The sequence below is a fragment of the Cyrtonyx montezumae genome, unplaced genomic scaffold (genome assembly GCF_038088225.1).
Source record: "Cyrtonyx montezumae isolate F1298 unplaced genomic scaffold, pur_monq_1.0 scaffold_0, whole genome shotgun sequence".
Classification (NCBI taxonomy): domain Eukaryota; kingdom Metazoa; phylum Chordata; class Aves; order Galliformes; family Odontophoridae; genus Cyrtonyx; species Cyrtonyx montezumae.
The window spans coordinates 6,594,568-7,171,283 of NW_027071824.1; the positions used below are offsets into that span (position 1 = coordinate 6,594,568).

General features: G+C 38.5%; 2 protein-coding genes and 1 long non-coding RNA gene across 13 annotated transcripts in view; 2 read left to right on the forward strand and 1 right to left on the reverse strand.

Moving 5' to 3' along the window:
* Positions 1-64,187: 64,187 nt before the first annotated feature.
* Positions 64,188-440,354, forward strand: ESRRG (estrogen related receptor gamma). Of its 11 annotated transcripts, none has more exons than XM_065744802.1 (8): positions 64,188-64,207; positions 223,353-223,506; positions 323,303-323,718; positions 336,120-336,236; positions 392,019-392,129; positions 396,529-396,690; positions 427,311-427,580; positions 436,867-440,354. In XM_065744802.1, the coding sequence occupies exons 3-8, from the start codon at positions 323,316-323,318 to the stop codon at positions 437,109-437,111; spliced, it is 1,308 nt and encodes a 435-aa protein (XP_065600874.1). In that variant the 5' UTR covers positions 64,188-64,207; positions 223,353-223,506; positions 323,303-323,315; the 3' UTR covers positions 437,112-440,354. The 11 variants fall into 11 exon arrangements, with proteins under 11 accessions (XP_065600874.1, XP_065600541.1, XP_065600792.1 ...); XM_065744720.1 differs by lacking the exon at positions 64,188-64,207 and adding an exon at positions 64,646-65,086; XM_065745111.1 differs by lacking the exon at positions 64,188-64,207 and adding an exon at positions 65,053-65,086 and having other exon boundaries at positions 223,353-223,411.
* Positions 82,060-83,790, reverse strand: LOC136054333 (uncharacterized). Its single transcript, XR_010622731.1, has 2 exons — positions 83,733-83,790; positions 82,060-82,172 (listed from the first exon to the last, which is right to left on the reverse strand). It is a non-coding gene; the product is annotated as an uncharacterized LOC136054333 (long non-coding RNA).
* Positions 440,355-462,922: 22,568 nt separating the features above from the next.
* Positions 462,923-576,716, forward strand: part of USH2A (usherin) — a 354,043-nt gene continuing 240,249 nt past the window's right edge. The window contains exons 1-20 of the mRNA XM_065744176.1: positions 462,923-463,407; positions 468,201-468,366; positions 492,893-493,028; positions 494,014-494,077; positions 496,584-496,878; positions 497,856-498,040; positions 501,099-501,320; positions 502,570-502,663; positions 508,564-508,759; positions 509,523-509,653; positions 520,133-520,328; positions 523,629-524,270; positions 530,513-530,696; positions 535,768-535,931; positions 539,202-539,360; positions 542,295-542,789; positions 544,753-545,025; positions 546,508-546,665; positions 547,625-547,769; positions 556,890-557,120. Of these exons, the coding sequence (XP_065600248.1) occupies positions 462,923-463,407; positions 468,201-468,366; positions 492,893-493,028; positions 494,014-494,077; positions 496,584-496,878; positions 497,856-498,040; positions 501,099-501,320; positions 502,570-502,663; positions 508,564-508,759; positions 509,523-509,653; positions 520,133-520,328; positions 523,629-524,270; positions 530,513-530,696; positions 535,768-535,931; positions 539,202-539,360; positions 542,295-542,789; positions 544,753-545,025; positions 546,508-546,665; positions 547,625-547,769; positions 556,890-557,120 (4,621 nt within the window). The remainder of the gene's footprint in view (positions 463,408-468,200; positions 468,367-492,892; positions 493,029-494,013; positions 494,078-496,583; positions 496,879-497,855; positions 498,041-501,098; positions 501,321-502,569; positions 502,664-508,563; positions 508,760-509,522; positions 509,654-520,132; positions 520,329-523,628; positions 524,271-530,512; positions 530,697-535,767; positions 535,932-539,201; positions 539,361-542,294; positions 542,790-544,752; positions 545,026-546,507; positions 546,666-547,624; positions 547,770-556,889; positions 557,121-576,716) is intronic.

The window sequence follows — 576,716 nt, forward strand, 5'->3', positions numbered from 1 at the left end:
TAAATACAAAAAATCTCTCAAACAGGTAGGTCACTTTTCATTCTGTCTTACACCATAAGCATATTTGAAATGAATAATCATTAAAATACTGTATCTCCTCTGTCAGAATAACTCAATTGTTTAATTCACTAATGTATCCACTTGATGTCACTGTCACTGCCCAGTAGAAACATAAATGTCAAAGGGCTTTCTGGTCATAAATACTTTGCACCAATAAGTGACTGAGCAGCACTGTCAGTTGCCTTTTGGACAATTCATGGTACCTTTATCCCTGTGATGGTCCATTTTGTTGAGGTGGACACTTCTGCTTCCTTGAGCTCTTTATTTATGTTTTGCATTTCCCCAAGAGACAGTTTTCAAGGCTGTATTTTCCTGCATAAAAACACTTTAACCTTCTGTGTATTTTCTCATTAATAGAGAAAAAAAAAAGCTTGTTGCATTTTTTATTACTCATTTATTCTTAAGGATCATGAGAATTTTTAAGAAGTCAGTGAAGGGCATTTCTTTTTTGAAATAGTACATTATCCCTTGGTACTCTTCTTATTTATTAGATGTATTAATTTGGGATGAAACATCTGCATTCTGCATTTCCCTTTTGTTCCTCTTGGAATGAGGAACTGGAATGCCTCTTTCTCCTCCCACCCTCTCCCAATGTCTTGTTCAAATCTTCATGAAAGAAAGACATGTTACTCATCAATTCCCCCTACATTAATTATTTTTCATCCTTCTTTCCTAGGCACAGAGGATTCATCGTGTGACTGAGAGTTACTTAACTACTTTAAGCTGGGATTTAGGCAATTGTCCACAGTGAAACACTGCTATTTTACTTCAACTGCTCCTTGCCAAAGCCCACTGGCCTGGATCAAGTGCCTTGGGGACAGCTGTATCCTGCTTTAACAGGCCTTGATCCTTTCGCTGTTATTTTCTTGCTGTCTGGATAATAAAAATTTTCTGTCAGTCTACAGCTCTCTCTTCTGTGCCAGAGTAAAAATCTGATCGGACAGAGCAGTGCAATATTGCTCTCTGTGCTCCTTGCTCTGAGTGTCAGTGTCTTAGCAGTGCTCCTGCCTCTTTTCTCATGCCACTTTTCTGGAGCTCTTCGAAGGGTTGGAAGCTGAAAAACTGGCATGTGGAACTGCATATTTATGCACTAGACTTCATTATTTGTGTGTGCGTAAGTATTATTGTGGGAGCTGGAAAAGAAGATTGTAAGGGTTTCATGGAAATATGCACCAAAAGCCAAATCCTCATTAAAAATTGCCTTAGAGTTCAGGCCAGGAGAGAATTGCAGGCACAAAGATTATTTGTGTACACTGCACTTTCAGAAGGTTACTGTGATTCATGTTCCTTTCTACAACATCTCAGACGGTCAAGCTTTGTTCTAAGAGGAATAGCCAACATTTTCCTCTATGGAGCTACAGCAGCTTTATACAGCCCCAGAAGACCAGAGTGACCTTAAAACTGGTGCAGCAGGGAACAAGAGGATTATGTTAGTCTGAGAGATAACTTAAAGATGGCATTCTCAAAATCGTTGCCTTCTGTTGCTGTCAAGATAGGATGCATGGCTATGGTGCCGCTTGCCCCACTTCATTCCTAGCTCTTGTACTCCTGCCCTCTGGGCTGTTGGTAGCCAGTGCTATTTAGAGCTGTCCTTATGCTTGGACTGCAGAGGTCCTGTCTGGCATGCAGCCATCCCCAGGCTCTGAAGATATCAGAGGCCAATATTTCTGCCCTGACCTGTGAGCTGAGGCCACAGCAAACGACAAAAATCAAAGGTTTTGTCTTTTTCCTTTTTCAAGTTTTGGGATTGAATTCCTTCCAGTGCGAGGGTTCCCTTCAGTGTAATCCTAGGAGCCATTCTGAAGGCATTATATTCCCTCCTCTTGATAACAGTAATTACTGAGTTGTGCTAAACTGTAATTTTGGAATAGGCCATTATTGGATGTTTGTAGCACTGCACTACTATTCCCAAAATTTTCTTTTCAATGCATGTAATATGAATAACAGAAGGAGTTACATGAATGGGGCTCAAATCCAGTATGCTTAGGTGAATGTTGATTTTTTTCTCCCCTATAAAACCTTAATTCTTTATGAGGTTCTTGTGGACCTATTAGCATCCATTTGTACTAAGCAAGCAGCACAAGGAAGCTGGATCCATGGAGGGTGTCTGATTCCTTGCCATAAAAAAAGGAAGCAGATGTACCACTGTCCTCATAGCAATCTGCCTTACTATCGTATCAACTAGCAGCAGCTGCAAAGATGGAAATTTTCCATGTTTCAGTCTATTCCTCAATGAAGTGTGAACTTGCACACCCTGCTAAAGCGATTAAAATGTTGCTAAAGATAAGCATTGTTTTTCTCTGTTACAAAAACAAAAAGCTTTTAGTAGATATAAATATTCTGAACAAGAGTAACAAAAATTTACATCATTTGGCATTTTAAATGCAGTAAGAAATTCAAAGAATTAAGATGTCAGTGTTAGAATGTACTGTCCTCTGTGTTTCACATTTTTAGTGAATGTTTTGTGATCCTTACAACACTTATATGGATATATGTGTAGTTTCATTCTCTTCACAGGCATATATTGCACATCCAGATGGACGTGTACAGAATTGTTTGTAGGACAGAGGTTAAAATAGGAGGTTAAATCTGACACTAGGAAAAGCTGGTAAAGGGCATTGCAGGGAAGGACAGGGGAATGAATCAGGTTAACATTTTTATTCACGTCAGTTGTGAAATTGCAGGAAAATGAAACTCCCTAACATGGAATAAATTAAAGGCCAGTTGGATGCAAAATTCTGTAAAAGATGTTACATGTAGTTCATGCACTACAGTTTCACCGTGACCTGGTTCATCAAGCTTGGCAATGTAAACAATTTGACTTAAAAATCCAGACCTTCCTATGGCAAAACTGAATTTTTCAGGGATAATGCTAGGTTATCTAGATAATTCTAGGATAATAGAAAGGTTTTCAAAGGCCTGGTCAAAGAAGTGCATCTTACAATGTTTTCTGAATGTTGTTGAATGTATCGGTACATTTTTTTTTGTTGAATTACAGAGTATCTTAGTCTACCCCAAGGTCTCCCTGTGGCAATGTAACTCCCAGCTTAATCTTTAAGGGAAAAGGAGTTTAAAATATTACAAGAAAAGAGGGTTTTATACATATTTGGATAGAAATGATTAAACTGGATTTAACTTATTTGAAATACACGTCTTCCCTGCTGACCTCAACAGAGTAAATGGCAGCTTGTAAAAGCTGGCCACACAGATGGAATATATCCTTCTTCATCTCTTTAACTGAAAGCAAGCCACTATACCATGAATAACACTTTGGTATTTTCATCTGGTCTTGTCTCTTGGAAGTTTTACTCCAGGCTTCCTTAAACCTGTGTAATTGCCAGTGTTTTAGGTGGCCTCCAGTTCACCCACAGAGGATTGCCTTTACAATCAGGTGTTTACAATTAGGAAGGACACTGATAAAGTTACATTTCAAAATGCGAGGGGGACAATAGCTATCAGAATTTTGTTTTGTTTTCTCTCTATGCTTTTGTGCAAGAGTTGAGCTGGGAGTACATGTAAACATGCTTTTGAGGAAGAGATCAGACCTCTCTCTCAACATGTACAGTAACACAATGGCCCATGTTTTGTCAATGAATTTCTAAGAGCAGCTGCTAGGCCTCTATCAGCTCTGACAGGGGAGGATTCCTCCATTACCAGGCTGTGCTGCACAAAACTCAGCTCCTGAAAACACAGCTAACAAACATAACTCACGCCTTACCTCCTGCAGAATGCTTAATATGAAGTACAGTGTGTTGTATGGGAATGAAGTAATTTATTTACCCCCCACCTGAAGCAAGGAGCTATTTCTCAGGGGACACCTGCCTGACAGGCTGCGCTCTCCTGGGTTACAGTATAACCTCTTGGCTACTCCAGGAGGGACCCAGTGACTTAACCAACCAACGCACAGCTGAGCAGCACTTACAAGCCCTACCTCACACAGTGCTGCCCTCCTACAGGGAGGCTTTTCTGGCCTGTCTTTTTGGGACCGGCTCTTCACATTCAGTGGAGCCAAGCAGATGCACCTTCAGCCCGCTCTTTTCAGAACACCTGCTGCAGTTTCTGGTGGTCCAGCTGGTGCACATTCCTCTACTTTCACCCGGGTCTCCTCTCCTCGTCCCTGAGATGATGACATGTTCTCATAGGGGGGCTCAGGTCTGTGGCTAATGAAGCAAATTGCTCTTGGAACCATTTCACGAATATTTTCAGTCTTTTTGCTTCTCGTCTTGGAAACAAACCCTGATTTTTAGTATCACGAAACTATGGAGTTTATGAACTAAGGACAACTCCAGTGTGTCAAAGATCACTGCACTATTACTGTATGTCACTGTAAGCTTTTTCTAAATCCCCACAGCTCCCCAGAGTCCCCTAGTTCATTTTAAACTCCTTCTTTTATCTCAGTGCCCTTAACAGAGCACACAAGCAGCGCTTAAGCCTTTTCCAAGTTAATTCCTTTCCCCCTCCAGTTCTCAGCAAACAGGTGTAGAGACCTCCCACATGCAGCCGTTATCCCCTAACAACCAGCACAATTCCACAGCAGGCCTCAGCGGGTGCCCTCCAAGCCTGGGCCGAGCATTACATTACTCTCTGCCCATACAGTAAATGCAAACTCCATCTGCAGCGTTAGCACACAGTGTTTAGTCTATAGTGTTTATGTTAGCTGATTGGTCTGGCTGTCAGGTGGCTGTAAATCAGTGTAAATTAGGCTAATGAACTCACCTGAGATTCTTCAATGCTGATGGAAGTTTTCACATGCCTATCTCAAAATTTGCTTTTCTTTATCCTGCTCAGGTGATGCCCATTAAAGGTGCCCTTCTGGCAACCAGGGTAGAACTGCCTCACTGTAGGTAGGCAAGTTTCTAACCAAAGCACTCCTTTAGTCTTCTCAGAGTGAGCTGTCCTACCGAAGGTAACACACTGTGTACAGGCCTTCTGAAGAGAGCTGTGGCAAGCCTTCATTTTGACCAGGCTATAAGGGTAAGTGGAATTACTAGAGAAATTCTTTTTTTTTTTTTTTATCTTGCATTTAAATCTTTTTCTGAAAGCCTGCTCCTCTTGCTCCCATGGTTGTGGGTGAAACACGATCCCCTTTGGGATGTGGCTGTTTTGCTTTGTTTTTCATATAGAAAATCTAAGGCTAGAAAGCTTTCTGTTCGTTTCTAAATTGCTGGCTGGTGCATTACTCTGGAAGTGTAGTTTTCTGCTGGACTTTCTGTTGAAGTACAAGCTCTGAATATTTCTCCTTAGTTCGTGAAGATGTTAAGTTAGATGCTATGAAGAAATAGTTTCCTCAGAGGACAGTGAGGCCCTGGCATTGCTGCTCAGAGGAGCTGTGGGTGCCCTATTCATGGAGGTGATGAAGGCCCAAGTTAGAAGGGCCTGAGCTGTGTGGGGTGGGGGCAGCAGCCCTATTTAAGGCAGGGAATTGGAGCAGGGTATTTTTTAAGGTCTCAGTTCTAACTCAAGCTGTTCTATGACTTGTGTCTGAGTAGCAGGATCACTGGAGAACTCCTGGAAGATATTACTAGCAATTACAAAAACTGATTTTATGTAAGGTATTCAAAAGCAAGGATTTATTTAAGCATTAGCTTCCAGGTTTCAGGTTAATTCTGAGTTCTCTTACTGACTTTGTTTCTTGGCTGTGTTGATAAGCTCTGAGTTTCCTATTTTGTATTTAATTGCTGCTTTGGCATGTTTAACCTCTAACATAAATCACTTATTGTACTTTGAAAGTCATATAACGTGTTTAATGCTCACAATGTTAAAAATACACATCTGTTTTGATGTTAGGTGCATCATGCCAGTAAATAGTATCATTTATCTTGATATTTTTCACTTCATGTATAAACGAGTAATGAGTTTGCATTCATGAAGGCATTTCTAAGCAGTGTGGTTGGTTTGGTTTGTTTGTTCATTTGTTTTTCCTCATTTTCTTAAAGCTCACTGAAAGTTTCTAGATGATATTTTTTTCCTGAAATCACTGAGGTTGGTCAGCTTTTGCTGACTATTTTGCCTATCTGCCTTTCCAACGTTATGTCGTCACTTTAACTATACTTAGCCTGCACTTCATAATTTTCTTCTAGCACAGAAGTCTGTGTAGTTTGTGGCAGCTCATCGTTAGGCAGTGTTTGTCACCAACTGAAATTAGCTGGTCCCTGGCCTGTCTGGGCCCAGAGTTGCCATTTGTGTCATTCTGTCTGGAGAAGAGAAGGTGAAGCAGGGCAGGATGGGGGTAGCTATCTTGCTTTCCATATCTTTGCTGATGCTAGTTCAGCATGGGAAAGAAATACAACAATCTAGTTGTTGGGTTAAGTACTAAAGCTGCAATTTTTATTGAAATACAATAATTCAGGCTTCAGTGGTGCCTGGCAGATAATACACCCTTTGGTAGTAAGTGTTCATAAAGCTGGAGGCCACCACATGCCCTGGACTGCAGAACAGTGTGACCCTCAACAACCCTTCCCCCTGCTGCCCTTCTGTCTCTCAAACTACAATATTCTTGTCAAGACATTTAACAAGAATCATGTTTCCTTGTGGTAAGTCATACCCGTACGCTGTTTTACATTCTTATATCTCCTTTCTTTGTAGGGATATAGACCTGAAAGAAATCTCTTGGCTTTTGAAGCAATGCCTGTGCATGAAGCATGTGCTTATTTCATATTTTCTGTTTAAAAATACTATAAACTCTCACTCTGAGGTGTAAAGAAAATTGGGTCACTTGCCATGCTAGTGGAAGATAGCTCAGATGTTCAAGTCTCAGAAACCTAGTTTCAGCTTCCAGAAAAAAAAATATATTTTTGGCTCCAGCATCTATTCCTTAGTATGTCAACACTGTCCCTTCAGCTTAAGTAACTTTTCCCTGGTGTCTGTTAACAGTGATGTGTTAGGAAATGTCAGCAATTTAGACTCTCATTCTCTTCCTGCTAGACATATTAATAACTCCCTTTTCCACTATGTGTCCCTTTCACATAAAACTGCATAAGAGGTGGGATCATACCTCACCTAGCCTATTGTCACCACATCACACTAATTTCTGGCTCCTACAATATCGAGAAGGGAGTTACTTTGGGTCTTAATTTACTTCTGATGGATAAATTCCCTGATAGTGAGAATCTTCATCCCAGTTTCAAAGGCAACAATGAATACCTCTCCCAGCACAAGTAGTCTTCTCAGATCACAAATCAGACGATGCTAAAGGCATCGTTTGATGTTAGTACCAACCCAGCCATTACTATATGCTTCCTAAGTTTGGATTTTATAAATAGATTTGCATCTGTAATGGTCACTAAATTAAGATAGTTAAAAGCATCACTTTGGATGGGAAGGGAGAATAGTAAAAGGATGTTCCATGCCTCTATTCATTTGGCTCCTGCTATCTTGTAATTAGCTCAGAATATGGTGACTCCTGAAAAAAGTCTTCTGTCTTGTATTATTTAATTTTTATATGTAGATGTGTGTGCTTATGTAAATACATTTTTTTAAAATCCTACGTTTAAAGGAGCTTAGAAATGATCTTCTGAGCATCAGTACATTACTGCCTGTAGTTCATGACTTCTAAGAACTGAGTGAGGAAAATGCAATTGTTTGTCAGAGATCAATATGCATGCACTGGCAGAAGACTGTCCATTACATCAAACGTTAGCCAACTTCAAATCTGCTCCTGCTTTCTCTGTATCTTCAGATGGTACTGTGTGAAAATAATCATTGCCCAGAAAAAACAGAGGTGCTGCTATGGGATGAACAGGCAGCTTATGCTGTACTTGTGTCATTACAGCCATATAATTAATTTTTTGTTTAGTATCAGAATATTAGAAAAGATGTACTAATCAAGCAGCACAGAGTATCCTTAAAATAATTAAATGCCAGGCATCTTTTTCTTGTTATGTCTTAAGGGCTGTTGCACTTCCATGGGTTTCTGTTTCCAGGTTTACAAGTGCTTGCATCTCAGACTGACTTAATTTAGGGGAATGTAAACTGTCCTAATACAGTGGCTATGAAAACTGACCAAAGAGATGAGTTCAGAGAATCTTGTCCGTACAGTGTACATGAATACATGCAATAAAACAACAGTTCTCTGGCACTACTTTCTCTCTTCTAGTGGAGGGAGGCCCATCAAGTGGGAGCAGAAGAAAGGTGTATCTGACTGGGACTAGCAGCAGGTGGTGGTGCGAGTTCAGGTGTGATCCTTGGTAATAGGCCAGAGGATGGTAAGGCAGTTTTGTTGTGCAGCTGTTTTCCCTCTTTCTAAGCTGTTCTAGGACATATTTAATAGTACCTCTCCATAATGTCAGTGAAGTTGAGCTCTGCTCTTGAGACCAGCAATGTATGTGCAAATTGATCGTACTCAGTGCAGAGCAGTGGTAAAGTCCACAGGCCTCAGTCTGGCTCTGTGGCATCAGTTTCAGGACCAGATACTGGAAAATATTTGTTTTACATCTTCGATGTGATTTCAAGCTGGCAAGTGGAGCAAAATAAATGAATTTATGACCTTACAGTGTATAAATATTCGGAAGTTGCTGTTCTGTCTTTCCCTGAAATCCTGTCCCTGCCTCAATCAAAAAACATATCTACATCCTTGCATCAAACTAGGCAGGCCTAAAGGTCAAAAGTGTATGCTGTTTTCAGCCGTGATGCAGCATACCCTGCAACAGTGCTTCTTCAAGAAACATGGTGTTGTGAATCCTGCCACTGTACATATGGACACTAATACAGATTTGCCTTACTCTTTCATTCTTTGTTAATGGCTAGTGACTTCTTTCTCCATTGTATAAAAATCTTCTTGACTAAATTCCTTGAGCTATGAAGCAGTTTAATTCTTTTTTTTCACCTATATCCTGATGGACAGCAAAATCCTGGGTGTGACAAATGGCACCTGACATCCAGGAAGGAATATATCCTTAAGAATAAATCCATATCTTCAAACTCTGTCTAATTTTATAGGACAGCCTTTCATTCTAGATCCATATCTACAGCAGTTTCACAAGGACCAGATCTTATTTTTCAGTTTCTGTGAATTATAAGCATTACAAAAGTTCAGTTACAAAACTAAGTTTCTATTTACTTCAGAAACCTGGCTGAAGTTCCTTGTCATTCCTCCGTGTGTTGTATTTAGTCTCAGAATGCAAAATGTAACTTGGAAGTATAGCTATCCACAATCTGAGCTAGGGAGTGGAAGACAGAGAAGTGGATCATCAAGAGGGATACTTGATACATAGCCCAAGAGATTTATCTTTTAGTCAGAGCAAGATGAACTCTCTTGGAGTAGAAAAAAAGCTACAAAAGAGAGCTAGGCATTACAGTCTTTGGGTGTTACTTTGTCTGTTTTATCAGTAGATCTGTTGAAGTATTGAGCCTTAAGCAGTACTTACTGAAGAGGGAAACCAACATTACCTATTTCAAACTTTTAAAGGAAATAGAAATATGTCTTTCCATAATTTATTATAAATGGTCAAAAATTTTGTCTGGGAATGCATAGTGTGTTTACAAATAAGCATCCAAACAAACTCCATGTTTTAAAATCTCTCATTAGAGTTGTGTCAACAGCTATAATATCAATATGTTTCCTTTGCTGCAACTATAAAACATTATTTTTAAACTGTTCTGAATGCTTCATTCTCTTCTGTCTCTACGTGAAAGTCTGGAGTTTTGCAGCCATAGGCAGTTTTGTGTTCTTTCATCTCTCTTTACAATCTGGGTGATCTCCAGATTGGTTTTGTGATTTGTCGTCATTTAAAGCATTTCAAAGCCATTCGTGGTATTGAAATATAGGATATAGATAATAGGTGGATCGGTTTTCCCCATTAACAGATGAGACAGAGAAAATGCCACAGTTTTCCTGTAGAAGTACATAAGCTACTGTATTGTTGCCTCTAGGTTGCTCTGTGTCTTTTTCACATTCAAATTTGTTTACCTTCAGTTAGCATTAAGTTTCTGAGTACGGTTTTAAAAGACAACTTAGGGGGCAAGAAGTGTGAGTGATGCACGAGCCATACATGCACTGCTCTGAAAAACCTGTCAGCGGTTTGCAAACATGAATACAACAGGATGGATGTCTGAGAGGTGGGTCAGAAGTTAACAGGATTTTGCCCTACTATGGAAAGTTAAGCTGCCGATCGGAAAGTGTTTATGTGATATCAGAGTTTGAGTGACAACTGTCAATAGGTGTTGGATGGAGGTGAGGTCAGTATGGATTTTTTTTCTCGAAGGCTGTCTGCTGGTATTGCCTGTCATGAGATAGCTGTCATTTTCAAATCACTCCATACATTCAGCAAATGTAATGCATCAGCATGCTGGCAGAAACACTGAGGCAGCAACTGTTATGAATTCTTATTTTTTTTGGAGACGGTGGTGTTCTTCCAAGTGTGGTGGATGCAAATTTTCTGCCCTTGTAAAATATTTTGGAGCCCTATAGATTAAGGAAAAGCATAAATCTTGATATTTTGTTAAGATTTGTGTGTGTTAGAAATTTATGGTATGAAGATCAGTTCTTTTAAGACTTTAATTAAGTACCCCAATGTATTTTATGTTTCTTTTAATGGACAGAAAATGACTTTTGCTCAAACGGACTTCATAGTACAGTGTTATGCATTTTTCATCTTATGTGGGGGAAAAATCAATTATTTTAAGAGTTCTGTTCTTCTGGCAGTTCATTTAAGTGAATTCTTGCTCTGTTAAATGATCATCAGTATTTTCTTTCTACACAGCAACTCTTGTAAAAGTATTGTAATGAACACAAAGCAATGTGATTTGCCATCACATAGAGAACATTAGTCTTTCTTATGCCTTCTATAGTCTCGTGAACTTCTCAGTCTCAGGCATGGTACTTTAATTTCTATTTCGTTAAATTTTAGGGAGAAATGAAATAAGATTCAATAATAGGGAAATACAGATTTGAAAATGTTTTATTTATTGCCGCTAAGAGGTTGTCATTCTGATTAGCCCGATTCTAGCAAGTCCAATAGAATAAATAACATTACTTCAGTGTGACCCCAGAATCAGATCCACAATAGTTACAACGCTCTGCGTAGATTTTTGTTGAAGATAATGTCCACGTGTGTGTAATATGTCTTCATTGAAAAGTTGCATGTGACTTTGTTGATACTGAGTTATGTTTTGACAGGCGTATGAGTAAAAGATAGATTTGACCTTTTATCTAAGATTGTGAATTTTATCTTCCAAAGCTGTAGAAAGAAGTAAGACCTTTCTCCTTATCTCAAACTCCAGATTTTTCCAGGTCTCTGTCTCAAAGAGTTGGTTTCACCAAATCGTGTTTCTTGACATTCTCATTGAGGCAAGACTCTGCAACTTAGAGGGGGAACAAGTTCCTAGAACAATTGCATGCTCTTCCAACTGTCTTCGCAAGAAGAAAATGAAAAGTGTAATTGCTAAGAATGACAAGTTCAATAGGTTCTGCCATTGATTTTGGACAAAGTTTTTAGTGAAATATTCTTTCAATCTGGAAAATAATAATAAAACATCTCAATTGCAACTACACCAAATTTATCACTCCATTAACCACACCTGTTTTGTTCTCCAAGTTTCTATTTGTAGTAATAGAAATATCAAAAGTCATTTTAATAGAAGTTAGCCTATTTAAAACTCTGTCAATCAATTTTCTCACACATTAAAATCAGTTGAACACATGTATTTGTAATATAAATTTCTTCTGGGGTCATGTTTCCAGAATTTAATATGAGTAAACATGAACTACTAGAAGTGTCATATATACAATAACAATCTTTTTAGATTAAAAGTACTATTTTACATGCTGAAGTTTTTTTTTTTTTACTAAAAAAATGTGGAACTCTGATACAGGTATGCTGTAGATCCCTTTGGTTTTAAGCTCCAGTGTTGACACTGGAGCAGCTCAGGATGAGGTACATGTCCGAGGGTGCAGGATCAAGAGCTCTGACAATTTATGGAGAGATGGGGTCAGAGATTCCTGTCCTGGTGATTCATGCCCTCTCTGTCCTGGCAGCTGGCTGGGTGGCATGCCTAGAGCCCAGGGCCTGGTACCTCCTTTTAAATCATTATTGATTTCAGTTTACACAAATATCCCTGGCTGTGAACTGCAGCAGCTGAGGGCTCTGATTCACGATCTCTGTCAGACTCAAAAGTGGTGGCTGAAGCACTTTCTGAGCACAACAGCCTCTTCAGCAACTGCATCCAATTCCACACAAGTTGGGAATTGAATCCTTTTGGATGTTCTTCTGTCCATTTGTGAATAGTTATTCTGCTTGGTTCTCATATGCTTGATTGAGAATAGAGTAAAACAGAAAAAGCACAAGTCAAGAAGCTGCTCAGAAAAGAGGATTCTGAGAGAACCAGAAGCCTGGCATTCTGAGGGCTATTTCATTTTAGGGAAATGACACAAGGGGAAACAAAATAGAATAATAATAATAATAAAACTATTAATTAACGAAAAGGCATGTATTCAAATGTATGTGATCAAATCAAGAAATAGTAATTAAAAATTGTAAGTACTGTAAACACTAGAAATGTTTTTGATGAAAGATCTTTTACTTCATAGTGAAATTTGCAGGAGAAAATAATTTTTTCATGGAAAGATTAGAAATTTCCCACTGATAGTAGAAGTTCTTCCCGCAGTCAAGATGATTTTTCTTTCAATGGAAAAAGTTTAACTAATTTTTTAAAAATAAGCATTCACTTCTCACTAGGGATAGTGTTTAAGGGGGCAGAGAATGCGTGAGGGGTAAGTTACACATGCAGAAATGTCTGCCTTTGAGATTAATAAGTCAAGAGCCCATCAGAAAAGCAGTTGTTACTGTAACCTGTCTGTAAACCCACATGGAGATAAAATAAGTAAATGGTAGTGACCCGCTGAGCTATTTTGATTTATCTGCAGATTAGGTAGTAAATGGGCTCTTACATTTTGTACAAAGGTTCTGACATCTTCTATGCTGAACCGGGGTTTCAATAGGGATTTTGATTTGTTATTCCTCCTTGAAGATACCCCTTGCTTCCAGCTGCCCAGAATACTTGTGTCTTCCAAACCAGATTTGTGCAAAGAAAAATTAGAGCCTTTTATCTTCCTTGCAAGAAAAGACATCTTGCTGTGTTCTCCCACTCCCTGTCTGTGTTGAAGTGCCATATTTCAGTGTCAGGGTAGACAACTCTCATTAACAGCTAAACCAAAAACACTATTGAAGTTATTTCTCTAATATTTGGCCACAAAAGGCTAATTTGCAACCTGGCAAATCACTTTTAGTATTGCCCCTGTAATGACCAGTGCATGTGAGCAGAAACTAAATTGAATTATACCTCACGCTTCCATTTAATCCTTGGCTCTGAGGGGAAAAATCTTGTCTTCAGTGAGCTGCTCCATTCCCATCATGCCTGGTCAGGTCCTCCTATCAATATGCAGAGGGTTGCAAATGCAGACTTTTCCCACTTCTACTTTTCTCTGCCTCTTTCTCCCCACCCTGAGACCACCTGGAGACAGTCCAAAGGAGAACAGTAAGACTGGCAAAAGGATTCAAAATCCAGGGTCTAAATGAAAAAGGGCAAAAGAGTTGGGTCGTTCAGTGTGGCCAAGAAAGTAAGGAGTGAAAGAACAAGAGCAGGGCATGGGAGCAATTCTCAAGTCTCTAAAAGCTTGCAGTAGAGCATTTCACCTGTAAATTGTTTGCATTTTCTTATATCTATGACAGGTTAAAGGACATGGTGGTTTAGCTGCAATAAAGATCTGAATAAAGCTACCTAATTGCAAAGATATTTGGGCAGTTGGGTAGACAGGCTGGAGAATCTGTGGAGACTCTATCATTGAATGCTGTTTGTCAAGAAGTTAGGTGTGCATCCATTGGCAAGAGGGGATGGGCAAGATGATTTTTCAAGAAGATCCTGACCTATAGCTGAACAGTATTAGAGATAGGGTTGTGAAAGGAGTGTGACAGGGCCACTCAGAGTAAGATGCAAACAGGTTGTATAGAGATGAGTATTGCTGACAAGTCATCTGTGCTGTATGTAAAAATATGTATATTAGTTTGGTGTTATTAATCTTTACAGTCACGTTTGTCTTAGTACCTGCAAGTCACCCATCATTAGGGAAGGAAGATGTAATTCCTTTTATTCTTGTAATACAATTATTGGGTGTAAAAATTGCAGCACGCACCTGCCACATTTTGAACCTATTACTGAAGTTCATTTGGAGGTATCCCTGATCCCCAGTATCTTGACTTGCCTTTTGTTTAGGGGTTCAATACAAAGTGCTGTTTTTGATGTACAAAGCTCTTTGTGGATTGGATCCTGTGTATCTCTGGAATTACCTGTCCTCTGTGTTTTTCTTCAAGAGTTTAAATTACCTAGAAATTTTAAAGTGTCTTAAACCTTATACTCTAGAACAAGGCACTGATGTTTGCTTACATTTGGCTGTTTCATGCCTTTTCTCAGTATATGTTGCCCAAATGGATACTTAGTCATGTCTTGCGTTTTTGTTGTTGTTTTGCAGCACATAAGAGGTGTATAGAAAGAGCTCTGATTTCTTTTTATGTGACTGACTTAAAGACTGCCTTCATAGTGTTTTAATTTACACAATTGTGTTGGTTAGTCTTTTGCATTTTGCTGTAAACACATTCAAAAATATTTTATGTGACTCATTAAGTAGTTACAAGCAAACAATCTAATCAAGTAAATACAAGCCATCATGTTCTTAGTAGCAGTCCACTTGCTCGCAGTGTTTGTTAGTTTTGGAACCTCTTTTTAGCATCACCTTAAATCTTTAATTGACCTTATAGAAAGATCTTGTATTTGTGGGGTGTTTGATTGGCTTTGACAGCAATAGGGTTATGATACATTGGGAAGCCAATCAGTAGCATATGTATGTTTGTTAGACTTTGTAGCTACCACAGTTGCTGAAGTGAACCAATTAACTTCTGGCTGAAAGTTGTGAGGTGCGTGTACATTGTAGAAGGTGGCTGAGATGGTCTGCTTCCATCAAGGGACTCTTGCAAGAACCCACGATAAGGACAATCTGCACAGCATGAGGATTATGGCTTTCCAAGAGCTGATTTCCAATTCCTATTCTAGCCCTGGGCTTTGAACAGGGAAGGTCCTTCACAACAATGCATTTTCATTATGGAAATAGTACAAGATCTGCTGATTAGCCTCCTTTCTTGGTGTGTTTCTCTACTGATGGTGCACCTATCTTCTCTTAAGGTACAATACAGCCTTTCAGGTTCTTGCTGCAGCCACACTGTTTCCTGGAGCTGCTCTAGTGAACCAGCCATTGGTTTTGCTGTCTGTTTTACAGTTTCACGTACTGGTCTGCAGAGCCTGTGGCTGGATGAGAGAAGGGGAAAGACATTAAAACAAATATCGGAAAGTCTTAAGTACCGGATCTGAAGTTGAAAAAGATTTGCTCAACTGTCCCATTTTTTTCCCCCTTTTGGAAAAGAGGGAAGTACAGACTTAAGCTAAACTCATATGCCCTAGACTGTTAGTGTTTTATAAATTATTTTAATATCGGTATAGTACGTTCTGTCCATGGGAAAACCTAGGGATCCTCACAGAATAACAGGGGCCAGAAAGGATCTCTGGAAATCATCTAATCTAACAATTCTCATTGACTTCTTATTTGGAGTAACACATTGTTAAGAAGAAAACTGAGATCTTTGCAATTGCATTGTCATTCTTTTGTTTCAAGATATACTTACTTGAATAAAAACAGAAAAAATATTTAGACTTTCAGAATTTTCTTGAATATTCCTATTGACAAAATATTTGCACATCTGCATGACTTGCTAATACTTATTCTTTTCATCTTTGTTCTTTTTGTTTTGGTGTTCTCTTGAATTGCATGTTTCTCAAGCTGCAAATTTTATCAAACTCATACAGTTAAAGATCAGGGAAAAAAAAGAGCATGAAAAAGTGAAGGGGGGTGGAGGGGAACAATTCTTTCCTGTCTCTACAGCTGGCAAGGACCCCTGAACAGCAGGACCAAGCTGTTCTGCTCTGTGTGGGAGGAATAACTTGATAGCTGGTTCAGATTCAGCAAGGCAATCCAAGCAGTGCCCCCCAAACTGCTTTGATGTAATAGCTCTTCATTACCTGAAAAAAAGCTAGCAATCTTATGCATTGACTCCTTGTACATGTTAATCAGGCTATTCACTGAAGTTGCCAGAGAGAGCTGAGGAAGACTGGCAGAGACACTTGTGCTACCGTTGCTCTTGCTGCCTCCCATGTGTCTGGAAATGGTCCAAATACATGCAAGAAACATCTGACCTCAAGATATCAATGAGCACTTCAAAGTGCCGATCTGTTCATTCATTTTGACTGTCATCATGGCCAAGGCATTGAGAAGATGACAAACCTGATCAAGACCATGCTGTGTATGTTCTCTGAGGTAAGGCAAATGAGAGAGCTGTATAATCATGCTGACAACACTGATAAACCCTGCTTCTCCCCTGTTAACAGTATTGTGACTGAATAATGGAATTCATATCAAATTTATGCTCCCTTTAGACATTTGGAATTGGAATGAAGGTGCTACTTAGCACTTAAATGCAGCCAATTTCTGTTTTTTCAAACAGATAATTCAAATAAAATGGGGCCAATTGACATTTAAATAAATAAAATCCTATTCTATGTTACAAGTGTTCTGCTCGAAGTAGAAAAGCCCAGGCAAACTCCACAGTTTTATAAGACTTTTAAGTCAAACCAAGAAAATACAGATTAGAAAAAGCTGAGCATCTTGGTGATGGTTGAAGATGCAGACAGAAATGAAACTGTTCTTGCCTTGGCTCTAAGCCATCAGTTTCTCAGCAGTTCCACAAAATGTTTGAAGAGATTACAAAGTGAAAACTCAAGTGTTAAGGGGAACTAGGGTCATAACCTCAACTTCGCATCTTCTACTGGCTGTTCTTGCTGTGATTTAGCATCTTATGGATAGTGTTTCTGAGCTTTTCCCACTGCGTTGGGTGAAAGAAGGCAACTTCTTATTCAAGTGTTGTTAAGTTTGCTGCTACTAGGAAAGTAATTAAGTAGGTGATATGAGTATTACTCAAGGCCAGAACCCTTGACAGGGTAAATCAGCTCCCTGTATTTCAATGACTAATACCATTGATTATCACCAGCTGAGAAGTGGGCTCCGAAGAGTACAAAACAATAGTGGGCTAGAATGAGCAATCTATTTTCATATATCCAGCATGATTATGCCTTTTCAAAGGTATAGCCAGGCAGAGTTACACTCAATTATCTCTAGTTCGTTTTCTTTGGAAAAGAAAATAATAAATGTTTATGTCCATACGTCTTCATACTTATTTGTATCAGTGTTAGCTTAAAAACAACAGATACTCTGGAAATGGAAATGCCATCCGCTTTATTTTGCAATGCAAACTTCTGTACTTATACACTATATTCTTCATTTAATTACTATCACGTGCTTGTTTTTTTTTTTTAAAGGAAGAAAACTCAGCTTTATTTACACTATTTTGTGCTTCTCACACCAATTTTTTTAAGTTACACCTGCAGATTTTTATCTGCTTTCCCTCAGCACAAAAGCCTCGGGATCAGCACTTTTCCGTTCTCCCATGAAAAGTGATGAGGTCTTGCAATGGCTTAAGTCATACGATCTGTCTCATCATCGCCTTAACCAGACACCAGGAGCAACAGCACAAAGCAAGTGCTGTCTTGGCAGCACTTTGCTGAGGTCTCCATGCAGATGCTCTGCGTATTTCACAGTAGAATTAGTAACAGTAATCATTGTTGAAGACTGAAAATGTCCCTGCTTTGGACTGCTCCTGGCAGCGAACGATGACAGATCTGTTCCCTTCACTCGACACTGTGAGATGTCCACGCACTGCAAAGCTCCGTGGTTCTGAGGCACTAAATCACATCATGGGAACAAGCAAAACTTGGCTGTAGTACCTGAGGCTTTCCTTGCCTGACATACTATGCTGTCAGGCTTTATGAGGTGCACTAGATCTCCACGTCTGGACTCTGCTGCACACCCTGTACTTTCTCTCTCCCTCTCACTTTTTTTTTTTTAATTTGTCAGATGAAGTTCTTTCTATTCAGGGTACATGTATTCCTGATTTGTACATAGTGAATTTAGTAGGAGCTTGCTTTAAGAGTGTCTTGAATAGATAAGCAGTCTTTCCAAACTGTTCTTAGATGAATTTTAAGCAGTGACACTGATGTGTATTTCTTCAAATAAATTTGAAATGCTTTCTTTTACTCAAAACGAAAATTGGCTCAGTGACTGTTCATAACTCATACTAATGTTCCTAAAAGTACAGCTGTTAGGGTATGGTTAGATATGTTGCAAATAGCAAGTTCACTTAAAATTTCTTAGCCTCAGCTTGGGAAGAGGAAAGTCAGATCCTATTTCTTTTATAGTATCCAAAGATATTTCTAAAAGCTTTTTTCTTTTCTTTACAGGATACAGTTAAAATGTACAGTTGATTTTTAAAGCAATATCATCTTGTCAAAACTACCTGAAATCTAAAGCTGTCAGTTATTTGCCATACGTGCACATGGCTCAGAGCACTATTAATTTATTAAAATGGCTTACAATAATAGTTTTGTTGTCAAAAGAGCAGTATTTAGAAAATGAAGCCCAGGATCTTCCAGCGTCAGTAACAGCTTTTGCATGTGTTCTAAATAATTATGTATTGTAGATGACTTACTAGTTTTATGACAGGACCTTAAAAGACAGTGTGTGTCTTCTTGTTCCTTATAGCAGTTCTGCTGCTTCCATTTGCAGAAGTTAATGTGAAATGAAAAGGAAAACCCTATGGCCTCAGAAATTTTAAAGTTTTTCAGCATTTTATTAATTAAATAAACCAATCTGAATAATGATCTTATTAAATGTGTCTTCAGAGACTTGAAGTTTCTAAAACTGAAATTATATAGAAGACTACTAGCATGGGGGGTATGACTTGCACTCTTACCCAGTGAAGTCAGCTGAAGGAAACAAATGTATGTGTGAGTCAGCTCTTGGGGCAGAGTAGTTGATTTCCTTTATCTTCTAATTTTTTTTGCTGTCACACTGAAGCTAACCAAGTGCAGAATGCAAGTTTAACTTATTTTGAAGGTAACGTGCATAAAGAAAATAGGCTAACATTAATACTTCCCTAATAATGAAAGTCAAATGTACAGTAATCTCTTCAGTAGTGATTACACAAATTAGAAGGAGAAGTTGAGATTCCTGCCTCTGTTTTAAAAGACCTTGATCTGATAAAACTTCATGGAGGGAAAAAAGTAATTGCATGCTTGTTGGCACTGAGCTGAACAAATATCATCCATTTTTCAGCCCAGATACCAGCTCAAGTTTTTGTGCCTGCCTCATGAGTTCATTATGTCTGTCCTCTATTGGGATCCTTCAGCTTTTCTCTTCGTGTTCATTTATGAAAGCCTGATGACTGCTAAAATATAATGTTTAGTTTTGTTTCCTTGGACAAGGCTAAAGCGGAGGTGTAATTTCCAGGTACTTTTCGGCTTTTAATTTTTCTCTTTTTTGTAATTTCTTTAGGGCAACTAGCAAGATTTTTTTTTTCTATAAAATGCTAATGTTAGACAAAATTATAATGTAGGAGAGCTTAGAAAATTAAATAATATATTTCATTTACTAAATGCCTGTAAATTTCCACCTCTTATAGACTTAACTGGATTCTCAGCTTTGTTAAAGAGGGAAAAATATCTTGAAATAACATGTGCTTCATGATAGTCATTCTTTTCTCCTTTAATTGAATTTTAACCTTTTGTTGTTGAGCACAGTAAGCTGCGCTCTGCAGCCAGAAGTTCTTACAAAGCCTTGCCAGGAAGGCCAGAAGATTTAGACAGCACATAGGCTACCCTCTCTTTGGCCATCGTTCCTCCTTTGATTAGATCAAAGTCCTCCATGTTTCTGTTTCTTTGCACATCTGTTGATAATGTAGGTATTCTTACAAACCTTGAAAAAAGTAGTAATCTCCACTTCCATATTTTTTTAAGAAATCCTCCTTTTCTTTTGTATGTTGTATTTTGCTGGTGTTGCTGTTTGCTTCGTTGTTTTTTAACAAACCCTGGAAGAAATAGGCCATAAAATACCTGTGCAGCAGAAAAGATCAGGAGTTTTTTAAATCAAAATATTTTGGGCAACACACAGGATGTCTTTGCTCTCTGTAGTTGGCAACACTCTTAAGAATTCATTTTAAAATCCCTTTACAATCATCAAGTGAAATTCAGTACTGTCTTTTGCAGGTGAAGCTGCATGCCTCTCCTTGGTTTCTGCATTGGGTATGAGTGGAGAGACTTGCTTTCTCTACTGCAGTCTCCCCTATGTTCAACTTTTGAGCTGAACAATAGGGTCCAAGGTGCTTTCCACAGCATCATATTGGTTGATGTTTGTGTCTGGATTGCATTGTCAAAGGGGAATGTTGGTGAACTGAGAGGAAGTAAATGAAAGGGAAATTAATTTTCTTGGTGATAGAAAGGCATTTCTATACAATTTGAACATTTATGATGCTTACTGAACACTTCTTTACTTGTGCATCTATCTCTATGTGTGCCTCTTACCACAAGATTGAATTGTTTTGAAGACAACCATATCTGTTAAATGTTTTTCAACTATGTAGGTTTTCTTTTTCAGGGGGAAAGCAAGTTCAATTGTTTTTTTATCTTCTTTGGTGACACTTTTTTAATAGAAGTCACGTTCCCACTCAGTGTTGCAGATCATCAGCTTGTCTACTGACATGCTTGTCTGCTGATCTTAGGAAACTTCAGAATGGCTTTTTCTGGCTTCTAGATTGTAAGGCCAGCTGAAGTATAGTAGAGTTGAGCAGCTCTAGGGATTCCTGTTTTATGTATGTGTTTCCTTTGCAGGGTAAGGAGAGATTGAAAATACAAGCTCAGACTGAATCAATTAAATTCGGTTTTGTATATTCACACCAATTCAAATTCATGTCACCTCTTTTGATCAGGTAGCTCAAACCATCTCAGCAATTTTAAATTATCTGCTATTTCCTCTGAAATCCAACCAGTCCTAGGACCAAGTCTCCTGAGGACTGTCACTGAGATTTTCACAGCATCAAAGGCTGGGTGAGATTGGCAGGGACTTCTAGAGGCTGTTTTGTCCAACTCCCTGCTTAAACAGGGCCACCCAGAGCAGGTTCACTGGGCAGCTTTTGAAGAGCTCCAAGGAGGAGACTTCAGAGCCTCTCTGGGCAACCTGTGCCCGTGCTCCATCACAGTAATGGAGTTCATTTCCTGATGTTCAGAGAGAGCCTCTTGAGTTTCAGTTTGTGCTCACTGACTCTTCAACTGTCATTGGGCACCAGTGAGAAGAGCCTGGCTCCATCATTTCCGTACATTGTCACTGTTACTGTCTGGTGAGGCATTATTGTTGCCTGTTTCTGAGTGTTGTTTACTAATGCAGGTGCCTATGTGCTTCCACTGGAAAGCCCATGTTGTAGAAAATAATTGATCTATTTTGCCTGCAAATAACTCCATAAGATTATTTTATCCTGAGAGACTTTTTGCGTAGCTTATCTTTCTGACTTTTTACTGTGTTAAGTTCTAGGATAAAGCAGAAACGTTTAGAAGTGTCAGCACTGGCGCTTACAAATTCATTCACTAGTTCTAGTTAATTGGTGATCAATTAACTGAAAGCAAGGCAATCTATTATATAAATGCATGAGGTCAACCACTACTATAAGTTTTCGAAATTTTTATGAACTCTTTGACTTCAGCAAAGAACTAAGTTAGAACTTTGAAGTATCAATGAGCTTTTTCAGCCAAAGCTCATTTGTAACTTACCTTTGAAATTTCCAGTCCTTGTCTTAATCAAATATTATAGAAAATGGCTGAAATAATGTTCCTTATCATTGAGAAACATCTTTGAATTTTTAAGAAAACTGCCATTTGGAAAATACTGTGATGAAATAGACAGGTTAATCTGGATATCTATTCTATATCTCATTTATATAAAGTTTTAAAACCTTGATCCTTAAAAGAATCTGATTTTAACTCCATGTATGTAGCAGTCATGTGTTTGTAACTAAAATAATGCTCACTGGATGAGCAGTACATATTCATGTTTGGTATGACTAAAAACTATTAATCATACCAAACATGTTTAATATTTAAAAACATACTAACTTGGTATGATTTAAAAACTATTGCAATCATAAAGATTCAAAAACAAAAGTGGGCTTCCAAGGTCTACCTTTTAGTCACCAGTTTTGATCCTCACAGACATTTCTTCCCTTACTCCCATCCCATTTCAATACTAAAAGCCAGACTCTACTGTCCTAGCATGGATTTCTTAGTGGTTTCCAGCAGCACCTCAGCAGTGGAGGGTAGTATTGTATCTCATTTTACAGAAGATGAAAAGTGTGGGAAAGCAAGGTCATCTATTAGGCAAGGGACAAAGATAAACTTTGCTATATATTCCAAGAAATAGTGCAGCCGTGCATTTCTTAGAAGTCAAAATGTTGGCTTTTCTTTTGTAAAATTTAATTCAATTGTGGAGATAATTGTCACCCCTTCTTTCCTTTCTAATAGCAGAATGTAACCATTGCTTGATTCTTTCTCTCTGTTCTTTCTAAAGAATTTTTTCTTAACCATGGAGACGTAGTTTAGAAAAGGAGGAAAAATCCTGTACTTTTAGATTGTTGCCAAACATACACAATGTAGTGCATGGTTCACTTGCTGTGTATCATTGAAAATACAGGGGACTTCACAGCAGAAGTGTATGTTTTAGATTTGCACATATTTGTGAGAATGTTAATATTGCATTGTGGGAATAGTGCTGAGTTCCCTGTTATCATGCAAGCAATTGCTAACTGTAGACCTCTGACTTTGTAATTTGTTCTTTATGGACTAGCCTGCAGCCAATAAGCAAAATCGATAGTCTTTGCTGAAAAGTAAGCAAGTGCCAGTGTGTTATGTGACAGGTGAAGATACATGTGCTTACCAGGGGTCAGGGGGCCACATCAAATTTCTCTCTGACTTCTTTTCAAAAAGCTAAATCCATTTAGGGAGCATTCGTCAATGGAAAATGTTGCAGTGGGGAATTAGACAGGCTCCTGCTCTTCTTTTCTCATTTAACGATGTTTGTTTTCAACAGTCTGTTCAATAATGTCACTGAGAAGAAATTATGTGAGAAGAATAAAGTGCTTATAGTCTATTTATTTATTCATTCATTTCTGTAGAATAACACTAGCTGTTGCATTCTCATGTTTATTAATGCTATTGTAGTAGTCCAAATATTTGTTTGTTCGCCTTTTCCTTTGGAAAAAAAAAAGGGTGGGACAGTGGCGTGGAGCAGATTACCTATGATTTAAGAATAAGGTGAAGTCTGTACAACTCCTAGCAGTCCTCTATAGTCTATAAGCTATTATTTACTTGAGTAGGATCTAGATACATGCCACAATTTTAGTACTGCACAAAGAATGGGAAGTCTTTTGTTTTACAAGCAGAGTGACCAAGCTTGAGGCCATGCAGAAGCCTGCTAGAAAATGTAAGACAAGCAAGCTGAGAGGGGATTCTTCTAGCCTGTGATAAAGCATGCTGTTTATGTGGATGCTACTGGTCTAATTCTCTCTCCTGTGTATCAAGTACCGAAGATATTTCAGTGGTCTGGTTAGCTGTGAAAACTGTTCATACCAACCATAGCCTCTCAACATATTGGGCAATAATGAAAGGCAGAAAGGGAAAGAGAATAATCCAACAGAGGAGATTTCTCTCTGATTCTGAAGTAGCTTAGGCTCATACACTGCCACAAAAAAAAAAAAAAATCTTCAGTATTTAGAAATTAAAGTTAAATCGTCTTTAATATTTTAGTGCTTAACTTAGTCCTTCTGAAAACTTTACCAAGTCCAATAGAAAAAAATAACAGGAAGCCTTAATGCCCTTGTTTGATTTATTATTATTATTATTATTATTTTTATTGAATGTAGATGCTTCATTTACTAGCCTGGACTGTTGCCATCATACTATCATATACACATGTGCACTCACGGTCAGGAAAAACAAGCAGTTACCATGCAGGTTCAATCAGATTAAAGGCTCCCTGTGTGAGAGCAGAATATCAAAAAACTGTATTGGTGCATAGGATTTTTCATCTTGTCTGCTTTTTAACATGCATAGTAAATGTCTCATTTTTTTTTCTAACCAGCGTTTGCCTTCTCAAAAGCAATTTTTTTTCACTGCCAACTGCAGAAATTATTACCTTACTTTCTCTCAGTTGAGCACTGCATTTGGTGAGTCTGAATAATTCTTGATGCTTCCAGAAAGCTATAGTTGAAGCTCTTCAGTCTGGTTCCCAGCATACTCCATGCCTGCTCTTCTTACACTGAGTTTTAGGATTTATAGGCCACTTCTGATGTCTTGTTATATCTACTGAATGTCTATGTTAGGCGTGTTTGGTGAGACAAGATTACTAAGGTGAATCACAGAACTTTTCAGCCCCCAACAACAGAAATAAAAAGAGCTCCTTTTCATCATCTTCAAAGGAAATGTATTCTATCTTAGACTTTAGCCACAAAATATTTAAATAACACATTTCAGATATAAATCCTGTGGACTCTGCAAACTTCTGTACCACTGAATTCAATAACTGCAGGGACATCTGTTCTATGCTCTTCTAAGTGTGTTGAGAGAGTCTTTTCTTGATGTAAAATGCCCAGGCAGATGCTTGAAGTTCTTGTGGGGGCAGGGGAAAGCAAATGGCTGTGTTTGGATTTTGGGGCTGATTATCTCTCAGGAAATGTCTCTGACCAGACTATGGACAACAAGAAATTGTCTTTCCATGTAAGGGGTTGTAAAGATACAATTCTGAAGGAATTTTATAGCTTGAGAAATGAGAAGATAAACAGAAGGCTCATCCAACCTTCCATCCTTCTCTTTCCTCCGTGGGGTATCACGGTTGCTGTTGTATAGTGACAGGATGAGATAAAACTGAAATGACTTCAGAGATCACCTGAGCTCCAAGCTGCAGAGGGTTGAGGTTAAGCTTGAGGTTTGCCTGCTCAGCTCCTTTTTTTTATTGAGTCTTAAACCTTTCCCACACTAAATAAACACACTTTTATAGGCTTTTTCTTCACTAATGGAAAGTTTTGTAACCTTATATGAAAAGCTGCTGTTGCTGATTCAGATTGAATGCTCCTTCATTGCTACAAGTCCCCCTGTCCATATGGTCCTGAGGGAAATAATGCTGTGGGCTGGTGCTTGGCCAGCCCCAGTAGCCCAACTTCGGGGCTTGAGGTCTGATATATTTTGAACTTTGTATCCTGGAGCTGATTTGGGTCCCTCAAAGATATCTATTAATCTTACAGTTTAATGCGTGTTGTTGAAGTACTAAGAACCTAGGTGCTGTGCCTATGCAGACAAGTGATGGTGTGATAATAATATGATGGGGCACATACACGCTATCTTTAATTTAGCTACACAGGTAACAGCAAAAATGCAGCAGGCACAGATCCTTTGTGGGCCAGCAACTGCAGCACCGTGCCAGGTGCCCAGAGGGTTTGTATGGTTCGTGCTCAGATCCGTGCTGCCACTTCTTCGCAGCTCTCATAGCTGCTTTGCTACCAAGCCATCATTTGTCTGGGTAGATGTAACATTCAGAATTAAGCAGGAAAAAGACTAGTTTAATCAGAAGTCTCTTTCTTTTAACTCTCATAGAACCCTACCATTTATTATCTTGTCTTATTCTTGCTTTTATGGTTGCAAGAATCTCATCAAAAGAAATTACCAGCAGAATTACTCTGGTGCTTGTCTCTTTCTATTTCATCAACAGCACACAGCATATACCATTTACAACAACAGCTCTTATCGCTTTTGTGATGCCAGTGCTACACATTTGGTATGACACATGCAAAGAGAGAGCAATGGAAGATGCAAGCAGCTCATGTTCTATTTGATAACGAAAGTCTGAACATGCATCCTTCTTGGCAGTGGTCTCCAAAACTGCAATTTGTTGAGATTTGAATTTTGAGGTCTATCCAGATCATGTCATACAAATACATAGTTATTTATTTATTTATTTATGCCATGCTCAGCTCATCAGCTGAAAGATATTCTTTATTCAGTGTCTTCATTCTGGATACACTACAATCAAAGTGTTCCTCTATGGTTCTATTTATTTATTCTAGCTTTGTTATCACTTTTCTTGGTGCATTACTGTGCAAAATGGCATCTGTTATTGTAGAGGGTGGCCTGTATGTGTCTGCATGATCAGCTACAGGAAGAAGCATCTTACTTTTGAGGTAATTCTTATTCTGGCATGAAATCAAGTGAACTCTTTGCCCAGACAGCACCCATCTAGAAATCAGCACTGTGTGAATGCAAAATCATCTGCCATATCCTTAGCTAGTGCTTTCCTTATTTTATGAAGCTTGTTTGCTCTCAAACCAGTTTAAAGTGTAATTAATATTTTTATCTTTGTTTACTGAACTACAGTTATACCGTGTATTTACCACATTTCACTTGCCACTGTTTTTTCTGTATTTAAATACATACTGTAAGGATTACCCATCTCATATATATGTGCTTGCAGCTAATGGGATTGTGTTACTAAAAAGAAAATGTAATTAGTATCTATTTACAGCCTAGAGAGGAACAGAGGTAAATCTTAGAGTTCACAGAACTGACTCTCACCCAAACCATTGAGTAAACTCTTATGGGAGATTCATTGATTTGAAATAGTTCTGTGATCAGTGCTTATCCACTCTGTAAGATGATTCTCACTGACCTTAGTGGATTTTGGAAAAGACTCTTGGAATGGTGGAAGGGAAACTGGTGTCAGATCAGTGATAACTAAAATTTCACTGAACCTAGTATAATCATTTCTTGAGAACTTTGTTAAAGGTCTGATGATCGTAAATGACATCCATTCAATTAATTTTGATTTTTCAATTTTTGAGTAATATTGTAATGATTAATTATCTGAAATTTATCCTAGAACAAGTTCTGAAGTTAATAACTTTATGTATATATAGAACAACATTTTTAATCAGGTGAACATATTTTTGCAAGCAGGCCTTTGATCTGCAGTTTTTTTTTTTACTGGCAGTTCATTACAGATGCTTTGTACTCAAAACTTCTTTGTGATGGGAGACCTAAATCAAGTGATATTTAATTCTGAATTAATAGTTACAAATATTCATATCAAAATCACTACTTTAAAATATTCTTATTTCTATCAGGGAATATATATATATATATATATATAACACAAGCTTGCTTTGCTTCAAAGTAGCTATTTAAGAATGCTTTCTACTAGAAGATGAATTTGTTACAATAGTCTGGGGGAAAAAAAAGGGCAACAACAACAAAACCCTATATAATCAGAATACGACTTCAGTGGATTGACTTCAGAAAAAGTAAAATAAAGTGAACTCATGCATAGGTTGTCTGTACATAAATGACTGCCAATTAGATTAAAATTAGCTGTAAAATTGTTTGTAATTCCTCCAGTAGATTTCCAATGTGAAAAGGAATGAAACAACCTCTAGGAAAGCCAAGTCACCCAGAGAGAAGTACTGTGCCTGGCCAGTCCTTTGAAGAAGTTCTATGTTAAAGCACAAAGCAGACTCAGGCTTGTTTTCTGGCTGAGAATTGTACAGAGCAGTAATGTTCATTTCATGTTCTATCTCTAAGCAGGCTGAAAAAAAGGTATCATTCTTAGTCAGCTGTGATCCAAATAAATATTCATAACAATGGCACATGCATTGCTAATTGAACAGTTTTTGTTAATATTACACTAGATATTCATGGACATGTGCCTTTTTCTATAATGAAAATACTGCCTAAGGCTAGCTTTGTTTTTCTTGTCAAGAACAATTTATGTGCTTTCATTTAAATGAATATAAACTTCTATTCTCATGACAAAATAATTCACTACTAATTTGGATAAAGAATTTCTTTATTCCCGTTGTGGTATATTTTACTGGAAAAGAAAACCCTAAACGTATCTCAGTAATTTTCTGTATTCGTTCTGTCTAATTACTGTAATAAACTGGCATGAATATATAAGGATTTCAGTGTTTACTTACTAAATAAATATGGGGAACAGGGACATAAGATATTTTATTTGAATTTAATCTGAAAAGAATTTTTTAAGAAACTAATGATTCTTTCATGGATGTTTTAAGTTCTCTCCATCCCTCTGTCCCAGTTTAGAAATATACATTAAAAACCACTCTACATCACTTTTTTTCATTCCCTTCACTTATTTTCATTCCTGTTCCATTATCTGTAGCTGTAATTCTTATCCTCAACAGTGTTTCAAAAGATGAAGAGAGTGTGGTAAAGGCAGATCTCACAAATGTTACGTGGATGGTAATCTCAGTCCTTTCTCCCTTTTGAGAAAGGGCTTGGATTCTTTCCCTCCCTTTATCAGGCAGGCAGGTATATATCCTTTTTTTTTTCTTACAGGTTTCTTGTTTTCTCATTTTATTAACTATTTACACATTCTTCTCATTTAAATTTCAGTGATGCTACTTAAAGTGACAAATGGTGCTAAGCACTGATTTAACTAATGAAATAATTCAGTACAGATGGCAAATTAAGGTTATCTAGTAAATAGAATGTAACTCTTTCCATTAGAATTGTGAACCTCAGGCTACTCTGCTGCCTATAATACTGAGGACATGGCTACATTAAGATTCTTTCACTAAGTGCCTAAATTACAGTTCTTGGCAATGCTTTTTTTAATCAAGTGCTGATGCACATCACACAGCTCAAGAATCTAGAAGATGTAAAGGTGGGTGTAGAAAAAGCAGGCAAACATTAGCTGAAGATGATGGATCCAAGACTATACATACAGTAGGTGTGCTTCCCAGTAGGGAAGCTCTTGACTTTTAAAATGACTTCTAAGTGTTGTAAATTAGTACTTTAAAAGTATCATGTATTTGGATTTCAGGAATGATAAGACTTCCATCTTCATGCAGTATTCTTTCAGTTAATTCTAATGCAAAGCATTAAAACATAAAATATTCAGAGCTGCTGTGACTCTTCAGTAGGTTCTCTTCTAGATTTTGAAGCCTTTTCCTATTCGTGAGAGCCTAGTTAATTGTGAAACCTGTTCAGTCACAAACATCTCTTCCAAGCCAGGAAGATGACATTTTCTTTGTGATGCAGAGCCTTACCTCACGCTGGATTTGAGATCGTGTCACATAGTAAACAAGCTGCCTTCATTCTTCAGCTACTGACATCATTAAGGCCATTCAGACGTTAATTAATTTAGAAAGCTAGGAAGAGGGAGGTTTTCCCATTAGGAAGAGGCAATCTAATGTGATTGGTATGGCCCATGGCTTGTGTTGCCTTTAAGTTCAGAGAAGCTATTTCCAGTTAAGTATCCCCTGTATCCTGGCAACCTGTACAGTCCTCGTACTTCTAAGAGTATGGGGAACGTGTGTATGATACTGAGTTTGAGAGAAGAAAAATGACTAGACCAAACAGGGATGTGACATCTCTGGGCTGTGTGGACTCCTGGACTTCCAAACAAATAGACTGATATGCTCATGGCCTATTATTTCTATTATGAAAACACAGAAAACAAATTTAGATGCATGAAAACCTGATCTGAAAGGGGCTACTAGTGGAATAATATCCTTAGAGAGAAAATCACAAGGCTGGCATCAAATTAATTTGAAAAAGAGTACTTATCTTTTTATGCAGCTTAGAGCTTGTGTTTATAGTATGACCTTGATCACTGTCATTGCCACAGACTTCTAAAATAGTGAAAATTTTGGTAATCCTTAAAGTCTGCTGTGTGTTCATAGATGCCTCTTGGCAGGGAGGGTAGAACACAAACAAAACTTAAAACACTGTAAGGTTTGGGTTTCCTTTTGTTTTCTTCCTGTTTCTATTTTTACAAGAAGTGCAGCAGAACTTCCCCAGAAACTTCCAGAATTAGAAGGTTCTCTGAATGCTGCTAATTTGCAAAATAAGAAGAGAAAAAAAATAAGTGTGGTCCACAATGAATTGTGATTCACTCATTGTCACATTTCTGTTCATTTTGCATTCCTTCTGTGTTACTGATAATACACTGGTTTTAAAACAACTCTAATACTGAGAATGATTTCTGGCTTGCTGTGTTATGGATGACCTCACATCCCTTTTTGCATGCTTTTTTCCAGTGTTTCCTGTCCTACTCATCTGATCTTGTTTGACTTTTCTCTCAGAACAGTATATTCCTTCCAGTTTTCATCCTTCCAGAGTTCATCCTTTTATCATGCCTCAGTCCATAGCTGGACAGATCACTTTCCTCTAGAAGAAGGGAACCCACGTAGGCTGGGGATGTGCGTGAAAGCTTTTAGAGCATTCCCAGCACCTCTGTCTGCAGAAGTGAGCTCCAGGCTGGTCTGAGAGCAGGGCCCTTCCCTTCACCAGCATTTCTTTCTCAAATACTTCTCCACCCAACAGAGAGATGAGAACAGATGCAGACTATTATGGTGGTATGTAACAATGCCACCTGGTGATTCTCCTATCACTGATGAGGATTTTAAGATGTTCTTGGCCAAACTCAACTCCCTTCACATCAGCAGGAGTTTACTTGTAGTGGAAAAAGTTTTTGGGCTGATGCAGGAGGATCCTGAAAATAATGGCTTGCTTCTTTTCCATTTATTGTCATCATCCTTTCTCCAACTCTTGCTCGGTCTTGGTTTTTGCATCTTTTGGCATCCAGTCTAGCAAGTGGTATAATTGCACCAGACTAATTGTATTCAGATGGGCAGCCATGCAAACAAATAGCAAATGGGACTTTCTGATTCAGGTTCTCCAAGGCCTTGAGGATCTCCATGAATGGAGAATGCTTTGTAAACAAAGCAGGGTACTGAAGCAATGACTCTGAAATCTTTTAGAGTCAAATTTTATGGCATTGCTGTGCTTTGTGTTGAGACAGGTAGACCTGTGAACATTCCACAAGTATTGTTATGTTTTCAAACTAATGAAGTGCTATTAGCAAAATAAAGTGAGTAGGCTGCCCAAATCAGTGCTTATATTCAAGTTCAAGTTTCTGAAATTGTCCAGGCTCTCTAAAATTACTAAAAATTTTGCCATATATAGTTCATAAAAACATATTTTTTAGCTTATTATAGAAGAATTAGCTTATTATAAAAAGAAGTCTGTCATAAGATTTTTCTACATCTTATCTGCCTGTGAAAATTGTTCCTGTAAAAGCTATTTAAATAACTGTTTAGATTGTAACTGTGTGTTTGGCAGAGAAACATTTTATTGTCAGCAAGCAAAAAGCTATTTTTATGTAACATATCATAAAAATATTGTGCTTTTTACTATTGTACTGCAAATGCAGGAAAGTACAATTCATTGTTCAACATTAAAAGCTGAATCACACTGCTCCCTTCTTTGCTAAAAGAGCTGTTGTCATCAATTGTTAACTTTACATAGAACTGAGAAATGAATTTGATTCTTTCTATTGCTGCTGTCTTTCTCATAGTCAGGCATATTGGGAAGTGACAGATCTTGAAATTAATTGTTTTTCTTTTCATTACAATGAATTGGTTTAGGTTTAGTTGTTGGGTGTTTCCTTTTGGTAACAAGTGGTAGATCCCTGACAGTCCTGTCACTAGACATGCTAGATTGGAAGTAGGAATCTTATTTAAATATATTCTTGTTGTGATTTTAATATTCAAAGGTTCCAGGAACTTTTTTTTTATTTAATTGGAGAGGAAAGTAATATTAATGAGTATAGAGACCCTGTCTGGAAAACCATTTGGATCTACCTCTGCTGCTGGCTCCTTGTTGTTACAGATCTGCTTTCCAGTCTGATAAATGGGAATAAGAAGGCCAACCTCCTTTATCAACATGCACTGAGCCTTGCTGATGAGAATGGTATATCTTTTGCCTCAGATAATTTAGCAAAGAAGTATTGGAGAACAGCATGCATATTCTCTGTTCTGCCAGGCTGCTGATCATAATTGCAAGTGACAAAGAGAAGAGGAGCTGAGTGTCTCTCCTGCCTGTGTGACTCCTGGCCCACCTACTTGTGGAGAGGGCTTTTCTAGAGATCTGTTTGCTTACATTTGCTTATGTCTTTAGGAAAAAGAAAATTTGTTTCCTTTTTCTTAAGAGAAAGTAGTGAAAACTCAGTGTTTTCTATGTTTATTGAATCCTACTCCAAACAAATTAATTGCCTGAGTCCAATTCATCACCTCAGAGTGCATTAAAAGTGCTATACTATCACATCATTTAATGATGTCTTTATGGTCACAATAAGATATTTATAATGAGAGACTTAAACTTTCATGTTTCTTAATTAAGGAGATTTTCTAAACTAGTTGTAACCTGCATTGGCCTTATGATGCCTCCTAGAATAACAATGATCTACCAGTTAATATGTAAGGCCTCACGACTGATTGTTGCTCCTCTTCTTCTGCATATTAAGTAGTGTTCATTAATTAATATTCTGCTTGCTTGCTTCTTGCACACAGGACATCATCTTTGCACTGGGTTCCCAGTAGACAAAAGAATAATTGTAGTTTAAATGAAAAGCTTTAGAGATCCCTTTGAGTGGGTTGTTAGGATTATAAACATGAAAAAGAGTTCAGGAGCTAGAGAAATTTAGGATTTTCTTTACTGGAAAAAGAAAAAAAACAAAAAAGTGACTAACTGTTTTGGTTTGGAATGCTGAAATACCTATTATCCCTGCAAATGCCTTAAATGTATTCTCCAGGGGCTTATCTGGTCCAAAATACCTGAAAATGTAGATTTCAACCCATTTAGTTAATCCCCCCTTTTTTTCTTTCTTTCTTTCTTTCTTTTTTTTTCCGTCCAGAAAAAAATACCATAATTCCAGGACTGGTTTTGAAATAAATCTTTTTATTTGCCACTTAGCTATTTTGCAGTTACACCTAAAAGCTAGTTTATCTACTCTCCTTTTTGCACAGATGAGATCAAAGTTTCCAAATCTGTTTCTTGATGAGACAAATAAGGCAGTGCTGTACACAATCACTTTTGCATCTTTCAGCTAATCACTTTGCCAAGGTGCACTATCAGATGATAAAAGCAGTTTAGTTTGATAACTCCACAGAAATTCTGAAGAACAACAATGTATCAGCTCATCCAGTGACAGCCTTTCTGACAATTAATTGCAAATGAGTCTTATTTTGTAAACAGTGATTCTTCAGCCATTTTCTTTATTGAATGTGTTAATTGCTACAGAAATGATGTTATTAACATGCACCAGTGCTGAAAGCAAAGGATGCAAGCACATTTGTCCTGCATTCAGGCATTCTTCAGCTACTACAGAATTTACAATCGCATCTCTATGTTTGACTCTGTCCCAATTTGCAGTCTTATAAAAGCAAATGAAATTACATGCTTTAAAAGATTTACCCTAACATAAACTAAAAGTTTAGAGATTGTGCAGTCACCTGCTAAGCAGGTTTACTCGGCTACTATTTTCCTTACTTTTGAAGTAGCTCACTGGACAGGGATTTTTTTTATTTTATTTTCCCTTTTTTGCCCTTTTTTTTTTTCTTAAACAATGAGTCTCCCTTTGGGACATGTCACCTGAAGCTTGTGTTTGTCATGCTCCTGGTGCAGGGAAAAATACACACTGAATTCAATCTTTAAATTAAGCTGTAACCAAGCTTGTATATTCATTAGAGGAGAAAAATTCTCTTCTGAGAAGTTCAAATTGTTTATTGATTTTCATTTCTGTGTTCAAGTGAAGCTTGAGTAAGTCTGTCTCACTGCAGTCCCTCTGGGGCAACTCTGCCAACAAGTGCATCACATTTCAACGCAAGTGAGCAGTTAGGAACAAAAATCTGAGAATTTCTTTAAAACTATATTAATAAATAGTTAGAGGGTGGGATTTCCAGTTCAATATGTTTGATTCTTTTGCAAAAAGAATAATAGTCTTGAATTGCAGGCTATAAATGACAATCCTCTTGAAAGGCCTTCAAGTAAAATCAGTAAGTGGAAAGTGCAATTATTGGTACACTGCTTGTGAAGTTGGAAGACAGGGCAAATAGAGAGAGGAGGAAGGAAGCTGCCATGCTTATCTTAAAATTTTGTGTTGATCTAATTATGCAATTCCTTACAGCTTAGACTATCCTGTGAGTCTGTCAACAAGGAGAAAAAAGCACAGTTGAAATTACTGACACTTCACATCTCTCATTTTGATATTTTTTTAACGTAGCAGCTAACAGGCAACTTATGAAAACACACAACTGATAACAACTTCATGAGAAATCTAGAGTCTGTCTTGACAGGAGACTGAATTACTAAACCTTAGTTTTCCTGATAGCACTGTTTCTTGCTAACAATTTAAATGGCTCAACTTACTTTATACCAGGCCATGTGATATTTATCTTCAGTTTCCCAAGGTTAATTTTGATTAAGAAACCTAATTAAATGAATTTGAATTGATTAAACAGGTAGTCACACTTTAACCAGGATGGAATTTTTTACCCCTTTACTTTTCAAGTTCCCATGTAGGTTGGGAAGAGATTTTTAAAAATAAAACATGTTTGTACATTCTGGTCTTGTTAATGGTTAGGAACAGTTTGTGTCAGCAGTGTTAGATAAGACATTGAAAGATAATTTCAACTTTTTATGAACAGGAAAGAAGCTTTTAATGCTGAGCAAAGAAACATGTTAATTCAAATATATAGAGGATTCTAGTGCTTGATTTGAATAGTCAAAGGCAAAAGAAAAAGCTAAAAATGATGGAATTTCCCTTTTGAGTAAGGTTCGGGGGTATAAGTGGGCATTTATTTTGCCAGTCCCACAGACAGCAGAGGAGCTTTGGGGCAGGGAAGACAAAGAAAATAGTAAGAAAAAAAATCGGTTTTATCAGAAAATATGCTCAGAGCAGCTTCACTTCTATTAAACTTTACTTGGTCATTTTGTGGCTGATTCCACAAGCTCTGCCATGCTGGATCCCTTTGCTGTTGTTCTGTGCAGCATGCATTAGCTCAGGTACCTCCCCTTTGTCTGAATGACGCCTTATCACTGCCTCCCTCCACAAGCACTCATCAAACACAGTGTTGTGCGCTGCTTCCATCTGTGTATTCTTATGGATCCTTCAGTCCGTCTCCCATTCACTCATTTTTTTTAAATAAGTTTTCTAATCCTCTGCCTTTGGGTTGTATAATCCTCAACTCGAGCTGATGTTCCCATGGCTAAACATGCCTTTTCTTCCTTCTCCCACCTTCCATTGTAGGCTGTGAAGCAGTTCTTAGGTAACACAATATATATTTTTAATATATATATAAATAGATGGGTTGACATAGAGCAAATTATGGTACAATATTATAAAATATGGGCTGTGTGAAGATTTTCATTATTTCAGATTATTCTGTGCTTTTTTTCTTATGAGATATTCAAAGAATGGGAAATTTTGAAACAGTCATTTCAAATGGCTGTTGGTTACATCAGAACTGTTATTTCTTTCTAAAAGCAAGATTTATTAAGTAGAAATTAAAATAAGATACTAAGGCTTCCTCTGAAGATTACATTTCTTCTCCTTTTCTTAAGGAGAGAACTTTGAAAATGGATGAGTGATGACTTTTCTTTGCCAAATAATTTTAAATGCCACGTGATGACTTTACATACAATTAAAACTCTGTGTGGTTACTAAATTGTAAAGCTACAACTGAAGGAGAAAGAGGGATGTTCATTCCCTCCTCAAACATTTGGGAACTCCAAATGTTTTCCAAGTAAAATGTTAGCCGTTGTGTTTGCAAAACTGTTCAAATGTTTGAACTGACTGGGGTTTGTTCTGACTGTAGCGTCTCACTTTCCAGTTTAAAACAAACAGTATTTTACTGGAAATTTTCCAAAGTAGCCCTGCTCAGCGTAACAGCAACAGTTTAATCAAAGAGATCGGCAAATCCAGAAGTGAAGGAAAGATAGAACTGAAATGAGGTTTTGTGCATGTCCTTTATCTAGAAGGCCAAATAAAAGGTGTCACTGGGAATCCATTGATTGCTTAATCTCACTGGTTATGATTTATGTGATACTGTATTTCTCTGCTCCTTCACAAGAGCCAATTGTCTGACCCTTGATGTTTCTCACTTATTCTAGATCATTCAACTTTGTTTTTGGATGTCTTTGTTGTTCAGATGTAAATGCTGACATTTACATTTTAAAGAACCTTACGTGAACAAAGACTCCAGTAACTCTGCTGCTTGTATGCAGCTTTCAGGTGGATTTCGAAAATGTCTACAATCACACAGTATTACAAAGTACTACTTCACCAGACCTGATCTCTCCTACAGATATAAAATTCCACATAAATTTTGAAAGAATTATGAGTTACAGGAAAGGATGGTTTGGATTGTAATGATGAATATTGGATTTAAATGATAAATATATATAAATATATATTAGCAATGCCTTCCTTAATTTTTCTCATGGATCAGCATGTTACGTGGCTTTTGGGGCTCTCTTAATTTCCAACAGTGTTAGTATGCCAAACAATTGTAGAACAAGGTAGAACTTCTTGAAATGGTAGGGTGATTCATTTAGCAGATGACCTTTCTAATCCTATGTAGGAGGTAGTGTATCCTTCCACTCCTTGGAAGAAATTATTCTGCCATGTTAGTTTGAATCAAAGTTGAGTTGCTTTTCTTTAAATAAAAATGTAGACTAGTGGATTATTTTCTTTTCCCTGAACTTTCAAGAAGAAAAGTGCTATCTCCATCAGTTTCCAGAGATGGCCTAGCTCCCACCAATCCTTAATGCTGTGAGGTGGACCTTGGTGAAAGCATTGCTATTCTCCCTAATCTTTGATTCTTCCCTTAGCAGTCATTTTCTGCCATTAACTGGACACTACCAAACTCACCGAAAGCCCTACAGCATCTGGTCCACAGGCCAGATGCCATGGATGCTAATTTATGTTGGAGTGAGCCCCAAATCCAATTATTACTGCTTAAGGGACAGATTTTTATATATTTTTCCCATCCTCCAATGCTACTTTTCCCTAATGCTCTGCTTTTTGACCACATTAGAGTAAACTTCTCTCAGTAACCAAGTGTAACAATACACAAGGCTTCACCCCAGTGCATCAATCAAATAGATGTATGACAAGTGACCAAGAACATTTTGGTCTTCTGATGAAATCTTTATTAAAAAATGTGTAGATTCCTATCATGTTATTTTAGTTTAAGACAACAAAAGGATGGATTTGGTTTACTTAGCGTAACAATGTTTGAGTTTTCATCTTGAAAGGAAACTCTTAAGGAAGTGTTTTCTCCAGGAAAGTCTTTCAGAAGAGCTGATTTGAAAGGCAGAGGGCAGATCAGGGAAGGAGAAGGAGTCTATTGAAAGACCTTCTCTGTGTTTCAGGAAATGGATTGCAGAATCTGTTTCAAACCATATCCATTGACTCCTCTTTCATCAGCTATCAGTCCTTTCATGAATATATATATTTATGAGTGCATCGAGGGAGAGGGAGTAATTTTTCCCCCCCAGGAGATTTAATTTCTTCTCTAGAATGTCTGTTTCTATCAGTTATTGTCAGCTGCCATAAGAAGGTCTCGAGCTTATCTTTACTCATCCTCCTTTTCAGCCTTGAATGTGTACGTGATGGTGACAGTATCAAAGCGTGATTTTTCTTTTCCTTTGGTGCAAAGAACTGCCCAATTCCCCATCCAGCGTCTGGTGTGTGAGGGCTTACTTGTCACTGAGCTGGTTTGTGAAAAATACAAATCAGTTTTCATGAGAGTCTGCCAGCCAAAAATTAGTTCAATCATACACTGAAACTTCTTGGGCCCAATTCTTGCTGTTTCCTGATTTACATCCTGAGAGGTGATAAAAATCAGGATGCCAGTGTGTAATGTGTTTAATACTAGGGGATATACCAGGGTGCTATTCCATTAATCAAAATTCTTCCTGGCAACTGTCTCAGAAGGAACTAAATTTAAAAATAAAAATAAAAAAGCATTTTGGAATCCAGCTCACCTTAGATTAGATGAAACAGGCAAGGACATAAATTTTAAGCTTCTGTTTCCCAAGGAAACTTATTTAGTTACTTCGTATCAGAGGCTTCTAATGATTCTGGATGTGTTTTTCACTTTTTCAATCAGTTCACACATTACAATTTCTATTAGTACAAAGATCTGCCATATGTTTTTACAGTGAGCATGTTAATCTGAACACTGACCTTCACAGTGTTGTCACTGGCTACACTCAAAGCTGACTTTGTAGGAAGCGTTTTCATCGGTGGTGTCAAAAACCTTCAATAATTAAAGTTACTATCACATATGTACATTTTTTTTTCTTTTCTTGTAATAAAAGAAGTCTCCTCTAGAGCAAACAAAGAGAGAAAAAATTAATTGATCTGACACTTGAGCTGAGAAGACATACTTTAAGGAATACTACTTAAAGAAAAAGGAAGTTACGAGTCTCAAATAATTAAATGAGAATTCGACCAAGAAAATGAAGGAGTTTTCTTTCAATATGCTATTTCATGTAGACTAGCGGAGTCTTTCCATACATCTAATATTGCTAAGCTTTATTTCTGAACTTTAGAGAAAGAAGGATAAGGCTCAGAGTAACATTTTCTGGGAAGGGGGTAATAAAAATATGTAATTTTATTTACAATGTGTGTGGTATAAAAGCATTTGTTTTCACTTCATGATGCTCCTTTGTCCTTTTTCTGTGAATTTTCACTAGCCTCTTCTCTGAAGGTAAACAGTACATTACCTAAGGAAAATGTAGAATACAAGGAAATTTATTCCAATAAAATAATAAACACTTAAGAAAATGAAGCTCAAAGTGAAGGTCTATAAGTAATATTTAAAAACACCTGCTTTGGCAGTGGATTGTTAATGAAAATGTTACTGTTACTTTTTAAGATTATTAATCTTTTTAAATTTTTTTAATCATTAACTGATGGTAATTCTCTTTTTCAAAACGAAGAACCTATGATTGAGGATTTGATAACATGTTCTCTGTGTACTAGTACCGTTGTGCTATCATTCTTATGTAGAAGATATATTCCCATTTCATCTACTTGAAGTCCTTTACATCTAGCTATCGGTGATATGTATTCCAAGGCCCTGAAAAGTTTTTCTACTTTTTCTTTTGGTTAGGCTTTCAATTTTTGAGTACTATAATCTCTTTTTGAACAAGTGAGGTTTCTTATCAATAGGAATCCAAAAACTCAGGTCTTCAGTGCAATATTTATAATCTTCTGTCTTCATCTTTGCACAGAAATTCATTTGTAAGGCATGAGGAATTCATAGCTGTATACTATAATGGTGGATGTAATCTTTGATAACATAAATAAATAAAACAAGACAGACATATGAAATGAGATCACTCCTGTGGTTTGTGGTGTTCCCATAGGAGGAATGGAGGAGAAGACAAACATTTCTAGGAAGGGAAGATTTCCACTACTTCTCTCCCTGTAATGGCCACAATGAATATAAGTGTTGGAGAAAAATAAATGTGAGAAGACATGGACACCTGTTGGTAAAGAAAAGCCTGTTCATGCTTAGTATGTTGGATAAATTGTTCAAGGACTGCTCATCAATGTTAAAAAATATCACCCCTGTAATTCTGCCAAGGACAACAAGACCGATTGTAGTTGACTGAATCAGTACTGGTCATTCAAGTTAAATTGTCATAAGGGGAGCTATAATTTATACACAAGTTTTTCTAACTGGAATATTCTAACAGAATATTTTTAAGCATTAGGCCAGGTTCTTGGACAATATAAATTGGTACAGCTAATTAAAGCTGGTGACTCTGTGCCAGATTTTCTAATCTGTGTCTTTTGTCTATTAGCCTACTTGCACGAGTTGCTCACTTATAATTTTACCTGAGATTTTCTGTGCTTCTATCTGCCAATCTGTCTGCAGTCATGGTAGACATTTATTTAATTTTGAATAAGAAGGAATTTTTAAACAGTACTAATCTAAACTTAGATGTAAAGCTGAAATGTGTAAGGGATCACCAGGCACAAGACAGAGTCTCATAGCCTGTGCAGGATTTATTGTGATTAGATGAGCTTTATTACAGTCACCGTTGTTATCAGGAATTGTATTGCAGGTCAGGAACTAATTTGGAAAGGAGATTGGTCATATGGATAGAAACATAATAAACAGGGCAAGCTGAAATAAATAAATAAATAAATGAAAAATGTGAATAATCTAATGACAAAGTTTCTTGTGCCAGCTCACCAGTTTGTATGACTGAGGGAAATAGGAAAGAAGAAAAAAAAAAAAAAGAAAAAGAAAGAGGAGTTGTTAAAATAAATGCTCTCAGAGGAGCAGAAATTGAGGTTGTCTGGAATGACGCCGTGCCAAGAGCCACTGTCCCATACTTGTATATTCACAAGGAGAGCAGTGTCCAGTAACTAGGAAGCAGTGGGTCTCAGTTACAAAGCCTGCCTGTGGGAGCGTAGATGCAGCTTTGCTTTTGCCTCCTCTACTGGGAGGCTGTCTCTGACAGCCTGGCCCTGGATGGAGCTGGTTCTGAAAGCCTCCAGGTGAAGGCAGCAGCACTAAGGTCTCTCTGCTGCTTCCCTTCACTGACTGGATGCAGCAGCAATATCATGAATTGTTTACACTGTCACAGCAGTTGTAGTTTAAGTGATCTGGACTGCAAAAAAACCACTTCTGCCTCACTTAAGCCTATCCAGCTGTTCTTCGTGCTCATGCTGCAAACTAAATCAACAAACTAAGGTACGATTAAAAAAAAAATCTCTTACATTCACTGTCTCCCCAGGCAGTGTTGAGTGGGCTCAAAGAAGATGGCAATAACCTACACAGGTCGAGAGTAAGTGAGGCAAAAGGAATAAAAGATCTCTATCACTGGAGGACATAGATCCTGGATTCAGAGTTAGGAGTCCATGGTCTGGACTGGTTTGCAGAGGCTTGTATGCATCTCAAGAAGTTAAGAGGATGTTGAATGTCTTCTGGAAACTTAAAGAAAGTGACTGAGGGATAATGAGCAATCAGAGAAGAAGTAGAATGAAAAAAAAAAAATCCAGTGATTTCTTTTCACCGGGAAGGATTCATTACATTTCTACTCACCCACCTTTTAGACAAATGCCTATACCAGTTGCTTATAAACATTAATAATTTTCCTGGTGTCCAGCTAGTGGTTCCTGCAACTGAACCAAAGCCTAACAAGTACCTGCTGCCTGCAGCTACACTAGAACAGGAAAAGTAAGGGAGGCTCTGTTACAGATGGGAGAGATGCAAGGAACTAATCAAGACAAGAGCTGTAATATCTTTCTCCTTCTGTTTCTGAAGGTTATAGGTGGAAATTGACAGCACTTTGCCTCATGCTCCTTCTGCTGACCCTTTTTAACTTATGTCCTTTTCTTTTCTAAAAAAAGAAAGGAGCATTTCTGTTCTCTTAATCATCGATTCCTTTTCTCTAATAGAAAACTGTTACTACATAAAAGAACAATTCCACACAGAAACTGGGGAGACACAGTTTACTCCCCATACTTTTCCAGTCAAATGAATGTGAGTGCATCAATTTATCTAGTCAGCCAAACACTGAAAGTTTCCACAACCTATATAACTGTTAGTAATGACAAAAAGGTTTCACATTATCTACCTCATCCACATTTCCTCAGAGATCAATATAGCTGAGCACATCTTCTGCATAGTTCCATGAGGAAACAAATATAAAACTTAGTGGCCTGAAATGTATTTACAAGCCAGTTTTAAATGGAAAACAAGAGAAAAAAATAAAAATGAATATCAATACGATGCTAGAATTACATTATTTGGAACAAGGATGAATGAGATAGCACAAAGTCAAAAGGATTTACTCAGCAACTTTCCAGAGGTGATAAATGATCTTTGTTAAAACATGGTCGGCACAATGCATTTTACTAACATGTGAAGTATTTCAACTTGGTAATTTGGTAATATCACAATGTTGAAATTCCTCAAATAGCTTTGCAGTGAGAAGAGGGTATGCTGTGATACCTCATACGGAGTTCACTTTGTTAAGCTAAGTTCAAGGCTCTTGAAGAGTCCTAGTTGGCAGGCTTGAGCCTTTAGTGGTTTGCAGTAAGCACAGTAGAATTCCTACCAATATCCTGCAAGGTGGTCTGGTGGATGTTTAGGCCTGGAACTTCTGCAACCTCTACTTAAAAATCCTGTTGGACATCTCACAGTATTATTTCTCAAGGAGGAACAGATCTCAAAAATATGAATAGATTTGGAGTTCTCAGGTGTCATTCATAGAAATTCCTTTCTTCAGAACTTTCCAAAGTAGTCAAGCTGTTCGATAGAGAAAAATCTTTCAGAGATTAAATATAATTCTAAGAAACAAGACTAAAAGCCATCCCTTGAAGAGATTCCATTTTCTAATGAGTTCAGGGGTTTGTTATTCTTCTTTTCCACCTGGTCAACTGTAAATATTGGCATTCCTACACAGCACAAAAAAAGTTACAATAATCAAAATAGTAAAACAACTTAAGTTTACAGCCCTTAAATCTCTACTGCTTCAAATTACCCCCTCCTCCCTTTTGAACAAGGATCCATAGTAGTACCTTTTCATTGGAGCATCAAAGAGGGAATGAACAACTCTGAAGCCACACAGGGCTAGACTCTCACAGTGTGTTTCATTAAAACCTCGTTCATATGTCAAATTCACATTAGGGCAAAAGAAGACTTGGAGTTTCTCCAAGATATTTGAAGGATGTTCAGGACTTCTCTTTTTCCATCCCCTAGGTACCTAGCTTTGCTTTTTGTTCCAGTCAATGTCCTAAGATTTTGTATGTTATATATAAAAGAAAAGGAAATCATACCAAGTTTATTTAATATGTTGAACTTGCAGCTACCAGTAGAAGATATAAAATGAATATAAGAGTGCTTTATAGCCTCTGAAATAAATGAATGACTTGGCATAACAGGTGCAGGAACATGGATCTTTTAGAAGTCTATGTGTCATTCTTTAATCTATAAAATGTGTGGCCTCTTCATATTTATGGATGCCCTACAGTTTATGATAACGGAGCAATGAGTTGGAAGAGTGAAAGATTGTCCATTAAGAGGAGAAAGCCATTTTTTAGCTATAATGTCTTTGTCTTCATGTCACAGCATAAAAATAACCAATAATGTGATTTGTGTTTATCAAACTGAATGCGTGGACTTCAAAATATATGCCAGAAATAAACTAAGAAAAGAAAAGAAAAGAAGATTTATTTGTGTCTTAGGAAGTGAGCTTCAATAAAGCTAAAGTGATGTGTTGGACCCATTTCTGCCCCTTTCTATGTTTTATTTTGATTTTTACAGTTTGAATGTTTCTTAACTCCAGGGATGATCCCGTTCTAGACTGTAAACAGTGGAGCAAAAACTGACTTCTTATCTTATTTGTACAACATCCATCACTACTGTAATAAAAATATTTAGTAATTGCAGCATATGTTCTCAGGAACACTCAAGCAGTATAGAACTTTTTAATAAAGAGCAAAATATTAACTGTGCAACTTTTTAATGAACTTTGACTTGTAAAAGGAAAACCCTTTAGGAAAAGTGCATGTTGATTGAATTCTTGTTTGTAGAAAATGTTCAAAACATTTTATAGCTGCCAGATACCGTGTTTTTGGAATAGCTTTGTAGGAAGTGAGAATTCATAGTTAATAACTGAAATGGAAAGAAAAAGTTAAAAATATTTTGAATTATCAGATGAAACTGTGTCAGTAGAATAACATATTTTGGAGAGAGATAAAGGATGTCAGTTCAAGATACTGTTCTTACTTTTTAACTTTTCCATCACAGATCCAAAGGAGAATAGTGTTAAAAAATTCATTTTGCAAAAGAAAATAATTTCTTCCTAAAGGAAATGTATGCAGCACAAAGAACTGCAGTAAATGAAACCTCAGTTGAAGCGAGCAGGCAGTATATTAATTTTTACAAAGCCATCTTTTGATTCTTAATTTTAGGGAAATGTGCTATTAAGTTTAGTTAAAAGGGAGAGAGGTATCCAAGACCTGGGATATCTTTAATTCAGCTTTCTGAAGATGATTTTAGAAAGCTAGTAAGTAGAAAGCTATTTTACAGGATTTGCTAGAGGGGTATGTACCTCTACAGAGATATTCGTTTGGGTCATTTGGATTTCTCTTTTCCCTGGAAGCACCTAGTCAAAACTGTCTGTATGCAACAGAAAGATAAAAATTTCAATTAGGTCGAGTGCTGTCATAAGCAGACTACATGAGAAGGCTTGAGATAATATGCATTACATATTGATGTCCATCAGCCCTGAGAACATAGCCATGTTTTATTCCATGCCCCTTTTGTAGGTTTGGCAGCAGTGGCACCCAATAAAGGCCTAATCATATTAATTTATGCCCTTATCAATTATGCATTCAGATTCCCCCGATAGCTTGTCAGTTTTTATTCACTATTTTCTGAAAAATACGCCTACTACAGTTAGTGAGCAAATAGGAGGACTGTCAGAAACTGAGATTTGAAGAATATTACTTAAAAGGGGTGGGTTTCTTCAATTTATAAATCTTGTATTATATGTCATGCATTTGTTAGTTTTAAAAGAGGTGACAGTGCAGGGACAGATGTCACATTAAAGAGTTTCTGAAGACAAGGGGAGAAGTCTCCTTAAGAAAGCTCTGTGATTTATTCAACTTTCTTGAAAGCAAAGTGTTCTATGGTCTGCAGATGTAGGAAAAATGTATTAGCTTTGTTAGTTTAATATGAATTTCATTTTGTGTCTCTAAAGTGAGGTGTATCAATGAAGTAGATGATGTACGTATTTTCAGTTTGAAAACTGATCTCTGCTGAGGGAAACTTCTACATCCAGTTACATGTTAGTGTCTCAAACTGCATTTTAGAGTCAGTGCCCATCTTATAAGTTCATAAGTTCATAAGTTCATAAGGTTGGAAAGGACCTATAAGATCATCTAGTCCAACCATCCTCCTATCACTATCTCTACCCAACTACTAAATTAAGTCCTTTAGCACCTCATCTAAACGCTTCTTGAACAGCGCTAGGGATGGTGCCTCAACCACCTCCCTAGGCAGGCCATTCCAGTGCCTGACCACTCTTTCAGAAAAGAAATGCTTCCTGAGGTCTAATCTAAATCTTCCCTGGCGCAACTTGTGGCCATTCCCTCTTGTCCTGTCATTACTTATCAGGGAGAAGAGGCCTACCCCCTCCTCACCACAACCCCCCTTCAGGAAGTGGTAGAGTGCAATAAGGTCTCCTCTGAGCCTCCTCTTCTCCAGACTAAACAATCCCAGCTCCCTCAGCCGCTCCTCATAAGACTTGTGCTCCAGGCCCCTCACCAGTTTTGTTGCCCTTCTCTGAACACGCTCCAGGGCCTCAATGTCCTTCTTGTAGTGAGGGGCCCAAAACTGAACACAGTACTCGAGGTGCGGCCGTACCAGAGCTGAGTACAGGGGGATGATCACCTCCCTGCTCCTGCTGGCTACACTATTTCTAATACAGGCCAGGATGCTGTTGGCCTTCTTAGCCACCTGGGCACACTGCCGGCTCATGTTGAGCCGAGCATCAACCAACACCCCCAGGTCCTTTTCCTCTCTACATTCTTCAAGCCATTCTGCCCCAAGCCTATAGCATTGCATGGGGTTATTGTGGCCAAAGTGCAGGACCCGGCACTTGGTCTTATTGAACCTCATCCCATTTTGCTCAGCCCAGCTGTTCAGCCTATCCAAATCCCTCTGAAGGGCCTCCCTACCCTCAGGCAGTTTGACACATCCTCCCAGCTTTGTGTCATCTGCAAACTTACTGAGGGTACACTCAATTCCCTCGTCTAGGTCATCAATAAAGATATTAAACAAGATGGGCCCCAAAACTGACCCTTGGGGGACACCACTCGTTACAGGACGCCAGCTGGACTTAACTCCATTAACCACTACCCTCTGGGCACGGCCCTCCAGCCAGTTCTCCACCCAGAGAAGAGTGAACCTGTCCACACCACGGGCTGCCAGTTTCCTTAGGAGAATACTGTGGGAGACCGTGTCAAAGGCCTTGCTGAAGTCCAGGTAGACTACATCAACAGCCTTTCCCTCATCTACCTGTCTGGTCACCCAGTCATAGAAGGAGATGAGGTTGGACAAGCACGACCTGCCCCTGGTGAACCCGTGCTGGCTGGGTCTGATCCCTTTATTGCCATGCACGTGTCGTGTGATCTCCCTCAATAACATCTGTTCCATAACTTTCCCTGATACCGAGGTCAGGCTGACAGGCCTGTAGTTCCCCGGGTCTTCCTTACGGCCTTTCTTGAAGATGGGAGTCACATCGGCAAGCCTCCAATCTTGTGGGACCTCTCCAGATAACCAGGAATGCTGATAGATGGCAGAAAGTGGCTCGGCAATCACCTCTGCTAGCTCCCTCAGCACCCTTGGGTGGATCCCATCTGGCCCCATGGACTTGTGGGAGTTCAGATGGAGGAGAAGATCTCTGACCGTCTCTGCTTGAATCACAGGGGGTGCATTATGCACCCCGTCCCAGACTTCCAGGTCAGGGCAAGTACCATTTGGATAACTGTCCTGTTTATTAAAGACAGATGTGAAGAAGGCATTGAGAACCTCAGCCTTTTCCTTATCATCTGTGGTTATATTGCCTGCCTCGTTGAGTAAAGGAGGGAAATTTTCCTTAGTTTTTCTCCTGCTGTTAATATATTTGTAAAAGGGTTTCCTGTTCTCCTTTACAGCAGTAGCCAGCCTAATTTCAAGCTGGGCTTTAGCATTTCTAATTTTCTGCCTGCAGATCTTGGCCAGTTCTCTGTAGTCACCCCAAGTAGCCTGACCCATCTTCCAGAGGACATAGACTCTCCTTTTCTCTCGGAGTCTCAACAAAAGATCCCGGTTCATCCACACTGGTCTTTTGCTCCTCCGGCTTGACTTACAGGACTCCGGGACTGCCTGCTCCTGTGCCTTTAAGATTTCCATCTTGAAGAGCATCCAGGCTTCCTGGACCCCTTTACCCTTCAGGAGCAAGTCCCAAGGGACCCTTGCAACAAGTGTCCTGAACAGGTCAAAGTCTGCCCTCTGGAAGTCCAAGGTAATAGTTTTGCTAGTCACCCTCTTGACGGCACCCAGAATAGCAAACTCCACCATTTCATGGTCACTCTGGCCAAGACAATCTCCAACCTTCACATCCCCTACTAGTCCTTCCCTGTTAGTGAAAAGTAGGTCAAGCAAGGCATCTCCCCTGGTAGGCTCTTGCACCAGCTGAGTCAGGAAGCAATCATCCACACATTCTAGAAATCTCAAGGACTGCTTCCTCTGCGCAGTATTGTATTTCCAGCATATATCAGGGAAGTTGAAGTCCCCCATGAGAACGAGAGGTCATCTTTAAGGTCATCTTTAAGCAGTAAATATAAGAGGTATAAAGATGCAGTGTGAAGTACAGGAACTGCCCCATTCAGTATCATCTACTAAGGAATAGCCTGTAGTAGTAGTTTAAAAAGTATTTTTAAGTAGATTTATGAGGTGTGGCAAGTCCAGAGTGCCTGATTTAGTGCACATAGTGCACTATTTGAGTGCCCTGTTGAAGACTGAAACTTCACCCAAGTTTCCCAGATCTCTCCACTAACAACACTTAGGTTCACATCTCTAAGCAGTCTCAGGAGTAAAAATCAGAGTTCCGTTCTGTGAAACTAACCTGAGCTGGGCTGGGTACCAGACAGACCCTCAGTCCCTCCCTGTTCCCACAGTAAAAAGTCAAAAGGACTGTGGTTTATCTCCAGTAGCAGGAGGCCCACTCCAAATCACAACTTGCTCAGCCTGTTTTCTCATGTTTACTGAAATACCAAAACAGTAACATCTAGTGAAAAAAATCGATCTTGGCACTAACTGTCCCAAATCTCACCTATTGATATTGTGAAGTTTACTGCTGTTGTTTTACTCCTTCCCTGCCATTGGCCACTTCTGAAGAGAAGTCTCTTCTTCTGTCCTTCCTCACTCCAACATCCACTACAGCTTCTTTTCTTCCTCACTCAGCTAACGCTTTTCCCTCCTATTTTCACAGCAGTTAACATGATTTCACATCCTTTTATACCACTCTCTGTGCTGTCAGGCTACCTCTCACTATTCTTTTAAGGTCCTAAGTGCAAAACATCTTAGTGAAGACAAAAAAGTAAGTAAATTTCAGAAGTGCTAATGCTGTGGTATTGTCTGTTAGCTGCGTGCTGGAGATGCCTCTCTCTGGCTTAGCCCAGAAATGCACTCCTTCTGGTACAAATAGGATTTAAGAACAGTGGTGATGGGCCCAGGCTCTTGAGGCAGACGTCTGTGGCCCCTCAGTTCTGTCTGTGTTCTGAGGCTTGTGACTTCTTTCAGATAGCATTACTTGAATGCAGATAACATGCTAAGGGATCTCTATCCAGGGCCATCTCTTTTAGTAGGATTTCCAACCAACATGGCACTGCACTTGCACTTCTACCCTGCTGAAAAGTCCCACAGGATAAGAGCGATCCTTTTTGTATGAAGCAGTCCTGTGATCCATGCAGAGCACCTTTCAGAGTTATAGAGAAACCATCTCCCCTTTGCGACATAAGAGGAAGCTTCTACTTCATGAGAGGTATCTCTTTCAGTACCTTTATTTTCATACTGTGTAGGCAGTAGAAACAAACTGGTCTCATCATGGCAAAATCCTCTCTAGCTTCAATAAACGTGGATAAATGAGGCCTATGTTTGTTTTATTCACCCACCTCTCAGTTTGTGTTGCATTTCAGTTCAGCCCAACCACTTAAAAACTAATGAAGACTGAACTTTTGCCTATTAAACAAACTTGTTCTTCCTCTCTTATAAATTCATCCACCCTTGCAAAGTACTTCATCTTTACAGTGGGCTGTGCCTTCCCTTACCTCTGTCTCTTTGAAGATTTTGCTCTTTGTTCAGTTAAGTTCTCAGTTCCAGGAACATGTACCACATTACCTAAATCATCCCAGTGTTTATCTTAACTTGACGTTGTTAATGAGGCATAGCTATGTTACAGCATTTAAAATCTTTGTAGTAACTTAAACATATTGTATCTTAAAATACCCCCTTTAGGCATAAAAGTATTATCCAGATCACATAAATGGAGAAGTAAAAACAGACGTTTCGGGATTTGCCTAAGGCCATGCAATATGTCAGTGTCAGAGCCAAGAGTCAAACCCACCTATTTGTGGTGAGTCATCCCATGCTGGCATGGTTTTGTGTGTTCCTACTAAGGAAAACAGCCATTCATTGAATGCAGTACTCATTTCAGTCATTTCATAAACTGGCTCTAGCAATTGTCTTCCCTTTAATAATGACTTTCTCAGAAATGCTTTTGCTTACCTAACTTCATATACTTCCTACATATATGCACTGAGTAGCATACAATTAACAGCAGTAGAGTGGACTGTGTTCCTAATGTGCTAGGAGGATTTCCTGTGCCTCCCCTTGAAATTAAGTATCTGGAAAGCCATTTACCTTCTGAGGTTGAAGAGTAGTAATTCAGGCTCCATTGTTTTCCTGTCTCTATTTTTAAGGGTTCAGTAAGGCTTTTGTGCAAAGAGGTGTGTAGTTGGGTATGCATGTGAAAGGGAGAGCAATGTACAGGCAGGGAATGTGTTTGAGAGCACTTATGCTGGGAGTAGATAATCCAAAAAGTGATGAAATAGTAAAGTGACAAGACCTGGCCTGAACATCTAGAACTTTGATGGTGTTTGGCAGGGAAAATTAGACCAATTAAAGGGTGCCTCTGGGAAGCTTTACCTTACATGACCAGAACTTCTGTGCAACATCTTGGTGCACTTGGCACTTATACAAGGATAATGTTCATGTGAATATGAATGGTTTTGCCAGTGTGTTAGTCATCATCTGCAGGATTTTAGCCTGCACTTGGTTCTGATGCTCATCTGTATCGCTTTTTGTTCTACACTAGCAAGTTTCTCTTTATATTATGCTAGCTGTTTTCATTTTAGTGTACATCGAGCTTATTTGTTTCCCTTTACCACAATCTGAGGATTACAGAGTAGTACCTGCAAAAGAAAACAAAAGGCGTACATCTTTTAAATGCTATAGTCAAAGGCACAGGAAAACACTACATGATTGAACTAAGATATTTGTTCCTTCTACCTTGAAAAATTGTAAATAAATCTAGACAGCATCAGAAAAGGGCCCAGAAGGAGCAGAAATGTTGTCAGATATTGCACCAATGAATCTGCATGGAAAATGCAGCTGATAATGCTGTACTTGGAAGACAAAGACAAAACATGATTCTTGAGTGGGAAAAAGAGGTGTAGAGAGCTGTTTCAGCAACTTCTTGTTACTGTGAGCAGTGCTTTGCAGAAGAGAATGGAGCTCATTGGCAAGTCACCTGAAGAAATGTGACCTGAAAAGGCAAAGTAGTGCTGCCTGTGTATGTGGTTTTAGGGAAAGTAGAGACCAAAAGTACTACTTTTCAGATGTCTCATCACCTAAAAGGGTTCAGACGTGTGAGACATTGGTAAGATCAGAGATACTGATATATGATACTGCAGTGAGTAATCATTTTGGCCTATTTTAAGTTCATACCTTAAGGGAAAGAGTTTTCAGGTGGATTTGGAGGCTAGGAGCTCCAGGTTGGAAGCAGACTTCATCTTTGTGTGTGTACTTTCTCACGTGCTGCAGTCAGCTCTTTTTCCAAAGGACTCGTTTTAGGATATCATGTGAGCATCCGACAGACAGAATCATCAAAACATTTTCCACTGAATACTTTGCTATTGCAAAACAGTATTTTGTACAAATACTGATGAAAAGCTCTATTTCTTCTACACTTCCTATCCTTTTGAAAAATAAGTTAAAAAAGGAAATGTGAGTTCCTATACACAGGTTTTGTCTAACTGGCAGGAACACACAAAGGTACTGTCATGTTCTATTATTGCCTTAGCTGTTAATTTTATATAGTTGTTTTAGAGGCCTTCTTTCCAAATCTGAATTACTGTTAAGGAATGTTCATAGTAACAATTCGTAGATGGAAAAAAGGAGTAAATGAGAAGTTTGAGTAAAGTTAGTTGTTATTAGAGTCTGAAAAGTCTAAATACTTTCAAAAATATATGTGAATAAGAAATAATAGATAGGAATATACAAGTATTTGAAAGTTTGATTTCCTAAATGTTTCAACATAATAATGTAGTGTCAAGGTGACAAAATCACATTGTATTAGAGGAACTCATAGTTGATATTTCTTAAAACTCAGCCCAAAATGTGCTTGAGCAGTGAGATTGTTTCAAATATGAAATAATTTATTTTTAAAAATTGGAGAAACTGTCAGGATTTCAACACCTTATGAAAGGACTGCTAGAATGAAGTATGTTAAAGATGGTGTATGTAGTATTTCTCATCTTCACACTGACCTTGTTTCTGTGTTCAGAAACCATACAGAGAGTTGTCGAGTTGGTCAATAAACTAATCCAGGCATCAATAAAGCACACCTGCTTGTTTATTAATATGTGATTAAAAATGTATATGATAAAAAGATATTGACTGAGCAGAGTTTGGGTGACAAGAACAATTATAGCTTCAAGCCTAATCACTACATGAGCTGTTTAACCCAGTGAAAGTCAATAGCCTATTTCTGAACAATTACACTTTTTGTTTTAAATAAAGTGTTTGGATTTTGCTAGTGCTCTCATTTTCTCTTCATGATTTAGATGTGTACACAGAATCAGAAAGAAAAAATAACACATAATAAATCACCTAATAAAATTCAGCTCTATGGTTCTGGCATGATAAAGTTGTAAATAAGCAGCAAATTGGATGTTTTAATTATAAATTGTTATGCCCAAATAAATTAAAATTGGTACAAGAACATCCCTTTTTTTTCAATTGTATTATTAGTTGCACAGATCTTTATCATATTTCTACAATAACTGTTCTAATTTACTTATTTATCTTTCCTTGTGCTGTTCTTTTAAGCTAAAGTCGTCATTTTATTGCATTCAGTCTAAATGCTCCATCTTTATTTCATTAAAACAGTTTCATAAAACTAATAAGAAATTACAATTGGAACCCATTTCATTCTTCCTTGAGAGATTCTTAACTTTAGCAAACTTTTCATACAACTCAATGTGCTTTCACTTCAAAGTAATATTCCTTACATCCTGATAACAGGATGGAGAAGTTTGAACTGGGTGTGTCCTTAAGCATCAGTAAGTTCCAGTACAGGGGCTGTTCTGTGGGAACTGGGAGCCAGTGACTGATCAGACATTCCTGAGTAATAGCACAGATCACTGCCTTGTGTCCACAATGTCAAAAATTAACCATGGGCCCAAGGCAAGCAGCACTGAGTGTCCAGGCTATCCACAAACAGAACTTAGAGCGTTTTTAGTACTGGTTTATCATGTCAATAGTCAAGATCCAGTTAAATCAGTGGTAATCCCAGAAGAGTTTTTCATGTTGTAAATCTTCAAGTGTGAGACCAGAAAGCTTCTTATCTGTTCCATAAGTATCATGTTCATCCAACAATAATAATGACTAACATTTCTATAGATGCTTCTCCTACCTGCTGATCATGTCATCTCAATTTATTTGCTGAATAAAATGACAAAGACTTTAGAAACAAAAGCCAATGTAGTTGTATAATCTATTCTTCTAAAATGTACTTGGTTTAAGTGAATGTAAAATTTAGCTTATCAGTTTGGTGTTTAATGTGGAAAAAACAATTAATAGAAAGAGAAACCTGCCATTGTGCTCACACAGCCCTATACGTCTAGGCTTCTTTGAAATCAGTGCAGATATTATAAACTCACTTTTCTGAGTAACTTCATATCAATTTATCAGTCCTGTTCCAACATTAAATAAAGGCCAATCAGCTTTTCCCCTAACTGAATCAAGGGACACTGTTTGATTCTTAGAAACAAAAGTAAGTCCTCCAGGAGGTCTTCATTTCCACTTGATTATGGTGTAGTTCCAACATTTTTCCTGGATATATCAGATTCTGGCCAGTCCAGGTAGTGTACACTGTGTAGGTGGACCATTTGTGTGATCCTTTTGTGAAGGGGGAAAAGTTCTTGTGTCTTATGAAACAGACAGCTTTGGTTTATTTTGGATGTTGATATCTAAAGCCTTGAGCACATTAATCCAGAATGAAATTGTTCCTATGATAATAAATAAATAGGACAGCACTCTCAGGAGTATGGTTCGAATTTTGGGTGATCCTGCGTGGAGAAAGGACTTGGACTAGATGACCCTTGTGGGTACTTTCCAATTCAGGATATTGTATGATTCTATGAAAATGAATAAATGAATTCTTTAAATGGATGGCACAGTCAGTGCTTCAGAGGTATGAGTGAGGATTCAGCAGCTTTGAGAAATGAGACTGTTCAAGATGGCAAGTCAGGTTATCTAAGATAAATGTCTTCCTCCAAGTTCCCTTCAAGAGAAGACAACTCTGTAGGAGAGGAGCTGAGGGAAGCCCTGGCAGCCTGACCACCTGCACAGCTTAAAGGCCATAACGTCTTTGCAAAAGGAAGCAAGCACCCTACAAAATATCTGAATCTCTTTTCATCTGTGGCACTATATGTCTGAGCAATTGCCAATAGATTCTAATCTGAAGAAAAAGCAGGCTTTGATATCCACCTGTACTGAGATAAGTAAGAGTTTCTTAATCAAAGGTGGGGAAGACGCAAATATGCAGACAAAGAAGAATAATTCCTGAAAAAAGACAGCTTACATTGCACTTTCAGATTAATAGACATTGCTCTCCCACCATAACGAAGAATTACCAAACAGTAAAAAAGTGGCTCTGGGGTAAATTTACTGGGCTAAAAATCTATTTTTCTGAGTTTAAATTTACTTGTCTTCTTAGCTTCAAACTGACTCTGAATGCAGAATTGCTAATAATATGCTTTCTTCCAGTCTATTATTTGATTCACTCACATGCTTAAAAAAATATTAGTGCATTTAAAAACGTTGCTACATTTATGAATCTAGATAAATATATATACTACAGATCTTTACTCTTCCACTAAAAAAAAAGGACTTTATTTTAGCTTTTGTTTTAATATTCTTCCTCACTTTTTTTACATTATGATGCTAGCATTAACTCTACAGTTCTCTGTATTTAGGCAAAGTTCACCTGCATTTTAATGAATCAAGTACCAGAGGAGTGTTAAAGTGAGGCATATTGAAATAAATGTGTAGCTATTAAGAACAGAAGTAATTTTCAGTTTCCAATAACAGTAACAAAATCATTAAAATGGGATTGTGTTGAAGATTTGTATGATGGCTTGGGAAGTCATTTCTATTTTTATTATTCTTGGCATCATTATTTATGAGAATGTCTCACTTTCAGCCTCATCCAACTCCATACAGTTCTACATACTTTATCTTCATCATCATCACCTCCAGAAGATGGAGGCTTGTTGAGATTCCTGTGCTCTGTTGTCCTGGCGTATATATGCCATAGGACAGAACATCAGTATGTCTATCATGCTGAAAGCATTCAGTGACTCCTTCTACAGTAGCTTCCATTTGACAGTAAGCATTCAAATATATGAGATTTCCACTTTTTTATTATTGTTGTCAGAACATCTTATCATGGATATTTATTTTAAATACATTTTTATTATTTGGAAGGAGAGCTAAACCTAGAGTCACATATTTTAGCTGCAGGATCTCAAGCAATTGCCTCTTCCCTGCTGAAGTGTCAAAACTAAGCCTGTATACTTTCTGTATTCACACAAACGTGGAGTTACTATGCATGACAAAAAAAATAATAATCCAAAAACTGAAAAATTCCCACATTGTGAAAGTAGTTTAAACACTGCAGGTCTTCCTGACAGTTTGAACACAGTGAGAGACAGACACACTGCTTTAAGGAAGGTTGCTTCTTGATTGTGAAAGTTGGACTAGGTGCCTAACTTCCATTCCTGCCTTGGCAAGCCTTCCCATAAGTGAACTACTGAGGCCACACAGCAAGTCCAGACTATCTTAATCATCTTAAATTTACTTCCTCAGACAGCTCTGCCTTTCACCTTTTCTCTTGTGGTGATACGGGTGAGCGAGTGGGGAGTTTTGTAATGCCGAGTGTGACAAAGATGGACCGGCCACTGCTGGTAGGAAGAGTCATCCTCATAGCCAGAAAATTAGAGTCATCTTTTATTTTACTCCACTCTCTAAATTTATGCTAGGAGGGTCCAAGGCAATTATATCATCAGTGTATTTATGAATAAAACCTTTGCCTTTGCACATATACCTATGAAATATTGCATTGCTATTGCAATGAGCATTAACCTTATACTCAAATGATTTATCATGACCCCTACTGTTGTTTTGGAGGCTTCCAAGATACATGGAGATACGGTCAGATTACTGTACCTCAAAGTGAGTATATAGTTTCACATAGTGATCTATCCACTCATCACTGAGATATAGTCACCTCAGAGGTGAGATGGTATGGGATTATAATCACAAGCAAGAGTAGACCTTTACTGAGATAAATAATAGATCTTTTGACTTGGACAGACAGACAGAGAAAAAAAGCAAAAAAAAAAAAAAAAGCTTGTTTTTCTTTTTCTTTAATTATTATTGGCCACAGTGAAGGAACTTTATTTGTGTGAAATGTCTAATAATATAGGGTATATAAGCACAGAAGTAAATATACTGTTTTCTGTTAACGTGACGTTCGTACTGTGTTTTGAATTTGTTGGTTGTATTTTTATTAGTGTTATTCAATGGGGATGCAGATAACACCTTGAGTTTCTGTCTGTGACACACAAACACTTGCTGTTATTTGGGTCAAAACCAGTTTCTCAGCAGCAGATGGCCATCCTTGTGTTGCATAACTGAGACTGCACTAGTTGTTCTGTCTTGTACGCTGGTATAAAAATGATGGACTTTGGAGTGTATATTGCTTTGTCACTAAGGCCAAGTACAGCATCTAATAGAGATGTTAAAAAAGATAGAGCCTCTGTTATCTAGCTGTTTGTTTTTGTTTTTTGTCCTTGGATTTGAAATCAGCTGTCGCATTTATGCACTAGGTACTTCACATATTTGAGGTCTCTAGAAAGCATTAAGCAATTTACTCTATAACATTTCAATCGAGTCTGTGATTTGCTAGAAAAGCAGTGAGTTAGGTAGTGGTGGTAAAAGCAGTGTTGAAGAGATCCTTGCTCAGTGGAAATGGCAATTTGTTATGAGTTACTACTCAAAGTAATGGTGACTGCTGATTGCATCAGGGCTCACGAAGCTATCTTTATTCTCTGCTCTTGCACAGTCTCTGCATTACTGAAAACTGGATCCATTTGCTCCTTTTATATTTGCATTTATTTATCCCATTTGTCCAAATTATTACAGGTACAATTTTACAATGCCATCATGATTATTTCTGGGCATAAAAACGCATGCTGAACTACAGCTTTATTCTAAATGAGGATCTGCTGTGAAGCAAAGTAGGAGTCGCAAATTATTTTCTCACTTACTGTCTTGGATCAGTGGATGAATTTTAATCCATGGCTAAGCAGACAGTTAATTTGGCTGTTTCAGTGACTGCAGGGACTGCTTGACTCTAGGCCAAAGATCCTCAGTCTGAGGTCAGGACCACATGCCTGGTGATTGTGCTTCCTATCTTTATAACTATAAAGGAGAGTGATTCTGGAACTTCTGTGTAAAGCAGGAAACAGAACTTTAAATGTTGAAGTCCTTTTTTTGCCCATTGCTTGTGCAAATCCAGCTCATTGTAGAGTAGTCTGGGTTGTTAATGGTTCTTCCATCCACTTGAAAACTTCTGAGGACTTTACTCCAGTTCCCTATGGATAGCTGCCAGTGCTGAAATAAATAATATATAAGCAATTAAAAACCAAGCAATTAAATATGTGCCTTCTGAGCAAAAAAGACAGAAGTTGCTTGGACTCTCCAGTCAACCTCTTACAATTATGTTTAGCTTGGGTAAGACAGAATTGGTAAACTGATCAGTAAATGAGCTGAAATACTGTCTAAATATTATCAACCTGCTACCACTCAGAAGTGCTCAACTCTCAAAAAAGTAAAAAAAACCAACACTTGTTAGAATGAATGAGATCTCACTAACATCCCTGAATTTGTGATGTTCTTCCACTAACATGAAGAATATTTCAGTTTTGGTTGTTTTATTTGTCTTTGAATCATAAGAAGCATAGTGGCCTCTACTAAGATTTATAATTATTTTACTTTATTAACTCTGTTGATGCTTATCAGTAACAAGTCATAGTGTTGTCTTATTTTTATGTCTTATGTTTTTCTTCAATCCCATGCATTCATGACAACTCAAGCTACAAGTGATGTAAAGTTTAAGACTCTAATTGGGGATTTTGAAGGTTTTGAGGTTGTTTGTATTCAGTTCTAAACAGCAGAAATCACCACAGAATTCACTTCAACCTGAAAAAGAGCAGATTGAATGGGGAGGCCTCATGGTGGCCTACAGCTCCTAACAGGGGGCGGAGAGAGAGTGCTGAGCTCTGCACTCTGGTGACAGGGCCCAAGGGAACAGATAGAGCTGTGTTGGGAAGGGTCAGGTGGGGGTTAGGGAAAGGTTCTACCCCAGAGTGCAGTGGGCATGGCCTCGAGCTGATGGAGTTCAAGATATAAGGGTTGGATTTTGGGTGGTGCCATGTGGAGCCACAGGTTGAACGCAATGATCCTTGTGGGTCCTTTCCAATTCAGGATATTCTGTGATTCTATGGAATGAAAAATCAATGAATGAATGTAAAAACCTGTACTTTAATGGAAAAATAGAACAGCAGTAAATTAGGTAGAAGATAAATCTTACTTAGTCATATAGTATTTTACACGTACACATAAATTAAAAGCAAATTACAGATTCTATAAACACTTAAAACCAGCAGGAAGCAGTAGAAAGTGACAGAATGAGAGCTGATCACACCACTCAGTAACAACCCTTGCAGAGATATGTTATCAGGCAGCCCTTAATGGCACTATCACATACCTGGAGATGATCAAGAATTTTCTGGGATATACATTTTCCCACAAAAATTAAACTATGTTATAGAAAAAATCTTTGTTCGGAACAAACTACGAGGATGTAAAAAAATGCAAAGAAGAGATTTTGCAGTAATTAAAAGGCAAGTTGATAGGCTGAATGACCAAAACTGAAGTTTTTCATGTTCTTAGACATCACGGGCTTGTTCCTCTCTTTTTTTCTTCCTCTCATGCTCCTCTCCTTTTCAAAAATAACTTTAAAAAAACCCCTTTGTTCCATCTATTTATGTGCAACCTATAAAAATATTATTTCAGGGGGCAGGATCTTTTCTGCTTGACATTTTGTGCGCACCCCTTTGTCAATTAGTCTAGGACACGGAATAAGTCTTTCTACAGGAGTTAGTTTCTGTAGTTGAGTTTATCTGTGTGGGACTCTGTAGGTTTTATTTGGGGCACACAGATCCCAATTTGAACCCAACACTGTTATTTTTCTGCTGTTCCTCTCCCAGTCACAGTATGTATAGTGTCTGGGTGTTTGGCAAACATCCTTTACAACAAAAATTGAAGTAATGAGACAGTCCTATCCTTGTTACTAAATCTGTGCTCCAACCACACGGGAATAAAGTCGGAAGTGCCCACTAATTTCGAGTATCCAATTAGAGATGCTGATTACCTGCTTTTTCAGCCTGCTTGACATCCTTTGGCACTGTCAAAGTACAGTCCCATGGATTTTGTCCTAGGAATTTGCTTCAGCAAATTCAATTCCAGAATTTCATGGTGGGCTCTCATAACACAACGATCTCAGCTAATTATTACATCTTGTGGTGACTTTCTCCACATTATAGAAGCTTTGGGGTGAAAGGGGAATGGATTTGGATTCTACAAGCAAAATTCAGCTGTCACATTGCCACAAGGCCCTGCTTTCTTTTCTTGTAATTGTCTGCCTTGTCTATGAACAGTACCCAGTTCTGTGATAAATTGGAAATACAGTGAATAAAAATGACGAACTTGTGCCCTGCCCACAGAGGAATCCTACCTTGCAGGGCCTCATTTGTGTTTCAGGAAATTGGTGGAATGAACTCTGTGTGGTCGTATATGTCTAAATAGGGAGGCAGAACTGAGAAACTCTGACACCCTCGGGGTAGTCATTGCCCTAACACCTGAGTACCTGATGTTACAGCTAGTGCCGAGTGTGTACTATGTTCCCTTAGCTTGATGTCACACACACACACACAAAAATAATTTTAAAATGTTCCGAATCTCATCAAAAATACTTATCTTGAAGGTCATTAGATTCTTTATTTTCTAACATCAGAAAACAAATTATATTCATAATTAAAAAAAAAAACAAGCATTAATGCTAAATAGAGAAGCTGAACTACATAAGTTAACAATACAGAAATAAAACGCTTTGACTCACACAGCTTTTACTGTGTTTCACATGAAATTCAGCCCAGCTAATCTGGTCATTCTGCAATTATGTATCCTTGCTCTTGGCTGACAGTATTAGACAGTTTTGTTATCCTTGCCCTGCCAGCTCCTTTTCTCCCCTCTAGTCTCCTCTGCTGAGCACTTTCTCTTTGCTTTTTCCACACCACCTCTGTGTCTCCTTACCTAATCAGTTCCAGGCTCCTGCTCCAAAAGCCAGTCCCAGTTCTTCTCTCTGGACTGCTTGGCTGCCTCTGTTGCCTTCTCTGTCACAGGGTGGAATTTTGTCCCTGTCGTATTCGCGCAGAGACCTTTCTTCTTGATACAACCTTCAAATCATTTGGAGCTTAGAAGAGATAGGATTCCTACCTCTCAGATCCTGTGCCAAGGCTCTGGCTCACTGGGAAAATTTGGAGGTGGGGATTAAAGTGGAAATCTAGCTTTACCACAGTATCCTTAAGCTTCAGTTCTCAGTCAAGACCAGTCTTTAATGATCTTTTTTTTTTTCATATTAGAATAAAAGAAATCATTACTGAGAGTGTGCTCATTCAAGAAAGAAAATAATCTAATACTTACAAGTGAGCCAGATTTGTGTAAATTTTCAGAGAAAGAAAAGGCAGATTTTAAATGAAAGAGGTCACATTTTGAGTCCGTGCTTCAAAGCCTGAGGGCAGCAGAGCATTTCAAAGGAAAAAGTTTCCATTTTTTTAGTATGAGCAAAACTGTTTATTTTTCCATAACCTTGTTCTTGGAAATGGACAAATTGTTTTGGCAGGTATTTTCAAAATAATCATCCTGGTACAGACAGTCAGCATATCAGTTTTCAGCTGAAGTGATGATGTTTTTTCTAAAGCTACATGCAACAGAAAACATGGTCTGTGCTGGGAAGTGTTAGCCAAGCACAACACAGGAATGGCAGCGCATCCACCTCAGAACATTGTCACTGACTGTGTCCTCAGAAGGTTTCTGATTTTTTTTTTTCAGACAGCAATTGCCTCATGGAAAAGTAGTAGGGTCAGAGGCTGTTACTTGTCTGTTTTACAGACAGAGAAACTAAAATCGGAAGAAAGGAAATAAAACAAAAAACAAAAAAAACAGGGATAGAATCCCAATCCTCATGTGATACTGTGTCCCACATTCTGGCACCCACTGCTGTCACTTCTGCAGAGGGCTCCTGGTTCTTCACTCATTGCTCTGGGGCATTTCTGGTGGTCTTTCCATGTCAGAATGAGAACATCACTTCAGTGTTCTCTGACTGAAGGCTATGACTGGAAGTCTGCGGGCTTTGGGTGAGAGCACCATGAGTGTGATGAGACCCGTGTGCAAGAGATGAGTTCAGCTAAGAGCAGGACAACCTCACACACTCAGCCCTGCAGCATGCATGAGTGCACCTGTACAGGACAAAATGAAAGTACTCATGTACTGAAATGATGTTGGGGGGAGGGGGTGACCTACAGGGCAAGGACTTGTGGCAAGAGGTCAGAGGTGTGATGCAGTGGTGGGACATTACTGAGGCAGAGAAGCTCAACCGCACACTGGGGGTTGTGTGCTCCAGGAGATGCTGCGGGCCTGGGAGAGAGAAGCTGCAGAGAAGTGTGTGCCACTGTTTGACTTGCTCCAGAGAGGCAGAAATGTGGTTAAGTTTAAGCAGCAAAGGGATGAGATAGCCCCATGCAGACTGAGAGCCTATGCTAAAATGCACCCTGAGAGCAATAACAGATTCTGTAGCTTAAGCTGCAGCCTTCTTCAGAAAGAGGAGGAAAAAAAAAAAGCCAAATCAAACTGCTGACTCCTTTATTCTTATCAAAACACCACAGCATACATCTTTAAAGCCTGGAGTAAATCACACACAGGGCCAGCTGGAACTGGCCGGCTCCTGACCCTCCCTTGATATCAGGTGTGTGCCGCACTTCTCTGGCAGATTAATTTATGACCTCATGTAACTCAGAGCACCTAAAACTTTCAACACGGCTTCTAGGACAAGGCTGAAGGTTTGCTTTGGATAGCATTGCCCCTGGGAAGAGTTGGAGGACTCTTGGCAGAGATCCTCCCCAGCCAATGGCAGTGACTTGGTTTCCTGCATATCTTTTCTTTCTAATCTCCTCCATGATGTTTACATAGAGCAAAAATCAGAGGTACAGTCACAACCTGGCTGTGTGCATCTGAGAGTCAATCAGTTCCCTTTGGTTCTTAGGTTTTTCTCTTTAGTGGGTCCCAGAGGTGGCCCCAGAGCAGCTTTCCAGCCAAAGGTGGGGAAGGTCCCAGTGAGCATAGAAGGAGAGCAGCTGGGCTGGGGGCTGACAGCAACTCAGTGTAGAGCACGCGATCAATGTGATCTATTGCAAAAGCAAGCCTTGGCGTTTCAGCAGAGGGGAAAGAGATTTAGAAAGAAGCTCTTTAATTATTACCTGTTGAGGAGTTACACTTTAACTCCACAGTAACATTCTCTGGTCTGTCTGCTTGAAGTCTGGGGGGGGGGGGGGGTGTCATGCGCCTAACCTGCTGAAATCTGCACTGGAATACAAGGCAAAAAAAAAAAAAAATTGGGAAAAAAAAAAAAAAGGAATACAAATACAGATATAAAGGATTAGCGAGATAGAATAGAGAGGGAAGAAGCTGTGTTTCAGGCTGCTGACTTCTCTTTGAGCTTCACCCGGGGGGTTGGAGGTTGGCTTTAGAGCCACAGCACACGCGTGGGGCCACTCTCAGCCCCAAGCACAGTGCGTGGTGTGAAACCTACCCCTGAGCACCCAAATGTCTGCACTCCACTGAGCAGCTCTGGGCTCTTTGGGCACTGCCATGCATCCGTTTCAGAGTCAACGTCCCCTCAGAACAAGGCAGGGGGGAGGGGGGAAAGGCTGGGGCAGGCAATCAAGCTGATCCCACAGCACATGAAAAGCTCTTGGTGTATATATAGAATTTTTTTCCAGGGAGTTTGCTTCTCTAGCAGGTCAATGTGTTAATTAAAAGTCGGTCCGGGTTGGTCACCTGCAGTCCCAGATGTTCCATCAACACATAAGGAAAATCTGTATTTTTTTCCTTTCTCTTTTTGAAGGTATCAGAATGCACAAACTCTGTAGAAAGCCCTTTTACTCCTTACTGTTAACTAGCAGCTATACAGCAGAATCATTAGAGATATAATCAAATGTGGTTCTCTTTTTGAAGCGTCCTGCAAAATAGCCCCCAAATGTGATGCAGTAATTTGATTTTTTTTTCCTTTGGCACTACAGGTGCTGGCGGTGCCTTCCCCCCATTTCCCACCCCATGTATATTAAACAGCGAGAGAACATCGCTCCATTGTCGGCGATGACCCGAGACTTTGCTGGAATATCTCGTTCCTCGGTGCAAAATTGCAAAGTGGGTCTCCCTCTAAAATTCGCTATATTGGTTTTTATAATTACCTCGTGGTCCAAACTTTTGCACAGCCTGCTTAAAAAATGAATAAATAAATAAATAAATAAAATAAAAAGAAAGAAAGAAGACGGAAAGAGCCGCGTGCCATCCCCAGGATTCACCCTTTCCTCGGGAGCACCCACCGCAAAGCACTGGGGCCCCTCGCAGCTCTCCCACTGCAGCGCGGTGCTGTTCAGAGAGGGATTTTTCTTTATTATTTCTTTCTTTCCTCCTTTGTAGCATACAAAAGGTGAATAATGAAATCTCCTCGCTAATAGTTTATGAGCCATGAGATTGGAAACGTGTACGGACAGAGCGGGGCGCCGGGCAGAGGGGAGTGCGGGGTATTAGGGCTCGGGCTGCGGCAGCCCCCGGGACCGGCAGCGGGCAGAGCTGGACCGGGCCGGGCCGTCCGTGGCACCGCCCCGCGGCCGCAGAGAGAGAGGTTCATGCCACGTCCCGGAGCTGCGGGAGGCACACGGCTGTGCTCCGCGGAACAGGACAGCAGGTCAGCCCGGGCAGGGAAGAAAACCTCGGTGCCGAGCTTGGATCTCTATCTCCTGACGCGCAAACCCTCCGCAGGCAGGGAGCAAGCGGTCAGCGGGAGGAGAGATGCAAAACTGCCGATACTCTCCTGTGGGAGAGGGCTGATCGCAGCCTGCCCCGAGGGACCCTGTCCGGAGGGTGCCCCGCGCCGCTGCCCTCGGCTGGGCGGGGGGGAACTATTCCCACCCTACAAGGCCGGCTCAAGGGAACCCCAGGCGAAGCGCCTTCGGGGTATAGCCCAAAGCTGCGGGCGCTTTGCCCCTTTCCCTCCCTCCTAAAGTCCCCCTCAAATAATTCCAGTCTGGTTTAGTATTTCCTATTCCCTCTCTCGCTTTCCAAGTCAGGAAAGCCGCCTGTTCGCCTCCTTCGTGTCCATCGGAGATAGTTTGGAGCCCCCTCTTAGCCCGCCAAAAAATAAAATTAAAAAAATTAAAAATAAAAAAATCACCCTCAAACGTGCCATATTTACAATTCAGAGTTAAAAGTCGGCGTTAATCCGGGTCAGTTCCTGCCTCCGAGTTGAAGGAGGGAGGGTGTAACGTATGGGCTGTGTGTGTAAGTGGTGGTGGGGGGGGTGGGGGGGGAAAAAAAAGCAGAACCCCAAATAAACAAACAAACAAAAATCTCGCATACGATCGCAGTGAACTCGAATTCCTCTCTGCACACCCACAACTTTCGCTCTGGCCGCTGCCTGGGGGGGTTTAATCTCGCAAAGAGAAAGGGGGGCTCCCTGCGCAAAATTACGCCTTCTCCTCTCATTTGTTCGCTGATTCCATCAAAAAGTTCGCTATTTATAGGCTACACACCCGAACGTAGAGCGATACAAACCCTCCCGCGTTGTTCCCCTTGCAGAGCGGCCGGTCCTGGAGCATCTGCTCGGGGTTGTGCGTGCGCGAGAGGCAGCGGAGAGCGCTCCATCAGAACGGGCCGAGAGGAGCTCCAGCTGCGAGCCTCATTAATTGCCGCGAGCCGCTCCGCACAGCCATGTGAGTACCGCGCAGCCAGCACCTTTCGCACAGATGGGCAGCGATCACGCACAGACACTTTCTGTCTTTTTTTTTTCTTCCTCCCTCCCCTTCCTTATTTTTTTTTTATTCCCGTCTTGTCTCCCTCCCACCTTTTTTTTTTTTTTTCCTTTTTTTTTCTTTTCCTTCTTAGTTGGAGTTCGCGCGGCTCATTCCTCCCTGCGAGGAGGAATAGATCGTGGGCGAGCACGGGGGCGAAATGCGCTCGGGCAGAGGGAGGAAGGAAGGAGCGGAGGAGGAGGAGGGGGTTGAGGCGGTCGCGCTGTCCCTCGAGCCCGAGCCGGCGGGGGAGCTGGGGACGGGGAGAAAGCGCGGCTCAGTGCCCTCCCTCCTCCTTTCCGGAGCGCTCAGCTCAACCCCCCAGACAATTCCCGTGGTATCCGAGCGGGTAACGATCTGTATTCATCAAAACCCATCTGGGGGAATTAAAAGAGAGGGAAAAAAAAAAAAAAGAGAGAGAGCGGGCTTGAAGGGCGCGGGGGCGATGGCTGCGCGCTATCTGCGCGTCTCGAGCGAGCGCTGCGCGGAAAGGGGAGAGGCTCCTTCCCCTCTCCATGCGCTCACCCCACGAGCAGCGCCCGGTCGGTTCGAGTGGGGACCAAACCCCCGCGCCCTATAAGAAGGGACGGCAGCTCTTAGAGCGGCTGTGCGTGGGGAGGCGCGGTGTTGCCGGCTCCCTCGCAGGGCTCCAATAGCACGCCGTTGGGTTAGCGTAGCATTAAATTAACAGGGCCGGGGTTGTCCGGGGCATTATACAGCGTGCCCGGGCTGTAACCTCCGCTCATTCATACACAAAGAAGAGGGAGAGACGGAGTTGCTCCTGAGAATCCAAAGAGCGCGGTGAGTGTCGGTGTTTGCTCCTCTCCCTCACGTGCCTGGGAACAAAGTTCAAGGCGGCCGGTGTGGTCTGGGTGTAGGAACACGGAGCCGGCCGCTCGCCCCAAAGTCTGCGGAGGGACCGTGCGAGCAGCTCCCGCACGGCGCGGCGGGGAGACCGCGCTGCCGCCGGGAGAACGGAGCACAGGGAACGTGCCTCCGCTCCGGGGCTATTTATAGGTGGCGGTAAAGGCTCCTTTTCAAGAAGGAGCCGTGTAAAGAAGCGTCAGGAAACGGCTGAGGGATTGATCCGAGGGGCCGGGCTGGACAAGCACAGCCACGGCTGCAGGGAGAGAAGAGGATCCGCGCTCCGCTGAGCCCGGGTTTGCTCACAGTTCAGCTCCCGAGCGCAGGTACAGCGCGCAGGAGCGTCTTTTCCCTTTTCTTTCAGCCACGCACGTAATACAGCGCACCCGCAGGGCTGAAAGTGGGCCAGGGCTACACGGTAGGTATCAGATCACACAAAGCAGAGGAAAGAAATCCAGTTAAAAAAACATCAGTTGAAATCAGAGGAAGAGCTTGATTTTTATTATTGTTATTATTTCTCTTTTAAACAAAGGTGCACGTTAGAACAAGCTAGGAGTACTTTGTACCTGACAGTAGCCCCCACGCCCATTGGAAATAAGGCAAGGAGCTCGCTCTTCCTTTGCATCTTTTAAACCATGCGTTAATTAAAATTGCTAAAATAGGACACCCCGGTGGAAGAGGTTTTCAAGTACCCACCTACATCTCTGCTGCGAGCATAACTGCTAAATTGCTTGAAACACCAAAATCCGCCCCACCCCCAGCTTGTTTTGGCACTTACTCACCCTTTCCCCCCGAAATTCGAGTTCCTTTCAAGAAGCGATTGCATTAAAGGGAAAAGAGAAACCCCAAACCCCCGGCAGCGATGCGATGAATGGGCTCGGCGAGCCCGGCGCTGCCCTGCGCATCGGGAAAAGGGTTGGACAGAGCGTCCTGAAAACTAATTCCTTTTTTTTTCCTTTCTTTTCATTTTTCTTTTTTTGAAGTCCCAAACTGGGTGTATCCCAACCCTTCCCTCTTTAATTTATTTGATTAAATCATAACAAAGACTCGTCAGCTTCTCGCGTTTCCTCACATGCAGCCGTACGCAAAACTTTTCACATGAAAGCGAAGTAATTGGCTGCAGCTCACTGAGGGCACGGGCAGCCACGAGTCCTGCTCCCGGTCCCCGAGCAGATTTCACGCGAAAGCGTCACAGCTGCACCTCGTGCTTCCAAGTGGTGACCCTCAGGCTTTCAGCTCGGGCTCTTTACCCATCCCACGCATCGCTTTTCTCTCCCGGTGAGGTCAGGAGAGGGGCACGGTGGCTTTTCCCCTGCGGGTCGTGAGGGCTCCGAGAGAGCCCACCCGCTTTCACGCGCTGTTATCCACATCCGTGACGGTTTTGTTCTGCTTTTTCTTGATTAAGGAGTAGATTAATTTCTCCTTCAGGAAAGAGGCTCCGTTAGTTCACCTCTAGCTTACACGGAAAACAACCTCCTAAAGTATTTGGAAACGTTTTCCCGAAAAGGTCGGCAGCTCCCGTCCTATCCTGCAGCCAGGCACTGCCAGACCAAGCCGTGCCGTGCCGTGCCGTGCCGTGCCGTGCCCCGCCACCTGGTTGAAGTCGCTTTACACCAGCAGTGTGGCACCTGCAGCGAGCAGGTCACGGTGGGGGGGTGGGAAGAAAGAGGAGAAAAAAAAAAAAAAAGATTAAAACATTGGTGAAAGCACTGGGACCTCGTACTCGTAGCAACAGGTAACAGGACACCTGCCGCTTTCAAGGGGTTTTAAGCAGGGTAGCCGTTTCGCGGGGGGGATCGCTCTCGGTATAGGTGTGTGAGGAGAGAGGGACAGCCAAAAAACAGCGCTTGACGACGCTTCAGCGAGAGTTTAAAGCAGCGCTGAGGCGGGCGGGACACCTGCAGCGGAGCAATGAGTACGTTTTTCCTTGTCTTCCCGAATGGTTCTCCCCTGGTGGGGTCCCACGGTGCTCCGAGAGTCGGCGCTGGGGCCTCTAGCGTTTTAGAGGTGCCGGGACAGCTCTGGCCGAGTTATTTACCGAGGGCACCGCTTGTCGGGCCCGAAGCAGGTCCCAAGCCAGCCCACGCATGCTGCGGAGGGGGGGGGGGTCGCACCCTGGTCTTGGGCCCCACGGCGTGTGCTCCGGGCTGGAGGCGGGTGGGGAGGGGTCAACCCGAGCCCTCCATTCCCCTCCTGGCTGTGCTCTTTGTTCTTTGACCCTTTGTTCTCCCGTTCCTCGGCTTTGTACGAAGTTTCTGGGAGGGCGGGAGGCGGGGGTGAAAGTTACTGAAAGCCCCGGAATTAAATTGTCGGAGCCCCGAGAGCAGGCTGGTCTTCCTCCCGGCGCTCCGCGCCCGTCCCCGAGACACGTCACTTCGTATCACTCGCGGGATCGGCGTGCGGCGCTGGGAGCGGGCCGCGCCGGCAGCGATGCAGGGGCGGGAGGAGTCGCGGAGGCTCCATGGGGTGCGGCGCCCCGCTCTGGGTCGGGCATCCCCTTCGGCGCCGCGGGTAGCTGCGCCCTGCGCCGGCCGCCTGTCCGCGCTGCCCTTTCTGGCGCGAAAAGGCAAAGAGAGTCGGTAGTCGCGCTGTAATGAGATGAGGCGGGAGGTCACAGGGATGAAGGTTTTCTGAATGCTGGATTTTACGGGACGTGTATTCGTTTCTTTGAGATGCACAGAGCCGAGAGGCATTCGGCCTAATAGTCGTGTTTTTGGCGTTCTTCTTATTCGCTTGACGGGACTGTGGAAAAATGTTGTCACAAGTTAAGCAAGTTGGCACTTAGCTTCAGAGCAGAGGAAATACCCTCGCAGTGCAGCATAAAGGACAGCCCTAGCGTTGTCACAGGGAAATCCTATGGTATCATTCGGAGCTGGCAATAAGAGGAAGAGGAGCAACTCTTAATTTGATACAGAACGGTGTATATTACCCCATATTTACCAATAACAATGAAATGATAGAGAACTACACTTATTTTCCCTTTAGTTAAGAAATCACCCATAACTTTGAAGTATGAACTACCCACCCCTTGCCTCTGTTATGTGAAAGCAGCAAAACACTTTATTTGAGTGCATTTGGTTTTAGACAAGCAGATATGAAATTAAGTTTTCATATGGTGCACTGGATTAGGTCACAACAGGTTGCTGACAGAGCCAGGCTTGTGTCCTGAACTCTGTGGCAAACTTCTCTAATAGTGCTGCTGTGCTCCTGTTTCTGTAGACAGTGACATAATGGATGAACTTAAAACTCTGGAACTCATTGAAAGATGCTTGAATGTAATTCTCATATTTTCTTTTGTAACCAAGTGATGCCAGTAAATGTTTATACCAGCATAATGCAAAGTTACTATCTTTTATATATGGAGAGATCCAGCAAAACCTTATGTTTAAAAGAGAGCACTCCCGTAATACTCCTGTATCGAATAAAAAGGCCACAACTGTTTATGATAATGAGCCAAATTTCCAAAATTTATATAGATTTTTTGTAACAGCAGACAAAACATGTTGAGAAATGAGGTGAGAAAAGGTTAAGTAGACTAAATAAATATTTTAGATCTGAATTTTCTAATGTGCATATGCTAGTAGGGATCATACCGTCCTTCTGACAGATGTTAAACCTCAGAATCAATTCTTTAATGAAATGGCCATTTGTCTGAGGTAGTGTGCGGACTTTTCTGGCATTGTTTTTTTTCCTGATGCTAAGGGGATATGGTTCCAGCAAAACATCTGACAACCTTGCACCTGGGAAATCTGGATATAGGTATTTCAAGCTGGAAACTTGAATCCAGAAACTGTCCTTGAAAACTTTGACCTTTCTCATTTCAGGCCGTGGTTCACAGTTGAATATAACAATCAGTCACTAGCAAAGTAGAAAAGATGCAAGCATCATATCAGATGCTTTGATGATAGCTCAATTTTCTAGCTGAGTGTGTCTTCACACAGAAGTCAGCTAGTTTATTGCTCAAATCCAGAGGCTGTCCACATTACTCATTATTCTGTTTATATCCCAATGCTCATAATGTGTTGTTGCAATATCCAGGTAAAGCGTTCAGTGCCATTTACAACAAGGAATCTGCCTTGAGCAATACCATAATCACTAATAGCTAACATTACTGAAAGGATCAGTTTCTGGAAACGAACACGAGTTGACAAAGGTACATCTGTAATTTTGTTCAAAACTAAGCAAAACTAGATATCTAAGGGAGAGAATACAAATTTGGTTGGAAGAACTGGATCTTACAGGATGCTGTGTTTAAACAATAGCAGTTGCTTCTGCCTTTAGTAATGGGGATGATTAGGGGGCCACCGCTGTTCCTGGACTGTTGTTTGAATGAAGGGGTTCTGCAGTGTGAGGAAAAAGGAATTTCTGACTCAGAAGAATCTACTGAAGCAATGGTGGTTGCATTTATTTTGTGTTGATTATCTTTCCCTTTTTTGTTTAACATTTTTTACTGATATACCTATATTTTAATAGATGCAGAATTTGTATCTATTGAAAAAACAGCAACACTCTGCTGAACCTCTTGGAAACTCTGCCATTGAATATAACTTCCCAAACATCATGCTGGATTTCAGAAGACAAATCTAAATATGTAAAGATATTTCAGGATTTTGTTTGTCTTGCTTTTTTTAGAGCAGGAGACAAAGCTACTGAGTTGTGGTTGTTCAGTACACTTCTGAGTTATTTAAAAGAGATGTCAGACTAGACCTTTTGCCTCAGAATTTTTATCACCTTTGTCTGTCAATAAATACTTGAGACAAATGAGGGAGAAAGTACATTGCTTTCCTTTTTACTTTACTTGCACCTGTTACTGTGTATGATATCAGAACGGCACTGAGGAAACAGCATATGGCAGAAAACAAGAATAAGGAGGAAGTGTAAAATAAACACTCTTTTAAAACAGTTACTTCTAGGTGTGGGTGTGAATGTATACTGATTTATTTAAACAATTCTTAAATGAAAGTGCCTTAAGTTGACAAGAATGGTAAAACAGCATGTCACAGGCATTTAGCAAATGATGGCTTGCTAACTTTTTCAAAACGCATAGCAGAAGTCTCCTTGACATCCCTGCAGAAAATTAGTTCTTAACAGTAAGGAAGGGAGAGCATTTAATTATATGAGTTATTGTTAAGAGTGGAAGTCTGCAACTTTAGTATTTTCTACTCTTTCATTAGTTTATCTCTGCTCTGCCTTTGCAAAACTAAGGAGATTTTTTTGTTTGTTTTTTGTTTTTTTTTCCTTTCAAATGGACGTGGTTTTTTTTTGTGTGTTATTTTTTTAAACTATTTGTATAATGATAGAGGCTACAGAATAATGCAGATCTCAAATATTCATCCATTACAAGGGCCTTCAGCAGCACTTACTGCATGTGTAAAATTACCAATAGGCATGGTAAATAAGAATATATATTGCCTAAGATTCAATACCCGTATAATTACTAATTCATAACATATACTTTCTACTGTTATTTCATATATGCATAGAGATGGGGCTCTTTTTATCATGCAGGTGTAGGAGAATGCTTAGCAGTTCAACTGAATCTAGTAAGTACGTTTGTGATAAATGCTGGTGATAATGATGTATTTCTAAGAACTTAGTGTTTCAAAATGTGTCTGATTTTTAATGATTAGAGTAGGAATAATAAAATTAGAAATGATTTGCCTATATTTATATTTTAAAAAATGTCATTTGAAGACAAAAAAAAAGTATTTTATTAGTGAATTGTGACCTTAAGATGTAGCATGGGAATAGCAAACACAAAATCCTTCCCTCAAAACACTTGCAAGAATAGCGCATTATTGCTTGTGCATATTTTTTCTGCCTGAACATCAGTAATATGCAAATAATGGCTTTGTCTTTGAGTTCAGAGGGGGGAAAAGATAACTCAATGTAAGTTCACTTTAAGCAACTGATTAAGGCTAAAAGCTAATTTCTGTTTCCACTGCATTTAATATGAAAACTCTCGTGATTTTGAATAGCTTCCTCTTACTATTTGGCCTGCAGAAATGCTCAGAATTCCTAGCCAGAAATATGTAAAAGTAACACCATCTTTATGTAGAAATCTATAGTTACAGGCCTTATTTTTTCACAAATTTCTATTTAATGCCTTTATGTTTCACATCTTGTTAGAAACTTTCCTTCACCCCTTGTCCTCCTTTCTCCTTGCCACAGAAATCACTATCATGTTCACAAGTGTGATATTTGGTGTTTGGTGCTTAATTGTTTGAAGACTATGTACAAGTAGAGGATGACAATAATTTCTTTATTATTATTTTAATTTACATCAAATGCAACGCATTATATTGGTGCCTTATGGGGAAGTTGCCAGTGAAATGTCACAACATTTAACTCCTATTTATGATGACTGATAAAATGGGGAATTTATACATTTTCTTTCAGTTAGACGAATGTGCAAATAGAGGAAAACAAAACTGAACTGGGTTAATTCCTTGCATTTACTTATCAGTCTGTGTTTCCTGAACAAGGTGATTATTTAGAACTTTTAACTTTTGCATTTTTTGTATCCAAGAAAAGAGTGAGGCATCTAAACTTTGCTTAAAATTTAATAGAAAAAAATATATAAATCGCCACACAAGGAATGAAGATAATGAAGAATTCTGAATTATAAATTAGGAAAACTCGTTTCTATATCATGTTTGGAATAATTTCCTTTTTAATACTGTTCTATTCATCTTGTCAATTTAAAAAATGCTGAAAGTGGTATGTATTTTAGTAGGATTTAGCTTGATGTTTGTAAGATACCTGGAGCTCTGCATGTGATGTCTTTTCATCGGTAGAGAGTGTTAATAATTAGTAGGAGGATAAAATATTTTACGTACAGCAAAAGATAGTGTAAACCAGTGTTGTTCACCACTGACATACGGAAACAAAAATATTTTGCAGTTGCACATGTATGTACGGTATTGCTTCTGGTGGTGTATTCAGGGGAAAATTGAAGCAAATGGAACTTACGTTCCTAAATTGGGTGATATTCAACTCAGAAGGCAAATCATTTTTTGTTGTATTTTTGTTGTTGTTGTTTGTTTGTTTGTTTGTTTGTCTTTGTTTTTGTATTCCTAACCTGAAATAACATCTATCTAAAGGAATAAATGGCATAGGTATGTCTCACAGCTAGGGAAATAATTAGTCAGGGTGACAACCTTGCTTGAGGGAAGTGCCACGTAAGAGAGGGACTCTTTAGGTCCTAATTTGTTTGTCTTGGTAGAATAAAGTGATTATCAAAATGGTAGCATCCCTCCTTTCCCAAATACAGCTTGGTTCTGCAAGGAAGGATCACCAACCATATTCCTGTGTGAGTGACAGTGACTGTAGTAAAATGCTGACTGAATTATTTCTCAGCTCATTCATCCGTTCTCTAGCAAATAAATTGTCCTCAATTAATTAGAATTCTGTTTGAGAAAAACATACAATAGATAAAATCTTTAAATCTTGTTTTTTGTTGTTTTTATTTTTGTTTAAAACACTGAGCTTTGTGTTCTGCACTCTATTGCAACTATGCTCAATTCTTATGAATGGCTTATTTTGACATCATAGTTTAGAATATTTTGATGAAACAAACATAGAAAACTTGTGAGTGATTATAAAATTGACATTTAAAGAGTAAATTTCTTCTGTATTTTCACGGATGTGAACTGAGGGACAGTGGGAGAAGAGCCCAAAGAAGATCCCAAAGATATGTGTGAGACTGATATGAGACTACAAAGCAGGTGATATAAAACTGCTTCGTATATACAGTCCCATCAAACACATACATCTTATGATGCCTTCACAACCTACTAAAACCTGGTTCCAACTGTTTCCTGAAGAATTTTGTGACCCTCCTTCACTTAGCAGCAACATTCTGTTCATTAAATATCTATTAAGCTTGTATCTGTACGCGAGTGAGAAGACCCTCTTTTGTACTCTACCACTTCCTGAAGGGGGGTTGTGGTGAGGAGGGGGTGGGCCTCTTCTCCCTGATAAATAATGACAGGACGAGAGGGAATGGCCACAAGTTGCGCCGGGGAAGATTTAGATTAGACCTGAGGAAACATTTTTTCTCTGAAAGAGTGGTCAGGCACTGGAATGGCCTGCCTAGGGAGGTGGTTGAGGCACCATCCCTAGCGCTGTTCAAGAAGCGTTTAGATGAGGTGCTAAGGGATTTGATTTAGTAGTGGGTAGGGATAGTGATAGGAAGATGGTTGGACTAGATGATCTTGTAGGTCCTTTCCAACCTTATGAACCTATGAACCTATGACCCTGTTGTCTTTCCAGTACCCATATAATTCTTTGAATGCTATCTCTTTTATTTGTGTGCATAGAAGCAGACATACTTACAATCATTTGGAATTGCTCCAGCATAGCAATTTGTTGTGCTGAGGCCATGAGGAGAAACAACAATATCTGATGTTGTCCATTGTACTGCTGAGAGAGAAATAACTGAAATATAATTGATGAATAGTGTAGGGTCACCTTCATTGAGCTTGAACCTCAACAGTTGTCTCAAGAAGCAATGTGTACAGGTGGAATAGGAGAAACAACCTGCTTCTAGATGCTGCTCTGGGAGGTGTATAGAGATGGTAAATCAGAAAAGTGATATCCTACCAGCACAGGTAGGAACGTAGAGCAATGGTTGTCTAACTATAGGAAATTAGTAGAGTAGTAAACACCAATCCCTGAAAAAGAGTCATTGTTCTTACAGAAGACGCTTCAGAAGGACTTGGACTGGCTGTTCACGAGATAGTGGCTCTATTTTTTAGCAGGGTTCTGGTAGCAAAGCATTATGGTGCAGTCTCTGTAGTAGAAAAATTAATGTAATAAGATGTACTATAGTACATAATCATGTGGTGCCAAAAGAAAAGAAAAAAGCCATACAAAAATTATAAAATGGCTGAATAGAAAAAATGAAGTGCAGAACTCTCAGTACAGAGAGTCACTGAGAAAAAGCTGGTTTGATATCACTAATATCAGGCTTCCTGAGGTTTCTTCTAAATTGTAATGAGAAGATGTTTCAGGCCAGGGGAGCTTCACAAGCATGCCCAATAATGATTTTTTATGCAATCTTTGTGCTGTGCTGGGTACGTGGGCACTAACAGACCCCATACAGCACTAAAAATGCTGAAAGTTTGTTCACTTTGCTTCACCAAAGAGGTGCACTCAGCTCTCATCCATGTAAGGCAAGTGGTGATACAGAGGTGTGTGCAAGGGAGACAGTTCCCAAAGTGGGTTGCTCTGTACTTTACCTTGCATAAGCCAGTCCCAAAGCTTGTGCCTTTCCTAGTGCTAGGCAGTGCCAGGTGGGTGCATCTAACCTTTAGACTTGTGTTTCTTTCCTCTTTTGTGTGGCTAGAGCTGTAACCTGAGCAGAGGGGTGAATGGGAAGGATTGACCTCTTTTCCGGCCTGTTGGAGGCTCTGATCATCTAGCCCAAATGTGAAAAGAGTCCTCTTGTTTTGGTAGAAGTGGTTGCAGTTCTGCCACCTAACTGCAGAGCATCTTAAATGGCTGGTGCTATTTTGAAATTTTTTATTTTATTTTATTTTATTGTTTTTTATTCAATTATCTGCAAGGAGGTATCTGAAAAAACAAAGAGTTAAATAAACCCTGTTGGTTTTCATATATTTTAGAGACTTTAAGCAGTACATGTTGTCATAAATACAAGGTTTCTAAAGCTTTATAAACTTTGTAAGTTATTAATGAACTATGTTTCAGTAATGCAATGTAGTGTCATAGCTAAAAGGAAATAAACAGCTTATCTTCTTGGCAGAATTATCATCAGCCTGGGTGGAGGAAAACCCTCTGTAGCTGCCTTTGTTACCATCACTGCTGGGCTTTCTCCCCAGGATATCCCGTTGTTTGCTGCATTCCCTCGGCAAGGTTTTTCATAGGGCTTTTGGATGCAGGAACTTCATCTGGTTAAATGCTTTGTACAGCACCTAACAAAATTAGCTTCTTACCCTACTATGCTATAAGTACCTAATGAGAACAGGGCTCTGGTAGCATTAATCTGGTGCACTCATCCGCAACTCTGTAGGAATTGTTGTGTGTTGGCAGTGGGGTAGCTCAGTTGGACTCTCTCACTGTGCCTTTTGTGGCATGACCTGATGGTTTTGGACTTATTTCTGCAAAACTTGGGCAGCTGTGATTCCTGCTTACATCAACAGGAGGGGAGAGCACGTGGCTCCTGGCAGTAATTTCTGCACTGCCCAGAAATTAGCTTCAAGAACCTCCAAATTCTCATTAAAATTTGATTGTTTCCCTTCACATGTACACATCCGCCCATGGAAAATCACCTATTGTGTCGCTTCTGCCCCTCTCCCTGGAGTGTTACCAGGAGGTTAGCTATGACGAGGATGGGAAGGTTGCAGCCCTAATGGGGTCCAAAAGGACAGGGGCAAGAAAATGAGCTCACCTTCCTGTCCTGCAGTTAAGTAGTAATCTCTGTGGCTCGGATGTTGAAATATCCAGTGACATGGGTGTAGGCTTTCATTGCTAACGTCTACATGTTGGTTCTGCTTCTCTGCTTCTGTCTTGGCTACCAGGCAAATATTGATTATGTTTTAATTTATTACTTTGTTGCTTTATGATATGGCCACTCTTTCATGAGGAAAATCGCAACTTCTCCGTCCCCTCCTTTTTATTTATTTTATTTTATTTTATTTTATTTTATTTTATTTTATTTTATTTTATTTTATTTTATTTTATTTTATTTTATTTTATTTTATTTTATTTTATTTTATTTTATTTTATTTTATTTTATTTTATTTTATTTATTATTTTTACTTTTATTTTTTATTTTAAGTTGCAGACTGGGACCGTATCTGGTGTAAACTGGTATGCCTCCACTGATTTCACTAGAGCTCCACCAGCTTTCTCTGGCTGCATGCTTGGTTTGTAGTGTGGCTCTGATCAGCCAATTGCTTCAGCGTAAGTCGGTATTTATGTATAGTCAGTAGCAGAATTTAAGGTTCTGACTGGGGTTAGGCAGTTAAGTGTAAATAAGTGTATTAGTTTGGAGAATATGATCTTTTCCCACTTTTCTCACTTTTTTCTATCATAAGCAACTTAATATAAACCGATGTTGTCTCCTTCCCACTAGCTTCTATACTGGCTGCTAGAGGTCTACAGGTGTTAAAAAAAAAAGAAAGAAAGAAAAAAAAGGACGGATTCAGTATCAGCACATTTCACTTATGTCCCTAGAAATGAGCATCTTTAATGTTCCAAATGAGCTAAATTACAGGGGAACACTTCCAGCTAGCATTCCAGGGCTGTGAGGGCATACCAGGAGCCTGTGGTCTGACAGGCTTTATAACACTGAACCATGCTGAGAAAGGCCTCCCTGTGCATTACATATACTATTTTCTACCCATATCATTGGATGTGAGGCTTTCTGTGTGTGTGGAAAGTACTTCAGCATTCTGAAGAGGCAGAAAACTTGCTGAACTTTTAAGGCTAGGTTCTGAAAGTGGGCTGCTAGCAGGGTGTAAATGGAGCTGGGGTCCTTTAGATGAAAGTTATTAAAGATACAGTACTGACTTATTCATCTTTCAACTTAACATACCAGGTGACTCCCATATACGAAGCCCTATAATCTCAGGGAAGATTTAGTTCATACAGTGTTGAGTTTCCATAATGAAGTGTCACAGATGCTTTCTTCTCAGCTGCAGAGGTATCAGTCCCTCTTCCTTCATATAAAAAACAGCAGTTAGAAAAATCATATTCAGGGATGAAGGGTTTCATGATTCCTCCTCTTCTAGACTGTAAACTGTTCCATGCGTAGGCATCTTCTGCCCTGCTTTTCAAAACGTTGCCATTAGCTTTTAAGCTTATTCAGGCCAAAGCAAAGGAGCGGCAGAAAGCACGACTGCAGCCTCCTGTAAGAACACTGTATTACATGGGGTAATTCCAGGTCCCTGGCTTCCAGTCCTTCTGTAGCACTCATAGGTTAAGAATAAAATACGTTAATGGGCTTTTGAGAATTCCTGAGGAATGTCCTGGATCATAGATAGAGCCTATCTGCCATTAAACATAATACCTTCTTGGCAGCCATTCCTCCTCTGCAGCCTTTGCCTTCAAGATCTGTTCAGGAGAGGCATTTTAGAAATCCTGTAATGAGCCCTCGTATACAGAGGGATCAGGCTCATTGCAGATGGTTCCACCCTACACTTAGTATCTTGTATGTACTTTGCACATGCCACATGTGGAAAGGCTCAAACTCCATTTTCACTTTAAATAACTGTGTTAGCAATTACACAGTGTTTGTGCTTTCACAAAATGCAGTTTGTCACTGGTGTTTAAAAGAGCAGAAATGAGACATGGTTCTGGCCTTGGTTCACGTGGAGTCAGTTTGTCTGTCAAGAGCATCAGGGGAGGTGCCCCTGAGCATCGTAGAATTTGTCTGCTGTACATATATGTAGTATCAGTACTTGCAGATGGCACCTGGGCAGCTTTTATCTACATCAAGCAAGCCAAAGTCTGGCTTTTTTGCTACCTTCTTTACACAGTTAGTTCAAATTCCTTCAGTACTTTGCCAAGTCTTGTTAGAAGCCAGGCTGCAGAAATCAGGTGATCTTTTTTATTCTGCGAGGACTTGGATCTGACATTAATTGGGTGGGGACCTCACCCTTGATTCTGATCTCTGATAAATTCACTTTTCAATATTGCATTATTGCTAGTGTGTGAACTAAATGTCTATACTGATACTTATGTTAGGCCAAATGCAAGTTTTTTTTTTTTATTTTCTGATTTATAAGTATGTTATGTACAACAGACATGAGTAACCCATGTGGGATATCTTTCACACAGAGTAAAACCAATGTAAATTCACATGACTCAGGGATTTGTTTCAATGCTTGTGTATAAACTCTCATTAGAAATGATTATGCTTGAAGATCAAAAGAAAAGTACACTCACTTGTATTAATGTTTAATGCATAATTCACATTGTTAGAACAAAAAACAAAACAGTCAGTGGTTGTTACAACAAATATTAAACATCACTGCTACTAACCAGTTCCCAGAGAGGATCCTTCATTTTTCTGCACTGGCCATGTGCTGAGGTTTCCTCGTTTCTGTTGTGTTGTTGTCTCCAAGACCTCCACATTTCACAGCTCCTCGCTGGATCAGCAGTCCCCTGTCCTAGCAGGGGCAGGGCAGATCCAGGGCACCTTCTCACTGAAGGTTGCTCCTGTTTCAGAAAGCTCCTAGTGGCAGCAGTGTAAAGCAATCTAATCCAGCTGTCGACATGATAATGATTTTAGACACACTCCTGCATGGTCCCCAAGCCCTCATTGCATTCAGTCTCAGTCTACTTTTTGCCTTACTATCAAGACTAGGCCCATGACCAGTGTTACACCACAACAGGATTCAAGAGCTTGTTTATTTGTTTGTTTGTTTTTTTATCACATTTATCTGTGCTTTTATCTTTTTCATTCAATGCTTGCTTTCTTATCAAAAAGCTCTGTACTCAAATAAGTAGGCTTAGCATGAAGGAGACCTACGTGAAATCCATTCCCTGTATCCTTCAGCCAAGAACCAGCGCAGCAGAGTAAGGCGATGCTCATAATCACAACTGGAGCTTAAGAATGAGAACTGCATTTGCAGCATGGTTATTTGCCTGATACATGGGATAGCAGGGTGACTTCATCTGCACATAGGAAGATCCTTGGGTACCTCTGCCTTTCACAAAAAGCAGGGTTTTTTTTTCTACATATCGTCATAGCTTTATTATCTTTTCCCATGTCAATGTTTAAAGGTTGAGCAACTTGTACCATCTAGCTTTTATATTTACTTTTATCTTCAAAACTTGTCTTTTTTACTACCTGAGCTTATATCTAGGGATATTTATATTTCCTTTTTTCAGTTTAAAGTTTAGGAGTCTTAATTCAGGTCAGATCCACATCTCTTTACAGGGAGCTGTGTGGCACAGAATGAGACAGAATGATGTATGAAGAACTTTCTTCTTGGCACAAAGCTGCAAAACAAACAAACAACTAAATAATGAGAAAGGATTTCTTTTGTTTATTTCAATAACTTTCCTATAAAGCAGTACTGATACAATACAGTTGATTCTGAGCCCTCCTGCGCCCATTCAGAGCAGAGTAACTGCCTGAGACTGCAGTAGAACTTTCCTGATTCAGTTCTCTGTGAGCAATTGAAGAGCTAGCTCCCGGTTCCTAAGGTATCTCCTGGAAGCCCCATTGCCATCCTGCATGGGAGGTTCCTCATGCAGGAGCTAGTGCTGTTGAATTATAACGGGTGCTTCATGCAGATACTTTCATGCTTTGAGCATTATGTAGTCAAAGGACAAGCAGATCATGGATGTTCAAGAGGACATAAACCTTTGGGTTTTGTTTTTCATTTGTTAACAACCTACTCAAAATATTTACAATCTAGAACCTGTTATTTTCTGCAGTAAAGAGGCAAATGTCTGCTTCAACACAGCCGAGAATGTACTCAGAGTATATGTTGTATAAATTGTTTGTTTATCTTGAGTGCACATGGAAGCACTGTCCTTGAATTGATCATAAGCACATGGCTGTGGTACAGTTTCTGCTAAGAAAGAAAAACCTGTAATGAATTAAATATGCCTCACAAGAAAAGAAGTAGGTCAAATGTTGGGCTAAATTAACCTTACGTTATACAGAAAGACTATGTACAGTATGTTGTTTTCAGGTGTGCGATTTTGGACTTGTCTACACGCAAAATTATTCCAAAACACTTATTACTATACTGCAGTAATTACTCTTAACCAAAACCATATGTAGACAAATATTGTGCCAGCATAAGAGTTCACTTTTTTTGAAAGTGGATTAAGTGAAACCAGGAAAAAGCACTGTCATTCCAGAATGAATGAGCCACCTGGGCATGGTTCTGTTTTACATCCATCCCCTACCTCATTCCAGAACAATTTTCCTATGTTCAGAGGCTCTTTAGATATATCTACATAGCAAATGAACATGTGATTATAGGCATACCAGCCTTTCCTTTACTCTCGCTGGTGTGAGTAACAGCAGTAATGAAAGATGGTGGCAGAGACCTCAGCGCAGCCCATTAGCTGGAGCCTGCATGCAGGTTCTGGTCTGCAACACATCTCATCATGCCCTTGCTGCAGACATAGCTCACATCCCCATGCTAATGCTGGGGTGGGAATGTCTCCCTGCACCTCCAGTGCATACGTGCACCAAACGCGTATGTGATAGAACTGTGCAGCTGAACTAAGAAGAAAAGTGGGCATTGAACTTCAGAGGTTAATCACACGAAGGAGACACATGGCTCATACATCTTTAATATACACACCTTTGACAACCAAATGAAGTGTCGGCTCTGCATAGGCCAAATTAAATATGCTGTAGACAAGCACAGCTCTGTTGATTTCACTAGGGCTGAATTTGGCTCCATAGGCAAGTTCATGCTTATTTGACTAATATTTGTTTTGTTGCCTATCTGCTCACTTCTTTTAATGAAGTTAATGCATTTTAATATTCCTTTCAATGCATTCCAAAACCAGCAATTTGATTAACTAATTCCCTTTTAAAAGCATAACAATCACAACCAAAAATCTCCCTCTTAGGAGAGGTATGGAACAGCTGTGCAGTGCATCCTGGGTAGCTATGACTTACATCTTTTTAAAGAAACTCCCCACATCAATGAGAAGTGCCTCACTTAAAAATAAATAAAAATACAGACAACAATCAAGCTGCAAAAAGCACTTTTTAAGTCTACCAAAAACGTTGTATTGGTAACATACCCTGTGCTCTCCAGAGCTCTGTTGAGACAATATACTTAATACAAGTAAAAATTCAGTATAAATGCCACTCAGAACAATTCTGAAACAGAAACACTATGCAAATTTGTCTTCATAGAGAAGACAGAAAGCACCTCAAGTAGCTTGTGTTAAATAAAAAGTATACTTTTTCAATTTCATTCTCCTCAAAACGGTGCTTGGACTTCAATGTATTCTGAGGACATTTCCCCCAGTTAAAGGGCAAAGACTTTTTCCACTTAAAATCAGGGACTGTCCCAGAGTACCGAATATGGCAGCAGCAAAAGTACATGCTAGATTCTCCCTGGCTTCATCTTCTTAAAAAACTGGAAGAGCAAAACATGATTAGTAACAATATTGAGCAAAGGCAATCTTCTTTTTTGTAGTATTTAAATGAGGAAAATGAGAGCATTAATGCTAATAATGAAGCTGCAACAATAATTTAATTTCAGTCCTGTGTGCTTCTCTGTGAACTCCGTCGCACTAGCTACATGTGCATGGAGAGCTGTTGTCAGAATAGGCAGTAGAAAATGCAGTGTGGGATGGAGTCACTTGACATTGAGCCTTACTGAGTACTTTGGTTGGTGTGTAGGTGCTGCAGTGAGTTGGCAGTTTGGGATTTTAAAAGTGTATGCAAGCAACGACCTATCTCTGGCAGAAAGGCCACAGCAGTCTGTGCCACCATGGATACCTGAAAGCAAGGCCTACCACTAAAAATAATTTTGTGCAGGGGGAAGTGCACAGAACTAAAAGGTCCCTGCCCTCATGAATACTTAGATGGACGTGGGTTAGAATGGTGTTGATGGGCTGATGGTTAGTCTAGGTGATCTTACTGGTCTTCTTCAATCTCAAAGATTCTATAATCTCCCATTTAGGGGGAAGCCAAGCCCTACCCCCGCTCACAACAGAACCCAGGCGCACAGGTTGACCTGATTGCAGCAGTCCTTGTCAACACGAGCCGGTCACCCACCACCCATCCTGACCCAGCACCATGCCACCCACCACACAACGGCCTGGTGGTCCAGGAGCAGCCCAGATGTACCCCTGCAGGGTCATGGCAGGGCCCAGCAGCGTGCGTGCCGCGCTGTCCCATCCATCGCATCCGGGTGGCACCCCCTCCCCACCCCCACGCCCGTTTCCGTGGTTGGTTTTTGTTTTTTTTTTTTTTTCCTTTTTTTTTTTTCCCTTTTTGGCTGTGCTTTCCTCCTCCAGGTGGGACCCGGCGGTGACCAGCGCGGCTCGCCCGGCGCCCAGCGTCAACCTGAAGGTAAAATGAAAGACAAAAAGATGAACGCATGCCTGCTACCCCGCGCCCGCCACCATCGCGGCCGGCAGCCCCCGCCGCGCGCCGGATTTCCTGTTTCGGCTTTTATTCCCCCCCCCCTCCCCCCCTTCGTTTCGCTTAAAAAAAAGAAAAAAAAAAAAAAGCATGCATTGAAACGCTCACGTACCCGGTACCGAGCCCGGGGAAAAAAATATAATAAAATCAAATACACAACCCGGCCGCTTCCCCCTACCGCTGCCAAGTTATCATTGAGAAAACAGACAGGCGGCGTGACGTCCCGGGTCAGGCCGAGTGCGGACCGGCGCTACCAAGGCGGCAGGGAGGCCCGGGGCCGCCGCCGGGGCCGGGGCCGCGGGGTCGGAGCCGCCGCCGCCCTCCTTCCGCCCTCCCCGCGCCCGCCGGGGCCGCGCCCGCCGCCGCCGCCGCCCCCCGCGCCCCCCGCCCCGCGGCAGCGGCGCCGCTCGGCCAGCGCCCGCCGGCGGCTCCCCCCTCTCCGGCGGAGGTCGGGGGAGCCCGGGGAAAGGAGGCGTGCGTAAAGATTTTGCAATGTCCCTGCATGGTGTTGTAGACTTTCCTAGCAAAGAAACCGGCTTCGGCTTCTTTAAAATCCCCGACGACTCACCTGACTAGCCGGCCTGCGGCTCCGCGCTGACCAGGTAACGCGGGGCCCCCTCTCCACCCGCTGACATTGCGGCGGGGCGGGGGCGAGCCGCGGCCAACCCCCCCCTCCTCCGCCCCCAGCCCCGCACACTCACCCGCCGTCCCCCCCGGTCACTGGTGATTAGGGAGGGGGGTCGGGGGGGGGCGATTTTTTTTTCTCTTTCCGCTATTCCCGCAGTTCTGCCCTCCCCCCCTCCCCGCTCCTTCACGGGGTCAGGAGTGCCGGGGAAGTGACGGAGGCGCAGCGAGAGTTCGGGGTCCCGGGGTGGCCGCGACTTTATCGCTGGGGGTCCTTCCCTTCAAAAAAGCTCCGTCCCAAAGCCGGGCTGGAGCCGCCGGGCCTGGCCGGACCCCGCCGGGCTGTGGAGGGACACAAGGGCACACGTGCGGGGACAGAGCTGGGGGGGGAGGGACGCTGCTGCGTGCCCCGGGCCTGGGGCTGCGTTGTGAGGTGGGGGGGGAGAAGCGGTGCGGGGCAGCGCTCGGGGCGCCCGTGGAGTTCACGCGCTTGGGGCTGCGCGTGGGAGGCGGCTGCGATGGGGGAGGAGGTGGGAAGGAGCCGAGTGCGAGTGAAGGTGAATGGCACAGAGCGGGCGGCCCGGCCCCCCGCACCTCTCTGCTGCTCGGGGTGACCCCACGCCTCAAAGCGCCGTTGTTTGTGGCCGCGGGGTGGGAGTGGGGGTGGGTGAGAACCCTTACGCCCTTTGCCTGAAAGCCCCGAAGTTTTAAGCATGTAGCAGCAGCCTTGTCTGAGATACAAAGTGTAAAACTTATCTGATACATGTTTCCCACTGTTCTCGAGCACAGAATGTTCCCGTGCCGCACACGTTGCATGCGGCCGCGGTGAGGACGGGGGCACTTTGCGGTATAACCTACATTAGCTTATAGATGGTGCGCTGAGCGTGTGCCAAGGCTGAGCGTGGCAAAGTGCCCCGTAGAGCCGTGTCCCTGCTGCTGGGGAGCACCGAGGTGGCCCTTGGGCTGGGGGGGCCCTGCAGGCTGTCCATGCTCCTCTCCTGGACCTTCCAGTTACGGTGTGCCAGGGACAGGAAAGAGCAAACATGGCATTCAGCATGCTCATTATCAAAATAAGGCAAACAAATCGATTGCATTAATGGTACTGCAGTTATCCCATAATGTGCGTGTTCCCCCCCCCCCCCCAACACACACACAGAAATTAAAAGGTTACCTCTGGAGTGCCGTGTCCCTATCTCAAACCCAACACCACTTATTACTGCAACGGTATTTCAATATTAAGTGATCTTGGAGATGATTTCATCTTTCATTTTGAATCCTGAATTTGAATCAGCATTAGAATGTCAGGGCTGCGAGATAAGGTGGGACGAACTAAGTAGACAGCTGAAGGGCTGCACTGAAGGTGCTGCAGGAAGGAGATCTCGGGCTGTTCACAGTAACCTTGTTTACAGGGACGATTCAATTGCAACCTGAATTTCAGCACGAGGCTGCCTGGACTAATGCCTGTGCACTTGAAGCTGATCACGAGTGTCTCATGCACTCTAAACCTTTGCTCTCCCCGCGCTGAGTACTCGCAATAACTTTTCTGGAAGGTTATTATGATTTTTCCAATATGAAAATTAAGACGTTTTCCTAAAAAGAACACCGCTCTTTGAACCGTGCATGTTAGTAACAAAGTATTCACGAGGTCTGATTTTTTTCATAGTTTATGTTTTCCTCTCTGTTGTGTCAGGATCAGTAGTTACACTGCACCTTTTAACATTACGTCCATGGCTTTGATTAATTACGTTTAAGTCTCGGAGGTTTTGAATGTATTTTACAGCCCGTGAAGCCGGATCGAGTCAGAGTGTGAAAAGATGCACATCGTATCGAGGAACAGCCCCATAGTGGTCTGCTCCGTTTTTGTTTTCTTTTCTTAAAGCTGTTCCAGGAAAATCACGTGCATGGAGAGAGTGGGTGCTAAATGCCAGCAGCCGCATTAATGAAGAAAAAATGCTGTTGAAATACTTTGGAATAATAAATAGGATATGTAATGGTCAACCACAAGATAAAAATTTTACACAGTGTTTTTATGGCTCTAAATTGGCTGCGTTGTAAACCAAGCTTACTACTCTATTAAGTCATCATACTTTTCAATTATTTAAGATTTCTAGCCAAGCTATCTAATATCGTCTTCATTGTGCGTATCAGAAAATTATATATACGGCTGTAATTCCTTGTTAGCCTGTGAAGGCTGTGTTGCAGATGGGGGTTTAATTTTGGCTTATCAGGACAAATATTACAAAGCACGCACACAGCAAAATGATATGGAAATAGTCCCAGTCCTGCAGAATGGGGATAGTTACAGCACTGGAATGCACCTAATACAATTTGAGATCCACTCGCTAAGAAACCTTGACAGTATCTGCCTTCCAGGTACTGTGCATTTGGAAATACTATATCTCCATTTAAATGCAGATCTTCAGTTTTCTCCAGGGGGCAGTTGGCGAATCTTTCGATTGAACCACCAGTACTAGAAAAACTAACTGCAGATTTACTCATGAACAAGAGACCCTTTCAAATCTGCCTGTTTGAAATAATGGCTTTAAAATTTCCTAGTATTGCAGTTTTAGACTGATTTTTAAATGCCTTTTCAGAAGTTGCACAAAAGGAATGTTGTCTTTACTCCAAGTAGTTCAATGCTTGCACACTTATTTAGCAATCTTAAGAGAGATAACATTACAAGCCAGTTCTTTGTTTGTTTGTTTTTTATCATTATTATTTTATTTATTTATTTATTTATTTAGCATTGGCATTGTGTATGCTTGTGAGTTTTGTCGAATGGACAGAGCAAGTCTTACTTTGATTTTGACCTAGATTCCTCTGGATTCTTCCTATACAGCCAGTACCTGCTTATTTCCCGCTGTGAAAATAGGAGAACAACTGTTGATGCTATCTAGCTGGGGCTGTGTGGGCACATCCAGTAAACTCCCCTCCTCCTTGAAGACCTCATTACTAATGGGTATGGTAGTGCTATATTTAAGGGGGTGCATGCGAGTATTTTGTCTCATGAATTTTCAATCTTTGAGAGCTCAATTCAAAGAAAGAGAAAAAAAGGGGTATAGTAAGTGAATTTATTTCTCTTTCTGTATTGGACATGTGCATTTTGCACTCTTGCACTGGCGATCAGGGCCATGCTCTAGTTAAAACAAGTCTCAAATCCATCTTATCCCATGCCTGCTTGAAACTGGGTGCCAGTATGAGTCAGCCCTGCTTGGAGGGGCATGTCTCACCCAGCCTAGCTCCCAAGCTGTCTGCCAGGCATTCAGCTTGCGGTGCAATCTAGTCCTGGGATGTAAGGAGTGGGAGCTGCCTCTTGGGACGAAGGTAGCATGGGGACCTGGTGCAGGAAGGCAAAACGTCCTGACATTTTCCAAGCCAGACACTCCTGTCTGCTCAGAAGGGGAAACCACCCTGTCATGGGAAGGATGCTGCCCTCGCCCCTATACTGGGTTGTGGAGGTGACACCCCTATCGTACTCACCTGTTAATGGCCTATAGGCCATTGTCTCCAATACTCAGGGGAAATGCACAGTTCAGCCTCTTCATGGAGTTCAGGCAGGTCTGGAGAGTCAAATCTTATGTGCAGCAGCATTGATGGCAGAGGTGCTATTCAGCTTTGTTGCTGTTGCTAGAGGACCTTGTGGAACTGTGTTTCTAGTGCAGCTACAGTGGGGTGGACTTCTCAAAGGAATGCTCTGCATCCTGAGGTTGAACGTCAGCTTACGGCCTGTTCCATTCTGTTGAAATCAACTGGATTTCCTCATGCAAGTGCTTCACACATGTGTGCCTGTGCTGGTGTGCTGATTGGTGGGGATATTCCTTTGCTGAAAACCTTGTCCTGAGTCAAGTCTGGGCATGCATGCTCCTGTATGTACATGTGCAAGCTGAGCAGGGCCCATCCTTTATAGCATGATTTCTGCCTTTAATATCTGAATAGGATCTCGTATTGTAACTCAGCCATTAGGGGGAAGGGAAATGGAACTTTTCTCAAACAGTTTTTCTGTTGGGGAATCTAGTGGCAGTTGCTTTGAAGCATGTGTAATTGATTATCATACATTTATTTTAAAAAGGAGACATAACAAGGAATCTAACATGATGTTTTGGAATATATCTTCTCCCCACAATGTTCTTGAGGGAAATGTAAGGTTGCAGACATCATTTCATGCCCTGTATGTTTTTGAACATAAATCAAAGAAATTGTTGGAGAGTTATAGATGTTCATAGCAACTGTAGCTATAATAAACACATACAGTATATATTTTCCAAGCTATTTTGTATGGGTGAAAAGCTGAAGCTGGCGTTTTGTACGAACAATTCAACTTAATCACTGAAAATTTATTTCCTAGTTAGCGTGGATTACCAGCCTAGCATGAAGTCGTACACCTTGGCTTAAGTGCATCCATAAGGGAAGCCTTGGCTAAAATTGGGAAAGGATTTAAATTGGATCTAGACACCTTGAATGAATTATTTTAAATGTCACATTTATTGTGATGCCTCCGTGGCAATATTTACATCTATGTTATTTTGTATATTGGCTTCGAAATATACTGATTACTTTAGGGAGCAAATAAAAGACAAGAATGTGATGGAAAACAAACCAGTGAAGAGGAACTTTAATTGTACACATGGTCACATTTTGTGTTATGGTAAATAGAACAGGAGGGAGAAACCTGACTGATTGAGTGGTGCAGAGCTGCAAGTGAGAACAACACCAAGTTTAAGCATGCATGTTTCTTGATGATTGTTTGATTATGCTTGAAATTCTTAGTAGATGGAAAAGGACAAAACACTGTAATGGAAGAATTTCCATGAGAAGAGTGAGTAGACTTGATGAGTGAGGATGTGGAAGGTTTCTTTCATGCTGACAAGGATCCAAATGCATTAATATGCTGAAAAGCAAATACAGTAGTCATAGTTAATGTGTATATGGACAGACTGGAAATAGGGCACATTCAGAATGCATGCAGAAGTTTGTCAGGTCTGGAGGATCTGAGTTTGGGACCTCATATTCAAGAATAATTCTGAATTTAACAAAGACAAAACAAAACAAAGAGGAAGTTTGCTACCGAAAATCTGGGGAGTACCTAAAAGGTCTGACTTGTAATGTTGTCATGGTGTTTCTATTGGTATTCTGTTTTATTGCGGTTACTTTCCGTATTTCTTCTTTCAATACAATACCCAGGCATCCCTTTGTAAAAGAGAAAGCTGATTTCTAATTACTTGACTCCTGGAAAGGAGGCTTTAAAATACACAAAAAACATCACAAAGGTCACACTAAAACTGAGAATTCACACCATTTTAATTGTTTGTAGTGTCAGTCTTAAATGACTGGATGTTGGTGATATCTTTGAATTGTAAGACCCGCATGAATTAAGTGAGATAGCTGATGGACAAAGAGTTGGCATTACATGGCCCTCCTTTGGCACCAGCACCATTTTGGTTGTCAGAGGCAGTGAGGTTAGTTGCCCAGTGCCTGGACATGGGTGTAGGGAGAATGGTGTCATACACTTTCTGTCACTGGGTAGGCTCAGGACTGGCTTCCCTTCATTTTTCTCCTAACTCTTGTTCCTGTCCCTCAAAAGCTCAATGGGAAAATCAGAAAGGAACAAATAAGGGAAGACAGAATGTGCCAGGTTGAGGGATAGTTGGTGAAGCTGGAAGAAGATGGATTTTACAGTTCATCCTGTGTTGGGATCAGTATACTTGTACAAAAAAAAAAAAAAAAGAGATGAACGAGCAGAGCCCCAGATACATAGTTACATGTCTGTGAGGGATGTGACACAATCATGTAGGAGATGGAAAAAAACAATGGAGTCTGTTCCTGGATGGGCATTCTCCAGCCCTGACAAGTTCTAGGGTGAGCAGGGGGTGAAACTGCTGACTATGGTTGGGTTACTGTTCTCCTTCAGAATTTGGAAGATTCAGATCACCCGTGTAGATGTGAGCTCTTGAGGAGGTAACTTCAATCACTGACATTCCTGTTTCCACTGGGGTGAATGTCTTGAGTTTCAGTTCCACCTGCCAAAAAGAGCTGAATTTCTAACAGAAAAAAAAAAAAAAAAAAGCAATACCAAACATTTTTTGCTGAATTACGGACAAATGAGACCAGGTGGACAAAGGTTGGGAGCAAAGTGTGCAGAGCCTGGGCAGCAGGTTGGGTATTGGAGCACAGAGAGCAGGTTGTCCAAGGTCATTGCAGCTCTTATGGCACAGCTCAGAGCTGCACTCCGAAACTCAGGTTTTAGTCCATTACCTCCCCAACATGCAATCCTTGTCTCACAGCTTGAGCAGTGGAGGCAGGGAAACCTTGCTTTTGTAACATGCATTAAGTTTAATGGTGCTAGTTTCAGGACATAAAGGTGAGGTGTTGTGTTCCTGGTTATACAGCCAGGCCAGGATGGCAGTTCCTTTCCTTGCCCCGTCTCTCGGGGGAGAAGATTTATGTTTCTTCTTGCTGCTTTTTAATTCAAAGGGTGTGAACCACGAGTATCTCTGAGAATTGTGCCACCAACCCTCATGCTTGTTTGTGCTTGTGAGTGTGCGCACGTGTGCAACATGCGTGCTCAGATGCTGTGCGTGCACAGGATCTCAATTATTTTCCTGTTTGAATCATTGAGCATGCTGTCCTGATGTACTGTCAGTTTTGCTTTCTGCCCTTTGGAATAAAGTTCAAAATGTTAAAGAAATAACACACAATATATTAGGAGCTAGGATAGTCATAGTGCTCAAGGGGAAAGGAGTGTGGTGAATAATCTGTTTTATGAATGCCTAAAATAAAACCTCAGCAACTCCTAACCCAACTCTATAGTGGTGTGCTTGTAAAAGATGCTCTTCTAAACACTGTTGTGAGGTTTGGTTGTTACCCTGTGTGAAGTGGTACTCCCCTCCACCCCTCCCAGAAAGCAGTATGCAGGGTCTTGGTCATGCCCTGGACGTGGGTGATGGTTGTTACTTCTGAGCATTACTCTGGGCTAAGTGCTGAGGCAACTATATTGAAATTAATCTGTGTTAATTCTTTAAGATCAAACGTTGCTGCCAAGTTTAGGGGTCGAAACAGCTCTAGCATGTTTATATATTGTTTTTCTGGTTTCGTCAATTCATGTAGGCAGCAATAAGAGGTACAGGAGTGGATCTGGGTCCAGCCTGTTTTCCATGGTGCTTGCGCCCTGCTGCAAGCTGGGGTGGTGCTTGAGGGTGATTGGAGTCACAGCACTGGAGTCCCACACTTCAACAAAATGGGGGTGCTGAGCTCCACAGATGTGATCTAGTGCCAACTTGGATACTAAGTGAAAGAACTGGCCTCCTCCCACTCCCCAAATCTGTTGGTTTGTATTTCATATGAGAAGAAAACGGCTGGGGTGTGTGTGGCTGATGCAGGGCAGGTTCAGTTTATATTTAGGATGAGCAGGATGCCCATTGCACTTACTGAACAATTTTGAGGCATAAAATGCTTTTGGGTGCAGCTTGCAGTTCCTCATCTGCAAATACCACGATCAAGGTAAAACAAAATGTCTCGTGGTGAATTATGCAGTTTGTAGTCCTGACAGACTAAAACATCCTTTTACAGTGAGTGAGACTTCTGCTTGTATTGTGATGAGCATGGTTTTCTGATAGCTTTAATGGTGGTAATATGGTAAATGTGGGTTTCTGAAGTCCTGCAGGACATGCAGCAAGCCCCAGTGATTCAGACTGGGTGAAGTTGTCAAAGGTTGCTCTGCTCTCCAGAGCCTGGCAATAGCTCCACTGAAATGTGATGCCATTGGTTTTCAGCAAAGGTTTCTTTCTGCAGGGCTGCAAACAGAGATCAGCTGCTACTGTGTATACACAACTAGGGAGCAAATCAACCAGCACATTTAAGGAGCCTTTTTAACCCTGAGACTTTCCAAGATTTCTTCTTCACACAGGAAGTTTCCTTTATATTGTCAGATTTAGCACTTTGTTCATGTAATGAGATCAGAGCTAGGATCACTGCTGCACAGTAGAAAGACTTCCTTAAGACATTTGTCCTTGAAACTGCACCAAACTCTTGGAAGAACCCAGAACCTGTAAGTATGTATGCTATAGGCAACAATAGCACAGAGCAACGCTGCAATCAACCATTATACAATATCCGATTAGCAGTGCAGGAGGGGTTGTTTTCAGATGTTATGTTACGTTCATTTTCAGTTTGTTCTAAGGAAACAAATCAATTCGGGTTTCTGATACAGTGACTTTGCAGTAGATGAGCTAGTAATGTGTTTGATTTAACTATTCGTTGTTCTCGTGGGACAATGATTGTAGATATCATCCTGTAGAGAACTTTTCTTCTGTTTTTAGGCATTTTAAATGATTTTTGGTAGCCATTGTGCAGATAAGTTTTTCTTTGCTTTTTGATTTTGGCAACCCCACCCTATGACAAACTATAAATAACAGGGCAAAGGGAATTAGCGCGAATTGTTCTTAGGTAGCCATAAAATATATTTGTTTTTGCGGCTTAATTTACTTGTTACTAACATTCCAGTGTTTGAGGGTATTTTTTGTCTTAATTGAATTCTACTCGGAGCTGTCTGTTCTGTGTTTTACTGTCTTGTATGTGTCTGTTTAAGTTACTTTGCTGGGACTGCAGTCTGGTTAAACCTGTATTTAAGCACCATTTGTATTCTGAGCACATTTCTGGTAAAATAAGTGTTTGAGATTTTTTTTTAAAGCCTCTAAACAGTATAGTTTTATTAGCAGTGAGAGCCAGAGAAGGCACAACATGGACGAATGTCAGATGTAGACCACAGAACCAAGTCCTCTGTGCACTAAGTCAGAGCCAAACCTGTCCGCTTTTGTGACTACAACTAATAAAAGCCCAGAGCTCCCTTTTGATAAATTTTTAATATGCAACAATCCTTATGTTTATAAGATTAATTTCTCCCAGGTTAGCCTGATTGATGGCTGGATTGTGGTTTCTTAAGAGCTTTCTCCATGAAACCCCCCAGAAGAGCTGCATTCCATTTAACTAGTGAATGTAAAAACTGGTAACCATGGATTCAGCCACCACTAACTGTCGAGAGCAATGACTTGTTGTAAACAATACAAATGAGCCAGGATAGCAGAAGCAACCAGACATGAAATGATTTTAATAGAAATTACGGTAAAGGTCATGTGATACTGTATCGGCTTGAATTCAGCGTTAAAGGGAAAGTATTTCACATTTGCAGGTTTGATTTAAATTGTACATCTCCAGGAGCTTCACGTTTGGGTGAGACCCGCAGAAGGGAAAATGAAGCAGTGTTTGGAAATGCCTTTGCTTAATTGCACATTATGGCTTAGACCCCAATCCTGAAAATGTATAAGTAACTCTAATCAGTGAGATTATTCACGTACTTAAAATTAGGTAGTTGTATAAGTGTAGGATCAAGGCCTTTCTAGGTAAGTTAGCGAGGAAAAAAATTTAAATTCTAAGGAAATAATAACCTGTCACTAATGATAAATCATGGAAATGTGAGTTTTAGTACTGGTGTGCGGTTCAGTTGGAAATTGTTTGCTTGTTTGGATAACAGGAAAACAAGTTATATTTATCCCATCGTTTTTAAATATTATGACTTTCATTTCTCATATCCACCATTCCTCAAATCCTCTTCCTAATTTATAGCCTCTCTCCTTTGGATAACTGGTACACCAGGGTGTCAGCTATTATAATACAGCATGATGATAGGCACATGCAGATCGCATGAGCAGTCGTGTGTCCTATCTCAAGAATTTCCATCCCTACAAAATCTTTGCTGACTCCCAGCTGTCACATGGCTGTCACTCACAAATTCTAACCATAACCAAATCCTTTTCCACGTGCGTGCGCTAACCAAACCTTGCTACGTTCCTGTGTGCGCAAGCACAAATGGCCCTGCTTTGCGCGCTTTCTCTGTGTAAATTGGGCTCTCCCCCAGGCCTGCTGCATTCCACTAATATTTCTCCATTAATTTGTTCTTGGGCACTGCTTCCTTGTCATGCCGCTGCTGACCACACGTCCTTTGTAAGAAGGAACCTGGAGTAATAATAGCAGTTGGTCAGAAATGCAAACAAAAATAACTTTGTGCTTTATGTAATATAACAGCTCAAATCAGTACCAATCTAAACTACAACTTCCACCCTAAACATCTCAAAAATTGGAACACTGAGTGTTCTGTACACCAAGTTGTCACCTTGCAGCATACCGACTTAACTCCTTTGAGTACTGAGTTTCCTTAACACTTACATCATTTGGAAAAACCAGGAGTAGTTCCAGTCTAGGTCTGGATTATTTCTATCTTTCTAGTGTTGCAGATATAGATATAGATATGTTGCCTTACTCATTATGCCTCATTATGGCTTACATGTTTTTCAATCAGAAGTATTTTGAATAATTTCCCATCAATCTATTACAGATAACTGATCTCTGTCAAGCACAGGTTGCAATTGAAGATGTCTAGGTAGATACAGGACAAGTCTTGCTTTCCCTGTTCTTCTGAGCTGACTTGTCAACCTGTGTGGGTTTGCTTGTGTGAGTCAGGAAGATAAGATTTAACTTATACATAAATACATAGAGAGGATATTCCAGGATATTCAGATTTCAATATGAAAAGATAGTGAAGTATTCAGGAAGGAAGGAGCGTGAGCGTGTAGGGCTTCCATTGACTTACATAGCATGGGACAATCGGTGGCTTTCCTTCACTCAAAATGTCTGCTCACACTTAACTGATAATACTGACTGTTCTGGTGCAGGTAAGTGAGAAATAAATCAGTAGTTTGTGTCTGGTGGACTACTAGCTATCAAGAACTGGACTGAAACTACTTAATTTCATGGAGCTTAGCAAACTGTTTGGTCACTGAATGTCAGAACATTGTTCTTTAAATTATTAACTCTGTGAGAGCAGTATTGTGTTTGATAAATTTCCACTCCTTTCTAGTTTATTTCTTAGCTGATGTGTGCAAGTGAAGCTTTTTGAGAACTCAGTCTTATGAGGATTTCCGAATGTGCTTCTTCCAGTGGGTTATCGAAGACCCATGGCTTACAGGCTATAAATTTCTCCAGGTCAGCAAACTTGTTGTGGGGTCAGCAGACAGGACTGTGGTCAGAATTGGCTGGATTAACTTTCCATTAGCTTTCTGTGACTAGAAGGTCTTTCATTATTCTGTATTATTCCTTTGTACAAAATAAGGTCATTCTCCATTTTAGTTTTATTAGAACCAGACTGCCACTGACCACCAGCTTTTGCATGCATAGACTCTCTTCTTTCTGGCAAAGTTTTAGGCTCAGATCCACAAAAGGATTAGGTGCCTTAAATGGGACTTAAGTGGGATTTAGGCATTGAAAGCCCAAACCGAGATCCTCAATATTCCCACTGACCTGCCATTTAACCTTAGAAGTTGCCTAACCTATGTGAATGCCTATATTTTCAATATCCAGCTTTCCCAGATGGCCAAAGATCTGCTTTGGATGTTCTCAAGCATTTTCATCCTGACAAGGTTGAGCCTTTCTGCTTCCATCTTTTCCCCCATGTCCTGGCAGACTTCAGAAAAAAAACCAAGCTGCTCTTGCAGGACGGTGCCTCTCTGTGTGTGATGTATCTCACCTTCTTCAGTTGCGTCCTTGAAGGAAAGGACTCTTCATGAAGTTTCTGCCTGGAACAACCTGGGAATCTTGAAAAAGATGTCAAAACTGAGAAATCTGAATATTACTGTGTAGGGCCCAAAGGTCCCAGAGTAGAAGTGAGACTTCAGATGCAGCACAGCCTTTATTGTAACCTCCTGTCAGTCTTGGACTGTTTGCTGCTAGGCGATGACCTCTCGTGAATTTTCCAGCGTAAAACGCTGGAGCAGCTAACAGGGATGAGGACTCCATTACATTATTAAACATCTAAAAATTGGGTACTAGGTTGTGAAATTATCACACCTGGGTGAATCCAGGCTTGCTGTTTTGTAACAACAGTTCTATAGGGAAGAACTTTTTAACTCTTTTCTGCAAGGAATCGTATAGAATCCTACCTGTCTCTGTGACTTATGGCAAACGTTCCATTTTTTGTGAGCCAGACTTGTTGGGGTGTTCCATGTGCACACCCAGAAATAATAATCACTTTTTGAATTTCTTGAGTTGTGAGTGATAGTTGCCTCACTTTGTGGAGCTGAAAGTAAATAGTGTTGTGTTAGCAGCTGAGTAAGTGTTCCTGTGCCATCACTTATTTCTCAGCTGTACTCGTGACATTTTGTGTGTTCTTAGCCATGTCTGCTGTTTGTTTAAATCCTGCTCAGTTCCTTGATGTATCAGTTTTCTGTAGACTTTTGTTCGAGTAGTCCCAAATGCTATCCTATTTCAAATAGATGAAACCTTATCAGCAAATAGTCTTTAATCAATAACCTTAACTCTTTCCCTTAACTCCACATAGGCTTATTTTGACCTTTTATTTTTAAAACTTTTTTTTTTTTTTTTGAGGGGGGCATACATAGGAAATATGTTAGAATTTCTATTGAATCATCCCTTCTTTTTTAGCCAGGAATTGTACAGATGCACATTTTTCTTCACATTGATACGTAAGTCTTTTTTTTAATCCACCAAAGCCCCAGAATTTTCCTCAGGGAAGTTCCTAGTTTTCTAATTTGTCAAAGGTGGTTGGACTGTATGCAACCTTAGTGTTATTTATTGCTGCTTTTAATTAATGTATGTGTGCAATCCTCTAAACAACTGTATAGAACCAAAAACATTTTTGTAGAGGTATAGCCTAGAAATAATACAAGTGCTCAATTAGGTGTACTCTAAAAATTTGAAAACTGAGATCATAAGAAATCTATCTATAGTGAACAAAATTAACATCTAATAATGATTGCTATGTGTATTGTACAAGAACAAATTGTGCTTATATTTGGGTAGGTAACATTTTTAGGACTTTCCGAGATCTTGACATCTTAATAGTTAAGAATCTTATCGGTGTACTTTTAAAATTGATACAGAGAGGTCTGTTATTTTAATAGAGAGTACTAACTTTGTGTTTCCAGTATAGCATGCTTGAATTGTGACATATTTATCTTTGTATTTTAATGCGTACAAACATTAGCTCCTGGGCACATCTTTCATAATTTCACTTGTACTTTTGAATTATTTGTCATACAATCACACTGTGGCATTTCAAGGACAGACTGATCAAGTTTGTCAGGGACAGTCCTGTGAGTGTTCCTTTTTTGCTTTTTTACCTCTTCTACTGCGGAAGATCTGCTCCTGAACTTCTCTGAAGATACCAACCTGCTACACAGAGTGACAATTAGATATGGCACAGTAAGGTGACAGAAAGAAACATACTGCTGTCTGATTGCAGGAAGGAGGTAGCATTGTGTTAAATCATAGTACATAGTGAATGTGTGGCTACTGTATGTGACCAGTTTTAGGTATAGGAAGTTCAGCAAATATTATGTCTTCGTGGTTGCCAGATCACTTGCATGCTTGCTAAATCCTATACACAGCACTTCCGTTTGCTGGGTTACTCATTGAGCTTTTAATAGTCAGCTTATTTTAGTTAAGGTTCAGTTTAGTAACTCTTGCAATTAGTGGAAAATATTGCCCATGTTCATTTGGTAAACCATATTACATATGGTATACATATGCACAGTACATGCAGAGGTGAAAGATAACAGATCGATTCTTAAGGATCCCACAGTCACTGGCTTTTAAGGATAAATTACAGAACCTTTTAATTATTTGAGGTAATCTGGCAGAAAATTGAATTTTGGGATTGTGTGAGAGAGGAAGTTTGGTCTCCCTTGCTCACTGAAACTTTTTAATCCTAAAAGCAGCTTCTAGGTTCCCCAATGACCAGTCAGTGTATTTCATGCTGGTGCAGGAAAAATGATGTTTCTAAAATGGGCTTAGACCCAGTGTAAATGCAAGAAGTCTTATTTTTCAAGGCAAGCTTCTCAGCAAGAAGCCTTATTTTGAAAACAGGGTTCTCAGCCTTGTAATGCTTGTTTGCTTTGTCTCTGTGGAAGCAGCAGAAATGTAGGAGGTAAGTCTGTTGTTTGTCTCTTTTGAGAGATTTTTTATGATTTTTGCATTCTGGGTACAGATAAAGAACTTGTGGTACAGGTGATTTTTTTTTGCTGTCATATAAAACACATGCAGTAGCTTAGACTTCAGCCATCCAGACAGTACTTCAAAAAGTACTAGTGACTATATCCATAACTAAGAATTTACTTGAAAATAGAGGCAGAGCTACAATGTGGCAGCAACCAAATGCATCAAGGGGATTTTTTTTTCTTTGCAGATTAAGTTGGTTAAAACATATCTAGCAGATATTGCTGGAAAATGAGGGCCTTTGTCTTCCCACAGAATGGGTACTACAAGGATGATTAGAGTGGTGTCTTTGCCATGTGGTCATGGCTGAACTAGGATTTTTCAGATTCACAGATGTTCCAAATGCAGTTCTCCCTGACAAAATAATCAGGAGTACACACAATGCAGTTTTTATCAACATTTTAGCTCTTGCTCAGAAGTAAGTATCACTTACTTCTGTGTGGAGTGAAATTCAGGAGCTCATGTCTCCCAGTGCAGCAAGCCCAAGATCTGCTCCATTGGGCTGATCCACTGCAGCACATCAGTGTTTTGAGACTCACTTGTCAGAACTCTACATCTAACTCTAGTTAGAAATACGTGACTGTAATGAAAGGTAATAGTATTTTTTTCTTAGTTACGTAGTGTGGAGAAGGTAAGGCTGGCAATAGGCTCCTGTCAAGTTGTGTGAAGAACAGGAAGCTGAGAGCTCTGGTTTGTAGGAGGATGTACTTAAGTGAGGATCTTTGCATATGAAATCATTCTGCAGCTGTATGGAAAAGCATACTGGATAAAATCTTGGCTTCGCTGAGATCAATGGGAATCTGTCTTGATATCTTTGTATATTCTGTATGCTCCTGTGGTGCTCTTCTTGCTGGTGACAGAAACCCCAGTACAGACTCCAGCAGAATCCTCACCATAGTGTTAGGTTTGATCTTTACAGGAAGAGTACTGATGCTAGTAATATAAGAGAATAAAAAAAATTCTGCCAAAGACAGGAGATTTAAAGCTCTCTATTTTATATTTTGACACTGTTATTTTGAGTGATATCAGCACAGAAACTGAAATGTTTGTGGGGCTTTTTGCCAAGCAGGTTAAAAATAATTGTGTGGAGTTTTGTTGTTTTTTTATTGTTATTATTTTTATTTTTCTCAGTGATAGGATACTGAGAATCAAGGCTATAGGCACTAATTGAAAGGGAGACCTCAAAAGAGGAAAAGCAGTTATTTACAGAGCTGTTTGTAAAATATTTGAACTCCTTAATAGAAAGGAGCTGTAAGAAATTTCAGGCAGTTATTATTCTGTAACAAAAATCTGTATTTGGGCTTCTGGTAGTCTTCTTTATTTATAACAAAACCTTTGAATATCATTCCAAGTTGTTCAGCTATCATAAGTGATGTGATAATGAGGACAGAGTATAGGTCATGAATCTGCAAGTACGTGTGAGGAGATTGGTGAGCTTAACCTACCAGGTGAAAGAAAGGTTAGTATAGCAACTGCACGAACACTTCAAAGCATGCAGCTAGTTTACTGCACTAACTTAATTATCCCTGCTATAGATATGTTTGGCAAACATATCTATAACCCAGATACTATTACTTCGCTGTGGGAAATAGCAGAAGGCTTCTGCTCGGTTGCCGGTTGACGGAAACCTTCCTTCTCCTTCCTTGAATTACTTTTTTCAAGGACTTTCCCTGTCTCTATGCCCATTTGATGAATAGAAACCTTTCTCCTTAACAGTAGAAAATATCACAAGCAAGAGAATGGTGCAACCCAATGGGATAGGTGCAAAATGATGAAGTAAGTCTGTTAAGGTCTTCGTCCTATTTTAATCAAATACTGCCTGAGCCAACCAAAAATAAAATTTTATCACTCACGCTGAATCACCCATATTATGGTGTCAGCGCCGTGTCTCAGCATACAGCTTGCATCCCCTGTGTAATACTACAGGGTGTTTTTGAGCTACCCATCACGTGGAAAAACACAAGATGATGCCCAGTTCTTTGGCACTAAAATATGACCCGCTGCTGGCAAACTGTGGACTTTAATAGCAAAGACAGTGGGGAACTCTTCAGCTTTTTTGTCCTTCTGCTCCTGAGAAGTCTGTTACATAGTGAAGTACAGTTCTAAAATGTGGTCATTTTTAATACCTCTCCCTTGAGTCTTGCTGACAGATTGGGAGTGTGGAGGACGGGAGGAGGCAAAGCAGACGAGCTGAAATCAGGATGTATACATACATCAAAGTAGAGCAAAACAAAAATAAACAAACTCATGTGAACACAGAAGGGGTCTGTTTTAGGGCCATTCATAACTCCTGCTTTTGACGGCCTGTGGTGAATATCACTAGCTAAAATAGATGCTATTTATGTCTTTTTGAACTGAATTTACACAAACTAACTCATTAGCTAGCAGCTCTAACGGGTTAGAACACACAATAAATTTTGTTCTTCCTTTTTTTCCCTGAACAATATTATTACTGTAGCAAACCTTAAAAAATATAAATAGCTTTGACATGCATTCTTTTTCATACACGGTTTATTTCTGTTAGTTTTCATGTTTGGAAGCCCACAGGCACTGATGCATGCTGAATATCACTTGTTCAACAATGCTTTAAAAATCAGAAATGTAGTCCCAAGTCTCATGCTTTATAGGTATAAATGTGGAATTTATCTGCTCTCTTTGAGGAGTTACTGTGCATTTCCTCTCTCTGAGCGTGGATCAAAACTTGTTTGACTGAGTAGTTTTCTGATTTGAGAACGTGGGTGAATGTTATGATGTTTTATTGGCATGCATTGCACTCAGTACTGATTTTTGACAGTTCGTAGTGAAAGTAAAACTTTGAACTTTCTATATTTTTTTTGTTCCATTTTGGTCATTTGAATTTTGTAAGAAAACTCTGCTTCTGTGATGATTTCTTCAAGCTTCTATCTTTTTGGGGAAAGAATGCTACTGACTTTTACCTGTTTCTAACACACTCTTTATAGTTTTCTGTTTACTTCCTATAAGATAACACAGTCACTTTCATTTTGTGTTGATGATTGGCAAATCTTTTTATTCCTTTATATGTGGAAGAGAATAAAAGCTTTGAGGAGAGGCATTTCCAGTTTGATTATTGTCTGTTTTTTTTTTACTGTAGCAGAAAGAGGATCACATCTTATGAGAGGCATTACTTGTAGGAATAAATGGAGCAACATAGCTGCATTGCAAGCTATTATTTTTGATGAGAGTTATTAAATCAAGTTATTTAAAAGTATTAAGTGCACAGAAAGTTAAGGAAAAACTATTCCTTTGCATCTTTCTGTGGCAACTGCAGGAAAAGCCAGTGTGTACCTGAAGGTAGAGAAGTAGTCAAATGGAAAGAGCAAGTGCTTGAGAGTCAGGAGCAATGGGCTGCTTTCTTACCCTATCTGCACACCTCTGTAAAATATTTTGAGATTTCTGGATGAAAAACATTACAAAAAAGCTAAGTGTTTCTTAAGCCTATTTGGTTAGACTTAGTTAGGGTTTTAGTCTGCATTAATTTTTGGTTTGTGAATTACATGAGTAGAGTGTGAAGCAGCTAGGAGAGCCTTTTGTTCTTGCACACTGGCTCTTTCTTTTGGCCTCAGTTTTTCTGGCTTAATCACATGCTCTTGAGCAGTTAGGCACGCAGCAGCTATTTGTGCCATAAGGAGATGATTAAATAGCAAGGATATTGAGGCATGAACAAATGGTATTACGGGCACCTCTGGAAGAATATTGACCCTCTCAGAATGAAAGCATGGGGAGAGAATGGTTACATGCTCTCTCATGGCTCTTCATGGAACCGGTACTTCTTCAGTGTCCCACAACATGCTTCTCGTCCCTTCTGGTGAAAGACTACTTGTATTCTCTCCAGACAGTGACAGGAGACAATTAGTCTAGCAGCTTCAGAGCCCCATCCATGGGAGATGGGAACCTATTGCTTTTTTAGTGTATGTGCTGCTTAAAACTATAGATGTCCAAACTATCACCATTGCAGAAGGATCTCTGGTTGTGCAATGTAGAGGCTGCCTCAGACCCCTTTTCTGTGCTGGCTGTCTGTAGAAAACATATATGGCAGTTCAGGCAGCACATGCTGCCCAGGTGCTTGTTTTACCCTCTCCCCTGGGCTTTAGGTGGCAAGCTGGGTTTCTCTGTACTGGTACAAAATGGCTTGCTTAGCCTAAGAAATGCACAGTGTGGCTGGGGACGCTGTGCTTTAAAAAAAAAAAGTCTGTAACTGCAAGTGAAGAGTTCTAAAAACAGATTGCTAATCTGGAAAAATTGTGTGTATTGTGTTAGAGGAAGTCTCTGAGCCACAAATAGATGGAAGTTAGGAAGACTGGTGTGGGGAATTGTCACTATACGCCTGCCCCGTGATCTTCATCGAGTGTCTGCTGTTTGCTGCTATCCCAAACCATCCAGGAAGCATAAATGGACCTTCAGTGGTCCAGCAGAACACAGATGACCCTGAGTATGTAGGTGTGTGTGTGTGTGTGTGTGCATTTGTCTTCAGCTGAGCAGACTTTGGAATCTATACAGAATGTACAATAGTGGGGACATTAACTACTCGTCTTCATGATCTCTTTTCTGACAGCTTCTGTTAGAGGTAGTGTTTTGTAGCTGTGTATGTGAATGCTGTTGATTGCTTCATGTTTGAGATTCAAGCAAATTCAGCATGCTCATTTATCTTTTGTCGCTTTTTCTCTATCTTCTGGGAGGAGAACCTGAACTCTTGTAATTCTGCCCCTCTGTTTCTGATTGGGTTTATGTTTGCCCAACTGCCATATTTTCTAATATCATTATTACTGTTTAATTCACTTGTTGACTAGTCCACAGATGTAAGAGTAAGACTAAACCTGATGATAGTTAGATAGTCTCCTGTAGCACCAACAATTGAGACTGTATGCTTGCACTGCTAAATGCTAAAGGTGAAACTTAAGTGTGGAACGTGAATGTGCCCCCTTAGAGAATGGCAGGATTTTATGTTATCCTGCAACAGAGTGAATTCACCTGCTCATTTTAAGGAATCATTCCACCTCTGAATCCTAGAAGCTTCTCCAAAATGCTATTTAGTTAATTTGTAAACAGAATTGTCTCCAAAATATCTTTGTCTAGAGTTTCCACAATGTCTATAAATGCTTGATGCATGATGGATATTTTTTATCAAGCACCTGCTTTCTTTGCCTAGCTCAGTTATGCAGCAAGGTTGTTTTTACAGTACTAAGAAGTGAGCAATATATTCCATATGCCACCAAGCTTTGTAAAGAATCCTGCTGATGACAATTTCACAGCTGCTGAGAAATAGGCCAAATCTTCCCCATAAAAAGACAGTAAGGAGAAGAATATCTGTTCCATTGGGACTGGCCATGAATCCTCCTCGGCTTCTTCCCTCTTGAATGAAAATTCTCACACTTCCAAAGTATTTAACAACAGATGGTGGCAGAAACCAATTTCCATTGCAAACCCATTTGGTCAGGAAGTATCAAAAAATATTTTGGAATTGTGAAAATGAATTCTTGGCAGCTGGGATATCAATGAGAATGAGACACAAAGCAAGTGCTGAATAAACTCAAGAGCCTGTTTGGGCCTGAAAATAATGGCTATGGATAAACATTCTAGAAGTTAAAACCTTAATGTATGTAGAGGCTAGACTTCAGAAGTGCTATAAGTATTATGGTGGTTATAAAAACCAATCTCTTAATTTCTGTACACTGATTGCTTGACCAACAACCAAGAAAGCAGCCTTCAAAATATGCAGAATGACCTCCAGCTGAGACAAAGCTTAATATAGCTCCTACTGGCTTAGTCAGGTGGAACCTTTTCTTTTGGCTCAGACGATTTGCTGCCCACAGACCATGAAAGTCCCAGGGCTCTGGTAACACACAGGGACACAAAATTACTGCAGAAACAGCCCAGGCCACTCTTCGGATTGGTTTCAGCTAGTGAGTTTTGTGTGTCTGCAAGTTTCGGGACACAGCAGGTTCCTCTCTCTGGTGATGACTGTGGCTGACCAAATGTGTCCCTTTGGAGAGTGCTCTGAAAATATAATGTGCTTCCTTCAAGATGTTTACCATAGATGAATCGGTCTGTGCCATAACTCTCTGAAATAAACAGCAACATGTTTTTCCCTCCAGCATTTCCATTGCAAGTCTTAGCTGCTCATGTAGCTCCGTATGTTGAAAATGGTTTGATAGGACTTCCCATAGATGTGGGACATAAACGGCACTCACTGAGCTATCTTGTTTTATGTATTCTGTTAGAAATGTATACCAAATTATACGGTAATGTCATGTCACCAGAAACACAGAGCAGATGGAAGTATCTTTCCACATATTGACTCATGTTACTCTGATGAAAGGAATTTGTTTCTCCCCTTCTGTCAAGCCTGCTAGCCTCTGGCAAAGGATGCAACCCTCAGCGAGAAGAACTTTACCAATAATGTTCAAGTGACCATCTGATTTAAATATATTAACACTGGCTGGTATAGTTAGTCTGCATCCACAACAGTTTGGAGGAGCTGATCCTATCTGTTGTGTTTGTGTAACAGGACTAAAAACAAGGAGCACTGTTCCAGGCTGAGCAATTAATCCCTAAGGAAGTCAGAACTCGGCTTCTGTAAGGAAACCACACCAGTTTTCCAGGACCCCGTATCTGTTTGTTTGGGAAAGTCTTGGGCCCTTTGGAAACTAATTACAAAGAAAAAGAAAAAGCAACTGCCAGGTGGCTGCGTTTTCTATATCTTTTTTATACAAAAGTGCCACCCCATAACTTAGGTTCTAAGTTCCATATTTTAACTATCAAAACCATGGTTTGCAAGCTGATAGTGAAATCCCGACTAAGACAATGTCTAGATTTGCTGTGAGCAACTAAAGAGCAGCTTCCCTTTGTGTTTCTGTTTGTTGTGTATGGCATTTGCCTTGATGAGAGTGCAGTTCTCTGATTGAAAGCATGTGAAACAGAACTCAAAAGGGAGACAGGGTAATCAGTAACTGACTCACCTTCTGGATGTGACAAGTAATGAACCAGTTTAAACTTGCCTGGAGCTTTCTTTGGGACAATACCCACAGGGGAAACCCTCATACGCTCAAGTGAAGCGTTATCAAATGGGCCCTCTATTTTCCCCAAATGCGAGCTCTTTTCTGCCTTGTCTCTAACCACCTGAGGACATGTAACTGCTGATCTCAGCATCCTAGCCAACGTTTGCATCTCGGGGCTTGAGTACAAGATACTCAAATCCCCAACACAGCCTTTTTTACGAAAATTACATATGCTTTTTGTTTGTTTCTTTTTCCTACTTGCCTGCTCCCACAACCCGGGAAACATTTCATCTGCCCTCACTGGGATTTTCACGTTTGCAAACCTCTTTAACCAGCATTTGGCTCTTTTCACTTTCTTACTTTGATTTGGATGAGTGCCTGAAGCACCTGCTAATGGCCTGAAGCGTTAGAGCCGAAATTTGCAGTTCGTGTACCACACACTCAGACTGTTAGCACCTGCCTTCTGGAGCACCTGCTATGCTATGTGGGCATGAGTTTGTGCTTCACAAAACCCCTCTCTTTGGTCTTGTCCTGCTGTCCCCCATTCTCTGTCCATGCCATACCCCGGTCTTCAGCTTTTCCTCAGCCTTCAAGGTAGTGTCAATATTGGTGGAGTTGTTGTAATGCTTCAATGAAGTGCACCTAGGTTTCCCTGGGTACAAAGGAACCAGGCATGAAGCAAAGGTAAAACAGTCATTCTAGTGATCCTAAGTATTATATCATTTCAGAATGGGCTTTATTGTTCTTTTTTTTAAATTGTTTTACTGGAAAATATTGAACTTCAGATGCTGGTTGAAATGAGTGTGTAGGGCAGTGACAGTCAGAAGCAAAACTCAAATGGAAATTCAGTATTTAGGAAGTGTGGGAAACAGCCTTTGTACTTTACAGAGGACCATAAGAAGCCTGAAAGTCCTGAGAATGTTTTGTCCTTTCTGCTGCTGCACTTTGAGGGCACTTTACACACCTTTTCAAAAGGATACTTCCGATGCATAAATACAGGGAAGGCTGTTAGAATTAGCTCTATACGCTGAATTTCTTGAGAAAATCTTACTCCCTGGCAAGGGAAAACGCTTACTGAAGATCAAAGTACAGGATATTAGAAGCAATGTCTTCCAAAAGGCCTTTTATTTTTATTTTGCCTTCAGAAGAATTAGTTTTTCCCAGAGTTTTGGTTATCTGTACTGAGGTTATGATTTTGATTGACCTTCTTTTTCCAAAAAGGTGCCTGTTTTCTGCATTAGAATGGCACTACTAACAGTTGTAAAAGAAGTCTAAGTAGTGGCTAGGTATTTGCTCCTAGATTACCTGCAGTCTCTTTTTGAGAAGGATCATCTTCCTCTCCACCATGTTGTGCGCTTGATCCTGTCCTCCATCTCCTTTCCACACTAGCACCATGCGTGGCTTCCCACAGGAAGCTGCTAAGAGTCTCCCTGTGTCCTTGTGTTGCAAACTTGTGCTCCTCTCCAGCAGTGGCATCTGCTCCTGCAGAACTGGGCAAGGGAAGGACTGATCTTTCCTCCTGGCTTTCATCGCGTTGCCTCAAAATAACTCTAATTAATTTTGTGGAAAGGAGAGTTTACTTTGCTCCCATGATGGGATTGCTCTTTGTGCAGATCTCTTGCATGCTATATTTAGGTGTGTTTTTGGAACGCCATGTGATCCGAATCAGATAACTTCTGAACTACTAATCGTGTCTTTGACACTGACTCCCTCCATGGCTTTGGGGCATTTTATGGTTTTCTTATATCCGCCATGAAAACAGAAGTGCTCACCTACCTTGTAAAAGCTGTTGCCAGTGATAACAGATACCTAAGACACTGTTTTAAATTAAAATTGTTTTATTATTTCTATTATAATTGTATTGTTACTGTTTCTTAAATGTTTAATATTAGAAAATTATTTTCTGCTATCCTAGTTTTTTTTAATGGATCTCTGTTTCACTATTTCAGAACAAACAAACAGGACATTCTTCTGTTTGTAGATGGAGATAGAGCAGAAAAGGAAGGAAAAAGCCACCCTTATTTCCAACCCCACACAATCTTTCTTCCTTTTTTTTTTCAGTTGGCTGATGCAAGTAGATTAAAAGTTTATACCTATGACCTGAAATGTTTCCCTTCGTGTTTGCTGTGTCCCTTTTCCTAATAGGGCAAGTTAGTTACCTGCTAGGTTGTTTTTTTTTTTGTTTTTTTTTCATGATTCTTTGAGTTATACAGCCAGACTTGTAACCTGTCATCATCCCTTGTTCAAGGCCACTCAAGGCCACATGAGTCAGGGCAGCATTGGCTCCACATCCAGCCTGTCATGCGCTGTAGGACATTGTCTCTTTGTTGCTCGTGTCCATAGTTGCCACTTCCTGTCTTGGTTACTTCTTCAGGGAGCTTAGTACTGGCATTTCTTTAGGCTTCACCTTTTTTGTTCTGAACTCCTTAAAGCCTTTTGATAGGCAATTGGATCAGAACGTCTTTTTAGTCTTCAGTAGTTGTGCTGGAGTTTGGTTTGACCATTTGGTCAGTCAGTTAAAGAGAGGGAGAAATTGTGGGGACACCTCTCGTCCTTAAGGAAGCAGAGGACAAAGAAAAATAGAATCTTTCATTATTGCAAAGCAAATTTATGAAGTCTAATTATGAATACTAGCATTTCTTCTTTCTTTTTTTTTTTTCCAAAGAAACTCTCCTTCAAAATGAAATCCTTTGTCCAAGTGCTTATTCTTTCACTACTAGTAATAAAAAGCAAAATAATGCATACAATAAAAATCAGCTTTGAGGAAAAAGCAGATAATGAAATACAAGCCAAAAGAGTCTGCAATATGTGTCTGTCAGAGAAAAAAAAACATTCTTATATTTGAATCTCTGAAATGTAACTGCAGCAGGCTAGTTGGGGAAAATTTGTTTGAAGATGTATTACGTTCCACGATCAAATGGAAAAAATGGCACCTGTCATCATATTTAGAAAACAGCTGGGTAACATGGCGAAGTGCCACAGTCTCTTTTCACATGGCCTTTATGCTGAAACCATCCAAGCTCCATTCTCAGCAACTGGAGAAACCCTGTGCCTTTAAATGGTTACAGAAACATCTACTTAGGGGCCAGCTCTTATTGCAGCAAAGCCTGCTTCTGATGCTTCTAATTAGCAGTTAATGGATTATACTTTACTTTTATAACCCAACCAGCAGGCACTCTTCTGTAGTATTTTTCAGCTATTTTTGGTAGAAGACACATGCGTTTGTGCTGCTCTTAGTGCTGTCATTTTATACAAACAGAAATATTAGAAATAAATCTCTATCTGAGACTATTTTTGCATTCAAATGTTTAAGTCCAGTTAAGCATTTCCTAAATGTATTTTATCTAATGTCTTTAAAAAAAAACCACTATACCAGTAATGTTCTAATTCTCATATCTGATCTAGGCTTGGATGCCGAGTCTCCTAAACAGGTCCATATTGTTAATTAAAATATGCATATGTCCCATGAAAAACCTAGGTTTTTAAAATTTGCAAGCATTTTTTCATTTATGAAAAAAAATATATTCATCCCGCTGAACAAGGTATGCTTTGCGAGTTAGGGGGTTTGTGAGAAATGGTGATTTTTATATGTACTTTGAATTAAAATAGCATCAAGATCGCTAGTATTGAAGATTTGCTGTGGTGTATGCGTGTGTGCATACGTATATGCATCTACAAAGTATATATAGTATATATGCATCAGTATGCATACAAACCTGTGCGTGTCCACAGATAATTGTGTTTAATATGAAAGATTCTCATATTTCACTCTCAGGGAATTAATTCTGGTGCCAGTTCGAGCAGGACAACGTGCCTGTCACCCTGCTCTCCTGACTGGGGGACTTCCAGCAGAGCAAGGCCTACCACGGCTTAGGCTGGGACAGGAGGGGGAGCTCTCACTGCACCAGCCATGGAAGGGGAGGACTAGCCACCAAAGGCGGGGAAAATGAGAGACCACCCGCTGCTCTCAGAAGCAGGGGAGATGTACCCTCACCCTGTGCCACCTGCTCTGGTCTCTTCACCAAAATGGAGAACCGAGCTTCTTCATCACTTAAGCCAAAAACAAGCAAACAAAACAAAAACAAGTGTACATGGTGGGGAGGTGTTTCAAGTGGTAGTTGATTCCAGGTTATAGCCCCAGCTTAAAGCAGGGGAAGTGCAAATTGCAAAGTTCCCCGTGTAAAAGCATACCTGTATTCTCATTCTGATGCAGCTAACTGCAAGCTGAGGGCTAACCAGTAAGGTCATGCTATAGGTAACAAACCTTCAGTTTGAAGTTGAGATGCAAAATGCTCTCCAGAAAAAAATATGAAAACCGGAATTATTATTATTTTTTTTTAAGGAGGAGTTGGATTGCGGTATTCTGTGAAATAAGTCTTTCAGTGAAATGGGATGGAATGATGGCAGCTTACTTTCCGTCCCAGCTTTAGAGGGGAATTGGCTTGGCCTCTTTGGGGAGGAGGCCAGAGGCAGGTCTGCTGGGCAGTCCCACCTGGCTGCTAGGGCAGCTCCTCACTGCTGGATTCTGTTCAAGCTTGAAGCAACGCTGCAGATAAGCGTCACTGAAATTATTTCATTTTTACCTGTACTGACATCCTCTGATGTGCTGTTATTTTTCCTGTAAGAAAAATGGGAGCATGAGGGGATTGCAATATTAACATTTTTTTGTTTTTGTTTTCTTCCAAAGCTTCTGCAGAGGTGAAGTCCATCTTTTCATGTGGTCAACATCATCTTAGTGCATAACAAGCTTAATCTGGGGTGTAAAAGGACTGCACAGTTAGCCTTTCTCTGACCTCTCCCTGACATGTTGGTCAAAGTACGTTGTTGCCTAGAGCTGCATTTCTGACCTTTGCACCAGTAGGGGAGGAAGCAAGGCTGTGACACCACCAGTTCATTGCTAGCGTCCCGAGATCTGCATCAGCCAGACCTCCAAAGCCTTTTTGGCCTCCTCAGTTTCATCCCTTGGCTGTTTGTGTCAAGGAGGTGTAAGCCAAGCTTTGCAGTAAGTGAGGTTATCAGAGAGGACTTCCACCAGAAAATGGCATCTCCTTCAAGCAGAATTGCCTGCTTGGAGTTACCCAAAAGTTAGTGAGGGAAGTTCCCCAGAAAAGCTGAACTTTGATGTTGGCAGTCAAGGCATATTCCAAATTCTTGAGAACAATTTTTTTCTTTGTAATTATATGAAGTGCAGGAGATCTGTGACTAGCGTATTTTTAGGCTGCACATTCCAATACTCACCATCGTGATATGACAGCAATTAGAATTCTAATTCTTATCTTTTTTTTTTTTTTTAAAGAAGAAGTGTACAGTAACTCACAGCAGAAAGTTTGATGAAGAGTAGTGTGCCTCTGCACAGAAATTCTGCTCTTGCATCTAAACTGAACATCACTCATTGCTCTCAGTTGGATGAACCCTTTTTGGAAGTTCTTTTTTTAAAGCTAGCGGATTGGACTTCTAATTTTAACTCTTACGGTTTATAATTAGAAACATTTCCAAACTTGTTTACAAACACCTGCACTTGACAGTGTGTGTCTGCAATTTTAGAAGGACTCATTTGTCACTTCCAGTGGGGGTTGAGAGGGCATCTGAGTTCTTTGTGTTTGTACAGTTACTTTCAGGACACTAGAACAAAAGTGCTTTTTAAGATAAGATCACACGTTTATGTTTCGTGAGAGAGGTGCATGCATCTGATCAGAAAGTAGGTCTTAATGACTAGTTGTGGATTATTTCAAAGTTGAGTGGATTGTTGGTTAGTGATCATTTGGAACACAACTGGTATGAAACTGTCATGCAAAAGAGAAATTCCAGTAACTAATGTTAGCAGTTTGGTCTCTGTGTTGAAGAAGGTGGTGCACAGGTTTTCTGCATGTCTCTCCTTAAGGACATTTCTTTCCAGCTGTCCTTCAGAGTTTTTCAGAGATAAAAATAACTTCAGAATTCATCTCTGAGTTGTTTTTTTTTTTAATTATTACTATAATTTGTTGGTTGCTTTTAATATAAAATCAGAAATAAATTGCTGTAGAAGCAACGAAGCATTAGAACATGCTTCCCATTGAGCCTGAATAAGGTTCATGTTAATAGAAGTCTAGAGTCATCTTCTTTGCAGTGGAGTGAATTCTCTGTTATTCAATTGCCATATATGCAATTAGCCTTAAATCCAATAGGTTGTCAAAACATTTTATTAAAAATTTTGTGACTCTTTGTTATGCTCTTTACACCTAATTTTAGTTGCATCATGTAGGTTAACAAAGTTGATTATCAGATTTGAGAATAGTGGGAAAGCTTATCCTGGCTACAATTTCATGTAGCATGAGAGGGTGGCAGGAAGAATCCTGTAAAAGTGCTTCAAGGGTATGGCTGTGCTAGTGGTAGGCCAAGCAGACTTGAGCAGTAGTGGCATAAGGTGTCCTATTGATTGCTTTTTGCTCTTGTTGTTACTAATTAGTAGGAAAAACTCCAGTTAATTAGACCAGCCTGTTTGGCAGTTGTGTCCTCTACTGGGGACCATGGTCAACCTTTAGAGAAACTCCAGATAAGAGAGAGCAAAAGGAGGCCACAAAGCAAAATGATTTTCCTAGTCTCTGCTCTTTTGTCTTCTTGAAAGCACAGATCTGGATTCTGATGAGGAATCCATGCTAATGTCAAAAGATCATGCCCTCAAGGGTGCTTATTCTCTATGCCTTTTGCTGAGAGCTGATATAAGTGGAATTAGGCACCAAAATACCTTCGTAGGCATGGTCTTTGAAGTTAAACCTGAGGCCTGCAGCAAGATTTTGTGCTTGACCCCTCTGCAGAGCATGCAACTCAGCGTGGGTCCATTCTAAATTGCTTACAAGTAAATAAACAGACAATTAAAGTAAGATTTTGAATTCAAACAGCATTGTTTTTTAATGAGTATGAATGCAATCAGTAAATCACTGCGGTCTTGTTAGGTGTATCTGTATTTGAAAATTGCTTCAAACAGGATTTAGAAGAAGCAGTGCTGTCAGCGTCCCAGCCTATAGGAGTTAGAAACACCTGACACTTGAGAAATTGCTAATGATTCAAATATGACCATAGAAATTAAAATCAATTAGAATTTAATACCGCTCCTCACCTAACTAGAAACTTACACTTTATTGTGAATTCTGTCTGGAGATAGCACTTTCCAAACTGATGTGCTGAGGGCAATGTCACTTCATGCCAATGTTATCAGTTTTCCCTCTATTTTTGTTTGTTTGTGTCAGCTCTGTGCCCACTTCCCTAAGTGCTAATATGTAGAAATGTTTCCAAAAGGTTAGAGGAGGCTCAAAAGCAAGAACCATGCAAGTGTGGAAAGATCCACCTATCCAGCAAAGCCTTGAAAATATGCAGAAAACTTCTTTGATGTCCAAAGTCTCGTCTGACTGTGAAGTTACTGACAAGCATTCTCAAATTGACGTGATAAGAAAGGCAGACCTCTGTGGAGTGCTTGTGCAGCTATCTGATCTCTGCAAGCCTGGCCGAGTCATTGGTGTGAGCCACCGGGTGAGCTGGAGCATGTAGTGTCTGTGTAAAGGATCAGCTCCCAGGATAACCTTCCTGGCTCCTGTATGGAGCCAGCCCAGAATCAGCTTTCTTTTGGTGTAGTTGGTGCGTGTCTTCCATAGAAAGTGGTAATTGAGATAAATGGAGGAGCTGTGGAAAGAAGGAAAAATGGCCTATAGTTCAGTTTTGGTTCTTCTCACAGCAACTCTAATTTCAGGCAAAGTTGATTCTCTGCACAAAGAACCACACGGTGTAAATGAATAGCTTGAGTTATGGTATGCATGATGTTGCAGCGTGAAGAACTGAGCCCATACCAGGAACCTGGGCATATGAAAGTAGATATTTACCATCACACACTCTAAGGAGGAGAAGCTCCAGAAGGCAGTATCTGGGTGAGGTTTGAAATCAGCCACAGATACTTGTGTAGTGCCAAAGGAAGTCAATATAATTCCCTGGTTCATGATGTGCCAGGATGGAAATTACAGCTGCATCCACAACTCTGGAACACACTGCAGATCCAGGAGATGCGGATCCTTTATCCACCTTTCCTGCAGTACATAGCTGTAAACCAGTTTTTAACAGTCCATAAATAGAAGTGAAACATGCATTTTCCATAGAAGTAAAAGGTTAAAATGATCATTACTGTTAGTGACCTACTGAAAATAATCAGTAGTTTGACTTTTTGTAAGAAGCTGTTTGATACTTCTGTAGTAATGCCATGCCATAAAAATATGTGATTTTTATTCTTAAAGTGAGTGTTACATGCCAGTAGTATTCTGGCTAAAGAGACGTAAGGCAAATGTGTATGAAGTTAAACTGCTTCAGGACAACCTGCCTTGGATGAGGGGATAGTTAGTGATAAATTTGTTTTTGTGACCTGTCTGAGAATTATTTGTATACCAATTAGAACTTATTTTGAGGGTAGAGCACAGGAGCTTCTAAGAAAACCCTTTTAGAGAATGGAAAGGGTAAGGGGTTTTTGTCCTGGTGAATGCAAGACCCATCTTCTTTACATAGCAGCATGTAAATATGTATATTATTTCTGATTAGCTTATGAACACCTCAGCTCACATGGAGGTGCTTCTTAGACTGGCTCACAAGGGTACTTGTGGCTAGCAAGGATGCTCAAGAACAGAGAGCTCAGAAAGAAACTGAACTGACTCAAAGCATAGTCAGAGTTTTTAACTTTATATAACGTCTTTTGCAATTTAGTAGAAAATTGCCTGTATGACAAGTGACAAGACCTGTTGTGTAAGTAATCCGGCTGTAGTGCTGTTTGGTATCTTGCTTTTCTCTTGAACATCTCTGCAATTTAAGGCTTGAAGGAGAGAGCGCCTGGTGCAGATTTTGCCTGTCTCCTTGGTAAGTCATTCGAGTCTGTCTTTCTGTACAGCCACTTTCCAAACTGCTGAGCAAAAAGAAGGAAATGTTTCAGAGTTCTTTTAAAGAGAACTGCTAATCAATTTTTCTTATTATTTTATGCCCTGTGATTTTTACACCACCCCCACCAGCTGGTTAATCATGCAAAAGCTGAACACTTCATTAGCCAGAACATGTTTGCCCATGGGCATTTCTGTAGTAAATTAGTTCTTTCTATTTATACAGGTAAGTCATGGCCAAAAGTCTTTAAGGTGCAAAAGGTAAGGCTTAGAATTAATTCTTTTTCTGAATTTTCAAAAGAACTAGATTTAACTTCGGATGCTGTTGATCTGAAATTACTTTTGCATTAAAGATAGCATGGATAAAAAAACATTCTCAGACTGTAGCAAAATACATTGTGTCTCTTTGGATCTCTGATGTGGCCTTTATTGTACAGCTTCCCTTAAAAAAAAAAAAACAAATCAGCAAAAACACGTGGGCACATCCATCTATGTATATACACAGTATATATATCTGTGTGCACAGACTTTGCGTGTTTGAGGGGCACGTGGCATACTGACCACTGTTTCTCCTTTCTTACTCTGTGCCTTTTAAACTATTAATTGAAAATACGTGGTTTGTAGATGCTTTTTTCCCTCAAATCAAATGGTACCCTCTGAAAGCCTAGTTTAGCTCGACAATGAATTTAGCTTTCAGGCTTTGACCATTGCAATATTGTTTGAATGCCACCATTTCCTGCAATCAATGTAATTTTATATCTACTTGGAATAGAAAGTCAAGATGGTGATTGCCTTAATTTAACTCAGTGTTGGATTCATTAAGGAACAGATCCTGAATTCCTTTCAGATCAAAGTCTGTCTTGATTTCAGCAAAGCCTTTTGGTGCACAAGGTGTGCGGTATCCTTCTAAAATGTTGTCATTGTGACTAGTGAATAAAATCTAAATGTGCTGCTAAATTTAGGCTGTTGCTCATGTCAGCTTCCTTTTCTAAATGACGGTAAGTGCATTCCATAAATAGTATGCCTCTTATGTTGTCATATCTCTTTGGCTTGCTTTGCAGTATTTTACAGGATATTTGCAAATGAATTTTGTGTTCAGTAGGCAGAGGATGAAAATAACACTACTCATTGGGACTCCATTAACCCACAGCTAATGAGGAACCATTTCAAGGGCTGGATGAGTGTAATTCAGATTAGCCTGTGTGCCAGGCTGCTCTGCCCCTGCTCGGAGCTGAGCTGTGCCTTACTCTTGCGTGGTTGGGTGAGACAGAGCCCAGTGTGGCCGCTTGCACAGCACGGCTTCACAAACTGGTGTCACCTGAATTTTCCGAACTCCAATTTCCATTTTGGAAGGTAGGAGAGAAGGGGGAGAGTTGTGGGGAGAGAGTAGAGTACGCGCCTAGGTAGGTGACGATGATCTTGACCTCCATAGCAAAGTGCTTTGAAATGTAATGAAATACTCCCAAACTTGTGCTTGCTGGTTGATAGCATTGTTACTTGCAGAAAAGGGTACTACGTGATGACAGTAAAGGTGGTCCAGACTGGCTCTTAATTAATTTTATTTTCAAAATCTATATTAGTAACTGTCATGAGGGCACCTAGGCACTTTACATCAATAAAATAATCAATTCAAAAATGTGTAGACCAGAACTCTGTGTTCACTAACAAAACTCCTGTTCTCTGTGATGACTAAAGGTCAGTCCAAGGCTGGCCAAGCAAGCAGGACTCACATTTCTGTGCCTTGAAGCTTGCCAGGTACCAACCCTGGCTGCATAGTACAAGGAGCAGTTTCCAGTTGTCCACAGTCTTTGCAGAGAGTGTCCCACTGCTGACCAACCACTTATGAGCCCCTTGGAAGCCTCTGGTTGGCTTCAGGGCTGATGGAGAAGGTGGATTGTTCAGAGTCTGGTCCCAGTTAAACATACGACTTTTCCAGTAGGCAGGAAGCCAACTGAAATGCAGGCAATGAGAACTCAGGAGAGCTGTGCTGCTGGAGCAGAGGAAGAGAGAGCTCCTTCTGAGGAGCAGGTTAGAGGTCTCCTAACTGAAAAAAACCTTATTGAAGATAAATGGTACATTTTGCAAGCCTAGCAAATTTTCTAGGAATATAATATTTTCCAGTATTTTCTTAACCCATGTTAATATTTCATGATACCTGCGCATTAAGGGCCAGTTCCTACAATTTGTAAGTGGGTTTAGGATGCTAAAATTGTCTTTATGGACTTCTTAAAAACAATGCTGGTAACTACAGGTTAAGTTTCCAGTATCATTTAGCATGCTGATGATATAATATCAACTTTTTGTCTATTTTTTTATGCATCGAATTTGCGTATCAAATTAAATGTTGCAAAGATTCATTTTATTTATCTGTATTAGTAATTTTGGGACAATAATCCCACTTGCGCATATATGTAAATGTGCAAACAATGTTGAAACTAGGAGATCTTGGACACTACTGTAATCTTTATCTGTGAAATTATAATATATTTTGATATCTTGAAATCCAACTGAACTCAAGCTGAGCTTGAAAATCCAAGATCTGATTCAGGAGAATTCATTTCCATCTGGCTGGTGGGTAGCAGGTGTGAGGCATGCATGTTGTGGGGAGTGGAGAGGGGGGATTGCAGGGAGTGAAACATTTCTCTTTTCATCTAAAGCTTTAATTCCAGTTTAACGCTGTGGTCTGGGGACTCTCTGTGATTTAAGTTCTTTCATAATTATCAACATCTCTAGTCGGTCTCCATTTCTAGACAGCATAATGGTGATGATGAATGGCAGAAGCATGTAAGTCTACAACATTACGAAAAATATGTTTTCTGATTCTTTATGTTTTTGTTTCTAAGTGCACCCAAAGCTCATTGTCTGGGAGAGGGCATTTTTTATAAATTGAAACATACATGATTCTTTAAGGCTGCATGAGAAACATTTTGTTATGGCTTAGGTGTCAAGGTCTTTCTAAGAGTTGTTCTATTTTCCAACAGCAACACAGTAAGAGTTTCATCTTTTTGTTTTAATGAAACTTAGAAAACATATTGTTTCTGTATTTTTTTCTATTTCTGCTTTGAATAGATAGTACTCTACACTTTTGTCTTACTGCGTTTTTTTAGTCTTTAGAATTATTTTAACAAGCTACTGGATACCTCAATTTCACTGGTCCTACTTTATTCTATATAACTTTCAGAAACTTGTTCCAGCCATTCTAGTTTTCATCTTTCTGCTGCTTCTTTTTATCAGATACTGTCAGTTACCTCTCCACCTGCAAGGTTTAAGAACCTGTTCTTCCTTGACTTTTGGCATTAACTATCAACTCAGCTCCTTTTTACACTCCTATCCACTTTCCCCTTTCAAAGTTTTAAGTATTTCGCATTCCTTTTATTTCTCATCACTACTGAGAAACTTCACACTGGAAAATCTTTTGGGACGTGTACTTTTTATGGTAGTTGGCATGTAAAGCACTACTTAAGAAAATAAGTAAGCAATCCATCAAGCTTCTTTTCTGTTTTCTTTCTTTTTCTTTCTTTCTTTTTTTTTTTTTTTAACTTAATGCCACTGCAGAAGATGGCACCTTTCTACTGTATTTCATGGTTTCAGGTTTTTTTGGTGAACTGACTTAAGTCTTAACATAGAGTGGAGATGTGTTGCCATGGGAAGTCTGTCTGTTTTGACAGACAAAATGATGAGTGATTTTCTGGCCATCAAAGTAAAGATCTCCCTTGTATTTTTTTTATAGAGTTAAATGGAAGAGGTCATCCCCTTTGACAGAGATTTTTTTTTTCTCTAGCAACAGGGATTTGCATGAAAACATTTTTTATTAAGCAAGTCATCCATACTGCACCGTAGGCTGTTTGAGTGTAACAGTATGTTACAGTCTGCAAAGTTAATGCAGTTAATATTCAACTGAACTTTTGGGGGGTTGCTAATCCCTAAGGCAGGCTTAGCAGAAAGGGCAAACATATTTATAGCACTTTGAATCAGACTGCAGTGAACAAGTAAGAGTATGTGTTATACCATGCAAATGTTATACAATTTCAGGAAAGCTCAGTGCATAGTCATCTTTTAATAGTACTTATGTTGGTGAAGTACCTTGTGTATAAGCAAGAGTTTTTGTTCGGTGGACAAGAGGTTTGTTGAAATGGGTCTCTTTGAGAGGTCTTCAGATTCCTGTTCTGGCAATAAATTCTGCTAGTTCTGAGCAGATTTATGGGCTGTTTAATTAGGAGCTAACTGTATTCTTTAAGCTCTGTCATTTGTATTAGTCCTTAATAAGATTTCATTGGACTTTCTCACGTATCTGCCTATGACCAAGTGTGGGCAGTGTTCTCAGTTGTCTCTTGTATATAGATCACTGCATCATACTATCTTTGTAGAAATAAGAAAATCATTTCTGAGTGATCTTTCCTCTGAAGTGTAAGTGTGGCATTGATTGTAGTTTGCTTTGGTTGAAGCGCCAGGTGTGTTGGGCAGAAGAGAAGAGGATTAGGGCACAAGCTGCAGGAAGTCCACAGGGAGGCTGAAAGGCTCAGACTGAGAATGTCCAAAAAGGAGGGTCATGTTTCCAAGAGGCAGAAACTCAACGTATTTATGTCCTGGACACAACTTGTGTTGAGTGTAAGGTTTTACAGGAAAGTATGCAAAGGCCCATAAAGCTACAAACCTGTCAGTATTCAGGGAAAAATAAGTTATTGACCTGAATTTTCCACAGAGTTTGATTGTGTGTTATATTTGGTCTAATAAATAAGAGGTTCATCAACTGTTAGTCAAGAAAAAGTTATTCATGTATTTACTTTTTTTTTAGAGAGGGATGAAATAATATATCTGCTAACTCTGTGGTTAATGTTTAAGGTGACTTTTGTTGCTAGGCAAGCATAGAATAAAGGTCTAGTTATGTGGCTATGCTATTCTAAGGAAAATTGCTTATATATTTTACATTTCCTCAGTTTTCTTCTAGATATTGTATATTGGAATGAATTACTCCGACATAGAATTCGATCTCAGATGGAGTTGAGATGCCTGAATTTATACTGCTACTCAAATCATTGATTTGACAACCTACCTGCGCCTTTTCCCTTCCCCTTCTGATCAGCACGAGCCACACTGGTCCTTTAGGGGAAAAAAAAAAAAAAGCTTCAAAATTATTTACATGTCAGAATTGTTAGGGAAAATGGAAATATGTAGGTGAAGATTTTCTAATCAATTTATTGTATTTTCAGTTAAAAATAAAATGACTGAATACTGGAGTAACTTAACATTATTTATTGGAGTTGTTAATATCTGAAGAAACAGAAAATAACTGGTTTATTACATGCAAAATTTCAAATTACAGAATGTATTTAAATATTAGCAGAAAGCTGAAAAGCTTCTCCCAGAGAAGGACAGAAATTGGAAGTGAATTTGGGCTGAGCATGTTAAGACACAATGGGTCTGTAAGTATTGCATACAGATGATCTGGTTGATGCCAATATGGGGTTCCTTTGATTCCTCAATGTCAATGAAAATGACTCATGATTAGATCATGTAAATCTTAACCAATATTCACCCTTATGCCTCTACATCTTTAATAAGACTCCATAATATTTCTGTCATTATATATTAAATACAGACATGAATAGTAAACCTCACAGATTATGCTGGTAAAGGTGTCTTGGATCTTACCTACATATCCTGCAGCCATCTTGGGCTTAGAAATACACGAAACCAACTGCAGTTTTATTGAGAAAAGAGAGAGTTAACACTCCAGCAATGTTAACTGTGATAAAAGGTATGTGTGTGCGTTACTGTGCTGTACTATGTACTTTTATGAGCTCTTTTTATAGCAGCATTCCCAGTAGCATTCCCAGGAGCGGTCCAGGTCCAATCAAGACTGGTATGCTGTTGTGCTAGGTGTTGTTCTAATTCATGTGTAAATGTGGAGTGGTTGCTGCCCGGAGGATATCACAGTGAAATTACAAACAATATATATATAAAAAAAGGATGTGTTAGGGAGAAGGAGGGCAGCTGCTATGAGATGCACTTGCCTCATCAGAATTGTTGTATGTACAGCCTGATTACAAGTGATGGACATGTCACTTACGTCTGCTCCCTTCAGAAAGATTAGCTTCCTTTCTTTAGTTTGTGCCTCAGTTATTTAAACAGAAATGTAGAAAGTTTGAAACAAATCATTCCTCTGATCCTTCTAACCTCATGCTCTGTCTCTAGCCATGAGCAGCCCTAGATGCCTCAAGGAAGTCGTAAGAACCTCACAATGGGCAGACATGGGATAATCTTCTCTCTACATGGTCTCGTCCTAATCTTTCATTATTTGGGATTAATTTAATCTTTGAAGCATGAGGTTTAAAAAATATTTGTTGTTCTTCCTTCTCCTCTATCCACCTTATTTAAAGTATGAAATATCCTTGCAAGCTATTGAGCTCAGCTTTTCTCAGGATAATCCTACCTATTCCTATGTGTGCTGACAAAATTTGCAGCTTGAGAACTACTGTAGTGGCCTTGCTTACCCTTACACTGGATGACACTGGCAGACCCACCTCTGTAGGAGGACACATTGAGCACGTATGGCCTTTGCATTTCCACACTGCCTTATGTCAGAGCTGTGGCTGGATTTCTATCGCGTCTTCTGATTTTTGGGGGGTAAAATTTACAGTGAAGCACAATAAGAAATATCCATAAATAAATCTGAGATTTTCTGTATTAATTTCTTCTGCTAGCCGTGTACACATGAGCAGCTTGCTATTTGCATATGAGAATCTAACGATAACAGTGTCAGGAAGTGATTTGTTAATAATCAAGTTCTCAGAACAGCTCTAAATCTGTAATTGATGTAGGTCTGGATAAAGCAAGCCTTCCGCCTGCCTATTTTGTGGAGCATTTTTGGCAAGTTTCAAGCTAGCGTGAAAACTAGCCATCAGAATAAAATTTAGGACAGCTGGGATGCTTTGCAGTGAAGACTTTTGGCTCCACAGTTCAAATAATCACAATAGCAGCTCAATTTAGCCTTTGGCTGGATAGGTTTGGCAGGGCACAATGAAAAATAATTATTTCATGGCCTGCTTATTTGTCCCTTAACAAATAAACTCTCTGACCTATGCAGGCTTATGTAAATATGCTGCCGTATGTGGGCTTGTAGAACACTGTAATGTCCCCATTTGGAAATATGTTTTATTTTGCCTTCATGTTAGAAACTTTTTTTTTTTTTTAGAGTTCTATTTGGGAAGCAAAGAAAGAGATTGGAGGTATGAGTGCCTGTAACCCAGACAGCCAGGCACAGTCTAAAAAGCCATCACACAGCCTTCTTTCTGAAAACGCGTCCATTAGTATGCAGTGTTTTCACTGTTGTAATAATAAGAGCAATCATGATACGAACAAGTCAGTCTCTTCACAGCCTTCCCACACGGGATGGAGAATGACAGGTCCTAAGCATTTGGATATTTGCCTGCATGTATGATGCTTAGCTAACCACGTTTAAGCTTTCTGTCCATCTTATGGCTTCCTGGATATCCTTTTCAATTGTTTTAGTGACAGCTTAAAATGTGAGACTTGGAGAGAGGAGATAAAAGCTGAGCAAAATGCTCTTTGTGCTTGTATGTAAGGAGAAGTTTTGTTGTTTGATGGACAGAGTTGCCACACTTTTTGTCACTATGATTTTAATATTTGCAATTTCTGTTGAGCTGGCAGCAGTCGATCCGTAACATGTTTCTATTTCTCTCTCTTGAGGGGGGCAAAGAGACTCAGAAGAACACGGATTGATGTTTCTGTCTTCTGATAACACCATTTTGGTTGTCAGACTGTAAAGGAAAACCTTTTTTCGATGATGCAAAATATCTCCCGAGAAGAGCTACTTTTACACACTCATACACATACACACACATGCGTGCACACACACACGCAGGCTCTGCCTGAGGTGGTTATGATCTGTTTTTAATAGTGGCACTTCTTCTCAACGTGTCATTTAAAAAAAATCAGCAGTCATGTCATGCATCGGGATGAATTTCTAAATGTAAATGAGATTCTCTCAGTAATTTATTTACATTTGTTTTCAGCACAACAAATGAGACATCACGTAGCTTCATAATTTCCCATGACCGAGTCACCAGCATGAGGTGTGTAATTTACCCTGATTTAAGATGCTTTTCTAGGGGTTCTTGCAACAATACCTGGTGAGGGGTTTTTATACTACTTTTTGCAGGCTTTTAACCCAACTACTTCACCTCCTTTTCTATATTTCAGTTGAAAAAGAAGTAAAAATGTGTCTGCTTCTTGTGGCGTCTTTCCAGTAGAGCTTTGTTGCCTTGTTTTGTATGTTTTTCCCCTTTCATTTTCTTCTCTTTCTGGTGAAAAAGCATAGGAGGCTTCCAGCAGCTGTAGAGAACGTTTCTTGATTTGCAATCTGATCATGCTAGAGGGAAATGCTGACTGGGGATATTCTGGAATAAAATGGTCATCGAGACACGGATGACATGAGAAGTATCTTGCAGTTGTTGATTCTCCCCCTTTTTCAGCTGAAAAAATGCTAATCTCAGACCTTCTCTTGGCTCCATTGCTAACTTGGACTCTCTATGGTCTGTTTGTGGCTGAAGTGCTACAGGGGCTGTGAACACAAATTTTCAAGTAATGTGGACACAGTCATGTGCCACAAATCTCATTTGTTTTAAGCCTGCAGTTGGAACATTTACTTACTTGAGTATTTCAGGTAGGTAGATGATTAAAGGTGCAATGTACCATGCATACAATTTTGTACCTCTTATCTTGCAGTCTCAGTTGAGGCTTGACTAAAAATCAGGGCAATAGTATTTGCTCTTTTACAAGGGAAACAAAAAAGAGAACCAAGAGAATCTGGTGAATCGTACTGATAGTTCGGTAATGGTAAAAATGCTACCTTATGTAATTATGCAGTAGCAGTAATTAGGGATATTATTGTGCAAAAATACTGCAAATCTTTATTGAAGTCTGCAGGTGTAGCATATGTGAGCGCTCTTTTTCTCAGTGAAAAGCAACATAAAATTTGTGTTCATTTCCAAAGCAAAACTCAATGTTTTCCTGTAGACTGAATGAGTAGATTCCAAAAAGAATACATTTGGGCTGTGCACTATATGTATTAGAGTTCAGTACAGATTTAATTTGTGACCTGCTGGCCATTTCCTTAATGTTACATGGGTCTAGCACCAAATTATGCTGATGGCCTGTCTATCACCAAATTATTTACAGAACTGCAGCTAAATTATAGAAATCTTCCAGACAGGCAGTGCTCTGGGCAAATTACTTCATCAAAGTTATTTTCCATTGAGTATATAAGCAAAAGCTTACAGGAACAGCATGAATCTTTTTTGGTGTGTGATTATGCATATCTGGTAACAGTCCCCTTTTTAGAAACAGTTAGCTTTCTACCTGGGAAAATAGAAGAAGCCATGATGTAGAAATGACTGTTGCCTTCAGTTTGAAGCAAAAGAATTACATCAGAGAAGTGCAGGAATGGGGCCAGCAGCAGGACATCCATTTCTGCAGACTATTATTTTGTTTGATTTCTTGGGACACCTTTTTTTTTAAATTATTATTATTATTTTTGCATAAGCTTATGGGCGCACACCTCTGTGCACATACAAAGTCAAATGCTTCATAGTTGCAAATGAGTGCAAGCACACCCAACAACTCCGCTGGTTCTCTTTCACACCTAGACCCAGACCCCGTTTGTCTTTCACACTGACCACTGTCACAAGGGTCGTGCATCTGTGTATCTGAAAGCAGTGTAGTCTTTTCCTACTTTACTCCAATCTATCAAGATTTCAGCTGCTCCACCGAGAATATAAATCCTAAAGCATCCCTAACTCCTTATTATAATTGGCATCCTTTCAAGAGCTGTTCCAGAGCTTAGAAACATAGGGCAGAACACTTATATTTGGGTTTCTTTGTAATAGCCGTACGTACTGGCTCACTTAGATGTGTGCTGGTATAGATCACTAGGAAAGGACTCTTGGTGCAGTGTTTCTGTTTATATCAGTGATTTTTATCATTGCTTTTTTTATTTTTTTATTTTTATTTTTTGTATTTTATTTCAATGTGTTTGCACTGCAAAACAAGAATGCCTTTCTATCTTCTAACTAGTTGTGTGGTTTTGGTTTAATGGATATAAAAAATCAGGCTTTAAGCTGACTCCAATGCATAAATTCTACTGGAAAGACAGATACTTTAAAATCTGTTTTCTAGACTTTTACTCCTCTTTAACTATAGGATAAAACCTATCCAGCTGCAGATAGCAGACTCACATAGGATCACTGCAGTCATGGTTCTGGTGCTAAAACCTTATACATGTGAAGAAGAAGAACAAGAAAAAATAAACACATGGGAGCTAAAGGTCTTTGCAAATTGAACAGCCATTTCAACTTCATTTCCATCCAGCATTGGCTGTGTTTGTTGTTAAGTGAAGGCTGCATGGTGTTGGAGCCAGACATAGGGAACCCACTGAGCAGCTTATCTGAGTGGATTCAATTCACGTGAGACTTAGAAAATACATGCATGGGAAAGGCATGTGGCTTGGAGCTTTTCCATCGCTGCACTCATTGTACCTTAGTAAGCAAGCTTGTTACAGCTCATTCTAGTACAGGATGAAGACTTCTGCAATATCTGGAGTAGAAAGAATTCCTCTTCCTTTCTTTTTTGTAAATTGCTGTGGACCATTCTGTTGGTTGAGGATTTTTTAGATTGGCAGAACAGAATAGGAATTAAAGTTGGATCTCCTTATGCTTCTTGGGAGAATGACGTCTGTTTAAGACCCTTCTTGATTTACAGATGCTTTTAAATGCAGAAAGATACTTAAAATTGGCTTGATGAACAAAATGGAGGAGTCATTCAATAGCAGTTGTACTAAGATAGCTTCTACTGCACAAATACTGAAAATTCAGCATCTAAAAAACCCAAGAAATTCCAAATTGTATATCTCAAGTCCTTTACTCCCCCAGTTCTAAACCATGTCTCCCTTATTGCTAGAGTCAACAGTCTAATAGTAACAAAAAACAAAACCTTTCATCATCTATTGATTTTCAGTCTTTAAAAACTGACAATAAGCTATTTTTTTTTGTCCAATTTCTCAATAAATAGGAACATTTATTGGTTTTTCAGTTTTATTGTATTGCATTAGAATATATTTTACTGTGTATAGTGGGTAATATAGCACCAGGAGACATGTTCAAGTTCAGCAAGTAGCTTTTGAAACTGCATACTTCCACTGAGATATGTAAATAAATTTGTATTAGCTTAATTTAGATTACAGTGCAGAGTAATTGGGCTAGACTTCATTTTTCTATTTATTGTATTGTGACCCTCTAAATAATGGAGGAGGTTGGCCATAAAAAATAATTACAGTAGAACATCAGTAAAGGTGAATATCTACTTTCTTCCCTATCTGAGGGAGAGGGAACAATTTTGTGGCTAAGGAAGCACCATGACATCTGGGTTTATTTCCTAGAGATCCACCACAGTCTTGCGCAGTTTAGATAAGTTATGAATTCTGCCTGTGTGTTGATGCGTGTCAAATGATTTGGCATGAAAATCTTCTTTCTCTGTGACCTCTGTTCATTTCTCTTTCCTCTTAAACACAGAAACAGACTGGAATCTGATTTAGCTGTGGTAGACCTTGGGGGGTGGGGTTCTGAGCTGCATCCCAGCTGCTGCCTGCCTTCGCAGTGAGAGATCACCTGGTGGGTTTTTTCCTTTCCACAACCTCCACTGCCAGGAGGCTCTTACAATCAACAGTTGCATCTTGTTCACTCTTTGAGATGAAAAATGAATATTTGATATCCTTATCCATGCTGTAGAAACAGAATGAGCATTTTGCTTTGGCTTGCTTTTATAATAGTTAAGAAGCAGTTAACGTCTCTTCTGGTGACATTTGGCCCTACAGCCAAAACAATGTCTCAGATGTTTCCATCCTACCATCAGAAAACCTGAAGTGAGGCTGAACAAAAGAGAACCTCTGCTGTAAGGTGGTTGTAACACTACTTCCTTGAGCCCTGACCTTTGCAGAGCCATGTGGTTCTTCTTCTTTGAGGCTACCAAGATGGTAATCCTGGCAGGCTTCTCTGATTTAAATTTCACCTGGGTCCTGAAACATTTCCTGTTCATCACAAACACAGAGGCAGTTTTGGTTTATGGATGATAATTGTTGAGTGGTAAGGGTTTAATGATGATAGGGTGAAGAGAGAAACGTTTGGGCAAAAGACTTCATTTTCTGTGAAATGGGTGGGATGCTGCAAGGCGTAAGTTCTTTCTCTTAAGTTGCTGTGGATCTTGCTGTAATCTCAGTGCCTCATTGAGATTTGATTCACAAGGAGTTAACAGATATTCAGTGACCAAAGCCATTTATATTTATCTTCATATATAGATGTGAAGTGGAGCATGTAATATTGGGAAGCAGAACTAAACCTGAAATTCTCTAACTTTATGAATTGTGTGTGTGTTGTTTTCCCATGATCTTTAATTGCATTCTGTTCTGGGGGGAGAGGGGGATGCACCAACTGAGGGAAAATCAAACTGTTTTGCAGCAGAAGCCTAGATGACAACACACAGAAAATGCAAAATTTGACATTCATATGAAAGGGAGCTAAGCAAGACCAAGAGATGAGAGCCAAAATGACTGCAGCAAGAGAAATACAAGTGATTTAAGGAAATGTTTCTCTGTTTATTGAAATACCACTCTCGACCTTTAAGGTGGTCATGATTCAATGTAAGTTTTGTAGAACAGCAGCAATAGAGATGGCTGTTACAAAGGGAATGTGTGATTGGATTCAGGTTCAAGAGAAGCTAGGTTTAGACAAGGATTGCCCTTCCTTCTTTGAACATAGAATATAGTGGGGTTGATTTCATTCCAGTGAATGGAATGATGCTATTTTCAGGCCTGCTGTTTGCTGTGCTTGCTAATGAATATCCAAGAAGTGGTTTGGCCTGGATATTTATTGTAGAGGTGCTTGCAGTCAGCTGGAAGAGGTGCATCTGAATGTGAAGCTTAGCTCTGTGTACACACAGTGCTGCTCCCTGTGATTCTGCCTGGAGTTGTATATCCAGTATTATTCTACAATGGCAAATAATTTGTAGGAGTCCAGCTGTGAATTAAGCATCCTCTGTAAACAGCATGTAGAGTAAAAAGTCACGTGACACCATCTTTCTTCTCTTACTGGATAAGATAATCTTTAAATTATTCCTACCAGTTAAAGTAAATACTTTTCACAAGTTGAACTTCAGCTTGCAATTTAGTAAATCTTGTTTGCGATCTTGAAACTTCTGGTATTTTCTGGCATATTTCTGTTAACAAGACTGTTGTTTCAAGCATTGGCCTGAATGAGGTGGAAGGCATCATAGTGTAATGAATAAAGCCTTAGGCACATTTCTCACCTTGATACTCCACTCATTTGTTTAGTCATGTTTATTAATGTACGATTCAAATGTCAGTGGCAAATTTTGTTATGGTCGATAGTGTGTTCCAGAGGACCTAAGTTGTTCTTTGGAAACAGAACCAGGGTAACCATGATATGTGCCAGTTGGCACCTTGGAGTGGCATATCAGGGCATCTTTCCTGTTTCCCAGTGGCACTAAATGTACAAATTGAATAATCGTGGAGCCAGTGAGGCAGGATGTCTTATACCTCTCCTCTCCATTTTTGACTGGTGTGGATCCCTGAGGTGATATCAAGGATTAAATAACTCCTGTGTGCCCAGATTTGTCTATATTATGTCCAGATCATCACTCAGCACCCATGTAGTTATCACATTCTGGGCAGTTTACCTCTACACTCAGATATGGGTTCCAATTTTGAAACTATCTTTTGCATGATCCCCGAGGAAAAAAAAAGGTAAGTTGCTCTTTGAAAAAGCCAGTAAATGAAAGACGAAATGGAAGACTGTAGAATAATCAGGATGTCTTTTTTACTTTGGTAGAAGTGAAGAAAGAAAAAGGAACATATTATGGATCCTCTGTTCATTGCTCTTTGATCCAGCTCATTACACACATGGTCCCAGTGCCTTCAGCCTCTCCCTACCAGCCCCATCACTCTGAGGCCAAGTTTGGCTCCCATCCCCTCTGGCACTGTTCTGGCCTCAGGCATTCCCTTAGGGCTCTCTGCACTTGCTGTTTCTTGCTGCTCTCACTGTGCTTGCACATCAGTGCTTAGCTTCACACTTAAGCCATACAAAGGCTACTTGAGATCATTTCTCATTATCCTTCTAATGTAGTTGCTTAAAAGGTACGGTGGCTGTCTGAGCTGTTTGACCTCATTTGGAAAGCTGTTGTTTTGGAGCCCTAGACCATCAGTGGCCTGTAAGTATGCTGCCAAAACTTTCCCCAAACATGAAATAACTAATGGCACAGTTTAAAGTACTGTCTTCTCTGCTCTGAATTGTCATGCTCCTCATACACACTTATAGTCAGCATCTACCATTAACAAAGGCTACATTTGTCACACTCAGACATTTTTTTCTGTTGTGGAAATGCCTTTTGTGTATCCCTTTTGTTACTCAAGGGTTGTGTCAGCTGGTTCAGTAAACTTGGAGGTAGTGTCAGAAAAGCCTCATGGTTAACATCATTTGTCAAACACTTAATGAAAGTGTGATGGAGTGGTACTCTGGAATATATAAGCAGCAATACTTGGAGATCAGCAAAGGGATCTGATATAGGTCAGCATGAGATCCTGTCTTCTCTAAAGAATGTCAAAGTAAGGTGTTTCCTACTATTTAAAATCTGAGGCAAAAAATACAGGATAGCTTTTCTTCACAGCGGGTTGCTCAAGGTGATCAGTGCTGTTAACCTGACACAGGATGCATAGCGAATCCATTCTGATAATCTACATCCAAAGCAAACAAAATAACACACATTGGCGATGCAGGGAAAAGACCCAGGGTGGTCCTGGAGCCATGAGAAACTTCATGCTGGCCTCACAGCCAGATCAAGGGAGAAATTTTTGTGTCTGAAGGTGCTGTAGGTATTTTTGTTGCTCATGTACAGGCAGCTGCCTCCAGGACTGGGCAGGAAGTGTGTTGGGCTGCAGTGCAAGGAGGTCTGCGGCACCATAATTCTTCTTGGGAAAAGGAAATGATGTAAGTTTCTACTTCTGGAATCTTTTCCCACAACTATATAAATTTAAGGAAATAAAACGCAAACAGAAAATTGATTTTTGAATGACAGTGAATTATTGTCATTAGAGGGTATGTCGTTTTGTGTCAAGGGAGAAAAAAAACCCCGTGTGCTATGCGCTACTTTCTGAAGCATTACTTAATGTACCAGTCATTGCTGGGAACATGGAGTCCTTTTAATGCTAGTCAGGTAATATGTCATTCTCTCTGTAGAAACTCTGTGCAGCAGAGACATGAGTTATATACTGATGTAGTTATCAGAAGATCATGTGGTAGCACTAGTGTGAGTCACTACAGTGGAGTTTGCCCTGTTTGAAATTTTACATAATTAAATATAAGTGAGTCATTGTCCAAATTCTGCCAAAGTGCAGATGTCTTTAATTTAACATATGCAATTCAGCTTGCAAATGCCTTCCATAGAGCGAGCATCTTTTCCTTTGTACACAAGTTGCAGTTTGCTCCAGCCTAGGAGCCGCTTCCTGTCACCATTCAGCGAGCTGCATTCCCACTGCAATCCCTGGCAGCTTTGGTAAAAATAGCTGGAACACTGAGACCTTAAATAGACCTCTCTGCTTCATTTTACGTTCTGCTGGTAATTCTTTAAATGCACAGAGTTAGATCAAAACAAGCGCATTTTTTGTTTCTGTGCTAACGAAGGATATGGCCTACATTTTGTGATGAAATCCGTTCAGGTGCCTTCCACGGCATTTTGTCTCTGTATCGAGGCAAAGAACAGAGGAAGGATGGAAAGGTAAGCGAGCTTCTTTAAAGGAAAGTGAATTGGAGATACTTACATGAACGTTTTGGGTTTCTTTTTAATGATAAACTTCAAGATGGTGTATAGTTAGTTGCAACAGATTGTTTTATCTGAGTTTAAAACCACCCTTGCTGTAGTTAGCTAGATGATCTACATTTCTGAAGATTTCACAAATCATTTAGTTTCTGAGGTCTGTAGATGATGATGTGCCATTCCCTCTCTGAGTCATTTGGCTGAAGAGGCGGCAGCTTTTCTTCTGTCTTTTTTCCTCCCCCTCCCCTACTTCTCAGCTGCAAATCTAATTGTTCATCATCTAGTGCTGAAATGTAACAAAAATGTGATTAACCATCACATTTGGAAGTAGCTAGTAGTCTTGTTGCACAGAAGTCACGAACAAGCAGAGATGAAAACGTTGGAGTCACTGAGCAGATGCTATTTTTTTTTCTTATTTGTTAATGTCTCCCTTAATGGGGATATTAAATAATGTTTACTACCTTAAATTCTCTCCCAGGAAGGGAGGAGTTTGATTTAAATCCATCTCAACTTCACCCACAGGCTGGTCTGGATGTTGTATCAAATGCGTGACGAACTTGCCCTGTTTTTCAGACCCATTGCCCATCCTACTGTCAAGCAAGTTTTGTATGTGCTCCTGATTCACTTTGAATGTTTACTGGGAGCTGTAATGGGGATGACTAGTGCATTACTTGCAGAGTTTTAGCCTCTCTCTACACTTGTAATAATATTCTTAACCTTTGCAGGAAAGTTTGTAGGATCCTGTTCTTGAAAGGTAACCTTTCGGTCTTAAGTCTGCATTTTCTCTTTTGGCCTGTGAAATGGTGTGCTACCTTTGGAGCTCAGAGTGTAAGACTGTGGTAAGGAGAATCCCATATATTTTACTAGAAATGTCAGTTCTTCTCCTACAGGAGGGCTGTAACTTTACACAGGATGGCAGTGAGTTTGCCAGCCCATCCACAGAGTAGCCAGCCAAGAGGTGGTTATGTTTCAAACACTTTCTGAGAGTCTCAAGAACTGGCTAAGCAATTTATTGAGGACAGCTCTGAGAAATAAATTTCTACTGTAGTCTCTCTCCCCACACTGCTAAGTGAATGCTGGTAGCAAAAGAAGGATAGAGAAGTTCCCTCACCTTCACCTGCTGCAGAGAAGGGATGAGGTAGGTGAGCTCTCCTGCTTGCCTGGTAGCTATTTGATCAAACTCAAGAGTGTGTGATGTTTGGCACCATCTGTGCCTACTGCTTATTTCTGTTATATATAAGTGCTCAGCCCTGTTAGTGATCTCTGAGCTTGTTCTTGTTAAATATCTTTTTTTCTTCCTAGTACAATCTTTGCTGCAAAATATAAAGCTGCATGAATCTGTCTGAATAGCAAAGCACAGTGCCCTAAATGATGTAACTCGGGTTTTGGGAGCAGGATAATTGCAGTAGCGTGAAGCTTCTTTTAGAATAATTAGTCTTGCTGAGAACCAGGGTATAAAAGCCTGCACGGAGCACAGTAATAACGCAGTTGTACCATTTCCAGTATTTGCCTGCCCCTGCACAGCACTGCGGATCAGAGCAGGCATATCCATGATGGTCAAGCAGTGACTTCATCTCTTCAGGCCTGTGCCAGCACTGTGATACAAAATACGTGGGACTCATGCTAAAGGAACCAGTGGCACTTGTTTCCCATACTAAATCAGGAGGTCTTTGAGATCATTAAGAAACGCTTTTACAAAGCTGATGTTTCTGTTAATGGAGCTGAAGCCTGTTCTTCTGCTCTGCTCCTTCCTGGCACTTGCCCATTTGGGCTTCAACTGCATACACTTGCAGATGTTGGGATTTCCATTTCAAAGTACAAACAATCCTGATATTAAAAAGGCTATTTCCCCGGTGGGAATGTGGGTTGCATGAGCTTCTTGACTTCTTTTTCATCTTTTGATTGTGTGTGTTAACACCTTTAGATCTCTCTATCACTTTTATTTATTTTTTTGTCAGCATCACAGTGGACAAAATGTCAGGTGAGGTTTAAATGGAAAGCTTCCTTAGAGAGATAAAGGCTGCCTTCCAGGACCTCTTACATGGATGAGCTTGCTGCTCTTTTCTGTTGGGATTTAGTCTGCTAGGATGCTTTTTTGTTTAACTTAAATTTGCTTATCTGTTATAAAACCGAGGGATAGCCTTGGCTACTAAGCAAATCCACTGATGTAGGGAAAAAGGATTTTCAAGAGTGCCTGTGTGCTTTTTGGAGACATGGAATCCAAAAACATCTGATAACCTAACATTTAGCTGTTTTGTCTGTAATGTATTAACGAGCCCTAAAAGCACTGATGTTTTCAGGTTTTGTGGCTAAAGAGAAATGCAACGCCCTTGAACTATTCACTAGCCAGTGGATAGTGCATCCAGCCTCAGGTGATAAACTCACAAGTAATGTCACATATGCCATTTTGTCCTTTCCCTCTGGGATGTCCAGCCAGTACAGGACCTTTTCTGATGCAAACAGTAGGCTGGTACCATACTCAGGTGCTACCTGGAGTTCCTGTTGCCCTCAGAATGTCTGCTCGTATATTGAATTGTGAGGATAATCCTTTGTTTAATTTTCCTTTTTAACATTTTGAAAGAAGGTAGGGGTCTCATGCAGGTCTTTCCATCTTTGCATGGTCGTACAGTTGAACAACGTGTACATGTGTTAATTAAACACCCATTCTTATCACTGTTTTGGTAAGTGTCCTGTAAATTTAATCACTACGACACCTCTGTACACATTGCAATCCTTTTAAAGATCTAGAGAAAAATCCTGGTGGATTATTCAAAGCACTAAATCATACAGAATTACAGTAGTTATTAGAGGCATTAAAACCTGTGATAAGAAGCTTTATCATGCATTTTTGGGAAGGCTTAGTCTTTATCACAGATGACTGTAAATAGAAGTAGAAAACCTTGATAACAGTTTATTTTACAATACACTGATAATCAGGTACTGTAATTACAGTATAATTACACTATAATTATTGCATAGTAGGTAACTACAGTATATTAGTGTTTTCTTGTTTTTCTATTACCAAAACTACCTAAGCAAGCCAGGGGTCTTATTCTACTCTCGATTACCACAGGCTCACGCACACACACACACACATTGATGTTATATATTTACTTTAACTGACATTGAAGGAGTTGAGCATATTTACATGAAGGAGGAACTGATAATATGACATAGTTAAGTATGTATGATATGTTCTACATATGCATTTATCTAGACTCAGGACAATAAAAAAGGGGAATCAGATTTTAACTGTGGTTATGTTCAGCTATCTAGTTATTCTCTTTTTCCTTTTTTTTTTTTATGCTAGAAAAACTGTGATATTCTTAATCACTTAGATAAACCTCTCAGTTACAGACCCACTCAGTGTGTGGGTGTTTATATTGTATTTGTAGATTTATTTATCTCTGTACATCCGCATCTGAATACAGATTATATCAAGTCTCTGATAATTGTACTCAGGCTGTGTGTGCACGTCTGCGTTTACATATTTCTAGTAGTAACCTGAAGTATTCTGTCACTTTTGGGTGTAGGCTGATGAAGTTACCCAATTAAGTATGACTTCTTCTGATTTAATGTTGTTTACAGTGTTAAAGCTTCCAGTTAATTAAGAATAGTTGTGAAGCCTACAGAAGAAGTGTTGTGCACACTGAAATTAAGAACTTTTATTGATAGCATGTGTTGAACACATCAAACAAAAATAGACTGTGAGGAGTATGGAGCAACTTGTGCTCTTCTGAGCCCTGCTTGGGGTTCACCTGTAGGTATGCACCATTTGGGTGGTGCACCTCAAAGGAGATACAGAGAATTAGGAGAAAGTACCAAGGAAAAATGAGAGTGATAAGAAGGTATGTGACTTGTCAGGAAGTACTGATGGAATTGGGAGTGCACAGCCTGGTAAAAAGAGAACCTGGGGAGAAATGATGGGTAGTAAGATTACAAAAGATGGGTGGAAGAGAAAGTAAAAAGTTTATTCTCTGTGTGCATAGAGAGCAGTGGGAGGGAGTAAGAAGTAGTTTATTAAACTGAATCAAACAAAATTCAGATTAGGGATAACCTTCAAAGATGGATAAAATGAAACACCAGATTAAGACAACCGAGGGTGTTGTGGCATCTCTAGAAAGATGTTCTGAGCAGATGAGACAAGTATCTGTGAGGAATGGCAAGGGTGTGTAGATGGTCCTGTGTGGTGGCACTGGGGAGTACAGAAGATGTCTTACCAATTCTCTTAGAACCATTTTCTGTGCCTTGGTGTGTGATGATCTGTTTAAGAATCGTGTCTGTGAGAAGGTGATGACTTCCCAATTTGCTTACCAGTGAGTCAAGAGAAAAACAGATGGCTTGCTCATCTGAAATAATTCTGTCTACTAAAAGGCCTTGGAAAGAGTCAGCATTCAGACAGGTCTGGTAAACTGCTGACATTCTTTGTTTCTATCAAGGCTTGAGGGCAGATGCTGCACTGGCTCAAATTGGTGGCAGAACTTCCACTGGCATGGAACCAGCATTAGCCTATAAATGCAGATCTCTGTATTGCTCATCTTGTGAACCAGTGTTTGTTCATGCCAGACATAGTTTATATTGTTTAATGTTAAAGTATACAATGAGGATAATTGCATCTTCAAGCATTATGAACCAACTGTTAACTTCAGTGTTCTGGTGACAAGTGTGAACGCACACATGGCATGTTCTGGTTTACTTTTCTCATCCTTTTAACTGAATTACTGTCAGGTAATATATTTTACTATCCTATATGTGTTGATTAGGGAACTCCAATTTTCAAGAGAAATACTCAGTATTTCTTTCTTTTTTTTTTTTTTCTCTGAAGCTAAATCCCATTGAAATACAAGTATAATAACTTATAAAATTAAGCTTCTTAATTTCCCTAGGGGAAAAAAAAAAGTATTATTTTATTCCTGTAGTAGCTGATGTTTCAAGTAAACATTGAGAAGAAACAATCCAGTTGGATAACATTTTGATTGAGACACCATAAATTCTTCCTGCAAAAGTTGATGGCATTTTTTTTTGGCTGATTTGTATGGTTAAGTAGAGAGGTAGTTTTCCATTCCTCATTTGTGAATGTATGACTGATGTACAAGTATTTAATTTCCAGTTTTCTAACTATATTACAAAATGACGACGCTCTTGTGTGTATGGAAAGTATGTTGCATTAAGCGATACTCCTAAGACTGCGTATCTTTTCCTCAGGGATATGCTTCAAATATAAGTTTATGAAGTGAAAACTGCCTCTTAGTTTGGGGTGGCACTTATAGACCTTCTTCCATTTAACCAACTATCAGTTGGTGTGGCAAGTATCAGATTGCTGAGTAACGAGGAAGCACTGCACTTTCAGGACAAAGGTTCCAATCTTAACGACTCATTTGGATGTTGTTGATTCCTTTGTAAGTATTTAGTAGGAAACATGAACAGAAAGATGCTGAGGTTGCTGTTTATGGCTGAGGCCACTTTCGTGCAGTCCACTGAGTGTATTTACAGGGCTCATTATACTGGAGTGGGATTTGGTCTCCACTTCAGAAAGGGATCTCCTGTGATTATCTAAACACAATACAAGGACTTTCTAAAGTACTTTTCTATATTACAGCATTTTCAGTGCTAGGGTTTTTAAGGATATGGTTTTTCTCAAAATTGGTTTTATTTTAGAAAACATTCTTTTATGGAGGCACATTAGGGAGGAAAGGTTAGGATTATTTAAGGGAGGGGAATTAATTGTGTCACTTCTATGGGCATTAGGCAAATTGCCTCACTTGAAGTTAAGAGGCAGCATGGGAGCATTTAAGTATAGGGTGCCTGCAATGCACTTTATGATAGTCTTAGCTTACGACCTTATATCATTTTATTTCTCTATTAAATCAAGACATTCCACACTGAGTCTGGGATCATGTGCAATGCAGTAGTTAGCACCTAGTTTTCTAAAGGCTATGTGATGTACTATGATAAAGCAGCAAAGGAAAGGTAGAATAATTGAGAAGTTTGCATTACAGTCCAAGACATAAAAGATGATATCTGATATGTGTTAGGATTAAATATATGAAAATGAGATGGAATAACACCCAACTTAATATTAATTTCTTTGTGTTTTACATGCAAACTTATTTTATACTGTGCAGCAGATGTCAGAATAAAGAGAATGGCTTCAAAACTAATTATGGGCCAGGTCCCTGGCTTCAGAGGTAGTAAAGACCTTACAGGTCAGCCCAGCGATGGTGCTTAGCATTTATGCACTAATTTGGCATTTTACAGAGGAGCACTCAGGTATCTAGAAACACAGAGGAAGCTGACTCAGAGCACGCTCCTGCCATGTGGAAAGGGGTGTGCAGCTGATAAAACATGCTGTTTAAGTTTTATTTTACATGAAACAGGTTCTTATAGGTGGAACAAGGTAATGCTTTTGGATGCTAGTAGTACCAAGTTGCTTTCTCTGTCAGGGCAAATCCTGACCATGATGATGTGTACTGTTTTTAGGCTGGCACCATGGATGCTGCTGCTTAGGGACATAGACAGAGGCAGTGGCTTCTATATAGGTTTTTGTCACATGTTATACATTGCTTTGACCAATTCTTTGTAGAGACACAACTTGAACTATGAGTAGAAATGCAGCTGTGAGGTGCTAATATAAGTTCAAGCCCAACTGAAAAATATGTGGAGTTTGTGCATTTTCAGGGTTGGGGAACAGCTGGATTCTCAAGATTGCTATTTATAACAGGTGCACAAATTCTTTTGAAGCCCAAGTTTGGGGTATATAGTTTCTTCCTTTGACTCCAGATAGATCCTACATTTTGCAGGATGGATATTTCAAGTACAGGTGCTTTTGAATGAGAACAAAGTAATCGTCGGTATTTTATTGCAAACCAAGCATGTACTTGTCAACAGACAGCAGCTTTGTGGAGCCAGCTGTTTTTCACTGTAAAGATGTACTATGTTCGTGCAGCAGCCAGGAATAGGAACATGGAATAGTACACCACCACTTTCTCATCAAGAGTTCTCTTTCTCAGGAATTTAGGGCTTCACTTAAGTGATGTAATCCAAGGTCCCAAATGTCAGAGGACTAAAACACTGTGGCTATGTGGTGCAGTAAAATCCACCAATCTAAGACGCAATTTTGAAAAGATGTTACTGCCCCACTTCATCTAAATGGATGCTGATTTCCCTACTCATAAGCCTTTAATTGTCAGAGTTGCTAATAAGCTGTGTGTTCAAAGGTATGTATAAGAGAAGAGGAAGGAGGGTGAAAAGCTCTTTATGAAAAGCTGCAAAGTCCAAAGCAAGTAACTGCCGGTGCTTTACAACAAAGAGGAATGAGCTGGGTGGTGTGTCCATGCACATTCATTAAATCGATAAAAGGGAAAGGCCAAGAAGCCTCCAAAGGGAGAACATGGCTTCCTGAGGCCAAAGGTAAGCAAGATGAAGCCAGGCCAGAGCCTTGAGGTATGCCTGTTCCATAGGGCAGCTAAGGTGGGAGATGAGGGAGAGTGATTCTAAAGCATTTGTGCACCTTCTGTTTGTAAGTGGTGCCTCATGTTTATCTTTTGGGGAAGGTCACAAAGAGAACTACAGCCTTTTCAGTTAATTCACCCATAATGGACTCTATCCAAGGTGTTGGTAGGTGTGGTGGTGGTTAGCATTACAAGGAAGAACCTGAAAACAGAATTTCTGAGCCTAGTATTTGGCTGCTAATGAATGTAATGCTTTGCTTTGTTTAAGTTCGGTGTTTCTATGATTTGCCTTTGAAATGAGTGTGTGTCACAGTGAGATGCTGAGCTCCTCCACTTGAGGAAGTGCTGTTCTGATCCACTGGACTGTACTCCTCTACCTGCAGCAGTGGTAACTATTTCTGTATTTAATATTTTCCCTGATTTTACATAAACAAAAGCTCTGAAGGATTTGCCTGAATACTTGGAAAGATTTTATGTATTTATTTATTTATTTTTGGCAGCAGAGTCACTGGGAAACCAGTATTCATTTCTATGGGAATTAAATTTCCTTTCTTGAGATCCTTTTATATGATTTATTTTTCAGTTCTTGCCTTCTACTTTATTCACATGTGATTTTAGGATTCTCACAACTGCACTGGAGATGATGCCCATCTGGAGAGTTATTTCATCTCCTGTGTTTCATTTTCCATGGTATAAGGCAGAAGTAATGGTACCAGCTCCTGGCATGCAGTGCTTTGATTCTGCTACTAACTTTACTACTAAGCACTGTTGAAAACTTCAATATTGTAATGCTTGCCTCCCAAAAGTCTTGCTCACAAATAATACTTGTGGATTTGCGGTGTTTTTTTCTATACTTTTTTGTTCTGTGTGAATAGGGAAAACTAGACAGAGCTCTTTGTATCAGATAGGGCACAAATTTCATCAAAGGTAATAATTCAATCAACACGTGTAGGTAAAGGGCAAAAAAGCATTGGCATATGTGCATTGGCATAACTGAAATGTCCCTATGTGTGATTAAAAATGTGTACCTTCATTTGTTTTTCCTTGTGCAACCAAAGCACAGTAAAAGAAACATACCTGCTCAGACATCTGAAGTATTTTCCAGGAAAGCCAGCTTCCCAAAATGAGATGGAAAAATAAGTTAGGTAGGGGTGATGACTAAGAAAAAAATGAACTTTATAACAAAAAGTCAATAGTGAGGTCTCTGAGTCAAATCTTCTTGTAGCACAAAATTCAAGGAGCAGCAGGACAGCACCATCTAAATATAGATTGGTAAAAATGGATTTCATTTTCTTCCAACAGTAGCTGTGGTGCTGTTTTTGTTGTTATGACTCCTAGCTGGAATTGTTTACAAAAAGTTGTATGATTTCTCGTCCTGCTGACGTAGTGGATGGTGTTGAGGTGCCTGCCCATTAGACTCTGTCCATGGTAGACCTCCTCCAAACTCCTTGTCAGATGACAGGGAGTGGGATCAGCTGGAGGAGCATGGGGCAGCGCGGCCAGCTGAGTGTGCAGGCCACTGGCTCTGAGTGTACACAGAGGGAGACATCAGGGAGGGACCGTGCCAGGGAAGAATGGGAGCACAGAAGGAGTGAGGCCACATGCAGAAAATGGGAATCTCATTTGCCTAAGAGTCACAAACACACTTTGTTAGAGGAGCACTGCAGGGAAATAAAAAAGCTGTTTGAAGTTACTTCTCACAGAAGCAATACAAAGGGGATTTCTCATAGAAGAAAAGGAATGCTAACAGAAATGTTTTCACATTGTAAAAGCATTGCACTGCTGTGCTCACAGCCTGTGTGGAAGGAGAGAAAGTGAAAGTAACTTGGAGCAGCTTGAGTAGTTTCACTGTCAAGGCCAGGAGAAATGAGAGATACATAAGCTAATTCAGTTAATCAATTGAATTAGTTTTTGTGCTTTTGATAACTATAGAGTTATTTACTTCAACGTGGAAAGCATTTGCTCTTGTGTGCGTGTAGGCATCCTTTTTTACTTTTCTTTGGAGTTAATCTGCCCCACTTCTAGCTGCAGAGTGTGATCTGCTCTCAGACAAACCCCATGTGCTCCCCATGCAGGTGGAGGTTCTGGCAGATATGGGCGCACACCCAGCTCAGCACAACTTGTACTGTACTTCTGCATTTCCATTCTAACAGTTAATTATTTGCTGATTCTGAGCAAAGGTTCTGTATTCATTCTCATGCCAAACGTGGGGAGCGTTAAGCCTGTACAATGCATTAAGCCTTTAGGCTAAGGGGTGCAGATTTGTTACTTTAATGTTTTAGCTCTCTGTTATCTGTTTTGTTCTGTCTATCTACTCCAAAGCAGTTATCCCTGCGATCCAAGTGCCTTTTTTCTTCCAGCAGCCTTTAAATGCCTGTGCTTCTATTAGGAAATGGGAATTCATTCTCTCCCATGGGCCGGTAAGGGCAGAGTGTGAGGAGTGCGATATCAGCTGGGACGGTATAGTGGAGAAGAAAAATGGTGTTGTACTTAAGCTTCTTGCATAAGAGGAGAGGAGAAGGCCTGTCTCAGTGCTGAGCACAGCTCACGTGCTGTTTTCTGGGAGATGATGGAGTGAGGTAGGATGTGCCCAGTGGCACGAGGCGCAGGAGCACTATCTCCAGCACACTTCTGTTTGCTGTTGTAGTTGATGGAAAGAAGACTCCTCCAGCAGTTTCTCAGGCTTTGGCTATCCACTGGCTAACCTTTTCATGGCTGCCATGCTTTACAAGAGTAGGTACTGATCAAATGGTCCTGAGTTTCCATTTATGCAGTTATGTTTGGTTGTAGCAGATGTGCTTTTGAGGTGGAGTGTCAGAAGTGGAGGTGTACAGGAGCCAACATATAAAATGGTATAAATTGGCTCCCATTTGGTTTTTTGTGTTGCGTCAATGCCCTTGGACTTTTTAGGCCTATTAGCAACATGGGAAGATACATGTGCAATTCTCACTTGGGTGGAAAATAATTTCCTTAGTGTCTATATGCCAGTAGCATTGACTCAGAACACTGTAAGGAGCTCCATTAAGTTCTATTGGGTCCATAATCTGCACATTAAGAAAAATTTACATGATAGATGGAGCTGTTAAAGTCTAATTGGGTAATCAAAAATTAGTTAATGTGCCAAAATATGTATTTAGCTGATAAACTATAATGGTTCCAAGGGGTTCTAGTATTAATAGAAGGCATAGTTGCACATTAAGGAGTTGAAAGTAAGATATTGCTCTTCTAACATTTGTTTCAAGCAAAGATCCCAAAACACTTGACAGATATTAAATCACTTATTGATTTGATATTTCCAAAATATGTCCATCCAGGACTCTGGGGGAGTATATGTTAAAATAATGTCAAATTTGCGCATAAATAAAAAATTATGATTTTTCCCCACTTCCAAATTCTATCAAGTGTAGTAAACACTCCTGCCCTCAAACTAGTTCAAATCTGTCTAGGTTGGATCTTCTTTAAACTATACTGTGTACCCACTATATACTGTATTCGCTTAAGTGGTAAATAAGCTGAACAGTGGTGAAATTAACCAACTTTAAAAGAGTTGAATTTGGTGGCAGGCAGTAAAAGAATATGGTATTGCTGGTTATTTGTCCATTTATAAAAACCAATACTTTGTTTTTGTCCTTAGAATCTTAAAGGAGTTTCAGCATTCTAGAAATAGCTTGCTTACTTATTCAAATTTTATTCTTTTTTTAAGCAGAGGAAATGAATAAGAATTTTTAAATAACTTTTCTCTTTAGTAGTTTCAAAATGGCCTAATGTATTATTAAGAGCATGCCATTCCCACATTATAATAGCATGTGGTTCTGTGTTTGTACAGCATCTATTATAACAGGGCCCTCATCCAAGAGGCTTTGTAGGCTCTTCTACAGTACAAACAGGTAATGATCACTTTATTTCAAGGTGGAAAAATGTTGGTTTTTTTTTCTAATGGAGAAAACAGAGTCACAAAGGTAAAACATTTCATGCATCCAGTGCTAAACACCAGGGTCAGCTGTGGCTTTGCTATTCTAACTGCTTGAACACAGTGCAGAAATATTCCTAAACTATGTCTTTTATGCTTTGGTATATATGTAATATGCCTTCATTTCTTTATGGGATTTATAACAGTAACTGTCTTGGGTGTTGCACCATTTATGCCCTAAAAAAGTCTAGAGACTTTTTTAGATGTCTAAAAGTGCCAGACAAATGACCAACATCCCTTCTGCTTGGCTAGGCACAATTTTGAGGTGGAAAGGAGAATATCTCCAGTCAAACTCAGACACTGGGTAGCTTAATCGTATTTTCATACCATGTAAATATTTAAAGACAAAATGCAACAACCACATTGTTGCATTTCTTACTTTGGATGAATGTCATATTTTTAATGATAGTTGGATAGTTTTGTATTTTATTTATGTGTCATTTGTTTGCTAGGGAATCCAAACTGAATGCTTCCCTTGCCCCTGAATTCAAAAATGTATTTTCCCGATATCATTAGTTGAAAGATGTTAGACAACTGCATGTTTTCTCTTCCACATAAATAAATAAATAAGCTGTGTGTCATGATTGTTTGCTGTCTAATATACATAGATTGAAATGTATATTGATATGCTGTTTGAAACAAATGAGTCACTGCTAGATTTTCTGACATCTCCCTAGATAAAGAGAAAAAAAATGCATTCCTTTTTTTATTGGAGAAAAAAAAAAAAAAAGGTGGAGAGGGTAAACCAAAAACAGCCATTTGGCTTCTGGGGAAAGCTCTGACCTGAGAAAGGAATAGAGGAAAAAAAAAAAACAGAAAAAAAAAAGCTAGAGAATAATGAATTCATCAAGCTGAAAATGCACAGGCCAATGGAGCGCTTAGAGTTCAATAGGAGGCAAATGGAAAGAGAGCCCCATTACTGTTGAGATACAGCGACACGGCTCCACTAATCGCTTGGTCATGCTTGGTAGACACTAAGTCATCACAGGCCGTGACATGGTGAGAACAGGTGCCGGAGTTTGCTGTAAGAAAAAATTGTTTATTTAACATCCACAACCCATAGCTCCCCCTCCTTTACCTTGCATCCCATCTCCACATAGGAACAGTGCAGCAGGCAGCTTACAGGTTGTTTTTGGTAGGCTGTGACAGAGGTGGTGGCACGCAAACCTGTCCTGTATCTGCAATTAGCATGTGCTGGTAATGAGGAATGGTGCTGTTGAGGCCCCAGTGGCATCAGCTGATGGATTTAGTTGTCTGTACACAGTGAGGTTGGAACTTGATGGTCTTTAAGGCCCTTTCAAATCCAAACCGTTCTGTGTTTCTGTGAAGGCAGGAAGACCTACTAGCCTTAGGCCAGGCAGGCTGATGTCTGTGTAAGTGTGAAAATGAGCAGGGTGGTGTTTCATGACCAGAACTGAGGTAACTGACTGGATGCTTGTCTTCTGCCTTCAGCTGCTGTGGGAATGTGTATTATGGATACTTTCAAAGCTTACAGTCCATTTCTAGCATGGAGTTAGGTGGCAGCTGCTAAGCAGAGAGCTGTACGGTACAGGCACTAATAAAATAAACATTGCTAATATACCTCAGGTTTTACATTGGGCAGGTCTTGAAATACTGTACCACCAGGAAGATGTACAGACTGAGTTATCTAAGAGGTTCCTAGGGAATCTGGGTCATAAATTGATTTTTCTATATAGAGGATTCAAACAACATTTTGTTACATTTTGAATAGTCCATCTCACTGATTTTTTTACTGTTTTGAACTCTTGTTTTTTTCTTAAACTAAAATCTATTAGACTTTCTCTTCCCAAACTGACCGTTTCGGTTTGAACAGAAGACAAAGAACCAAGTGATGCTGTCTGGCAAAATAATGTTATCTGGTAACTTGCAATTGTAATACTGAGGAAGGTTTCTTCACACCCCACTTTTTCCAGGTAGGTGAGTTTTGTTACAGTTGTGCTTCTTGATTTAGGCAGTGGATAAGTGCTTGAAAGAACTGGACACTATTCTTGGCTCTGCCACAGACTTCCTATGTGCTGACAAACAAGTCTTCTAGACCAAAGCTTTTTTGTTGTGAGAATTTCCTTGCATTTTAAATCTGTGGGGAATTAAATGGAACGGACACATAGATTCACTTCCCCACCTCCTTCAGTAATAGATGAAATGGAGAGGATATAGGAACATGATTAGAAGATCAAATCAATGCACTTATTTTGCAACCAGGAACCAAAAGGAACAAGCTGTTGGTTTTTGTTATTTTTTTTTTTATTAATACACATCTGCTTTTTTACCCCAACCTCCCTCTGGGGTAAATCAAAATCAGCCTTTGAAAGATTAATTATGTAGTCTGTATCTCACAACTATGTAGCCGAGGACTAAAAAACCTATAATGTTGGCTAATAAAACTGTCTAGCCATACGAACCTTTAAAATCAAGAAATTGCCTGTCCATATGTTTTTTTCTGCCACATATCTTAATTAGCTCCACAAATAACACTGCTTGTTTTCACTTTGCCATCTACTAATTAGCCCCATACTACTGTTAAGTGAGCAATGAGAAAATAGCAGTTCTTGATGCCATGTGTTATGAGACATTACCTTCATTCTGATCTGAGGACAAAGGAATACTCTTTATGCCCTTTATTAGAGCATTGCTATCTAACATTCACTTATGGATTTTTTTTACCTCTTGATAAGAAAGTATTTATTGTTCTGAACAAACATGCATATATATACACATATGTACAGATATGTATTAGTAAGCACAAAATTATTGCATCGAGAATACTGAACTGTGATCTGCTCTAGGGTGTTCTGCTATGACTAAAAAAATATTATGGGAAAAAAAGATATTTATACACTATAGCTAATTTAAAAAATAGAAATCTCCTGTTCCTATTTAAGGTAGAAATATAAAGTTGAGGTTTTTTTTCATCTTTGGTCAAAAAGACGAAATGATAATGAAGAAACATTAATTTCAGCATAGACCTTTATTTAAGGGCAACACCCAAATTTCCTTGAGTTAAATTTTAGACTGGATAGCTAGCAGATTCACCCACATTACCATTGCCCCAGCAGTCTTATTGAGATGGGATCCCAAGTTCTTTTTCTGATAAGGCATGCACACAAGTTTGCTGAATGAGCATAGGGTTAACAGATTCTAGTATCTAGGCCCTGAGTACCTTAAAATTGTATTATCTTGAGGATGCTGACCTATGAAAGCAGACCTATGATGTGAGATGTAGTCTGTGTTCAGAACAAAGAAATTTGGAGGGACTGGAGTAGGGATTTCAGGCAGAGCATCAAAGTGCAGGTAGCTAACTGCTACGAGACCCACCCTCCAGAAAAATATGATCCTTTGTAATCCTGAGTTTTCACAAGTCTAACTTATTAAGATAGCATTTATTCAACATCTCTCCAGTGAGAAAAAAAGTCCAGTCTGGGGATTTGTCTATTGTTTCATCTTGATTAGAAAAGAATTATTGAGTTTTGTCTAGGCATAGCTGATGTATCCTTATATAGATAAAGTTTGTATACTCATTTTCAAGCTTAGATCATGTTTCCTGTCGTAATATCTGAGAATCTTTAACTATCTATCATGAGAACTTTCAGTTCCTCATTTAACAAGGAATAATTAGAGGATTCAGTATGTCAATTTTGTCTGATTAAAAAAAAAAGTGTTCCCACTTGCACTGCATTTTGTCAAGTTTATTTCATGTATCCTCGAAGTTGGGTAAAAAGATAGGTCATTCAAAGAAGACTATGCAGCATAGTATGAAGGTTGTTCTTTCAGGTTCATAAAGTGATCTGATTTCATTTTGAGTTCCCAATTGATGTTTGTTTTTATTTAAAATGTCTGTAAGGGTAACTGTTCAGAATGTACTATCCAAGATAATAGCATTAACTGGCATGGCTGCAAAATCAATAATAGTAACAAAAATATACCTCTACTGATTAAGAGTGACATAAAATAAATTTGTTAACAAAAATGGATGTAGTCAACAGTTTAAACACGTGTCTTAAATACTGTAATGCAGTGCATAGGTCTTATTTTAACTATAAGGTACTTGTTTAAAAGGAACCTTTGAAAATTTTTAGTTGTTTCTTACCTTAAAAGACAAGAAAAAGTAACAATTATTGAGTGTTTTGGTCCTTCTCCCCACTAAAATAAGCCTTATAACAAACAGTAGTACATTCTATCCAGATAAAGGAATTGAAAATGCTAATTCAGAAACTATAAACTAGCTTTGGACGGGTCTTTTTCCTCTGGCTTCATGAGAAACAGCAGAGCAGAAATAAAAATAGATCATTGACCAAAAATATCCTTTTCCAGCTGGGTCTTTTAAAGAACTGTATCATTTTTAAATCATAGATATAGGTGATTTCAAATCTGCCCCTCAAAACAGGGTCTAATGCCAAGGTCAAGTACTCCAAAGGGGTTTCTTGTTATTGTTAGCCTGTGCTGGAGGGTTTTGAAAAGAAGAGTCCTTACAGTGATGAAGAAGTGTGTTATACAGGAATATAAAGAAAGTCTCACACACTGAGACTGGTCCTTCACATATATACAGTGTTTTTGCTCAAGTGAGGGCCATCCATTCACACCAGATACTTAATGTTATTTTAGCTGCTGTCTAAAATAAAAATTTGGCCAAGCTTTTCTTGTATCCCCAGTCTCTTGTGGGATTTCACAGGTGAGACATTTTTGGGAGACTACTAGATACACTGCCTGAAATGTTTATTCATCCTAGCCCTTTATCTTAATAGATAGGCATGTGATGAAGCAGAGATATGACATAAAACTGAATATTGACAAAGAGATGCAAAAATATGAAGATTCTAGTTCAAAACTATCAGAGATAATGATATCTAAACACCTTAACCTCAAACTCATTAGTCTCACATATCTCAATCAATATGGATTCTCTCAGAAATCAATTTTCAGCAGCAAATATGATTGTTAAATAATTCACAAGTTACAGGCCTTCGGGCAAGAAGAGGTTAGAGAAGCAGAAGGAAAGTGGTGATCTCGACCTGAGATGTGATTTCAATTAAAAGAGGAGAGCATCTGTAAAACACAGTTTTATGTTCAAAGTGTCAAGCTGTTTAAAGAAAAGAGGATTATAAATGTAAATTACAGTCTTAACTAGTATGGTGTTTAAAACATTCTTATTTTTCATACATTAACAGAAAGAATTGATTCAATTGATCAACAAGGCATGTGGTATTTAAAAAATCCCAACTGGTACAGCCATTATCAAATCTCTCAGTGAAAGACAGAAGTGGTAAAATTTTCTGATGTTATTTAAAAATTTCTGGCTAAAGGCAGATAGAATTTATGTCTATGTTTTATATTTTTAAGGAGATAAAGGGCATGCTGGGGGAAGTCCTATTAGGCAATATGGTTCTAGGAGTCTAGTTGTTTTCTCAGGGCCTTATCATGGCTACTACAGCACATGGAAAGATTTGTATTGATCTGCTGAATTTTGGATCTGGCCTTAATTGTGCTTGTGTAAATTTGGAATTACATCACAGAAGTTAATGATATAATAACTGTATTAGATTAATGCAAATATTCATATTCAGACCCCGAATTCTTAGGATTTTAGTTTTGTTTCAAAGCCTGAAGATGCAAGTTGTAGTTATAACACAATTTAAAAATCATAATTTAATTAAAAATATTTACTAACCTAATTATTTCTATACTAGGCATCTCTTTGAAGTAATTATAATGATACATTTTAATTTGATGTTATCTGCATTCTGCCAGGGATTTTTCAATGGGCATAATTTGGATAAATATCAAGCACTCCAAATGCATTTGAATTCGGCCCAGGTCAATAATGGTATTACCGTCTGAAGGCCCTTGATGGGCTTAGTCAGATGAGCTGGGGAGTTTATTCCAGTTCTGATGGTGCTTAGCTGCTCTGACGTCAGATACAATTCATGCAGATAGAAGAACTGTACTGAAAAGGAGGCTCTGACAAGAAAAAAAAAGTTAGGCTTTGTTTAAAGTTCTACATTGCTAGGCTTTGAAGTGATCTGACTCAAAACTTGTTGGTCTGGGGCTCCTGTGAACATGAAAAAACTGGAACACTGCTCATGTTCTTAGTTTGTTTCCTTCCAAAGCACTCTATCCTTCATGGCTGGCTGGTCAGTTTTTTTGCCTGCACAGTTTCAGTTACATCAAAGTAAGAAAAGAATGCCCTATGCAGAAAATCCTTATCTCTCTAGAATTTAGGAGTACCCAATGAGTTCACCATCTCTAAGAATGAAAAGAAATTATTTTAAGATGCTTCAAAAATTTGTGTCCGTTCTTTAAAACTGCATACAGCTTTTCTCTATTGAGAGATGCGTGAAAGGGGAAAGGAGCTGTGATTTTTTCAGCTGTGGGTCACTAAGTGACTCATAATCAGATCTGAAAGGCAGCACCTGGTGGATGGTGAGAAGAGGCTCAGTGGAGATGGTTTTGTTGTGCAGTGATAGGAGTAAGGATTTGATCTGTTTTGCTGTCTTGGCATACTATGGAAAACATATTTTTTGTTCATGAATAGCATTATAGTCTGAGTCCAGTTGCAAGATAGGAAATGAAGGGTGAGGGAAAGTGTTTATGTTTAATGCTGTGGAATTATACCTTACCATGTGAAAAATTGTAATTTGAAGAATTTGGTCAAAAATGGGCTACAGTAAGCATAATAGGTATAACACATGTTTGTGCTACTCTACTTTTCCAAATCTGGTTATGTGTTGAATGAACTTTGTTTTTAAATATATATTTTGAAATGTGAATCGTGGTGAACGTCAGTGAAATTTATTGTACTATTAAAATCCTATTGGGCCTTTGTTTATGAAATGTATTTTCCTGTATCTGAGGTTTAGGGAGGCTTGATAATGAGGCTGTGAAGATTCATGGCCCCTTTTCTGCAGCTTAATTTAGGCTCTATATCAAATATGTAAAATAACATTATATCTTTCTGCTGCCTGCGTGTGAGATACATTTTTGTATTATTTTCCTGCCAATGTTATTTCTTCCACAAATGTAGAGCTGGAAAATGGTGACACACTGACAAACCTCGCTTTCAATTATTTTTCTAGGCTACAAAGAGTAAATCTGAAAGATAGTGTGGTCATTTTCTCGTAAGTTTTATGAAGGTGAGATGTGTTCATGGCCATATGTTCACAAAGACTGCATTATTCTTGATTTTAATAAACAGACAACTACCCAGGGAGAGAGGCCTCTCTTCACCATAGCTGAGGCCTTCTGCCTTCCAGTTTCAGATACCTGAAGATAAGCGATCCCACTGGAAAGCACTGCAGTGCCCCCACCCATATGCCAGTGACCTAGCAATAAGCTTCTGTTTTAGATGTCATGGATGCTCTAGTCCTTAGCTGTAATGGATCTCACAGGGTGGTGATCAGCCTGGAAAAGTGTTATTTGGATTTTCACGGGCTTGGTCCAATCTCATCCTTTATACAGCAAGTCACCAAGCCCTTGCTGGTGATGGGTTCTGTGATCCATCAAATGTGAGTACAGTGGGATTGGTTCTTGGGCTGTTTCAGTCTGCAGCTTAGTATCTCTCTTCCAAGGTTGTGTTACAGTGTGTGAGATAGGGAAATACCATATAGAATTCTTTTCCATAATTTAGGAATATCCTTCCAGTGCTGTCTTGTCTTGTAGAGTGGATTATTTACATCTTGGTGCTCAAATTTTCCCTGAGGTCAGGGTTCATGGAGAGCAGTACACAGGTGACTCTGAGCAATTGCTGTTAATTCTTCATATATCCCTTTTATTAACTGAATTCAGTACTCAGTATTCTTCTCTGGCCATATGCAGAAGAGAGATTTTCAAAGGATGGAGATGTCGAAAGAATAAGGTAAAATGTTCTCTTTTCTTAAAGACACATTCTTAAGTACAAGACAAGGGCATTGCTCCACGTTTATGTCGGTGTAATTGAAATTAGAATCCTGCCCTAGCAGTCTGTATGAAAACTGATAAAGATCAATTTTGTTACCTCAATGAAAACTGAAATATCAGCAAATTGATCTCCTCTTGCTTACACTGATAGAAACCAAGAGTAATCCCACTGAAGGCTGTGGAATGACATATGTAAAACTCGTGTTCTCTGATCAAGCCCCAAAGTATTTGGAAGAAAAAGCTTTCATTTTCCAGTATGTTTTAGATTTGCAAGGTTGGTAAGGGAATGAAATGATCTGATCCATCTCTAAGATTTCTACTAACAGTATGTCCCTGGTTTGTTTGTTGTTTTCTTGTCTTTTGAGTCCTACCTCTACCATGTTCAAGACATTGTTTAGCCAGAGAAACAAATCTTTAGGGCCAGGTTTTCTTTTCATATGTGTCCTGGGATGTCAAAAGAACAAAGCTTTGTTAATCATTGCTTATTTGAGATGCGTAGCATGGTATTACAATACTCAATATTAATTAGACAAAACAATTGCAATAATTATCTTATAAAAAGTCGGGCAGAATTATTTCTTTTAAAAATGAGGATAACCTCTAGAGGAGATTCTGTTCCAGTTACATTTTTGTTTTCTTATTTTTGGATGAATGGTTTTAAATTGAAATTACTGATATATCAATAACCTTTGGGTTCAACTGAATTAAGACATTTAAATGAAGTTTACAGGATTTTCTAGGTAATTTGGTAAGGCCTTTGAAATTTGGAAAACTATTTCAACTAACTTCAGGATGTTCCATGTTTTGATTTCTTTAGATATGACAAGGTTTACTGTATCTATGGGGACTAATACAGTGGGTGAAAAATAGAAATGGCATCCTACTCTTCAGTTTTATTCTGTTGAACTATCATGAGCAAGTTTTATCAAGACCCCATGTTTGGGCAATGTCACCCATGATGGGAGCAGAAGGCAGCCGTGAGAACAGATAAGCAATTCAAACATCAAATAGTCACTTTTACCAGGCACCACGATAGTTATTTGGCAAAAGTTAGGACTACCTCTAGCAAGAAAAGGTAGTTCTTTGGATTCTGTACTGTAGCTTATTGAAGGCAAAGAGGTACTGCAAGATTAATTCAATAAACTTACAGGTCTAGAATGCATACAAGCAAGGACAGGATGCAGGAGTATTTCTTCTCATTCTAATAATGGATTAGTAGACCAAATCTTCTCTTTGAAAAATCCAAATGTATTTCAGTTTTCATAAGATCATTTTAATTTTTTTTAATTTATTTTTGAAGGGAGTGTCTATAGCAAAAAGATTGATTACTGACAGAGCTGATCACTACAGGCTGATCTTATACTCTTCTATTCAAATCCCTGAATAATTTTCACTTGTAAGAGTTGACCATTGAAGTCCATAGCACTTCTTATGTGAGACAGATCATTCATGCAATTACAGGTTTAGAGGATTGGGATCTGGAATATGTTATTACAGAGTCATTTCCTGCTACAGTCTTGGCTTGTTGGCTTCCTATTTGCTGATTTTATAGGTTCTATTTTTCTTCCAGAAAAGATTGTTACATCATTAATAATGAATCTTATTATTGCTTTTAATTTTTGTGTTATCTCTAAAAAAAGCTTGAAGATGTATTCATTTCTTTAGAAGCACTTAAATTAAAAATGCTAGAGTCTTTGAGTTATACTCTGTATAATTTTAAAATAATTTTGGCATTTTTTTTCCCCTCTGGCAAGTGAAGTCTTTAACCTTATGGGATTCTGATTTACAGTGACACATCAGTCTTTTCAAAGGCAACATTATTATGTCACTAATACTGAAATGGTACAGTCAGAAATAAGCAGAAAGTAATTAAGGGACAAAATTATTACAGTGGAGCAGACTTGACCCAGAGACTAAGGGCCACACTCTGCTTGCTTTTCTTGAGCAAATAGTCCTGTTGCAACTCATTCAGGCATGCAGCGTTGGCATAAATCCAGAAAAAAACTCCAAGAAAGTCACTAGTGTAACTGAGATTAGAACCTATCTGGGACAGAATTATGTATGTATGAAAGAAGGAGGAAGAGGATGTCCCAAGTATTCATTTAATGTGAGTATGTATAGGAGGAGAATGAAAGCATTGGGCCAAATTCTTCTCCCACTTACAGTATCACAGCCCCATGAAGTCTGTCGAAGGTAGAATTTGATCTGACATTAGCACAGACTAACTTTTACATTTGCCAGACTCTTATTTGCTCACAGCATGTGGCAAACCAGAAATATAAATAAATCAAATCAATTTCTAGGAAGAACCCAGTAACCCTTTGAAACTTTCCTTTTTTTTTTTTTTTTGCATTACAAGAAAGGAAGAGGTAGAGAAAGGGGAGAGGATGGAGGGTTACATAAATGAGAGCAGGTGCGGTCGTGCAGAAGTAACTATTCAGCATATGTAAGTGCAGTTGGAAAAATCATTGTCTTGCAGAGAATACTTGAAATTGGTCCCTAATGGCCTTGGTTTTTGTCATATGGTCTTGATTATCAGGCTAAAATTGCATTGCTGATGCCTTTAGTGTGAGTGAGATGGATGAATAATTATTACGTGCTTGGAATACCTTTCTGCAGGGAGGATCCAGGACATCCCCTGGTCACTGCAGCTACCATTGCACCTTGCTGTCAAGAAAACGGCAAGTGGACAATTCATCACTTTCTTATTGTTCTTAAAATATATGGTTGTAATAATAAATGCTCAAACCTGCAGTAAGAATGGGCAATGTGGAGCCTTGACATTGTGAGAAATAATTGCAGGACCCAGTTATTTCTGGGATTAAGGGGATGCAAACCGTAAGTATCTTATTTTGTTTCCGAAGAACTTGCTTTATTTTTGTGTTCATGCAACCCTGTGACTGTATCAAGGAGACAAATGATCTTCTAGTAACTAAAATATGCACATACAAGATGCATTAAATTAGTTTAGAAATGATTTTTTTTCCATCTCTTTTTATCAGTTAAAAAAGAGCTTGCACTCTGCCTTACTTCCCTTTGCCTACCTTTGTCTCCATTACTCATTACTACTACAATAACAAATAGTGATGAGGTTTACAAAAATCTTATTGCTAGCACTAAGGATAAGTCTCTGTGGTATGGAGAAGATCACTCTGTCCACGTCAGCCCTGGCACAGAAAGGGAAATGTGACTGGAAGGTTCACAACCGCTCTAAGATCCATGACCATGACCACACTGCTCATTCATCACCCGTATATTTACATTAAATCATGGCTGGATGTGCTTGCCCTCTATGCAGTCCTTTGCAATACTGGCAATTAGTTATGGGAACCTCCAGTTCCTAAACCATGTTCATTGGATTCCTTGTAGCTACAAAACAGAACAAGATGGACTTGCTTCCTTCTGATGTACTTTCAGAAGGATTGAATGTGCGTGGGGTACAAGCATTTCAGGACGAGATTTCCAGTGTCTGCAGATTTTCTGATTAACTGCTTGATGCCATTTGCCATTAAAACCATAGTGAGGTGTCTCCCAGCAGTTTTGATTAAATAATCAGACAACCACCCCAACTATCTGGGTCAACTAACTACCTTTTTCTAGTTGTTTTAGTGGTGACTCCCTATTATGAACCTAAATAAATGGATGTGTTTAGCTTAAATATAAAGAAAAGAAAGAAAATGGTAATAAAAAAAATCACATTTGAAAGAACGGTTTTCTAACTATGTTTTAGTATCTCCCATTAAATTCTCTGTGTGCTCTTCTTGCATGAGTAAATTAATCACTGTGAAACATTTCTCTTGAATTTGTGTGTGCTTTTATACCTATTTTACAGATAGCTAAACTCAAGTAGTGTATCTCTACACCAAAAGCAAAACAAAATTTGTAGCTATGTTGGTTTAAATATAATCCTGTGATCTATGTGATGACTGACCGAATTGATAACTGGAGTTAAACCTGAACAGGAGCCTGATTTGAAGCACAAGCTGCTAGTCTGAGCTCTGTGATATTCACTGCTCTTTTCTCGTGTTAGCAGATATCTCAGATTGTCCAACTCAAAGTAAGAAGACTTTCTTTTCCCCTAGAGTACCAAAAGTACCTAAAGAAAGCCAAGTGACCTGCTTAAAGTAAGTGCCAGGGAAGGATGTGAGAATTTGGAATTCACTCCCATATCCTAGGTACTGCTAATTATTCAGGCAAGTATTCAGACAGTCTACCACCCTTGCTCTGTTAAGGGCTTGGTGTACTTAAAAAGGAAGTGCCTGGCATCCAGTAGTAGTGCAAAATAAATGCAAAATTCAAAGAGAAAGAGAAGACACAAGGAAAAGAGGACCTAACTCTGACCCTTTGAGAAAAACGCTCCTTGAGACAGATGAGGAATGAGTCTGTTATGCAGTCTTGCTGCAGTTATTTTTATTGAAAGACTTTTTTAACGCAGAATGCAAAAGTTGTTCCTCAAGCACGGCTGTGAACTCTGTGTCATGGGCCCCAAATCTGACTTGGAGCAAGCTGTGCTCCCTGCAGAGCTTTTAAGGGGAGGTATGCTAAGTGTCCTCACCCCCTTTGCCTCTATTCAGATACAGATATGAGTAGATCACTCAAAGTAGGCAGGGTCCCAAAGAAACTGCAGAAATTCAAGCTCCTACATAATCCTTCATGGTTTAGTTACAAAACTAAGCCATGAACAAGCTTTCAGGAGAAGTTGGGTAGCATCTCAGCTCCGGTTGTCTTTTGAAATTTAATATGGTAGGCACTGCTTGAGTGCAACCAAACCATTGACAAGTGAACTGATCTGGGATTTATCAGAGACAAAGAATATATAAGTATGATCCAGGTGATTTAAATCTCACCTATTGTGCCTCATTTGTTCCTGTTGATTCTGATTTGCATTGAAGCAATATTTCTGTTTTCTTGAAGTACTCTCATAAAAGGCTTGGTCTGACAGTATTTTGGCCACATCTCACAGAAGTCCCAGACATCTTCTGCAACATTCTCTGTTGCCAAAAGTCATGTATTTTTTTACCTTTCTCCGCTGAAGTCAAAGAGCTGCAGCAGGGTGTTGCCAAGGTCTGTAACTCTGAAGGTATGTAGAGTTGCTACCTATCCACACACTCTGCTTCCTGAGGAACGGTCTTTGATAAAATCATACTTCCTGGTAAAAATTAATGGAGTTGTCTTGCTGTGGATAAAATTCTTACTGCATACCACAGGGATGTTATTATGTAAAAGGATACTATTGATAATAAGGAAAAAAAAAAAAAAAGGGAGGGAGAGAAAAATTTGTAGTTTATAATGTCCTAGGGTTTTCTTTTAACTTTCTTTTCTAATTGAAAAAGCTGAATTGATCGAATCATTTGAGCCCCGATTTAGCTTTCAAAAAAAGAAGCAAAAGCTAAAAATGGCTCAGCAAGCAACTGAAATGCCATCGCAAGCTAGTGAGATCGATAAGGTAGAAAAAAAAAAAGAAGAAAAGTTTTTGAGTGACAGTGTAAAAATGAGAAATTTAAATACATCTATATTGTTGCATTTTGCTGCATTGTATGTTGCATAAAATACACTTTGGCAGTGTGTTTCCATGCAATCCAGAAGGTGATTTATTAGTAACACTGAATTTGTGTTTATGTTCCAAACTGTAAACTACACTTATAGCAATATTTCTGCATTAAGATATTAATACTAGAAGTGCTACCTAAGCTTAACTTTACCGATATGAGTCAAAATGTAGTTTATGGTGCTATAAATAGTAACATTGATATTGACACTTTCAGCAGCATCTAAGTCCCTCGAAAGCTGTTTCTGATACAAAATGAAAATACGGGGAGCTGACAGTGTATTTATACATTCCAGGGGGCACAAATATTTAATCACTTTCTGTGCTGAGGTTCCCTTGTACTTAGTGCTGAAGAGTATTTAAATGTTTAGTGATATGGTCAAATATTTCAATTTAAAGAGCGGTGTTTATAGGAATTATTACATGCTTGCTGTGGGTTTTTTTGTTTGTTTGTTTGTTTGGTTGTTTTTGTTCGCTTGTTTGTTTTTTAATAATAATGCTAACCTTATATATAAAATATTAAACAAGTATAATGATCATTGTTGATCGGGACTGATCGTTGATAATGGGTTTTGTCTTCATTCCTTGCTTGGCTTTTTGGAGACCGACAGATTCTCACTAGTACCAGTGAGAATTAAAGCTATTCAAGATGTAGCCTAGTATCATCTCTCTAAATATCATCTTTCAGGAGTTGGAAAAATACACATCTCCTGTTGAATTATAAATCTATTTTTTTTCTCATTCTATTTTTTCTAGAGGTCTTAACACATCTGTGAAACATGTGGGAACAGCAACCAGAACTCGTGACATTCCAAACTCTCCTTTAATTGAAGAGTCTGTGATATGGAGCCATATTATGGTTTTGTCTTTCTTCCTGCAAGACATGTGTCAGACTGTTTTATGTGTAACTTCCTGTTCATTGCTCAAAAGAAAAGTTGCGGATGGTCCTATCACCAAAACCTGATATTGGCCATTCTGAAAGTATTAACAGAGTTGATTTAAATTTTCCATACTTTCAGTTTGGAAGAACATCTGACAGCTTAAAGCCTTTAAAAAAATTATAACTGACCATACCTCATTTTATGTAGTAGCTCAAAGCACTCATTCAGTGCTCATTCATTTTGTTGTTTGGAGCTGTAGGTTTTATTTTCCACATGTCTAGAGAATCATTGCTCAGGAATGGACAAGTTTATCTCCCATCTTAATTTCCTCATTTCTAATTTGATTGCTTTCTTTACATTAACACTGTGTATTACTGATAACTGTTGGTTTCTTGGAAGGTCCTCAAAAGTATAAACTATTTTATCTAAGATGGATATGTCTGCTACATGTATGTGAGATGCATGGATACATGAGTCAAACTGACTGTATGATTTTCTCAAACAAGTTTTAGTCCTTTGTGTATTTATTCACAGAAGATGAGCTAGAACTGAAGGATCTGAATGTACTATGTTGATGTGAGAAATGTAGACCCCTTTGAGGCTAAGAAGGGTGTGGGAATCCCCTCTCTGTCTTGGTCTTGATTGTTAACCTTCTGTCAGAAACCAGCTAAAAATGGGGGTGATTCATGTGAGAAGGAGAATGAAGGTAGCTATGAGCACAGAGCTCAAGAACTAGCTAAGAAATAAGGGCTAGGAGCATATTTGGTTTTTTTTTCAGTACTGTGGTTGTGCCCAAATTTCTGAAGTCTCACTCAATCATAACTTGTGCGCCGTGTCATTCTCTTTTCCCAGAAAATTTCTTTTTCTGCTTTTTAAGTATTGCTTTTCTTAAAATGGTAGGAAAGGAATGGTAAATAACAGATCAGTTTTATCAAGCCTGATTCCTTGCAAAATATCTTTTGGGAGTTTGACAGTTGACACGGAGAGGCAAGGAGAGGCTAGAGTGAATGTTCTCTTTTCAAAGTCTGGTTGAAAACAACAGTGGAATCATCAGTTCAACCATTTTTTTACAGATTCTAGCTGTTGATTTTTTAAGACTCTACTTCACTGCTTTATACCCTTAAAATAACTTCTCACTTTGATCCACTAGAGCCCGTGTTTAATGTCTCTTGTGTAATTTAAGTTGTGGCTTTCTCAAGCTTTTCCCCAAAAAGATGACTATAGTGTTGTGGGTTGTCTATTTTTGGACACCAGTCAGTATACCTTATGCTATGTTGGAACAGTATATAACAATGAATTGAAAGAGAGCTTGTGTTTTTGTAGCTCTGAACCTTTATCCATTCAGGAAATAGCAGACTATTGTGTTAGAACTCTCTGAGAAAGCTCCGATTTTAGAGCATTACCTTCTTATTTTATATTTCATTTAAAATAACTTTTAAAACTGTTTCATACTGTATTCGTGAAACATTCAAGTAAGTACTCTCAAGAAGGTACTCTCAAGATTATGTTCTTTGAAGTATTTGGGATTTATTATTTTTTTTCCTTTGCTCTGTATCCCCCGATTTAATTAGGTAAGTTCTCCTTTTTCTTTTAGTATCCCTCACCTTCATTTCTGTAGGAATATGTGAACTCTAGTTTTATTTACAGCTTAAAAAATGCATGTATATGTAGATTCATGACAGTGTGATTAGTGTAAGGGAGACAGGGAAGGAATATAAAGCTAAGAAAGCAAGAGAAAAAAATGCAGTTCCATTATATACAACAACTGTACCATTGCTCCATTATTTGTTTGAATAATGGACAAATTGATAAAACTTCCATTGATTACAGCAGGAACAGAAGTTAACTCAAAATGAGCAGCTTTCCTCCATGTCAAATATTCAGTGGACTCAGGTGCTAATTTGCAAAGAAAGATCAACACAGATGGGAAAAGTTATAGCATGTAGAAAAATAGCTGGTTGAAATGCTGATCCACACAGTAAGGGCCTAATCTGCTTGATGCCACATACTGACTTCAGTAAAAGTCAAGGCCTTTGCAAGAATCCAAGCTAAATGGTAGCAAAAAATCTAGGTAAGGGCAAAGTGAAGTGTCTCACTGGTGTGAAATCACATGTATATAGGACCTTCCCCAGACAGGGGCCATACATATATGTTTTCTTCATTTATTCTAAAATAAATAAATAAATGCATCCAGGAAGATAGAGCATCCAAGGCAACCCATCTGCAGTCTTGTCATATGATAGACTCGGACAAACCTGAAGCTGCCAATACAACTGCTCAAGAAGTATGCCAAGGGAGCAGATGCTACCTCTGCAAGGATATTTTCCAAAGTTTGGCACTCGGGATCTTGTGATTACCATTCAGAGATGGAGAGGTGAGGAAAAAAAGAGGAATGATGTTGTCTTGGCACCTTGCAGTGTCAGCTTCCTTTTCACGTTCACCTGAACAATGTTTTTTCTTCCTTTATAAGAGTAATCTGGTGTGGGAGTTAAAAAATGAAACAGATATGATGAAAATAGAATACTGTAAAACTTGATACAACCTTTGAAATATATATTCAAAGACAAATTCATGAACGCATTTAGATTTATGATGCAAAATCATGTTTTGGTTAGCAAAAGGCCCACAGAGGTGCTGGATGAATCTGTGAGATCAGAAGGCAGAGGATAGCTGTGAACTTATTGGAAAGGAGGATTGTTATTGTTTTTAGAGAACAGCCTGAAAGAAATTCTGCTTATTGCCATTCCTGCAGCGTTGCCTCATTCTGAGGGCTGGAGTGTCCATTCTGGGCACTGCCAGGATCAGGACAGCAAGGAGCCATTCCTGCTTGGGCAAAGGTTTGTGCGTGGTGCAGTGTAGGCAGGGAGGAGAGGGGGCTGCCGTAGGGCCACAGCCAGCTCTTGTCCTGGCAAGTTGATGTTAGTGCTCTGCCTCAAAAACAAATAGAAATCAGTTCTTAAAAATAAAATAAAAATGCTGCATAGAGTGGTTTAAATACCTTATTGTTTTCTTTCTCTCTGTTCTACTGAGTGCAAAGGGGACACACAGCATTCAGGTGCTCAGCTTGTCCCATGTCATCCAATATCCATAGACAACCTCTGCAAATCCTTTTCTATTCTGCACTCACCCAAGGAAATGCAAATGTAACCAGCTCTGTTTCCAAAGGTTTATAGTTTCTTCCAGGCTCTTGCTGCTAAATAATATTCTGGTAATTTTGTTTAACATGAGAAAATACTCTTCAGGGCTCTAACACCACACTGGAGTTAGAGTTTTCTCCCTGGATTTCAGGTGACAAGGCCATGCTCAGAGCTCTTCCCAAACCTATCTGGCTTTTAATCTGACTGTGCCTTTAGTCAAGACCTGCCGGCAGAACAACTAGGAAGTGGCATCTTTTATTTTGTTATGAGCTCCGTTTGGGCTGGAACTGAGGGAGAAGGAGGTGTGCTAAGGCAGCATTTCTGATGCTGGTCCCTGCTGCGTGGTGACCGCCCCGTGCTCTCCTGTCCTGCTGAGAGCTCCGTCACCACATGCTGCTCATGCACGAGCCAGCCCCGTGTAGTCACACAGCAGCACCGTGCCCTTTCCTGCTGCTGGACGCTGCAAAAGGTCACCCAGAATGATCCAAGGGCATTGTTTTCCTGGCATGAACAGTGTGAGAGGGGACCTTTGGATAAATGCGGTACTTTCTTGTTCTGCCAAGGTTCCCCTCCCTGTTGTAGCTGCTGCAAAGTAGTGCAGTAATCTCAGTTCTTCCTTCTGTACAGCAACCTAGATGTGTCCTGATGTGCCCAGAACCCTCAACCAGCCCCCTACGTTTTCTTTCTGTATCAAGAAGTGTGGATCCTGTGATGGAGCCCTTGGTTTCACCATGTCCCTGCCTGACGGTATCAGCTCCAGCTGGTTGCCTACCGAGGGGGAGGTTTTGTATGGTTTGGCCCCATTAGTTTGACTGAACCAGCCACTGTGGTATCAAGGTCCTGAGCAGAAATCCCCAGTAACTGAATCTTATTTGCTGGGATGGAAATAGAGCAGCCAAGGCAGATCATCTTGTCATGTTGTTTTTATGTGTCCCTGAGTCGAAAGTCATTTTTAAAATGTGAGTGATGCAATTTCTTGCATCTTTCATTTAATATGCTCCTTAGTAAACAGTGTTTTAGATTAGTATATTTGTAATTTAAATGAAGATAATACATCAAGTCAAGTCAGAAAAGAAGGAAGAAGTTTAAGGAATGATTGATGCCTCTTTCAGCATTATGTCCTCTTTCGAAAAAAAAAAAAAAAGAAAAAAGAAAAGAAAAGAAGAACAAAGCATAAGGAAAGGGAAGAAGTGAGTTTATTGAGGATCGAGTGGGGTAAAGGAGAAAGAGAGAAACCATTGTTCATGGGCAGAAGCACGCTATTTTTAAAACCACAGTCAGCTCTGGTAGCTGAATCTGTTTTCTTCAGGCGCACTAATAAATTCTGCCTAATTCATTTTTTATTCTCTCTTGGGGTCTGCTTGCAGATTTGCCTCAACAAAGGAAGCATCATGTTACTTCTTTTAAATAATTGATGGCTCTTGGTCCAAGCCAGCTTGAAGGAAATTCAAAAATAGGTACTGATTGAGTAAATACCCTGCCTCTCCCGGCCCCAGCCCTTATTTATTTTTGCCGTCTGGGTGACTGGCAGTTGCTGATGATGTCATCGAAGCTTTGGGTACACTCAGCACTTAGAGCTCTGATTTCATTTATGTATTTATTTGTATTTAAGAAAAGGCAACATTGTTAATTGTGACACGTCTGATACAGCTAAGAGCTCTTCATAAATCATTGCTGGTGCTTTGCTGTAAGGGTGGCCAGGCATGGGCTTCATCAGCCCATGGGAGAACTGGGACCACTGAAAGGTGACTCATGTGAGACACTGTTACTGCTCTGAGACTTTCTTTGTTGGATCTGTGGGCATCTTGTAATGTTACTGCACAATGTGGTGTAGGTAAATGATTCTTAAACATAAGAGGGGCTGTGCAACCTGATCTAGCTGTATGTGTCCCTGTTTGTTGCAGGGGAGTTGGACTAGATGACCTTTTAGTGTCTCTTCTAACTCAAACAATTATATGATATGTGTAGGAAAAAAAAAAGAAGTATATATCTTGTCTTCCAAGCAGACAAAAGCTACTATGTCTCTCAATTAAAAAATTGTAATGCCTGAAACCAGCACTCACCTAGCAAATAGCATAAGGTCTTTTTGACCTTGCAACGTTACGTGGGCATGGATGCCATTCATCTGAACTGCTCTAGTGTCCGACGCTTTGGAGAAACTGTCAAGTATTTCCTTTAATGCCATGCCTGTGTTACCCACGCTCACATGGTGATCCTCGTGGAGTTTGAGCAGTTTGAGTGCCTGCAGCCATAATGGGATCAGGTCAGATCCAGGAGAGCAAAGCACCACCAGGGCATATCCTCATTGGTAGGTGCGGGTGGATGGAGCAAGCTGAGCGTGGTCTGGGAATTGTGCAGCTCTTCAGTGTGATGCTGCCGTCAAGCTGCAACTCCTGCTGTGTGTTACGAGTAGCGTGAGATTGAGAAGCACAGGATGAAGATGGATCTGTCAGGAGCGTGCCATGCATTTTGCATATTTATCGTTCTCATTTAGCTCTTGTAAAGTGAATGTTGTATTCAGTAAAGTAAGCATTGCGATGGCAGATAATCTGATTTTCAGAGAAAGCTTGCTTTGAAAAATGGAGGGATGGAGCCAGCTCCATGCATTTCCTTTCCTGCCATCCAGAAGCCAGCCTCTGCAGTCTGTATTAAGAAAACTGTATTGTTTAGGAGGGCAAGATGGAGCAATTAGGTTATTTTCTGGAGCCTTTCAATCTAGACAGCAAGAGGGCAATGCAAGAGTGAAACTTGAAACAACACTTCAAAAAAATGCCAGTCAAAGTGAAGCGAGGGAGTGCATGTTTGGGGATCTAGAAAGCATCCTGAACAAAGTAGTTCTCCAAGTAGTGCTGCACATGTGTAAGAGGTTTATCAAGTGACTGCGAATGCAAGATGCAGTTAATTGCATGTTGTGTGGAAGGGACTGTGAGCACAGAAGAATAACTGCATCTGAATTTTGATGCATGTGATTGTGTTGTCTGGTTACTTCCCTTAGCGGTTGTTCAAATTATCTGTCAAAAGCTCAGGTAAAAATTTAATTCGATGATGGAAGAAGCTTAAAAGCAGGACACTAGCTCACTTAGTGTGTTAATGCAGTCTTTTTCCGTAGAGGGAAACCAAAGACTTGCTGAAGGCATAGCATGCTAAGGTATATCTATTAGTGTATGCTTAACTCTGTTGCCTGGGAGCTTTTATTAAATGCAATGGCCAGGAAAATTGACCTCACTTTTTTCTTTGAGGGTTAGATCCTGGCTTATATCACGTACATACAAAAAGCTGGCAACTTACTTATTTTTCAGTGAAGAAAGCACTTAGTTAAAAAAAAAAAAAAAAAAAAAAAGTAGAAAAGCTTGCAGTAACATTGTTGGGGTTTGAAATATAAACTGCATTGCAGGATATGTGTGTGTTATTTGGTGTAACAGGGACCCTTTTGTCCATGGATATAATGTCATTTAACAAATTGCATGCCACAAAATACCCCTGGTTTTTCTGATGGCTGGGCTCTCTGGTTATAAAGTGCTACTGCAAGCATTCTGTTTAAGAAAGGAAGTAAAAGCCTCTCCAGGGTACATAGAAAATGCTGATCCACAATGTAAAAATGGACGCATTTTAATCCTTAAGTTATTAATTATTACTCATGATTAATAGTAATTATTTTATTACTACTCCAAACCCTTGGGCCAAATTGCTCACTGAAGTCAGTAAGAAATTTGCTGAAGAATCTCTCGATTTGGTGCGTTATCTCATTGTATTGGATATTGGACATTATCAGTTGCACTAAAGAGACCAACTGCTCTCATGCCATCAAATTACAGGATATATTTGGGTTGCAGGCACAACTCCATTTCTTTCAGTGTCATCAGATATAACTGTAAATTTAAAGCACAAAGGAAAGGGGAAATAATCCCTTAACCCAATAAGATGTAAATTAAAAGTTACCCCCGCTAAAAAGCATAATTCTGAATCGTGAGAATACCTTACTTATGTTCAGGAACACTCAGCTGCTCAGTGTATACACTCAGCACACCCGCGATGTGAAAGGGGATGGCAAGTGCTTTGGGATCAGACCACCTTATTTAGGGTTTTTCAGTGGGAAAGCTTGGACTCCCCTCGCAGCCTCTCTCTCCTCGAGTAACCAGAAGAATCTTTTCCTTGTGAACATATAGCTTGCAATATACATAAAAGCAGTTTGCTTTGATCCTGACAGCCAAACGTTTATTTTTAAACTGGGACTGGGCTGCGGTCCAGCAATGCTCTCTCCTTAGCACCGCGCCCCGGCTCCGCACTCAGCAGCGGGGAGGAGCAGGGAAGGGCCGGATGGGTCCTGGCGAGCTCCCTCCACCTCCCGCTCCCCTCATTCCCCCTTCTCCTCCGGTTTTGAAATTCAAATTGAATGCAATTTTCAGCTCATTTGAGCCAGAATATACTCTTGCTGAGCTTCAGTGGCTCTTAAATTCAAGCTCGCAGGAGAAAACAGATATCATCTGTCACTGAGGGTGGGAAAGAGTGTCCTCCCCACGTTTTATTCATGGGAGGCAGGGCTGGACAGACTAATTCAAGTCTTTCTGACTAATCGCTCGCTGGCAAACTAATCAGCTAATCGATGCGACTGGTTTCTTGTAGTTTGGTCTCTTTTGGCAGCTATTTCTGTATTTCTCCACCCTATTTAGTATTTGTATTTGATGTCCTAGAAGTGCCCTCGAGTCTCTGAATGCCTGTGTTCAGTTTCTGACTGTACCTTCTATTGTCTCCTCGAAAAGACAATGAGATAGAAAAGCCGAAAATCAGACAGTTGTTAGAGGAAAAGGGGAGGGAGAGAGATTTTCAAAGGAAGCTTTAAAAAACAGAGAGGGACGAAGGGAAAAAAAATGTGTTAAATGCATTGGTTGTTGTTACATCAGCTGCTTTAGGACATCTGTGGGCTACATTCTATATAAAACCCATTTTATATTAATACATGCACAGATATCTTATGGGTCATCTCAAGGGAGGGGGGAGTGCTGCTTTAAAATAAAGAAATTCAACTCCTTATTTTGCCATACTGTTTCTTGTTCTGTTTATTTATTATGATTTTTGAAACAGAAGAATCTATCAGAGAGGACTGGATCCCAGTTTCACTGAACTCATTTATAAACTCCTCCTTCATTTGGTGAAAATAGCACTAGTTTGGAGACTGGCAAACTACCATCAAAGGGAAATGTTGCAAGAAACAGCAGTTTGGTGGGTGCAAGGGCAAACCTAAAGTACAATCTGTGCTAGTAGAGAAAATAGGTTACTTAATCTAACAGCATGATAGCATTTTAATGCTGCTCTGAGCAACATCAGCTTGTTACTGGCAAAAATCCACAACTTGGATTTTTGTTGTAGCAAAATCTACATGCTGTAGAGGATGTCAGAAATATATGGCACATCTGCAAGTGGTGAGAGTGTGTTAAAAGTCAGACTGGCAGTAATATCAAACACCCTGCTGGTCCCTCAATTGTTTCATGTGTTCCAAAGCCTCGATATATTGCTAAACCGGATTGTAGGTGGAAACCTGGTATTCTGCAGCTTTGTTAGTACCTGTTCTTTGTTCCTTCCACTGGGCAAGGGTTCCTGCACAATTAGACCCAATCTTGTGAACAGTTTCACATACTGAAAGCATACTGATGTCAACCAGGGAAGGAATGCTGCAATTCCAGCATTACTTTATCCGATGACTGAAGACTTTTTTCTGCTAGTATGTTCCCTCCTTCCTTCATCCATGCACTTAGGTAGTGTAGTCTGATGGCATAACGAATTATTCAGCAAAATAAAAGTGCTTAATAATCTTCTGTGTTGCTCAAACAAACTGATATGCTTTGTGACAGTACTTAGCTGCAGCTTCAAACCCTGTTAGTTCTTTCAGTTCAGAGTGTTATAATCCCTAAAAAGTAGATACTTTTTTGACATGAGATGATTCAAAGCAGTAACTTCAGCCTATCCAGTCAGCTGACCAATTTGCAATAGCTCAAGATAGAGGCCTTACACAGAAGCCAGCACACAGTTATTGCAGAAGTTGGATGTTTTATATCAGAAAGTCACAGGCAAAATGCAGGGATGAAAGGCAAAAGGCACCGTCAGTGTGTACTAAAAGCAGCCCAAGTTCACTGGTGGGACTGGGCCCTTCCACCACATGGGCAGCATGTATCCATCAACCTGTGTGTGGACCATGGTGCAGAACAGGGAGGTGGCAGGCACACAGCTGCCTGGGCAGCAGGAATTTATTCCAGTAGTCCTTATGGTCTTAGGTGTTAGCTTTCATGTATTTACAGTTTCTGAAGCAGGGGATTTTGGAATCCCGATTTATAATTAGGCAATTAAATTCAGGTTAAGCCCTGTTTTAGGTATCTTGGTGCCTCTCTGAATCATCCCCTTTGTCTCCAGCAGCTCTGTTAGACATTGACACTGACCTGCAAAGCTGGTACTACAAGTCCTTATAAAGAAATCTGATATTCTTATGGAAGTTATGATGATGTATGTAAATCAGCTGCCACATCCACACTGTCACCTCTTCAGCTGAAAAAGAAGGGCAAATCATTTCGTTGGTAGCTGCTGAAACCGTCAGCTGCACTGTCATTAATACTCTACCCTCTTTCCTGGAAACTCAATATGTCAACTACCTGATGTACCCTTCCTCTTCCAAGAATACATCTCTCCATTCCTTCAAATTCTTCTTGAGCCAGGACCTCCCATCTGTCATTTTATTGTTCTTCTTCTGGCCCATTAGTTTTCTCTGCCATTCTTTTTTCATCGCCCCATGGTTTTTTTTGTTGGTTTTTTTTTTTAGAATTTTATTATGTGTTAATGACTAGAGAATCTGAGCTCCTTCCAAGAGTATATTAAGTGACATGTCTGAACACTGTTACACCTTTTATTTTTTCTTCTTTCTTATGGGCTATGATATCTACACTTACACTGTTAAGACCATAGTCACTCTTGGCACTGCCCTGCTTGGACTTCTGTGTTGGAGCTGTTTCCCAGGGATCTGCCCAGACTTTTCTTTTGCAATCTCTGGACAACAACTCTTTGTGCAGCACTGTTCCCCCGAAACAGATCTATCTAGTTCCTGTCCCTAGATATCATTTATGAATTTTCTTCTTCTTCACCCTCAATTGAGTCTAGTGGCTTGTCCCTGATAGTCTTCAAGTTTTTCTGTCATTCATACTTCAGGGACCATATGACACTGGAGCTCTTGAGAATAAACTATATGATGGTATTTGTAGAATAAAATGTATGTGGGTAGCTCTTAAAGTAATGCCTCCTTTTTATTTCCATGAAAACTGCAACAGATACAAAAAACACAATAACACTGTTTGATAGAGAAAATTCTCAGCTACTAAACACTGCTTCTCAACATAGTCACCACCATTAACTATGCATTTTTGTCAGACTGCTCCTCTGCTGCCACATATCACATGGCAACAAAATATAATGGCATATTGACAGGAAGGTTCAACTTCTGCTACCATACCACCACCATCTGCTTCTGATGTCATGGTACAACGTAATAAAACAGGAGGCATTATTTTCAGAGTAGACCTTGTGTTTTGCTTCACAGCAGCACTCGAGCTATTCAAATCCAGGTGAAATTATGAGTGTCTGCTGGTTTTGAGCATTTTTTGAAGCTGTTGGTTACAATGTTATTCACAGTTGTAATTCCCCTCTCTTGGATCTCACCCCTCCCTGGGATGTGCCCTCCTTTAGGCCCATAACCATCTTTCTTGGTCTGTTCCTGGTGTGAAGCTTTTCTTTGCAGAAAACATGCTTCTTTGCATTCCTCCACTCAAATTTCTCTCATCTGAACAGCGGCACAATCGTTGCTCTTTTTCTTCCCTTACGCATGAATTTTCACTCTTTTCTCAGTGAGATGAAGGAAAGGATTTTACTTAGCCTAGGTGTAGTTGGGGTAAAGAAATTGTATTCATTTCCTGATTGTCCTTAACAATTCTCCCAAGTAGAGAAGAAAAATAGGCCAGTGTTACTTCTGAAAAGAAGTCTGTTATGTCAGTATAAAGGATACCCTTTTGCTATAAACCTACCAAGCACAATGAAAGTAGTAATACTTATTTTCTGTCCTTCATCACGTGTGTTATTAGGGAAGAGAGGATCAAAAGAAATTCACTTTACAGGTATATCCATGTTCATGTTGATCATTATGAGCTTTTCTGTTCTGTTTTGCTTTTCTGTTACTACTGCAAATTCCACTGGCAGGCTGGTGACATTGTTAACCAGTTTTCCATCCACATGTATTGTATCCGTCCCCCATGTAGCAAGGCATAAAGGTACAGGGGTGGCACTGTAGAATGTATGACATAGTGATCGTGTCCTAGGCATGGTACTCATTAAATGCTGTGACGTCTTTGGCTCTTCTCCTTCACCGGACTTAGATGTTCTGACATATTCTGTATTCTGATTCCTATGCACCCTTGTGAGAACACATCTGTCAATAAAGTCATTGCAATGCTATTTTGAATAATCAGTTGCTGAGATGGTTGGTGACTGCATGTCACTCGTCTTTTGCCTTGGTCTTCCACTCCAGTGTGTTCATTCCAGGCTTCTGATAGTGATTCTGAGGTAGTCAGCCAATCAAAACTCTGGCTTATGTCAGTGGACATTGTCATAAAGGGGATTTTCACTTAAATTAGGTCTGTGCAACTCACCTTTTTGTTGCAGCACATATTCATGCATGACTGTCTGTGTTATTAAAGCACAGCTGTTACACTGTTTTGTGTGTGAGTAGATTATCGTGGACCTGAGGAATCCTATTAAAAACAGAGATTTCCATTTGAGAAAGAAATGGCCTGAATGCAAGTCATGGAACTCCTAAAACTGTCATTTTAGACTATGAAAAAACATGTTGGCATGTCGATGTGTATTTTGCATATGTAGATGTTTATCCATAGAGAAAGGCATATGCTTTATGATATCTCCTAAATAGCAGATTACTTGTTGCTGTTCAGAGGTCACTGGGTGACCTGGAATTCCTATTTGGATGTAACATGCTTGGTAGAGATCACAGTTTCAAATGAATAAATAACTGCCAACCAGACAGCAAGTGTTTGTGGTATTGAATGTATAAACAGTTATTTTTGCATTTTAATTTCATATCTACTTCAAATATTGCATATATTATAATTCTGATCGGTTGCTATTTGTTATCATTCTCTACTTATTTTTTATTTGTTTCTTTACAGTGCTTAGAGAAATTTAGTAGCGTAGGATCTGAACTACTCTCTTTGAAATTATCTTTAAAACTGCTATTGACTACAAGGATTAGTGGTCACTTTAGAGAGCCTGGGAAAATGGTCTTACAGAACACACAGCATCTGATTCCTAAATAGCTAACATCCTAAAGTCAACCCTTTGTCCAAGTCAAATTTCTTTCCATCCTGGCACAAACCAGACTGGGACAACAAATTGTATCAACAAAGAAACATGACATTAGCCTTGCCTATATTTTCAACAGCCTTTGTATTGCCATGGCAACAATAGTTTTAATTATGGAGAGCCAAAATGATAACTTGTATATCAGATGGGGCTCAGTTTTCCCTGTGGACAGAACTCTGATTAGACATTGGAGAAAAGCTTTGTATCTTGGTTTTCCTCCCAGGCTGGATTTTATTATCTGCTTTAACAGACAGCTGTTTTGCTCACGGTGTGAACTCAGAGGGGCTGAGGCAGGCTGAAGGGCTGTGGGACCCTGGCCCTTCAGCAGATGAGCTGAGTCTCCTGCTCTGGGGCAGCCTGCTAGGGTGCTGGGTGGGGTGTTTAAGACCAGTCGTCTTGCTGAAGGACTGCTTTTGGCTTCCCTTTGAACTGCTGGAGATCTGAGTATTTGGAAAAGCCTCGTGTGAAGTGATGTCTAATAATCAGCCTTGACAATGTTCAAGATTGTGCTTGAGGGACAAACAAGAAGTTCCACTTCAGTGGTAGAGATGAAAATTTGCAGAGCAACTCCACATCCAAATCCAGCTGTAAGGTGGGAAATAGAAGTCTGCATGTGTGTGTGGTAGGAGACATATCAGGAGTGGCTCCCTTTGCAGCCACAAAGGTATTGTAATCAAAAATGTGTGCGTTACTCAGGCAACTTGTATTGAGAGAAAAAAATTGTTTGATGTAAATCAAGGTATTTTCTGTTTTTCTTCTTTTTTTTCTTTTTTTCTTTTTCTTATTACTTACCTAGAATTCTAATGCACTCTTTTCCTATCTGGATGAATGGTGATCCTTGGAGGCTATGAGGAGGCTGATCCTAGGTTGTGTACTTCCTCACAGTGTTTTAAGAGATGTCAGTGAGGAGATGGGACATCTTGTAAGTTCTTCTGAATTTGGTCTGACACACTGACATTTTTAGTGTATATTCTCCCAATTGCAGGACTGAGGCAGCGTCGTCAGGAGATTATAGCCAGAGATCATGAAATCACTGAGAATAAGAGTTGCAAGATCACACCATTAACTAGAAATTCAATTATTCAAATGTGGCTCCAGAATGCAGGGGGCTCAGCAAGCATGTAGGCTAATGTTTAGACTTGCTGAATCTCTAATCCCACTCCTTACAGTGTTAGAACAGCTTTTTTCTTTTTAAATACAAAGCCCTGTGCAACCATTTCACTGCTAATCGTACTGTCGATTCACTTACACTTTTCTGAATTTAAGAAGTCCTGCTTGTATGATCGTGATTTTGGAATTTGAGTTCATAAATGAAGCCATTTTATGAAAGAAAATGAGAAGTTGTTTTTAATAAGATTTTATGGTAAATATGGCAACGTTAAGTCTGTCAGTCCTGGCTTTGCTGCACATGTGTAGCTCTGTGCTTTGAGACCCTTGAAATGTCTGTTTTTAGGACATCAGCAGGGGGCTAATGAAAAGGCTTTGTTGATTTTAACGAATTGCAAGCCACTGTAGCCAAAATAAATATAATCTGCTTTTTGGATTAGTTGTCACACATGATTTTACCTACTAACCGTGATTAAAGAACCCTGGTGGACCAGAAGCGTAGCTGCTCTCTGGTGACTCTTGCTAAAATAGCCATAAACAGAAGTAAATAAAGACTTAGGGCATTAGTTATCTTTAATAAACAGTGTCATAGCACATGATGGTAGGGAGAGACTTCAGAAACCCATATAATGTGCAGCAGTGTCACTTCCCAGTGCAGACAGGGCCATGTGAGAAGCCACCTGATCTACCCTCTGCTCTGTGTCTCACCTAGACCTTCCACTCAGCCATCCTCACCCTGCAGCACGCTCCAGGAACAAAGCTGAATATGTCTGAATCTAGAGGGATTCTACAGGAAAACGAAGTGTTTAATAGCTTGTGTAATTATGCAACCACCTAACTAATGTAATTCCATCCAGTTTGCAAACACAGGACTAGAGGTGGTCCTGTGGCTTGTCCTCACTGGCACTGTTTATCCCAGGTATTTTCCCACTAATAAGGGTAGATGTGCTTCCTCGTCCCATTCACGTCTGTTGCGAGAGGCAACAATTACTACTGATGGCATTGTACTATTCCTTCATACTAGCTGTTGCTTTTAATCAGTGGATAGAAGAAACAAAACAAATGAAAGCCACTTCTCTCTTCCTAGAGGGAATTACTTCTGTAGTACTGAATGTCAGCAACAATTTTAAGCAGTATTGTATGGGGCAAAACCCCTTCCTGAGAGAGGCAGAGAATGGAGGAGTTTCTCAGCAGGAGCATTGAAAGTCAGAACTTTTGAGACAAAAAAATAAATAAAAATAAAAATTGAGGGATTGCAAAACATGAGAAAGATGACTTCAGGGAAAAAAATTGTACCAAAACAGGGAGAGGGGCTGAGCTTTCTAACAAGTCTTCAACTTTTATTCATTTGTCCCTAATTGTACACCCCTGGAAGGCACATGGCACTGCTCTATGAAGAGTTTCTCTCTCATATGACAGCTAAAAACCTTCAAATTAATCAAGTAAATATCCTCAGGCATTTTAGAATTTTATAATTCTTTTCTGATGTATGGTGTTAAATTCTTGTTCGGTGTTTTCAGTGAAGTCATGCCATGGTTACAGTATACTTCTGGTTTTACAATATATGGAAGAAAAGCTTTGATATCACGCTCAGGAAGGGAGCAAGACCCAACAGGACGCTATCCTTCTCTTGGCTGGAAGTCATTAGGACTTTGGAGAACTGCCCGATGGTGTAATTCAAGTCTTGACTGCATATCTTATTGGTTAAAAATAGGAGCCAACTCCAGCTCATCAGTTTTGCTAAGAAACTATTGATTGTGATTAGCAAGCTTAAAAATAATTACCTGGTGTGTTCATTGCTATCTTTGGACATACTCTCATATTCCTACTCTGATAGAAAGTATTGAGCAGCACAGTAGGGTTATTTGATGACTGAGGTGTTACACTGTGCCGGGGATACTGAGCATGTCTTAATTGTTCCATCTCCTGGTGACTGACACCTGCACAGGGACAAAAACTCACAGGCCTTACTGAAGCTTAATGGGGGATACAGAAAGAACTATCTAAATCCCCTTTGTTCCCATAGGGCTTATTCATATTTCTAGTCACAATCATCACTGTTACCACTCAGATGTTCTTTGGCAGCACATAGGAGCAGCCCCAAACCCATAGGTATCATATCTTGCAGAGAAATAATACTGACTTGCTTAGCTCCTGGTGAACAGGAATGTGTTTCACCTGGGCTTTAACACGTAATTTAAAAGCCTGAAGATGCTGATTTGTGTATGGTAGTGAGTTGATCCCCATCAGCTGATGCAGTTCACCTGATAAAAGGCTGGCTGTCCCAGGAAGTTGTTGGTTTTTGTAGCAAAGACAGTTGTAGTAAGGAGTTGGTTTCTTGTTATCTACAAAACTATGTGTTCCAGTGGACTATCATCTGCTTCAGCCATCTGAGCATGTGAGAAGAGCAACTTATACCTGTCAGGCTCCTAATACAGGTCAGTAGTCTCTTCAGGGGGCTGCCTTATTTAGGCACCCTTAGAAATGCTGCTTTATAGCTGTGGGTTGTTGTGAGAGGCTAGGAAGAGTGACTTTTCTGTTTAAGTATGTTGTTGGAAGGGCAATGCTGATAATGCTATTGAGCGAGTCTGTGCCTTCAGGATCTTCCCACCTGGTTCTTCTGAAGCTGTATCCTGTGTGAATGCTTTTGTAACTTCATAACTCTGTGTTTTTTACTACCTGTTGTGGTTTTACAATTTTTTTTTTCCCTTGGAGTTTTATTCTTTTTTCAGCATGTATCAGGGCATAGGTGTACCTCAGTGAGCATCTAATGTGATGGTAGGGGTAGAACACAAATTAAATGGGTGATGTGTGAGATTCCTGTGGAAGTTCATTGTTAGGTTGTGCGTATAAAAGCTTTGAGTCTATCATACATTCAGCAGGCAGGGTGCAGGAAAGATCTTTGTATGCTTTCAATTCATATGGAGCTATTCATATGTTTGTGTATCAAGGAGAGGGTTATGTTCTAGTTTATTAATCTCTTAATATCTGCTCTTGGTATTCAGTACTGTAATTTTGGGAAAGGAGGTAATAATTAAATTGCTTGTGGATACACTGATCTCCTTATACCAGTGTTAGTATGCCTCATGCTGGTTTCAGATTTTGTGATACTTCTAAAGGTTAGTGAGGAAGTTGGTATGGGTGGTAACTGGTAGGGGTTTCTGACAGTAGCTAGGGGTATTCATAGAATTGTAGAATCATAGACTAAGTGACTCTAATCCTGCACACTGTGGCAATTTCTCTCTATAGAGCTGTAAACTCTCACTAGACTAATATGCAAAAAAATTCCAAACGACTTGCTACAAAGATATTACTGAAAGAGGTATTTTTTTCCATTGTGTTGAAAGGGGCTTACAAATGTGTTTAAATTCAGTACCCCTTATTAGCATTATTCCAAGATTTACAAGGAAGAAGCTGTTTAGGAGTGGATCGACTAATGAATATAACAAGTTAATGCACATTTCAAATGCGAACAGGGAACGCTGGCGGAAAACTAGTTGGGGTCTTGGCCATGGAGAGTTTGAGGTATTCAGAAGTCCCCCAACACTGACTTTAAATGCTATACAAATACAACTGTTACACAGTCTGTTATTGGCTAAGCAAGCAGTGATCTTATACATTTGCTTCCTGTATTATGTTCAATGCTTCTTGGCAGAAGCAGTGAGAAACAAGGAGAAATGTTTGTGCCTGTCTGTAGCTGATCGGTCAGAGTAAACTATAGCTAGTATGGCAATAATTAAATTACTTCAGACACATGGAAAGAGTAAAAAAAAAACACAGCAAAAAAAAATCACAAGGGAGGTTTCTTAAGGATAATTTTATTAAAAGTTTACGTTTGAAGTGATGTCATCCTTTTCATTCTCTGGATTCAATTGCCTTTCTGAAGCTTTGTCTAGTTATTCTGATGTGCGGCAAAAATATTACATCAAAGGTGAATGTTTGAATCCTGGCTGAAAATAAAAAAGAGGGTAGTGGGACATGGAGAGGTGGGGGGAGAACCCCCAAATGGCTAGAAGTTCTTAAAAGTAAAATATAAAAGAAAATAATAATTTCTGTCCCCTGACATATAGTTCAAAAAGTAGCCAAGAGTTTGAATCTGGCATGTCACATTGCATACAAATGAAGAAACTGTCACCATCAGTTCCCTTTGAAACCTTTTGATCTGATCTTCTGTAGTAAAGGGCATGTGACTTGATCAGGGCTCTTTCCCTGTGTTACATAGTCAGAGACCCGATCAGTTGAAATATCTATGACAGATTTATCCACTTAACTGATAGTATCCTTACTTCTTTCTTTCTCTCCAATGTTCTTTCCTGTTGTGGGTAGTTTTGCCAGGTGGTATGCTTCATTCATCCTTCTCCATCCAGGAAAAAAAAATTCCAACTTTAGCAATTCCTGGCTAATGCTGCATGTTATGTGATAGGCTATAATTGCTTTCTTCTGTTTGCCAAATGGATTTGTTTTTTTTCTCAGAAGAACAGGAAAGGGGAAATAAAATACTTCATGAAGACACTTTGCATTGAACTCAGTTTTATTCCAAAGGCACACGGGAGATATGTTTGGATAATTTAATTAAAGACTGTTGTTTCTGAGTACTTTTAAATGGATGACTGGAATATGTATGTACGGTCAGTAGTATAGGGGGAATAGTGGAAAATAAAAACTTTTACAGACCTCTAATACCCTTAAAAAGAACAATTTCTGTGAAGTGTTGATAGTGTTTTTATAAGTTGTATTAGTTTATGAAATTTAGTTGCTATTTTGGTCCAGAACCGCTGCAGTCAAGGAAGCTTTTCTTGAAAGGCTGCATTTTGCTACTGTGGCAATTGATAGCAAAACTAGCAAGGACTCTTTTTCCTGTGAGACTGTGCTATGAGGGAATGGAAGAAGGAATGAGGAAGAAACTAGGTTCTTCTGTTTTGTTCTTCAGAACAAAACATCCTTCAGCCCATGTGTTGTCACTGCTAGCCTTGCCAAGGAGCTGCTGGCTGGGGATGGCCTTGCTGAGCTGAGTGTTAAAATGGGTGAAAATTAACAGTCAGTATTTGCACAGGACAAACGCTGGAATAGGTCGTCTCTTCCAGCCTTCTACTGACTAACCCATGAGTATGTCATATAGTGAAGAGTTCTTTAAGAGAGAATCAAAATTGAGAACTCTGAGGTTACCGATCTGGCTGCTGGCCTGAGCAGGCTCTGCTCCCTCTGGTACAGATCAGGTATACTTCTACGTATATGGGCAGCATGTGTCTACTGATGATGGAGGCCAGGAAAAGGCCTGGAGCTGGTTTGTCTAGGAGCTGAGGCTGGCTGGACTGGCATAGTATGTTGTTTGCAATGCCTTCTGCTGAAAGCCCTTTTACAGACAGAAGTACTACCTTCATCTTCGCTGATGCACGTCACATGTCTTAACTACCAACGTGGGTGAAAACTCAGTTTTCCTAATGTTTCTTAAGAGTATATATTCAATGTAGTGTCCTCTGTATGGGAGAGATATGGACCTGTTAGAGTATATCCAAGAGAGGGCCACAGTATTGATCTGAGGAATGGAATACCTCTCCTGCAAGGATGGGCTGAGAGAGCTGGGAATGTTAATCCTGGAGAATAACAGGGTGTGGTGACATGCTACCTCTATGTGGCTGAGAGATGCTTGCAGGCCTCATCAAACTAGAGATGGGAGCATGTCTGCAGGTAGCTGGCCAACAAGAAGGCCTACTGGAAGAAAGACACAGGTGTGGCTGAAGATTGGTATACCATTGCAAGTTCCCTTCCAGTGGGAGAAGGGCAGGGGACTTAATGTCCTCACTCATTCTCTACTGAAGAATAAGCATGCAGGGGAAAAAGATGCTTAACACTCAGTGTGAGAGATTAGCAGAGCCAGAAAACTACCCATTTGCTTTCAGGGCTTCCTCTGCGATCAGCATAATTTCCTCAGGAGGTGAGGATTTTGCTGTAGAATGGAAGGCTGTGGAATGGCATGTTTACAAAGTAAAAAATAATTGTATTTATGGACTGGGAGTTTGAGACCTTTTTGGCCCTGATCACCTGTATCTGCCTGCTTTGTATACAGGGGGCAAGTTATTGGATAGCTTAAAATGTTGGGTGTTTTAGTAAAATAATAATAATAACAATTTAAAGATTTTCCCAGCTGTTAAAGGATGCAATTTTTCTTTCATAGGCCATTATGTATGCAAGACCAATTGGTAAACTGCAATATACTGTTCTGTAATTATTCTCCCCTGTAGCTTTAATGAGGAGATCTGTGCCCAGTTTGATGGGAGAATATTCTCTGCCGACAGCTACACTGAAAATCAAGACAGGTGTAATCTGCTTACTGTAGTCTGTGAATCCTCACCATGTGGCTGTTATCTCTAGTGCATGTTTATAGAAAGATGCTTGTAAAAGGATTTAATTTAATGAAATAATGGTAACTGACACCATGAAAATGAAGGAGCTCAAATATTACGATGAGGAGAGTCACAAATACTGGAGTAGATAATATTAAAAAAAGTAATGTTATGTCTTTTAGTTAATGCCATATGAAAGGAAAATACAAATTAAGCTGTGCTATGTACTAAAAGAAAATGCATTCTTTATTACTAACCTAGTCTTAGGACACACTTCAGAGAAAATGTATTATTTTGGAGGTATGTATCCAGTCTCCTGGTTGCCTGGGCTGAGACACCTTTCTTGTGTGGCTCTACATTGGTGTTTTTCTATGGTTGTAATCTTAAGAGCAGAATGCCTTTAAAAAGCAGATACACTGCTGTGCCGTAGCCAGAAACTGTGTGATAAAAGGGTTGACTGAGACTTTTCTTAGGAACCCACAGGACTTGTGACGGGGAGGCTTCTTTGGGGCACCTGTATGGTTGTGTCGCTATTTCTTTATCTGTACAGTGATGGTAGCTGAACTGTTTTTAGAGAAGCATCCAATAACTTACTCTTGTAAAACCTATTGACCAAAAGCAGTGCCTTCTTGCTAGTAGTAGCTGCACAGTATTGCTCTTTTGGAAAGACTTAATTTAGTCAGGTATTTGTATCGTATTTTTTTTTTAGGGGTGGGGTTATGGATGTGATTTTTATCAATTATCAGTCATTTTTAAGCATCTAATACTGACATACATCTAACACATTGGAGAGTTTAATATATGAAAGACTACTTACCATGTTTTTTCTTAGTGGTCCGTTTTTAAGTGCGGGGGGAAATGATGCAGTGCCAGCACTTCAGTATTGTGTTCCTGATCTTGTGCAACTTCTGTCCTTGAACATAATGTGTGAATGCACCAAAGATGGCACAAAATTGCTAGCAAGAGCAATACTAAGTGTTCTGCTTCTCAGCAAATTAATTGAAAGCATACAGAATTTGAACATCACGTGATGCTTCTGTACTTTCATGTTAAACTTTCTTTAGTGTTAAGGTAGATGCATCTCATACTTTCACTGTACTGAGGAAAGTGAAAGAGTGGAATCTAACATAGTATGTTACTGCATCAGGCAAAACATTAAAAAAATATGGAAAAGCACTTATGCTGGGGAAAGATGGGAGTTGAGCATTGCTGTTAATTATTCTTATTATGCTGATCTCACTCCGATTTTTTTGAGTCTGGTGACTGCACTGACAAAGGAGCAGCCTTGATTTTTGCACATATGTTATGTTCCTTGTAAAACTGGGCTCACAGATTGCTCTCAAGCTTTTACTGTTCCTGTAGAATGTTTCCATAGTTCCAGCAGTTTGATCACAAATGCAGCATCTCTCCTAATGCTGTGCAGGTTGATAAAACAGTTGCCGAGCTGGAGTCCCTAAAGAAATTATTAATTATCTGGTTAATGTGCATCAGGCTGTGGGAGTGTGAGATTAATCACCAGTGCTGGGATGAGTTGCTGAAGTGGATTTTGGTTTTTCGTCTCCTGTCACTCGGTAATGGCTTTTCCTTCCTTCACCATCAGGTGAACAGGTGCGGAGATGCTGTATTTTCATTTTCCTGTAGTCAGGAACAGCCGGTGACCAGGAGATGCCTTTTTCTCAGTCCTGCTGCATGAGCAGTTTACAACATGGAATGCTCCCTGCTTTGGATGTTCCAGCTGCAGGAGATGCTCCTACGGCACAGGACTGACCTGAGCCTTCCCAGAGAAACACTCAAACCCCTGAGCTTGGGGAGGAGCCCCAGGGCTGATTCCTCTCTATTCCCCAGGTCTCCAAGGAGCTGAATTATATTTGGGTGTGGAATTACGACTTGACTCCTATTTCAAGCATATTTATAGTACTTTGTATTTCTCAGTGAGCAAACATTCAGCATGCCTCCTTTGTTTAATGTAACAAAAGGAAAATGTGCTTCTGTGAGGTAGCTTCTGTGCCTGCCCCACAAACAAGTGCAAGAGAAGGTTCTAATGCAGTGGTTACTGTTATCAAAGATGTTATGTTGTGTAGATATTCAGCTGTGTTTGAACAAGTTGGGCGTTTCCAGTGGTGGTGGACCAACGATAGCACTCATGCAGTGTCGCAGCCCTGTTTCTGTCTTGTTGGCTGTTACTAAACTTGTGTAGCAAAGCTCTGAGATTCCTCCAGAGGTCCTTACTGGATAGCATGTGCTTCCACAGCTCAGTGAACTAATGGAAAACTGAAGAGGACTTTAAATCTTACGGTTATGATGCTATGTGGACTCTTTGAACAGCAAGTTATGACGTTATTGTGGCATCAGGACCACTGTCTGGAAACTGCTCCTGGTTTAGTGAGAATGAGTGAGGAGAGGCATTGCCTAAGGTCAGGGGAGCATCTCCTAATTAAGAAAGTAAGAATCTGTGAACAACAGTACAACAGTCATTGCAGTAATGTGTGCTGAGGGATAGAAGCAGAGACAGAATCCTTCTCTATTTATTAAAGAGATCCCCAGATCTGTCTCATCCCCAGACTACTCCTGATGTGAAATTATCTGGGTTACTTCATCAGATCCAGCGTAAGTGTTGCTTACTCTTCATCAGCTTATTTATGGCTTCCTATTCCTATTTGTCAGGCCTAGTGTATTCTCTCTATGGTAAACTGAAAATTTTTGACTCCCTTGCCACTTCAAACAGGAAGAGCTGCTCTTACATTTGAGGTTGTCTGAAACTACTCAGTCATTGAGTTCTTCTACGATTCTGAATCCCTCCACAGCTGAAGGAGATACCTTGGGAGAATAAGGGTGTGAAGTAGTGGGAGAACTTGCCTTTCCCACCAGCTGTGTGTTCCAGGCTGCAAGCCCTGATCAGCTTCACAGTGTCATAAACATCCATTTGTCTGGCAGCTATGGTACGACTTCACATTAAATGTGAACCCATTTGTGTTTAAAAACCCCTTGCAAGCCAGTCAGCATGGCAGCAGTAGGGCTCTAAATGTTAAAGTCTTAAGGGCTTCAGGTTGAGCATTTGCATCAGTTGTTTGGGTTTCTGCTCCTTGTAGAGCTTCCTGAGCTCAGCGTGATAAGTAAAATGACGTTTACTTTAAGCTAAGCAGATCCCAGCACTTGAAGAGATAATGAGGAAAATGGGACCTCCAGGAGACAAGAAGTATTTGTCTTCACTGGGAGGCAGGTCACTGTTTCTGTATGACTTTGTTAGCACCATGCATGTGTCTAACTATTTGGTGTGAACACAGGTGCACATCCATGGTGTGGTGCATAGAAGTGGTGTGAGAGGAGTGTGTATGTGAAACTTGATGAATGTATGAGCCATTGGGAAATTAAGTCAGTGGTCTCCCTGCTGTACCTGTTGATTTCTGATGCTTAAAAATAAGTGAAATTGTAGTTTTTCAGATGAGTAAGTTGTGCAAATCCATGCCTAATTTACATGTACAATCACCTTGTCTGCTTGTACAAATCAGGTAATTGTGCATGCAAATAGCTAATTAGCTGATCTCCTGATACACTCTCAGAATCTGTAAGTGTACACTAGCTGTGTAGTTATCATGTACCTGTGAACAAGTTGTATAAAAAAATCTTTGCCCTGATAACTGTTAGCAGATGCGGAGAGTTGCTTATATTTTTATGTCAACTTTTTGCACTGGGGTGTAGTGACTGGTGGTCACAACTGTTAATGTGGATCAGAACTGGGTGGGGATCTGAGGACACTTGGAATTACCAGAGGACTTTCTCTTCAAAGTTGCAGGCTAGCATTCCTGCTGCAGCACACTGCTGGTGCTGGGACCTGAGGTAAGCTGGTCTGTCCTGTGGCACGAGGCTGCAGGGTGCTCATCTTAAAGGAGCTGTTCCATCTGAGTATAGGGTCATGATAGTTCTGCCCTAGAACTTCAAACTTTGTGAAGAGTGCTTGTACATGCTGCTTTGTTCCCCTTTCACAATGTACAAAGTATTTAGGATCTTAAAACCTTTTGCCTCCTTCTGACTTGACAGAAAGAATTTATTGGAAAAAGATCTAAAGGGTGCGTTTTCTGATTTTATTTAGTAGTCCAACTTGGCGATCTCTTCCTTAGCTTTTCAATACTAAGCAAAAATAACCAAACAGTTAAAATGTGCAGATTGTTAAAGTTCTGGAACCACATGAAATGATGCTGAAATAGGGAAGATTCCTAGGAATTTCAGGATCATCTTTCTCCCATCTTTATGGAGTGTATTTCTATTATTTTTATAGCTGTTATATGGTGTGAAGGGAGGGGAATAATTCACTGTAGCAGAGACTTATGCTTTCAAAGCATACCCATTTGTTGGAACTGTTTGGAATTTGCCATTATATTTTTAACATCTGCATTTGTGACTTCAAGCTGACTGCACAAACTGAACTAGAGAGTCTTGTGGATGCAGGTATATTTTGAGCTCACTTCAAGAAAAACACAATTTTTCCAGTTATACACAACTTAAGCTCCTTATTCTATCATATTTGAGGCTTACCTAGCATCTAAATTTCCTTTCTTATGAATTTATTTTAAAACAAAGATGATATGTGCCAATACAATGAGACTTTAAGGATTCAAATCCTAAGCACAAAGTCAGAATGCAGGGCTGTGTGATGACATTCAAGTTACTTCAGATATTCATACAGTTAACATTTCTCAGGTATGTTTGTAGTAAGGCAAGATTTTCCTTACTTATTCCATAGTGGAATAGAGGATTCCACAGTGTGTTAAAGAGCAATAAACTAGATGCTGGTTATGTGAAGGCTGGGTTAGAAGAAGGACTACCTTGTTATGCAGTCCACAGCAGTGCTCACATCCTTAAAACAGACCCGTGACAGGAATTAAATGTGTCACAAATCCTGGGATGTGTATCTTGGGGAGAGAAGAAAAAAAAATAAAAAGCACAATGGAATGTTTTATCATCTGCGTGGCCACCATATAAAGATCCAAGGGAACTCCATTTATTACTTGTGTGGAAAATCCTATTTCTGGTAGAGCAGCATCCATCTAGTGGTAGTTGGTTATAGAGTCAGGAGAGAAGAGCATCAGTCCCTGTGGGGACATGAAGTCTCTTGTCTGAAGGTCAAAGCATTTCTAAATGAGTACAGAGGAAGTCCCTCATCACTAGAAGAAAATCTGCTTAAAGGTACACTTATAAGGAGACAAGATGAGGACTAAATTAGGGGAACCTTTTGTACAGCCTGTCTTTAGCGTATATAGTGAGCATAAAGCTCATAGGTCTCCCTCCTTCCTTTGTCAATCCGTGGTGGCAGTGTGGGATGTGGGAATTCAGGAAGCTGACTTAGAGGCTCAGATGTCAGGTTGCATGCTGATACCGAGAGTGCACTTCCAGTCTGTGGCTCGTGCTTATCAGCTTCAGTGTCCGAGCCATGGGAGCTGGCAGGAAAAGCTCATGCTTTGGTGGTGTGTGCACAAGCTTCCCCCACCCCTCCCGTGTGTGTCTGGCAATTTAAAGATGTGAAAATCTTTGAATGACACATTCTGATTAGCAAAAAGCTTGGGCCTATCTGCCCCAAAAGGGAGTTGTGGAGGATGTGTGCTGACTTTATGATTGCCCATGTCAGACTTTCTCCTCTGCTGCCCTGATACTCTTTAAAAGAATGGTGGCAGTTGTCTGTTAAATGCTTAACAAACTGTTAACTGTTTTTGACAGTGCCCATAGGTTCTATGATTTCATAACTGATTATTCTTCAATGAATTTTAAGTCATTAAAAAGCAAAATAGCTGTTACATTATTTTCCAGTGTTGATCAACCAGGTTTTCATGCTGACTTTACTGTAGTCTGTGACCTGGAAATGAAAACTGGTTTGGAAACAAGAAGGAAGTATCAGGGAGAAGCAGCAGTTCTTCAAAGGCTCTCCTGAATGAGACTGGAGGAAGCTGGACAAATGAAGCTTCTGTAGGGACAGCTCAAACCCTACTTCTGCTAGATCAGATAACTGCTTGAAGAATTGTGGCTAAAGGCTACAATGCATCTCTAAGGCGTGACTTGGTTGTTTTCTGATCTGACACTATCTATGGGCTATGAAGTGTCAGATGGAGAGATGAAGAGCCAGTTGTCCATGGTTAAGGGCATACCCATCAAGCACTGAAGCAGTACCCTTGTTCCTAGGTATCTCTTTCAGAAGATTCTAAAACATTATTCTGCCTCCCCACCAATTACTTACAGTCATTAAATAAACAGAAAGTGAGGTGTTAAAGTAAGTGCTAAAATGCTGCAATGCTGAGATGACTTCTTTGCCTTTCGGTGATGAAAGCAGCAGTGCTGGCCAGTGAGAAGTTGACTGCATTTGTCTGTTTGAGTGGTGTTGGAGGAAAAGCTGATGATTGAACTACTCTGGATGTTTACAGGAGAAACCTTTATGAAGAGTTGGTAGCCACAGTTCAAATGAAGATATATACCACCAGTCATTCCTGGTCTGCAGTAACAGGGGTTTTCTCAAGTTTCTTGCTTGAAATCTCTCTTATTGCAGTGTCCATAAAGCATGATCTTCATTACCTCTAGAACATAAGAGACAGATAGTATTCTGTTTTTGTAAAAGATTACCTTCTTTTGGCTTAGTTTGCTTTGGTAGAACCAAGACAATCCATCTGAAATCTGTCAATATCTAGTGCTTTGCAGTCAGTGCATGGTAAGCCTGTGCTCAAGGTGGGATTTTGTGGGGTTTTTTTTGTATGAAATAGTCTGAAGGGGCTATGGGGAGGGACATCCCCACAGTCTTCTCTCATGGATTGGGTGAACATTTGTCTTTGTTCTTACCTTTCTTGTCTCTACCATGGTGGTGCCTCTCCTTACAACAGGCAATTCTGCTGGCATCAAAATAAAGTGCTGCTGCTTGTATTGGTCCCTTCATGTAATGAATGGGAGAAGGAACAAAGCGTGAGTAATGTTTGCTCCCTGATGTGACTGAATTGTGCCTAGTGCTCTCTAAAACTTCTCAACTGAACTGTCTCTGGAGTATAGACCATTACACCTCCAAAAAAACAGACATTGGAGCACAATATGAGAGGATTGTTTTGTCCTGCAGTGCTTTTATTTGCAGAGTTCATCCTGGGAAACTCAAAGCATTGCTAGTTTTAACAGAAACTCAGTACACAGTGACTGACTTCTCCCAGTGAATCAACCATTCATTGTATTGACATTTAAGTTTGAGTTCTTTTGTATATCCCTGGTGCGGGAAGGAAGCTTGCAGATCAGCTGCTGCTGCTGATGAGTCCTACTTGCATTATTAGGGATAACTTGGTTTATCTCCTTTGACACTTTTCTGATATCTCTTGATCATTAAGGTCTGGATTAAGTGGGGAAAAAACATTGCTTGCACAGATGTTATGTAGCTTCTGCCTCAGATCTTTTGTGAGAGAGTTTGGGTGCTTAACATCTTCCAATACAAAAAGAAAAATCAAAGTCTTGGGTACAGCTTCCTACTGTCAGGTGCTGAGATGAGGTTTAGGTGAGCACATGGCAGAAACCCAGATATTTGAAAGTCACATTTCAAGCTGCGTTTAATGTAACTGTAGATAAAACAGGTGGAATAATATTTTGTTCATTGATTTGATGGGGAGGGAGGGGGTGGAAATTGGGGACGTATTTTGTGCATTTACTTAGTGGGCTAAATGACACTATTCTGTGCTGTGTTCTGTAACAGAGTACAGATTTCTGTCCTTAAGGCTGATCAGTGTTTCACAGGAGCAGCAGGTGCTTATGGTGCTCCTGAGCAGCTGAAATGTCGGGGAGGCTTCACTGTAGTAGCAGAAACATGATGGTAATAGTGAAAGACCTGTCCTGGAGGTTGATGTTTCTAACAGTGCAGTACACTCTCACCAAGGCAGACCTCTATTTATGCCAATTTGTTCCTCATCAGCACTTTGAGGATTACAGAAAGTGATCTTCACTTTGTGAAGCTGTTATCATAACCATTTATACAGGGAGAACTAAGTCTTGGGTAACTTGTGGCTTTCTGAAGGTTACCTCATGTGTTGGTAAACAACACATAAATAAGAAGTCTGTCCATCTGTTTTCCATACTGCTACTTTCTTTGTTTTCCCATGCTTTTTTGACTATTTGGGAAGAAATTCATCACTATGCAGCACCTAGCATGGCTTCTGTACACAATGACTGCTTAAATTGCTGAGTGAGATCTGCTGATTCTGTAGAGGGGAGGTAAATTGGTCCAGGACATTAGGGGCTGCTTTACAAAAGACAAATGACTGCATGAGATGTTTCTTCCTAGGAGAAAAAAGAATGTTGGCATAATCAGATCTGCAAACAAATGATGTAAAAATAGCTTCAATAATGAAAAGTTGGTAAACAGAGGTATGGCAGCAATTGGGAGACAAGCTGAACAGATCTAAGGTTAAATGAATTCATTGTCTCAGAGTTTCTCTGGTTTATTTGGTGCTAGGACTCTTCTAGCTGAAGCAGAAGAGTAGCTAATTGTAGAACCAAAAATTCATCTTCCTGTAAACCAAGTGAAACTGCCCAATGCTCCAAATATTCAAAATGTGCGTTGAAAGACTTTGGATGTGTTTCCTTCTGCAGAGTCCCATTCTGTATTCTTCTTGCTGAGTGAGCAACTTGGTTACTGGTACGTGCTTTTTTTTTTTTTCACAGAGGCAGCAAGGGACTGTGAGGCTCTTACAGTGTTCAGGTCACCTTTCTTTCTCAAATGTGGTTTTATTAGCCTAAAGAGAAGATAATGCGGGAATGAAATGTTTGTTTTTTCAACTTTTTTTTCCCCATAATATCCAGAGTGATTTCCAGGGCACCCTCAGTGAGCACCAGAAATGTTTAGTCTAATTTTCTTGCATTTAATTGCTTTGCTGATCAACAGCATTGGGTGTGGAAGATCTACTTCAGGAGTCCTGGTCTCCTTTCCTCATCCTGGAGTTGAAAATTTTCTTGTCTTTTTCAAGTGTTCCTAAACATGGCAACAAGCGTGGCTCTGCAACAGATGCAATTCTTTCTATGTCTCTAGGTAACATTTTAACCTGTGTAATGTTCACAGCACAGCACCGTAAGTAATATTCCAGGAAATACGCTGCCGCTTGTTAAAAAGGATAGGACCCCAGAGATGCCTTTAAATATGCCTGTAAAGTGAGAGGTGCCAAGAGAAAGATAATATGGCTGATTATAGTTATTTACCTTACATTTTCATTCGCCCTTAACTGGGTGTAATTTAGGGGCATGAAATCTCTTATTGGAAGTGTATTTGCATTAAACAGCTCTAAGCAACCATGAAAGTGCAGAAGCTGAAAAATTGACAGACTGGGTTCCTAGAATCCCAAAGTAGCATTTTTGTAATAGGCATACAAACAAATCAAATAAACATGTTTTGCTTCAACGATTTAAAGAATATGGTCTTTGGAGTAATTTGTCTTTTTATTTTTTTCTAAACTATCATTTCTAACCTTTTCATTGCCTATCTCTAGTTTGCAGCTCCTCCTAACAATCTGCAGCAATTTCCAACCCAGCTGTTGTGGTTGCACAGCATTGTGCCTTTGTTTAGATTTCCATGAGCTATCAAATCTGCCTATAAAGGGGATTACCTGGCTGGTGATGTTGTTTTTCAGGTCTGCACTTTTTAGGAAATAATTGCTTCACAGTGGCTTTTAAAAAAATCAAAATAATAATTAAAAACAAAAACTCTGAAAATCCAACTTTGCTGTTGGATGGAGTCCAGTCTTGCAAGGAGGTGCCTTTAAGGATCATAAATTGTAATCATAGAATCATTAAGGTTGGAAGAGACCTCTAAGATCATCTAGCACAACCATTCACCTACCACCACCATTATGCACTAAACCATGTCCTTAATTACCTTTCCTTAAACACCTCCAGAGATGGTTACTCCACCAGCTCCCTGGGCAACCCATTCCTCTGTCTTGCCTCTCTTTCTGAGATGTGCTTCCTAGTATTCAGTCTTTAACCTCCCCTGGTGCAATTTGAGGCCAATCCTTCTTAGGCCAGCGCTGATATGTGGGAGAAGGATCTTACCCACCTCACAAACTGCCTTCTTTCAGGGAACTGTAGGGGGAGAGAAGATCTTGAGCTTTCTCCAGTCCAGAGGAAAATCAACTGCACAAGCAGTAGATATCTTTAATCAGCTCATGATTCTGTCGGAGGACTTAATTTTTTTGTGTACTTCTTTTAGAATACAACTGCGTACTATTAAACAGCTACCCACTTCTGCCTTTTCTGCTTCTACCACGTAATAGCTGGTCATATATTTCATATTCTTCTTCTCTCCCACAAGGCAGTATGTTTAGCTGAAGTTTTGTGAGAAGCTGTGATCTTTATGTGAATTGAATTGTTAATATGAAAAAGCATTAATGGTATTTATTTTGGTGGATTGTGGAATGACTGAAGGAGAGAAGCTGGTAAAACTTGTTTCCTATATATAACGTAGAGCCCATAAGAAACTTCATTCATGCTAAGGAATGCAAATATGTCTGTCTGAATCTGTTACTGTGTATGATTCCCATATTGTGCTGTGTTGAATGTCTTCTAACAATATTATTGAAAAATATATCCAGTATTCATATTTGAATGTTTCTTATGTTGTGGGTGTTAGGTGGAAGCCAGCATCTGCCTTGCTCTGTTCAGTGTGAAAGATTTATTTACTTGAGCGTCTTCAGTTTTGGTTCTCGTTTTGCAAACAGTACACTTTAATTAAGGCTTGTCACTTGAGATCTAATGAATACGTTTACTGTAATGTCTCCATCTTCAGGAGCTGAATTTGACTTAGGAATCCTCTCTGTTGTAGAGGAGCTGATAATGAGTTTGAAGGTTGTTTTTCTTTTGGTTGTTTTTCTTTTTTTCCTTGGGAAAAGGCTATTCTCTGGCTTGTGCTGCTCTCACTGGCTACAGAGCAGTGGAGATCACCTGAAGGATCACACTGTATTACTTTGCACAGTGTGCAGACAAAAACAACAGATAAGAAACACCTTAAAGGCTTGTCTATATGTTTAGTTCAGGATATATCTGCATGGTATTGTCTCTTACTTTTTATACTTCTGATGCAGTTTCAGAGGTGGCTTATTGATTATACTGGAAAGATTAAGAAACTCTTTTCCCTAAATTAAGTTTGTCAGTTTCTGAAAGACCTTTAACCAACTATGAACCATCTAACACAGTTGTTTTTTTTGTTAACCCTTCCTATAAAAGCATATGCATCTTTCACCTGTGCATACAAAGTGGAAGGAGTGCCATGCAGCTCTCCCAAGGGCACAGCTTGCATCTCCAAATCTTGTTACCACTGGTGTTAGAGCTGCTTCTAATGGCAAGTCAAAATCCAAACTAATCTTACTGTTGTATGAATATAATTTGGTACCTCCTTGCTAGAAAACATTAGAAAATTTATTTTTCTGGGAAGTTATCAAAGTCTCAAACTTCAGAGTTGCATTATTTTATACCAAACACAACTTTTGAACTAGTTTAAATCAATATTGCATCACAGTGCTATTGTCTGATGCAGTGTTGCAGTGCAAAGGTTTTGGATCTTATGCATCTTCTGCAGCTTTTCCTCCTTCTATCTTCTCTGTCTTTGTTAGAAAATACTAGGGTTTGCATGGAGGATGTCCCAACAATGAGAAGGGACAAAAGAGAGGCTCTGGGGGGTTCCATCTACCACCGAACCTCCTGATAGGGAAGGGATCAAGGTGTTTACCCCAGATCACAGGTAGCATGTGCCCATTGCAAGGTTTGTGCCTCCCTTTGCTTGAGGTGGTGGTGCACCATGTCCTGGAGCATTTCAGCAGAAAGACACTGGAATGAGCAGTGTGCAGGACCCTGAATGGGTCATCTGTGGAATGGTAGGTGATGGCAAGGGACAAACAAATGCCAATGATAGCTGTAAGCATCCTTGACCTGCCTTAATTTTTCCTAATGTGACCTATTGTTGCCAGGGGAAGATGTAGACAAATGCAATAATTAACACACAAAGAAGTCAGAGCTATAGCAAGGCTCTAAAAGGAAATGCATTTTAGTTATTTTGTTGTTTAATTAATAGGGATTTTGTTGTCAGGCTAAAACAGACTAAAAATAAACAGCTGTATAGTACTTCATTAAGCTGCCTGCTTGGAGTGATTTTCCCATTGATTAGTCTCAGGGCTAATGCTGGTTCATTCCTCATTTCATTGCTAATTAACATCAGCTCTGCTCCTGACCACTTGACCGCACTCTCTCTGTGAACATGTGCTGGTTTGGCAAGTAATAACATCTCCCTCCTTAAAGGCAAAATTAAGGCGGAAAATAACCATCAAGCATAGATCTTTGGCTGCTCCTACTGTAAGGAGAGCAAGCTAAAATCTATGGGCCTGCATGAAGGGTAATAAACATAGTTTACAGAGCACGGGAGTTTGATCGAGGAACTATGTAAATACAGATGATGAGCTCAAGCTGCTGTGTGAGCTGACAGGCTCAGCTCATCTCACAGCAGCTGAGTTGATTCAGGCTCTTCTGGGATGCCAGCAGTGTGGATTGCCTGACCCAGGAGCTCTCAGCCACCAGCCTTCAGGGGAAGGGCTGCTTTGAATGGGCGATTCTTGCTTCTCTGGGTTCCTGCAGTGCTCTTGCAGTCTGAATAACTGCGTTGGCAGAGGGTGCAGCAGGAAGCAGAATGCCGTAGTTATAGCTCTGTCGGGCTGCTTCCATGCAAGGGGAATATAGATGAAAATAGAGGGATGAAATACTCAAATTGGCATGGCTGCACTCTGAGAAAATCTCTATCAACTTTAATGAAATTAGCAGCCTCTATTCTGGGTGAAAAGGTCAATTTTTCCATAAAGCCCAAGTAAACCAGCATTTTGGAAAACATCTACTAAACTTGGCACGGAATAAATAACATTATCCCAAAGTCTTGGTTCAATTCCAGATCATAGCATTTTCTTTTAATTGAATTGGGTATTGCATTTCATTTTCAGAAAGTCTTTTTTTTTTATTCCTACATTTTGAAGCATTCATATCTCAGAACTAATCAGAAATTCATCCTTATACAAATCTATCAATCAGGAGCAGTCACTGGAGAGAGAGCTTGCCTGAGTGATAATCCTTTTTTTACCTTCTTTTGAGAAGAATCCTAATTCGTATGTTCATCAATTATATATTTTATATATTTCCACCATTAATTTAATGGATTTAGGGCTCAGCCTTACAAATACTTCTACACGAGTGACTTTCTCACAAGCAGTTTGCTCATATGAGTGAAGTTAGCCATGTGAAATATTTGTAGGATAAAGTTTTACGGTTTCTGTGTGTATCCAAACACAAAGCCTTTGCTTTCCTAAGTCCTCTTCTTTTATCTTTAGTAAAAACAAAAACAAAATAACAAAACCATCTGCTAATAAATTATTTGAGTAACTGTTTTGTGATAAGAAAGATAGAGAAGCCATAAATAACCAGTTTGGATTGGAAGACTCCCAGTTCAGTGTTGCCTATGTGGTGGTATTATGTGACTTCCTTGGATGGTTCTGGAATTGGCCTCAAGGCAGAGACAGAACTATAGAAAATCCTATGCTATTGTCAACTGACTGTAGAAAAGACTAAAACTGTGTTGTACTGCTGGCTTGATGCAGTTGGAGAATGGAAGTGGAGTTTAACTGCTTGTTCTGAGGATGCATCCAGCATCTCATCTCTGTAAAAAAAGACATCTATGACAGTTTCAACTTACGATATTCCCATTTCTAGCCCCGATCAGAAGCAAAATGAAACAGCTAATATGTGTTTACATTAATAAGAAAATATTTCCTTGGATTATTTTATTTCTTTAGAACTGTAAGGAGTTCTGCATGGTGCAGTGTTTTGGTCCTGCTTCTGTGTTTGGTAGATTGGCATGTGCTCTGTCACTTGTATTCAGTTATTTATGCCTCATCCTTCAGAAGATGAAGGAAGAAGCTAAGAGCTCTGAAAACACTTATGAGAGTGACATTTTAAATAAGAGGTTATGGGAAGTTGACTTGAGTGATGGAGAGTTTGAACTTCAAGAGAGGGAGTACTTTTATACTGATGCCCATCCTGGCCTTGTTACTGTCTCTCCTTAGATCGGATTCCTTCAGCAGTCAGAGCTGAACATTACCATGAGAGCTTCAGTCTCGTGGATCCTATAAGTTGATATATCATATTAAACAAGCCCCAGTATCTTCTTGGTCTGATTAGAATTTAGTGTTTTTACAAACCTCTGGATGGACACCCAAAGGAGGATAATACATTATTACAAGTTAGCAGCATAATAAACGTTGCTTTTTCCTTAGGAATGTATTTCCTTTAGAGGTCCTGTAGAAAAATAAGTTTCATTAGTTGAGCGTTGAGCAGATATACAGCAACAGGATTGATTGTAATAAGCCTCTCCTTTTTACCGAAATCCATTACTTTCTGAGCTATTAAGTGATGAAAGGGATTAGGAGAATAAAAAAAAATCTTAAGCGGGACTGTATTCGTAAATCTAATAAAGTTGATAACAGTAGAGCATTTTGTGGAATTTGCATGTGAATTTATAACATCCTAATCCGTCAGTAGGCAGTGTTGTGCTGCAGAGGAAAGGGGCTGCACCATGAATACAGGATAAAAATGCAAGAGCGGGATTTCTGGCCAAGAAGCTTTTTTCCTTTTTTTTTCTCCTTCCCCCATATGGATATCCATATGTTTTATCACGGATTCCATACTTTTGGTGCCAGGATCCATATGTTTAACTTTTGCTCAAATAAAAGACTAAAATCATTCTTCATTATCACTTTTTTCCTAGCTGGTGTTATTGTAGACATAACCAAATGCGAAGTTAAATGTTCGAAGCATACTGACATAGGATGCAGTTGGCTCTCATGAGAGGTATTTAAAACCAGTACCTGGGGAGTTCAAGGGCTGGATAGTCTTCTGAGTATAATGCCCGTTGACAGTGCTTGAGCAATGCATGGGGTGCCATCATCTGATTGCAAAGCCCTGGTGAGGTTTTTTTCTTGTAAAAGAAGAGCTCCTTCGGGTGCAAGGATGAGTCTTGCCTTAGTTTTATTTATTTCTTGACCTGTACTCTGATTCTGCTTAGCTGTGTATGATGCAGGCAGATGACGTGGTGGAGCTTCACTTCACCTCTGCCTTTTCTCTTTGCCCAGTACCTGCAGTTGGTAGAACAGCAGCAGAATTTAGAATTGCTGATAGGGAGAATTTGGGGTTGGCTGTAAGGATGGCACATCACCATCTCCTTGACATGACCCAGTCTGCTCTTTGCCAAGCAGATATCGCTCACTGAGCATTGTGCCTCATAAAGTTTCAATTTTCCCTTTTTTTTCCTTCCCTTTTAATGGAAACATTTGATAGAATACTTGTGAAAATGTAAAGCATAGTTCAGTGTCCCTGGTTAACCCTTGGGATAGGTACCATGTAACCATCAATAATAAAATCTATGCATTGGTTCTCTATTCAGATCCTATCTTCATTTGGATTTGTAGTCTGTAACTCTTTTTCTGGAGCAATGTGACTGTGGTGTGTGCATTTACTGCAGCTTGGAGCTTGCCTCCAGTCAGGCTCTATCTTTTGGCTAAGGCACTTATAATTTGTGGAACGGCTAAGCTATTTTGAAACGGAGAAAATTAAGATAGTTATAACTACAAGTGTTATGGTATGCCATTTCAAAATAAACACAAATATGAATATTTTATTCAGTTCTTGCCTCTTGCCCATGGAATGCAGCCCCCTAGTAGCTTTGAAATTGTGCTTTATCCTCGGCATATCTGGTAATAGAAGCTTTTGTGGAAGGTTAATAATGCGTCTCTGATGTACTGTGGTTATTTTTCACATAGAAAGAAAAAGCAGCTATCTTCTCTGAATAAACCAAGCACGGGCATCTTGACCAGAGAGGAGGCAATGCATGCCAGAGGAACTCCACAGAAATACCCACATCTTGACTCAAACTTATTTTCAAGCTAACCCTACTTGCATCAGAGACAAAACCAACACTTCCAATGATACCATTCAAAACAGATGTGGTTCCTGATATTATCTGTACAGAAGCTGTAGAGAAACTTAACCTTTCTTTTGAGATTTATGTGTAAAAGTTAACATCCATTTGTGAATTTGCATTCCAGTGGGAATAACCTACCTTTCTTGGTTGTGCCATTCTTTTCCAGGGCTGTTGCTCTTACCAGGTCAGTGGCAGGCTAGCAGTGAGTTGCCAATTGTGAGCTGCTTCATATGTCTCGATGGATAGTGCAGTGAGACACTGCTCAAAATGGACAGCTCATACAGTGTGCCCTGCATTTGATGACCTTCAGCATGTGGCTGTTGCTGGACATAGTGGTCAGATGTTCAAGTTCAGTCTCCCTGTGCTGTCTGACCCAGTTGTGTCTGAGCCATCTCAGACAGAGGTCTTGGTGTGAGGAGCTGGTATTCTGACCCTCATGTTGGCAAGAAATTGGTGGTCACCTACTCATTATATTCCTAGCAGGTGGGTAGACACCAAATATTAAACACAGCAAAAGCTGATTGTCCAAATAAGTTATAAATGATACCTTTCCTCATTTCAGAAATAATTGCAGTGTGAAAATGTTGTGCTTTTTTCTTTGGTTTTCACCTTCTGCCCTCACCCAGCATTCGAATACCAGATTGAGCTTATTTTAAGATTCCTTGGGGCAGTGGCACTGCATTCCTTCCACTCTTCTATTCCTTACCGCATTACCTCACCACATCAGCACTTGTTCCCCCGCTGATGGCATCCAGTTTCCATTCCATTCACAGTGGCCAAGGATCATATCTCTGATCCACTTAGAAACACAATGATCTCTACCCCTGAGAATGCAAACGCTTTTTCAGTCAAATCTATTGATCCACAGGGCTCTATTTCTGGCTTTCCATTCACTCATTTGATGTTTGGGATGCTGGGTATTCTTTCTGAGGAAAGAGTTAACTTGGTTACTAGGAAATCTGCGAAGAATTCTTCTGCAAAATCCAAAGATAGATATGATCTTTTCTACATGCTTCTGTATGTAGAAATACCTCCCTGAAGGAGCAAAATTAAAAACCCCCAGCCGGTATTGCACCAAGCTGTGTGACAGTGTTGGACTGAGTAAGCTATTGCATTCTTAATCCAAGCTGATTCATTGAGGAAAGTTATGTTCAGCTGAAATAAGCAAACACAGACTGACTTCTGCAAGGGAGGAAGAAAACGGATTGTACCCAGTCTCCAGCCTGAGGGGTTTATAATGTAGAAAGACGAGGCTAACAGGTAATGTCACTGGATGTACAGAATGAAGTGGTTTGCAAAACACACAAAATCAGTGGAAGTGAGTTTGTGAAAGACTAAAACTTTCTTATGGTTGCTGCCCAAACAATGTAAATCACGAGATGATGCAACTTGTTTCATAACGCTTGTCTGGCTGTGGAATCACTGAGCTACATTAGTATGCCTTTTGTACCTCAGCTGTACCGTCTTAGGCTGTGAGGATTCTTTAGTCGCAATTCTTTAGTTGTCAAGGAAAGCAGGTTTGTAGGACTGAATATTCCAACCTGTCCATGTAGGTTGTATATTGAGACAAACTCCTTCAGGAGGCAAACCGAATGTGCTTTGTGTGGTGTGGAAATACTAGAAAGTATATTTAGAGCAGAAGCTGTGGAACAGGATAAATGGCATGAGAATGGAAGGCTGAGAACCAAGGACATTTCCAGAAGAAAAGGAAAACAGGTTCAAGTAAGCTCTGTGATGGCAGACCCCAACTGGAGGAAGAGTGCATGACTTGGAACGACTCATGACCCTGATTGGATAAGCAGCTGTACGTATGGTTAAGGACTGCTTTGGAGAGTATTTTTGTTGACATGTGAAGACAGGTAGGAAAGTTACAAGAGAGAACTTGTGAAAGTATATAAGGGATGGTAAAACCTGTAATAAAGGATTTGGATCATCAGTGTCTGAGTCTGTGCCTCAGATGCTGCAGTGTGGTCCATAGGAAGTGTTCATCTGTCGTCACTGATAGGACAGACTATAGAGTAAGTACACCTATGTGCCTAACTTTGACATCGTTGGTGTTCAGAGACATTCTCCATTGCTCCACAATGAGATTTTGTTTCATAAAATATGGGGTTTTAAGAATTTTTGGATATTGTTCAATCAACATTGACCTTGAACTCATGTTTCAAAAAATCCAGTCACAACGATGTTGAGGGAGCTGTGCCTGAGTTGATTTAATTATCCAGGCCTTAGGCAATTTTGAAAATATTGCCTGTAGTTCATGTCTTCTGGGTTCCAGCCGAGTGTCCTGTTTTTCCCTATTTGTACATGTCAAATGAAACCACTGTTTCCTGTGCATTTCTCATATAGATGTTTGATAAGTACTTGGTATGAGAGAAGATTTCTTTATTACTCAGCACTAAGGCTGCCAAGAGGTAGAGTAACTAACCCACTTTGGTCTTGATTTGTGTCAAAGCAGGTGACACAAAGGTATTGCCCATGCCTTATGGTATGGTGTTCACTCTGATAGTGAATGTGGCATAAGTAAGACAAATGGGAGGTAATGGGAAAAGTCCTGTGTGAAATAATTTGGGGGGCTGACTGTACACAATAATAGTATTTTAGTATGAGCAATGCTCCAAAAAGTAGTACCTTCATTTTATGATGTTGACTCATGATGTCAGAGGGGAATGTCTGTGGTATGGCAAGGATGTTGAACTTTCTCACCAGCGTTGTACTGAGCATTGTTGCTGTGAGACAGGTGGCAGCAGAGGGTCATTCTGACAAAGTGGTGTGTGACAACATTCTGACAACATGGGAGTGAGTATGAAGAAAAGTGGTGTCATTGAATTTCTCCATGTGGAAATAAATGCACCTATTGACATTCATCAACATTTGCTGAACATTTATGGAGACCAAACAGCGGATGTGAGCTCAGTGAGATGGTGGGTGGTGTGTTTCAGCGGTTGTGACAGTGATATGAAAGATAAGCCATCTCCCTGATGGCCTGCACAGCTGTTACACCACAAAAGCAGTGTTTCGTAGCTGAGAATTTGCTTTATTTAATAGCATTATTGTGCTTTTTGTATTTATTGTAGTTTCCATGGAAATAAATAGGAGGCATTACCTATGTATAGCTATGAAGAATATTATGTGAGAAAGATTGACTTCTTAAGGACCACTAAATTTTTTGTAGTACAGGAATTTACTCTGAAGCTAAGCAGATATTAGCTCCTGATGCATGGTATTAGTTTGCAGTCTGATGTGATTTTCCTTACTTCATTCTCTCCATTAATAATAGTGACATAAGCTTTTTTTCCTTCCACTTCTTTTGTGATCTTTGTCTGCAAAAACAGGTAGCAAGAATACATGGTGCATTTTGTATTTTTCCTATGTGGATACATTATTTATCTGTTAGCACTTGCAAATTTGAACTAAAGGGAGAGGCAGAAAATTTCTTTCTCAATTAAGAAATAAAAATAAAAAGCAGGTAGAATAGTGTGTGAACAAATCAAATGCTATGGGATGGACATACAGTATCTCAGAACATTTCCATTGCCTATGCAGTAATAATTCAGTATTCTAAAACATCAGATATGTAATAGCGCATGGATGATCCTTCCCTCTATACGGACATGAAATGGGCTTGTACATAAATGGGATGGTTCACACAGTCGAAAGCTTCCCTTCTGTCTGGTAGGTCCAAACTACTGATAATCTCTGATTCCTGTAGACGACAGGGGTATGGGAAAGGCCAGAGTTACCTGCACAGAATTGTGTGGATGGTCCTTGATAAATCTTATCCTCCTGACAAAGTTCTGTATCTTAGCTACAGCAAGTAACATAGAGTGAAAATTGTTGGCGTAAAATAAGGAAGACTAATTACTTAGATGATTTTATCTCTTCTGTTTTTCACTCTTTGCTCCTGATGCATCATTCACTAATGCCTTTCCATGTGGAAAAGAAAAGAATCAAACTCTTCCTGCCTCCCTCCCTTATCTGCATGTGCACTCAAGTGCCTGTAGGTCTTGCTAAAAGAAAGTGTCTTTTCCAGCCAGTTAACACGTGTTTGTGTTGTTTGGAGCAGCGGCTTAACATGACTTCATTTTCTTAAGCCTTCCCCTTCCCAACCCTCCCTCTCCTAGTTCCAAACAACTTTGGAAGGCAAAAAAGCTACTGTTCTATAGGCTTGTAGCTACTGTGTTGTTTTTTTCTTTTTTTCTGCTAGCTACTTGACATTGTTTTACAGCTGGACTCTGTGGATATTTCCAAAAAGCTCAGCTAATTCTCTTGTCCTCTTTTATCAAGGAAATTCTTGAGAAGCCACAATAAAGCAGCTGTAACCCTGGTGATGCTTACAACTGCAGCCAAAAATAGAAATCTGTGCTTCGTGCATTTTCTTAATGAGGGTATGGGTTTTTTTTCAGTGTGGTCCTTGACACCTAGCCAAGTTAGGGCTGGCTCTAAATGTTTTGTACAAGCTTTATAAATAGCCCTAGATAGATGGGCACTGCTTTTTCCCAGCGGTGTGCCCTCTCCTGGCTTGGCTTTCCAGGGCTGCTCAGGGCAACTGTCCTCTTGGGACAGGATGGAGCATTTGCAATGAGCCTCTCAGACTGCAGCAGCCAAGAGTGCCAAGAGCTTTGCAGGAGGTGAAAGTTGCCTTAGGTTCCTCTTGGCTTGTCAAAGGAGTCTCAGCATCTCACAGGATTAGACCCATAAGCTTTTGATATTAATAACTGTCCTCATGTTCATTTTGCTTACGGACAGAATATATTTGGCTTTTGATCATTGGTAGAAGTGGCCCTATAACTGGATTTTTGTGCTCTCACTGTACAAACAGAAAACCATAGTTTATTTGCCAACTCAAATAAGAGCTTACGAATGTAGAGTTTTTTTTTTTTCTTGTGGCATAGAACATGGCCAGTAATGGATATGAAACAGCTCTGTTCTGGGATTTCAGTGTTCCCACAGGCAGGAGAGAGAGAGAGATATGAGGGAAGATGAGCTAAAACTTTAGGAAAGTTCAGTCAACAAACTAAGAAGTGCAGACATACTGATTTATAAAGATACTATAACTTTTAAACATGTACTTTCAATCTGAAGGTCTGCAGTAGGGATTTTAAAATATGACTATTTAATTTTTTAAAATTACATAAATTAAATGAACAGCCTATTAATGGGACGCCATCAGGATCACATGGCCAATTCAGTTCAAGTTATATTATCTTGCTGGCCAGATTTGAATAAGAATTAAGAAATTACTATTCAAAGTAGTATGGGACATTGATCCTCATTCACAATGAAATTCGTCACCATAACTACCTGGAATTCCAATGCTTTTGCCGAGGTGTTCCACTGAATCTTCTTTATGGAGCAACTAGGAGGGGACTGTATTAGTCAGAGGAAAAAAACTGCTAATTAGTTGTTCTGCCTACATGTTAAATGAAGTCTTGTCCTGCAGAGAGCTTGCAGATAAGCACTGAGACATGTCTAATGAATGGTAACCCAGATCCAATAGCGAATTTCCTCCCTTTGGTCCACTGCTTGACTAAAGGTTCACTTTAGGAGCTATTTATCTCTCCTCATGAGAGAAGTATGTCCTTTATTTAGCAGTTGACACTTCATGTTTGATCTTGGCAGATCAGAGCATGTGCATTATGGCTAGCCAAGCTGAGTGATGTGTTTCAAAAATACGTTGTTCTCAGTGATCTGTCTCCTGGAATCTCTATTGAACCGAATTACTAAATCTACTAATTAGGAAAAAAATAATTATTTTCTGCCATTTCAAAAACATTTGGAAACCTAAAAATATCACCTTAGTTTAGTGCTTCATTATTAAGAAAGAGTAAAACAACGAATTGCTGAGAAAGGGGAGGCAACTCAAGTTACTGTTTAGAGAAACAGAGTCAATGTTATTAATCTTAGCTATGTTCAGTTTATTTTATAAATACTAATTTTACCAAGCAACAGCATTTTGACTCGACTATTACTACTGTGCATTTCAAGTCTAACTTCCGTGATAATTAAAATGTGAATATTGGAATCTTATTCTGCTTTTCCACTATTTTTTTGCTCCAGTTAAACTTCCTTGACTTGATGTTAATTTACACTCTCACAAATGTGAGAATACTAGGCTCAGCATTTCAGCATGTTGAGATCAAAACATTTTAAAACATTTTACTGACAGACAACACTTGAAATGGCAGATGCTAAGTATTTGCATTGTTAAGCGTTTACAAATCATTGTAGTTGTGTGTAAATGTTAAAAGAAACCCTACTAGATTAGTTCTTTTGTGTAGGTATAACTTAAATTTATCATTCTGGATCTTGCAGTACAATGAAAGAATGGCAATGGTCACAAATGTTTGCATTGCTCACCTTTACCTGAGACATATAAATATTTATATAATTTTATATAAATAAATATTTATTTATTTATTTATTTATCTGATGTAACGTGGATATTTTTCCCTTGAAATGACTTGTAAAAATCTGTTATTTTCTATGGAATCTTTTTCCACATTTCCTATAGCTGGGCTTCCTCCCCTAGGATCTTAAATCACTCTCATAGGGTTTCCCCTCATCCTTGCTTATAAATTAGAAGTTCATACCTACTATAAAAGCATGGTATCAGGGAGTAATGTTAGTGTGTCTTGGCACTAACTATTTACCTAAAAAAAGTTAAAAAAAAAATCATGGATTATTATTTTTTTTTTTGGAAGGGACTTTAAGGATTATGTATTTCAACTCCCAGCTGTGGGCAGAGCTGCCCCCCACCAGCTCTGGTTGCCCAGGGCCCCATCCAACCTGGTCTTGAGCACCTCCAGGGATAGGGCATCACAGCTTCTCTGGGAAGCTGTGCCAATGTAACCAGTACACTTCTTAATCTCTAATCTAAATCCAGTCTCCTTTAGCTGAAAATCGTTAGCCCTGGACCTATTGCTATGTGCATTTCTTTTAAAAGAATAAGTCCCATTGCCATATTTCTTGTAGGACCTTTTTAGGTAGCGGAAGGCTGCTGTGAGGTCTTCTCCAGGTTGCATAACACCAACTCTCTCAGCCCCTCTGCATAGGAGAGGTATGCCAGCCCTTTCATCATCCTCATGGCTCTCTTTCAGACTCACTGTAACAGCTCTGTGTCTTGTGCTGGGGGCACTGGGTCTGGATGCAGTACTGCAGGTGAGGCCTCATGAGAGGGGGACAGTCATAAGTTCATAAGGTTGGAAAGGACCTACAAGATCATCTAGTCCAACCATCCTCCTATCACTATCCCTACCCAACTACTAAATCAAATCCCTTAGCACCTCATCTAAACGCTTCTTGAACAGCGCTAGGAATGGTGCCTCAACCACCTCCCTAGGCAGGCCATTCCAGTGCCTGACCACTCTTTCAGAAAAATGTTTCCTCAGGTCTAATCTAAATCTTCCCCGGTGCAACTTGTGGCCATTCCCTCTCGTCCTGTCATTAGTCACCTCCCTTGCTCTGCTGATCAAGTTTCTTTTGATCCAGACCATGGTACAATTGTCCTCCTGGGCTGTAAGTGAACGCTATTGGCTCATGTTGAGCTTCTCATGAACCAGCATCCTCTAGTCTTTCTCCTCAGCAACACTCTCAATCCACTCATCTCCTTGTCTCTACTTTTACTTGATTATGGTATAGAGTTGAGCACTCTACTACCCATGATAGTTATCTATGTTCTTAGGGAATAAAATTAAGCTTTAACCTCTTTTGTAAGTCTCTTCACTACCTGCATCTCACTAGCAATGAAATTGGAAAATACATTCTCATAGCTTTCATAGTCATGGCTAGAGTTAGAGGAGCCTAAAACCTTTGAGCGAAGACTGGGATATCAGGATCTGCTTTCAAATTTTCAGTCCCAGTTGGCCCAGAGATATTTTCAGAGAAGCAGCTAGTGATGCTCCTAACTCTAGACCTTCTGCTTTAGATGCTGTGCTGAAATTGTTCTTGAATAATGCTTTTTGAAATGCAATACTTTCCCTTTTTGAACTATGAACACTTCTTTTCAGAGGGTTATTTTGTACCAGGTTCTGGTTTAACTTTCAAAGCCTGTATCTATGGAAGGTCATAGGCAAGGGTGCCAACGGGGCTATCTTCAGGGAATTCAGAGGGAATTTATACCCTGAAAACAGTTTCCTGATGGAATGTGGACTACAGCAAAAGACTGGTTATTAAAAACATGCACTTGTATAGCAAGAGCTTGAATTTTACTTCATCGGTTGTTGCAGAATTGTTAGATGCCATGCAGGCCGTGTGTTGTCTGTTTTGTGGTGGTTCATGGAGCTGGAAATCCATAACAAAAGTCTTGGGAAGGAAGCAAACCAGCATGCGTGATGTAGAATCTGACTATGAGCTCAGGATATGTGGTTTTTTTCTTTTTTCTTCCAGATAACATTTCCAAAAAAAGAGAAAATGTAAATTTCATCAAGCTGGTCCTCTGACAGCCAGCAGCCTGATGTATACTTCTTAAGGATGTTCAAGTGTTATTGTTCGTATTGCGGTAGCAACTAGAGACTTCTGTCCCTTTGTTCTAAGCAGAATGCAAACATATATCAAAATGACAGTTCTTACTGTACAGTGACTCAGCTGTGACTTGTTTTAAAGCCTTTTCTGAAATTCCTGTAGTTTGCTGCTTGCTCTGTTGTTTCTCCTTTAAAGTTTTTACTTTTCTGTGAATCTTGAATATTCTTGTTCTGTCCTGAAGAGTTCTGTTCATCTAGTTGAGGAAGAGAGCCTGTCCAATAGCGTTTAAAATAGTTTTGTTGCAGCATCAATAAAACTTATTTAACTTTATTAAGAATAAAGCCTACTGAAACTGAGGAGTTAAAAATAACAAAGGCCAGGGGCATACTACTTCAGGCAGGTGTGTGTCTGTGGAGAGTTTATGCAAACTAACCACTTAGAAACTGGCTGACAAGCTTTCTGCTTAGATGTCAGACAGTTTTTATTTTAAATGTTCTTCTTACCTGCCTCTCATTTTATTTTTGCCTGTCTATTGGAAATATTAAATGGACCTGTGTGACACCAGGGTGGGAAATGTGTGCTCCCAAATTCTGAAGCCTGCTGTGGTATCTGGAGCAAGGGAAATATCCAGTGCCAGGAAATGTGAAGGGAATTTTCCTGTGTCAAAAAAAATGAATACCTAAGCAAGATGTTTTTTACTTATTTTGATTTTATTCCTTTGAACACATTTTTGAATGGTTTTGTATGCAAAGCCCCATGTTCATATAACTGCAGTGATCTGATCAAAGTTTCTATTATGACATTCCCCTTTGAAAATGCATTGTAAGTTCCCCCTGTTTTTTTTACTGCCAAGCTCTATTGGACCACACAGCTCCAGAGAAGAGAAAAAATACTTTAACTGAAGTCTTGCTTTGCACTTACATCTCTTCTATTGTTCTGAGTTTTAGTACCAGGGATGCTGAGATCTGCTCAGGAAAGCAGACGAGGTTATGCCTGTCTTCAGTTCTGCTTAGCACATGCTCAAGTATTGCTGGAATTCACAACCCTTTCGTGAAGCAGCATTGGTGTGGAGAGAAGCTGGGATATGAAGGGTCTTGAAACCACCTCCCCATCCAATCTGAGTGGTTGCTGCTTAGCCCTATGTTGCTGAGCAGAGCATGACCAGGCTTCCAGCACATCACTGCTGCTGCCGGAACTGATAGGGATGAAAGTTGCCCACAGTGCAAGGCAGCATGCCTTCCCTTGCTGTGTCCACAATAACGAGTGGTGTAGTGGCAGCTGCCCTTTCTAACAGCTTTATTTTATACTTTTTCCCTCACACAGTGTAAGCTGACTCATCTGTGGTTTTGTAAAACTGGGACAGCCTAGCAGGGGACAGTGCTGTCTGTGAAGCACCTTCACAGGATAATAATATCAGTAATAGTACAACTGCCATGACAATTGCAGGGACAGGTGAATTGCTGTGTGTGTGTGTATACACCGTAAACAGTTCTCTTAAAGAGAGAGGTGGAAAAAACTTTCAGGTTCAGTGCTGGGTTTTGCTGGAGCTGTGGCCAGGCAGTTGCTGAACAGCTGAGCTCCTGCCCACGTGCTCCTGTAAACTCTTCACCTTGGTGTTATTTGGAGAGAAGGAGGACTACAAGAATTGCTTTAAACAAATAAATAGAGCTCGCAAGGATTCTTTCAAGCTCTCCCTGCATAGGCTTTCAGCTAGAAGTAAAATATTGTGGATAACAAAAAGCAACCACTCTTGCCTGAGCAGTGTTTTTCTTCTCCTGCCGTGTCACTCCCTTTGTACCAGGCACCCAAGTGTGGCTCCTCCAATTTCCTCGCTCTCATCTGGTCCAACAGACCTGGCGTTTGTTGACTCTGGGGCATGCTGCAGGGCCAGCTGTTTTCTCTGGCTTTTCCTGATGTCGTATTAGTGGGGTGCAATGGGATAAGGTGAAGCAGTGGCACTGCAGGATTCTGGAGCTCTGTTAGTATAGCTGGGGGAAGCACGGTGACTGCTGCACATAACACGGTCTTGGTTTGCATGTTTGCCTTGAGTTTTATGGGGCAAGAGTTTTGTAGCATTTTTCCTGTGTATTTTAGACTGATCTATAAAGAAAATGAAGTGCAATTTGAAACAATCTTTGTTTCTTCTGATCTGTTGAGGCCTCAGGGGCAAAGAGCAAACAGATGAAGATGGTGTTTGAATACCAGCCTTGTTTAGAAATCTTAGTTCAACAAAGCAATATTTACTTGTTGCTGGTAGGACAGCTGATGTTCAGCAACCCAACCTGCTTAGTGCCCTTCCAAGGGGCACTGGCAGTAAGAAGTAAAAATGCACAAAGTGGGATGAGGTTACCTGGGGAAGATTATAATAGCAAAGCTGACACTTTTTCCCCTTGTTCTTCAGCATTTAGATCTACGGAAATGCTTGATCCTATTTGTGTTTTACTGTCACAGTTAACATGTTACGTAGTCGAATACAGATCAGTCTTAGCCGTCTCATAGCAAACATCATAAGGAGGCAGACTGCTTCAGTAGCAGTGCATTTTAAGCAACTCTTCTATAGGAAATAGGCGCAGTAAGTTACTGACTAGCAGGTTTTCCATCTCCTTAGATGTGTACTTGTGGGGAAAATGGGGCCATAAGTCAGATGGTTTTTTTCCTCTTTAATTTATAGAAGACCGTGAACTGATAAAAGCAGGAGGAACATTTTATTTCTTCTGATATCTGGAAAATGTTATACCTCGTTCCATTTCTTAGTTTTCACTTCTATGCAAACAACACAGAGACAAAAACCAGGACATCTATTTTGTGCAGACATGAGGTTATTTATTTACCCATACACAACTATGTACGTGTGTGTATGTATGTATGCATGAACCCCTATACATGCATGTGCTTTTAGAATGCTCAGCCATTTTATTTTTTCAAACTCCTAGGTTTCAACATTTGACATCCTACTTCAAAAAAAACAAGAGATTAAACAGGACCCATTATTTTGACATCAAATGCAAGCTCTAAACTGTTGCTAGGATACACTATATGGCACCATAATATTGCCTCATTGTGAGGTTATATTGTCTTAAGTGTGGAGAGCAGGCCATATTATAAATTTAAGTAAGTTGATAGAAGAGATAACAATTGTGGCTCTTATGCTAATTAAAAGGAGATGAATGCATATGATGTAATTCCGTCATATACTCTGGTTTTATTTGGACAACAAGCAAAGTACTATCAATAAGCAATTTCATTACAGTCAGTGCAGGTTTTGTCTACTTTCAGTTTCCATCTGCATTAATTTAGAGTAATTCCGTGGGTCTATTATTGATTGACATCAGTGAAACTATGCAAAAATTTGGCTGTGTGTGTCAGATCTCTTTATTTTCACTATTTTTGTTTTGTGATGTTAGTAATTGAAACTGTGAGTTGGCTTTTAATTTCAACGGTATCAATTTAAAGTTGTCAGCTTTCCCTTTATATAGGGCTCAAATGAGCTGCAAACTTGGTATATTGTGAATAGAAAAAAAACGGTTGCCTTAGATTTTCGTTGTAGACTTGGGGGAGTTGTATAATTGCCTCAGATGTCACATCTAAATTGGCTCAGATGCAGTGTCTAAATGAGCCAAAGTCAGTGGATTTGTGTCCATATGAAAAAGAAATGGATGGTTTTATTACTTTTAATTTGGTTCCTGTGTCTCATCAAGACGTAGGGAGCATTTACTGTGCTTTATGCAGATGCGTTTGTCCATATCACCAAGCTGAATGGACATCCCAGCTGTTACCTTAGAAAAGTAACATAATCTAGAGATAAGCATTAGTAATGGCACTGCTCAGGGCCAGACCAGTGCATGCTTGGATGGGCCATCACCTACCAAGCTATGGTAGATTTAACTAGAGCTATGAAAGAGGTTAGAGACTTGACAGAGGAAAGCAACGTGAGCTTTTCTACTCTGGAAGAGGGTGCAGTCAGTGAAGCCTCTGAAGGCTGGGCTACAGTGCTCCTGTAGACAGCTGCTGAAGACAGCTGCCAACAGTGGTGAGCAACACTACCCTAAAGCAGTACAGCTGCTTCCAGTAGGTTTAACAGCCATTGTTCCCACAGCTGCTCAGGTGCACACAGTTTGGGAAATGCTGTAGGCTTTATTCATCATGTTGCCGCAACAAGAACTTTCCGTCTTTGGGAGTTATCAGGCAAAGAACACATGCTCAGTGTTCACATAGTTCCACTCCCTGGTTAATGGCTAAAAAACTATTTCCTACCCAACCCATTGACTTATGAAGACAGCAGTTCTGGACAGCTAGTTTGGACTGGGTAACTATACTTTAGCAGATGGAGTTATGTTTTTCAGGTATTGGTTTCAATGACTTTACAAGCTCATGATGTTACAACACCAATAATAGGTTCTACTTTGTTATTTGATAGCAATTATTTTCGTGTCATTTCAGTTGAACAATGAGACCCTTCAACATCTATGTAATCACGTCTGTGCAAACATCAAGCTAATTTCTGTGGTATTTCTTTTATGATGTTAAAATGTTTGGGTTCTTTTTATTATTATTATTATTATTATTTATTTTGTGCCTATAGAACCAGAGAGTTTCAGTTCCTAGGCTAGCAGGCACTTTAGAAGCCAGATTTCTCTGTCAGATATCCCCTAGTTCTCTGAGTTTGGGACACTGCAATTCTAGAAGTGCAGCCATGAACCTAATCAAAATTAGAGATGGATGTACAACAACAAAAATAGAAAATGGTCTACATATTTTGGCTAAAAAGCCCTTTCCAAGGTCAGAAAGAGAACCAGTAGCAGAGCCAGGAATAGAACCATTATCTCCCAGGCCTTTTTCTTTTTCTTCTGTCCCAGAAGACACTATGCAAGGTACAATATCCATTTGACAAATTGCACAGTTATGTGATGAATTGCATTTATAATGCACATTTTATGGCCTCTTTTGGCCACTTCCTACTAATCCATCTTTCCTGGGGTATGTTCTTAACACTCTGCAGCTCTCAGTGGCTATTAAACAACACAAAAACATTCTTTTCTTCCAAATGTAGAGTTTAACATAACTTCTTTGGTCTGAAACAGAGCCCTGAAAATATTTAGACTTGCTCAAGTGGCAGGTTTAAAGTCCAGTGTCCTTCAGCCCAAGGGGTTAGAAAATAATTTTTCTATGACAAAAGAGACAGGACTTTCCCAGTTTCTTATTAAGAGCATAATTTCCTCCTACCCCTGCACGCTTATAAGATCTGATATTTGTTCATTGCTCAGTGGTTTGGTTCCAAATATCATTTAGACTCTTCATGAGACTTGCTTCCTTCAGTCAAAATGTTACCAATCGCTACTCATACCCAGCCTACAGCGATCAGCAAGTTATCCATGACTTTACCATTGTATAGGTAACGTGGACATACATATACTTGTAGGCTTATTAGTGAATATTTAAGAACATGAAGTAGTTATTTACTATAGTCATAATTTCTTGAGGTTTCTTGCGATGAACACTTATGTTCTGTGGCGTATGCTAAACCAGGGCCCAAGTTGTCAGGACATGCATAGATGTAGGCAGATGAATTACCCGTAATCAGGACAGCTGGAGTTGGATGAAATCCAGCAGGACTTATGGGCCTCACTGAAGTTAGACATGTAAGATCCTGAATAATGACACCTTTAAAGTATATGCTTAAGTGTTACACTGAGCTGAAGCCTCCTCAAAGTTACTGAGGCATCTTCATGAGGACAGGTAGATTTGTGGGGCTGTATGTGTATTGCTACTACATCATGGTCTTAGAAACATCGCTTAAACTCTGTCACCTAGGTTATACACCTGTATAAAAGCATCTGCTTCTCAGTGATCTTGTGAGAATTAATAAATAATGAATTTCTTTAAAAACTTTTAGCTGAAAGCTGTTATGAAGGTACAAAGTAGTACAGTTATCTATGTCTGTAATACTGTGACTCTAAACAAGCATTTGTGATTCTAATGAACAGTTTATTAAAAAGAAGTTCTTATATATGCACTTAATAGTGCAAACATGAAAATATTGCTATAAACCTGTGTCTTGAGCTGCATGACAGAGGAGAGTAGGAAAAAAAAAACACCTTTAGGAGAAGATGCTCTAAATTAACATCTTGAATGTACTTGATCATAAGACTTGTTGAAAATTCTTTTCTCTATCCATTCTTGTTTCTAGAAGATTGGAAGAAATAGCCTACCTGCCTTGGGCACTTTATGCTGTGTTTGAGAAAACATGAACTAGGAAAAAAAATTGTTTTTATTTTTAAATATGATCCTATATGGACAATATTATTGTTACCTTTCTTGAAATGTGTCCAGAATTCAAATCTGGAGGAAATAAATGTGAGAGAATGAAATTGGCCTTAGACAGTTAATAAATTCTGAGCAGAGATGCATAAATCAGTGAGGGTATTTTTCAAACTTTTTTTTTTTCCTCTAAAGGGGTGGGCACAGGCGAGGGAAACGTCTTTGGAGAATTGTTTTCTATCAGTTCAGAAAATAGAGAAAAGAATTCAGCAATACCCAGTGCTGGTTAGCAGATTGTCATTTTTGGGTTTGATGTTCCTGGGTTTAATTGTCTTTCATGTGAACAATGGCAGGAGCTCTCTAGTGTGCCATGCGAGCATGATAAAAGGGGGCTGTTCTTGCATAGCAATGCCTTTTTTTTATTATTAGCGTAAAAAATTAGCAAGCTGGAAGTCGTTAGGAGTTCCATTGGCATTAATTGTAATGCAGCCTGAATTTGTTTGCAGACCAGTGCAGCAAGACAATAGCAGTAGGGAAAAAAAGCAATATTAATAGCCTTTTACTTATTGTATCATTTTAGTGAACCTTAATAAGGTGTCTGCTGTCAACTGGAATTTATTATTTAAAAAAAAAAAAAGACATGGTAATTGATGTATTGCAGTAAGTATGGATGAGGGCTCAACTTGATTAATGTATGAGTTGGCTTTTTAAGGCATTTTTAAAAAGGCTTCTTAACTGGGTCTTAAGAGACTGGCACAAGCCCACTGTAAACTACCTCGTTGCAGTTGGAAAACAGCCTGACAGCTGCTGATGTCTCCTGTGGCTTTGCTTTTATTTTTTTTTTCTGATCAGAGAAAACTGAAGTAATATAGTCCTCGTCAATAATTGCAGTGCTTAAAAATCTTATAAAGGGATTTCTATTCTACCCTCCGGAGATAACTTTTCAAAGGTTAAATTAGTTTTACTTGTGTGTGCTTCAAATATCTCAGCTCCCAATAAGGATCAAGTTTTGTTTTAAATAAACTGCTAGTTTGTGTGTTGTGTTGGATTAACACCTTGCTGGTACCTTCTATTTCAATATGAGTTAAACTCTACAAAGCCTTCAGTTTAAGTCCAGATGAAGTCCTCCAGAGAAAGCTTCAATTTACTGACTCACTTGGGTAGTTTATTTCAGAATACGTATTCATTTCATTGTCTTGTTTTATTCTCATGGTTTTAACTTGAATTTATCAGCTTTGGCGTGCTATCATATCACTCAACATAGTTACACTGAGTTATACTCCTGGTGGGTAAAGCTCTTCACAGGGAGCAGAGGGCAGCGCTGAGCTCTGCTCTCTGTGACAGCGACAGAGCCCGAAGGAAAGACATGGAGCTGTGTCGGGGAGGGGCAGCTGGGGATTAGGGATAGGGTCCCCACCAGAGAGTGGTGGGCATGGCACAGGCTGCCCAGGGCAATGGGCATGGGCCTGAGCTGACAGAGTTTAATGAGCATTTGGATAATACTCAAAGACCTAGGGTTTGGATTTTGGGTAGTGCTGTGTAGGGTCCAGAGTTAACCCTTGTAGGTTCCTTCCATCTCAGGATATTCTCTAATTCTATATTGCTGAAATGCCAAAGGTTATGCATTAACAGGAAGACTCTAATGCAGATTGAGGAAACTACAGGAATACAGGTTGTGAAACAGTAATATTTCTGTAACCATATGCAATTCTTAGTCTTAAACCATTTATTTCACCCTAGGTCAAATAACAAATATTTGATACACTGTATAGAGAAGATGCTTACACTCATCAAGAATTTCAACTGTACTTCTCATTAAGTGAATACACAGCTTTTCTTGAAGAACAAATTGAGCTTTCAGCTATTGTTCAGTTAATCTGAATATATAGCCTATATTTTTTTGTTGGAGTCACTGTGAGCCTAAGGTGTAAGGTGGTGAAATGACAGTGTCTAGTTCTATTAAAAACTTCCAGATTTGTCTCCTAGGATAGTAGGTGACTTTCTCCTGGCTAGAGTAATCAGGGTTCTCCTTTCTGTAATGCTGTCTCCATCAGTGCTGAAAATGTCATCCAAGTAGATATCAAAGTCAAAGGGAGAGAAACAGACTTGTAATTTGTCACAGTAGCATGTTGTCCTTCCTGATAGCTCTGGGTCTTTCCCAGAGGAAGTGCTCAGGCTTCATTATAGATGTAAGCTTTATTAGAATAGACGTCATCAGGTTCAAGTGTTAGGAAAAGCTTTTGCCTGCTAACAAAGGCCATGGCCTCAGATAATGCAACTGTTCTTCTTACTGAAGGCTGTATGTCTGTGTAGATTATGTTCTACCCTTTTATTATTATTATTTTTTTTTTTGGACGTGCTGGTCCTGCTTGGAGATCTTCTGTGATGTCATTTTTCCTTTTTGAAGGCTACAGAGAAGGTCTTAAGTACACTGTTGTCAGTTCTTTTATTTTGAATCAAACCGCTTGCCAGAGAAAAGCCTAGCTGTAGCTGTTCTTGAAAACTCTGTATAGTCTATAGTCAACTCATCCAAAGTCTGTCGTATGTGAATAATAGTTCCTTTAAGATTTCTTTTTCACGATTCAGATGCCAGGAATGAAGCAGTACAGTGTATTCATTTGTGGCAGGTTTGCTCTTAAATGAGGCTGTCACATAGTTCTAAATATGAGTTTCCAATTCTTTTTAATATACTAAGTACAATTTTAAATTTATTTCTATGTAAACTACCTTCTGGTTGAGCAATGCAGGTGAGGGGTAATTTTCTAGGAACTTTCTTATCATGTCACCTTAATTTTATCCAACAAGACTTCTCTCTCCAGTAACTGCTACGTAAAACCTTTATTTCTTCTATTCCTGATATCAGATGAGAGAAAAATTGTATGAATTGATAGTGATATTTAACTGCATCAATTTTAGCTCAAGCTCTGTTGTTCAGTCTGATGATGACCCAGGCCTTCCCATCCCAATCAACACTCTGGTGTCTTCAACATCCCATTCTTGATAATATTTAAATATCGGCATCTTTGGTACTCTTCTAATTGCACCTCTGCGACAGATGCTGCAGTGGCCCAGCATAATATCTCTGTTATCTAAGCAAAAAACAACAACAAAAAACTGAACAGCAACAATAAAAAACCTGCTGTCCCAGTTGTTTCTTCATTTAGTCTAACTCGTAGTTTACATGATACACTTCAAGGTCTGATTCACCTCAAGTTGTTTTCACCTTCTCATTCCCTTCTATCCTTCATCTTTAGGCATGGGCTATCTGAAATCTGATCCTGAACCCACCCAAAGGTTGCAAGCATTTGAAAGCTAAGTGTGGGTTCTGAACAAAATTTTACAAATGGTTTCCATTTTATTAAGGAGTCAGATTGAAAACCATTAATAAAATGGAAACTCTGCAGCTTAATCTAACCTTGATGTATTTCCAGACTAATGCATCTGCTTACAGCTCTGTCACCACTGGAGCTGAGAACTGAGAGAACTGTTGAATACATTTTCATACCTTTGCATTATTTTTTCCAATCCCAGGTTAGGCTGTTTCTCAGCTGTTCCATACATCTTTCTTTCACTGACTTTGGCTAGAATTAGAAGAGCCATGCCAGTTTTTATTTGAACTCTTGTTTGCTGCTAATTTTGTTTAGTGGAAGAGCAGTGATGCGAAAGGGAGGCTGAACTCACAACAGACTTTGGAGGTAAATAAAACTGTGTTCTACACAACTTAATAATCCGCAAGAAGCGTTACTCTGAGCAACATCATAGCACAGCCACATTGAAATATGTAGTGATGGTGACTGTGTGTTAAAACATTTCTTAAGGCTCACTTGGTGAACCAAGGAAAGCAGTACAGCATATGAGAATAGTAATTATATTCTGGTTATGGATTGTTTGGCTTGGCTGTGCCATGTGCACAAAAGTGCAAGTTCCAATTCACACTGCAAACCTGTGGTCCCAGACCTCAGCAAACCTGATTCATCTACAGGGTTTCACTTCTACAAAGTTTGAATTACCTCCATGTTTGACTGCTGAAACTGCTGCTTTGCTGTGTACACTGAGAACTTTTCCCCGACCCCCAAGAATTCAGTGACCCGATTGATGTATGGCAGTTACCTTAGTTATGTTGCAGATATGTTGCAAATCTGATAATGGATTTATCATTGAAATGTGGCTTATACCTGAACAGTAATTACCACATGACTATAAAGTAGCATTAATTTGTGTAATTTTATATTTCTGATCAGAAAGTAAGTAGTTTTGCATGTATTACTGAGCAGGTATTTCTAGCCTGAACCTAGCAAATGGATGAAAGATTTGGGGGTGATCTTAAATTTGCTTACGCTTGCAGTTTTCAAGGTGCATGCTTGAAAAAGCCCAGTTGCCTCTCTTCTTCAGGTATTGTTACAAATCCTTGTGCAAAGTCTTTTTACTGGAACTAAGGAGGTCTCATCTCCTGCAGTGTAACAAAACGCAATTCTCAGATTCCTTGTTCTGAAAGTGGCCTCTCATTATTACATGAGTAAAAATACAGATGATCTGTGCCAGGCGCAGACAGAGACTAGGTGTCTGTGCTGACACATCAATACAAAGAACTGTTATCATTGGAAAATTTCTCCTTCTAAACCTGGGCTTAAACTAATATGAACAGACGCATAGAGGTCCCAGCAGGTGACCTTTGTTCACATGAGAATATGTCTGCTCAGGGTTTCCTTAGTTCATGTTAATTGATTGCCTGATTGGATTGATTAACTAATTGATTTACTGCGGTTTGTGGTTTAACACGAGGTTTGGCTCAGGGGAGGCTTTTTGATGTGGGATAGAAATTTTGGAAATTCCCTCCCTAGCAGCAAACATTACTCCATTGTCCTACACTGGAGGATTCCTATTGCAGAGGATACTAATGTCTAGCACGAGTAATACTTTGTGGGTGGAGTTAGAGTGAAGCAGTCTGAGGAGTGAATTTCCAGCATATTTGTAACCTCCTGATCATTTTTTACAAGCCCACTTCAGGTGCATATTGGGAATGCCTGCATGCAAGTTACCAACCTACTCATTTTTTTGGCAGACAATGAGAGGTTTGTTTTCAAAGTACTGTTCTTTTCTTCTTTCTGTCGAATTACACTACTAATCATTTTCTTCTCTCTCTTGCTCACTATTGTGCACATGATAACCTTAGTAAATGAAAACCCTTACATGAAGCCAAGGAATTGCCCTGGTTCTTTGGTTTACGTGCATTTGGAGTAGTCTGCTGGCATAAGGTACTGTTAAATGTGAGATACTAGAACCAGAAATTAGGATCCATCTGTCAGCTTGAAAACATGTTCCAAGTTTCTGGTGTAGAGAGTTGGAATGAATTTGCTTACATAAACTCGTTTCAAAGAAATACTATTGTTAGACCCATGTTGAGGGCACAATAGACTTTCTTTTCACGCTCTCAGCATTTCTTGATACATAAGAGACTAGGAAGAAAAAAAAATTATATATGTATGTATTTTCTATTAAGCTGTTTTGGAAATAGTCCTCCCATATCAAAGCATGTTTAAAAGCAGATTGCATTTGATAGCAGTAACTAAAATGCAGTAAGAAGCAGCCTTTTGATCTGTTGCAAATAAACTCTTTTGCAGATAAATATGTTACAAGTGTATTTTTGTTCATTTGCTATCAAATTTAGTAACAACCAGTGCAATTGAGTTCAGCCAAAATGGTTCCATATCAGAGTTCGAATACATACTTCAAAATATTAAAAGATAATGATTTGTATGGCATTGTTATATAATGCATTTCTTGTCTTCTCTCGTGTGCATGTGACGAATTCCAGTTGATAAGCCCAGGACTCTGGAGTCAGTTGTCTGGCTAGTTATTAAGATTAAGATAAGTACTGAGAACGGAGAGATACAGTGCATTGTGCTGCCCTTATGGGACTGGGCCACCTCGGATTCCAAATGTAAACAATGAATTAGTTTTCCCTGGCTTATTTCAAACCTGAGGTGTACACTGTAAATATTTGTGAAATTTGATGGAAAGAGTATGGAAAGATTTTTACTATTTTTTATCTGTTACATGTAATTATTAAAAATCGAATTTTACTTTACGCCTCAAATAATTATATATCATCTTTAAAAATTCAAGACCATATTCTGTTATAAAAAAAACTCTTTTTCCCCATCTTACCTGGGACATTTGAAAAAATGCATTTGGACAGCATTATCACTGCACGCTTCATGCTGGATATGCTGCCACAATACCAACACTTTATGATCACAGGGCAAATCTTAGTTTAAGGGCTGGGGAGCAACACTGCAAGACCTGAAATACAGAGTACTGATGTCAGTGAAAAGTCTCAATATAACATCAGTAAGTTTTGAGTCAGGTCCAGAAGAAAAGTTAGTGGGCTGTGTTATGTTTCTGCACTAGAGTGTAAGGGGCATCATGCTGTCTTTTGCAAAGGGAAGTGAGAAAAAAGTTTTCTGTTGTTCCATGCTAACAAGATATCAGTGAGATATTGAAAAACAAACCAACAACCTAACGCAAGCAACAAACTCAACACAAACATTTTCTGAAGTTGACTTATTACTTCTCACTAACAAGTATGAGATTTGCTTCAAATTGGTAGCTAACACCTTCAGGAGAGCAAAATTTATCTGTAAATTCTTTTGAGGAGTGGTAGAGAGTAACTTAGAATGCACGTTGAAGATATGTGCTGTGTAATGTCAACCACTGGGTATCAATTAATTTTTGTTAATGAATTTAAAACCAGATGTATGGAAATGGTTATACAAAATGTACACACTGCTGAACAGCTAACTAGTCCTTGGGGCTTGTGTTTTCATTATCTATTTGTAAATCATTTCAGCGAACATGATCTAATGGAGCAAAAACGGCTCTGACATTTGAATTGAGATTTACCAGATACTTTCTTTGTTTTTCCTTGCACCCTGAGTAGGCATGTTGCTGTACAGCGGAGCTGTGTCTGTCCTCTGATTAATTACCTCTAGTGTGAAGCTAGTTTGTAGGTTATGTTCTGTTTCAGAAGGATTATGTCTAAACTCTACAAATATTTCACATTAGTGAGTAAGGAAAATTAAAGAACCAGGAGCACAGCTGAATGGTCCCTGGTGATCCCTACTTGCTATGATATTTTTAATGCCATGAGAAATAAAATATATGTATGTTGTTAACAGTGAAAAGCTACCCAAGAGAACCATGTGAACTGTTTTTCCCTGAGAGTCAGAAAGTTGTATTGCTGAATTAGAAGCTGTCTCTTTCCTTCGTATGTCAGTTAAATCATTGTGCTTCCTTAGCTCCCCAAAGGTATATGCTGTGATTTCCTCTTAACCAGCAATGAAGATAAATGGCTTCTGTATCTTTTCTGTTTACAGTTATCTTAAGCGAAACCAAAATTAAAACAGAATCACTGTGGAAATCACAGTTCCTTGTAGAATCCTGAACGTAGGATGAGAAGCTGGATTATCTCTGAAATGGGATACATATGTATGGAATGTAAAACATATGTCCGTGTATATACAATGCATGTATTTTTAACTTCAGTTACTAATGAACTTTGAGAAATAGAGTAATTTAAACAGTATCTAAATTTCATGTGCTGTAACCAGATAAATGAAACTTACAGAGCAGACTGGAATATCTGGAATACCACACTCTCCTTTCCACTCCCCCCCCCCCCCCCACCCATTTATTTATTTATTTATTTTTCCATGGCCTGTTTTTTATATTGTGGATGTGTTTGTCCCAGTTAGCTGCACATGAGAAATCACTGAGATGTCAGCACCGCATAGGCTGAGGGCAAAGCTAGATGGGATTCCCTACTATGACACTAATTGTCAAAACTCCTATGATATGAGGAGAGCGTGTTCAACCTTGGTGCTGTTGCTGCAGTCTAGCAGAGGTGGTGACTGGAAGACCCTAAAAACACCTCTATGCCCTAAATCTATTTTAGGTTTTTATCATAAACATACTCTCTGGTGCATGCGTATAGTTTTGTGCTGTATAATCGCAGTGTGAAACTTGCTATGTGTTTTAGCTGAACCCTGCTTGGTCTGAAATACCCACGTAGTTAGCATTCCTGCCAATTTGGTATGATTGAGACCTTTACTTGAACTGACCTCAGAAGGAATAGAAGACTAATTGAGGCAGCCCCAGTTCTAGCTCTCTAGAGGTGTAAAACACTGCAAATGGTATCTGGTGCATGCATAAAAAGGTTTACGTAGTGCAAGAGGGCTACAGAAAGGAAAAGAGACTTTCATTTCTCTCAGCAAACTTCCCCCTCTCTGCCCTACCAGGCTTTAAGAAAAAAAGCAGTTTTATTCCTGTCTTCATGTCTTTGCATGGTAAAATAATAAATAACATTTTTAAAATTATTATTTTTTAAAAGAAACGAAAACAATGCAGAAGGTAAAATTAGGACAGTGCTTGGGTGCCTCAGGGCTGTAATTAAGGCTAACTAGATAGAAAAGAGAATATTCTACCTCAGATTTATGCTCTGAGGGGGGGTTGGGGAGACAAAGTGAAATACAGCAAAAGAAACCCGTAATTCCAATGTATTCAACTCACCCATCAGAAGAAATGGCATTAATTCAGGTACCCAATTACTGTAATGTGGTTCAGAGCACCTCAATAGGTGTTTCAATCTCAAGCCAGGACTAACATTTGTAATCCTTTAAATGCACTTAAGAAATTGATGTTACAGCCCCACAATCTGTTAGGGGCCTTGCTTCCTGGCTGATTGCAAAGTATCCCGCCATTAATTGGATCATCAGAATGTGATCCGCGTCCTGGTCCTCGGATTATGTAAGACTGACTTTGCTCTGACGCGCTGAACCAGAGGCTGCTTTTGCTGGATATTTTGACCCTTAATGTAGATAAGTGGTATTTTTCATCAATCTTAGCTTGCATTAAAAAAGGGAAATGTCAATTCAATGTGGGGCATTTAACTTAATTCAACATCTTTTAATTTAATACCTTGGAAAAGTTAGTCTGTCTTCGACCTGCTGGATACTTGTGCTGATGGTTTGTAGCGCTGGACTGAAGGCACCTCATCCCTACTCAGTGATATGGTCAGATCCCAAAAGTTTCCTCATGCTTTGTCCCTGTATGGAAAGCAAAGGAAGAAAGAAAGAAAGGAAAGAAAGCCGCTCAGTGCTGTTTTGCTGTAATCAGTAATAAGTTCCTTAGCATCTTTGGGCTGTTCCCCCAGTGACTGTTTGTGGGAAGTACTTGAGGGAAAAGACACAGAATTAATTCCATGTTCACTGCACTGTTTTCATCTTAGGGAACAGAGTTTATCCTTTATTTATTTATTTATTTATTTATTTTAATCAAGGTAGTTTGATTAATTCACGTGATATTTTGTTACTAGATTAACAACTGGCTTAGAAATCCTCTGCATCAAACCTGAAATCGCATTCAAGACAGAGAAGATGCTTCCTGGCAGAAGGAAGCTTTATCTCAATTAAAATAAATACATAATTTTCATGGTAATACCTATGGTTAGTCACAATTTAAGATGACATTGTAGCACCTCTTAAAAATGGCTATTATTTATTATTATTTTATATGTATTATATATATACATATATTTCCCTTTTTCTGCACTATAAAAGCCCTCCTAGTGCTTCCCTTCCCTTTACAGAATGTTTTTGTCCCCGTAGCATTGACAGAGGTTCGGAGGTGACTGCAGCAAAGAATTTTCTGATGAAAATAGTAAGCTTCCTCTTTTTCTGGGCATTGCAGTGAGCGTCAAAGTCATTTGACTCTTTGTACAGCTTTGAAAAGTTGTTTATGGCCGTTGCTGATATGGTGTTGGTATCCTGCTTATTAGGAGTGAAGGTGAGGAGAACAACATCTGGTTTCATGGCTCCAGCTTCTCAGTTCTTGATGACTTTTTTTGCAACTTATGCTTAATAATCCTAGATATGGAGATACATATTAAAAAAAACTACAAAAATCACTGTTAGAACCCAACTTTCTCTGTGTTTCAGAGAAAAAAGCAAACTCTCTTTAACAGCATCCCGTGGTGGTAGATACTCAGAGAAATCTCTTTGCAGATGAAAGTGTCTTACTTAGGCCTTTTTTTCTCTTTTTTCTTCCTTGCCAAGATCTCAGTCTGATTTTCTTTTTTCCAGCTGTACCTCTCCCCACTATTCTTCAAGGCATTCAGAAATAGTGTGATACTGTGGGCTGGAAGAGCTGTCAAGACACCATAATGGTGAGGAAGTGGTGGGACTTCTTGTTTTACCATCGTCTTCTAGTTTATCAGGAGGTCTTCAAGGCCTTTAGAGTTTTGAGAATATTCCAGGTGGAGAAAATAAATTTCTTGAGGCAGCATCTTTCTTCTTCATGGGAAACATGTACAACCCAAAGGAGAATTGGACCAGAGGGTGGTTCTTGCATTTCTTCCATTCTACTGCAGGACAAGGACCTGTTAAAAGTATGGCATGTAGGAGAAAGAGGTCCAGAGTTTGAAACAAGGAGTTTAAGGCAGATTTCTGGGACCACATCATCAGATATCTCATCCATACAGATTTTGCAGTGGCTAGAATGATGCTCTGTAAACCTTCTGGTGATTCTTTGTGCTAATAAGGTATAGTAGATTAGCAGAACACTCAGGTTTGTCTTTTCTGAGGGTTTACAGAGAATAAATGTGAAAGAAAGAAAAAAAGGCTTTTGGTTGGAAATATTTGTGTTCAAGATCACAGAAGTAGGAGAAATGGGCTGGCATTTCATGTGAACTAACTCTTGTTAGCAACAAATTGTGCATTTGTCAAGAGAAGGCCATTTCTGCTGTTGGTTTGGGTTTGTGCAAGGTCTGTTGCTCGTACGTAAGTGCCTGACCTTGCCTTTTCTCCTCCTGCTTTCCTCTTGATATGAACTGAATGGGCAGGTAGATATATGTGCTTCTGGTCAGCCAGACTGGCGCTTGAGGAGATACAGTGCTGCACGAGGACAGTATAACCTTAAGCTTATACTGCTGGCTGCAGTAGAAGAAACGTTTTTGGTCCCTAGCAGCTGCCTAGGCAGCTTCTTGAGAGAATTGGTTGTGGTGTTTTCTTTCCTTGCACTTGGGAAGCTCCTGGCATAGGAAGATCTCTTCTGCAATAAGAAGGGGCTGCTAAACAATAAATAAGAGCCCTGTCTAGATATTCCTATAAAATAGTGAGCAGGTTTCAAAAAATAGTATTTTTCTTCCAAACTTATTTCATGTTACAGTATTTGAATCTCCCCTTGAAAGTATTGGAATGAGATAATGAGATTGTGTTTTCTCCTTGAAACTGCATCCACGGAGTAAGAATGGGAGTTCATGTTGCAATGCTATACTTAGTGAACTAACATGAAAAGCAAAGTCAAAAAATGTTTATATGCATATCGTCTGTGAGAGTATTACACCTACCTGAGCTTACCTGTTTTCACAAGCAGTGTGGAAGGAAGCTCACTTGGTACAAACGGAATCACCTTTTACCTTTTCTGACCAGAGCGAAGTTGTATCCTCTGCCAGCCCAAATTTATCTCCGAGACTTCCAGATAAACACTAGTCTCACGCTCTGTTCATTCAAGAATACAAAGCTCTTTTATGAAAGGAGAAATACAAAGTAACGTAGGTAAGCCTGTAATTACTTTGGCAATAGAACAAACACAATGTTTCTTCCTGCTTTGAAAGGGCCTAACCTTCTGTAGGGAGAGTGGATTCTGGGATATCTCCAGTGCTGGTAGGGTAGTGTTCCTACAAGCAGCAGCCTTTCCTAGCACACCTTTTGCAGCACACGGCCTGTTGCTCTGCCATCCTGGGCAATTGATTTGGGACACAGATGCTGTCTCAGGGTGTTTTGTTGCATGGGGGTTGCACTGTAAGTGCGTCACTTCCCATCTGTTTAATTGGAGCCTTGTGTGACACTTCTCTGCTGCTTTATCCCCAGACAGAAAGGTGATCCATGTTTTTGCTACAAGGTTGGAAAGTAAAGTTGAGTTTGTGATGAAGCAGATATATTGGCTTCCGATGTTTTGAAGACAAATGGAGTCTCATCCATCGCTGCTACACCAGTATGCCGGTGCTGTTTCAGACTGCTTTGGGTTAGGGTCTCAGTTTGCCCTTCCTTCCTAATGGGGTCCCTTGGTGGTGGATGCCATCGGAGTGCAGGATGGATGAGGTGCCCTAAGGACCTGCAGCAGGCTTGCCTTTTAAGCAGTGCCTCGCTGAACTGTGAACTGGGGCTTTCTTGAAGCACTATATGAGGATATGAATTCAACCTGGAGACAAAAAAGGGAACAAATACCACAAGCAGCAGTGTGTGTCAGTTTGAAAGCACATGCTACTCAGTGGCAGTATCAATATGCATCTAAAATTATTTTACTGTGGTGTCTCAAGTACTTCTCGGGAGCTCTTTGTTCTTGCTCCCTGTGGAACGGGCAGAGAATAGCGGCTGGTGCTCTGCTTCAGCTGCTGTCAGATGGGCTTGCAGATGAATTAATTGCATCCTCGCTAATGACCAGGGGCTCCCTTGCTGCCGGGGAGATGGCCCCTCTGCCTGTGGGACCACAGTGAGCCAGCTTCATGCGGTGGGATAGCACGCATAGAAATACTGAGTGGGGCAGTTGGCTTTGTGGGAAGGGGTATACTCCTTTGGTGTTGGAATTGAGCTTGAGTTTGTGAGTTCCCTTCCACGCACGCAGCATTGGAAAGTGAAAGCACTGTTTCTAGTTCCCAAGCTGCACTCACATTGAACTTTACCTGTGATTTCTTGGATGCTCTTACGAAAGGGTAGGACAAAAGTGACTATTGCTCTATTGCATGACAGTTTGTTTTGGTGTGTCATAATAGCTCACGTGTATTGGGGTGTGAGGCTGAGCAAGTGTCTCAAACGGCTGATTTGGATTTCAGCATTGAGCCCAGCTGCTCCCTCACATACAACACAGCAATTTGGGTGAACAATGGCCCCACGTAAAGAGGAATCACAGACAGACTTCTGCTGTGAGGGGTGAGCACTCCTACTCTTGTCTTTTCCCTTTCAGACTTTTGTTCTCTTCTTTAAAATTTCCTTCCCCCAGCTTACAGTATGGGAGGACACTTCCGTGTGAGATTCTGAGGAGTGTGCTACATACTTGTTAGCCTGGTTTGATTGTATTGTCTTCTCTGCTTTGCCTACTTACAAAACCCTTGCTGCTTCAAGTAGCTATGAATGTACCAGTAAATGCATGTTACAGAATGAGAAGCAAAACAGAGAAGTCTTCACCCAAGATTTGGAAATGGTAGGAAGTGACCTCTTGCACTGCTGCCTTTTAGATCTTTAAGACCTAAGCCACCCTAAATCTACCGTCCATATAAAAAGCTGCATTTTAAAAGGCTTTAGGAGGCTTGCTGACCTTGCAACCTACTTTGTAAGGAGTCTGCACCCACAGCTATTAAACAAAATTAATTTCAGCACTTTTAAATTGTTAATCTTGCAAAAGACAACTTGCTTGCTCTCCAGTGATCCCACAGGTCGTCATTCTGTGAGCTGCAAGCCATCACCAGGGTTCATGGCTCTGAACATCATCAGTCTGCTCATGGTCTCCCAAATGCCTTGCAAAATTAATTCCTTTGCCCTCCGTGTTTCCTCCCCCAGTAGCCCTGAGCTCTGGGCACTTGGCAAGCTCTCAGCATGTAGTGGCTGCACCACAGGTTATTCTCTTTTTAAGGTTACCCCATCCTAAATCAGTGCTTCTGCTCTTCAACTTACTGTAATGAACTTTGGGCAGCAGGACACTAATTCAATAGGAAATGACAGTTTTAGTGTTCAGAGCGTTAGCTTCTCAGTCGCAAGGGCGACGTCTCTTGTAAGTTAAGTTTCTCCATTCCCGTGGGGCAGATGTTTTACCAGCTGCTTATTTATTTTGTATCCTTTCATGTGTATTTTTTCTGCTTGAACATGAAACTTGGAAACATTGACTATTTTCCTTCTCATAGTGATACGTGTGAGCCCATTGAGGGTGGGGGAGGATGCGCATGCTGTATCTGGTATTACTGTGCCTGCTCCTTCCACCTCTTTTGTCTCTGCCACTCAAGCCAATTTCAGCTATCCGCCGCCTCTCATTTGGGATAATAGCCTCTCTTTTTACTGTTGTCTTGTCATGTTTGATTCGGCAGCACAAGGGTTTTAAATTAGCCAAACCGTTTGCATGCTGGGCTTCCTCTGCTGCCACTACCAGTTGTGGATCCACTAAACCACTTGATGCTGAAATTGATGATTGCTCGGAAGGAATAAGAAATTGTTGGTGGCTACCGGGAAGATTCATTCATGCCGAGCCCCTTTTAAGCAACATAGGGGGAGGGAGAAAGATATTTCCTTCATTTCCCCACTGCCTGGCTGGTGGCTACATTGTGCCTGTGCCAGGCTCCTGCTGAGTGATTACAGCCTTGCTAGGCTGCCTAGTTCCTGTGATTTTGAAATAAAAACAGAAGGGAAAAAAAAATGAGGGATGTAAGGGGAGGATAAAGCTCCAAAGACTCTCAGCTAAATCCTATAACATGGAGTTGTATTTTCCCTCATTGGCCACTTCTATGCTTTTGGTTGATTCATTCCCCCAGCTGAAATTCTCACCCAGTAAAAGATTCACTGTATTGGCCAACTTGGGCTGGGTGACAACCAACCACAGCTAGCCTGTAGGCAGCAGGATGAGAAATGATCTGTCTTCAGTAGGCTCTGAAATAACTGAGAACAGCTTCAAAATATCCTGCACCCCAAAATGTCTTTTCCTTATATTACTGGCTAAAGACATGGTGACCCACAGTTAGTAAGGGAAAAGAAGAAACTGGTGCTTGTCAAACTGTACAGAACAAAACAATGGAAGTGGTAGAATTAAATGTGAATTACTAAGCACTATGCTAGGGCTGTACTTACATTTTACGACTATACAGTCACATACAAAAAGTGAAACATTTCTTTTCTCCTTTCCGTTGAGTTTCTTTTTGGCTTTCTTCTGGAATATTCCAGCTCCACCTTCCCCACCACTTGGTTATGGTGGTAACTGGTAATTCAGGTAGCCAGTCAGAAAAGGTCTCTGCAAGTCTTGTATACAATGAGGTAGGATTTCCAAATCCAAAGACAAATACTGCCTATGAGAGATTAGTAACAATCATAATTAAAAAAAAAAATCACCTCTATTAGCCTTGTAGGTGAGCTCACAGCCATTAAGAAGCGTGGTTTCAAAATTTACAGTTCATTATATAGTGTCTCAAGCAATACTCTAAATATATCACAGGCAGGAATACGATTGCATAGCATCCAAGCCAACAAAGATGTTCTCATTTGATCTAATAGTGCTAACATTATTAGTAATATTCTGGCACTTTCTCTCCTGATTACTAAGCCACATGTTCCCTTGCATAAGATGCCCTTTTTCTGCTCACAAAAAATGATAAAAATTACCTATAAGTTTGAAGATGTTATTACTAACTTTATTTATTTCCTGTATGTAATAAATCATGCAGAAATCATGTGAATGACTTAAGATCTAAATATACAGGCCTAAGAGGGAGAATCTCTGGAGGCCAGCAATGGAGAGCTGCTGTGCAAAGCCGGTGCTGCAGGTTTTTGTTTTTTGCCAATTAACAGCAGATTGAGAAGTCGTGCGACAGCAATGGGTTTAGTCCTGTTATCTGTCTCTAACTGTGCTGCTGCTCAGAATTGCTGATTTCTCTGCAAAATCATGACAGATGTATTACTGGGAAACATATTGGTTGAGTAGCTGGTGAGAGAGTTAATGCAGAGGATAATAAGTAGCTAAGGCTGCGTCCTCCAGCAGACTTTGATGTGTTTTGATAATATATGGGATGGGTCAATCTGCCCTATTAGCAAATGTAGCCAGTTTATGCTCTACATACAAACTAGAGATTTGATAAAGCACTAAATTAGTTTTCACAAGGTATTAGATGTTAGATACTTAATGGGATCATCATGCTTTTGCTACACTTGGTTAAAACGCGTTCTGTAACAGAGGCATGAGGCAGCATGACATTTCACCAGGAGAGGAAGCGTGTCTTGTGACTGAATCACGAGCCTGGGAATTATGAAGTCCAGACATTGCTTGGCTTCTGGCTTACCCTCTGTGATTTACCAGAGTTTTCTCTTCTTGCATCTGTAGAATGGGACTGTGTCTGTTCCTTTTCCCTCTGACTCTTTTTGAGGCAGACAACAATGCTTGTGGAGTGGATTTTTTGGGGGAGGAAGGAGAAAGAAGGGTTGCATGTTTTGTTTTTGTTATTTGGCCTATCCTTGGATGCAAAGTGTTATAAGGAGCCAGTAATTGTAATTCTGTGAAGTGCTTCTGCTGTAAGAGACTAATACCATCCACCTCAGAAGGTGTTAGGGAATTCCCTAAACCTAGCAGCAGAGGATTTTCAAGTTCAGATGCATTAAGCAAACTTGAATAAGAAATCTTAGCAAAGCATGAAAGAAGATGTTGAGGTTTTTTGTTTTTGTTTTTTTGTAGTTGCTCAGCTAGTTCTTGCAGTCGATCTGTACCACTTCTTATAAGGTGAAGTAACTAACACCCATAGTTCAGTAGGTCCAGAGTCAAAAATCCCGTGGTAAGATACAGCACATGAGGATTATGTCCTTCCCTAGGCATGCTTGTGTACATTTTACCAGTGGGGAACTCAGGGCAAAGCAAGTGACCTTCTTGCAACAGTGGTTAGTCTCCAAAATGGGTCTTGTCTGAGTGCTCCCATCACCTGTGCTTCAGTCCCTTCAGGAAGGCTGCTGCTTCAGTTAGCTGACAACAATCTTATTAGCTTATTTCTTCACTATCAAATAAAGGAATGTAAAAGATATAAAGTGGCTAAGCAACTTTTTTAGTTGTGTTTTCTGTCTAGTTAATTACAAACCTTAAACTGCTGACAGAAGTGTATGCTCATAGCTAACTTCAGAAAACTATGCTTTAAAATCCATTCAGCATGTGTTATTTGTTGTATGAGTATGTTTTATGTCTATTTTTTTGTTATAGTTATTAATCCTAAGGTTTATAGATATTGCTCTTAATTACATGGGCAATACCTTATTTTATTTTTCTCTAAGTACTCACAAAATAGCCAGTCCCAAGTGAGCAGTGCCAGGCTTCACATTCCTCCCAGCCCCAGGGAGACGTCCCTGCCTTTCTGTGAAATGCCACATGAGTGCCACACATAACCCCCCTCATCTGAAAGCATAGAAGCTGCATCCCAATATAGATCACAGTGGAAAATGACTCAAAATTACATGACAGCTTCTCCGTCGTTTTGCCCCCCTTCTTCTTCTCAGCCTGTTTCCCAGATGGGCTGTGGTAAGAGATGTGTGGTGTATGGCAGTATTTTAGTTCACTGTGCTAATAATCCCTTTGCGTGTTTCATTAGCGCCTTATTTATAGGATTGTGAGAGGGCACCTGCAATGCAACCTGTGTCCCGGGGACTGACGTGGTTTTGGAGTCCCGTTCCCCGCTGCTCTGAGCTCAGCATTTTAGAGACCACAGAGCCTGGGGAGAGTAAGAATTGGGGTGCTGGCATAGACAAGGCTGAATACAAGACCTTCCCTTGTAACATCCCATAAACTTGAACTTGGCAGGCTGCATTTTCCCTAATAAATTCGCTTTTGAAGCCACTTGTTAGTCAGGCGCTGTGCTCTCTAACTACAGCAAGGGCCTTGTGTCTTGGGCATAAATTACTCTTGTGTGCCACTGTCTCTGAGCAGCCCCCCAGTTATGGATTACTTTGTTCTCGACTTGACAGGAACATAATTAGAGCTGTTGATGAAATCTACCAAATTGTTCCTCCGTGGCCTCAATGGTCAGGAAATTTGGCTGAGTCGTATTTGTCACAGACGTAAAGGCTCTAAACACTTCATATTAACTATGTTATTAATGTGCCCTCTAATCTGTCCGTGAATTGGTAACACTCGGAGTGAGCTTGTGCTCTAATAGCACCTGGTGATGAATACATTGGAATGCTGCTAAAAAGTTTCTGTAGGGTGAAAAAAGGAAATGTTAATAAAAAGTGAATATTTCTAGACTGTTTCTTTTTATGTCTGTGTATCTTTGTTATGCTTATATATATTTTTTTGTTTGCTTGCATTTAATGGAGATTCATTGACAGACCCTTTTCTGTTCTATAGGATTTGCTGACATTTTGGCTGTTTCATTGCCAGAGGAGGCTTTGTGTGTCCCAAAGGAAGTGAGTGATCTGGCCATAACAAATCCTGCCAAAATATTTTAACACCGTTACGATTTTCTAGTGCAATGCATAGTGAATGTGACTAGAAAAGGATGGTGAGTGATGAAGGGGATCTGCGCCCTCTCCTGTGCACTGCTCTGGCAGAATGCACAGGCAGGAGCTGGGGTGGTGGGAGACCATGGCCAGCAGCATGCTGCTTGGCTCTCTAGTGTTTGGCTTTGGAGAGAATGAGTGTGAGCTGCTGTTGTACGCCAGCCTTTCCAATCTGGGTCCTGTTTCTGAACTTTGCTAGAGCTCAGGGTGGTTGGATGTGGGGGGTTTAGTAGTTCATGCTGAATAATTGTTTGGGCTGCTGTGACTGTGCAGTATGTTTAAAACAAGAAAATGTGCTGGGTGCTTGTAGACCATAGAATGGCTTATGTTGGAAAGGGCCTTAAAGCCCACTGAATTCCATTTCCTCCCCCCCACAGCCCTGATATGGGCAGGGTGGACCCCAGCTCAGGCTGCCCAGGACCCCATCCAACCTGACCTTGAGCACCTACAGGGATGGAGCACCACAGCTTCTCTGGGCAGCTGTGCCAGGGCCTCACTGTCCTCTGAGTAAAGAAAGCTGAGAAAGATCTTAGTGGCTGCCCCTCCTGGAGGGTTACAAGCCACTGCCTGGCACAAAACAATCTAGCTCCTACAGAGCAGTGGGCAGTGCATAAGTTATAAGAACTTTGGGTGGTTCTTAGTAACATGAGCAACTGTGTTTGAATGAAGTGTTAACACACAAAAATACTTAATTAGGAATTTTCTTGTATGACAGTATGAGAAAACACTTAGATCCTTGAGATATTCTCTGAACAAGCAAGTAAATTATCTTGTATCTTAGCTTACTGATTTACTTATTACAAATTTGGTACATATATTTGAGCAAAAAAAAAAAAAAAAAACACACACAAAAAAATCCATGCTGCCTTAAGTTAATATTTAGTACACAACTTAAAACATAAAACCTCAGGCAGTTCAAAATGATGGCTGTTATCCTACAGTCAGAATGTTTTGTGCCCGATGTGCACCCTGCTAGATCAATCCTACGTGGTGTTGTGCTTCGAGGATAAGCTCTATTTTCTTTGATTGTTCTGAATTCACATATATAAGAATAAGCAGAGCAGCTAAATGCTTCTGCCAGCAAGTTTTGCTGAAGGAGAGAAAGCAAATGAAAAATAGAAAAGTTGAGAATGGCTGCAGCTGCTCAACATGAGCCATTTTTTCCACCTTTTCCAAAGGGTCTGTCCTTACCAAGGTGTTTGCAAGCCTGACCCATGTTGTCACATGCTCTCAGACTGACATAGGTATCTTCCAGCCTCTTACTGTTGGTGACTTTTCCCATCCCAATGTTTCTCTATCAGTTTGTCTTTGAATGCTGAGCAGAGCTACAGGTTATAGAATCACAGAGTTGTTTCCGTTGGTAGAGACTCTTTTAAAGGTCAGCTAGTCGAACTCGTTCGGTGTCCTCAGTGAATAAAGTCACCTACAGCAGGTCAGGGTACTCAGAGACCCATCCATTTTACCCTGAATGTCTCTAGGAACAGGACATCCTCCACCATTCTGGGCAGCCAGTGTCAGCACCTCACCACCCTGAGACTGCAAAAAACTTCTTCTTTATATCCAATCTAAACCTTCTCTCCTTTAGTTGGAAACCATTTCCCCTTGTCCTGTCACAACAGACCCTGCTAAAGAGTCTGTCCCCTTCATTTTTTTATAGCCCCCCTTTAGATACTGAAAGGTTCTTGTGCTCATCTCCAAAGTCTCTGTCCATTTTTTTTTTTTTTTTTTGCTGGGCTTGCTCCAATGCCACTCCCACACAGTGCCATTCACAGGGCTAGAGATGCTGCTACCAACATGAGTTAGGGCTCACTTTGAGACCTCAGCCTATGACCTTAATATTCATAAACAAAAAGGGAATCTAACTCTTAACTTTCTCATGCAAATCAATCTATTTCTAGTAATGAGCAATTTAAAGGTGTTTTTTTTTAATATGTAGTTGCCATCTCTGGAAATCAGGATCAGAATTCAGGATGCTCAAATTAGGTGTTAGTGCATGTAGATACTCTGTTGATGACTCTATTATTAGAATGAAGTAGACCAGTACTTTCCCTATGTCTTTTATTTTTTTTTGTTGCTTTTGTCTTTTCTCTGTCTTCATTTTGTCTAAGTTTTTCTCCTTCAGTTTCACCCTTTAGTTCATTTCTACTAAAACCACGGGGTCATGGAGGGCTTATTAAATAACTAGGTCATGTTACTTGTGGTGTGTTGAAAAATGAATTACACTTTATTTATTTATTTTGTCATACATGTGTTTTTATCACTGTTCTAAGATAGTATTTTATTTGGGATATTAGTACCCAGAAGTGTGTGCTGTCCTGGCTGGACTTGATTGATCTTTCAAAAAATGCACATTCACTACTAAGGATTTGTCTTTAAATAATTGAGCACTGTATTATTCTAGAACATTACTGGCTTTCTGTTTATTTTCAGTTTCTAGTCAGAGTATCATGATGCGTTCTCAGTATCTTCAAATCTAACTCGTTTCACCTAGTAGACCAAAGCATATCATGAACAGAGCAATCATAAATAACCTTAATTCTAGTTTCACTTTTTGTTTAAGAGTAGGTAGCAAAGGTAGTTCTATGGAAACAAAACCACTTGGGACTGTGAGGGGAAGATAGCATCAGAACCAGGCTCTGGAATTTTGATTTGATAAAAACTGTATATTCTTCAGCATCAACTGTGGAGGGTATGTGTTAGTAGACACTCATGCTTGAAATCAGGCTTCATAAGAAATGATATGCAACAGACTTATCACTTTGGGAAAGGTTGTTTCTTTTCCAGACATAAATTTCTCAGCTGTTTTATTTATTAAAACCTGTTTATGGCATAAAGGGTATTTCAAAGAAATTTCAGAGCGTTCAAAGTTTCCTTCAGGAACTGTACCTAGACTGAAAATTTATCACTGAGTATTTCACATGTTCAGCTACATCTCTCCTGTGTTGTTTTTTTCCTAGTAAAATAGAGTTTGAGGAGTCTGTCACCAGACTGGTCAGTGCAAATCTTTTAATAGGCAATGCCACCAAATTCACTCACTTGTGCATACGCTCAGGCAGGCGTGCACACAAGGAAACATTCTCCAGACACACATTCCTGCAGTGTACAGACATGTACTGTAAGCTGAATCCAAAACAAATTCAGAAAGAAATAAAAAGTGAAGTGTACTGCAGGATTTTAGCCTCCTGCTGGATGGAAAAGCTTCATGGAAAAGCAGCCTTCGTGGTTCTCAGTGCAATCTTAGGACTTGAGATGACCTGATGTACACTGGTGGTGTTATCCTTCTGAAAACTGCCACTGACCTGTCCTCAAAATACATAAATCCTTAATGAGTGCAGCTGCTCAGGTACAGCAAACCGGATTTGTCAGAGTCCAGCTATGAAGCTGTGTAGTACTTGACCTATATGAAGTCATAATGTTTCCAAGAAAAAAAATACTGTCTCAACCAACAGAATACTAATTATGACCATTTCTTTGGATGCTGATTTCTCAGCGGAAATGTATATGGACATAAGATCATTCTTCTTGGCCAGGGAATGACCACTCTAATCGTATATAATGCAGTAGCTAGGGAGTGCTTCACAAGTGTGAAGACCAAAAAGATGCACCTCAGACTGTCTCCACTGCATGGCTGCTTACCAAATGAATGCTTTTGCTCAGTGTTTCACTGAGAGTAGCAAGCTATTCCCACAGTGTTATTCACCTCTTGGGAGTTAATAGGAGAACACTTGGTAGATGTGTTCCATCACTGATGCTTTGTTGCCTGTGGGTAGCAGGGAGCTGAAATGGAAGATCTTTAAGATGAAAAAATCCTACTTTACAGGGCAAATGAGAGAGAGAATAATGTTCTGGTTTCAGCTTTAGAAATAGCTTTCTAAAGACATCTGTTGGCCCAGGGTGCTCATCTAGGAAAAACTGAAGCAGTCTGTTTAAGCAAAAAGAAATGAATGGGGAGTGTGCAGTTGCTCGCCCCTCTCACTGTGTGAGAGCTTGAAGTAGAGTGGAGGCTGAGATAAGAGTCTGCTGCTTCTCTTCATGAAGAGAGTATGAATGCAAGTTTGCAAAGATATTAAGATTTACTAAGTAAAGTCATACTTGTCAATAGCTCCTTTTGCTAGATATTTAAAGTTCAAGTGCTTGTTTGCTTTGGTTAAGTGCTCTCAAGTACTTTAAAGCATTGGCCCATTTATATAAACAAATAGTGAAACTCACTGATAGTCTTCTCAGAGTGTGTTACTCAATATTTGGTTATCCTTCCTTGGGTCTGGAAAAGAATTATACTAGCAACTTCTGGCATATGTGACTCTTTGTTAATGAAGTATGATATTAGATCATTTTAATATAGGCAATGACTGTTCTACACAACCGTGAAGAAATAAAGGGAGTTAGTAGCTCAGAGAGTGACTTGTAAAAAGATTTATCCAGAACTCAAGTCTGACATAAGGAGAAGAATAAGCTGGAAGCCTCATTTCTTTTTTGAGTATTTGTAGTAGAGAACTAATGCTATACTTCTGTAATTTTTGTCTTTCTGCTCAACTGTCTTAAAGAATTTCTTTTGGTACAGAGGGTTGCACAGCCAAACTCAAACAGGCTCCCAAACCCTGGGAAACTCCTGGTCACATGTGCGTGGCCATTCACAGAAAGAAGTACCAATACTGAAAAAGGGATCATGAAGGGTGTTTGCATGCCTTCCCACAGTGTTCTCTGCTAGTGTTGTAGTGCTTACCAGCTAGCTGTCCTCCTGCTGGCAGCTGTTCTGTAATGACAGTACTCTGTAGGAATTGTGGTCTTGTGATACATCTGAGACATGGAAGCCTTGGAACACGTGTTATCAACCCATTAGCTTTGTTTTGTTGCCCTCTTGTTTTATGTTTTAATAAAAAATAGACTTATTTTTTGTTACTTTTATGTATGAGCTACTTCATATTTTCATGTGCAGCCCAAGACAATTCCTCTTCACTCAGTGCGGCCCAGTCAAGCCAACATCTTTGAAATGTAGAAAAACGAGCCTACCTTATACATATTCAGTTGTATAAAAATAAGCATTATTTGGAAGAATCATTGGGCAGAAGTTATCCAGTAAAGTCAAGGCTGTTTAGTTATCTTAGTCAAAGGTAAGGTGAATGCTAGCAGGATATGTTCTCCAAAAGTAGATCTTAAAATCAGCATAGAGATGTAGCTGGGTGCTGACTTCAGGCTAGAATGTTTCTAATCCTCTATTAAGAAAAAGAATACTTTGCTCTAATAATTTTGACCTCTGTGTTTTCTATGTTCCTTATGTACTGCCTGTGAGATTCAACATGTGTTACAAGTGGATTTAGAGCTGTTGCTAATTTAAGCTGCACTTAATAAATCACAAGTTTGAGGTATCTTACAAATCAGCGAATGTGGCATAGTTTGAAGATTGCTTTTGTCAAGTTTGATTAGCTCAAAGAGAAACCTTTTCTAAATATTGGTTGTGAGATTAATCAGGCAGTGTAAGACCTTGAATTATTCCTCATCACAGGAAAACAGTGTAATGTATTATCTTGTCTGATGACAAGAAAAATAACTTCTGAGGTTTTAAAATTTATGCTTTAAAGATTGGTCCAAAGTAAAAACTTTCAGACCATTTTATGTTTGGTGGTTGTTGTTTTTTTTTAGCAACCGAGTTATTTTCTCTATTACACTTCACTTTCCTTGTGGTGTATTCCCATATTACAAGCTGATAGTACCAACATCATTACAATGAAGGATGTTCTCATTATTGACTCCGTTCTCAGTTAATTATAAGTTTGTCGTGTTTTAATGAGAAGGATTAAACTTTCATATTCCAAATATATGTCTCATGTTGCTTGCTTAGAAGCTTTCTAAAGGAGGAGGTTGAGCCATTTATCTGAATAGTGTGAACAAGGAGTATTTTGTTTCCTCACGCTAAGAACTGGTTACAGTTTTCACAAATGTGCAGAAGAGCTCAGTTGCTCTGTTTTGAAATAGACTTCTGAAATTTGGGCAAAAGCAATCTTGTTCTCTTCTAGTTTTTGATCACAAGCAGAAACTTTCTGAACTGAAATACTCAGACTAGCATTATGTCCTGTTAATATAGGATAGCATATGTATTTTAAGCATACCATAATTTTCAGAAGTAGTTCATTATTCTTCTTTAATACATCTCTACTTCGTTCTACAACTTTATTTAAAGAAAAAAAAGGTGTTTTTTTTTTTTTTTTTTGCATCCTTACTTAATTGCCTCTCTTGTGAAAGCGGGTTTGCTGCAAAGTCACCACCCCTCATAGTTTTCAGATTCAGATTTCATCCAGTGCATCTCCACGGGGCATCTATCAGTCTTTCTCTCCAGTGATTTTTCTCTCCAAAATTCAGTGCATTCGCAGGCCCTGTGTTTTGTTTTTTTTTTTTGTTTTTTTATTAATCACATCTTCTAGCAAAAATCTGATGCTTGTTCATCTTCTGTTTCCTCTCACAACTCCTTTCTAATGATTACAGATCAAATCCTTTTTCAGAACGCTTGTTCTTTTGTTTCTGCACCTGTAAAACACCTAAGCAGGACGGGTATATTCTAACCCTGGTGTAGTTGTAGTGCTCCTGCTGCTCTCAGTGTGGCTGTTTGGTTGCTGTCCTTCCCCCTCCCCCCCACATCAGCCATTAATTGGGTGCGTATTGCTGACATGTATGTAATAATAAGCACAGACCATTATAAGTAGATGTTTCTCATGATACAAGCAGGTTCTGTTTTTGTGGCTGCCTAAATCACAGGAGCCTCTTACTAAAGAGAACAGATTCCTTTCAAAAAAATAAAAGCCTTCATTAAATACTTTTTATATTGCTTGTTTAATGGATACGAAATTAAAACAACCTTGCAATTTGAATAGCAATGTCAGCTAATACCATGTGAGCATGATTTGAAGGGACTTGGATCAGCTTCCCCCTTGCCAGGCCCTAACCCAAAGTCTGGGGCAGCAGCGAAGGGACTTGGATCAGCTTCCCCCTTGCCAGGCCCTAACCCAAAGTCTGGGGCAGCAGCTGACACCTAAGGCCAGACGCAGTCCTGCTTGATCTTAAGCTTTGTACCTCACTTTGGCAAGGCATGAATTTCTTCATATTGCTGTGTGTGGCTCAGTTGTGGCTTTTGCACCGCTTGAAAGTAATTCAGTAGGCTCCTGCATGGCAATGGGAGTTTTATCCTTTACCCTCCCCCACTGTCGTCCATCCTCACGCATATTTCTTACGGATATCGTTATTATCATCAGCATCTGTCTTTTAACTGATGATTTATTTGTCTCCCTTTATACAATACTAGATCTGAAATTACGTCTGTCTAGAGATAAATGCATGGATCTCAAAGATTTAATACTGGCTTCAAAATTTTATTACTAATAACTAAATATGAAATTGTTTTAAATTAACCAGTAATTATTTAGAATGAAGAGAGAAAGAATAAAAAAAATATATGTATATATTTCCCAGTCGAACTAGACCCCACTCCTTCCAACCATGCTGCTGCAGGAGGTTTCAATGGTATGAGTAAATGTATTTCTCTTAATGCTTTTGTTTAAAATGCTATTGTTTCATCTGAGGTGTGAGGAAATGTGCTAACCTTGTCAATGTGGGTGCAGTAGAGCAGAAATGATAACTGTATATACTTTTTCTTAACAAAAATACACTATGTGTATGTGTGCGTGTGTGAGAGAGAGAAAGAGAGAGAGACAACTTATTTAAATCCTGAATACAGTCAGACCTCATATGCATTGTTTAAAAAAAAAAAAAAAAGCCCTAAAGAATTGCATATGGATTAGGGGGATGAATATTCTATTATTTCAGTCTGTTCTGCTGATCTTCTTATTGTGACTTTGCGCTTCAGAAATCTGCCAGGAATTTGGCTTTGCTGTACTAGGCAGTAATTTTAAATGTGTATCAAGCACTTGATAGTGTATGATTTGCGTGCTGTTGCATTCCCATTCCTTAAATTTTCCACCAATTTATTACTTTTTTCATACTGTTTTAATATTTCAGGATGATGAATATATACAGCATCATTAAAGGTAAATAAAAAATGCATGAAATTAAAAAATGGAATATTAGATGTTTCTTTGCTGTAATCCCTAGGTCCAATAGGAATGAAATGTCTCTGTTCTGTCAAGTAATCCCTAAACATGATTAGGGACCTTGTAGTTTCCACATAGCCCACATAATATTTGTATCATATAAGCCTATTTATGTAAGGTTTGAGTAAAAGTTGTTATTAGAAGACCTATAAACCTATTTTACAATTCAAAAAGATATTCTTGCCTCTTAATCTCTCTACTTTTATTATTTTGCTGGAGTTGGTGGCAATGCGTCCTTAATTCATTTTTCAGAATTGTTACATCTTTTGGGTACTTAGGTCGTGTATTAACGATCCCGATGAAATGTATTTTAAGGCAGAGAATGGAGAGTTCAATAGTTCATCTACTGGTGTAGCTTCTCCTGAAATCTGAATTGGAGGAGATGTGCACCTTGGCCGAGGCCCTTTCTTTGACATCCAGATCTGACTTGAACAAGAGATCAGGTGGCGTAGGGGGGTGTTCTGATTTTGGGGAAGTGGAGGTGGAAAGAACAAGAAAGGGGGGTAGTTTCCTGTTTAATTCATGTTGTATCATGTCAGCGATGTTAGATGCTTTTGGCAGCAACTCAGGATGTTTTAGAAGTTAGTTTCTGATTAGACTGGCCAGTAGGATGGCTGTAGGGTGAAAAGGATACTAAGTTGGAAAGGCTGAGAAACCTGGGTCTGTTCAGCCTTGAAAACGGATGACTCGGAGGGGATCCGATCCACATCTATAAATATCTAAGGAGTGGGAAGCAAAGGGATGAGGCTGGACTCTTCTCAGCAGTATGGGGCAATAGGACAAGGGGAAATGGCCACAAACTGATGCATAGAAAGTTCTGCGCAAATGATGTTCTTCCCACACACTTCACAGTGCAGTGACGGAGCACAGGCACAGCTGCACAGAGAGGTGGTGGAGTCTCCTTCTCTGGAGATGTTCAAGACCCCACTGGACGCCTACCTGTGCAACCTGGGCTAGGGAGCTGCTTTGGCAGGGGGTTGGACTAAATGATCTCTAGAGGTCCCTTCCAACCCCTACAATTCTGTGATTCTGTGAATAAAAACAGTGATTTCTGTGGTTTGAACAGAATTCTGCAAAGGAAATATCTTCAAATGATAGCAGGGGTCAGCTGTGGTAATCTCACATTTCCCATAAGGAAATCTGAGACTATATAAACCTTGAGACACCTGCTCAAAACCCCCTGTGGAAATGTCTGTATTTCTCTGACATTGCACTGAAATGTTACTCTTATTTCATTTTTAGCAGTTAGGGTGGCATTTTAGCAATAGCTCTATTCTTGTATTTATGAACTGAGAGAAGCAAAACTGCTCTCTGCTGAGCCCAGGGTTCCTCTTCCAGGAAAACTGAGATCAATAACTGTTATCAAGCCTACATTTATAGGGAGTGTTAAATGACCACAAAGTCCTGATGTTCATCAATTAATATGGTGCGCTTATTACTGTGCTGTGCCTACCCCAATGTGCTGTAGTCAGAACTTTTGATCTTTGCTATCATTTTAAGCAGTCACTTTCAGTTATCAGCATTTCTTTTTAACTGGAGCTCCTGTATTGGTGCCAGTAAGTGAAAGGCAGGTGACACTTTTCCTTGCCAGCCTGCTCCTTCCTGCTGGTGATGGAAGGTAGGAATGTGATGCTGAGCTTGAGGCTCATTTTGGGTTGAAAGGCAGGGAACTGTAAGCATTTTACTATTCAGTAACAAGGCACGCTGCAGTCAGAATGGTGCAAAGCCTCAAAAGTGAAAATAAAAGCCTTATGCACAGGCTCATTTTCAGGCGCCTTTATTGCCTCAGTTTAAGTGGAAAAGAGGGATTTGGTAAAGAGAGAGCTTAATTTAACAAAATAATATTATGCTTTCAATTCTTAACATGAATGAATTATTTGGATACTTAACAGTGTAATGTCTTTGAATAATGCTGGTACTTAAGATAGAAAAAATGATATTGCGAATGTGTTGTGTTTGCCTCATGATGTTTTTACCAATTTTGCATTTATGGGAAGCAATATCATTGTTGCGAAGTTTCCAAATTGCTTTTTGCAGAAATCTGCAGAAATTAAATCTCTTCCTTGTTATGAAAATGAAGCGGCGTCTCGAGACGCTGGCACATCAGTACAAATCTGAGGAGAGGATAAGCCCAGCTCTGCTAGCAGTCATTGTGTATCCCCTATTAATAGCTGCACAACATTCTGTTAGGTTTAGGTTGCCATACAACAAAGTAAATCAGCGTATGTTTAAGCATAGTGTGTGAATGGTGGCACAGAAGTCTCCCAGGACCTCTTGTGCTTCAAGTTAAGCCCACGCCTGACTGCTTTCTTGGAGAAGAATTTAGCCCACAGAGTGGAGTAGTGTGTGATGCAAGAGTAACAGCAAATTATGTAAATGGCAAGTCTGCGGAGAGAACATCACAGATCAATTTCAGGCTCAAAGAAAATAGCTTGAATACAAATCTGTGTGGGCCATGTGAAGATTTCAGGCTGTGGTGTTATGGTGTGGTGCTGCTACACAGATCTAGTCTGCTGTAGAGATCTTCAGCAGAAGCCTGCTGGCCTTATGCTGGTTTCTTTTGGAACAGCTTTACAGAAGGCCCCACGAGTTGTCTGAGAGGTGGGGGGTGTGGGAGTGCAGGGAGAAAGCCACTCATGTTCACCAGAGCCACTGAGCCCGTGTCATGTCTTCTCATGTCAGGTCTTCTAGAGCTGGATTTAAACCACATAAAAGTGTTGTCTGGAATGCATATAAAGTCACAGACGGAATTAAAGCAGCTAATTTTTACAAATGTGAATGGTTCTAATGGAGGCTCAAATTTAAAGGCTAGGGACTGATTTACCTTCATCAGATGTTTAATGGGATGCTTAATTTGATTGCTTCTTCAAAAAACTGCTCACAATAGTCACAGTATTGCCTGAATGTCTGGGTAATCAAGGTCTCTGTGTGTGTTTACACCTTGATTTACATGTGCAAATAACCAGAAGTTAATGGACAGATTTAAGCTCAAAGTGGCAACTGCAGAGCATTCTCCAGCATTATTTTGCTGTTTTTGAAATGAGTATACGCAGTCGTGAAAGTCTATGTATGGGAAAGCTTCTGAACTCAAGTTGTAGAAGGCTCTTCATTATGAAAGCTATAAAACATCTCTTTTCAGCAAGGTTCAGTGTTTTAATCAAGATATTTAGGCTCTTTGCATTAAAACTAGTATGTCAGCCTACCTCTTTATAGCCTAAAGGCCCCAGTAGGTGGGTTTATATTTCCATAAAAAAAGAAAAAAAGGAAAAATGTGTAAATGAAAGCACAAGAGCAGTTAAACATACTGTAGGAAATACAAAACGCTCTATACTTTGTTCTTTGTCAGGATTGAACATGTTTTCAATGTAAGGACAACAGTTACTGTTGTCACCCTTTTTATTATCGGCCACGCTGTAATGTATATGAAGGGTAAGGGAATATTGGACATATGTGCTTGAAAATGCTCGTTCTTCCTCGTTATTTTTACTGCAGTAATTCTACAGTAATGAATTATCAATTACATTAAGTCTTTTTATTTCCTATGGCACGGTTGTAACAACTAAAATTAAGGGAGTTATGCTCACAGTCCCTCACACCACTCATCCTGCTATGGGCAAACTTTTGCTGTTTTCTCACAGTAACCTTTACAAGGCAAACGATAAACATTATTTCTGTTTTAATGACTCCCAAATAATGTCATATTTAAATGAAATGCATTTTGCCTCAGCAGGGTTCTCTGGATTTATGAGTATTTTTGTCCCATATCCTACAATAATGTGACAAATATTATTTGCATTTTTACTGTTTTCTTGAATACTTTTAAACACCCATTTTTAGGAGGTTTCAGATTGCTTTTGAACATATTTGAATGCATTTTTAGCTATCACCAAGCTTAAAATAGGAACCCTTTTTTCAGCTTATCTTTATTAAACACCTGTAAAAAATCAGTAGTATTTCTTTTTTTCTTATAAAGCTTTCTTCCTTTAACAAATATCAGAAATGCTGCACAGTTTTTTTTGTTTTTTGTTTTTTTTTTTTTAGTATGGAGTTCTTTTCTTAGAGCTAATGGCTGTTAAAAGGTCTGGTAATGTCTGCTACATACACTCACTGTCATAAATGGAAACATGAAATCCTAATGCAATGCATCCATTCTTTACCTATAATTAATCAATATTTTCCAACTTCTAAAATATATGATCCTGTCAAGAATTTTAGAAATGGCTGATTTTTGTACAAACTATCATTCTTGCAGATCTAAAGAGTAGATGGCTGGGTCTGACAGTAACTGACTCTTGCCAAATTTTCACTTTGCAAATTTTAAAACCACAGTTTGTTTGTTTGTTTGTTTTAAGTTAAATTCAGATTTATTTTTTTATAATTATTCTGTGCCTTCATAACCTAAAGGTGAACTAGCAGCTTCCTCTTGTTCTTGCATATAACCGTTCCACTCTGTGCTTCAAGTTGTCTGGGTTAAATTTTGTTTTCTTATTATTTTTGTTTGTTTATACATCTTTTTAAGAATGAAAATTGCCTGATTACTTGGAGGCAATGTTTCTTGGCTTAAACCGGATTTAAAAAAATCATTGAACGCAGTTCTCTGCATAATCATACTGAGTTGTCTCTAACTTCAAGAGAGGTCAGTGGAAAGATTTTTTTATAGCTGTTATGCTGCAGAAATTAGATCAATGTGTATTTCTTTTTTTGCTCAACTCCTCCTATTTAATTGAGAAAGAAATATAAACAGGCATGCATCTTGTACTGATCTTTTGTGAGTAAACCAAGTCATTTACTGTAACATAGCAGACAGTGTGTTCTCCGTTATACCCCTGTGCTAGAATCAAGTTGAGATTAGGGCTCCAGGATGGAATAATGAAGAAAGGAAGGAGCAGAATTAAGGGAAGGTGACAAATACATAAATAAGGGTACATTGGCCTTTGCTCTGGCATTGGGGTTTATTTTAAAAGGATGCAGTGGTCTGCCTATGAGGAGAGAGGCTGCCTGGTGTAACAAGAGAGTGGGGAGTCCTGTGGTGCGCAGCTGCTGCTGGAGCCACTCTGATAAGATTGTGTGAGGTGCCAGCATCGGCACACAGCCTTGTAGCATGTCACAGTGCTTTCACGTGAACTGAGCTGAACTGTCTCCTCACATTCCCTCCTGCTCTTCCTCTCACTCTCATTTTCTGCGCTCGTCGCATTGAAGTCAAAGGAAGGAAAAAAGATTTGAGGCTCGCCCAATTTGTTCTGACATAAAGAGATGTTTAGCTCTGTGAAAGGTGGTAGAGGCAGAGTGCCTGACTGACATCTCAACAGGCTGTCTGCTGGGATTGCTTACTCCACGTCCCTTCATATTCCTGCTGTGTCCTCTGTGAGTGCTCACATCTAATCTTCACAGTGAGACTTCCACGAGTCCCCTGAGCCTTGGTGCTCAACACTTTGTTAGATGGGGCATGCAGTGCCACAGCTTTGCTGTTGTGTTTGCTTCTGTTCTAGTGTTTTGGGTTCCATTACATACCAAATATATATATATTTTTTTCCTCAAGAGAGTTGCTATAATAATAGCATATATTTCCTAATTTCCTTGGTCTTCCCTTGACAAGAGCAGGTTTGGGGTATATCAGGTACAACCAGGAGGGGGAAGAAAATAAAAGACCCCAGTAAGGCAGAGCTGTAAGCAGCATTCTGTGCTTTTGTTTTTAAATGAAGATGCATTGACCTGCTTTCCTTGGTTTAGAAAACAGATAAAATACCCACTGAACGAGCAACACAAGGTGTAACACTTTGATAATAAAGGTAAGACGGCATCTGATCACAAATGCTGGACTCTGTGCCAGGGACTGCAAGAAAGCTTAGTTGTTTAGGGCTTGTTTGCTTTTATGATGCTGCACACGTTGTGATGCATTCTGGTATGCCACATCCCGTTACATCACATCAGGTTAGCCGTGATGCCGAGTAGCACCAAGAGCACGAATTAATGAGAGCTAATGCTCACCTCGTGTTGTTGGAGCATTAGCGGGTACCTTGTTCACTAGAGCTGCTTTCAGGATTCAGTCCTTCTTAAGCAAATGTGATACTGAAGATATATGTATTAATTTCACAGATAGAAATGTTATTTTTCATTAGGCTTCTCAAAGTACATTAATTAACAGATGTGGTTTAATCCTCGTTAAGCCATTAGAAACAACCCAGGTTCTGTGTTCAGGGTCTTTCTCTGCTCGTTTTTAAAGGCACATCTTTCCTGCTGGTGGCAATTGTTGGTGACAAATGACAGCATTGCACTGTCCTCTCTGCTTCCTGCAGAGCTGAGGTTTCACAGCTGCTATTCCAGAAACAAGCTGTGCATATCCTGAGACCTATGGCAGTGTGTGAATGGTTGTCACTGTTCAAATTTCATATCAGTTTCAAGTATTGGATAAATATCTCTTAATATAATTCTTCTCCTGAGGTAATGAGCATCAATATCAGAGTGATTTCTGAAGAAAAATTGTATTCTCAATCTTTTTTTTTTCTTCAAAATTGGTGGTCTAAGCTCCATCCCAAATGCAAGAATGTGTGTGGTGAATAGCTGTATAGGAGAAATGAGACCAACACCAACAAGCATCTTCCCATTTATTTTTTATTTTTTATTTTTTGAAATATGAGGTTGTGCCAAAGCAGTGAGTGAGAGAATCTGCTTGGCTGGATTCTCTCACTTCACTTCTGTAGCACAAAAGGGCTAAACTCTCATTGTTCTGTTAGTGGCTGTTGCAGTTACAGGATGCTGCTGGGTGGCCCAATTTGGCCGAAAGACCAAACCTCAGTTCTCAGAATCGAGCTACTCAGGGAATTTTTGCTGGAGCTATAGGGTTATCTTGTACCAGAAAGTATTGAAAAGTGGTTCAGTGAGTATCAGGTACTCAAGAAAAGACTCACCCATATGTCAAGTTCAAATCTCTTATTATCCAGCATGACTAATAACTGGGCTCATGCGGCAGCAGGTATAATTGATGACTGGATCATATTTATGTAAGAGCTGCTGTCGTGCTTCATTCCCATTTCAATGTGTCTGTCTTTATTTTGCCTGCGTGTTGGAGTCAGCACAAGCAATTGTTAGCATTCCTAAAATACACACAAAGGAGTCACAGCGTCTGATGTTTTCACTATGGGAATGCTATGGGTGTGCTCCAGTCCACGTAGCCTGATTCTGGCAGCAGCTGGGGTGATCTGAGGTGTGTGCCTGTGCACTGTGCAAATGGCTCTTCAATCTCAATGTTTCATAAAGGGACATTTAGAAGAGAGAGTGCTGAGGCAATAGTGCTAGCTGTGCCTACCTTGGTTTCTCAGGAGGCATATCCCTACTTCTAGAGGCATGTCACTGAACAGGAGCATGTTGGCAAGCCCTATGCTGTGATCCAGCTCTCTGTGGCACAGCTCTGGCTGAAGTGTGTTGATGCACCCAGAGGTGCTCATGGCCAAGTCGCATGTAGTATTATGCATGTTTGGTGACTTACTGGGTTAAATATCGAGCAAAAACTATTTGCTCACCAGTAAATAGGCAGTACTGTGCATTAGATGTTAAGAACTGTACATAAGCAAGTGCATGTTTGTGTGTCTCCAGGTCCACAGTCTCGCTTTTTTACTATTTTTTTTGTGTATGTACAAAATATTCTATGATGTTCAGCTACGTGTGGAACTTTTTTTATATAAGGATGCATCTGTACCTATATAATGGTACAAGCCTGTAGTGTTAGCTCATGTTGGTAGTCTCCAATGGTTACGAAAGTTACCATTAATTAACAGGAATCATGTGAATTAAAAAATGGACTTAAAATACAGTAAATGATTCATTAAATCAATTCAAGAATTGACTTAAAATACAGTAAGTGACTTATTAGATTAAGCTTTAGAAAGACATCCAATAAAAAGGGGGGGGGGGAAGTAGAAAGAAATAAAAGCTGGGAGGAAGCTGTAGTTTGGTATCCTGAGTTATTTCTGATTAAATTAAACATGTGCTAAGCACGAAAAGTGGAAGCAAGGACGTTTATGTGAGTACTACCAAATATCCAGATAGTGAAAGCACCAATAGTGAAAGCACTTGAGCGTCACAGAAATATTTCTATGATTTTTATACCACTGAGTTTCACAACAAGGCTTTAGCTGCATGATGCTTAGGAGCAAACCAAGAAACTATTAATTTACTGAAACTGAGTAACTGTTCTATATGTCCCTAGGTTTGTTGAACATAATATGTATATGTTAAACAGTTTTCCATGGTAGTTAAAAAAATGACATTTCAAAGAGTGTAATAGTGTAATGAAATGTAAACTGAAAACAGGAATGAGTTAATTAGACTAATGATCCCTTGACTCCTTTATTAGCCAGCTCTTTAGAAATTGGGATTAGTTTTGTTTTCTCTGCTGAATAAAGACAGGAAGGATGATGTTGATTCTAGTAAATGACAGCACCAGAAGAAATGAGTGTTTTCCTGTTCGTTATAGGTTTCATCATTTAAGATAAAATTTAGCCTTCCTACATGCATACCTAATTTTATTACAACTTAAGTTCAGCTTAGATGGGAAGAGAGAAAGCAGGAAGATAGTTTAAAAACGCCTGCTGGTTTCAAAGTAGCGACAACTTTAAAAATGATCTACTGTATGTCAAATTGGGGCTTGAAACTTTAACACTCTTAGTGTGGGGTAGACTGTGTTTGAATTTAAACAAAGTCTTCAGAAAAAAACAAGCTTGACAACTTTTTGATCTAGGGTTTGAACACTTAATTTGTTCTCTCTATAGGAGAGTGATTTACACATTTCTCTTGCTTTTAAAGGCTATCAAGAAGCGTGAGAATTATCTCTATAGTGGTTCAAACCAAGCATGCACAGAGAAACAAAATTGTTTTTACAACAAATAGGAGGATTTGTAAGTCAGCAGCTGTTAGTGAAACAGCATCATTAAAACTTCCTGCAATTCTAGACCTCGCTCTTGGGAGTTGCTCAGGCCAAGCAAAACCTTAGCTGAAGTGCTGAATTATAGGCAGGAAAGAGAAAAAACAGAATTTAAATTGGTGGGAATTAGTGCCGATTCACCAGGCTAATTCCTGCCCTCAGTGCCCCTCAAGTACCTGTTCTGCAGGGTTGGGATGAGGAGGGTAGGACAGGAGCTGCTGACAGCCAGCTTTTAAGCTCAGTTTCTTTCGGGTAGGTCTTTACCTTGTAAAGTAACAAATTTCTCGCCTTCCTCTGAAGCCTATAGGCATAGAAGGTGCCCAGTGCCATGCAGGATCAGCTCTTTAACAAACGCCCAAGGAATACAAGATTTATCATGCAAATGAAGGAATGGAGAGGAGTTGGCAGCGGCTGAGTTATGAAGCTTTTTACTTATAAGCAGGACTCATTTACTATCCCACACTTGCTCATTAAGCATTCTTTTGAGCACCGCGCTGAAGCAGAAGGAACATCACTAGTCTCTAGTTCTGCCTCAGGTTTTCAAGAGCTTAGCTTGATGTTGGCAGGACAGGACATCTTGAGTCCTGTCCTTCTAGGCAAAGAGCCTCTGGCATGCACTGAGGGCCGCCAGTTGGGTTGTGGATGCTATGTGCCCCCTCTTTGTTGCAGATCAACTTGATGCTCTATTTTCTGTAGTCCCAGTAGGCTGTGCAGCCTGAACGTCACACACGGAAGCTCTGAATGTTACTGGTAGCCCAATGCTGTGCCTGAAATGCTGTGCCTGACCTTGCAGCTCAGTATTAATTCGGAGTGGAAGAATTAAAATTTTCCATTCTTTTGCATTGTCATGCCTCACATTGATAAGCGCAAAGAAATGTAAATAAAAAAGACCTATTTCACAACCCTAGCTACAACCTTTTTGTTTTATGACAAAAGACAGTTAATTAGCATACTAGCAGTAAGCAGCCTTCTCAAACTCGTGCTAATTATGTATTCTGTTGACCGTGACTCCAGTCATAAGGTAATTGGCTTGCAGCAACATGACATTTCAAATCATCTCTTGAAATTACATCAAAAAGCCAGCCTGTTTTGTTTTGATAGGGGAACAATCAATTTGATAAGTGGTAACACAGCTCATTGTTTCACATTAATTAGACTAATTGCAGCATGTTAGCCTCTGAAATAGACAGAACTTGGAGAAGACAAAGGCTGTGGCCTTTAGCATGCAGTGCATGTGATGGTTCCACTTGCTTGCACATACTGTAGGCAGGAAACAGAGTTGTTAGGATTCAGCCTTGCGGGAGGCTGGGTGTTAACAGGGGTTTGATGTGTTATGCTTAATCCACTGGCTTTCAATTATAAGATCCAGATTCAAAAAATCCTTGAGAGAGGAAGGGGAAAAGAGCCATTTTTATATTAATGGTACCAAAGTTTTCACTGATCTTGGGTTTTATTTTCTGAAAGAAGTGCAGATTGGCAGCAGGATCTCTCTGGCATCTGTAGGCTGTAAAGCCTTTCTATGAGAAGGATTCACTGCTGCCTCTTGTTTTTCTTGCTCATTTCTACTTATGTTTATTTCTTAGTATACCTTTGCTGGACTATTTTTCTTTTATCACAGCGTCACGGGCTGGGTGATGCTGGCAGGAATCTCTGAGTCCATCTGATTAAACCCCTGCTCATGCAGTGCCACCCAGAGCAGAGTGCTCAGTGCTGTACTCATATATTCCCTCAAGAATAATGACAAAAAAACCCATAAAACAAAAAAACTCAGAGGATGGATTACTGAGGGCAGATAGTAGAGATACATAACCCACCCACGTGTTTCTAATTTGGAGTATTGCTGCCTGCTACTGAGATTACCAGTAGTACTTATCTCTGTGATGATTTTTATGATCAAGCTATGTCATCTGTAGATTGACATGACCAAATGGATTTCACTTGTGACCTAATTGAAATGTAAACCAAAGTTTTAAGAGATGAAAAGTTTAAAGGGTTATCTCAGTCCATGAGTTAGGCTAGTTTTGCTGTTCACACCTTAGTGTACAGTGTTTCTGGCACGCCGAACTCAGCGTCAGGCCACTGGATGTGTAAAAGTTGTGCTCTTTGACCTATACCTTGCTAATATGTTCAATAAATGGAGTCATAGTTGGCAGCTTCTCTAGGATGGAAAGGAACAGCATCAGACAGTAAATTCTAGCGTTGTTGGAACGTGATGAAATCTGAATGAGGCCAAGCCTGACTCCTCTTCTACAGCTTTCTAGCCTACCTGTGTTTAAGCTGAGAAGGCATTTCAGCTCTTCTAATTACCTCTACTCAATGAAAAGTTTCCCCAGTTGAGGGGAAAAAAAAAAAGTGAGAGATAAGATATATTTTACTGGGATGTAGGGGATTGTTGATACTCATGAAATTCCTCACACAAAAGCTGTAATTCTTGGTTTGTTGTCTATGGAAAACGATGTTTTTCAAGTGAGCGTCAGAGATATAGACATTCACGTATTTGTACAGTGGGAGCCAGGCACACGATTCATTTACCCATTTTTGTTTCCATTACCCTCCTTGGTTGCTGGCTGGTTAGACAGAGAAAGCTTTGGGGCAGAGATTGTTAGTTAAACTTGCCTCTAGTCTGTTTGGAGAAGTATAATTTTATTTAAATCAAGGAACTTGTTCCAATAGCTTAACACAGTCATTGCTAGTTTGGAGCTATATTTTTACTGGTTTTACTTATGTTTTATGCTGGCCCCTTAGCAAATGGTCATAAAGTCTGCTTTAAGTTCAGCTACCAGTGACTTCATGCCTCTGATTTATTTCTATCACTTACTGGCAAGAATGTATTTTTAAAGATGTATTCTAAGCAATTCATTCCTCTCCACCTCCTCTCTTCTGTGTCTCGTTTCTCTTTTCTCCTCCTTCAGTGTTTCAATTGTCTTTCATTGAGCTTAATGTTATGCCAGTGTTAGAGATGTAACTTTGGTGCTCTTGTGCTATGAAGTCCTGGGCTCGTTCGGGAGGCAGATTAGAAAGAAGTAGGACGCTGAAGCCTCCCAGCATGCAGTTTCAGCACTGGTCCTAGTGCCACAGCGCTGCTGGGATGCAACCTGCACCCTCGCTGCCACTGCAGCACCCGGCTCCTGCTTGGGGCAGAGCAAATCTGCTCTCAGCGTCACTCACAGGAGAGCTTGGCTGCCAGCCCAGGGCTGCTAGGCTCTTCCCTGCTACACCTGAATGAGATATTGATGAGACATCGCTACCTAAACACAGCCGAGGAACACTAGATTAAAAAATAAAATAAAACTAAATTGTCATTGGGATGACAGAATAATTTTGAAAGTTTTGAAAAAAATTTTGAAACTAACACTTTCTGTGCTGGACTGAAATGATTGCTATATAGAGCCTGTGCTTACCTGCTCAGTGACGGATCATGGATGATCTTATTTAAATACTTTTTTCTATTCTCATGAAATTCACAACAAAATGGTGACTCTGAGAAACAGGGGCATGGGTAAGTCACTGCCAAAACTGATTCCTGTGATCTGACAAGGTGCTGAGTTCTTCCAAAGGTGCTGAATTACTGGTTTCAGCTTATTTTGAGGGCCAGCACTCAGTTACTTGAAGGACTGTGCTTTTAAGTTTGATTATTATCCAGACAAACAAAATCAATGGGGTCTTCTGAGAGGCAATGTGGAAAAAGAGAAATGAAGTTGCAGAGTTTTGGGTTACATGAAGGTTCTGCCAGTGGGGAATTTTGCATGGATCAGAGAATAGTGGAAAATCAGGAGCAGAGCAAAAAGAGATAAAATAAGAATAGTTTTTAAATAGGGATTGCTGGCAGAGCTATTAATCACACACATCTTTGAGCGCTAAGGGTTGCACAAGTGGAGCTAATAGTGGAGGAGAGGGTTATTTTGCTGATATCTTGAAATACACTATTAAAAGCAACAAGCAAAATTAAAGGGAGATAATGCCTGAACAGATTAATGACATGTAATAATAATTAAAACAAAAAGAAAACCCCGTGAGTCAAGATCCAAATGCAAAACTGGAGTATTTTTGAAATTCCTAATCTTTATGTTGTGGCTGTTAAATATTTAAAGGGATACCCCATAAAAAGAAGGAAAGAAAAACAGTTTTGAAAGTCGCTTGTTTTAGCATACAGTTGCAATTGTGAGATTAGACACTGATCTCATTTACACTAATACAAATAAATCACAATTTCTGCTGTTTCTCTGGCTGTATGCCGCAACTGTGACCAGAACGTGGACGATGTTAGAGTCTTTATTTTTTTGTTTTATTTTTAAGAGATTTATCTGTACCTTCGAACTGAGTTAAAACAGCAAGAGAAAAATGCATTTCTGTAGCTGTCTAAGTTGGCCAGTGCCTGTCCTTTCCATGCACACACGTGAAATGGGTTTCAGGTAGAGGCCTTTTTTCTGAAAACAGCAATCGAGCCTCGGGGAATATCTGACAGTACTTCAGACAGAACGATCATTATTGTATTCCCTTCCAAAATGTACAGCATTGTTTTCGGAGTGGTGTCATTTCAATCAGTTTAGGGCAAGCTGAACACAGTTTTAGGAATTTGCAAAGGGTTCATAATCTCCTTATATGAATGATACCTTCTTTTAAAAATCCTTTTCTTGCTGTTTCTTTGACCTTCTGCTCCTAACACACAATCAAACACATCTGATGAAAGAAAACAAACCTGAATTCTGTACGGACCTGGAGTTGTGTAACAGGCCAGGTTTTCAGTGAAGCCTTCTTAAGCTGTAAATCAGTGTAAAATTTAGCTCATATTGCATTCTCATAGGAAATGGGTTATATGATAATTTATGTTGAGCTGATCGTAACTAAGCACCTCGTAGTAGTGTCCTTCAAAAAATTTTAATCAAGATTGTCTTTTTCTCTCCACCTCTCTTGGTGCAATTTCAAGAGGTTTATTTGCATGTCAATCTGCACGTGTTACTGAAGTTATTCCACTGAAGCAAGTGCGGTGTCTAGGCTGCATACGTGTTTCACAGTGGCCTCATGAAAGGTGACTCTTCGTTTATTGCTGGCTTGTGCTACTGTCAGAGTTGGGCCTTTCGTTCTTATAAACCTTGAAAACTGGAGTATTTTCAGGCTCCTGTCAGATCTGTTTCCCATGTCTTTTGGTTCTTTGTGGCGAATGAGCCTTCCTCCTAGGGGAAGAAATTGTTGATCCTATGAAAATCACTGAGATTGTCCAGCTTTTGCTTTAAAATTTTTGTTAAACGTGCTTCTAAAGTGTGCTTAACATTTACTTTTAGGTGTACGATTTCTCTTGAGGTTTTTTTTTCTGTTTATCATAAGGTGAACAGTGTAGGAGTTCCAGAACCCTGTCTCAGGTAGCAAATACCAGAGGAGTCCTCAGCAGGACAAGCTTGCCAGAACTTCTCTAATCTGAGGGCTGCCTAATTTTATGATGCTTCCACACTGTCTAATACAATGGGACTCTGCTCTCATTGAAAACAGCTTTACTCCATAATCGACCATAATAAACAGTTTCCCATTTAAGGATGTGTAATCATGGCGACCAGGGTAAGAAGAGGTGTGCTGGCTAGAGTGGGTGTGTGACTTCTTATGCAGGTCTTTTTTTCATAATTAAAGGATTATATTATGCAGTTACACATGGGTGGATTCTTGGTAGAGCCTACAAAGGATAAACAAGATTTAAACAGGCTATGAATGGATACTGAAGATAAAGGTTATGAGTTAAACCCAAAGAGATTTGCATCTGGAAACCTAGCTGAGTGTATTTTTAGTTAGATTGAAGGTTTACATTTACTTATTGACAACCGAGACAGAAGCAGCATTCATGCTATGGGGGAGCTTTGCAGTTGAAGGTGGAAGACTTGGGATTTGTTGAGGGGTGGCTGAAGTGGAGGGATAGGAGAACTGCAGTGCAGAAAATATAACCAGATAACCATAGCTGTAGCAGATGAGCAGATGAAGTGAGCTAGGGGATGCTGAGGCCACTGGTGTGGGAGGCTGAAGGTAGGATGTTGTCTCTTCGGCAGGCACTTTGTAACTTGCTCTGTGTAATGACATCAGGAAGTGTTCAGTGTGTTTGCCTCTGGATCCTGCTAGATCAGCGGTTACTGCTAGGCTGGAGGTTTTGTAACAGTCTTAAAGAATGGATGGAGATATTCCTACCAAACGCACTTTCTCTTCCTACCCTTCGTGTCTTTGAGGGATTTTTCCTTTTTTTTTTTTTTCTCTCAGTAAACATCAGAAGTTGAGGTGTTTCCCAATTATCTTTTCCTTCCCACCAGTCATTTCTGGCTGTGTTCCAAAGAAGAGAAGATGACAGATTTTCATTGGTCACTTAATTGTGTATGCCCATTGGTTTCAGTGACTTCCAAATTCATATTTTTGTGTGCTTGGGGGCTTTTGTGACAAGGTGCTAATGGGTTCCTGGCTGGGCAAGCACCTGTGTCAGAAAGTGTTTCATAGTGCTCCTTATTTATCCAGCTCTGACTGCTTCTATTAACTCGCATATACCTTTATTGCAACCCCTTTTAGTTTTTGCTGATGCATAACCCACTTGTGCAGAGGAAACTATTGCTCACACATACAAAGGAAGCTATTAATTTCTCTACAGAGAGAATGTGGGAGTTTCAAATGAGAACTCCACTTCCACTTGTGCCTGAGAGACAAGAGGTAGAAAAAACTCAGACACTGACTTGTCCAGGGATTTTTGTAGAACGCTCTGAGACATCCTGTGGAGTGGGCTCTGGGTAGCTGCTGGGTGTCCTGCTGCTGGAAATTTTCATTTCCTACTGTCCAGATGCATTAAATGGTAGATAACATACCATACACAGTTTCCTAATAAAACATTGTTGCTATAGCTGCTTCAGCTTTATGACTGTAGCTTTAAAAGAGAAGTGAAGCCCTTGTGGGTGTTAGACCATCTTCTGTGTGATGAAGAAAAACTTAAGACCTTTCAGGATATTTTGTCTAAATGTGGGTGTTAGTCACAGCAATGAATATCTTTGCTTCTGAAAGAGACTGGATTTTCTGTTCAAGTTCCTTACATTTCCTCTTATATAAGTAAATTATTGATCATGTGATGTATTTTGAGGGATAAAATAGGTTTCTCATCTTAAATCTATGGAATAGCTTAACTTTTTATTCCAATCCAAAACAGGGAAAAATATATACATATTGTATGGATTTTGCCCTTTTATTACTACCAGCAAGTAAATGCTGTGTATACTGTGAAGTAGGGCAGTTACATAGCATGTTGTTCTTTGTTTTAAGGAGCACTTTCCATAATGTGATTGTCATCAACTTGTTCAGTGAATTTTTTTTATATACTTTAATATGTAACCTAGTCCACTCTTTAGTTTGCCCCTTGCATTTCTCTAAATTTGAAGATATAGATGGTGACATCTAATAGACATCGTTTATGCTTATTCATTGATACGTTAAAAATATTTTTCCTGAAAGGAAAATGACCCCATGCCTTAAAATTAGTAAATGAAGTGTGTTATAGCCAGTGCTCATCTGATAATAATGAACAGAAACTTTTATTTTCTTTGTACAAAGGAGTATCGTTTGAGGTTTTTTGTTTGTTTCTTTCTTTTTCTTTTTCTCCTCCTGCAACTGTACTGTTGTTGGAGGTTGCTTTTTATAAAGCTTACCCAGTTGGAGATTTTGTAATTACCCCTTGATAATAATGATGATGATGGAGTAGGAACTCAACACACAGCTGAGCTGCAAGCAGTGCTTTGTTTGTGTTGCTGGAAAAGCAGCTGCTAAGGAATCTCGTGAGGTTCTTCAGACTGCCCTGTCCTTCCTCCTGGTACTGCTGTGCTACAGAATATCTTCAGGACTGTTCTCTATTTGTAGATGGATATCTGTACACGGTATCCATGAAACCATCAGATTGCAGGGAAAAACACATTTCTGTGGCCACTGTTCAAACCCAGAACTCTGCACTCCCCAGGAGAGAAGCTCTGTATTGGATGGATCTGGGGCTTGACTCTCACACATTGAGACTTGGACATCTGTTGTCCCCACCACAGAAATCACCTTCCAGATTTGCTGCTGCAGGAGTTTCTGAGTAATTCATTGTCATCGATTAAGTTAGTCTAGAATTACTCTCGTGTACCTGGGAACAAAATTAAGCCTCTAGTCTGTTCTGGGAAATTAGACAGATATGTTTTTTTTCTAAGTAGTTTCTAATTCATTTCATTAGGAAATTATTTGATGAATGTAATTTAGGCATTTGGGATAGGCATAGTGTCTGGGGTTTGAACAGTGACAATTTGTAGCTGGCCAAAAAGAGATGAAATCTTAATATCTTCACAGAACACTTCAGAATTTTTTATCCCTAAGCATTCAATGCTTTAAAGATGTTGTAAAGGCATGCAATATTTGATTCATTCTGAAGATCTGGGAGTGCCCCAACTTATTTCCAAAAATGAGTTTGACTATCTTAAAACTTAGTCCTCTCATGGAATAAGTTTGTGTCGGTGGCAGTTGTTGTAATTTTCACAAATTAGAAGTCTGCAAGCATTAGGCAGAGATTCAATTCTGCCTTTCTTAAGTTGCATAAAAAATCACCAAGGTTTTGTTCTACCATGACTTGACAACACTTAAGATAGACTTAACATAAAGCTTTTCTGGTGATGCAATATTCTTGGCCACAGAACAACGTAACTGAGTTCACTGGAAACCTGAAGGGAGGTGAAACCACCAAGGTCAGTGGCATGATTTTATTTTTGTAATGTGGATAAACAGATGTTCACTTTCATGATTATTCACACCTATGCTATTGGACATTAAGTAAAGTATCTCAGCCTACTGTTACACCTAAATCAGGATCGTTGCTGCTAAAGGCAGATGGAAAGATTTAAATTCTGTTGGATGTTGAGAGAATCACTGAATATAATGTGTTGTAGTTGAATTTCAATCCCATTTCACTAGTGTTTGAAACAAAATACTAGGCTATGCCCTTTGTTAAATTTGCAGACTTTTTTCTTTTTTTTCTTTTTTGTAATTAGTGGAGTACTCAGAAATCTGGTCCACTGCACCTTTGTTGGTTTCTCTGTAGGGTCTTATTAAAAATTACTTCCCATATGCAGAAAAGAAAACAGCTCCTTGCCCAAGAAGTAGTCCTTGAAGTGTGTTCAGGGGAGTTTGGGGGGGATGATATTACAGTACATTAATTAATGTAATCTTTTTTTTTTTTTACATCAAAATTGTATATCAGATTTTGGGTTTTTTTTTCCAGTTATTCTATATCACTTTGATACAAAACAAACAAACAAAAAAAATCCCCCACATCTATTTTCTGTTTATGTACCTGCAAATATCCTATATGCATTCAACTTATACTGTCAGAGCAATACTAAGCCGTTGAAGTTTACCTATAATTTTGGCATAATGGACTTCAGTTACTTCTAACACAGCAGCTCTTTCCTTGTCTTTGCTACGTCTCATTCCTTCTAATCTTGCTTAGGTAACTTTACTCCCCTCTTCTGCCATTCTGTTCTCAGGCCTGAACTAATTTCTCTTTAAATTAATGCCAAATAACTGGCTCTTCTTCCATCACAAGTATGCAGTCCATCAGATATGTTAAAACTTAACTATAAGAGAAATGAGAGGTAGAAAATGATCAGGATGGACAAGTATGTTTGAGAGCAGGTCAGGCCATTTGTATGCCTGGTCTCTGTCTTCTTGACTAAACTGTATCAACTGTAATCTTGCTCATACATAGTAGCATCATGAAGCATCACTGGCTGCGTGCAGAAGTGCACCTCCCTGGCCTCTTGCTAGTAGGGTATAATGACAGTGGTAGAGTCTCAGTAAGAGAACAACGAGAGAAATAAGCAGAGGATCTGTTTCTGTGAGTGAGATTTTCTGTATCTTTCTCTCACTATGCAAGTGTTATCAAGACAGCGCTCAAAAAGAAACATCAAGATGGGAAATGTGAGAACTGAGGATATTTGTTGTGGTGGTTTGTCAGCCTCTTGCATATCCTGTATAAAACAAAGAGATTTTAAGCCTGTGATCTGAAAGCTTAAAATTACATTAATAAATGTCTGTATAATCCAGTGCAGCTGGAGTCCTGCCACACCTATATGAATATCTCTGGTTATCTTTAATCCACGTCTCACAAATAAAACCCCGCCCCTGTATGTGTTTAAGTACTTAGCTCTATGCTTTTGTCTTCAGTCTCTGTTTAGATCCACAATTACTAATAGCACTTGGACAGTTGCATGCAAGACATCTTGTTAACATTGACGGTGAGCTTCACAGAGCAAGGTGGATGTTATATGGTTAATAAATAGATATACCTAAAGCTCACTGTAGCTTAACAACAAATATGAATGGGAGAATAGCCTCTTTCTTTGCCTTTCTTTGAAAATACAGGAAAAGTAAAATGATAATTTGTCCAGCTAGATCCTTACTTAAAAATATCTTGGGGAAAAAACTGAGAAAAATATATTATGTGATATATGTATATAAGCCCTCTATCAAAGAATCTAGATCATTTTAAAAATTCTAAGTTGGTGATGTCCTTGTTTAAAAATGAATAAATAAATATTGCTTTTACAAGTATGTAGGTTAGGTGATTATGAACAGGATGCTGGAATCATTTAGTTGTAAAATTGAGAACAGAAGAGAAAAATTCTCATATTTATCTTCTCTTCTGACACACAGCATTGATGCAAACACATTGAAATAACTCCGAATGTGATGTTTAATACAATTTTGCCGAAGAGAAATGTGTCCAACTTCAAGCCAGTCAGAGCTAAGGGAATTATTTCTTTTTTTGACTCTGACAGTTATCTTGAAATAGTCCTTTGATGAAATCCTCTCCTCTTTCAAGTCCTTGGAAAAACTCCTACGATGAGATTCATTTCACCTAACTTTAGACATCTGAAGTGTAAACTTCTATATCTGAGCTCCCCATCCTCAACTCTTTATAGCTGATGGAGAGAAAGCAGGCCTTCTAGGGTACGATTCATCTTGCTTGTTTTGGATGGCTTCTTCAGAAGAGAGAAATTCAACCCTGTAAGTGCCTCCCTCTCTTTGCTGGCTTTAAAGAGATACTAGGTGACCAAGTTCAGCAGTATCACACTCATCTGGTCAGAAAAAAAGCACCTGTTGCGACTTCAGAGGGAATTTGGATGCCCACGATTTACTTGGAAAGATATCACAGGCTCTCTGTGAGGTTCTTGCAAGCTGGAGATATGTTTTGGTTATGGTCCCAAGTGCTTTCACACTTCTACCTGTGTTCTCAACATTCTGTGAAAATCTGTTCAGCTGAGGAAAATCTGCTGGCATTGTAGATAGAATGTTAAGCTTCTTCTTAAAGGTACTACTATTCTTCACATACTATATCTTCATTCTTCTTCCAGTAAGCACACAAATGCTCTTAATCTGTGGCCTAGAAACTCTCTCATTCACTTCAAAACATCCTGGCAAAACTTTAATGCCTTCAGAGGAATACTAAAAAACAAAAAGTCATTCTGATACCTCTTTTCTCCTTGTTAACAGTATTCTTTCCATTCTTAGCTTAGGACAGAGATGAGCCAAGGAAGAAATAGATATGAGCCATAATGAAAAATGGGAGATTTATGAAATCACGTGCAATAGCTACACAGATATGACACATAATATGGGAAGCATGATAAGCAGCAGACAATATGTAGCAGCTCTTCTCTTAAACTTCATTACAGTGTCTTATGAAATAAACTTGATCACTTGAAGGTGGGAAACAATCTGACTTCAAAAAAGAAAAATGAAAAGGAAGGGAAACGTTACAGGGATTTGTCATTGCTTCTAAAATTAGAAACAGGACTATATTTTCAGTAGGTGATTGGGGAATTACTGGGGTAAAACTAGAGGTGCTGTTTAAGATGCTTTCACTTTCTGTGTTGTGTCTTAAAGATGCATTCCTTAGCAATGTTTGTCTGTGCAAGGATTGAATAAATTCAAGTTCAACATCTCCAGCATTTAAGATGGAGTGATGTGTTGTTAGCTTGCTGTTGTATGTTGAGGGGAGCTGCTGGTGTTACAACTTAATTCACTGGACTTTCTTAACCAGGGAGCAGGCACACTTTAGAGCCTGTTGTTTCCTTGCTGGCCAGTTGGATGGGTGCTGGTTGACGTGGCCTCCATGCTGCAACAATCACCTGGTCAATGCTGAGTTTCAATTAGTGCCAAAAACGGCTGTTTTAGTCAGTAAGCCATCTCCTTGTTTGGTGTGCATAGCCTGGCAGATTGCAGTGTTATAACTGTTAGATTGCTCTACTGAGTTTTGGGGTAGTTTACTCTTCTGTAAGTGGATAAATGAAGAAGCAGAGGTGATCAGCCCAAATGAAATAGCTGGAACTTGTGCATGTAAGCAGAGCATCAAAAGGATCCATGAAAGAATGTGGCATTCAGGAAGGTATAGGGAAAAATGGAAATTTGAGAGAGCTGTTAAAAGACAGGATCTGTGGAAGATAAGCAAGAGAAAAGTTTGGTTAGGAAGGTGTGAAGAAGGACAGATCAAGTTGTAGGTAACTCCTTCAAACCTTAGAAGTGGAATTTTGTTCTTCGAGTTACAAATGTATGGATCCAGAATTACACGCTGCTCCTGTCTTCATGTAAAGCTGATGAAACTGAGGCTGGTGTTGTTTCATCCCGTGAAAAAGGAGTATGTCAGATCACTTCTCATCAACTTCATGTTATTTTGGTGTGATCCTAAAGAAACCTCATAAAACCTTTCTTGTATCTATGAAGCAATAGTGACTCATAAAGAAAGAAGAATCTTCCGTACAGGGCAAAAAAAGATTTGGTAAAAATGACGTGTTTGTGTGCAGATTAAAAAAATACATATCTAATTTATTATTTTACTCATTTTTATATAATTGCCTGATTTTAAAATACTTAAGTGGAAAATATTTTTACTAGATTAGAAACTAAAAATGTGTTTACACATTCTGTGTGATTTAGGATTTTCTGAGACAAGTCATTTTAGAGCAATTTAAACTATGTAATTAGTATCCTCTATAATACCACTGTATCTTTTTTGGATGTGTCTGTCTTCCTCTTTTGTTCTCTCCTTTCTCCCCATAATAATGCCTCCTTGTTCTTTTGCTGTAGTGGTGTTACTTTGTAATTTGTTTCATATAACTAACACATTTCTACTTACCTGATTTAACAGCTATTCAAACGTGGGGGTGCATTTTCCAGTCAAGTCTGAATTTCAGATGTGACCCTCAGCAGACGATTATCAAAATCTGAAATTCACATCTGAATAAAAGGAGTTTTTTTGTGGCTGTATGTGTAGAAGTGGTTTCTTTAGCCTGAGGGGTAACAGTAAATACAGAAAGTGAGATGAAAATGATTTTTTTTTTCGAATGGATATTTCATTTTAACGAAGTATTTTATTCTCTTTATTCTTCTCCTCTCTGCTAGGAAAAAAAAAATGTTAAACACGTTGAGTCAGGGAGACGTTCCTGCACTGCATTAGAATAGCCATCAACGTCAGCTGAGACCATTTGGATCATGTCACTTGTCCTAAAGTGTGTAGCTGTTTTTAAAGAAAGAGCATGTCATGTTCTGTACAGGGATCTTTAATGCATGAAACCTGTTTGAAGCAATAATAAATCAAATCCTTGCTGCTAAAACCAGTGTCTGATTTTCCCATACGACAATCTCTATCTTTCCATGTGTAAAAACTTGAGACAATAGCAAGAATAATTCTGCATCCACAAGTATTGCAAATTATTTTGATCACAGCAAACTAAATACATAAATTTAGCAAAATAGGAAAAAGAAGCCCACCCTGGAATGTAAATGGCACGTCCGTTTGTCACAATGCTTAATAATGTACTCTTTCTCTACAAGCATTGTTATAGGAGATTGCAAGATGTATAGAGATATTTTCATTATTCATGCTCTATTCAGGAGGCAGTTCTACAGACATTTTTCTCACCTCTCCCCTAAAAAGTGGAATAATTAAGAGCAAGCAGAGGGTTTGAGCCTTATTTGCCTATCATCTTTCACTTCTGCATGCAGGTATTATTTCTGTTACATTCAAACCATTTACTGGTGATGTAAAGAAAAATCAAGCTTTTGTATTTTTTTTTTTACTCTTCATTAATTACTCTTTGTCTGTGTGCAGATATAACAAATAACAGTAAAAGACATGCAAATGTTAATTCATATCAATTAATCTGGAGTAGGTTAGGAGTGCAGATTATTTTAGCAGCACAACTTAGTTTCAAAAGTAGTGTGAGAATCATAGAGCCATAGATGACAGGAATCTCAGTGCTGGCAGATACTGCCAAATATTTCTGTCCACAGGGTAAAGCAGCGTTATGGTAACTACAGATGGATGGGGCTGAGATCCCCATTTGGGCAAGGATTGAAGTTGAAGCTCAGTGAGACAAAGGGTTCAAGGGCCTGACTGTGACACCTTGTGAAGTTTGCTGGCTTTGGATTTGGACAAAAAAAATAAGTACTGAAAAAGTGTAGTAAAAAACATGCGTCAAAGCAGTGGGCCTTATGGCTGGATCTCTTTGACAGTGGTGTGCTGTGCCCAGGAGCAGACTTGTACCAGAAAAGCTGCACCAAGGGCACTGGGCAGTGCCTGGTGGTGACACCCACCGGCCCTCGCTGAGACTCCTCAGCAAAGGTGCCCAGCAGACCCCACCAGAATGGTGTTTGCTTTATAAATGTGTTTGGGCTCCAGGCTGCTGAGGAGTTGCAAGGAGGCCGGAGTGCACCTTGCATAGGCTAGGGTTTGAACAGCAAGCTGTAATGACTTTGAGTTACATCAGAAGTGGGCTTGCCTTCAGCCAGTGACCTTGAGCTGGAAAATGTTAGCCCCTTATCAGCGACCTGAGCCCTGAGGTCGCTTTGTACTGTTTTGAGTGTTTTTGCTTATGGAGATTGTTTTATTTAGTTTTTTAATCTGGTGCAGCAGAGTAGAGGTAACCGTTGGTTTGTTATAAAAACAAATGCTCCGCTGACCTTTTCCCTTGCAGTTGGAGGGCTGCAGAAACCCGAGGTGGCCATCACCTGCCTGCTTGTTGTTCCACCCCTGGGTTGCTCCAGAACTTCCAGTTTCCATCAGCTCAGCTCCCGGTAGCAGGCAGGAGTGCGGAGCATGGCATGGGGGAAGTGTTGTGATTTGTTGCCATGCTGACAGTGTCAACTTAACTACAGCTGACAAACAGTTTTTAAATAGAACATTTCAATTCATTATAGTATTCTCCATCTGTTTTTTTTCAGTGCCTGCATACACGCAAAACATCTGAGAAATGCTACCACAATGGTTTAGTTTACTTATCCAGCCACAAACATTAATTAGTTGTTGAGAGTGCTAGTTTAGCAAGCAAGTAAAATGTCAATATTCTACTCTTTTACTAAAGGAAACTGTTTTATTTATTTAACAACAGCAACAAAAAGTACAGCTGCTCCTGCTTTTAGAGTTTTTCAAATTGATTTTTTTTTGAGTGGAAGTTCTGTATTGTTGGTGTTTCTTTTATTTTAGTGCTTTGTTACCTCTTGCTTGTGTGAAATTTTACTTCCTTCCAAAAGCATCTGTCATGGCTATTTCCAGTGTGGAACTGGTAACAGAAAGGGAGCATCATTTCATAATTAAATCAGGCTGCTGGGGTCAGATTTATAGGGCTTTATTCGTGGCTTTGCCACTGGCCCACTCTATGACCTTGAGCAAGTTGCACATTGCTGTATCTCAGTTTACCTATAGGTAAACTAATATTGACTTCCCTTGAGGGGATATCATGAGCCTTAATTAAGTGTCTGCAAAGTTCTGTGAGATAGAGGGCTGAAAGCTGCTAGAGACATACAAATGATGACAGCAATGACAATGATGGCACCACTTTCCCCAGAAACTTCCCCTGTAGCTGCCACAGTCACCAGGTGAGCTGTGAATCCATCAGTTCATCCATCACTTTCTCCTCTTAGACTGAGCCCAGCTGGCCAGTTTGCTTATTAGTAGCTATTAATAAATCAAATCGTTTTTGCCTTTTTAATTGCATCTCAAAGAGTAACGCAGTTCTTTGCTTTTAAATTAAAAACTGTGTGACAATGTGTCCACTAGAAACTGTGCTGCTGCTCTGTACTCTTCTCAAGTTATTGATGTAAAAAATGGGTTAAAATCTAAAGTTAAGAAAACATATAATTAAAGCATGCAAAACTTCTGGCAGAGGGCTGCCTCTTCAAAGTGTGGGTATCGCTGTACTTCCTCGCAGAGTTTACACTCTAAGTATGCTCAGCACACGTATTTTGAAAGTGGCCATCTACCCATCCACAAGAATCCCAGGGTAAAGCAGCTGGTGTACTGCTTTTTGGCTGTTCATATTTAAATATATACATATTATAATAAAATCAGATTTGCGAATTATTTAAGTTTACCTCATTGTGCTTTTTATTTTTAAATAACAGGAGCACAAATAAACTATGGGAATAACAACTGACAGTTTATTTTTAATTTTGGGCCAAAAGTTTATCTCACCAATCTCATTAAAATGGAGTATATCCACTAAAATATTGATAACATGATTTCATTTGAATTTGTCTCTCTCAGATGTGAAAAGTGAGTGGCCCATGTGGAAATGGATACTCGTAGAGGAGTCCTGTGCACTGAGATCAATGGAAGAAGCCCAGCTGGCTGCTTCTCTCTATTACTAATTTATAGCAAATCAAGCAATACTTCCTTCTCTAACATATCCTAAATGCCAAGTCATATAGGAATCCCTTCCCAAGTACAGGAAGGGATTAGGGTGAAACCAGCAGTAGGATTTCCCATTGATTTCAGTGTAGCAATTGCCCAACATCTTATTGTATTTTAGATTATCAGCCTTGCAGCTCTGTGGAGTTTGCCTTTCGATCAAGTGCACAATTTGCTTTCAAGGGTTGCTTTTAGGTAAGCTGAAGGGATGCATACCCTGGCAGGCATCACCCTCCGTAGCAGTCCTGTTGTTGTGATGCAGCAGAATGGTGCTGATGGCAGCTCTGCAATGGCAGGCAGGGAAACTGTGTGTGTCATCAGTAGCTGCTGCCGTTAGAGGGGAGATCAAAAAAGAAGGTAGCAGGGAGGAAGAGCAGCCATGTGTACGTGGAAAAGAAGAATTATCTGCAACTGAGATATCTCCTCACGGTGCTAACAGAAATCAAAAAGATTTCTTAAAAAGGCTAACATGGCAGTTAGTGGAGAATTTGACTACTGGAACACAAATTGAGCAGCAAGGGAAGCAATGTATTTTGGGGCACACTGATCCTCTATGTAGCCCAGAGGCTCCCTTTCGCATCTCAGTAGCATGTGAACCACCAAAGATTGCTAGTTCACTGGTAAAAGAAACCCATGTAAATAAAATAAAATCACATGTATATACATATATGAATGTATTTATATACAAATGTATGTAAAACAGCGGCTATATATTGTTACTGTCAGCCTGTAACTTGGAGGGGAGTATTTTGTGTTGAAGCATCTCAGCTTTTCCAGTTACAGAAAATTTTCCTCTTGCTCCCTTCCTGATCTCTCTATTTTATTTTTCTTAACCGTGAACAGTGACTTCACTCTGGGATCCTGCAGTCGGATAAAAAGAACAAAATACAGAAAGATAAGTTCTTAAAACCACTGTGGGCTTTCTTTAATGGTAATCATTAGCCCTGGTCTGAACTCTATTGACAAAATGTTGGAGTAGTCTTGAAAGCAGAGCGAGTGCTCTTTTAAAGGAAGAACTGGTTAATTAGGAGATCTAATGCAGCTGACCTAATTCTGTGGCTCAGTGCTAACTTTTCTAATGCACTATAACATAAAGATTGGAAAAGATACATATTGATTCATTCAAGTCAACAAGTCAGAATTTTGATTGGAAAGTTAATTTTGCAATTGCTATGAAAAATCTTCTTCCTTCCAGAACAGTGCCAGTTATTGCTTGGATGCAACTTGATCACCAGCCTGGAGTTCATGTGTAATCATTTCATGATTCATAAACTTTATGGCACAAGAATGAGGGACCTATGTCCTTACTTGTAAATGGTGCAGCTGTGAGTTACTGAGTCCTCTTGTAGCAAGTGCAGGAGTTCTTGTTTTTTAAATAAAAATAGAGGAAAAGGAATTTACGTGTACTCACTGGGATGGTTATTTCTGAGGTCTGAAAGCATTTACTAAGGGTGTGTGAATGTTTTCATCGTATATAGGGGTATATGAGAAGTTGGTCCATTTTTCTATCCAAACATACCTCTTCTCAGGGCAACACTATTTCCTGTTATTCCTTTCTCCTCAACTTTAAGTATCAAAGATGTGAAAAATACAGATTTTCTGGCTGCAAAGGAATCTGTTAGAGTTAACTCCTCAGCAGGGCAATATAAATTCTTCCCTACTAGGCTTGGCAAAATTAAATGCCTCATCCACCAGTATTGATCTGGTTTCCTTTTTCTGTGGATGAGATGCTGGTGAATTGTGATTGCCTTGCTGCATAGTATCATCCAAACTTCAATAGCAGTTTGCATGTTTATAAAGGCATTCATATCCAACTGAGACACCCAGTTAGGAGTTATGAATGACCTGGAGGAGCTCCCTCCATCCATTGACTGTATTTGGTGTCTGGCTTTTGTCTTGGAGTAGGTGTATGAGCATCCCTCCTCCCACTAGCAGCATTGCTGTGAAGTCCGGCTTTAACAGGGCTGTGCTGCAAATCTGTGCTCCAGAGCACACAGCTATATTCCAGGGCTTGCAGTGTATGTTCCTGCAATTGGTCTGTGTGGTGCAGAACAAATGTGATAATTAGCCAAGGAGGAGAGGACTCTCCTGGTTCCTGTGAGATGATACTCTTTTGTTAGCATCTAAAGTACACATCTGTTTTAACAGTGTTTTTTAACAGTTTTGGGGCTTTCAGCACTTTGATAAAGAAACAATTGTGTTTTTTCCTTCTTACTCTGAATCACAAAACTCTTCTACTCTATTTCCCTTTGATTTGATATTGGGTCTAGGGAGTTTTCCAATCCATAATCTAGCAGCTGTGCTTTGACATCTCTTTTCAGTTTTTTTTTTGTGGAAATCATGTATGAGTAAGATATATAGGATTTGTCTCAGAAAAGAATGTGTTTCAGCTACAGTTTTGTTCTGTGGTAATGCATTTCAATATGTAAGTGCTTCGGAGGCAAAGTCTCTGAAGCACTAGTGAGTGAATGCGAAGAGGTCTGCAGGTCTAGCTGCAATAAGGATATATTTTGTCCTCTTTCCAAACAATCTGTTGAGTTTTAGTCACAGTGAAGCTTCTATAAAGTATTTATAAATAAAGGTATGAGTTTCTCTCAATTCAGCAGCCACTTCTTTCAGGCTGACTTAATAGTTTCATAGTCCAAAGGCCAAGTATGGAGATAGCGACTGTGGCAAAACTGGTCATTTTAAGGAGTATTTGAACTCTTTCATTTATCAGATGCTTTAAATTAAGCATATTTCAAAGAAAGAATATGTGGGGATCAAATGTATAGAAGAGCTAGCTGAGAAAAGAAACACTGGGAAAAAGACTTAAATGACAAAATTATTTAATTCACATTTTTAGTTTTAAGGAATGACTGTTGTATGAATACAATGCATGGGCCAAGCTTGCTAGTTCATTCCTGAGATGCTAACATAGCACAATATGATGCTTGTCTGCAATATATTCTGATGGCGCAACTTGGGTTAAATCATAACATCTACTCAATCCCTGTCCTACCATCCCTTGCTTGTTCTTGCTCTGTTATTAATCAGTTACAGGAACAGCTTTTTGAACTGCAGCTGGAATAAGAGATAAAAAGGGTGCACTGGCTGCAGTCATGAGAGATGGGACAAAATTCACAAATGTGGATGTTCCTCTTCTAGGATAGATTCAGTCTGCTTTTGTTCTTTGAAGAATTCCAATGTGTTGAATTATAATGAAAACAACTGAAGTAAAAATCCAGCACGCTGTTTTCAGTAGAGTACAAATTCTTGCACAACACATCAGCATTTACCTCCAGTTACAGTTAATTCAACTCCAGGCTGTAGTAACTGAAAATCATTTCCAGCTGATGGAGGCATAGGCAGATGCTTATGTGAAGTGCTCAGCTGCATATGTATAACTCTTTCCTGTGTAACAGATTTTTTTCCCACCTAGTTGGTAGTTTCACAACAAAAGCGGGCGTGAGAACTACTGTGTTTTCTCACTTCAGTAAGGTTTTATTTCTAGATGAGAATTGAGGCACACTGAGAACATGAGGAAGCTGTTGCGTAATGCCATTATGCAAATGGTGTGGGCTCATCAATATAGGGTATTACAGATGTACCAGCAGTTCAGAGCAAGGCAAGAAGGATGATCAGGTGCATGGGAGAACTCTCATGAGGAGAGATTGAAAACAGTGGGATTGCTTACCTTTGCGAGGAGATGAATAAAAAAGACATAAGAATCTATTATTTATTATTTTGCATAAAGAAGGCAGTTTGGGAACAGCTTTTCTTTCTATCTCATGATGCTAGAAAAAGGGAACACTATAGAAAGGTGGCTGAAAAATGTTTCACCTGGTGTGCAATTAGATCCTGGATTATTCTGAGAAGTTACTAAGGGATTTAATGTGTTTTAGGAAAAGATCTGGAAAAAAATATGTGAATGAGAATATTCTATGTTGTTAGTATGTATTTAAAAATACTAAAAGAGGTCTGAAATGATAGACTTTGTGTTTCCACTCTAATTGCTAGGAGACGTTGCAAGGACATTTTCTTGGGGGATGGGTTATCCCAGATCTGCCTAGTGCACGGTTTTTTGCATTTTCTGCTGACGCATCAGGTTATGCTTATAGTTCTAGATGAAACTAGATTTGAGCCCATGTGGCAATTTCTGTGTTCCTGGTTGTTTCATTGTCAGGCTATTTCAACGGCTGTTGATGCCAGCTCAAATTTACAGCCATATTACTTAGTGCAAGCTACTTGTGGCATGAACCGTCCTTTTGTTTGGAACTTCTTCAGTGTTTACAATACTGTAGGTCATGGTCTATGAGCACAGATATAGGCACAGTGGTAATACAAAAAACAAATAGTAATTGTCCATGTGAACACTTAGAAAACATCTCCAACTACAAGGATAAATTACTATTGGTAGTTGCAGTTATGCATCATGTATGGGAATTGTTTATTATTGCAATTGTTACGCTTTCTTCTCTCTATGCAGGAAGGAGGTTATGGCCGGACATAAGAATTAGAGAGTAAAACAGCTTCCCCATAGAAACCAGTGTCCAACTCCACCTTGAGTCCCTCAGGGAAATAATGTTAGTTATTTTTGTCTAATCTCCAACCAACTGAACTTCATGTTGTAAAACTGTCACGTGGACCAGGTTAGAATTTTTGCTCTGTATTTGAGGTAGCGAAGGAAAATGAACTACCTTTGGCTATCAGAGGCTCTCAGGGCCATACCCTTCCCATGGTACCTGAGTAGCAGTTAGCAGTACTGCTACAGGATGCCCTAGAGAAAAGAATGTGGTTCTTACAATATTTGTCCCTTTGCCACTTATAGAAAAGCATCCTCTAGTCAACACATGCTCACAGAGCTGTATGTATGTATGTTTAAGCTTCTTTCTTATACATATACAAATACATACTTGTACTCTAGCATATAGGCAAATGTGTATGTATCCAAAAGAGATGATCACCTCCTGCTGTTCAGAATTCTTCAAAGGAACTCAGTGTACCAGCGTGCGGTCCCAAAATAAGGCACTGAAAATCTCAGCAATCCTATGAGGTTAATACAGTTCACTGTTGCTTAAATTAGATCACTGTAATTCACTGCATCTCTAGTGGAAATTAAATTTGTGTTTATAACTAAAGAGCAAGCTAGCCAGGTTCAGGAGCACATTTGGGATGCAAAATACATTAAGCCTATTGTGGGTTGGTTATTGGTTTTGGTGCCTTGAACTCTTCAAATGAAAGCACACCATGATACAAGAAGTTACTTGTGGTATTTTACTTTCCATTTATGAACTCAATTTTTAATTTTTTTTTTTTTATCAAAGTCTTCCAAAACAAAGAGGAGACAAATCAGAAGGCACTTAGTCTATTCAATCTTTATGGTAAAGCAATGAAAGCATAAGAGTTTTCTGATGGATTCTCGAAATGAGTGCACAAAACAGCTAAAGGAAAGGGGGTTTCTCATTTAACTTCTCTTGGGGTAAGAGCTTCTCGTTGATATCAAACGTGGAAGAAAAACTGATTTTATGTCATCAGACTTCATTACTGAAAATACAGTGGCATTCTGGTCTCTAAGTACTGGGAGGCTTTTTTGTTACAGTGCTACTCTCTAGTAGATTGTATAAGGAAGTTGGAGATGAAACTACTGTATGCAGACAAATCCATATTGTTGCTGTCTGTATGCTTGCTGTGAAACTGCTCTACAGCTATACAGTTTGAAAGCAGAATCTCATGAAAGTAAAATCAGCATAAAAGTCAGCTTTAGACTTCTATATTCATATTTATGAATTGAAAAACCTCAACCATGATCTTATCTGGAGCTGTGGTAGCCGTTGACAACAAATGTGCCCTTGAGAAAACTGTATACTGTAATGTAAGGGAACCATGGATATTCCATCCTACTGCTTCTTGCTTGCATCGGTGTTGTTATAATAACAGTAATGGTAATTATTATTAGAAGCTTGGGTGCCACAGCATATTTCTGAAGGCATGCAACTATTGCTCAAGCAATCAGCCTTGAGTTTGCAGTAGCTACTCTGAAATGGATTTGCCTTTTTACTCTGCTCAGAGTGAGGAGAAACACTATTCTCTTTTACTGTTACATTTATGGGTTTCTGAAAATTCAGGATAATTAATTTTTTTTCTTCTGCAGTGTTCTCTACTCTTGTTCAAGCTGCATTTGTTTGTACTGATTTCTGAGTCCATGCTCTTCCCCACCAGGTTTTGCTGTAGACCCATAAGGACTTTGGGTTCTTTTAGAGTGGATTCTAATAAATTACAAATTAAATTTCTTACCTATTTTCACTACTGAGGTTTATATATATATATGTATGATTTTCTACAGTTGCTAATGTTCTGTTGAGGCTTTTTTAACGTGGTAGAGAGGCCTTGGAGAATGCAAAAATCAAGCAATGATTTATTGTTACCTGTATTGTTACCTTAAAAGGGTTTCAATACAAAACTTGGGAGAGTAATCCAGCAGTAAGACCCAGAATGTATCACAGCATAGCATGCTCCATAGCAAGTGAAAATGCAGCAAAAATGGATAATAAATCTAATTCTGATTTAACATCTCTCTATATATAGTAGTTACGTGAAAGATGTAGCATTGCAGCTTATTGGGCATCTTTGGACAGGAACCCATTGAATTCAGAAGCTGAAGACCAGTGTGTTTCAAAACATAACAGCACTGAACATAGGGAGTCTGGGGAGTTTATAGTGACAACGAGGTTGTGAGGGAAAAGGAACATTTCTTATAACACTTACATAACAGCATATCTTAGAATAATAATTGAGAGTCCTGGTGAACAGGTTACGAAACTTTCTTTCCTATGGGAATTTCATTCATTGAAAGTGCTCAACTGATTAAGTAAACTGCCAAGAGTGTCAAGTAAAAGGGTAGACTTTACTTTAATTTTCCATATTTACAGTACTAAGAAATCAAAGCCAGCCTGATCTGTACGGCCACCCTCTGTTACAAAGTCCAAGAGTCTGCACTCTTTAAATGACTGGTATCTCATTGTTTAAATAGTTTTTTGATAAGTAACAATATAATAGTGTTGGTGATTGCCTCATGATTAGCCTATCAGGATGGCCTTTTAGGTTGTGGTCCTGAGTTTTCCTTTCTGCTTTGTACTCATATTATTAATAAACAAAGCACACTGGTCTTTGAACTCTCAACCAACACAAATGCCTGTGTATTTGTATGTGTGGGTGCACGTGTGCCTGTGACGTTTTGTCTTGGCACTGTGATTTCTTTTTTAACTGACAGAGCTTACTGAATATCGTGGTGAAGGTTTTTGAAAATTGCTTTCCTGTAAATCAAACTTCATGAAAATTATTTGTTAGATGGGGAAGAAACCACAAAGTCTCAGAGTAAAAAGTTTAGAGAGGAGTAGGTAGAGCAAAGTAGGGTAAGTTCACAAGTGAATAAGAAAATAAACCAAAAAAAGGAAGAGCAAGAACTGAGAAAAGGAAGGTTGGGAAGACTAAGAGGAGAGTCGCCTCTTATTTGCAGAGACCCTAATCCTGGTGTTCAGAGTTACAATTGTTGGGCAGCGTTGGTTGTTCAAGGTGTAAGCTGAACTGAACTCATCCTTCTTTCCATCGAGGTTCTCAGTGAACCGAGTGAACAATCTGCAAGTGAGTGTCAAAGGCCTGCAGAGGACTATTCATTGGGTTTATTCTCACCAGGATATATATATTTTATCTGATCTGAATTATTCATTGGTAGTGGAAAGCCTGTATTTATAACATAGTTTCATTTTTACTGGCTTCTTTTAAAAAAGATTGAGCTTTAAAAAAAAGATACAAAGATACAGAAAATAATAACCTATTTATTGGTGTATTAGGAGAGGCACCTCTGAACAGTAGCTAGTGTTTTGTTTTTAAATATGAATATACATATGTAAACCATGGCTCATGCCTATTTTGTGGTAAGTATAAAATATCTCTACATGAGTACTGTTTGTCTTGTTCACTTAGAGAACTGTATAGGACAGGAACAGTAACGTGCTTCTGTGAAAATATGATGTGTAATATTATATGACTCGTGTAATCAGGAAATACTGAACATTATGGAGCATTCAGTACCTGTGTTTAAGTTGCTCTAAACTGGAATAACTCTGATGCTCAGAAATAAACCTAATGAAAAAAAAGAGAAATGCTGCAATCAGTGTTGGTAGCTGGTACTAGCAGTAAATGGAAGTACAAACATGCTTCTTTGTGCTTTTTTGAAACGATCAATTAATTGTCCTGTAAAATATATTAGAGGTTAGATTTTTTAACTACCTAGAGTTACAAACCCCTTTGGCCAATTTTTTTTTTTTTTTTCAGAAAGCTTTAACAGTTAATTTTTTGTTCTTAGCAGTGATTTGACAAGTGATTTTCAGGGCAAAGATGAAGAATTTTACTTGAGAATCAAGATTATTTTCTAACCCTTGGAAGAGAACTATACCTGTAGGAGATGTTTAAAGATACCATTTCTGCTTTCTACCAGAGAGTTTTTTTTTAGGGGTGACAGGCTGGAAACGTGGAAGTTAATTTTCCTCTAACTGGGGAGGTTTTAAAACTAACTGGCTTGCATATGAAATTACATTTCTTCTTCTATTTATTTATTTTTTCTCCATTTCTTCCCCCACATGAGGTAGCTCTATGGAATAATAAGCCTGGCCAGTTTGGGATCTGAACACAATCTCACTCACTCTCATGTTGTTTGGCACTTGAACAGGAGTGACAGGCTTTGGTTCCTTTATCAAATAACTCAGTGTATCTATTTTTGTAAGCCGTGTCATTGGCTGAAAAATGCAGGTCCCTCTACAATTAAGGGGCATGACCAGGAGGAACACAGGCGGTCAGACTTTACTTGGACTCCTAGCAGTTAATTGAAATTCTACTCCAGCCAGTTGAGATGGGAAGTGATATGAAGATGTGGAAAAAAACTGACTTGAATTGATTTTTCCCTCTTTTTTTTTTTCCTAAGAGAAAAGACAATTGTTTGTGTTTATTAAGGGAATTTGATATAAGTGCTGGGGAATAGACCAGAAAAGAGTTGGGGCCTTCCATGTGTCACTTCTTGTTTTCTTACGCATTTTTTAAGTGAAAAGAGAAAAATGAAATTGCATACTTTCACCACATTGACATCTATCTGCAGATAAGTTTAACCAGGAAAAACACGTACATAAAGTATACAAGCATTAGTGCTGTAGCATTTGACAAGATGGTTATGGTACACCAGATATGCCTGCCACAACTTTGTTTACCTCAAAAAATTCTCAGAGGCGTGAACACTACTCCTGCTTGACTTTTTTTCTTCTTTTCTGAGTGACCAAATGGCGAGAATCCTTCCACCATCAAGTCGTAGGGAGAGGCTGGTGCACTCATGGCAATAATAAGGCCAAAAAATTGTTTTGAATTTCCTAGAACAACAGAACTCCTTATTTCTTGTCATGTGAGCACTACTCATCAAAGCAGACTGTCCTGTTACTCAGATATGCTCATCAGGATTATCACCAGTTCAAAAGAATTTTTTTCTCTTGACTTTGCAAGAACACCAATACAAATTTGCTCTGAATATAGGAATGTGAAATCTGTGTAAGACTACAGCAGATTTGAAAGAAGTGAGAAGTGAGTCTGAATCTATTGTATTCATATCCACATTCCCTCTGTTTTTCTAAACAGGTGTTGCAATTTTCTTAACTATGTAAGCAGTTAAGATATCCCTAACTTCAAGTACTAGCTAAGGCTGTGCTAGCACTGAGAAGCAAATGGGACAAACCTCATTCTCATTCCTCTCAGGGAGGAATATGCCATTATGGAGTTTTATTCAGTGCTTCTTTGTTTTGGTCTGGTTTGGTTTTCTCGTGTGACTGCTAACACAGGATTTGATTCTGTGAAACGATGGGCAATCTCTGCTTCCAGATATTAATGAAAGTTTATGGTGATTAAGAACTTTGTAGATTAGGCCTTTGTATGAAAATCCTCAATTGTTATAAATACATGTGACATTGTAGGCTTAGTCCAGAATGAATGGTTTTCCTGCACAATTAGGTAAATCTCCAAGTTATCAGTTCACCTAGCTGATTAAGCTCATTGAAATACCCTTGCTCTAACTTGGACTTTGCTAATACTGAAAAATAAGCACAAAATGCTATAAGCAATAAATAAATAAATACGTCTTAGTCACTGGCCACAATTTGAGGAGGAAAAACCTGTGGAAAAAAAGCTGGAAGCATGATATTAACTGGGTTTGGTTTGATATTTGGACAAAGAAATCACTGCTCCGAGCTGAGCAGAGAGATAAGCGCCTTGACTTGCAATAGATTAAGAAACCTGCATTGGTTAGAACAAACCATGTTTGAGACTCTCCCCAAGTGCCGCCACGTTTAGATTTAAGATTAACCGCAGCAGAATGGTGGAGCGGCTGTTTGTTTTATGAAACAATCACTAATGACATTAAACAGACGGTGCCCCTTCCAACACGATTGTTCATTTGCGATAAACTGAGAGAAGCCCACAAGAGATTGCAAAAGAAAACTCATAAGTGCTTCATTTTGAGGCTCTTACAATGTCCTATTGGAGGTGACAATTAGTGACAGAGAATAAGAATCTAACCGCTAATGCATTAAGAATTTTTTTTTCCAAATAATTTGTAAATATTAGCTTTCCTCTATCTTTATACCAAGGAGCTGAATGGTAATAATATAATGACAAGGTTTTCTGTGTGGATTTTTTCTCTCTCCCTCCCCTTGCTCCTGTCTGTACGAAGCCCCCACCAAGCATTAACAGTATTAAAAAGAGTGTTATCTATTAGTTCAATTAGACATCAGACATTTACTTTTCAATGTATTTGAAGACTGATTTGATTTGGGTCCAATCATTTAAAAATAAGAGAGCAGAGCTGTGTACAGAGCTGTGTACAGATATCTGTAGCTCTGAAGTCTTAATTGCAAATTCAGATAAGGATTAGAAGGGGCTGTATCTCTGTAGACCAAAGGTATTTGCTAATACCTGAGATATAAAAGTGGTTAAATTCAATATTTACTAATTTAGGATTTCCACTTTGGATTTTGATTAAGCTTTTTGGTTGAAAACCCCAAGTTATTAAGCTGTGATGAAGGAAAAAACAGCTTTTATATAAGCCTCACTTTAACGCCTTATTTCAAATAAGTTGTTTTGGACCTTCTAAAAGCTGTTATAAGATTTGATTTAAAGTCAAACCCAACCCAAAAAGCCAACCAAAAATATTGTCAAAGGCCTGTTGTAGCATTAAGCTTTTGTTTAGTACACAAAAAAATATATTAATAAAAAGTGTTTTAAGTGCTTATTACCGAGATGGTTTGTTTTGAAACAGGCTTTTTCACAGCAGTTTTTACACTTCATTGTGTACTGTGAAAGACACACTAAGTAGAGGTTGTCAGGTTCCCATCTGAAGTAGTCTACTGCTGGGGAATGCAGCCATTTATGATGCCACTCAAGCAGGACTAATCTAGAGTAGATCTCTTATAAATAACCAGCCAACAAAAATACTAAATCATTCCCTTCTGCTGATTGAAGCAGGCAGAATTGCTGCTTTAAAGAGCAGGAGATGCTCATTACAGAGACATGCAGAAAGAATTAGTGAATCTGTATTAGTGAGTCCCCTGGATATGTTCACACATCAAACCTCAACCTTCCTGGAGGAGTCAAGGCATCAGTTTCACATGGAGTAGTATTTTGAGAGCTTTGCTTTGTTTTCAGGCAAATGTTTGATAGACAGCTGTTTTGTGGTTTTGTTTCTGCATTATCTACTCTGTCTGTTGTAAATCTCCCATTGTAAAACTGGGAATTGTATGTTCTATCTTGCTGTAACCAATGCCCACATTTAGTATAAATGCAGATTTGTGAGCCCTGCCTTCTCTGCCCAGTCCTCCCAAGGCTGCACCCTGCTCACAGGGGCCAGACTGAAATGATCTTTTACACGTGAACACGTGCTTTGGAAATATGGTGCTCAGTCTTCCAGACCCTATTTACATGACTAGTCCCTCTTATGAATAATTAAGCCCCCTGTATATTGCTTATGGAAATGGAAAAACCACTTCAAAGTTACATCCTCGCATTAGGATACAAGCTCCTTCTCAAAAGGAAGGAATATTTTTAATTTTTTTAATTGGAGTGACTTTTCTGTGTTAATGTTAATACTTAGGCATCAGGAACACACAGTTATTTAAAATAATAATAATGATCCTGGATTATTGGCTTGAAGACTTGGGAGGTCGTGGATGGGAAAACACTTTTGGCTCAAAGATTATGCCCTGCAATTTGTTGATGAGCATACCTCTTGTTTTGGAAAAGAACTGTTGCTTTGGGAATTAGTGAAACCTGAAATGCACTCAGGTTCAGCACTCAAGTCCTTGGTGCAGAGAGTGGCCAGCAGTGGCTCCAGACCTAAGTAAGGGAGTGCCTTTGTGCTGCATGGGTCTGTCCGCTTTGCTCTGTCTTTCCTCTTTGGAGGAAAAATCCTTGGCAAAAATTAATCTCAAAATGAACCAGTGCATCTCTTGCTGCAAATGGCATGGAGTAAGAGAGGTCCAGTGCTCACCTAGTTTAAGGCTAGAGAAGTGTTGCTGAGTTTACACCTGTTTCCATTGGGCTCAGATCCTTTTTAGACCTCAGACTGGTTATTACATGGTTTCTGTTGTTAAAAAACTGAGGCTGACAGAAATGATGGGTTGCAGGAAAATGCAAAGGGTGAATGGGAAGAAAACATAAGAGTTAGTGTGTGCATTACTTCCTGAAATGAGATTTACTAGCTGTAGTTTTATATCTGACAGTATGAGACAAAGTATCTGAATTCAACCCACGACAGTGATCTTTAAGTTCTCTAAAAATTCTTTTGTGGGATATAAGTGTTTTTTTTATTATTATTATGACAGGATATTTTCTGGAAGTTACTGGTTGTGACTAGCTGTAGTTTAGATATTTGCTAATGCATTTCCATGTTGGTTATTTTTTCAGGCAGGTCAGTAAGAAAATGAAAAGAATAAAAATGACCTTGCTAGAGTTGTTGTTTGATAAAGGTCTTTTTTTATTCCATTAGCCTCCAGATCAGTTTTATGCTGGTATGAGTCCAAACTAACTCTCTGGAAGTAAATTCTTCTGAGTTCAGATTTGGTGATGTAACCAGTAATAAAATTTGGCCCAGTGTAGTTATAAATATCCATCAAATAAAAGCGATGGATTAGGACCCAGTAAATTCTAATTCCTCTAGTGAGATGGCCTCTGGATCACTTTGCATACAGTGCTGTCTAACCAGACAAGTGAAAGGAAAGCAATGCTGGGACAGGGGCTGATGTGAAGACAGGCACTGCAATCAGTGCTTTGGAATGGCGAACATCACCAGGTCAAGCAATGTACACAAGTTATCCCAAGTGACCTTCAAAGTATTTGAGACCTACAGTACTATGTATTCAGCAGTTTTGTGATGCAGTTATTTTTAAAAACATACTTCTGACCTGGGAAGAACACTAAAACCAACATTTTCTGACTTTAGTAAGGGCTCCAAGCAAATGACTGCGAGACATCCGAGTGACATCCAGGGTGATAATGGGCAGCAGTCATTGTGGAGCTGCTGATGGCTGGGCAAGGAAAATTTATGACAGATGGACAAATGTTAGCAACTTGAACTTCTATGCAGTAATTTTTGCTTTGGTTTTAACACTAGTACAGACTAAAGAACTCATCTCTGATAAACCAGCAGTGAGTTTGAACTGCTCTAAATAACTCTTTATAGCCCATCAATAATTCTCTGAATTTCTCCTATTTATAAATGCTGTTTCCTTTTCACGTATTTTAATTATGTTGTCTTTCTGTGTATTTCTATGCCTGTTGGGCCACTGCAGTTTTATTGTACACAAAATGTTCAAATAAGTCTTAACATCCAGTGTTCTGTCTCCTGTTTGCATTTTTAGCATAAACAAGAATTGGTCTCTATCTCAATGGACAGAATGCACTTCCTATCGTGTTTTGCAGCATCACAGATATTATTTGTGACTGGCTGTTACTTGTCTCTCAAGATAGTCAATGATAGACTGCTGATGGTTATCAGTATGATTGCATTTAATTATTATCATATCCCAAACTGAAATGATAATCCCTCGTGGCATGGCTTGTACTTTACCTTTTCATTTACAATGCCTTTTATGAATTCTTGAGAGGAACAGAGAAATAAGCAGAGATCAGCCAACTGAATAGCATAGGAAAAGAAGATACTAAAGGCAGAATGCTTGCCTCTATGTCATATTCAAAAAAGCAAAGCAATACATAAATAAACCTTTGAGGTTATGGAATAGTCTTTTGATGTCAGAAATCTCTAAATGAGGGTTGGATGAAAGGTGTGTTTGCTGTTGGCATTTTTGATATGCTTGAGTAAAGAATGCATCATCTATCTTGGCCAAAAAATCTCTCAAAATTCTCAACTGAAAGGTAGGACCTCATATTTTATGTTGACTCAGAACAGAAATTTAAATTATTTTCTCTAATTGTAGGTCTCTTGATTATTTAGCTGAGGAAACTTGAGTCCAGCTTTCAGATTTGAGCATAGTTATTCACATGGCTTTAAAGCTGTATCATTTGATGTGAACAAGGTTTTAATATCTAAGAGCTGTTAGTTTGGTGTCTTTGAAAAGCTGGTACGTTGTGTCTGGAATTGAGGAGTCAGAAATTAAGCCCTACAATTCATGAAGACTTTGCAGGGCGTACAATGACATATAGTTCATTTCATTTTTCATTTAAAATATATACTGTGTTTAAGCTTCTCCAGAAGAGAGTTGGTCTGAATAAATCAGTGTTTTCACCAACTTTCAACAAGGTTTGCAGCAATCCACAGTTGTTTGGTGTTTGAGTTTCTTTTGCCATAGTCTCAGTCTCCAAGGCTGAGAATTAAATCCATCTGTTTGAATAGCAGTGAGAAAGACTGGTAAATCATTTAAAAACATAGATGCTCAGCTGCTAGCAGTTCTAAACAAGTTCTTTCTTTTTCTTTCTTTCTTTCTTTCTTTCTTTCTTTCTTTCTTTCTTTCTTTCTTTCTTTCTTTCTTTCTTTCTTTCTTTCTTTCTTTCTTTCTTTCTTTCTTTCTTTCTTTCTTTCTTTCTTTCTTTCTTTCTTTCTTTCTTTCTTTCTTTCTTTCTTTCTTTCTTTCTTTCTTTCTTTCTTTCTTTCTTTCTTTCTTTCTTTCTTTCTTTCTTTCTTTCTTTCTTTCTTTCTTTCTTTCTTTCTTTCTTTCTTTTTCTTTCTTTCTTTCTTTCTTTCTTTTTCTTTCTTTTCTTGAGATTTAATCTGTGAAAAGGGCTGAATTCTTTTTAACGTTGTTAGATATTCAGTGTTTTTTAAACTGTTTAACTGATTGAAAAGAAGTAGCTGAAGGTGTTGAGGCTTTCCCAAATACTTTCTGTGCCCACGCCTTGAGAAAGAAGTTCTCTCAACAGCCATATGACAACAACCTAAGTGATGTTGTTAAGGTGTTTCAGTGGTATAGCATCCCCACAGTGAGCCCCTGTAACTTCCAAGTGGAATCCTGCTATCCCTCGTGCTGAAGTTTGTAGCTGATATTTCCTCACGAGCTTGCTGGGAACATGTGTAACACACAGGTTAAGCATCCGCTGGCTCTGCATTTGTCAGGGGACTTGCTTTACCTTGAACTATTGCACAGAATTGTAGGTAAACAGGCAGGAATGTGATGAGAACGTACACAGAAGAGGGATTTGTATGAGGAAAAGTTACTTCTGCTTTGTTCATTGAACAAAAGAAAATAACACTTTGAAAGGCAGTAAGTATTAGTGTGTTATTATCACATCCCAGCTTCTGCAGGGGAAAAAAAAAGTTTAAAGGACAAAGAGAACTTTTCTGAGAGACAGAAATCCTCTCTATACTATCTACGTATTTAGCATAGATGATGTGGTTTGTGTGCTGCGAGTACCTCTGCTATTTCGTCTGTCTGGTGCGTGATGCGTTTCCCAGATTAGAAGCATTAGTGCCCTCTATTGTTCATCAGAGAACTGTAAATATTCTTGCAGATTATAGTCCTTATTATCACTCTTGGTATCAAACAGACTTTTAACAAAAAAAACCAAGCCTATCATAGAAGCACGTTTCTACATGCTGAACTGCTTAATCAGAAGGAGTACGTTTGTTTTCATTTTTCACTGTATTCTTCTATAACTTGGAAAAAAATCAAATAACCCACGTTGGGGAAAAATGTGTGGAAGTGCATGTAGAAATAGATAGCCCTTTAGCTCACGTATTTGCTGACAAGTTAATTTCTTTATGTGTAATTCTTAAGGACTAAAGATATTTTTAATCACCTGTTCTGAAGTAATCAGAAGGAATATTTGATTTTTTTTTTTTACTTCCCTCTCTGAAATACATGTTTTATTTCTATAATTCACACTTATTTGCTAGGCTAGTAGAAGAGTGCAACTTTTCTGAAGAATGACGGAAAAATATCTAAGAAGAAGAATGACGGAAAAAAAGTCTAAGCAGTGGGACATTATTTTATTTTTCCTAAACTACATTAAAGTCAACTGCAAGAATGACAACTTCATTCAAGGAGATCATTTGGAATTACATTAAACAGCTGCTATTAAACAGCTGACAACAAAGGAGACCATTTTGATCTCAACAGTGCGGAGATTCCTGCAGCACGCTCCCCCAGCGATGTTATGAAGAACACATTGTGCTCTTGTATACCAACACACAGTGCGCTCCCCACTGTGCTTGTTGCCAAACACTGCTTTTTCAAATCACTTTGTATTCAGTCAGGGATCCGGGAAGTCCAAATCCAGCCAGACAAATGCAGAACGGCTTAGTCGAAGCAGCTTTGACAAGTGCCATCACACAGACTTGTCGAACCAGAGAGACGACAACAAACAAATATGTAGTCGTGGTCAACGGGGTGTGGATCTGCCCCATTGTGTGTGATGGCACTGGTTCCTAAAGAGCATTTTGCCACGGACACTGGTTAGTCTTTGTTAAAGGGAGGGGGTGCGACAAGGGAAATACTTGTTAGCTCCATACAGATGGATCTGCCAGACCTCTTTGCTTGTATTTATTTGTTCTTTGTGGTGGTGCCAGACACAATGTGGGCTAACACAGAGCGAGCACACCTGTAAAGGGGCAGATTGAACTTGCCCTAGTTAGCTGAAGGGTGAGGAATAAAATAGAGTAGAGGCTATTGCACAGGTCATTGCCTTGTGCTGTCCTTATCTCTCAGGATAGGAGTGGAACCTTTCCTTATATCACTGCAACCTACGGCTGGTCATAGCATGCCACACATGATGCACGTGATGTTCCTCAGTAGCTAGGTTCTTACCAGCCGGTGCAATTGTAACAGAAAATAGGTTACAGTATGAAAAGCCACTGTATATTTTGCTCCATAAGTGGAGACTTTGTGTAGTGATCTCTGAATAATATGAAGGCATACTGTTGATCAGAGGGTTAAAATCTATCTTACTGCCTTCTAGCTAAAAGGGAAAATTCCAGGAAGTGATTTCTCTAAATGTTCAGATTTAAATTTCAGATTGCATTTGCATAGCATTAACTGTGTTGAAGAAATATGAAACTTTACTTTCCCAAGAAGTTTTGAAAGGTGATACAGTTAATTTTTATGGTCGATCCTTAGTTTCAGTTATATATGAGAATACTCTTTCTCACTTCCACAGAAATAACATGGAAAAAAATGTGAAAAGTCACAAGACGTAGCTTTGCCAATCACAAAGCCACTTTGCAAGCTTGTTTTAAAGAATGCATAGTATAGATAAGGAAAAAAAAAACTGTAAGAGGTGTATTAGATTCAACTTAACCAGGATAGAAACTGGAGACTCGCTTGCCCACTTTGCTGTAAGACAAATTCTGTCTGTCATATGGGTATCCTGCTAGGAATGGGTAAAAACAGGAAGGTGATCTGCATGAAAATGTTAGAAATCAGGGACTGTGAGGGATTTCTACTCTTGCTTCTTTGCCAAATGGTATGTGTTGAATCGTGTTGTTGTTGGATGTGTGCAATTTTAACATATAAGTTTGTTGAGTTTGAGAAGTGGAGACTATCAGGCTTGACTGTATATCATGAGTTAAAAATAATAATATTTAATTTGGAAACGTTCATGCTTGGCTTTTTGAAAAATGATTCAAGCTACATCATGTGTTTCAAAAGGTGCTAGTGTAACAAAAACCATGAGGTGATCCAGAATCTACAACACTCCACAGTTACTTGTCTGGTCGATTCTCCCCCTTAAATCACCACATCTCTAAAATAGTATTTTTCTAAAGCACTTCATGGCCTGAAAACCTTACTCATATGTGCTTTTTGGGAATTCTCTTCTAGTCAGTGCATGTCTTTGCTAAGTTAGACTCTGATAATAGTGAGGTTAGTCTTACTACTCTGCTGTTAACAGTGAAGGGACATTTCACATTATTCAAAATGCCATTTGAAAAATTTCATTTTCAGAGATGTAAAAAGAAAAAAATCTACGTAACACAAACCAACAACAAATATCACAACCCTTTCTATTCGCAATTCTAGAGCAGTAGGTGCAAATGAGAGTGTAATGCTGCAGCTGCTTTCAATTGCCTTCATTGTGTGATTGTACCTATGGGGAAGTTTATTTCTGGGTGCGACAGTGAATTAAACCAGTTTTCCAGGATACGAATGTGGCTTGTGTGTTTGCGGAATTGAGTGTTGAATTTAAAAACAATGGGTCTTGATTGTGCTTGGGCTTCAGGCAATGCTGAGGCTCCTTCCCAGGCCCAGCCCATACAGGGTATGGCTAAGTTCTGTCTCAGTCTGCAGTCAGGCATTTTGCATTTTGTTGTGGCTTCTCTCCTACTTGAGCACAGGGCATTTCTCTTTCTGAGCAGGATTACATTTAGTGAAACACGGCTCTGCTATGACATGAAAACATTTAACGAAGTTCAGCATTACGTATTCACATTTACAGAGGTCTGCATGTAAGTGGGTTGTCCAACATTGTGCAATAGTGTGCACGCTTACCTTCAGCCAGTATGTAAAAGCGGATGTACAAGCTCAAGTGATGGACTGATAAAAGGAAAAATAATATAGAAACTGGTTAGAATGAGTATGAGGCTAATTTTAAAGCAGCCTCTCTTCTTTATGTCCTTATTTAGGCTTAAAGTAATTTGTCATTAACTGGTAGACATTCTTCTCAACATATAGCTCAGTGTTAAGGACCTGACACTCAGTGGCAAGCCACAAGAAGGCTGAAAAGGCAATATCATGAATAGTGAACTCTCTCTTGGTTTCCTTGACACCTGCCTAGTGCATACTGCCAACTATGATAAATGGAGCAGAAACATAGACACTTACTAAAAAGATGGAGCAGAAGCTAAAGGCTGGAGAGAGAGACACAGGAAGATATATGCTTGATCTCACTTGGAAAGAGAAACAAATGAGTAGGAGAGCAAGTGAAGTTGAATGACATCTTGAAGACAGGAAAGGACTGAGGCTGAAATGGCAGGAGGCCAGCAAAGGGAGCAGATGGAAGGTGGGACAAGTTTGTTACCAGCGAGGCCATTGGATAATAACAGTGCACATACTGCTTGAGAAACAGATGAGGTGAGCTGATAATCATTCTGAATTCTATCTGAATGTGTCTTCTATTCAGATAGTTCATATCTTGAAGTTGGTTTACTTCTTGGGAAACTTCCCTGGCAGATGGAAGAAAATTGTGCCATGCGATGCTCAGAAAAGCAAACATGGGAGACAGCAGAGCACGATAAGGGAACTGAGATGCATTCCAAGACATTTTTAGTTGCATTCCAGAATATTTTCTTAAATGGAAAACATTGCTTTCATTACTTTAAACTGCTGCCCACAAAGAAGCAAGGAAACATTAAAGAACACTGATAAAGCCTTGGGAGTTTTTCCCTTTCAGTGGGCATCAGACAAAACACACCACGTTGTTTGGCTTGATAGTGAGGACAATTGAATTTTACGACTTAATGGTAAGATAAATGTGTGGCCACTACTCTTCTTAAAAATCCCGTATATATTGACAGATGAGTGAATATGACCTGACCTTGCAAATGCCCCGAAAAGCAGAAGAAACGATGTTCCGCCTGCAGGGTTCATTAATTAGTTGAATTTCTCATCTAGTTCTTCTGGGTTAGCTCTGTTGCTTGCTCTGTTCCAGAAGGGGCAGGTGTGTAGAAGCCATCTTGTTAAGTATCTTCAAGATGTGGCAATGCAGTCAGCAAAATGCGTTCAACAACTTCTGTCCTCTCAGGACAGAAGAAAGAAGCTGTTATCTTTTGGGTAGCTACATAAGCCTTTTAGATGACCTGACTGAGATTCAAGCAGTCCTTGAATCAATCTATGGAAAATGTTTCCCATGGTTGCTTTTCTTCTTAACTATCCAGCTATCTCTCTTCCATCTGTAATAGTTATATTATGATAAATCAACAGACACGAGTAGTTACAACAACATAGTAACGTGTGCTATCTGATTTCTAATGATAGTTTAGAAAAATGTTTTAAAATGCTGATAGGTTAGTATCAATCATTTAATTATATTCTAGGTTTCCACTTTATCACAGCAAATTTAAGGACTAAATATTTGTTCTGCACTGTACCATGTACACATGCCTTCTATGAAGTTTGCTCTAGCCATGTGCTTGCACAGTCGAGGGTAAAAGCAATCTGTCACCTTGACAGCATTTGAAGGATCTGCAGTGCTTTAGGAGGTATGATACCAGGGCAATTGTTAGTTTCATTCATCCTCAGCAATAAAGCCATTTTCAGTGCTAAGGGTAATAAAAGTTGGCTGGTCTCTCCCTCACTCTCAAGCAGGCAGAACATGCCCTAATCTCCTGCTCCAAATCATGCAGCAGGCAGCAGCTTTTGGGCCATTGGTGGTAGAATTAGGAACAACTGACTGCTCTAGGAGCTTTGTGCTGCCTTTGAATCCAAGCAAGCGTTCTGCATTCCTCACCGCCTCCGTGCTAACTGCCTTGTTTTTGGCAATAATAATATCATTTTATGTTAACATGATGATATTCGTGCCTGTAAATCTTCAAAACTGTGTGAGTGAGGAAAAGATAGAGAATCAGTACTCGTTGCAACCACCTCTGGGGAGAAATTCAGCATTTGTTCAACAGCAAAGAATAACCTTACCTGGAAGTTCAGGACAATTAAAGTATAAGCTAGCAATGTAAAATTCAGTATGCTATGCAAAATTTACATTGTGCTTTAGGATATGCGGTGCAGGACAAAAAGAAAGACATCCTCCCTCACTTCTCTACGTGTTTGCTGCTTTAAATTAAGACTCTCTTTCTGCATGTGAAAAAAAACAAAACACGTGGATGGCCCCCTCCAACATGGTGTTTCTTGAACTCCACACTGCATGCACAAAGAAGATTTTGTTACAAGGAGAACTAGGAAGAGAGGTCAAGACAACAGATATAGGGTATTCAGACAGACAGACATAACACAGAATCACAGAATTGTAGGGCTTGGAAGGGACCTCTAGAAATCAGTGAGTCCAAGCCCCAGCTAAAGCAGGTTCCCTACAGTAGAGCACAGAAAGTCTGACTTTATAAAACTCGGGTGTCTATAGAATGGTGTCACTGTCATTTTTTTCCCTGCTGTTTAAAACCCTAACCTGTATTATAACTGGCTTAAGTCCTGTCATAACACAGGGTTGATCTGGAGGCTTCAGCTTCTGCAGTTTTTGTGTCACTTCTAAGTTGCAGATGAGACAGTATTAATTTTGAAGGAATTAGCCTGAAATTTGCTCGCACTGAGATGAAATGGCTGGACTTAGCTCGACTAGCTGCTAAAGGTTTCCTGATGAAAAGTAGGGTGATATGAAATTTTCCTGATAAAAGGATCTGTAGCTTTCATTTGTCTATTAACTGCCAGCATAACAGGGACAGCAGGGGTAACAACTGCTCGCCGAGATATCATCTACTTTCACATTCCAGGGACACTCCTTCACTTTGCTGGTGCGCTCCAAATAAAGCCCTAAAATCTGGCGGCTTGGGGCTGCTGCTTTCCTTGTGGCAGGGCGAGCGTCTCGAAAGTCTCGGTGGGTTCTTATTTATTTCTGATTTTAACCGCTTCCTTCTCCGACGGCGTGTGACAGCTCCAGTTTTTGGTGTGGACAGGTGTTTATGTGCCTGCATTCCCCCCAGGGCCTGGGAGGGGGTGCGCGGGGAAGTGTTGAGTGCTGAATGTTAAGCTCGTTCCTTTGTATGGCTCAGAAATCTCTGTTGTCCAGAATTGTACAGATAAGGCAGACCCATTTGCTTCATTGTCAGGCGATGTAGCTGAATAGAAATGCAAATGTGACATAAGGGGACTGCGCTGGGGAGGCGTTTTCTGTTACCTACTGTAACAGTGCTCCCGGCTGTGAGAAAATTCCAGCAGAATCCGGGGGGGCTTTATTTTATTTTATTTTTTATCATTAGCTACAGGTTACAGAGAAGATTCTCCAAAAGAAAATGCCTCTCTTTTGCCGAATGCTTTTATTTTCATGCGGCGGAACGGCTCGGTTTTAACTCCCTTATCAAGAGCTGCACGAACCGCCCGGACTAAATTGGGAGCATCTCCACACTGTTTGACAAATAGATTTGTTGTAAACTGATTTAGCCTTTTCATTGTTTGCATTTCATTATATAGCAGACTTCATGTCACAAAATCGGTATTCATTCAAAATAGAGAATTTAGAGATAGGACTGTAGCCAGATAAAAAATATTGCACAGGTCAGGTCTATTAACCATAGGATAATAGCAAGTCAGTGATCCAAGGGGTAGTTCTTCTGCAGGGAAGGGCTAACATAACCGAGGTCAGGAGTCAGAGCTCAGGACTTCAGATGTGTCTGTCGTCAGATTTACAAGTAAATCTACTGGGGAAACAGGGAAAATGAAGGAACCTCGCAGCATTGGAGAGAGAAAGGAAGCCTGGCTCTTTCATCTTAAATCTCAGGCTTCTCAGTGGATGAAGAATAAAAGTCTGATTTGCTTAAGTGCTTCACTTTATTCAGAAACTCCGAGTTGCATCTTCCAAAGCATGATCCACAGATCTAACTCAATCAGGTTCAGATAATTTATTTAGAAAGTAACACTGAAAGAGAACCGGTTCCTGCTCTGCTGCCAAGTTCATTATTGAACAAAGCCCGTTAGCATTCTGAAAATATGCGTACCGAATGCAAACAGCACTAAAGAATATAGATACGGCCTTTAATAAGGCTGGAGTAGTTTATGTTAATACCCCAGGAGCAGATAATCTGAAGTTGGAGTGAAAAGGTCAGTAGGATAACTGTGTTGCAACTTTCCCTTTTCTGTATATTTTATTTCTACAAGCCTTTCCGCTTTAAAAAAAGCCTTTGTTGCCCTCCCAGTAGTCGAGAAATTCTTGTCTCTCCCATAAGGGCCACATGGTGATAGTTGCAGGCAGAAATTGCTTTAGATTTTCTTATTATGGCAGTTCTGTGCCATCATCCTCACGTGTACAAACTTAAGCTGTTTTGAACGCAGCCCTGCACTGGTTCAAGGCAGGTAACAGCCAGGGTGTTCCCGAGGAACTGGTGTTTCATTGGCGAGTATTATTTGAACTCTGTTCAGCTAAGTTGTAACTGTATTCTTCTGGGTTATCTGGTCAGCAGAGATACTGTGTTACAGCACTGGTATCAGATCTTTTTTTTTTTTTTTTTTTTTTTGAGACAAAAATGGATGAACTCCCTGGAAGTAGGTAGTCAGGAAGCTGTTCTGCAGTGTGTTTTATCAAGGGTGGGGGGATGTGGAAGTGAAGAGTTGGACTGAGAAAGGGCTCTATGGCCCAGCTCCTGAAGGAGACACCACAAGGAGCGTGACGTCCTGTATGTTGGTGTGCCTTCAGATCAGTTCTCTTGCACAGAATTGTGAGCTTTAGGGGGACAAAATTAATAAAGAAACTTTTAATTAAATGAAAGATAGAGCCATTCACCTCTGCGTATGTATGTTGGTTCAACCTCCCTTTCACTACATACTTCTTTGAGTACGTATAAATACACGTAGATAACCACAAGCCTATGGTACCATATGTTTGTCTGTGCACATGTATAGGTATAGCCACACACACATGCTGCTGCAATAATTGTGCCAAATGTTTTGCGATAGAAGTGTCAGAGGTGTGGTAAATCTAAAGGCTGCTGAATTTCTGGATCAATTCACACCTTGAGTACATAGTTCTGCAGGAAAATACTGACTGCATCTGCTTAAATGCCATGCAGTGGTATTACTGCTTTATGCAGCACATTTAAATGGTTACAATTCTCACTTTTCCTCTTTATCTGTGAAAGACATAAATTTCTATCATAAGTGAGTTAATTTCTAGAAATATAGCAACTGAAAAGGGGACAGAACTGGCAGTAGGAAAAAGCAAGTATGAAGAACTTAGTAATACATATTTCTCACTGAAGAGTTTAGAACTTAAACCCAATTCTGCAGGCATGTTAATTAAGCTGGATGAGTGTGTGCATGATGTTTACACCTTAACCATTACGCACAGCTAAATCTATTGATTGGAGATTGAGTAATTGAATAGGACTGACTGCTCAATAGGAATGAGGCTGCTCTAGGAAAGAAACTTTGGTGATAACAGAAGGCTTTAGCTGCAGAAAGCTGTCATTAGGATTATATTGTCTCATTTAATTGTATTAACTACTACAGTCAGAAAAAAATAATTGAAATAACCACAAAAAACACCTTTTTTTAATGATCGATTCTGATGTATTATACTAAAAATCAGAGATTTGATGTTCAGTTGGACGGAGCTGTAGGATGTGGGAGAAGAGCAATTGGTGGTGAATTCCCCCTTTCTCTATGAGCTGCAGATCCATCAGGGAGTTGTACCACTGTACAAACATTTCAGTCTCTTCATATTCATGACTGGGGAAAAGCACAAGATGTGCTTAACCCCTTGTTGTACTTGGTTTATCCATGTATTTCTGTGTCCAAGAAATCACTTGACATATGGAGGCTGAATGTGTCTCTATGCAAAGCCTAATGTATTAAGGAGTCAGTCAGCTGACATATGCCTTCATAAGAAGCAGTGTTTACAGAAGGAAAAATTAGATATATCCACTGGGACATGTTTCTGTGGCCTTCAGTAGCAAATCACCTACCTGCTTTAGATCTGAGGTGCCTAGAGATACAAGTAGCTAGCAGCTTATGGAGGGATTTTTTGTTTACTCTTGAGCAGGTGAACTCAGCCTTTGTTACCAGTTCCTTCTAGCTGTTTCAGAAACGATAATTTCCCATGGTGAAAGCTCTGACTTACCAGCACAGTAAGGTTATTCTGAGTTAGCTGAAGACATTTTCATTATTCTCATTTGTCCGCTGCAGTTCAGGATTAATTCTGCAGCAAATTCTTGCTTCCCAGGTCAGTGAAATGTTAGAAGATAAAGGATCTCACCTAGATCTTGGAGAGAACAGCCAAGTACTTCTATATTACACTGAGTTTTCTTAACATTTATACATAACAAAATGGGATGCCCATGTGAAAGGTTCATAGTGGACAAGCAGATCAGCTTTCTGATTCTCAGTACATGAAGTAGTTGCCCTCCTGCTTGTCTGGTTATTGTAACTAAACTGTATGCAATTCAGCATTCCTTGCACCTTTAAAAAGTGCTAACCCTTTGTTCTGTTGTTTTAAAAAGCATACATTAGATGTCAGACAACATAAAGAAAGCGCAAAGAGATAACCCTGATGTAAGTGATGGTTCCAGTCATGTAGCATATGGATAAAAGATTTCTGAAGCTATGTTACGTGGCAGTTCAACATGATCTGGCTGTTTGTTAATCAGAGAACCTGAGGAGAACAAAGGAGAGAGAACAAAAACGTGAAAAAAGGTGTTGTACAGCTACAAGATGTACAGTGGGATGACTCATATGGTGGTGGGATTGGATAAAGCAGTCATGAAAACGACGAGCCATAGGAGGGCAAATTTTTTCACTTTGTTGCACGTGACGCGAGTTTGTCGGGAAAGGGGATAACATTTTGTATTCAGTCAGAGAGCATGTTCTGTAAATCTCTTCAGTTACCTGTTCCCTGGGTGTCGCAATAGATTAAGTCGCTGTGTGATGATATGACACCGCCATCACTCGTCTTCCTGGGATATTGCTGGAGGCAACAACAAACCTGTGTCTTTGGCACATGTGAAGGAATTTAGTGCTTGAGGGGTTAAATTACACGGGGTCCCCTGTGGATCAGCTTATGCTTGGACAGTAATAATAGCACTAACATTAATAATAAAAATGCCAGAGAGAAGGGAGTGGAGGGGGAGTAGGGGGAGAAAAAGAAAGAATGAAAGAAAGGAGAGTGATGGGAGATGGGCTGGGACAGTTAGGTGGAAAAAAAGAAAAAAAAAGACAAGCTGGAGATAATGCATTTTGTACAGCAGGTGTACGGGCTCCAAGTCAGATGTCATAGGAGCCTCTGCAAGATGCACATACTCAAATACACAGCACAGAAGGTTTGAGGATTGTTGGTGGCTCTGTGTATGTGTGCTCTCGCTTCAAGCTGTGATATCCTGGGGCCAGTGTAACAAGCAATTCATGTCAGCTCTCAGTAAAGACTATTGGTGTTTTCACTGGGGAAACGTTTACGCTCCGTCTTCTTCTTTTCTATGTTTAGCACCTTGAGCTTCCTGTCAGGTGGGAGGCTGATGGGCGAGCGGGAAAAGACCCATTGAGGGACACATCTCATCCTCCCAATTAGATGGAGCTAAACTCCTAATCGTGCTAAGGAATAGCTGCTGATGCTAAGTTTTCCTCTTTCCCTTCGGGTTTTATGGGATATTAGATTTCACTGCAGTATCGGTGATAGAATGGGATGCCGACTGGAGTGTTTTGATTCTACCAGAAAGGAAAAGTACTTCAAGAGAGATATTTTTACATAAGCGAGGACTCCAAAAATTCTAAGGTACTGTAAGTCCAGAAGACTGTGGATTGAATTTATTTCTCAACAGATAAGCCATCGCAGGAAGGGACAGCAGGTTATCGCATTGAAAAATAAAAAAGATCTGATACTGTCCTCTTTCAGATTTGTTATTTATCATAATAATCCTTCTAGTGAAAAGGCCTAATTTACTCTTTCTATAGGAATATTTTAAGTATGATTATCATAATATCACAGCTGCTGAAAAGGTCTAAAATAGGACACTGACCTTGAACGTGTTCCTGCGTTTAGTATGTGGTGCTTAACATTCAAGAAACAATATAACTGCAACTCATTTATTAATGTATAATCTCAAAATGTTAACTCTTGCTCTGTAAATACATGGCATAAGGATTGTAGAGAGCTTGCAGTATCCCATGAAGTACATGTGGTATTTTATCAGTGTAAATATGTATAAGATTTTCAAGATTTCTGCTGGGAATACTTCATAACTAAAGTAAGTTTTCCCTTTGGTACTGCACTACTTTATGATTTAATTTTTACTGACATTCCACCAGTCATATTATTAGCTCCACAAAATGAAAGTGAAATAATCCTGTATTAATTAAACAGAGCAACTGAATTCCCTCAGTCATCTTATCCTTGGCTGTCTGAGACAGTAATGCACTTCAGCTTCTCTGAAGAAACTTACACTAAAAAAAGAGCTCGGGGTAATAGTGAGATATCCATACTGAAGTGTGTACCTGAATTATCTTTAGGGAGTAATCATTTTTTCGTAGGTGACAAGCATGTGCAGCTTCCTTTTTCTATTTTTTTCTCCCTTTTGTTTTGTCAGAGGCTTTGGAAAAGGTTTCTTGTCAAGAGAATAATTTTCATTTACAGCAGTGTGAACTGTTTTCTATTCTGTTTCTATTCTGTACCAGTGAAGGCAGTCATTTAAATACCCATGCCCTTGAAAATAAAATGAGGAGAAAATATTGAGATTTTTTTTGAGACCAGAGGAACCAAAAGCACTTTAGTAATGTGGCAAGGCAATTGCTGTTACTTCACAGAGACATTTTTTTAATATACTCAACACAGAATGTAGCAGCAAAATCTATTTGTGAATGAACTGTGGAAGTTTTAAACTGCACTCTAAGATAGTGTTACTTGTGCTTTTTCTACTTGAGATCAAAACAAGGAGTAATTATTTAATCCTAAATAGAGGCTGAAGTAGTTAGCTTTAAAGGAATAACCTGCTACAGTTGGTTCACCCACATACAAAAAGGTGAGCAGGATTTCAAACTTCTGTAGCATTAGTGTTGCACCAAGTGCCTCCCAGTCATAAGCTTGCAAAGCCAGTGTCTTAAGACCAGTAGACAGTGATGACATTGTTCTAATGTTGCTCTGGAGTATAGAACATTTGAGTTGTATTTCTTTACTTAGGGTTTTGAATAAAGAGAGAACCACGTATTTGACGATTACTCAATATTTATTTCAAACGTAATGATATTCTCCAGCTACGCTTTAAACAAGGTACCACGGTGTATAGCAGTATTTGGCAGAATAACAGAATTGTAGGAGTTGGAAGGGATCTCTGGAGATGGAGTCCAACCCCCAACATGTCACATTAAGTAAACAGTGTACTTGTTTTCAAATTAATTCTCTGCAGCTAATAGGATGTATTTTACATCCTTGCTCCTTGCCAGATGACTTGAGCTTTGTCTTTTGTTAAATACACATTTAACACAATTTACTGTGCAGCTTTTGTGAAGTGCCATTGAATTATACTTCTTCAGTCGCCTTGAGGTGATTGTGTTGGTAAGAATGTGCGTTGAAATGTCTGTAGTATTTAAATGTGAAGATACTTAAATATAGAATATACGTAAGACAAATTGCATGTGCACACAGAGACGAAAACATAGATACTGATCAGTAATGCTCCTTGACTGGTGCACACATCCAGGATGGTTTTTTCCTTCCCCTCTCTGATTCCATTATCACAGTTTTGTATAGACTCCTTGTGGTAAGATTTTACATTGTTTGTTTTGATAAGTTAGTGCAGATGGGCATTTCCATGCATGTTCTTATTCTCCATCCCCTGATAAAATTTAGCTAAATTGTATGAGCTTTTTCTTCTCTCCCCCCCCCCCCCCCCCCTTTTTTTCCCTAGTACAATTTTATTTATTTCTACAGAAAAGCTTGAGAAAGTAACATTTCTTATCTTCTTCTCCTAAACTGATGGGTAACTGAAACCCAAGTTCAAGAATGCAGTTGGAATTCCAGGCCCTGGTCTGGTGGAGATGGCATTTTCAGTCCGAGGGACGAAGCCAACTGCTTTGTTTATCATGTGCAAACTATAGCACTGTATTTCTGGTTGCCTGAGCAGCAGCACTGGCAGGGAAGAGAGCCACTTGCTTGGATGAGAGATGGGTGAGAAAAACAGTGACGGCAAATGGAGAGAGAGGAAAAATATATCTGATGATGTACAGTATGGGGAGAAGAAAGTCAACAAGGTGGCAAAACCTTTGGGAATAGGGAAAGGAGGGCTTCCATGGCAGAAATAAAGAGAGGTCATGTTTCAGCATCTGAATATAAATGTATCATCTTAGAAAATAATGAACAAAAGTAGAAATTAAAGATGACCCGTGCTTTGGTACATTTCATAATGGATAAGATGTGTTATAAAGGAGGATATATTCTAGGGAACTTAATACATAGGACTGGCTTGATGAAATGAATCATCTATAGGGTCTGGGTAAGGGTCACTTAAAATAAGAAAAAGCATACGCATTAAATAATTTGAAAGTATTTTAACATAAAATTGAAAAATAGCATTTTTGAATACAGGTCTATAAATGGACATTCACAGACACTAGAAACAATACAGTTCTATTTCATAGCTTGCCAAAGTGCACATGAAAATCAATTTATAGGAACTGTATTTTGGGTTTATATACTACAAAGGTACCTATACATAGAATAAAGACATTTTAATTTTAAGTTTTGATTTGATTCCAAAATCCACATTTATCCATTTGTTCCTCGGAGAGCATTCTAATATTGTAAGATGATTAAATACCTCATTGTAAATTTTGATAAAAAGGTTTGGTTTTTTTTTAGTTGGGGGAGGGGGGTGGGCGGATCTGATGTTTCTACAGCATGGTTGGGTTTTCCTCTACATTTCAGAGCTCTGTAATTCACTGCTCACAAGCGAACTTCCATCTTAATTATAGAGTTCACGTCTAACAATATAGACAGCATAATGCCACTGGTAATAAAGCTTTTACTACCTGCTTTTATACAGTAGTCAGAGCTGCAGTTTTGCTACGCAGGCTCTGATTCCTAAACTTGCATGCATTTATAACACAGGCCCAGTCTTTACATACGGTTAGGCACATGATGCCAGCATCTCCGTGCTGTGAGCCTATACAAACACATCTGTTGAACTTACGTGTTTTGGACTTGGCTTCTGTGGCTGCGTTCATTTGGTGAGAGGGCATTTGCGTTCCCACTTGCGAATGGTATTAATGCATTCTGAGGGCGTGCACCAGTATGTTTTGATCTCAAAGATTGCCATTTGCATCGTGTAGGGCGGCAGCCATAGATAGAAGATTTTTCTAAGCGGTTGAGCTGAGTTAAAAGAAAAATATCTACGTATCTTTCCCCTGTTATTTTTCTTGCCAGAAACAGCCTGGGTATGTTTTCAACGGGGAAAGGTGAGAGTAGAAACACTCTGAACCTAGAAAACAAGCGCAGCGTCTTAATTGTTAAAACAGGAGCTCTTGAGGGAAACAAGTACCGCATCCCCGATTCGTTACTGACCCTTTCAAACTGGGGGAGGAGGGGTACAGAGCACGATCGGCGTTTCTAAGTTGAGCACGGTTGCTCCCTTGGAACAGGTTGGGCGAGGTCCCCTTCCTTAGGTAGGCTGGCTCCCAGCAGCGCTTTGCAGCAGCGGGGCAGAAAAACCCATCGGCCAAAACCGAGCAGGCAAAGATCCAACGCGCAGGGAGCGCTTTCTAGGTCTGCGTGCGCCCCGAGCCATTACATTGCCGAACTGCTACAGCGCAGTCTTACCTTGTTACAATGAAGGAAGGCTGAGCACAGCTGGGGAAGTCTGGCTCTGGAGCTCTTCTTCCCGTGCGCTAAAGGTTAAATATTCACCTGCCAGCACCTAAATATTTGCACGTGGGTGCGCGTCCCTGCGCGCGTGCAGTGGAGCCGAGCGGCGGAGGGGAACCCTTTCCTAACGCGTGCGGAACGACTTGCTTTTTCCACTTTGACAAACGCGCGCATCGGTTCGGATAAAACAGACGCAGAACACCGCGCAGACGTAGCACATCGCGAAGCCCGCTCCCGGCGCCTCCAAAGAGTTGGGCTGCCCCCCATCCCCCGCCCCTTTGCCGCTTTTCCCGCTCCCCCGCCCCGGCTCCGTACCTCGCCGCCCCGGGGCTGCCGACATGTCTGCGGGCGCTGCCCCGGCGGCCGCCGCCTCGAGGCCGCTCCCCCCGCCCCACCCCTGTACCTGCCGCGCGGCGCGCGCGCCGCCCCGCCGCCTCCTGATTGGCCGACGCCCCACCAATCCGCCGCGCCCCCGGCCCGGGGGGACCGCATATGTAAAGCGGCGCTTCATATTCATGAGCCCGGAGCGGGGCTTTAAGTCCTTGATTAGGCGCGCGGGCGAGCTTTTGGTCCCCGCTGGCCGCGCCTGCCGCCGCCCGCCGAGCCCTCGTGCCAAGAGCGCGGCGCCGGCCCACGGAAACTTTGCCTTCCCGCGCGAAGAATGGTCGCCGGGCGCACATGGATTCGGTAGAACTTTGCCTGCCGGAGCCGCTCTCCCTGCACTACGAGGAAGAGTAGGTACCGCTCCCCGCCCCCACCGCCTCCCGACGGCGCCGTGGCCGTCGCGGGGCGCCGCGCGGCGGTGGCCGCCCGCAGCCCGACAGGTGCGCGCGGGGACGGCGGGACGGCGGACGGCAGGAGTTGCGAGTTGCCGGGTTAACCGGGGGCTGTCAGCGGGGCCGAGCGGATGGAGAGCGAGAGGAGGGGGGGGGGGGATGGACACGGGAGAGCGGCGGAGGGTCCGCGTTGCGCGGTGCTCCGGGATCACAGCTCCGGTAACGTCACCGTGCGGTGTCCGCGGCTCTTAACGCGGTCAGAGCTCTTCGGAATGAATGCACAAAAAGGCCGAAAGGCTTTCTTTCTCTTTTCTATTTATTTATTTATTTATTTATTTTCCTTTCCTAGTGTTTTTTTTTTTTTTTACCCCTCACCCTAAAGGAGCTTTCTTGAATTTACCTTCTTACAGCTAATTTGAATGATTAGTTCAGATAAGCCTCTTAGAGGAGATGCACTGAAATGAAATCGGGGCACATGTCCTTTTGGCTCCGGTGCGAGATTCCAACTCGTTGGGGTATTTTTTCTTTTTTTTCTTTTTTTTTTCTTTTTTCTTTTTCTTTTTTCTTTTTCTTTTTTTTTTCCCCTCTCCTTTTTGGCTCAATTAAAAGTCATCGGAACAGCCCCTTGGTGCCTCCCTGAGCAGACGAGCGCTGCACAGCGCGTACCTGCTTCCGTCCCCACTAATAAGCCATCAGCTCCGGAGTTTTCCACGTTATTAATACTCGCAGTAATTGTGACTTGACTTCTATCGACTTTACATATCGTCACGTGCACGGGTGAGCGAGGGGAGTAAGGAAAATAAATACAAGAGTTCCTGTGGTTCTCTCGTATGGGTGAGGGCAGAGAGGACTGGAGCTAAAAATTGCCGGAATGCTCTGGGAGAGCGCAGACATCTGTCTGACCATCACTAGGTATGCTTTGATTTCAAGGCAGAGTGTGCTGAAGAATGCCGTAACTCCTAGCCTGTTACAGCCCTGGTTTTCTGCTTTTTTCAGCCATAACAATCAGGCTAATAATTACTAATAGTTAATAAGCTAACGGCTGCGATAAATGTATCCGCTCGTTTTGACGTATGTGTCAGTTTAATCATTGTAAATGAATCCGTGCGTTCAGAACCTGAAATCTCCTTCACCCTCTGATTAAAATGTAACGTTGACTGAAGGATTATAGAGCAGACTTAATTTTACTGACTGTTTTAACAGTTGTCACAGCTGTTGGGAGAAGGAAGGCAATTGAAACACTCCAAAAAATGGTGTGGGGGGGTTGGGGGGTGGGGGGGGAAGGACTAGCTTAATAAATTTAAACGTGATCAATGTATGCCAAACATAGGAAACAGGAGATTTGTAACTTCCGTGCACTGCGTACATTGCCCTTTGTGGCTCACGGTGTTAGGTGGAACCCCAGCACTTCTCGACTCCTCTGTGCGCCGGTGTTTAAACGTCCAACACGCCCAGCTCGTGGTGAGCAGGGATTTTTGTTTTGTCGAGCAGCAGGTAAAAGGCAAGATGAGAAGAAATGAAGGCTGCGCAGTGTGGGTGTAACACTTAAGGGAAAAAAAAAAAAAAAAGAAAGTGGAGGTAGGCAGCATGTGTAGTAAATACCCGTGCGTGATTGTGGTCCGTGCTTGTGTTTTGTGTGCTCATACTCACGGTCTGTGGAATGGCTGTGCGAGTCCATGTGGCTGTGAGCCCACTCACAGGCGTTAGCATGTAAATATTCATCTGCGTGTGTGCATGTGACTGTGTGTGACATGTAAGAGGAGTTGATGTCAGTTTGGCCGCTCTTTCAGGTACTTTGGCTTAGCTTCTCATTCCCAGAGAATTTATTTGAGAAGTACCTTTCATTTTAAACGGGAGCCCGGGTGAAGAAATCTTATTACAAAGCGGGAAGCGGTGCTTGATTCCACCCCACAGTCCCTCTAGGCTGTACAGATCTTTAACCTGGTGCATTTCTCTCTGCGAGCAGTTCAGGTCTCTATTAAGACATAAAGCCCCGAAGTTGGAGGTGCTCGGGCCTTGGTGCGCAGCGTGGCGAGGCAGCCGGGTGCAGCCAGCCCAGCGTGGGTGAGCGAGCAGCTCCCGCCTGCGCCCTGCTCTGCCGTGGGCAGCCAGCAGGCCCCGTGCCATTCTGCCGCTTCTGGTTCCTGTTACAGCTCTTTGGCTTTTCGGTTTTGATGGAGTGCCGGCAAGTTTTTAAACCGTGTAGAAAGTAGAAGGGGATTGTGCTGCGATGCCTGCCTGACAGCTTCGCGTTTGCTGGGGCTTGCCCCTCTTTTAGTGCTGGTTGCTCATTTCAATGTGTTTATGGTTGTGCTCTTTTATTTACTGAGCCTGGTGCGTTTCAGCAGTAATTAACCCGTGTTATTAGCAAAGCCCTTGTGGATATCCATTAATTCTCTTGAATAGTTGATTTTTTTCTGTACCTTTTTTTCTTTTTTTTTTTTTCCTAAGTCACGCTGTTCTTTTTCTCACAGTCCTTAAGCTTCACCATCTCATACAAATTTCCCTCTAAATAGAGGTGGGTACAAGGCCACCATCCCCATAGTTCCATAACACAGAATAACTATTGTCTTAACAAACTGTTTCCAGTGACGCTAATGGGAAGCAAAACAACTGGGAGAATCTGTAGGGAACAATTTATTTAATTATTATTTTTCAAAACACATGCTTAATGATAAGAAAAGAGATAAGAATTTTCTCAGCTTTTTATTTTTGTTTTTATTTTCTTTTTGGAGCTGCCTTAGCTGTTGCAAGTATTTCAATGTTCGTGTTTTAATCAGATTTCAACTTAGTTAATAGCACTTTGGGCATTTAGAAAATATTGAGCCAGCAGAAAAATACTTGTGCTTGCACTGCTGAGAAAAGATAAGGGCTGCCTCATTAGCCAACCCTACTTTTGCAATTAATTTCAAATACACGGTGCTATTCATCAAATACGGAAGGTAACTTGTCTATGATAATATTTAACAATACTTGAAACCTACTTTGCTTGGAGTAGCTAAAAAGAACACGTCTCTACTCACAGATATGTCAGTCTATGCTGCTATTTCTGTATGTTACGAATGGAAATTATGATATGAAAATACAGTACAAAAATCTGGATTATTCATAAGCAATACAATTATTCATTTTATGGAATATCTCTTAAGGACTGACCCTTGACCTGCAAGGGAGGTCACCTGCACCCCTTTGGAAGTGCAAGTTGGAATGAAAGCACTTAATTGAACATTCCAAGAAGTATCTCAATTATTTTTTGCTTAGCGTGAGCGAAGAGCTTAGAATAAATAGGAAGAATGCTGGGAGGAACTCTTTCTCCCACTGAAGCTTGAAGTAACCTCTGCCTATGAGATAAGCTTTGCTCTGAATCCTTCTTCATAGCAAATTCATGGAGGGGAGAAACAATAAAATGTTGATCCGTTACAAGTGCATATGAGCCTCACGCTACCAGGCTCTCTAGAGGAAATCTGTGATTATGCTGGGCCAGTTTGCTCAGTTTTTATCTCTTTTACATCCACTGGCCTTGTATTAAATTGTCATTGTCCTAAAGCACATGAGAGAGAAATGAATTGCGTTTCTCGACATGCTCTGACAGTGAAATATTTAGCCTCTCTGTCTCCAATCATACTCATATGTATGTTTGGTAGCGCAGGGATGACACCAACAGTCTCTGCAGCTTTGACATTCCACTTATTATGTGTTCTTTCACATTTTATGTTCCTTCTTTTACTTTTAGGCTTGACTCAGGTAATTGTGTGCGCATGCAGTCACAGCTGTAGAAGTGTGCATAGCTGCATTTTTGATACATATACATTTACCTTTTATTTGTGTGAAAATCCTCTGTGCGTGGTGAATTTTAGTTCAAATACATGTATAGCTCTGTGTGTGTGTGTGTACCTAGGTAAACTGCATATTCCGAAATGCATTGTGTACCTGGCTACATATATTACTGTGTATATCCACACAGACATGTATCCAGTAAATGTATGCAGAGCTATCTCAACTTCTCTTTACGTATCTGCTTGTCAAGAATTGCTGCTTTTGTATGTTATTTTTTTTCTTATCCATGGCCAGATAAAAGAGCATCATGAGATAAAATGTTTGCACCTGATTTTTCTATCGGCTTCTCCACATAACCCAGTATTTCATGCGTTTATACTCACTGTTTCTCTATAAAATAAACTGTATTTTTAATATAAAAATATCCTTCTCAAAGTAATGTATGTGGCTAATATTTATTGACATTCATATAACTTTTGGCTCCTGTCAAAGAACTGTTTTTTTTTTTTTTTTCAGCTCCACGTATCCTCAGACACACAGTTACATTTTATCTCATGGATATAATTATTTTTTAGAGGGGTGGAAAAGCTTCCTATGTATAGTTGTTAATATCTATCGTATTGCACCTCACATTTTTTGTCTGAGGACGCTTCCAATTGTAATGGTACTTAGTACTCATTAAATCTTATATCTTTTCTTTCCTTTTTTTTTTTGTTAAAATTTGCTGGCCCATAAGTAAAAATATTGTGCAGCATTAAAGGCAAATATTAAACTGAATTACATATTGCTATTTCAGATAGTAGTACTTTATTATTTTTAAAGGATTCTGCTTTGCCTTTGCACTTTGGAGCGTAATTTTGGATGGATACGGCAGACCATTGCCTTTTGACATATACATCTTGTGAAACAGTTTATGTATTTGTTGTGTTACAGAAGCTTTAATTCTCTTGGGCTTGTTTACACAATGTTTGTCATGTTTTTCAGTTAATTTGTATTTCTTTCAGAGAGACTTTTTCTCCTAGCGGTTCCTTAATACTGCAGGTTTATGTTAAAGGGGTATTTTGTCTCATTTCAGATCATCTTCCCAGTTTAGGCAGCATAGCTTTTTAATCTGAGCACTGTTTCCTACTTGAAATTTGAATTAAAATTCCTTTTTGTTCTTCAGTTTCCCAGTGTTGCTAAGAAAAAGCTCAACTGTTAATATCCCAGTGAAAGCTGGGATGATACAGGTGCTTTTATGGAAGATGAGACAAGCTTCTGCTGTTTTTCTTTATTACTGATTTTCTAATTCTGGTTGTGAGTCTCCGAGTTTGTATGGACTTGAGGGGGGGGGATTTATTTATTTTATTTTATTCTGATCAAAGTAACATACAAGGCAAAACAGAAAACAGTATTGGAAATGTAAGTCTCATGCTTTTCATGATACTAACTAGTGATATTATGCACAAAACTGGTGAAAGCTCCATGTACTGCAGCAAGTTGTTATATCAGGGGTGTGTTTAAGCATGGAGTCCTTTCTCTCAGTCTAATCGAAGTGTATAGTGTAGTTTATTTATGTGATAACCTACAGAAATATCGTGCATTACTTCTATGCAGGTGAGACTAGTCTAAATATATATTTTTATCCTGTATTGGAAATTATATTCCCTTACCCTGAGTGAGTGAAAGATCTTTGCAGGTTAGTGCTGCAGGCCTCACATGGGAGGTCAGGCTCTGTTCTGAAAGCAAACTTTAAGACAAAGCGGTATGAGGTTTTCTAGGTTATTACTCTGTAAGTTAGCAAGGATGTTTCCTATTCCTCTGTATCTTTTTGTGCTGCTTTAAGTGGAAAAAAAACCCAACCAAAAAACAACCCTGCACTTCTCCTTTACATCGTTTTGATTGGAACTACATACCATATGTAATGTGTTTTGGCAGCACTTACCTAGCCAAAGAAAACAAATTAATATTAGCCATGCTGAGGGGTGTCAGAAGTATCACAGATGTGTCTATTTAGCTTTGCTCCATCACACACCCTCTCCTTAAACAACTGGTCAAGCTGTCGCAAAATGTAGTGTTGGCTGCAGAGAGATTCTAATAGGTGTGATCAGAGATTGATGGCTCTGGCAAGTTAGTGAGAAGATGTGGAGTTCCTGTAGCTCGTTTTGAGTGGCCTCTGAAAAGCCCAAAGAAACAAAAGTTTGGGGGTTTTTTGTTTGTCTATTTTTTTTCTTTTCAGTAAATATACAATTTACTATTATATTATTTTTAATTTGTTTTCTCCCCCCCAAAAAAAATTCAGGTAGATGTTAAAGTCTGTTTCTATCCCTCTGAGAACCTGCAGGTGTAGAGAGTCTGGCAAGTGCAATGAGAACGTCTGTCTAAAATGTAGTGCCGATTTGTTCTGAGCATTTCTGAAATTCCTTGAGAAATAGTTGAAGGTGGCGGGGCAGGTGGGTGAAGAAGGAGGAGATGGTTTGATCTTTTCAGTCCATCCTGATGCACGATATTCCTCTTATGTGCTTTTCCCCCATTCCTAGCATAGGTTAAAAACATATTTCTTCAAAATTAATTTTAGAATCTCACATCTGAATGTTTTACAGGAAATGCAAGATGGGAATATCTAGTAAGGAACAATGGGAAACAGGATGATGAAATGGTACTCTTGTATGTACTCAGAGTGTAGCCAGTTACTGCCAGCTTGTACAGTTCTTCATGTGTCACAAATGCAATTTTTATTTATAGTTTATTTGCTATGTAAATTTTTTTCTTCAAATTGGCTGTAGGGTATGGCTCCTGTCTTCTTGGAGGGCAAACACTGATGTCCTTTTATGTTTACAGTCAGTGTTTTCTGTTTTCTTTCACAAATGGAGTGCGATATGCTCACTTGACAAGTATTAATGCTAAAATAGTTTTCAGAAGAATACATTTAATGATGTCTGTGGCAGTGGGGGCGGGGGGTTCTTTATCACAATTATTTTATCCTTCTTTAGGAAAATAATAATGAGGAGTATCTGGTAAAAACAAACAAAAAACAAACACTTAGATGCCATCTGAAAGAAACAAATCATGAGCATGTTTCTGAAAGTGAGCGATTATGGATGGCTGGCAAAGTAGCTTCAGAGAATGGTAAAATTCTTATAGTGAAGGGTGGATTTTTTTCACTGTGGTAGCTTGGTGCTCTCTGGATGTAAGATTTCCTCTCCTGAATTCTGTTCACCTTTCTAGCCGTGTCAGAACTTCTGGGCAGTGTCCTTGCAGCAGCTGTGAATGTGGTGGGACAGACAGTGTTGTGCAGTGGCACAAAATGCAGCGTCTTTAACCAGCTGCTTCCATGGGTATAAAGGGGCAAGAATCGAATCCCCAGTATCTGAGCACCCCATCATTGTTATGGCAGGAGCTGCTTGGGCCCAGTTGGTGCTGGCTGATATTTAAAGAGCTGAGCAGCCACCGCCGGTGGCTTGCATTAGCACGAATGGCACCTGTCCCATCAATCATGAGGCCGTGGTGTCACAGATGGAGAAACAACAATCGGCCGAATTACCCGGCCCTGCACACTTGGCTTAATTCAGCTCATTGTTCTCCTACAAATCTCGCGGATGGCTCGCGCCACGCATGCACTCCAGCGCAAGCAGGAGATGGGCTCAGGTGGTGGCACGTGCCTGCCCTTCGCCGCCCCGGCAGAGAGGTGTGCAGCAAAGGGCTGTCAGCATATGTGCGCGGGGGGGGTGTAGCATCAGCTCCTAACGAACACTGTAATTAATCAGGAGCTGAAATTCAGCATTTCTCGCGGCGCTCCCGAAGTTTTCATTTAGCTATCTGAAAGCGCCTCGCGCAAAGGCAGGTTCATTTAACTGCTCAAGTGCTGTGCTGGGTCCGTCGCTCTGAGTTGAATTCTGCGTGTGTTTTCAGCGGGCACGCAGTAAGCAGCATCCCTCAGCGCGTTGCAGAGCTTCGAATGTTGCTGAGAAGTTAGCACTGAGAAGTCTGCAGCCGAGCCACTGGGTGAAAAGAAGTAATGACAGGCTGGTTTGGAAGGGTGGTGCTGCTGTTTTTATGGTGGGTCTTTCAGTTCTAATGCCAAAGGTTGGATCGTGAGAAATTGGAGTCTTGTTCTAGATGAAAATAGTAAATGTGTTTAAATTGCCCTCAGACGTTATAACTCTTTTTTTCTTTTCACCCCTCACAACAGCTCCCAGAGGACAGGAAAATAAAACAGACAAAAAAGAAATAGAGAAATTACTTCCATGCTCTCAAGTCTCAGGTCAAGTATGTCTAGAATATGTTAGAGCCCCACTCCTTCCATGCTCTTTTCCAAATAACACTGAGGAAATACCTGGGAAACGTTGAGTTGGAAGTGATCATCCTTTCTTCACAATCTTTTATCTTTTCTCCCACATCTTATTTGCATGTTGTGCTGTAAAACAGCTGCATTTTTGTTGTAGCTAGTATTCTTACAACTAATGTCGAGCAGAAAACCTGTAGCATGCCAGAAACAGGCTGCAGTGTACTGAAGACACAGCTTATGTTTGATTGTGTGTAAATACAGTTAGTTAGTTGGGTTTATCTGATAGCCTGGCAGAAAGAGAGAGGAGCCGTGCAAACTGTTTTCAGTAACTGTGCTGTTCATACGCCTGATAAGATTGAGAGTGCTTTCAAACTACTGATACGCTTTGAATAAGAAAAGAATAATCACGTCCACTGGCACCAGCTTATCGGGAGTGAAGTAAAATGCCAGCACTTTTACATTAGCAAAAGTAAATGTTTTAGACACTTTGGGCCTTTTTTCCATTTAAATTAAATAGCAGTGCGCTTTTGAGTGTGCTATAATGAATGGAAGGATTTATTACCTTGACAAAATTACAGGTGAATATGTTGAGAGAGGAGTCCTCGGCAACAATAACAGCTCTTTTGATAAGTGGCTGCATGTATTCATGCTTTTGGTACAGAAATTCAGTAATTTTATCCCCTCTTGCCTATTAAGTGCAGTGGCTAACTTGCAGAGGGCAGTTCTTCACAGTGTAATGTACTTGTGCTTTTTATAATGTACTGACAACACATTTGAAATGCAGCCTGTAACATGGCTCTTCATAGAATAATGCTTGATCATTTGCTAATATGTTCTCTGTCTTCAGTTGCTGTGTATTCTCATGTTTGAAAAATAATACATCTTGGAGTCCTTCCTGGGAAGGCAAGGTATGATTCATCATTAACTTACTCCAGCAGGCGTGAAGCGTGCTCACATGTGCTATTATCTTCTCGAAGTTTACTGGTTTTTATTTCTGTACCTTTTTTTCCTCCCAGTTCTTCTTTCTTTCACGTGCCTACAGTTTATTTTGGAATGTACATATTTGATGAATGGTAGTGCAAAAGCAGATTTGATTGATTTTTGGATTATTATTGATTACTGTCAATGAGATCACCATGACACTCTGCAATCAATGGTTTGTGATTAAACCAAGGCACCACTGTTCTATACATTAGGCAGCAGTCAGGAATTTAGGGACTGAATGTTCACAAGCTGTCAACAAAAAAAAAGTGTTCAGATTTAAATAGCCCTTTGTTTTATTCACCAAGATCTGTTTCTCGGGAAAGTTAGTTTCTGCAAGTGCAGGCTTTCAGTATAAGAAAGGTCATTGATTTAAGGTTTATTAAATTTTAGCTAAAAACAACTGGCTCCATTTGGGTGTAAAATAATTTAAGTACTTACTGCAGGCAACCTTCATGCTTTAGAGTTGTTGCTCAAAGGTTTCATTCCTCTATGAAGATGTCAACTGTAAATATAAAAATGCATCACTGAAAATGTAATGGTTTAAAGATTCAAACTGAAATAAAAATTCCTGCCTGAGGAAAGCACTATAATCAAAATAAAGTAGTCTTAACTTTCTTTTTTTTTTTTTCTTCTGTAGAGGCCATAGTGGAAAACAGTGCTTGGAGGCAGCAGGTAGTGAGGCTGGCAGGGAATGGCAATTGCAACTTACTTTTTATTTCCCCTGTGGAGGATGGTAACTGAGCTCCAGAGTCAACAACACATGTTGACCACCAGTGTCAGGCAGTGTACAAGCTGCTGCCACTCCTGAAATGTGGAATCCCCAGCCTTTCAGGCAGTTTGATAATATGGCAAAAAAAAATAACAAAAAAAAACCAAAAAACCCAAACCAAAACAAAAAAAGCAGTGCTTGGCAATATTAAAATCTAGCTGCTGAAGCACTTCAATTTCTGAAAGCTTTCTATGCCTTTCTCTGTATTTTTAGCATATATTAAATTTCTTGGGAGCAGTGGCTTAGATGTATGCTTGATGGATGACTGGGGCAGGGCTTTTTTTTTTTCCTTTAACAAAAAAAAAGTGTAATACTTGTGCACTAGGTAATGCTGGAACAGGAAGACTGCAGATGCAGCTGCTTGACCAAATTGCTGTGTGTTTTGTACCATGTTAGATAAGTTAGCAGAGATCTTCCCAGGTGCGAAGGACAGGGTGCTGACAGTCTTACATCTGTTTTAAGAAATCTTTTGCCTTTGCTCAAGTGGCCTGATATAAGATTAAATGGAAAGAATGCCATTCATTCCAGTAGATTTTTGATTGGTCTCTATAACTGATTTTAAAAAATGAATGGTAGTTTCTTAAAAGAAATCAACAACAACAACAAAAGTAGCCTATTATCAAGGATTCAGGGCCAGGATGTGGCATTTACACCAGAATAGAGCTGCCTAAAGGAGTATGACCAGGAAATACTCAGATTACCCTCATAATATTTTCTATGTGAGCTTAAAAGCAGTGCTGGCGTTATGCCACTACCTTTAGTCTTGCACTGATTCAGGAAGAGGTAACAAACCTCTGATGGGGTCAGTAAGGCAGAATAAGACCAAGCCCCCTGTTTTCCTTGGTTTTATGTCCAAATTGCAAGTGAGGTCAAAATGCCGAGCTTATGTAAAGATTATTTAATCTTTGTTTCTGCTGATGATCTTCGGATGGAAAGCCGCAGAACAGAGCATGTGTCTGACTGACTCACATTATCCTGCTATATAGACAGAAACACCTCGGTGTTCTTATGCAGAATTAAAAGTCACAAAGGATGACTGTGGTCATTCAGCATGCCTTTCCCCAAGAGATACAAAATAAATTTTAATAGATGGAGAGTTGCCTTTACTGGCCTCTAAGCAGCATTTTATTTATGAAAGGGTTCATGCGTTGTTTGAAGAGGTGTAGGAACGTAGCTCTTGGATAGGAAGCATTTTTCTTCTTTATAGAAAGAAATAAGCCAAGATGGCATAATAGGAAAAAGGAGGCTCAGAGGGGTTGGTCTCCATTTGTTTTGATGCTTCTTACTGTTCATCTAGTCATAAAAAGAACCCGTGAAGGCAGGTGTGAAAGTAGTATGTCCTGCCTCAATTTTAAACACTCTTCTCATGCCAACTCTGTTGTAGGTCACAGTGCCTGCATCTGGGTTGTCGAGTGCACATGATTTTTATCCCCAGTCTGAGTGCACAGCTTATTTGGTGAGCATAGTGATACAAGGGGTTTCTACTGTGACAGAATTTTTTCTCCCAGTTTTCGTGTCCTCTCCAGGCACAGTGTAATTCCAGGTCTGTTCCCTTAGTCAGAGATCCCCTTTTTGTCTCTACCGAAGCACTCAACGTTCTGTACCAATGAAACCATAAGGATCTTCTAAACCAGTAACACGTGAATTTCATGTGAATATGTTAAGGGAAGCTTCTTGGAAAATCTGTGGAAGTGTATTTCTGTAAAAGTTCAGAAGAGAATGCTTCATTCACATTCAGTACTTCTATTAGAGCAAAGCCTGTTATTTTCTGTAGACACGAAGGAAAAGGTGAGTTTTGCAGCATCTATTTATAAAGGTTGTATATTGTGTTTATCTTTAAGATTAGTTAACTTGAGAAGAACTCCTGGAAAAGGTAGGCATGAGTACTAAATATCAGCATGAACGCTTAAAGCTTCATGTTAAATTAAAAGAGGTGGAAGCAGCAAGGTAAAGAGTTCTTCCCTTTAAAAGTTTTTGTGTAGCGACACGGGGCTTGTTTCCACATTGGTAGATCAGGTTCTGTTGAAGCTGGAGCAGTACAAACCACAACCCATCAGCAGGCTGCTAGTCAGCAGCAGGTGTGAACAACATAGAACAGGATTAGCACCAAACCAGCATGTGCACTAAAAACAGAACCTCTGACTTGCTTTTACAAGGGCAGTAAGATTGACGCTCTTTTGTTGTGTTTACTAAACAGAGTTCAGTGGATGGTGTAAATGGCCCTGCTCAGCTGCAGAGAAATAAGTGCAAGACCTAGTATGCATTTGAGATTTTTAAATGTACTTTTTACCCTTGTAAAAATTAAACTTCTTGAGAGGGTTAAACCAAAGGTATAGCTGCAGTCGTCAAGGTGTTCAAAGCTATGCTTTGGTTTGGGCAGCAGAGGGAAGGGAGGATGGAATGTCAGCATTTAGTGTTAGGGAGCAGGTAAATTGTATTGTCCTTTTGAAACTGTGCCTTTATGAGTTAGGGCTGAGTGCCTGTTTATTACTTCTGTATGCAGATTTTTAAAAAGGCAGCTTTTCCAGTCCTTGGAAGTTGCATTTTGGGGGCTTTTAAAGCCATGTATTTATTGCATGAGTTACGCTGAGCATTACACTCTGCCCTTAGTTAGGCTCTGTGTTAAAATTCAGGGGTGTGTGTTTGTAGCAGAAGCAGAATTTACCTGTTGTTATATATCAGGATTGTTTATGAGCTACTCCAGTTCCTCTGTCTCAATCAGTATTTTGTCTGACCTGAAAAATGTTCGCATTTTAGGAAAAGGCATGTTTCAGGAGACATAATTTTTCAAAAAGACTGTGTGTAATTGTACTACTATGAGATTGGTTGGTTTCCTCTATTTTTTCTTCAGCCAGAATCTGAGAAGATGTTGGTGTACCTGTGAAGTTGCACATGAAAATGTATATAGTTAAGAGGGAAAAAAAAATAATCTCAATTTTCCTGAAGTGGTTTAGCATTTTCAGAAGTTCTACTACTTCAGACCCAGGAAAATTCATCAGATCTTCTGTCTGCAGCATTTTAATGAAATTTGTCTCTCTTCTTGAAAATCAGCTTCCTGGTATTTTTGTCAAGTCTGGGTTAACTGTGATTGTCTTCCTTCCTATGATGTCCTTGTGTGATTGTAACTGACATTTTTTTTTTCCTTACTGAGCATAATTTTTTCAGAGCGTTCAGTGTTCTCTCAGCAGCAGTAACTCCTTGTGAATTGCACTTCCATATACTTCTGCTGAAATGCCTGTGTATGCAACAGCTGCATTTATAGGGTCAAAATCCTGTCCTTGCAGACACCTATATTTCTCAGCTCCTTTTGCTTTTAGGATGTTCGTTTGCATCTCTTTCTGATTTTTGGAGGAAAACTTAAGGCTCTGGGCAAGGGCTTTGCTTCTGCATGGGGCTGAAAGGCAGTGGCAGGCATTAAATGGGAAGGAAGGTTGCATTCAGGGTGAAAACTGAAGTTAAGGGAAAATGAATAGGTTTGCAAAGGTAGTAGAAAAGTTTATTTTTTTGTAATACCTTTGTTCTTGACAACAGGAGGCTCAGGAATTCTTAGTTTCACAGAATCACAGAATTGTAGGGGTTCGGAGGGACCTCTAGAGATCATGGAGTCCAGCCCCCTGCCAAAGCAGCTCCCTAGCCCACGTTGCACAGGTAGGCGTCCAGGGGGGTCTGGAACGTCTCCAGAGAAGGAGACCCCACCACCTCTCTGTGCAGCTGTGCCAGTGCTCTGTCACTGTATTAACGTTTTCTCACTGGTGAAACAAGCTTGGCAATGTGATGTGCTGCCTAAAATCCTAGTTTAGCTCTAGATTTGCTGCCCCGATTGTGTGTGTGTTCTTTTGTGACAAACTGGCAGTGGCTCAAGGTTTTATTTTTAAAGAGGGCGTTCCTACATGTTCAGAGTCCTGTTTATGTATTGTTGAGAAAACAGGCTACCTCATAATGATGAAATCATAACTTGTGTGATAGCATTGGCAAACTGACTGTAAAGTGTTCTGCTTTTACTGTCTCTCTGTGCTGTCATAAACTGGTCACTTTACCTTGAAATGCTTTTCTGAGTTTGCTATAGTGCATAATTCACCATTGCTGGAAGTTGCTGGTATTGAAATCTGTTGCAAAATTTTATTATATTTCATATGTGATTCATTGCAAATATGATCACTTTTATTTTTTTATTATTTTAACTTGAGATGCAGTGATAGTAAACCCTGAGGTTCAGGATTTTCAGCTAGGATGTGTAGGTGTATGGAAATCATTCTGCTTATCTAAAGTCTCATCAAGGTGCTTAACTTCTTTGGCCCTGAAATCAGTCCAGGCCTCCCGTGAAAGCAGTCTGTCCCTGGAGACTTGGTTATTCCTGGCTTTTTCCAGGTCACAACTACACAAGAATAAACTTTTTGTTAATACTTTTAAGTCCTCTTCCTCTGCTACATAAAACTGGATGCTATATTATGTTTATTATTGATAGAGTCCCTGCTCTGGGTTGTTTAATGCATGAAGAGGTGAGTTCTTGCTTGTTTCAGGCCTTGGTTGCCAGATAGGACCAGTCCTCGTTTACCCATACAAGTTTGTTTAATGTCAGTTCCCTTTTCCGGATACACCAGTGTGTTCCGAGGGAGTGGAATCTCCATGTGTCCATTTAGCCTTCTTTTTCTTTTTTCTTCTTAGCTTCAACTTTGCCTTGTCACTTATCCCTATGAAAAGAAGTGTATTTTGACACAGTAGTTGAGTGTAATTGCAAATCAATTCAGTATGATTTACCCTGTTATTATTTAGTATTTCTGTTAGGGTAGTATGCATGGTTCATATGGCCCCTGCCATAAGAGGTGTGTAAGCACTTAGTTTATTCCTGTTGACGAGCTTTGACTACAAATATAAGTAAAACGTGCAAGCCTCAGAAAAGGGCACAACACCACTTTTAATATGGGAGATGCAGCCATGCTGTGTACGTGTTCTTATGCAGCTGAGTAATATCTATGCATTTGTGTATTTTTTAATTTACAATAAAAGCATTAACGTAGGCCTAACAGTGAGGCATGGGCTGTTTTCTTGTAGATCAGCAGAATTCTACTGAAGGGAGGCATTTGAAGGAGAGGTGGGTGGTTTCCTCTGTGTCAGTCCAGAGAAGATGCATTTAATGAAAAGGAGGTAGAGTGGAAAAGCAGTGTGAAGGGGAGAGAGCTGGCAAGGGAGCTGCACGAGCTGCTGTCATTGACCTACAGCAGAAGGGATAAGAGAAGGCCTGGGAGGGACAGAGCTGGCCAACAGAGGATTGCACACAGCATCTAACTGACAGCTTAATTTTCAGTTTATTTTTTAAACTTTTTTTTTTTTTTAGTTTTCTTGAAACAGTACTTTTCAATTAATCTAGAGTGCTAATTTGGTGTATTGAATGTCTTTTTTTATTTTTATTTTTAATTTCCATACTGTCCTCTTCAAAGTGTTTTGCTCACTGCTCTAGAGAGGAAGGCATCATATTGAAATGCTCGTTTTCTTTGAAGTCCAAGAAAAATTTACTGCTTCAGCTTTCAGTTGAATTTCTTTGCTAGACCTACCAACTCTTTTCTAATAAGCTGTTAGTTTTATATGTCCTGAAGTGGGGCGCAGAAGAAATTTGGTCAAGGAATATGCACTACATAGGTAAAAGCTGAGACTTGTCACTGTATGTGTAATTGCTGTTAAAAAATAAAAACTGGGACTGTGTACAACAAGCAGCAGGGTAGGGTGCATAGATTTATTCAAAGAAAAATCAGAGTCCCCTCCCCCTCTGATAAAAACAAAACACATTTACCTGAAAAAGGGAAGGTTTTTTTTTGTTGTAGTTACTAAAGCAGTCAAAATTTGAGGTCAGGAGTTTAAGGTCTTTCTAAGATTTGAGCCATGTTTGTGCTTTCTGTGCACCTCTCAGGCTTACTGGGAATAGGGACACACTGCTCTGGTGTGGGAGGAGAAACAGTGCTTCATACACGCTCTCAGTAAACAGCATTTTGGTTTGAAAAGCAAATATGCGTCTCGTCATTTATTTAACCGATTCCCATAGTATTATACACAAATGTTTTCTCCCCTCTGCATCCTGCTTTCTGCTACGCTAGTGATAATGTACCTGGAAGGAAAAGGCCGTCCAAGCCGAGGCAGCCAGCGTCAGACAGGGCGGTCTGCCATCTGTCCCACCTGCTGCATTCATGTGTCCATCTGGTTACTGCAATAGCTCATTGCAGGCTTCAACAGAGGAACGTTCAGGCTGAAAAGGAGGCAGTGTGAATTATTTAGGTAGCTCGTGTAAATAGAGAGAGAGGGAGAGGAGCAAAGGAGGGGGGCTTCGAGAAGGAGGAAGCACTCTCTTACTCCTCGATGCTTTGGAATGTGTTAATGCATGAGAGCATTTGATTTGCATATAGATTTAGATGTATAGATCATTGTGAAGATTACAAGCCAATGAGTTTTATCTAGATTTAGATAGCTCTCGGCCTGGTTTGCGCATAAAATATAGCCAGTTTCAGAAGGAGAATCTTTGGGGACTTAAAACCAAAGTGAAACTGATGAAATGTAATGCTTTTAGGTATTAATTTAGCAGAAATAAAATATTTCCTCTAGGGGCTTTCTGTGCCCTTTGTTAACCAAGAATTTATAAGTACTTTACATAGTTGGTGCTTTAGACGCACTGTGCGGTTTTCATTTGGTTATAGTTAGTTACATTTTTAGTTGTCTGTACTTGCTTCTAAGAGGAAGAATAGTTCACAAATGTTCCTTTTCCTTTTTTTCTTCAGTGTATCAGGTGAAGATTAAGCCCAGTCAACAAACAGTTTTCCAGCTGTCAGTGCGTTTGTTGTTTTACAGACAGAAGTACGTATGCCTTTGCATTTATACAAACATGTATAGAACGTTGAAATCTCAAATCTCTTTGAGATTTTCAAATGGAGGTGAGCAAACAGTAATGGTACAGGGGCCTTGAAAAGCAAATAGATTTGTTTAGTAGTTGCTTGAATTTTAAAATGACCACCAGAAAGTTTTGGTGGATTATTTATTGCTTAAATTGAATTATTTTTAGAAAATATAAAAATCTAGTGTTAGATACAAACATAAGAGATTCATCTGAATCGTTCTATTCTGAACATTTTAATAGTAGTGGTGTCATGTCAGGTTATTTCTTAATGCAGAAAACTGCATTACTGCAATGCTATGTTTGAAAACTGGAAAGATTGGATTCATACTTGGATACGTTGTTGATTTGAGGTTATTCTTACTTTCTGCTTTTAAATGTCTAACTTTCCTCAGCAGTGGAGTAAAAACAGGATCATCTTAAGAGGAATCCTTGAAATTGTGGGAGGATTTTGTGCCATTGTTTTGCCTGGTTTTAGATCTGCAGAAGAAAGGGGCGCAGCATCTTGAAATCCCAACTGCCTGGTTACTTGCCTAAGATTTGCATGAAATTCAGCTGCAGCCTTCAAAGGGATTTGAGTGGATTGGATTCTTTAAGGTTAGTCCATGTCAAACCTATTAAGTTCAATTCACATGCAAAACCCTTTTTACTTTTTTTTTCTTTTTTTAAGCCAATAAGGCTGTAGCTGCTATTAATGCAACATCGTGTACTTTTGGTAGAACGTCCATGGTAATTGATCACCTTACTGGCATGTGTAACTAACAGATAATCCACTTTGTCATCTTTCAAATTGAAAGGTTCCGTCTCCTGTATCTTCCTCAGATTGAAGAGGTTTGTTGTCAAAAGTTGAGATCCTGGAGACGGTTTTAAAGTATCTTAATTTTCTGGGACTTTGAGTTCTTCCTCTGTTTAGATTGTCTCTATTGATGACTAGATGACTTTAGGTGTACTGTTGTATGTTCTGTGGCGGACCAGGAAACTACTGCAGGAGGGAAAAAGCATGAAAACGTTTTGCTATGCATATGAGGATTAGTGGCTACTTCAGAGCTGCAAGGATGTGACTTTCAAAAGAAGACTTAAATTTTTATTTAAAAGGACAATAGGAGGAGTTCTGCTCATCTCAGACATAAAGGCCAAAGTATCTTAGTGTCATATATAGACTTTTTCAAGTCCATCAGCAGGCTGTGAAAGGTGTACCAATGGAAGATGCTTGATTTCGTTTAGATAGTGACCAAATTAATGCATGTTAGCAGGAATTTTGTGTTAAATAAGGTGCAAGGGATCCAGTGTTTTGCATAGGTCACATCTCATCCCGGAGTCTTCAGCCCTGTGTGAGGTCTGAAAGATTTGCCCTTTGTTTTGTGAATGGCTACGACTTGTTAGGATGTGCTGGCTGTGTCCTGTAACCAGGTGAGCTGAATCTTGAAAGCAATTGAATGTTTACTGCGGGGAATCAAATTCATCCACTTCCACAGTGGGTGCACTGGCACCTGGGCCTTCACTGCCTAGCAGGATGCTGGATTCTTAGCTGTGTTCTGATGTCACTTAACTCACTGAATTTTTGCTCAGCTCTAAAGATGTAACTAAGGAGAGAGTAGTTTCTTCTGCTTGTGCTTTTTGTCGTCCAGTGTTTGAACTTTACACTTCAGTGCTCAAGGAAACCATTGCTTTTAATTATGTTTAGATCAAAAGTGGTAAATTTGTGTGTAATGGATAAGAACAGAGTATTTTCCTTTGACTTACAGTTCCAGCTGCTCCAAGTCCATTAAATACATACATTAAGTAAAAAACCACAATAGTGTTTTTCTTGTTCTTACACTTAAAGGAAAAAAGAAAAGTTCCTATGGCACAGACTTCGCATTTAGTCTGCCCTTTTTTTCTAGTGATAGCTGAAGAAACTTCTTAAATGAAACACTGATTCTTGGGATCTGATCCTGCAAAATCTGCATGCAAAGGTCAGTTGTTACAGGTACTAAGTTTCCTAGCTAAGTACTTAGAGGATGGGATCAGTGGATAATAAGCCGTTTCAGTTGACCTCATTCTCTTACATCTTGCACAAGAAATACAATATTATTTCCCCAAAAAAAAGGGTGAGATTAAGACCTATTTTACTTTATTTTTTTCCCAGTATCCTTTTAAAGATTTGAAGTTGCTCTGACCTGTGGTCAGTATACTTTACTAGAGATTGTGGTCCTCCCTGTTTCATGAATCCAGAGTAATTTTTTAGGAAGTCTTTAAAACTAGAATATTTTTTCAGGTAAAAGATGCTTGTAGGATATGGAATTTTGTAGCTGTATGTAAATCTGAAGTTGTTCATTTAAAAGTTCCTTATTGCTAACACGTAAGTCGTTGAGGGTTATGCAGAGCTTGTAGCTTTTAATGCTAATACCTTGTGGTATTAATATGACTATTTACAGTGTTATTAATTACATGGGCTAAGTAGCAAACACTAGCGCTTGTGTATGATGATGTTCCTTACAGCATGCTATTTTCCTGCTTGTTAGATTACTGTGTTTTCATATGATCTAAGTTAGTATTTGGGGAGATCAAGTTAGTGTTTTGCTGAGGGAGTGAAAGGAGATAAAAAGACTGACGAGACATGAATTCTTCTTTTTCCTCAGTACTTCCAGCTTTGTTGCTGTGAATACTGTAAATACCTCACAGGAGAACACAGTTGTGTTACAGGAGTTAGGTATCTGTGCTGGATGGTGTGGTGGCTTCTCTGGCAAAAGAGCTTTTTTTAATGTGTGAATAACCACAAAATGCCTGCATTGATAGAGGAGCAAGGAAACAGTACTGTCAACTCCAGGTAAAAAATAAGAAAGTTGGCTGAGGTTTATTTATTTTTTATTCTCTAACAGCTTTAGTTTCTGATAACATTAACAGACCATTAAGCAGTCCTCCTGGTTCGTGTTTCTGCTTGTTGCTGGCAGCCTCCGAATGGAGCAGAGAAAGGTTGGGTGGGACACAGAGGTTAAGTGGCACAGAGGTTAAATTGCTCCGGTGACAGATTCTCTCCAGAAAGGCGCTGAGTTGTTTTAAGGATTAGTTTGGGAAAACTGGATTTGAAGCCACTTTTCTGCTGCTCCCGTGTGACATCTCTAATGTTGCCCGTCTCGTATTTATCATAAAAACAAAATTTGTTTTCCATAATGAGCAGAGAGTGCTGGGGAAATTTAAAAGCAAACCACAAGCAGGTTTGATCAGCTGCAACAACGATTGGAATTTTAGTTTTATTACTTTATTACAAGATTCCTGAAACAGTAGATTATTTTTTATATGTATAGTATATATACTTGGCTATTATATTATGATTGCTGTAAAACAGGAGCGTTGCCGAAATAGATAGCAGTGCTGCTAGTGGAAGTGTAGTGCCTCTGTTGAAGTCAGAACTGCCTCATTAATGAGTGGTCTGTTCCTGGTAGAGGTCTGTCGCCGCAGCCAAGCAGAAGCTCTTCCTGTGAGAACCTTGCATGCCATCCGCTAGCCTTAAAGATTTTCTTCTGAAAAAACCTCACCATATGAGCTGTGAGTCCAGGAGGAGGTGTACAGTCCCTCTTCAGAAAAAAATGTGCTCAATCTGTTTCAGACGAGTTCCCTGAAAGATGGGTTAAATCAACTGATTGAGCTGATTTTCTCTCTCGAGGTGATATTTTATTTATATGATAAAATGCTTGGAAAGTGATTAATTTGTCAGGGAAACATCTTGTTACTGTAAATTTGCCGAATGTGTAATAAAATTGCCATAACACAGATGGGAAAATGAAGATCTTTTAAAATTAAATAACTGAGCAGTCTGCCTACATTTTCAACACTTAAAATTAACTTAGTTAAATTTCTTTGTCGTTTTTTCCCCTGGAAGGATGCAAGCCTGGTGATATTTGTGGAGAATGTGTGGTGTGGATATGTTTGTGTGGTGGGTGGAGGGAACTGGAGGAGGCTGTGTATTTCTTTCCCTTCTACATCAGAGACCAATGCATTTATTTGATTAAAAAAAATGCCAATGTTCTTTTTTTTTTTTCCCCATAAACTTTTAGAAATTAAAATAGACAGCTTAGATACTCCTTCCTGGTAACAGAGAAATTAAGAATAGGAGACACTTATGGGAAACTGCCTTAGGTCAATGAGAGATACCTGGAGTAGTGCATCTGTCCTAGTTTGTTACAAATTATTGCTTTCAAATGACGTCTGAACAGCATAATATGCTTCTTAGTCTTTATAGCATTCTATTATTGTGTGAAGTGTACCTGAATTGTCTGAGGAAGGAATACCATACCTATCTGTGTTGTAGTTCGTAACAAGTGAAAATAGCATTAGTGAAGGAACAGTGCCTTTTATTCATACTCATATTCCTACTGCCTGTCCATCTGTCCACTGAAATGAGCCACTTATCATGCTTCTGTGTTTTTTCCCCTTTCAAGTTAAAGAATTATGAAAGGAAAATTCAATTTTTTGGTATGTCCCTTTATGACAGGTATACTGGAGATCGTGGTCATTTGGATTAAAAACATATCCATCACCGCAGGCTGACAGGTTATTATTATGTCGTCTTTGGATATATAAATTTCGTCTCTACAGGTTGGAAGTCCTAAGAATGCCAACTTTTTATATAAGTAATTATCTTAGCAGTGATGTACTGCATACTGTTGCCATATTTTTCCACTTCTACAGCATTCTTGGCCTTATCACCCCGACATAAATCTTGGTCCCTCATATTTAGTAAAACCCCTAGGATAATGATGCCCCAGCAATGTACTGCCAGCCAATCACAGCCCATCATTTGCTGCTGTTCTTTGTTGTCCTGTGAGATGTTTCAGGTGACATCACATTTTACATCTGACAGTGAGTTGGGTACGGCCTCCTTTTAGGTGTCTGCGCTGATCTCCACAAGTTTCCGTCTGTGGGCATTAGAAGTTTTCAGTGTGTTGGTGTTATCTTGGCTGCTCATAACTTGGTGTTTTTTGTTTTTATAGAACTTCAGGCTGTTCTTTCTGTGAAAACATGGGAATATCAGAAGGCAGCTGTCAGACTGCTCCCTTGCCCAGAGCCAGTGAAAGAGTGGAGCGGTGTGGTGGGTGTTCCAGGTGCTAAGTGAATTGCAAGGGGAATTTTATGCCAGAACTTAGGCCTATTGTGACACAAAATGAAAAGCCCAATGTGGTAAAATAATCACTTAATGCACTCCCATTAACTGACTCGGGTTGATAGTCAATTTACTGGGCAGTTCAAACTTCATTGAAACCAGTGAGGCCCAGCACTTCTTGGGCTCGTGTATGTGTTCAGTTAACTTACTGGTTGACCTTAGTGCTTTCTTCAAGCCCTTCTTTCTTTCCTTACTTATCCACACACAGTGAGCTTAAGCAGAAATTTTCGATCTACAAAGATTGCATGTTTGATCCAGACTTCATACAGCTGAAATAATGAAAGCTAATTTGTCATCAAAATATAACTGCGATTTGCAGTGTGTGGTGTGAAGTAATTAATGTGTGGCTGCTTTTATAAAGCTTTCTTTAGACAGATCTCTTGGTGAATTCTTACCCAAGAGATGACCACAGGTTAAGCATTTGTTAATTGCAGAATATTGATATGATTGCTTTGCAATTGCAAGTAGCAGCACACTTGTTCTGAATGTAGTAATTAGTCTGGTAAATGTTTGTTACTTTAGATTTTTTTTTTGTAGGATTTTCCTTTTCTTGTAACCTTTTGCAAAATAGAAAGCAAAGGGTAAAAGAGTAGAAACCTTATCAGGACGTGGTGAAAATCTCATCCTGCAAACTTGCTGGAGTCATGCAAACATTTGGAAAGTGAAAGCTGTGGTGGCTAGTTCCTTGCTGACCTTTGCTGCTTGTATCCAGAGGCAAAGCTCTGATGTGTAAACCCAGTGGCATAAGCAGGTTTAAGTTACACGTAGCAATATGTGAAGAACGAGGAACTGTGAAAAGCCAAAGCTTTATTTATTTATTTTTAAGAATCTGTAATCACACATTACAATCCAAAACAGACTAGAAAGGACTTAACCTGCAGAGATTTTTGCTTCTGTAAATTCTCTGATGTATTTCAGCATGTAATAGCTTTGCTTATCAGTAGTGTACCCAAGTATTTTTACCTACTTGTAATTTCCAGGGCCCACAGAATCAAGGCAGACAAACAAAGAGAAAAATTTGGAAGAAAAAGATTATTATTATTTGCTTTTCTTTTAGAGTTTTCATTGGCAGATCATAAGGGATGTAGAAAATAGTGTGGAAATAGAAATTGGTGTTAACAGGTAGGATTCATATCTCATAAATGCTCGTAAAAGTGTAGACTACTATGCCCTCTGAGTACTTCAGTGTCAGTGAGGTTCTTTCTGGATGCAGTAGGTTTTGTTGGTGTACCAGTGGCATCTGGTGTATCAGAGTATCAGGACCTTCTGAATTCACAGGCTGAGCTGGGGAATAACACTATTAACTACTGAAAGTTTTCAGAGCTTCAGAGTCATTGAGTCTATTCCCCTGTAACAGGCTTTTGACCCATGTTGAATGTCAGATGTGCTGTACTTGGGACAAATTTGATTTTATGTCACCTGCTCTTCCCATTGAATAACAACACTATAAAATTACCTGGGTGACTTTAGCTATTTGTGAATCATGCAGTAGTACTGGAGGAGTCTTCTTCAGAATTCGTGGTCATCGTCGTAAACAACATCTCTGTTCACCGATGTTTCGCAGCTGTTTCAAATTTGTAATTATTTCTTTTGCCAGGAATTTTTTATTTATTATTCCTTCATCTAATGAACACTAGCACTTCTTTTTGCATGTTGTAGATTTTTCCTGCTTTGTTGAAGTATTTTTTTTTCTTGATATTGTCTCTCTGCTATTTCAGATCTTAAAAAAAAAAAATTGGCCCAAGGTTTGTATCTCATTGCATGTCACTCTCTGCTGGCTGAAGTCATTCTTGCCATAGGCTTTACTTTTAGGAAACCTGCACACAAAGAAATACTTTAACAGGAAAGGAACCATTTTAATGTAGATGTAAGAGGAGATTTAATTTAGATATATTCAACCTTAAAATAATATTCCCTTATAGAAAAATCAATGTAAAAATAATCGAAGTCTCATTTCTGGAAGTTCAAGGCAAGTTCCCTTAATAGAAGTAGAACTTTGTACTTCCAAGTTGTGGTTTCCTGTGAAGGCAACACCAACAAGGAAAAAAGGGGGGAAAAAAAGCATTGGATTGGGATTTTCCAAGACCTCGGTTCTGTCCCATGTCATGTTATTATCTGGCAAAGGACCATTCACTGTTTCTTCATCTGTGAGAAGGAGGTAATGGGACACTGAACTTCCTGGAAATGCAGTTCAAAATCTGCATTAAAATCAGTACGTGAAAGTTGGGTATTATTAACAAATGTTAACACAGTATAAGTACTGTGTATAACTGCTCGGAATACTTAGAAACTTTCTGTTGACCAGGAAGCAAGCACAGTCAACTTTACAGCAGCAGAGCCTCCAGCTGCCTTTCTGGATTGGGTCTGTCCTCCACTCTGTTCCCAGGCAAGGCCCAAAAAAATGAACAGGGTTTTTGTCATCCTCCCATAGCTAAGAGTAAGGCTGTGGCTCTGTGTGAAATAGCTGCTATTCAGGAAACTGTTTTAAATCACTTTTTAGTCCCTCACTTGTTGGTATCTTGCTGACATTCTCATCTCGTAATTTTGTAGTATTCCAACCCCTCCCTCCCAGCATCTTAGATTTCGCTGCTTTTAGTTTTCTTAGCCAAAATACAGTTTCAGGCTTTCGATACGGGACCGTGACAAAGTGATTTTATAGCTAGTACTGAAAATGACTAAACTTGACAACAATTGTATTTTATGACAACCTCTGCTTTCATATCCCCAGTCTACTTTTCCCAGTTCTACTCCTGTTACCAGCTGTGGTTTCTCCCTTATTCCCCCTCTCACCCTCTCCCATCCCCCCTGTGGCTGCTGCTCTCACACAGGAGCAGTTCCAGACCCCTGCACTGACTGGAAGCAAATCCTTTTACCAGGAGTGCATTTTAATGGGCAACATGCTTCACTTAAGTCACCAGAACCTTAACTGTGTAATATTCAATTTATTTATTTATTACCAACCCAGCACCAAAGCTTTTTATTGAGAGCTGTGTCCATAAGAGTAGTGGAAGAATTAGTATTACGGAACTAAACCAGATTAGGAGGGAATGTGAATTAGATTTGGTAACAGATGGTGCTGTGGAAATTAAAGGTGCTTTGCGAATGGAAGCGACAGCAGCTTGCCTCTTTTCCTCTCCTGTCTCTCTCTTTCATACGCTTGATAGACGGGTATAAATCAGAACAATCCCGTCTTGACAGCCAATTTCCAGAATTTGATCTGGTTAAAGACATGGCTTTCCTGCTCCATGCACTGAAAGCGGCTGCTGTTTTATTTTTATGCAGCACCTTGTCATATTTAGGAAAGTGGAATCACCTGCCTCCTTTTAATGAAATTTTCTTTAATTACAGTTTTAGCTCTTTAGTGTTAATTACTTTTCCATTCAGGCAGAGTTCTCAGCCTGTCTCTTAGGAATGCATTCCTCTCCCCGCCCCACCTCCCTGCACTATTCACACGTATGCTTTCATTTTTCTAAAGATGCTTTTCGTTGTTGGAAGTTGTTGTCAGATCCATTATAATTAGATCCTAATTATCAAAATCATCATTATTGTGTAGGAAGAGGAAGCTTTATAAACAGCCGTTAAAGTTGTAGGATCTTGATGGAGGAGAAACCTTTTGGGATAGATGTGAGTAATAGACAACCCTTTCTGATGGCTCTGCTGGGAGAATCTGGAGAATCTCTAGGGAAGGAAAACCCACCTGGCTTCTCTTAATGTCTGAACCCCCCAGACTCTAATTCCACCCATATTTCACAGGAAAAATCAGAAGGGAAGTGTCCTGCTTCAGTTTGCTTGCGTAAATATCCATCATGGCACCTCCCCTTTGGGTGTTTGCCTGTAAAAATCACCTTTCTGGTGTGTGCCAGGACCACGCTACAGGTGCCTTAATACAATTACCGCTTGGTGTTTGTGGCAGTAAGTATAAGTGGAGAGACTGCTGCGATGCATAGTGATGGGGAGCTTCTCCTGCCATACGCTAAGAGCAAAATAATAGTCTATATTTAATAAAATTCTGTCAAAGTTAGAGAAGATCCTTAGAGCTGGCAACAAACAGTTGGTAGAAATAAAGCTTCCTACTGGCAGTCAAATCAAATGTAGTAACAACTCTGCGGCTCCCCGCTGCTAGCTGACAGCATGGTGTAGCACACTGGGACAAACATTCACTTAAAGGCTGATTGCAGGCAAACGCCATTTCCCAGCTCCCCGAGTGGCTCTGCAGCCGTGTGGGGGGACTGGGGCTGGTTGGGCTCAGGGCAGAGAAGAAGATCGCTGCCTCTAAGTTTGAGTCCTGAGCCCTGCAAGATGCTGGCTTCCTACTGCTCTTCCCAGTCCTCTCTTTCTTAATAGCTCCTGCAATTTGGCTAGCAAATTGTAATTCTCCCATTATAGATCCAGAGAAAATCACGGAGGGAGCTGGGTAGGAGGCAGGTACGTGTCATGCACGCGCCTACGCGCTATGTCTCTGAGGGAAGGGGAATGCCAACACAAATTGGGGAAAATCTCACTCTACAAAATTTGTCTTGAGACTGACAGCATTTTTCATCATTCTTTTCCCTTTTGGGAAGTGCTGAGGGGCAGTTATGTGTCTCTGATCTATGGTACTGGCTTACTGGCTGGGCCGAGTAACTGCTTTTGATGCTGTAATCGTTTCAAAATAATCCCTCTTTAGAAAGCCTGTTATGTTCTTGAATAAATCTCTGCATATTTTCATAGTTTTGTATTTTTCTCCCTTGAAGTAGCTGAATGTAGCATTTGATTTTTGTTTGCTACTTGAGTTGACTTCTCTTAATAAGAAAAGAATCCCCACAATTAACGATCAGGTGACTCCTCGACACTTCACCACATCCCCCTGGGGCTGGAGGCAGCAGGTGGGCTCCACCTGCTCCTGTGGAGTGCATCTTCTGTGTAATGGGGCTCCAGCACCAAAAACACCAGGCTCCCTAAACAGAGGTTTTGCTGCCTTCCAATTTGTGCTGCAAATCAAAGGCGTTAGTCTGCAGTTTGAAAATAAAGAGTGATAAAATCTTACTCTTCTGATCAGTAGACTGATTTTCATCTGATGAGGCTTGGCCGTCACTCAAATGGTCACATCACAGCCTTTCTTATAACCTGGGTGCAGGAAGACTGGCACAGTGTGTGCAGGCTCTGAAGAGCTGAGTCATGTGATCCACCGTACGTACCATAGCAGCACAGTTGGGGAATGTTTGGGTGCTAGGGGTTGGTCAGCAGGGGATGATGAGTCTGAAATCCTGTGCTCTAATGAGCTCTGAGCACAAACCACTGCCCCGATTTAACTGTGGAAATGTTAGAAGAGAAAACAAATAATCAAGTATTTACTGATGTTTAAGTTGAGACATAGATGTCATTATTTTGTTATAAGTCTGTATATGTATGTGTATATATATGCACAGGAGACAAAATTACGTTCCTTTTCTGTAGAGCTCTCAGAATGCTTCCAGTGTCAAGTGCCATCCACTTCTTTTGTTGTCTTCTCTTTTATATTTCCCTTTTCTTTGTATTTTTTATTCTTTGAGTATTTGTAAACCAGTTTATCAGGTCGTATAGAAAAAAGCATCTCTTTCTACTTGAGAATGCACAACGTTTGTAGAAGTTGGTGTTTTCTGCAGGAAGCTTTCTGTGGCAGTGGTCTGTCGGTAGTGCATAACAGCTAATAGGATATTTGTTGCTTACATGTGTGCAAACGTAAAGGTCAGTTCTGCTATTTTCCTCTCAGCTTTATTTTTTGCTTCTCAGCTGGAGATATTTTTGTTTGGAGGTGTGCGCTTCAGTGCCGTATATTGGATGCACTGGCAGCTGTGTGAGGGCTGGCACCTCTTCAGGTGTCTTGCACCTTTGGACCAAAGCACCAGACCCTTAATTGTTCTTCCCTGTTTACTTTTTGTTCTTCAAAAAGCACCTGATGAAAAGAACAGTCATTCTGTAGCATGGAAAGATTTAAATGCTGTTGGCTCTTCAGTGCTTCTGCTTTTAAATTGAGAAGAGTTATGTTCCAGACTGTCAAATCATAGGATCTGTAGGCTGCAGAGCTTGTGCACGTCTAAGGATGCATTTAATTAAACCTACATTAGTGCATCTATACAGACTTATTAAAACACTTAGTTTGTCTCAATAATATTGATTAAATAGCAGTAGTTTGTTTAATCTAAGTGTATTTTTGCTGTTACTACATTACTTCCTAGTAATCAGGATAATAGTCATCATCAGTGAAATATCACGTTAGTTACAAAGTAATGCCATAAGAATTGATTTAGGCTTGGCAGGAGAAGAAGGCTTTCTGTCTTATAGTGCCAGGGCTTGATCTGGATTATTAGAATGAGGTTTTAAACGTAATTTCTGTTCATATAAACAGTATGTGTTTTATAGGCTTATGGGTTATTCCATACTCTGAGTATCCATTATATCACGGAACACCTCAGACAGTTAATTATGCAAACATCATGTAAGTAATTACGCAGTATTATTATGCATTTAAGAGTTTTATTGATTTGCCAGTTGCTCACTCGCAGTGTTTAGGGCTCTGAACAAGCGATGCTCACCCTCAGAGGAAATAGGGCTGAGGAAATGAGCTAAAGATAAATGATAGCAGTATGCATTGTTGCATCAGATGTAAGCCTTAAATGCAGGAGCTGTCAACAGCGATAATATGCAACACATTGGGGTATCTCAGGATCATTTCCTTCTTGTTAACAAAGTTTATCAACCAGGAAGCAGAAGGAATCAACTTGAAATAGAAAGGGAAGCAATAACAAATATTTATACGTAGAGGAGGAGTTCCAAGTTGCTTGAAAGATCTCAGTTTCTAAAAGCAACCTAGAAAACAGGCTCTGGTGAGGTGCAAACATGAAGGCTCAGATTGCTTTGCACTGCCTGCAGTGGGGCACAGTGCTGGGTGCTCTGTTGCTGCTGCTGGGAGCTCAGTGAGGGCTGCAGGCGGTGTTGCCTCTTCGACTGCAGCAGCTGCTGCAGCGCATCGCCTTGCCATGGTGAGGTGGTGAGGGCTTCAGGAAAACAGCAGCAAAAGAAGAAATAACAGGAAATAACGAGAAATGCAACAGTTAAGAAAAAAATGTGTATAAATACGCAGCCGTTCTATTTTGCGCAGAATATTCTACCACGTAACGGTATGTGGGTGTTTATTAACAAAGAGCTAATACGTAATGACAGTTTTGTTTGTGCATGCACGGAATGAGATTAGCAGCAGTTGCAATTAATGATCTCATCCACTAGGTTAACCAAGTGGACCTTACAATATTTCTTATTAAAAGAAGGAATCCTTTCTTTTCCTTCCCTCAACTAAGCCAGTGCACCTTAATGCAATGATGATATGTTAGAGCCAGCAGTTGTCAAAGCACCGTATTACTGTGATGCCATAATGACACCCTGTCTCTGCAAAGTAGTCATGTTTTCTCAAATCACACGTTGCACCGTCGATTTCTGACATGACACTTCATTCAGTCACTTGCCTTTTCTTTGGCATCTCCATTCTCTGACAATAGCAGCTGGTGCCCATTTTCCTCCTAAGTGATTCACATTTTGCCACTTTAGTGGAGTGCAATTAGCTGGAGCAGAAAAAAAAAAAAGCTTGATGTGAAGCAGCTTGGCTGAGATCGCACCATGGCTCCTGCACGGGACCTGCTTGGGGTGTTACAGGCATCTGTGCGAGATGCTGCATTGCCATTCCTTTCTAGACAAGTCTCTTCTCCTGCATTCTGAGACACAGGTGTGGGAGTGACTGCAGTGTGTCTTGCAGTTACCTACTGATTTTGGTGCAGATTCTGAAAGCGAGTGTGGTATTTGGGAGGAAGTGTGATCTTCATGGTCAGAGCGAGGAGCTGGGCTCCGTTCCTCACTTTGCTGCAGGTTTCTTACATGGACGTGCTTATAGGCGATGGTCCTTGCAGCCGAAGGATGAGCATAACAAGGTGAGATGTTTTGGGTCTGCATGCATGTGGATTAGAGGCCCGTGCCTGAGAAACATCACATGGATAGCTCTATTAATACACAGAGCTCCGACGTGTGCATAATGACATCTGCCTTGTTGCTGCTCCCACCAGTAGCTGTCACTAAAAATGTCAGCTGGTTGCAACCTGGCCTTTATGGAAACAGAGTAATTCTCTTTTCAAGAGAAGAACTGAAAACTTCATGTGCAGGTTAAAGTGGGCTTTTGTGCTGGTCTGTAATAAGGGTGCTCACTGTAATTATTGTGACTAATTACTGCTCTTACTGAAGCCACCAGTACAGCTTTGAAATAGTGAAAGATGCTGTAAGCAGAGCTTTTTTGTTCCCAAAATGTGTTTGCAGATGAAGAAGTATTGGCTTGTTAGTGTTTTTTGATCTTTTTTTAAGCATTGTCAATAGGGAAAAACAATTTGCTAAACCAATTGTATGCATGGATACGTATGACTCGAATGGGAAGGGTTTCTTTTTTTTTTTTTTTTAAGGTTATATGCTGTAATCAGATGTGGTTAATTTTTGCACTCTGCTTGTGTATTGATACTGATTTAGCTAGTGTCAGCGCTGTCAATATCATTAGCAACATGGCAGGTAGATGGAAATATGAATGTGATTGCATTAATGAATTCTTAATATATTCAACCTCCCTTAAGCACACGGCATACAATTTGTTCGCTATTGTTTAAGAGCACTTTGAAGCAGGGCTGGGTTTTGAAGTCCTCCATTGGCATGTCCCTTTCTACCTGCAGAAACTGGCTTCAGCTCTAACTTAAAGACAGAAGTTGGGAAGCAAATTTATCAAGGATGCGAGGAGTTGCACTGCATACTGTGTATTACTAGCAGTTTGCAGCATGCTGTGTAGTTCCTCATGCCTGCAAGTGTGGAATGATTCAGGAGCCCGTCTGCTGCTTTCCCTGCAGTTCCTCAGAGTTCACCTGAGTGCTCCTGGTTGTTTGAAAACTTCCCCACACACAGCCCACCCCAAACAGAGCTGCTGTGGCTTTGACTTAAAATATAGTAAAGGAAAAAAACAACCCCACCAAGGCTTTAAAATAAATACTGCACGTTTTTATATGACACATGTTATTTCTATTCATAAACCTTAACTAAATTTAGATTTTTATTAATCCAATGTGACCTAAAAATTTTGCATTAACAGCACAATGTGGAATTGGGCTTATTCTCTTTGAATGCAGATAAAGCCATCATCTTGAAAATAGCTCTTTCTGACAAAAAGGTGTTCTTTTGAAATAAAGTCTTATTCACTACATTCCTCTTAGAGTTAATGTGAATTTTAGTGCCTCTAATTTTAGATTGAAGTGAGGTTTAGAATAAAATCCACCGGCTGACAATTGAATTTATAGATAGTTGTGAATATTTCAGGCTTGAATAATAGAGCTGTAGAATTTCAGACAGAGAGAGGAAGGGAGAATTAAGCTCCGGCTGTAGTTTTAGACTATAATGTGGTGGTGTCTAGGAATTCTTCAGGGTAACGAGCTAAGTAGTAATTAGGAGGAGCAGAGGGAGGGGTTGTAGCCTAGGCAGTGCTCCAGGAGCTGGGTTGGTGACGCGGTGGTGGCCTCAGCTGCCATCCGCATGGGGTCTCCTCAGCCTCTTCTCTTCAGCCGTGGCGTGGCAGTGACAGAGCATGGTGATGGATGTTGGTGCCACCCATAGGTGCACAGCCCTCCTCCTGGCTCTCTGCTCTAGGGGAGAGAAACTTGCTCTCCTTGTGACCTTGGCTGGTGTTTTCTGCTTCCTGTGGAGCTGTTAATGTTTTAACGGGTGATACCTTGCCATCCTGCTCCAGGCCAGCCTGTGCTTTGGAAGCTGCAGCCCCAAGCAGCCGTATCTTGGTCAGCACCAGAAAGTGCTGCTCCAGGAGCATCAGCAGGCAGGCTCCAGCCTGCTCAGAGCTTCTGGTGCATGTTCATGCTTGCAAAACTGTGACTGCGTTTTGGTTGTGACCGCTTGGAGTGGAGACGGCTGCTTTTGCGCTGGCTAAAACCAATACATTTGGACAACTAATTAATTGCAAATGGCTTTTCTAGGAAGTGGAGGGTGACTTTCAAGCTCATTATTGTGCAAATAAGAAAGAAAAGCAGCAGGACAATTTAGGGAGGCAGGAATGTACCTTCAAACTGGGCGCAAGAGGCAGTACACAACAGGTCTCTTGCTTTATTTTGAGGCTTGTCTTGTGGAGTTCTAACAGGAGGGGGAAGAGAAGATCACCAGGTACTTGTTTATTCAGTAAAAAGGACCTTGCTGGTAGTGTGAAGAGAAACAATATAAAAATAAGTTGGTGGAATGTGAAAGTTAATTGTTAATTTTAATCATGGCTGTATAAAATTGTGTCAAAGAAAGAGGAGAGAGAGACAGTGCGACACCGTGTTTTAGTACCCTAATAACTTCTAACTCCAGTCTAAGATCATAATGTATGTGAGAGCGGTCCAGTAATTATAAGGTAATAAGTGGAGTGGTGGTGTAAGTGCTCTAAATTAAAAGGAATTCGCAGAGCTGCTGTAAGTCAGCGCCGACCCGCTTTCTTTCAAACGTTGACTTGAGAAAAGTGCTTAGCCTGGAGTGCAAGTAGAGAGACAAGAGAGAGCTATCTATTAATTACAGCACTCATTAACAGTGACGGCTACAAGGCAGCAGATGCAGAAGGAAAGGCACACGGTAACACAGGCTGGCAAGGGGATTTCCCCCCCTCCAGTTCTTGAGGAAAGGACAGCACAAGCAGGTGGTCCAGTGTAATAAGATATTTCCACAGCTTTAACCTTCCCATTTCCTTGGTTTATTTGCTGACACCAGATAGCATAGTCCTTCCACCTTTCCAAATAAGTACTGATTTTAAGTTTTGGGGGTGAGATTTTTGCACATAAATCTGTCCACTATCCAAATTCACATCTACCTTATTTTCAGTAGTATTTGCCAGTAAAATTTGCAATGATTGAGAGAAGCTAAGTAATACTGATGGGCACTGATTTTGTCATAAATCTTATCCTAAGCAAATACTTGTAAAGAATGGTCAAGCTTTGATCTTGAGTACACTTATTGGAGAATATGACAAGTTTCTGGATTCACGTCTATTTTCCATCGCTTTCCATTTGATTCTGGAGCTTGAAGTAAAAAAATTATATATATTTAGTACAAACGTATTTAGTACATTTACATTTATATTTATCGTGCCAAAAGTCGAATGAGTGATGTCAAAATCTCAACACTGACTTGAGGCAGTTACTTTGTCAAATTGTCTGCAGTCAAGCACTTGCTTTGAAGTCATGAATCTATAGCTCCAGGTGGGTGGCCTTACGGAGTAGTTGCATTTCTGCTGAAAATGATTCTAGAGAAATGCTCATAACTGTCATCTGTACTTGGCAGCTTCAGAGGGCACTGTCAGGAAAATGCTGGGTAGGCCATTTGCAACCGTGGTCTCATAATCACAGCAGTAGAAAATGAAGATGGTATCTGATTCAGAGCTTTCAGATTATTATTTTTATTCTTTATTTTTCCTAAAATGCATTTAAAAATAGTATCAAACTTAGGGACAGAATGCATAGGATTTTTCCCCCCCCATAGGAAGTGCTAATTTATTGGCTTGAATGTTTTATGATTTTGTTTCAGGTGCTTAATTCTGAAAAGGTGAGAACTAAGATAGAATCTCACCTTCTGAAAGGCAAAACTTATATCTAAAATTTTCTCTAATATATTTCTTTAAACCAAGAATGGAACATGTAAAATGTCAGATCCTATAGAGCTGCAGATATATGGGATGCTGGCATAGTTATTACTGGTTAGTCTGAGGATAATGGCTAGAAAGTAATTGCAGCCAGAGCTGATTAATCATTTCACTTAGATTTTGTGAAAATGGAGTCCAGCCTTAATTACTTGTTAGAGTCCCCAGTTGATGTGCTACTCGGTTACTAAATAGCTATATATATAAAATAAAGCAATATTAATAAAGAAAAAAAAGCTTGTGGGAGACATGCTCTTCAATTCTGAGATCAGCTCAATAGATGATGGATACATGTTTTATTCAAGTGTGTTGACAAATATTAATTACAGAGCTAAACATTTGTGCTCAAACTTGAAAATACTTGTTCCTGATAATGATAGAATTTAACGAACAAAAGGCACTGATGGAAAAGGAATGTAATATTTTAATAAGCTAATGGGATTTCAGGATGTTTTGACTCCCTGGATGACAAGTTCAGAATTTAGAGCTGATCTGACGTTGACATGTAACCTAGAGGGCAGGTAGAGGGGACAAAGGATGGGTTTGGTCTCTTAAAGTTTTTGTTTACTGCCTGTCTGGAGCTTTGACAAAGCTCTGTCGTGCCCTTATGCTGATTACCTTCATGTAGAACAAGAGGTATTGACTAATGAATGAATGATGCGCAGTCCCTAACCCTTCCAGAGCAGACCAAACGAGCACTGTCTTTAATACACAGATCCCTTTCTCTCTCTCCCTGCTCCAGGCTTCTCTGCAGAATGTCAAGCAAAGATCGACACATTGATTCTAGCTGTTCGTCGTACATCAAGACGGAGCCGTCGAGCCCTGCCTCTCTGACGGACAGCATCAACCACCACAGCCCCGGTGGCTCCTCAGACGCCAGCGGGAGCTACAGTTCCACCATGAATGGACATCAGAATGGGCTGGACTCACCTCCCCTCTACCCTTCAGCCACGGGGCTTGGGGGCAACGGGCCCGTCAGGAAACGGTACGATGACTGCTCCAGTACCATCGCCGAAGATTCACAGACCAAATGTGAATATATGCTGAACTCGATGCCCAAAAGACTGTGTTTGGTGTGTGGTGACATTGCATCAGGGTACCACTATGGAGTGGCTTCCTGCGAGGCCTGCAAGGCTTTCTTCAAGAGGACAATTCAAGGTTGGTGATTCTTTAAGCATCTTTTTCTTCTTCTGTTCAAAGTGAAGCAGTACAGTTCTTGAGTAAACCGTGTTGTTACTTCTGATTCTTCACACTGTTTGGTCGTACAGATGCTGCTTGTGAAAAAGCCCCTTTGGGCTTCATTGTGAGCTCTGTTGTGTTAAGCTCACCATTACATTTATTTTGCTTACCAAAAACAGCAGAGCCCTCCAGTGTATATTCAGTTCTTTTTTTCTGAAGGAGTTCCTCATGGATTCTCTTCAATGCTGCCAAGAAAACTTTATTTTTTTTAAGGTTGTTACAGGTACCTCTTGAACACATCTTGTGGGACGTATGGATTGTGCTTGGGTTTTGCTCCTAGCTATACCACTGCCACACTGAAATTCCTAGAAAAATCCTGTATATTCTTATCAAAGCACTAATGCATTTAAGAATGGAACAAAATGTAATGCTTTAGTGTTTTGTGTGTCAGACAATTAATAAATTGGCCTTTCACCCATACAATATACCGTGGCCTTAACAGGCTCACCAAATGGCCTTTAAGATCACAATTTAAGGAGAGGAAGTTGACAGCTTTTGATCTCTGCCCAGTACCTTGTGTTAATCTGATCTTGATACCTGTTACAAATATGCCACAGATTTTGGCATAAATTAGTTTGAATGGAATAATTTGCACAACCATTTGTTCTAGCTACAGGACCAGGGGAGACAAAATAACCTTCCACTTTCATTTAGATATCATCCTTTCAAGTGAAATTGAAGGTGCTTTATTTAAAGAACACGAGGACAAGCTTGGCCTGTACAGGAATATAGTGTCACATTAAATTAAATTCAAACTTCAGAGACTAAAATTAGGTTGCTAAGTCCAAATTTAAGCTCCTCAGTAAAACCTGCTTGATTTCCGTAGATGGTGAGCACCTGGAATCCTCAGGAAAGGCACTGCAGCCTGGTGGTATGCTTTGCTTTTGTAAAAATGAGTTATAGTAAGGAGGGCAAAGTTAGTTTCAGTTTGTGGTTTCACATGGCTCTAAATTTGAAATATTTGATCAGAATTTTTAAAATATATTGCTTCCACATTTCATATGCAGTTAATAAACAAAAATATTGTTTTCTTTTAAATGTAGTCATTACTGACCCTTATTGTTTTTAATTTATGATTAAAATTTGTCCATTTTACTTCCGCAACTAATCGTTAAGTATACAAAATCTGCTACTCTGGGGGATTTGAGCCTTCTACAGATGTGAAACAGCCATTTCATGATGCCCTTATAGCCACCAGAAAGAAGCAGCAGAGCTCTGTGGTTATAATGGAGCTGAGTTTTACAGAGTTTGCGATTAGTAAATAAACATACATTTAGAAACTCCTAGTTAATTGAGTTTGAAAAGTTTTTTGGTTTTTTTTTTTAATTTGTTTGTTGCTGATTTCATCTGACCTTCAAGAGCGTTTTCAGGAAAGCTCAAAAATCTTCTCAGGAAAGCAGTTTGTATTTGTGGCTGCTAAATTTCAAGTGGCAACTCCAGCTAGCAACTTTGATTTTATAAATAGTATTTAATTGTTATGTAATAGCTATTCTACAAGGCTGAATTAACGCATGATGATTTCAGTTGCATTTTGAGCATCAGAAAATGCATCAAAATATCTTTAACTGAATAAAGCATTGACTTCTGGCTGTAATATATAGCCTGCAATTTTATACCTCACCAAAGACAGCAAGTTTCTGGGCATGGAAGCACAAGACAGAGACGTCATTCTCCAGATTAGCAACCTGGACTTGGCCACACAGCTCAAGTTAGAACTGGCAGCTGTGCAAAACATCTCAGCAGGGTTGGAGCACTAGCTGCATCAGCAGGTGATGGTGCTGTGAAGACCAAAAAATAAAAATAAAATAAAATAATAAATGCCATCAGGCAAAACCTGGTATTGACTGGAAAAGCAGTAACAAAGATTCTAAGAATAGGAAGTGTGCTACCATCATGATGTCGTGGTGGTTTCTTCAGAAATGGTGCTGACTCAACTGACGCAGGCTTATGAGTTTTCAGATACCATCCAAAATAATGGAAGCTATACACTTTGGTGAAGAGGTATACAAGAAAATGCTGCTCCTTATGCTTTGAATAAACAAGTTCTACCCTTGAGCTTGCACGAGAAAAAATTTTCCTCGTCTGATTTGCTATAAATGACAAAACTTAGTGTTCTTAGAGGCCATTCTCTCCTGCTGTTTTCTTGCTTCCTGGTTCACAGCACATTCTTGTTCTGTTTGTTTTTAAAACAAATCGATAGCTAAGTACAATTAAGAAAACAGGAGAAAAAAAAAAAGAGGAGAGAAATTTATAAATGCAGAGTAGTAAAGCAGAGTAAAGAGAGTCAAATATTCTAACTATGCATATGCAAGAATAGCTTATCTTAATAGAAAGAGTTGCTTATTTGAAATCTTAATCATTTAGCAGTGATATATAATTAATTATAGATTCAATGAAAAGGAATGTTTCACTTACCAGACCTTTCTGGCTTTATCATTCGTAAGTTACTAAATTAGCTCAGACTCGCAGAATGTAAGTGCTGCTCCTGTTGAGGTCACGGACAAAACTGCCCTGACTTCAGTGAGAGCAAGGATGAGCTGACAGTGAGATTGTGAAGCAGATCTTGTGTTCATGTCAGACCTCATGTCCTTTCCACTAAGTCAATGGGATTCTTTCCATTCATTCCATTTCAAAGGAGCCCTGTCAGACCTCTGTAGGTGAAAGCCACAGGCAGCTGTTTGGAGAACCAGTGCAGTGTCTGCTCACCACCAACACCTTACGTAAGGCAGGCAGGCAGGAAGCACATCACGAGATATGGGTAGCCTCTTACAAGAGGTCAGTTTGCCTCTAGTGTAGACTGTACATCTGTTTTAAGAGATAATGGAGGTTGTCATTCCCTTTCAGATAGAAATGTAGCCTAAAAAAAAATGTCTATTTCTAGTTGACAGATTTCTCCTCCTTCGTCCCTCTTGCAATCCCTGGTAGTTTTCATTAAAGGAAAATTGAGTGAACCTTTTCTTTAATTATGAGAGAGGATTTTTTTCTGTTCTGAATATAAATTGTTTAACATAGCACTGAAATATTTTAATTTGGTGCTGTGATAAACAATGCATAGATTATGATAAAATTTGGTAACAAGAAGTAGAAATTGCATGGTTTAAAACAAAACCCAAAACAGCAACAGGAACACACACAAAAAACAGCTGACTGTACAAAATCAGTGCAATCTTAAATCACAGCAGAATCTAATGACGTTCTGCCCCCCTCTTGTGACATATAAGGGCTGAGAGAACTGGATGTTCTCCCTGCTCTGCCTCACACTCAGCTGCAGCTCTCAGTTTGCTTCTGGGATAATTTACGTGATGGCTGATTTCAAATGTCTCACAGAAACACACACACAGCCAAATCTCCCCAAAATTGGCTTAGCGTCAGGGATAGCAGAAAATAGCATGCCCTAAAAATAGTTACAGGTCCATTGATTTTTAGGGTCTCTGCACAGTTTTTGCTGTTCGCTGTATTATCTTGAATCTGTGAGCTTTCATTAAAACAACAACAAAAAAAAAGAGAGAAAAGGTTTTTCATTTGTCAGCTGGGTGTAAAATCTTGTGTTCAGTACAGAGGTCTTGTAGTGCTTTTCATATATTTTGTAGTGAATATTTAGTGTAAATACATTTCTAATCATTTTTATTTGCTCAGTTATTATAAGGATTAGTAAGTATATATTTTGCATTAATAATATGTAATTACTTAGTGCTTTGTGCTTAAATGTTTCTGCAACTGGGCTGTAATTGTTCTCTTGCCTTCAGTAGGATGATGGGAGTTAGTTCACTATTTTGTTTTATTTTAGTCTTTCTCACTGTAGAATAATGACCTCCACCTAGACAGCTTTCTTCCATCTCCTCAGGATTATTGTCTTTAGACTCTTAAGTATTATTGTTTTCAAACTTGCAGTATGAAAAGCCCTAGGTATTGATATACTGCCTTCCTAGTAAGGCATGCTGCAAAAATGTCACAGCTGATTTTTATTTCCTTGAATAGTGTTTGAATTTACCTCACAAAAGCTAAAATATTTTTTCACAGTTCATAGTCATAGCTCAAGGCCTTCAGTTCCTTTGTTTGTATGTTTATTTTTTGGGGGAAAAATATTGGGTATGTAGTCTTCTGTTTATACACAGGGTGGATAAAGCATCAGTAGTAAGAAGCCTTGCAATCCTACCTTCAGCTGTCTCTTTTAAGAACTTTATCCCTGAAACTCGTTGCTTGTCCATATCTCCTAACAGAAACAAGGAAATATTCCATCCTGGAAATACTTTTGGTCACCATACCGTTACGTGAACTGGACCAAATCTGCCATTTTGTTGCATGCTGATAGCCCCTCAGGGCTACAGTTCTGCAGTACTATGATTCCTGTGGTCCTCAAATCCTGCCCAGTCTTGGAGCTAGGAGAAGCTCATGCTGTCTAGGAGTGCTTTGTTCACTAGTTTTTTGTTGTTGTTGTTTTGAATATTCAAAGTTATTTTTAATCCCTTTAGCATTTGGGCTTTCAACCGTATTTCCTCTGTTTACCAATTACTGACCAATTTGATCTGTAAATCTACAAACACTTTACAGTATATATTTTTTTTTTAATCAGGGAAGTTAGACCAAGCTATATAAATTCAGGAAAGATGACATTCCAAACTAGCAACATAAAGTTTGATTCTAATGACTAAAATGGCTTCCAAAGGTAGATAACTCTTGTAATATTACTAAATGTCATCAAAAGGAAGGAATGAAAGAAATAGAAGCAAGGCTTTACAGATTTTTCAACATATTTACTGGTAGCTAAGGTTAGTTTGTATAGAAAATTAGGGTGGAGGGTTGCATCTTGGTGCAAAGGTCTGTGGACTTTGGTGGCAAGATGGCAGCTTTCCTGCGAGTCTAACACCAAATGTTACCTGAATCCATCATTACCTGATTGAATCATTCACCCTTCTTATGTAAGTTAGTCTGTGCATCAGCATTTCTTTCAGAGAATTTTTTAAGAAAGCCATGATAGGTATCTTCCCTTTTGCCCAATTTCTCCATGCTATGGGCTAACAAAACTACTGAGCAATTACTTCTAAAACATCTTTTAGTCTATCGTAATGTCACTGTGTAACTATGGCAGCCAAACAAGATGAGACAATAGAATATAATCACACCGAAATCTGAGAACCAGAGGCATACAGGATACAGATGGCCCTATCCTTTTTACTGTCTCTTCTTTCCTTACAGCCTTGTATGTTATACACTTCATTTAGATTATTAGGGAATAAGAATGAAGATCCTGATTTATGCATGGCTTTTTCAAATGTATCAGAAATACTGAAAAATAGAGAGATGGTTTAAAACAGCACTGGGTATGATACTATGTATTATTGCTGTGGATAACTATTTGTTATAAACAAATTTCTGAAAGCCCCAGCCCAACAGCCGAGCTCATTCCAGGCTGAAGCTGAAAGCACGTGAGTTCTCAACTAGCAAGTGATTTATTTTAATATCATTGGAAGTGATTTTTTTTTTAACTGCTGTGAAAGTCATTTAGTTTAAAGAACTTTAGAAAATGAGGTATTCTACGTTTTCATAGACAAAAAATGGCAATTATCCGTGCTACTTTGGAAGAATATATCAGAACTGGCCTAGATCGAATACCAGTAAGGACAGAATACAGATGGTTCAGTCTTTCTTACTTGGACATCCCTTCAGTGAATCCCAGGTGGCAGGGAATCAGTTCTGTAGAAAGGAAGAGTAGCTAGGTCTTCATGCTGTTGATTCTCCCTTGAGAGGTTCTAAATGGCCTTGATGCCTGTTTGAAAATAGAGGTTGGCTCTGGTAGGAATCAAAACTACTTGAACCCTTACAAATGGCATTCAAAACCAACTACTATCAGTACTATAGTGACAAATAGGGTGTTTTTTTTATGATGCTGGAAATTTGTCTACCTAAAACAAGCAGCTAATGGAATAATATCATGTGTTCGGACAAACCTGCATCACCTTTATGTTTTCATTTAAAATCTCTGTTCGTGTTACTTTTTAACACAAGAAAAAGTAATGAAAATGCAATTCAGAAGTTCTACATAGACTGTAATTCAGTAGCATATTACAGTGGCTTGCTTTAAGCAACGCAATCAAAACATAGGTGTTCAAATTAAAGTGTAGCAATTTTGTGTTGACAGTATCCCTTTGTCAAGTACTATACAGTGTAGAACAATTCAAAAAGTGGCTGCTTTCCCTGAATTTCTTACTTTAACAAAAAAGACAAGCATCAGAAGCAAGAACATAATCCATCACATATGGTGCTACTATCTGAATTTTATTTATTTATTACGTTCTTAAACAACAATACAGTTGAGAACTGAATTTTTGAATATTCTGTAACTGTGCATGTGCAGTATTGTTCCTGAAGTCATCTGGCTGAAAAATAGTTTATAGTCATCTTCAGGCATAATCAACCACAGGTAACATGTTGTAGAATTCACAGATTTATAATTTCTTGAACTATCTACAGTATGATGTGAATCCATTTAAGTGTTTGCCAACCAAAACTAGATTTGCTTAGATTTAGATCCAACCTCATTTCAGTCTGACCCCTTTTCTGATATCCTAACAAAATGAAAACTTTTGTGTGAGTAGTGATAATTACATTCTGTTGAGTTTTGACTGCAAAGTAAAGACCACACTCTAGAAGAACTGAAAGTTTGACCTGAGATAAATTATTTTTATTTTCCTCGGTTGATCTTTGCTAAGACCTAGGAACAGCAAATGCATTTTTAAGTCCATTTTGAGCTTTTTCCTCTCTCTCTTTTTTTTTTTTTGGTAAGTCAGTCTATCCCTCTGTAGTTCTATGACCACCTGTTCTTCCTCAGTTTCTCTGAATGTCTTCTCTTCTGGTTGGATTATTTGTCACGGCATCACCTAACACAGCATTACTCAGTCTGTGTTGGCTTGGTTTCCCCTGTCTCATTGCAAGATTTCTCTTTTATTAATTCCCAGAAGGCCTGCTGCCATAATCACTGCTGCTGGAGTTTTTGCATTTGGCAGTTCACAAAAGCAGGTGCTGTGTCCCAGGAAAAACAGAGCAATATGTTGGTATTCAGGGTAGAACATAGTGCAGAAAAACTTAAATTCATTTTTGCAGGAGAGCCCCTGATATTACTTGATTTATAAATATAACACTTTTAAAAATAGGTACTTGATTACAGGATCTCAAAGAGAGAGTTTGAGAGATAAATGAGTCGTTATTGGATATAAATAAAGAGATACTGAAATCCAGTTCTATGAGCAGCTTATATTACACAATTTATTACACAGAATGAATCATTAATTCTTCCACCCTTATTTTTTTCTTGTTTTTTTTTTTTTTTCTTCTGGATCTGCATTCCCATGCAGTGCAGACTTCAGCACTGATGACGTCACTGTTCCTTCTACTGTTTAAGTGTCTTCTGGCTATTCCTGAACACCTTTTCAACCTGTATATCAGCATTCTTCATCTCTTTTATTGTAGGGATTTTCTGGTCAGTTCCCAGTAGTTCACAGCAGTCTGTTTACATCTTCAGCGTTAAAATGTCAAATATCACTGTGTGAAAAGGGAAACAAAGCTTCTGCTAAGATTTTAGTGTCTTCAGCTTCTATTCCTGTCAGTATTTCTGGAAGAGAGAACTTTGTTTCAGCCTGTCCCACAGATGGGAGCCAGTTCCTACAGCCAGCCCCATGCTTTAGGTATCTGTGAGATCCCTCATTTGTAACCGCTGATGACAAGAACTTCATCTGGGAGAGAGGCCAAGGTATGAGGCCTATGCTTTTGGTGGCTTGGCCTTTGTCCTGGCTCTAACTCCTCCTGTTACTGAGAGGCCCCCAGACTATTGACCTGTGTCACAGTCTCTTCTGCACAAGCAGTAGTCAGAAAGGCCTTGATACTTTTGGCTAAGACTAGTTGGTTGCCTGTCTCATAAAGCCATCAAGCGTGTCCTTGTATCTGTGAAGTTTTACTATGACCCTGTGTCTCATCCAGGTAACCTCTGAACCTCATTGGTGAGGGGAAAATAAATGGCGTGTTGGCCAACTTATCCTTGAGCTGTCCGTAAAGATCTTTCAGTTAGAAGTGTCTGAAAATAGTGAGCAGGTTATGCAGTGTTAAGTTAAGAAGCTAAGTTGCCACCTTGAGATGAAATTACATTGTTTTTAGTGAGTTAGTTGTTTCTGAAAAGCTTGGAGTGATGGAAATATCTTCTCGTCTTGTGGCTGAGATAATAATATTTAAAATATTAGCAGAAAAGAAACAACTTTTGAAATAAATATTCTTCAGTGCATGAGGAGAGGAAAGGGACTCAGACATAAATCCCTTTATATTGTTATGGTGCAGGGCAATGTGTTTGGGGAGTGAAGATTTGACATACATTTTTATTTTCAAACATCATACTAATTTGCATTACTCAGCCCTTTAACTGCCAGACTGTAGAAGTCCATTATGCTACTGAAAGGAATATACAAATTATCTTCTGGCACTTCAGGCAGGAGTTTTACTTATCCGCTGTTATTCTATCAGTCAGCAAGCTGCAAGATTCTATTAAGGGGTAAGTGAGAAAATTATATTGCCTGCAAACTAATTGTACAGAAGACTCTGAAATAAGTAATCAGCGCCCAGTCCATTCTGAAAACCAGCCAGAAGATATTATAAATTGCTCTATCACTCTTGTCAGCCCGCTTTAAAGACTCCAAGCTGCCATGTTGATCTCATTCATCGTATAATGTGGCAACTACTCCAGCTGGTGACAGGACTGGTCAAACTTGTATTCTTACTAACTGCTCAGTTTCAGCCTCTAGCACCGAGCACTGAGCAAGTAAATGGCAGAACTTCCTTGTAAATCCTTCTAGGTTGTACAGATGGCTAAACGCTTCAATGATTTGTTTATTATATTGTATGGAAGTAAATAAGAAATTAGGAGGGCATTGATGGCAAAGTAAATTAAATTTTTTATCAAAGTAGTTCCACTAATACTCTGAAGGTGAAGCATATCTGTAGTACCGTATATGTAGGTCACTCTGACAGTAATGTCTACTGTTTATTTCCATAGAAACAGCAACATATGCAAAGAGCACAGTAACACTATTTGATGGAGCAAATCATCAGTTGCAAAACGCTGTTTGTCAGCGTAGTCTCCACCATTAGCTATGCGTTTTTGCCAGTGATGAACAAAAGCCTGCATGTTTATAAAAATCTGTATGATTGTCCTGAGTGTGGCTTATATTTCACCTCACTGTTGCCAGTGATGATATTCATCACCCACCACCTCACTGTGCTCACAACCACTGTTTGGTCTTCATAAATGTTCAGCATCGATGAATGTCAGTGGTTGCTATTTTTTTTCACATGGAGGAATTCAGTGACGCACCTTTGCTCCATATGGTCTTCCATGTCAGACACTATTTTGTCAGAATGCCCCTCTGCTGCCATCTGTCACAAGGCAACAACATATAATGGAATATTGGTGGGAAGGTTCTGCCCCTACTGCCACACCACCATACTGCTTCTGATGTTGTGAGCAAACATAATAAAATAGGAAACATTACTTTCAGAGCAGCCCCCATATTTTAATGTATATATCCATTATAAGTTCCCAAATGTGGTTTGTTTTATTTAATTTAAGCATATCTTACTAACAGAAGTAGGGAGATGTCTGTCTGTTTAGGTAGTTGATAAAATTCTGCATTCATATGTGGAACTGTATCACAGTTTTAATTTCCTTAAACTCTCATTGCACTTAGCCCTATTTTGAAATTTGGGGACCAAGCATGGCTCTTGATAAGATATGAATCGTTGCAGCAATAAATCTGGTTACTGTATCTCCACAGAGTTCATTGAAGGAACTCTTTCTAACATTATCTATGTTTGTTTTCTAACATCAGAAATGAGGATCTAGCATCTGCTGTAAAAATGTTATTTTTTTAAAGTAGAGCAGCCTGAATTTGATAGGAAAAGATTCACCACACTACAGAATGTTGCTATGGTTTACAGAGTTAAGAGTAAAGCTGAAATTGCAGGTGTGGATTAGAAGAAACACACAATCTTCCTTTTTTTTTTTTTTTTTCTGGTTTGCAGTATTGCTCTTAGATATCAGCTCCTGGCTTTTGTCATAGGGAGTGTTGTACACGCCTCTGTACTTGCCATGCTGTGTTATAATCTCTGTCTTGGTTTTGATCAAGATAATTTTTGACCTAGTGCAGAGATTGTCTTTGATCTTGTGCAAAACACATCTGATTCTATGTTTCTTTTTTTTGTAATTGGGGATGGTAGTACATGCATTACTATGATTTGATGAAGTTAATTAGATAAAATCTGTGAAAGGCTTTGAAGATCTTTGTGCGTAGTGGTTGTGCCTTATTGATGATGTCTCACTAGAGCATGAGAAGATAATGTGTTGGTTTTATTATTATTATTTTTTAAGGCATTTCTATTTTTATCTTTTTCTACTTGCGCTTCCAGAAGTATTATTTCCTAGCTTTGTTAATGTATTTGAGAAGGCAGGTCTGTGGGAACCCTCCTTCTGAGTTTCCTACGCAGAATATTCTTCACTTTCTGAAACGTCTGTCTTCTCCGAAGTTAAAGAGGAAGAAGAGGGCTAAGCTGAAGTTTTAGGTCTTGTCAACAAGAGCTATTGGTATTCAGCTATGCAGTGATCCATTTCACTTGCCAGCATTGCTGCTTCAACCATGCAGCACGTTTAGGTGAAATAAAGCCTGCAGAATGTGTTGGTTTTTTGGCAGAACTACTGTGCAGACCTCCTTTATCATAAATACTTAACCAATTTTCAATAGATGTAAGTGGTTTAAGTATTGCTTCCTGTTGAATTAGCAGTTGCTGAGCATTTGAGTCTTTGTGCAATCCTGCAATCCACTAATGTGATATTTAATGAGGAGACATCAGTCTGGAGAAAGGTAGTCAATATAAATCAGTGTTTACAAAGTGTGATTAACTCTGAAATATTTCATCAATGCTGTGGTCCCAGGCAGACTCTATGCTAATTATTAGAACCTGCACATGTTTCAGGGGACTTCGATGGACCCTGAGTGCAGCAAACACCGAGCAGCAAAATTGCAATTATGCTCGGACTGTCTCTGATGACAATTTATGCATTTGGTGTGATGACCTCCTGCTTCCCAAGAGGGCAATAAACAGAATGCATTTTCATTAAGATACTAATGCACTTAATCACAGGGGGAAAGGGTTAGAAAGTAAAGAAATACCTTTATAGCAAGATGTGACAGGCTGATGGGGAAGATACTTTATTTAAAAGTCAGTTTCATGATAAAACTTCTGGCTGCTACTAAGTCTGTCATACTGAATGTAGTCATGGGTAATAGGATGCATGGCTAGGCAGATGAAAAAGCTGAGCTAAGCTTTTTATGAGGAGTGCAGTGGTACCAGGACAAAGGAGGAAAGATGCTTTCTCATTTGGACTTGGAATCCCAAAGATGTGATTTGAAAACAATATAAAAAAATGATTTATTCATGGTCTTCCCATTAACGTTCAGATATCTTATTTTTGAGGATAAGTAATATGTATTAAGCAGTAATAAAAAATCTGTATCAGGGCTTTGCACAGAGGCCTCATTTTTAAGAGTCTAGCGTGTGCTAGGTCTTATATGAATGTTAGGGAGAGACAGAGGTCAGCATCTCCCCTAGTTTTCACTGTTCTTACAGCCCTGAGAATGATCCTGTTTCTGATGCCTCTCAATAATAAGAACTTTGAGTAGTTCTTAATATTATAAAAGTGCAGACAGATAGGAGCATTCCCTCACAAGGAGAGCTGATGTAGCTGTGATGGGATGTGCTGGGCAGTGATAGCAGTGCAGCTAAGTCCTGTCTGTTACAATGTGCCTGCTGTTCTGGAAGGAGAAGGGTGGAATTCTACAAATCTTATTCCAGATGATTGTGAAGTAAAACAGAACAGTCACCTTATTGTGTTCTATCCAAAGAAAGGCTGGCAACATCTGTGAACAACGGGAAATGAAGAGTTCTCATGTTAAGAGCCTTATGTGTTTGTCTTGGTACATCCTACCAGCAGGAATAACCAATATGAAGGATTTTGCTTGAGACCATGCATGGATCTAGATAGGAACTCTTGTTAATTAAGATTTTTTTTTTAAATCTCTGTCATTTTTAACATATAGCCATCTAAAATATCTTGTTCTTTAACTTGGTTTATTTTTTACTTGACATGTTTTCTTTTTGTCAAGCTGTTTATTCTTCATATAATCCAAAACTAAACCCAACAGCAATGGTGTAAGTAGTTGTATATCTGCTCTATTGGTTGTTTTATTCTGAGTATCTCTTTTTCCCTGGGCTTTCTATCACAGGTAACATAGAATACAGCTGCCCAGCAACGAACGAATGTGAAATCACAAAGCGCAGACGCAAGTCCTGCCAAGCCTGCCGCTTCATGAAGTGTCTAAAAGTTGGCATGCTGAAAGAAGGTAAGACTGATCAAGTCAATAGCTATCTCTCTGCAAATGCATTCAACAACTGTAGAGCAATCAGGAAAGAAGAGAGATAGGTGAGAGTTCTGATCGGTTATTGTAAAGGCGGTTTTCAAGTATGCTTTCTCTTCCTGACAGTCCTAAATGTCAGCTAAGGAATCACGGTGTATCTACACGGAGTCTTCTCTGGAACATTTATTCTTAGGTGAAATACAGAAAATGTGCCCCAGCATTCACTTTCTTTCAGTAGGATAATCATCAGAAAACATCCTCTCATTTTTTGTAAAGCTTTTCCATTGTAAATTTTCAATGATTTATTTCTTTCATTTTTTACCTTCTGTTAATGTCCCCTAAATATGGCAAAACTATATACTGTTCCTATAGTATACCTAGAACTATATACTGCTCTTTGTCCCATTTTTGCTCATTCTTCATGCCATCAGGACAAGTGAAAGGGTTACTTCTCAATTAAACAAACATACATCTTGAGCACATCTGCTGAAATTGTTGCAACTGCACTGTAGCAAATACTGCCATAAAGAAGAGGAGAATCCATCTTCTTTTTTTTTTAAGAATATGAAAATCCCTGCCCCTCAGTGTAAGTATATATTGGGTGTTTTAATTCCTCAGTTCCTCTGAATTCCTCTGAAGATATTTACTAACTGATAAACATAAAATCTTTCCAACAAACTGTACTATCCTACTTGGAACCCATTTAACCTGTTTCATAGAAAGAGATAATTCCTAAAATCTTGGCTGCCAGCCTTAGGCCTGTGTTGCTGTTAATGTATTTGCAAAAACATACTTTCATGTGCATATATTGCGCATGTTATTATTATAATGCATTGCTGCTATCAAGAAGGAACAACAGAATACGTCGTATACTATTGAGCTCAGTGATCTTTAAAATAAAATCAATGTAATGCTCTCTAAATACTGTCTTCATTGGAACGTACTTTCTGCTAAGTAACCACTTTAAGATAGTCCAGTGCAATTTTGTTAGTGCTTACAATGTTGGCTTTAATAGATGGCTAGCTTTTGCATGTTATTTGATAGTAATTTAAAACATGTTTAGGTCTACAGCTGTCAGGTTAAAATCCAGGAACGACGTAGACCAATGGAGAGATGATGGGCAAATTAGGCCTATCACGCACCTACAGACATATTCTTATTGGATTATACTTACTAAGAATAAACCTTGTTCTGTACAACTGCTTTGGCAGACACTAGGATCCTGTGAGCCAAATCCTGCAGTCCTTAGTCTTACTTGAGCAAAACGCCTGTCAGATTCAATGGGGATTTTGAGTCAGTAAGAATGGCAGGATTTGACCCTCTCTTCCAGTGGTGGTGGGCAAGTTCATAATTTTTCCAGAAATCCTGATGTAACTGACAACTAAGTAGTCCTTTAAAGCTGTGAAGCTTACATAAACAGTAAAATGAATGAAATGTTTGAACGTGGCAACTTCTGGAACAGACTGTGCTTAACATCTTTGATAAGTTCGTTACCATCTCGTAGCCTGATACAGATATATTGAGTGACCAGTTTGGAAACAGAACAGTGTTACCAGGAGTCCATTCATGTGAAGTCAGTTCAACCTTCTTTTAAATTTTAGAGATAGAATTGCATGTCCCTTAACACATACACTTGCAAATCTAGTTGGTGTGCAGCTTCTAGGACTGCATATGGAAATTAAGTGGCTCTTCTACAAATGAGTAATTATGTCATTTATCAAAGTTGTGCACAGAATTACTACTTTTCTGCACATAATTTTTGTAACTGAAACAATTAGACAAATCAGAGTCAAGCAATTGGACTTTTTGCAGAAATGATAATACAGGAATATTTTTCTTAGTCATTACATAATTGTCCATCCTAAACAGAATACCTTCCTGCAATGATGAACTAATTCCTTTGAAGGGAGTGTTCCTCTGTTAGCCCAACTCCTTAGAAAATCCTAGTTATTCTGCTGTTATTGTGTGAGTCTGTTAAAGCACACTGAGATTTCTACTTATTTTTAATCACTGGGTCTGTCTATTTTGTAGTTAGTTTATACTCCTTTCATGCAATGCTTACCTACAATCTAACAGGAAAACTTAAAAGAGCTAGAAAGTGGATTTTGTTGTCCTGTACACTTTAGTGGAATGTGCTGATTCCCACTACACTTACAGAGCTTTATTTGGGATGCATTTGGTTTGTTGTTGGACATGTTGGTGGGTTTTTTGTTGGTTTTTTCCTTTTTTTTTATAATATATGCTGATATTTGAGGATTCGTTTTTTTTGCTTTGGATTTCATAACATACTTCATGCATATAAAGGAAGATAATATACTTATTTCTTTTCATGTTTAAAGTGGTGTAAATTTATTGATTAGTCCGAACTTACAGCAGGCATTATCTCAGCTCAGGGTGTCTTAAATGTTTCTTTATGTATAGACAAGAATTTCAGTCCCATGCTGCATGTCAGAGATCATGCGGCAGTAAATCTATTCAAATGTAAACCTGTTCAATTCAATTACCAGTTTATAATAAAATTTGCTGCTGCAGCCTCCACGTTTGTCACAGCAGTCTCTACATGTTGATGGCACAGCATGCCTGGAAATTGACAGCCTAAATCTATTTAAAAAAAATTTAGTTGCAGACCTGAAATAAAATCAAGTTTAAGCAGCTTTGTGAGAAGCATCATATTTCTTACAAGAACTTCAGCACATCTGCCTGTGCTTGTAGTCACTTTCTCTTGTGGTAGTTATGTGGTAAATCATTTCTTGGGGGAATATATTATCATTTCTCATCAGGCATCTGCCCTTCTACGAGAGACCAAGTGTTAGAATATTGGGGCATTGGGACCATTGGGAAGGACTTGGATTTTTTGTCATGTGTAAAACTGGGCATTCTCAATGATATTGATGAGTCGTAGCCAGCAACACCTTAATTAAGATTCTTAACAATTTAGAAGAAATACCATCCTTAACAATTTCGGTCAGAAGCTAGAGAAGGAGAGGGAAAGAAGCATAGTAATGTGGTGTTCTCAGGTGGGATAGAAGTCATGTTTTTAGCCTGCATTTCCAGTTGGGTGGTACAAGGACATCTCTACAAGAGGATTGAGAGGGAACAACTCATTCTGTGGTAACTCATGGAGTGTCTCTTGAAAAATCTCAATCCACCTAGATGAATGTTTTGAGTACATGTTATACTTCATATTGAAGCATTCTATAGACAGTAAGGTTTTAAGAACACGACAAATAAAAATATGTCATGATTTTATTTCCTTTCCAAGGTAATTGTTTTTTACAGTCCAGAAGAATGTACTTTGTTCAGGGAAGAAATTCTACACTTTTTCTGTTTTTAATTTCATGTCAGTAGTATGAAAGATTAGATTTTCAAGGATCTGTTCTGAAATACAGTTTCTTTGCCTATGCTTATGTTTTGATGAGCTGACATAAAAATTCTTGTGTAGTCTAGGGAAGGATGTTCAGAATGTATCTTTACTGGTTTCTCTAAATAATATTGTAATTGTTAAAAAGGGGGCTGGGGAAGTGAATTTTGCACTCTTTTTTAGAAGTCAACAATTTAAGCCATTCTCTAGTTTTCAGTTCTATTGTTTAATAATCATTCCTTTAAGTTTGGCCTTTCAGACACTTCAGAAGCTACCTGTTGCCTTCAGGTAGTAGAATTAAATCTATGTTCATATGCAGCATTGGGTGTTTTGTCTGTTTTCCTTTTTATGCAGCTAGTTGGAATGAAATCGTGATTAGACATCTGACTTTTTTTTTGTTTGTTTAATTGTTGGTAGGTCTGATTGAATTCCACTTCCAGTTTCCCATTAGTTCTCTATGCTTTTTAATTTGGTCTGTAGGATCGGCTTATTAGAATGTATCTGCAATGAAAGATACTGTTCCAGATTTATCATATTGCAGTATTATAGTAGCTACCCACCTAAAATAATTCCTCTGGAGTAAATATTCAAAAATAAAATTACTTTTTACTTCAGGTAGTGTTTTTACAACTATTTTCACAAAAGGTTATTCCATATGTTTCAGATTTCTCCATGAAGACAAATCCACAATCTTGGTTTTATCTGTTCCTATACTATAGCTGCATTCAGAATTATAGTTAAGAGGGGAAAAAGATGTATCATACCAGAGTGAAATGGCAAAAAAAAATTGTTTTGCTTCACATAAGTATTTTGGGTTTTCCTTATGGATGGATGGCATTTAGAAGTAGCCATCAGCTACTTTGCACCTAGTTCGAATAGACATGGTGATAGAAGTCCAGCTTAATTAGTCCACTTATTAAAAATGGAAGGTAAGATCCCACTTAGTATAAATGAAGCTGGAGGCTGCTGAGGTTTAACAATCTATGTTATGGGAAAATTAGCAATATACCTTTACTGTTGCTACTCTGTTAGCCTTCAAGAATGAATAGAAACTCTCCAAGCTTGTTGTCTGTCAATGCTGACTTCAGTGTAACTCTCCCCAGAATAATCTTTCTGTCATTGCAGTACAGCTAGCATGTTGTGTAGCCTTCAGTGGTTTTCATACACTAGTTTGTCTGAGATTATTTTGGGAAGGTTTTATACAGCCCTTCAAAATAGACTTCAGCATCCCAAGAGCAGTAATCAGAATCTCCCTTTCCTGTAAAGAAATCCTGTATTTTGAAGTTCTGACTTCAGCACAAACAGGAATAAAAGAAATTGCTGACAGTTTTTAAAATGGTTGTGTGATACAGTAAAGAACCACAAGAATATGACACAAGTTAAACTTTCTTAATGCTGTTACCTTTTCGACCTAGTAAAATTGGAGCACTCTGAAGTATTCTTGCTTCAAAACTTGAAAGATTTCATTAATTTAAGTACAAGGCTAAATTTTTTGGAGGGGCACAGGTATTTTCAAGCAGAAATTATTAGTATGCAAGGACAACTGCATGACTGTATTTCACTTGTGTTAAGCAGCAGATCAGATTAAATTATTGCACTGATCCTTTCTGGTTTGACAATGTATGAAAATGAATCTGATACAGAAGAGAGACTAGACAGTTTGGGCTTACTCTTACATGAAGATATGCGTGATATGCACAGGAACAGATTAATGGATTCTTTCTAAAAATAATAACTAAGAAACCATCTTTGTAACTATAAATGTGTTATCACCTATGTTTTGAGGCTTGTGAAAAAGCCTGCTTAATAGGATTCCTGCTAACGGCATCTCCTTTGAAAAGACTTGTACATAAGACATTGCCAAGGTAAATTTCTCACACGAGTCTAATACCATTAGTCTGTGAAGAAGAAAGCAGAAATTACTGTGGAGGAAGTTTTAGTTTCTGCTGCTTTCAGAAATTAGAACAAAGGGATGGAGAAAGCATTAATGGTATTCAAAGAAAATATTTCTGTACAGGATGACAGTTAATAGAACTGTGTTGACCTCAGCAATATTTCTTATGCTCTCAATTGTAATATTACACTTAAGGATCTCCTTCATTAATTCAGGATATTAAACATCACATCATAAGATAACACAGTATGCTTTTTGTTGAAGTCTCTTCTGCATATCAACTCCTTTCTGTGTTTCCAAGAGTTATGAGGGAGTTAATTTCTGCTACAGGTATTTTTGGAAGTCTTTCTCACTCTTCTTTTCCTTCCTTCACCCATTTCCTTTCCTTCTCTTCCTTTCTTCCCCTCTTTTTCTCCTTCCCTCTTTTTCCTTTTTCTTCACCCTCTGTTTTTATGCCCCTTCCCCCCTTTTTTTCCTTTTCTTTCTTTCATTCAACTAATGCTTGATTTTAATATATACTAGGACCTGTTAAATCCCCTTGGAAACTACTGAGACTAATCTCTAAGTGTTGTTGGTGTTCATAAGTAGGCCTCTTATCCCAATCCCAACCAAGATGTGGCCTGATAGCCCAGTTCAGACATGAACTGACAGCCCAATTTGTCTGCCTTAAAACACGGCTCTTGACTATCTGCTTTCTGTAACTGATGAGAAAGGACAAATTATTCAACTGAAGGCTAATGTTTATAATAAGCTCAAGCATCTAGTATTTCTATTCATCTGTGAATATATTACTCAAGCAAATATTGAAAGTGGGGATGTTCTTTCTTGTTTTGGGAATCACATTGAAATATCTCTGATACAGAACAGCTGTCAGCCCACAAGGAGTTCTTGTGGCGCTCATGCTGTGGTGTTGTGCCTGTAGAGCTTAGGGTCTGATACCGAGTTTTTGGTCCCCTGATTTCATTGGAAAAGAATCAAACAAGTTGCTGCAATTCACTGGACACAAGTTTTACGGACGTATTTCTATCTTAATGTGTACAGGGTTGTTGTTGTTCCTTTATACAAGCATTTCATTTCAATAAGAGGCAGTATAAATTAATACATAAACATAAACTCTACTGCTTTCTGTGTCTTTGGACTTGCGTGCGCTTCTTGGCATCCCATAGATTAATGAATGTACATTTTTTGTGGCTATCCTAGGCAGATCTGGGGTTAAATTGATTGCCAGCCCAGTTGTCTTCAGGTTGCTTGGACTGAGATGATAGGCTTGGTTCTGTTGCCACAGCCATTGCTGTCATCAGTCCTGGTGACTGCAGTTGTTTGCAGGAGTCAGGTATGTGCCAAGGATACATTTGACCTATGGTTAGTTACTGTTTTGTTATTAAAGATAGTGTAAAAGACTTCAAATGGGACTGAAGTCTGTGGTATTTTTCTTAGTGCAACGTATCTTACTTATTACTTCCTCAGAGTTAGGAAGAGTAGGTTCTAGAGATTAAAAAGTCTACTTAAATTGGAATACCATAACAATTTATAATTGTAGGATGAGAAAATGTAATTAGCGTAATTTAAGATTGTTAACTGAACATCCCCATTTGTCATATATCTTCTTTTGAACCTAAAGTAAGGAAGCAGTATCGTTCTAATTTTCTAGAAATTATTCCATTTAGTTATTCTGTGAATTTATTCCCAGTGAACATTTGCTTATGTACTGAAAGTGCAGTGACAGCACTATAAGTGATAAGGGAAAGCAGAGTCAAGTCTGAGTGATGTGGGTCTGTACCTTTGGCATCTTTTCCAATGAGCTCCCAGACAAATAGCTGCCTTACTTTCTTGGTTTCTGCCACCCATGAACACATATGTCAGTATGGCACAAGCATGTACAGAGTTCCTGAATTCTTCTGTATGGATCCTGCTCTGTATTAAATAGGGGCCATGTTGTAAAGTGTGTCATTAATGTTACATGTATTCTTCACTCTTCTGTTTTCTGCTGTGCAGATACCTGTACATCCCGATCTCGAGGGGAAAATCTTTAGTGTCCCATGTAGAAGGTAAATTAGCAATGACATGTGTATATCTCTAACATTCTGCTTTGGAGTCATCCCCTTCTTGTATTGTTCTCTTCACTCACAGTAAAACTTCTTCACAGTAAGACTTTTCACTATGTAAAATCCTAGTAGAAACATCAAGATGTATCGATAGATTTATTTGGGGTTGAAGTGCTGCAATGATGTAGGAATGTAGGTGCTGCTAAGTAGAGCCCACACGGCAGATGTAGAGGCAGACTTTTGCTACTTGGGGTGGATTGGCATCAAAAAGATTGGAGATTCAGGAGCTCTCTTGGCCCATTCACTCAGCCAAAGCAATGAATGGGTAGCCCTAAAATTACCATCTGTGGTTGCCAACTCTGACCTCATATAATGCTCTCCCTCAAGTATTTCACATTTCTAAACCTCTACTGTCATATTTAAGAATGTTCCAGTCAACATAGTTCTTGAAACATTGGTGTAACTGAGCCACAATTTTTTGCCTGGTCAATCATTGGCCTTTTTTAAGCTAGGGGTGCTTTCACCAGTGGGGAGGGAATCTTTGTCACTTCTACTCACGAAGTCAGTTTGTGAGATGGGAATATTATTTCATTTACAGTCTTTAATGTGGTTTTTGTGGTTGAAAATCAGCAGCCTGAAATCTGAAATAGATGTCATCTTCAGAAGTGACTTGTCATTATGTCAAATTTTGCCATGCTTACTGGCTCTCCTAGTAATAGATCTCATCTACCCAGCCTTTCTTCTATTTCTTGGGTGTTGTTTTTTTTTTCTTTCTTTTTCTTCTTTCCCTTTGGGTATTTCACAGAAAAGTTGCAACTAAGTGAGGAGTCAGTTTCCTTCACATAACAGTGACCTAAAATAGCTGTTAATCATTATAAATGAAAAACAGCTTTATTTTAAGCTGCAATAGTCTTTCATTCGATTAATGATTCCAGAGGAAGTCAAATGTGATCTATAGTAAATGTAATCTCATGCTGAATATCAGTATTTTCCTGTTAGCTCTTAATTATTTCAACCAAGTTAATAAGTTTATCTGTTCCTCCAAGCATCTGGTTTTAGTTCTCAGGATCATCAGGTATAAGCTCAGATGCCAATTTGCTTTATGCTATTATTACAGGAGGTCTGAACCCAACCATTTGTACAACTTGCTTCTGTAGAATCCTATTTCAATCCATGTTAAAACAGTTAATTATTAAAATATTTAATTTAGAAAAATTAAAAAACGTATCTTTTTTCCTTCATCTTTTCCTTCTGTTTTTTCCTAGCCAAGACAGCTGCTCTGTTCTTGGCATCTTTGGTCAGCCCTATCAAAATTATTCATCATGTTATCTTTGCCCTTTGTCTCTATAATGTTCCTTTTAGTCCTGTGGATGACTGACTGAAGAAGACTCTCCAGATGGGTCTTGTCTTTCTTTCTGGTCTGAATCAATCAACAGATCTGTCTTAAATCATTTGTTAAATGGTTGTGCAGCTGCAGGGTGCTTTTAGTGACAGTCTACCAGATTGGGTATGTAATTGTGTCCAATACTGATGTTTCGTTGTTTCTACTTCAGTTTCATATTTTCTGTAATTCAACAACAGCTTAAGGAACGGGCTCCTTATATTTCATTGTGTGACCAATCCCAAGTGTTTCCACTGAAACATGAGAAGAGAAACATGCTATAAGTCATCTGAATTACTGCATTTTTGAACATACTGTGTGGAATCAGTTAAGATGAGATGATTTATGAGGTGACATAAATACACTTTGGATGCAGAATGAGGTACCTGCCCATGGAATATTGAATGTCAGGAGAGATGTTGCTCTGAACAGATTTTCAAGTTCGCAAGTCATTTTCTGGTTTTCCTGTCAAACTTTTAATGAAAGTGCTTAAGCTTCCAATTTCAAGACAAATGATATTGCTAAATATTGAAATAGGAAAATGAACGTTTACCTTAAAACATAGAAATCTATTCTGAAATATCAATATGAATGTATTGCTTGTGGGAATTCTTTCTCAAAGATGTGCCAGAAATGTTTCTGAGATCATATACACAGTCTCTAATTTATACCTTGTCTGGAAGTGGAAGCTTTGTCTGTAATGAACTTACAATAAAGGCACGTTTCAGTGGCTCTCAAAGACATCACCCCAAAATACAAGTCTCTGACCCCTCAAAGAAAAGGTTGGAACACCTTTAAAAATGCTGTGGTAGGGATTTAGTCTGATGCTTTCTGTCTGACAGAGCATGCCCTACGCCCCATCATTCAGTCCTGTGGAAGGTGCTGGAGAACCCGGTAATCAGAGAATCAGAACAAATCCACAGACTAGACTTGAGATTCCTCTTTCTTCTCTTTTTTATCTTCTCTCATTTTCATGATTTTTCTATTCTATTCTATTCTATTCTTTTTTTTTTTTTTTTGGACATTATAGCATTTATCTATTGGAGGAAGGCTGAAGAGGAAGTAGTTGCTGCAAGCAGATATCCTCTAGGCAGTCTTACTCTGGCCAGGTGGGAGAGAGAATCATTAATTTCCTGAGTTTCTTGCTACCTGGCCTGTACTGTTCTGTGAGCACTACCTCGGCTGAATGATTGTGTTTCCTCCTGGGCATCCTGGTATTGCTGAAGATATCCATGCTGGCAAGGTACTTCAGCTCATCTCTAATTAAAATACTTGTTATGAAGTATTCTTAAACACGGCTGCTTAATGAAGTTAGAAAAAAGCATTTGGATGTGGAGTGTGAAGGCTTCCAGTGTTGGAGTTTCTCTCTAGGGAGATATATGCAATCAGAAGGCGTTCTGAATGCTAGCAGTCCATCCCATTTTTGTTCCCATTTGTTTTCTCTAATTTCCTGCCTTTTTAATGCTGACTAGCTGAAGCAAGTCTTCTCTTCCTCCACTCGACTGTTCGCTCCCCCTTGATGGACTGGCTCGTGACACGTGCCTGTAAAGTGGCTTCTTGGGAATTTGCAAGTCTTTGAATGTGTTATCTGATTAAAGGGATGTATGTGTCTTTAATTCTCATCTGCAGTTCCACCTTTGACCCCATCTGTTAAAGTGGAAAGGAGCTGAGAGTCAGCAAAGTCCCAGATTCAACCCAGATAACCCTCAGTGTGCATATCTGAACGCTTTAACTCTTCGGTTGCCCAGGAAAACTACAGACTTCATTAAGTATCGGGTTTGACTGGAAAATGTGGCAGATCTGGTATGAGGCAGGCAAATTGGTTTATTTTGCTGCTGTACTTAAGGGAGGATAATTCAGTCCAGGCATACCTTTATGTTAGAGAAATGAATGAACACCAACCTGTTTGTGTGACACACAGACAGATACAGTGTCTTCTTAGTAGCTGTGGGTTTGATACGTTTCTTTCCAGAGGTCAATCTCTTGCTTACAGAACAAGAGTGAAAGGTCAACCCCCCTCCCCTGTGTGTAGTAACTCGTACTTTTTTGAATAGGAAGCTGAATTCCATGACTGGGAATAGTGCTGCAGTTTTGGATGGGTTTATTAGTTACCCTGAAATAGCACAACAGAATTCATTTAGTGTATAAAGTAGATTTAAAAAGTGGATGACACAGGTGTCATTTCTATGGTATCTTGCTGCTGCTGTGCATTTTCTGCAGAACAGTGTGACTGTGACATTTTCTGTGTTTGTGAATGCTCAGCTTAAGTGACTAGAATACTCCCGTGCATTTGGGTTTATGGATGTTTTTATCTTTCCTCTGGTCATTTTCTGTCCTAGCTTTCAGAAACTCGTACTGTACTGAGGATTTTCAGTATCCCAAATCTATTCCTCTTCTCTGAAAGCTGGAGCCAAATTCTTCCCCCACTTACATCTGTTCAACTCTGGTGGTTTCACTTATGCTGCGTGGCTATAACAATGCAGCATTTGTCCTAATCTGCCCTTTATTTTTCAGTGGAGAGTGTGCATGTGCAAAGGGAACATAAACACATTAAGGTGAACTGCAAATAGAAAAACATAAATATATATATATTGTATTTGTGTATAGACACAAACAGAGATAAATAGCACACAGATAGGTTTGATAGTATATCTACTGTACATAATATTGTAAATGGTATCTTGCTGTGCTGGAATCTAGGCAATATGAGTTCAGTACTAAAGTGTTCAGGTTGCACCTGAGCTAGCTGGAGCCTGCCAGCCCCTGCAAGCCCACTGAGAGCATCTGTCTCGCCACCACCTTGCTCATGCTGTGTCCTCTGCAGGCTCTCCGATTCTTCCGACTATGAGCATAAATCATCCACCTGTCAGGAGCTCTAGCTGCCTGGATTATGCAATGCCTGCCTTCATTTGGAGATGGTGTGAGCAGAAGATTGCGGCAAATGGTTTGCATTCATTTTAATGCTGTTCCAGCATCTCTTCATCTTTAATGAGGGTTCAGGGTGGTGATGACTCCCTAAGACAATGAAGGTCCTAGAGACCCAGGCTTGCTTTGTATATTTGTATGGCCTAGTTTAGATTTTTTTTTCTTTTTTCACATTTTCTTTTTTTCTTCTCCCCCCCCCCCCCCCCCCCCCCCCCAAAGAAATGAATAGGCTGAAAATTGCAGCAGAGAACCGGGACTGCACAAAGCCAGCTGTCCACAGCTCTGTTTTTTGGCCTTGTAGTAATTCCCTCCAGCTGAGCAATGAAGAATTTAAAAATCAGTCATGTTTAATGTTGATTGTCCATTTGTGCTGTCTAAATCTGCATAATGCCTAGCTTGCCTGCACTTAGACATGTAAAGATCTTACCTTTGCAGTTTATTTAGTTACAGGTGTATTTGCATTTTACTACTGTGGGTGGAACATTTTGTTGTATATCCCAGATTTAAAATGCAGCTCCACTATTTAAAACTCTCTGAGAAAAAATAAATTAAATTACAGTAAATTTTCTTCTTTTGGCTCCTTAGGCCCAAATTAATCGACTTCTTTATTCACACAAAATTATGGTCATAAGCCAAAGTCAGAGTAAATATGGCTATTTCTTCATATGTGTAAACAGAAGGAAAAGATGGAGGTTTGTGAAACAAAAGCAGTCGAGGTTCTCCCAATGGCAAGCATTGAAGGTGCTGAAGGTAAGTCATGCTATCACAAGTGTGTCTGTCCATAATATTGAATCCTTTCAGATTCCTGCAAATACAGCTCTTTGTTTGTAGTCTTTAAGGCCAGCTCCATGTTATTATTTACCTGAAAAGCATTGAGTGGCACTAATAGTAACCATACAGTATATTGTTTGAGCACTAGTTAGTAGATGGAAGAAATCCACATGTACCTTAACACTTCAGGATCGCTATTTGACAGATTTTTAAGGGAACATATTTGTTTACTAACTTTGAAAAACATTAAGCTTGTACAACATATTTGTTCTGTAGCAAATGGTTCAAGAGGTTGTCAACACAGTTTTTCAGCAAATAGTTATTTTTAGAACCCCCCTGTGATACTGGCAGTAAGATCCCTGTTTGCAGGGGTTCACCTAAGACAAAGAGAGCGAGCAGGAGTTGCTCTGTAGTGTCAGTGGTAGAGCCAGAAGTGGAATTTGCACCCCAAAGTCATCGTGTCATTCAGACCCAGCTGCAAAGTCTGGCTGCTGCCACTCCTTCCTCACCCAGTGGTGGAGAGAGAAAGCTTTATTGTGGGTTGGGTTGGATTTTTTATTTTGCTTTATAACACTACCTTATATTGGATTCCTCAGTCTGTTACTGATGAAAAGTGAAGTCAAATTAAGGTCAGCTTTTGTCAGCAGGAAAAAAAAAAAAAGAAATAGCTTTGATGCACTTCTGTATCTCTTGTTCATATTAACTGAAGGTGTTACTTAAGTACTTTAAGTTTTCCACTCTATGGGCTTGTCCCTTCACCTCCTTACACTGAGGGTTCCCCTGTTCTAGAAGGCTTACATAGCAACGCCACTTCTCACAGAAAACCTGCTGAGAATTTCCATAGCTGGCACTGATGGGAGTTGAAGGTGGAATGTGTGGTGTTGCAGTCTGTGCCCCAGTCACGGATTGTAACGATACCGGAGAGCCCTGCAAACGTACGTGTTCTGCCCCTGTGAATTTCTGCCAGAGAATTTCATGCAATCTGATCAGAATTAACTAGGACCACACAGAGCAAGGGGGATTTTTAATAGGCTGTTTGGAAAAGAGTGAAGACCCTAACGAATGAAGTGTGTAGACTTCGAGATCTTTACTGTGAGCCTTATTTGCTTCTGGTAACAAGCTAACCTCCCATGCCATTCCCTCCCCCTCCACTTTTAATTTGATGGAAAGCCAGCAGTGCCGCAGTTTTATGCAAAGCCTCCAGTGAACTCAAAAAGATGATTATTTCTCACGTTGTCTTTACAGATAACTTTAAAATTTTATGCATCAGAACCCAGGATTATGTGAAGACACAAGTGCAACACAACACTGACAAAATCAGATGAAAAATCTCACTCTTTTAACTGTGAAGAAATTAGATTTATCATCAGAAAAGCATTCTCTTTTCATTTTCTGAAAGGTGCTTTTTGACAGACCCTTTGCAGTGGACGTCATGCTCACAAAACATGCTGTCACAGGGCTATTTGAATATGGTGACAGGCTCATTATCATGTTGAAGACAACTGACAACACTGCAGACTAGAAATGGACAGGCTTGCCAATCAGCTGTTGAAAGGATTGCAGTTGAAATAGGGCTTTTTTTTGTTCTGAGAACAGTAGTACAAATTGACTACATTAATTCTTTTTATTATAGTTGCATACACTGTAGTTAAGGGTCCGTCACTGTTTCCATTATAAATCCCTGTTTTCAAGGGTTTATTAGTAGACCATAAAAAAATGGTTCCTGTTGAAATTTTGCATTAAAAATATATATTACCCTAACAGAACAAAATTTCTGTGGTAACTGTGTGGAGGAGGGAGGGCAGAGAAGAGGGATTGACTGATTTTTAGCTGAAAATTGCATAAAGCTGAATGCATTATTATTTTTATAGCACCTTAGATGTCCAAGAGTTTTATAGACAGGTTTGTGCCTCAGGAGTTTACAGTTTCAGGGTGCACTACTGCCAACACTTATTATGGGATAGGATTTTCCTCATAGCTTCATTGGATTTAGTAGAGCACCAAATATTATCTGCAGTAGTAGCTATTTGCAGACTCAGGTGGAGTAGTCAAACAATCTTGAGCCCTTTTTTTGTTGCCTAGTATCGTAAAAATGGGTAGGATTTTCTGTTTAAGTATTAATCCGGAATGAAAAACGGTAACCTTAAACTAAATGTCATCAGTACCAGGAAAATTTGCATATATAACAGTAATCTAAGATAAAATGACACTGAATTTCACCAGGGTACTGTATTTACTTGAACGGGGGAAGTCAGTGGAATTTTCTGCTTTATCCAAAGTGTCAGTCCCGGGAATTCCTACTCATCCTCCAACCAAGGAACTTCCTGAGGTAGCCAGGTGCTGGAGTTTGTGCCTCTTAGAATTTCTGCAGCCATCTCCAATGGCACGTGTATGTGCATACAGAAATTTCTGTTTTGGTGGATCTGAACAGTTTACTAGCTGACTTCTGTTCACTTCTGCTTGGGGAGCTCAGTCATTCTCAGAGCACATCTTCACATCTCAACGTATCAACAAAATCAGCGTTCAGAGTCATTGCTCTTCGTAATGTCTTGCTTATCCTGCCACTAAGCCTCCACAGCCAAAGGCTGAAGGCAGGCTACCAGGATGTGGGAATGGAGAGATATGGCTTCTGGTTCAGATCTCAACTCATTTTGGTGGGCCAAGTGGAAAAAGCCAGGAAGCCAGGCATCGTGTACACTGGAGGTGTATATTCTTTTGTTTGTTTGAGTGCTTAAAGTAAAAAGTGAGATATTGAAATAGAGGGAAAAAAAGAACACAAAATCAAGAAGAGCCATCAGGTTTAGGTGCATTTTATCACACTTTCTGAATCTTTTTGTGTTCAGTAAATATTTGGTGTGGAGCTGACCTGGAAAGAAGATATGGCTTTGCCTCATATATATTTTTGCAAGGAAAAATAGTTTTGTAGTTTCATGGTGTCAAACATTTGCAGGCTTAATTGTTGCTCATTTGATTACTTGATTTCAAAGCACAATTATCTTCCTGCATATCACTGTTCTCACAACTACAGTGATTGCAAAATTATGAATGTAAAAATGAAAGCCACTTTTGAAAATTAAGTCTACAGTCCTATTTGCAAAGTCACAACTGTGACTCTCGTGAATTACACAACTACATAGTGTAGGATCACACTGTCATATTGCCAGAGCTATTATATCAGGCCAATTGCATGCATTCCTGTGAAACCTTTACTGCTTCTCTCATGAAGTCACGCGTATGTTTCCATGAGAGAACTTATTAAAGATACAGCAACAAATATTGATTGTAGGACCTAAAAAGTAGTAGTGTACAAATTGCAAATTACTAAGGAAGATATCTTTTATCTTTCTTTTAATGAAACCACAGCTGCACTGATTGAAGTCGGTGACAAAGTTGGACTTGATCTCAGGGCAGCTATGTTTTCATGGAGAGACTAACTAGCAGTTAAGTCATAGGACTGGAATCAAGACCAATTTCTATTGCAGAGCAAGTCATTTCTACGTTGTGTGCCTCCAGCAAAAATATAATAGATAAAGTAATATGGAGTTATCTTACCATCACATTGTGAACTTATTGAATTAATATTTATGGAACACTTTGCAATTCTTTGATAGAAAGTGCTATATGGCTGCATACTATTATAATAAAGTCCTGAAAAGTGAATCAATCTGGAGTTAGACCTGTTATGTCTAACTGCTGAAGCTGCTTGTCGTGGTAGTAATAATAAATAAAGAAATAAACAAAGGTACAAATGTACGATAGCTTCTAAAAAATCCCACAATTGTTTGGAAAGTTCTGGAATTCTAGGGTTAATATTTGATTTGAATTTCAGTTTTTATGGCGACAGATCCTTTTTTTTTTAATACTTTCTAAACTGTATTCATATTTGAAGTCAAGCATAAAATAGTAACTCTTTGTGGCATAAGGAGAGTAAATAAATATTTTCTTCCTATGTTGTAAATTGCTTCACAGAACAGGCAGCCTACAAGTAGCCTACTAGACAAGCAAAAAGCATTGTCTTTGAAGCACTGGTTCCTATGATTCTGTGTATGAGCAAGTACTATTGATTCATTGATGCACGGTTTTTGTTGGCTAAGTATTTTTATATTTGTTTTTGAAAAGAAAACAAATATTCTTACCATTAGAAGCCACATTGATTTGAAATAAGATACACATAAAGGTGGACTAATTACCTATTTTTTCCTCTCATCAATCAAACTCTCATTACCTTAACCTTTTATGTGAAAAGTTATCAGAAGTCACAAAGAGCAGTCTTAAAGAGAGTATTATGGACAATGCTGCACAGGAAAAAAAAAATCCCCAAACATCTATGTACTGAAGAGATGTTGAATGAATGAAGGTGTTCATATACTGCAAACAAAAAAGCTTATCAAGCGTGTAACTTAATTTAGCATATCACCAAGTCTCACAGCCTAGAAATCCAGGCCTGTGAAGCCTGGAGGATATCAGTGTTGTAGTGAACCAGTGCAGGTATGGAATATTCTTTTTCCCCAGGACTGACCTAATAAACTGTGCAAGCACCAGGAGGAATTTTGCCACCTGTCCCTTATAATCAAGGCCTGTCCCTTACATAGTCTCATTTCAGTGATATAATTAAATGACACCGTTTTCCTCCTTAAAGTTCCATGAACATGCTGCCAAAATCCTATAGTCCTATTGTGGTACCCAGGAACATGATTTAATTTGTTACATCTATGGCCAAAAAGTAATAATATGGACACGTTCCCTTGCCCTAATAGCTAACCCAGCATGGAATATTATACTATCATCGTAGCGTTCATTGCAAAAATCAATAATCCACTAGATGGAGCAGAATAGAAGTGTAAAAACTGAGTTAAGTCTGGCATCTTATGCAACAGAATTGAGTATCAAAGTGGCAGGGCTTGGACAAAACAGCAGAATAATGCAGTGTGGTACTATATTTGCAGTGTGTAGTCCTAGAAAATCAACAGTCTTTACAAATATCTGTGAAGTAAAGTTACAGTCATCCTCCTTTGATGTTCTCTGTGTTTATGTAAGTGATAAAGTGAGGATCCATCTCAGGATCATCTTCAGGAAAGATGATTTATAATGATGAGAAAATTCACGGGAACAGATGTTTTTGGGAAGACAGTTCCTTTGGTGTTTTTCTTTTTATTCCCCTGAAAAGAATGACAGCTTTTCTTTGAGGAGATAAGACTAAACAAAGATTGGAACTCAGGTATAAAAAAGGGGAACATCCTGAAGTTCATCTCACTTGTTTTGAGTCCCTGGAATTTTTAAAATCATTTTGAACCACTGAATTTCGAAAGCTGTTAGATTGGAAAATAGTAGAACGGGCACTTCTATTGATGCTATGCTGATCACTTCATGTTATTATCAGTGTGAGTCTTGTTATGGAAGGGGAAATTGTTCCTAGAAACATTGAAAATTCAGCCTTCCTTGTAGACAGTGTTCTGTAAAAATTCTTTTTCTTTTTTGCTGTTCCAGTTTGTTTCTGTTGAGTGATGTGAAATATGGTTGGCAGTAGCTTGTTTTTGTTTTAGTTGCAGCATTCTGAAGTCAGGGTTCCTACAGAGAGTGAGGTGTTAGTCTTGATATAGCTTGCTGTATTTTTTAATTAGTGACATTCTTTTATTTCTCTCTATCCATCTATAGCAAAGTCAGGCTGCAAATTGAAGTGAAACCTTCAGGCTGCATGTGGAATTAAAAGAGGTGCGAAGTCTGTTTTTAGACTTTGCTGCTCCTCTGAGTTTTGCAAAGGAAAAGGAAGAATTGACATGAAAAGGAAGATGAGTTGAATTGATTGGCATCTGAGTAAGCATGTCCACAAAGATAATGTCTTGAAAGTTGAGCAGTGTATGAAAAATCCAAGAACTGCATGGGTGTTTGTGTTTCATCAGCTGAGGGTCTCTTCAGTTTTGAGTTGTTTAAAACTAGTTTTGCTAGCAGCGAACATCTGTGTACAATGCTTATTTTCCAGCAATTGTTACTCGTTGTTTTGTGGATAAAATAAGCTGTCAGAAACATGAATATTTTTGGTGTAATACCACAGTCATTTCCATATCAATAATCTTTACATTGATACCTGCTTAAGAGATGTGCAGGTGATACAGTGTTTATAGCAATTGTATCAGCAAGTTAAATGAATATGCCATGGAAGTATCTGACAGCACAACTTAGTGATTTCTAAAAAGAGCCCTGCCTGTGTTTGGTATGACCTCAAGCCTGCCTATTCTGCCCAGGGTCTCCTATCAAAGGGATTGCCAGTTTTGCCACGAGAAGTGATTGTTTGATGGAAGCATGCGTGGGGAAGATTGCTCTTACTCCTGGAGGTGTATATATGATATTTTGCAAACACAAACTAACATATGGTCAGTATTGCAGGGAAGCAGCTATCAAATTTGGTTTGCTGACATCTGTAAATGTGTTTCTTTGTTGTTTGAGCAAGGCTTTGAACCGAGGTCTCCAGAGATGCAAGCCTCAGGCGTTAACCAATTGCAGTATTTCACTTTCAGCTTTGTATTTAATAAAAAGCTTTAGATAGATGCAGGTGAACTTTATTTGTTTAATATTGATTGGTTTGCCTTCTTTGAACAAAGAATTGTAGGAACTTTGATAAATGAATTTAAAAGTTGTCCAGTTCCATAGCACCTTGTGCATATTTCTGTGCATCTGAAGCTGCTCATCAGAATACAACAGATAGGCTTCCTGCAAAATACATGTGGAGATGAAATTTTCTTTTGTTTTTCGTGTAGAGCTTACTTCAATTATAAGTATCCCGTCCTCAACTGTTTAATTCTCCTTCCCCCAATCAAAAAAAAAAAAAAAAAAAAAAAGCAATCATATAAACACCAACAACAGCAAACTAGAACCAAGCAGCCCTGCCTTTTGGTAGATCATGACAGCACAGTTTTTTCTTTCTCTGGAAAAAAACAGAGAAAAAAAGTTTTTCTTTCTCTTATTATCATTATCAATTATCAATTATTAATCAATTATCAATTATTATCATTATCAATTATCATTTTCATGGTGTATGGTATTCTTCTTACTGCTTGTCCTAAACTACTGAAGTACTGCACAGCATTGTTGTTAGCTCTCAGCATTTTCCCCATACAGTTGTTCCCTTTCTAATGTAATTGATTGGTGAAATACTTTGGAATTTGCTGTTGCTACAAAAATAGCTGGTGTTAACCTTTGTAATCACACACTTACTTTGAGAAAGGAATAGCCTGAACATCTTGCATTACAAGATGTCCTCTCTTCTGTCCTCTTCTCCTTCTGCTGTTCCTCTTGCAGCCCAAATATTGGTTTTGCCCATTGGCAGGTTTTCTTTTTTTTTTTTTTTTAAATTTTAACCAAATGTTCAGATATCCATTTAACTAAGGTTGGTACAGTATGTACAGAGTGAATATCCATTTTCTCTGAAATGTCAATTTTAGTCAAAATGGTCAAAAACAATCAAATTTTCTTAGAACTGCCAGACTGTTCTGCTTCACTTTGCTTGAAGTGAGGCCCTAGGTTGCAGCCCAGAAAAGCCTTGTAAATGCAGTCAGTGCTTCCCTCCTTGCTTACTGTGTTAGCATATACCAGGAGCCCACAGACACATTAGGACAGGAACTCCTTGTCAGACAAAGGCTGTGCAGAAGAGTTATCTAAATGCTTTGAAAAAGAAGTGTCACTTTGGTGCACACTGTCATGTAGTCTGTGAATACTCTATTCAGCTTGCTTTTCCCTCATTCTTTATGTCACAAAAGTTAATATGCAAGCCTGAATTCTTTTTCTTCCTCCATCCCTTCTTTCCTTTGCAAAGAGTGCCTATGCCAGCACAGTGCTTGTTCAGGGCCTGTGAGTGCCCATGGATAGCTCTCATGTTACTGAAATACAGAACATATCCATGCTCAGCATGGCTGAAGGGCAGTCGCTTTAATCTCAGCTTTATCCCATCTTCTCTGTTCGGCACTTGGTGTGCAGAAGGAGCCAAGAGCCATGGGTAGATAGTTATGCTGGCTGTCACCAGGGTGCTGTTAAAGGTTTTTTCAAAAGGTCATGGGCCCTAAAAAACTGTTGGTGTTGTGAAGGGCCTTGGGTGGAAGGAGGAGGAGGTTCTCTCATCTCACTTTTCTTTCTCAGTGTTCGGCAGGGAGGAAAAGATTTTGTCAGTATTGAGGGAGGAGTAGAGAAAGGAGAGAATTCTTTGTCTGAAGAACAACAGGGCAATAACCAGTTAGTCACTTTTATGTTATTAGTTGGAAGTGTTTATTGCTGAACCGAGGAATTTCACCCATTGTCTGTGGTGTGATAAAGTGGGCTGCAAATGGCTTTGTCACACCCAGGCTTGGAAGAGAGCAAATGAATTCCTGTAAAATTAATCTGTGTCTTGTCCTCCATTTGCAGAACCCAGTTGTGAATTTAGTCATAACTGATGATATAAGGCAGGTCCAGCTCTTCGCAGGCTCTTCACACATCTGCTACTGTATGTAGGAGGAGACGTGGAAGCTTGAGCCCATAATTCTGTGCATCTAAGCTTGTACAGTGGCAGGGATAGATGCTCTGGGGGTACAGAAAAGGCTTAGTCTCGGCTCCTTTCTTTCTTCATTAGTGCTTACAAAATGGCTAGTGTTGAAATTCAGGTATGAGCAAAGCAATGACAGCAAAAAATCTGTGTGCTGTATTTTGAAGCAATTCCGATTTATAGGAATATATAGGGATATATTTGTCAGGATACTTCATGTCAGTGTATCCGGGATGTATCTCCACAATTAAATAGAGACGTGTTTCCTAAATATTTCTATTATGTTCCCAGGAAAATTTTATTTTTTAAGTAACGTGTAGAAAATCACTTTTAGCCAGTAGTAAAAACAAACAAACAAACAATGTTTAAAAAGGTAGGAGCCATATTTAATAAAGGAAAATATACTTGGGAAGATGTTGTGTATGAATGTTCTAAAGGGATTATCTTAATAAACTGGGAACCACCGTTTGGAAAGATCTTATGTAAGTATTAATTGTTAACACTGTTCTGTGCTTTTATCTGTGAGGGCGCATGTGTTTTATTAGCTCTTCAATGCCTGGATGTAATAGACCTCATCTTAATCAAAAGTTGACTTGCTCTCAAAGGGACAAACTATGGTCAAAGAGAACTGTTCAAAAGAAGCATTTCCAGGTAAATATTTATTTGGACATTAATGCTGCAAGCAGTGAAAGGGGAATTAAAAATCAAATTGATACTGCAAACAAGCTACCTTTCATTACTTACTCATGCAGTTCAGCAGCCTGTGTTTAGAAAACTTTTGCAGAAATGACTCCACAGGAATATTTCTTTAGATGTTAAATTTTTTTATAAGCACACTTAGTTCATCTATTCAATTGCCAATGTCTGCTTAAAAGGAAAACCACAAGACTTGATTTCAATGTTATTTATTCCATCCTATATTACATATATTATGTAATTAGTTAAATAGCTAGAGAACAGTAGCAGGTAATCTTTTTTATTATTATTTTAAAACTCTGACATGGCCATCAAATTTTAATGACTGTTGTCTCTTTCACAACACTATGTTTCACAACAATAACTGGGTGCATTATTTATTTTGTGGTGAAGTACAGTATGTACATTAACTTCTGTATCATGCTTTAACAATTCAAATGTTAAAATCACAACAGCAAACTACCAACGCAATTAGCCAGCAGTATTGATTTGCTCTGCAGATTTAGTTATAAATTAGATCTGATCCATAATCCATTGAATACTTGTTAAAATCTTTTTTGAGTCTTCTGAGGCTAGATCTGTAAAGAGAGAAATTTTCTCACATTTTTCTTTTCTTTAATTTTAACTGGAGTACAGTTTTGTTCTCATAGGAGTAGTAAAATTTTCACACAGATTTGTGATATTTTTGCTTGTGTTTTTAGTTAACATCAGAGAGCAGAGGCTACCCCATCAACCTGATAAGTGGAAATTAAATAAATCATCTTTAATCATTCCTCAGCTAGAAGAAACAAATACTAAAATATCAGCATGCTTGCCAAAAATATGATAAATACAGATGTTTCAGTAGGAATAGAAAATGCTATTTACATGACTCATTGCAGAAATAATGTTATTTGTAAACCCTTGTTTTCTAATTGGACATTGTCTACTGAAATTCAGTTTCCTCTTTTCACTCACTCACATCCCTTTTGATATTAAGGCTTCACCTTTCCTAGTAGAAGTTACAAAACTGCTTTAGTCTTCTCTGAAATGTTTCTGTCATGATGTAGAAAGTAGTGATTATACCACTGCTTAAGGCAGGAACTCTTAGACTTCATGTTGCTGGAACCTAAATGGTTTGCTCAAGCAATGAATTTATTGGCTGTTGCTAAAAAGAATTTCACTCCAAGACCATTGGACTTTTTACAGTCTAATTTTGGCCATATATAAGGGTTACTTAAATACAGAGATAACATTAATCTTTCAGTAGCAACAAGTGCTGGCTGTGGTTAAGACCAGGAGCTTAGCATTCCTGTAATCAAAATGTTGTTGCTGGACATGGGTAATACAGTATGTGATCACCTCTGAATGTTAAATCTAACCTGGAGTGGATTCAGCCCTGCTACATGATACCATGTTGCCTCACATGGTACTGTTCTGCCCCTTTGGTCCTTGAAGATATGGGACAGTAATTAGCAAGTACCTCATTTAATTGGCAGGAGTTTGTATAATACCAGAAAATGCCCTCATGACACTCACATAAATAAGCACTTCTATTTCTGTAGACAGTAGGCATTTGAATTTTTTTTTTTAACTATATAACTGCCTGGGCTTAGTGTTACAAATCATGAAACATTTTGTTTATGCATTACAGATAGTGATACCTATTTATAAATCAAAGGCACTGTGTTCTCACTCTATCCCTAGGAGGCCCTTGGCTGTGTGAGCTTTACTCACTCACATGCTTCCATTTTGTTGCCTGGGAAGCTAAATAGAAATATACGACTCTTAGTTGGCCTTTTTAATGAGACAATAGGTATAGATTGGGTGCAGAATCTGGAGGAGTCACAGAGACAAATGTAACAAGCAGAGTGGGGGAGAAAAATACTTCTAAATTATTAAAAATGTTATTCATGGGAAGCAGCAGAGACTTTTATTTGGGGAGGCAGAAAGAAAACCCGAGGTGGCAGAGGATTCCTGAGTGTCAGCGAACAGTTTATCTCTATCCCACATAGTCATGTGGGGACAATTTATTCTCATCTTGGAGGATCAGGAAATATTTTAAAGTTAATAATTTTTCTGCCACCTTTTTCTCCCCTCCTATCATGCTTACAGTCAAAGGCGAGAGCCTGCCTTTCATCCCCTGTGACTGGACAGGCTCCATGTCAGACGCAGAGACTGGGGAAGGAGGAAGAGTGGAGTGAGATCAGCTCTGTGGTTTGCGACAGCCTATAAAACTAGAAAAGCCTCTGCAAAAACAGGAGCCAGAGAGAACTCATAAAAGGCCCATCATCTCCTCTAAATGCATGCCAATTGGCAGACTGAGCTGTGCTTATTCTGTGTTGCAGCAGCATGTCTTGCTGCAAATCAACAAATGCTTTCTAACACAGTAGTACATGCAAACAGGGGAGGAGCACTTCTTAATGCTTCCTTCGAAGCTTGTTGGGCAAATTCAGACCCTGCCCAGTGATCTCATGGTTTGAAAGAAACTGGAGATTCCCGAGCAAAGTAATTGCAGAAGTAGCTGATGAAGTTTTTACTCTCTGGTAATCTGGGAAGTGTGTCCTCTTTACAAAGTGCCATCAGCATTTGCCTGCCCTATAGACCCACAGACCTGGGACCTGCGGTGCTCTGAGTAGGGTAAGTGCCATTCTGCTGGCTCTATAGCTATATACGTGGCTGCCCCCGTGATGTGTCAGATGGATGCTGAGACCCTGCCTTTAATAGGCAAAGTTAGGAGGAGAGCATGTGGCATGGGGGCCGAGTCTTCCTTTTTATAAGTCGGTAACAATGGGGTGTTGACAGGCCTTGAGGCCTAGGCAGGCTACAAGGGTCATCGCGATAACGAAGGATTAGTGTATATAATTTGCCAAATATGGGGCCAGCCACTAGCAGGGTTTTTCTGCGCATGGTGAATTATCTACAGTAGCTTCATGGAATGCACCTTAACTGCTGGCTATATTTATTAGCAAGTTTACTCTCACTTTCAGTTTAAGGACTATATTTTAATTGGGGAACGTACGTATGCATGATAAAAGAAGCACTGTGTAGCATTTGGACTGAGGAAAAAAAATGGAGTGTGCTGTGGATGCCTGAAGTATAAATACTTCTCAGTGTACCGTAGCTGTTTTTCCCCTAAGATTTTCACTTGAGACATTTTGTATGCATCTTCATTCTTTGTAAATAAAGCTGTTTCTAACTTAACTCCCTGGAGGGTATAGATATCCAGCCCAAAGATCAATGGTCAACAGAAAATATAAAGAGCACCTAGATCAGATCTTTGACTTCTTTGTGGCAGATAGCTAAACTGCTCACCTTAAAATGTTAAGAGAACGATAAATGCTATAAATTCTTGGCTGCAGTGAAGGAGAACTTGTTAACCCCAAAGTTACTGGAAAGAGAAATGGATAAAAATGAACAACCTTGCGGTCTTGTGAACTCTATCTTTTCCTTACAAGAAAAACAAGAAAACAGGAATGAATTATTGCAATCATTTTCCAAATCAGATTTTCACTAGTGTACAAAAAGGCCATGTTGTTTTGCTTTTTGAGGCAGAGTTCAGTTCATACTTTTGATCTTCTGAGAGATGATGTGGCAATTCATGGCGATGTGCAGAAATGTTTTAAAAATACTACAGATGCAGTTACTTTTCTGTTCACCTCAAAGTTTTTGTTTGTGAACATGTTTCTTTAAGATGCTGATATCCAAAGAAGCATATCTTTCCTCAGTGTCTTGATGAGCTCAAACATTAAACAAAAGACTGAGTATAAATAAAATTTTGCAAGTCATTTGAGGATGCAGAAAAAGACATAATTGACTTTTTAGTCCATTTTTAGAACAAACTCTCTCAAGGCCTTTTCTTCCTCACAGGAACACTTCCCACTGCACTGGAACTGACAAGGCTGTATGCATTACTTTATTTTGATACTGACATTTAAACAATAAAATAAAGCCATTTAAAACAAATAGTGGTGCTTTAAGTGTCTGAGCTGTCAAGATATCAAATTATATAACTTGGAAAAATCAGAATTCATTGTTAATGGTATGCACTTAACACAAAGGGTCGCTGAAGTACTAACCAGATATATATTCAGCTACCATGTTGGAGCTAACAGGCTATATTCCTTTAGATAGAATTGACTATATTCGCTTAAATGGACTTGACTCCAGTACAATCACTGTATTCAAATGTCAAAAAAAAGAGAAAGAGGATGTCACGTAGGGTCACAAATTATGTTGGATTTTGACAGATTGTAGCCTTGCTTTACAAGAGCAGTAACATCTCATTTGTCACCGTTTGATCTGTAAGTGCGGGAATGAGAGCGGAAGGCCCTCCATCTCCACCGCAATTTAATCGCTCTGAGGCCGACAGTGGCAGCTAAAGCCACCTGCCCATGCACTGTACTGCTGATCTGTTTTAATTTAATCGTCCGTCAGCTGGGATGAAAGCATAAATCGTCTCCCTTTGATCTGCAAACGGTGTGTTTTTTTTTTTTTTGTAAAGCATGGTGCAGAATCACGGAGACAATTTTCACATTCAGTGCAACGTAGACAGCATGGGCTTGAAAAGCTTGTAAGTGATATTTTGCTGTAGTAGTAATGCAAGATGTCTCACTTTTTGTAATTTGATATGAAACAGTGTAAGCTACAAAAAAAAAAAACAACAGAAAAACTGACCATAAGAGAGGTTATTGATTCATAGTGCATTAATTATTCAAGTTTGAAAAGCCAACCTGTACCCTTAAATAACTCAAACATCTTTAAAAGTCTGAATGTCCTTAAATCATATTGTTTACAAAGGAAGAATAAGGGAAATTATTTGGCAGTAGTGCACCATAATTCTGTGAACTGATATTGTGCATAGCATTTGTTTAAGTTGCTGAATCTGAACAAAAAAGAAAAGATTTTAAAAATAAATCTATTTTTTTCAATATTTCCTTTCTCTGTCAGAAAATGTTGCCCTTCTAGGTATTGCTGGAAGTTTTGTTTAAGGACATAATATGAATGTTATTTGGACATCAGATATCAAACTCTCTTTTCAGCTGTATTAGTGGAAATCTTATACCCCACATGAATTTGATTGAGAGTAAAATTGTAACATTTGGACAAAATCTTTGTTATCTTTCCATATAGAGTAGCTAGTGATAAAAAAATGTCTGTATCATAAGTCTTATTCTCTGTCCCTTTTCCCAATTCTTTACATCATCCTTTTCCAGGCTTGTACTTTCTTAGCTTTTCCATGAAGTATGCTATAAATGGTGAAGTAAATTTGACATTGCCTGGTGCTGATGAGAACCAACTCGGTCAGTTTGTCTATCCCTGCGTTTTAGTCTTTAGGTCCTCTGAAGAAACATCACAGTGAAAGGCTCACCCCTCAGCTGTGAGAATTACGACTGACTCTGTAAACCCTGAAATGCATGCTCTTCTGTTCCTTTCTTCAAATTCCAGGTGGGCAATATGAAAATCCAAATCTCACAAACTCTCCCCATAATTCATAGAGAGCTGAAGAATTTTCTACAACGTCATTTTTCTGATTGGAATTACATAGTGCCCTGTGAGCTCTTGGAATATCTTTCCATTAATCTTGACCCTAGATTACAAGTTTCTTGTTGGGAAGGGATTTTTTGTCTTCAGATATGTCATCATAACACTACATGATGTTATGATGTGGAATATCAATAATATAACAAAAATCATAAAACCATGACAAGATATCAACACTAGGAATCTCTCTTCCTAGTAATGAATGGCATGTACTTTTTTTTTTAAATTTACTTCTGTGGCAGCAGAGAACACAAACCAAAAGTTCTAAGTATCCCACCTTTGTAGGGTGAAAAAACATCTTTTATTTACCTAATAATCTTGCAGCATTTCATTTGAGAAGCTTTTCCATTTTTGTTATTTGTAGCAAGATTGTTATTTGGCAAAAGATTCTGTCTAGGAGCAAAGTGTTTATGCTGTGTCTTGTAAAACTGCTTTCAGCCTGTGCTGGAATACAAATAGTGAAAAATTGCCTTTATCCTTCTTTTACTTTCATTCCTCATGAAAATGTTGTCAGCTTGACAATACAATAAATAATTATGGAGTTGCTGCGGCCCTGGAGTGAGGAGGGAGAGAGAACCAAGCTTCTTTCTCAACACAGATTCAAACCTAAGGACCAGCTTACACTAGATTGAGTGTGCACATTTGGCCATATGCCCACGAAGATTTTCTTGGGGGAAGAAGAGAGGAAACAGACAAAACCTTCTTCTTATCCCTGAAATTGACCACTGGAATTGGCACAATGATTGCTGAGACATGAGCTCGCACAGCATGGAAACAAGGGAAGACAAACAGGCCAGGCTGTTCCTGGCCCTGTGAGCTGACCTCTGTTTCTACTCACAAGTTTTCTGCTATGTTTTTCTATTAAATTGACTGCACGAACAACTTTTGTCCACCTCAACTCAGGATAAATACCCTATGTTATAGCCCTTAAATCCATGACAACTCTTCTTCCTTTGCTGTGGGCTGGCTGCATCCTATGCTGTAGAGGACTGAGGCAAAAGAAAAAGGTATTGAAGTTGAGTAAACTGTCATAAGTTCTGGTATTTTCTTATTTCTGCCTCCTTGCCTTTGAAATCTAAACCTGGGATGGTTATGCAATTTTTGTAACTGAAAGGTTTTTAGATATAGTAACAAAGTGCACAGACAAAGGCATCCTGTATAGTGTAAATGATGGCATTGGTCTACTGTGCTCATGACAGTTTTCTTTAGTCATGTGTAGGTAATGATAACACAAATAGCAACAAGTGTCATATAGTCCTAGGAAGGCTGATTACATGTATTTAAATAGAAGCAATCTAAACTAGCAAAAAGTGAAGAACTAATTTTTTGTCTAGAATAAAATTGTTCTGCAAGTTAGAACATTTATTTTCCCCAAACATAAAAGATTTCTACCAAATTCTATTTGTCAAAATAAACGTGTAATGTGGAGAAATGGGGCATTGCTCTACTGAATTTATAACTGAGCTGAGAAATTAGCTTTTCATTTCTGAGTACTGCTAAACAAAAGGCTTCATTGTTGGAACTGGCAGTGCTGTCACCAAGCTGCTGGGTACTGGATGAACCTGTTCATACTGAACTGTAGCATCCTGAAAGGTATTTTCAATGCGTCTGATTTCATAAATTCTAATGTTATGAAGGAAGTCTACATAGTGTTGTATCCCTTCATATGTCCAGTCCTTTTCCCTCTTAATTTCGGCATTTTTTTCGTAGCTTTTCATATTATAGTTTTGAATTCAATTACACTGTTGTCAGATGAGTATAAATATAAACCATGCTGTGCTGCTATCAATATGGCCCTCCAGTGCATACAACACAAATAACTCCCTTCTGATAACGTACTTGTATCTACTCAGTCTAAGTAGTATAATGAAAGTGAAGGCAAAGACACTGATTGTACGCTACATGTGATGCATCTATGCAACAAAGAACGAGTAAGGAGAAAGCCATTCAGAAGCAGTGCTAGTTTTGCCAGTTATTTATAGGCTCTCGCTAGCCCGTTAATTCTCATTGTAGTTTTGATAGTTTTGTTAGTTTGGTCAGTGTGTTCCTGTGCTCATTCATACTCTCCATTCTGTGTCTGTGGCTCTTCCAGTGATGGACACTGCAAGTTCTTTGCATTGCAATGAGCAGAAGCAGCAAGAGAAAGTCTACTATGGTACTGTGACAGTAGTGTGATGATAATACACAGACTATATCTATTATCTTTAGTTTTCTTGATATAATTTGGTGTTCTGTTTACAGTACAAAGCATGTGCCAGATGTCTCTTTCTACAGTTTTCTCTATTGTGGGTATACTTCAATGTACACCATGTGGTGTGGTTTCAACTTGATGCATTGAATTCTTTGTGTTGTATATGCACATCCAGATCAAATCACCGGTATATTTCTCCTGGTATACTTGCAGCTGTGGCTTTTGGTCTTTTAGTATGTGTTGCTTTCCATTGGTAAACTTGTCTCTCTGTATGAGTTGGTGAAACACATTATATATCTCTATGGTTGCTTACTGGTATGGAGGACAGGATTTGAGGGCTCACTTATTTCAGTCCTGTGTGTAAAAGGTCAGTGGTTTCCTAGCTGGAACATTATAGAAACCCTAAACTCCACCAGTAGTTTTCTTTATGGTTTATAAAGTGGACACTTAGCATGTCTGTCAGGATATTGGAGATTATGTGTTCAGGAAGCCACCACAATCGAAATGGCAATATTAAATATTTACTGTAACTATATAGACCATGGCAGCCAGAAATTTATTAGAAGTACAATTAATTTTTCAGAATGTCTCTTCTTAAGACAAAAGCATTAAAGCAAGATATTATTTAAACCGATGAAAGATGCAAATACAATTTCACTGGATTTCTAGATTCACATTAAAAAGAATAAATATTTCATCCTCATAAAGATTTGTCAACGAATTATCCATGTCTTCTACAAAAAAGCTATCAGACCTGATTAGGAAAAGTAACATTTGTTGCACTGCCTACTAGTTTCAAAAAATATTTCTGTGAAGCCTGGATGATGACTGTTTAATTAGTCTTTACTTTAATAAATTGTTACCCAAGAATTTAAGTAATTGGCTTCTAGTAGGAAAAATCAATAAGAATTCATCTTTTAAAAGGCAGGACTCCACAATGGCAAATATTGCATCAGGGGAAAACTGTTAGAAAACTACTAATTTTACTAATTAATTTCCATGTGGATAATGGATATACACTAAGGAATGGAAATAGATAAAAATCTCAATAGGACAGGCAAAAATTAAGTAAAGCCTAATGCTAATATCTTATGTTCTTTTTCATAACATCCGATAAAATCCTAGAAATATATTTTTGTATTAACAGTTTTAGAATTAGAATCCTGGGATTTCCCTTATTTTATCAAACTGAAAATTATTCATCCTGATATGTTGTTTTCATCAGAGACCTAATAACTGATTCTTTCAAGATAACCATGCAAGTAATTAATGTCGTTATGCAGATAATATTTGGAGAGTGGGTGAAGATTTTTCCGTATGTTCTGTAATTCTCTGTTGATAAGGCATAGTCCACAGTTTAACCTACCTAGTGCAAGTTCCTGTCCTTTCCTGTGCAAGTGCCCTAAATCTGCCAGGCTACCTGACTGCAGGATTTGGCCCAAAATGTATTGAGGTCAGGGAGTAGCTTGGAAAATAGGCTATGAGTGCTGTTGCTGTATTGTTGTGTATGTGTTTGGAAGCCTTTTGTATATCCTGGGTTCTATTTGTTTTTTCTTCTCAGGCCTGAGAGTTTTATATAAATGTTAACTTTTTTTATTATTATTATTATTTTATTTTTTTATAATTTTAGAAACAAAATAGTAAATATAGAAGCTCAAGATGTGGAAAGTACGTGTTTCTAGCTGTGAGAATGCATCTAGCTTTCAGTGTATTTTGTCTGTAGTAGTACAAATATTTAGTTTTATTAAGCACGGTGCACCCATTCTCTGATTCATATATTAATGAGGAATTTCTTTTCTGAATTATTTTTTTTCTCCAAGAGTCCTGGGTAGATACATAGAGCAATCCTGGGATTTATCTCAAGAGACATTCTCTTGTCTATAGTGGGATTCAGGAGTTGTGTAAAGACTCTGCTTCTGAGTCATTCAGTTATTTGGTACCATTTTCATTGACGAAAATGCTAAGCAGCTATTAGTTTAAAACACATCTCTAGTGACGTGTTCAAGCTAGGTACGTGCATGTGTTCACCATACATTCACTGTCTCACTTTTTGTTACTTACCAAGTACATTAAAATTCACATTTAAATTTCAAATGAACTAAACAAACCATTTCTTTCAGATAAATAGCTGATTTGTTCCTCTCATGTTATATTAATATGAATATTATAGAGTCTTCTCTACCCTTGCTTTACCTCCTGACTATCTGATAATTGGGTTGGCAGAGTGTACCTGGGGTCATCGTGTTTAGCTTATCTGCACGAAGGAAAGAGTGGCAAATAATAAGGAAAAGCAGCAATAAAATAGTGGGAAAAAATTGAAAGAAAGATTTAATCTTTGACCAATTTGAAACCTATCCCAGTGAATCCATGGAGAAAAAGATAAAGTGTGACTATGAGTAAGTTAACTAAACACATTACAGCGTGTGAGAGCAAATGCAGTTAGTCCATTGTACATGTTTAATTTCCTATTAGTCTCTGGCGTTTACTACTGCGGTCTGAGTTGGGGCATCTGTAAATTCAGTTAAATACAGTGCATTGTCTAAACATATCACAGCTCCAATCAGTCACCCTGGCTGCTGATAAGAAGCCTCTTGTATTATTGAATCTACAATAGGGAGGCTCTGCAGGCACAAAGATAACAGCTAGGTATTTCACTTTAAGTATGAGAAAAAAACAGTGACTCGCCTTTGCTGCTACAGCTGTGACATTTATTACTACTCCCTGATTTGTTTTATACTACTGATGTGAATTTGGTTTCAGGTGCTTTATATCTCTTCCTATTCCTAACTTTAGACTTCTATCTAGAAAGAGTAAGGAAAAACAAATAAACTAAAGTCAACTTTCATGCTATTATATAGATAGCAGCAACTTCAGCTCTGTACCAGTTTGTGTCATACTGATTTCATCTCCCAAGGATGAAGCAGAGGCTTTTGTTTATTACTTCACCATTTTGTTTCTTTAGACTTCAAGGAATTTCAGAGATGGTGCTTCAGAGCATAGGTCTGGCTGTGGCCATTTGGGCAAAGCATCTTTCAGTGTTCTTGTAGATAAACAATGAGGCATTTTGGTGATCTTTTAATAAAACCCTTGAGTTAGAGAGAAAATAACATACAAATTCTACTATCAGATTTGAAGCAGATAAAGTATTACAGATGCATAGCCATAGAAGGACTATGAATATAAATATGGGATTGGTAGAAACCAGTGCCTTTGTTTCTCAGTTTGATGATTTATTTTTAGTCCTACGTTGCTGACAAACTTAAGATGTTCTGGATAAAATTTGCTCTGCCAGAAGGAACTCCAGAAGCTGATTTCCCTTTTTTTTTTTTTTTTTTTTGAAGTTTCACCTGTTCTAGAGAATGGAAATCAATAGTAAAAAGCATTAAATAGTAAAAAACCTCATACACCTTATTTCCACACAGCATAATACGCATATTAATAGTGATTGTATTACTCTTTGAATGATTTAAGGATATGCACACAGAACAATAGACAGCATCTATATATAAATATTATTTAACATATTTATATTATTTATTTTACCCATAAAATAAACCCTATATAAAATTCAAAAATTCTGATCCTGAAACACCATAGCAGATGGTTTTAAGTTCTGTTTTCCAAAAATATAACTATTTTAAAATAGCAGTTCATATCTATGGCATTTTTAATTCACTGGTGATTTTTATATGCTTTGTTCCTGGATTGATTACTGAGAGGTTGTAATTCATTGTTCAGTAAACTTATGATAAAAGGTTTGTAGCTTATAAAATTTGTGTAATTTCCTGAGGCTGCTTTAGTTGTACACATGTTGAGTTACAGCTGTATTTCCTCAAGTAGCTAACATGACTTTGTTTTTTCTGAACCCTCAGTTAAAGTTTTATTTCTGTTGACAGATGGATGGTAACTACATGAAGTTCGCTTTACTACTTGATGCTATATGAATAAAATTCCTAAGGTATATACCCTAAAGGTTAAAAAAAATAAATAAAAAAAAAATAAGCCCAAACCTCCCAGAAACATCTGAAATGAAGTCAAAACCAAAACAAAAGAGAACGCCAAGATTGGATTTTGTCCTTTGAGCTCTGCAGACGCAGGCTCTGAAGCAGGTCTCTCTGCTGTGATGTGAAATCTGGTTCTGGGTAGCACTTGGTATGTGGTCTCTTGGACTGCTGGTACAGGGTTCCCAGTAAGAAATGTATCATGACTATCTATGTAGATTCAGCAAAAATTCTGCAAATTTAAGTCTGTTTTCAGCATTCTGCATAAAACATTTTTGTTGTTGTTGTTCAGCAAAAGCAATTGCAAGGCACTAGTCAGTATGGTTCAGGAATGCCAGCTGGTCGGCTTCTAAAGGGCCATGTAGTTATCCATTGGATGGTGGCAGCCACAGGAAAATTTGTCCCATAGGTCAGAGGAGATGTGCAGGACGCATTTCTTGTAGGAAACAAAAATGTGAAGGAGCATTTTCCTAGACCTTTTAAAAGGAAGATATTATACGGTGTTTGTTTTGATTTTGTTTTTGTGCCCTTGCTTTAAACAGAATACTTTCAGTTACTGCAGGATTTTTTTGGTTTTGGCCTGGCAATGGATTATTTGCAAAGCTTATCTTCATTCATGTTTGTAAGATCTCAGGAGTGGGCTTTATTGTTTCTGATTTATTAAGTATCAAAGGTATGGCTATCATGGTAGGCTAGCACATCTGCTCGGAGCATTAAAGGTGCACTAAAAGGAGGAGTGAAGCTTCGTACAGCCAAAGGTAGATGTAAGGAGAAGAAAGCAGCTACAAGAACTACCAATTGGTGCCGAAAACAGTCATAGGTCAAAAAGGAGAGTTATTTGGTGGTTAGGAAGCCTAAAAGCGATACAGAACGTACATACAGAATAAGGAACTGCTCCTGGTAGACAATAATTCACTGTGTTGCTATCATGCCTTCTGAAAAGTCTGTTTTGTGGAAACAAATGTAAATCACTTATGCGCATGGATAAAGCTTTTAGTATACACCAAAAGTGATCAGCAGAGATTTCTATACCCTTGAGATCTGTGGAGATCAATAAAAGATTGCATTTTCTCTGGCCAAAGGCTGAAATTGCTGCTCCTCTGCTGAGCTGGAGCTCTAAGGGAGCACAGTGAAATGCCACTGTTTTCTTATAGTTACAGATTTTCCAGTGTACCGTCTGGTCCTTAAACTGTACACCATGGCTGGCTGACTTATATGGCTTTTTTTTTTGCTGTAGCTCAAGACACTAACTGAAAAGTTACTCAAAATAATTTACTAATCAGGGAAATTCCAGGTGGGTGTTCATTTCACGAGAATTAGTGAAGACCAAATCTCTGAATTGCTACAACACTGTTTATACATGACAGAATTGTTTTCAACTTCTCAGTGAGTGTTAATAATACTGAAATATGATTTTCATCATGGTTATCATAGTATTTACAAAAGAGAGCTACCAGAACAATTGTACTCCATATTAATTTAGGGTCTTTTTAAGTGGAGAGCTGGGTGCTGTGATTTAGATTGGGGGAAACAAAACTTCACAGTTCTTTTGCAGTGTCTGGTAAGCAAATCAAGGCTCTAGTGGGCTGGATCTCTCATTTCTTGCAAGGCAGTATAAGCAATGATCTGTATAACCAGTTTTCCTTAAGTTATTGCAGCTGATTTTTTTTTTTTAATTTTTATTTTTTAAGTAAGTAAGTAAAGATTTTCTCTTCCCTAGTGCATTGCCTATGACTAAGTATTAGCAGTTTGGGGAAGGTTAAATTGCTCTTACCAATTAGAATTTGTTAGCAGATGTGGTTATTGGTACTGTGTGCTTTCCTAATCCCTCTTCAGTATTGGTGCATCTCCAACCCTACCAGTTTAATTAACATTGAAATTCTCATATTATTTTGGTATGCTGATTACAGGCAAGGACTAAGTGGAAGTCAGTTTGGCATCCCAAGAGACTTGAGTGTTAATGCAGAAAGGATTTTTTTTTTCTTTTCTCCCCCTTCATGAACTCCAGATAAGCAGTAGGCCCCAGTTAGATTTCATTACTATCACGCACTCTTCATGGTCATCTTTTAATATTTGAAAGGATCATTTGTTAACGGGAAACGGTCAATTTTTTTTTCTTTGGCTTTTGAAATATAATTTTCAATTTTTAATTTGATTCATTTAGATGAAATCATTAATCAGGGTTGAAACTGAGTTAATTTTCTGGAAAATAAATGAGGTTGTTAGAGTGAGCATTATTAAGTGGGCTCTTTGCAAGAAAGGGATAATAGCTGAAAATATGGAAGACTTTTAAGAACTATAGCAGTTGAGGGATAAAAAAAACAGAGGTTTTTTTTCTAGATAAGTGCAGTAATTTTTTAAAGGGAGCTAGGCATAGGAGGGATATTTCAGAACTATCATTATCAGGGTTACAGAGTAAATACTCTTATTAAATATATATGTGACTTAAAATGCTTGAGTCAGAATATAGATAGTGATTCTCTTATGTTTTTCCAGGCGGTATGCTTCTCAGTATACGCTACACACAAGTAATGCCCATTTGGCTTTTAAGACAGAGAAAGTTTGGCAGTTAGTAATTCAGTAGAGGTATATCCATGCATGTACAAAGCTTCAGCGGACAGGGAGCAAAGGCCACTAAACCATTTTTTTTTTCAGTTTGACCCAAACTCAGCTGCTGGCCTTGAGAGATTTCTATTTGCTCTTTCTCTGCATTTTATTGCATGATACAAAGTGCTTAAGATAGCCAGCAAAGTCTCTTACAAATGCAAACCAAGGAAGAAACGATTGGACTACACGGGCAACATCCTACATTTACTATTCAAATTCAATTTCAGTTAACTGCGTGCAGAATTTGTTTTGCTTTGTTTCCTAATGCCATCTGCTTTCTGCTAATCTTCTATTTAAAAAAAGCTGTGGGTTTTTTTTTTTTTTTTTTAGAAGATAGAGCTGCCTACTCTGTTCTGATAGGAAGGAATTTTTTCTCTTCGAGTGTTTCAGTCTTTGTTCAAGAGTTATCATAAAACTAAGCACTTAGTGGCCGTAGGTCAAAATTTTTGATGGAGCACTCCAACTCTGTTTAGGTTTTCTCTAATGCCCCTGTGCTCATTAAGGAGCGTTTTGGAGCCCATCACTGTGAATGAATGGTGGAGCTTTTATGCGTCTTACCGAACAAGGTATTTTCTTGTAGGTGCTTTTTAACTGTCCTAACGAGCTATTAAATGCTCTCACACACTGCTAGCTGTAGAGGAAACCGTGTGCGTGTACCACATTAAAATAAATAAATAAATAAAAAATCTCTAGAATGGAGTGGTGAAAAAATTTCTGCTCAGATGAGAAAGACACGTGGAAATAGAAACAACTTTGGAGTGCAGTTGCTTTCCCTTTGTGATATGGCTTTCTATTATAAAAAAAAAATAATGAGAGAATAATAAGAGAGAATAATAATTGAATTGTGTTAAGCTTGCAGTATTTTTGCTTTAAAAATATAAATCCCAGGGAGCAGACAAAGTCAGTTTTCATTTCCTTTTAAAACAAAAATAGTTGATCTAAACACAAATGTTGAGAAGGTACATCGTCACTGCTAGCAGTGGTAACTAATGAGATGATACCTATAGGCTTTTAAGCATCCAAAATAGTATTTCGAGTATAGTTAGTTTGAGGCAAAGCTGAACAAATACTGATTTAGAATTTTGTTTTCAGTTTCAGTTACATTATCCACAAGGAGAGCAGTAACAGGCTCAGGTGAATAGCCTACAGCATGTTTATACAAAATGGCAGTGGTGTGGTATAAATATACTTAAGCGAGGCTAACTTGTTACATACTAAATGGAACCTCTTTCAGGAGAGGCAAAAGTTCCTCTTCTGAAACAAGTGAAGGTCTCGAAGTCCCTCCACGTGATTAAGATCACTCACTTGTCATCAATTAGTCAATTGTAATTAGTTAGTACTAATGGTTTTTGTATCCAGCCTGCGTTATAGACTCTCCATGCTAATAGCGACAGATTAATAACTGGGCCAAGGCGGTCAGAGGACCTTGTTCTTAATAGTACAACTTATTATTAATAGTACAACTTATTATGGTAGTATTATGTCGATGCTATGAGAGTGTGAATGGGGTCTGCTAAGTCTGAGAATCATAGTCCTGCCTTCTAAAACTGCTGTGAGTAGCAAAGGCAGGGTCAGACCAGCGTTGTGCCAGGAACACAGCATGCTGGCCTTGTCCTCAGTATGTAGTGTCTTTTGGTATGCAGAAGCTGTTTTGCATAGGTCATACTTACAGAAGTTAACATCACTCAAATTTTAAATTAAGTTCTAAAATGTTTATGTTAAGAAAATTTGTTGTTTCTGTGTGACTTTCAGTTTTGCTGACTGATTTGGTTATAACAACTGTTACTTTTTTTTTTACAGCCAAACAAAATGTTCACAGAGTCTTCGTCCTCCCACAGTTACAGTCAATTTAGATTCTTTCACTCATAGATGAGTAACATTTGTGACAGTGTCTCCAGTTAAGCCCAGCTATTTCCAGAACTTACTGGATTTGATACTCCTGAATATCAAGTAGCTTGGGCTTGGGGGCAAAGCTGAGGTTGGGGCAAAAAGACAGCAAGGTCTGTGTACCTCTATGTTTACAGGAGGTCCACTCGTCAGTCTGAGTATGTACATCATGGCTTCAACAAAAAGTTTTCATGCTTGCTGGAGGCAGTTGCTAACAACTGGCTTGTCTATTGGCTGTGATCTCAGACGTTGGTTCTTTTAAAGCTAAACAAGCCATCTCCAAAACCCTTTTCTTACTCTGCTCTGTTCTGTTCTGTTCTGCTCTGTTCTGTTCTGTTCCGTTCTTTTTATTTATTTGTCTATTGGATGAAGGACACCATTTTCTGTCCAGCTTCCTTCAGAATTTTCTTCAGTAATTAGCCCTGGACAGTTTCGTCCTAATATTTTAGTGTTTTGTAGTATCTTTGGACATAGCTATTTCCAGTCCTTTCTGTATCAAATAAGTGTCTTAGAGGGAAGGTTGTATTTCATTTTTCTTCTTTAAAACTATATGAACCAGAAATTTCCTGTAATTTTGGTATGGAGATCCTCTCCTTCATCAGTCATTTGCAGTTTCTGGGTAACATTATGCCTGTCTTATGATAGCTTTAAAGCACACAATATTCTGGTTCATACTTAAATCACATCAACAGGTTTTGAGCTAGGAATGACAGTTTTGCTTTGCTTTGCTATGTTGTTAAGTCTGTGTTCAAACTGTACTGTTAAAACTCTTCAGCACTGAGGAATTTGCTATATAGAGATGCCCCAAACTTATGATGTACAGCAGTGGGAAACAGTATTGTGTCTCTGAAGTTGATGAGTTTAGAAATAATAATACCAATTGAAGTGATATGGAAAGAATAGATTTCCAGTGCCTTGAAGAATTATAGCTGAGACTTGGAAGCGAAGTATTTTAGGAGATGAACAGTTAACTTGCTTTGTTCCTACGGGCAGAATTTATGTAAACTTTTAAAAGCATAACAGATTAATTTGGTCACTAAATAGTAAGCAACTATCTAGTGAAATAAATTCCTTGTACGACATCTAGTAGCAGTAGTAGAAGTATTCATAAAACTTCTGTTTTCTTTCTTGTTTCCCCATTGTACAACACACAGTGCAAGGAGCTGGATTGTCACATGGTGTGTAGGATGTCAGTGAATGAAACATGTCAGTTCATGTTTGACCCAAGTGATTCATGCAGAAATGCTAATGTATGTCACTGGTTACAATATATTTTAATTTATTTGCTGTATGGATAAAGAAACAGAAGCTGTGATTCCTGTGTTTTTGAACTGACTGCACTGCAGTGCGATAACCATCTGTCCTGTGTATGAAGTGCTCATCTACATGCAGCTATTACTAGTAGCATGGCTAGCTGGTTTAACCAAGCAATCGCCAAAGGCCTAAGAGTATACAAATACAAATGATTTTAAATGACAATTTTTAAGGGGCATGTGAAGCTTTTAAAAGAGGAAGCAGAGTTGGTGAGTGCAGAGGTCCTGCTTCGAGTTTCTTATTTCAAGCTAAGCTCACCAGTTTAATTTTAATCCCTTTCAAACGCCTTGGTCATGCTTTGAAGATAGAAAACCACCCCCTCAAGCTCTGAAGCCAAGCAGTGGCCCTTTTTGTTTCCACAAGCCGAAAATAAAGTGTTCATATGAGCTCATTTACAGAGAGTAGAGTTGGCAGCCTTATCAGGAGTGGAGAAAGGAGCTCTGAAGATGAAAAGCTCTCGCTGTGACAGAATTCTTTATTAGGTTGGGCAGTAATGGAACGTGCTGTACATAGGATAAAGTGATGGCTACCTAGAGCATTTAGGGAACGCCAGAAGAGTAATCATGTTTTATGTTGTTCCTAGGCTGGCTTCTGATCCCCCTGGCCCTGAGGATGTTTGAAAATGGGGACTGCTTAAGCAGCATACTGTCCCACCTTTGCTTGCTGCTTGAGCCCCTGCTGATCAGAAAAAAACAAAGTAATATCGAGTCACTGTGCTGTTTAGAAATTGCTCAGAACTCCCAGTTTGGACAATACACTTGTGTAAACCTTGCTGGAAAATGGATTTTGATGAAAAATCCCATCATTCAATTTCACATATACATCAAATTCCATTTACAACAAATACTTCTTTTGCTGAAATTCATTTTTCATAAGATTTTTTTTATGTACGAAATTGCTAAATATATATCTAAGATAATAATTTGATACTAGTGATATAATTAGCATGAGTCCAGTGCGTATTTTAATTTTCAAAATTTAAGTATGTACATTGATGCATAAACCTACACACCTTGGAAATGTAACCCCTGCTGGCTGGGCAGTTTCTGCTCAGTTTCAGTCAGAAGTCAGTGTTAGAGAAGAAATGTACCCCGAGAAGTGCAAAATAGCCTTCACAGATTTCTGTTTGCACCGCATAAGCAGCGTCCTTAACATTGAAGGAACTGCTGGCTGCCCTAGCAACTTGTCAGGAAAGCAGGCTGAGCCTACCTCCTACTTTGCTCAGCACTGGCTCCTCAGTGATGGAGGGAACGCTGCCAATCATCAGGCATGCACATTTTTCCCTGTTTGCATGGCTGCTCCATGTGACTGGAGGAAGGATCCATTGCAGGCCCTCCTCCAGGCCTCACACTCCTCCTCACATGGCCCTTGTTTTAAAAAGCAGCCTCACCTGGCAACTGCCACTTGAAGTTTAGAAATACAACCATTGAAGGCTAATGTTAGCCTCACGCTGTGACTAGAAGATGGTGTCCTTGCCAGTCTTGTTGAGATTAGCCCAGGTGACAATGTAAGCAGCACAGCAGCATGGTAGCTGCTGCTGTAGGGCACTGTCCTTTCCTCCATCACATGCTTAGCTCTCACTTTCAGGAAGGCCTTCTGAGGTTCCCTCACAGGCTGGTCAAGGAGGAAATTTGGATGTAACATGTATTAACATCTCTGAAAGAGGCCCAGCCCACCACTGGCTTCATTAGTCCTGCTTCAGGAACATACAGAATTGTAACCGTTAAATAGGTATTTTTTGGCTCTGTGTGTAAGTATTTTTGATCTGAATGTAGCCTGATGTCCTTTTAGATGCAGAGGTTCTTCTGACTGAATTTGGTGGCAAAACTTCTGCTGACTTACGGGAATCGAACTGGAATCACCTCTGTATTGGTAGTAAGCAGTGCAGTTCCCCTCATCTCCCCCCTGTCACTGCCAACCTTTATGGCCTTTTGTTGGTGGCTTTACTTCACAGATTATTCAGTTTTTAGATTTCTGTCTTCATTAAGGATTCTTATTCCTAGCCCTGCTGATTGTTTCGGTGTTTTTTATAAATTTCACAGCTGCTGTGAGATTCAAATAGAGACCTGCATTGCTTTTATAGGCATTTCTGCCCCACAGTAAAAAACAAAAAGGATTTACTTCAAGTTTTGAATTGCCTTCTTTAATGTCTTTAAACAATAGACCTATTTTTTCATTTAATTAAAACAGTAAAAGTTAACTATACAGATTGACAGAGAACTGTAATTGATTTGGCTCTTTTTATTTTTTATTTTTTTTTAATCACTATTAACAATAAAGCACAGAGCTTTTTGCTGGAGAAGTAACTGAGAAAAAAAAAACAATGAAAAAGAAAGATAAATGACAGTAACACTGCTTTCATTAATTAGGAGGAGATGTTGAATATTATTCATGCTGCAAAATGTCTGCAATTGGGATTTTAGTGGCATGGGAGTTTCCGTCAGTTTCTTCCGAGTAAGGACTGCAGGCATCAATTTGTGAAGTTTTTATAAAGTCATCTGATTTTATTAATAGGTGTTTTTTGTGTGTGCAATGGAAATAACACTGATCCTACATCTTCAGGTAAACTGCTCCTTCATAAAGAAAGCAGTGAGATGGAAAAGTTTCTCTATAAAAGCAGACTTAAGATTTTTCATAGGCTGTGTTAAGACCCCATATTTGGATAGAATACGAACACCATTTTTTTTTAATCCTGAATGCAACTTCTGTTTTGAAAGCTTTGATAGCACTTTTACTTGAAAATTAAAAAACGGGGAGCAGACTTTTCCACAAACCAAGCGATTTTCTTTTAATAATTTTTTATATCTTTACAGTAGTTTTGTTCCTTTGCAGTGCTTACTTGCCTGCAAAAAAAATTTTTAGTCAATGTTTGTTGCATTAATAATGTGATTTGAAATTTGCTCTGAATAATACACTCAGTTTTATATGTGTTGATGAATGAGAAAGACATACAGGAGTTGTCTGTCTCTGTATCTATTCTCAGTGGAGAAATTAGTAGGACAGCCATTGATCTTTGCCATTGGCACGATGGACTGTGTTGCAATTACAAGTAATAAGATATGTTTTCTCTTCTGCTTTCTGTTCTTAGTTTCATGTGCCTTAAATTCATCTAATATCCATTAACTAGTTTTGGCATTATACTTTTGAAATAATTTATTTTATGATGTACAACATATAAATCACATATGGGATCTATCTAGAAAACATCTGATTATGGCTCATTTCAGTAAGAAAAGTCTGAGGAGGATAAGTAAGAGCCCATTCACTTATCAGTTGCATTGGTCCACTTAATGGACATTGAACTCTTTTCTATCTCTGCCAGCACAGGTGCAGTTTCATTACTGATACTTCAGACCTCACTGTTTGGCCAATTGTTTTTAATGTTGTGAAGTACAAGAGTTTTTTTCAATTTCCCTTTACATTCAGCACAAAGCCTTCCTTGTGCATATGCTGCCACAGTGGGGTTTGCTCTAGATAAATTATACACTCTCATTCTTAAACAAGATTCAAGAGCTTCTCTAACTGCAAAGTATAGCATCCAGCACTTGGAGTTGCAGTCCATTCACTATGACAGTTGCCAACTGCCTCGAGTTTTGACAGGGATTATATACCTTGGTGGTATGGTGTACTTCATGGCTTTAGAAATATGATGTATAGCAATTATACCGTATTACGAAGGTTATAGTATATATCTCAGAACAGAAGCAGTATGAAAAGATTTTTTACTTTATCTTACATATTTATGTAACTTACTTTATGTAATTTTTTTCATTATATTTTAATTCAGTTTTATGAAAATGGCTTGGAATAAAAAATGAACCATACAGCTCTGAACATAGGGAAAGTGCCTACCAAAACTGCAAAACTCAAGCCCTGAATTTCTTTGAACTTCATGAAAATTTTGATGTGGAATTTAAGAGCAGTTTTGGTCTGTGGAATATGTAATAAAATTCAGTCTGAATAAAGACTGAATAAGGTCCAACTGCCACTAAAACTATGCTAGGTTGGATGCATTTAGGAGCCAAGTTTCCTACTGAGCTAGTCCTTAACTGCAAGCCAACTTGATTTTAAGAAATACATAAGTACAATCACTGAGAGAAGAACAGACTTGATATGAACTTGATAAAAAGTAGGGAAGTTTAATTCTGTTCTTTCTGGGTAGTTTGGAAAGTAGATCACTGAGAAATATGAAAAGAAAAGCACAAGCTGGAGAGAATAATAAAGAGATATCAATCCAGAGTACCACAATATCTGACGAAATGGCATGACAAGTGGGAAATAACTGTAAGATGGGGAAAAGGCAGTAAAAAATGAATTGTTTCTTCAACCTGCTTCAGTTCAAGAAACAAATGCTGCTGAGCAATGCCAAGGTGTGTAATGTTCACATAAATCTCCCATGTCAACAAATGGCAAACACCTAAAACCTTAAGAAACACTATCAGAAAGTACTTGATTTCTTAGTACCATTGAGATCACTGTAAGGCTAGTGGGAGGAAGTACAAAAAGAACAAAGCAGGTTCCATGGCTTGATTACAGCAACTCCATGCTATAGACTTGTAGCAGAGTGGCTGGGAGACTGAGCAGAGGAGAAGGACCTGGGGTATTCATTGATGCTTGCCTGAACATGAGCTAACAGTGTTCCCAGGTTGCCAAGAAAAAAGCCAGTGGCATTCTGACTTGTGTCAGAAATAGTGTAGCCAGCAGGAGCAGGGAGGTGATCATCCCCCTGTACTCAGCTCCAGTAAGGCTGCATCTCAAGTACTGTGTTCAGTTTTGGACCCCTCATTTGGACCCCTTCTTTACAAGAAAGACATTGAGGCCCTGGAACATGACCAGAGAAGGGCAATGAAACTGGTGAGGGAACTGGAACACAAGTCTTAGGAGGAGTGGCTGAAGGAGGTGGGATTGTTTATTCTGGAGAAGAAGAGGCTCAGGGGAGACCTTATTCCTCTCTACAACTCCCTGAAAATAGATTGTAGCAAGGTGAGGGTTGGCCTCTTTTCCTGGTTAACAGTGGTAGAATGAGAGATAATGGCCTCAAGTTGTGCTAGGGATGGTTCAGTTTAAATATTAGGAAAGACTTCCAAAGAGTGGTGAGGTGCTGGAACAGACTGCCCAGGGTTGAGTCACTGTCCCTGTAGGTGTTCAATAAATGTTTAGATGTGATACTAAGGAACATGGTTTAGTGAGGAAATATTGGTGGTGGGTGAATGGTTGGACAAGATGATCTTAGAGTAACTTTCCAGCTTTAATGTTTCTAATTCATCAAAGGAAACATCCTTATTGATCTCTGTTTTTATTTTCTGCATGAAAACATATCCCCAGAAAATGTGTTGACTTTTCCTATAATATTTTTTCTGGTCATTTAGACTAGTTCTTCAGTGGCCACTTCCTTTCTTTTCTACAGGTTGGCTACGTTAAGCTGTAGAGGAAGGAAAGAAGAAAAAAAATGCTTCAATCAGTTTCTTCTCAGAATATTGACAAGATTTTATTCTTGTTATGTCACTATAGTACTGTAGTAAGCAGTGCTTTCTTGCTGAGAGCCCTGTTTATGCCATTATTCTGAACTCTTGTAATCCAGATTAAAATTGATAGTAAATAATTAGAACATCTAAAAATGGATCCAAATTTGCCCCCTGGATTCAAAATACCTTCTGGAATGAACAAAACGTATTGCAAGTTCTGATCCAAAAAGAAAGCTGTGAGATCAAAAAGAGCCAGAAATGAAAGAAGAAAAAGATTTGTTTTGCTTAAAGGACAATCATAGATGTAATTTTGGATTTTAGGGGAGTGATCTGTGGGTGAGGAGATAGGGAAAATACAAACGCTGAAATCTGAGCCACGCAGTCTTTGTTTGCCAACAGCTCTTGAGATCTTTATGTCTTTTGTTCCCTATATTTGTATTGAAGGATTTCCTATGTAAGGCGGAATAAAAGAATGAGTAAGCAATTTCAACACTTGTTTTCAATTAATCATTAAGCAATGTAGTGTAATTTGTTCGAGTTACCCTTTGATGTGCAAAGCATGAGCAGCTTTTGGTATAGCTAGCTGAACAAGAGATGTGGACTCCCTGCAGCATGATATAGATCGTGCTATTTCCTTTTCTTTTAAGCTTTTCCCTGTTTTCCTGATCACAGAGGTGACAGCAATTAAAATGTGTTGTTGGGAATGTGGAGGACCCAGTGAACTCATCTATTCAGGAACAAGAACAATTTGACTATCTTTTGTATACAGTTAGAACTGGTATGTGCATTTCTGTTTGTTTATTTGTTTCTTTGGTCACATAAAGAATAATGAGTAAGTAATAAACACCTGTGTTTCTTTCGGATATATATTCTAGTTTCTTAGTCTTATTTTCAAAGAAACTAAAGAACTCTTAAAACTACATTATGATTATCCAAGAGCATTTCTGATACGTTTGGCAAAAATGTAAATATCAAGTAAATACTTTCAACTGTGATTGTCCTCTCTTGATGAAAGAATTTTAATGTTTTGAGCATCATAGCAACTGTATAGATATGTTTCAAGTTGAACCTTGATTCAGTTCAGAAAATCTTATACAAACTAGCTTGTAGACCACATTGACAGGGAAAGTGTAATATAAAAAATACGCAACAAAACAGATAGTGAGTGTACAAGTAATGCCAGGAAAACTTGTGTTGAAATGATTGCTTTTGAAGGCAAAAGAACAACGTTCTTCAGAATTTGAAATTATTAAACTTTCAATCAAAAAATTCAAAAAAGGCCAAATAAACTATACTGAGGGGGGCATTTACAATAATAGTTGGAAGGCACTACATATTTAATGTATGAGGATGTGGGAAAAGGTGCGTGTCGTAATTTGTCCAAGTCTCTTTTCTGCTTGAAAATTTGGGTCTCTGCTGAACATGAAATACAATTCAATTATTACTGAATTTTATGGTGAGCTAGTATGATAAGTCTGTTCTCATCATCATACTGAGAGGGTTTACTTTTTCTCCTTGAATGTTGCAGTATCTGTCACAAATACTATTTCAGATTGACTTGTATGTATGCTTCATGGTGATGTTACTCGAAAACTATCCTTGTGAGAGGATCGAGCATATTTGTTTGTTTTGTGAGTGCTAGTTATAAATAATCTGAAGTGCTTCTGTAGGTTTCTATTTGTGAGTTTGTTTACTGAGGTTATTTTCTACATAGGCTGTCTTCTTCCAGTGAATTCTGTTCTTGTTTTAGCCATAATGTCATTTAAACTGGATGACACAGTTCATGGGAAGGAAATTCAGGTAGAAATACAAGTTATATTGTTTAAATAAAAAAGGAGAGAATACAATGTATATCTGCTTTAGTAGGGGACAAAACTTTGAGAGAGAAATAGGAGAGAAAACTTTGAGAAGGAGCATACTGTTCAGAACAAATACTAAATCTGTGAAAATAAATTGTTTGCCCTTCCTCCCCTTTGAAGTAACTCAGGATAAATCTACTGACTTCGGTAGAATTATGCTAGATTTGCAATGCATTGAGTGAGAAAAGCTCAGACTTCTGTTTGGTAAATATTCTTTTTATGGCCTGCAGAAAAATGTGTGTATTTTGCAATGCATGCTGTGAATATTCTCACTGAGATCTGCATTCAGAAGGCTAAATATGTGCCAAATTAAATAGCTTATCCTTGTCAGGAATTATCAACTTAAAACATTTTTTTATAATTATGTATTTTCTGGAGATGAAGAAATTTTATGCATTATTTCCTCTTATGTTTATGATCCTCTTATTTTCCTGTAATTATGTTGCCCAATCATTTATGTTAATGCACTCTTACATGCTTTCTATATTTTTCTTCATAGCATTTGCCATTGTAATTTAGACAAAAACATTTTCCTCAGATATCTTTGATATAAAGGCATTTCTAACAGTGAGGAGTTCCTTCTGGAAAAGAATGATTCTCATGGCACCTATTGTTGACCTTTTTTTCCTTTTCTTTTTCCTTTGTTTTGTTCATTTATTCTGGCTAAAATTACATACATATTCATATATTGTAATAAGAACAAAGCATTACTCTTGGATATTTTCCATAAATTTGTTCTCATAAGCAATTTGATAGACATCTACTATAACTGTAATGGAGGAAGTTTGCAGTAAATCAGACTGCCTGGTTTAGAGAACTTGAATTTATTAACCCATTTCCAGAAGAGCCAGTGTTACCTGTGAGATTAGAAGAAAATTGTCACTGTTTTCTATTTTAGAGCAGAGGCATTTTATAATCAGAGTGTATTGTCTAATTGTAGCAGAATTTATTGTGTTTTATTAAAGCAAAATCAATTTATCTCATAGCATTAATTGTACTTAACATTACGGTCAGTCAAAAAGACTGGAAAGCACCAAGCACATTATAATTATGTTTCTAACTGGGATTTTCTGCATTAACTGTGATCCACTCCTAGTGATAACTACAAAAATGTAGTCAATATGGGAAGGTAACCATGGTGCTTTTGTACTGAGAGCTTCTAGCAGTTGCATCAATTAACTGGTCTCACTAATAAACTTTCCATTAATTGCTCCTGTATTATCTTGAGACAAGATACAGAAGCCTCAGCCAGAATAACCGGTCACTGCAGAGTGCTGGGCAGCAGCAGGTTATGAGGCTGGTAGGTCCTACGAGCTGCTGTATAAACCAGTTACACTCTGGGCATGAATTAAGTGTTTAATATGTCCAGAAGAATAATTAATGTTCAAAATGAGGAGTTACCTGGTTTTCTTCTTTTATTTGGGTCCACAAAACTTTGCCTGTTTTAATTTTGTTTTGTTTTCCCCATTAATTTACCAAGATGAAACCCAGGTTATATGCAGCTGTTAAAGGAATTTTAAAAACTCATCCTGATGCTTTTCAAGATTTAGCTGACAAAGCCTGATACAATCTTAGCATTTTTATGAAGATATGTATGTATATATATATGCAGGAATATTTCAGCCCTTATTAGGGAAGTAAGTACACGTCAGAAGATTAAAAAAAACACAAAACAGTATATAGTATGTATGTAAAGAGTATGTATTTTTTTATCTTACGACTTTTCACCAAAATGGATACCTTTACATACTGTGTATTTTTATTGAATTTAGCCCGCTCTTATGAAATGAAAAAGCTTAGAGATGGTATTGTCCACTTTTCTCCTTATTGAATCTCAGCATCAAAAGTTGATGGAATAGAATTATTTTATTTTTACTTGTTTCGACTTTATTTTCATATTTAGGTTCTCATAATTGCACTTTTTTTTTAATACTGGTCTTCACAGAGTAACAGGAAAGGTTAAACGATGACAAAATGCCTATTGCAAACATTTTATTTTTTTCAGTAATGTAATGTTAACATATAAATATCTGTTTGAGAATGTAAAACATTTAATTGAACTATTGATATCTCTTCAACCAGATCTTCCAGTGATATCTTTAGTATTCTGAGTATTCTGTAAAATGCTGGAGCAAATGTTTGTACACTGTCATACTTCATATAAAATACCAATACTTATTTCTTCTGAAGAGTTCTGTGGATGTGATTCTTGGCCTCAGTACAAGCCATTTATAATATGCCATTCTGGTGGGGCCACTTGGAGTGGATCACTCAGGAATTCAAAATCAAATGAGTTTTACTGAAACATACACTGGGGATTTAATGTTACAACATTTCGATTTTTTGCAGTAGTTGAGTCTATGACTTGGAACACTTCTCATATATGTAAGATTGTATGAGCAGACACAAATTTATTTTCAAAATGAGGAGCTATGGTAAAGCACTATTCTCTAAGAAATACAGCAGTATTATCACACTCTTGTTTTCTCCAATTTCCACAAACTTTGCAGCCAGTTTTTGAATTCTAAACTAAAAATTGTTTTGTTGTATGTAGGCTCTGAATAAAGATTTGAAATGAATATCAAGGTCATATCAATTACATCTCTTAATACTGGGAGATGATAGGGACAGAAGAAAGTTTCAGATGAATTGTAGCATGGTCTAGAGAAAGATAGTCTCCTCTGATGCTTTGGCAGGACTTTCTGAAGCTATTATTGTCATTATGAGAAATTACAGAATACTGTTTGTAAAGGGTTTGTCTAATTTGTCGAATTTGTTTTCCCATTGATTATTGAATACAATTTTGTGAGTAAATTATCAAGGTCTTTTATATACTCCACTACCTCCCCCCAAAATAGAAGAAAAATAATTTCCTTTATTATCCTAGTGCTCATTAAACTGTACACTACACACTTGAATGTTTTTACCTGCCACCTCCTGAAACATATATGCAGAGAAAAGATCTTCCCTCTTTGTTTCTGCCTTTTGACATAATGCTTTAAAGTGCAAGGTAACATTAATAGGAAGAAATTCTGCTGTGTTGACATTTCATATTCTTTTCTTTATTTTACAGTTGTATGTCTTGATTTGATGCCCATCTATCCAGTTAATTTTTAAGTTTTAGTTTTGTCGTTTGAACAGTGATCACAGTAACACTTCCAAGCATGTTCTGGAAATAAAAAAAGAAACTTCAGTTTATTCTCACCATTAACACAGAGATTTTGTGCCAGGAGCATTGCTGCACAGGAAGATGCTGTGATATGTTGGTATCTTCCCACGCCTAGATTACTGCTTATTTTCAATCTAAGTACCAGGTACAGATTCCCATTTTAAAGTAAGCAATTGCTCAGAAAGAGAAAAGTTGTTCAGGTAGTAGAAAACAGGGATTTCAAATTCCTTGCACTCACAAAATGTGGCTTTATTCTTATGAACTAGCATGGGCCACTGCTAAACCTGATCTGAAGTAGGGAGAATTGTAAGAAACAGAAAGATGTGGTATGTGGACAGGAGCACAGAACTTCTGCAAAGCACAGAGAAGCCATGCCATTTGATAACAGAAAAAGAAAGCAAGTTCAGAATTTTGCTGTACTTTTAAGGGATGCATGAAAGATGAGGTTTACAATGGAAAAAAAGTTCAGCAAATCATGATCTTATTCTTTAAAAGAACAAAAATAAATAAATCAAGGAAGAATTAAATAGTACATCACCAAGAAAAGTGCAGCTCATAATTACGCAATACATAAATATGTTAAGGATTGCAGAGATAATATTATTATGGGTATGCTAAGAGGAAAAAAGAGTCAAAATGATGTATCATGAATAGCTTTAGAAAAGTCTGAAATGCTGTGAGAGCACATATTTTTGTACTAATTTCAATTTACATTCAACTATCTATATAAAGATGAGCATAATTTGGAAATTAAATTCTACTCATTGTAATCTTTTACTGTTCAGTAAAAGATTGACTGGCTGCTCCTTGCAGAAGATGAGAAAGATTTTGTTCCAAACGGAAAAAAGTGAGGGTAATAAATGACAAATGAGGGAAACCTATACTTAGGCAATGTGTTTGTTAAGGTAAAGAACTTAGGGATTTGAACAAACTGTACATATTTTTTAAAGTTCTGGTATCATGAGAGAGAAGCTTTAGTTTTCTATCAGATCCTGCCAAATGAAATAACTTCTAGATAGAAAACCTTATACGAGGCAAGCTATTTTTCAGTCCCAATAGGACGGATATGATTTTATGTAAATGTTTCAATGCAAACTAAAATATTGTGAAAATTAAAATATTGAGAATCCGTACATTATTATATCTGAAAAGGGTGTTGAAATCTTGATTCATGCTAGTGGTACTTCACAGTCCGATTATTATAATGCATTTCATTTTGATCTTCCCATCTCTCTTGAGAGTCTCCAGCAAATGGTCCAGAAATTCAGTTAGACTTCTTTTCTATTAGAGTTGTCACTAGCATAGCTCTTGAATTCTTTATAAGTTTTGCCAGTGTAATCCAGAATGAAGGCCTGCTTTTGACCTTCAAGCATTGGTAAGGCCTTGCTTAAACTTACTTTTTGACCTGTATGTCTCCTACCGTTCATCCTCCTTGCTTGAATCATCACCCAAGCTGCCTTTTCCAGTCTGCTCTTGTAACTTTAAAGTAGGGATTGCAAGTGTATTGATGCAGTAATGGCAGCCCTGCAAGCTCCTCCTAATTAAACTGATAGCAGTTTGAGTTCTGAAACAAGGTAGCATCTTCTGTAACTGCATTTAGATGAATTAAACTGATATCTGTGGTGTCTAGTTAGTGATACAGTGCCTTTATTTGTGTATCCTTGCCGCAGGATGCCATATTTATAATTTAAAAAATAAGGCAAGTAGTATAATAGAGTTTGGTTATGACATATGGACATATTGTCAAGAAATTTTTAGTAGAATTAGCAACAGTATTTTCTTAGTTATTCTTCAAGATTTTGCAGCTTTTATACTTCTTCCTAGCTACAGAATATCCAGGTAATGTGGAAAGAAGTATTATATGATGTTATCTTTCATATCAGAAACGTCAGGGCTTTCTGTATTCCAAGCCTTAGTTCTGCATCATTTTTCCTTCACTCTTTACAGAAATGCTTGTTTTGCTAGAATGAAGGATTTTAGTCACTTCAGAAGAGTGAAGGAAACAAAGTGGAGGTTTCGTAGCCTTCATTTAGTGGCTCTTTAATTTCTGTCTCTTTAAAATCAGCATGAATCTAGCATAATACTATTGAAGTTCTGGTAGTATAAAACTCACAAAAGAACAAATCTAGGCATCTGGAACTGAATGACTAGAGTGCATCTCTTCTGGAAAAGAAACAGATTTATTTATTTTTTTATTCTTATGTGAAATGTGAAAGGTATCCTTTTGCAATATTCGAGAGATAATAATGTGTATTGCATGTTTAATGCAACAGAGTAGCTGTCCTGTTTTTCTTTCTTTCTTTTTTTTTTCCTTCCTTTCTGCACATTCACCTCTTCTTGAACAGAAATAAAAGGTTCAAGGCTTGTCAGCATCAGTTTATAGATAGCTGTTTAAAAATAATGAGATATTGGGTATTGTAAGGCTCAGGGCTGTCTTGCCAGACTCATTTATTTCCATTCACCTTTTGTCAGAATTGCAGACAGAAGACATTCAATTAAAACTTGTCACCTGTTGCATGTGACCTAATTTGTATTTGTGAGTGTCACAGATTAGGATACTTGACTTCCTCTGGAGCCATTAAAAAATGTAAAGCAACTGAAGTATTCTTAAAACACTTTCTGCCATATTTTCTTCACATGAACATCTTTGTTTATGAACAATTCTTCACTGAAAGTCACTTGTGCAAGAAATAATATAGTTTCTTTATATTTCCATAATGAATAATCACTTAGGGAAAACTAAGTGGATTTTATGTGGGTGGTTTTTATTTACTACATTTACTAATTAGGACATGTAAAATTTAAGGCAATGCAGGAATCTTACAAGCAGCTGTAGAAAATGGACCTTACCCAGTTGTGTATTCCAGAAAATGAGATAGGAATATACATACTCCATTCAGAATGCTGTGTTAGAGGAAAAGAGACAAATTACGAAGGAATACGTGATGTAATTTGAATACTGCTTGGATCTACGTAGAAAAATATCAGATAGTTAGAAATTATTATCATATTGAGGATGTGAATCACAAGACAAATGATGTACTGGGACAAGGGCAATCTTTATTATACAGCACTGGTCACAGTGGGGTACCTGTCACAAATGAATGCTTCAGGGCAGTGTGTGAAAAGTACTACAGAAAAAGAAAAATAACTTGCAGCAGTGTTGGTGAGGGAGGAATAGGCGACATTAAAAAGGTGAAAATGGACAGTTGATCAGATTTGTCTGTGTGAAGTTTGTTTGGGCTGAAATATCTGGTGTGTGGCTCATTTTCTGCAGTAGCTTTAATCTTCAGATATTTCTATGCAAGGCTCTGTGGATGCTTTCACTTTGGAGAGTTTGTGCCCTGTATCATTGCGGTCTATGTTAGAAAGCAGCTGACAGGAGTTGTGCCATGTTTGTGTGAGGAACCAGGGAACCAAGATGTGAACTTTCTGTAGAAGCTAGTAAGGCAATCATGAGATCATTTGTTTCCTTAGGGTCAGAGGAAGAAATTCTTTTGTTATATTAATGCTTGTAATTTCCTTACTTGAAAAAAAAAAAGTAGCAATTACACTGATTTACATAGTCGTCACTTCTGAGTTAGAGTTCTAGTCTAATCAATATCTTCTGAGCCTTGTTAATCATATCAAAATGTGTTACTACCCATCGTTCTTAATGAGCTCGTGAGTGTGCTTGTTCTAAAACATAAAGTGAGTGTGTTGCACGTGACTGTTGAAGTCACATTATGACTGGTAGCAGGACTGTCCTTTCTGTTGGTACCAAAATAAGACTGCATGTGGTCAGCTGTGCTATTCTCATTTGGGGTTTTGTTTTTCTGCTGAAGAATTTAGAAATGCAGCTTGTTGTTCCTCTCTTCAGTGGAACTTTGTTCAGTGATAATAATAGAAATTGTAACCCTAAACAACTGTAATGATAATACCTCAATGCAACCCATTCCTGGCTCTGACATTAATTTATATAGATGGGAAGAACATCTTGCAGCTGGGGACACTGATAGGATGAGTGAACTGAGCTGCTGTCTCTGAGCTGGTTCTGGCAAGCTGTACACAGAACTAAGTCAAGGGTCTACTTAACTTCCCCCTGTACAATAGGTAGATGCCACAATATCCTCTTTAATTATCTGAATAAAGAGTATCTGTTGAATTAGAGCAATTAACTGATGAAGATGCTAGGCTTCTCCTCCAGTATTAAGATTTTCCTCAACAGGAGGCATCGACTGTTACCACATTGAGATCAGATAAATGTAACTTCTTATAATGAATTTTCTTATGCAAGCTATTGGAGTTGTAGGGAAAAATGTATATATATATGTACTCAGGAACCTTTGAATTTCAGTTTGCCATCTTCCAAACTCCAGAAAGTTTTTACCAAATATGAAGTAGGTATCTTTCATTAAGGAGTCTCTTTCATTGTTTCTCCTATAAGAGCTCTTGGGAAGTAACATACCATGTAGTATGTGTTAGATTATCAGAATTTGCTGCTGAAATATTTACTTGTCAATGGCGTTTAGAAGAGAGGAAAGCTTAGAAGATCCTTATCAATTTTCATTAAGGTGTTATAAACCTCTGATTTATTTTCTTTTGGTTTAAAAATGTTTTCATGTTAGAATTGGAATTGGTTGTACTATATTTATGTAATTTAAAAATGTGCAATACCATTATTCCACAATTACTTTGAATTGTAGTGTTTTTCTTCTTTAAAAAAAATATGTATATATAGCTGTGATGTATGTATATGTATAAAGGTGAGTGCATGGATGTACATGTAGTTTTGTCTTTGTGACATTTTTCTGTGTTTCTTTCCACTGACTATGTGAATGGCTTCAACGTGTATCTCTGAAAATGAAAGGAAGATTAAAAAAAAAGTTCATCTTGGTAGATTTATATTATTTTAATTTAAGCTTCAGTTACATTACTTTTTGATTAAACATACTTCTGTCTGGTGCTATCCATCTTTATCACTATGAAATCTGTTCCCAAACAGAAAGAAGGATATCATCTGAATTATGCAGAAATCATTCTCTATTCTACTGTTCTTCAGATGCTGGGCAGACTTTTTTGTAATCCCACCAATATCACATGTGGCTTGTTCTAATGCTTTGTCTATTTCTGAATATTCAACTCTCAAACCTCAGTCTTTTGTTGTTTGTTTTTGGGGCAGTGCATTGTTCTGAGTATCTTTTTTTTTTTTTTGCATATATCTCTAACTCCCTCATTCAGGGATAGAGAACACTGAGTTACCAGTAGCTCTGAAAAGCTTTTGACTTTCAGTTTTCAAAGTGTTGTTGAAGTTTAATGAATTTGTAAATATAACTTTAAAAGCAAATGGAAAACAACCATAGGGCATAATAAAGGCAATAGTAAAATGTATACTGACATTTTTCATGGTTGTAGGAAAATCTATGTGTTGTCTCAGAAGTAAAAAAAACTTCATTGTTTTGTAGGATCTACCATCCTTATCTTTTCTCATTTTTTTTTGTTTTGTCTATGAGAATATCCGTAGTTTGTTTCAGGGAAGCAAGCTCCTCTCTTTGTGTAGGTATCAGAATGCTTTATTGAGGCCAGGAACAATTTGAATGTAAACTGTACATGTTAATTCATTATTGCTGACATCTAACTGAACACCTATACAATTTCGTTCAAACTCTTTTGAACTACTTTGGGTTTTTAATCCACGTGTAAGTTAATTTACTAAGGTACTTACTTTCTGTTCTCTGGCCACAGTACTTAAAAACATTGCTTTTGACTGGTTTAGACTCTGTGTAGCACCAATTACTACTAAAGTTCTAATTCTGTTTTTCCTCCTCATAATGTTAGCTTTATATATTCATGGTGTTTGTTACAGCTTGAGTTTTTGTGTCTGCTGAAGAAGACTTAAGACCAATTTAAATTTAAACACCACAGCTGTTATTAATATTATGTAAATAAGAACAAATGATTTTCACCAAACAGGAAACTGTTTTATACTTAAGGTCTTCTTGCATGTATAAAAATCAAAAGAGGTTACAAGTGCTTGCAGTGCTGCTATTCCTTGCTTCTAAAATTACTGTTTGAAATAAATACACATTCTAAATAAATCTTGAAAGGCAGGTAATATAAAATTGCTACATTAAAATTATTCTCATAATAAATTTAATATCATGTTTGCTTTTTTTCCCCAATATAGGTGTCCGCCTAGATAGAGTACGTGGAGGTCGCCAGAAGTACAAGCGCAGAATAGACGCAGAGAATAGTCCATACCTGAACCCTCAGCTAGTTCAGCCAGCAAAAAAGCCATGTGAGTATACCAGATAATTGAAATTTCTCTTTGAATACAAGGAATTGACTCCTAACACTGTTTGCTGGGCTCCTGGTTGGGACAAAGTTGCATACTGAAGATACTACCATGAATGCTATATCCATTTGGCTGTTAATGTACTTTGCTTTAAATATACTCATCCTTTCTCAAGCAGAGTTGAACACAAAATATTCTTACCAGAGGTGGTGTATAAAAACATGGTTTATGCAGTGCAAATTTTACATTTATATCTTACCTTTATTTTCAGTAGTATATAAAATGGTTCATGCTGCAATCATTAGTTCATTGAAGCTTCTAGTTTCAGATTTCACAAGAAAGTGATTTTTGTAGTTTTCACTAACTAAATGAGTTTGACTGCTCAACATCCCAATGAAAATATATTAAGAGCCTCATTAATTTATACTCGTAGATTAACATATTACCTAGCATTAGATTAAAACAGCAATATGCCACACTATTAACAAGCAAAGATTGGTAGTTAGGGCTCTAGTACCCTTATAAGCATTATGGTGGGATTTTTGTGGGGTTTTTTGTTTGTTTTCTTTTAATGATGTCCTTGATTTTTATCTTGCCAGGCTGAAATTAAGAGAGAGATACAGAGCTGATCATCTCATTGCCAAAATACAAGTTCCATCCTCTTTGCGATTAACTAAAAATAGTTAGGGGTTTTGCTTTGCAGCTTATATAAACTCAAGCAGCGACTGTACTAATTCCATGAAGTAAATATAATAGCATTATAGCTGTAGTGCAAGGGACTAGTGTATTAGCCTGCAAAGGCTGTTTCAACAGCTGTAAACTTACTTCAAATTCAAAACAAAATTCACATATCCACTTACTTCTGTCACAGAGGTTAATTTGCTCTTAAAATAGAGAAATAAACCAGATAAATAAGGAGTGGGAACTCCTCCTTTTGCATTTCCCTCTCCCCCTGTGCATGCGATAGAAAAAGGCAACACACACATCAGTTTTAGTCTCTTGAAAATACCTGTCTGTACGGAAAATGGAATTTGTTTAAATTCATGTTCCCCAGTAGGGGACAGTGCTGTGTACAATACGTTTGAGCATATGGGGTTCTTGAGAGCAAATAAACAGTCTTTGAACTGTAAGTGAAAGGGCATTTTAGCTGTGTCAAAGAAAAAACAGCCAGTTTTATATAAAATTAAGGCTTAAGTGAACATATGGCATAGTTTCCTTTTGCCTTTCCAAAAAACATTATGCTGATTATATTCCTTCAATTGTCCAATCTGGCATCTTCTACTCAGCCTACATAAGCTGTCCCACCGTTCTGTAAATACAATCTAGGGCTGCACTAAGCAGATTTTGCACATTATAATAAAAACTTTCTGATAATACAATAAAATTTAATAAACTCTAATGCTTAATTTCATTAGAGGTTTAGTTTTCCTGGGTGCACAGATTGTCAGTTTTTCATTTACTTGATATTGTCATTGAGTAGAAATGCTATAGCCTAGCATACCAAAAAGCCAAAACCAAAGAGGGGGAAAAAAAAACCCACAGCAAATAAAACAACAAAAAACAACCCCAAGCCTTTTGATACAAAGGAGGTTAAAACTCTTGTACTGAAACACAAGAATCTCTGTAAACCCAAGATTACTGCAAAGTAGTGCATTACATTGCCTTTAAGACGATAACCACACCAATTTCTGTAAGCTCCATTTGTCTGAGATAAACTGAACTCCTTATAAATCATTACTCATTATCTGAATGCCTCCCTTCATTTTCCTCATCTTGTCTAAATACAAACATTTTTGTAACAAACATTTATAAAACTTAATTTTCAGATCCTGTCAGATAAGTGTCAGGACTTGAAACAGTTGAATCGGTTTTGTGTGGAAGTAGCCTGGGAGATTTTCTGGACCCTGACTGATAGTTCGTGCATAACAAAGGCATGGGAATGAAAATTGGGTTCTATTGATTCTAATTAGGGAAACATTAAATAAGATTTACCTGGAAACAGTGCTCATGGCTATTCAGTTTCCTGAGTGATGGGGCTTTCTGAGTACATTCAGAATTTTCTTACATTGTATACTGCCACACTCTTTTCCCTGTAGCAAAAGATCAGGTATTTGGAAGATCCTGTGGCCTGTATTGTGTTTTCCAGCTTCATGAAATCTCATGGCCTGCCTGTAGATCCTGGTGATAACATACAGTATTACTGAATCATTTACAAAAAGCCAATGATGAGGAAACTTATTAAAAAAAAAAAGAAAAAAGAGGTTCTTTAGCCACTTCTGTTTACAGGGAAAATACAGAACTTAGGGACAATGAAGACTTCTTCATTTGTTTATCAATAGTTAAAAAAGCCACAAAGTTGATGTTCTCAAATTTATATGTTTTGATATTTAAAAAGTCACTTCATCCTATTTTGGAAAAATACAGAAATACTGGGATTTTGAGAGAAGCACTGTTATTTTTTTCTCACTTAAAAACGTGATGATCTGTACATGAAATTAAAAAAGGCTAAGGAAAGATTGCTTAAAAAAATAAAAATGATGTGCAAAGGCTTTTTGCCAATATAACTTAGAAATTACCATCTGTCACCTCTAAATAAGAGTAGAAATTCTCATTAATCAGTTTGATAATCAGTAGAATATTGAGATCCAGAATTACTCAGTTGGCATAGTTCCTATAGTTTCTATAAAATATGAATACATCCTCTTGTAATAAAACATGCTTGATGTGATGGTTTCCAGTTGGCTCTTCTATGTAGTACTTATTTTATGAAGGGCTAACATATATCACAACTTCTGACATACAATAAGGAATAAGGCAAAAATTGTGGAGATAGTAGATCAGAATCAAGGAGCCTGTGTCACAAACTAGTCATAAAGTATCAGAAATCAGAATCATGTAAGTATTTTATGGAAACCTGTCACGGACTGGTAGGGAGCCCCTCTGACACTCCTGGGCAAATCTCTTCCCTGCCAGCTTTCACTGCATTTCTCTGTAGCAGTACAGTGTGGTCCAGCTTGTGACTTAAATGCAGAAAAGGAAGATAATGCTAATTCTGAGAGATTTCTCTGCAGTCAGAAAATACTTTGTACCTTCTCCCAGTGGAATTGCATTTGTATCAAGCTCCATTATTCTTTATCATAAGAAAGGAACCAATTAGTTTAAATTCACTAAAGGGTACTGTTAGGGCTTGAATTTCTGATGGTGCAGTTGAGCTCAGAGTATACTATAAAAAGGTGAAAATATAAATATGTTTGGAATTAAAATCATCCACGCTGTACTTGAAGGCTTAATTAATTAATTTTCCCATTTATCAGTTCTGTTTTCTCAGTGACAATCCAGGCTCCTGTATGAGGACAAGATATTTGCATATGGCTGTACATGTCTAATGCTCATTTTTTTTCCTTTCTCTTAGTATAGAATGGCAGCCCTATGTTGTACATCTCCCAGGCTTTCCCACTCTTTGTTTTCAGTTTTTCTTATAACTTAATTATTTATTAAAAAAAAATAATCATGATTCATGTGGGTGAAAAGTAAATTCTAAACACATGAATTAAAATGATATATAGATAAGAAGTAATACGTGTGTGCATATGACAATGTACCATTCCTTGCACAAAAACAGTTTTCAAAGTTAGGATTTGCATCTGTTGGGTTTTTCTTCCTCCTAGTTTTGCGCTCTTCAGTCTCTCTGCTTTTATCAGCTTTTCCCAACTAGAAGCAAGAAATCATACTCTGCTTTTAAGTATGCATTTATACTTAGAGAAGCTGATCTTATACATGATTCTAAATTTGTGTGTATCACTGAAAAACAAGTATTTGATTATACACAACTTTTCTCACAGGATTAGGCCCTAATGAAGTACAGGTTCATTATCACTATTTTGACAGGCAGGATACCCATAATATACAATGTATAGGATAAAAAGCACTGAGAAAGACTAAGATTGCTTCTCTTAAGATGCTTCAATGAGAACATGTGAAACAGAGAATAATAGTTGGAATCACTGACAGAAGTTGCAGATTTCAGGGACTGAATAATTATTTTATTCCTTTATTATAAATTACCATACCAAATGCTGTTAGTGTGGATATTTTGGTTTTGAAGGCAATCAGACAAAGGGAAAAGTTTTCTATTTGCATAGTCAAAAATGCATTCTAACGCACAAAGGAGGTGATCGCATATTTTTGCGTTCCATTAAATTTACATTCTTACATACACATCTTGTTCAATAAACATTGTAAATGGATCAGGTTTGTCTGTGCTGCAACTGTTGAAGCCTGTGACACTGCAGTGAGGTGTAATTGGGTCCCATGTCTTACGTGCATTGAAACATGAGCCATCTGTTTGAAAAGTAGAGTGATGCTACTGCTGATCTTGTACTGTTCTGGACCATTTTTACAGATAACAAGATTGTCTCCCATTTGCTGGTGGCTGAACCAGAGAAGATCTATGCGATGCCTGACCCCACTGTTCCAGACAGTGACATCAAAGCACTTACCACTCTTTGTGACCTGGCAGACAGAGAACTGGTGGTGATCATTGGATGGGCTAAGCATATTCCAGGTACATGTAGTATTTATTGCAGATAAATTACATACATAAATCATGACAACTGTTGTTATGCTCGTGTTAAAAAAAAAAAAAAGTGATTTGTTCTCCCACTAAAAATTTTTCTCAGGGCTCCAGATTATTCATGTAGGATATAGGTTAGATGATACTATATCCTAGATAGGAAATGGTATTATTCTTGCTATGAGTGTTACCACACTTGTAATCTTTACATGCCACCCAGTGAATCAGTTTTTTTTTTCCTATCTGTTATTTTTATGATATAAATTTGCTACCAGAGCTTGATATGAAGGGTAGTGTAGGTAATCTGAAGACATCACCTAATTCAGCAGGAGACAAATGTAAATCTTGATCTTTTCTTTTGCAAAGGCTGTGTTACCTTGCTCTGACCAGAGGAGCTGCAAAAATTCAGTTCTGTTTTGGCATGGCACAGAGGAATTGCTCTTTTTTAATTTAACTAGTCTGAGAACTGGTTTGTACCAGCAGTTCAATAGAAGGCATTGAATTGTACCAAAGGACATCTTGCAATAACTTGATGGTTCTTTTGTCTGCATGAAACAGACTGGATTGTTTACATGCTGATGTTTGTAAAGCTACATGGCCAGAAAAGCAGAGTCATCAAAAGTAGTCTCTTGCAAGATCAGTGATTTCATCAGATAATATTTGGGGTATGTTTTCTGTAGATGCAGAAGTATTTTTCTCTTCTGAAGGTAAATATACAAGTTTGTAGAGAGTCTCCAGGATTCTCAGTCTGTTGCCTTTTGCAAGTGGTACAGTCCCACAGACAATATTATCTTTTTTTTCTTGTTTCTGCAGATGAGTGGGAATGTTTGTGTTTTCATCAGCTTATTAGTTTTCTAATTTCCGTAGTGAAGCTTATAGAAAATTAAGGAATTAAAAAATATCATTTCTTGAGTAATAGAAGTTCCTCATTTTAGACATGCTTTTGGGATACCTTAAGATTCATAATAGAATGAATACTGCAGCCAGTAGTCTGTATGTCATAGCTAAATATATATTTTTTTATTAACATCAAAAGAAATCAGAGAAATAGTCATCTGTTATTAGTAGAAACAACACTGAGAGTTTTGAGACACTTCTTCATTCACACAAATAGAATGCATAGTGTCTATACTCCAGTTTTTTATCTTCATCCTAGAATTCTCTGACATTTATCATTGTACAAACATAAACATTAGGTGAAGATTGTTTTTTCTTGGGCTTTGGGTTGTTGTGTTTTTCCTTTATGATAGCCAGTGCAAGGCCTCAGTTGCTCTAGTAGGTGCTTCTGGGTCATCTCTGATAAATATAGACACTAATAGATAGAATAATAAAATAGTGTTCATATTTATGGAAACATACTGTACTTCAGATGAAAAACAACAGCCTACAGCTTGTGAAATAGTTTGTAGGCCATACTGTTGAGATTTAGTCATTCCCTGCTGCAAGTGTTGTATAAACAAGCTTTTGTATCACAGGCATTGTTTTTCTGGTACAGTTAACTTATTTCTGTCTCCTTAAACTAGTTTGTCTTTATGCTTTGAATGCTACAGTAATTTCTTTAATCAAATTGATGGAAGTCCCTTTCCCAGCCCACAGTGAAACCAATTTATTGGTCATGATACGCCAGCTATGTTGCTAACAGTCGTAACGAACTGTCAGGCAATATCGCAGTGAAGCTAATTTGAAGTCATTAGGTGTGCAGCGTTCAGGCAACAATTTGTTACAGTGGTTAGGAACACAGCTGACATTTCTGAATGGCTTTGTTCAGAGCAGTTCTAGATGAGCCCGAGCAAATTGTAAACTAATTTAAACATCACTCTGTATTATACTAGCTACTTTGTCTTACACTGGTTGCTAATAAAGCACCCCAAATTAAGTCAAAATGAGTTAAACAGGTGAATTTGAGTTTTATCTTTGGAAGATACACAGATCACCTTAGCCAAAATAGAATTGTTCTCAAAGAAGTCAGTTACAGCAGTTGCGAGAAACTTCTGTCAGCTTGATTTGTGAACATGTTGCATAGATTTACTTTAGCTGGAGGGGTAGGAAGAGCAGAGAGATGAGTCTGAGCAGCCGTTAAAATGATGGCTTTGGTTAGCATGAAAAAGCTATTGGATGGTCTAACATGGCACTGCAAATTTAAAGTCTGAACTGGTTGAAGAATATTTCTGACATGAGGCAGGACTTTATTACAGGGTAAACTCAAAAGCACACCTGCCATGGAAAACCTCACTGAGTTTACTGACTTCACATTATTTAGATATGGGAAAAAAAAAAAAAAAGCACCCACATTAAGCAAGGAGAAAAAGCAATCCGTTTATAAGCCTTCTAGTAACAGAGGATAGTGATAAAATCTCTGCTTGTTGCCTGGTATTCGATCACAAAAATCAAAATGCAAAAGGCCTTGACACGGTAAAGGGCAAATGTGATGAGCTGTTGTAGCCTGGTTCTGAATGATGCTGTGCTGCTCAACTTGCACTGCCTATGCTCAGCTGATTGTCTGGCACAAAACAACTTGTAGTAAAGCCCAGATTGGTGCTAGCTGCTCATTGTCTGAACTAGCAGATGTTAACCTAACAGAACAGAACTGAAAAGAGGGTAAGTAAGAAAAAGGATACAGATTTCGTGAAAGTTCTCTGCAGCTTCATGTACCAAGTGAATCCTAAGTGTAAATCTTTTGGAATCAATTAATTACACCTGTAGTGAATTTGTGCCTAGCACAGCAAATCAGCAATCAGCAAATCTTCCTTTCCTATAGTGATTTCTTAGGGTTTAGCGTAATTAAAGGCCCTTATATATCAGGTGCATAATAAGATCTTGGTTGTAAAGCATTGCAATTCAAAGTAAAATCTGTATTTATGGGAAGAAACAAAATGTTTTTGTTGTTCTAACAGAAAGTCTTTTAATGAGATTATCTATGAAAAGGTAATAATACAGTATGCATTCTTCCTTATCCAGCCATTTCCCATTGCAGTCGCATAGTAAAAATAGTTTTAGAATCATACAAAGTTGGAATGCTTTCATAAAATCATTAGTATTTTTGTACTTTTGGAAACATTTTCAATAGTTGCTTTTATTGAAAAAAAAAGTCTCTGCCAACAACAAAATGAAATATTGAAAGAAAAATATATATGGAAAGCCTTTATCAGTAAATAGAATTAGTCGCCTTGCATTTATAAATCAAATAAATGGAAAGCGTGTTGTTATGAAACATGACCATGTCTTATCTGAAGAAGAGAGAGATCACAATGGCATTAGGAAATGCTTGACTTTAGTTACAGGAGCGTAAGGGCACAAGAACAGATGATGGTGCCCTAATAGCCCTTTTTAAGAATGACAGGGCCCCACCATTAGCATCCTTTTATATCCTTGGAAATTGCTCATGCCTCGCTTTTCTGGTTCCTATCTGCCTGACTCTTTTTTATTTCTCTTTCAATTTCATCCGCGCTCGGATAAGCGCATGCTAACACAATATGATTGAGCTGTAAAATGGAACGCTGTCGCCTCTAATCTCTTTTATGTAGATATGGAGGTACTTCCACACTCCACTTCATTCTCTCTCCATTGTTGGCCTTTTTAGAATGCGTTGCCGAGTAATGGAGGCTCAGTCAAATATTAGAGCTAGGTTTCACAGGGTGTGATAAGAAGATTATCAGCCCAGCAGTCAGATCTATTGTTGTTCTTTGTGTCAGATTAAAATATTCCGATGTACTGTAACTTCGTTAGGAAAATACTGAAGGTGCTTAGGGAGAGACTGATGCTGCTTCATCTCCTGCGTGATGAGACAAAACCCCTATTAAGTGACCTAAATAAATTGTAAATATATTTCTGAAGCCTCTGCATGACTTTTGTTGTGCATTATTTGATTATATTTTATTTATTTTTACCCTATTTTTTCTTTGTCACTTAAATAAATAACTTACTTAATTCAGTGTTTACTGATGGTTGAGTTTCCCATCTTCTGTTTTGTATTTTTTGGAGGATCCAGCATGAAATCTGTTGTACTTAAAGTCTTTTCTGTTATGGGTAGAATTCTACTAATATCCACTCACAGTTTCAGAGTCATTTAGACACAATCTCTGTAATGTAGCTATCTCATTGACATTCAGTAAAAATGTGCAATGTTCTTTTCATATTAAGTAGAGGCAGGAAACATTAAGCTCTTAAAAATGTGCATAACAGGAAGCTAAAGACAAAACGTTCTCTAAAAAATTTGCATGCATGAAAAAGCATCAAGCAGACCATAGAAATCAACTTTTTGCACTTAAAATGAAAAATTTGTTTTGAAACAGTAAATCAGACTAATACATCAAAAATAACTACTTACATTATTTAGTAAAACAAGCCTGCTTGTCTTCAACTGTGTCGGTGTTTTGCTAGCAGTAACAGTGTTCAAGAAGGGGAGTACTTAGAAATTGTTACAGCCACTGGTGCCTGTATTAAAGAAAAAAAAAAGAGGGCACGATTTTGATGGAGCAAATCCAAGGATGTTTTGAATATTTTAGTGCTAATGTTAATGTTTTATGAAACATTATTGTTCCAGCATACTCTTTGTGGAGGACAATATTTAAGCTTTCCTTACCAGAGCAGCTCTCAGGGGTATGCTTTAACATTTTAATACTGAACAAGAACATGATTCGCTGTAGAGCTGTCATTTCCAAAATGCCCTTTACTCATCATTTGTTCGTGAGGTGCCGCCTCATGCAGGTAAAAGTACAGGAAAAAAAAGTTGACCATAATCACTATAAGAGAGCTAATGTTCAGGGAAGATTCGTGGTGCAAATATGGATTGGGTACATATGTACCTGTTCTCATGCGTATAGTTGTATCTGAATCTACATTTTAATTAACATACAGCACATTATTAATGGAAAGTGTTCTGAATGTTATTTCATGGTAGTATTTGTGTCAGTAGGACTCTGAAGACAGGCTGAAATCCTGTGCTGCCTCCCATATTTCAGCTACAACCAGCATACTGTTTGTCATCCAGATCATCCTCAAGATTGTTATTGAGGAATCTAATACAGAATCAAGGGGAAATTAATGTCACCTTGTATGCCCATACCATGCTCCTTGCAGCTGTAAAATTAGTTGTTTCAGCTGAGGTTGAGGCTTCCTGTAGACTGCCAACTGAACTGAGCCCCATTGGAGACAGCAGCCATCTATAGTCCCCTGTCACAGGGTCACCCAATTTCAGAGACAGGTGCATATGGAAATGTCATGTTTACTGCTCATGTAACAAGGAATGGAGCATGAGCTGTTTCCTGCTGACTAGGAGGTTTGTAGTGATAATAACTTGAGCCTCCTGGGGAATCAGGACATCCTGCCCTTTATCAGTGGAGACTGTGAGTTCTCTTTGCCTTCCATTTATCAAAAGCTTACTATCTGCTCTTCTTTCAACTTCAACTTCTTTCTACAAACATGCACTAATTATGGAAGTCAGGCATGCTTTTCATGTGATGGGAGTGTTCTTCAACTCACAGCTTGCATGACATACATCACTCGAGGGACATCATTCCCTGGGCCTTACAGGTGCAAATTTGAGCCAAGAGGTTCCTTAAAGGCAACAGACATTTTTCAGATAGGTCACTAATTCCGTACAATCTGGGAAATCAGCAACTATGGGTTTTATTTTCAAGCATGGATAGATCATTGGGCACTGCCAGTGTTTAGATCACCATACTGATTCCACCTCCTCTGAGAAACAGAGACCAGGAGTGTGCCTACAATGCTAGTAGTTCAGCTGTCCCACTGGTTTACATCAGTATATTTTACTTCATTTGAAGTGGTAGGAATGGTGGTGTTTTACCTTTTTTTTTTTTTCTTGTATTCTGATGCATCCCACAGAATGTACAGATGATTTTGCAAGGCAGGGAAGAGGTTAGATTTCTGGGAAAATATGTGAACAAACACGTCCACAGTCTCTTAGCAATTTCAAAATGAAACAAGAATCTGTAGAAAAGTAAAAAACAGTTAAAGGGAAGTCCATTTGATTGTTTTAAAAATAATTTAATTTATCCAACTGAGTCAGAAGTGGATTTGGTACTGTAGTGACTGGGAAATTGAGTATAAAAAGTGGTAGGCTCTGTGTGCAACTAGACATGCACGTACTCTTAGTGTGTCTGCTTATCAGAACAAACTACTTCCAGGTCTGGATTGAGACAGACAGCAATACAGAGGTGAGGGAGTTCCTTGTACGACTAGATGCAGATGTCCCAGGGTAAAAGGATCAGTTTAGTTTTTTGGCATCACTTCTGGCACATTTTACTACCATTAAATTAACTAGAGGGAGAAGAATATATTCTCAGATGTATAAGCATCTTCTGCAAATTTTATATGAATATAAAATAAAGGCGCAGTAAGCTTGAAATGGTACTGTTGGAAAAGCGTCTGAAACTCTTGCTGGTTTTGGCTTTAGACTTCCTATTTTTTCATTGAAAAATCTCATTTAAGGATAGTTGTCACTAAAATAAATTGTGGAATTCACAAGTAACAAAACAGCTTGGCTCAACACATATGTTTTTACTTTTATTAATGAAAAGAATCCTGCATTAAAATAAGCTTCCCTCAAAATCCAAATTAAACAGTGTCTTCATCTTTCTGAAGTTTACCTTTTATTAATATATAGGTAGGTAGGTACTGTCATCTTCCTTCATAGAGACTCTTTTTTTCCTGCTTAAAGCAGTTCTCTCCCTCCACCCATGCCCCCAACACACATACTACACTGTCTGGCCGTTGCACTTTTTTTTTTTCTGTCAGTGTCCCCCTTTATCTGCCTCAACCAATCTCCAAATGAATGCATGTCTATCATGGCCTTAGCTTTGACACTCTGGATATATTGATTAATAGTTGCCCTAAGCTCCTTTTAGCAAATCAAATTTTCACTTTTAGCAAGGATTTCGCCTCTGATTTATTCAGCAAAGTGAAATGCACTAAATTGACTTTGACATTCAGGGAAAATGGCTGAAAAACAAAGAGGGGAGGAAAGAGATATAAATTGTGTGGCAGCTGGAGAGTTCAAGCATAAAAGAGGCGGTCTTCTATAGAATATCACTGGTTAATTTGGAAACATGCATTTAAACAGGAATATAAATTATTTTCTTAAAATTAGATGTTTTTTAGGCCTAGGATTTGGGATATAATAAGGTTTACTTAGCAAAATACAATATATTCAACCGAAATTCATCACTTGCTAATCATGGTGCAAGTGTGGGATCCACTTTTGTTGCCACTAGTAATTATTATGTTAAACAAGGGACAAAGAGGTTCCTGAGTAGTTTTATAATAAATTGGTATTAATTGGTTTAATACTAAATTGGTAAATATCTTCCTACCGTTGCATTATGTTGTTCACTCCTGTGGCCCTTTAAAAATAAGAAATGATCGATAAGCAGAGCGAATCAACAGTAATGAATTCGAGTTCGTTTCATTTTCTTTCTGTAAACAAAAATGGCTATTACTTGATTCTTAAATGCAAGGGTGTAAAAAGATGCAGCAGTCACTCCCTATTACTCTTCTTGCACAATCAAGAGCTTTGTGTTATCCCAGCTGACTTATAGCTTGAGTTACACAGCCTGCTTCCCTGCTTGCAGACATTGAGTATTGAAGTGCTGGGTGGCCAGAATACATTGCTGCATATCTGAATATGTACAGAGTTGGTATGTATCGAATTAAATGAGAGGAAGATAATGAAGGCTTTTAAATCTCGTGCATTAACACATCTGGTTGTGGTGTTGATGTGGGGGGATTATAGAAGGGAGAGGTAATAAGATGCAAAATGAAAATGAATGAGACAGTTGGGTCTTATTCAGCTATCAGGCATTACAAGAATTTGTGGAACAAAATCCATACAGTGCTTTGTCCAGATAATCTGCAGAGACAGACCAGGAATCTGCAGTAAAATTGTCTGTCACCTGTGCACGAGTCAAATGCACCCTGTATGTGCCTGCTGTTTAGGGATCTGGCCCCAAAAGGCTGCACCTGCATCAGCGGTCAGCCTGATGGACCTGGCTCTGGCCTGGCAATGTGCAAAACCAGCCTCAAAGCAAGTATTTCCACTTACAGGACAACAGTGCTCACCTTTGTACCCACTGCTTGTGTGACGAACGGGTTTACTAGATTAGGCCTGTGTAAACTGTGGGTGACTCAGTAACAGTTTTCCTTATTCTGAGCCAACAAGGAATTAATCTTATTACCAGAGGGATGGAAGTCTAAATGAACCTTCTAATTATTTATTTAATTTTTTTGGTAAGCGATCTGAATCTGAGAAGTCAGCACTCATGGCCTTTTGCAAGTGGGACAGCCTCCAGAGTGCCATACAGGAGATAGCTGAGCCCTGTAGGTTTTCAGGCCTGTTATTTCCGTAGAATCCTTTCATTTCTTACCGTAATTTAGTTCAACTGCCAGCCGTGTTAAACAACTTCCAGTTAGGAGCATACGGTGAGAAACAGTTCAAACCTCCATATTTATCTCTGGGAACTTCTTTTCCTAAGCTTCCACATACCGTACAGTTGATACCTCAGGATGGCCAACTCCTTAGGAGTGGGAGTACGTGGCTGCAGGGCAGGAGGGTGCCTTGATTAGAAGCACACTATGAAACTTGGGACAAATCATGGAATTACTCTTTAGGTGAGAGAGAAATGCTGTAGAGTTGAGTTTGTTGGTTATGTTCAGTGTCACTGCTGCATTTATAGGACTCCTCTCCTGAAAACAAAACAGCTTTTTTCAACTAGCAGCAGAGTTTAAAGAGCATCCAAACAAAGACATTTTTTGTAAGTTTTAAAATTGCAATGTGATATATGAAGGCTTTGTTAGAGATGAGATCATGAATGTTACATGTCATTTAAATTGGCCTCCGAAAGGACCATGGCACATGCAGGGAATGCAGAACGAAAGCAGAGCGACATTACCCTCTTATGGCAACCATTAAGTGTATTTTAAACCAAACACATGACTTAAACACCTAACAGCCTCCAGCAAAAGTGTTATTTGCTCTGTTCTGGGTGGGGAAGACAAGGGCAGCTTTTCAGTGCTGTGTTGATACTGTAAATCCAGCGTGGGAGGAGGGAGGGGAAGGAGAAGCAGTGCCCGGCCTGGATTTAGAGCAGACAGGTCTCCACCTGTATGACTGGGTCAGCAGCACAGGATGGTCTAGTTTCCTGACGTCAGCTGAGACCGGCTAAATGCTGTAATTCTGAGGATGCCTCCTCTACTTTCTCTCTGGATGAGTTAGGCTTCACACCTGCTTAACCTACATTAGAATAGGATTAATTACCTGAATTGCAAGGCCCCCTTAGCCAGTCAGCACGTTTCTGGCAGGGCACATGGTGACCTGGGCCTTGTTATATATAGGATAGAGATAGCAGGGGGAGCATCTGGGCTATAATGGCAAGGCTTGATCCAGTCTGATCAACAGAATCAGCAATTTTTAAAAATGAGTCTGCAGTAATTGCCTTCTACATCAGCTGGATCATTCAAGAGCTTTATGAACTCCTTCCTTCTCTGTTGGTAAGCTTTTTATTGAGCAGTGCTCAATTTATGCACATATGTGCATACACGTTCAGAGAGAGAATCCCAGGAAACACAGGAGACTCCAAAGAGTGCAGATACTCAGTGCCAATGTGTTTAATTACCTCGATGAAACACTTGTTTGCTGTATCTTTTAAGTCAGTTTACCTTAATGCTTAAATTCATTTTCTTGAAGTCTAATACTTCATAGAGATTTTGGCAGGCAGGAGTATTAAGGTAATTTTCCATGGGAGGGAAAAAAAATAGAGAACCCTCCTTTTGTTTGAAAACCTGTTCTATAAAGAGAAAATTGTCTGACAGATCTGCCCGAGGGACTTTCCAGAACAAATTCCTGAGACACATATTATAGATGAGTGGAAATTCCATAGTATAGCTGAACTTTCTCCCCAAAATGTTTTTATCTGCCATGTTGTGCACCATCAGTTTCAATCAGCTGCATTAACAGTTGAGGCGAAATCAAATATTGAAATGAGATCCAACTACAGATGCAAAAGGCTCCAAGTTCAATGGAAACGGCACTTGAAAAGTGGAGTCAGCGAACTTATCTGTACATGTAATGCATGAGAACACAAGCGTGGGGAGCTGTGATGAAGATGGAGGAAGGGCAGGGGCAAATCTGCAGTCAGCATGCATCTAGCTGCTGGAGAGATAGGGGGGATAGTTCAGCATATAAAGGCTGCTGCTCATATGTTTGTTCACAGGTGAAGCTACGCTTAGTGGCGTAAACACAATGTGACATTAGCAGGCTGCAGGGTGTATTTTTAGCCAGAGATTTTCTTGTTGCTGTGTTTTAGCATCACACATTCGTTAATGAATGGGATCCAAATTTCCTACAATTCAAGCTGCATCTGATACTACGCAGAATTTACCATGATTCTTGAGACCTGTGTTAATCACAGTTGCAGTGAGAATAATTTTGATTCCTTCCCCACAATGGTTTCTTGCAGAAAGCCATTCAACGGTGTGAGCAGTTTTTCCCTTTTCCCTTCACTGAAGTTTCACAGAGATAAAGTTAACCTTTGCGTAGATTTGGGAGTCTATTGCTTAGAGAATCTTTAGCTATTGATTTAACATGCACCGTGTGCTGTGAGCTCCAGGTGATCCTCATTCAGAGAAATTCGTAGGAGTGTGATTTTCAAGGGTTTCTTTTTGTGTCACTGAACGTTTTTTAGATGCTGTTCGTGACTTGTGCTGAGCAGTTTGCTTAATTTAAGTCAATACAAATTTGGAGTTTGCAGTGACCTCAGGATTGTGCCTAGCACTTTAAAAAAAAAAAAAGATGAGCAACTCTTGTATCCTCAGATATGAATCCAGAAACACACCATGGTCTCTGTAGTCAAAAGCCCTCAGGTTCAGGGTGGTTTGGAAAACACAGTCCACAGGAAACCTAAGTAGAGCTCAGGAGAGATCTGCACGCACTACATAGGATAATTGAAGCATTTACAAACCTACAGAGGGCAGTGTCAGACAGAGGCTTAGATGGGCATTTCTGGTGAGAAAGTCAAGGGAAGAAGGCGTTGACAGTGAATATTTGCATCCTCATACCCTAATCAACCAGCATCAATGACAAACATGGATTTTTTCAGCGAAGCTGCATAGAGAGAAAAAAACTACTGCACTTAAGGAGGTTAACATGGGGAGACACGCGCTGCCCTGGGTACCATGATGTGCAGGACTACAGCCACTCAGGTGGACTGGAATTTGCCATTGATAGCTAGCTACACAGACAAGTGTACTCTCTCCATGGTGGAAAGTGGTGGCTATTTATATACAGAATGGCAACGCTAAACAATTTAGGAGAAGCAGTGAAGTGTGTCCTAGACAATTAAAAATGCAGTGAGAATTTTAGGTAGGCAAAATGTAATTATTTAATTGGAATTTGACCGGGATGCTTTTACACTGTTAAAATAAGTATAAATTACATGAGCTGTAGAACTTTAAATTATGAAAATATTTTGAGGTCTTTGAGCATGGTAATTGGAGCTATATATTCAACTTTGTTTTTAACCTGACACTTCATAATAGCTATTCCCTAAAGCAAGTTTTTTATTTTTTATTTTTTTTTAACATTATCGAATATCCCTTAGTGAAGCAAATTAGCAATCAGTCTGGAAAATATTTAAGTAGTTCAATCACATTATTTACACAGACACTTCCGTTGTGCAGAGTTCTCCGTGTTCCCAAATATTTGTAGGATCAGTTCCTCAGCTGTCAACGTTCACATTCGATCCTCCCTCTTTCGTAAAGCTTTATATGAAAGCCCATTTAGGTCAATAGAAAGAATTGCCTTGATTTCACTGGGCGTTGGATCAATCTTTAAATATGCAGGTCACAATCTGAAACCTATTTTCCTTCTGCTTGAATTCCCACTTTTGTTTAAACAGGGGAGGGAGGCTTGGTGCAATTCCGTTTATAACACTTTTTTTTTTTCTTTAATTAACAAGGGAATCCTATTGTGGAGAATTAGGGTCATTTACTGTAAGCAGAGTGAGAATCTGCTCTTATCTAGAACCATATTTCAGCTCTCATGGAAACATCAGCATGTCCAGAATGATAGAATGTTTATAGCTGAATATATTATTTAACTGTTGTGTTATCAGTGTGGTACAGATAAAAATCTACAGAAAGCCTGTGCTTAGTATTTGGGAGGATTCAAAATCAGTGTTCTGTATTCCTCTGAAAATAGGTTCTCTGACACTGTGGCTATAGACAGTGGTTCCATTTGTATCATACTGGCCAAAATGCACTCCCAAATTATCTACCTATCAGGTTGGGGAGTTTACAGGAATTTATCCTATAACGTTTATAGTGGTAAGGAGTGTTCTTCTGAGGTGATCAAAATTAAAACCTCTTTTCTTTCTTATGTACTTTTTCCCCCTGACTTAGTAAGGCTTTTTTTTTTATCATTGAGTTTTAGTATTTGGCTCGTAGCTTGCTGATTTTAAGGATGGAAGGCACAGTAAACCCTGTCCTGGCACTTCCATTGATACATTTGTACAGTGCTGAGGTGCAAGCTCCATGTTACATCCATACTTGGCTCGTTATCCTCTTATCAAGCTCTTTGCATCCCTTTGTTTATTTGAGGAGACAGGAAGACTGTGTGAAGGCTGCTTAGTCAGGGATATCAGCGTTGTTGGCAGGGGAGTGATTGCCAGTTGAAAAACAAGGCATTATTGCTCATTTTTTCCCTCTTATTAGTTTGATTACATTTGCAAATCAAATCAATCCATCAGACATGATCAGGCCTCGTCCGCATTTTAAGGAATAGTAATCTCCGTCTAATAAGATGCAAATGTGTCACATCGGTAAGTAACCAATAAATCATCGTCTTGTCTTTGGCAATCATTAAATATCAGAACCAACAGTCAATTTTTAGTATTTTCAATTTGCGATATGCCGCTGGAATATAAAGATAGATGGACGTAATTACACAAAGCAAACACTATTTCAGTTCATTCCAGACAGCAAATTTAGTGGAAGGTATAACTGGCTTGTCATCACACTACATTATTCCTGGCGGTTCATGCAAAGTTCACAGACAAGCTTCAAATGGACATTGCTTTTTCTACTTCCCTTAACAACATTCCTACTACCACCACCAAACTTCGATAAATGATTTGCAGTGCTGTAGGACATCACTCCCATCAGTGCAAAAAAAGGCACAGAAAGAGAAACATTCCACCTTCACACGCACTGTAGACACCTTGTGCATGTGTAGGACCGAAATCAAAACGTTTCGACATTCTGCTTCCCTCTTACTCTTTTTCTTCTTTTAGTTTTAGACATTTTAATCTGAAACTTCATTTTTTTCCACTAATAATGTATTTTTCACAAAATTTGTGTTACCTCATATTTGGTATTTTCAGTGCAGGCAGACGTCAAGAAGTATTGGGATAGAACTTCCCTTTTTCTACCTTTAATCTCCCATCTTTTCAAAGGAGTGGAAAATCAAATTGTTTTTCTTTATTCCTTTTTTTTTTTTTATTATTGATTTGGGATTTGGGAAAATTGATTGCCTTGTGTTCATTAATTGATACGTCTTTTGTCTGAATCACAATGTCTTGTTTTTCATTAATGACTCTATTTGTGTACACAATCCACACGCTTTTCAAGAGGGAAGAAACTGTAAGCTTCTGTACTGGAAGAACTAACAATACAAGAAACCAAATCTTGCCTTAAACAGAGAATGACTTTCCCTGAGCAGTTTTTTCTTGTTCTGGTGATATAGAGCAGCAAACCTGGCAATGCCATCCCTCTGGCAGAGGGAGTTTTGGTTTGGAAATCTCATTGCTGGCCTTTGTGGAGAAATGGGTGACATGAGGGAGAGCGTGCACTGCCTGCGCTGACACAAACGGCTGTGCAGATATAAGAAAAGAGGATTTCGTAGGCTTGCACTGACTTATGTAGGTTTCCAGTGCAGCGAAGCCAGACAGTGAGCTTACTGTGTTTGACCTTAAGAAACTTCACGGAGGTTTTTCATGCCCTGAATAGACCTGCTGCTGCAACACCCTGCCAGGCATGTTTCAGCTGATGCTCCTCCGGAAACTAAAGCTCATGTGCCTTGGAGTGACTTTTGTAGGGATCCTATAGCCTCTCTGTAATAAAATAAATTGCACAGTCACAGTTTGATGTGATCGGGTAGAGCAATTAAATGTAAATTTGGGAAGAGGCCTGCATGTGAGTGCACCTATGTTGCACTGAGCTCTTTGGCTGTCAGTTCTGTTAAGAAGACAGGGGGTGAGGAGTAGGATTTTGAAGACATGGATGTGTAGCTTCTCGTATGATTGCTGCACACTGTAGTTTCTTGGCAAGAAAAACTCTTGTTCTTTGATTATGGAAAACTGCAGAGAAGTCCTGTGAGTTGCACACAGCATCAGTTCCACATGCTGGAGATGCAGGCAACTTGAAGTGTCAGGTAACAAACTGTTCTTGCTGTTGTGAAACAAAAAATGGTATTAACTGTGGGCCAGATTTTATCTTCAAACTCAAATAATCAAAACTCAAGAGATTTATTCCATATACGAAGTGAAGCAACTAAGTGACTGTTGCTCCGTGGTGTTAAAGAAGTTTGGCCTTCTTTGGACTTTTTCTCCTATCTCTTTGTGTAACCACACTCCCGGATGCTTCATGTCTCAGTTGCTGGACTGATGCTGCTGCTTGTGAAAATCTCCTCTGTCTCTGTAATCTCCAGAGGCTCTAGTGAGTAAAAGCTGCACACAGAGGCCATGTGCCTAAGGAGCTCAGTACCAGAACCTTATGTTCTGTCTAACCAATTTACATACTACCATGGTATGTTTAATTTGCTTTTTCATCAAATCAATAATGGGTCTAATTGAAAAAATTGGCAGAACTACATGCAACCTAACTAGCAGTGTCAGTGTTTTCGGAAATCAGAAATGTAGCACAGCTATGCAAGTGACACCTGTGTTAGTGATGCACTTCTGTTCCTAATGTGTACAAAAACAAACATTGCTCAGGTGCAGCATCTGTACCAATTGATCACTATGCTATCAGAATTAATCACCTGGTATTCTGCTCGGAGAATAAAATTTACATCCTAATGTATGACAGTTATGCTTGCACTGCTAAAAATGGTGCTATTCACTCCTCTTTGAAGGTGTGCATGTTTTCCTAGGCAAGCCCAGCAGTTCTCATTCTTAGCAAGTTCTCAAATACCTGACGTGGCTTCTTCAAAGATGTGCTCCTACTGAACTGTGTGGTAGAATGGATTTTGTCCCTAGGATAGCATGTTTGGCTCAGGATGGGGCTGGCAGCTGTGCCCAGGCCAGTCCAGCCATGCTGCAGGTGCTTTGGCTCAAGGCAGGGAGGAGCAAATGGGAGCTGCTACCTTCATGGCCAACAGTGCTCATGGGCAGTGGGGCTTGGGGGAGGGGGCTGCCCAGGTGCACCATACGCAGGGTGCGAGCAGGTGACTGTTGGTTTTAAAGGAAGACAATTTGACTTTGTGCTCTGTGTAATTACAGAGCTGGCTGGGTTTAAAATAAGGTAAAGTCATTAGCATAGGGTAATCACCTTTGATGCTAAAATCAAAATAATAACAATAGAGAAATATGGTGCTTTTCAGAGGAATTTTGTAGGGATTTTTTATTATGCGGCTAATTACGTATTTACATGTAATGGCACGAGCAGAGCCATTACAGTCCATTGGGTAAATAATATGCATTTTAAAAACCATTTATAAATATGTATTTATTTGATGGACCAGAACGGTTTCTGGAAGTCATTCTCATCCACTGAGTAAATAATATGTGGATTGCTTTTAAAAATAAATATGTATTTCTCCAATAGACATTCCAGGCCATTGGGTAAATAATATGCATTTTTCAAATATACAAAAAAAAAAACCAAAAACGCATGAATGTATAGAAATCTGGCCTAAATATGTATCTTCCTGAGAGATCAAAATGACGCCAGAGGTGTCAGGAATAGCTTTGAAATGTCTGTTTCGAATTGTCAGTCTGTGTCACAACCCAGAGTTAATTAAATGTATTTTATGCATTTTCATACATACTGTATAATATCAATGTCTGTTTATAGTTTTATAACACAAGCGCACTTGACCCTCTTACTCAGTGTTATAAAGTCAGCACTGTGTGGCTGAAATTGTAGTTTTACTTTATGTTCATCTCTATGCAGCACAAAATATGTATATCCTACGGTCTTCGAGAGAAGTACAGGGAAAAAAATTTGGTTTTAGGGCTTCAGTCTCAGGCAGACAGGGAAACCACTCCTTCTGTGGCTCTGACACCGAGCTGCTTTGTCACCTTGAGCAAACCATTGTACTTCCTCATGGGCAAACTCTGATTTGTGCCTCCAGTTTTGGGAGTCCTCTGATAGCTATAGGTTTAGAACATGAAACATGGTTCGCAGTGTGCTAGCATTGAAAGATGTGAGCACAGCACATTGTTGGTTTATTTATTGTATGTACAGTGAGCTAGAGCAGATCCTCCTTTTTTATAAACATTTTAGCCACTCTGTCCTTCCTTCCATTTTGTGTACTCCTCGAGGATGCTCAGTATATTTAGTAGGTTTTTTTTTTCCTGGTGGTATTAGTTTGGTGTTTTTCCAGACATTACCTGAATAAAGTATCTCAGCAGCCCTTTGAAATTAGTACCTACCTCCACAGCCTGCACAGAAAGATAAATAAATAAGTAATAAGACAGAGTGGTTACAGTGACTCCAGCAGTCTGATTTTTACTTTGATACTGAGGGAATGAAAATGAAAATTCATAGTAGGAATGTGTTTCTACTGGAGCTCTATTACAAAGAATCACAGCAACAGTGAGGTGATACTACACAAGTGCTTTTGGAGCAGTCTCTCATGGGTAACCCTGCACAGACATCTCAGAAAACAATATTTGGCCTTTAGACCAAACGTTATGTGAGAGCACAATAAGCGTGGTGTTTTGACAGAAGACATGAGCAAATTCAAACTTCCTTCTCATACTACAGGTAGAGCTACGAGATGCATGACAGAAGCTGTAGTGAGTGGATGGTCAAGTAGAGTCATGTCAAAAAAAGGTGTTTAAAAGCAAAGCATGAGAAGACGAGAAGACAGGTAAAGAAATAAAAAATGGTCCATCGGTATTAAAGTTACACTTCAGACCTTAGTGATGACACATCCACAAACAGCACAATCGTGCTTCCCATGTTATGTTTAAAAGTATTGGCAGCTGTGTGCAAATACTGAATGCTAGAGTTCAACGTTTCGTGGTTGCTCACAACCACAACATAGGACATCAAATGAGGAATGAAAAATAAAGCCCAGCTTTCATGTCACAGTGAAAGTGAAACTTTTTAGGGCACAGAACTGCACAGAGAAAAAGCCCACCAGTTAAGTTAGGATGGAGCATCACTGGTGAGAGTTTAAGCTGAGCTCAAGTGATTAGCAGGGTCTAGCAGAAGGAAAGCACATAATTATCTGAGATACTGTTGACTCAGCCTGGTCATAACCAGTTGCCAATTTGCTTGGACATAATAGTGGAAGGAGCTGCAGATATTGAACACAGAGGAAGGGAGTGGATGTGGTGATATTAAGTATCTGTCCATTAACAGATGAGAGTCTTGGGATAAAATGTAAAGGTGATGAGGGTTAAGGTGGCACAACTGTAAAAGACGTGGTGTGTATATCTTAGTTACTTTGAGATCATTTCGAATGTGACTGTTAAATTCTCTGTATAATTAAAAGGGATAGGAACATTGTACATTTTGTTGCAAATTGATATGATCTCTCTTGTCACTGATCTGAGTAAGATGGTACTATAGTTTTTAATTTAGCAGATTAAGAAGCACAATTAAAATATCATGAAAAAGATCGTAATCTAAACTTCTGGTTGTTTTTTTTTTTTTTTTTTTTTTGTGGGTTTTTTCTTTTTCTTTTTTTTTTTTTTTGCTTATCCCTGCCAAATTGATAACGAGAGTTACTGTATGTAACAATTCCTTCCACTACTGTAAATTTACTCTAGTTTGTGGGCTGAAGTGTTAATAAATAGCTTGGAGTATTCCAGAGGGACAAGCTCTCCATCTAATTAATAAAACTGGGAAGAATACCCAGGACACTGAACCATATCTTTCTTATTAGTGTTGGCTTCTTCAAAGGAGAATCCCTGAATCTCAACACATTAGTAAATGTCATACTCCCGGGTTGCACAGAGACCTCTTGAAAAACTGCTGATTTGAGGTGGAATAAAATCACCATAGACTTTAGAAACAATTCAGCCAGGGAATACCAAGTGTAGAAAATCAGTGTAAAACATGACATGCATTATAGCAGCTACAGATTTGCGCCACATTTGGTGAGTCTTGAAAGAGCAAACATGCAATTATACCCCATTTCCCTTCCGTTTTTGGTCTGTAGTTATGCTAATGAATTTCTGTATGTCAGAGTATGATCTTGCTGCAGTTAGGTTTTTTAAAGACTTAACAAAAGCCCTCCTCTGTGTGTTCTGTCATAGAGATTCCTTAAAGCGCTTTATGCTGATGTGTAAGGTGTATGCAACTGTTTATTACCTAATATATGTAATGCCGATTCCCTTTTCGTCTGCAGTAATCCATACTTTGTCTTGGTACATCCAAGCCAGTTCCATTTCAAGGCAGTTTGCAGTAAACCATAAATGAACAGCCTGACTTTGATCAGCATGTAATTCTTTGCTATACCTTATTAAAATCTAGCTGTAATGTTGCACTAAGCAATGCTGATGTGCATTCTCTGATAGACTGAGCATTTACCAACATGAATTAAAAATCACACAGCTCTTCTGTATAAAAAAAAGAATAGTAGAATTGCACGTGTGATTTCTCATATTATTTTCATTATTTTTGATACAGCACTCCAATTTGTATAACTTTGCCCAATAGAAATTAGCATGACATCTTCATATTTACTTTTTACTTGAAGTTTCTGTTCTGAAAAATGTTCCTGCTGGGTGCATTTGTATTTGCTTTTCGTCCTGCTGATGTGAGTGGTTGTATGGGAGGATAAAAAGAGAGGGTACGCTACAAAGCTCGTCCATGATGCTAATTTGGTTAAATAAAAGTCAACTGTATGGAGAGTGGAGAAGGTAGAAGATTGACCATGTTTTGTCCACGCTTCAGCTAAGACCTTCACTGAATTCTGGTGAACTTTTAACACATAAGAAGGCAGATTAAAATGCAGTTCAGGAATCAGAGTCTGGAGATATCTGTATATGTTAGTATTTCGGGGGGACTGATGTACTGTATATTCTTAACTTTTTGGATTTGTGTGTGCAAAATGAATTCACACAATGTACAGTGAATATCTGCAGTACATGTGATTTCATTAAAGCACATTAACAGCAGATACTGGTCTGTAGAAGACCATACTTAAGTATCGCCAGCATTTATGCTTAAACCCCCCCCTGAATTACACATTCCCTTACCTGTCTGCAGTAGCTATTACAATATGCTGAGTTTACTTAGTGCAAATGGATGCATCCACAGGCCTATGCAAATGCGCATCTGCCTTGCTGCTGCTATGTATATAATGCAAATTTCCTGTGCTGTGACTCTTCTCTATTTGTTAGTTATGTCTTTCTACAGCAGCAGCTCCAGACTGAGAGCTCAGTTGCTGTGATTTTGAGATTCTTTGCCTGGGGCACATCTCTCTAAGCTCTTCTGTTGTAAACTCTAATTGTAGCAGCAGGCTGCAAACACCTCTGAGGAAGGCAGCCTAGATTCTGAGACTTCAGTTTTAAGAAATGGAGCAACTGAATGCTAGCACTTATACTCTGCTGCTTTCAGCGGTGATCAGCCTCAGGAAGAGACATAAACTGTACAGTGAGCAGAAGCTTCATGAAAACTTGTTCTGAATTCTTCAACTGAGAGATAATACTGAATAAGGAAAAAAAAGTCTTTGTCCTTTTTTCCTTTTAAGTTGCCTTGTCTTCTGATCTATTTCAGCCATGAGCATGAAATCAGCTTCACAACTAATCTCATGCTTCTGGAAGGACTACTAGACTACTACTACTGCAGTTTTTGAGCCAATGTTCTCACAGTCTTTACTGAACTTTTTAAAAGTTGGTAAGGATGCTGCAGATCTCCATCTCTGTTTCCCAGAGATCATTTAGTCAGCTTTGTCTCACTCTGGAGCAACAAACAGTATGGATTTGGAAGGCCTGACTTATATCAGAGTGCATTGTTGGAGGCCATCCCTAGAAAGTACCTTCTAGTGGTGCAGGTACCAAGATCATATAGATTTTCCTGTTCCTTTAATCACACTGAATTTTAAAAAGTATTTTCATTTTCAAACTGAACATAAAATAATATAGGACAACATTACATGGAATTGCATTTCCCATTCTGCCTCCAGTGAAAGTCTGTCATCTGACTTCACCTCTGTGCATCTGCATCAGGATAATTCATTTAGAAACTAAGAATGTTTTGCTTTTACCGTCTCGTAAGCAAAAGCCCTGGATTCACTATTAAGAATATGATTTTCAAATCTGTTAACAAGGGTGTTTTATCTGGAGGATGAGCTGATTTGTTCGTATAGATCCCCTTTGTCAAATCTAATAGATAAATAAGGTGACATCTTGCCTTCCGTAGAAAAACTCATAGTCCTTAAACATATATAATTTTTTTTCAGGAGAAATGTGAAAGGGTTTTACATCTTCAGGAAGCCAAACAGATTTCAAACTGAATAAGGGTGTAAAAGAGAGAGAGAAAGAGGAAGGATTTCCTTTCCATGAGCCGCCAGCTTTCCCAAGTGCCTCATCCTCTCCCCTCTGTCATCCTGAGGCAATGTGCCTGCATTTGTGTGTAGATTTATAGTTTATCTTTATCTATGGCTTCATCTGTAGGTAGCTATTATAGCCGCCTTGCCTGGATATTGTTTGGGCCTGATAGATCTGTCTGTAGTTCATCAAAGGGGAGCTGAGTGGCTAAAAGCCATTGGGTCCAGCTGAGGATGAAATACGAGCCATCAGCCTTGGTAATGGCTGTAAAATTTCATAATTACACGGCCTTTATTACATTGCATAATGATCCTGAAGCAGTATGGAACAATTAATTAAGATTTTCAACCGTGGCTCTTTCAGAAATTAAAAGGTGCTAGTGGCTGAGAAATGGGGAAGTGTCTTGTCCTAAAAGCATTAGGGATGCTTAAGAAGTACTTCCTGGGTACTGGAAAAAAAAAAAAAAAGTGAAAAGAGAAAAAAGATAAGGAAAAGAAGATCAACTAGTTTGGCAGCTGTCGGAGTAATGTTTTTGTACTTCACTCCTAATCCTTAATGTCAAACTTGGTTCTAAAGCTGCTGCAGCAGTCACTGCCATAAAGCTGTTCCTCTTCTGTTCTCTAAAAATGTTCATGCCTTTTTTTCCCATGCTCTGTTTCAGTCATTTGTCACATTAATAGCAGCATATTGGAGTGTAGAGACCAAGGATTTCCTTGTAACGCATTTGTGTCTGAGGCTGTGCATATTCTCTGAAGATCTCTACAGTTTGACAAGCATCCCCCGAACAGGCATTTTTTTGTAACTGTTTTTATAAACCTCTTCCATCCTTTTCTCCTTTGTAAAATGCACCGGCTCAGGAATAAGATAATACGATGCATTTTCCCTTATACTGATCTCTGACCTGATCAGAAATAATTAGACTCTTAAGTTGCCACAGAAGTATCTTGCAGGGTGCAGGTATGCAGGGTGCTAGAAGTGTTTGCGTGTAACTGATGCCAGCAGGGAGCGGCAGGCACAGACCCATGCCCCTCCTGTGGCCATCTCCTGCTTATCATTCCAAGGGCAGCTGGCAGGCTGTGATCCAAATGTGAGGTGTGCGGTCCTCACTGTGCCAGATCTGGTGAAACTGATGGAAAACAGCCCCTCTGTTACCTGTGCACTATCCACAGTTTCTGCGCTGGCAGGAAGGAGTCTCTTTTTTGCTGCGTGCCATTAGCTGCCTTTTTCTACACCTCAAGACTCTTCTGGTTCATACAAAACTCTTTGTCTAACTCTTGGACAGAATGAGTGTTGAGTTTTAGTGTTTCTAAATTGACCGGTTATCATGTAAGGTCCTATCAGTCTAAATATTTTATGAGGAGCTAAGGTTTCCCCTGGGCACCTCTAATAATGAACTTTCGGCAGGAAATTTAGAAAGGATTATGTGTTTCAAGGAGGAGCTGGCTGCTCGAAGTAAATTCTCTTGTTGAGTCATTTATTCCCTTAATAGGAATTTTCTGATCTGCTGTCATTCTTGTTCACACACTGGGTGTCACTGCCTCTAAAACACTTGTCATTCTTTAATGGAAACAAAATAGTCATTGCAGTCAGAGCCGCAATGTCATTCCACTACCCCTTGCTGCGTCGGCAATAGTGAAAATGACAGAGCGGCTCTCAGTAGGGGTAATTAAAATGTAAATATTGATATTTTATTATTTGAAATTACTTTCCAGTGCGGCATTTAATATCTCTCCATCTGTGCGGCTCTGTTTAGCGGTCACTTTAGTGCAGCTCTGGGATGCCAAGCAGCGGCTTGATCCCCGTTATGTCAAAATGCTTGTTGCTGCTTAATTTTGATATCTAATTAAGTGGAAAAGTACAGTCCACACTGTAATCCATGGCATCTTAACCAGCTGCTTGGGTATATTTAGAATTAATCTCCACTATGGAATCATCCTAATGTATGCAATTAAGTGTCTGCCGATGGCTAATTAGGTGTATTAGAATCAGGCAGCTTCCTTTTTTTTTTTTCTTTTTCTCCTTCTCCCTTTTTGTGTGTGTGTGTGTGGACTGTTGCAGACTTAAGGTGCAGCCTCCAGAGGTGATTTTAATGGTACACATACATTCAGCTAGGCAAACTAAAAATTTCACATTCATGTGGGAGAATGAATACGTGTTTATCTGTGACTCTTGTACCCAAAAGGAGGGAGAACAGAAGCATCATTGGTATTTTTTGACATCTGCAGCACATAAAAAAAATCAACTAACCAACAGAAAAGTTTTTACAAATTTGGAAGAAGAAGGAATATGAACTGAGATGTCATTTCTTGATTGAGACCAGAAAGATACATCTAGCAGAAACCTTCCCATCAGGAGTTTTTGCTTTGGCTCCAGAGATTTTATGCAGCTGAGTGCACAAAGGGTTAACATGGAGCTGCTGGTTGGGTGGCAGGCAGGGATCTCTCCGTGCTGATACATTCAGTGTGTAAGGTTTGTGTTATTAAGGTGATTCAGGAGTTCCTGGGAGCCTGGCTCTACCTGAGGGAGGCAGCAGGGATTGCTGCCCTCCCAGCCAGCAAACCGCAAGAAGTTTGTCCTTTCTGTGGGAAGGAAAAGATATAGGATAATCAAACAAATCTGGGTTTGAAGTCTAGGGTACAGCAGGCTGAAGAACCCAGAATTCCAACTTTCTCAGTATTTCCAGGCTGATATATGGGCGCACAAGTGGCACCTCAGAATATACCAGACTTCTTAAGAAGCAAATTTCCTTTTAAAACGCTGTTACACCACATGCAGACTTTTCAAGTCTGAGGGCAAAGATGGTTTTAGAAACACACCATGTCATATCATCTGCTTCTGCTTTCTTCAATGGGAAGGCCGTAAAAAAAAAAAAAAAGAACCTCACAAACCCACAACCATAGCCTAAGCAAACCACCTTCAAAGGCTGTAAAGAACCAAAAGAGCTAACTTTAAATATACAGACCAGAGCATGTTTGTAGTGCATTACAAAGATCACCCTCCAGAATCTACAAGTTGATAGTGCTGTCCTTAGGGAGTCCTCCAGCTACTTTGGGCCAGATCAGGCTGCTATGCTGAATTTTAAAACTTCTTAATGGTCCATGTCTTGGAATTTAAAAAGTCACTACAGAGAAGTAAAGCATAAGGATTTCCATGTGCCAAGTGTCCAACATACAGGAGAAAAAAGATAAAAGAGAACAGTTTACGATTAATCAGGTATTTTCCTCTGTTCTCAGAGCATCTGTTGACTATCAAAATAGAAGTGTTTGGCTTGTTTTCTTTTTAATATAACATTGGTATAAATCTAGAGTAATGCTGTTTAAAACTGTGGAAGTTCCAGCAGTAAAATCACCCCAAAAGAAAAATCAGTTATGAATCTGTTTAAATCTATTGTCTTATATTTTCCTTTTTCTCAGTGAATTCTGGAATAATAAGGTATGAAATGAAAATTAATGGAAATAGGGTGCACAATATTTCAAACCATCTGTTTCCAGAAATGCCATTAGGAAGTATCCCATACGTGGAGGTCTCGCCAAATCTGTCCTGAAGCAAAGTTTCTCTCCGTGTTTTTTCATCAGTAGTGTTTCTTTGTAGAGTATTAGCAACTGAAAGTGCTCCTGTGAAATCAGAGACAGTCTTAGTGACATTTTCAAGCTCATGACTATTACTGTTGCTAAAGAAGCTTACAAGATCTTGTGCTGTAACTAGAAATAAGAAATTTTAAAGTAGGTGCCTAGAATTATTTGTCTGGTCAGGGAAATGTATCCCTGATACAAATCTATTGGAAGTACAGGGAGTTACATCTCACTGATACATTCTACTCACACAGAAATGACAAGCTGGAGTTGTTCCTGCTCAGTGTTAACAGTACAGGGGAAAAGAAAAATAATTCTAACTGGTATTTAAATTACATTAACACCTTTTCCTATAGCTGGAAAGAAAGGTTGCGCTAAGCAAGCAGCATCTTCACTGTTTGTAAATGTCTAATTCACCGCTTTTAAATTGCTGTGAACTTCACTTACTTACCCCAGCTGAATGAATCTAGTGTTGCAAATACTTCTGACTTCTGACAATAAGTGAATGCTTAGTGAGAGTCCATTGTTCTTAATGGATTGAGAGGACTGTGGTGTGAATGCACTTTTATTGCCGTGCCATCTCTCCGCTATTGTTTCAGGGAGACGAAAGCAGCAACACTATAAAAAGCCCCCGGCTTATGCTCTGCGGGGCATTTCCCTATATACTGGTGGGGAAGGGACTTTTTTCAAGGCCAGAAGGACACTGCCTAACAAAGCATCACTAGGAGAACGGGGTTGTCCTCTGTGCAGAAAGTTCTTGAGTAAGATGGGTTCCTAATAACTTGAGCTATGGCAGATCCAGTAAGAAGCTTGGAAGCTGAATCCAACAAATGATGTAAATGAGCCTTTGGCTGTACTTCATGTTTGAGTTTGTGCTTTGGTACTTACCCGTGACTTCCAAGTTTGGGCTTTTGTTTCACAATCTTCACCTGAAAATTCCGTCTCGTGCTTACTTTTCAGTTTGCTGTGGCATCCCATGTAATTATGAGCTAGCTAATTATTGACTAGAGACTCCGTGAACAAATGGGTATGAAAAAAAAGGAAAAAGGAAAGAAGCTAAATGGAATAACAGTTCCAGCGTGGCACAATGAGGCGTGTTGGTTTTAGTTCCAGCTTTCACCAAGAACCAAACTTCATCCATTAGCTGTGAAATTGGTTGGGTGATTTGTCAGAGCTCTCTCCTTCTGGTTACTGGTTTTTGTAACAGCTGAAATACGTGCAAGTCTTGTTATACGTTTTTTATAATGCAGAGTATTCTGAAATGCAGTGAAATCAGTTTCCTGTTGAACTTATGTAATGAAAAGATTCTCTTAATTGAGAGCTATGCACTCTAATACACTCTTTTAGAGTGGCAGCATCCTGGCCTTGAAAGGCAGTGAGATTCCTTCAGATTCACTCCTGTGCTGTCAGGAAAACAGCGTTTGGCCCACTGCTTATCATCTGAGTGTGAGGCTGCACACCCTCTGTAAAGTGTTCTGTGCTTTAAAAAAAGAGTTTCCAATATCCATTTGTTCTGTTGGCAGTGGTGACTTGACATCATTTTTGAAGTAAGGAAATTGCAGTGGAAACATCAGCACCCATAAAACATTTAGAAGGAAGTTAATCTATCAAAATTAAGTGTAAATAATTTGAAAATCCAACTCTGATATTTCAACTGTGGAAATATATTGAATCTGCAACACACTAGTGAACATGTCATTTTCAAGTGCAGCTTTAATTATAGAAAATGTAAATGAAGATACTTGAAGTACAAACCAGGGCAAGCTAGAGGAATATTCTGCTCTTAAAAGTAACAAAGACAAAACCAACTGGTGGAGTAAATGGGAGGTGATTATCAGAAAGCTCGAGCAGCTCCCAGATTTGCCAGCAATTTCATTCCTGGTCTGATCAAATATTATGATTTCTGAGCACATAGCAGTGAGGAAGCAAAGTTCATTCACTGCAAAGTGAAACCGCCAGGATTCGAGCCAGAGCAGCCCAGTTCAGGCATCGCATCAAATGCTCAGGGCTGCAGATGATGGCAGGGCTGAGTCCAGCCACAGAAATAAGTAGCTCTCGCAGCGCCGTGTGCGAGCTGCTCATCTTGCTGTGGCACTTGACCATCTGCAGCTGCTTCGCTGCAGCCCTCAGTGAGTTCGTGTCCATGAAGTCCATCTTAATGAAGTGGAGAAAAGGGTCTTCAGGAATATAAAAGATTTCCCTGCTTAGCATGGAACTGAGAGCAATATGAAAAGAGAGCAAGCGGTGCAAGGTAGCGGCAAAACCCTGTGGCTCCTCCAGCCCCCTTGACAGCACCACGTTGCACACCTCCTCGCCGTGTTGTTCCCCCAGTAAACATGCCGGGGCCCTTCTACCTCTATTTCTGCTTCCTTGGAGCTCTGGGCTTGCTGGTATGTGAAAGGAGAAACGCAAGCATATGTTCAGTTGCTCAATCAACCTTTTCTCGATGCACACTCAGCGAGTCATTACAGCATAATTACAATTTGAGTGTGATATACTGTTTGTAGAAAAGTATCTATTTTTAGCTGAAGGAATGCTACAGTCCCTGAAAAGGAGGAGAAAGTAAGAAAGAATAAAAGGAAGGGAGAAAATCCGTAACCAGCAAATCAATGCTATTGTTAACTGATATTATGAGACACCCTGTAGATTTACAATGCTTGCATGCCGCCACATAAACCTGTGCTGAAAAGAATGCCTACCAGGGGTTAAATTCATGTGCCTGTGCTGCAGCCTATTTCTGTCAACACTCAGCTCAGGAAATAAACATTTATGCTTTCTGAAATGAAAGTGTATTTTTGAAGACTAGCCGTCAGATATTTTTTGCCCTTCACACTTTCAAATGCTTAGCCTTTTTTGTAAGTTGACTGCAAAGTGCATCGGTTTGCTAGGCAAAAAGGAAAAAAAAAACCAAAAAACTTGACAAGTGCCCATGGCATCATTGTCAAGCACAAGAGCTTCTGGTAGGAGATGGCAGGAGGGTTGGCACAAAACATGCTTCCTTCAAGCTTATTACCTCGGGGGTACCTGACTCCTGAGAAGCCTTTCAATCCTTCCAGATGACATTATTCCTGGCTGTCATCTGCTTTATGTGGAGCGCTGCCGCAGCCGGGCACTGCCACACTGCGGTTGATGCGTGAGGCCTTCCACCAGCACAGCCTGCTGGGCACAACATGGCGGCTGGGAGGGAGGAAGGAGTCACCAGCAGCGTGCTGCGTGAGGAGGGCTCCAAGGTGCATGGCGTTGTGTTTTAAGGAGCCACTCTGCAGCTCTGCACTTTTAACTCCTTCCCAGTGAGGCTCTGGAGGGTAAGGAGGCAGAACAGGCCTGACGAAGTTCATGTGGACCATGCCGTGGGCAGCAGTGTGGGGCTGTGCTGAAAAAGCTGGTGCAGTAAGCTGGGAGTGCATTCATGCACGAGCTGGAAACTTCTTTGCAGATAGTCCCAGTGCAGAATAGGAAATGCCTACTTGGTCATGGAATAGAGTTCGTGATAGGGGGACCCTATAATGAAGCTTGAGAATCAAAGTTAAGTTTGTTGTGGAATGCACGCAGCTGTCACAAAACATTTCAGAATGTATCCCTGTATGTAAATATGCGTACCTCTGTAATCTGCTCTGTTAACTTGCTGAGCACCTATTAAACAGGCACTGTGGTGGGATACAGGACAACTGCTGGATACTGTAATATACTTCAAAAAATCAGGTAGATTACAATATGATACAGCTTCATATTTCCACAAGGGATACCTTTAAAAGTAAAACATGCTTTCTCTGAGCGGGCTTTCAAGGGGAAGTTGCTTCGATCAGGGAGAAAATAATCATGCTTGTTTGATTTATTACTGGGGAATGGAACGGTGTGGTTTATATCTACCAGTTTTCCTGTAATGTAAAAAAAAGTCAGTTGATTTTTCGTGTGTCATATAAAAACAATTAGTATGTTTACTGCAGCAGAAAACAGATTTTTCAAGAGTGCAGAACAATAAATTATAGGCAAAATCCTATTTTCCCCCCTCACAGGACATGTGTAATTTCCTTTCACAGAGACACGATAAATGTTACTGAAACATAGCAGTATCTGTTAAAAAAAAAAAAAGTACTAAAATAGACAATAAAAGGAGAAGGTTGGGAATGTTCCAGAAAAAAAAAAAAAAGAAAGAAATTGCAAGTTAAACTTTTTTTTAATCAAATCTGATTTTATTGCTTTTTGCTTAATTAAACTCTTCAGAAGTGTGTGAAACATTGTTATACCTGAAAAATTGTTAATTTGTAAATCACAGGGACAAAAGGGCTCCACTGCAACTTTAAAGTTTCTATGCACGTAAATGTCAATAGAGTGCCTTCTCCATCATCAGCACTAAATTCACATTGATGCCTCTTTTCTTCTCTGTATTGATCCTTCCATGAGAACGTAGATTTGTATCTGTTAATTAATGCGTCCTGAAACAGCGTTTGTATTAATCAGGCAGATAAGAAAAATTGGATGCCTGCACCCTCATGACAACCGTAAAAGTGCTGGCCCTGATAAAATCGTGGATGGACCTCAATAAAAAAGTTCCTCCTTCCACTCAATAAACTAATCATCCTGCTTTTAATTATTCGGCAGAAAGATGTGTGGAGATTGGAGAATGTGTAAATCTATTTACTAACAGCAGTGTCTGGGAGGGAGAATAGGGCTGTCACAGGACGGTGCTGCAGGCTATGGTCTCTGTCCATCTGCTGCTGCAGAAAAACTGGTTCTTGAAAGACGGGAAGGAACAGAAACGCTGAAGCTAATTGAAATCACAAATTCTTGCCTATAACCTCTCAAACGATTATTTCTTCTCCATTTCTCTCTTATTTATTTTAATCACAGATGTGTTATTTTCCATTGTCACCTCCTCGAGGGTTTTCTGGCCGTGTTGGCTCAGGTTTTGTTGTTGTTCTTTTTTTTGAAGGCAGAGAGCTACAGTTCTGTCACGAGGCTCAAAAAATAATATGAGAAAATGAAAACAAATAAGGGGGAGGAAAAAAGAGAGCAAGCATGCAGCGTGTTTTATATTTCATTTTTTATGGATGCCTGGTGGTTTGGATGTGGGGTTGTCTTTTTTTTATTGTATTACTTTTGTTGCTTAGTACCTATAGAGAAAATCTTGTTTGGAGTAGATGCCTTGCAGATTTGCTAGTTTATGATCTATTCCTGCTTGACTATAACTCACGACTTTCAAAACAGAAAAATGCATTTAAGTGTAATCTAATGGCAAAAAGAATGTTCTTGCAGCAGGAACCCTGTCAGAGAACATGTAAGCAGCTCCATAAACAACTAAATGAAAGCCTCAGACATGCCTTAAGACCCTTTAAGAAAGGCTTGACTAATCCCCTTTGATGATTTTATTAAGTACTCGTGGTTGCTGGTGCCAACTGGCAAACTGCTGCAGCTCACCAACAGGCCAGAAAATCGCATCCTCTCCCCTCTTGTTCCATAGCCCCTAATGTGATTGGGATATTAGCAGTTTGATAGCAGAAATTAACAAGTACTGTAAACAAGAGGCTGAGAAGGTAAGGCAGTAAAGATGTTTGCCCCCTGTGATCCTATTAGGGTAGACAGCAGGGAAAAAAAATGAAATCAAAAGTTAAATTCATTAAGAGGCATTTATTAAATTTTTCCTTGTCCTTAGAAAGGTGACAGTGTGACTGCTGTTCAGTTGGCACCATAATGTGCCATTCTGTTCCTTCAACAAGTGCAGCAGAGGCAGGAGCTGTTGCAGAAGGAATTAGCATCTTTTCTGAGGAGTGGGTTACTTCTCTTTCCCCTGAGGTTAAAGTTCAAAGAGAAATTTCCTCTTTGTGCTAATCACTTTAATTCTATTAAAACACCAAATCTTCCCTTCCCCCCCCCCCCCCCCTCCTTAAATTATCCTCCTTGGATTATGGCAGTGATGAACAGGGGCAAGAAATTCCAATCCCACACTGCTGGGATTTTAGAACTGAGTGTGAGTAATTCAGGGCAAAGAAGACATGGTACACATCCAAGACTGTCACTGTAATGCTCCCCAGGTTAACACAGCTCTTGCAGAAAGATTCTACGAAATCCTACAGTTGTCTACAACTTTGTGTGCTGATGAGATAATATTAGGTTTTGCACTGATTCACTTTACTGTAAATAAAGTAAGGAAGAGAGACACAAAATCAGAAGGGAGAATAATAGATGCATGTTTTATCACAGTGCATATAGAAATAAATAGAGGAGCAGATTTATGGCAAATCCAAACATGCTTAATAGTTTTTCTTGTGTTTTGTTGTGTTTTTTTTTTCCTATTCAGGATTCTCTACTTTGTCTCTAGCTGACCAGATGAGCCTTCTGCAGAGTGCTTGGATGGAGATTTTGATTCTCGGTGTTGTATACCGGTCACTTTCTTTTGAGGATGAGCTCGTTTATGCTGAAGATTATATTATGGATGAAGATCAGTCCAAATTGGCAGGCCTTCTTGACCTTAACAATGCCATACTGCAACTGGTAAAGAAATACAAGAGCATGAAGCTGGAGAAAGAAGAGTTTGTCACCCTCAAAGCTATAGCACTTGCTAATTCAGGTTGGCAGAGTGGCACAGTGGTTGCTACATTTTTAATATGTCACTTTTCTCTGTGATACTTTCTGCATGCTTGTTTCAAATACAGCTTTAGAATGAGAAATTGCTAATCAGCCCTTAGTCTAACAGGCAACAAACAAAGCAGTTCAAACTAAGAGGAGCTTTCTGGTCCTACGTAATCGGGGAATGCGTTCCTAAGGGAGTGGAGAGTAATGCACTGTGTGATTTGGAGAGTATTTTAAAGGCAAAGATCCTTACAAATGAATATGGATGCTCTTCTCCTAAATCCATTCCATAATCCAGATGAGTCTAATCATCGCAGTTAAAATGAACAGAAAGGATACCTGAGGATACGCTGTATCCGTTCTCTTTAAATGCAGCTACTGATTTATTAGGGTGAATTTGGGATATGGGAGGGGGGAGGAAATTCTTTATTAGTCTGACGGGGACCCAACCTTACCTTATGGATCCTCTGCATTTGTGGTAACGCTTCTCCAAAGATTACTGTCACCTGTGCAGAAAGGGTTAAAAATCTCAGAAAGATTTTTTTTTTCCTGCATTTGAATTTGAAAGTGCTGAAGCAGTGAATACTGCCAGATAAGTAAAAATCGTTTTTGCTTTGTTGTTTTTCCTTTTGTGTCTCCTTAATGCTTTATTGTGGTCTTAAGTCCCTTTTAGCATTTGCATAAAGTTCACGATAGATCCCTCTTTAATGACGTGCCGATCATTAGATACCTGTGTGTCAATAACATGCTCTGATGCTATGTTCCATTGACAGTCACACCGTGCCCCTCCATCTGCTTTTGTTTTGACCCTATCTTTGAACTTTATCTTGGTTGCTGGCCAGTAGTTTTCCCTTTAATTACAAGAAGGAAACTGTCAATAAAATCTGTTAAATGGGATGCAATGAGTGGCTTGAATGGGCGGACGGCTATTTGTTCAAATTCTGCAGCATTCAAGGTATTGACAGTTTGTTTTCTGGGGCCATATGTGACGATCAATCTCAGGCTGGGCTCAGCCGCGCTGAAAAATGAAAAACCAGATTGCTTTTGCTTACTTGTGGATGACGACTTGTGATTTGGCGCGGTCCTAGTGAGATGAGACCTTCTGCCCAAATTGCCCCCCTGAGAGCCAGGACGCGTGACTGTTTTTAGAAATAATTTTTTAATTGATTTTGTAATTAACAGTTCATCTACAATATTGATGCATGAATCCTCAGATTGATAGGAGGGAAATTGTTTTCAACAATGAAGTTGTACTTTCCTATTTGTCTTTGTAATGTGATTTAGCACTCTGCATTTTTAATTGGAAATATAATTCAAAAACATGCAAAGCCAAAATGCTTACTGCTTTCTTTGCATTTCCACCCCCACTAACTCTGTCCCCAGTTTTAGAATTTTATTTTATTTTTGGAAGAGAAATAATCTGAAATTTCCCTCAAAGCTCCAAGTTGTTGTTTAATTGAGGATTTATTTTTGACCACTGTTAGTGTACACTTGAGAACATTTTGCAGCTATAGGAAGGGTTTTTCTCAAGATCTTTCGTGCCTATTGAGCAGAGCAATACAATTATCTACAATTAGGAGCCGAAATTGGGAGCTTTTTTTTTTTCTAATTTTTAAATTGGTCTGTTTGGTTTAGAAATATTTCTGTATCTTCCTTAATAAAAAGGAAAGGAGCTAGAATATAGGAATCCAGTGTTAAATACCACTCACAGCCTCTTTTTTTTTTTTCTTTCCCTCAAGAGGCATGCAGTGTTTAAGTGATAATGAAATACACTGCTGCCAAAAAAAGTTTATTCGTGCACTGTGCATAGAGTGTGTTAAAATAATCCATAGCTTCATTAATTTCCCTGGGAATTACAACCAGGATAATGTCAGAGAGAAATACTGTTCCGTGTACTAGAATTCAGGGCACATTTAAGGGAAAGCATTTCCTTCCCTCATCCACAAAGGACTAAAATTGCCATGTTAAAATGAAACTATTGCATGGAGGAGTTACAGAGCAAACCAGGCATTTGACTTCCCTCTCAACAGAGTGCTCTGATGGCTGGCATTAAATAGTTCAGGTCTAGGTTGTACATGCGGCAGATATCAAACTTCTGTCAACTGTAGCTGCACCGACCTGTAGAGGTAAGACAGCACCTGCAGAATATCAAGCCCCCAGTGCTTTAATTGAAAATACTGCTAAAATTAAAGTAGGAAGGCAAAATGGATGTTTTTATCTTTTTTTTTTATAGACAAAACCAGAAATAGCTTATTTGTACATAACTGAAGAGTTGGTTAATGTAAATGCAGCCATAGCTGAAAAAAGGAAGCAAAATGCCATTATAAAATCAATCAGTTAGCAATTCACATTTTAAAGTATTTTGCTGCTGCATCGACTTTCTTCAAGAACTACAGCTATTTATTTTTCTGGTTTAAAACAGAGCAACATTTTTATAGCTATAGAGAGCACGGATGGAGTATAATAACATCGCAGGCATTTCAGCCACATCCACGCTGTCTGGTAGGATTCCCAGGTTAACTCTGCTGTAAATAGCAGACAAAGGTGGTTTTATGGCTCTGCATCTGCGTTGGTGATTTTTGACACAGTGTCATGCTGTTTTCACTGCTGGTATAGAGAAGCAGAAAAATAGTAGATTGTCTGAATATTGATTGTATTTTGTATAAATAAGTATCACAAGCTTTGCTTTGGCCAGCATGTCTGTGTTACCCTGGCCATGAGTACACCCCAAGTGCTGCCTTTTCTGTTGGCCCCTGGAATCTGTTGCTGTGGTGTTTATGAGGTCCCTCATACCACGGGGCCATCCTCAACCCCAGCCTCTTCCTTCTTTCCTTCTCTGTCCTCCCGTGCACAGGAGCAGGTTAGCCCCTCAGCTGCCCAAACACCGTGATCTGGCACTGCCGAGCACTTTGTTTACCCACGCAGAAAATCAGCTTTGAATGGTTTCCAAAACATGCATGTACCAATTACTTCCCCGTGTGTAAGGGAAGGTGAACTATTTACAAAATACATTCGGGTGAACACAAGTGCAGGCGTGCACGCTCCGGCACGTAAAAGGTGACCTGCTCATCTTTCTGTGTTAGAAAATACTTCCGTGCATTGATTAGGAAATACTAAACAGGGAGTTGCAGGTGAGCAGAATTTTGAAATTGCCTCATCAGTGAGGACAAAATTGTGCCTTCAGGCCAAAATGTTGCAGTAGAGCTCAGGAGTCACAACTGAGAGCAGATTTTTAAGAGAAGCTCAATTCCCATCTAAGACCTAAAATAAGTAACTAACGTGTCAAAATACATTAGCACATTATAAAATGTGATCTGTGTGTATCTGCCTAATAGAGTGCTGGCATCTTGAAAAATCTGACCCAAATGTGGATGCTAGGCACTTTAAAAGTATAACCCTATGCACTGTTGAAAATTTAATCTTAAGCATTAATACTGGCTGTCTCGCCTGTACCACCAGAAGGAGAAAAGGGCCTCCACTTGCCATCACAATTTCAGGTCTCTCTTATTAACTGTCTTAAAAAAAGAGGCACAACCCTTTCAGTACCAAAAGAGCAAGAACCAAGAAGCATCTTGTGCATGAAAACAGCATGATGTGCAGAGCAGCACTGATGCCAAGCTGCACAGTGATCTGTCCTGGTGAAAGATGTAGTTCTTACCTAAAGCTCATTTCACTTTCCAGCCAACAAAAAGCAGTATTCAGTGCATTGGGCTATTGGCATTAAATATTATTATTATACTAAAAATTAATTGCTAGAGCCCCATAAATCACTTATCCCATTGGATTTCCTCATTATTCCCAGTGTAGACTGTAGTTTATCCTATGTCACAAAATACTACGTTTATTTTCTAACAGTACTTTTTTTTTTCATTTTATTTAGCCATCCTTGTGTATCTGTCAGTGTTAGAATTCACGATTAACACATAGGAATTTGATTTAGTAGTTGGGTAGGGATAGTGATAGGAGGATGGTTGGACTAGATGATCTTGTAGGTCCTTTCCAACCTTATGAACCTATGAACCTATATCTATGATGAATAGACGTGTATAAAAATATATATACATGAGTGTTTCATTTTTGTATTACAAGTGTTTATTTTACCAACTAGAAAGAGCAACTCCTTCATATAATCAACTCCTCCACCTGACTTCATACTAAGAGCACAGAAAAAAAGATTGAGAAAAGGAAATTTTCACGACAATCAGAGTCGTTCCATTGCACAAATGCAGCTTTTACCTCATGCCCCATCTTCATTTCATCACATAGGTGGTACCTGCAGTGCCTAGAGGAGATAAATAGCTGGTCCCAAACTGAGATGTTTTTGGGTTGGTTGTTGGTCACCAATTGTGACAGCAGATGGGTGCTGGTAGTCACCCTCTCTTTCCACAGCAGTGTACCAGTGGCTCTCAGTGGTAATATGGCAATTATTGCTCTCTTGTAGTGAATAAGAAGGATTGTGATGCAGTCAGTCAACATTCTGTCTTAGTTGGAGCCTTAGCCCACAACTGTCATTCAAATATCCCTTTCCAGAGTTTTGGCAGCCTTACTGAGCATGTATTCAAACCAGTTGTTGTGTAATTTGTTCACATTCCAGAAATACCCTTTTATTTAGTGTCCCGACTACCTATCCTACTGGAAAGTAAACCATTTCAGGAATAAAAAAGGGTCATCTGCTGCATCTTAACTTCAGCCTATGCTTTTAGTTCACCGTTGATCCAGTCACACCCAGAAATATACAGAGGTGCTCTGTGAAGTCTTTTCTCATTCCTGCTTAGTTTCTCGCTGTGAAGAAATTTCTGTAAAGCTTCAGGTTCCATGTCTCTCCTTAAAAGCCAACCAAACCTGGGCAATTCAAATGAAGATGCTGCCACTAAAACAAAATATACGAGCCTCTGTTTCACTTCTTCGATTTCACTGCCTCTGGTCCGTATGGACAAGGATTCAGTTTACACCTCTTTAATTTCCAACATATATTTCAGTTGTAGTGTTTGTTTCCATTGGAACAATCAAGATCTCTGATGATTCCTGCCATACTCATCTTCAAGAGAAAGTACTTTGTGTGCTTGTCTCCTAGCCTCACCACTCAGCTCCCAGCAGATAGTTCTGCTCAGAAAATAGACAGACAGATGATAGAAGTTAAGTGCATTTGTTTGACCCTACACGGGGAGGACCACAGTTGGTACCTGAGGCAAGTTCAGTTTCAGACTGGAAAAGGATGGGAAATTTTGCTGGCTGAGGTAACCAGGTTTGATTTGCTCACATGACTCTGTTCTCCTAAAATGGATAAGCACTTAGAAGAAATGTAACTTTTCCTGTATCATTGTCTCACATTTCAGCAGGACAGGACAGAGCTCTGTAATTCTGAGAGCAGCTCCCCAGCGTGAATACTGCGGCAATTTTTGTGGGGTTTTTTAGATGGGCAGTGTCATCCAAAAAATTATTTTCTTTTATTTGAGACTTAACCCAGATTAAGATTCTTAGGTTGTGTACCATTCTTACTCTTCATCTCATCCAGTTCTTCCAGGAACCTGCAGCTCCTTGACCTGATTTACCATTTCTTAGTTTGTGAGCCACCCCTCTGCAGCACAGTGATTGCTGTCTCTCGAGTGCCTTGCCCTTCTCGTTGCCTTTTTGCCCCTCTGATGTGCTCTTATCAGCATCTTAATGTATGTATTCACTGCTGCACACTCTCTGCTGCTTGATTCACTGTAATAATTTCTTGCTTTATGTTACCAGAGTTTCCTGATGTGAAGAAATACTTCTTTTCAGACCCCCCGGGTTTCCTCTGCTTTCTTCTCTGTGGTACTATATACACAGTGCAAGCATACCAGCCACTCCTTCCTGAGCAGCATATCTTGTGCCTGGCGAGCATTCTAGTGTCACCAGTCAGAGATGCTTCTTTTTCAGGGCATTTAAGATCAAATCCTGTTTGCTTTCAAATGGCAGTACTTTCAAACTGCCCTGTTTAATTTCACTGTTTATAAAGGCACTGATTTTTAGGTGTCTGAGATCTACCTATAGGTTTCCTTTGGATATTACCTCTATAGAATGTAACTGGAAATTATCCAGACTGTCTGTGGAACCAATTAAAAAAAACAACAAAAAGTATAATTTCTGGGGTTTTTCTTGGTATAGGAGGAGCTTCAAAATCTTTGTACCTAGTTTAAAATTCAATTTCACATTGTCTTTGTAATTATTCCTTTACTACTGGACTGTCACATAGAGTCTGTGTTTCCCTAAGTTATCATGGTGCTTGTTGACATTGCCCTCTCTTGCTGGTGTGAATTGGGCTTATCAGCAATAAGCTAACCTGCTCTGAATTCACTTCAGTGTCTGCCAGTCTGTAGTTACTGCAAAGATTTCTCTTTTATTTTTCCTCTTCTTTTCCCCTTGGCTAGTTCAGCATTTTCAACCATTTTCTTTATTTTCAAAGGCTTACGCCTGAGGGATTAAGATCTACATTCGTTTAATATCGGGAATAAAGTGGAAGTTCGAAACTGCAAGGCTAAAACTTGAAGAAGGATCTTTGTAGAGATTAATATTTTCCTGAGCAATCTGTGAGCTGAATCATGGTCTAATTAAATAGCCCAGATTTAGTGAGTTTGCACTTAAACATTAGCAGCCCCTAGAATGTGCAAAGCTGAAATGAGTTTGAATTTTTTCTGCAAATGGGAAGTTAAATTATCATAGTAATTTCATTAAATCATTTTTTAATCTTTCAAGCCAAATCACAACTTTAAGAGAATAATTTGGAGTTGTAGTCACTGTTTGTAAGTGCCTGTCTCCCCACTGGCTTTCTTAGCCCATTTCCTGTTGCACTCGCAGACGGTTTCCCAGTTTCATACAGAACCAGCTCGAGTTCCAACAGAGCTAAAAGCTGAACATCTCTAGTCAGGTGCTGCAGAATGACCTGACTCTCTGCAGTGTGGTATAGAAGATTCTGCAAGAAGAGTCAGCCTTTGGCCTGCCAAGAGTTTGTTACTGCTAAAATGCTTCTATCTGGGTCCCCGGCTGCACCGTGGGTTAGGGGAGAGGAGGAGGAGATGTGTCACTGCTGCATGAAGTGTGCGTGGTGCCTGGAAGATGACTTGGAGCAGCACATGGTGCCCGTGCTCTGTTCCACAGCCATGAATATCTGAGGGCTTGGTAGAGTCAAGCAGAGGAGGCAATTTGTTTGGAGTTGGCATTCCAAATTAAGCATGGTGGTTGGACATTGTGCTTGAGACATCGGTCACGTTTGTCTGTGTGCATCAACATCTCTGTATTGACTACCTCCTGTTTGTAGGGTGCAGAACTCGAGATTTTCTCTTATTGACACAGAATTATTTAATAGAAGCACCATATTAGAAATCTTATCAAATATACGTAGATTTGAGAAATGGGCTCGTGTTAATTGGAACTAAATTTTGCTAGAGATACCGTTTCCCTGGCATCTTTTTTAGAATATCTTGGCCTTCTTTTGCCCTAGGATAGGGATTTTTGTGTCTCTCTGCTTTTGGCACAGTGCACCTCAGTGTGCAGTATTGCATCCCTGCAGCGCGTGTCTCCCTGCACGCTTCCCACAGTGTGTATCCGCTAAGACTCAGAATTATTAAACATGTGAAATTCCCATAGGACTCCATTATGTGTAATTAACAGATAAACTGTCATCAGAATCAATAAAACGTGCTAAATGATCCAAACTTGTATATAATTAAGTGTCTGTTTTAGAGCAGGAGCTGAAACTTTTTTTTTTTCTTTCCAATTTGCACATTTGTTTTGACAATAGAAGCTGGAACGTTTTGGTTAACCTGTTACTTACTGGTTTGTGTTTCAGTTTCATATGTTTCTGCATAAAAAAGCAAAGCATTTACTATGGGGCCTTATTTCCTGGGGAAGTAGTTGTGTGCAAGCTTTCAGGAGATGAATCTTAGATGTACCTTCATGCTCGGCATGTAATTGATGTATTTGAAGCATATGGAAAATTTGTTGCTGTTGTCATCAGCAGGGGGAAAAGCAGGAGGGAAATCAAAACACTTATCCTGCACATTACTTAATGCAGGAGATGGAATCAGTGATGGAACTGGGTTCTTCCCTGTCCAATTTCTGCCTAGCGTGGGAGCTTTATTCCAAAAAAAGCCACCCCAGAACTATCCAAAAAACCCCACAATATACCAAGCAAGCTCTCTACTGAACAGATTTCCAAGGAGATGCTGTGACAGTACCATGGATTCACTGTCCCATCCCTGCCCTGTGTTGCACACACAGTGTCACGTACGCTGGGACGTGTACCCCTTCAGAAGAACCGTTTTCATGTGGTGCTCTGTTTGCTTTGTAAGTCCGCAAGCCATCCAAATTTTGGTAACTGATTGAGGTGTTTGGTGACCCATTTTCCCTGCAGCTATTCTTCCTTCCTTGCATTCCCCCTCCTTGGAATACATTGCTTTTTCTTTGGCATTTATGATTACATAAAACTGGAGAGTTAGGGCTTCTCATCTGAAATCATCTCCGCATGGTCCAGTAACTGCATGTTCTCAGGGACATCTTCCCCTTTGTATTTATGCTGTTTAGGGTTTTACAGTTATTTCAGTTAGATCTTTTCTTTTTATTTCACACTTCCATTGCTTTAATCTTTCTGGGTCACGTAGCAGCTCAGTTTAGTTCTCTGTGCGCGTTTTGCCCAGACTTCTCACTTAATGCTTACACCGCCAGAACACCTCACCTGAAAAGGGTCAGGGCCAGGCCCTTGCTCCGGAGGGTTTAAAAAAATGGCAAAACCCCCACAAATAACAGGACAAAGCAACCTCTGGGTGGATTGTCAAAAAGGAGCATAACTCAGTGCTGCCTCTCCACCCGAACGGGCCTAAGGGAGAAGAACTTTGCTAGGCCTATCAGGAAATCGTTACCAAACCCACTCTTCCCTTGTGCCAGTGAAGTAGTCCTCGCACTGTCATTTTTATGTAGCCATTGGCACCACTGACGCCCACAGCTTCCGGCCCCTCAGCCTTGAGCCTGCTGCATTTTCTTGTAGCCTTCCCGTAGCTTTCCCATAGCTTTTCTCATATCTGTGCAGCCAGTGCCTTGGTTTCAGGAGGATGAGGAGAAGGACTGCGTACCCAGGAGTTAATTTAGAGCTCGGCAGCAATTCCACTTACTGTCCTAAGGGCTGATGTAGAAATAAGCACGTAATTATCTCTCTCCTTTGTAAAAGAGGATGGCACCAGGGAAAGAGTCTTGCAGGCGTTGAGTTGCCTGACGTTCTGGCACGCCCTGCTGACACCTCCTGTCGCTCCTTTGTTTTGCAGACTCAATGCACATAGAGGATGTTGAGGCAGTGCAGAAACTTCAGGACGTCTTACACGAGGCTCTGCAGGATTACGAGGCCGGGCAGCACATGGAAGACCCTCGTCGTGCCGGCAAGATGCTGATGACTCTCCCACTTCTGAGGCAAACCTCCACCAAGGCTGTGCAGCATTTCTACAACATCAAACTGGAAGGCAAAGTCCCCATGCACAAACTTTTTTTGGAAATGCTGGAGGCCAAGGTCTGACTAAAGCATCATGGGCTTTCCCATCATGCACGTTTTAAAAGAGAAAAAAAAAAAAAAAAGGGAAAATAAACAGGATAATAATGGCAAAGAAACTTAGTGTTTAATTAAGGAAAAAAAATGACTGCACTGATATTTAGCAGCAAGACTGTGAAGCAGCTTTCAGCTTTTTCTTCTGTGTCTTTCTGATGCAGTTTTTCCTTTCCTTTTCCTTTTCTCTCTTTTCCTTTCTGTTCTTTCCTTTCCTTTTTCCTTTTCTCTTTTTCTTTTGCTGCTGAACTTTTTAAAAGAGGTCTCTAATTGAAGAGAGATGGAAGCCAGGCCTGCCAAAGGATGGAAATCCATAATATGGATGCCAGTGAACTTATTATGAACCATAATGTCCCCAATGACAAAGGAATCAAAGAGAGAACCACCGTACCTAGCAGTACCGTACAACACGATGAACTGACTGAATGCAGTATTAGATTTCATAGGAGCAGTCTCTAATTAGACGACTAAGCGACGATGCATCGGCTGCTTCTTATCATTGCATTTTCCATCTAGATCAGTTACAGCCATTTGATTCCTTAATTGTTTTTTCAAGTCTTCCAGATATTTCTTAGGTTAGCTACGATGTAACTTTTTCAGGGAATAGTTTAAGCTTTATTCATTCATGCAATACTAAAGAGAAAGAAATACTGCATTTTTGTGCTGGCTTGAACAATGATGAACAATAATGAAGGACAAATGAATCCTGAAGGAAGATTTTTTTAAATGTTTTGTTTCTTCTTACTAACGGAGATTTTTTTGTACCAGCTTTACCAGTTTTCAGCCATTTATTAATGTGGGAATTTATCTTACTAAAGCAATAGTTGAAGGGAAGGTGCATATTATCACGGATGCAATTTATGTTGTGTGCCAGTCTGGTCCAAAACATCCAGTTTCTTAACATGAGCTCCAGTTTATAACTAAATGTTCACTGACTCAAAGGATTAGATTACACCTACGGTATATCTGAGTAGTCTAGCATATAAATACGCCATGTCAAATACCAATCTATAAAGGTGTTAGGAGACAGCGACTGTACAGAGGTATAGTTGCTACGTGATTTCTAACTGCTTCAGTTGTCAATGAATGAGATACTGCCTGTTTGCAAAATTGTAACCTTACAGAGAAACCCTCAGTAGCTTAGAGGCAATAAGGCAAACGCCAACATCTGCAAAATTAAGAAATCAGAGTAGTAGACTTCTGACCAAATTCAACGATTTAACACTTCTATACCTTATTTATTAATTTAGAGTTTATTTTGTAAATTGCAATTGTTAACAAGTAGCTAAACCAGTATACGTGCTTTTCAACCAGTATTGTCACAGCATGGAAGTCAGTCAGTTTCAAGACTGTTAAGAGGTGTAATCTAATGTATAAACCAATTAGATGCCCCCAGAAAACTACAGTCGCTAAATAACCGATAAACAGTAACCTCCATCAAATGCTATACCAATGTACCAGTGTTAGTAGCTGCTCCCTGTACTATGTGAACATCCTTATTCTATGTACACAGATGTAATTAAAATTGTAATCCTAACAAACAAAAGAAATGTAGTTCAGCTTTTCAATGTTTCATGTTTGCTGTGCTTTTCTGAATTTTTATGTTGCATTCAAAGACTGTTGTCTTGTTCTTCTTGTGGTGTTTGGATTCTTGTGGTGTGTGCTTATAGACACAGGGTAGAATTAGAGACAATATTGGATGTACAATTCCTCAGGAGATTACAGTAGTATATTCTATTCCTTACCGGTAATAAGGTTCTTCCTAGTAATAATTAAGAGATCGAAACTCCAAACAAATACTCGTTATGAACAGATACACATCGAAATCATAATATTTTCAAAACAAGGGATAATTTCTGTAACAGTTTATTATAGAATACCAATGTATAGCTTAGAAATAAAACTTTGAATATTTCAAGATTATAGATAAGTCTAATTTTTAAACGCTGTAAATATAGCTTTTATCCAATCATCTCTCAGATGTTGTTATTAACTCGCTCTGTGTTGTTGCAAAACTTTTTTGGTGCGGACAAGTTTCCAAAACTATTGCTACGTTGTGTGCTTTAAACAAAATAACAATGGGCCGATGGGACATCGGCCTCGTGCTAGAAAAGACTGTGTATCTATCATTAGCTATATGGGACTATATTGTAGGTTGTGTTTTCTCAGTAGAGAAGTGACTGTAGTGTGATTCTAGATAAATCATCATTAGCAATTCATTCAGATGGTCAATAACTTGAAATTTATAGCTGTGATAGGAGTTCAGAAATTGGCACATCCCTTTTGAAGAAAAAAAAAAAAAGTCAGAAAAAAAAATATACAACTCCTGGGAAAAAGGTGCTGATTCTATAAGATTATTTATATATGTAAGAGTGCAAAAAAAAAAAAAAAAAAAAGTTTATTTTCCAGAAAGTTTGTGCAGGGTTTAAGTTGCTACTGTTCAAGTACACTATATATATATAAATATATAATATAAATATTGTTTTTGCTGTATCACATTAAAGAACTTGGGCTTCAGGGTCAAAAGCCAATCGACTAGATATAAACAAAAACACACACGAAAAATAATGGAGATGTGTTAAAGGCACACGGTGCAAATTTTAGTTTCCGTTTTCAGTAATTTTTTGGAGCTGCAAAATAACAAGTATTTCGAGACTGTAAAAGCGTTACCTGAAATAGAGCTAAAAGAACTGCACGGGCTTTACCATATTGTTCATCTTAAACCTTGCTGGAGAAGAGTTCTTACAAGACCACTTACTTAATGTGAAGTGTTGGGAAATTTTCGAAGGGTGTATGTTTTAGCCATAACAATTTAATTTCTATTTTTGCTTCTTTTTTTTTTTTTTAATTTTTTCTTATTTAAAGCAATATGATTGTGTGACTCCCAGAAGTTACACATTTGTTTCAATCAGATCAGATTGTTGTATTTATTCCACTATTTTGCATTTAAATGATAACATAAAAAGATATAAAAAATTAAAACTGCTATTTTTCTTATAGAAGAGAAAATGGGTGTTGGTGATTGTATTTTAATTATTTAAGCGTCTCTGTTTACCTGCCTAGGAAAACATTTTACGGCAGTCTTATCGTGCAAAGATCGCAAAAGGACAAAGAATAAAATAAAAATTAAACTGCTTATAATAATCCAGGAGTTGCATAATAACCAGTAGTTAAAAAGCAAAACAAAACGAAACAAAAAAAAAACGAAAACAAACATGTCTATAGCTGTAGATGGGCTTCACATCTGTATAGCAATCAACTGTATATTTTTGTGATGTGTATCATACCGTGTGCTCCAACCAATGTCCATTTGTGTAAATGTATTTATTTTATATTGTATATATTGTTAAATGCAAAAAGGAGATATGATTCTGTAACTCCAATCAGTTCAGATGTGTAACTCAAATTATTATGCCTTTCAGGATGATGGTAGAGCAATATTAAACAAGCTTCCACTTTTGATTGCTTTTATTTTATTTTTTGTGTTGTGGGGTTTTTTTGGTTTTATTTTTGATTTCTAGGGAGGAAATAAGCCGATCAGCATCACCTTTTGTTACTTCCATTCAAAGAGTAGAGAGCATCACCCTCTTCCCTTGAAGTACAATATGAGTGTAAATAAATGCTATATAAAGGCCTGTCAACCTGAATTCTAATGTGCTATGAGACATTTTGCATATTTAAGAGTATGCAAAATGTCTTGTACCACACCGGAATTCATTCTGACAAGGCTTTATATAGCACTTATTTAATCTTAAAGCATCTCCACATCAACCTGCATTACTCAAAATCATTGCCTCTCTGTCAATGTCATGAAAGAAAACTTTCCCACTATTTTAAGATCACATTAATATCATCTGGAAGTACTTGCTTTTTCATCAACAGCTCATTCACTTCCTACCATAGGAGATCCATTTTGTGTCTTCTGGGTAAAAAAAAAAAATTTATAAGGTCTGTATTACTTGATCCAGGTTTTCTGAATGGAAGTCAACAGCCACAGGAGCAATAATATAGATTGGTGTTAATGAAGAGCAGTGATAAGTCTTTGTGATCCAGGGGGTTGAGCAGTGTGGTTCAGAGTCCCGCAGGGGTCAGCCCGCGCTGCCCGTGGACCCTTCTGGACCCATCACAGAAGTGCTAATGTGTGCTTTTCTTGCCTTCTAGCCTGTCTTGGTAGTACTTTGTCGTGCTTGCCAACGTATTTCTCACCTTCACTGCTGGCCGTCCTCTGGAGGCTCTGGCTGGCGGTGCAGTGCGATGCTGGGGGCCTGGAGTGTGGTGGTGAGCCTTGGGCAGAGTGAGGGGCATCCAGTGCCGGGGGGAAAGAGTCCTTTCTGCTGCTAGCACCTTCAGGTATCATAACGGTGCCAAGAGAAGGGGTTCCTCAGGAGGAGCAGCAGGACAACAGAAGTTTGGTTGCGTATGGACTCTCCAAAGGTTTTTAGTGTTGATGCTGATGTGTGTGTGTGCATACACAGGCACAGGTGTGCGTGCCCAGCCCTTTTTTGACGTTCTGATTTGGCGTTATTGCCGTACCTCCTCAAAAGAAAGCAAATGCTGTACCGTACCTTAGGAGTGAAGAAAGTAGTGTTAAGTGTGTTAAGAGTTTTTCACACACCGACGGGAAAAAGCAGCTGTCCCCAGCCGCGTTGTGCCTTCTTCACCACATGACTGCATCTACTTGCTGGTGAAGTGTTCCCACATACAACTAAAAGAAATCATAATTAGCGTGTTTCTCTCCCATTTGGGGATCATGCAGCACTTTACGATCGCAAATTTGGCATTAAAGAAAATGCAAGAGGAAAAATGCAGGAAACACTGTAACACAGAGGGATGCAGCTCTGTGGAGTTGGTTGGGTTTCGTGTTCTTTTGTTTCCCCCCCCCTTTTTTTTATTCTTTCAACACCGTCTCCGCAGCAAAGCCAGGAAGCGCTCAGAGCTCCAGTGGAAGTGTTGAGGTAGGCACAATCGTTTCAGTCGGCACCTGTGGGGAATTTGGCTGCGAGCACGAACCTCTCTGAACTCCGGAACCAGCTGCTGAACCTTACAAGCCCGGAAAGGGCTGGGGGGGGGGAGGAGGGGGGGGCATCGATGTCAGCTCCTCGTCCCCGCTCTGTGCCGCTGCTCCGAGCACCGCCTGGCGAGCCGGCAGACCTCCCAGCCCGGCTGCGCCTAACCGCGGCGAAAGCAGATTTCGCCCGGCACGCTTTGCATCTCGCTTCCCTCGGAAGAGTCGCGGTCCACGGGTGGGAGCGCGATTCTGGCACGGCAGCCGCCTGTCCCCGTCCCCCCTCCTCGCTCCGCGCTGCTGCCCTGGCACCGGAGGCAGGCTCAGGCTGTCCGATGCCGTCAGCGCTGATGCAAAAAGGGAAACGTGCTGAGGGGGCTGCGCGGTGACGCGGGGCTCTGAGCTTCTGAGTGGGGCTTTTTTGTTCCGTTGACCTTGGGATTTCGCAGTGTGGAAGGGGCTGGAGAGCACCCATAAGAAGTCGTCAGCGGCGGTCTCTGTAGGGAACGGGCGCGAAAATCCCGTAGCCGTCAGCGCTATCGCACGTGCAGTTCCCTGGGCTTCTCCGTGCACAGGCAGTGCCGATGCTGACGAAACACTGCTGGAAGCTAAACAGGTTGAAAATATAGATGTGTAGAAGTCGAATAACGAAAGGTGGGTGCAGAAAGATAACTGAGGTGGGAATGTTGTCCTTAGTGAGGCAAGCCATAGTGCTGCGCAACAATAAGCGTGCTCCTGTGGGAGCACGTGCTAACGGCCTGCTGAGGGAACGAGACTTACTGCCTACAGGCTCATTCAGCCCAAAGTTTTTTTTCTCTTTATTTTCCTTTTCTTTTTTTTTTTTTCTTTTTCTATCCTTTCCTCCTTTCTCTTTTTTTCATTTTTCCTTTTCTATTCATTTTTTTCCTCTCTTTTTCTCCATCTTTCTCTCTCTCTTGCTTTTTCTCTTTCTCACCTTTCTTTTTTGCTTTTGACCATTACCTGTCCCGCTTTTTGTCCTGAAGTGAAGAAAGTGTCATCTTTCTTCTGCTTTCTGAATTTCTATTTCATTTTCCCATGGCCTTTGCTTATTTCCTTCTTCTTCTTCTTCTTCTTCTTCTTTTTTTTTTTTATTTGCACCTTCCCTTTACTTTGCATTTTGTCTCCATAGTGCAATGTAGGTCTCCAATTCCACATGGCATTTTGCTAATTACTGTATCCTTCGTTACACCGCCTGGCTGCGGTAGCTGCCCCACAAGGCGTGTGCTTTTCCTGTCTAATACGCTGCAGATTCCATGTGTATAGATCAGCTATCCTCTAACACAGTTCACAAACTTCCTCTTTGAGACTGCTATTAAAATAAGTCTAGAAAAGAATACAGGTATATTAACCTGCTCTTAATACTTTTAGTCACAAGTGCTCAAAGGTGTTTGCACTGTGCTTCCACGATACGTCCTGGTTGTGCTGATTGTTACTGTTTTGGTAAGATCAAAACCCGTTCTTGTTCAGCACTCAGATTCCCAACCCCAATTTCTTACAATCTCTCCTAATGTAAAAAAGCAAGTGGCGGCAGATTGATTACACACAGGATCTTATTATTAAGCAGAACAGAAAAGAAAGGAATTTCAAAATATAGTCCTCTGTTCCCAGGAGTATTTGTCTTGTTCTCCACGAAGTTAAAGGTCTGAAATAATGTGCCCATCAGGAGCTCAATGTTGCATGTCCATGCCAGTTGGTCCAAGGGCTTGTTATGATGGTAATGACCTGCTGAAACGTGAGCTTTGATGGCAACAATACAATTGCTACCAGCTCACCCGCTGGGAGAAATATTTTATTATTGTCAAATGCCCTCCGCAGAGATTTGTTTTGCCTGTTCCTGTTTAAATTAAATTCAGAGCAGAACTGCATTATTATTTCTCTAGAGTATATTTGAAATAAACAACTAGTCTCCAAATTTAGGATTCCTGGTTAGTTTAAATTTTCTTATTAGCAGAAAAATTACAATAGGTGACAACATAGCTGCAGGAATATTATTATGGCAGCCATACAAGAGATTTACACACTGAGAGCATGGCCTAAAAGCACAAGAACTCCCTTCTACTTTACTAATACCAGCCAAATTAATAATTAACTGTGCCATAAATTCTACAGCCTTAAAGAATGATGTCAATGCTTTTCTGTGTCACACGAGAGGAATTTTGTCATAAGACCAAGCAGGGTTCTCAATGAAGAGTGCTACTTAGATGCAGGACGCAGACCCGGGAAGCAGAGCTTGCCACTCTGCATTACTGCAGCTCGGTGGACGGGTGACAGCAGGACTTCAGAGTCACTTACTGCTGCTTTCTCCAGGCGAAACTGCGCTCCTCTGGCTCTGAAATGTAGCACATTTTGTTACACTTTCAATGGGCCAGATTATCTCTTCCACAAGCTAAAGAGACAACACAAAGTCACAGTTTATGCAATTTCCTCCAGAATTGCTCTGCCCAGCTGGGGGCTCCCAGCAGTACCGTCCAGCCGTGCAGCTTCACATCTCTGTCTGCTGAGTGCAGGCTGGGCAGACACTGACCTGCCTATGTGGGATGTGGGGCCTGAAGCCTGCTTGTGGCCTCACAGCCACCAGCTGGGTCATGTGCAGGTGTTCAGCAAAGAGCAAATGGATCTGATGCCCAATGGGCATCCCTTCAGCATGAAACAGAAGTGCTTCAGTCCTTCTGGCTTCCTGGGCAGGAGCTGCCCAGCACACAGGTCACTCTCCCTCCCCTAAGCCTTCAGTGAACTGTCTGAACTTTTCCCTGTAAGAAAAAATATGTTTGAGGATCTGAAGTCCACTGTACAGCTCAGCTGCAGGTGTGGCGTGTCCTCCGCTGGGGGTAGGGCCTGGCCCATCCACAGTGCCCACTGCACCTTGCTCCCCACGGCCTCTGCACCATGGCACAAGGGTTCTTTGTGGCCAAAAAGATGAGCTGATAACAGAAACGGTTGCGGGACAGGAACTGTAACATCTCGAGGCCAATGTGAAGAATGAAGGATGTGAACAACCACAGCACTGTGCTGGTTTTGCTTTGCATCTCAGATTGGAGTAAAACAAACAGGTTCCTCAGTTTCTTTTGATGCTTCTTTACCCTCTTCCTCTCCTTTGACTGCAGCCCCAACATTTTTTGTCTTTGATGTATTTGTGATTGTGGTGCCTTGATGGATTTCAGGCACGTTGTCAAGATGGGCTTTGATAATACTGTAAGTTGTAAACGTGTCTATACTTGCAATATATGAGGTTTTGCATAGTTCTCACATTGATTCCCTCGCTCCTTTGTCACCTAGACAGAGATCCGCTGGCAAGGTGACCATGACAAAAGTACACAACAGAGAAGGGGGGAGGGTCCCTTCCCCCTACTTTCCTTGCTTCTTTACGTTGACCAAATGTCTTTCTAAATGACTTGCTGAGCCAGGCTATTCTTATATCTTACATACAAATGGACTCTGTCTTACAACCAGAAGATTCAGGGGAAAAAATTTCAGCTCCGAAGTGAAAAGATTAAGGTCAGTCACTCCACACAACAAAATCTTTTCACAAGAGCAGCATAACAAAAGAATCTGCAAGCCTATCTGCAACATGGTTTATAGCTCCATGAAAATCAGGAGATGCTATGACATCCTTTTAGAGGACTGTACTACTTTTTAACAGACTTACAGCAGAAACAGTTGGGCAGAAGAAGGTGATATTAAACACAAAGCTAACTTGCTTCCTTCCTTACTTCTATTTACTTGCTGGCATTTTTTACAGGGAGAACATCTGCAGTGTATCTGAGCATGTGTGATTCTCAGAGAACACGTCATGTTTGGATGACATTGGGTGACACGCCATTGAATGCAGTGGAACGAGGTAACCAAATCCCTGTGATGGGCTGCTCTGATGTTCTGCTCATCTTTGTTTACTCCATCAGTGCTTAAAATCGGGTGACAGAAGCTATTTGACTGCATACCTGCAAAGCACAACACGATCCTTGGACTGAGGCAGTTTTGAAGTGCTATTCACAAAGTCAAATCATCTTAACAGATGTTCCGGCTTAAAGATAAATTATTTGTATTTGGCACTGTGGCCCAGCCAAATTGCACTTATTTCAGTAGACTTCATTTTGGCAGAGCAACGAGCAACAGAAAGGACTTACCAAATGCATTAAAAATCTATTTAAAATTTAAAGACTGTGCCAAAAGCAAGGGGAGTCTAGTGCTGAGGTTGGCTTAATGTAAACGTGTTTAGAATGGCCAGAAGGGGCAGCAAACGATAGTCATCAAGCGTGCCCAAAGATTTGGAAGAATCTGAAGCTGAAAAAGTCACAGCCACGTTGGAAGAGAGAGAAAACCTGCAAAGAAAAGAGATCTGTAAAAGAAAAAAAATGCAGCTGTGGAGAGAGAAATCCAAACAGAGACAGAAAGAGAATGAATGCAGATAGGAATACAATGCCCACCAGGCTGGTCACACCTGTGTATAGCTGTGTCCACCTGGTACTGAGCTGGGTGCTAGGAACCTGCCCTCAGCTGTAAGCAATGTCCCAGGACAGGGGTGGGAGGGGTCTGGCCGGTAACAGCAGCTCTCCCTCTGTATTTAAGGTGGGAGGGGCCAGCTGTTGCTTGATTGAATTAGCTTTCTGCTGGGGGCTTAGATGTGAGCTCTGGCTTGGGCTGAAATGTTGGGGTTTGGTTTTCTATTTCTGTGCTGCCTTGGCTGTGCAATGTTGAAGAATACTTGTATTAGGAGGGGTTGCTCTATATATGCCCAGTTGGTGGTTTCAACCTGATTATAAGCCTGTTTAGCTTACTGCTGCTTAGACTGGGCAGGTGATGGAGGCTTCAAAATCAGGTTCAGTTGAAGTACCTCTGATCTGAAGGCCTTAGGAAGTGATATAAATCATAGAAGGTAAGATGTGATTAAGAAAATACATGGTGGGAGGGTACAAGTAATGGTGAGAGTGTCTTGATCGGGTCATAGTGTACCAAGAAAGTGTGGAATCAAGCCTTAGGGCTTTCCTATAAGCTGAGAGCAATAAAGTTTCATCCTTTTCAGCATGCAAACTGCTCCTTGCACTATAGTTGCTGATGTTGAGCCATGAGAAGGCAAGCTGAACTTTTATGTTCACTTTCTATATGAGTAGCTATTTTTGGAATCTAATTACCCCTGTTTAGGGAGTCTGGTTAATGTATGTTTGTGGGATACAAGAATAGAAAGCAGAAGGCTTCAGCTTGTTGGAAATCAATTTTAATATCCCTATGGCTGTAGTAGCATAAGTGTCAATATACCATATACGTGCCTTACAGGGGCTTCTATTTTACAATTAAGCCCTGTGATTTACTGCACGTGTGCCACTTGGACTGGAAGTACTACTGAGGAGCTTTATTTTCAGATAAAAGGGAAGAAACAAAGATACTGTTTATAAAGTATTTCTAAGCGTAACTGCTTACTTATCTGAAGTTACTATAAAAGCTCACTAAAATGCAAGCATACTGTTATATTTTAAAGTAAGCCATTTAGATGTGATAATTTTTTTGCCAATTTGAGCTTTTCTTTGTGTTTTATGCTTGTGGGAAAGGCAGAATGGCAGTGTTATTCTGGTGCAATGCTTGCTGACTTCTGGCTCCTTAAAACACCAGTCCTCAACCAAGAAGGGTGAATCTTTGTATTGGGCTGAGGCACATTATCTTGAGGTGGGCCTATGAGGACTTTAAAAAGAGAGAATTCCTACTACTGTGTGTCTTTCTGCTAAAACTTCCTTTCTGCTTTCCAAGTGAATGGAAAGAATTATGTTGCTGGGCTTTATCCAGAGGAGGCAGATGCACAGGACCAAAGTCCCTTGGACTGGTGTTCTACACGCTAATCAGTAGTCAAACCTTTTCTCCCTTAATCCCTGAGTAGGAACAAATTCCATGTGCTATTAACAAAAAAAAATTCATTAATAGTATATACTTCATTTTATGGGGAGAACTCAAAACTTGCAGCTGTCTCTTGTTAAGGAGTAACACCTGTGAGTAGGAGAACAAACATGCCCAGGTGTTTTGAGCAGCATTAAGCAGGAGAACAGTTCTGCCTGTAGGAAAGCGAGCTGCTGGAGGGAGGGCGTAATTAGGATAAATAGATTCAGCTGGGCTCAACTGGTATTGCTGGAGTGCAGAAGTGGGAAGATGGCAGTGCAGGAGGAGAGAGTGGTGTGCTTCCATGAGGAGAGGAAGACTGGATCACAAAAGGTGTGTGCCTGTGAATGGGTGGAGGGGCTTCTAGTTATCATGGAAGGTAACTACCGTCTCATCTGAACCTACAAATCTAACCTGCTGTTGGCAAATGAGGCTGGGGTGGTGGAAGTGGAAGGCATTTTGACCAGGTACTCCCATGGCCATGTGCTGCTGTTGCAGTGATCTCAGCTTGAGCAAGCTGTGGAAGGGACCCCACCCAGATGCCAGTGCGTGGAAGCAGTATGTGTTGGGACAGCTTAGACTGCATGTGGAGGCTGTGAGGAGTTCCCCCATTCTCAGGGTGCTTTTCTGGGGATGTCGTCTAGGCACTGTGCTCAGTGTACTTTGCTTTAGCCTCTAGAACTGTAAAATGGGTATTCACTTTTTCTTAATTTTTCCTACCCTGGTCTGCTTTAGCTTTTGCCCGGAACATTCTCTCTCAACAGGCACGTGCACCATTTTAATGCTGGTTAAATGAGGAAAGATATCAAATCAAACTATGTTTTAGATATTTATAAACGTATTAAACTGAAGTAATTTTGAAACAGTGTTAGCAAACAAACCAAACCAGGTTGAACTAATCTACGGATATTAATTTTGTTCTGTAGCCCTTGTCTATGGGGCAGCAATCTTGCCATGCTTATTGATTATCAGACAAGACTACTAATCCCCTTAAGGTCATTAAGTGTACTTAATTAAAGAGCAGTTAGCAAGCGTCTCTTTACCAAGTTAATAGTGGCTGTTAAAAGTGATTTGTGCATTACCAGTATGGTAGCCATTAATCTAAAAGTCAATTTGTCATTTATATTTTCCCAAACAAATATATGTAGGCCAGAAAGGCTAGAAAGCATTCAACAACTGCTCTCACAGTGCACGTAAGAATTAAACTTCGCTTTCTCAAACTATAAGGCTTAAACAGCAGCAGTTTCCATCTACCTTTTTTCTGTAACTCTCTGTCCCATTTAATTCAGAATTAGCAGGGGGAGAACACAGGAGAGGGTAAGAACCTTGGAAATATGTGGTTCTGGCATGTACTATGGAAGGTAACATGTGCCTGGAACAGCTCATATTGCTGTCTTCTCTGACAGAGAGCTTGTAGTTGAGTATTTATTTCTCTGGCTTGTTGACTGGCAATTAGTGGGCACAATGCTTCAGAGAAGCTTCTTGTTAAAGTCAAGGAAGGAGGCTGAAGGGATGGTCAGGGTGACTTTAGAGATGCATCTGGGGAAATGAGTGATACTGATGAGACAGGAGAGTGGTGGGGGTGCATTGCCATAGAAATGTTTCATTGTTCTTTATTGGAACTGTTTTTTTCCCTATTCACAAATGTGGAGATGTCTAATTTTTAATACGGTGTTTCAAAATTAAATGCATACTGGGACATGTTTGCTGGTTCCTATTGCAGGCACAATTTTTGTGATGTATATAGTTCGAGTCTTCAATATAGATGTTTCACTAGCAGAAACCTATTGCTGCAGTTGAAGTAAAAATTCCTTAAGAAAATACCACACACCTGTCATGTACTCTTTTGTACTAACTTGCATGTGTAATGTAAGACTAAAAGCAAATGATGAATCTATACTGAGCTCCTCATATGGTATGGTGGAGGATGCATGTCCCATTTGGGATGGGAGTGTTGGGATGGAAAGGGTGATGGCCACGTGCAACTGAGTAATTACTCTTGAATGCACCCATCTGAGCTCCTCCAGGTGGCCTTAGGGTGCTTAGTGATGCTGCTGGAAACTTCCAGCATTGAGGGAAACAGTTGCTTTCCCTTTTTGACCTGAGCAGGTAACTTTCCAACAGTAGAAATAAAAGTTGAGAGAACTGGGAAAGATTCAAGGTAGAGGACTCGGAGTACTTAGATTTGGAAAGGTTGCAAGGATAAAATGTCAGCCACAAAAGTCTTGTTTTAACCTATATTAAGGATCATTTATTTGCTTTCAATATTTTGTCTTTTGTACCTGAGATATGTATACATACATTAATCTTTGACAAAGGTAGACCCTATGATTTGACTTTATTTTCCCATTAAAAGCTGGCTTCTATGCTTGCCAATGGGATAAAATATTCATTTTGAACTCTAGATGCAAAGACATCCCTAAGCCAGGATAAAGCATTATCTGTCTTGATCGCACAGCCAGTGTCATTTCTGGGATAGCAGCTGCATTTGAGAACTTCTATGTAAAATATTTTTGTTTTACTAATCAGGACTGTTTAGAAAGTTAGCAGACACCTTGACTTCCTGTCTTTGGCAGAAGTTTGGGTTCCAGTGTTTTGCCTGCTTGGGTGTGTCATTTGGAGATTTCTGTGATGTTGGGAAAAAGGCTGGAGATGCCATCTTGTTTGTCGTTGCTTGTTTTTAAGCAATAGTGGTCAAGATGTGTCTGCAAAAAGCTGATGAAATGAGGGGCAGAAATAAAAGAGGAAGGTCAAGAGAACTGAAGCTACTGATTTCTTTCAAACTGGTATTATCAGTGAGAAAAAAACATATGGGACTGTTCAGATGAGGGGTGTGTGAAGTAGCGTGCTTCCACTCGGGATGAGAAGCTCGTTGTTATCTGTTTAATACAAACTTAAGAACACAGATTAGAATTTTTTTTTCAAGTCTATAACTCAATGACTCTAAGAAGCTGCATAATGAGTATATCTAACAGAAGAGTACCTGCAGTTAGAAGTCTGTTCAGGTTTTCTCACCAGAGGAAGTTAACTCTGCGTGACTAAGGGTCAAGTCAGCATCTCTCCTGAAAAATCCTTTAGCTCCCAGTAGGATGCCAACGAGTGGTTTCTCCTAGGATTTCAGCAGCCAGTGGCCTGAGGCTCAGTAGGAGCACTGCTGCAATCATCTTAATTTTGAATACGTATATACCATTAAATGTGAACCTCCTCCCTCTGACTGCATTTAATTTAGATATTTCCAAGCAGCTTAGCTGCCAACAATCTTTTAATATTCTATTTATTTATTTAATATTGTTGCTTGGGCTGCTCATGTAATCAGATAAAGGTCGTTAAACCAAATTTATGATTAAATAGGATAAAACTATTTATTCTCTTTACTCAGCCTATTAATATTATAGCTTATGCTGACTAGATTTTGATATTTCAAATGAAGTTACTGTATTTTTTTTAATCATAATGATATGAAAAAGCTATTTTATCTCATTGTGAGGATTACTTTCTGCTACCTTATCTGCCATAATGTCTGCGCATATTGGCTTTCAGATTTCCTCATGATGTTAGCTGTTAACAGTGGACATTTGTCTCCCATCTGTTGATTAACCTCTGCATAGTTTTATTTTGTTGTTTTATTCCTTAAGTCATTGTTGAGGATTTATGGGACTGTTTCATATATCAGAGAGATTTTGTTTTCAGAGCCAATCTGAAAACAAGCTGAGTGTTTTTTCCTTTAATTTCAGCCAAGTTGTATTATGACGATGTTGCTATGTAATGCAATGCCTCATGATTCTGATATGCATTAGTGGATATGTATCCTTTCAAATATATATTTATTCACCAAAATGTAATTGACTTGTTCTCCTATTTGCAAGTTAGAGAGATGGCTCCTGCACAATTTCTGTTTTTGGACAGCTTCTGTGTTGTCTATGCTAAGTAGAAAGAGAACAGCCTAAGGCAGAGTCCTGCATCTTGTTTTTACTTTTGTGTTAAAGTTCTGGTATTTGAGAGTTTTTAAAAATGAGGTTCCTGTAGCATGAGCTGCTACTCTTGCTAAGCATTTTTTCTCCTTCTAATTGTCTGTGACCTTGTCTTTAGAAAGACTTAATTAGAAGCTCACAATGACCACAGTCGATTTGATGGGTTTTGTGTTAAATGCAAACTGTGAACAGAAAGCTGAGTTCCTCAGGCAGTTTCTATTGTTGCAGATAGCTGGCCAGCTGACTCAATTTCTCTAAGATGTGTGACAGATCTGAACTGATGCATGTGTGCTGAAGTCCAAAGCCTAGAAGAGAAGTGATGATATGACCAATCTGCATGCAAACAATATACTTCTAGAAGCACATGTGGAAGCTGAAATTCAGTCTTCTGATGACTAATTTGGACAGAGGAAGAATCCATCTGGCTACAGAAGCAAATTAACAATGTGAAAAAATGTACTCAGGAAATCTGTTGATAAGCCTAGTCAAAAGATTTCCAAGTGGTTACAAAGGAGAAGCATAACTGAAATTTAACTATACTGAATTTTTATGCTGCAAATTTCTAGTAACTTCATTTATATTTCTTGAGGATTAGCATTTTAGTTCATACACAGACTGTGTGCTTTTCTTATTTCTGTGTAAAAATTAGACAGCTTTCTCCATGTTACGGACGCCTGTCTTTTCCCCTTATATTCTTCTAGGTTTTTAGAGTTCTCTCAACAGCTGGCCTTAATTTCATCGTTCAAAACTTCATTTCTCTAGGCAGTCGGCGAAATGAATTGTCTTCATCCATGTTTAAAATAAATTTGTTCTAAATTAGCCTGTGCCCCTTCAGTGTTAATTTTCCATGACTATTATAGTCATTGAGCTTTATAGCATGAACGCAGGCAAATACAAAGTTTGAAGGCTAAAATGTTTTTTTCAGTGGATTTTAAATAGTGAGCCACGTCTTCAGCTGTGATTTGAGTCAGTAGGAGTCTTCAAAGCCAACAGACATAGTAATACTGTTTTCAAGTAATCATTTAAACTGCTGTTCTTATCCTAGAGCTGGCCTGTGGCTATTTAAAGAATGTTTAAAATTGTAAATATTAGGAAGTTGTACAATTCATATTATTTTTATAATATAATCAACTATGAAACAAGTCAGATATCTAAATATCACTTCATTGTAGACCTAATTTGATATAAATCGGTATCTTCATTTGGGACAGCTGGCTGAATTGCTTGATATGAATATTTATTATAACAGTAGATAGCTAAATATAAAATGCACTAATTAATTGGCAGTTCAGAGAACAAATAACTTCATAGGACTACAATGTTTTATAACATAGATCTAAGTGAATTACTTACTTGTCAGAGATGTATTTGTGTGATGAAATCAAGATACAGATCTCAGAGATGAGTTGGTCAGGATCAGAAATGGCAGCTTGGCTCCTTCACTGACTCCTCTCAAAAGGAGTAACTTAATTTAAGAGGGCTAATTTGCCCCTCAGGAGAGCCCCCCTATCTGCACTCAGAACAAAAGGCACATAATCCTATTCATCATGCATTTAAAGCTCTCATAACTTTACCTACAATCACTTAGCCGAGACTTAGTTCACAGTTCTCAACGTTCTCTCCTTACTGGTTAAGGTATTGATAAATATTATCAGTATGCTTAAAATATAAAGCAAGGCCTAAGTGCAAAAGGAATGTGTGAGTCTTTTACTCCAATCACATGCATGTATTTTAGGAAGGTATTTAATAATGGATGATGCCAATATTTAATTCCTAGTCTTATGGTTCAACCTGACTTGGATTAACTTGGTGACAGCAGTTATTGCTGTGGTACTTTTACAAAGGTGAAAGTGACTCAGTCGCAATACGTCAGTGAGGGTGGCAATGCAAGTACCCAAAGAAGTGATTTCCACTCAGCAGATCTGCTCACCATAAAATTTCCTACCACTTGTTCCCCTTGTTTTCTTCCTAAGGGAAAACTCTGGAAGAAGTGTAGGCTGCTTACCTAGAGGTCAGCTTTCTATAACAGGTCTAAAGCGCACAACCACAAATATTCTATCTCCATGTCGATCTACAGTACAGGCGAATAAACCCTTCATATGTGCATTTTTGGAGGGAGGGAAGATGGGGAGTTTCTATAATAAAAAGCTGGTGTTGAGCCTGGCAGCTTCAAAAGGAAGGTTTTCCACATCGTGTAAGTTTTCTGTCACTACTGTCAGCTGTCACTGTGGGCTAATGTGTCAAACAGGTTCCAGTTGATTTTAGTGTTGCTCAGTGTTTTATTTATATTTGTAAGAATGTGTCCTACTTGTCAAACTAGCAGTGTTTTGCATATGCTTTTTATAGTCGGGAATATGTGGCTCTGTGACCTCATGTAAAGCAAACACCCCCAAGCCTCTGCTCCTCATGCTATTTCTGCTCTTTTTATGTGTTGCTGTTGGTGGTTTAGCTCAGGCTTGCCTGATGTATCAGTGGACACCCTCAGGACCTTTATGTGGTAGGGAGAAGAATCTCAGTTCTTGATTATAAGAGATTGACATCTTGGTCATGAACACAGAAGTCTAGCAGGCACTTCCTACGCAGAATTCTTTATAGAAAATGCTCAAAATAAAAAGCCAGAAAGTTTAAAAAAAAAAAAAGGAACAGGAGAATGTGATGCTATATCTTGTCACTTCCCTTTTTACTCTGTTTGCATACACGGAGATTTCATCCTCCTTCAAGTAGGAAGGAGCACTGACAGTGGTGAGTCTCTCTCTTTAGAGGCTAAGGGAACAGGCCAGGCCTGCTACTGAAGTAGATGCATTTGACAAAATACCTGAGTTATCTGTTTTGTGGGGAGTAAGTGTTTCACCTCAGTTCAGTTTTATTTATCCTTGCTGCAAACAGATGCTCAGAAAATGTGAATTGGTTTTTATGAATGTGTTCCAATCCTGCGTTATACAGCAGGAATAAATTTCAAATTGAAAATTTCTGTGCCGAAGGAAAAATGTCTCCTCTAAGTCAGAACGTGGAAGGTGTAGGGCAGGGACACATCTGTAATATTGAGTGACAACTTTCAGTCCCAGATTTCATTTTTGGATATCCAGGCAAACAGCAACATACATACTGTGTAAAATAAACCTGGAATGATTTACTGTAACATTCTTATAATATGCAAGCTATAATGGATTGGTAGTATACCTCTTTCAACCTGAACAGCAAGCTAATGACAAATTTTATTACAGGAAAAGTGACTCCAAAGGGTACTTGCCATAAATATAAGCAGGTTGGCCTTAGTTTGTCTCATTGTGAGCATTTTCATTAAAAAGGCAGGTTTCATTTGTAAGAATAATCATGATTATCTGAAATAATCTGAAAACAGGCAAAACTCGAGTTTCTGAATAACTTAGGTTTCTTCTTTATAGAAGAAATTACCTGGCAGATTAGAAATGATGAGATATAGGTGTCTGATTCTATGCTGATGTTTGAAAAACTGCCAAAGGTAAAAGAACCCTCAACTTACTACTTTTCATTTGAATCCTGATGCTACCACTGGATCTCCTGAAAAGTTAATAGTCTCAACAGAACATCAAAATTCTGTCCTTTCAGGATGGCTGGCAAGATCAGAACTGGGACAGATCTTTATGAACAAGTCTCTAAACTGAATAGAATATTAAAAAAAAAAACAAAAAAAAAACCCCACATATTATATTGTTTGAAGAATCTATTATTTATCTCAAATTAGCTTAAACTAGGAATTGCCAGTCATTTGTTGCTCATGTCAGATGTCTAGAGTGGGCTACTGTAGTCATTGCTTTACACAGAGAATTCTAAAAGCCTTTCAGTATTCCCAGCTCTAGGAACGTTAGATTGCTATGAAGATGGCTGTATAAGCTTCAGAATGAAAAATAACATTAAGAACTGAAAATCATTTAAATAGCTTACAACTTCTGCAGTACACAAAGTGTCAAAAGGCTGAATGTTCAGGAAGATGCTTGGAATAAAGGTAATGCAGTATATACCAATCACGTTTATAGGACTGAGTTAATTTTTAGTAGGTTTTAACATTTAAAGGAAATGTCTGTTTCTTATTCAAGAATTAGTTCTCTACAAAATTGTAAAGATTAACTGAAGAATAATTGTATTCTTTAAATTACTTTAAAGAAAAGCAGGGTATGTGCAAAGGAATTTTGAATTCTGTTTCATCAACTAGGAACTGAACTGCACATTTTAAATATGCAGACGATGGATTACTGGTAATCTTGACCCTGAAAACTGGACTGTAGTATGAGGTTACTTTCTCAATTATATTATGCAGTTTTAAAGCTGGCATTTTTTTTAGTGTTACTTGGTAAAATTTACAAAATTAACATAGAGTATGTTGAAGAGTATGGTAAATAATTCTCTTTATCCTGGATATCCAGATGCTGAAAGGCATAGACATGTGTGGTTTTTGTGAAGGTGTCCTTGAATGAGCGGATTTAAACCTCAACGCTGTTGCTTGGGCCCAAGCCAAGTCATGTGTCCTCATTGGTCTTGAGGCTTTTCCTGTGAATTCAGCTGTCAGTCTCCTTTGCAGTCTGTCATAATGGGATGAGATTTCCCTGTCCAGTCTCTAAGTAAGAGTACAGAAGCACTGCTGAGGCTATGGGAACCCCTAGCTATTTAGCACCTCGCACCCGAGGCTGATGGTTTTCATTGCTCTGGGTCCAATTCTGCAGAAGAAATCTTTCTTGTGAGATTTGTAAAAAATGAATTAAGCAGAAGACCTTGACTAAAAGCATGTAGATATATCTTATTTAATATAAATGATGTGAAAAATACAGCGTATTTTTGGCTGTTCTTATGAAAACAAGCTGTGTTGTTTTAACTGTATTCATACAGCTAAAGCAGTGCTTTGCCTTGTCTTCTTATGTATCACTTTAAGCATGTTGACAAAGAAACAGTTTAATAAGTTACTTAATATACCAATTTCCCTGAGGGATTTACCTTTCCTCAGAGACATGAAGGGGGACTAAATTGGACTGAGGCTGTACCAAACTGTTGGCAATCTTTGCACGCTCCTGTTGAAAATTACATTGGCATTTCTGCATATTCATTAGATGGTCATGAAAATAGTAATAATGGTGTAAAGTAGTCCTGACATAGAAAAAAAACCCTAACATTTTCCTTGGTTTTATTTATTTAGGAATGTCCAATTTTAAGTACGCAATATCTCTCTTCTGTCTTCTATATCTGGACACAATGTGCTGTGTTTTGTCAAGAAGGTGTGTGGAATTACAGATTAACTGAGTCCATCTGAAGAGAATATAGTTTGACTGAGTTATTCCTTCCCTATAGTGATATAAGACATATGATTGTCCCTCTTTGACCAAGGCACTAATTTTTTAATGTGGAAAATTTAAGTTCTCTGGGGCTTCTTACCCCGTACAGCTCCCAGGAAGGAAAAAGATACCAGAAAACATAACATCCTTTAAAAAATGTATATATATATTGTGCCTCAGTATATGGTTAAAAAATTGTCACTAATTCTGACCTTGGAGACTGAGTCAAATAAATATAGAGTTTAGGATATATTTCCTTGAGGCAGACTGACATTAAGTTTGCAATGATTAGAATGGGTGGTCCTCTTTCTAGTATCCTTCTACCCAATTTTGGCACTCACTTGACTCCTGGATATCTGGACTCAATCTGCTAAGACTTCTGAGCTAAGAAAGACTGTCTATTTGGACAGCAGTGATCTGTTAGACTGGCTCTGTTGCATCATCTGTCTGCATGTTTTCCCTCCAATTTTGCTAACACTTTCTGTGCACTGTCCTTTTTTCCCACTGGACTTGCTTATCGTGCTCTGTGGGTTTGCATTTATTATTAAATCAGAATGAGGTTAAATCAACCTTTTTTCAACTATCTTTTCCACTGGGAGCTTTGTGAAGAAAAACAAAAGGACTTTCCTCTACATCTACTATTGTGCTTCTCTTACTGCATGAGGCTCCTCGGTCTTTCTGACCATTGTTTTGGAGGACTTCCTTTTCTTTCTCCTTCAGAACTCTTTCAACAATGGGGATGCAAATCCATGAGTCTTTATTCTGACTCTTAGATTATATTTTTGTTATCGATAGTATTCCTATTTTAGCTGGTCATATAAGAAAGATTTTAAAGATACAAGGTCAACTGTATCAACTGCTGCTATAGGATTTAAATGTTGACTCTTCTCTTGTATTTCTGAAGTCAGTTTTTGAAGGATAAAGCAATAATATAAGCTTCCATCTTTGTCTTTTAACTGTGTATCTTTTTGTTAGATCTAGTTTCAGCTATTAAGTTGAGCGTTTTCTTGAACTTCAGTAACTGAGAGGATAAACTCAGGTATTTTTCTGCACATAGTGATTCTATGGTATTTTTTGCTTTCCTGTGTTTCTCATAGTGCTTTGCTAAAGTGTGAATATCAATCTGCAAATTGTGAAAATTTGCAGATGAAGAAACTGAGGTCTAGACACGCAGTTACTCCTTTCAGAACTGTGATTAGAATTGGATTTTCGCAAGGTTGTTTCCTCTTTAGACAGCTTCCTTTAATGTAACACCTGAATTTTATTATGAGAAGGGTGTCCATTTATTTGATTTAAACTAGCCTATGCTTACCCCACAGTTCTATATAAGTATACGATCCTATGGTGAATGTTAATGTTCCACAGAGTTTACAGTGTGGAGTAAGTGCACAGAATGATTTCATGCAAAATTGTGTATGCCATTACAGCAGGAGTAATACCTGTGGAAGATAGCTGGGAATAATGAACAGCTCAGAGTTAAGATGATGAATAATGTTAATGTTTCACTTACAGGTGGAAGTGTAACTAGTTAAACTCAGTGGCTCTTGGGAGACCACTGTCTCTTTAAATGCAATACACTTTTTAAATGATTCTTGAAGAAAAGTGCCAGGAGCACAGGAATCGCTACTTTAAAGCAGCGCATGTGGCTTCTACAGGCACTGCATGCATTTGAAAGGTGGCACATAATAGAACAGGGGAACTTAGGAGCGAAATAGCTCTGACTGTTAAGTTCTTGCTTGACATCGATTTGAAGTGGAAAGAGGACCTGAAATCAGCTGAACTATGCTCCCAAGGCAGCATTGTGCTTTCAGAGCTTGGGGAGCAAATCGGACCTGATTGCTGCAAATGATTTAAAGAGAAAACTTTCTTGGGAAGCCAACACTGCAGTGTGCTGGCAGAGCTGAGCTGGAAAAGGGTGGGAGGAAGGGAAGGAAACAGGCTGACAGCCAACTTGGTTGTGTTTTTTTTTTTTGGTTGTTTTCTATTCAGCTGCTCATGAGTGGAGCAAATGGAAAGATGGGGCAGCTGCTTGCCATCATTCTTCCTGGGTGTCAGTGATACTATGGGTGCAGCAAGAAGGGTGTAATTTCTGTTCCTCTATGGGAAGCCCTTCAATGTATCCAATACAGACAAGTGGGGTGTAGGACTCTAACCTGCCCTTGTGAGGTCTACTGCCCCAGCAGTACTTTCACAGCAGTAAGTCACATCTCTGTAGTTTTTCTTTCAGGTCTCTCCCTTAAGACTTATGAAGATAGTGTGCATTTCCTTCTTGTGGTCTAAAAAGACCTCCTGACTGAGGCATGCTCAGGGTACAGTCTTCCAGAGAAGAAATGCCAAGTGCTTCAGCTATATACGGTGACTTTTCATGCTTGGGCAGTCCATCATGGTCACACAAAAGTTAAGTGTATGTGAAGAAGTCCATGCACAGGTTTCCTTATGCTGGATTTACTGTGTGGAGATGTATAATCTAACTCAGTATTTTCAAGTAAAAGAACCCTATAAAACTTGTTGCCTAAAAGATTACTTCATTTTTTGCTGTTCTGGTAACAAAGAAAGTTTTTGGTGCTAAAATAAGCTATGTGATGTACTGTACTTCTAAAGCTGTTAAAAGGCTCTTAACAGCTCTATAAAATACTTGCCACCTCCTCCTGTGCTTTCACAAAATTTTACTCTAATATTTATTTCACTGGCTTATACAGAATTACCTCCCCTTTAAAACAGAAGTTGTTAATTATTTCTGGGTTGTTATGATCAACTCCCCTCCAGCTATTAAAATGTACTTGCACTGTAGTTTTATTATTACTTGCAAAATATTGGAAAAAATAATTTTGTTAGACAGTTAAATTTGAAATAAATATTGACTTGGCTATGCAAATGGAACTTTTATGTTAATTTCCAGAAAATATTCAAATGGTGTAGTTTTATGAGAAAAAGCAGTCATAAAAACTAATCTTTATGAACGTTCACTGAAAGAGAACTTTGAATTGTACACTTGAGCCTAATCTTTGAATGTCATGCTGTGTGAGTTAGTTAGTGTATGTCACTTCACAGAATAGCAGGAATAGTAGCATGTGGCTAGTCAGTGCTGCACAAATAAGCTTATGTTGGTATGAAGTATTGGCGAAAGATGAAACAAAACCTTTGGATAGGTCACAAAATTATTCAGGTTTTCAAAAACACTTATCAGAAAGCGAAAGGTGATAGCAGTGGTTTGTGTCTTTGTTCAATTTTTTTATCTAGTAAGAGGAAAAAAAAATACTTTAAAGTAATTTTGACCAAAGAACTTCAGTATTTAATGTCTACCAGAGCACAAAAGCACTGTGAAGTGGTTGATTAAAACTTTAGTGGGAGTTAGATCTTTTTTGTAAAATAAAAACTGTGTTAACACAGATGTTCCAGGAACAGCTGAGGAGTGTTTCTGATGTGAGATGAAGGACTTGGTAAAATGCACTAGGAGGTAAGAGGAAAGTTTCTTACCGGTTCTGTATGTGCTGAGGAGGTTTGTCATTATGGAGCATGCATTACATAGCATTATTGGCTAAGGTGGCAATTGGAGGCTGTTTCAGTGAGGTTGCCAGGAAAGGTACTTGTCAGAATGAAGCTCTTACAACTTCCACAATAAAGATAAAAATTGGTTTTTAATATAATAATTTTAATATTTGTTTTTTTTGGGGAATGTATTAATTGGATCGTCTCAATCCAGGAATAATTGAACAACCTGTTTCAACTCATGCTTAGCTTTCTGGTGGCAATTTTGCACTTCACTTTGCTTTGCATAGTCATAACAAAGAGAAATGAGGATTGTATCAATGTCTGAAGGTCCTGACTATGTGTCTCTTATTGTTTACACTTAAAGTTGTTACTGTAACACAGAGTGTTTAAAGTCAGCATTCAGAAAGTTGGTGTCAGTCACTTCCCCTGCTGGGATTAGGATATATGCTTTCAGGTCTTTAACAGCTACTCATAGGATAATATAGGGTGTAGGGTGATGTGCTGAAACTTAACTGAGCTGTAACCTCACAGAAGGTTACAAAGGTTGGTGGTGTTTTAAGTCTTGGTAAGATCATGACTGATGCTCAGTCAATGATACCTTTGGCCGTAGGTGCTGAGGGCAATGTGTATGCTGGATTCATATCTGTGGTGCTTCTGCTTTGGCTCTTCAGTTGCTCCTTCGGCTTCTACCTTCCATGCTACTTCCAGCATACGTAGAAGTTAGTTCTCCTTTCTCTACGTGCAGAAATCTAATTTCCATGATGAAAAAAACTGAGAAAATGGCACCAACTTGTCACTTTCTAAGCCTTCAAACAACAGAATCCAGCAAAATGTTTGGTCCCCGCCCTGTCCAGGGAGATTTCACCACAGAAGCTGCGAGTGCCCTACGTAAGGCGTGCCTCAGGCTGCTGGCCCATCCTGAGGAGCCGGCTCACTGCCAAGGGCTGTGTTAAATATTTCATAGCAAGTGGCAGTGCTGTAGCTCCCTGAGGACTGCCTTGTTTTACCTGGGGGAGGGCTGTAACAGCTAAAGCCGGGAGGGGGGAGCAAGGAGACAGTGTCTATGACCAGGTGCAGCTACTTGAACCAGTGGTAGGCACAGGTTGGGGGCTGCTGGTGGGCCTGGACTGTGGGGTGGGAGGATACTGTGGTGCTGTTGTGGGAAGCTGCACTACTCTGCTCAGTCATACTGCTAGATGTAGTAACTGGTGGTAAATGAACTTACTGGCCCCTCCGGTGGCTGAGATACCTGCCAGTGAATATCAGCAAAAGCATTTGCTGTTAGCAAGATTCCCTGGGCCAGATGGGGAGCGTGGAGCTAATCAGCTTTGCAGAGGGCTGAAAGGGGCAGGAGGAGCTGGGTGGAGGGAGTAAGGCACGGAGTGGGTAAGAGCGGGGAAGTGGGGTGCTGTGTGGGGGCAGGCGGCCAGCAGCCTCAGCCCACAGTGTGCATCAGGAGCAGAAGCACTGGAGGAGCATCGCTTACAGCCACCGTCTGTACCCTAAAATAGCTCTGGCAGGATGAGGCCGAGCGGCTTACAGTTGGCGGTGTAAAGCTGAGGTAAGCTCTGGGGGTTTTAAATGTGGAATTCGGCAAACGGGCTTGAAACTGTTAGAAAATACATTCAGAGTGCCTGATGCCAAGCTTGTGTGCTGTGGTTTGCTGCTGTACTCATCGCCTTAAAGTATAAAGCTGTGTGTCTGCTCTGTGTACCACAGCAGATCTGGGCTAAGCTGTGTGTAGCTGCGAGTGCGTGCATTCTGGAGCAGGCCTGTTCTTCAGGGCCTCATTTGGAGATCTTTGGCTCTTGCCAGCAAGTGTGCAGGTTGATCTGCTGACAGAAAGTTGAAGGAAGATTCCTGAATAACCCCAGTGGGGCTTTGCCCCGGTGAGAAAAATCCTGTTCCACCCTTGCATTGTCTGTTTTCTGTGGTTTGCAGATACCAGCTGTCCCTCACATGTGTTTCACTGGCCAGAAGACATAGATGAGGACTGAGTCCATGAATTGGTGTTCTGAAGATGAAATGCTCCATAAACTCTTAGAGTGTACCACCTAAGGACACTACTGCCGACATGGACATCATTATTTATTTACAGATGCTTTAATCAGGAGGAGCTTTTTTGTAAACATGAATTGCTGGGCTCTTTCCTTGAGGTGTCGTTTCTTGTTTCATGCTATTGAAACTTTAATCTTAACTTATTATGACTCCTTTGTGTTGGTCAGCTCTCAGGGACATTTCCCTAGACTTGAAAACGTGGGAGCTTTCAAGAATGTGTCAACTGTGCCAACTCAAGCCACCTGTGGGCTGCCAGACCGAAGTACTTTTTGTCATAGCTCGGTAGCTGCTGAAAGTATTACATCCTGCACTCAGAGGTTTTGTGTTCAAGAATGCCCATACAGGTCATCACCTCCTTTGTACAAACTGCTGCTTCCTGAAGGCCTTGGCACCTGTGTCACAGAGGACAAAAAGGACTTGCCTCCAGGGTCCTTCAGCAACACTTCAAGTTTTATTTTTCATAACCAGAAGGATTGCTTCTCTACTCCTCCATTACTGAGGCTGTCAGCTTCATTTACGTTAACTGTATGGTTGAAACCTGAGCAAGAAGGTGTAATGTAAGTAGTATTGAAGGTGTTTACTTTCCTGGGGCTCTTAAAAAAATTGATCATTGCAGTCAAGATCGTTATTAGCAAGCTATTTAAAATTTTAAAAAGCTACAGTGAGAAACTATGACGTTTTAAAGCTGTACTTAGGTTGGGATCTTTGCAAGTGTCAGGGCAAGTGGGATCAATTTCGGTAACATTGACTCACATGGTAGTCCCATTGTTGCAGTGGAAACCATTTGCATATAACCCATGTGGATATTCTTAAAAATCTGAGTTTATATTTTTAATTCATGTTCATCCTAAAGGCTGTTAGAAAAAACGTGTTGTCAGGGCTTTTCGTCCTTTCTGTAAGGGGAAAAACTTAATCTGAAGTTTTAGGAATCACACAATTCTACTCCTTAAACAGTAAGTGAGGAAACACCCTCAGATCTCCCCAAATGAATATTTTAGTACTATAGGAGACTGACCATAATAGAGGTTGGCTGAATTAGAGATCACATTACTGCTTTAACAAAAGATTCCACTATTAAGACTACTAATGAAGTTCTACTAGGTGTTCTCTCATGTGCCTATGTGTTGCATAGTTTAGCAAATATGACTATTGGAAGTGGCCTTTCAGCTTGGCTGGGCCTTACTGTAATTGAAAAGTTGGTTTTTGGAAAGCTGCATCGCAAACCCCGCAGAAGAGTTCTACCTATGGATCATAACATGCAGGGCCTCCTTGTTCTTCCCCTGATTATGCAGATCCTGTTTAAAGTGAAAATGTGGCAAAACTATAATACAGTTCAGGGTATGTACCAGGATTGCTTTTGCACTTGTGCTCTGAAGTTATTTGTAGAATGAAAATAAGTGTTCCTTATGTAGAATATTAAATGCTTATTTTGCGTGCTGCCATGAAACAAGTTGCTGAAGAGTGAGAAAATCATTTGAAACAATAGAAATGTGTGACGTTAATAGTCTGCTTTAATGCAGGGATAATTACCTTTATTAAAAAAAATAGCATCCTTGGTATAGAAATTGTGGTTTTTGAGGGGAAATAAATGAGACCTGGAGGGCAAAAGTGACTTCAGTTCAAACTTAAGCAGTTCAGATGAAGGTATGTGTGAAGCTGTCTCTGGAGCTTTGGCCTACTGTCTTTTACAGACAGTATTTTCTAAATGTTTGAATCTCTAACATCAGAGAGACGTTCCTGGGGTTGTCTTAAGTCATAAGTTCACAGCTGCATGTGTGCAGGCATATCGTGTTCTAGTCCAGCAGAGTGTATGCTTAACCTGAAGTAGAAATGTCCAGCTAATTTCTGAGCAAGCTATTGCAACGGTGTGTTGAGTGAAATCTGTGGAACTCTTTTGTCAGAGGGATATGCTGCTCTTGCATAAAGCCTGAAACAAAGAAATGGTTAAGTGCTGTGCAGGAACTGGACTCTCTCAATGTGTGATTATCCATGGACTTGTATAAAACATTACTGTCCTTGCTGCTGTGTTAATAGCACAGAATGTTCATGTTTCTGTTCAGTGGATTTTATAGATTGCCTTAAAAGTTAAACGTTTTTATTCAATTTTTGCAGTAGTTTGCTTAATTCCTTTGCCCTGTGAGTTTACTAATACTCAAGATAGAAATGACAGTGGTAGAGCCCAGTCCTGAAATCTGAAGTTGAACAGCATTTCATCAAGCAAAGAGGGTGATATACTGCTGTTCAGATTTTATTTTTACTTTCCACTGGGGGAAAAAAAGGATTATTTTTCCCCACAGAAGGAATGCAGAACTCCTGTGCTGGGGAGTTTTGGAGAAACAGTAATGGCACACGTGTAGCTCTTGAAGCTTGACTTGGAAGGCATCCTACAGAAGATAAATGATTTAATAGTAAGTTAAGATATTTTATTTTATTGGTATAGTGATTCCTTCAGGCTGGTTGAGTTTTACTTGCCAGCTGTCCTCCATTTTGCACTCCCTGATTTGGAGATGTCTTCACTAAATCTTATTTGTGAGACTTCTAAATCCCCTTATACTGGGGGACTACATTGAACTGGGCCATAATGTAATAGCGTTTGTGCTGCCACAATGCACTAAGGTGGATTATAACTCATTTTACTCATAGAATAATTTAAATGTTACCAAGATTTTTTTTCACCTACTTAAAAAGTACTCTTGCATCTAGTACAGTAGACCCATGTTTTTTGGTTATGCTATAGTGTCTTAACATTGTTCCAAGAAAAATGTATAGGTCTTTATAGGTATGCTTTTAAGTCCCCAAATATTGGAGATGATGAAGAAAAGCAAGAGAACAGTGAGGAAACACTGACATTTGTAACTCCAGTCTTTAAGTTTATTTCCCTTTAGGCAGTACGTGCAGTAACTGAGCAAACCTGTTCTCTCTGAGTTGTTTTCCCATGCTTCCTCTCATGCTGCGTTTGCTCATCAGGTAATCTGAAGGCTTTCAGTAAGCCTGTGCACAGAATGTAGCGTAATCTGGGAAACAGTATATGGTGATAACCTTTGGAAATAGAGTAGGATAAGAATATGAGAAGAAGCTTAGCATATATGAATAATCATTACAGGCAACTTCTATCAATTTAATTTGAGCTGGGCTAACTGGAATTTAGATGGCCAGAAAATAATAAAGGTTGGAGGAAAAATGACCTGGGACATTCTATGCACAAAAGGGTGTGGTGAAATGGCCTGGCTGTCAAATGGGTGGTAGATATTGTGCTTATTTTTTGTTTAAAAACAAACAAACAAAAACGACAATTCAATCCTATTGCCTTGTATCAATTCAGGTATTTCACATAAGTACTTAGAATGGAAATGTTGCCTTGAAATGGTCTCCAATTTTGAGTCTATGTGGATGTTGCCATTCTCAGTTACTGTAATTAATGTGTGAGGATCCAGATTAGTTTCTACCAAGTATTTACTTTGCTGATCTCTGTTTTGTTGTTCTTCCTTCAACCCCACCGTCAAGAATTGGCTCCGTGAGGTTGTAGGTTAACGGAAGTTGGGAACTTAATAAAGAATAGTGGTTTCTCTCTGAAATCATAACAGGAATGGGAAATAGTGCTCCTACTCAGAACTAATGCTTATGCCTATGTCACCTATAACACTGCTGTTTGTTCCCTCCCCCATTTTCTACCTTCTTGTTTTCTCTTTTTTAGTAATGAATCATAATCCACTTTTGTTCTTTTCGGTTTTCAGAGTGATGTACATCAAGGTCACTTGCATTCTTAAAAGTTTTATCCCTTTTGGGAATAAAAACAATGCGCAAATGTTTGTTTTAGATAACAAAATTAAACAAAAAACTGGATTATCCAATTATTGTTTATCCAGGATCTGGGTAAATCCATTCCTAAATATTTTGCTACTTAGCTGAGCCTTTCCTCACATTTATTATCTAGCAAAACTAGCGTGTTTACAGGCAAACAAAATGTTGAAAAGATCAATCAACAGTGTATTAAGAAACGTGATTTTAGTAAGGTTTGCAAAATAAGTGTCTGCATTTTAGAAGTTGTTCTACTGACAACATTCCAGGAGACAGAAATGGCAACAGTTTAATTAATTAACCTTTCTCTTGGCTTTAAATGTGAATTAGTGAATAGTGGCAGTATCAGATTACAGAAACAGCATCAAAATGCTATGCATCAATATGCATAGCAGTGAGGACTGCACAAAAGTTAAGATTTATTAATAGAAAAGTTGGTTTTCTGACTCTCTTGTGAGTTAGCAGTTGCACCAGACTAAATTAGTGCACTATAACATTTGGTTTTTCCATGCATAAACTGGAGTCTGGTGTTCTCAAGCAGATGAAATGGAAACCAGAACTTCAAATTATTTTGTTGCAGCAGATACTGTATGCTTCAAATCAGCTATGATTATTTATGAATGTAATCTATCCTTTCTCAGGGCCCTTAGCATGGTGCTCGTTGGTTTGTCAAAACTATTTGTACAGCTATAAATGTAACATTGATTGGTATAGATAGTATTCTTGTCCTTATATGTGAATGTTGCATTTGATATTGATGTAAAGTCTCCATGAGAAGAAAACAAACAAGTGTTAAGGTAATAGCCTGGCTTGGCTCTTTTTTTTATTGGAACAGGCTGCCTAAGTATGTGGTCCCTATCCTTGGAGGTTTTCAAGAAGAGAGTGGTTGTGTCACTGTTGGTCATGGATTAGTGGACATGGGGGAGGTGGATTAATGGTTTGTCTAGATAATCTTAGTGTTCTTATTTAGCTTAAATAATCCTATGGTTGATTTTATTAGGTTAGCGTGAGGCTGCATAAAATGGAGGGGAAAATGGAAGGGAAGTCTGTGTTGTTGCTACTTTACCTGGAGAAACGTGGTTGAAAAGCTGAGGCAAAAACCTGTCAGTCATACTTTTTTTTTGTGGTTAAATTACACAAGCCTGCTTAGACTGAGTCCAACTATCTCAACAAGATTCTCTGTGACAGGGCTCTGAAAGAAAAGTGAAATGGAGATCTGTGCAGTGTTGGGCAGCCACCATCTTCTCTGGCATGACACCCTGAAGAGGGGAGGTGAAGTGACACCCATTCACCCCTAAATGAACTGGGCTTGAATGCACCACAAATTAAAAATATGCATGTTGCAGACTACGATAAAAAGCATGCTTGTTTTTTTTCTTGTCTAGTATGTCCTGTGACTTTCACTGTCAGTGAGAATCTTCTTGAGATCTGTATTTTAACGTTTATTTTAATGCATTCTGGTTAGCATCACTTTACAGGATAGCACCTTGGCAAGAATGTGTATATATGTGTGCCTCTGACCTTATGTTGTTTTTCTTGGTTATTTCCAAAGGTGTGTGATAGAAAAGGCTATTGATGGGCAGACTGTGTTCAAACTCACAATATCTGAGAAAGAGACCACGTTTTATTATCGCACAGTAAATGGTTTGCAACCACCAATAAAAGTAATGACACTGGGGAGAATTCTTGTGAAGAAATGGATTCATCTTAGTGTGCAGGTGAGTAAAAGGAAAAACCTCTTTAATATTTGTTGAAATACAACTTTTGTGTGAGAATGGCATAACTGTATAAATATTCTCTATAAGTGATAAACTGGGGAATGTGACAGATAACTCCTGAGTCACATAGGTAAGGATCTTAATTTTTGAGTGCATTTTGAGATGATTGCTAATTTAACACTGGAAGGAAATGTTGTACACAATTGCTGAGCAAGTAAGGCTGAAAATTCTTGCCTTTAATAACAAGAGTATTTGCAGTGAAGAAAAACTCTTTATGCTAATCTTAGCAGAAATCATGAGTCTGAGATTACTTCCCCACAAAAATAAAAGACAATGCCATCCTCACATAAATGTACTTAGAGATGTGTCCTATTTAATTCTTAAAACTTCTTACAGTGCATATAAGTGAATGTGTGTAAGGTTTCTTCAAGATCAATCAAGCTAGTTATTTAGAAAGCCTCTTATTTTTAAAATACACTTCAAAATTGTTAAAACGCAATCTTTGTGTTCTAATAGTCTTCTGTTAACAAAGTTTTAATAAGCACACAAATATCTACTGAGGATAAAGTAAAATTGAGTTTGTGAAAATTAAACTATGTACAAAAGTCAGCAAAAAAAATATTGAAGAAATTAAAATACATTCAGTTATTTGCGTGCCTTGCAATTCCCTACAGACACTCTAGTAAATTCTTGTTTGTAAGCCAAGTTCAACTAATAATTACAAAACAAAATTATCAGGTATTGAAATGTTAATCTTCTTCCTCCCTTCATTTCCTTATCTGGTCTGCTAAATTTCATTTGGTTTACAGCGCAATCAAGAATAGTTTTCCTGCTTTCCTGAACTTGCTAAAAGGTATTGACTGTGATTTGGATTTTCAGTGCTGATCTTGTCACTCTTAAGAAGTATCTAAGCTGACGTCTTGATTTTTTTTTTTTTTTTTTGCAGTATTCTTTTTTCCAGGATAACAGTGTGGTAGTGTGAATAAGATTTTTGCTGTTGGATTAAAAGAGTGACCTTAAGGTATAACTAATGAACTTTACACTTCAAACACTCAAAGGGTGCTATATTACTGCTGTTGCTGTCAGCTGTATTTTGTACTAGTCTCAAACTGTTAAAAGGTGAGCATAGAAAAGTAGAGTGTGAAAGGGCTGGATTTAAACATACACACATTTTGAATTGCATTGCAGTCTTCAAGTGCTCTTTAGAACTTAGTCATTTGCTTATTTGGGGAATGTTGCTCAGTGCACAGCAGGAATAAAGATGTGCATTTTTGAGACCCTTACAGGGCCTACAGACTTAATTTTTCCATGTTTCTGGGCTCAGGGTAGAGCTTTACATTCTGTGAGTTGTTGTTGTTCATCTTGCCATTAAAGATGATAGTGGCTGCAGAATGATCCATTTAGCCCTAGGTACGGCTGTTAAACTTCAGGTAAAGGTTTAAAGTTCTTTAAACCTTTAGCAGCTGTCCAAAATATTTTTTTTATAAATAGAGGAATAAATGGAGAAGGACATTGAGATTAAATGTATAGAAATACAGAGAGCGTAGTCATGAGATGATAGGGTAATAAAGTCAAAGAGTAGATTTAAACTAGACATGAGGAATAAATTCTTCATTGAGAAGGTGGTGAGGCAGTGAAACAGGCTGCTCAGAGAGCTGTAGGTGCTCCAGGTCAGGCTGGATGGGGCCCTGGCAGCCTGAGCTAGGGGGATGCAGCCCTGCCTGTGGCTGGGGCTGGATCTTGTTGAGCTTTAAGATCCTTTCCAACTCAAACCACCATGTGATTCTGAGTGAAAGTAGCACTCATATGGAAGTGTCTGTGCCTTCAGACTGTAATAGCATTTGATAAGATGGTTCCCAGACACTAGCAGATCTCAGCCTTGTCTTCAGCTGACAAAAAACACTTCTGAGAATAACACACACTGTGGTTTCATAGGCATTACTAATTTCAGTTACAGACAACAGGATAAGCTAGAGTCACACCTAGAAGTACAAATAATCCAGTCTTTGTGCAAGTGTGACTTCTGATTACCTTTCTCCCCTGGCGATAACGTGGCAGTGGGCAGGGGCACTGCAGCATGCAGTAGGTCCTCGTGTGTTCTTGGCGTGAGATACTGTGGGTAAAGGCAGCAGGGGAAGCTGTGGCTGAGTGCAGCAGTTGGCGTGTTACTGCTGCTGTTCTACAGTGTAGACTTCTTCTTTTGTTGAGGCAGAGTTGACTCCTGCAAAAGGTTGACATACTGAGTTCTGTGACACTGTTGTAGACATAACCTGGATTTCCTAACAGAGACAAGTGCTGGGACTGATCTCAGTAAATTAGATAACTTTGGGCTTTTCCTGCAGACAATGGTATTAAAGTAGATGAAGTGTCATCATAGTTGCTATATAATTTCCTTCTACAGAAACAAAATAAATTGTTCTTGTATCAGAAATGTCATATGTGGTTGTGCTGTTAAGTCCCAAGCTAAATGAGGAGTAGCTTCAGCAAGTTTTCAGTACTTTTCTGAATTTGTCATGTGTCGAAATCTTGTTTGGTAACATTCTTTTCATGAGACAACTTGCCTGTGCTGGATGATGTGTCTTGATGTTAAAAAAAATAAATCCGTTCAGAATTGACACCTTGCTCGATATGAGTTTTTTGTCTGGGGAGAAAAATGTTTGTGTATATTTTATGAGGCAACTAAATGCCATTTCTGATAAGGCAGTTGAAAATGTGGAATGTTTTTTATTATGCATATGATAAACTTGTGTTTATGAGGAAAGGTTTAACAAAAAAACAACTCAGTGCTGCTATATCTGGACTTGTAGAACACCTAAAAGCCTGTGGGTTTGAGGGGAAGAGAGTTGAAATGGGGTGCATCTATTCTAAACAGAATGTTACATAAAATAGATTGCTTGAACAGTAGTTAGAACAAAGCATTCAAATACTGAAGAATTTTAAGTACATACTTATATAATACAACTCAGGTACTATTGGTGACTGAAGATGTAGTAATACCTTTTGGTATTATGAAAACGTTTTAACTTTGTCAGAGTTGTAGGTGTCTGCAATACGGACTGTAAAACTGTTTTCCCAAAATCTCAAATTGCAGCATTTAGTGGTTCCAATTAATACCCCTGGGTTTGAATATATGTGGCTTCACTAGTAGAGGAAGCGTATTTTCTCTCTTTCCCTGAGACTACAAAAAAAATTTACTTGTTTTTTTTCTCTCAGTCCAATGAGGATTTGTTTTCATAGGGAATGCAGATTGTAACAGTGGGTCAAAATAAATGGCTTGTAAATTCTGTTGGTTGTAAGTTTGAGGCGCATTTTGCAGAATGTTGTGAAGTATTATTCAATGTCATGCTTAGTATTACATGTTTGACTCGTAGACAGGGAGACTGCTGGTTTGGCTGGTTTGGTTGCTCTCAATCTTTGACTAGAATAACAGCTAGGGGAAACTGTGGCACTTGGTCTCAGTAACAATGTTCATGGCAGACTAGTGAATTTTTGTTGTTTTTGTGCTCTTGTTGTGGTTCATGAGAAGAGTGTGATCTCTCTGTTCAGGAGAGAGGCCCTCAGCTGATGAGTTAGGATCCATGGCCATCTCTGAACCACAGGTATGCCTATATGAAGCTGATTCAGGTCAAACCTCACTGAAGCCAAGCAGAGCTGGGAATCTGAGGATGCTGAAGTTAACATGATGAGCAGGTAAAATGGAGGCGTTTGTGTATGCTAGGAGACAGAGGAGCTTGAAGTACTGGTATCAGATGTGAAGCTGATCATAAGAACAAAAATGTGGTAGGGTGGCAGGTGTGTTTGGAATTCAGCTATAGGAGCGTATGAGCTATTCAGGAATGATAAAAATAAAAGCTAAATGGTGGAATAGCATCAGATAGTAATTAAATAAGAGAAGGGAAGAAGAGAGGAAAATGAAGACTAAAAAGTTTCTTTAGAATAAAATAATCCTAGGAGAGAAAGCTAGTAAATGAATTCTGCTGAAGGAATATAGGATTTTAAATACTCAAGTTTGGATTTAGATGTGTAATTCATTTGAGAGCTACTATTGAGAACTGTGGTGGTGGAGAGACTTATGCTGTAGTTCATAGCTAGGAAATTTAACTTCATCTAACAAAAGGGCCTAAATAAACATTCCTGTTTTCATGTAAAAGGGTTTCTTCACCGAATAGTGACCTAACCAGAAAGTTTGGATTTCAGCTGTTATGTGATAGAGTACACAGAAGTGGTTTCATAGCTATCCTTTGGGTTTCATAAAGATCAAAGAAATAGGACAATTTCAGTGGAACAAGATGAACTGAGAAACATAGGTATTAAATGGGGACAAGTCTTGAGTGTTCCTCAAAATAAATAAGAGGATTCTCTGTCCTTAAGGTAGGAAGAAATTGAGGTACGGTACTCAGGCTTATGTGAGTGAATAAGTACCTTTGCAATTAGAGATGACAGTCTACAGGCACAGGGGAATGGGGGAGGAAGTTTTCAGAGAAAGTTATGTGGGAGTAGAAATAAAACTATAAAGAAATCAAACTGAATTAAACTTTGCAGTGACAGTTAAGTGGTAAACAGGTTATTAAGATCTTAGACATAAGAAGGAAAGAGGGTGATAGTGTGCTTGAGGTTAAGGATTATTCGACAAAGGTCCCAAACCAAATAAGAGATGCTCTGCCTCTCCCACAAGCAGATCATTGCCATGTCCTGAGCAACACCCACCATAGAAGACAAACCTCCAGCTCCCTGAAACCCTTGCTGTATTCTATTGTACTGTTAGGTATGATGTTATGTTGTATGGAAGAGCTGTTTGGTCTGTTTAGGTCAACTGTTCTAGCTGTGTCCCCTCCCACATACTTGCCGAACCGTAATTTACTTGCAGGGGTGCATAGGACAGCAAAAAAACACACAGTAAACATAGTACAGCAAAAGCTGCTATGAACAAAGTCAACTTCATCCCGGCCGGAGCTGGTACAAAGAGGAAGGAAAAAGGATCTTGGCAACACAGACCTTGTTTGCCTTGACACAGTGGCATATGAGGATTTAGAGAAGATTTTTTGAAAGAATAGATAAAGATGTGGAGGTAAATGGAAAATGGGATAAAATGCAACATGGATTTACTAAAGATAGCTCATCACTGTCTAACCTCTTAGCTTTTTTTTTTTTTTGATGAGAAAACTGATTTTCAAGTAAAGTGAATCTGTCAGATTTCCTCTATCTGGAGTTCAGTATTATTGATGTGACACCCCATGAGAAGTTGTAAGAGTCAAAGGAAATGCTCATGGGGAGGGGTAGCAATAGATACTGCTCAAAGGAATGTGTAATCTATAAAAAATACAATTGAATTCTTTGAAAATCAGACTTTGGTATAGTCTTGTATTATATTCTCATTAACGATCTTGGCTGAAACACTAGGAGTGTACTGATACTATCTGGTAACATCATATGGACAGGAATAATCAGAAAGATGAACAAGAATAATTGAACAACTGAAAAGACGAGGGTAACAGACACAAGATTCGATATTATAAAATGCTTCGAAAACATTCACAATCTATTTCAAAGTAGTCAGTTATCAGAAATGGCTGACGTAATACACCCAGGTGGCAGTTGAATTACTTTCATGATGTGGCCCTTAAAATCATGTGTTGGGGAAATGTGTCTGGAGAGATTTCTCAAGTTTTGAGAGAAAAGCATTATTTCTGCTGTTCTAGTCTGAGGTTTTGTGCAGAACTGTGTGTAGTTTCAGATGTTTATATTTAGGGAATATAATTCAGAGATACTAGATGTATGGTGGCAGTGAAAGGCACTGTGTAGGCCTTAGAGGAGACTATTTCAAGAACCTTCTTTTGGGATTTGACTGCAGTGATGAGTAAGAGATCTTACTATTTCCTTCTCTATATCTGTTGGAGGATGGACGCCACACAGACAAGAGGAGCTATTTAAGTTAGAAATTGAGTCTGTTCTATTATATTATAAACTTCTGAAACTCTCCTGATCAGAATACCAGGGATTAAGAAAAAGTTTAAGCTCTGTAAAAGGACAGTGTGACACAGTGCATCTGATGGGAGAAGATGGGTATTTGTATCACCCGCTTGTTGTGAAGGTGGACTAGGGCTATTTTTTCATTTTCCTGCAATATTACAATAGCAACCACTGCCAGTGGTGTGTTGGGCATGAGTCACTAACACTCTTGAAATAGACTGTGAAAAAGGGTACTTGAGACTAGATGGCATCAGTCTAACAGTAGCTTCATTCTTTTCAGTAGTTTATCCAATCTTCTTAATATGTGGTATGTTGCTGACAGAGCTGTTAGTGATCCATTTGTTTGCTCTTTATAGTCAATAAACATTTTGGAGAAGTCATCCTTGAATAGCTCTGAGTTAAGTTGAAGTCATTTGCAACAAAAGTGGATTTTGACCACTTTTTAGCTCTACAATTGATGGGATTTATTTTTCTTTAATGTCTGCCTTTCTTTCACTACTTAGTTAGAAAAGAAGCTTGTTTTATAACCTCTTTGATATATAACAGACATTTCAACTGTGAACCCTGTTTCCATGATATTACTGTCACTATTTTAGATTAGTTCAGTAAGTGAGGATCATGTCCCTGAGACTTCTGAGAGTTTTAGAGTTGTGTATGTGATGCTGATTTAATTATATTTATCATTGTGTCATTATAGGGCTGTATTAGTTAAGAAACTTGATTGAAGATACACAGTAGAATAAAGAATACATAGACTCGTGTAAAAAATTATATATATTCTAATATTCACTGAAGTGAAGCCTCAGGAAAAGTTATGTCTCTAAGATCTTTTGAAGAAATCAGAAATTTGAAAGCATAGGGATGTGTGATTGAGGTCAGCTGTGTACCTCAGTACCTCATCTCTGTGTAGTGATACCGACATCAGATCTGTGCTGCTTAGTAACATCAGCTTCACTGTGTATTTTTTTTCTTATGGATTCACTGTTAAGGGTCTTTCACTTTCCCTTTGATACTTCAGAATTTATTTAACTAGTTAAGAAGTGTGGAATTTAAACATGAATTTCAGATAAAGCCAAAGCTGCTGAAACAGGAGATTCTTTGAGAACTTGTCAAATTGATGTATTTGTTTCATATGTAGTGTCTGCAATTATAAAAATAATCTTTTTACTAGCCTTTATTTTGCCTGATCATATCTGTGTAACTCTGCCATGTTTTGGCAGACTACAGCACATTAAAAGCTTCAGAAAGTAAGTTTAAAATCTAAATGTGGAAAGGTAACCATGGCTGAATTACTCTCCTGGGAGTAAAATGCTCTTAGAGTGCCTATTGAAATCAGCATTATCATTTCAATACATGTCAAATATGAGTCATTTCCTAGTTTAGGCAAAATTTCTTTATAAATCTTTAAATCTTTCAGTTCTTTCAAGGAAAGGTTGAAGTACTTCCAATTTAATGAGTGCTTTACATCATAACTCTTTGACTATTTTGAGAGAACTTGTCCTTTCCAATTTGCGAAATTCTTTTATTTTCTACACAAATTCTTGAATTCTTTTTAAAAGTTGTTTTAAAAACAAGTAAACTGAGACTTAATGTTATTCTGCTTTTCTCTATCCATAGTCTGTGTATATAATACTAAATATAAGGTGTTTTTAAATGTGTATTCCCTGAGTTTAGTAAGAATGTAGGAAAACTGGAAGGCATTTTGACAAATCACTTCGTTTTTGTACTTAGTATGGAATAGTTTGGCACTCCCAAAAAGGCAGGTGAGAGTTTGCATTAATCATCTACATATTAAGGCTTTTCATCTACTACTTGCAGTTGTATGTCTAAAATATTTCAAATAATTAAACAGGCAAGAGGAATAAGATGTATTAGTCTTCATACTGTATTCATCTGTCTATTGAAACAATAAATTTGTCACTTAAGCTGCGGACACACAGATTAAGATTCTGCTGCTGAACTTGAAGCCTTTGAGGTCTCCTGTACAAACAATTTGTGCTGCCTCTGGAAGTCCTGTTATGGTGGTAGCCTCTTCTCCTGGGTGACAGTTACTAGGATATAGATTGTTTTTGTTGATTTGAGAGAAATTAGTTATAACTTCTACTCCTTAGGAAGTAGATGTTTTCCAGAACTGTTTGGTATCTCTTTTCTCTCCATTTATCTCTTAAAACAAGTGTGTATTTTCTTGCCTGAATATGAACTCCATATATGAAGTTTCTGCATGTCTGAGATTTAAAATTAAGTCTAAAATCTGTCTGGGAACACAAGTCAGATTTCTTCATCAATGCCTGAATTTTAATTTTGGAGAAGGGCAAAAATAGGTTTTTTATTATTGCTGTTCTTTCAACATGTCTGTAGCAGATATTTTTTGATTGCAGAAATAAAACCAACTGAAGCCTGCACAGATTGTCACATATAGTAGGAATGAAATCAAATCTGTATGACCAGTGCTGGGACTTTTGACTGATTTGTGGAAGATTTGCCTGATTTTTTTTCTGTGGAAGTAGAGAGAATTTCATATCCATCAAGTTTCAATTTCTTTTTTAAGCACTTTGTTTCTTTATATGTAAGTGTGGCAGGTGATTAAATTGTAATTTTAATAACAGAAGCACTGTATCAGGAATGATTTGCATTATTTAGCCTAAGTTTTTTAGCCATCCTACAGTTTTTAATATATTTTTGGTGGGGTTTTTTTTGGCAAAAGAATTTTGGTGGTGGCATATGAATCTGAAAGCAATCTGCCAGCTGCTTAGGGGAAAATGTGTTGAAAGGTGAAGAACAGTATAAAATGTGTTCAAGTGCTCAAATTCAATATTAAAAATAGTAGAAATTGTGTAGTTAGAGTTAAAAGAACTGAAAGAAATAGACCTATGAAAAAATAGATATATTCTCTAAATTTAGTCTGGAGAAAAGGAGGCTCAGAGACCTTATCACACTCTACCACTTCCTGAAGGGGAGTTGTGGTGAGGGGGTGGCCTCTTCTCCCTGACAAATAATGACAGGATGAGAGGGAATGGCCACACGTTGCACCAGGGAAGATTTAGATTAGATTTGAGGAAACATTTTTTCTCTGAAAGAGTGGACAGGCACTGGAATGGCCTGCCTAGGGAGGTGGTTGAGGCACCATCCCTAGTGCTGTTCAAGAAGCGTTTAGATGAGGTGCTAAGGGATTTGATTTAGTAGTTCAGTGGGTAGGGATGGTGATAGGAGGATGGTTGGACTAGATGATCTTGTAGGTACTTTCCAACCTAATGTATCCATGAATCTATGAAATTACACCACGATCATTTGACTCAATTTTTTCCACACTGCTAGAAATCTGGAGTACTGCAGAGAGAAGCAAACAAAAATACCATTTGGTAACTTCAATTCTGAGTTTTCCTATAAGCTATGTGCGTGTGTTTGTGTATAAGTGGATTGCAAACCTTATATACTGCTTCAGCTTAATGTCTACTCTGCAGATTGTACATTTGTATTCATTTCGGGTTGTATGGCAAGCCAAATTTGAGAGACAGGAATTAACCATGTCTATTTGGTATGACTATTGATTATATACTGTATGATTATGCAATCTCCACGATGTGTCTGAACGCCTTCTTGTGGATTTCTTTGCATGCAGCAAATGGGAGATGACAAATTATGTGTTAGGTCCTGTAAAATGTGAAATACATACATGTAGCAGTCTACAGAACCTTCCTGGAGAAACAGTGTATTATGTGAATAAGAAAGGACTAACAAGTATATGTTTAACTCCTTATATGTTTAACTCCTTCAAAGAACTGAGTTGGAGCCTGATTTCCTTCCAGAAAAGCTATGTTGCTTTTCCTACTGTACAGTGTTTTACCATATTTTTTTGTTCAGTTATTTATACTGACTTGACTTGCTGGGTTATGATGAGAATTGCTCCAAGACTTGGTAATGTATTGTCAGTAATTTGAATTTCAGCATTGTTCTTCAATCTCTTAACAAATTGAAAATGATAAAGTATTCCCTATTTCTGCTGCTTTTTGATTTCTCATAGGCTATGATAAGTCAGTAAACTGGATCACTGCTTTTTTGCTGGACTTTCAATAGTGTTTTATTATTTTTGAAGGACTTTTATCCTTCTCCTTAAGTTATGCTTACTGACATCTTCATCTTTGCTGTTGATCAGTAATCCCCGTGGCACTTTGGTGCTTAAACTCAAGGCTTGTGTGCTAAGGAATCCAAGAAACCACTGGGAACTTTCTGAGGAGTCCTCCCTTCTTCAATCCTGGCTCAGCTGTAGTGAAATGTGGTTGCGGGAGCTGCTGCACACACTTTTTCCTTTTTCATTTTCAAAGGATAGACTACCAAAACGTGGTCCTTTAAAGTCAGGTTTGATCTTTGTTCACCTAAGTCTGCTAGTTTGGATCTATTGCAATGCTTTTATGAAGTGCTTAGTAACCCTGGAGAGAAGCAGCTAAAAAAAAGCAAAACAAAAAACACACACAAGAAAGGTAAGCTATCATTTAATAGTGCTAGAGAGTTACTGTACAGTGAAAGGAAGATAGGGCACAGAAGGGATGGGATTGAAGTAAGTTTGCTGGGAAGAATGCAAATGGAATCAGTTTTGTAATTAAATATGAAGGCAAATCAAATGAAGGCAAAAAGGAGGAAATGGGACTTTATTTGCAAAAATTGTTTCCACTAATTGGCTACATAGAACCTCTGTGGTGAGGCATTCAGAGGGCAAGAGTACTTATTTTCTTCTTATGTAATAATTACAAAGACAAAGAGATGGATTTCAACCACCCATCTCAGCGTAGCTGTTTAAGTACTGTAGAGGCAATGAATTCTTGAATCACATTTGGGATTGGCTTATGTGTGTATGGAGAAGTTTAAGGCAGTGTGAAATTCTCCACATATAGGCAACTCAAAAGACCAGAAATTAATCTACAGCTGTTAGTGTAATACAGGGTTAATAATTACATATTAGTAATAGTTCTCTTCATAAAAATAAGCAGGTCGCTTCTGTTCTTTTACTAGTGCAGAACAGAGATTTTATTCAGAAGGGACTCTTCATCTGACATCTACATCTCATCCCTAATTTACATGATTACAAGTTGTTCAGAAAATTCTGAATCAGTATTAGTTCTGTATGTTCAGTGGAAGGGCAGAGAAAAATGTGCATTGTTATGAGATGATCCAGAATCAGGCATTGTTTCAATTAATTTTAGCAAGTTTATGTAACCATTTTAGCTGCTGGGAAGAAGCCTGTTGAATCCTTAGGATTTTTCTACTCAAGTTACTATAGTGAACTGTGGAGCAAGGATCTGATTTGTTCTGTGACTTGGTGGAAGTAGTCATTATGCAGCAAGAAATAAGTTCTTCTCTGTGTATTCTCAGATCTGATGACTAGGATTCTTTTATTTTGCTTTACTGTTTGGAACTCGTTTGCACTACCAGAGTCTCTTATTACAACTTACTATGTAAAAATAGTAGTTAGAATAGTAGTTACGACAAAACTTAATTAATTGTTTTAGCTTTCAGCAGAATCTGTACTTGAAATCTGGACCCCTCAAGTTCTCCCATGCCTTTGCCAAGGTATGCTTATTCTATTGTAAGACTTGATTAATAGATCAAAACAGGAACTAATAATGGGTTGATATATAAAATAAGAACATTTTTGTCAGTGGTATAGTGCTGGCTAGGATAGAAAGTGACAGATCCGTAGTTTTAATATCTGTGTTAAAATCACTTGGTATGTCATGAGTATTGTGTTAGTACTAAAAAGAGTAAATGAAGATTGCCGTTCCATAATAGGAATTTGTGGCAGAGGGATCAGTAATCTCCAATTCAACTTTCTGAAACAAAATGTACTTATTTAAATACTTTTTCTTTAAAAGTGCGGACCATTGCAAAATCTTTTTTCACATTGATCTTTCTCTGTCTTTGGCCTTGTTTATCAGATAATTGACATTGTGGGTTGTATCACTCAGTTTGTAACAGTACTAAAATTACCCTTGTCCAAAAAATAAATGACATACATGATTCTTATTTGGTTTCTTTCTGCTTGTTTTTACTTACATTTTTCCAATTTCAAGGCTTTGTTTATGAAATATCTGTAGTTTGTCTGAAGTCTGTAAACCACTGGGACATTCTGCTTTCCAGTAACCTGATTTTACTGTTTGGGGTCAAATTTGTATTAAATGTGTGGCTTATTCTTGAACAGAAAGTTAGTTGATTCAGGAGCAGTCCAGAGTCCCATCATTTTCTTCCCCTGTTTTCCTTATTTTTTTTTTCAATGTTGTTCTTCAGGGAGTTCAAGCTGAACTAGTGGATCTATGAACAAAAAGAAATACTTGGATTGAAGGAAAACCATTTCCCGTTGAGAAGGGATTAACATTGTAGAAGACAGTGAAAAAGAAAAGTAAAGGAGGGCAAAGAGAAAAGCTAAATATCTTTTATACAAATGCTAGGAGCATATGTAATAAGACTGCTGAATTGGAGTGACATGTTTTCAAGGATAAGAAAGATATTATTGGAATAAGAGAGACAACCAGGAAAATGAAGAGGGATTTAAAATGCCAAGATACCGAGTTCTAGTGAAGAGAAAGTTAATATAAAGCTGGAAGAGATGTAACAATATTGCTGAGGGATGATCCATAATCTGCAGTAGAGCTTCTCCCCCCCCCATTTTTTTTCCCCCTGAAGTTCAGTAGTTTGCATACAAGTAAGTTAAGGACAATTTGATATAGTTGTAATTCTTGACTGTTGGGTTAGACTTGCAAATGGTGAGGAAAAAAAATGCTGAAACAAAAATATTTAAGTAAAATGTATGCCAAGAAAGCCAGAACTTAAATTTGAAGGAAAATTGTAGAGTATCGAGGGAGGATAGTTTATTAGAGATCAGTTAGAATTTGTGTTAAAACTACAGGTGAGAATGTTTACTGTAAGGCTGCTTCCTTCATTCTTCTTGTATATATTGTTTCAGTAACTGAATACTGTTGCTATTATGATGGAATGATTGCAAATATAAATCTGTATGTGGAGGTGAGAAGAAAAATATCATAAAATTATGACATTTGAAATGGTCATGGAGTAAGAATATGTACTAAATGGAGAAAGCAGCCCTAAAGTTATTGATTTTAGCAAAGCTAACTTTGAAGGGAAGCAAAATGCTCCTGAGACTTTTGCCTGCAATCCTGTGATGAATGGGAAATCCACTCCACACAAGTAGAGAGTACATAGTGTATAAAACACTTAGAAAGGCCACAATTAAAATTCATCCCAGTTAAGTCAAGAAAAGGAAAGGCCGATATGGGCCTGAGGCAAAAGAAGGAAAGGCAAAGACACAACTTGCCCCTCCCGACCCTATGCTTTTTCCTTCCCCTTCGCAGTTCTTTAGCATTTCTTCTGCTGCCCCTTTATCTTCTCCAGCCCTTCTGTTTCATGACAGTTCAGTCACTGTGGTCCCCTGATGAGGTTTCTTCTTCAGGTCTCTGTTTTTCTATACACAGGATTTTTCAGAGCATGAGCACAGCTGTCTTGTGTGTTCAGAACATGTGTGAGTCTCTACTTCTTTCCCCCTGAACCCTAATACTTGTGTTCTGCAATCCTTTAAACACATTTTCAAGATTTAAGTAATTGACATTCCCTCTTCCACAGTTTTCTTTGTTTGCAATTCTGGGATTATTTAAATTCACGGTATAAGTGAAGGAATGAGGCAAGAGGGGCTAGGAAGGGAAGGCAAATAGGTGCATGTAACAACTCAAGTAGACAATGGGGCTGCACAAATCCCCCCCTTTTTTTTTTTTTAAACAAACACTGTTGTACTGTAGATCTACTGCTGAAATGGAGGGATTTATTTAGGAAAGAGTAAAACAACCAAGTAAGAGATTCAGGTGGTCATTTCTTTTGTGCGAAGTGGACTGCATTCTCAGTTTACTACCTAGCATACTTTTTATTCTCCAGCATTCTCTTCCCATATGCGGGTGTTATCAGAAATATTGTTTTAAAAAACAACTGTGAGGAAGCAAGTAAAATGGTTATATTAAAGGTTTGAATCTGAGAAGATGAAAAACACCATAGCTTAAGCTGTAGTTAGTTTCTAGCAGCTGGACTTTTAACAAAAGCAAACATGTTTTAATTTTAAAAATGGAGCAAAGATGTTAATGACAAAAGTGGATTTCAGAGAGATTTAATGGGACAGCGATGAAAGAATGCTTTTTTTTGGCTTTTTTTTTGTCAGTCAGTTTGTGTATGTGTATATATGTCACAGTGATTTGTTAACTGCATAAATTGACTATGGCCATTGGCGATGACCATGTGGTCTTATGGCAGCCAGCTGATGACTGACCTACCCGTTTTTGAGGATGGTATGAGGGATCGTAAAGTTTAGTTCCCTGTGTATTATGATGATAGTTGCATCTATATTTAAAGCTTCCTGTCACCGGAGTACTCTTGGTGTTGTCAAACTGTCTATTGGACTGGATGAGCTGCAACTTCTTGCAATTGAATGTCAATAAGACCAAAGCAATTTTGGTTGATTCATAGCACCAGCTTAAGTATATTCACTTGCACAGATTACATTTGACAGATAGTTACCTTCAGCTGAACTCTGTGGTTAGAAGCCTTGGTATACTCTTGACAGTGAGCTTAGAGTTGATGCCTTATGTTTATTTCATATCCTGTTTTTGCCTTCCTAATACTGCATGTGTATGTCTACATTTAAATAAATTCACAGCTGAAGTACTAGTCAGTCCACTTGTTATCTCTGGACAGAATGTTGTGATGAGTCAATTCCAGTATTTTAAAAACTGTTTGCTTTTGTTCCCATTCAGGTGGTTTTAATTTCAAAAGACATCTTGATTTTTTTTATTTGGAACACTGGGGAAAGCTCATCTTGTAGTCTATCAACAAGAGTAAAACCAGGAAAAAAGCAGAAGATAAAAGCAAGGATGAAAAGTTGTTGTTCCTTCTGGAATGTTTTCTTGATATTCTAACCCTGCTATATTAGTTGAAGTTAAGATCCTCTTGTTTCTGCAACAAGACTGTGTATGGTATAATCCAAACACAGAAGTTCATCCTCTATAAATCTTATGAAGAAAGGCATCTTTTGTGGTCTTTTCTTTTAACTGTCCTAAAATATTCTGGGTTAATATACAGTTTAATTCACTTATTCTATTGTTCCCGGTTATGGCAAATGTAAGTATTTTGAAGCTACATTTACAGTGTACTGAAGAAAGACTGAAATTCTGAATTATTTCAAAGCATTTTCCTGTGCAGCATTGTAGTCAGCTTAAAGCAGCATCCTGATTTTGAAGAAAGTGCATTATTTTAATGGCAAATAGCTGGCATGTGTACTATTTCTGCCTACTTCCAATTCAGTTGCTGGTCTTAAAAGATGCAGGTGATTTTTCTATAGGGCTTAAACAGTGATGAAAGGCAATTTTTAGTGTTTTATGTGCCTTTTTTCAGTGAACAGTTGGAGTAAAACATTCTTGAATTCTGACGTGAATGAACAAAAAATACTTAATAAATTACAGTATTTGTAGTCGCTTATTTTGGCTTCTTTGGAAAACTGGTGATAGGGCAGAGCTAAGTTTTTATTTTTATCTACTGCTGGATAATGAACCTCAGCCTACAATTGTGTTGGTGTAGTTTCCTTTTAAAAATGACTGATCGGAAATGAAGGAGTGTACCTATGGGCACTCCTTATAGTATTCCCTGACCACACTGTTACTTCAGGACCTTTTTGTTTTCTTCCCTGTACAATGCTCTCTGGTTCTTTTCCTTCAAGCTTGGAAGCAGATTACTTCCCAGGCTTGAAATACAGAGGGATTGATGGTTTGGGCTTGCTTAGAAGTCCTGAATTTGAATAGCTTAAATACATTTTTCTAGTAATATTTGAATATTGAAACACAAAATTAGAAATGTAATGCAATTAAGCAGTAGTAGGTGAAGTAAACCCCTGTGTATGTTCTTCTTTGTATTTGCTAGAATACAGTGGGCAAAAAAACCCACCTAAAAATAGCATAAAGATTTTAAGGAACAGCAATTGCTATTTAAGGCAGTACTCTTCAACTTGGTCACATCCTGCCTGTAATGGTTCGGAAGGAGTGACCAAGTCTGCAAATATCACCAGTCTGATTAAAGTTAAACAATTTGCAGAACTCTACTCACATTTTTACTTGCATCAACAAGTATGTTGAGATTCCCTAATGCTGTCTCTGGAAGTAAGCTGAGCAAGTTTTTGTTGTAACAATGCATAGGGAGCTTCTTGCTGAATCACTACCATCATATTTTTACTTGTGGTATTTTTCTGTTAATTTACCCACATAGTACTTACTTTTATTTCCTGGTTACAGTGTTGTTACTATCATCTTTCTTGGTCTGAAAACAAGTTATGAGGCAAATATCATCTTGTGATATGTTCTTGCTCTCATGTGTACTACATAAATTCATAGTTTTGCCAGACTAGTTCTGCAGAATTCCCCTTGTTTTCTCCATTAAAAAAAAAAAAAACTAAAATTTGAAGAGCAAAAGATTGAAAGTGAAGTTTTTATATGTGGCTCTGAGAGGATAGGAAAGGGAGTAAGAATGCTATAGATTTTGGTGTGAGACATCTGCCCAAACATTTCATACAAACATGTAATGAGTGCCAAAATATACCTTGGGAAGTGTAAGTACAGTAATGATTATTGAACTTATTTTTGATTTATCCATTCAGCTAAGGTTTTAAACTTGGTTTAGACTGCATGTAGCATACATTGTATTGCTTCTCTTACAAGATGATACAAGCAGCCTGTGCACTAGTGCTAGTGAGCCATGTGGAGTGGAGTCCTGATACAGCTGCAGAACTTGAGCTGTGGAAACTATTGCATCTGTTTATCTACCAAAGCAGTCATAAGGTGCTGACAGGGCTAATCTAAAGGCTTGGGAGGAGCAGAAGAGTTTATCATAAAACTTCCTTATATTTTATAGTACTTGTGAGAAAAATACTTATCCTTGGGGCCACACACAGCGTTCCTATCTGTCTTTTTGTGTGTGTTTACATTCACATTTAACTTTTCTTAATAAGCTAAAGAGGAGAACAGTAATGGATAGAATAATGTAAAGATTCAATAAATGGTATAGTAAGGAAAACTAGAAAGCAGAGAACAGAACTAGGAGGAGGGAAAGGTGCCTTTGCTAAGGGTGATCAAAATGCCTACATCCTGCAATTTATTCTGTGAAAAAGTGGTAAATTGTGGTAGAAAGTTGCCTGCCATTTCTGATGCATGTGTTTAGGTGCATGTAGTCAAGTTTTTAAAGACATGTAAAAAGCAGGTGTGGTACTGTTCTTTGTTGTTTGCTCTGCTTGAGTCACAGCAGAAGATAGCATGAGTCCAAATCTAATGGTTTCATACCGATTTCCCACAAAACATCAGTTTCTCCACCTTGTATTCCTTAAGTCAATATCACTGACCTTTCCTCTTTACAAAAATTCACTTTAATATTAAAATTGTTGCAGCCTTTGTAATCGCAGCTTCAGGAAGACTTGCAATTATGCAAGAAAATATTGAAGTACCTACCTACATCTCATCTCTCTGATACGCAAAATCCCTTAATGCACCTTCTATTAACTGTTGTGCTTCTGATTCACATGTGCTCTCAGAGTAGAGATGTGAACCCACATGTCACCCAGTGGTAGAATATGCTGTATATCTTTATATAAGCAGGCAAAAAGAGCATATTTAGGTTGAAGGTGAAAAAGATTTTTATGTTCGAGTTTCTGATTACACTATTATAGCAGCATCACTAATTCCCTCCTTCCATCTATTGTCTTCCTTCATCTGTTGTCATCAGTGACCACTGTTGATTTGTTGACTCTATTAAAGTATTCAAGGAAGCCACAGGCCTGTCATTTTGGTCATAACCTTAATCTGTTTTCTCACCTTGGGAGAAAATGTGTTAATACGCTGTCTGTTTCTATAGAGTAAGCTCACTGAAGAAGTTCTTGTTGCAACAAATCTGCAGTATGTTTAGAAGAAGAAAGTGTTTTTGAAACTTTGCTGTTTTAACAAATATCAAGCTATGCTTAGGAAGCAACTTTTGTAAGGACTGTACAAATTAAGTGAGCAATTGTAACTGAATGCTGTGTATTAATTTTTAATTTTTGAGTTATGTGAGTCACAGCTCTGATCTTTCAGAATCTGATTCCTCATTATTTCTGAATGATTAAGCAAGTCATTTATGCTAACTTCTGCTTTCATTTATATATCTGTAAATACCTTATATCTCTGCTCACTTCGGAGTTGTATAAGGTTTTATAGAAACTAAGGGGAGGGGTTATTTCTGTTTCTGCCTGTTCACTGTTCTGGAAAATAAACGAAACATTTTGATATCTCTTGCCAGAGAAGTTGTATAGCTACTCGATTGCTATTCGTAAAGCACTTCAAAATTCTTAAAGATGATTACAAAGAATTCTATAATTAAAAAAAATTCTATTTTTGTGAAACTCATTGGTATGTAAATAGCACTTACTTAAAGGTAAGCTAACGATGACTTTTTTCTTGTCTTTCCTTACATTTTATTTTTGTTTAGTTTTTGCTTGCTTTCTCAGTAGAGAAGTAAGGTCTTAATTTTAGCTTGTATTTAAATTGTTTTGCTTGCATTTGCCATTAAGAAATTTGTTTTTAATTTCAAAGTTAGACCTTTTTTTTTCTCCTTTTTTTTATTTACAAATCTCTGATGTTTACCAGGATACTGTTTGGTGTCTGGTGTATAATGTATTTCCCTGAGCTGCATCTTTTTCCACGTTTGGAAGGAGTGGTGCCCATTACGTACATTGGAATGTATTCTGTTTTTCTCATATTTATCTAATGAATGTTTGGTTCTTGTTTGTTACATGTTGATCATTCCTGTCACTGCCATCTGAGATTTTCTTTGATGATATAAATAGCCTTAAGAACTAAAGTTACACTTGATGTGTTTGGCATCACATAATTGGCTGGAAAACTAAATAGGCTATGGTTAGTGTCATTAGGTTTGAATGACTGCAAAATATTTTCTTATTTTTGGTGTCAGAGTTCTTTTTTATTGTGGTACTCATCCATGACCTACAAATGTGGGAAGAAATCTGATTTCTTCATCTGTCTTGCCAGATGCTATGATCTATCTATTAGAATAGTAGATAAGAAGAAATTAAAGATTAAATTGTACTTTGTGGTTATTAGAAACTACCATGATTGTGAATAAAAAAAAGAATGTATATTTAAGTAGCAAAAGAGATTAAAGTTGTTGTGAAGTAGATCACTTAAATTTACCTGAAATCCTGTAATAAATCTTTCTCATGCAATTAAATATTAGAATAGGAAAAATAACCTAATGTGAAATGTGCTTATTAAAAAAAAAAAACGAAACAAAAACCCCAAGAAAATATCACTTTGAATCATACAATGATTATTGTAAACTAAAATATTTGGGGAAGAGACTAACACATCTGTTGGTTGTATATTAGTTAATACAGTGGAGTCTTGATATCTGTTCAGTGATTTGGAGATCTGCTTTGTTTAGGTAGCTTGCGTTATTAAACAATGGAACATAAAGGATTTTTTCCCCCCTTTTTCCTTTCTGCTTTCATAGAAATAAATTTGTTCAGCATATGAGAGTAATATTAAGACGTTTTTTTTAATGGGAAAATCTTACTGATGCAAAAAGATCATAGTGTCCACTGAAGGAGAATTAATTTATTTTACTTGAAATGTTGCAGTTTGATTCTACATAGACTAGATTAAAATGGCCTCTGTTGCTTTTGTATGCGTGTTACAGAACATTTAAATGGCAGGATGATTTGTATGACTAAAAAGTATATGACTCTTAACCATTTCCATGTGTGGTATCTGGATTAATTATGTAATGTGTATGTTATTATTTAACAGCTCAAACTGTATAGACTGGGGTCCTTAAACTGGTCTGGACTTAAAAGTAACCATTATAGCTCAGGGAAAAAAAAAAAGGAATCTGTATAACTGTTTCATTTACTTGTGGCCCCAAATTTTTTCTGCCTCTGTGCTAACAAGGAAGATTAGATTTCTTTTTTCAAGCATATTGAGCGTTTTTTATTGAAATACTAAATAATTTTAAAAAAGCAAAACAAAAAGAAAGAAACAACCCAAGAAGAACCAACTGCCATCTTTTTCAATCAATCTCTTCTGTCTGTGCCTTTGGGAACTACCAGTTTGTGCATTCAAGAAACAGCAACATAAACTGATGTAGAGAAATCCATGGGAAATTACTAAGTGTATAGAAACCACATTAACTTGAAAAAATCTTAGAGCTGCCAGTTCTTTGAGGGTAAAAAATACTCAGGAGCAGTGTCATTTGTCTTTACTGTGCTCCAAATATGCTTCTCTTCTGCTTCTTGCTATTGTTAGTCCCATAGTCATAGCCTGTGCAACTTCTCTGGATTTGATTGTAGTGGTGCCTTTTTGCCGCATAGGTTGTTGCAATATAGTGGGAAGTTTCTTTAATAAGTTAATGCATGGAAATATTTTATTTTCTTAAATGATTGCTTAGCCATATCTAAATAAAGCGGCAACACATATGCTTACTTTCATTATTTTGCTTTCATGAGTAGATTTTCGGATGAGAAAAATGTATGTAATGCCTTTGCTATCCATATCTAGTTTCATAAACAGTAGCTTGTCTTTGAGTGATTTTTCCATTTTGCTCTGTGGGGACCCATCGAGGTAACTTTCCCTAGGTAGGCAGTGATCAGATCTGGTATTATTTGGGAAGAAGTGGTTTGAGTAGGCTTTAAAGGGCAACTGGCTCGTGAACAAGGACTTAGTACATCTGAAACGAACTTCTTAAATGAACTTGCTTTTTGCTTTGCTGGCCCAGCACCTCTTATCTTGGAAATTCTTCTGGATCACGGCAATAATGCTATTAGAGGAAAGATTATGCACGTATTTTAGCATCTTAGTTAACCATCATATGGATTTTCCTGTGCTTGAAATTGTTATTAAGTTCTGTGTTGGCAGAAGCTAATATAGTTGCAGACTGAGTTTATCTTAGTTACCACCTTCCCATGAGGTGATTTTCTTATTGGCAGATGGGGCAGCACAAGAGGGAGAGATGGTTTCAGAGCTGGGATTAGAGCTCTGGGTTTCATGACTTCTGGTATTGTGTTTGACAGCAGCCAAAAGGCTTCACTTTCCTACTTGTCTCTTCTCATTCTCTTAGGGCAAACTCCCATAGAACGTTATTTATGAAGACAATGGGGTAATAATCCCATTGTCTTAGTTACGTGCTAGTAAAATTAATCTTTTATTTCTGTGACTTTGTATGCAATTCTGTGCTGATGGTCAGGAGACCTTAAATTACCACATCAAAGAGCAGATTTGGTGTAACCTTTGTTCTTATTTACCTTAGTCTAAACTGACACCAAACTTTAAGATATTCCTCTCTTCCCACAGCGGAGAGCCACTGGGATTTTTTTTTTATCCCACACATGGCTTCCTTCCTACATTTTCCTCCCATGTCAGATATTCATACCCCCTTTAATAACCAGCAGGGGGATCATTACGCTGAGCTACTGCCAAATGCATAATGACTGCTGCCTTTGCCTTACACAGTCACTGCACTACTGATATCCAATTCAGCATTGTAAAGTGCTTAGGGCTACCTTGGGGATGTGCTATATTAAACCCAACTATTCTAAATCCTATTTAATATAAAGAGATTGTTGATGGGGGAGGGGAGAGGGAGATTTAAAATTGTCGTTAATCACCTATTTTCAACAAGTAAAAATACCTGATCGTTTAGGGCCCAATTCTGTCACTCTTAAGCCATAAATAGTCCCACTGATTTTAATAGGGCTGTGTGAAGGCAAGCCCTCTGCTTACTGCAGGGGGATGCGGTGTGGGGTCCTACAGAAGTTGTAGCTGAGGTGGTAAGCTTGTGGTGAGCTTTTGAGAGTGAGCGAGCCCGTTTCTGAATTCCTCTTACGAAAGTGTTTTACAGTGAAAACAGGAAGTCAGAGACATGCTTCATATCGGCTAAAAATAAAGATACTCTTAAACTTGTAAAAGACAACATTTTTATTTGAATGATATGACAGAGCTGCCACAGGAGTGTTACCTGCTATAAAGAAAGCTTAAGAATTATTACCTTTATTAGACCAGTGACACTGAGCTTTAGCCATACATTTCTAACTTCTGTCCCTCTACAGAGACAATTTTCTTTTCTTAAATAAACTGTCATGCTAGTGTTAATATATTGTTGGCTCCCTCATACTCTGAGAATACTGCTGATATAAAACATGTATATGTTAGATTGGTAATAGTATCTTTAGTGTAGCTGACTAGAACAAATGTGTTTCCCTCATGGCTGTGCTAATGTGATAAAGGAAAATTGGCTGTTCATCAGCTTTTGGCTGGGTAAAGACAGTAGAGATGGAACCACATTCTTTTTTATGCATTAATACCACTGAGAACTTTTCACTAGTTATATTTCATGTGCGGGCATGTTGAGCAAAGATGTTGTAAAACATGAGATAATGCTGCAAATAACAAAGTAGAAAAGCCTGTATCTTTTATGATGATAACAGTCAAACACCAAATGACAGTAACAGGCTGTAAAAAATGTGATGTGGGGAGAAAAAAAAATGCAATGCCTACACCATATACGCATATATGTAGGATCTTGCAAATAGGATATCAGATGTTCAGAGGGTTTCAAATTAAAATTAAATTAAAAAATGTTGCATTTAGGTCATCCATATGTCAATGTAAAGGATCATTTAAAATGGAGAGAGAGGTATTTTGAGTGGTGAAACTCATGCGGTAACTTTTAGAACGAACCTCGTCACTTAGTAATTATGATAATTGCCTTCAAATTTCCATCAGTGGAAGGACAATAAATTTCCTTGTCTAGATTTGGGAAATACGGACTGAATGTGGAAGCAGCAATAAAGCTCAGCATGCATTTGTATGTTTGAAAGTGCAGTTTAAGGAGAAATTCATCTGCACAATTTGATGTGAAACCCAGAGGAAAACAAAACAACTATCTCATTTCATATATTCTCTTTAAAAATACTGATACGCTCATGCTGCCTGAGGCACTGATGATGATCATCTGATCTGATTTATAGGTAGTTGTGTCTGTTTGTCTTGGTCTGAAATTTGAAATGCTTTATTGTTGGAATAGCATTTTGAGTGCTTTTATTGTGATTTTAAAACTGATATTCAGGTTCTGGCTTCCCTTTTTGCTACAAATGATTCTGGGTTTTTAAACCTTCAGTTTGTTCTCATATGTCTACTGGTCATATGGAAGCAATTATTCCAGATTTATTTTTATTCATTTAAAAGGGGTATCATGGCAGGCTAAAGCACACTGGGTTCATTTGGCCACTGTGGACGTGATTTGCTACGCATACAGTGGAACTGAGGTTCTGTACTTCAGCAAGAGCAGAACAGTTCTTCAAAATATAAATGCTGTCAACCTGCTGTGTGAAATAAGCTTTACACAAGCTAAATATTGTTAAAATTGTGTAATTTCTTTTTGCAAGTAAATTGCTTTCGGAAATGCATCTGTGGAATAGCTTACTTAAAAAAAATACCATAAAGTTAAAAAGTTTTGAATAAGTTTTAGTTTCAGTAATTAATGTCATTAACAGGAAGCTAACTGCACCCATTATGACTCCAATTTTCATCAACTCCTTGTATTTTTTTCTAATTAAATTATTGAATTCTATAAAATTTCTATAAAAGGCTGAAATATGTTTCCGTATTATTAAACATTTCCCATTTTCTGTTATTTAAATGTGGATTTTTAATGCAAAAAAAAGTAGTAATTTGTAAAAGCTCAGCATCATTTGACTTTGTGGAGCTGGGAGAATGCCATAAAGTATATCTATGAACATTAGTTCAAATTTAAAATGAATTGGCAGGGAAGGGAATGCTTGCAGAAAACAGTACCCTGGAGTGCCAACTGAGCACACATTCCTAGCCAAGGGTTCCACTGATGTAACGGAGTTACCCACTGGGTACAAAGCAGATGTAGCCAGTTTCTATAGCATTCCCTTCAGCCCTCGTAGAAAGGAACACACTGGGGCCAGGGAGACATTTTAGAGGGGTCTTTGAGGCCTGGCTGAGATGTGCTGCGTTTGGTTATTCTGAGGATGGTAGATGGTCCCTTGAGGCCTGGATGAGCTGATGTGTGTGAGAGGAGCTCTGACAGCTATAGCATGTGCCTATGGCCTGGAGTAGTCAAGGAGCTGTAACCAGTCTTGTACCTTGTGAATCAGACCCTTCTCTTTTTACTTTCTTCCCCCTCCCTTCCAGTTCAGTGTACTGTAGATACTTCCTTGATTTAACCACTGTAGAATTTTTTATAATTTATGCATCTGAATAATGGTCTTATTAACCGGATTGCCAAAGAAAGAACAGAAAAGAGGTAACTTCTTTCAGTAGATGCTGAAAATAAAGGCATGCTGCCAAGTAGGTCAAAGTAACGTTTATGATTAATCAGATATCTGCAACGTGCAGTGAAATCAAAGGGTTTCCATCACAAAGCACACACTTTCCAATTTTCACTGATTCCATAGGTGCATCACAGCAGAATTAGCTTCTTCTTGAATGGCTGGGAAGATGACAGCACACCTTTTGATTCAAGGATTCTTGTGGGAACAGTTGCAGATACTACTGCTGATGGGACACTGAAAATTGGACAAAGCTTCACAGGTAAATCTCTTTCTTTAGTGGAATGCTATAGAATAATAATCCAAGTAAGATATCACTGCATGTAATTAGAGGTTTTTCTGCTTTGCCCAAGATACTTATCCTGAAGTAATTCTTTCTATTAATTTACTGTTGTTTTTTTCTGAGTAAATAGATGAAACTATTTCAGAATAAGATTATCCTAGATTGCATGCCTGTTTAGAGATGGTAGTAGAGATGAAGATTTTTGACTCTTCATATTCTTCAGTTCCATCAATACTTGTATTAACTACTAGCAGAATGAGAACCATTCAGCCTCCAAAGATGCCTGGTAGTGTAAACTGTTCATCAACATCTGGAATTTTGTATGTGCTACAGCATGACATGATCATTGCAGAACAGCTTCAGGATGTTTTCTTGCTCTCCTCAAATTCTTGGCTCTGCAAATGTAAGAATACTGACTACTGCTTTTCAGGAATGTCTGGAGTTTGAAAGTGACTCCTAAATATAGCTATCTCTTGGCCTTATTGTGCTTTTGGGCAGTAAAGTCATTCTCTATCCTGTTTCTTAATGTTCATGTTTATGATTTTGATTTTTGAATACAAACTAACCAATAAATCTATAAAAGAAGTATTTTAAACTGCTTTTTATCTTTATTGTATAAATTGATAGGTACAGTTGTACCTGCTGTATCTCTTCTCTAATTAGAGGTGGCACGTAGACTGGCTCATTACTTCTGTCTAATGAGCCGATCCTCGTGCCACCTCTCTAATCAGAAAAGAGATAGGTACAAAATGTTCTTATAAAGTTATTATAAATCATTCTTTTTTTTATTAAAAAAAAAGTTATTGCCCTCCATATTTTTGTCCAGATCCAAGATGGTTTCATTCAGGAGGGGTAATTGTGCAAGAGAGATCTGTCTGCTGGATTAAAGGTGCTCTCAAACAGTGAAAAGCTGCTTTCTGCTCAACAGAATTTAGTTACTTATAGTTTTGTGGGTTTTTTTTAGGTTTAGAACAATTTGTTGGAAGAATGCAAGACTTTCGATTTTACCCAGTGGCACTTACAAACAGGTAAAGAAACTAATTTTTTTAACAAAAAAGTGTGACGAGAAAATAAGTTATTTCATAAAGTATTGTGCTTTTTAGATGTTTTTAAGTGTTTGCTTACGAAGCAGTTTACTGGACATTTTCTCAAACATGATTTTTGGTCACAAAAATGTTGAGTTAAACTAAATTAAACCATTTAATGTATTTTTCTTTTTAATTTTTGCTGAGGTTTATCTATTGAAACTCGAAATTAAATGGGTGCTTTCCTTGCTAGTGTTGTCCCTGTTATAACAGTACTTAGCAGGTATTCTAGCAGGTTTGATCCAGTTTCTGGGTTCTAATGCTTATTAAGCTATCTCGGTGTTATAAACTTGTCATAATTCTGACATAGTGCGTGCTGGTAAGCTTAGGCCTATTAAATGAGACTTGCCAAGACTTCCCAGAGCTTCTTATAACCTGTAGGGAATTTCTTCCTTAAATTTCTACGGACTTGGGTGCTGCTTGGATGGTCTTAATTCTTCCAGAGTGTAAGGTCTGCTACTGTTCCCAGATATGCAGCACTGTGAACAGTTGTCTCAAATTGTTTAGCCCCTACAGCAAAGCTTACTGGTAAGCTAACCTCCCTGTCAGGGATTTCATTGTGCATCTGCAGTTGTTTGTCAGGCACAGTCTTTACTCCCACCTTCTCAGAAACACACACGGGGAAAATGCACTGGTCTCGTAGGAGAGGACAGAGGGCCAATCCTGTTTAGACCAGTCCAAAAACAGTGAACCAGTGGTTTGAAGGATGAAGACAGACATTCCAGCTGCTCAACATGCTGATTTTGTGACTGCCAGCTTGGCTCCTGTACTTAGTGATTCCTTTCCTCCAGTTTCAGCTTTACTATGGTATCAGACATCTATGTACTGTATTCCTGATGCTCACCCTCAAGCCTCTACCCCAAGAGGCTATTGTCTTAATTCTTCATTTCTTTCTATATTAGATTATCCTCATAAGCCAACAAAGACTTCTCTAGCTCAGCCCATATAGCCCTGGGCCAATTGCTTTGACATCCTCTATTCCCCAGGCCAAATTACAGTTGCCACTGCAATTTCTGTTGCCCTCCAGCCTCCTTTCCCAGTGTGTTACAAAGAGATGTTACCTTTACTATCCAGCTTGTGCTAGATTAATCTAGTCAATTCAAACTGGCCAGAAAAAGTCAGGTTCTATTTGTCTGTGTGGTGCTACTGGGTAGTCTAAGAGCAGCAACACTTGTGACTCCAGACCTTCAGGCTACTTAATGATAATCTTCTGATAAGATATAGAGTAGTTTCCTAGGAGCACTGATGTCTGTAGGACATTACAATGAACTGATCTCCTGTGAATGTGAAGAATGAATGTTCATCTGAATTCCAAATAGCATGGAAATCATGTAGGTTGTATATTCTTTCAGAGCAATGTTTGTGCAATACTTTGAACTGAAGTCACTGAAAAGAATATAGTTTAAAAATCAGAAGACATTTTGCAAAGCGTTACAAACTAATGATTCATAACTTTGTCGATGCAGTTTTATTCCTACAAATAACTCAGGTCAGAATGCTTGTGCAATAAACTGTGACTAAAAGTCTTTCTTTTATATGAATTAATTTGGGTCTATGTCTGTCTGAAAGGTCCTGTTACTTTGTGTTCTGTAAGATCTATAGTGGCAGTTACTGATGAAATTAGGGAGATGGGAAAAATAATTTTTTTAATTTAAAAAATCCATACCTTCCGGGCTTACAAAATCCTCTTACACCAGAAATGAACAAATAGAGGTTTATGTATTCTGCTCATATCACTCATCTATTGCTCTGCCTACATATTTATTCAAATTGCCAATGTCACTGAGAACTAAGATAGTTCAACTGCTTTGACATAGGCTGTGAGAAGCTAGGGTGATCTCAGTGTGGGACAGCCAGATTAGTGGACATAAATTATGGCCAACTAAAAGGGAAAATATTTTTATCTACATTTACTAGGGTGCTGCATGATACTTCTCATGTTGTCTTTTTGGAGGGTTTGAGGACAGACATTAAGTTCATATTTGGCTATGGCTCATAAAATGCCTATGCTCTGGTATAGTTAAGAGCAATGTCTAGCTGGGGTCAGACATGATGCCATAATTAAATATTGGTAGGGATTTTCCCCTTTTACCTAGGGCTGACTTAATCCTACCTGAGATGTCCTGAAAAGGAGCTTTTTTTTTTTTAATTTATTTCTTGACTCCATTTATCTGTGGAGCTCCATGCAATGCAGGTTGAACAACGAAAGCAACTTGAGCGCTCTCTCCTATAGATGTCTCCTGAAGATGCCTGCTGCTTGCTATTGATTAAGTAGGGACCCTGGGTGGCCTGATTCCTAGCTGACTGCCCCATTTATACGAGATGAAACCAGGCCTTAGGGCTTCTAGAGTTATTTAAGTTGAATTTTATTTAATCTATGAGCCTGGAGGCAAAAAGTGACACTTGTCATTTTTTATTGTGTATGTAATTACTTTATTTGCTGTGACAGAGACATTTTGGAAGTATTCTCTGGAAAATTTCCTCATCTGCACACCCAGTCAGAGTGCCGCTGTCCTGGAAGTCATCCCCGGGTCCACCCTTTGATACAGAGGTACTGCATCCCTAATGGTGCAGATGATACCACTAATGACAGAGTACTGAGACTGGATGCAGAAGCCCATCCTCTGTATTACATCAATGATGATGACATTGGGACCACCTGGATTTCATCTGTGTTTGCTAATGCTACAGGTCTGGATCATGGTGTTTCTATCACAATAGATTTACAAAATGGACAGTATCAGGTAATGAGAAGATTACACTTGCTATTTGTTCATTCAAACTAGGAAGAGATTTCATATTCAGTTTGTTTAAAATTTTTGGGAAACTCATATCTTGTGAATTAAGATGTTTTCCTTAAGAGGCCAGAAAGAAAAAATTCCATTATCAGAAGAAGGCAATGCACTGTAATTCTTGCTATGGAGCTTTTCTTTTGATGTACCTTAACTCTTGTTTTAAGCAGTAATTTAGACTAGATATGCTAGTGTGAATATTTTGTACAAAGTCATCACTAGTTAGAAATTTGTTGCTTTCTTTTAACTTGCTTTTTGTAAATTTCAGTTTGATTTTTGTAAGTTTCTACTTCAATTTTCTCTTGAAATGAGAGAGTATTTTAGATATGAAGTTGACTGCAGTCAAATGAAATTTTAAAAGTCTGTGGCACACTGGAATGTCATGAGAGATCTGTGTTGTTTTTTTTCTTTGTTATTAATGTGGAAAAGGTGAAGAATATGATGGGAGGTTTTGGCCACACAAATAAGAATGTCTGTTTTTTAAGTCAGTTCAAATACATGCGAAGCTTTAAAACTGACTTGTCACAAAAAAAATTTAACATTACATGGTGAGGAAAATCCTGTTCGACAGATTGTGTATCAGGCTGGCTACCAAACTAATGATGGATAGATTCCTTAAATGCCCTTCATTTTTGTTAAAGTTAATATCAGAGTAAGAAATTATGAATGGCCTTGTATTGCAGTTTCAAATGGTCTACAAAAAACAATAATCAACTTTGATGCAACAGTTCAATTGCTCTGTAATAATGTCTGAGAGAGCAGAAAGTATGTTTAACAAAAATTGTCTTTAATTTGCAATGTATGAACTGAAATACTGGTTCTTTATTCTGTAGATGTTAAGTACTGTCACACTGAAATAAAAGTAGCGTTGATATTCTAATTTTATAACAGTCATTAATATCAATTCATACTTTGCTCTCTTCTTGTAGGTGTTCTATATTATACTGCAGTTCTTTAGTCCACATCCAGAAGCAATAAGAATTGAAAGAAAAAAAAGAGATGATCTGAACTGGGAAGACTGGCAGTATTTTGCTAAAAATTGCAGTATTTTTGGAATGGATAACAATGGATCTCTAGAAAAACCAGACTCTGTCAACTGTCTCCAACTTCCTAGGTATGAGGGGGTATTATCTTAATATTACAGATGCTCTGAACAGGTAGCATCCTGACACAATTCATTACCATGTCCTACTGAGATAGAATCTTTTAATTTGGTATATTCATTTATTATGGGCTTCTAGGTATATACAAGATCCAAAAACTAACCTTTTGATTGAAGATCACCAAAAGGTCATCTGTCGTTTTTATCTGATTTCAGACATGGAGGAATGTGACACAATCAACTCTCATTTTTGAGCTAAACTTGTGAGATTGTGTATGTTTGTGCTGTGTGGGACTGTTATTGTCTGTAGAATTAGGGAACAGTGAGATAAAGAGTAGAGGAAGACACAGTTAATGGATTGGTTATACCTGTGCAGTGAGTATGAACATATTCCTTCTGATCAATTATTCTGTGATTCCATGCTCTCTGAGGCTGTAACTTGTTCCGGAGCTTAGAAAAGAGGGCAAAAACTTAAGAACAAAATCCAGTCATTTGACCTTACTACTAATCATGCAAAACAGGTGAGAAACAGGTTCAAAATTGAAACTTTAAGCTTTTTAATTTTTCTAAGGAAGAATGAGACTAAAATCTCAGGGGTGAGCCAAGAAAGGTCATTACTTCAGGAACATGTTGCAAACCTTTTTACTAGACTGTTAGCATGTAAATTTTAATATTTTAACTCACATTATACATGAATATAGTATCTATATAATACATTATATATAGTTTTACACACACGTGCATATGTATATAGCTATGCACATACACAAATCTTTGCCCCTATAGGTTTTTCAAATTCAATATATCTTGCCTGACTTCAGATGCTAGACAATATTAGGCTTCTTACTAATCTGGAAATCAGTCAGAAGATGCAGTACCAGGTGCTGTAGGCAGTATTTTTTTTTTTTGGTGCCTTCCTAAGATGACATTTGAATCCTATTCAGATGTCTGCGTCTTTGTCTGCTCTCCAGGAGTTCAGAATTCTGGAGAGAATGCAGGAATCGTTTAAAAGTTAAGAAATTTAATGTGTAAATGCTGGGGATTCCATGAAGTGGAAGAAGAGCTAATGTTGCAATAATGTTCAATGTCTGTTTTCCACCACTGTTTTCTGGAGAAGAGGAGGCTCAGAGGAGACCTTATTACACTCTACCACTTCCTGAAGGGGGGTTGTGGTGAGGAGGGGGTGGGCCTCTTCTCCCTGATAAATAATGACAGGACGAGAGGGAATGGCCACAAGTTGCACCGGGGAAGATTTAGATTAGACCTGAGGAAACATTTTTTCTCTGAAAGAGTGGTCAGGCACTGGAATGGCCTGCCTAGGGAGGTGGTTGAGGCACATCCCTAGCGCTGTTCAAGAAGGGTTTAGATGAGGTGCTAAGGGATTTGATTTAGTAGTTGGGTAGGGATAGTGATAGGAGGATGGTTGGACTAGATGATCTTGTAGGTCCTTTCCAACCTAATGAACCACACCCCTTGCTTTTAAGTGCCAATATGTGTGACCAAGCTGTCTGTAGAAGTTTTAGACAGGAGTGTTTGTACCCTGGTGGCCAGAGATGCTTAGGACGGCATGGATGACAGGTGACCTTGGCTTTGAAATCCCTAGTGTAGCTCAAACCTTCATAGTTTGGTGACCATGGGCCTAGTGCCTAATGAACTTTTAGTTCCCTGGAGGAAATGACAGTTAAGGTTTTTGTTGTTTCTTTTTTTTAATCTTGTACCACCTCTGTAAGTCAGGAGTTGCTCATTGTCCTCTATTTGACCCAGAGGCTTTTGTGCTTATGAATCACCCTATGTTAAGAATGGTTTATCTTGTTTTACTTTTTTTCTGAAAAGTTGCATGTGGGAACTCTAAGAACTTGATAACTTGTTTATGTAGGTGATGCTGGCCTTACAGTTTTGCAGTTCCTTCTAGTATTTCTATACCAAGATGGTGTAATTCATCAAATATTTGCACAAACCTTAACATATCTATTACAGCACTTAAAATTGTACACTTTTCTTCCATGGCATGATTTGCTATGGAGGGATTGAGAGGAAGTATTCCCCCAAAGGAACATGCAGATATATTCCACTAACATTTTTATGAAGCACTGACCTGGTCAGGGGTACAGCAAATTCAGCGATCCTTCATAAAGATAGGAGAGTAAGGCTCAGTAGATGCATTCCCCCTATGAATCTCACCATTGAAAGGCTCAGAGTTCTTCCAAAGTGAAGAAAATTAGAGTTTTGAATGTTGTATGTCAGTGCCAATTTTTAATCTGTAGGTGTGAAAACATGCAGGCATTCTTCATGTTGTGGATGCAAGTTCTACTTACTGATAAGCTCTGTCTAGTAAATACACCAATGTGAGATATCGCTCATTCCAAACTGCGTAAGCATGAGTTCTATATGTACTTGCTTCCTCAACCTTTCCTTGACTTCTGAGGAATTTCTTTCCTCTTGTTAGGCTTAAACATACAGTTTTACTCTCAACTTCACTGCATTCCACTGAGCTCTTTCACTGCACTCACAGGAAGGCATAATGTACTATATCTGTAACTCTGCTCACTCATTGTAATAATATGATATATTCCAGTGGCTCTGAAATTCAGAGTATCTGTCGTTCTTCTTAATGTGTTCAGCAGGTAAATAATTGACAATTATTAATTGTTCTTCATCAGAAGGAATTCCTTATGTAGTTCAAGCATTGTTCATATTTCTTAGAGACACCATTGAACTTCTAAAAAAATTTAGTCCAGATGCCACTGTATCGATGTTAACACTTGAATCATATTTCGAAGTTGTCTTTCAGGTGATTTAGTTTAATTGGAAACTTAGGGTCCAGAGAAGACTGTAGGAGTCTGAGGAAAGCAGACATTTAAAGTATGTTGGTTTTTTTTCCTCTTCCTCGAATTTCAGTAACCAGGAATTCTGTGGCATAAGAACTTTCTCTAGAATCCATGAAAACCAACCAAACAAAAAATATGTACCATAACATGGAGACCTTCTCTGAGGAAAAAAGATATTGAGGTTTGGAATTTTTAATGTACGTGACATTTTGATTTTCATTTGTCATTCTTTATTTCAACAGCTTTACTCCATATTCTCACAGTAATCTAACTTTTAGTGTTCTTACACCGGAACCAAATCACCGACCTGGTTACAATGATTTTTACAATACTCCATCTCTGCAAGAGTTTGTAAAAGCTACACAAGTGAGGATTCATCTGCGTGGCCAGTATCATACTAATGAGTCTTGGGTAAATTTTAGGCATAGATACTATGGAGTTAATGAAGTTACAGTCAGTGGAAGGTAGGTTTTACTGAAACTCCTCCTTCATCCCCACCTATCACTGCCTCCAACTGTTAAAGCTGTGCAAAGTATGCGATTACTTGCTTGAAATTTTTTGAAGTTGTTCTGCTTTTACATTTATGAATATGGAGGCAATTTTGTCTGAAGCAATACATCAAGTTAGAGACGATTTGTGTGCTGTTTTATTCTTAAAGCATTTGCTCTCATGTTATTTTAAAATTAATAATACTTATTACAAAAATCTATCAAAACGAATCCTTTCCTTGGAATTACTCATGCCTCCTAGCAAAAACTTAAGATTGAAACCATGGCTTGTGTTTTACTCTAGTAGCTCTTCCAAGTTTCATTATAAATACCCAGACATGGCAATTTCAACAGTTGTAATACACAGCTCATTCTTCATTTTAGCTTCAACTGTCCATTAAAACTGGGCAGTGAATGTGTTACATTATCTGTAACTGATAACTTTATAGAATATGTGAAGTGTTCTGTCTAGTGAAGGGGCTAATTATGCCCCATAGATAACATGCAAATTTGGCAATGAAATGTTTCCATGAAACACATGGTGCTAGTTTTTGTTAATAAGTATTATTTCTGAAATTATTTTGAGGAAGCAACCTATCAAAGTTCACATTTACCTTAAACTCTTCTATGCTGCTAATGTTTTGATTATTGATTTGTTTTGATAATTCTTTTTACTAAGACATCTACAATCTTCTTGATTGTCATAGTAAAATTATTTCAGCAGTGATTTCTAAAAGGAATGCCATGACTCCAGAAGATCTGCCCTTCAGATAGTGATTGCTACTTTCTATGAAATAATACTTTATAAAGGTTTTATTTTAATAAAAATTGGGCATTTTAACCAAGATCAAATTATCCGTTACTGTGCTTGATATAGTTAAGATTCCTTAAAGCCTTATTGTAAGAGTTAACATTGAAAAAATGACTTTTTCTGAATGTGTATTGTGTACTGAAATACAGTTTTAATAACCTATTATGTAAGGTAAAAGTAGTTCTAATTCATAACAGTTCTTATTTTCTTGGAAAGCAGCTCTTGATATTTACAAATGTGTTCAATGAAGTCATTTTTTAAGTTATAGCATTTAAGAACATTCTCTTGTGTTTGTTTATAAAAAGAAGTCAGATGGTTTTTAATAAAGTAAAAATTATCTTTATGATTGTTATATATAATTGCAGTGGTGTTCCATGTGCTCAACTTTTAATTTGCTACTTCTTGTTCCTTCAGGTGTAATTGCCATGGCCATGCTGATAACTGTGACACAGTGGTGAAACCATATAGGTGTCTGTGCATCAAGGAGAGCTATACGGAAGGAAATAACGTTAGTCTTTTCTCTGTGTGTGTACTTCACCTATGAACTCTGTCAAATCTGGTATTTTAAACCTGGGAATATATGTGTACATATGTACGTTAATGTTTCCTTAATTTTCATAGGAAAAGTTGCTATTGCAGGTTTTATATTAAATTAAAATAGCACACACACAAAAAAAAAACAAGTAGATAAAATCTAGACAATCCATTCTTACCACGGCTTTGCTTTGCTCTTAGTAACAGCATTTTCCAATAATAAGGAATTTGTGAGGTACAGTATGTAGCTGGAACTTGTCAATTGCAAAGTTTTAATTTCCCAACTAATTTTACTAATTTTAATCTTGGTCAGGGAGAACCAGAATGAGTGTCTTATATTAAAGACATTTACAGGAAAAAATAAATTAAGAAGCTGGACATTTTTTCTTGTGAGATGAAAGACAAGCTCCATGGGGTTTTATTTCATTTTCTCTCCTATTCTGGCCTCTCAAAATCTGAAATTCATTTTTAACCTCTCTCTTCTCCCCATAGTCCCAAATTTAATGCTTGCTTATTTCTTCTTCAGAGAATATTTTGGTTAGTTAAAGACAAATCCCCTATGGCATGTTGAATATCATAACACGGTGATGTAAGTAACCAAACTAAAGTATTTTTAATGAATTGTGCAACAGCTATCCAGATGTATATGCCAGATAAATTCAAGATGGTGATTTTAGCTGTATTAAGTGTAAATGTGACAAGGACATACTCTACCATATGTTAAGAGCTTGTCAAGGAATCTTACATTTCTGGTCCAGGATACTCTAAAAAATAATTTTCTTGTACACCTCTGTTCTGATGACTCATCTCCAGCACAGGTTGAAAATTCAGCTTTGCTGCTCACAGTGCCATTTCTTCTCAAATGTTTACCATTCTTCTTCCCTCCTGCACCAACACTCTGCCACTCACACACACACACACAAAGAAAAGTTTGTATTTGGAAAATTCCTTCAATTAAGCTCAAATGCTTAATTGAAATTCAAAATGAACTAATAATAATATATGGTCTGAGAAACACAGGTATCTCTATGAAACTGTTTTATTAGTTTTCAGTGACAGTCAAAACTATGCAATGGATTCTGATCGTTCTTTGCATGTTTGCCTTATGAAAATCAAAACTTTTTAGTTGTTTAGATGAATTCCAAACTCCCATAAAATTCAAAGTGGTGATATATTTAAAAATGCAGACTCTATTTTATTGCTATTTATTGCTATTTCTACTTTATTTTGTCTTTAGTAGAAACTGACATTATTATTAAAGAATGAAGAAAGTAATTAAACAAAATCCTGATTCTATTCTGAATAAGTGAGATTAATTCAAGCATTTAAATTGTAGTTGCAATGCAGACTCGTAAGATCAAAAAAGTAGTGCTCACTGGGACAACTGTTTTGTGTTGACAGATAGCACCTGCTAAGGCAGATAAGATACATCACTGAAATATATTTGGTTTGTTTTCATGAAGTACCGTTAGTCCTGTAGACTACTTGGTGAACTTCCAGAACTTGTTAAATATTTATAATTAATCCTTACAAAGTAACATTTCACAATGTGTGTTCTAATTAAAAGGACATTGTCAGTTTGAATTTTTTTGACCCATGTAAAAACTTTACATTTCTGTTTAATTCCCTTTTAGATTGTAGATGGTATTTTATACATTTTTTTAACAAACTAGAAATCCCCAAGTTAATTTTAAATAGGTCTTTCATATGATCCTAAACACAGTATCAAATACATTCAGATTCATACTTTTAATCTCTTTCAGCAAGCTCAAACTGCTTGCTTCTGTTATTTTTTTCCACTTGACCCAATGTTACTGTTGTTGCTGTTCTTTAAGGCCTTCTTAATCTTGAGAAATTTTGTTTCCAATAGGCATAAGCATGGCAAGGAATAGAATATGACAGAAACAGAACTCCTAACAGAAGCCTGATCTTCAGTGAGATTCATTTCTTTTTAGTAACTTGTTCTTATTTAACCTCAATTTATTTATCTTTGAGATTATGTAATTATCAATAATAAACTTGGGGGGAACACTAAAGTGTATTCAGCTAACACAATTAGAGGTTATCAGTAGCCAATGTATCAGTACAGAACTTTTCAACTGACATGGTTTTAAAACTGGTACTGTCCTTGTCTTAGTACAGGTATATCTCACACAGTAATTTATTTTCTATTAATGTGGAAAGTTGTGGCAAGCCCACAAATACCCAACTCACTGATTTTTATTAAATAAAGTTTACAGTATAACTGTATTAAATTTAAATTATGGATTCGCAGTTTGGTTTCAAAGCCACTAGATTTAATGACATCTACTGATTTGTTTCAATATTTGATAGAGATGACAAGAATGTAATAACTTGCTTCTACTTTGTACTTACAAAAGTGCTAAAGGCATTCATTTCTTGAGAAATTTCCAAAAATCAAAAAAGAGCTAAAGAATTCTTTCAATTCTTCAACCAGACAAGGACTTCTGTTATGATCATTCTCCTGCAGGAATGGCTAGACCAAGTAGTAATCAAGCCCCTGATACTTCATTTTTTTTCTACTTTCTTACAGGCATTTTATCTCTGTCCACACTCTTACAGCCACCCCTCATTGGCTGTGCTTTTCAGGTCTCCAGAGCAACTAATCTATTTTGCTTTCAATATATATAGAGAAACTTTTGAGTATGCTTTCTTCATGTACATATTATGCTCTTGTTTCTGTTAAGTTAGATGTGAAAATCTTTTAGCTGAATATTACATAATGTACTTTAACATTATTAATAAAGATCAAGCATTTATATTAGCTGGCATTCCTCTTGAAAGGTCAAAACCTCTGTTGCCTGAACTGGTGTCACCTGTCTGAGGAGAATCTTCCTAAGGGCAAGGAAAAAAAGTGTTCAGCTTCTTCATTTAGTTTGTTCCTTAAATGCCTTGTGACTCTTTTGGGAAATAGCTTGGCCTTGTGGAACTGGCAACTGAAGCTCAGTCTTGATCTTGGAAACATTTATACACAAATTAATTTATAGACATGAGTAGTTCCTGAAGAACTTCTGATGTCATATGAGAAATTTGAAACACCATGAAAAGAACAAGACAATCAAAAAATCTCAGCCTTTCTTTACAACCTGAGACGCTCTTTCATGCAGAACTTCATGCAGAAAGGTAATGGCAAATTATAGGGAAGTAGATATGGAAATCACAATAATGGAAAATAGGATTTAAAAGAAATAAAACAACTCTGAATGTTTGAGAGGATATAAACGTAGGTGAGATTGTGATTGGATACAGTAAAAGCTTCAGATCTTCAGAGTATTTAATTGTAAATAGTTATATTAAATATCTACTGTCTGAAAACCAGTTTGACCTTGTTGATCTACCATATGAGATAGCTAAATAACCTTTTATGTTGTTACACTATGCTGTTGCAAAAGAAGCAATCTAAATCTTAGTTCAAACTCAGCATGTTTAATCATATCAGGTGTTGGAATTCACAGTATCTGAGCAGCTGTAAATATTAAGTGGTCATGAAGGAAGCAAGCAAGCAAGTTAAAATATATATATATATATATATATGTATCCTTTCTGGTAAGCTATGTGCTGAAATTTGTTTATGGATTTAGGCCTGCCTGATGGGAAACTGGTCATAATAAAATGAAAAGAAATCAAAAAGGCTGATGATTGACTGGTGTTTTAGAAATAGGAAGCAGAAAGAAAAATCTAGTCCAATAGTCTTACGTGAAAACGTTGAATAACTTTTGACATGTTAGTGCAAGTTATAGGTTTGTCCATGAATCCATCCTTGGAAAACTGTTGTAATTTCACAGTTCAAAGATCCAGGCTTCTAAAACAAATTGTTTATGAGCATCTCTGGAATAGTGAAAGAACTTGTTCCTGTCTTAGATACCTTGTGATTTGTCACACCAGGGCTGATATGCTGAAGGAACTGTGAAGTAGTTGTTACTCCATATATATTTTAATCTGAGGTGTTTAAGCTTTACTTAATAAGAGATATGAGGTTATGGGCAGGGAGTAACTAGCATTATGGCTGTCACTGCTGTCATTGCTTCATTTCAGAAGTTAGGAAGGCTGTTCTGGTCTGAGCATATTTTCCAGGGACTTATCTGCTGTGCAGGATGTGTATTTCATTTAATGTGAAAGGAAATTGAGAGACAACTGGGCTGGCACTTCAATCTTGAGAATGGCTGTTGTAAATCATAGCGCTGTGTACGATTTTACCATATTCCTTATGAGTGCTGAGGTGATTAGCCGTTCTTTCTCCTGTTACTATTTAAAGAGTCCCATGCAATGGATTTCTAAGAGATAAGTTAATCCTAGAATGCATAGTAAGTGTGGCTACGTCAATCTGAAAATGAAATTTGCAATTGAACATCCTGAACAAGTCAGGGCTGTGGTAAACCAGAACGCGTGCCAAATTCATCTGATGGTAAAGCATGTCTTCTTTCTCTCTCTTTAAAACTTTTTAAATTTATTATTTACTGAACTCCTGTAGAGTTGGAGTCTAGAAGAAAGTTAAATGGAGTGAATGCTTGGTTTCAAAATAGCTTTGAATTTTAATTCTGGAGCATTTAAGTGTGAATTAATTTACTGAGTGGCCTCATTGTTAGAATTACTGTGCCTGTATGTGTTTTGATTTTGTAGACTTCAGAGTTGCTTCATTCAGCTTCATCAAAATAAGTATAGGTGAAAGAAGAGTTGAGTAGAAATATATCTTATGCTGCATTACAACATCTATACCAATGCCTGAAATCTCAGTTGTGTCCCATTATTGAAATTCAGCATTCTGAATGGTACCACTTATGTTCGTTGTCAGCCAATTTCTTTGCCAATCAGGTTCTTTGCCAGTCACTTTACCACTGCAAAGCAGCTGTAGTACCTTTTATCTGGATACTATTTGGCATATGGTATTTTTTTTACCCTCTTTAAAGGACTGCACTTAATTTCTGAGAGCATTTTGCACCATTTTAAGGAACATAGTGTTGTGACATAGCACTGTAAGATTTTATTTCTGTTCTCTGTTCCTTGATCACTTGCGGTTGTTTAGAGAATTCTAGTTTTTTCTTAATCAGACCTGGATTTTTGAGTTTAGACACAGTTTGGTCTTCTTTGGGAAGTTCACAAAAGAAAGATGTAGTTCAGTGTTCTGGCTCACGTGCTGTCTTGACAAGTAGTCAGATGCTGAAGTGAGAGTGTGGTGGATAAGCCAAGAGGAAGTTTAGACAACTCTTTTCAGAACAAGATTAAGATACAGTGAAATGGATACTGCCTGGGCAGCTAGTTTCAGTGATTCACTACTCCTTATGAGAAGTTTTTCCCAATATACAACCTGAGCATCCTTTGGCTCAAGTTGAGATCATTCCCACTTGTTCGATATTTTTTTGTTAAAACTTTCTTGTAAATCTCAAGAGATAAATGCACATTAAGTGCTGACATTTCGCATAGTCTTTACAGGCATTTGGCAATATAAAAACTGGTGTTGAACAAGTTCTAATGGTAATTACTACTGTACTTTATAAAGGTGTAGACACTGTTTATAATGCACCCAAATAGATGCATCTGGTGAATTTTCTGTATCTCAACAATTTAAGGCAACATTTTGTATCATTAAGGAATTAACCAAATCTGAATTTCAGAATGTTAGCCTATGTTGAGTATCTGAATTTTTTTTCCTTCTGCCTATCTTTCTTGATTTTAATGTATGTAAAGAAATTTAAGAACATGAGAAGTTTTATTTCCCTATGTGTTTTCTCACTTCATGTCTTTCATAATTTTAATGTGTAAATGGAGGAAAAGCAAATAGAGCAAAGTATGAATATACGGAGTACAACAATTTTTCTAAGTATGAAGTAGTAATCTTTTTTTATTTTATTTCAGTGTGATCGTTGTTTGCCATTGTACAACGACAAGCCTTTTCGTCCAGGTGACCAAGTTCATGCCTACAATTGCAAACCTTGTCAGTGTTACAACCATGCAGTAAGCTGCCACTATGACTTTGCAGTGGATCCTTTTCCTCAGGAATACTACAGAGGCAGTGGTGGAGTCTGTGATTACTGTCAACACAACACAACTGGTAAGCCACAAGATGGAGAATGGACTTTTTGTTCTGTGGTCACATTTTGATTAAGTCTTGTGTCAGCTGATATTGGTGGGTGCAGTAAAAAATAAATCACGTACATCTGTTTAATTAATTCACAAGTTAGATTTGGGTCATTACTGAAGCAACAGGAAAGTGCTTCTGAAATTTGACCTAATCTCATAGAAAGTTATACAAATTATATTCCAGTTATTAGAATGTTTTGTTTCAAAGCCATTTCCATTGCATATTCTAGAGCATATAAATCCAGAATGTCAAGGCTATTTAATCAAGCAGTTTAACAGATAGCAGTTTAAATGTTGTCAGCTTTTGCTGTAATGTTAGCTTCTTGTTTATTTTGTGCCTGTTTTCCATATAAGCAGTATACTTTAGAATAAGTTTTATTTTTAAAGAATTCTTTTTTTGTTGTTTTGTCTAGTAAAGGGATAAAAGAAAAGTTTGAGGTTTATCAGTATTTTTTTCAAAAAAAAAAGTATAGACATTTGCATGGCACAGCTTTTATATAAGTGTGGTATTATATAACAGATGGAAGTTTAATGGAGTAAAACATAGTTTGTAACAGGTTCATTGTTTCATATGCTCTGGATCACTAAATTGGCAGGTAGAGATGAAAGGTGCATTAAAATGGACGTCCCGAAAATTATAGAATTCTCTCAAAGGAATAGAGTCTTTAATTTTGAATTATACAGCTAATTTTAATGAATTGGAAGCCATAATGCATAACCTTTCCTTCATGCAGGAAGAAACTGTGAGCTCTGCAAGGATTTCCATTACAGACAAGCAGGTGCAGATCTTTCTGCCACTGATGTTTGCAAACCCTGTGACTGTTACGCAACAGGCACAAAAAATAAGAGCCTTCTGTGTGACAATGTAAGTAGCTTAAATACGGAATAATGACCAAATGCTTTAAATTTGTAAAATCTTGCTGTTATCTATTTTGCAAGTGTATTTAGATGGTAACTAATTTTGTTCAGCCCCTTCAAAGTACAAGTTGACTCAAATATGAGGATGAAAGCCAAGAAAACCCAGGAAGCAATTTGAGACATGCAGTTTTAGAATTCTTCATCTGGATCAGCAACTGAATAAAAAAGCTTGACTGAAAAAATGGACTGGGAGATATAGTGGTAAAAATGGGGGAGACTATTGCTCAGTAAAGCATCACATAACTGCTGCATTAGCTGGTGTGCAAGGGGAAATGATTAAAAGGCATTAAAGAATAGATTAATAAGGCTAGGGACTAAAGGCTGAAATGAATTACATCAGATAGGAAGGCATCATTTAAGGAAGTGTTTCCAAATTTGACCTGTGGAAGATGGAATCATAAGGAATAAGGACCTACTCGTGGAAATTGTCACACCACAATGCTAATTTTCAAGGAAATATGCCAAAATTGGGGTAGAATACGCTTTTGCTACGTAATTTACCTTTTTCTACAGTTCATCAAGGTTTTTTTCTGCAAAGTGGTAGTTATGCCATTAAGTTCTGAGGTACAGAGTTTCAAAATTGATCCACAGAATCACAAAATAAGCTCTTTCTGATAGAATGATTACTCATCAAATTTAGCTAGTGTTATTAATATTGGTGGTTTAGAGGATTTGTGAAAGACCTTTCTGTAACACTCCCATCTCAGTTCTTTGGTCTGATCTTGAAAACTCTATCCTTGTTCTGTTCAACTATTTCATCCTGCCATTGGTAGGAAATACATGTGGCTGTATAGCACTTCTCACTTGGATAAGATCTCAGTTCTTATACACCTGTACACTGCGTTAATTTACAGATTAGAAAATAAAGTCATTTGTATGTTAAAGTGCAAGCTAACACAGTAACAAACGGTAAAGTTGTAATGCTGATAGTAATGAGAAGGAGGATATCTGATGTGCTGCCACACCACCCTTATATGGGCAGTGCATTAGGCTCTTTTTGCAGAGAGAGATCCTCCCTTGAGGCTGGTGGGTACAGACTGTTAAAACTCACCCACTGCTGATTACTGGAGTCTAATCAGCGCAGAATTTATTCGTATTGGTTGCATCCTCATCGTGAACTTTTGGCACAAATATTTCAAACCATCAGAAAGTCCAAATGAATTATTTGAGGTGTCTAAGTTTTATGAGATCAAAGGAAGAATTTTCTGTCTTCTCCCATTCTCCTTAACTATTCACACATGAGAAAAAATTGCCAGAATACTGCTGATGTGATCATTCTTGTTCTGTATAGAGAGCTGAAGATTAATTTCTTCTGGCCCTTGCATTACAATTCTTGATTCATTTTCCTGCACTGTTTTTAACCCAAACTGCTCTACAAATGCTTACAAATTCAATCAGGCACAGCAATTTGTAGTCTTTTCATGATTCTGTTATAATATGCCATGTATAATGGCATGAAAAAAACATGCTTTTCCAGGGCATTTGTTTCTGGGAACAGATGAAAGTGCTGCTATTACTTAGTTTTTGGAAATACCATTCTGGTCTCAGTGAATTTAGACAACTTTCTTCACTTAACCTTTACTGTTTTTTGTTTGTTTTTTGATTACTTATAGCATGCTTATAAATATTTGCACCATTATACGATACGTAAGATATACTTAACTGCAGAGAATATTGGTCAGAGTTGCAAATGCTTAATTGTCTCATTTCTGTGTGATGGCTGTATTGTCTCATATTGCAAGAAAACCTATTTTAAAGCATGAAGGGGAACTGAAAGATAGCTATTGCTCACTCTCAAAAGTCAAATTGGAACATACATTCTAGCGTGATCAAGTCTGCTGTTGAACAGGTTTCAGGTTTTGTTTTTCTATATACTCCATAAATATTGCTATTTTGAATTTCTTTGTTTCCCTCAATTTTGAACCCATTTTATTTTAACGTAGTGGGTAATCTAACCAGTATATGTATACACACTTTAAATCAAGGTAGTTTTTTTATAGGTTTTTTTTGGAAGCTGAAAATATCTTCATTCCAAAATTAGAATGAGCATTCTGTTCTCATCATTCCACCTACATGCTTTTCAACTAATTTATTGTAATTGAAAATAGATAAATAACCTTGATAGGTATGTTATAAGAGAGAATCAGGTAAAGCAGCTATTAAGAGCATTCCACTCGATAGATACACTGAATAGAAAAGGATGCAAATGTAAACTACTACTAGGGTCAATGAACAGCTTGTGTGTATACTAGCTAATGGAGAACACAAGGAATGAAGTTGTGATACACTGCATGTATTCTGAATTGTGGATTTGCCTTTATGGAATGACTTCAATCTTACTGGTAAAAATAAGCTGAAGGAGAAAGAGCTTTTCATGTCAAATAATTCCATGGCTTCATTTCTGCATGGTTTTATACCGTGGAAATGCTGATTTTTCTCTAGTATTTGTAAAATTATTTTAGGTGTCTAGGTCCCTTCCACCATCTAGAATGTTGTGGGCAGAGAAGAAACACTTCATTTTATATTTTGAGCAATTGTAGTAGAAATCTACTGACTTTTGAAAGTCATCTTAAGTGATGACAAGATGAGAGAGTAGGGGAGTAAAAAAAAACTTCATTAATGTTGCTTATTCAGTATTCAGTTCTTATAGCTGTCATGCTGAGAATACTCAGTATGGTGGTCAGGCTATTAATCTGGGTCAGCCAATGCACCTTTTATGGATTCCATTTCTTAAAATGAGTAAAATGAAAAGAAAAAGATTGGAATCGTCTCATTCCCCTTCTCTAGCTTCCTCAGATTGCAGGCTGTTGTGTGCTGGCATCCTTTGCCAGATTTATGTTAAGTTAGAAGGTAGTGGGAAGGGTATGATTAGAATTTATATCAAGAAGGCAGTATGTTCAAATAAACACCAATCAATTGCAAAAGCAGTAATGGCAGGTTGAACAAAGAGAACGTGGTGCTGGACCTAAAATACTCATGGAACTCCAAATTTGAGCTTTAAGACATTTCCAGCAGATTGAGGTGATATGCATCTCTGTTGGTCAAGGGTTGACAACTGAAATGAATGTGCTCATGTCTATGGCACCTAATATAGTTACTGGATAAGGATTAGTTGCTTTGCACTAAAAAATGATAGGTTTAGATTGCATATCAGTAAGAAATTATTAGCTATGATGGTAGTGAAGCAACTGTAATAGATGCCCCAGAGAAGCTGTGGATACCCCATCCTTGGATGTGTTCAAGGCCAGGCTGGATGTGGCTTTAGGACACCTGAACTAATGGGAGAGGATTGGAACTAGCGGATCTTTGTGGATCCTTCAAACCCAGGTGACACTATAATTCTATGAAATCATGATTTTTTTTTTCTTTGTGTTTTGGCTTCAAAACTGGAAGTTTCATTTTAATAAAATAAACTTATCAAGTGCCAAGTTTTGTTTTTTATTTAGTAAAGCCAGCCCGTGTATTGTTTCAGTTTTTTTTTCCTCATGGTTTGGAAAGATTTTGCTTTTGTGTATCTGGTAGTGTGTTTCCTCTGCTACAGACAACAAAGAAAAGTTTTTGGAGTTAAACACTTATCCAAAGAGAGGAGATGGCTTTAACTTTCAGAAGTGTTTGAATCAGCTTTGTTTTCAGTAAATCCCATCCTATAATTCATGAGTATGTGTGTCCTCTGACTACTTAAAATTTGTTGTCCGTATTTCTGATTCCATGATATGTACACATTGAATAATTACTAGGTAAGTGCTCTGGAAAAATTGTTTGTTGTTCTGTAATCAATAATTGAGACAACTATACACAGTATAACACCCATTGTTTGTTTACCCATATTGCTTTGGTCCTTACATCAGCTTAGTAACTGGACATTGAGAGGATTCTTGAACAGGCTTTTGTGATTCTAGATGTGATGAGTTAGATTAAAATGTTGCCCAGTTAAAGAGTAGCATGGCTACAGACTAAAGCAGCATGAACAATTAGGTGTATGTAGAAGTCAGAAATCTCAACTGATCTGCTTCCCGATTAAGGACAGCGATGGTATAACTATGATTTGTGCAGGAGGAAATTGCTTGCATACTTTTTATAACCATTTACATTCAAGGATATGGGAGTAATATGTATATCATTTATAAATTATAAATGACACAAGGGATTATATGCTACCTCAGCATCAGTGATTTTTCTGTATCAAGTAACAGTTGTAATTATGAGGTCCCAAGATACACCACTGCTTGGTAGTAAAGTTCTGCAGGACTCATTTTCATAGTGAACAATCTAGACAGATTATAAATGCATTAATACCAAGATGGTTGTGTTAGCAGACAAGTTGTTTCCATCTTCTTACTCCTGGAGTAAGTCATAAGCAGCAGGAGAACAGCTCACTTCTTGCTCTTATGTAAGCAGTGTAATCATTATTTGTTTGACCAATAGCATTTGAATTGGTGGAGGGATTGTGGGGTGGGGGAAGTTCAATAACGTTTCCAGTGCACAGTTGGTGAAATCCTGATTTACAAAATCTTTAAATATTAATTGCTACCAGAATTATTGATGATACTATTGTTTTTAGAGTATGCCGATATTACAGATATTACCAAAATTAAACATAATTTATGAAGCAAAGTTGTTTTGTTTTAAGTCACTTCATATTGAAGTGTGGTTATACGTGGCTATAGGCATGGTTTGTTCTACATGTTTTGATGTAGATTTTTGTACTGTATCACCTGTTTCTGTCCCATTATAAACATACGCAGTTTATAAAATTTTGTAACAGTATCTATTGTCTTTACAGAGAAATTAATGATTTGTTTTTTTTCCAATTATCAAGCTCCATTTTTCAATAACTAAGCCGAGTAATTACGTTTGTTCCATAAATTCATGCAGTAAGCAACTGATTTTCCTATGAACTTGAGAGTGTGCTTTTCCCTTAAATTCACTTATCTCTTCTAGGTAAAACTCAAGTTTTCTAAACTTATTTTCTGAGCTTCTTTATTACTTTTATTACTTTTTCTGTACTTTTTTCTATTTTTTTTGTCATTTCAGTCAAATATTTGAAAGATATATTAACTTCTCATTTTTTAAATATGGAATTTCTTTTTAGTAAATCCCAGAAGGACATTAATTATTTTTCAGGCATGGCGGAGTACTATTTGTATTTAATTTATGGAGGTCCAGTTTCACAGGTTTTTTTTTTGTTACTGCCTTCAGTAATTTTCTTTTTTACTTTTGATGTATCCTTGCTTTTTGTTGAATTTTGAAACTGCATTTACTTCACCTTTACTGGTTTTAGAGTATTTGCACAGAATATAGAACTGCATTGAGTGGAGGAATTGGAGTGGCATGTTTTCCCTACCTGATACTTCATATTCACTTATAATGGCATGCTTACTGCAGAGGGCAAAGTTAGATTGAAATTATAAAATTGTATTTCTTTGTATTTTGGAAGCTGAACTTCAACAGCTGTCATTAATTATTACTTATTTAATTATTTTTGTATTGGCAACCCTTTTTCTCTAATGAAAACTTTCCTGCACTTCCTCTTAGCCACCACGAAAATCTTACACTCTTTTTACTAGCAGGAAACCAGTTGACACTTCTACTGGTTACGGATGGAAAACTTCTTTGTGTGTGTGGCAGAGAAGGAACTTTTACTGGGAGATTTCTGAAGGATATTATTAACTTGTGTTCCTGGTTAAAATTTGAATTGTATTCCTTGGTTAGCCAGCTATCTCTTCTTCATCCTGAAGAATTCAATTTATTCTTTTGGCATTTCTTTTTTTTTTACCCTGCTAAGGGAAAACTTGGGGCATGCATTTTCTGCATCTGAATGTGATGAAAGTTACTACTACTTGTACTCTCTAATAGCTTGACACTTCAAGGTATGCTGAAAATACTGATGCTTTTTTGCTGCTCTTAATACTCTGTAATCTATGTGCTTTACTTTCTGCATCAGGAAAAGGTTGCTATGTGGTTACTTTTGGACTTCAGTTTATGTGGATATGACAACAGAAATGAGACTTTGATCTAACACGTTGCGGTCTATGCTGTTGGTCAGTAATATCAGCAATTAATAATTTATGAGTTTGGGACTACCTGGGTTAGGAGTTTCATCTGAGTTGTCATATTTGATCTTCACCTCTTCACCACTGGAGTTCATCTAACTCATTTCTAAATACAATTCAAACAATGTATTCTTCAATGTGATGACTGTGTATAGAACAAGATCTTCTTTTGCATTCGATGAAGTGCCTTTCTGTTAATTCTGCCGGTGTTCTATCTATTGAAGATTTTATAGAAATCTATTCCCTTCATCTTAGTCACCTCTTTCTGAACTAAAAAGTCTATTTTAGACTCTCTGCGTTCATATCTTTGCTTGATTTACTCACTCTGTTGACACCTTTCATTTTAGGGTGATTGACCAGACATAAACACATTATTTTAAAAGTAATACACAATAGATTCCAGTGACAGAATAACATTTTTGGTATAATTATTTTACTCATAATTCCCGTATATTTTAATTTCATTAGAACCTTGATACATTTTTAGGGGAACCTTGATACATTTTTAGGGAGAACAAGGACGCTATAACAGCTCCTCTCTTGGGTAAAAACAGTTGATTTTGTAACTATCATTTCCTATGTGTACTCAGCATTTTTTTACCCCAGATATTGCATTTATACTTCTTGATGTAGAAATTAATCTGACTTTTTGATCATCCATTTGATTCAGTATATGCAATATTTCCAGATTTTGCTGACAAATATTGTAGAATCATGTGGCATGATTAATCTTTGCTAAAAAATTACAATTTTTTTCTAATATATATCAAACCCATGTTTTTTTGTGTGTGTGCAGGAGAACATCTAAGAGTCTGTAGATCCCCTCATCTTTCTTACAGCTATTTTAGTAGATTGATTTAACTTACCATTTTATTCCTTATTATTGATGTAAATTTCAATATTTAATACCTCAGAAATTTTATACTGAGTTCATCTAGAACACATGATTTTTGTAGCCAGTTTTGAACATACCAAATTTTTCTTGTCTTTTTCTTCTGACATTTCAGTTTAAAAACAGTCCAGAAAACTTTTCTTAATGTAGCAGCTCTTTCACTGTATACAGTTCTGAAATGTTTTCTTTGACTTCTCTGTTGTGCATGCATCTTCCCTGAAAGCCATGCAGAATCATGGAAAACTTATTTGGTCATCTGTTCCAACTCAGAGTAGGATTATTGTCAACACCGAGTCCAGCCATGTTTTTTCTGCATGAGTCTTGAATACCTCTGGGGATATGGTGATAAGTCCCATGTCTCCTCTGGGCAGTCTGCTACTGATGCTGCCCTTTGTTTATACTGGAAAATTTATATTGTCCAATCTGAATCTGCTCATCATATTTTTCATATATTCTGTTTTTCTTTGAGATTCTTTTTCTTCTTCTGACTACTGAACGTTCTTTTTTTTCTCTTGTACATTAACAATGTTGCTCATTGGAAGCTATGATCTTATTTTCCTTTTTCCTGGCTTTTTTTTAAGCGTGGTTGTAGTTATCTTCTTAGTTAATTTTCTTGTTGTGACTTAACTTTCTTTTCTTGAAAGATTTAGTTTTGCTTCTAATACTTTCCTCAAAATGGTGGATTTTGGAATCATTTTTAAGTCTTTCTTGATATGGATTATGTGTTTACACTGAATGATAGTAAAGGTATTTTTATATAATGCTTGCAAGTGCATATTCTGAGTATACTGCGATCACTAACCCAAAATTCTTCTTGATATTTGTTTATTAAATTAAGATTTTCTTTCATTTAGTTGCTCAGAGCAAACTCAGAGTTGCTTTTCACTCGAAGTTCTCTGAGATGAATGAATTGGTCTCTGAAAGGAAGTTAAATTTCTAGATCAAAGCCGATTTGAAAAAAACAACTTGAAAATCATTGGGGCTGGTTTTCTTTCAAATGTAGTGGTTTCTCCTAACTCTTAATTTTTGTACTTGCTGTTTTCTTGCCTTCTGCTTAGAAAATATGGTTTTCTTACCTTTTTAGTCTATTCCTCTTGATGGAAATTGTGACTGATACATCAGTGGACATCTATCATAAAAACATGTTGAAGAGGTTTTATTGGACTACAGTATCCTTTTATGAGGATGGGGTAGCTACACATGATTATCTATAGCATACATTCCATGTTTTCTCAATTTAAAACTCCCTGTTAGATGCTGAAATACCCTTTGTTAATAAAGCTAAGAACATAACTGTATACTGGAGGGTGTGATTAAACCATTTATTTATAGTGGGAATTCTGAGCAGATTTGCCCCTAGCACCACAGAACTCTTCTGTTTCAAATTACCTGTCTGATAGTTTAGAAAGTGAAACTGTGGTTTAACCAAGTTTTGGTCTGGATTAAAAGCATTAAGCCAGCTTGCCTTAATAAACATGTTTTCAGTCTATCCTGAAGCTATACTAGAGGAGATAACTCAATTTTTTTAGGCATTTTAAAGAATTCACAAAAGAAAAAAAATTACACTTAAGTAATTTACAGTGCTTCTTACTTCTTTTTCTATTGTGATGCAGATATGATCCCAATGTACTTAACTACTGTGATATACAGTGCTGTACTAACTACTAAATTCAGACAGTCCAGCAAATAGAAGCAAAAGAGTCACTCTCCAGCACTGATAACAGCCTGCAGAATGCAAAGCTTAAGCGAGACTTACAGAATTTCCAGAATGAAGGGTTTCTTTGAACAGAGGTCAAGAACTGGAACTCTCCTGCAGAATGGGATTTCCCAGAGTTTCTGGTATCCCAGTCACTATTCTGCAAATGGCTACATCTACCCATACATAACTACTTGTAATTGTGCAGGCAGCTGCAAAATTTGCAAACAATATCTCACTGGTGTTGCTAATTGGAAACAGGCAAGGTAGAGTGGAATAAGTAATTTATGCTTCACGATGTTTGTGGAGTGCTTAATTCTTAAAAGCTTGAATTCAGTTGAACATGTTATGTTGACTTAGTTACCCATGAGCAAAAACCCTTTCATATAAAGAGTTTTCAGCTTTATTTTACATTTTTATTGGAGAACAGTGTGACATTCATAGGCAACCGATCATGTACACAATTTATACCTAGCATGTAAACCATCAGTGGAAAAAATCTGGGCGACTAGTACTTGTTATTAGTTGATCAAGAATTTTCTTTAACTTGTAAAAGGCTTTTCAGCTCCAAATACTGTGTTGTTGTATGAGAAATTGCAAACATAAATGGTTGATGTTTCATTTCTGTCACAATGTGACAAAACATGGGAGATTTCCTTTCTGTTGCAAAAAATTGATAGGTTATCTTTCTTAATGCTTATATTAGCTTAAAACAAATGAAAGGGGAGAAAATAGTATTCCTTTTCAAATTTAGTCTCTTTTTCCTAGGAAGAACTCAAACACAGTCTCTTCAAGCACTGATTTCTTTTCAGTTTCTTTTGGGGATCTGATTTTTTTTAAAGGCTTCTGAATTAGTGTTTTTTTTTTTAATGTTCCTTGGCTATGGATCCTACTTATCTATTTAATTTTGCCTAAACTCATACTTCTCTATTGTTTTGACTCCATGCTCTCATATGTGTTGTATATTGTCTGTTGCCTTCTAACTTTTTCCCTACATTTCTGCCATTTCCTTTTTCTTGTGGTAAGTGTTGCCACCATTTCAGAAAGTGATGAAGATAGCAATTGTTTGTTTAGATTTTCTGTGTTTTGAAATTACCTTTTCAGGTTCCCTTTAATCTCCCAGTTCACAACTCAGGCATAACAAGGGATGCCTCAGATTATTCCAAGTAGTAATTTGATCCATTTTGAGAGCAGGAAGGGACCCATCCCAGTGCTGGAGTAGCATACTAGTATCCCAGGTGAACCCAGAAAACAGAGGGTTTCAAATACTGAGCCATCAGGTCACTTCTTTTTGTAAAGGAGGAAGGAATTTATATTTGATGAAAGATTTCTTCTCTAATTAAGAGAAAGTTTTCTTTATTTTCAATTTACGATTTTCACTGAAATAAATAAGGAGTTTGGGTATCTTTGCCTTTTAACATAATACAATATTTTATAGTATCTGATTCAAAAAGCTACTGTTGATTTCAATAGAAGTCATTTACACAATGCTTCTTTGTATTTAGCCTGTAAAGTCCAGGTGTTTAATAGTGCTGCAGTGTTTACTCAGTCCTTTTTTCCTTCTGTGTAGAAAGAACAGGACTTTTAAGTCTAGTTAGAAAGGGATGATTACACTGATTAAGATTCTTTTTTTCCTCTCAGAACAAGTATGTTACACAAGCTTATTTTTTTCTGTACCATTTAAAGTTTTCTCCTCCTAACTCATACTCCCATTCTTGTTGCTAATGAGTGTGTCATCTAAAAATAGATATGTTCATCATTCTATAATATTTTGTATCTTTCTAGATTGGAGGCCAGTGTAATTGCAAGAGACATGTGTCTGGCAGACAATGCAATCAGTGCCAGGAAGGATTCTACAATCTACAACAGTCAAACCCTGATGGCTGCAGTCCTTGTAACTGTAATACCTCTGGGACAGTCAATGGAGATATTACCTGTCACCAAAATTCAGGCCAGTGCAAGTGCAAAGCAAATGTTATTGGTATGTGTAATGCAAGAGTTTGGAGCTATTTTTCTTGTTATCTCTGGAAGTAAAAAAAACACTTGATTTCTAAATGAAAAGGGTAGTAAACTTAGCTGAAGGCAGATTTTAAAAATGAATGAAATTAACTGTTGGAAAATTATTAATTTAATAATTCCATGGAACTACAGCTTGAAGTTTAGTTTAATCAACCCTTTAGAAGTCTCTTTATGGTATAGCTGCATTAGCTTACATAGCTCCATACTAATAAGGCACAGAAATAATGTAATTTGCTTACTGCATAGATGTTCCTTTTAGGAAATTAACACTTTTTCAAAATGTTTTATACTTAATGAGTTCTAAGCAAATAATTTCCATGCTAGTTTTTTTTAATATAGCAAAATAAATGGATTTTTTTTTCACAAAATATTCTGTGCTACAGGGTCCTTTGTGATAAATCTATCAATTTTTTTCTATTATATTTCTTTGAACTGTTCCTATGAAATGCAAAATAAGTCAACATAATTCCACAGATCATGTACATAGCTAGGGTTAGTTATCAAGGGCCACATAATTTTAATTTTGTAATTCAATGCCAAGCTGATTATAATAAACTGCTACCTTCTGTGTTATTTATCATTTTTTTTACAAGACGTGCTTTTTTGTTTGTTACTCCCACAGGTATTTTTCAGAAATTAGATTTGATTATAGCAATTTATTACTTCCAGCATATTTGAGGGGAGCCACAGCCACATAAGGACAAAATTTATCAAGTGCCCAAAATACACAGTATATATAATACACTTTGAAATGTTGATGTATGAGAATATTATGCAAGGAGAATTTCCTGATAAAGTGAGCCTTGCATGGTAACTGTATATGTCTCAGACTATACATGTCTCAAGAAAAAGAGAGAGAAGAAAGAACTCTTTTTCTGCTTTGTTATTAACACAATTAGTAATGTACTCTTTTAATAATTAACCATGGTTGTAGGTTGTATTACAAACATTCATGTTTCTATCAATTTATAGTTCACTAATTTGCAAAAAGTGACTTATTTGTGGAATTGTGAACATTTCTTTGTCTCTCTTTATTCTGAATGTGGCTGGAATTTCCTGAAGTAAATATAAAACAACAGCAAGTAAGGAAAATAACTCTAAACAAGCATAAATCCAAACCATTTAAAACCATTTATATCCTCTTTTTGTGAATATCATACCTATGTTATAGGATGCTAAGAGTCGAAAGTAACCTGCGACTTCTTCTGTGCATAGTATAACTGCTCTGTACATTCAATAAAACTTAGTTTAGAATGTTGTTAATTATATGCTCTCTGCATACAGTTTACATTTAGTATAGGTCTTCCTCTGTCTTTGAAAACCTTATTCTTAACCCAGTGAAAGCTCAGTGTGTGAGACATGCATATGTTCTCACACATTTGATTGTCTACATATTGTTTTAGATATTTTCTCTTTAATGGAAACAATATTTCTTCTATTTCCACTAAAATACAGTACAGAAAAAAATGTGTAAATCTCTGCTTTCTGCAAATTTTTCTCTAAATAAGATGGGAAGCTTTTGTTACAAATATATAGCTGTTAACGGGATAAAGACCTATTTCTTTCCATATCTATTGTCTTTTTTTTGTTTGTTTTCAAATCAGCTGTAAATAAGGCTCTTAGGTGTAGGCACTTGTGCAGGAAACTTTAACAAAGAAAACTTCCCTCTTTGGATTTGTAAACTGGCTTTTAGAGCAATCAGTCTATTGCTCTTTATCTACTTAAACAAACATGATAACAGAAAAATGCAACTACAGATGATGGTGTTATGAAACATGAACTGTTAGAGTTAACACAACAGTTAAATCTTACTAATGATTCTATCACCAGTAAAATACATTAGCACCAATAATTTTATTAAAGTAGGTCATTCATCTAGAATAAAAAGGTAGAAGAATGTGAATTAAATGCCAAGCGTGCTAACTCCCCTGTACTTGTTAACATTGAATGTGATGCCCTGTAGGCCTTCCTCAGTATCGTTAGGAATAGATTACCTGTCAGGAATATGTATGGCATATTCAAATAAGCACTGCACATATTTTTAAAACTGATATGATATGAATCCATGTAGACCAATTTTAATAGTTCAAAATGAGTCATAATTCTTGTTAACAATACAGTTATTTTTAAAATTTGCAGCAATAGTGGTCCTTTTTTATTTTCCTTATTGAAATTAAATGATATGCCTTAGGTGAGTCATTCATCACTGCTAAAGGAACTTGCCTTCTGTTGGAGTTTTTGAGTTTTTATCCATATGTAAAATGCATCTCCCACCATATATTATTTTTTTAATGTGGATATAAGATACTAAATGCATGCTTGTGTGTGTGTATTTTTATTTTTCAAAGTAATAATTTTATGCTAGTAGATTGTATTTATTTTTTTCCTGGATGTAACAATTAAGTGATGGCTTCACAATGAAGGATTTTCCCACTGCAAGGGAAAATACATAACTGAATTTGCATTTTTCATATAATAATCTAGTTTGCTTTCTTGTAATGTACGTTTTGTGAACTAAAATACAAATGCTATCCCTTGGGGCAGAAATTAAGCAAGCAATGACTTTGAAAACAGAGCTAATAAAACTACAGGATGAAGTGTGAAGAAAACAGTTTAGATTTGAATGTACTGTAGAAGTTAAGTAAATCATACATTTAGATAAAAATATTTCATTTTGGATTATGGAAAACATTTCCTGCTTTCAGTAAAATTTTTCAGCTACCTTTCAACTAACAATACACACCAAAAGAAATGTAATCATTGTTCAAACCAAAGTACAGTGTTAAGTCATAATTAGTGCTGCATTTTCCTTAAGTATATTTAATGTCTCTAACATAGTGTGTAAAACTATTATTAGAACTGATTGAGAACCTGGTGCAATTTCCTGTATATTGCATATCTACATAGTAGGGAGAATAATTCACATAAGCATTTATCATGCAACAGGTATTCTTCCTAGAAACAAAAGTGATTTTTTTTCTTGTCTTAGAAATATTACAGAGAATCTCTTGTAAAATTATCTTACACTGTATTGAAAAGCCAACAGAAATGCATTATTTCTGGAAAAATAAACAGATTTTGGAGACGTTCAGTTATTCAGTTGATTTGTGCAACCCTTTTGTTCTTGTTAATTATGCTGGTGAAGTGAAGAATGATAATCTTCTGCTTTTTCTTCCAAGTGTAGGGTAGTTATTGGATTTTTTAATGTAAAGAATGCCTTTTCAGCATTTTTTTTAATATTAATGCTTTTTTGTCTTTCCAGGTCCTAGATGTGATAGTTGCAATTTTGGATTTAAATCTCTCAGATATTCTAATGAAGATGGATGTGAGCCTTGTTGGTGCAACAGCCACGGCTCAGTGAACCAATTCTGCAACCCTGTCACTGGGCAGTGCAATTGTAAGGAGCAAGTAAAAGGACTTCTCTGTGACACCTGCATGGACAACTTTTATGGGCTGGATGCAACTGGCTGTAAGGCTTGTGAATGTAATGCTGTAGGGACGTTGTCTGGAACTGTCTGTGATGCAAGGACAGGGCAATGTGTTTGCAAACCAAATATTGGAGGGAGACAATGCAACCAATGCCTAGATGGCTACCACAGAATACAAGTAAACCATTCCTTTGTTTGTCTTCCATGCGATTGTGATAAGGCAGGTACAGTAAATGGCTCTCTGCTTTGTGACAAATCAACAGGACAGTGTCCTTGCAAAGCTGGTGTAATTGGCCTTCAGTGCAATCAGTGCATGCTTCACACATACAACCTCAGCATGAGAAACCTCCTCGGTTGCCAGCGCTGTGACTGTGATGCTAAGGGTACGTTAGCAGGAACAGTTTGTGACCACATTTCTGGACAGTGTGTTTGCCTGCCTCATCGTCAGGGGAGAAGGTGTAATGAGTGTAAACCAGGTAAGGAAATCGGAAGAAAATCTTTGTGATGTAGGAAGGTTTTATTTGTTGCATATTGTCATAGTTTCTGCTAAGTATTAGTGTCCTGATTGGTATTAATACTTCATTGCTGGAGATTGTATCATTTCTAATTACTGTAGCTTAAATATTTCCTAAATATACTGTTCTTATAGGTATTCAAAATCTATCCAACTCTTTACAACCTATTCACTAAAGAAGTCACAGTGTAAGAGGTAAATTTGCATAGTTTAATTACCAGCAGTTATCTTCTCTTAAAAAAAAAAAAAAAGAGGTAGAGTGCAAGCTCTTCCTGAAGGGTACTTCATGCATAAATCTCAGCACGGCAGAGGGGACCTCCAGGATTCAGGTATGAAGATGTTTGGTTGAACTCAGATGATGCTGGCAAACCATAGAATCACAGAATGGCTTGGGTTGGAAGGGTTCTAAAAGACCACTCAGTTCCAGACCCATACCATGGGTAGGGCTTCTGTCCGCCAGAGCAGGCTGCCCAGGGCCTCATCCAACCTGATGTTGAATGCCTTCAACAGTGGGGCATCCACAACCTCCCTGGGCAGCTGTGCCAGGGCCTCTGAGTAAAAAATTTCCTTTTAAAATCTTACTAAGTCTTTTTAAATTTGAAGTCATTCCCTCTTGTTCTATCAATATCAAACCACATAAGAAGTTAGTCAGCCACCTGCTTGTAAGATCCCTTCAAATACTGGAAAGATGTCATGAAGTCCCAGAGTCTTATATCCAAGCTGAAAAAGCCCAGCTCCCTCAACTTTCCTTTGTAGGAGAAGGCGTTCCAGCCCTCTGGTAATCTTCATTGCCTCCAATGTACCTGCTCCAACAGCTCCACATCTTTCTTGTGCTGGCAACTCCGACTTGAATACATTACTTCAAACGAGCTCTCACAGAAGCAGAGTGAGGTAGAGGTGAAAAATCACCTCCCTCTCCTTGCCTGATCACCTCTCTTCTGATGCAAACCAGGATACTGTTGGCCTAACAATTGCACATTGTTAGCTTTGTCAAGCTTTTCATCCCCCAGAAATGCATACCGGAAGCAAATATGTTTCCCTACTTTACTCTGTTATGCTGGTTCTGCAAGGAATGCTTTCAGCTTCTCCCTGCAAATAGCTGATGCTGCAGTATCAGTTCGGTTTCATATTGTATTACTGTAAATGGAATCTAAATGTTTATTATATGTGAATAGTTCTGTAGTTACAACTTAATGTTTTTTGTTTTAAATAGTAGCTGGGTAAGGTAAAACTGGGGTAATATTAACTACAGGTAATAATATTAAACAGATTTAGTTCATGTTAAATACATATGCAATTTATTAAAACAGCAGGTCACATTAAAAGGTACGTTATAGCTCCATTGGTTTTAATATGCCATTCAATAATTTGAACAGAGGTTAAAAAAGCTGCTTAACCTCCATTAAGTATTTTTGAAAATATTTTAATTTAAAGTATTTTAGGTACATACACTAATAAATAAGGCACTGTTCTGTTTTTCTTAGTTCCTCCTCCAGTGCTATTTGACCTACTAACCCTCTACAGCAGCCACTTAATCAAAGATCAGCAGAGGAGTGATGTCAAGGCTTCCTGAGTCAGTGACCGCCCTTGTCCTTGAAAAAGAAAGGCCAGGGTTTATGCAGAGCTAAATGGTTTAAAGAGGTTTAATTGATAGTATGAACGACTGGTTTGTGGAAAATCCTACATGGCACTCAAAGGAATACTTCTGCAACAGCTCTTGGTTGTTTTTTTTTTTTTAAGAGAACTTGCTGTAAGAACCATATTTAGAGTAGCTAGAAAATAAGTGTATGTGTGTGCTGAATACTGAGATTTCAATGTAGGTGGAAGTTTGTCCTTAACGCTGCTACTTTTACTCTAGTACAGTGGACTGATATTTTCACTAACACTGAAATGTTGACCTCAATCTGAGCTGATTTAGAGATTTTACTGTGTATAGGTTTTTATATAAATTTTTCACTCACGTATTCCAAATGAACTTTACAAAAAGCAGGATTGATTATGACTGAGAAGTTGTGACACAGAGGTGAATTAGTATTGTTTACTGCTGGCAGCAAGCTAGAAGCAAGAAGATGGGGAAGACAAAACAGACATTAGAAAAAGTAAAAAAAACAGAACAAGAATGTCTAGAAATTCAGACCATACTAGAAGGTCATTCATAGCAGGTCTTAGTGAATCAGAACTGGGATGAAGATAAAATGCAACAACAAACAGTAAAATGTTGCACTAGAAAAGTATAATTAAATTGGAGAAGTGAATCATGTTGGACAGCTTCATACATCATGGAAGTATGAAGTCTTGAAAAATTGACTGTAAAAATCCCATTTGTTTTACAAAGAACTTGTACTAGCATTCTGTTACATAAATTATGTATCTATTTGGAGAAAACTAATTAGATACAGTAAATTCTTCTATTAATAGTACTGGTATTCAGTTGTAGAAGTATGGAAGAATGTAACTGGTTTCCTGTATACTGGAAACTTCCTAGGATTCACCTTAGGACAAAGATAAGAAAATGCACTCTGAGTATATAGAGAGTCAACATAGCCTAGTTAAGAGCAGACCAGTAGTTAGTAAAACTTGCATCCCCAAAGCATGCTGAGGACTTCTCAGGTTGTTGGGACACTTAGACATTGTGACCTGATTTTTTTTCTTTTAGTGGGTTGCAGGTTTGTTTTTTCTTAATTGCTCATGTGTATTCATATCTCTTCTACAGTGAATCATATTTTTAGAAGTTTTAAAGGAAGGGATTTCTCACTGTATCTTATCTTCTATGTATTTCAAGAAAATTTGAAGTTTCTAGAAGTTCCTGAAATCTTAATGCAGGGTGTGTCACAAACAGAGACAAACTGAAAGCAAACATAACTTCAGGAAATCTTTTTACTATGAGAATTTCCTTTTTTGCAGAACTGTTTTCAGAGTATTCAGCGAGCTGCATCACCTGTTTTACTGTATCCATCACCTTCTGTCTTTCATTGTATTCTGACAGAAGCAACATTCTTGCAAGATTTCTGTATACTTGTATATATGCTTCAACTAGGGGTTAAAAAGAGCAAAAATTGATTCCAAGAGGAAATTGAACAACAAATAAGCAGTTTCACCTTATATGCAAACTTGTTTTTGAGATGTCCTAGGATGCAGTAATAGAAACTCGATCTGTCTGAAACCGAAATAGATGCGAACCGTTTGTCCCTGCCTTATTCCTCAGCTGTGGCTCCATGCTAACTGGGATTTGTTCCATACAAATCCTAACACAGATCTCGGATCTGTTATATAAAACTGTGAATCTTTGTGTACACACCACCTTGCTCTTGGCCAGTGACCAAGTTGTCTGTGTTGCTAACTACATTTTGCAGCACAGACTGTGGTTAAGAAATGAGTGCTACTAGCATAATTGCTAAGTGTGTAAATGTGCTAGTAATTTTTCAGGTGTTTTTTTTCATGAGCTATACAGTAGAAGTAATATAACTATGATTAAAGAGGAAGATGTATACTTTGCTATGACTTTCATTCTTCCTTTTGAAGAGTGTTTGATTGACAAATGTGATCAGTTATGGTTGAATTGGAAAAAAATCTGACAAAGCATAAGCATAATACTAGCTATATACTTAGATCTTGTAGAGATTTGCAGTGGCTGTCTTAAAATTGGAAATTGGCTCTTTTATACAGTAGTGGATCCTTCATAAAGCAACTTTTATGAGCCCTTCTAACCTTGCTGTAAATTAAGATTGCATTAAGTTGTTTCTTACTCCTTCCTGCCAAATTATAGGAGGTGGAAGTAAATAATAATAATAATAATAGTTGCAACAACCGGTTTGATTTTTTTATCCTCTTATCTTTTTCTAATGTTAATTGTAGTAATTAATTTACCTATAAATATTTTGAGAGGAAGGGACTTACTCTTGTTTACTTTTACTTAAAATAAAAGATTACTAATTGCTACTTCCTGATTTTTAATACATCAGGAAACTTGGTTCAACTTTTAGAGCTTCTGTAGGAGGTTATCATAATAAAAGTATAGCAGTATACACTGTAGTGATCAGTCCTGCCCAGCTGAAATTAATTTCTGTAGTAGATGTGGCTTACTTATTCGCTTTATTTTCTTAGGCATCAGTTTTATGCAAAATTTCTTGTGGGCAAGAATCTATTTCAGCTTGTTTGTCGCTTACTACAGCTGTAAACTGGGTTCTGAAGGAAGTACTTTGACCTTCTGCTGGAGTCCAGGCTTAACTTGTTTCCTATCTTCCTGTTACGTTCTCTGAGTGGAGTTGTTCATTGTGCTCAAGAGTGACATTGCTGGGAAATGGTCTTTCCTTATTTATGCACAGGATGGATACTATACTGTGCAGACAACTGCAGTATGAGATAATACATGCTGCCTCACTAATAACTTCAAGCTATTCAGTCTCTGTGGTGGCTCACTTCAGGGCCTCTCTGGAATAAAGTGCCAACAGCATGGTTTTTTTATGATGCGAATGTATGTTAACTGGAGACTGATATCACTTCAGTGTCCACTTGAGATTTATCTCACTGAGGACCAGAGGCTAAACTTGAACAAAGATTTGAGCACTAAAATTCTAATGTTTTCAATTTGTTTAGTTCTCCTACTATTTGGATATGAGCTCACAGTGCAGCAACACCGCAAAGTCAGAGAATACCACCCTAGGGGTGTATATTTGAAGCAATCTCATGTAAGAGAAAATAAATAATAAGCCTTAGGCAATACAAGATTTTACAATACAATTTTGAGCCCCTTGTTATAAAGCAAGGCATCCGAAAATTATTGGACAGTGAAAAAGATTTGATAACTGGGAGTATGACTGAGAAGAAACTGATTGAACTCCACCTGCAGACAGGAAAAGCAACAGAGAAGTCTTTGCAAATGCTGCACATCGATGGACTAAGGAGGAGTTTTCTTTCATGTCATTTGTGCAATAATAATTAATAGTAAACAGATGACAGAGCTAGAAACTACTTATGGCCTTGTCTTAGGATCAGTGCTTGATGATCAGTACTCACAGCTGACAAGTGCTAGTTAAGACTGCATCATCATAATTTGCAGAACTCATGCATTGCTACATTTTTATTCAACTGTAATACTCCAATAGAAATATCAAAAACACAGTGAAATGAACATTAATAATTGTGAAAGAAAAAAAATAATTTTGGAGGAATTTTTAATTTTCTTACTAGTGTTCAATTATTCAAATTGTTTTCCAATGTGGCATATAGAAAAGTATTATTTAAGAATGGAATGAGTCCATATACAAATGGTATGGCATTGCTATGGATTGTGCCAAAAAGATCACTTGTAATTTCAAATGAAGCTGCCAATTCTTCGATGTCCATCTTGGATAGTTTATCTGATCATATTTTTATTGTAATAGGTTAGAAAGTTACATAGATAAAGATTGCTTGTGAGGGGAACAGGACAAAAAATAGAGTACCAGAAGCGCGCTTAGCATACTTTGGGGGAAGGTAAAGTTAAATGCTCCAATTCATAATTTGGAATAATACAGGAAAAGAAAAATAGGATTCAGAATGAATTCTGTTGATTAACAAGTTACTTATTTCTTATCTTTTTTATGTGTGAGTAGGATTCAAGATAAATATTTACTAGGAAACAAAGCCTTACATGGACGTGAGAATGCTAATTACATGTAGGCTTTCTTTTCCACATGTTTCAAGGGTTCAGCCAACCACTGTCTGAAAAAAGATTGAGACCTTCTTAAGAAAACGTGCATTTCTCATATTTTGCAGCTGTGTATTATTGGCTATTGTCAAGGATCATATCAAGCTAGAATAGACAAATGCCTTTTCTTTCATATTACTATGTATGTTTCTATTGCTTGTGGTGTATTTGTTAGCAACTCTCATATTCTTGGATCTTTACTTTCTCCATGAGCATGCTAATGAACTCCCCTACTTCGGATTTCTCTGTTTCATGAAGTCTGAAGATAATAAGAAATCAGGTTTAATAATTGGAGGATGGATAACAACTTTAGACTGTGCCAGTGAGGTTTTGGAGCTCTGCTCTGCATGAGGACTATATTTCTTTGGGTTGGGGTGTGTATGTTACTTAATCTTAGGTTCTGACGTTTCATCTCTGATTATAGGCAAGTTAATATCAGTCTTACTGTGTTCGTGTTCATTTTTTTTACATTTGGTTTTATACTGTCTATTCTCAAAAGTTCTTTTCTTTTTTAGGTTTTTATTTTGCTCCATCTAGTGTCACTGGCTGTCTGCCATGCCTGTGCCATGCAGCTGGTTCAGTGAATCAGGTGTGTGACAAGCTAACTGGCCAATGTATTTGCCAAGATGTCTCTGTAACAGGACGGACATGTGATCACTGCAAAGAACATCATTTTGCATTTGACTCTGTCACAGGAAGGTGAGTGTTTTTTTTTACAGTTCAGTTAAAGCATCTTCTATTTTTCTTATATTAACACATTCCACAGTTTCAGTGACAGTACTTTGCTCCGCATAATATTACCCTTTGGAGTGAGCACTTTGAATAAGTTATGCAATTTTTTGTGCTCACTTGTGCTGAAGTTTAAAAGAAGTTAGATAAATTAGAGAGGAGAAAATATGATAGCTATGTAAAGCTAATATTGTCTGTAGTGATAGCTGTTGGTAACTGTTTCACTTCAAAGGTGTCTTCTTTAAGATGAGAACATGTAATTGATCGATGATTAGCTACTGTATATAGGAAATGTAATCTACCATTCTTAACGCAAAATAAAAACATGCAGAATGTTTTTTGAAAAATTCCAGGAAGGCAATTTAATGGAGAATTAAGGTAAAAATTTTACAAGTATTCCTTAATTTCAAATTTGATTTTAGCAGCAACAATAGAAGTACAGCACTTTTAAATATCTATTGTTTTGTATGTGTATTCTTTTCCTATACTTGTGCGCCACAGGGTGAATTGCTTATCTAATCTATGTGGGGGGCCTTTTTTTTTTTTGCACAGAAATTATATGGATATATTTCCTAGAATGTAAGAGGTAAAATACATCTATAGGTAATGCATTGTTATTTCACCTATTTTTCTTCCAGGGCAGTTTTTCTTGCTTAATCCTCACCATCTCAATTTCCTTTTAAATATTGTCCAGAAAGATTGCACTGTTCTAATGCTATCATATTTTTGTGTAGACTGATGGTGTTAGTGTTATTTTTATGCTTACTTTTTTGATTTAAGAAGCAAGCGAAACTGCAAAACAAACAAAAAAATCAACACAGAACAGAATAACAAGCTTAAGCAAAATGTGTAAAATATTCATCCCCCATGCTTCTTTTTCCTAGCTTGAGTGGGGTAGACATGCTTTTAGGCAGTGATTATCAGTCTTGTCTGCCATATACTTGACATCATTCTGCAGATTTTTCACTTTAACTTTTATGTTACTGTCACTCATTAGGCGACTTTTAAAATTATTTTTTACTATGGTGGGTCACAGAGGCTTCTGCTAATGGCCATAAAGTAATTTGTAGGAATAAGGACTTCCTATTTTCACTTCCTGACGTTTCTAACAGTAAGGAATAAAATCAGTGCAATATTCACATTCTCTTTCAAATATATTTTCTTTATTATTACTGATATTTTGGTTACTTGGAATATGCTTTTTTCCATAGTTTTGGGGTATGAGCTAAAAGTTTAGATCCTGAACTAATGTTGTTCTCCCAATGCTTGCATTTTGAGCTGTCTTTTGAAATTCAAAATACAGAAATAGCAAGATTGAAATTGTGGCTCATCTTGTAAAGAGAGAAGTTCTTACAGTTCTGAATTTGGAACTGGAGTTGGCTTTAATGCCTTAATACTTTCTAATCCTCATGACAGCATTGAAGACTGCTCCGGTAGTATATTAACATGATTAACATACGTTGCATACGCTCGTCTTTTGGTTAGCATCTACTTGTGCAATGTACCTCTATTTCTCAGGCAGAACAATTTATCCACTGAAAATGTTAATCCAAGTCTTTATTGGTTAATCTATTTTAATCCATTTTTTAACTGTTAATATCTTCTTATAAAGAGCAATATGCTTTTTTCTTTGTAATGCTGCAAAACCTTTGAAACCATTCTTGCTCCAAGCATCTTCTAAGGATTCTTCGGTAATAGAATAAAAAGGATATGAGCTATCAGCAGCAGCAAGTACATATCTGTTTCTAGCACAATAGAAGAAAAGAAGCGTAAGTTGTGACACACAGCAAGAGTGAGCCTTCCTCTTTCCTAAAACTCTGTCTTAGAGAAATGTATGTGTGTGCTGACTTATCTGGTGATGTTTTTAAGATAAAACAAACTATATGTATATATTTTAATACATTTCAGCTTATGAAGGAAAATTTCCTCAGCAATCAGTGAGTTAGAGATTTTGGTTGTTTGCGGTGATCTGAACAGCTCTGTTACAATTGTGGGTATTGGTACGCTTGTGAAATGCCTTACCTTTGTATTGTTTAGTATAATGAACTGGTCAATGAGCATCACAAATTGTTTATCTATAGATATATCTTGACAGATTGCTGTTTATGAAATCCATTTAGCAAGTGAGGTTTTCCCATAAGGATGAAAAATGAAGATTTTAAACAGATTGCTGGAGAGGCTCTAACTGCACCTAGAGAGTCAATGTAATAAAGGTTTCTCTATATTAATATTACAAAAACCATTTATCCTTGCAAAATCAATATTGCAATTCATCTTGGCCTGACAATTCTCTTTCCATGTTTTAAAAGACTGTTTTCCCTGATTATATGTATTTCTATTCTAATAAATTTCAAAGATATTTGACTCAGAGAATCCTGATGAAGTTGCATTAAACAAGAAGGCCAAAAAGATCTCTTATAAGTTTAAAAGTTTCAAATAATATATATATACACATGTGCGTGTGTGTGTGTATATATATATATATAAATCCTTAATAGACTAAATCCTTAATCCTGTCTCAAAAGCATGAACTGTGTATAAAACCAGAATGAATTCTAGTTTTTTGTAGTTAAAGAATGTATTGTCTTGATCCTGAAAATACACGTAGAAATTGTATGAAACTGGATAGGAGAACGTGCTTGGTGTCAGCAAGATCAGGACCTTAACTCAGTAGAGAAGGAGACAGGAAGCCTACATTTTATTCTAAAGGAAAAAGCAACTATTTCAAGTGAGAAGCGGTCGCCCCGCCCTGTCAGGCAGTGAAAAGTATTACTGTGCTTGAACTGTGAATTTACTTGTATGTGAGTTTGTCTCATGTGTGAACGATAACAAAAACCGGAATACTCAGGAGGCCCTTAATCATAAAAGGTGCAGTAATACTACAAGAGTGTGGCAAGGAAGCTTGTCTTACTGTTTACAGAAGGAGACAATTTTGTTAACCACCTCTCACCCCAAAAATATACTTATTAAATATCATCACATGATGAAATAATGAAATTACAAAATGCTGCCTTGCTGAGCAAATATTCCTGTTGCCCTTTTTTTCTCCAACAAAACCATTTTTTTCAGTCATGGCACTTAAACAGTCTAAACAAAATCTCTATTTGAAGGGGGATTTGGAAATGCTGTCTACAGATGAAAGGACTTAATACAGTTTGAAAAAAATTGCCCTTTTCTCTTGACTATAAAAGAGAGCAAACTACAGAATAGTGGTTTCCAAGAGAGAATGTATTTTATTTATTCCCATAGGGATATTAGTCCATAAAACAAATTTGCAGCTTATTTTGCAGCTTTAGCTTTTATCAGCCTTTTTAAGGGTGTTGAATGATTACCCAGGAGATCACACAGCATGAGCTGCTGTGGAGTAAAGGAACTTTAATACAGGGAGCTCTGTGATGGGTAGAAAATATATGTGAAGAGTTTTCTTAAACTTGTTTAAAAATCTGTCACATTTAATGTCTATTTCACTGATTATTGACCTGAATTTTTGTGCCCTAATGTGAAAACACTTTCCTCCCTCCACTCCTTTTTCCTTTGCCTTAAAAAGCCCACACCTGAGTCGTAACTGAACTCACTTTCCCTTCCATCTCCTTACAGACAGAAGGAGATAGGCCAAGGTGATGGGTGATGACTGCAAAAATGGTGAAGTAACTTGTGTAAAGGCACTGCCACCTATCTCCTTGTATTTGGTGAAATTGGCCAAGGGAGGAACATTAGAAAATAAATTCTAGTTTAATCTTAGCAGAGTGGAAGTGGCATGAATGCCTCTTCCTTGAATTCTTCTAAAGCCATCTTGGGAGCGAGCACATGGAATAATTAAAGATTCCTTCAAGGCCAGTGCTGCTTGTGCCTGAATATGGGACTTTTGCATAGGACGACAGTAAAGCATAGATTTTCCAGTATATTTATCCTGCACTGCACTGTCCAAAGGTTCTCCAAGCTCATGAATTTTCAAAATATTTTCAGTTCATATCTTTCAAAATATAATTAAATTGAGTTTTAAAGTACATTTCATTTGCCACTGTTAATTTCCACTGTTATGACTAATAACAGCATTCTGTAGTACAGTAAGTAGAATAATAGTATTTGAAGTAAAGAAAGAATGCTTTGCTTAATTTTTGAGATTTTGAAAACATTTGAGAATGTGTATAATCAGACATTGGTATTCTTGCTTTAAATGTGTGTCAGTGGGTTAATGGTATACCAAGTTAAAATCAAGCTGATTGTGAGAGGTTCTATGAGCAAAAGCCAGCACAAAAAGTTATTCCAGAAAGTGCTCTGTTGTTGCCAGGAAGATTTACAGAATTGAAATCTGCTATTTGTATGAATTAATCCTTTTATTTATTTATTTTTATTTAACATATAGATAAATTTAGCCATCTAGTTAAATATTCCCTTCAGTTATCTTCAATTTTATCTATCAGGCAGCAAACAAAATGTCCTTTCTGTTAAAATATCAATGTTTCTCCTGTTTTGCTTACTTTCTGCTTTTTTAATCTGAGATTTTCTCAGCATTTGTTTTTGCATTTTTTCTCCTTTATCTGCTGCATTATTTTTTATAACTTTGAGCTTCTTCTGTTTGAAATTATTCTCATTTTAACAGAAACCTAGTTTTCATGAAACTAGAAGATGATCTGTTTTGTGCAGGAACAGTGAAACTAACTGCACATGTTACCCTGAACTCTGTTTTTGGTAGAAAAAATTGTACAGGAAAGCACTGCAGGACTGAATGCATAATGTAGTTATTACCAAATATTATTATGCATTTGTTATATGGATCAATAAATTTGATAGTTCTTTAATTCTGAGCAGACTTCATGCATATCTCTGTCACTGAGATTTTGTTTTTTATGGAGTGCAACTTTTTAAAATTACTTTTGTTTCTTTTAGGCTAATGGATTTTCCACTGTGTCTCAGGCTATTTAACTTTTTATGATTTTTTTCATTGTGTCACACAAGACTTTTTTAAACAAAACCCTACTGTGCTTAACTGAAATGTTAATGTGTTTTGATCAGTTCCTTGGTTTGCTTTTGTTTATAGATGTCAGCACTGTAATTGTCATCCTGCAGGAGCCATTAGTGGGACTTGTCATCTTGTTACTGGACAGTGTGTTTGTAAACAATTTGTAACTGGTTTGAAATGTGACAACTGTGTTCCTGATGCCAGTAATTTGGATGTTCACAACCTATTTGGCTGCAGTAAAAGTAAGTGGATGTTGGGACTTAAAAGCGTGTCTTTCAAATTGATGCTTTTTTATTCAATTAAGAAGTATGAAATTAGTTCATCAGTGCTAAAACTGGATTTGACTATTTTTCCTCCTGATTTCTTGCCCCAGAAGTTTGTATTTTCTGCTGTAAGTATCTTAGGAGTATTTTCTGTTCAGATATACAGATTGTTTCATATCATACATGCATCTTATACTTGCTGGTCTAACCCACGTTTTAGATCCTTGTGTGCAAAAATACTTAAAAATACAACTTACAGCTTAGCTCCCTTTTTAACCCCATGACAAGCAGCAGAAAACCTATCTTCAGAACACCTTAAAAAACATCTTAAATTCAGAATTTGGTCCTCAGTGCATCGTGACTTTACCTATCACCTCATGGAGAGTTTTTTTTCCTAGTCAGTTTGGAAAAATGTGGTATTATCAGACTGTTGTAAACTCCGATTTATGAGGCTGGGCTAATGCTGTGTTGATGGCCAGATCATGAATCGTAACCAGACATGTTGGAATGGAACATCTGTGCTTTTGTCCTTGCAGCGAGTTGGAACATGAAAAGATGACAAGACTGTGTCAAAATGAAATGTTCATATTGCTCACTGGTGCACTGTCTCTTTGATGGCAGGGGTTTTAAAGGAGAGGAAAAACATTATGTGAAATGAGAAAATTCAGTTTTTGAGTTGTCTTCAATCCCTGAGTTCAGAAAAGTGCTTTGAGCATATCGCACTATACAGTGAACTCTGTGATTAGGACATGTGCAAGTATGAAAAAGTTGTGCTACATCATTGTGGCACACTTTGTCATATACAGTTAAAAGCTCAGTCTTGAAGTCTCATAACCACTTAATGAGGTACTCTGCAGATGCTAATCAGTAATTTCTATCAGAAGACCTAATTATTGTCTTGTGAGAAGTATTTTGAGTTAGCTCAAGTAGTCATGTGTAATACAACAGCAGGGTTTAGGTGTTCATAAGCAATTTCTGTGTTTCTGGATCTTCTTTTGAGATATACCACAAATTTCTATGCAGAATATATCTTTGTGATGTGTGCATATTGTGGACTTGTAAGCAGAGATATATACGCACAAAGAGTTTGTTTACAGGGACACTTTAATTCCTATTTAAATTCGGGTTGTTAATCCCTTTGAATTTCAAGTAATATGCATTGCAGAATGACTAGTCCTGTAAATGGGGAAGAACAAAGAGAGATCTGTTTCCAGAGGTGATAGTTCTCTAAGTCTGGAGTTGTTAACGACAGTTCTGTTTTGTTTCTCTCGTTGCCGTAGAACATGCAGTATCTGTTTACTGTGTAGTTTGTTGATTAGCTTGTTTATTTAATAAGAAAACGTTAAGTTTCATTTGAATGTATTATAATATGTGATGGTTTTTATGGTGCTGCTCGTCTTCAGAGCACTTGAAAAACATAAACCAACCTACTTATTTATATTGGGATATATATTGGATAAAGGTCAATTGCAGTTCAACTATAAAATTGATTAATAATAACATGACATAGATAAATATTTTAGTAGATTTTAGTTAGGAAATACATCAGGAAGTATTCTAAATGACAAGCAGAGTCCTCTTCTGGACATAAGTGATATAGCAATTGCTGTCTTCTGAATATTCATACCAAAATACTTAGGTTGCTCTGAAAGTAATGCCTTCTGTTTATTTCTGTGGAAATGACAACAGATACAAACAGCACGATAGCACTGTTAGAAAAAAAAATTCTCAGCTACAAAGGTAACACAGCAAACGTGGAAAAAAAATATGCAATAGTGAGAGACTGAGGACGACAGAATCAAAGTTACATTGGTATATTTGGTTGCTTTGGTCTTCTATATTACATGGAAAGGAACTTTCAAAAGTTCAGGGATTCATGGTTCTTAAACTTGCCTGCTGCTGTAGACATTTTGCCATATATTCACTTCCTAACTCAGCTGAAATCAAAAGCTGTAAATTGGCAGCAAGGCAACATATTCTTTCTAACGGGAGACAAAGATTATGCTCTGTTCAATCCAGTGATCTCAAAGTATTTTCAGCTATTTCTTGTCTGATTGACCTCAGTAAAAAAATTTTATTTTATTCTAAATAAATAATTTCAGTTCTTATTTTAAGTATATAGTAAAAACCCCTATGTAATGAGACCTACTGATATTGACGTAATTCTCAACACCTATCATTTGTGTGAACTGCAAACTTCATGTAATTTTCTGTCTGCAACTTTGCTCCTTGCTTCTTTTCTTCTTAGTCAGAATGCATTTTGATAATTATTCTTTCTTGAACTGTATATGTTAAATATCCACATAATTTAAGTGATGATAGCTTATAAATGGAGAAAAATGAATAATCTTCATGTTTAATGTTGATATTAGAGATGTAGGAGAAACTTACTAATTCTTCTGTTTGTGAGCCTTCTGCGTAGTGATTTTCAAGCTTGTTTTCTTCTTTATTGATAATAGTGCAACTAAGTAGCACTTTTTCCAAAGTTAATGCTGATGCTAGATAAATATTTTGGTAAATAAGGATCTCAAACTTATTTCTTAAAGCGTTAAGATCTCATTGATTTAAAATTCATTGGAAACAAATAGAAGTGAATTGCCTAAACAACCTTCACAATTTGCCCCATTGTTTTGTCATTTAATTAGACAGCCTTATTGAAACACTTCAGTAAAATATGTACTTAGTTAGACATTCCATTTCTGTTCTATTAGAAGTTTATTCGTGGCCTATAATAAAGTGGAATTAATCCTCTAGGAAAAAATAAAAATAAAATAGAATGTGACCAGATAAACAAAAGCATATTCGTTCTTCTAGAGGAACTGAAAGATATTTAAAAAGTAAATAAATAAACCAAAACTAAAATAAAAAAAATAATAAAAGAACAAAGAAAAGGAAAGATGTCTGGCAGACTGTGATGTATCCGCTTTAATTTGAAGGTAGGAGTAAGTAGGAATTATTCATAGTTGTCATTTGTTTGAATATATAATTTTGTACTTGGATAAAAAGCTTTCTTGAAGACCATCTCGATGGCTCAGTTCAACTTACTGTGAATTTTCTCCTGAATGTGAGGGTATGCTTCATTGAAGGTATGCTTCCTTGAAAACTTTTATTTGAAGAAAATTGTTTTCTTTAAGCTTTCTTAAACGGTTTTCTTTAAGCTTTTATATACCACTTTCTTTACATTATTATTTAGTGTGACTATTGATTATACCTACATTGTTAAATACTCTGGTTTTGTGTGTGTTCTAGCCCCATTCCAGCAACCGCCTCCTACAGGAGAAGTTCTCAATTCCACTGCTATCAGTCTTACATGGAATTCCCCTGACTCTCCAAATTCTAACCGCCTTATTTACCTGTTGTATAGGGATGAGGCAGAAATTTATACAGCTGAAGACTACTACCCTTACAGTAAGTTTTTGTGAGTGTGTACGTATGTGTTGCATTAAAAGTATGTATAAATTTTCTTCATTATTTTTCTTAATTATTTCTGCTTTCTGTTACTTTAATTCTTTCTGGTTTTAAATACATTGCTCTGTTTTTCTTTAGTAGCTTGTTTTTTATTATTTTTTCTTGAAAGCAAGCAACACTCTAGATTAAAATCAGCAATGTAAGTCACATGAAATCGCTGATAATTTTTCTAACTTTTGAATCAAAGTGAATGAACTTAAAGCATTCTCTGCGAGCACACACAGGCTCCAAAATCTAAGAGAGGCACTGCTAAAATCCTGAGTTAAGAATTAGAGTGAATGGAAGAGCCCATACTATGCTTAAACTCTTTCATTTTTCATCCTCCTGGTTTTAAACTGTTAACAGATTACGAATGCTTTTTGTGGTCTAACTTTTAGCACCTTCTGCTGAGCTATCAGTGTGTAGCTTCTGATTTGCCTTTTGCAGCACCACTTCTCTCGTGTTGAGGCTTGCAAAGAGATCCTCAGAAGGCAATCCTTGAGGATTTGGCACTCTGTCGTTACTGGAAAGGCCATTTTGTGCTAGTATTGATTCTCTTATCAAAGAAAACGAGATGGATTTGGATCCTGTTTTTATGTAATACTGCATACAAGTGCTTTTTAAAAGGACAGGTGTGTTTTAACACAACTAGACTTTGATTTCCCAGCTTGCAGCTTCTTTGTTGTGTTTTTTTGCTGGTGGAGCTTTAGTACTTTAAAGAAGCTGAGATTTTGTCATTATTGATATGTACCTTGTAATGAAGGGAAAAAGAAGATTTAGTCAGTGGAAGGACAGATCATTTGGTTTACAAAACATTTTCTTCATCTGTTTGTTTTTGTTTGGTTTATGTTCTGGTTCAATATTTTCTTATAGTTAATTACTGAATATAGCTCACAACTGACTTTGAACACTATAGTATAACACTGAAGAAAAATGTGAACAATGCATAGGATCAAGCGACAGGAAAGAATCACTACAAAAAGTTTATAGAGATTATGGAAAATATGTCAACTCCTTTAATATAAATACAGTAAAAATATGAAGCCATTTCAAAATTACATTTTGTTGTCATAAATCTCTGCTCCACAGTCTACTCAACTCAGACACACTGTTGATGTTACTCCATAACTGCACTTATGCACTTTATCAAGAGTAAAAAATTCTGAATGTGCTTAGCTGGATAATGAATGAGATGAGCATGTTTCTGTGTAGCAAAACTAATTTGTGAAAACAATGATTTGATTTAAAAGGAAGTTTTTTTACATTTTCTGGCAATCTGCCTTATTAATGATGAGAAATCATCTGCTGGTATTTGAATACCATAAAATACTTTGTTAATGTCATCAGAACTTTTGATAATGATTTTTTTTAACTTTTTTTCCTCTGTATTGTGTAGAATTTTTAATGCCTGTGAAATCTCTGTGAGTGCATTTGTTCAAACTTTCTTACAACCAAAAGAGTTCAATAGAAACACTGAACTTTCCATGGTAAAATAGGAACAATCTTCTAAGTTAGCCTAGAGATTGTGTTCATAGAACTGCAGAATGACCAATTAAAACAATGTTTTGCTAACTTCTCTCAGAAACCAGATGCTTAGGAGAAGCTGATCTGTTTTGAGGATGATGTGAAATTCTTGCTCTAAAATGTGGCTGAAAAGCAAAACTACTTCTCGTTCTAACTCAAAATCATACTAGTCCTAACTATAAACAAATGTTGCTAAATAGATGGCAGGTTCTTTGTCCAAGAAAGCTTCAATTTTTTGTTTTTATCCAGTTTCATCTAGCCTGTATTCCTGTTAAAATAACATTTCCTGACTGGTGATTAGTTGCTGATCAGCACTGGATAATATTGCCAGTTTCTATCCGCAGTCTTGCAATGCACACAGATATCGCAGTAACCACCTCCGCTGTTGACAGGGCCATTTTGGAACCTTGACTGATTTATCAGAGATTGTCTGATCCCTTTACTGCTGAATTTCAGTGATAAGTTTTATGATCACTCTGTGTTGCTGAAGCACTGTGAGCAATGACTGGGCCAACACTGCTGCTTTTGTATTATGGTTTGAAAAGTTAATGATACAAATGATTTTCTGGTTGTCTTGGAGTTGTACCCACGACTGTCTTGCCAGTGCAGATCTACACAGAGGGCTTAGAAATAGTTGCATCCACTCCATTTGTTTTGAAGAAGTGTAGTCAATTGTGTGCTGTTTACTGTTGGAGTAAATTCATGGATGGTACTTCATTTCATAGAAATTCATTTCATAGAGCGAGATGCATAACTGCTGCTGTTCTTTACTTGGAAGATATTCTTGGTCATAGCTGCTAAAAAGCTTGTCTAGAGTAATAGAGAGTGAGGAAGATAAATACAGACTTCAGATATACCTTTTAAATAATTATTTGTACCTCTGTTTCATTTTTATCTAAGATCAAGTGTTTTACAAATGAAATGTTAAGCACTATTTTAGAAGTCAGGAAGCGAATACAAAGAAAGGTGAAAGATTTGGTCTTATGCTATAAAATAAATCAAAAAAGAAGGTGTAAAAATACGTAGTGTTTTCTATTTTTATGTCAGCTCCATTAACATTAGTGCAGATTTATTTTTGAAAAAATTATTCCCTAGCAAACAATTACTGAGATAATTGTATTAACTGTGCTCACAGTTAAAGTAGGAACTAGGATAAATTCTGTTGAAAAATTATTTCTCTAGTGATGCCAATGTACAGTGGAATATTAAAATTAGAAGTTGAAAAGTTACAATGATCTTAATGTGGAGCATGCAAACATGCAGGAATATCTTACGCTTTTAGCTTGCTGGAGAGACTTTAAGAATGCAAAGTAAGATTTCTTTTTTGATGTACAAAACTGATAAAATTTTCTTCTCATGTGTTTGTTTTAGGTATTCATACTTTCATCGATACCACTTTGTCTCCATATACCTTCTATTCTTACTATGTCCAAGCCAGCAATATCCATGGTTTTACTAGAAGTGCCTCAGTGACATACAGAACAAAGTCTGGGACACCTACAGGAAGCCTGCAATTAAATCCTGTCTTTCCTGTTAGTCACCACTCTGCTTTACTTTACTGGACAACCCCCTCAAATGACTCTGGGCCCATAGAGAAATACATTTTGACATGTACTGTCTTGGTTGATCTTCAGCCTTGTGGCCAGTATGAAGGCTTAGAAACTTCAGCAATTATTTGGAATCTCATGCCGTTTACCAAGTATGTTTTTTCTGTGCGAGCTTGCACTAGTGGAGGTTGCTTAGAGAGCCAACCAGTGACAGTAATTACTGCACAGGCTCCTCCAGAAGGTCTACAGCCACCGATGGTAGAAAACATCAGCTCTACAGAACTGTCTGTGGAATGGTCAGCACCTGAGAAACCAAATGGTAGGATGTATTTATTTTCATAAATCAAAGATTTTGTAAAGAAAGACCAGTATGCTTGCAGATCTGATTAGGCTATTCTAATCCATGTGATATCAACTGAGGATAAGGTAAAGCATCATCTGTTTTTGCCTGTCTGATGCCACTATATGTATTTTTTGGGATCTGTTTTTATTTTATTTTATTTTTTAGTTCAAAACTCCAACTAAAGGTGCTGGATCCAGGATTTAGCCCTTAGTGGCATCTGCTGCAACAAAAAATCTCATTTATAGTTAAACATATACAGTAAAATTAATTTTTTCCTAATTTGCCAGATTGCTGGGTTCGGACAGATGTGACAATATTGCCATATAAAGCACAAATCTGCACGCAGTACTTATGAAAAAGAAAAACTCCAAGGTTCAACAGAGAAGTCTGCTTTAAAATCATCCGTCATGTGTTGTAACTAATTCTATTACGAGCATAACTTTGTTAGGGATTCAGCCATTGCCAAGAGTTGCTGGTGTAACTTGCCTAATAATATTTTAGATTTTTGAATCTGAGAACACAGATGTTGCAGGGTACTTTTGTGATGCCACAGATTTTACTATAAATACTTTGTCTTTTAATATATGTGCAATTGAGCTTTGTGATCTTAAACTTATGGGTAAAGATACTTATGCATGCTAAAACAAACCTATTTGTCATTCCTCAAAATGAACGGATTTCTTTGCTCACAAAATGACCTGTGTGGAGAACTCTTCAAATATCTTACTTGCCAGCTATTACCAGGTTAGACAGGAAGAATGCCTGCATAAGAATGCCTTTAAGTATTTAGAGAGGCTCTTACTATATAGATATTGAAAATGGCTGCAAATGCTGGCATCTTAACAAAAAGTATATATATCTCAGGGTTTCCTTCACAGCTTTATTTGCATGCAATTGCCTGCACAGGAGGTTTTAAGCCATCCTTTCACATTTCTTTTGACTTTGGTTTAGATTTCTGGGACTTTGCAAAAGACAAGAGAGTTTTTGTTTTGTTTTCCTCCCAAGCCACCCCTCAAATTTCGTGCATAAGTACAGGCCCCTGATATATACATAGTATAGAAGGTATTTATCTTCTGACTTAATTATATCTCTTTATTTTGGAAACATTTAGTCAACTCTCTTGCACACTGTGGTTGGAGGTAGCGTGCTTCCAAGGTCCAGCTGAGGTCATGGATTTCTTCATAGCACACTGAAGAAATTTTTTTCTTTTTAAAGGGGTGAGATCCTTCCCAAGTGTGTAAGAGGTTTACACCGATGGAAATCTCCCGTATGCACAATTGCCATTCAGTAGTTTGATTCTAAAAGATTTGCATTTAACTGTCACTCAAGAAAATCCCAGCTATATAAATAAATTTAAAAAATGAAAATATCCTCTTAATTCAGGTGTTTATTATCAAATGCCCATATTGTATGAGGGAGAAATTAGCTTAATGCAAGAAATGCTAATGAGAGTTGTTTGGCTGATAAATTGAATTTATGCAATTTATTCTGTAAGACATTTAATAATATAATTTTAATGACATTAAATCTTTAATAGTTAGAACTTTAAATGTACCAGTGTTGTTACTTTAGTAGTGCTCCAGAAGCAGTTTAAATGCAATTTTTTGTGTTACTTTATTCATAAGCAGGAGTGAGAATGGTTGTTTACATGGATTGATAATGATAGGAGAAGGGGGAATGGTTTTAAACTAAGATGGGAGATTTAGGTTAGATGTTAGGAGGAAATTTTTCACTCAGAGGGCGGTGGCATTCTGAAACAGCTCAGAGGGGTTGTAGGTGCTCTGTCCCTAGATGCATTCAAGGTAAGGCTGGATGTGGCTCTGGGCAGCCTGGTCTAGTAGCTGGCAACCCTGCCCGTGGCAGGGTGGTGAAACTAGATCTTTGAGGTCCTTTTCAACCCAGGTCATTCTGTGATTATTTGATTCTTTTTCATCCCTAGGTATAATTATAAGATATGAACTTTATATGAGAAAAAAGTTAAAACGACTTGATAATGAGCCTCCTCCTGAGATTCGTGTTTTCCAAAGCAGTGGGTGGCTCAGCCCTCAACCAGTTTTGGAGTCTGCTAACGAAAATGCCTTAGCTCCGCCACAGACCAGTACCACAGTTATTGACCTTGAGCCATTCACAGAGTATGAATTTTGTGTGATAGCAGTAAACATGGCAGGTAGTGTATCTTCAGATTGGATATCAGGACGAACAGCAGAAGCTGGTAAGTATTGTTTGAAATTTGTTTGTTAAAAAATAAATGCAAAAATACTTTAGAATATATCTCTAAAGTCTGGTGCTTTTTTTCATCATCAAAACATGTTCAGGAGTGATTAAAATTGCGAGAACTTATTTTTGAGCTAGTTAACACAAATATCAATTCATCTCATAACCCAGCATGCTTAGTAAAATTATTTTCTTCAAAATAAAATAATATCCTTAAAAATGTATTCTGAAAATTTGAGTGACAAGATGCGAAATCTACCAAGCAGTGTTTGAATTATTTGCTATTTTCCTAGTATTTTATAACTCTTAGAGGAAAAGAAAAACATTGAAAACAGATCATTTATTTTCACAAATATATTAAGAGTTGGTATGAATGAATGTGGCCCAGTAATGATTTTCAACTGAATTTTTCTGAGAGGAAGATTTAATAATTTAGAAAACATGGTTGACGTTATTTATTTATTAAGGAATGTAAAAAAAACCTACTTTTTCAGGAGTATAATTCTTGAAACTTTTCATGAACCTGGGTGGAGCCCAACTATAGTAATATGAACCATTTATTTTTGGGAAATTTTGAGAATCGTTTTTACAGAAACTCTTAGCATAACCCCTTTTGTCACATTTTCCATTTTGTCATTTGAATGATTATTCTGAAATAACAGCTACATATTTCAGCTTTTAGATTAGAAATCTAACTTTTTTTAGCTTCACATAGCGTGTCTTGCAGTTAAATATCTCCATTATGTGATCGATGCTTATGTTTACTGAAAGCATGAAAATCATCTCTGCAGTCATTTGCTCCCGAAAAAGAGTTGGGTAAACTAATTCCCCTTTCAGAATGAGTCTTTGTGCTTATCTGTTCTTAAATACTATATGTTATAAAAGTGTTAAATTGTGTTTGGGAAGAGGTCCATTAGTGTGGTTGTTTGTACCTAACAGAAGTGCTGTGAGTTGGTATCCTATTATTACAAAGTAATCAGGTGGGGATTTAACTGCAGTGCAAACAATCCTTTTACAGATTCAGCTATGGGAAGACAAGGGAACTGTTTTGTAAGAAGTGAGAGACATGTTAATTTCAAACTGGCCTAGCAAGCAAAATAGCTTTTAAGATGCTGAAGTATTGAACACTTTTTGCTTTTATCAGTTTTTTCCCAGGTTGCATGAAGTTTTTCTTCAGGACTTTTTCATTTGAGTGTACTTTCTTTCCTGCTGAAGGGCTGAGGACTTGAGTGTCTCAGTATGTCTTTGAAGACATAGGCAAAATTTTCTTCTGCATTTATGGCCAGAGTGGAAAAGAGGGGAATGATGTACTTCAAATGTACTATTAAAATAAGAAAATTTGAATTAGACTTTAAAATGTTGTTAAAAAGGCATTTGTTTGGAAAAGACTGCCTGAAATGATGTTTTACAAATACTATGTAAAATGTTACATTGGATTTTGCATTATTTTATAGATTTTATTGTATTACTTTGATTTCAGCCCCAGTGTTCATGCCATCTCCTTCAGTATTCCCTCTTTCACCATATTCCCTCAATGTGTCATGGGAAAAACCTGAAGGTAATTTGTCAAGAGGAGAAGTGATAGGATACAGCATCAGTCTGATGACTGAACAAAGGATCTTGCCAACATTTTCCCAGGTATTATTTAATAATAATAATAATAAAAATTCACATTATTAAAATTACTGTCTGTATCTCTACATAGAGAAGGAGACAAGCCTTTGGACTGGGTCAACTTGAAGTAGCAGAAAAAACAACTTTATAATAGCAAAACAAATGATTCTTTTAAAATCTTGTTATTTTTTGAGTGACTGGATTTCGAGAACAAATACCGCAGCAGTAATAGTGATCTAAAAGCTGAGGATTGAGCAAAGAAACGTCTTATATGATGAGACTGTAAGAGTGGAACCGAAGCTCTGAAGTTATGCTTCCTAGCACACTAGTAATTTTCAGTTTTCAATGGTACCACGGATTGGCCTCAGCTTGTTTGTAAAATGGGAGTGATATTACAGTACTCTTACAGCTGTTGTCACAGTAGCCAATTGTGAATTGCTTCTGATCTCAGGCTAGCAAGATTTTTCATGTAAATAATTATCTGGTAAAGAAGCTGCCTAAAGTATAAAATCTTAAATACTTCCCCAATAACTGATAGCTTGAAATAATTCAAATGAAGCAGATTAAAAGGTTTGTAAGCATTAGTTATGATATTCCTGTTCCTCCTAATGCCTCTTAACTACATCAGTCAGTGGTTGGTCAGATTTTACTGCTTCATAGTGTCATCCTCATCATCAGGGTTGTAGCTGTACAGTTTGTAGTGATAACTGCACCACCACGCAGTTTTATGAGGCAATAACTTTGTTTCCTCATTTATCCACTCAAGACCTGTCTTATCACCTCATAAAGCAGTGTGATGGGAAGTATTATCATTTAAATCTTAGCTTGTAAAGACTTTTCCAAAATAATCCTTTCCCTCAATTGGTCTTTGCAGGTTTTTTGACATACAAATGAAATCTGCAAATTCAGAGACAGGTATCTTAGTGAATGGGAAGGAAAAGATTATTAACCAGCTGTTAACTTCTAATTTCTTTGCTTGACAGGTTTTGCACATAGCTGAGGCTCATGAGCTTTCCTATATAGCAACAGGATTAAAACCTTACAAGACATACAACTTTACTATTACTCTCTGCAATCAAATTGGTTGTGTCACCAGTGAGCCAGGAATGGGGCAAACCTTGGCAGCTGGTAAGGAAGTGATCTATATCTAAGTGCAAATCTGACACACAGTTTCTTAATAACGTTTAAATGATCATAGTCTGATGCAGAGTGACAGGAATAGATGTTATATTAATACATAGTGACTTCCTTAATTATTATTTGCTTATCTTGATAGATTAAAAACAAAATATTTTCGGCAAATATTTAAAGTACATTATTATATTATGGTAATGGGATGTGTACTGTTCACTCAACTGCAAGTTATATATGCATATGTCCATACACGTTAACCTGTTTAATTAAGCTGTAACTGTACATAAGTGTTGCTGACCTCACTTATTCATTTCTGATGCTGTATTTCTTAATCTGTCACATCTGTATAACAAGGTGTGCAAAATATATGCACTATGTAATGAATTGCTTAACCCACAAAGGAAGTGGTGTACAATTTTTGTGCATGACTAACATAGCTACACAGTATATTTATGTATCAAAATTGGAGGTCTTCTCTTTTCAAAGTGCTTGTTAAACCCCTGAACTGCAGATGTGTATATATACACTTTCTCTAAGGAAGTGTGTGTGTATCTATAAAATACGCTGCAAACCTGCGACCGAGAAATTAAAAGAAATTTCAGTTTCTGAGCTAATTTCAACCACATCAAATGATTTTTAGTGTACTAACTTTCTAAAAATTCAGAAACAGATGAGCATTCATACAGAAGAGAGGGAAGAAGCTTGCATTTAGTTTGAGGAAGAGACAGGCATGGTGCTGATGGATCAAAAAATTTTTGATAGAGAAGTTAAGTCGTGCTGGTGACCCAACTGCAGACTACTTGACGTTGTGGTTTCCTTTTGTATAGGCATTTAAAACACATTAAAAATTGTAATATTATGAAAATAATTAATTTAGTAATTAGTCATACAGTGGTTGTGATTTTGATCTTTGAAATTATGTATATTATTGAATTTGGTTTTCTGCAGGAAAATAATCTGAGTGTTTCTGATGTGCAGAATGTGTTCATGGGCTCCATGGACTGTATTGAGGTTTTCTGAATTCCATCAAAGGTCCTCCAATAGGTACAGGAGCTCCTGGACAGAATATAAGGAGTAGCTGACAGACAGTAAATATCTAGGTTTATATTCATGAAATGAAGAGGAATTTAGGCTGTTAAAATACAACCTCTACTATGGCCTCGGCCTTGGTCTGTTTATTTAATTGCCTTTACTTTCACTTTCTTTTTGCTTTCAAAAGTAAGATGCCTCCTTTTGAGTTCCTTGATTCATTGTATATCTTTTTATTTTTGAGGGCAAATATTGATCTATCAGTCTTTTCCCTTCCTGAAATATTAATATCAAGATTTTTCCTAGTACTGCATCTGAACAAAGTTTCAAGCTGGCCAGCTACAGAGTCTTGTATGACTTCATCTCAGAGCAAGTGGCCATGAAAGGAACAAAGTTCCATTCTATGTTGATAACCACTGAAACAAAGGTGTGACCTAGATGGCACACCTTCTTACTACAAATGATCCATCTTGCATTTATAGTTTCATTAAAAGAATCAGAAACAATAGATTATTCTTGACAGCTTGTTCATGACCACCTCCTTCCTGGTTGTGTTAATTCTTAGAGGTCTTTCACATTAAATAAGACAGAAAAATACAGAATAGAATAACAAACCCATCCTAATATTTTAGCTGTTTTGCAGTGTAGCATTTCCTTCTTGCTATAGTAGGCCTAGAAAGCAGAGTCTTTTTATGGATTCCCTTTGTTTCTAAAGCATATTAATGCAATGTTTTGAATTGTGATAAACTTAAGGAGTGAAACATTTAAATTTTACATGCCATTTTATCTTTCATTGTTCATGTTTTTCACTTCTGGAGAAAATTACTTAATGACATCCAGTTTTCATGTGTAATTTCAATTTTAGGAAGTATTGCAAATCTGTATTTTCACAGGAAACTTATAAATGCTTCAGTGATGACATTTGATCAAAAGACGTTTGAGTTTTGAATATGGTTAAGAAAAGCCACTCCCATTATTTTTAAAAATAGATGATCAAATCTGAGTCCATTAATACCATTTTATGTCACTGAATAGTGCAAAATGAAGTTAAGATTGCCTTTCTAAGGCAGTTGAGGAGTTCTTCATGAAGGAATGTTTCTCTGGCATGGTGACCATCTCCCTGGCTCTGTGCCACTCACTCTTCGTTCCCTGGCACAGGGAGATTTTGAAGGAGGTCTCAACTGAAAAGTACTCCATCATAATGGTTCCCTTTCACTGTAATAATCAGAGGTTGGAACTGTGCTCCAATTTGAGATTATACTAAATTATTTTACTGCTTCACCTCTGATCTTAAGGAGGAGAATGTAAAATTATTTCTAACCCTTCCATTTATGGAATTTATCATATGGAGCATTTATATCAATGAGTGCCTTGATGAATGTAGTTTTGACATGTCCACCTGAGGTATATTAGTAAGGGAGCTGCTTTCAGCATTGCCAGTGCCTGGAAGTCTCAAGTTAATTTAAATCTTCGATCGCATCTGTTAGGATAATTTTTCTGGCAACATGTTTTTTATTTGTTGTAACACAGTAAATAAACAGAAACAATGGCATTAAATTGCTAGAAACAAGAAGGCTGAGGAAGTGTTGTAAGATTTTTGAGAGAGAAGGTAAAAGAAAGATTTCCTTAGATTACAGAAGCAGCAATATGCTGATCTTCTAGTAAGAAGTCTTTTGGAGTGAACTTAAATTGATTCTGTTCACTTCTGGATTATTTTAAGAAAGCAGATCCCTTCTAGTATGGTTCAGTATAGTTTTCTGTACCACGGATATCTCATGAATAGCTTAACCAGAGGAGAGTGAAAGAAAGTTAAAATCAGCCATACGTGCTTGTCTGTCAGACTGACAAAAACTTTCCCTTTCACTGATATGTACAGTCATGATATTTGTAAAAGGTTGTAGAAGATGACATTTGAGCCAGAAAAATGTGAAGAGGGGGAGAGAACAAGTAAACAAAATAGGATTTGTATAAATCAAGTTATTTTATAATAAAACTGAGTAGAAGCTTTCACAAATGCAAGTGGAACCAGGAAAAGAAATAGGAATGAAGTGAGATCAATAAAAGAATTTGCAGAGAAATGCCTGGTTCTTGACAGGCAAAGAGTACTGGTAGATCAGTGTTTCAAGGTAGTGAAGTATAGGATGAAAGATCAAAGCAAGTATGTCAAGATAATGGAAGAAGGGAATTAACCCATCCTTGTTTCACAAAGAAAAAGTGACAGGACAATAATAGAACCTCTTTTTGGTATGTTCAGTTATGAATACATATACAGCTGGCTTCACAGGTCTCCAATCATACTTATACTTTCTTGATCAGACTTTTAATATTAAACTAAGATTCTGTAGTGTTGAAGATTATGAGCTGGTACCTTGAAATCAGTAAAATTGCACCTAATGTACCAGAGAAAGGTGCTCCCTTAGAAGTGATATTTTTTAATGATGCATTTGCATAAAGTTATTATTTGCATTAGTCTTTGCAGCTTTTACCATGACAAAAGATGCATGTTTTCTGAATTTTTCAGCCAGGTGGAGAAACGCTTTAATTCCCATAAATTCAGAACATTTCAGCATAGATGGAATTAGCCATGCAAGTGCTTGGACCGGTACTACTGCTTATCCTACCCTTTATCAGTCAAAGTGTGTCTTAAACAATCTATACAGCTATGTTTCATTAGCTACCATGTAACTGAGCATATTTCTTGTAATTAAGTTTGTCTTTCCTTTGCCCTTTGTTTTTTTCAACTTCATTTAAAAAGTTTTTTTTTTTAAAGAGACACCAAAGTATGGCTTTGTGATTGCTGCCATACACCCCAGCACTGTATTAGTGATCCTTTGCTTTTGATGGCAGTTATAGGGTTCAAAAGCTAATTTGTAGAAGATATTTTTCCAGCACCAGCTGTGTCTGGTTTCTTGGCAGACTTCTCAAGCAGTTGTATTGGTGGCTTTGGAGTTGCCTCTGGGTTTACTGAGGTAATGATGCTGATGGGCTTTCTGGGCTGTCTTGCACTACTTGATGTCATTTTCTTTTTGATTACCCTTTTAATCTGAGTAATTTGTCCTTTTTTTTTTTTCCATTCTTGAGTAAGGTCCAGAGCAGGCCCTTTTCAAAAGCCTCAACCCATTTGTCATGGCAATATAGCATTTGTTTATGTCTGTTATAGACTAGTTGTCTACAAAATGTTATGCCTCATTTTTAAAATCACAAATGCACAATAAATAGGTAATTATATTATATTAGTAATGTATATTTTCCATTGTTGCCAAAGAGAAATGTGAGGGCCATTTGCTGCTGGCCTGAAAACACAGATTGTTTTGCATGCATGTACATAAGTCTCTTCATTGTGAATAGGACCCAAAGTGATTAAACAAGCACTCTTAATATGTTAATTTATAATTTTAATTACAACAATCTTGTATATATAGTCATTAGTGAATACTAATATAAATATTTTTCTACCTTTTTATTCATAATGCATAAACCAATCATCCCGTTACTTCTCGGCAGTTGCCTGTTTCCGTTTCATAATACAATCTTTGTTCTTAGTTATGAATGCATTTTGTTCATTCCTGTCTTGAATAATCCCTCATTAAGCTAGTCACTTTCTGCTCCATGCTAAAAAGGAAAAATTATCATGCAAATGTGGCATGCCATATTAAAAAGCACATTACCAAACACTTTTGTTGCTGTCCTTCAATTAGTTTCCCTTCTTTGAATTTAATTTCATTTGTTGTTAAACTACTGACTTGATGTATGGACTCATGAATTTGAGGCTGCTGCCAAGAATGTAACGGGGAAAAAAAATCAAAGCCTCTTCAGAAAGCCGCAGAGGCAAAGCTGAAATGAATTTGCTTCACCTTTGACAAGAACACTTGAACAGTGTTGGAATCCTCTGATGATTCAGCCTGGCTAATTATCCAATTATTTATTTAAAGAATAAAGACGCTGTTTTACAATTAGAGAAGTGTAAAGTAATCTGAGAAATTTGGTAATGACAGATGACTTGGGTAACTTCTGAGATAAACAGTATCTGCTCAAAGTTCTCTTGACAAGTGTGCAAGCTGTAGTGAAAATGCTCTTAGAGTTTGGGGAAAATAGCAGGGACTGAGAAGTTATTTGTCTCTCCTCCCCTCCTAACACGTATTGTACTTCAGAAAATAGCTCAGTTTGTTCTTTTCCCTCTGTGTCAAATTTGTAAGGTTTTAAGCTATGTTTAAGTTGTACTTCTCTTGATTAAAAGCTTTTGGTTCAAAGCAATACTTTTTAATTGCCTAATGATATAAGTCAATTCTTAAAAGAGAACCGTGCATTTAGGAGTTCATTTGCAATATAACTGAAAAATTCATTGCATGGCAGTAAAACAATTTACTGTTAATTACAAGGAGAAGAATTTGCTGTACCATGCTCACAGATTGCCATGAATCATGCAGCACTCCTAGAGATTTATAACAGATGTGTAAGTGGGATGAATTAGCAGGGTTTAATAACAGAGACACAAATCATGCAGACTTCAAGGAGCTTTAATTGATATACTAGAATGTGACGGGCATGAATCACTCAGCCATTCAACAGCACTGTAACATATGGTCAGCTCAATATGCTGCATCTTAAATCGGTTGGTGAGTCGTTGGTTGTCCCATATGGTGGAAGCAATATATTTTTCACCATTTTTAAAAAATACTGTGTAGTACATCTATTTTTAAAGAAATATGACTGTAGCATAGCCATGTTATTAAACTTTCTTTTGATGTCTGTTAGGGGTGTGAGGTTTTTTGTTTATTTTGGGGAGAATTCCAAACAGGCACTAAAGAATATTCTAAAAATAATTAAAATATTGTAAACACTGTCCACAGGTATAAGTATTATTTTTTGACTATTACTGCTTAAATGGCTGATGCTGTTGTGAAGTGCAGGAAGAAAAAAAAGGTCATATCAGAAATGTCATGACTATCTCAGGGTTCTCTGAACTCTAGCAAAAAAAGAAATGTCTGACCACTAGTTAGGCAGGTAACTTCACCTGCAAGGAAAACTCCAAGAAAAAAGCAAACTCGATGTTTTTTTCCCTTGAATTTCTATTTTAATTTGTGTGTGCATTCTGAGAGCAAATGAATGAGAATTAAAAATTGTATACATCTTGTTACCTTTCTGAATGATTCAGAAAGGGTAATTGAAGAGTTCTATGGAAAGGTACTCAAATGTCTACCTCCAATGTGCTGAGTTGTAGTTACTCGAACATACGTGAACCTGTTAAATTTAGTCACGCTGTAAATGTATTATTTCTGGGACAAGAATTTGGCAGAGAATGGAGAAGCTTTAGCAGTTGTATTAGTAAACCTGACAGACTTGAGAAAAGAGTATTGTATCCTTAGAACCGTGGCTGCCAGAATTTAATGTCAACAATTAAAATTTATTTTGATCCTTACCTAGTGTTTATTACTGTTTGTATACACAACAGACCTTACTAATACAGAGATGCACTATTAGATGGAATTACCATCTGTTCAGAGTGAAATGCTGGCATCTGTCTTGGAGTCTAAAACTAAAATGATATTATTTCAAACAAAACAAAATTAACTGCTCTTTGCTTACCAACTTCATTTTTGTGTACATGTGTGTGCATGCACACATGGGAAAGGCTTTATTTGTAATGACCTGTGTAGCAACATCTATATTTAGATATATGACTTCAACGTAAGCTGTATGGACCATCTGTCTTTATTGGTCTTTTCTGTGCCCTCTACTACACAATGGCATGCAGCAATCATAGACTTTTAAATACTGTTTTAGCTTTATAATACATTAAATATGTATTATATAGCAAGACATTAAAACTACATAATTAAAATACACAAAATGTGACTTTGAATCCACTAAAATGTAGCGCACTCATTATTTTGACAGATGTGTCTTAACAGAACGTGACTAAAAAAAATTAAGTAGGTAAAACTGTAGTCGATTCATCTTTCAGAAAGTAGCTACAGGTACCACAGTGACACCTTTAGGAAAATATATAGTGTATCTTTTAGTCTTGAATATTTTTAATTTCAGCATTTAGTACCATGCTGGGCTAGTGCTATGGATTTATTTTCAGTGCTGCCTGTGCCTGTGAAGAGGTGGTTTTTTTTCTCCAGGTTTTCCTTTTTTAACTTACATAACACATTGTGTATAGTCTTCTATTGTCCTGATGCACAGGAATTCTCAAGGATTAATGAGGCTGTAGTTTAAATACTGATGTTATAGCATCAATGTTACTTTCTAAAAGGGTAGGCTTCTGTTCTATATATCACAAAATAATAAATTGTCATGCCAGTGTTTAATGCGTGTACACAGTGCATTAACTGTAACTGTAGTACATTTATTTGTGCTGGAGGAGACTTGAAAATGATTAAAAAATCAATACTTCCCTGTCAGAGAAGCAAGTGTTACGATGCATTTAAGTAGTTAATTGCATAGGCCCCATAAAAGCTTCAGGTTTGGGTACCAGAGATGCCGTAATTATGGTCCAAGTATCTGCCATTTATTAATGCTAGACTTTAAAGGAAGATATAGTTATTTCCATGAGTGTTAGCTGTATATGTTTTAGAAATAATGAATTTTATCATTTCCGTTTTATCGCCACTAAGCCAAACTGAAGGGCTCAACCTCTTATGTTCACATTTAAAATGCTGACGTACACCAGATCCTTCTGAAGGTGAAGTTTTGATTGTTAAGACATGTTTTTTATTTAAACTTATGCATTAATACCACAATTCATTAGTGCTGTGCCCTACTTATGCAGGAAAGCTTATGACCTCACGCAGCATTACTTCAATTTTGACATTGTAAATTTCTAACATAGCGTGAGATACTAATTAGATTGTGAAGTCATAAATGATGCCTAAGCAGGGATTTACAGCACATAGTGTCATTGGCAGCTTCCCAGTTCCCCCTCTCACTGCTTTTTCCAAGAAGAATATTTATCAAGTCAGGGGAAGGGAGGGGAGAGAAAGGGGGGTTGGAAAAAAAAGAAGAAATAAAAGTAGCAACATGCTACAGGCAAATGGGAAATATGAAAAATATGTAAATGATTGTGGAAATGCACTAGTGTTTAAAAGGGTTTTATTAATTCCTTGTAAATGAAGCCATTTCTTTTTCTCTAAAGAACTTGCTATATACAGTGTTGTGCTGTGAAGAAATGTCAGATTTCAAAGACCCGTATTTTAATTCCGATTTTATTGTTCTAGAGAGGCGTTTATTGCCCGTTACTATGTCATTATGGGAACAAATAATTTTTACAAGTTGTCGTTGTATTTCACTTTCTGGGTACAAATGAAGTTTCTGATTCTAAATCCTTTATCATGGGAAGAAGCGGATGAAAAAAGGAGAGATTAAATAGGTATAGATTCTATAGATACTGAAGTATTCTTTTCTCCTCCATATTTACTGTTTCAGTGCTGGACCCTTCCTTTCCACCTGTATGACCATTATGCCATTAACCAAACAGATCTTGCTGCCCTCCAGTGGTTTACCTTACAGTCCTTTAAAGAAATAAAAAGATATATTCTGTCCATAATTCAGTTATACAGTGACAAAATCTGTAAGGCAAAATCTGTAAGATTTTGTGATAGAATCAGCATATTGGTTTTGTTGTAGGACCATTGTTGTATCATAAAACTATATATGCTGATAGCATCACAGAAACACGGCTAGGATAAGATCATCTGGTGATAAAATACTTGTTATATACCATACTGCTGACATACAGGAGGACTTAATTAATCATTCAGATTTACCTTTGATCTCATTCAATTGCAGTACTTAAAGTCATTCAGGTAGATGCTTTCCATTGAGTATGGCTTGAGAGACTCATCAAGGGGGGAATACAGAAATTATCCAAAGCTTGAAGCACAAGATGTTTCTTGTGAAGCTGAAAGCAAGTTCCTCTAAGAATTAAGAATCCTTTTTTTTTTTCTAATGAAGATTCTTTGGAAATCTGTTCTTAAGGGGACCAGAAACTGAAGCTAGATGTTATCCAAAAATTGTTATAAGAAACGATTTTTCCAAGCATGGACAATAATTCCTAAATATGTATTTATTTTTGATGCACAGCTCCAAGAAAATTTGGTGCCCCTCGTGTCGAAGGAATAAATAGCACAATGGTAAAGATAAGCTGGAATGAACCTGAGGAACTTAATGGACCTTCTCCCACCTACCAGGTGGAAAGAATGGATTCATCTTTAGCTACGTGGAGTATGGAAGTAGCAAAAGGAATCCGTTTCCCAGGAAATGGTTATTACAGATTCACTAGTTCGACTCTCCCTGCCAATGCTTACTTCACAGGTAAATTAGTTAAAATGACTTAAATGTATCAATTATCAATTTGTTTAACAATTAATTATCATTCTATTTAACATTTCCATGGTAAAATATGTGAGTTTTAATTTTGTAAGTGTGATGTGATTGTTAGTGAGGTATTGGGCTATTTTGATTGTCAAAAAAAGTGTGTAGAAAACTTTATTGGATGTGTGGGATTTGTGTTCCCTTGGCTTGAGGCATAGAGATGTACATGAAGGTGGATGTTGTTGCGTATGTCTCTTTTCCTTGTTTAGACACAAGATGGATTTTACTTATTCATCTGGGATCAAAACTTTTAAATGAACTTGCTGTGATTACGAAGACCTGTTTTATTTGAAATTTTGAGTATTTCTGAGGTTCCATGTGCACTTGAGCTCTTTTCTGTGTTCAGATAATTTCTGTGTGTTGTTATGATACTTTTGTCACAGAAAAAATTCTGCCAGTCTGACAGAAGTATGCTCTTTCTTGCCTGCTCTATTTTTGTTCGGGTTTATATTTTAGAACTGTAAGTTCTTTGTAGACCAGCTTTCCTATGTTCTGTGATTTCCAGATTTTGGTATTGTCTTCACCTCAAGGATAAATCAAAGATATAAACTGTACAGTTTGGGAGAAAAATATCTAGATAAATCCAGTTCTGTGTCTGAGGTGCTGTAGTAGTCTGCCACTGAAATATAACAGTGACATTTATGGAGCATGACCTTTTAGTAGTATGCAAAGTGATGGCAAAGCTGAAGATGGTTTTTCTTTATTTTTAAAACTGTATGTAAGAGGTGTATATACATATACATTATCTTACAGCAGCAAGGGAAAATCCATAAGGAATCTAGATATCAGTGGCAGCAAGTATTCCACTGCGTGCTGATGATACAGAGGCCATACCTGCTGGTGATACAGTTTAGTCTGGTACTGAGTCTTGATTGCTATGAGTTAAGGCTGTAAAAAGCATGCAGTATTGTTGACACACAAAAGAATCCTGGCAACAATATTGGTTTACATTCATCTTGCTACTTGGTAGTATATGTCTGTATTCCATTAGGCTTGATTTTTGACAGGCTAACTGAACAAAGAAATTTACATTCTACTCAGTGCAGGAGTTTATATATGTAAGATGCTCTAGAAATGGCCAGAAAGATCTAAAAATTAGTTTTTTTATGTGGTTTGCTTTATCAGTACAGCTTGTATAAGCTGTATATATAATGCAGCTGTTGGTCTGGAGTTGGAATCCTGAAGGAACACGGTTCAGTTTGTCTCATGGGTTCTCCAGTGGTGAAGAGCAATATACTACATTTTATATATGGCATAGAAAGGTATATGTGGAATTTAAAGAACTGTGTATTGTCTGAATATATTAAATTCAAATTATACTTGTTTTATTCCTTTAATGTCTGGGTCTAATGGCAAGATCCAAAAGAATACACCCAAGGGTTAAGGTAATTAGCTTGATGACATGTTAATCTGGCTTTCATTATTAACAAATGGATGACTTGTAGAATAGATTTCCTTGCAGGAAAACTAGAGTCTTCATCTGCTTTCTGGTCTTTGGTTGAAAGTCAGGAATTGAGGTGTTTGAAGAAATCAAATAAAAAACTGGTATGTGAATGATCATCTTTGTCAACAAGTTCTGCATAGCATCATGTTTGGTTCTAATTTGTGGCACTACATTCTCTTCAGAGCTCATAATGCATAAACATAATATAATGAGGATAGGTAATCTCTTTTTGTTTGTTTTGTGGGAGGTAGCGGATCACATCCTTTTTTCTTTGACAGCACGGCTTTCTCTCTGAGAAAGCAGGTGTGTGCCCTCTTGAATGTATTGGTGGATACTTGTATTCTTATAGAAACAGTGTTGCTGTATTTTAAACTTCGTAGAAAATCCTGTCAAAAACTGCAACAGTCTTTTCTGTAGTGAGTATACTGGATTAAGCCCTAAGGAAGGATGAAAAGATTATTTAGTTTCCAGCATTTATTATTATTATTTATTATATTTATTATTTTTCCAGCAGGTAGACAACAGAGTAAGTTCTTTCAAAGTTAAAGAACTTCTGGGCCCAAAGAGCAGCTCACTTTAAGATTGCAGATTGAACCCAGAATGTTTCAGATGTAACATCTGAACTAGGAGTTTTCAGACAGAAGCTAAGCTGTCTAAGGTTCAGCCATGGATTGCATATATCCCTTCTTGAATCTTTCCTTTGATTTTCTCCACTGAAGAGAAGAAAGTCTGTTATCAAAATGATAGCATGTATCTTGGTTTAGTTAGAAAGGATGGAAATTGCTAACTGTTGGATATGTGAGTGAGAAAGCTTTTCTTTACAGTGAGGTCATTGGGCTCCATGAGGTCAAACTCAGAGCATCTGAAGGAATATGTATACGAAAACTGTTCACTCTTTGCAGAGTGACTCCATTGCTGCAAAAGAAAGAAGCACCTTCTGTACGTTTTTTATTACTTTCTTTTTTAAAGCCTGTTAGTTCTATAGTTCTTGTGTAACGAGAGATTTACTAACTGCACTTGCTTTTGGACTTGAATGGGTTTAAATTTTCTACTGAATGAAAAAACTTTGGAATGTTGGTGGAGGAAGGATGCTGAAGATCTCATGGTTAGGGTTGAGTGTAATCCACAATAGATGAGACAGAACAAGAATATATGAGAAGTCAAATCACATCCTTTGACTTCAGGCACAAACCTATGAATAATTAGAAATTATTTTAGTGAGAAATATGCCAGTATTTGTACCATCCTTTCTTATTCCATTACATTGGACTGGCTCTGTGCTCATGATGCTGCCCACTGTACACTAATCTTATCCTCACAGGTACCCATGTGATTTGATGGAAATGTGAATACAATGCTTTCCCAAATGGACTCTGATTTGGCACTCCTGTTCAGTAACAAGCAAAGGTTGAACAAGCAAATTTGGAAATAAACTGGGATTTGTGGTTATGAGCTGTAGATAACTGTCTGCAGAAATCAGAGTAGAAAAACAAATGTATGGAAGGTTCCTCCTGGCCTCTCTGAATTAGGCTCCTTTTCAAAACAAAACACTGAATATTAATTGATCATTTGGTGTTGTTGTAGTGGGCTTTAAAAGTAATATCGAGTATTCTGTCTAGGAAGTGGAGCACAGCAAGTATTCCATGTGTATATCATACACTGCTCAAAATTATTTGAGCACAATTTTAGGAATTAGAATTGTACACCTATGCAGAAGGGAAGCCATTATTTATTTAGTGATAAACTAGTTTTTTTCTATTTTTCTTTTTCTGATAGGTGAAAGATTCATTGTGCTTTTTTGAAACTGTTAAATTAAGTAGTGCCATTTAATGTGTTTCCTCTTGAATGCTGCTCCTTTGAAAAAGAAGTTATTCACATATTAAGAAATTCAGTCTTCTCTGAAGAAATCTTAGTGAGAATTAATTCAGTAGGATACTTAAAAAGAGATGTTTGTATCGCAGGCAAGACACTTTACCAACCTCTATATCATGCAAATTCAGCTCTAATGATTAGGAAATAACTGTATGAGGTAAGATGCTCACATATTCAGTATAACACGTAGAGCTCTTCACAGTGACATTTTTAATGTCATGTAGTGGTCTTAAAAATGAATATTCCAACAAAAACTGTACCTGTGTTTTTATGACCAAATTCTGAAACAGGTACGTATCTCTTTCAGAGTGGGGAATCCTGACAGAAACAGTGTTTCTTAACGAGTTTGCCATGGAATACTGCATAAGTATTGTTTACATTTGAGCTGAGCAGAAGAGTTGAGAACGTCTGTGGTCATTCAAGAATTTTATCTCTGTGTAGCTCGTCATCACAGTGAACTCTGCTTGCTGTGATGCGAAATAAATTCCACGTATTACTGAGCAAGCATTTCATAGTTAGTAGAAGACACAAGTATTTTCATTAGCATATGGAGCCAAATAAACATTCCTCTTCCAGCATCCCAGAGGCAGTGCATGGTGTGTGCTTTTCCCTGGAAATGAAGCGAAAGTTTAGGAATGAAGCTCTAAAAGCAATATAAGAGGAAAAACTGTCTTCATTTCTATAAATAAAGTCTAAAAAGACGTGATAGTGGTCTTGAAGTATTTAAAACAGCGTACTCTAGAAGAACAGAATGAAATTTCTTGTCTGAGACTGTCTTCTCAGAAGTACATTTTTCTGAAATACTTGTTTAGAACAGGAATAGACGGTTGTGAGAAATAAATGAAAGCTCTGGCACAGGAGATTTCGCCTTAATAAATCCACATCAGCTTTTCCAAATCATGTGCATGAATATGGCCTACATGAAGACATACTTTATGGTGTCCTTGATGACGAAGGTTCTGATTTCCCAAATCTATAGGAACAACTGTACAGCAAATGTACAGCAAAATCAGATTTTTCATAGAATCATAGCGGTTGGAAGGGACCTCAAGAGATCGAGTCCAACCCCCCTGCCAAAGCAGGTTCCCTACACCAGGTCCTCAGTCTTACCCTAAAAAATACTAGAACTGGGAAAAGAAAAGAAATTTACCTTTTACATTGTTTAGTGTTATGTATTTGTTTCTCTGACAGCGTTTTTTCCGTACATAACGAGCTTTGTAAGTACCATTCTTTATTTCATTATGTTGAACTGAAAAAAGTAGAGGTTTTCTTGGGGGAAAACTGTCAGCTGTCAAATATCGAGAGAAAGGAAGAGAAAGCACTGCTAGCTCACTTGGGGAACACACTATATTTCAGGTAACTTTTGATAATATCACTCATTTTCCAGGCTGTTTTACTAAATCATGTACTGGAGAGCTCTTAAAACATACTTTTTATACTTCCTTTCTGTCTAGGTTGCTCCCATAGACCTCTCCTTAGACCTGCTTTTAATTTGTGTGCCATGTTTTTACTGTTTCTCCTCCCGTCTTCACAAATTTTGAGCCCGTATCTTGACACTGAGGGGAAGTGAGATGAAGGTTGTCTATATTACCATGACATGACTGGTTTCTTTAAGAAGGGGAACTAGCCTTTTTTCTGCTGGGTAACTGCTTGCGCAGACATTTTTAGCTAGGGTTTAGTCCTAGTACTTCACATGAATTTACAGTTACATCTTGAAAAACGCATTCCTTTCTTCTTTCCAAATCCCAAGAAAGTTAGGGAGTGAGGAGTTGTGTCTAGAGAGAAAGGAATGATCCAGTACAACAAAGTAAACTCTGCTGCTTTATGAAAAAACATCTTAAAACATTTTTTAACGTGTGCAACAGGGACATAAGCAGCAAATAAGCCAAGCTGATGCTGACCTTGCCAGTGTTATGGGGATAGTGTTTTCACTAAGATGAACTGGTTTTGTTAGGCACAGACATACTTTCTATCAGTATCAAGTATCTACTTTTATTTTATAAAGATGCATTGTGACCACTAGAGAAAAGGAAAGATTCTATTCTTCTGTATGATTTCTCATGCTTACCTTTTTCAGTTTAACAGATCGGCTATGCAGCCCAAGCTTTAATGTTCAATTGCACTTTTTCTTTTTTTGCATCTTCTTGTCTTTAATGACAAAGCATGTTTTTTTTTTTGTTTTTTCTTCTTTTTTTCCTGGTGTATGACATTCTTCACTCTGATTTAAAACAAATTTTTCTGCTTGTGTGTGTGAACTTTCAGAGCATGAATTAGTCCTAATGCTTTGAATTAGTCCAAAACCCTTTGCCATAGTTTCAGTTGTTTGTGCAAAAACACTTACAGAACTGGGTCTTTTGATTATCATAAATGTATCACATGACTTGTGCTTTCTAAAACAGCAGCTCTTCCCCTTGTTTCAGAACTCAAGATGTTTTTCTGTAAATTTTGTGCAAATGTAATTTTGAAATGTAGTGGACAATCTCTGTACACGGCAAACCTGAGAACTGGCAGAATAAGTTATCTGTTTTTTCAAAGCATGCAAGTTTAGTCAAGAGTAATAAGAATAGTTACTAAGTTTGTGTTTTTACAAGCTAATAAACTATTCTAGTGGTATTACCATTAATACTCAAAACTGTTTTATGCCAGATGTGCTTTCACAAGTGAAATGTACCTATATAGCTGGTGTTTCTTTTACTTTCTTGTGCCCATATCGAATATTGTCAGGATAGGAAATGGTCTCAAGTGGTGCCAGAGGAAGTTCAGATTGTCTGTTTAGGAAAATAATACCTGAAAGAGTGGGTGGGCACTGGTATGGACTGCCTGGGGAGGTGGTAGAGTCACCATCCCAGGAAGCATTCAAAAAATGTGATAGTGGTACTGAGGGAAACAGTGGGGAATATTTGTGGTAGGTGTACAGTTGGTCTGGATGATCTTAGAATTCTTTTTCATTCTTGAAGATTCTATAATTCTGTACATGGTCTGTGGAATTAATTATTATTGTCTTAGTGCATAGTCTGGCCTGCATTCAGCAACAATGGAGTACTTACATGTTAGCTGTGCCCACAGAACATGCCAAAGATGGGATTATATTTTGTTTACAGTGACAAAGAAGAATAGGAGAGTTTAAGATTTCTTTCTCTCTGCCTCTTTGTGCAGCAGGTATAGTGTTTTCGTATATGTTTCTGAAAATAAACTGGTCATGGAAGCACTGTGTTCTCCTTCAGACATATCTTCTAAGGTTCCTTTTGCAATGGTACGTTACCTCTGCACAGTGCACCTCTGTGAAATGGTTCAAGATGGAGGGAATTCTTGAGAGGAAAGATTTGGGTAAACAAATATTGCAGAAAATAACAATCAAATTAAAAAACAGAAGATAGAAACTGCATAAATGCACAACACTCATTAAAAAAGTACCAGGCATTTCTTGGAAGATTTGAAGGTGTGGGATTCATGTACTCCCTGCTAAATGAAGGCTCATTCCATGTAACTGTAAGACTAGGAATATATCACATCGAAGAAGGAACTTAAATCTGGTTTGAGCATAGAAAATGATAGGTCAAAACACATTAATCTTTTGCAGTGAGTATAGGAACACTTCTGGGAATTCTGTTTCAGTTACCAGAAACAGTAGATGCGTGTCAACGGTTTACGGGCAGGTTCGGCCCGGTTCTGTGACGATTGGTGCGGGGGACCCAAGGACCCACGCCCCAGGAAAGGGGAAGGGGGAAAGGTAAAAGGGAAAAGGGAGATGGGCCTAGGAACAAAACAGCAGCAACGATCTGAGGAGGAAAGCTAATTTACTAAATAAGATATCGGGAAGCAAAATAACACAATATAATACAATGTAATTGGAATTAAAGCTAATAAATCAAATAAAATGAGCAAGAGAGAGTGTCCGATAAACCGAAGGCCTTACGCTAACGCTGAAGGCGAGACGGCAGCGAGCACCCACTGCTGAGTCGATCCCAAAGGAAAGAGAGAGTCCCGTGACCGCAGACAGTTTTTATCTTTCCCTCTGAGCGTAAACACGTAAGAACGCAAAGCATTGCAAAGTCCTCTGGGGAATGGAGTTCTTCTTCTCTTCTGAGACAGGTATACCTGGAACTATTGATGATCCATGGAGCTGGAGCATTAACTCTTTAACTCTAAATGCACTACATGATGTTATGATGTAGAATACCAGTACCAAAAATCATAAAACCATGACAATGTGAGTGAAAGACAACTAAGTACTTCCAATGCTTTACATTTGCTAGAGCAATTGTGGGTCTTCTGTGCCACTGCTTCAGTACTTTGTGAGATTTTTGTGGGAGTCTTATGTGCTAGTATGATTGAAATTTATAGCTCAAATTTTAAGAGACAAACCTGATAAATATTCCAGTATCTTTAAAAAACAAACAAAAAAAGGCCTGCTTCTTAACCATCTTAAGGATCTTAATTTATATGACGAAACTCAAAATTCAAAATGACATGGAGGGATTTGGTATGATAAGCCCCTATGTATCAGCTTATCTATTCACCTGTCAATTTTTTTGAGGAGCTGTTTGAAAACAGGTGTGGGAAGAATATTAGTTGTTTTTCCAATTCTTGTTTTCTGTGGAGTTCTCAGCAATGATCCAGCAAGGAGAAGTATAGTACTGTCTTGACTGGTGAGATGCTTCATGTGAAATTAATGCCTTCTGGCCCATATTTGGCCTTTATTACTAAAAAGGGTTATTTCGTCTGATGAGTTGAGACATTACCTTTGACTGATACTGAGCTTTTAAATTATACCTCCTCATGAGATGTGAATTCCTGAATTTCTTCATGTACTGTGTTTTTAAGTGGTGAAGGAGTAACTACTGAATCATATATTGACTAAAAGTGTGTGAGGAGTCAAGCATTGATTATGATTACATTGTGCGCTTGATCAGGAAATTTTCATAATAATATAAGGAAGTTTTTCATCTTCTAATTGATTTCCAGAGTGATTAAATTAAGACCTCTTCTGAGAGTGACTGTCCTTATCAATTACTGGCAGTATAGAGAAATTAAAGGATTAAAAATTTAAGTGTGTTAAGATTCAGTATTTAAGGTCTGAAATCAATCAGATTGCAGGCTGAGTAATACCATTACAACAAAAGTATCTTTCAGGATTAGACTATGGCAATTTGGAGAAAAAAATGGCTGTATTAGTACATGTATGAAAAATCAGATTGCACAATGAAGCACCTAGAATTTAAGAAACTGATTTGAATAAGCTCTACTAACTTAACACAAAAGTAATAAGACTGAATTGATTGCATCTTATTGTTTGATTAAATATGAGTTCTTCCATAGGTTTGAAGCTATTTCTTCTTAAAAATTCTTATTAGTCTGCATGTGGTTTGTTGTCTGTCTCACTGTGTATATCATTTTAGTAAGTGTGGAGTTAATTTTTTTTTCTAGTGATGTTCTGACTGATGTATTCTGAGTGCTTTGTAAAGATAGGTTTTCAACTTCACAGAACTTATTCTTCTATTATGGTCTTCTATTATGAGTGGTGACTTTAGGTAAATTAAAAAGTGGACTGAATGTATTAGGGAATTCTTGCTAATTTTGAGTGTTCAGCTCTACAGAGAGGACTCAAGATTTAAGAGTAATTTCTATTAACATTAACCTCTGTTCAATTAGGAACACATAAAGCTTCCTCAGATCACTGTAGGGTGTTTTAAGTGCAAGCAGGGATACCTTCTGCTAGACCAAATTGCTCAAAGCTATAGAAGAGTGCATAACAAGTGAATAACTCTGAAAAGTTTGGGTTAAGTGGCATGCTTAGTAGTATTACTTACGAACTTTGTGGCAGAAGTAGAGGCAGATTTCGTCAGAGTGACATTGAATGGAATTAGCAATGAAACTGTCCATTCACTTTTTATACTCTCCTTCCCCTTTCATCAAACATCCTCAGAGCACTAAATCAAATAAGACAAGCTTCTGTGCACAAAATCCTTATTTGCTATATGAATTCTGTTTTAGTTGCTGAACATCATAAAATCCTCGAGGCAGATATCTTATGGGAAATGTGTGTGTGTATAATTGTAGACTGTCATCCATCCTCTGTGTGTGCTAATTTTTTTGGAAAGCTTTTAATTTATTTTCTAAGTTTTGAGGATTTACTTTTACAGTCCTGTTATTGACTAAATAGTTACTCTGAGTAATAATAATAATTACAAAAAATGTCAGGACAATCCTATACATATCCATCATTTGGAGCATTGCTGACTAACGTAGATGTCAATGGGTAAAAATCTTTCATATTCATGAAATCTTTTTTATCTCAATTATCAAAAACTGACTGCTGCACTAGATGATCACTTTTATGTGAATTCATCATTGCAAAGGACCAATAGCAATTTTTTTTGACTGTGTTCTGTGTATATCATCTGTGAGCATATCTTTTCAACTGTATTGGTAAGGAAGATTTTTTACTAGTGTTTATAGATCCTTCTGTTTTTTTTCCTATTGCTTTCCAGTTTCTCTTTTTTTTTTTCCAATCCTATTCATGTCTTGCTATTACCCTGGATTTCCTTTTTTCTTTCCTTTTTCCAAATCTGACCATTATGTCTTTGAACTTCAGTATTCTTTAGGTGTTGTCAAAGTTTTTTGTGCAAAGTAGATACTAAATAGGAGAAAATTGAGTCCAAGAGCAAGACACTTCATCTTTTTTTCTAGAGTCTAGCACACCATCAGAATTTCATGACTAGGACCAAGTTCATGGAAGAGCCCTCTTAGCCTCTTTCTAATGAATTTTTCTCTCTGATTCACAAGGAGGAGAGTAAAACAAACAAACAAAAACAGCAACAACAAAAAACAACACCACAGATACAAAATGTAAAAATTTTTGCTGTTGAGTGATGTAAAATAATCTTCTTTGTGATATTTGGCACAAAGCAAACATTGATAAAATAATTTTCTTAAAAGAGTATATTCTAGAAAAAAGTGCAAAACTGTTAGTGAATGGTAGCAGTAAGTGTTGCTGCCATTGCGATTTGCAGCCATTGGGGTGGAAGTATTTTCTGCCTCTTGACTGGTGGTGATTCAAATGCAATGACTTGGAGGCTGAACTGAAGTTGTAACATTTGTTTGACTGATGTCTTTATTAGTTATCTTACATATGCATATTGTCTAAAGATTATGGTACCTTTAGTCATTGAATGGGATCCTCAAGATACAGCACACAATACTTTTGTGAGAAAGCGTGTTGTTTGAATGCCAGATTACTTGCTAGTATTTTTCTTAAGTGTATATTAAAAAAAAACTAAGGAGAATAACATATACTTGGGGTTAGGTGCTGGTTATATGCACTTTGTTATCTTGACTTCTGAAGAGTAATCTAGCTCTTTAGTTGCTGGGCTAATCAAGGCTGTCTTTTTCAGCTCTGAAATAAATACCTGTAAAACAAATTGTTTTTCAAGACATTTTTGCAGAATTTGATGGAGTTGCACACTTTCTATCTTAAGCTATTCAAAATTTCCGTAAATTGCACTTGAATTGATAGATTGTAAAGCAAAGGTAGACGGACAAAATTATTACCTCAAACAGCAGTGCAATATAGTGGCTGAGCATTCAGAAATCTGCTGTTAGCATAAATATGAGAATGAAAATGTAAGCCTGCCAAGTAATCTTGTTCTGGTATAAGGACAATTTAATTTGGATGACAGAAATGTCCTACACTAAATTACTGGAGGATTCATTGATCTCAGTAGACAGTTGTTGCATGGCTTTTTTTAATTCAAAGAGATTCTATGAATGATACACTGCATTGTAGAAAAATCTCAAAAAGTAACTATGTCAGTATATACCCATAATGAGGTTTGGTTGAAAGTAGTTAGATCTGTACTTACTGACTTAAGATCTATAATACTTTAAGATTAATTGGGAGCATAAATGGAGAAGCTGACAACCTGGAACCTTGACTTCTTAAAATTGCTGACCCAATTACTGCTAAGCCCTTTGCTGACATGTTAATACGTCTCTTTAAACTGGTAAATCACCACCATTTCAGTGTGTGCTAGAGTTGGTCCATTGGATGAAGGAAGATGTAAGTTTAATTTAAATAATTATTGACCTTTTATGGCCTTTTCATTTCACTTGTACTGCTCCTCTCGAGGTAAGCAATTATATTTTTATAGTGTTGGATGGTAATCAATGTTCAGGAGCTATCTTCATTGATTTAAGTATGGCCTTTGATCTAGTAATCACCAACTATTGATACTACTGCTATCTAGGCTGGGCTTAACTACATTGGAAATTACTACAGTTACTCCGTTTTAAAATATTTAAAATTAAGAATCTTATAATACTGCAAGCAAAGTCAATAATATTGAGAATTCATAAAATTACATTTCATAATCTTCATTATTGTCATGATTTCAGCTGAGACAGAGTTGATTTTTTTTCTTCATAGTGTCTGATATGATGCTATGCTTTAGCTTCAGGAGAAAAACAATGTTGATAACATACTGATAGTTTAGTTTTTTTTGTTACAAGGACATTTCTGTTCCATGTCTACTCATACTGCCCTGACAGTGAGGATGCTAGGGAGGCAGAAGGGGCTGGGAGGAAACAGAGCCTCAGCATACCATGTGACATCTTGTGGGGGAAAAAAGACACCTATAAAACTGAGGGGAATTGGCTGATGAGGGCAGGCACTGTGCAGGGATGGGTTAGACATTGGTAAGTGGGTGGTACACTTGCATTGGGTATCAACTGCTTTATAAATATATATGTGTGTAATTATCATGCGTAATTATCATTACTATTATTTCTGTCTTCTTTTTCTATCTTAGTGAATAGCTTTCATCTCAACCTGTGAGTTCTACTTTTATTTTTCTTGGTTCCTCTCTCCCATCCAACTGGTTGTGTGGTATTCAGCTGTCTGCTGGGTTAAACCACAACAATTACAAATTGGATACAAATAATTTTATCCAATATACAATTGTATATGCTTTTAAGCTTGTAATTAATTCTAGTTACGCAACCTGATTTTATTAAATGAAGCAAATGGTCCTTTTATTGTTAGTTTACGAGGAAGAGAGAGCCTGGCTTTCTTTTATTTATTTATTCTTATTTATTTCTTCTTAAGTTCACAGTAGTATGAGTTGATATAAACAAGCCCATGTTTAAGAAGCCATGGCATAATGTCTTTATTAGAAATGGAAAAAGGAAAATTTTGTTTGCTGCTGTCCTGGCAGTCTGTGCTGAAATGACTGAAACTTGAAGTTTGGAACAGTGTACATGAAGAAGCTGATGAAGATCTCATGTTGCTGATTAAGTACAGTAATGTTCTTTCCTGTCTCCATGTTTTGTGATCTCATCACTTGTAAGACCTATAGGATTGCTATTTTGTAATCACTTGTTCTTTCTTTTGTGTGTTGACAAGACATTTTATTCTTTCATTTCACATTTGCTTTATTTCAGGTTTCTGTGCTATTGTTTCTATGGAATTTCAGAATTCTTGACCACTCCATTTTTTTAATTGTGCTTCATATTGCTAATTGATGCAGCACTCACAATACTATGGTTAGCTTAACCCTAGCCTTCTTCAGTCACTCACACAAGTTTTTCCATGTGTTGGTTAAAGTCTAAATGAGATGGTAACCAAGGGCTGTGGGATCATCGTGCTTAAGAGCTTTACCATGATCCCATTTTTTATCTGCAGGTGTTTAGAGTGTAGTGACAGATAAGCATGACTGGATCTTTCCTTCTTTAGATGTTTATAGTAGGAGTGTATTTCAGCACGGCATTTGATTTTCATACAGTGTGAGTGCTGAAGCAAGTAGAATCTTCCTCTTCCGCCCTGGTGAAGGTATTAAGAAACCTCAATACCGGGACAGGTAACCTTATAGTGAGCAAAATTATGTGGGTTTATAACTTCTTCGGGGGAAAATAAAAAAAGTTAATCTAACTGTTAGTTTACAGAGCTTATAGTGACACCCTTTTCTTGTTTTGATACAGCACTGGGTGTATGACAAGTATTTAATAAATTATGTTAAGATAAACAGGCTGTAATGTTTCTGATTAAAACTGTTGAACCAGGTCATATTCTGGATATATATGTTCTTAGAAGTAGACTTGCTGATCTGAATTTGTCTTCCCACAAAATTTCACCCAGCTCTCACATAGTAACGGTTTATTAGCCATTCCCTAATACACATTGTAGATGGCAGGTGCTAGCCTCTTTGTTATTGTGCCCCAAGGCTAAGGCACTCTGCCTGAAGATATTAGATCAGCCAATTTTATCTGTGTTTATAAAACTGGCATTTCTATTCTCAGAAGTCTACCAAGTAGCCTGATTGTGCTCTGTAATTCTTTTTTTCTACTTTTTTCTCAGAGACTCATGGGATATTAATCATATGAAGTTACTTTAGAAGTTTATATTACATTCCAAATATTTTTAAATTGATTGTATAGAATGTACAGGGAAAAGGGGAAGCTCAAGCAAAAAAAAATCTCTTGGTCCATTGGGTAAATTTTCAGTACAATATATGAGCATTTAGCCACACAAGTCCCATTAATGTTAATGGTCCCAAGCTTTCTTTTATTCATCACAGCACTGATTGCACTTGGTCAGCTCTTTTATCAGTTTGAAATATTGTCAGTAGGAGTAGGCGTTCCCTTAGCCAGGTCTGACTGTTGCAGTGCTCTTTTAACTTAGTCATCCTGCAAATGCTCCTATAAATGGATTTATTTCAGCAGAACCAAAATACATCAATCGGATCCTCTTACTCTGGTGCTAGCCCCTTTGCATTATCTCCAATTTGTAAGAGCATTGATTTTAAACATTGATCATTATTCATATAGCACTCTATAGTATTTATTAAACTAACTTTAACTGTGCTGCTGCAAAATTCCTATCTGTACTGACTGTTTGCTCTCTAAGATCACGATGATGGTTTACATTATAAAATTATCTGTACTCTGAAAATGATTGCCATAAAAACTCAGGTTTTCTGAAATTTCTGCTGTGCATCCGCACTGTTACTTTAGTAGCCTGGGTCCACTTCAAAATTCTTTCATTGCTTTCTGCACACTATATTGTGCTTATTAAAGTTATAGCAGAAGAGATTTTTCTTTCTGGTTGTACTCTTGTATGGTATTTTCTAATTTTTATTTCTAGGATAAGCAGGGTTTTGGGGGTCGTATCTTTGGCTTTCTGAGTATTTTTTTTAATGTATTTTTCTCTGCTATTTGATGAAATTCACATGGTGCTGTACAGGCTAATAGTGTAAAATATTTCCCTAGACCAAGTAGGGGAGCAACTACAAGAATGCAGTAGTAATTCGTCAAGTCACTCTTACACTAATGATAAGTTCCAGTGCGATACAGGGTGGTGTTCTTTGAGAATTCAGAAAGGAGTATGCTCTCTACTATAGGGAGAGTGGAAAATAAAATCTAATTTGACTTTTGATTTCATATCAAATTCTTTTGTTAAAAACAAATCTTGTTCAGACCAAAAAATTGGGCATAAATTGGGATTAGCGTTATTCTATGAAATGAGTGTTATAATAACTGATGTTTAGAATGGCATATGTCATCATATTTCTCCAAGGTGAAGAAAAAAAGATGATTAAAGTATAATTATCGTGTATATAGAGTATCATGTCTTTATATCTTTTCCAGTGTTTGTGATTAATATTATTCTTTTATTCTGGTTTACTTTAAAAGTTTTTCTTATTTTTCTAAAAATGAAACCTCTCCAGCAGAGGAGTCTCCATTGACAGTATGTATTCTTTTTCTAGTAAATAGAGGGAATTTTGATGTAGTGGAGTTTTAGCCTTAAGGGAATTTTATTTTATGCATTTTCAAGTCATACAGCGACTTGCTGCAGAAACAGGGAAGGAGGGAAGAATCTATTTACAGAAATTACAGTCTTTGTTCCCATCAACCTTCATAACTGGATGAACAAAATGAAGGCTAGACTGGCAGGTACAACTATCCCAGGTAATATCTTTTGAGTCAGAAACAAATTATTAAGTGAACTGTAGAACCAAGAGAAAACCTTTTTGGGAAGACTCCAGGAGGCAGTGAAGATTAAGTGTATTTGAAAACACCTACCATTGGGAAGACTTTTTGCATTATGGAAAGAATTTTATCTTGCAATAAAAGTTAACAATGCTATGAATGTTTTGGCACTATTCAGATGGAAGTAATGTGCAACCAGTTTACGCATTTGTTACAATATTCTGGAAGTTTTAATCAGCGCTTTTAAAATATGAAATCCTTCTTTTGCATCTGCATTCCAGCTTTCAAATGTAGATGTTTCTCCCCCCTACTTTCCTCTTTACTTTATATTTTAGAATTGTTCATCTGTCGTATATTTTTATTCCAAATTATTCTAATTCAGTGATCAAAATAGTCTTATTTTGACTCACTTATTCCAACATGTTTTAGATCATCAAGCCAGCATGTATACCTCGTTGTACCATTGAGCTGCATGTGCTAAAGGGGAAAAATGAGCTAAATGGGAATCCTGCATGAAGCAAAGCCTGCATAGTTGGTTTAATGCCAGATGTTCCACCTTTCACTTAGGCTGAGAAGAGCCAGGGAAATGTCAGAGGTGGAAATTAGGGCAACACGGTACTCCTGCAGAATTGTGAAGTGATCACCAGCTGCAGCAAGCTTGAGAAGTGGCCAGTGTTCAAGGTTGCTTTGAGACAGAAATGCCCAATGTTATTGGTTTTAATAACCAGGAATTGAAATTTTCCTACACCCAAGAGCCTCAGGGTGGACTGAGAGAAAATGGGCTAATAGATCCCAAGAAGTCCCTCCCATGGCTTTTATTATAGGATACGGATGAGCTGGGTGTAAAGCTACAGGCTACTCTCATGTCTGTCTTGATAGTGTAACACTTCCTTTCTACAGCAACCTGGGTTTCAGATTTACCAGGGTCTCTGTGCCCCAAAGCCACCCTGTCAGCTCGAAGCAGAAGCAGTGTTCTTTCACTGAAATATCTGAGGGTTGCATGCTACGTAAGAGCCATTGCCCAGCCTGCCTGCAAGGCTAGGCTGTTCTAGACTAGAGATGTATTGCTGCTGCAGCTGCCCCTCTTTTTTAGCAGCAAAAGGACGTTCAGATTTTGTTTGTAGTGACTTATTTACTGTTTTAACTTCATTTATAATAGGATTTTTGTTAATATCCTTCTGTTGTTAAGGGTAAAGCAAGTGTCTCATTTTTATCACTGTCCTATACACTGCCCTAGGTTCACTGACTATCTTGAAGTTTTGCTTGTGTGAGTTAACTAATCTTGCTGCCATTCATACCCTCAGGGAACACCGGACAGAAATAAAAAAGTGACTTAGATCTGCTGTTAGAGCACCTGGACAAGGATTGCTTTGTGTGTGTGTGTTTAATTTTTTACACTGTGCTTGTCCTTCTGTGAGGTATTTCAAGAGGTAGTTGCTAAAACAGTCACACTGAAAACAAAAGAGGAATATGGAGTATTATACTTCTCAGTAATGTTGTATGCCAAATCTCTCAAATTTTATTTAATCTTTTACAATATTGTAATCTATCACGATTTTCTGTGTTAGAGAGAGCCTCTTATCTTGGGAGAATGAGTGAGAGGAAAAAGAAAAAGCTATCAATGACTTTAGCAGCAGCAGAGACATTTGCTTGTTATCATCATTCAGAATTAGTCAGACATGTATTCTGCAATCACTCATGTTTTAAGCAATAATGTAAAAATCAACACAAAAGTAGGCTACAGCAAAGTGGTCTTTAACTCAGCAATCCCTAAGGGAGCTAAAATTCTCAAAAGATGACATATGATCAATAAATAACTACTTGAAAATATCACAATATATTTAAGCTAAATAATGCCATGCTATGTTAAAGAAATTAAGGCACGTATTTATTGTCCCCAACTGTTGGTTTATATTAATAAAATTGGTTGAGTATTAATCTTTTTTTATTTTTAGGAAGAAAAATTGATAGTCTCTGTGCTAAAATTTTACAATGCAAGTATAACATTGGATCAAATATGGAAGTAGAAGGCATTATATGAAAGTCACCATTTTAATCCCTATGCCTTGGCAGTTTAATTTTTTCTTTGTTTACTGTTGCAAATTAACTTACATTGGGCTAACAGAATTATGATAGTATTTAGAAAATGTTATATGCTGCACCAGTTAATTTCCCGTCATTATAAGCTTTCTCTATATTGCTCAATTTCACATTTGCCTCAAGTTGAATCTTTGGATAAATTAAGTACTCATAGGTTGAGTTATATGGCTGTTCATGCTACTCAATTATATTTATTAATGCTTATTCCTGAATCACAATTTCTACTGATTATGCAAGTGATGTAGTTTGGAATGCCTTATCTAGAGATATACATAATTTCCCCCAACTAAAATATGACTCATGAGAAAGTTATGAACTCTGCATGGAAAACCCTGAAATACCACAGATTATACTGTGGATGCTGCTTAGTATATCTGTTTTCCTACCCTATTACTTTTTTCCTTGCATGCTGACATGCAAGGAAAATCTCAGCTCAGATCCTCAGTTGAAGACCAGTTAGAACATCTGGCTAGGAGGCAGATGCTATCCCTGATCTCCACTAAAACCAGCATGATTGTACAATATCCCAATTGACCAGGTGGCTGCACACAGGCCTTAGCTTAATACCTTGCTGCATGTGTCTACTCCAAGTTGTATTTGTCAAATTAGTTGCACTACTGGATGGTAGTGCAAGGGTTTTTTGACACCTGCTGCGTGCCGCTGTATTTCCTTTTAACAAGGGGAACTGGAGAGGGTTAGTTGTATTTAACAAAGTATTTCCTAATGAGGGATTATTCAGTGAATAGATAATGCTTTTTCAATACAGTGCTAGTTTTGGTTTAGTCTTCTCTTTGTGCTTAACTCTTACACTGAGTGGAGAATTTTGATTCTTGGAGTAAGCCTGGCTGCAAAGTGATGATGGAAACTCTGCAGCTGGCTTACTCCACTGAGTCGTACTTTCTGTGACATGAATACAGAAGCTGAGGAGAGCAGAGAAGGCTGGTGAATTTGGTAAATATGGCCTAAAGTATGATAACTAAAAAGAATGCCCCTATTGAGTTATTGGCCTACTGTTGACACACTATGCAAGCAAAAAGAGATAACAGCTGACGCTGAACAAATGCTACGGGTGTTTCTCCCTCCTAACCTAGTAGACTCCACAGACTGCAACTGCCATACACATAAGTTCTGCCTCCTGTGCCTTGAGAAACATTAGTGAGAATAAGCAGGGACCATACATACGTGAAAGCTTCTCTTAGAAGTAAATTGCTAGATTACTTTGCTTGTGTACAGTACTTCTTCCTGTTTTCTGCGTATCCCAGATTGTGGATGTTTGTTTATTTTTACAGTACCAGAGCTAAAATTTTACTTTCATCCTGTTGATGTTCATGCCTCTAATCACATGGCCATCTAAAGAGAGCAAGCTATTTTTCTGGATTACGGCTAACCCTACATCTAATAAGTTATATTCTGATCTGTGAAGTGGGACTGTTTCACTGAAGCTGAGCTCCAAGATTGGAAGGTAGTGTTAGATGGTGTTACAGTAGCTGTGAATCGTTATCTAAGTAAAATAGTCTGTGAAAGTGCTACAGTGTTATCTGAATGTTTACAATGAAGACTCCATGCCAAATTATGTTACAAACATCAAAGGAATGCTCACTTTTTTAAGAACAAAGGGACATGGAATGTTTGGGGAAAAAAAAATGCATAAATATAACTAAATGTAGTGGATTAATACGAACTCTTAATACTACTAGATCTGCTGCAATTTCATGGTGTGTTTCCATTGGATGACTGGCATCTATGAAGGCAATAATTGTGGTTTCATAAACCTAAACTGGTGGAGGTTGAGGGAGTTAAGTTCATCCAATATGTTAGAGTTTCCCCAAATTAGAATGTGCTAGAATAAAGTGAATTGTTTGTGTAAAAATGGCACTAGTTTTTGCCTTTTAAACCTCCTATGAACATAGTTTTTGCAATTCTTGGAAAAGTCACTACAACAAAAATAATGAGAAATACTGCTGCAAGTGCTACTAAATATTATACATTCCTTTAAGTTTGTTCTTCATTGCTAGGAAAGTTACCATTTGGCAATTTTGTTGTAGTTTAATGGTATGCATTAGAACTCTGCTTTATCTTGGATACATTAGCTTTTTGTTGCATTTTTTACCATGAATACAATTTGTTGCTGAATTTGT

Excerpts from the sequence above, each read along its gene's own strand:
- ESRRG (XM_065744300.1), top strand. The coding sequence starts at position 90,821 with ATGAGATCAGAGCTAGGATCACTGCTGCACAGTAGAAAGACTTCCTTA. Across the intron at positions 323,719-336,119 it reads CTTCAAGAGGACAATTCAAG|GTAACATAGAATACAGCTGC; the intron begins GTTGGTGATTCT and ends TTTCTATCACAG. Across the intron at positions 396,691-427,310 it reads ATGGGCTAAGCATATTCCAG|GATTCTCTACTTTGTCTCTA; the intron begins GTACATGTAGTA and ends TTTCCTATTCAG.